Source organism: Hippocampus zosterae, chromosome 4, assembly GCF_025434085.1.
Source record: "Hippocampus zosterae strain Florida chromosome 4, ASM2543408v3, whole genome shotgun sequence".
Lineage (NCBI taxonomy): Eukaryota > Metazoa > Chordata > Actinopteri > Syngnathiformes > Syngnathidae > Hippocampus > Hippocampus zosterae.
The window spans coordinates 10,451,507-11,028,222 of NC_067454.1; the positions used below are offsets into that span (position 1 = coordinate 10,451,507).

Sequence of the window (576,716 nt, forward strand, 5' to 3'; positions counted from 1 at the left end):
CCTGGCTTCTCTGCGCACAGCACGGTCGCGCCAGTCATTTTCAAACTCGATTGACATGTTGTCCTCCGAGAATCGATTTGCATTCTGCTAGGTTTTTTTGCAAATGCGAGTAACCGCATTAAAGTCCCGCACGCATTGTTGCATCATTTACAAAAATGCGGGCGTGATGTCGCTGGCTCCTTCCCGCCCCCCCCCAAAAAAAAATACAATAAACAACCCCCCTAACCCACTCTTATACTTACTTTTGGAATGATCCCCCATATCACCCAAGAAAGAAGAGCTGAAAATAATATCCACCATACAGGAAGGAGGAAGGGGCGAGCTGGAGGTGCGCAAAAAAGATGAAGTGTGTGAGGAGTGAGTGAGTGGGAGAGTGGCCCTTCCCGAGGTTGCCTCCCTCACAACTTGAGACAAACCCCGACTGACTGCAAGCAGGACGTCCACGAGGAGGTGGAGGAGGAGGAGTGAGGAAGACCAGGAGGAAAGGGGAGGGGGGGGGGGGGTCACTGAAGAGGCTGCAGGGTCCCACGCGCTGTGCCTGTGACGTCATCACGTCCGAGCACGACCCTCCAATCCCATGTAGTTGTGCTGAAAACAACGATAGGTACTTGAAGCGGTTTTTGAATTGAATTTTTGAATATACTGTATATATCTATGTGTGTGTGTGCGTGTATAGATAGATAGGTAGATAGATAGATGTTGCTTTCGAGCACGTTCATTTTGATCATTTTAATACAATTACGATGAGGAGGACGAGGAGCAGCAGCAGGGCGATTATAATTATGACACCATTATTTTTGGATGACATTATTATTATTATTATTATCCACCATTACCACTACGCTGCTGCTACTCCTACTACTATTACTGCTATTCTAGACAGTTCCTGGATGAAACAGAAACACTTAAATGTGATATTAATTTGTCTGTTTGTCCATCCGCCCATCCATCCTTCCATCCATCCTTTTATCTATCTATCTATCTATCTATCTATCTATCTATCTATCTATCTATCTATCTATCTATCTATCTATCTATCTATCTATCTATCTATCTATCTATCTATCTATCTATCTATCTATCTATCTATCTATCTATCTATCTATCTATCTATCTCATTTTACTTTTCCAAAATATTTACACAGTAAGATATGTTTTATTTAAACAATACGTTTATTATTGTGTGGATGAATTTAACATACTGAGTCAGCAATATTTAGTATCATCAAATATGAAGCCCCACGATAAACATGTTGTTCATTTCAGTAACAAAGGGCCTAATATAGAGGAGGGGGAGTGTCTCTTATGACTCTGCATTTTGTGTACAATCTAAATGAGGAAATACATTTATCATGTTAAAAAAAGAGGCACAGACACTCCTGACTTGGGTGGTACAAGGACCACCTCCATTCACAATACTCATCTGCACAAGAAGGACATCTAGCGGATATAAATGGAAACTACACTTAATTGGCCTTTTCTCGATACCGACATCATCAGGCTGTGTAACAACGTTGCAAGCGCTTGTATCTATGTTAAGTAAAATTCATACAAACACAACAATGAAGTTTCGGCTATGGTCGAACTGTCTCATGATTGAGTACAAATTGTAAATATGTCTAATTAAATATTTGTTTAACTGGAAGGAATCCAAAGTATGATTATAAAATAGCTGCAGCAGGGTATTTTTCTGTGCTTGCAATGGCCTCTCTGCAGGCCTCAACAAATTCCATGATTTATTTCCAACAGTATATTCTCTTCATCCGCTTTTGGCTGCAATAATTCCAGTATATGGATGCTGGAATTATTTTATTTACATTTTTTTGGGGTCCAATCACATTTGCGCCTCTACGTTGCCTTGTCAGTCCAGCTAATCTTCAGAATCGGAATCAACTATATTGGCACTCGTGTTCTGGGCAGTCAGTGCACATAAATATACTGTATGTCATATGAATCTTACAAAAGTTGAAAAAAAAACAATTAAAAAAAAAAGTCATAGTGTGTGTCTTAATAATGCATTTCGATCAGGAATCTGTACTTTAAGAAGTAACCGAATGAATTTCAGGCAGACTGAACTGTACATTTTGAGAGCTGTAATGTGTTTAAGTGAAGTCTCGTACTGTCAGCTCACATTTCTAATGGCCTTTCGATTCAATTTGCATGCATTGAACTGACTCTGTCTTATTTGAATGGAACTCACTGGAATAACTGAAGCTGACTGTTTTTTAAAAATCATTATTATTATTATTACTGAAGCCCACGACTAAAATCATACTCACTCGGAATTGAAAGTTAAACTGATTAACGTTCGCATTTGCGTGTGTGTATGCGCTTGCGCGTGTGTGTGGTGAATGAAATTTTTATTTGACTATATTCATGCAAGCATGCAGTATCTTCAGATGAACATTTGCAGTGTGAAAAAATTTACAGGTTAATTTATCCAAGTTTCTTGGTAGGTTGTGTTTTTCAGCAGTCAAATTTTTCACGTACATTTTTTCACAGTCAAGAATGCTTCACCCCTCCGTGAGTCGTCACCTTACCGTGGTGGAGGGGTTTGTGTGTCCCAATGATCCTAGAAGCTAAGTTGTCTGGGGCTTTATGCCCCTGGCAGGGTCACCCATGGCAAACAGGTTCTAGGTGAGGGGCCAGACAAAGCACGGCTCAAAAGACCCCAATGATGATAAAAATAAATGGATCTAGGTTTCCCTTGCCCGGACGCGGGTCACCGGGGCCCCCCTCTGGAGCCAGGCCTGGAGGTGGGGCTCGTTGGCAGGCGCCTGGTGGCCGGGCTTACACCCATGGGGCCCGGCCGGGCACAGCCCGAAGAGGCAACGTGGGTCCCCCTTCCCATGGGCTCACCACCCATGAGAGGGGCCAAAGGGGTCGGGTGCAATGCGAGCTGGGCGGCAGCCAAAGGCGGGGACCCTGGCGGTCCGATCCTCGGCTGCAGAAGCTAGCTCTTGGGACATGGAATGTCACAAGTCTGGCAGGGAAGGAGCCCGAGCTGGTGTGTGAGGCAGAGAATTTCCGACTGGATATAGTCGGACTTGCCTCCACACACAGCCTGGGTTCTGGTACCAGTTCTCTCGAGAGAGATTGGACTCTCTTCCACTCTGGAGTTGCTCACGGTGAGAGGCGCAGAGCAGGTGTGGGAATACTCATTGCCCCCCGGCTCGGTGCCTGTACATTGGGGTTCACACCGGTAGACGAGAGGGTTGCCTCCCTCCGCCTTCGGGTGGGTGGACGGGTCCTGACTGTTGTTTGTGCATATGCACCAAACAGCAGCTCAGCATACCCACCCTTTTTGGAGTCCTTGGAGGGTGTGCTGGAGAGTACTCCTGCTGGGGACTCCATTGTTCTGCTGGGGGACTTCAATGCTCACGTGGGCAATGACAGTGATACCTGGAGGGGCGTGATTGGGAGGAACGGCCCCCCCCGATCAAAACCCGAGTGGTGTTTTGTTATTGGACTTCTGTGCTCGTCACGGATTGTCCATAACGAACACCTTGTTCAAACATAAGGGTGTCCATATGTGCACTTGGCACCAGGACACCCTAGGCCGCAGTTCGATGATCGACTTTGTAGTTGTATCATCGGATTTGCGGCCGCATGTTCTGGACACTCGGGTGAAGAGAGGGGCGGAGCTGTCAACTGATCACCACCTGGTGGTGAGTAGGCTCCGATGGTGGGGGAAGATGCCGGTCCGTCCTGGCAGACCCAAACGTATAGTGAGGGTTTGTTGGGAGCGTCTGGCGGAATCCCCTGTCAGAAGGAGTTTCAACTCCCACCTCCGACAGAGCTTTTCCCATGTTCCAGGGGAGACGGGGGACATTGAGTCCGAGTGGACCATGTTCCGTGCCTCTATTGTTGAGGCGGCCAATCTGAGTTGTGGCCGTAAGGTGGTTGGTGCCTGTCGTGGCGGCAATCCCCGTACTCGCTGGTGGACACCAGCAGTAAGGGATGCCGTCAAGCTGAAGAAGGAGTCCTATCGAGCCTTTATGGCCTGTGGGACCCCAGAGGCAGCTGACGGGTATCGACTGGCCAAGCGGACCGCGGCTTCGGTGGTCGCCGAGGCAAAAACCCGAGCGTGGGAAGAGTTCGGTGAGGCCATGGAAGCCGACTTCCGGACGGCTTCGAGGAAATTCTGGTCCACCATCCGACGTCTCAGGAGGGGGAAGCAGTGCACCACTAACACTGTGTACAGTGGGGATGGGCGCTGCTGGTTTCGACTCGGGACGTTGTGAACCGGTGGGCAGAGTACTTCGAAGACCTCCTCAACTCCACCAACACGCCTTCCTTGGAGGAAGCAGAGCCTGGGGACTCTGAGGTGGGCTCTCCTATCTCTGTGGTTGAAGTCACCGATGTGGTTAAAAAGCTCCTCGGTGGCAAGGCCCCAGGGGTGGATGAGATCCGCCCGGAGTTACTCAAGGCTCTGGATGTTGTTGGGCTGTCCTGGTTGACACGCCTCTGCAACATCGCGTGGTCAACAGGGAGAGTGCCTCTGGATTGGCAGACCGGGGTGGTAGTCCCTCTTTTTAAAAAGGGGGACCGGAGGGTGTGTTCCAACTACAGAGGGATCACACTCCTCAGCCTCCCTGGTAAGGTCTATCCAGGGGTGCTGGAGAGGAGGGTCCGTCAGGAAGTCGAGCCTCAGATTGAGGAGGAGCAGTGTGGTTTTCGTCCCGGCCGTGGAACAGTGGACCAGCTCTACACCCTTAGCAGGGTCCTTGAGGGTATGTGGGAATTCGCCCAACCAGTCTACATGTGTTTTGTGGACTTGGAGAAGGCGTTTGACCGTGTCCCTCGGGGAGTTCTGTGGGGGGTGCTTCGTGGGTATGGGGTACCGAACCCCCTGATACGGGCTGTTCGGTCACTATACCACCGATGTCAGAGTTTGGTTCGCATTACCGGCAGTAAATCGGAATCGTTTCCAGTGGGGGTAGGACTCCGCCAAGGCTGCCCTTTGTCGCCGATTCTGTTCATAACCTTTATGGACAGAATTTCTAGGCGCAGCCGAAGCGTTGAGGGGGTCCGTTTTGGGGGCCTCAGTATTACATCCCTGCTTTTTGCAGATGATGTGGTGCTGTTGGCTCCTTCAAACGGGGCTCTCCAACTCTCACTGGAGCGTTTCGCAGCCGAGTGTGAAGCGGTTGGGATGAAAATCAGCACCTCCAAATCTGAAACCATGGTCCTCAGTCGGAAAAGGGTGGAGTGCCCCCTCCGGGTCGGGGAGGAGATCTTACCCCAAGTGGAGGAGTTCAAGTATCTTGGGGTCTTGTTCACGAGTGGGGGTAGGAGGGAGCGGGAGATCGACAGGCGGATCGGTGCAGCGTCTGCTGTGATGCGGACGTTGTATCGGTCTGTCGTGGTGAAGAAGGAGCTGAGCCAAAGGGCGAAGCTCTCAATTTACCGGTCGATCTACGTCCCAACCCTCACCTATGGTCACGAGCTATGGGTCGTGACCGAAAGAACGAGATCCCGGATACAAGCGGCTGAAATTAGTTTTCTCCGCAGGGTGTCCGGGCTCTCCCTTAGAGATAAGGTGAGAAGCTCAGTCATCCGGGAGGGGCTCAGAGCAGAGCCGCTTCTCCTCCACATCGAGAGGAGCCAGATGAGGTGGCTTGGGCATCTGATTCGGATGCCACCTGAGCGCCTCCCCGGTGAGGTGTTCCGGTCATGTCCCACCGGGAGGAGACCCAGAGGAAGACCCAGGACACGCTGGAGAGACTATGTCACCCAACTTGCCTGGGAACGACTCGGGATCCCCCGGGGAGAGCTGGAAGAAGTAGCTAGGGAGAGGGAAGTCTGGGCTTCCCTGCTAAAGCTGTTGCCCCCGCGACCCGGCCCCGGATAAGCGGTAGATGATGGATGGATGGAGAATGCTTCAAATGTGTTTCACCTGATGGCCTTTACGGTTAATAAGGGGTTTAACACCGTTTTCTTCCACATTTGATCCATTTCCAAGATTTCCTTGAAGAACTGTTTCCGAAATCCTTCCCAGTGACCTGAAACAGGTCACATTTGACCGTCAAGGTTCCACTGTACTACTGCAGTACTGTGTACTATTATTCTACTTATACGCATATGGGTGCTTCTCTCATATAGTTGCAAAGGTCAGTCATTCAGTAATTACTGTAATGAATGAGTCCATATCAAAAAGTGGAACTCATGCCATGCCGAATCATTAAACATATCGTAAAACACAGTCAAAGCAAAGTCACTCTTAAATCGCAAATAGTCCTGGTAGGACATCATCTCCAGGTCAGACATGTATCAGATGACCCCACATAAGAAGGACGTAGCACTTCCGATATCATCTCTTACTCATAAAACTTAAATAAGAAACCTTATCTTAAGACAGGGATGGGCAAATGAATTACTGCAGGGGGCTACATAGGACCACAAACTTCCTAACCAGAAGGATGAGAAAAAAGCCAATTTAAATATGGACAAAACACATGCTCTTAATAAATGATTTTTTTCGTAATGCATTTCTCAGTGCATGTAGAAAAGAGCCACCCTTCAACAACAAAGGGATTGAAGAATCAAAAAATAAGCACATACTGTGTTTTATTTGTCTGGAAATGTCAGGAAAGCCGACTTGCGCCTCTGATCTTTATTAAGGGTTAATATGAGGCACTTTTAATTGTGGCAGTCGGGGGTTTACTCCCATCTAAAACAGCTCCATCTCCAGTTATAGGAGGATGTGAACACTTATGCACCATTTCTTTTTTTTTTACTCCACCTCAGGACACATTAATGGTGATGGACCCTTAGCATTTCTTTTTCACCATTCACATTCCTATGAGTCCGGACTGCAATAGGCGCATTGCAATTTCTGACTTGGTGTTCAGTTGATGCTAACTATTGTGTACAATTATTTAATACAGTACATTAAAATTGATGACATTTGCCTTGGCATTTTTTTAATTTTTCAAATATTGGGATAAAGTTAATATCTGTTGATAAATTTGAACCATCTATCCATTTATGAACTGTGTTTACATCTACCACAGGCAGTATAATGCGATGTGTACATGATAAAGACTTTCACAACCGCTCAGTTAGATGCAGAAATATAGTTTTCCACACAAGATAAAAAATATTTTCTATGAGGATTCAAATGTCCGTTGTGGGTGTTTTTGTGTTGGTATTAAGCTAGTGGACGAGGTTCCATTGTATTTGACTCAGAATTACAGAGTCGCGCATATTACTGTTAGTAACCTGTTAATGGCGGGGCAAACGCATCGTCCAATAGCTTCACTGTCCGAATCACATGACAAAGGTCCCAAAAGAATGTCTAATCAAGCTTTGATGGGCCATTAACATCATCAAATATGGATGAAACACTCATCCACTTAAACTTTGGCAACGGACTCATGTCTGGACTCTGTGTGTGTGTGTGTGTGTGTGTGTGTGTGTGTGTGTGTGTGTGTGTGTGTGTGTGTGTGTGTGTGTGTGTCCCAGGCCACTTGACGGAACTTTCCTGCAGTGCCACATTCTCTTGAATGTTTTACATTGGGATGGCACTCTGCCTTCATTGTGTTGCCAAAGAGATTAGAAATTCACGGTGGCCTCCCCAATACCTCTCGCCAAACTTATCAGTCTGAGATGTTGCTTGGGTGTGCTGAAATCTATATATATACATGTATATACAGTCATATCTCGGTTTTCGACCATAATCCAGAAGGCTGTTCGAAAAGCGATTTGTTTGAAATCCGAAACTATTTTATGAGCCAAAGATTTGGGGCTAATACACTATGCAGAAATAACAAAAAGACAGTCAGATATGCGTAAATCACAACAAACACGTCCGCTCACAATGAACGTTACACGATATAGCGTCACTTCCTTGTGTAATGAAGCCGAGAGGAGTCGAGTGGCGTATTTGGGTTTGCTCAGTTTGGTCGAAAACCAGTTTTCGGTCGTAATCTGAGGCGTAAAAATCTTGAATTTTCTGGTCGAAATCCAATTTGGTCGATAACAGATGTTCGAAAACCGACTGTACTGTATAGTAATTCAACAATACTTCCCGTGACATCTATTGTGGTACTCTTTGTGTGCCGCTAGGAGATGCACAATACAGACATCCCAAATGTAGATATGACGATGAAACACGGAAGACCTTCACAAATAAGTCACAATTATATGTGTGTGTGTGTGTGTGTGTGGGGGGGGGGTTCAACAGAGGACAAAAAATATATGAAGAGCATGTTTGTATTGTCTGTCTACATGTGTTCATGCACCCTTTGTGTTCAGATATCTGTTGCTTGAAGGGTTATAATGCAATCAATGCTAGTTTTGTTTGAACTAAACAGTTCCAAGAACTAAACTGAGGCTCAGAGGGGGATCGAGCCTTTTCTGTTGCTGGTCCCTCTCTCTGGAATGACCTCCCACTGAACATTCGGCAAGCCTCCTCGCTGCCCATCTTCAAGGCCCTCCTCAAAACTCACTTGTATTCTTTGGCGTTCGACTCAGCATGACTTAGATTTGTTCTTGATTTTACTGCCTGGTGCTTTCTACCGCCTTTATTACCGATTTGTCTTACTGTTTATTGTGCATGTTAAATCGCTCCATGTACAGCACTTTGTATGCAGCGATGGCTGTTTGAAAGTGCTCTATAAATACTGTTGACTTGACTTGACTTAACTTGATCATCAATTATGTTTTGCGGTGTGTACGTTAGCATCAAGCTAGCTGCCCTTTGTCAGTCATGTGGTGTTTGGTTAAATATCAGGTAAATTCTTTTGGAATGTGAAATCCTACTCAAGCGCAGGGAAAACATGGCGCAACAGAGCCTGAGCAGAGTTTCAAACCCGCAACCTCTTGAATGTGAGGCACTCATAATTACTCCCCACCGTGCTGCCCTTCAAGGTTTTATTGTAATTTTGATGGTTTAAATGATTCACAAGAACAAATATTTTTGCAATAAGTGTCTGATTTTTAACAAGCCCGTCAGGTACAAATGGAAATCCCGTAAGCAATCACGGGCGTTCAAGTATACAAACTATGATCATCAAACATTTGACTTGGAATCGCTATTTATTGTATGTGAAAAAGACTCCCACGTGCGATGGAGGTCTTTGTGAGAGACGAAGCATGTTGCAGATTTATAATTCATTACACGTGCAGAGTTAATGCGGCATTCACATGATAATTAGGATTAATTTTTGATTGTCGCCTCAGGGCAGCGCTGCATTGCGGAGGCGGCCATATTATTACATTATTCGGGTAACTGTCAGGCGCCTTCTTTGGTTTACAAATGCATTGTCTTGTCGCTATTTGATGCTTATGAGCGTCTCGAACAAGAAGCTGTGTCACTTCGATGAGGCCAGTGCGCCCGTGTGTTTGCATCAGTCACAACAACGCCGTCATTCAAGCACTTCCTGTCCGAGGCATCATCGTCACTCACACAGTTATTTGTCTTCATAGATAAGGAGGGATTACATGAAATGAAGTTCGTCTTTCTTGGTGTGCTCATTGTGTTGTATTCTGTCATGTTTAGCAAAGCAGAAAAATATGAAATGAAATGTTGTGGAATTAAAGCAACACTCTGCAAAGTGTTGTCTTGGGGGTTTTGCACCATGACTCCTCCTACAGTTGTGAAGGGTAATTTACATTTAATCCACCGTGGAATGGTAGTTGGAGCAATATAATACCTATATTGGTTCAATGGACTTCATCGACATTGTAGAAATCATAAATCATGTGACTTGTAGATGTTTGAAGACTTTATGTATTCATGCACACTGAACTCTAATCATCCTATCAGTCTCACTTTCACAAAAAGTATTTACAAAAATTAAAAAAATAAAATTAAGCAGGTCATGTTTAACGTAAGGCGGCCCGGTAGTCCAGTGGTTAGCACGTCGGCTTCACAGTGCAGAGGTACCGGGTTCGATTCCAGCTCCGGCCTCCCTGTGTGGAGTTTGCATGTTCTCCCCGGGCCTGCGTGGGTTTTCTCCCGGTGCTCCGGTTTCCTCCCACATTCCAAAAATGTGCGTGACAGGCTAATTGAATGCTCTAAATTGTCCCGAGGTGTGAGTGTGGATGGTTGTTCGTCTCTGTGTGCCCTGCGATTGGCTGGCAACCGAAGACAGCTGGGATAGGCTTCAGCACCCCCCGCGACCCTAGTGAGGATTGAGCGATTCGGAAGATGAATGAATGAATGAATGTTTAACGTACGGTGGAACGTGAACTGCGTCACCGGAAGTTGTTAGTGCTCAGCAATCTGCAATGTCAACTGTTGCGAAGTAGCTTTTATTATTCGTATTCTTGTTATTATCATCAATATTATTATTATCACGAAAAGTGCATTTCATGTACAATTCACCAATGGCACTTGCAAAGAATGGGAGTCTGGAGGGTCGAAAGAAGCATTTTAAAACTGTAGCCGTGAGCTACGATAGTTAACAGGCTGCAAAAGTGCGCCCGCATGCCTCCGTGTCAGGCTGTTGCTCATCGTGGCATGCGCGGGTAAGAATTCCAGCTTTTATTTCATGGTGTTTACATCTGGATGTGTTGTACAAACAAGGGAAAGAGTATCTTGTTTGAAGCCGAACACTTTTCAAGTGAGCAAAAGTGTTGGAACGGACAGGCATTCTTCATTTGAAATGCTTTATCCAAGACTTTACGGCAGCCCTTTCAGTTCTGAGGTGCAATTTCATTTTGAGCCACGGGTCTAAATTGAATTCCATTGCAGTAGTATTTGAAGGGGCTCACAACATGAGAAAATGCACTTTTCACTTCACATATATAATTTGGTCTCTGAATTGTGAAATTCAACAACCAAAGAAATCTTCACTTATGTAGTTAGCAGTGATGTGCCCATGCACCACAAAAACCTTTCATTGTCTTGGGCGCTCCCCCTTTTTTTTTTTTTTTGTCTCTGGTGGTGTGCGCCGATGAAGTGTCGCATGGTGTGTCAAACTGTGCCTGTTTTGTAGCACGCTCATGTTCTCACACCTGAGGGGAGAGCAGTTGTGTGGAAGGAGACATTTGAGCATCACGTTGGGGTATTTTATTAACAAGACAGCAGGTGCACGACCAACCTTCTCCCTCCACCAGCTGTGTGCCCAAAAATGTGTGCACGTGTGTGTGCGGCTATGTGTGTGTGTGTGTGTGTGTGTGTGTGTGTGCATGGAGAAAATGGCAAGCAGCCACAGCAGTGGTAAAACTATCCAAGGTTGGCAACAAAGCCCTCCAACACAACAACGAATGCTTCCACTTTCCCCAAAAAATAACTGAGGCAGTTTGTATTGCGCCGGCCAAGTGAAATGATTTTCACTTTTCGTGTGTGTGTGTGTGTGTGTGTGCGCGCGCGCACGTGTGTGTGTGTGTGTGTATGTGTGTCTCCCTTTGGATCAACAGTGGCTTTCATAGTGTATTATCCGGCCCAGCTTTTAACTCCAGCAGAACTGTGTTCACAAATTGATGCTCTGCTCCAGTGGGGCTGTAGCTGCAACATTAAATTGTACTGAAATATTCATATGTGAGTGCATTTAGCTGAGAGCAATTGCTGTGCGACTCTCCAGAGGCTGCATGGAAATGTTGCAACTCCCCCCCCCCCCCCCCCCACACACACACACACACTCCCACCCGACACACACACACACACAGCAACCAGAGACCGACCCAGGACACTGATTGAGTTTGGGGCCGAGACAAGTGAAGCTGAACGCAGTACAAATTTCAAAAATTGTCACAAAGTAGTGGACAAATTGAAGACTCTTGACTTTTTGAGATGAGACCGAGTACAAGCTATCAAACCACCATGTCAATGTTGCGAAAAAGAAAATGTTGCATTCGGGTCGGGGGCGGGGGGAGTAAAAGAAAAGTCAGACAATTCAGATTTAGGACAAGGAGAAGTGCAATGGAATGATGGCAGATCAGCCAGTTCCAGTTCTGACATTTCTGTGTTTTTCCGTCTTTAGTTGATGTCTGTGCACTTTTAAACATCGCGGTTGCTTCAGATGAAATTACACTTTGCACCTGTAGGGGGCGATGTAGTGCAAGCTGGCCAATTATTTCTCACCTCTGCTTGAATAAATGAACGTGTAGGTGCCAGTGTTGTGTCCAAGGACCGGCAACCCGAGGCCAAGGCCAAGGACCAAGGACTGATTTTGAAGCTGAGGCCTAGCCAAGGACATATATAACACGATGCTATCATACCACTTGACAGGTCTTCATGATTTGCAACACCCCTCCATCATAACCCCTTGCACTCCCTAACACTTGAATTAAGTATTTTTATTCAAGGAGTAGAACAGTCAGGGTACGTGTTAGTTATACTGAGAAAAACTATAATAAAAGCATATGATATACATTTATGAATGAATGTTTTAGTGCAGTAGTTTCTTAATATGAAGTAAATCAACACTCAACAGGCATGACATGGCACTGAAGACAGTTCAGAAAAAGCGGTCATCTTTGCAGTGATCATTTTACAGTTTACCGGCAGCGAGTCCCAGGGACTCGCTGATCAGAAAAGTATGAGTCCCGTTCTGCATTGAGAGAGTCCCAAATTTCGAATTCTGAAATGGTCTACTTATTCAATTGCATATGATAAAAACACAAACAACAACATACCCAGTCAGCAAAATTGGTCTGGCCCAACTCTGGGGCAGACATGGCAGTACACTCGGCCCACAAACCTCAATGAATGACGGTCCTGCGGTGGCCCACATCTGACATCCATGACATGGGCCGCATTCGGCCCAGATCTGAGCCGCATTGTAAAACCATATCTAGCCCTACTCCGGCCCGATGCTGGGCCAGAACAGGTTCCTGAATTCAAGCTCAACTAAGCCACATATTTCATGAGCCATATTTGACCCCCAAAAAAGTCTAAAAAAAGGCTGTTATAAAAATATGTTTATTGTCAGAATTTGTGAACCTCACATGTAACTCCACATACACTGGAAAAATGCACTTTTCTTTATTTAACAGTGAACACAAAGTCCAAATTGGGATGCTGCTTACTCTTGGAACGGTATTTTTCTGTCCATCAAATTGTTGCGCTCTCCATGTCATCTTTTCTTCTCATGCTCTCCTTCCTGTCACCACCCCGATCAGGAGTCAGATGTAGCCATCTTTTGATTGTGACATCAATTTCCTGGTCTGAGGCCCAAGATGTTAGGCTGTTAGGTCTCACGGCGGCTGTAAGAACTGTAAGAAAAAAAGAATGGACAGTGTGTTAGGAAAACAAACATTTGTACGTCACGAACAATGAATGTCCAGTAAAAATAACCCCTGAAATTTCTTATAATAATAATAATAATAATAATAATAACACATTTCATTCATAAGCGTCTTTCAAGACACTCTAGGACACTTTACAACCAAAACTAAACTAGGTGTGACGCTGTGGGGCGGAATATTTGCCACCAAAAACTAAACGGGAATAACTTTTAAATAGTTTATACTGAATTTTAATACAGTAACGTGAATTGAAGGTCAGTGGCTCGGATAATGGATGGATTTGTATATTTTACTCCGAATTATACTGAATCTGAATTGTACAATCTGATTTAGAAATGATAGACTTTTTTTTCTTTGACACTGTATTTGATCCTCACTGAAAATGTAATTCTGTTAATTTTAATATTCAGTCTTACAAATACAAAACTGTTTTTTTTCAACGTCAGATTTTGTTTTTGAATTGAGGTACTAAGTTTTAAATTAACTTTATGGTCAAGTATGAAGTGTCCGGTTTGTATTGCAGCAAACGGAATCAAAATTAATTTCATTGTATTTCAGTGCAGAAAGGATTCTTTTTGACAGCACCTCTGACTGTTCAATCACCTACATTTTCACAAGTGATGTGTCGGTCGCGCACAAGCCAGTACAAAGAGACGGCTCTTTGAAGTGAACGATGAGCCGTTTTTAGACGAAAAAAACAACCATGTGTAGTAAGGCGTTTTTCGACGAAAAATAAACAGACCGTGTATAGTAAGGCGTTTTTAGATGAAAAAAAACGACCGTGTATAGTAAGGTGTTTTTAGCCGAAAAAAACAACCATGTATAGTAAGGCGTTTTTCGACGAAAAAAACCCGACCGTGTATAGTAAGGCGTTTTTAGACGAAAAAAAAACGACCAAAAAAAGGACCATGAATCGTAAGGCGTTGTTAGCTGGAAAAAAAGACCATGTATAGTAAGGCGTTTTTAGCCGAAAAAAACGACCACGTAGAGTAAGGCGCTTTTAGACGAAAAAAAAACGACCACGTATAGTAAGCCGTTTTAACCCCCCAAAAAACGACCCTGTAAAGTAATGCGTTTTTAGACGTAAAAAAAGACCATTTATAACAAGGAGTTTTTCGACAAAAAAAACGACCATGTATAGAAGGGCATTTTTAGCCGGTAAAAAAAACCACCATGTATAGTAAGGTGTTTTTAGCCGAAAAAAACCGACCATGTATAGGAGGGAGTTTTCAGCCGAAAAAAACGACCATGTATATTAAGGCGATTTTAGCTGAAAAAAACGACCATGTATAGAAAGGTGTTTTTAGACGAAATAAAACGACCATGTATAGTAAGGCGTTTTTAGCCGGAAAAAAAAACAACCGTATGCAGTAAGGCGTTTTGAGCCAAAAAAAATGACCATGTACAGAAAGGTGTTTTTAGCCGAACAAAATGACCATGAAAAATTTTGTCCAAAAATGCATTAATATACATGGTCGTTTTTTTTTTCCGGCTAAAAACGCCTGACTATACATGGTCATTTTTTTCCGCTAAAATTTCATCCAAAAACGCCTTACTATACATGGTCGTTTTTTTTTTGTGGCTAAAAACGCCTGACACTGGCGTGACACTGGTCACTCGTGTCAAACTCATTTCACATGGTGGGCCACATACAGCCTCGGTAGATGTCAAGTGGGCCGGATCATTAAAATGATACCATACTTTGCTATAAACAACCAAAACAACACGTCTTTCCTTTGTTTTGGTATAAAGAAGCACAAGAACATTTGGAAAATGTTTAAATTTAATGAAGGTATTATTTCATGAAGCACCTTACATTTCTTTCAACAAATGTGCAATTTACTTTTATCATTCACATACTGTATTTGCATTGCAACTGATCCCATTGATTGTACAAACTTTAACAAGTAATTGGTATTGAAAAATATAGTCATGCACTTTTTGATTAAACAAGATTTTTCAAGAAAGGAAGTTTTAACCCATTTACACGTGCATATAAAATCTAAATGTAATCCCTGCCTACACCTTACAAACTCAGGAGAGTGCTATTGAGTGTGTAAATGTGAGAGCGCTATTGATAGCGTCTGCTGACGGGTCTGTCTCAGCGACGGACTGAGGCTGCTGTTGTCTTCTTCTCTGGTCAAAATAGTGTCCCCTAGCGGATACTCAATGAATTGCACCTTATTAAAAATATTCATTCTGTGTCTTTTATGCATGTTTTCATTTTTAAATTATCCTGCGGGCCTGATTTAAACTCGCGCCGCGCGTGCGTGTGTGTGTGTGTGTGTGTGTGTGTGACTCCGAGGCCAAGGCCTAGGACCAAGGACTTTACTCCAAGGCCAAGGCAGAGGACCAAGTACCGCCTTTCGGTCCTCGAGCCGGTCCTTGGCACATCACTGGTACAACACATCACTGGTCGGTGCGCCCTCTTTCAATTTCTTTTACATGTCTTCCCTACACGGTCATTGTGTATTCATGTAAGTCAACGTGTTTATTGAATATGAATATGTAGATCACCTCAGATAGAAGGCAGAAACACAGAATCCGACGGATGACTATGTCCCCACAGAGTCTCAGTCCTTTTTACCCTAAAATGTTGGCTAATTTAGCTACCGCGTCACTAGCCAAGCGTAAAGTACACGCTTACATGTTGCTTCGCTGAATTAAGGTTCAGGAGATCATTTAATTGAGCTCTCGGAATTCCCGCAGGAGGGCAAGCGGTCATGGTTATCACATGACTTAGTACGTGCAACAACAACAACAACAACAATTATCTTGGTTATTTTTTGGGGGGTGGAGGGTGGGGGGTCGAACTTGATTTGATGCCTTTAAAAATGATAAATTGAAGACAATCCACTATAGAACAATTCAAGCAACATCATTATGCTCAATTTTCACAAGGTAATTGAATAATTGATATATAAAAATATATCCTCCAAGGGCCGTTCACTCACTATTTTCAGCTAACTGACCCACTTTTTAACCTAAGAGCCATCACAAGTATCCAGGAAAAAAAAAACTCTGCTGTTGCCATGACAACAGTCTCCTGAGTGGATTCTTAGCACACTTGTTGAGAGCAGCGTGCACTTAAGAAAAATGTCGGCAAAAGGAGAACCTGAGAAGCTTTTTAAAGCGGCATGTATAATTCATTTGTATTTTTTTCCCTCTAGCTTCAACGTGTGTATGTGTGAGACGTGTTCTCAATCTGTCACTGTTTGTTCTCAATGAGACTTTTGCTTCTTATTTTTTTTTTTTTGCCCTCTCTCTGTTTAGCGCCACGCAGCCACAAAAATCTCCACAGTGCACTCACACCCCAATCACATGACGTGAATGTTTTATCTTCACGCATGCACTCTGCTCAGCTGGAGACTTTGGTTATTAATTTCAACATATCAGGGTTTTTTTTGTTGTTTTTTTTTTACTTGTGGAGACATTTGATTTTAAAATAAATAGTGTTAAAATGTTAGATTTTAAAATAAATAGCGATAAATAGTGTTTGTCTTTCTGTTTCTCTTACTGTTGGTGTCTGGCTGCTGGAGAACTATGACTCTTTTTTAAACTGCATATTTATGTATCCAAATAAAGCAGCCTTCCACTTTCAAGGTCCAAACTCTGAAGTTCTTTATCTGGAACGTGCTAAAATAATTTCCCACACAAATAAATCATTTTCATATTAGCAGCTTTTTTCTTATTATTGTGGTATTCAAAGATTTAAATATTATCAAAAGACTCAAAAGATGGTAGGCCACTTCTCACCTGACCTTGAAATCATTGGCATGAATAGAGTCGATATTTGGAAAGACTAAGTAGTTAGTCTGTTAGATTTATTTTTACACATTTTTTAAACACACTTTTTCATTGTGCTCTATTTCAGTTGAAAGCCAACAAGTGCTGAAAAATAAACAAAATAAAGGACAGAATTGCATTCTGTGCAATAAATAAATGGGAAGAACATCATGTAATGGATTTTTACTGCACTTATTATTTTAAGAGTGTTGATGAGGCACAAAGTAAGAAATGAAATCTCCAATCCAATTTCTTGCTGAGATACCGTCGCCTTTTGTTTCATGAGAACGCAAGGACTTGATCATGTAATGTTAATACAGCTAAAGTGGCTCCCCGTGTGCCATGATTAAAACATGTCAATAATGAAGTGTCTAATGGTCACTGTTCATTTCCTTAGCTTAGGATCGGCGTGACAGCGAGCGGCGCACTTCTCGTCCCCGAAGCCATTTCAGCTCTTGGCGCCGTCAACCTGTCACACGCGGACACTCGGCTCTCACGTTGGCCTCTTATACGTATTGGCATTTTGTCTCGGTCTGAATTATTCACGCCAACTTTGGCCTTCCTGGGACTTGGCGGGTCAGAGTTCACGACTGTGAAAGGCCCACATGAGGTGTCGGGGGGGCGGGGGGGTGGGGTGACAGAGAGAAAGAGAGAGGGAGAGAGAGACTTGAAACTAGAGGTGTCGATTCATCAACACCCGATCGATTATCAAATTGCAGAGTGCAGTGTTTTATTTTAATGACACGTTATAAACAGAGAGCGGCTAAGGAAATACTTGTTTTATTTTGGCTATTTTTCATCAAATCACAACACCTTGGCATTGGCAATGACATTCCCCAAGCCTGCCCCACCCCACTATATCCCCCCCCCCCCCCCCCCCCCCCATCCCGCCCTCCACCCCAGTAAATAAAGTTTACAAAAAGTGTCTGGCCACATTAAAGTGCAAAAGAATTTGCTTGCTGTTTTTAAAGGATCATCACGCTACAAACACTCACACTTCATTAAGAATCGGCTTCATTTAAAAACACACATCTTTTGCTTCCAATCCAACATTTCACACTTTTTTTTTAAATTCAACAACAAAAAGTGTATTGTATGTATAAATCTTATCATGTTTCCAACTCAGTCATTTGGAAACATAACGGGGGGGAAAAAATCATTTGTTAACCAATCCAGTCAAGTACCCTGTGTGTCACTTTTTAGGAAAGATAGAGCATGGTGGGAAAAAAAATGCTTATGAACCCCCCGTCCCACTTTTTTTTTGATCAGAGGAAGAGCATCTTGATTTGATTGGAAAACTAACCAATGCGGTTCACTGAGGGCTTTAAACGGCCCTTTTGCTGGTTTCGATTGGTAGAAAGTTGCCCTTAAGGGCAGTTCAGAGCCACTATTCTGTACGCCGAACGTGATCAATAACACATTCAAGTCCACGAAGGGATGGGCACGGGACCACGGGGAAGGATAATTATTCAGTCGATATAATATTTAAAAGGTTGGGGAAAGTTCTGAATGTTCTGTATTTGTGGATGACTGCTGGCCTAGGACTCACACTGGGTGTAAGGCGTTCGGATGTACTCACACTTGGCTATTCCAACCGTACTTGGGCCCACTTGATTCTCAAAATCCACTCTCGTAGAATTAATAATCATTTATGATAACCATCACAGTGCACAAGAGAAATGAACAGATGGAATAGAAATGATCCACAACACCCTCGGTCGCAAACAGGCACACGCGCGCAACACGTTATACGATTAATACGACGGCTCGCATCAGCTATTGATCAAAAACTCCATCGTCCACCATAGAAATAACGTGAAATCATTCATTCATTCATCTTCCGAGCCGCTTGATCCTCACTAGGGTCGCGGGGGTGCTGGAGCCTATCCCAGCTGTCTTCGGGCAGTAGGCGGGGGACACCCTGAATCGGTTGCCAGCCAATCGCAGGGCACACACAAACGAACAACCATTCGCACTCACAACTAGGGACAATTTAGAGTGTTCAATCAACCTGCCACACATGTTTTTGGAATGTGGGAGGATACCGGAGCACCCGGAGAAAACCCACGCAGGCCCGGGGAGAACATGCAAACTCCACACAGGGAGGCCGCAGCTGGAATCGAACCCGGTACCTCTGCACTGTGAAGCCCACGTGCTAACCACTGGACTACCGGGCTGCCCTAACGTGAAATCATGAGTCCAAAAGAAAACACATGCACGAATTGTGCGATGATGCAAAGGCACGCGTTTCATACAATGAATTTCTCCTCTCGCCAGTTATTCATGATAACTGCTGCAGTGCACGAAAGAAATCAACAAAATGATTCAAAATAATCCACTCAAAAATTCCAGAGCAAAGGTTTGGTAACCGCTGGGCAAGTGCAGGCACCAACAACAACAAAAAAAATCATGCCACGTTCAGTCTTTGCCTCGCCGTCACGATGTGCAAGTCTCATGAATAATGTGATCATCGATAGAAAGAATCACCACTCTGCACAATAAAAATAAATAGAATGACTTAAAATAACCCATAGAGAAAAAAAAGGCTTAGGCACACAGGCAATGAAGTTGTCATAAAATCAATGCTCCTCTCGCTAGTTATTCATGGCAACGGCCAGCTTGCACAATAGAAACAAAGAGAAATCATTCATCCAATCAGAACGGTTGCAGTGATTTATATCATGACGTGATGGCACTCTTGAACGGGGCAAAGCCTGAATGCTGAAGAGCCTTCATGTCAGGCACGCTTCCAGTGGCCGAGTGTGAGTACATCCTCAGTTGTTAACTTCATTAGACGGCAAACTAAGACTGAATCATCCAAGTAGTGCACTCTGTTTTTCCTGACTGACTTCAAGACAGAATTTCAAGCCCATCCCATAAGTCCACCTCGATGGGGCGTTGTTGTATTTGTTGTGCTCGATGTGGGCATCTTTTCTCCTCACATCCATCATGGAGGCTCGGGGAATGTTGGAGATCTTGGAAATGTTTCTGATAGGTCCTCTGTGAACACAGAATGACTCTGGAGCAAAAGCCCCACCCCCCTGCACACCAAGCGATGTGACCGAACGCGACTGAAGTAGAAAGCGTAGATTTGAGATGCTATTAGCAATGATCAGCTTATTTAGTGACTGCGCTTACTTGGTTGCAGACACTTCGCTTATAAGCCACACACACACGCACACACACACACACACAGTGTGATAGACTCAACAAACCTTGCCTTTTCATGATTCAAGGATTCTACCCTTTGAGAGCAATATGACTAAGTATTAATAATATTACAGTTAGTGGTCATAGTCATATACTATATTGTTGACATTGTAAAACACATTAACGCCAGCATTTTATATATCGTATTGGTCCGTCTTGGCGGCGGCCGGCTGGCTCTTGGAAATGTCATTGTTGAAAGCAAATATGAAAACAACATGACATTTTAAAATTGGTGACGTTGTGACGCCATTCGTCAGCAATTCAAATTTCTCATCGCGGAAAAAAATAGAGCGCCAGCGGTCAGCCTCTCAAGAAAACTAGTTGCAGAGCCCCACGGACCGCATGACAGTTCAGTCGCACTCAGCCGCATCGCTCTTGTGCGCGTTGGGCTTCTGTATCGCTCTCAGGAGGTTCAAGTTTCCGTAAAGTGCAGATGGAAGTGTGCTATGTGTCCGGCATGTGTCCCAAAGGTGTGTCGGCCGGACCAAGGAGATGGTATTTCTCCTCCAGCGAGGGCTCGGCGGCGCCGCCCTGCAGGTGGATGAGTGGCTTGGTTTGCAGCAGGACGCAGCCTCGGCCCCGCCTCTCCTGGTGGTTCCTGCGGTTGAACACCTTTATTCTGTTGTCCATCTCTGGGCTCGCTTTCTCGGAGCCGGTGGGACTGGGGAGCTTAAGGTTGACCGGATCCACAGTCAGTCCTTTCTGAGCGAGGCAGGAGTCCTCGGAAAGAGACGAGAGGAGCTCCTGGACCACTGTGCTCTGGTCCTGGCTCGAGAAAGAAGGGGGGCAGCTGGGGTGGGAGATGTAGCTCAAGTTCAGATCGTGAGCGGCGTTGGACTGGATGTGATTGGTCGGGAGGTGGATGTCAATGGAGGCCGTGGTGACGACGCGGGGCCCTAAGCCACAAGTCCTGCCATCTTTAAGAAAAAAGGTCAAGAGAACAATAATCACGCCTTGTTGACTTTGTTCCTGCCAGAGTCCCCTGTCCTTTCTCTGATGTGTGAGGCAGGAGAACCTGTCTCAGGTTCCCAGGGAAAAAGAGCACATCTTGCTTTTTATGTTTAACTTTGGTACCACAAATACTTGCGATCCATTAATACAAGCTTGCAGTAACTGACAGACAAAACAATCAAAATACAAAAATGGATTCAAATATAACTTCAGAATGTGCCACACTGAAAAAAAACATTTTCCATCACAAAGTTTGCAGACTAATGGGCAAACTTAACAAATTAAGTTCCAATTCATATCTCTCAATGAATTCAAAGGATGATAGTGTAAAACATTCCACTTTTCAAAAACTCTTCCAATTTGAAGAATTCACAATTTTCTAGGAGAAAATTCTCAAACGAATGGTGAAATTTCACAGACTTGCTTCCATGCTGTAATAACGTTATTTCGGTCCCCATTTGACATTTCTTAGCTTACAATTCAGTCTCTGAGTATCAGTTCAGTTTAGTGTGAGCTCTTCCAAATTCACATCCTATTTCTACAAAAATAAACATTTCTTGTTTCGCTTGTGAAGTTCTTCACGAATCATAGACCTTTAACGATTCTTTGAAGCGTCTCACATTTCAGACCCTTTCACTCTGCCTCAAAAACCACAAAAAGACACACTTCCACCTGAAGATACTACGTATGTTTTAGCTCTACTTTGTAAAACAATGCACACACCGCCCTTAGAGGTTCCCAGACCTCTCAAAAGTTGTTCCAAGACAAAATCAATATGCAACCACCACAGAATGGTCATCTTAAAATTCTACATAAATTCAATATGCACTGTGAAACTGGCATTTTTTTTATTTTTTATTTTTGGAAGGGGGTGAACACTTAAACCTCATTTTGCTATGCTGAAATCTGATATCATTATTCGTGTGTGTATGTGTATGTATATATATTCATTCATTCATTCATTCATCTTCCTAACCGCTTGATCCTCACTAGGGTCGCGGGGGGTGCTGGAGCCTATCCCAGCTGTCTCCGGGCAGTAGGCGGGGGACACCCTGAATCGGTTGCCAGCCAATCGCAGGGCACACAGAGACCAACAACCATTCGCACTCACACCGAGGGACAATTTAGAGTGTTCAATCAGCCTGCCATGCATATTTTTGGAATGTGGGAGGAAACCGGAGCACCCGGAGAAAACCCACGCAGGCCCGGGGAGAACATGCAAACTCCACACAGGGAGGCCGGAGCTGGAATTGAACCCGGTACCTCTGCACTGTGATGCCCACGTGCTAACCACTGGACTACCGGGCCGCCATGTGTGTGTGTGTGTGTGTGTGTGTGTGTGTGTGTGTGTGTGTGTGTGTGTGTGTGTGTGTATATATATTCATTCATTCATTCATCTTCCGAGCCGCTTGATCCTCACTAGGGTCGCGGGGGGTGCTGGAGCCGATCCCAGCTGTCTTCGGGCAGTAGGCGGGGGACACCCTGAATCGGTTGCCAGCCAATCGCAGGGCACACAGAGACGAACAACCATCCACGCCCACACTCACACCTAGGGACAATTTAGAGCGTCCAATCAGCCTGCCATGCATGTTTTTGGAATGTGGGAGGAAACCGGAGCACCCGGAGAAAACCCACGCAGGCCCGGGGAGAACATGCAAACTCCACACAGAGAGGCCAGAGCTGGAATCGAACCCGGTACCTCTGCACTGTGAAGCCGACGTGCTAACCACCGGACTACCGGGCCGCCCTGTGTATATATATATATATATATATATATATATATATATATATATATGAACAAAAGAATAAATAATAATAATAAATAAATAATAAATAATAAATGTCATAATTTGGGAAATGTAGTCGGATCTCAGCTTGAAAGAGGCTTTTAAAAAGCACGAAGAGACTGCTGGTGCAGTTTAGTACACCACTGTCGACGAATTGGAGGCCAATAAACACATTAGACAGTGAGACTTTTTTTTTCTTTCCTGAAAATATAGTGATTGGTGTCCAACATTGTTTTCAGTGTCAAAAACAGCAGTCTGTTTATCATCATCTATTCTTTATGCTTCTCACCCCGAACGGATTGGATTGTCCAGGTTGTCCCTTTTAAAGGCTAGCATAAGGATGTATCAGTGTCGAGTGACTTACCACTGCTTGCTTCACTGTAGTACTGGCTGATGTAGTTGTTCATGTCGTCACGGACAACTGGATCTAGTTGGGAGAAAAATATGGAAGTGACTGTACAGTATTCTGATTTTTCATAAATGAATCGAATGAGATCCAATGGAATATTGTCTTAAATCTTTGAATGGACTCCAATTGGAAGATTGCGAGGAGTGTCATAAACTCATTCAAAAGGCACAGAATTGACTTCATTGGATTTAACATCCAAGCGGGTTCTGATCCATTTCAGCGCAAACATGACAAACGAGTCCGAATGGAAACCATCTGAAATGTTTACAAGGACGTATTGACAGAAATAGGTCCGCCGCAGGCCACAGGTACTGGAAAGGCTCACGCTCTGCTTGGCGCTGCATTAGCCCGATAGTGCAGCAGGTAATAGACCGGACCCGTTTAGGCTGGGCTTGGCTTGACAAAAGTGGGCCCGCATGAGAGCTCTTTGTTGGAGGGGTCGGGGGGGGGGGGGGGGGGGGGGGTGATGTGCGTGGTTGAATGGCGGTGATCTTGTGCTCGCTTGATTGGTCTTGAGCTCACTGTCTGCTGGCTGAGTGCGAAGCGCGAGTAGCTTGAGTGCAAGCCCCCGTCCCGCGGGACACGCTGCTGCTGCTGCTGCAGACTCTGATGGGTAATCTCATTTATTTTTCATTCTAAAATATTAATCCCTGGGCCACCCCCGGAGAGGAGGCATTGCACTCACTAAAACAAGACGGAGACAATCGCTGCACAATTAATAACACATGAGTGATGGAGGTGAGGTGCGGGACTGGGGGGGAGTAGGGGAGGGAGAATTGGCCGTCCAGCATACATAAAAAGGCTCTCGGCTCTTTTTTGGTGAGACGGCCCGGTTATCAAGCTGTCACTCGTGTGTGGAAGAGGAGAGGTGACATGCTGGGTCCTTTTAGTGCAGCCGTAGACTCCGGTGTCGTTCAGAGACTTGATGTCGTGCTGCCGCAGCACTGGCCGAAAAATGACAATCATTCTGGATAGAATCATTTATCCTTAAATTGTTTTGTTTTCCTATCCGTGTGAAAAATGCCCTGTTTGTCATGGACGTACGGGCAATGGGCACCTCGCATTAGTTACCACTAAATATCAATATGTAACGCGTCTCTACATATGCGATTTCATCTACAGATATTGGAACACTGAGGCAAATTCCTTGAGGGTATTAACAAGTGAAATGCATGCTCTATGGGGTTTAAGTACAGTCACTGGCTTGATTTCCCACTAATAGAAGCATCTTTTTTTATTGTAACGGCTGAACCCGATTGATCTATACTGCTAATGTAAGGAATTTTTCGACGAGGGTGTGGGGACTGCCTTGTTGCCTCGTCAAGAAAAAAAAAATGTCTTCACTTCGGTTTTTGTAATGTTTGTGAATGAACTTGCCTTTCATAGTATTTCATGCAAGAAGTAGGAATGACAAACACTACAGTCGAGTAGAAACTGCAGCTCTCTGTCGTACGCCAGCCTCTCTTAAGAGCAGGAAGTCGGGCGACCCCCACTTTCGTGAGATGGGCTTATAAATCAGTGGCCGTTCATTCTCGCCAGGAAGAGGTTTCTATCCGCGAGCGTTTGTCAGCAACAACAACAGCTGTGGTGTATGTCTGATTTTCTAGAAAGCAAAATAGCAACACCTACCGAAGCGCAGCCGATATTTAGCGGGAGAAGGAAATATGTCACACAAGAAGAGGACATGGAGCAGTTATGTGGAGTGACGTCAGGATACCATTAAAATTGGATTTTTGCAACGCTTTTTTTTATTAAAAAGGGGCTGTGGAAAGAGAAGAACAATATGAATAACTTTTAGTGGCAGGCGGACTCTTGCCAAGGCTAATTTGGATCAGCACCAAAGTCAACATAGCTTCTTTGCAGAGTGAATTACGACTGAACATCACCAATGAAATCCAAAAAATATTATCATTGAAGAGGCAGGGGGTTTTTGTACTGGATTAGGAGTGCCTAATAAAGTATTGATCTTTTGGTGTGACGCGGAGCAAAGATTAAGGTTGTATAATTGTCAAAGCAGCAGGGCAGTAAGTGCTCAATGACCTGCTTCTTGAAGCAGATGTTGCGCTTGAGTGGCAGTGGATGTTGTCACCATGTGACACGATTTCGTACTTCGAAGGCGGCATCAGACGCCGTCTATGGGGAATATTGGGATTTCTGGGGCACGGTGTCGTCGCTCAGGTGAGAACAAAGTTGGTATGATGACTTGATTGGCGGTGACTTGACCTGAACTTGCACCTGCTGGCCTGTAAGTGCTCCTTGTCGACGTAGAAAAAAGCCCACTTTGTATCCTGCAACCAAATTTGCCACGACCATATACCCCTGGGATAATATTGCGGTGCCCGATTGTGGTTTGCAGGTGAATGAGAACAGATGTTGACAGGAGCCCATTGCCCTCCTAACAAGGCCCAATGCACAGAGGATTCTGTAGCTGAAACAATCCGAGTCGACCGCGCGGTGGCTGAAACACGACAGGAGCTGAGAGTGACACAGTGTCAAAAAAAAAATGTTTTCTCCAGTGTTCAGCACATTCTAAAAGCTTTTTTTTTTTGTTTGGCCCCTGCATTGATCCCGTGTGCCTGCGGTCAGATGGCTGTGGTGTTGTGAGAACGGAGGGAGCCAAGAGGCCGCTCCAGGGCAATGTCAACCCTACACTGCACCGGCATCCGCTTGGCCTGATGCTGCACCATTAGGGACTGTTTGTTCCACAGAATTATGCACGGATGTGACGCCGCACCTCTTCCCTGGTTTGTCATGCTGCCTCCTCAAGCAAACGCTCCACCTGGCCTGATTACATACGCTGCACTTAAATGGGCTTATTGGAAGCGTCCTATTCATCCTCGGTCACACGGGTTTACATACGCGAGCATTAGGTGTAAGAGATCACCTGCTCTTTAAAGAAAATAGGAGTGAGCACAATCATTCAATAAAAGAATGCAATAAACAAAATAACGAGAGTCCCCGTTCAGTCAGCCGTAATGACAACGTTTTCCAGAACGTTGTCATTATTTCACAAATTCTGCCAGGATGTGTAAACATCTGAGCACAACAGTACCTTTTTTTTTAATGTGAAAAAGAAATATTAATCTTATAATATTTAGGGACACAAGCGTCACGGCAGTTGCTGTGTGCCGCGCTGAGGTGAAAGTGATAACATCGAATAAAGGATATCTTATCTTATCTTATCTTATCTTATCATAACATCACCGATAGGCGTCACCAATTAAATGGCCACTAGGAGGCATGTTTCTCTTGGGTTGCTCCAATATTTCCTCATCAACGTCAATAATGTATTTGTAATTTTAATTTACGAAAATATATGTGTTGCTGCACAGGCTAAGTGTTTTACTATACCAAGGTGTAACATCACCAATTACCACAAGATGACAGATATGTCTTAGTTACACTTACTCTGGGTCTTTCACTGCCCAATAGCCTACTACGTGAGTAGGTCAAGTATTTTATTTTATTTATTTTTTTGTTGATTTGGGATGACATTTAGGATAAATAGTACTTCAATAACATTACAATTTTCATTGTGCTGTTTTTTTTAAACACGGTACAAAATTAGTTCCTACACTTTATGAGGATTTCTTGTTCAACAGTTTTGTGCTGACCTTGAATGGAATTTGGGGGTTTACCGAGAGAGAGCCCTTTTCACCGGAAAAAAATAATAGGTTGTGGTTATTTTGTTGTTTGCTTCACCCTTTTTGTTGTTGGGTTAGGATAGTGGACCTTTTATACATGCAGTGAAAAAGGTTTGACCAAAACTCAAATGCATCAAGAGCATTTATTTTTGCACATATGCATATAATTTGTCGATATTTAAAATAGTATTTTTGTCATACATCTGTTGAGGAAGTACGTGATCCTATGTGGCCTCCCATGAGCAACGATGAAAAATTGTGGCCACCAGCATTTAAGTTGCCCATCCCCGCCCCAAAGGGACCCATGACGAGTGTCATCCAGATAGCCATTAAGAACAGTGAAGTATACCTGCAGTGGCATGCAGCTCCCTGGGATTCCTGTGAGCTCCCTCGTCGTCCGACTCTCCAGGAGTCGAGCCCTCCACAACTTGGACACTCCTGCCCTGCTTGGCCCATACACGATGGATCTGCATAGCAACCTCGCGCTCCGACGCCAAATCCAGGTCCTGCTGGGCCAAGTGTGCCCGTAGCTGCCTGATCTCAAACTACAGCAAAGGATGAACGGATGGGATTGTAAATGAGGAGAAGATGAAAATGATGTCGTGGTGGGCGGGCAGGAGGGTGTAAAAGATGATATTAATATAGTGGAGGGTAGTAAGGGATCTGGACCAATATTCTGTATCCAATTTTTTAAATTTAGTTAGGCGATTAAGATAAGAAAATAATAGCTTAGCTAAGTATACTTGACCATTTTTACTGATTGTTTTTTTTTTTAATTGAGAAATTATTTTTATGCATAAACACGTGGAGGATAAGGACAGCGTAGGTTTTTTTTTTGCAACAGAATAACTCTGTCTATGAGGCGTTGCTGCCCCCTTCTGACAATAGATTGATAAGCACTTCAGAAAATAAATGGCAAGGATACACACGCGCATATACACGAATAATAAAATTAATTTTTAATGAATACATAATTTTCAGATGTAAATGTTACATTTATTTATAGAAAAAATACCTACTAAGTGCTAATTCATTTAAAGTTAAAGTTAAAATATGGTTGACTGTCCAATGAAAGTTTGAGTTTGACTATTTTCTTTTCATCATTAAAATAGTACAATGACGATATTTTTTATGAAAACAAATTATATGATATGTGCTTTTCTTTGGGCCAGTAAGGTTGTCAAGAGCGGGAAGCCCATCTGCCTCAGTTTTGAGGCCCTAAGGTTGAATCTTGGCTCAATTGAAGACTCTAAATTGTCCCCTAGGTGTGAGTGTAATTCCTATCACGCCCAATGTAGCGAAATGCCTAGTGAATTGTCTTTAATCGTGAAATGTATATTATGTTGTGTATTATAAATATATATATATATTATAAAAAAGATTGTGCATGAGGTCCCATCATTTCTTTCCTGTCATTCCGCCGACTTCTCATGTTGTTGTTTTTTTCTTTGGGGGTGAGGGGGGTTAGGATTAAAGAAAAGGTGCTCACGGCCTGTTCCTGGCAGATCTGAGTGAGACGCTCCAGCTGCTCCTCTCGCACTGCTTTCGTCTTCTCGCACTGTTGGATCTCCAGCTCCATCTCCACTTTGACTTGGAGCACATAAGCTGACACAGAGGGACAGCACATACAACATACACTTACTACAAATGCACAGTACACGCTGTGTTTTTTATTTACTTCAATACAGCACCACATGTACCGCTAGATGGCAGCAAAGTGCTAATGTGGGGAACGTCAATAGTAGTTCAGGTAATTTATTAATTGAAAATTTTAAATGATTTCCACTTCATTCATTCATTCATTCATTCATCTTCCGTACCGCTTGATCCTCACTGGGGTCGCGGGGGGTGCTGGAGCCCATCCCAGCCGTCTCCGGGCAGTAGGCGGGGGACACCCTGAATCGGTTGCCAGCCAATCGCAGGGCACACATAGACGAACAACCATCCACGCTCACACTCACACCTGGGACAATTTAGAGTGTTCAATCAGCCTGCCATGCATATTTTTCCACTTCATGTTTTACGTTATCATTATGACAGTGTAACAAGATGCAATATTGATTTTTTTGTGTTACTTTTCTTTTAGCGCTCTTCCTTTTTTGAAAATAAATAACAGCTGGACTCTAGAGTCTACTGGAAAAATATATTTAAAGAAAATAAAATTATGAAAGAAAATAAATATATTGGTGAAAGAAGTGCTGAGTTCCTGTGTGGTCTGTTTGGAGGCTGATCCTGCATGCAGCGGGAGGACCGCACTGAGGGTGACCTCGACACGGATATCGAACCAGAGCACATTAGCATAGAGGAGAACAACCACTATATTCATTTTGGTCCCTGTGAATGTGCTTATCCAGACCCTACAATCGATACAGGCTGGAGTAGACGAGTGACAGCAAATTACTCTTGGGGATGATCAATAGCTATATTGCTCCGAATAGTAAATAATTTGTCTCATGATGGAGAGAATGAGGTTACTCATCTCCTCCCAGAGTCAGGCGCACCAACAAGTTAACTGGGTCCATATGACTTAATAAGCGACATGGACAATGTCTTTGACTCACCATCGATGATCCTCTTCACCCTCCAGATGCGCAAGGTGATGATGAGGCTGATGGCATCCCAGGGGCTGCTGGGCCCGTTGGCTACCGTGGAGGCCACCATGGGGGCCAGAGACAACACGATGACGGCACCGTCAAACACCTGATGGTGACAGGGCTAATCAAATGCCACGATTCTGGTAGGCAAGGTTTATTTACATAAAACAGGTTCATTGGGCGGGTAATATTGGTGAAAATGACACTATATGGACAAAATGTATCAGGAAACCTGGCTACCAAAATCCACAATTGTGATTTTTATTTGCTTGTTTTTGCCAATGGTGAGGCGATTCTATCATGTTCTGCCTTGATTTGTGTTTCCCTCCAGCAGGTGCACATGTGCTGCATTTCCTCATCTAGCCTGGCTTTGGATTTAAGGACTGACAAGCGGCCTGGTGCTTGTCGGATTATTGACCTTGTTGCTCCCCTTGCTTGAATGTTGTTTTTCTTCTAGATCTCTCGATCTCGTCATAGTCGTTTTTGTCCCCTTATTTTTGTAAGTCATTGTTTAGTCATTTGATTTGCTTTTGCTTGGCGTGTGAATTGGACACTTGTCATTTCGTTAGTTTTCTCTGTGTTCCATTACCTTGCCTTTTGCAAGTGTCTTTTGTTGATTCCTCGTTTTTCACTGGATACTTTTGACCAGTGTTTTCCGTTTTGGGCTTTGTCGGGTTTTTTTTTTCTTTCATTTTGTCTGTGTCTGTTTCTGGGATGCTCAAAATGATTCGGTTTGTTTTTAACCCAACAGATTGCAGTGACGGCCAGGAGAAAAAAATGTTTTGATAACCAAAGACCAGGAAATGCAACTCTCTGCACCATACAACAGCATCTAACTGCATAGTACAAAATGAGCAAAACAACGAAATTACAAACAGTGTAAGCAGATGATAACACAGATACATTTCTTATTCACGAGAAAACACGATATCTATAAATCACCGCTCAGTAATTGTATCACTCAAGGAACAATTACTGCTACTTATTCATTCATTCATTCATCTTCCGAGCCGCTTGATCCAAGGGTCGCGGGGGGTGCTGGAGCCTATCCCAGCTGTCTTCGGGCACTAGGCGGGGGACACCCTGAATTGGTTGCCAGCCAATTGCAGGGCACACAGAAACGAACAACCATTCGCACTCACACTCACACCTAGGGACAATTCAGAGTGTTCAATCAGCCTGCCACGCATGTTTTTGGAATGTGGGAGGAAACCGGAGCACCCGGAGAAAACCCACGCAAGCCCGGGGAGAACATGCAAACTCCACACAGGGAGGCCGGAGCTGGAATCGAACCCGGTACCTCTGCACTGTGAAGCCGACGTGCTAACCACTGGACTACCGGGCCGCCTACTGCTACTTAATGTTTCCAAATTTCAGTTTTTATATTTGTGTAGTAGAACTTTGTTCATTTTCTTCTGGGCAGCAGGGTGGCGCATGGGGTCAGGATGTCTGCCTCACAGTTCTGAGGTTCTCGATTCCGACCTTCCTGTGCATGTTTTCTCCATGCCTGTGTGGGGTTTCTCGAAATACCCCAGCTTCATCCTTCATCAGATTGTAAGTCATTGTGAATGGTTGGTTGTCTATATGTGCTCTGTCATAGTCTGGAGACAAGTCCTGGTTGTATCCAGGGTGTATGTAGCCTCTCGCTCAAATTCATATAATTAGTCGTTTTAAAATCATATTTGCAGCACCGGGAATAAATGTCTGTCCACTTCGGTGTTTCCACATGGATATTTGTTGCTGCAGGTGCGCTTTTCTGGCGTCAAATGTCCACGGAGATGAAGATGCCTACGGTTTGGTGTTGTAGTTTTATGCATGATTGCAAAGTGGAGCTGCGATTGGAGACTTGAACACGGGAATGTGACCTGCATGACGACGAGTCGGTGACGGTTTGGGCGGCCACCTGCTATTAGAGGTAACAACAACACAGTTTTAGATTGGGATTTAGAAGTGAATTAACATTAAACAAACTTAATCTTTGTCATAGTATGTACCATCTCCTGCTAACTAAGCTGAAGTAATTGATGGAAAAGTCGATAGAATCATCGATTTGAAAAAAAATTGTTTGTCACAGCCCTCGTTCTCAAGTTCTCCCACTTAAAACTCATCCACGCATGCCTTTATGGACCTCGTTGTTGGCAGCAAACAGAATTTGTTGTTAATACAGTATAAAGAATTAAAAATCAGGTCAAACTAAAGGTGGTACTTTCCCAATACTTTTGTCCACATAGTGCTTGCATGTGTATGATACAGTAGAAAATGAACACACTGACCTCTACTTTGTTCTCGATGTAGTCCCAGATGCCGAGCACTACAATTCTGAAGACAGTCTAGCGCGCAAAGAGACAAATAAAGACATCAAGTGATGTGATTAACCACCTGAACGTCAATCTTGCGCTCCGCCAGCGTGGTCACTTTCGGGACGCGCCTTTCTGCAGCGCCATTGATTCAGCCGCCAATTAGCATGAGAGGTCACGCACAAGTGGTCCTGCAAATCCATCATGTGTTGGTGCCATTTGGACAACAGGTTTGCAGTCAATGAAGCCAAACGCTGAAGAGCTTGAACGGTGTGTTCCGACTGGTCGACAATACCAAAGTCATTTAACACCCTCTAAACGCCCCGCGTTGACTCTTCACCTATGACGTCAGTGACGAGGTCCTCGGGCAGATCATATTGCTTGAAGCCCATCCCCGATGCTCATTAAATTCCACTTCAATTATTGCTCTTGCTGGCTAGATGGTAATTAACGTTTGGTTTAGGGCATTAAGGCCGGCACTGTCAGCGTAATTGTTTTGCACTGGAGTCGGACCTGAGGGTCAAACTCTTTCCACTTCATTTCGTATTGCACAAATGTAAAGTTTTGTGTCTTAAATGTCTTGAATGACAATTTGACTTCAAAATTACAATTGAACTTCAAACAATCAATATTTTACCCACTATAAAGCCACTAAGTGGCATTTCTGAACTATCAGTTGCCATTTGCTCATAAGGAGTAACAATTTCATTGAGGAGTCGGCGTGGTAAACAGAAATAGAGATTGGGATATTTTTTAAATGATCACACTGCCTCACCGATTAAACCTTTGCCAGTTGCACATCTGTTTGCCCACTAGCAACGAACTAACAACAAAAGAGATGTTGTTGTTGTTGTTTTTATTGTTGCTTAATAACGAGTCGTACAGTAAAATAGTCACATTTTTCAAGATGAACCTTGAGTCTGGTCTGAGGGAATGGCCAAGCAATTCCCAACAATCAGTTTATGTATTAAGAAAACAATTGTGTGGAATTGCTTGTTTGGTAACATACAGTATGACCAGTCTAAAGAAGCATGACAAAACTAGCTATAAGCTTCCATCACTACCGAAATACTCTGCTCACGAAAATAGTATATGTGATTTAAAAGCAGAATTATGGCACTCACTCAATCACTCATTCACATTACCTCTGAAAAGAAAAGTGACAGGATGATCAAACTGATCCAGTGGATGATGCTGGCAAACTGGAAAGCATTGGTAACTGCAAAAACAAGTAAGACGACGCGTGAGCAAAACAGACAAAAACTTTTAAATAAATAACAGTTGCACTTCTAAAATATGAACCAGGCCCTCGAATAGCGAGGACGCCGTGTCCATCATGGGGCCATCATTTACTCCGGTGTCAAAGTGTCCACAGCGCTAATCTTTCAGGACACTCCCTGCAGACTGTGCTATCATTAAAGCTGACCACTGGCCACGAATCAATGGAGCTGCGTGCCTGGTCCCATTGGCAAGATGTCTGCTTCGTTATCGTGTTCCTGCATTGCTGTTCATCACCATTTAGCAACATGCCCAGCCAGCGTATGCGTGATTGGCACCACTAAAAACAGCAGTGATGCAAAGAGGGGATAATAAATTCAATCCATGGACATCATACAACCTACTTCATGTCTTTCTAAAATGCAAATGTACAATTGTGGAGCTAATCGTTTTTGTATTCATTTATAAACACACAACATTTTTACCCTAAGTATTCAGTCCATATAACTTGCAGGATGTAAGAACAGAGGCGTCATCTTTTATTTAACTACTAGATTTAATTAGTAATGCAATAGAGAGGAACTATTTGGTTTCTCCCCCCTGCAGTTACTTTAAATATTGAATGTGGTAATTACAAAATAATGGGACGAACCGTGCATTTGTTAAGCGAGTGACATTTTAATGTACATGGTTAAATGCTAACAGAGGTCATTTTTGTTATCATAATTATGTGGTGAGATCAACTTTATCAAAAGCTTGTACAAACACCGCACACATTTCTGAACAATAACGTTAGCTCTGATGCTAGTGCTAACGAGCCGAAAGAAATGTCCACCCTAATCCTAATGCAAACACCGTACACATTGCTGAACAATAACGTTAGCTCTGATGCTAGTGCTAACGCGCCGAAAAAAATCTCCACCATAATTCTAATGCAAACACCGTAAACATTTCTGAAAAATAATGTTAGCTCTGATGCTAGTGCTAAGGCACCACAAAAAAGTGTCCACCATGATTCTAATCCACGACAGTAGTCAATCTACATTTGCTAAAACAACGACAATTCCATGAACTAATCTAGCAGAATGTTTCACGAATTAAAAGTTGTTAGTACAAGATCTGAATAGCATGTACAGGTATTGGTTATTTAACCATACCAAGCATCCGTGTACAGTACATGGTACGTGCTCCATGTGATCAGTGATGTCTAACGGATGCTGTTACAACAAGAGTGTTGGATCTAATGACAGTTTACACAGTACATTGTATAATTTGGAGAATCGGCAGTACAAAGAGGAAAAACATTTCAGCAGCTTTTGCAATACTAGTGTGGAATGACGGTGTGACACATCTCAAGCGTCAAGGCAGATTGACTCACATTGAAGGAGCTTGGTGTCAATGAGTAGCTCCAAGGAGAGGAAGAGCACCACCAGGATAACGCAGGCTACCAGGACACAGTTGAAGCCGGCACTGAGCAGACAGACCTGCCACAGGGCCACTCGACGGCCGCAGCAGGGCTTCAGCCAATTGGACCTGCAACACAGCAACCTGGTTGTCTTTTTCTACAGGATGACAAACTGAAGCATGTTTCAGGGGTGAGATGAAGTAGTCAACGACAAAGCCAAGTCCTTTACTTGTTTCGCATATGGCTGCTCATCAGCACTGTAAATGTCTTATTGATGAGGAGTTATTGGAGTCAGACAATGTTTTCTCAAAAGCAACTAAGCGGTAAACATGGCAAGACAATCAGTCCACATTTTATTTTTCTCTTCATGGTCGTGTTTGAGTTCATCGATGGGCAAAATCTCCAGAGGTCTCAGACCACCATCAGGAGGAAGACTCCCTGCACTCAGAGGGTACACGGATGACATGACAACAACGCTAAAGACCACTCACTCGATGTATGGGGACAAGCTCCTGCGGCGCTTCGAGGAGCTGACAATGTAGGTGAGGATAAAAATCAACCCCTAAAAGTCCAGGAGCCTGTCAACTGGGAAAGGAGTGAGGGATGACAGGACGGTCTTCACCACTGAAGGAAAGAAGAGTATCCCTTCTGCTGACATGGCAATCTATCTGCAGCTGACCTGTCTGATAGGCAAATGGGGAAGCTGGTCCAGAAGCAGCTGAGAGATGGCCTCACAAAGATTGACAGCAGCCAGCTTTCTGGGAAACTAAAGATGTGGGTCTACCAGTGCACATTCTTGTGACACTTGTCAGGAAAATAGTTTGGGAGGAAAATAGTAAACAGTGAAATTACTGTGTGTAATAATTTAAAAATACAAAATGCGTTCTTTAAACCAATCAAAATGCATTTTTTACAAATCGTGACACTCCATTTTATTTTATTTATTTTGTCTGACCGCACTCTGGCCCGGTATTACTACAATGTAAATAAATAATATAGACTAGAGCAGTGTTTCTTAACCTGGGTTCAATCGATCCCCGTGGGTTCACTGAGTCGGTCTCAGGTGTTCGACATTGCTTGTCCAATCAGTGCTGTGGGAAATTTAGTTCGCTTCGTCGTCAGCGTGTGATGGACGTGTTCAATTTAAAAATAAGTAGACTTATTCCTTGAAATGTTGAAAACTTTTGTTCTGTTTTTAATACATGCTTTTTTATATCTAGATTTTTCTTTTTTTTTTCACATTCGGTGAATGTGCATATTAACTGGTTGGGTTGGGTACCTCTAAAAAGGTTAAGAACTACTGCACTAGAGTTACTGTACCGAGCAAGAAATCTGTAGCTCCCAGTGTGGCCAACAGAGAGCGGTAGTTTGCAGAGATCCTCTCGAAACCGAGCTAAGGTGAGGGCGTTAAGACTTGAGATGAGAGAGGGCATTCACGGAGGAAGGGACAGTGAAGCTTTGTGAACTGCTGATTTGACCATTAGCTGCAATTGAGGCTGGAATGTTGATGAACTTCCTATTCAGCGGGCCATGAAGAGGACCCTTGTGGCAGAGCTTGTTTGGGGGGTAAAAGGCAAGCAGCAAAATCAGCATCTTGACAATCGAGTGAGAGATGTGAAATAAAGCAAAAAAATCTCCATTTTTTTTATTTTTGAATAGATGGAATCAGAGGTGCAAGTATTAATCGACAAGTAATCGATTAAATTAACTGATAATTATTTTTGATTATCGATGAATGATTTAGACACCTTGTTTTACAGTTGTCTAAATCTTTGTAATTTCAAGGCTCTCGGTTTTCTGCAGACTGCTTATATTTGTGCTGGATCACAACGAAACATTTGCAAACATCTGATTTTACTGAGGAAAACAATGACCAACATTTTTACCCATTTTCTGACATGTTAAGGACCTAACGATTAATTGGATCTTGATTAATGTTTCTGCATTTTCTGCACTGTCAATTTAAAATAATGTTCTGTTAAAAGTCTTTTTAAAAAATCTTCAGTGATTAATCAACAAAATAATCAAGAGATTAATCGCTGAATAAAATAATCGTTAGTTGCAGCCTGACAGTAAAGCGAAAATCGTCTGCCTTCTGGCATTAGGCAGATTAATTAGCATGTGGTGTTTAAATTGTCGAACATGACGACTCAGTTTATTTTTTCCATCATTTTAAGTCATACTGCGGAGCTCGAGGTGGGAACGATGAGAGGAACAAAGCCTCTTAGCAGTTCTCCAGCTGGAGTGGAAAGTTGGCGCCGGTTTCAATTTTTGCCTCCTCGCCACGAGCTGGCTCAGAAGAGGTTGGCCGACTTCGGTGAAGCATTTGGCCCCTTTCGTCCCTTGACGACTCCACTGCTTGGTGAGCTACTCGCATGGTTCTTTTCGACTGAAGTGATTGTACTTCTTCATAGGATGTCTGCACTTTGCAATTACATGTTACATACTATATTTGGATGTATTATATAATAACTGAATATACATCTAGAAATATTTTTTTTAAACACACCAACGGAATAGGATGTCATGTGTCCAATTATTATTTTGGGGGCGGGGACAAAAAATTTTTAAGCCAGTTTGGGGAAGAGTCATCTCCATCCATTTCTACATGACGCTACAGATCCATGCGCACCAAATCCAGTAGACACTTAAACAGCTTCTTCCCTCTAGCCATTAACTCCTTAAACAGTCACTGACAGTCACTCTTCTTGCACCACAAAATGGTACTTCAAAACTAGTGGTTACTCTAAAATGGTTCAATGATTTTGTTGTTTACGATGATACTAGTGCAGCGTGTTATACCGGAGACAAATTCCTTGTGTGTTCTACATACTTGGCCAATAAAGATGATTCTGATTCTGATGACACTCGAGGGATTTGCACCTCTCAGCCTGCAATAATAGCCTTCCCCAACATTTGTCAAATAATTTACAACCACCACCTGTCTCATCCATCTAGAGCACTACCAGCATCAATTTAATATTTGATATGGTTAAGTATAAATTCTCCAAATGGCCTCAACCATTTGTAGCGCTATACTGTATTGAAGAAAATGTAGAACATTTCATTGCTAATAATTATCTGTACAGTGTAATGTTGCTTGCTCAAATGATTCACTTTTTCTAATTTACTTCCACTTCCAAGCTTTATCAGTGTCTTTAAAAGAGTGGCGCTCACTATTCGACGTTCCATTGTATTTGGGTATAAAGAGCGAGAGCGAAAAATAGCACCATCCATACACCATATTCCTTTGACAACACAGCCCTTAGTGGCTCTTTACAATTTGCAACGATAACAGTAGCCATCTTGTTACGGGCTAACTGTGACAAATCACACACATGGACACATGCACGAATACACAGATTAAAAAAAGGTTGCAATGTGACCAGGAAAGATTGAGGAGACAGCACTGATAAGACAGCCATAAGTGTATTGTGGGTCCTTATTTGATGCCGAAAGTCCAAAAGTGGCCCGGCCCAGAGGGGGCATCGCAGACGCTGCCCCTGGCATATGTAGGATATTAATGAGTCTTATTAAAGCAGCACAACATTTGCTGCGCTTCTGACCCACGAGGCTCTGACAGCCTGACAGAACCACCTGGCCCGAGTCACACTGGATAAGGTCACCTCTAGAACTTGGATTTTTTTTGTGTGTGTAAACTGTACTGTCTTCATGCATTTTAGGAAAAGTTTTTTTTAATTATTTGTTTTGTAAGCTCTACTTACATGAGCCATTTTGATTGATGTGAGGTTTTTTTTTCTTTTGGTATTTTTGTAAATGAACCGCTACCTGCTTTTAGAACATGTGTTGGTACTGCTGTCAGCACCTAAGACAGAGTGGTCCTCGACAGGGAATCAGAGGAGAGAGATTAAATCAGAGAAGGTAAATCAATAACGGTGTGTTCAATTGAGCCTCTGATTGCTGGGACCGGCAGACCTGCAAAAGCACCTGATGATCAGCTCATCTTGGTTTCAATGTAATATTATCAACAAAAATCAAATATGCCGGTGTAAATATTGATTTTAGCATTGATACTGTCATTTGATTGCCATCAGTGTGGATATTCAGTGGTTATGAAATGTCTACACACCCCTACTCAAATTCCAGGTTTCAAATGATGCCAGACCTATTCCGCCGATAATGTGTTGAAAAAGAAATTAAACATTCGAGAGAGGTGAGTGCGGGCGGAATTTTTTCCAGTTGACATCAGTCAGACATTTTGCTACCCATTTAAATGTTTTCGTCAATGGCAGTGCAGTTTGCCCACCCCCCACACCACCACCTTCAACATTTGCATGGCTATGTTTCACCTGGGTAATTAGGACGCATGATGTAACCATTACGCACATTCAAAATGACTGATGATGCATTGGAATAGGAATAATCAGAGGGTTCTGTCTTAAAACAAAAAAATATTCCAGCTCTATGGGCAGTGTATATAAATAAACCACAATGTGTAAAAAAATTGCAATAAGGGAATCTTTTTATGCTCGGTTCCGGGCCATAACAGTAGATAAACCAGCCCAGTCAAATGACAATACTGGAGCTTTAGCGATACAACCGGCATATTCTATTTTCTTTGACAACCGGTTACATCCATAAGAAACGCATCTTGATTGTTCGGGTGTACCGTATGCTATGGCCAATGAGCTCCAGACAGAAATACATTCGATCAACTAATCAAACTTTTTACTCCTGCACCACTCTGGCCAGCAGTCTTGCCTGCAGCGGAAGAATTACGGAGCCCGGGAGATAGCATGAAACCGTCGCTCCCCAGTCACAGCCTCTGAAAACTTCCTGTACTGGCTAATTAAAATGGGCCAAATTGACTCGACCAGCTGAGACTTCCACTTTTTTTCTGACAAAGCGGAAGAGTGATGATGAGTTAGTGTGACCTTCACGTGGCACTCTTTCAAAAAGATTTAAATGAACAGGGTAAGCAACTAAACACTCAAAGACAGGCAGCATTCACCCTCCACCTCCTAAGACCAAACGAGTTGTTTCCAAAATTGGATTTTTAGACCTTCGCCCCAAATCTGGTGGTGGGTGCTAAAGATGAACTTTCCCTTTTTTTAAACCCTTGCTCATGTCACGTTTAGAAGAACCATCTGGACCCTTTGTACATTTAGAACAGCCGCATCAGCAGCATATGGTACTATTTCAGTGTCTGGCAGGCGCGAACATCTCCGACGGGATGGAAGGTGACATCATGCAACAGATCAGTAAAGCCAGGAAGCCATCGGAGGGAGAGAAGGTAATCTAGCAACAGAGATTCAAAATTAGTACGTGTCTCGGCAGCACGGTTGAGAGATGGAGTGGCTGTCTTTTCAAGAAACTAATCCCAAAGGGCACTAAGACCACATCCACACATACGGTGGAGAAGGAATAAATAAGCAAACCAAAATAATTGTTCTTTCCCTGCTTCTATTATATATATATATATATATATATATATATATGACTGATGTAGACTTATTGGCGCTTTAGACATATTGTACTGAGCAACCAGAACAAAGATGTGTGAACTAATGAAAAAAAGTAAAGGGAAAACATAAATATTGTACCTAAAAATATATATATATTTATACATTTGCTCCGTAGTGTATGGATTGAAAATAACACTAACAACAACGTACAAATGCATATGCCAAAGCTATAGATAATTTGATTCCCGGTACCATGAATGCTAAGACCTTAATGGACAATCAGAAGAATTGTGACACAATAGAAACAAAAATATCAACCATTAACTGAAGTTAATCCCGAATATTACATTATCGCACATGGGAATGTTGATTTGTAAAAATAATCAATATATTGGCTCACACAAAAATGAAAACATAGGTATGTTTATGTGGCCAAAATATGTTTTAGAAAGTGAATGCGATGTCTAAGAAAACAATTGTTCAATCAAAACCATCGGAACATTCATTCTCAGCTAAGGTCATCCGAACATATTTGGAGGTTTAACCCTCCTTCAAAAGCCTTCTCACGGCTGCCTCGGTCAAGGTTTAAGAGCTTCCCAACTCGGAAGATGAAGATGAACAGGACAAGAGACTGGAGGCGGGATGCAGGAAGCAATGGCCATCATCATCTTTATGATTGCTCAAGTTGTCGCTCACTGCTTCATCATTCAACCATTACAAAGGTTGAATGATGGAGCCTTGATAGCTCCATCAGCTCACACCAATAACACTGTAACAAAAGCAGCAGGAAAGAAAGGAACAAAGAGGGAAGGAAAGACAGAAAGAAAGAAGCTTGACCACTGTGGGGGAGAGTCGGTGGCCATAAAAGTGCTGAAGACAAGCCCACGCCACCTAGGTCCTCCCAGCATTTTCACCAGACAGGAAGATGGATGGACCCCAGTCTATTAATAAGTACACTTAACTCACCAGGGCGCCAAAACTGCTAACACTGCAACTGGCCCCCGGATACTAGCTCCAACGATACCACCTCCCCACAATGGCGCCCACTCATCTTCTGATTGGAGCGACCGCGCGGTAAACCGAACCCTCCGAGCGCAACTTGGAGGCCCTCTTAGGCCATACCACCGGGAGCCATTGATCGATGAGGCGACAAGTGAGCCGAACACCATTTGCAGGATGTTATCGTGTGCTCTCGCAGGATTCGACTTGATGATGTGAAGGAAAAGGATGAGGGGAATCACAGTTGAAATATGTAAAAATTAAAATAAACATTTTTTTTTTAAGTGGGAAAGGGAGCCTTATCTAAATATACAGAGCAATGAAGAATCAATGAAGCAATGGCGCTGTTCCTAATGAGGTGTGACAGCCCAGGATAAATTGGAATATGAAGTGAAGCATGATTACAGAGGATTAGATAACAACCGCAGCGCAGCCCCGGCTTTTTGCTCGCTCTCGGTTTATAAATACATTTGTTGGCGTTCCGTCGGTGCCTGCACACGGATGCCGTGCTCACTTTGGCGGCGGCGGCGGCAGCGTACAGTGTGAGATAGCGGTGAGGTCAGCTCCACCTTCACAGTGCTACCGGCTATGATGTGCAAAAGCGGTTGAGAGGAGGTGCTTCATCACGCCGCAGCAGCTTGGTGCGCGAGCCTCTGGCCATGATTCATCCATGCCGATTGATTCCCGCCATAAAACGCGCGGCGGCTTTACATTAGATGCAAACTGTGATGATGGCATTTTTTTTTTTATTGGGAGCTCACGTGGAACTTGAATGGCAGGAGCCATGGCTCGAATCTGTCTGCTTCCACCTCGCTAAAATTCATCAAAATCACGTTGCAGCGCCTGTGCCAACATTTGCAACTGGTTTCAGCATGTGTCAAGTTGAATCTACTTTCCGTCACCAAATTGTGAGGTGAGCCGGGGGCGTGTAAAAGAAAACGCCTTCGGTCCACTGGAATGGCCAGCAAGGTGCAGAGCTCTCTGACAACACCCAAACAGGCTAAAAAAGAATTGCATCAACACAAAAACCAAGATGCGTCAGATCGGCGCAGTCGATGAATAAAGGGCCCCATGTGACATCGCTCTCAGTTATCTCATTTCTGGACGCCGTTTGTACACAACCAATTGGGAATCCCCAATGTATTGTTTATGGGATGGATTGTTCCAACAAGGCATTGGTATGTCAAAAGGGTAAAATCCTCACTCATACTTTGAGAAAGTTAACATTGGTTACGTCAGGGGTCCCCAAACTACGGCCCGCGGGCCGGCACATTTAACCCGGCCCTCTAACCCTCCTGTTGTCCTCGGATCAAAATGACCCGTCACTGTGTTAAAAACGCCCCAAAAAAACGTAAATGGTAATTTTTTAACTTGAAAAGCTGTACAAAAAAAAGTACAAAGGTGGTCTTCGGGGAAAAATGACCCATGATGCAAATAGGGTTGAAATCAAGGTCACAAAGTTATTTACACACCATAGAATGTTTCGGTGTTTTAGTTGTGTCTCAGATCAATTAGTAGAACACGTGAACAAGACGGTAGCAGACATAAACAAGACAAGATAGGTGGCGTTCTCGTAGATGGCAGAACCTTTTTTTGTGGATTTCAAGGGGCTATAAAGAGAGAGAATTGTTTAATTATTATTTATTTCTTGTTTTTTCTGTGAAGAACTCAGAGAGGGTTATTTAGTTATTATTTATTTCATTAATAATGTTATTATTTGTTTCCTGACTTTTTTTTCTGTAAAGAACCTGGAAAGGGTTATTTGGTTCTGTGTGGCTTTTTGGGAAACAATACATTTTTTAAGCTCCCCTACGATCGTTGATGTTACAAACTGACACCGGCCCCTCATCAGAGAAGGTAAAAGTTATGTGGCCCTCACAGGAAAACGTTTGGGGACCCCTGGGTTACATTCTTTTGTGCAATCCTATGAACCCAAAGTAACATTGAACAAAACCTGCACTCATGCTCATGACTTCAAAATCCATAAGTCTGGGAATAGACAACAGTATGGACATTAATAATAAGGGAAGCCTGTTAATTTCGCGTTCTTTTTAGCATTAGCACATCAAGTCCACAGACGGCCGAAAACATCTCACCTTGAAAGTATGAAAAAGGAGTAAATGCATGCTACTGACACCTATAGGGCTTAAGTGGAACTGCAACCACCTTAATCTGAAGCGTGAGGGCCTAATAACGTCACAAACTAGCTAATGAACGAAAGTGATACATGCATTAAGCTTGAGCTCATTGTAAAAGGAAAAAAGTACATAAAGTTTACCAATGTTTCCACTTCTGTAAATAAGTTTTGCTGACATTTGCACACACTCCAGAGTGAATGGAAATGGGCAATCCACTTTCTCAGGCTGGGTCAGTGGAGCCGCGAACATTCCATCTCTAAACGTTTTCATTTTTACGGCTGCGGATTGCTTCGCCACCGCCGGTGTCTCGATTCGGCTCAAACACACTTCATCACCCTGCACCGCCATAAAGAAAAAACCCCCGATTTCCTCTGCCCCATTTCCCTTAAAGTGAGCTCAGCAATCGGTCTTTCTCTTACAATAAATGCTACTTTTGCCTCGCAACTTTACTGATGACACACTTTGCGATCACAAACCGTCATAGTCCAAAATGTTTGACCGCTTGGTGGTAGAAATATATTGACACGTTGCAAAAACCACCACAAACTTTAGGGAATTTATCATTTCATTTCTTAGGTTTAATCTATAAAGGGGGAATGTACATTGTTGAATAAAAAATAATTGTTTTCATGATACTTACTGTGTATTGCTCCAATGCAAATATACGCAAAATTGAGTGCCACGTTGCACTCGCATTTCAAACATGATATTTAAAGATTCAAAATAAGCCACCATTTTTGTGTTAGGTTTGATCAAATCAGCCCTAATGTAATTATACGCTATGATGGTCCATAAAAATCTTAAAACTGAAGTGTTCTTATAATATTGAAGATGCTATCAATTATGTTGTTGGATGAATGATTATAAAAATATAATCCCCTTCCAGTGACGAGGAATTAAGCAGCGTAAATTGAATTATTGGTGACGTAACCCACATCTGACCCCGGCTCCAACGTTGCGCTTGTTTACGAAACATTGACTTGCAGGTTCTTTACTGACGGAGCGACAATAGGAAATGCTGCATGCATAATTCAGCACTGTAGATACAGTCGTGTTTCCCACTAGCATTCCGCGGGACAAAAAAACAAAAAACAAAAGACTGTAGCACTAACTGAGACAAGGAGGAAAGCGCAATAACAAGTTGCACACAGTGTGTATCGGTGCAAATACAAATCTGTTCTTACCAAAGATGACCCAGAGCGAGATACAAAGTGTTGAGTGAGTACGAGTGCTGCCAACTGCGCTGCTGTGAAGTGGTCGGTTTAGTGACCTAAATGATATAGTTGGACCCGGCTTGTACTGTACGGCATGGGGCCACCTGATCACCTGCATCAGCTTATGGTGGTTGATAAGCGTCCTGGTGAGAGCGTATGTTTAGCTGGGATGGAGGCCCAGGTGCACGACACAATGGAAAGACTGGCGCGTGAGCAGACTGGAAAGCAACGTGTGGCAAGTGACCTCCTTTCCATATGTCGCAACATACATAACTTTCCATGATGGAATATATGTTTTTTTTTCATCTATCCAAGCATTGTAACTATTTTATAAATTTTGTTCAGTACTTCTTTGTCACCTTTGTGAATGTTACTACAGTAACTAAATTTCGATGCCAGGCATTTAGATATGTTCTATTAAGCTTTTCATGCATTTCAGGTCAATTTATATCTCAGCTACACAGTTTACATGCAGCGCCGGTGATTGCCGAGTCATTTGACCCACTCTTTATACGGACATGACATGAAGCAAGGGTTATTGGTGGGTCATATGACTCTTCATGCGGATATTGGTCAGCCTCAACCGTGATCAACATCTGCACGTTGCATTACCAGGGCATGATGTTTTCATATGGACCCTTGCCAACAACAACAAAAAAAAGATGAAGTCTTGTAGAAAGATGTGTGATGTGATGTGCAAGCTTGCTAATCTATGGAACAAAAATAAATATTTGTGATCTTACAGCAAACACCAACGCTCATTATTTGTGTGGTAGCAATCTCTAAGAAGTGTGAGAAGCACGGTACATGATGTGCAACCAGCCTGACCATAATAGAGAGCAAGAGTGACGATTAAAAGGAACAGAATTGAAGTCTGCATCAGAGGAAAGAATTGAAGAGTTTGGTAACACTTTTCATGATGATCAAACGTTGCTCATTATGCAATATTCTGTTAGTTTCACGCATACTGTCAGCGTATTTATCACAACAACAAAAAATACTTGCAACTAATGTCAAAATAGTTGTTCTTTACTCACCCTTCCCTGCCTTCATCTTCATCAGCATTGGAAAGGAGCTGCGAGCCAGCCATCGAGAGATCCAGTGCTGTCAGGGGAAGGTCTCTGTAGCCAAAACTCATCAGTTGGACCGGAGGAGCCAAGCACTGGCTCTCATCGTCCACCTGCTGTGAGATGACTTCCAAGTCTGACAGAGCTGCAGTCTCCACATCCCTAGCAGACCACCAAGAAAAGACAGGACACACATTAGACCTTGATCCGGTGGATGACCACTGAAAAAAAATAAGAGTAAAAAAAATGAATTAAAACTAACCTGACAATGCCGATCAAAACTGACTGATCTATAACTAACATGGAATTTAAACTAAAACCACTTTTTTTCCCCACAAAATGCAATGTATGTGCCAGCACTACTCAAACACCGCACTTTTGATTTTACACACACACACACATACGCAACACCCCCTCCCCCCTCCCACACACACACACTTTTGTGAAATCAGTATCAAATGCAATAATTCGGCAAGATTTCGAGCAGCGCCTCTTTCGGAGAAAACTGAAACTGTGTCAGGCTGTCAGCATTAAACATTTTAGCCTATTAAATGTGCCTTTGAAAAGTAGTGCACTTAAATGTCCGTAAGCCAACCAGACACTTTTGGCTCACTGGCGACAGTCAAGTGACCATTCTCTCTGGCCGAGCGCCGTGGGCGAGAGGCCAAGGCAGCTAGCTGTTAACCACTAGCATAGCTGCTAACACCAAAGACTGATGAGACCAGTTATTGCGAGTCAGCATGTCTGCTGTTAGCTAGCTATACCTGCATCTAACCAATGTGTACTACACCTTTTCGGTGCTAAATATTTACCAACCACAAAGTGGGCAGGAAGGGCTGATAGACATCACATTCTTGCAAATTCTCACATGTAAATAAGGTGGTCTCTGTAGATGACTAGATGCAGTGTTCTTAAGTTTGTTTGTTTGTTTAGATATTTGTATGTAAAAACACATAGTACAAGAATAAGAACGCTATATTTAAATAAAAGGCATCGCTAAAGAAGATATATTTATCTTTTCTTAAAATTTTACAGGAAGGCGTTTCATCTTTTGTTCCAGTTCAACATAGCAGCCGATTAGTAAAAGTGAAAGATGGTGCCAACACACAGTGAGCCGTGACATAGCACAAAGGCAGCACAGATGAAAAAGACTTAAATTATTCATTCGGGCAACATGAAGAACACATTCTTATTCACTGCCGTGCCCTCGGGGTAGCAACGCTGGGTCACTGAGGGTCACGCGCAAACACCCACTCGGGATCATGAAACGACTGAGCGCTCACACAGTTTAGCAACACCAGATAAGTTGCCGGTCCGACGTTCGCTCGGAGGGACCGAAATAACTGGGGCGTGTCTTGCTTGAAGTGCAGCGCTCGTATACATTTGTGGCCACTGTTTAATGCATTTAATGCAACGGCTAATCATCACAACGCCGCAAAAGACACTGAGAGGCTGAGGAGAGGTTATTGCAAGACAGCTTTGAAAAGCTCGTATAGTTTAGGAATTATGAGCACATAAGAAAAAAAGCCAAATATGCAGTATCTACACATATGTAATTAAAGATGCAAGCGGCAATTAACAGCTCCTTTTTCATTGCATATCCTCAAAAGGATCATTGAACTTTGAACGCTGTAGGCTCTACCGCGCATGCCATTGCCCCATTGGCAATAAAGCTTTCAAACTCAGCGATGGCTTACAATTGCGGCTCATTTGGTCAAATTCCCGAGCAGGTTTTGTCAGAGTATAATACCTGCACCTGGAGTTCTCCTTTTCTTCAAACCAAAGTGGCCAATTTGGCCTGGGTCCTTCAAACCCCTTTGGGTTATCCTCTTATAATAGACCTGAGTACAGAATTTGTGTCAACTGGTGAATTTGGTGTCAGATTTGTCACACAAACATTCGTTTTTACCAGAGTTTTGTCTTTGCAAAGAATTTTAGTAAACTGTCACAGGGAAAGAGGAAAACCCATGCTGCACTGAACACGTCAGTCAGGAACGAGACACGCTATAAACAATCGGATCTCTTGTATTTACTTTTCTAAGGAGACAGATCCAAATCAAGGAGAGAGAGCAAGAGGAGCATCAAAATAGGCCTTTGAAACAAAGCGTAAAATTTCAACGATCGGGAAGAAGGCACAGCAACAGGTTCACCCTAATATTTTATTTCCAGACGTACACCCCAAAATTTTATAATGGCAAATCTGCTTGACGACTGAGCGACCGTAAATAAGCACCATGCGACTTGATCCATTTTAGTGTCTCTCACGTAACAAAAAACAAAAAAAACAAAATTAGAACCTAACACCATGGTAGGCAAGCAGCATAACCAGTTGTGCAAAAGCTAGGCCGCCTCAATTGAGCACGGAGGAGGAAACAAATGTTGAATGCGGCCGCAGACTGACTCTGTGTGTGTGTGTGTGTGTGTGTGTGTGTGTGTGTGTGGATGCGTGTGTTGTATTTTTAGACCAGAGCAGATGCTGGTGTATCAAGTCTGATGTGACGTCACTGCCTTTCCTTTTGTCAGCTGAGTAGATCCCCACTCGCCTTCAAACGTCAAAGGAAGTCAGGCGAGAGGGGGGGGGGGGGGGGGGGGGGGGTAGAGAGAGGGAGCTGGGGGCGCATGTCAGGGGTTATGCAACAAGCTCAGGGGGACAACAAACAAAAAGAGGAGAGCTCTGAGCAGTCAAAGAGGGGAAATGGTGCTGAGAGAGACGGGGAGGGTTGCATGTGAAAAGTGGAGGTAATAAATGAATGGGAGGGAGGTGGAGATTGGAAAGGGGAAGATGGATGGCGGGGGGAGAGGGAAGGATGAGGGCAATGAAAGGAGATGATGAGGAACCATAAAGATGGAGCCGCCACATTCTGTTCAAGTCAGCTTTTGTTCACAATTATTTCAGCGACTATTCACTCGGAAATAATTCAAAATAGCACAAAGAATTCACACATTTCTGCAAATAGTGGCCGGAAGCAATTATTTATTCAATTACGGATGGGCGCGTTTCTTTTTACATGCCACCATCCTTTAAGGGAGTACTGATTCTATACGATTTTTGATACAGAAGAAATGATCCGATTTAAGGATGTAATGATTTAAAAAAATGTAACGATTCGATTTGATGTGGCTGTTGCTTTTATCATGTTCATTAATATGCAGCAACATATAAAAGCTCTCCCAAGCCCAATCTTATTCAAGTTAAGTAACGTCCAAACGATTCTACTGTGGGCCACTCATTAAAAAAAAAAAAACGATTCGATACGAATCTTGATACATGGGTGCGATATGATTCAAGGACAATTTGAAATTGTAATGATTCGATTCGGTTCATCAAATCAAAAACAATTTGAAGCAGACATCCATTCTCATCAACACATGTCCTTTGACATCTGGAGCTTATCCCAGCTGACATTGGGCATGACGTGACTTACATCCTAAACGGGTCTCCAGACAATCGAATGGCAAATATTCACACTTGCATTGACACCTGTCGACCAACAAACTCAACCGAGAGAATCAAACAGAACCCTCCGGACTGTGAGTTAGCCACTAGTCCATCACAAGGTCTTTCCAAATAATAGGAAATAATATTCAAAGTGATGTTTAAAAACCAGGGCGGCCCGGTAGTCCAGTGGTTAGCACGTCGGCTTCACAGTGCAGAGGTACCGGGTTCGATTCCAGCTCCGGCCTCCCTGTGTGGAGTTTGCATGTTCTCCCCGGGCCAGCGTGGGTTTTCTCCGGGTGCTCTGGTTTCCTCCCACATTCCAAAAATATGCATGGCAGGCTGATTGAACACTCTAAATTGTCCCTAGGTGTGAGTGTGAGTGCGAATGGTTGTTCGTCTCTGTGTGCCCTGTGATTGGCTAGCAACCGATTCAGGGTGTCCCCAGCCTACTGCCCGAAGACAGCTGGGATAGGCTCCCGCGCCCCTAGTGAGGATCAAGCGGTCCGGAAGATGAATGAATGTTTAAAAACCAAAAATACTATGATAGTAAAATAAAGAAAAAAAACGGAAAACTTAACGCAGACTGAAAATGGAAACGGACAACATTGTGAAGCGGCTACATCAGAGTGAAATGGAGGGTGAATCTCTCGCGGCATCATCTCATGATGCAGGATCATCTTGGGTAACGTTGCTTTGGCTCGCAGTGACTTCAAACAGTCTCTGATATGAACTATTGAATGTTTGTGCACAATAAAACAGACCCATGAACTGATTCTAAATAGAGTTTTGTATCCAGTTTTCTCACTTCATAGTTCTTTGTTTCTGCAGAGGGCTTCAAATTGTGATGACAGAGCACCGAGTGACCTGAAGCATTCACGGGAGAGGCACGCAATATGACTGACTGACTTCCCTGCCAAATGGACAGACAGGAGGAAAGAAAGGTACACACATGGATAGACGTACATGTGCGCACGCACACACACACACACACACACGTTCACTCACCCACACCGGTTTATTAAAAAATACAGTGCGAACATCAACTCCAAAATGCTTTTGATTTAATCAGCGGGACCATAACTCTTCAAGGGCATCGCGGCCTCTGACAGAAGGTGTGTGTGTGTGTGTGTGGGTGTGTATCTATCTATATCTATATATATAGATAGATATAGATATAGATACACACACGCACACACGTTACAGCGCACACGCACGCACATGCATGATAGAAAACAGCCTGACACAGAGGCATGCTACTTTTTTATCAATACTTTTGAAGCCTCTTAACTATCGCGGCTCACGCGTACCGTTTTAAAATGCTTCTCTCGGCCACCCAGATTCCCATTCTTTGCCCGTCCCCTCGATGAATTGTACATGAAACAAACTCTGAATGAGAATAATGATAACGATGAATGATGTAGCGCAGCAGCTCTGATGACGAGCTGCAATTGCAGATTGTTGAGCGCTAACAACTACTGGTGACACAGGTCACGCGCCAAGGTAGGTTAAGATTGCCTGCTTTATTTTATTCTATTTTTTAAATACCTTTTGTGAAAGTGAGACTGATAGTATGATTTCGGGTGCAATGTACATTAACAAAACAAATAAATTACTAACATGCACAAAGACACACAAACGGTTGTTTGTTTTTTTTTCTTCTCTACTCCCCTCGCGATCGATTAGGGACCAGTCCGCGATCTACCGGTCGATGGCGATCGACGTAATGGCCACACCTGACCTACATCATCATGATGGAAATCGGTTATAAATTAGAGCGATATACGTGTAGCTTTTTAAGGCTCGGTAAAGAATTTTGAGCGTCTTTGGTGGAGTACACTACAGTAGAGCGAGACTAACCAAGTCAAGTCAAGTCAAGTCAACAGTATTTATAGAGCACTTTCAAACAGCCATCGCTGCATACAAAGTGCTGTACATGGAGCGATTTAACATATACAATAAACAGTAAGACGAATCAGTAATAAGTAAAATCAAAACCAAGCAGTAAAATCAAGAGCAAATCTAAGTCATGCTGAGTCAAACGCCAAAGAATACAAGTGAGTTTTGAGGAGGGCTTTAAAGATGGGCAGCGAGGAGGCTTGCCGAATGTACCTGAGGCGCCGGGCAGGGGCAAATGGAGGCTCTTCAATATTTGTTTGACGACTCACCTGAAGAAGTTTAGACGTTGAATAATTTGGAATTTGTCATAAAATTTCAATTAAAAAAAATGTCCAGAATTGGAAAGTAATTCAGAACAAGATGAGAAGAAAACAAAAGACAAAGACATATGAGTACTATATTGCTTTTCAGTGTTTTTTTCCCCCCTCTTAGTTAATGAAAAGAGCTTTCACCGAGCATTGGACGTTATTGCAGTCTTGTCTCAAGAGCTGCTGCCCTTATCCCAATTTGATGGGATTATTTCCCGCAGCGAGAGGGCCTCACATTTCTTTGAAGATACACAAAAACAAATCCACCCAAGGCCGGGACGCTATTGACTCATACAGCAAATGCAATATGTATCGTGCAATTCCACAAAATAGAGATGAAGGGGGGGGGGGAAAAGAGCCTCTGCCGATCGTAACTTTTTATTGTCTGTTCAGCAACTTGTGCGTGGAAGCAACGCCGCCTACACTTGTGTACATGCAGCAACAAACGTGAATAGAAATAAATGAGAAACTACATTAACATGTGAGAAAACGGGCGCAGGGAGATGCCACCTGCACTGTTTGAGTAAATGAAAAGGGATCGTTCGCTCTGTGAGGCACGTATATGACAAAAACCCTCCATGCTTAGTTCACCAATTCCCACTCACAGATTGAGGATGGCTGTCACAAGATTCGTCTACTAGCCACGCTTCTCCTAGGCACTTTTGCACACCAACCCTCATATAAAGAGCCAGCAAAACTATGACTAAATAAATAACTAAATAAATTAATTAATAATAATAAGAATTACACACAATCAGTCAAAGGATCTGAATTAAGAATCACATATTACATGAACACAGCAAATAACATCCTGAATAGTTTTCACTGAGATCTGAATATGATTTTTCACATATTTTAGCTAAATTCACTTTAATTGGACATCACACCCCTGACACCATTCAAAGTTCCACTGGTTGGTCCTCAAATAAAGTTCAGTTGGTCTATCAGGCAAACTTTAGTTCAAAATAGCAATCTATGTCAACACATAAACTTCAAAGCAAAAAAAATAAAATAAAATAAAAAAAATGTCCGGAAAATCCTGCTAGAACAGCTGAACTTTATTTGGGGTTAATCAAAGTCACTTTAAATGGTGGCATTTGAGTGGTAATTCCCATTTAACATGAGGTGGTATCAGTGTTGCCAACTCATCGGTAAGGAAAGTAGCTGTCCTAAAACTCGCGATAAGTCGCTAAATGACGCTATCGCCCAACTTGCAGAATTGACCACATGCATGCGGTAATGGACGCTGTAGAAAAGTTAAAGAGACTTGATTTGTGTTGGATAGCGATGCTAAATGTGCTACTGACAGTGTGTGCGCCCTGAGTAAAGTTTTCATTGGATGAATGGAATATCAATGAGCAGGGAGGAAAAAAATGAAAGAGACAATATGAAATCGTTAACTTGTTTGTGCAAAGCCCCTCCCCCAAGAAAACCCCCACATCTTATTGCTGTGCTTTGTGCTCTTACACATACACGTCATGACCTTTCTGAGACCCCCTGATGCTCTTGCACAAAAAAGCAGCGAGGTAATTGCAAATACAACATTAGCACATGTACACACTAACGAGCCGCGTACAACCATGAGCCATGTACACACAAAGAATGAGGTGATATTCAGGGGAGTGGAATCCCCCTGAGGGAAGCAGATAAAATTAAATAGCGGACTGTAATATTGAGCGCCAGGTAGGAAAGGTCATTACCAGACAAAAGTTGCTCTGGGGATTTCAGCGGGCCAAAACAGAAGGTCATGGAGGCAGAGCCACTGAAGAATGTTCTTCATCAAGCAAGTGAACATCTCGCTCATGATGCCGGTCATCTTTTTTTTTTTTCTCAAATGAGGGAACCCATGCATAATTTCTGTCAACCTTATCTGGTTCAGAGTCATCACTGAGCTGAAGCCTCTTTCAGTGGACAACATGCAAACGCCACAAGGGAGAGCGCGAGCCCGGATTCGAACCCTGAACCTTTCAACTGTGATTCACAACTGCCAATTCCGCATCCACTGTGCTGCTGATATAGGATTATTTGTTGTATTATATTGTGCTGGTGTATATTGAAAAAAAAACTATCCAGCTACTTTGGCATCTGTTCAAAGCAGCTCGAGGTGAGTACAAGTTTGAGCTTTTATTGGATGCTGTTCATGAATCATGAATGCCCCCCCCCCCCCGCCCGAATTCTCAGTAATATAAAACGAAGATCTCGTACTCTATGTAAATCATAATACTAAAGACGCTGGAAAATAGGGTTGCTCAATGAGGCGCATCAGGTAAATGGCAACAAATGGCAGACCGACTTTTGTCAATAAAATTGAAGTGGGTTGAATTTGGATTACCAACCATGATGTGCTGAAAACATGAGTACACTTCGTATGCGGACTCGTATTCAGGGATCCTCAATGGAAAATTAAAAAGGACCAGCGCAGGAAAACGTCATCTTTATGTACGGTATGCACTGCAATTCATACCCAAATATTTTTGTCCACATTTTTGACAAGAAAACCTTCATTAGTCTCATTAGTCTTTAAATGTTTTCATTTTCGGCAAGCGCAACATCAGTAGTCGGTCTTTTGAAGAAATTCATTAAGCAGATAAGTGCAACAGTTTCAATATTCTGAATTATGGTAACACCGGTATGTTTTTGAAGTGCTGTGCTAGTTTTTGTCGTACACACAGGAAGGAGCGTAGCAAAGATTCAAACCCAGAACCTCAGAACTGTGAGTCGGACGTGCCATTAGCTCACCGTGCCGCTTTGATAGAAATTAAAGTGTTCGTTCTCACGCTCTTCTTTCATCACTGCCTTCCTTGCCTCACGACGCCCACTCCACATGCAAAGATACTCAGGACGGACCATTTGATTGGCTCAATTCCCACCACAAAGCACAGAACTTATTTGTGTATTCCCTGTATGCTTGCATTTCCTGTAACCATAACGACCAGAAAGATGCGCTGTTTACAGTGCATCTCCAGCGCTATTTAAATGATCAGTTATGGTCAAAATAATCTACTACAGGTCTGGGCCACAATCAAAAAGTGACTAGAGTCCACTCATGAGGAATCTTGTTTTATTTGAGCATTGTGCTGGACACATCACATTAATTGAACGCGTCACAATTGCTAACCTGTCTGTCACTCTCTCAACCTTTATGCCGGTCAGTGATTTAGATTTATAGGCATTCTAGGCAGAATTAGGCGATTTTAGATTTTGGCTCCTCCTGACTCTTTTCTCATCGTTTGTGTGTCCTTGTTGCTACAAACATTTACATTCTCCTGCAGCACAGTACAGGCAGATCCTCTGTGCCTCTGTGTGGCTCTTACTACCACTCTGACGCTATCCCCCCCCCCCAAAAAAATACAATACATAACACGGTGTAAGATACAGTAAAACTAAACTGTGACTGCTCCATTAGAGAAGATATGTAAATGTTTGAATTATTGAGTCACTTTTTTTGCCCTGATTCACGATCAGACGAAAACCACCTGCTGTGCCCCGTTTTCAGATCATGTCATCGAATCGGGTCATTCCCTAGTTAAATAGATGCATTGTGGATTCAATTGTATCATCATATTATCATTACTCTGGATGGGTATTTGACTACATTTCCGAATGTTCTAAAATCCTTTCCCAAACCAGTGTCATAGTAAAAAAAATGTAGTGGCAGGCAGAAGTTGTGCATAGATGTGCTGTAGCTCAATTTTCACAACTGACATCACGTTGCTTTTTCCTAGACAGCAAGCTAGTTGAAAGAAGTGCACTTCATTTTGCACTTTTTGTTGCAAGACATGATTAATCAACATTTGACTGAATTCTTAAAGGTGAATGAATCAATATGCCTACCCTAAATTGTTACTGAGGGCAAAATTCATTAACAAAAAAAAAAACACAGCCACAGAATTCTATTGCACAAATGTCATTGTTTGTGTTTCTGTGGGAGTGAGTGGACATAAATGTAAGGATGAAGTGAAGCTTCTTGGTGAAAGAGTGATAAGCTGAGAGACTGTTTTGAGTGCGTGTGTGAACTTACCCAGCATTAGCCATGTCGTCTGGTGAGAGGGAGAAGAGATGGATACTTCCTATTGCAACTTTTCCGTCCGTCCTCGTGTTCTTGTGCTGTAATTCACCCCGTGTATTCTGTTTTCATGTTAAACCTGTTGGGCAGAATACATTAAGAGGAATAAGTGACACTTTAAAAGTAAACAGTGGAGAATATGTGTATAGCTTGACATGGAGGTGGTAGGCAATAAAGCCTGTGTGATGGATGAGGTTAGCCTGAGGCTTCATTGCCAACATTCAAGGTGTGAAAGTACCAAGTAGTAGTAGTATCATATTGTGCCGCATGAACCGTTTTGTCCTGTAAGAAGTGAGGTTTTTCTGACTCACCAGTTTCAACTTTAAGGACACTTGCATGATCCAATGAGATCGAATACAACTTTGATTGGCAAACATGATCAGAGAGGTAGTCATTTAACAATATGGTGTTTGGAATTTTTGGAATGTTGTGTGTCTTTTAAAAATAAAAAAAGATCGAAGGTTTAAATGGAAAAATTATTGTTGGAGTTTGCAGTGGGGTACAGCCGCACTGAATCATTTTGAACTGTTGTTTTCCTTATTTGATTCCATATTCAAAATTAATGTATAATATACATTTAAAAAATCCAAATATATTATTGATTTGTACATTTGAGTAACCCCAACACACAAGCTGACACAGAACAAAGTGTGGTTTTGCCGAGCAAAGTTAGCAATGATATCGACAGCTATAAAGTGAACGGCAGCGACAATGTTAAACATGCACTAGGCCTATTGTTAGTTAAATGAATTAAGTCTCTGACGATTTCACTCAAAATGATTTAGGTTCGAGCACACAGATGAATGGTTTGAGGAGAAAAAACTCATAAAGTAAGAAATAACATTACAACGACCCCGACATTTTGTGTCAAAACTTTTGAGGACTCTTCACAATCTGGTTCCGTGAGCTTTTTTTCCCCCTCTCTCTTTTAATCACCCCCAAGCTAATCAAAGTGTGTTTTGTGGAGGGAAAAAAACGGCTACTTTACTCACCTGAGTGGGACTTACATGGCCGAAGAGTGAAAGCTCCCCGCGGGCGAAACTCAAACTCGATACGCATCGTGGACCGGCATCACGGTAGCACTTGCAGCCCTGTTCGATAGCATCATCAATTCCATCGGAGCCGTGAGATGACGCCGCGGATCGGCGGAGGGCTTCCCCGGCGAGCTCAGTGGGAGTCCCGCGGAGGAGGACGAGGAGGAGGGAGCAAGAACGAGGAGCTGTCCGGGTGCTGAAACGTGTATCCGACTTCCTTCCACGGTAACAATGTGGGCGAATTCTCACTCCAACGGCATAATAAAGACATTCGCCGATGATTCGTGTGACATTTGCATCGCTCCAGTCACGAAACCTTAAAAAAAAACGGACGAGGGCCCGTCAATCACGCAGAGCTGCCCTCACGATTGTCGACTGAGAGGAGCCACGAATGTTTTTATTAGCTTTACGATCGCTAGGTCGACCCTCTCCGTTGTGAAAAGCGTTTTTTATGGTTTCCAAAAATAAAGATACTATGGGAGTAGAGGTTTTGCCTTCGCGGCAATTGGCTTAAGCGCTTGTCACTCATCGGGATTAGCTCGACGATGGTTAGCGCGCACATCAATCAATGGATGCTGACCATGTTGCACGCTCGCTTCACAGCGTAGGACCTGGATCAAAAAAAGCAAGCACATAAACCCCTGACGATTTATTTTGTTTTATGATTTATTATTTTATTCGGTTTTTTGGGGGACAGATTTAAGCAGATCTGATTTTGGCACATCGTGTAGAAAAGTGCACTTGCTACCCAGATGAAAATAACACACACAAAAATAAACCAACATGAGACATTTTTCCCCCCCAAGGAAACTGTACTCACGGGTCATCTGTTGAGACTAGTGCTTGGCACAGCTTGAGCATTTGCGGGCTTCTCATAAAGTCCCTGTGTTGTTTTACTTATTTTAGAATTGCGTGGCAGGCAACCGATTGCCCACCCGGTTAACAGGTCGTTACAGCTCTTGCACTAAATCTCAACAGATACCTAATGGGAGCATCTGGTGGGTTAAAGAAGGGTTGTTACAGTATACTTGAGCAAAAATATTGGAACTCTTCAAAAGACAGCAGCAGCTAATATCAATATTTAGGTGACAATGCATCATACATACTTGTGGAAATTGCACTTTCACCACATAAGGATCACAGCAAACGTCAGCGTACTACACAAGGAAGCCTGTTGAACCTTGGAAAGTTTTACTGGCATTACAACACTCTGGCAGTACCAAAACAGTTGCTTATTTGGGGGCCATTTATGCCTACTATTTTGTCCGTCTCCAATCTCCCCTTAGGATGGAGAAAAAAAAACTTAAAATGCTGTACCAGATAGAGCTGTCCACAAAACACAACAACGAAAGGTGTTGCCTCATGTGAACACTGTAAGGAAGGAAGGGTTTTTGGTATGGAAGAAGCCGAGGCTTATGAAATGCCTTAAGAAATACAAAAGATTATTAGCCATGTGCACAGTTGCTTCCCCCCGCATCAGAGTCATTAAAACAATAGATCAGGCATTTACCAGGAACTTACCTCGAGCTCTTCACCCCATGTGAGATATTTGCGGGGAGACACAGTGGGAGAGCAAGTTTCACAGAAAAATCAAACTTCACCTCCCTGGTACTGACACTGCAGAATTCCTTTAAACACAGATCCCAACCAACTCTGTTGCTCCCCAAGAAAGGGAAATTTGCAAAGTTAACTTTGTTGCCACCCAGTATGAATGGGAGTGGCAAGGAAAAAGACTAAAGTTGGCCTTTTTTTAATCAGCAGTGTGAAAGAGCCTCAGTTCACACAAGAGCTCTTCGGGATGCCGGTACACGATATACCTGTAAGTGTAATGGGCAGAGGTCCGAATAGTTTTGTTCACACGGTGTATCAAAACTGCCTTGGCATTGCGAAAGGAAAGTGACGTCTCCTCATTACAGGAAGAAAAAGTGCCTTTGCTAGATAAGAAACTACAACTCTAAAACTCAACAATAGCTCAAGGTTCTTTTTTTTCTTTTTTCTTAAAGCAAAAACCCTGTAAGGCGACCCAAAATCTGACTGAAATGTTTGCAAAAGTTTAAGCAAAATATTTACATGTTTTACAAGAGTGCTACATCGCGGAAGGATACGATAAGAGATGATCAATGTTAAGCTATTGTAACTGTTAAGAGGGAAGCAATGGAGTCCCGGCAGTTGCCATTAAAATGACAGCTGAAGGGTCAACGGCAATGCTTTCCAGCTCAATTGTTCGTTTTTAATCAATCAACCCAAATGGACCAGCGTCATGACCGTGGTGTACTCGTGCTGCAGACCGTCTGTGTCGGTGTCGCACAGCGTGTAGTCATCTTTGACGATGCGGTCGCAGCCGATCTCACCGTTGCCGAAAAGGCCGAACAGCGGAACTCCAGGGAAGACCTTTTGGAAGGCGTCGGCCTCCACGTTGCTCTGGTTATTGTAGTAATTCTGCCCTCGGCCCACGCACGCAAACATGAAGCCCAGGGTGTTCCTCTCGGGGATTTTGGCGGCTTTCAGCCTGCGGATGGTGGCTTCGGCCGCTTTGGGGTTGCTGACGTCCTGGTCCAAGAGCACCGAGGCGCCCTGCACTTTGGGGCCGCTGAGTGCCAGGCCCACCACGCCGTAAGCACCCCGGCTACAACTACAAAGAGTGGGAATGTTGTCAAAGGTGCAAGAATACAACCAACCTGCTTGAGCTTATCAACTTCAAACGTTGGCAAGTGATATTACACACTGGATCTCCTCAAATAGTTGTAACCGACGGTGTACATATACGTACTTGGGGGGTGAACAACTTCAGAATCTTGTAATCACCGACGCCGATTGATCGACAACATCGTCGATTCCTTTACAATAGTCGTCTCGCCTCAAACTCTCTTGCTACATACGCTACGGTTCTTAATTGTTCTGAACTCATTCATTCAAACCCATTCAGATGCTTTCATGGCCTCGCAGACAGTCTGAACTTGTCTAACGAAGAACCATTCACAAATGTTAAGCTACTACCCGCTACAGTGTTATTCTTACAAATTATTGACCACTTCTAAGTATTGAAAATGGCTTACTCTCTTTGATTAATGGTTCAACAAACAAGCTATTTTGGGGATCTCCTGTAAAGTGATGAGTTTTAACTCATTCACTCCCAAAGACATATTTATATCTCTCTGTCTTTTCACACTCCACACATTCAAACCCAGATACTTATTTTTTTCTAATTTTCCAATGTAAAAAAAACAAAAAACAACAATTATGGTGTCTAGAATTGGCTGGTACTGAAAAGGTATGAGGATTCCACCTGATTCCAATGATATCATATTTTGGATAATGCATTGTACAATTAAAGGCCTTCCCCGAACGAACGAATGGCTGGCTATTTCTGTAAATATAGGCCGTTTGGCACGACGTGAGCAGAGATTTGCTCGTTGTTTCTTACCAGAGGCTGGTGGGAAAGACGCTTTCTACAAGTCCCCCTGCGATGAGAGCTTTGCTCTTGGCCAGAGGCTCCAGGATTTGGCCAAGGAAACGCGCTCCTCCAGATTTGTACGCATCATAGACAAACAGGAGGACCACCCTTAACTCGGGGTTGTCGATGAGTCCTGTTGGCACAAGCCCATTAAACAAAATTCAATACACTTCGGGAGATGATGCTACGTTTGTAGTGGTCAGCTGAGGTTAAAGATGAAATCCAATATGAAGGAGCAGTGTTTACTATGTTGTTGTGAAATTATGCATGTGTATTGTTGAAAGGACAATGATGTTGATTTTAAGTTTGTGTCTCTTAACAACTGCTTGACATTGACGGCGAACGTACACTCACCTGCTTCTTTTAGAGTGCTTGGTGAGAGGGACTTTTGGCAGAAATGAAAAGGCCTGATGTGGACGCCCTCCATGCTTGGAAACATGAGAGCAAATCCGGCCTCTCCTTCCTGATGCTCCTCGGGAGGTCTGGAGGGAGAACCAGTCGGGGTTACTGAAAACACACACGCACACACACAAAAGGAGTGAAAAACAGCAATCAGACTGAACAAAAATTGTGTTAACCAGTGTTTAAAATGAATTGTACGAATTTCTCAACGTTGGCACCTCAAATCAATGGCCTTCCAAGTACGGAACCCAGCAGACCTCATGAATGTGAGTAATTAATTTTTAATTTACTGAAAAATGTCAACTAGGCTCATGTCGCTAATGACCATGGGGCTCATTACGCGCAGTAAAATAAGTAAAAATCTTAATAGATTTTAGTTGCACCTCAACATAGAGTGTCCCCCAAGTGAAAAACCCAGTACGTTAGAGCTCACACGCGTTAAAAACATATCGTCTTCCAGATTCGGCAAATTAGTCACGTAATCTATACATTGCTGATGTTTGAAAGAAAGCGTACATTACAGAAAACATTTCACATAATGATGTTTCATTTGTCCCGCACGCTGCACTCCGTGGGTCATTTTTCAAATTGCCTGCAGTCCGTAACCAACATGCATAAATAACTTGTACTTCAGGCTACAAGGAAACCTATTACATGTCATTGCAGCTTTCATACATTGCCATAGATAATCCAATCACAGATTTCCTCCAATTGAATTAGAGCCACGACGACCCCGCGCTGAACCCCCTCCCATCCCAGCAGCAATATATCCAATAAATGAGCGTCACGGCAAACAGCCGGGGCCACCATAAGGCCTGATCGACGACGGCAGCCTGACCAGCCATCATCCACGCCGAGGAGAGCCCCCGCCTGATGGAGAGTCACTTCTCTGCAGGGTTGTGATTATGTGAAGAAATGACAAGCGCGGGGCGCCACAGACGAGGCCATCTATCAGGGGAAGGAAAGGATGGCCGAAAGAAGGCAGCCCTTCTTTTGACTCAGCACCAGTAGCATGATTAATGCTGAGCCGTCTGCAGGAAAGCGGGCGATTCCTCTTCTAAAGTTGCCTGAAAGGTGTGCATTATTCTACCGTAGAATTTGATATCCTCTCTCTGCTATTTGGAGAGCCTGCTGTTGTCAAGGAAATCCCATAGACGGCGTGACTGGTGTTTTTCCCTTCATTTGTTTGTTTGGTTTTTTCGGGGGTGGGGGGTGGGGGGGTGGAGACAGAAATGAGGGTACCCAAATCTCTGCCTAGCAACAGATAAACTGTGCAATATTTATTATTGTAGTTTAAAAGCATGACATGAAGAGTCTGGGGGCACAAATGACAACGCCCCCTTAAAAACCGCCGGTTAATGAGTGCACAAAACCACTAGCTGACTGGAATTGTATTCGAATAAGGCAGGAGCACAGATGATGGTGCTCAACGAATTCTGCCTTGCAACAAGGGACCATGCCTGCTCCAAGCTTGCTCAAGTTTTATTTTAATTATGTGTTATATGCCTACAAACCACAGAGCCAAAGACTGTAAGACACTAATTCGCTGTTCAGAGTGTGACAGCGATCGTCACATCTCAGCTCTCCATGATGGTCCGCCTCCCTGGATGGAAAAAGATCCAGTGACTTCCGAGAGTGATGGCGGGGAGCAAGCTGAGGAGAACTCAACTCTAAGTACATCCAGCTGCACTGAAGTTTGTGAGGAGGGCTTGCACGGAAAGTCATGTTCCAAGATATGCCTAGTTACTGTATTTGCCCTGATGGAGAAGTACGGGGAAGGTAGGAAGCTGCAATGCGTATTTGTAGATTTAGAGAAGGCTTATGACAGGGTGCCAAGAGAGGAATTGTGGTTCTGTATGAGGAAGTCGGGGGTTGCGGAGAAGTACGTTAGGTTGGTTCAGGACATGTATGAGAATAGTACAACACTGGTGAGGTGTGCAGTTGGACGGACAGAAGACTTCAAGGTGGAGGTAGGACTGCATCAAGGATCGGCCCTGAGCCCCTTCTTGTTTGCTATGGTGATGGATAGATTGACAGATGAGGTCAGACAGGAGTCGCCCTGGACTATGATGTTTGCAGATGACATTGTGGTCTGTAGTGAGAGTAGGCAGCAGCTACAAGAAATCCTAGAAAGGTGAAGGTTTGCACGAGAGACAAGAGGAATTAAGGTCAGTCGTGGTAAGACAGAGTACATGTGCATAAATGAAAGGAAGACCAGTGGAACGGTGAGGTTACAGGGAGCAGAGGTGGAGAAGGTACAGGAATTTAAGTACCTAGGATCAATAGTGCAGAGCAGGGGAGACCGTGGAAGAGAAGTGAAGAATAGAGTGCAGGCAGGATGGAACAGCTGGAGAAAAGTGTCAGGAGTGATTTGTGATAGAACGGTGTCGGCTAAGGTGGAGGGCAAAGTTTACAGAACAGTTGTGAGACCAGCCACGATGTACGGTCTAGAGGCACTAGCGATTGGCAAAAGACAGGAGGCAGAGTTAGAGGTGGCTGAGTTTCTCCTTAGGAGTGACAAGAATGGACAGGATCAGAAATGAGGTCATCAGAGGGACAACTCAGACAGGAAAGTTTGGAGAAAAAGTTAGAGAGGACAGCCGGAATGGTTTGGACATGTACAGAGGAGGGACAGTGGATACATTGGTAGGAGAATGTTAGCGATGGAGCTACCAGGTAGGAGACAGAGAGGAAGGCCAAAGAGGAGATCCATGGATGCCATGAGGGAAGACATGCAGGTAGTTGGAATCAGAGTAGAGGATGCAGAGAACGGGAAAAGATGGAAATTAATGACTCGCTGTGGCAACCCCTGAAGAGGGACAAGCCGAAAGGAGAAGATGTTTTGTATCAATAACGCCTCAGTACAAATGATACTGATTTTAGGCCCCAACCTAAAAAAAAAACTCTCTCTATTAACAAGCAACCTTGTCCGCTAGCCATCTTAAGTTCTTCCAGAATAAAGAGGGGAATATCAATAATGGTGTGCAACAAATATTGCCTAGTAACAAGTGCCTCTGCCTGTTAGCTGGCTGAGTTTTTAATCTTGGTTTCCAGGTTTAATAGAAATAAGGTTGGGGAACTCCGAGTGTCCAACAAACAAAGCCTACTCTGCAACAATTGACTATATACCTGCTAACTGGCTGACTTTTTGCTTGAGTTCTGAAGTCTTACATTGATAACACGGGAGCACAAATGATGGTCCAAATAACTCTGCCGAGCAATAAGTAATCATGCCTGCTCACTAGGGTTCCTTTCATATGAATCAAGCAAGGGCAAAAATAATGACGGCCATCGCAGTCTTCCTTGTAAAAATGCCTACTAGCTGGCAACGTTTTGTTATAGTTAATTGTCAAGCATCATGTGACCATGCATGTAAGGTTACCATGCCTCCTAGCCAGCCGAATTTAGTTGAAAATGTGAGGATTGGCATCTCCAGAGCAAGAGAAAGCAAACTTACAGACAATTCCTGGACTAGCAATGCCGATGATGTCACAATTTTTCGGGAAGACTTGGATGAGCTTTTCAACTGGGCTGTGACGGCTCCTCTTTGCTTTAAAAAAAAAAGAATGGATCACTTACAGCTCATCCAAAGTTATCAAGCATGCAACAAAACATATTGTAGGATTGAATACAAACATTTTTTCTGTCTGTAGCAGTAACCTGGAAGCTTGAAGGCCTCGCAGTCCATCATCACTAAGACCGTTTTGGGCAGGAGAAATACTTTCTGTAAATACAAGTCAAGAGCTAGAGTTAAAACATCACTCAGTGGGGTTTACCAAGGCAGATATGTGTCTCATTAGAACTCTTCTTTTCATTTAGAATTCATTTTCTGTAGTAGTGTAATCTGTATATATTTTGCCACCAAATAAGAGGAAGCTTGTTTGTCTTGATGAAGGAATAATACACAGTAATCTTGTGCATTTACCAGTAAATAAAATGGCTACCAGATCCAATCAAATGTACCACATAGGGAGTAGTGCCTTGAAGTTATTTCATTGAATGACAAAGCTTACCAGCAGCGCTTCAACTCATTAAACTTACTCTCGTGCTGTTTAGTTAACAATGTATAGCAACATACTTTGTGTTAAATTGTAGCCATTACCTCCACCTCTTCAGCCAGGGTGTTGCAGAGGGCATGAACCTCCGTGCTGGAGGGACCACAGGCCGAAACCCATGTCAACTGCTGTTGAGTTCTGAGCACTCGTCGGGCACAATTGCTCCATAGCCTACACACACTTTGAAGTAACCCACACAAACATTCCGTAAGCATTAATAGCGAGGAAGCGAGCGCTGCTGACAACTGACTGATTAAAATTAACATACTTCGTTTAAATGGACGTCAGCAAAATAATATAGAAGTGTTTAATTTCACAGTGTAACACTTTCACTACCCAGAAACAGCCATGTTGAGCGCCTGTGGAGTTTTATACTAGGTTAAGAAAACGTTTCCCTACCTTGCGATTCGTAGCAGAGATTTGGTCGGAACAAAAGTAAGAATTCGCTCGACGACCTCCACAACGTTGCTCAGGACGTACGTCGCCTTGTTATCCGATGGCGATGAATCGAAAGCGGCATTATCGTCCATTTTGCCCTCTCAAATCGTGGATTTCGGGAACAACGCTGCCCTGCACGTCAGTCGAGTTTTGACCCGGAACTGTTGCGGGGAGGAAAGCCAATACACAATACTGCCTCCTGTTGGCCAGGAGGAATTGGGTGACAGCAAGTGACGCTACAACTTGTCAGGATAAAACATTAAATTATTGCTCTAAACTATTAATTCGGTGTGGAATGCAGTTTGAGCATTTTTTTAATTCTTCATATCCATCTTAGTCTGATTACGCTCTCTGAACTCACCCGTCATTTTGGACTTCCTAATACAAACCTTACTTGCAAACTACTGCGCTGCGCTGGCAAGACCACCACGACAAACTAGTGGGCATGTGTCATACACTCGTACCCTCCCGGACCCAAGTAGTAGTGCCCCAAAGCCTACAGGTAGTTTTGGCGCAGAAGTAAAATAAATGTGTCCATCTAATGGGCAGAAATATTAGACAAGCGGGGTGGAGGGCATTGCCTGTATGTCAGTCTTCAACAAGTGTAGACCGAATTGTTTTTGCTGACTAGATGTGGACCTTAAATCAAGACTATCGATTAAATGTTGAAACACATTCCAATTGTCCTGTCAAGCGTTACCACCGCGATTTAAATCTTTTGCTCACTCACTCAGATAACGTAAGGAAAATCACTCACCACACCCCCCACTCTCTAGAATTATCAATAGGGCTATTCCCGTCTTTGATCAGAAGGAAGAAAAAATATTAAAATTTCGGCCTGATTGTCAGTACGTACAATTCATAGTATTGCTCAAGTGAAATGTGCACAGGAACACACTCACCCTTCAAATAAAGCCAGACTTAGAGATATACTTGATTTAACATTTTATTCATGATCTTAACATTTCCATGATCATAAAATTGGTATGACAGAAATCATCTAAACAAAACAAAAAAAGTGAGTTCGGTGTGCAAAAACGGTGTACATTCAGCGAACTGTGCTAATACCAAGTGGAGGAGGGGAAAAACCAGACAATGTCATAGATTTGTTTACCAGAAAAAAAAAACAGGCAACTCCAAAAGTACTCAACAGGTTCCTTGACGCAATTGTATCTGGTGATCACGTGATGTGTTTTTCCCTGAAAAAAAGTGCTTATTTTCTGAACAAATGAAGACATGCAGTGAATGCTGTGCAGTTACAGAGCTCATCTACAGTTAGCTTGTATCATAATGAGGTCTGAAGAGACAGAAATGTGTGTGTTGTGTTTACGGCAGCCATGTTCTGCTGGAGCCAGTCATGATGTTGGAGGTCAAATGTTACAGATCTCCCTTAGAGTCTGATCCATCAACTGCTTTAGACTCTGGTCCTCTTGCTTAGCACGAACAAGTTTATCTGTTAATATAGCATGGCAGCAGTTAAAACCCGCTTGAGCACAACATTGCATACACAAAAGGGAAGCTCTAGTCAGGATTATACCAAACATACTATTCGACAATGTGGTTAAAAACCAAGTGGAAACCACAGGGGTTAGTATCGAATAAATTGGGACAATTAGAAAATCAAAAACACAGTGTTAAAAGTTAACACATTGAATTTACGTGTACTGATGAAAGCCCATCATCCACTTTGTGAATCAAACCCATTAGTAGCACCCTTTCTAGTTGGACGACTTATTTTGGGGAGATCATACAAGCCTGGTTGAGTAGTTCCAGTATTCACGTACAGTTGACGTAGAACTACAACTAGATTTCCCAAACTATGAGAAGGGTATACAGTCGTTGCAACCATGTGCCAATGTCTCTTTCTTTGAATTTTGAGCCTAGGCCAAGGAACACCAGGAGTGGGAAGTCCATATTGGAATTCCTTAACAACAGTCAGCAGAAGCATTGTTTTTTTCATTTGTTGACAAGGGGGCAACAGTTTTGAAACACATTGCACTGACCCCTGCTGGTTTAGAGTGAAACAACAACAAGAAGAACAACTTCAATTTTCGGAGTATGTTCCGAGTTGTCCGTGGGTTCAAAGAGCGAGCGCACCTAAATCGTTCGTATTGAATTTCTGTTCTAGGCATTTTACTTACTTAGCATAGGCCCTTCCTCCAAGAAAACATGTAGCACATAAAAGAAACGCTTCAATTCAAACAACAGTGGGGTTGTTTGTTTTGCAACCATGGGATTATCAGATTCTTTCTGCCAAGTAGCAGTAGTACAGATCCTAATGAATGAATGTGCCACAGCCCTGACAGTAACTGAGAAAAACAAATATCAGACGCATTGATTATTTTCCAGTATGTCTGACCTTCCTTCCGCCAACAACTCAACATGAAGCATGCATAACGATACACCTCCAAAACATGTTTTTTTTTTCTCCTGCCGTTTGAAAGCACCCATTGATTGAATCTGTGCACCAGAGCCAGTTGAATATGCACATTGCATCAAAGTATTTGGACATTTGTGAAGAAGGTAAAGAGGACGGCCTCACGCCTCGTTTAAGGCTATACGTAGCTCGTTGGTGAGAAGACGATTTTTCTCAACCTGCTTGTAAAGGTGGTCTTGACAGTTGGAAGGCAAGTGAGAGAGAAAGAGGAGACAGAAGGCAGGTTAGTAGCAGAAGGCAATACCACGGCAGAGGTCAGTTAGTAGTTTGTAGCATCATGAACCTTTTGGTCCTTTTGAGCCAGCCAACACATTTTACAACATACTGAACTCGTCAATGAAAGCAATCATTATGTTCAATACATTTTGTTTCGTGAAAGGGAGCGCAAATATTTTGCCAAAACATAAGAGTGCAGTCTGGGACGTCTGACTTAAATGATTGGATACAAGTAGTGAGCTCGTTCAAGTGCCTGAGCAACCAACACGTGAAATCCAACAACCAACCAAATCTTTAGTTATCGTCCTATTTCTATAAATACGTCTGCGAGTCATTCTTCACATCATTTATACTATTATGTAACAGCGGGGCTAATTTCCAAAAGTAATCCACCGAGAATTACTTTGCCTCTGAGTGAACGGAAAGTGATATGGTGAAATTAGCCAATGGTGGCTCTACACAAGAGACATTCATTTTCAGTCTGGATCTCATCCAAAGAGTGAAAAGTCTCCAGCTCTGTAGAGTACCCGAATCTCAAGAAATATCAAAAAACACCACAAAAGTACTTGGTGGTTAGTCCTTTTGCAAAACATTTTTAAGAGTCACGAGATGTGAAAGAAAAATTGCTCAATATAGCACCTAAGTTGGCAACACTAGGTGAGTGTTTGCTTCATCACAAGCGCTAATTTCAACCAGAGTGCTCGTGCAAATCAAGTATGAGTAGTTAGCATTTGCATGAGACAGAACCAGCACCCAAAAGCTCCAACTTAAACCAGGGCGTAACAAGTAGCTGCTAAGGATGCTTTAATTCTCTTTCGTGTATTTTGACAGAACAACATTATACCTTTGATTAAAGGACCCCAAATTCATAAAAAGATGCGTTTGTCAGTCAAGCCTCAGTATTTCCAGTAAATTGAGGATTTTTAAAAAATATATACAGTATGTTTCACTATTAACACCGACTAACTCTTTACAAAGAATGTTTGGAGGCAAGATTTGTTTTGTATTCTACCTTAAAGGCTCCACTGTTTAAGACTTCACACCCCAACTGAAGTCCTATTCAAAATAATAGTCCTCCCACACAGAAACGGGGAACAGTGAATGGGAGAGGAGCTTTAGAGTTTATTCAAAAGCTACTCGACAAAATAAATTAAAACACAGAGAAAAACAATGCTTGAATAAAATTGGACAAATGAATGTGAGGGAAACAGGGGAAAAGGGCTGACAAGAGATGGAAGAAGTTTTATTTTACAGCAACGTAAAACGGCTTGAAAAGGTGTGCATGAGAGGTGGGCGGTGGTAGCAGCAGCAGTGGCCCAACGAGCACAGAAAGTGGCAATCGAGGACAGTACAGAGAGGGCAGAAGTCAGTAAATTGGCGCAGCGCTGCACAGAGAGATGACCAACCAGCGTATGGCTTCCGAGATGCACACATTTAGCTGTAGGAGGAAAAAGGTTGAAGAAAGAGTGACGAAAAGTGAAGAATGAGCATGCAGACTGGAGAAATAGGATGCAAGCGTGAGGAAGGGAAATTGTTGCACTTCGAGATCCTCAACTAAAAACTGCAATGTATACTATAAACTATATGTAGTTAGTAGACATACAGGTGCATAGCAATATATTATGCAGTTGCAGAATAGTTCATTTCAGTAATTCTTTCAAAAAGGGACACGAAGATGGATTCAACATTCTACGATAATTCCCACTTCATCTCTATCTGAAAACTCATTTCGATTTTTTTCCTTGTCTATTATTTATCTGATCCTAAAAATTATTGAACATAAAAAAAGGTTAAAACCCGCGTGTAGTGAATCTATAAAATGTTCAAGTTTCACATTTTGAATTGAACTACTGAATTAAATTAAGTTGTGCACATGCAAATGTATTGAGATGCACCTGTACTTTTTTTTTTGACAAAACAAATCGACAGACTCTGTGACCAAACTGAGACATGCCACAAGGAGAAACCATTTTCTGTTACAGTGGTCAAAGGCTCTGTGTGTGGGTAGACTACTAAAAAGGATGCACACAAGCATGCGCGCTCGCACGCACGCACACACACACAAGCATCCTCTGAAATTACATTGATGTCATGTCGTTGAGGGCGTGGTCCAGCTCCTCGCTGATGGCCTTGTACTTCAGTTTCTGGGCATACAGCTCGTCTACGGTGGAGGAATTATTACCAAGGTGGTGGATCGGATTGGGACAAAAAAAAAAAGAAAAAGAAAAAAAAGGGGGGGGGATGAAATGAAGTCAGACAACCAAGGCAAAAAAATAAATAAATAAAGGCAATGAAAGAAAGAAACCATGAAAGGGAGCGGGACAGTAATAGAAACGCAACAGCTGCAGAGGTAGTGACAGATTCTGAAGGAGTCACAGAGAAAGCGTCCGGCCCGACACCTGCCGGCCTTAAACAGCCAGCGGATTGGAATGCCGGACACAGGCAGCACGTTGAGGAGCAACGCAGCCAACGCGAATAACAGCACGGCCGCACCCGCTTTTTTTATTCCCCAACCGCGATAAACCGTTAAAGAATGCGACGCCCGCATGAAATGATCTGACACTGTATTACATTTCAAACAATCCATCGTAAGACACAAATTCGGCTTCTTCGGGTGCCCGGTAAGATTTTAAATTAAGAGATTCGTACCTTCTAGGTCATCGATGGTCTTCTCAAGCTTGGCAACTGACCTCTCAGCAAACTCAGCACGGGTCTCAGCCTGCAAGATGTAGGAAAAATATGTTGAAAGAGAGCAACTACTATTCAAAACAGCTTATTTTAGAGCATTGTAAAACAAGGAAACATATTTGCTAACTGAAATGAAACATGATGACCATGTTTGGTTCCTTATTTATTAGGCCATTTGATAATAGAAGCAAAGTTTATTAAATATCACCAAAAAATAGACATCACTCCGATATGTTGTTAGAATTTGGTAGTATTGAAAAGTTTCTCAATTTGAAAATGTGCTTCAACAATTTACTAAAAAGCTATGCCTCCTCACCTCCTTCAGCTTGTCTGTGAGAACCTTGATCTCCTCCTCATACTTGTCCTCCTTTTGCGAGTACTGTGGTTGCACGCACAGAAAAAAATGGTGTCACAAATTCACAAACAGCTTCAACGCTGTCATGTTGCGTCATTCTCCTGTTCTGCTGGCTCACCTTCTCTGCCTGAGCCTCCAAAGACTTCAGGTTGTTCTGTACGGTCTTCAGTTCCTCCTCAAGCTCAGAGCATTTGCTGTCGTTTTATTGTTTGGGTTGGAAAATAGTATGATAGTCATGAACCAACGCTGTATCCAAGAATGATGAGTATTTTTTTTTTAATTGTGAGGTTCTTACCTCTCAGAGAGTTCAGCGCGCTCCTCTGTACGTTCCAAATCACTCTCGATGATCACAAGCTTACGGGCCACCTGAAGTCAAACACGCAGTACGAGTCAGAACATTTCAAAGTCTTCCAGAGGTCCTCCAGCTAAGAAACTCGCCTCCTCGTATTTGCGGTCAGCCTCCTCAGCAATGTGCTTGGCCTCCTTCAGCTGAATCTCCTGCAGCTCCATTTTCTCCTCATCTTTCATCGCCCTGTTCTCAATGACTTTCATGCCTCTGAGGGGACATAATTGGTAATTTGGTTATTTCCAAAGGGAAGTTACAAAAACTTTTGGACGCACACAAAACAATGCTACTTGGCACAAACTCCAGAAGACCATCAAAAACAATTCTTGGCCATTAATAATCAAATGAAAAAAACTATAATTACACTGGTAACAGAGCATGCCTTCTTGTGTGGCATGACTACAAATTGTTATATCAAAATACCATTCAGTGGGACTTAAAAAAAGGGGGGGGCATGTTGTCAGAAAACAAAAGCAGATTAAGCTCAAAAGAAAGCAGAAAAGCAATGCATGAATTATAAAAAGTGCCGGAGGAAGAGACAGAAGGCAAAAAAAAAGTTGAATCAAGCAAAGGAAGGAGGTGGGAATGCAAAAATAAAATGTGAGTTTTAAAGTAAGAAAGGAAGAAGGAATCAAGGGAGGGAAGACGGGAACAATCCAAGCAAGAAAGTGGCTATGAGTGAAAGGATGGAGATAAGGATGCAAGAATAAAAATGAACTCTTAAGCGTACAAGTTTGAGATTGATGAATGTGGCAAGATGTCAGAAAGGAAGGAGGGCACAAAAATGTATGCTTTACTGAAGGCGGGATGGAAGTAAGGATGCAATGAGAATAAAAAGCAACTGAAGAAAGGATGCAATATCAGGATGGAAAAGTTGTTGTAGCAAAACTGTTAAGTACGGCGACTTTTATCCCTCCCTGCTTAATGGTTCGTGGAGGACTAGAAAAAAAGGTGCCCCATTCTTGAGGCTATGGATTCAGAGCCAGGACTCAGAGCCACAAGTGGTATCGCCGAGACAGATGCTTGGGAGTGATCTTGCAACAGGCTATGTCAAGAACTAACCAAAATACGGCAAATAGGGGCTTGTTTTTTTTTTTTTTAAAGGCATGATTTATTGCCACAATTTTAGATCGTATTGTGTATTTGTTGATGCAGCATGGCATATGTGATTTACAAGTGACCTCTCAACACAAAACTCAAAGTTTCTATTTTCTGACAGGCTCTGAAAGCAAACTCATGTGGGTGTTGTTGAAACTGTATTTCAGCTCTCATTTTTAAATGGAGCGAAGGAGTGTGCATGCACCTCTCGCTCTCATCAGCAGCCTTCTCAGCCTCCTCCAGCTTGGTCAGAGCCGTAGCCAGACGCTCCTGTGCACGATCCAACTCCTCCTCAACCAGTTGGATGCGCCTGTTCAGGGAAGCGACATCACCCTCTGCCTGGAAGGGCAAGTGAGTCAATCAGTCAAGTGGATTTGCATAAGAGCTATTTTGTTTTGTTTTGTTTTAATGCCCTGCGCGACTTTGCAGCATCCAAGCAAATCTTGGGCGTGGTGAGGGATGCAGAAAGGAAGGGTGGGGGTCGAGTGACACAGTGGATTCTTTTCGCAGAGTTTCATTTAAAGTCTGTAATTGAGCCAAGCAGGTGATGATCCTAAGTGATGACTGTTTAGGCTACTTGGGGCGTGGGGGGCGCCCTGTGTTGCTCGTGGGGACATGAACAAGGAGGAACCCGTCGTCAAGCTAGCGTACTCGTTACCGGGCGTTTTCTACGCTAATGGTTAGAGGGTGGGGGGCCCAAAACACAAGTGAGGACATCCAGTACATGAAGCGCTGTCTGGGCCTAGCCGCCACGCTTTTTGACCAGACTTACGCCTAATGCCGTCGGCAGCCTCAACACTAATTGTCTTAAATCATTAGCGTCGGCTTACTGCTTCCCTTGCGCTCCTCTCCAGGTTGAGTTCCCGCTGGAGGAAGGCAGCCCGGTCCTCCGCCGCATCCGCCTGCTCTTGTAGCGACTTGATTTTCTTCTTTACCGCTTCCAAGGAGCTTCCACCGGCCATATTTGAGCCCCGACTGGTGTTTGTTCCGTTCCGGCTAAGCTAGTCTCGTTCTTCTTAGGCGCCGCCGTTGGACACTGGGCGAGATGCGGCGCGTTTGATCCCTGCCCCCACCCTCACTTTAATCAAGTGTTGATGAGGATTGGGACGTGCCATCAAACCCGGAAGTGACTCTCTTCCCACGGAAATTATTTCAGGCATCAACGAAATTAAAACATGTAAAATATGAAGTGTATGGATTTAGATGGTTTATTATAAAATAATATTGTCTTTTATATGTATTTTTTAACTTACAGGGACTTAATTAAGGAACGATTAAAGTGTTCACCCCCAACTGGAAAATTGAGCTAACCCAAAAACTGATTACAGTATTTCAAAAATGTAAACAAGCAAGCTATATTCGCGCTTTGGAATTTGTAAATACTATTATTATTATTATTATTATTATTATTATTATTATTATTATTATTATCGTTTTCGGTGTTGTAGTTATATGTTTTTTAACTGACTGAGAAATTAAGTGACACTGACCAATTAATTAACTCACACACTAAAGAGCGAACTGACAAAGTCAAAAAAGACTGAGTAACTGATTGATAAAATCACTCACTCAGAAAAAAAAACTGACTGACTAATTTACAACCGAATTGATTTGTAAATTAAATAATTGACTTACAAACTAAGTAACAAATTGATTGAGTGGCTGACTCACTGACGAAACCGCTAACTGGCTGTCCTACTGAGGAACCCTTTACTCATTGAGAAAATAACTGACTGTGATTTTTCGACTTAACCGACGAAACTGGCTAATTGACCAAATTACTATTTCACCACCTGACTTATCACTCTGGGCGGCCGGTAGTCCAGTGGTTAGCACGTTGGCTTCACAGTGCAGAGGTACTGGGTTCAATTCCAGCTCCGACCTCCCTATGTGGAGTTTGCATGTTCTCCCTGGGCCTGTGTGGGTTTTCTCCGGGTGCTCCAGTTTCCTCCCACATTCCAAAAACATGCGTGGCAGGCTCATTGAACACTCAACCCGTATTGTTTTTTGTTATTGTAAAGTGTCCTTGGGTGTCTCGAAAGGCGCTTATAAATAAAATGTATTATTATTATTATCTAAACTGTCCCTAGGTGGGAGTGTGAGCGTGGATGGTTGTTTGTCTCTGTGTGCCCTGTAATTGGCTGGCAACCGATTCAGGGTGTCCCCCGCCTACTGCCCGAAGACAGCTGGGATAGGCTCCAGCACCCCCCGTGACCCTAGTGAGGATGAAGCGGCTCGGAAGATGAATGAATGAATGAAAAACTTATCACTCTCTCACAGAGTAATTTCCTACATAACTACCTTTTACTTACAAACTAACCGACTGACTTGAAACCAATTAACTGACTTAGTAACTAACTGACCATTTAATTTCCTTGTGGACTGACTGACTAACTCAAAATTTGACCAACTAACTAACCGACTGAGTAAACTGGACCTACGTGTTTTTATTCTGAGACCATGAATAGGGCTGACAGATAAAATTCAAACTATATTTTAAAATGTTCCTTTTCAATATTCTGTATGGTTCATTGCAGACAGTAAACGGTCCGTATTTGTGAATGTGGATCTGAATGGTGATTTGTACCTATTGTCCAAAGCTCCACGCCACCCCACGACTTACTTTTGGGGTTCTTTTTACTATATTAAATCTTAAACTATATTCAAAAGATAATATCTTAATTTTAAATTGCTTTGAATCACTTGAGATTCATGCTGTCGCAAAAGTGGGAGTTGTATAACTACAATTGTCATTGTTATTATTTGATGTAGCCAGAAAACTCCTAATTTAATCTGAGCCTGGACATTAAGGAGACGACCTGTGCCAACTGGAACAAGCACACATCTGTCAAGGTTCACACGGGTAAATCACGTTGAAGCAGTCTGGTGTAACATTACACCAGTACTGTAGAATGCACTCAAGAAGGTGGTAAGCAGTGACCTTACCATGTGGAGGACACACTAAATATAACGTTCTACCCACAGGTGTCTTTACTTGATTATTGCATTGTTTAGCCATTAATGTAGGGGAGCTATGTGTTGAGAGGGAGGTCATTTCAAGGTCACATGAGTGAGGCCTGAACTCACGTCTGTGGCTTTCTTCTCAGCCAACTCCAGTTTTTCCTGGGCATCCTTCAAGGCTTCAGAGTATTTGTCCAATTCGTCCTCTGTTGACTTGAGCTTCTTCTGAAGTGCCACCAGGTCATCCTCAAGCTGGGACAAAGTGAGAGATTTATCATTTCTACTCATTTACTAACATGCACTACAGCGTGCGCATAAAGCAGCAGAGTAAACGCTCCGCATTGGATGCCAACCTGTTTGCTCCTGTCCTCTGCCGCTTTCTTGTCCGACTCGGCCTGCTCAGCTCTGTCCAAGGCGTTCTCCTTGTCGAGCTTGAGCATCTGCATCTTCTTCTTGATGGCATCCATGGCTGCTTAAGTGTCTGTCGGTGCTTTGCACGTATAACCAAATGAGACGAAAGATGGTTGGCGAGGGGCGAGGGTCGGAGCGTCTGAACCACACTGAACGCCAAGCTGGAGTGCAAGCTCGCCCACGTTGTGACGAGTCAAATATGTCTTTTCGGACAGGCGGGTTACTAGACACCCAATACCTTTTTGGACACAACCGCAGCTGCTTGCCACGCCAGGGGGCCTATTTTTTGCAAAAGTCTTCCTCGATTCGCTCCGCCGAGACATTTGACCACTTGTGTGACCATACATGGGGGATGGGTGTCAGTCTAGCAACCTGTCACCCCCTCCCTCCTTCCTTACGCCACCAACACGTCCAGCCCTATTTCCAACACCCCTCCACGCAGCAGCATCGAGGAACAAATGAACAAACTGTTAATAATGACCTAATTCGTCGCCCTTTTTGTGATGTCACCCCACCTGTGATTTCATACACGAAACCCTATTTCCATAAACACAGGACATATAAACTGGTTACATAAACTCAAACGCTTCAATATTAGCTGTATGCAACTGAAGCCAGCACAGGTGTACAGTATTTGCAGTATCCAACTCCCGAAAACATTCAAAGGAACTCGGTGAATGTTAGAACGTTACATTTACCGGTACTTCTTAATTTTGAGTTAGTTATGATTCTATTATTATTTCTTGACTTTATTATGCATTATATTTTTACTCTATAGCGCAGCTTCGGCAGTGATGCGGACTTTGTATCAGTGTGTCGTGGTGAAGAAGGAGCTCAGCGGAAGGGCGAAGCTCTCAATTTACCGGTCGATCTACGTTCCAACCCTCACCTATGGTCACGAGCTACAGGTCGTGACTGAAAGAACGAGATCCCCCGGATATAAGTGGCCGAAATTAGTTTCCTCCACCGTTTGTCCGGACTTTCCCTTAGAGATAAGGTGAGAAGCAAATCATACACGGTAACTTCCATGATGCATTTTGTTGTTGCCATAAACCTCATAACAGTAACTTAAACAATTGTGGAATATACTGCTATTCTTGACTTCTTCACATGATTTCAGTCATAATGGCCCTCCAAGGGAAATGGTCACTAAAATGTGGCCCCCAACGAAAATGGGTTTGACACCCCTGTTCTAAGGCATTTTATCTCCTTTTGATAAATAGGTATTTATTTAAGCTATACTTAAACATATATATCAGTATAAAACAAGTTAGGTTTTTTTATTGACAGTATTATTTACAGTAGTATTTACATATATACTGTATACTGTATCCATCTATCTGCCAACTCAGCCATTAGACAGTCAGGAGATGTAAAGTTATGTCCTAGTATGTTGTGCATGTGAGTTATTCACGCAAAGCAAATCTATCTGATTAAATAAGCCTCACGTGGACGTTACTCCCCCTCCGAGGGAGGTGTCAGGTTAGCTTGTGACACTTTATGTTTGTGTTCGAGGGATCATTGGGGAAGCCCTTGGCTGGCATACTTAACATCCTGGCTACTACCAGCTAGGCTTTGCTCTCCCTGTCGAGGATCATCATCCAGCTTGTCCGAGTGGCTTTCTGTGCTGATGCATGTTGGAAAGTCACAGCTCTCCAATTGGCCACACTAGATGAAGTGGCTTTCGGCTTTTCAACAGCACCCCCCCCCCCCCCCCCCCCCGTCACCTTGGGCCCATTTGATAGTTCACAGGATCACTGGCACCGTTGCAGCTGTCTCAGACACACGCACGCATGCACACACACACGCACACACACACACACACACACACACACTCAGCCCAGGCCAAGACGGCTGCATGGTGAGGTAAAAGTAGCTGACAACTGGTGTGAACTACATAAGCGGAAATTTGTCTCTAAATACTGATATTCGGATACAAATTAATGTATGACATTAGAAGCTCTACTGTAAGATGAATGAAGGTGGCTGCACTATGTTATGAAATATTATATGTGAACATCGTATGTTTGGGCTTGCCTTTTTGGCTTACATTCAAGTGCTGTGATGGGTGAATATGTTTGTGGTGTCGCTGCTTGCAAAACACTTGCTCAATTCGGTCCCAGTTGGTAGCCTGCATTCCCACCGTCAACTGTCAGATATACATATTTTTTAATAAAGTATGCGGTAAAAGGGATTCCTTATCTAAAAGGAGTACAAGGAGCAGCTGTTGGCGGCCATAATTAAGGTGGCCTCCTCAAATTTTAGCGGCTGACAAATTTAGCTTGGCTATCAGTGGATCGTCTGGCTTGCCCACAGCCTCAGTTTTACTGCTGACTCAGAAATGCCATCTTGTACTGACACTAAAGCAACAGGACACTTGAGAGCTCTCCTTAATGGCGGAACAGAACACAACATATGTCCCCCACTCGGGCATGAATTACAGTGACATAATCATCATCAATTGGCATAAATGAAAGGATTGAAGGGTTTCACATTATTTATTTATTTATTTAAGCTTTAAAAATTCACCAGCCATTAAATTCTACAGAAAGCCAATTCAGGACAACTAAAATAACATAATCCCAGCTGGTTGGGCTTGGCGTGTATTTTGTCGAGGTTTCCTCCCGCATTCCAAACATGCAAGCCAGTTCTTTGTCCATCGGTGTGAATGTGTGTATTGTTTGTCTTCATGTGTCCCGCGAATGGCTGTGAACCAGTCCAGCGTACACCACGCCTCTCACTCAAAGTAGGCTGGGATAGGCCCCCAGTTCACCCACAACCTGAATCAAATTGCGGCTTAGTAGGTTTCATTCTCCCAGTGTGTTTTACTTTTGAAAGAGGGACAAAACAAGGCATTAAATATACCATGGAACATAATTAAGTAAATCATAATACTCACACAGAGGGCCGTTGACACAATGCAACACTTTATTTCCAGTAAATACAAAAAAATAATTTTTATCGTGACCGGATAAATATCTTATATATGCCATCTTTACTGTCTATCTGTTAAAGGTAACACATACAACATCTGTAAAATGTCTCACACCATTCTAATGGTGACAAATGTTTATGTAACAGAACTTAAGTATCAAGGCTATCGGAGGCGATGGGAGGGAAGCTACTCATTCATACAACGCCTCTGTAGTCAACACATTCGAAAAGGGGCTGATTGACTGACAAACAAATCCAGTTTGCATTGGTTTTAAAACCAAAGACTGCCAGATCTAGGTTTCACTATGATCATATGAAAAAAGGCCCACAGTGAAACAGTACCAGCATAACTCAATAAGGCCTTTAAATGTGTCATAATGATGAGAAACAATGTGGAAATGCAGTATTAGCATCATAAAAAAAGTCTGTAAATGAGTCAGAAGGATGAGATAACTCAAAATATAGCAGACCAGTTTGCTCATCTCCTTAAAAGGTCTTGCATGTCAGAAATTAAGACATGATGAACATGCAGTCCTACCATGCCCCAAAAGGGCATACACAAGGAACTTGATGAAATCCAGTCCTCAGAAATGCTTCTTTGAGAATCATGATACGATTAAAAAAAAAAAGCAATGCAACATTGTCATCAACCCCCCAAAAAATCCTGAAGTCAGTGTGAGAGAGCAACATCAAGGAAATGCAGTAAATTACTGATAACATCCTTATAAAATTTTTAAAATGTGTCACGATGTTGAGACCCCATGACATTGCAGTGACCCGTTACGTATAGAAAGAACTTACATGAGGCAGAATGGTGAAAACCTTCATGAAAATGCAGCGAACCACTTTGACACCCCTCTAAAAAAGTATCAAACTGACGAGGAACATGATGAAAATCCCGTCTGGCAGTTGTATCATCTCCCAAAATTTTTTGCGTGATTCAAAATTAACAAGCACCATGTAAATGTAGTGAACTTTTCTCATCAGCCACCTGAAGAGCTTTTAAATGTGTCAGAAAGTTGCAACATGATTATATTGCATTGAACCAGTTCCATATCACTACCCCCCCTCAAAAAAAAAAAAGCCATTAAATGTGTCACCGTGAAGAGTGGCTTTGTGGATGCAAGTCATTCGAGACTTGGATGAAGTTAACACCCAGAACAACAACAAATGACATTCAATGCCAAAAATGCTTGTGCTTCCACTGACACACACACACACACACACACACACCACTGTAGAGACTGTATAGGCTATGGACTAAGGCACTAATAATAAAAATAACATTATGAGCGCGCGCACACACACACAAACACACACACGCGAAAAATGTCCATTTTAAAGTTACGTCAAGGTATTTGTGCATCCATATAGATTTGATGATGCACTTGAAGCCATGCGCTGACCTGAACATCCAGCCTACATGTAAATTACAGTATGTTGTAACACAGGACATAAGGTAAGGCAAAAAGCCAATTATAATCACATTTTGGTAAACAAAGGGCTCATCTATTGCAGGTAGTATATTCATAAAGCCATACCCTTCATTTAAAAAAAATAAAGATTGCTTTTTCAATTCATGTTGCAGAATTGCGTTTGATTTCTGCCGAGATGCCTTCAGTCTTAAAGTTATTAAAATACGCAAAAACTATTGAAAAAGATGAAGACGCAATATTTTGAGGTATTTCTCATTGCCAGCCAATCTAACAAATTTCAACTTATTTCGCGGTAGAAGGGACATTAAGCATTTTTAATTATAGTTGGTACTTTGCATTGATCGACACAGGACACCGACACTGCCCTCTACAGCACGATCCTTGTTATTGCATCAGATTAATTTCCCCAAAGTGTGATTACAAAATTGGAGGTGAAAGATTTCTGCGACAAAAAAAAGCACCCTCAAAATAAAAATAAATATTCCTTCCCAGTCTCTATAAGTCACCTTTGAGTCTAAAAGGCTGCACATTGTAGATTAAAGGTCGAAGATAAACATGCAGATCATGTTGCATGTTGGGGGGGGGGGGGGGGGGGGGTTAACACAGAAAATGTCCATGAGTCAAATTTACAGTGACAACTGTGTAAAACCATCCTTCGTCAATGAGTTAATGTAACTTCTCATGGCCATTAAAGAGGCTTTCACACAACATGGGAACTTCTCAATGCGGGTAAACAATCATTTGTGAATAAAACATTTCATAAGGTCACTCCCAATCGGGTCACAATCGGTTTGAGATCAGTCGAAGTAGCTGCGTTGTCGTACGAGGAGACAATCGTGTTTGTCTCAAAAGCCTTCATTTTGAAGACAACGCGGAACTGTTCGCTTCCAACAAGTCTCACAGCAGAGGAGACATTTCAAGGGATCGTTGGTTTGTGTGTTTGGTTTAGTTGTTGTCCTCGCGCAGTTCACTCGGCAAGAACTTGTACTGCTGCTGTCGGATCTGAGCCAACTTCTTGCGGGCTTCCTCCAGCTCACGCTCCTTCCTCAGCATCTCCTCCTGAGCAGCGATGATCTGAACGGAAGACAACCGAAGAATGACAAATTAATAAATACATTCTTTGTCTCCAGGTTCATTTGGATCGGAACAGGTTCTGACGAAGGTGAAATGATTAGAAATAATATATGGGAACAAATCCTGGATCCGTACCAAAACAATTGTAATAAATTAACATTAATGCTGGAATGTACTGTAAGTAATCTATAGTCTTAAAATGGAGGGGGAAAAATAGAGGAAATCATCCGTATTACTTATTCACAAAGAATTTAAGAACATGTAAAAATTGAAACATATATATATATATACACATATATATATACACACATATATATATATATATATACACACATATATATATATATACACATATATATATATACACACATATATATATACACACATATATATATATATTTTTTTAAATGGCTGAAATTATGAAATCACTTCAATATTTACACTAAAACAGACCTGGGAATCGGGTGTTGTTATTTACCTGTGCAATCCCTCCCACGAACTTGGTCTTGACCACCACGTTGTCTTCGTCAGCTTTATCAAATGCCGCCTTCTGAGCGGCTCGAACCAGGTTGTCGGATGCCTTCTTGACTGCATTGCCAGCAATCTGGTTGGAAATCCAATGGGGCCCGTCATGTAAAACCACCAGGACGTACCAAAAAATGTTGCACGGTAATATTCCACTGAGAGCTTGAAACATCTGTAAACATCTGCTGTGACTTTGAAAAAGGAAATAATCGATATACAGTATATACACACATATATGAGTCATTATAAATTATTTTAAAAATAATCCAAAATTAATCAACAGATGAATTGATCGTCAAAATAATCAGTAGTTGCAGCTGTACACGCAAGTTAACGCAAACAAACTGGATGGTTGGCAGCTGGTATCGGGAAAAACGGATCTGAAATGCAGACCTGCAGTCTCCTCATGGCTTCAGAGTCTTGGTCAGCCTTGACCTTGCAGGCCACCAGCAGCTGTGCAGTGGAGGCGGCCACCTGCTTGGCTGACGAGATGAGCTTCTCCTCGCTGGCGTGGCCTTGCACGGACGCGTTGGCCGCTTCGCATAAGTTGCTCGTGGCCGCTGCCACCATACGTGCCTGAGTGAAGGCGCACGATTCATCAGCCATCTCGTCAAATTGCGTCAAGCCGATCAAACGTCCGTCGTACTCACAGCCGAGATGAGCCCCTGGGACCACTGTCCGTCGTCTACGGCGTTGGCGGGAATGGAGCCCACTTTGCCTTGAGCCACCAGCTCCCTCTGGGCGGCCGAGGCGGATTTGACCAGGGCGCTGGTGGCGGCGGCGATGGACTTGGCCGCCTCCAGGATCTGCTCCTCAAAGTTTAACGTTTCGTCTGCCAACTGAAGTCAAAGAACAGCAACACACGCTCCCATTACACTTCTATCGCTTATTGTGTATACATGCATATTGTACATCGTGTACCGAGAACTTCTGAAGGCCCCTCATCCGCACCAGTCACACAGCAACATACCGCTATCAAACCAAACCAATCTGAGCTTTTATTTTTACTCCCCAATCGACGAGCCTCCACTTCAGCGTCGATGTCTTCATCCTAATTTGACTGAGTTGGTGTGATTAAACACAATTAAACAACTTTTATTTCCCACCAAACTTTGTCGGAAGATGAAGGGGCCAAGGAAGAAGTTATCAAATTGCCTGTGTTAGCTTTTAAAAAATAAATAAACAAAAACAAACATGTTACAAGGTAATTTTTACACAGTTTTCTTCACTTCTCAGAGAATAATGCAACAGTTTTAAGTTATATTTTTGGCATTACAGGATGTGGGAAGTGATGAAAAAATATTTTGGAAAAAACAAATTTCGGTGACTCATTTCTTTTTCTTTTTTGGTTGTTCGCATACCAAACAGTATAGTACATTTTAATGCTCTGTGTGATTCTTTTTTGTATTTTAGTAATGACCTCTACCTTTCTTTTTTTTTTAATGATCTATTCCTTCATTTTTCATTATACATGTCCACCGATTTTTTTTTTTTAAGAATTTAAGTGTTTGAGAATTTAGTTCAGTTCTATCATTACCATTATTATTTGACTTTTGGAGTTGTTTTTATTTTTAAAACGTTTTAAAAAAAATACATATTACCAGTTATATTTTCCCTCTTAGTTTTTTCTTCATTTTCAAAAAAGTCACACATTTGGAACTCCCTCACTTCCCCATGACACCTCCGCCCCCAACTTTAATTGACATTTATTTTATTTTTACTTTTTAAATTGAAGTCATTTAAACTGTAGTTCTTTATAGATAAAAAAATGCATTCTTTTTTTCCAATTCATCTTAAAATAATTTTTGTGGCTGTTTTTGACATTTCCCTATTTTTTTTTGTTTTTTTTTTGTGAATCAGCCATCTAAATTACAAAATTCTGACATTTGCTGAAGGTGAGTTGATGGAGGTCTGCGCTCACGATAAACCAATGCTGAAGAATCTGAATGGCACAGCGAGTGGCTGCAGGGGCTATTTATCATATTGCAATAAAGTGAAGTGTGCGGATGAATAACACAAGTGAGCGCTTGCGCACAAACACACAGACATACGCACATTCACGCACCACAAGTCTGTAGACAGAGCGGGACACTGTAGGAATATGTTTGATATATAGTTGGGACTGAATAACAACCTAATATATCAAACATATCAGACAGAGCCCTGCAGAGGAGGCCTCCTGAGGCAGGGGCAGGGGCAGGCAAGGAAAGGGTTGGTGGGGGTTAAAGGTCAGGGATTGAGGGGATTAATTTGCTGATTTGCTGCGGATTGAAAAAAAGCATACTGCATGTATGAACGGCAAGGAGATTTAGCTCGGTTATCCACAGATGGAAGGATGGAGGAGGAAGAAGAAACAAGGCAGAAGGGAAAATGGCCAAATCTTGTGATGGCTATTCAAAACCTTTGAACTAACGATTTGGGTATTTACAAAAGGCGGGGCTGAGGTTTATAGATTGGCACGCATTGCTCCAGGATTTCTTTTTCTTTTCTCGGCCGGAACTAAGGGTCCATACATACGGGGGCTGAGAAAATAATGAATAAAAATATTTTAGAATATAAAAATCAGCGGTTTGGCAAATGGGTGGAAATTAAATGCTGCAAGGGCTTGGGCGAGGCTACATAGATTTCGGATAGGGTTTTCGTAACCCCTAGCACTGGTGTCGTGAAATCCCTGTAGGTTGGGGGTGTACAGTATAGGGAATATCTCAACAGGGAAGAGACAACAACAGACAACATCCACAATTCCTGAAAATACTGAGAACTGATTATACTTGACCTTGCTCAACAGGCGCATTGGGAAGGATTTACAGTTGTTGTAAAAACTCAGGTGTGAAATTTCAAAACAAAGTCAAAATGCACGATAACCTAGAAAGATGAACTTAATTTGACCTTCACGGGACTTTAGAATGAACATGTCCACCTGTTCAGCGTTTCAGTACTTTTTGCACAGCTTGCAGTTCGATAACAAGGAGCTGACCAGCAAAACTCACAGCAGGGGTTTGACCACTGAATCAACCAATTCAAATTGTGGTTCAAAAAAGATGTGACATTCAAACAGTCCTCTTCATCAATACTGTTCACATTTTGATATCATGAAACCAAGACAACACCTAAATATTGATCCAACAGGATGTTCTCAAAGGTAAGTGGCCACTGTCTCAAGAAGTGGACATCATTGGAAAACAAACAAACAACAAAATACCACTTGTGAATTTTACCATTGAGCTCCTTGTTAGAGAACAGAAAGTAGTGCCAAAAGTACCAAAAACATCGAACTGTCAAAAGTTTAGAGAAGATCACGAGTAAAGTGCATTTTAGGATCATCCTGAAGTTTCAACCCAAAGCCCGATATCCCTAACTTCTCGTGTGGTGTCTCACCTTGGGCTTGGCTCGAGGTTTGAGTTGCTCCAGCTTCTTTGCAGCCGCCTCAATGGACGCCGCTGCCCCGAGCAGCTCCGTCTCCGCAATCACTGTCGGATCCTCGGGGTCCACCCACTCAGAACCTGGATGGAGCCGTGAGAACATGCCGGTTACAAAGAGGCGCTTGTGGAAAAAAGCTTCAACGCATCTCCGGATCATGCCTCACGACGACAGACCATCGGCAGAGCCACACATTCGCCGTGTGCCATATTCACCACAACACGCATGAAGTGATACAGGTGCCTAAAAACAAAGCGGGTTGGGTGATGACGACTCCGTGCAGCAGCTGGACTTAGAGATGGGGTGAAATGATTCAGTGTTAGCGGCCATAAGATGAGTGGCGGGGAAAAAAAAAAAAAGAAGTGTCAAGCATTGGGTGAAGTCAGTCACGGGACAGAGAACAATACTAACTTACCCCCATCTGCTGCGATAAATCAAAACGAGGAAGACAGGAGGGTTAAAAAAAATGTCTCCGGGAATAATTATTAATCATGTGGTCTGCAATAGAGAAGTGTTAATTTGGAAAACAACCACAACGTCTCTCATGAACATAAGTCCAAGGAGTGTTTCGAGTCACAGAGGAAAGGAGTAGAGTCAAGGGAATTTTACCAGAAGAAGCTGAAAGTGATGAGATAATGCATTTGGTGAAGCAGCGTGTGGCTCATTGTCCAATATTACCTTTGCACTTCCTATTCAAGCTGTAATCAATGAGATGTCTTAACGGTTAGTGTGATTCTAACTGCAGCTGCCATGGTGGTCGGAGGACGTACACTGCATTTTGTGCGTCAATACTCTATGCAAACTCTCCTCTGCCTTTTTGAGAATAAAATAGAAAAATGGCATTCATAATGTACAAGTTTAAAATGTAGTCATAACTATACATGGGGGAGGGGGGAGATTAACAAAACAAAAATAAGGTTGTTTTTTTTGCGCATATTGAGGACTGAATGAAAAGGATTTTATTTCACTGCTCGTCCAAGAACACTAAGCGCAGGTATCTCTTTTTAATTTAGTAGTTTTTTTCTTAGCCGAAACACAATGAAAATCTTTGTTGTTGTTGTGAAGGGAGAGAGAAAAAAAACCTCACTAAGTTTAGAGATAGAGCAAAAATCTTTGCATTGTTTTCAAAAACACCGTGTGCTCATGTTTGGATACCCCCCCCCCCCAAAAAAAAGACATTTCGGAAAATTGTCAATTACAAAATTGTCCCAAAAATTTGATTTATTTGAGCAACATATTGACTGTTATGTGTGTGCGTGAGAGGCTGATTACCTTTCATGGCCTCCGCAGACTGGATGAGTTCTGTGACCGCTCCGGCCACTCGTTTTGAACATCCAGCCAGCTGCTGCTTCTGCTCAGGAGTGGGCCTCTGCAACACCTATGCACACACACACACACACACACACACAAAAGTAAATGACCATGACTATAAATACACCAAAAGAGAGTGAGAGCCAATCCAAGAGTTTCTTTAGAATTTCGGCCTATATAAATGTAACATTGCTCATTTTTGATTGACACTATCAGACACATTGGATGCAGCCAAGGCACATAACATTAACATTATGGGTATAAGATAGGGGCTAAGGTCAAAGGTAACACTAACAAGTGAGGTCAAATATCATTCCAAACAGGTGGAAAATACTGTATGTAAAATAATTTGCAACACAGAAACCACCCACCATGAGAACTTGTTCAAGTAGATCGATGTACCCAGTGGTACACTCTGATCCAAATCTCAGCGCCCTATTCTTCACTTCCTCGTTGACGTCAGGATGATACGCCGCTTGCTGCAGAACACAACACAATCAACATCGCAAGGGCAAACGCTTTCAGGGTCGCTGGATAAAACTCAAGAGAACCTTGCAGCTGGCAAGCATGTCGGAAATGGCCTTGCGGCTCAGGTTGGCCGTGTGGATGATGTCCTCCTGTCGGGCCGAGTTGCCGGCGGCCACCGCTTTGGCTGTCGCCAAAGTGATGCCTTTGGTTATGCGGATGAACTCTTCGGGCGTGGTTGTTTTCCGTGGAGGGTCCCGGGACTGGAACAACTGCGGATGAGAGTTGACAGAGGGGGCAGAAGTCACTTGACAAGCCAAATGCACCAGAATTCATCTCACTTTTTTTCAAATGTCAACAAAATATATTTTTTTAATGATTATTAGTTCATTTGAAGTAAATGTAAAATGTGCTCATCTTAAATTAATACAATAAAGGCTGCAAAGCACATCAGTTTATTCATTTATTCAATGATGATGACAGGCTTTATAAAAATCATAATTTAATGACAGTGAGTAATGTAAGAAAACTATTTGGCTCATGAGTACAAAAATTACCATCTTGTACAGGAAGTAGGAGGGAATAAGGTAATTATTCTCAACAAAGGCATGCATTAATTTAGCATGACCACTGGATTTAATCATTCCGTCAGTCAGCCAATATTCTCTCACCGCCATTTCCTGTTTGATGCACTCGATGGTGGCCTCCAGCGCTCGGGTGCCTCGCGTGGCCTCGTCCTCAACGGCCTTCACCGTCTTCAGCAGGGACGTCACATTGGTCACCATCACCTGAAAGCAATAGTTATCAAGCATTCATGGTCCTTGCACTGTAACCCTCTAAATAACATATGTCAAAGTCAAGGCCCGGGGGCCAGATCTGGCCCGCCACATCATTTTATCTGGCCCGCGAAAGCAAATCGAGCATGTCAAGTTCGATGATGCGTGCTAAAGTCTGAACTAAACATTTCAAATTGTCATATGTAATCCACAATAACAGTCATTATTCTTAACTTCTGATTTTGAAACTAGTTATCCATTAATTTATTGTGCGCCGTGATTGTAATATGTGCATGGGATTAAACATTTACTGTATATGGTTTCCCAAAATTCACAACGGCCCTCAAAGGGAAACCGTAACTACAACGTGCCCAACGACAAAAATGATGAAATGGTGATGCAACATTTACATAATTATCAACTTCATGCGCGAGCGAGCATGGTTGGTTTGTCAATAAGGGTTGTAGGTCTCTATTATGAACAATAGGAGGTGCACAAGATCTATATTGTACTTGTCTGTACACTAACATCCATAAAGGATTGTTTGACTATTTCCTTTTAACAAAAAGCACATTTTTGGGGGTTATTTACATTAGTAACATCACGCAGCATTTGTTTATTGACCCCTGTGAATTAGTTACCATATAAAAAGTAGGGTTGTGTTTGATTGATGCCATTCCCCCTCATAGGAGAAGAGAAGATTGGTGTGAGCGTCGCAGCAGTGGTATTTGATTGACAGTTGGCATTTGAGTGGAACTGTTGATATTTCACACTTAATTAGTTTTTAATCATTTAAATTCTGCAGGGGTTTTTAGTAACACTCTGTGGTATATCAAATTTAAAATATATATTGCGTCTACCTGTATTTTTATTTTACATGCACTTTAACATTTACAGTTTTGTACATTTAGTACTTGTATCAGCCAGATGTCAACTAGTCCACAGTTTTGCCTCACTAGTAGCATGTGGTCGTCCAACTCCAATGTCAAGTATACTTGTGAGGACAAAGACATTGTACATGTAAATCCTTAAACAGCTTTCTATACTACTTGTATTGTTTCGGCTATTTTGTATTTTCACCTCCATTACCGCCACCTCTCGCCAAGGGTCAGCTGAGATTGATTCTTGCTCATTCGTGACCTTATTAATAAAGTCATCCGCTACAGAAATGGATGGATATAATGATGCCCGCACCTTGGCCGCGCCCTTCAGCTGGTACATGGACGGGTCGTCCGCCGCTTTACCGGAGGCACACTTGGTGGCACTGATGAGCTCTGCCAGTGCCTTGGCGACATCTTTGACAGCATTTATCAGAACCACCTTGAGTTAAAACAATAATTTCATGAGATGAGGCAATAAGAAAAGTGAGGTCATGTTGCTATGACACCGAAACTGACGGACCTGTGTCTCTGGATCATCGGAACCAATGCTGGCCGCGCCTAGTTTGACCACATCAGTGAGCTGGGTGATGGTTTTGGCAGATGACTGCGCGGCCTGCGCCAACTTGTCCTGACTGGAAGCGGCACCTGACACCAACATCTTTGTGTCCTCCACCAGAGCTTTGGCTGTCTTCAGAATGTTTTCTCTGAGAAAGAGAGAGTCATGGGAAAGGTTTGGAAGAAATATGTTAGCATTTATTAAGAGAGCTTCATATCCTCCTCAGCATTGTAAATGGACAATCTAATGTCATTCAATTCAAGCGCTTCAGCCAAAATATTCTTTTCAATTCGTAACTGAGTAAGATTTACTTCGCGGTAATTAATTACTCATACAAAGATGATCTAATTTTTGTCTTCCCATTTTGCTATAATTTTTTTTAACAGCTAAGTTTGTGTGAAGAAAAACCTCACTGCATAATGTAAAAAACTATTCTTTTTACACAATTAATTTGAAGCTCCAGCATGCCTCTTGGCCCTTGTGAGCATAAAGCGGTTCAGAAAATGGATGGATGAATAAAACTGACCGTCTTCATTCCAGTTCTGTGATAAGCACACAAATCTTTATGAGTACACAGAAAAGCATCTACGATATAAGTAATTCTATCTCTGAATATCCAAAATAGACACCTAAATACGATTAAATGTTGTGCTGATTTTTTCCTAGATAAGCTTTCCATTTCTGAACCAATTATGAAATAAAATGAATGTAAATTGAAAGATCAAAAACAGGAAACAGGATTTCTGTGCGTTTTCCACTTTCAAGCCACTGGATGGACGTGATGGACAATTTCTCTCACACACACACACACACACACACACACACACACACACACGCCCACGCCCACGCCCACGCCCACGCCCACGCCCACGCCCACGCCCACGCACACGCACACGCACACGCACACGAAACGATTTCAATCTTGGATCATCTTTTCGGTCAAAGCATCAAATAATAGCAGACTTTTGTCTCCTTTAGTTGTCAGGGTGAGAAAATATTTTCGAGACGTCTTCAAAACAATGGACGATGTGACACTTCATCTTTTAAATCCTGAGGGTGATTTGCACTTTCTGACAGAAGTCAGAAGTCAGAAAGTGCACTCCTGACAGAAGTCTGACAGGAGTCATTTTGCCTCCCTTTTGCCTGCCAGCTACTAAGTCATTCTGTCAGCTTTGGATAACAGATAACCAGAAGCCACATTTTTAACTACAGACGTGAGAAATTCATGAAGGCGAACAGACAGATTTTGCCAATCCCACCTGTGGTCGGCAAAGGACTCATCATTCTCAGCGTTGAGCGTGCCAGCCGAGGCGAACATGATGGTGGTGTCCAGATCGGCAATGATGCCAGATACGGCGCTGGCCGCTGTGATGCAGGCCTGCGTTCCCTTGTTGCCTGCCTGAAGTGCCGACAGCACCAAGGACACCTGAAGACGCGCACACCATGACAACCTCGAATCATGCAGGGGACAATCGAATACAGCATGTGTATGTTCAAAAGACAACAGTCAGAATAATTAAACATTTAAAAAACATTTTTTATGGGTGTCAAAGATGTTTGTGCATGTGGGGAAAGCTCATGCAAGCGAGTCGAGTTAACTCTTTCCTTCCACAAGACGAACTTGTGCCTCTTTTTAAAATTAGGCCCCGCCTACCAAGGACGTACTTGTATGTCTAAGTCTTTTTTTTTTTGCTTCACAGAGAGGAGGAGGGTCTGATGCATTGCATTGTAAATCATGTTTTTAAAAAAGCGACCAGTAGGTGGCAGTGGTGCCTCACGTGCTTGAAATGCATGCGTTTACAAAAAGCTCTTTTTTTCAGTTTTTTTGCCCAGGAATCACCATTTTCATGAAACTTAGCCATTTTGTAATGCCGATTGCTGAAGAAGGGAAAAGATTTTTTTTCTGCTGAAAGAAGAGTTGAAACTATTTTGGTAGGCTCCATGTTTATATAGCACTAGCTGGTTCGCCGCCCTCCGGGCGGCTCATCAGCTAGTTCCTGCGGAAGGCTGGTAAGGTGGTGGTTCGCCGCCCTCCAGGCGGCTCATCAGCTAGTTCCTGCGGAAGGCTGGTAAGGTGGGCCTTCGGCCCACAAAAGTGTTGTTGCTTGGTTCAACTTTTTGTTCATCTTCATTGCTTATCGCGAAAATAAAGAGATGTTTAGCTCTACTAAATAACTAACAATTTCATTGCAATGCTTGTGGGTAGATGACATTTTTTCGCTAAGATGCCCGCGCGATGGTAGTGAGCCACTGCCTGAGCGGCGCAGTGGCGGCGCGCAGCGGCGCGGTGAAGTAGGTACGTTTTGAAAAGGGACAGACCGCGTGCGGGACGACGCGCAATATATATATAGAAGATTAGAACCAAATATTCTGTGGGCCTGGCAAGATTAGTCAAAATCCAGTAAAATGCTGGGATTGAATGAGTTAAGACAGCATAATATTGGAAATTGCTTAATTTTTGTAAATTTCCTACCCCATTTGAATCGACTGAAGAATGGTCGTACAAATGAGTTTAAAATCCAAACGCCGTCATGCTTGATCGATTTCTCTGTGACCAAGTAAGCATTAAGACAAATGCAGAGTAATGTAATTTAATTCTAATAATAGACCAGATGACTTATAGTTCATTTTGGCTCTTGGTAATCCAGTTAACGACAATACAAATCACACATGTAGCTTGAGAAAGCGTGAGTTCACTGGGGAATTACAAGTATGTGGTTATAAGGTATCAAATCGAATGACATGAATATGGACTCCAAAAAAAAGCGTCATCTTCATGACGCAGCTAACCTTCTCCGTGACGGTGCGCGCACAGTCGATGAGCTCTCGCTTGGTGAACCCGTCGGAGGGAGTGATCTGCAGCGCCCCGGCCTTCTGCACCAGGAAGATGCAGCCGTGGCCCAGCTCTTGCACTCGGGTCTTGATCTGGAAGCCGATCTGGGGAAGACAAAATAGAGAAGTTGCTCATGACAGCCCCCCGTGCGTTGCTTTCTGATATGCGCGAGGGTCACTGTTCACACCTCTTCTGGCTCGGCCGTGTGGGCGGCCATCCGTCCGTCGACGGCAAGTTGGCTGAAGTCGACCGTTACCTGAGAGGCCAGACCTCCGAGATCGTCCGGACATGTCACTGATTTCGTCATCTGAATCATAACACAGCAAAACATTCCATACCATTTTCTTAAAATGTTAAATTGTGTAACATTTGAAAGTGTCGTGCGGTATACCATTTCCTGAGCCGTGACTGCAATAGCTTTGGAGTGCTTCACCATACTGGTCTGGTAATCCACGAATGAGCCCTCGGGCTCAGGTGGTGTTCCCTCATCCAGCTGAATAAACAAGAGACATTCAGTTTGCTTTTCAAAAAAGGATGCATTTTGGAATATGACAAAACTAAAACTACAAATGACATCTAATGCGAATAGTATAATGCGTTTATGATACTCAACAGCAGATGAAATAGGCCTCTATTAAGGAGGAAGGAGTATATCTGCACACAATTTTGCAGGAATATTAAACAATATTACGGAGATGAACTCTATACTGTATAGTCATAGTTTGGCATTTTCACCTATATGTGATTTTTTTTTTTAGGGGGAACCTATCCTGAAAAAATGACCAACAGAATTTGCTGTGCTGTTTTTGTGCTCAGACCAAGGCAATACATGTATTGTTTGGCACCATGTTGTGGTATCCTGAAGCCAAGAAACTATGTTGACTAAGCTAAGGAGCTCCATTCAGAACTCTGCAGTCATCCTGTGACATCTTGGTGCCAGTAAACCATGTTAATGTGAGTTGAGGAGCTTCATTTATACAAAAGTAGGGCTGTGCCGCCATCTTCTAGCATATATAAGGAATGATAAATGTTTCTCCCCCTAACCCTCGGGCCACACTGTATTGAACTGCGAGTTTAAAAGCAAACAAAAAAAAGAACATTGCATAGAAATAATACACGGAAAGAAGCAATGCAGGAAGGGCAGACAGAGCAAATTAATTGTGCAACATAAACATGAATGTACACATTGTGAGATGACCACAGGTCAGTCTATTGGAATTTTAATCACAGTTTAAGAGGTATTCTGCACTAAAGATCCCCTTTAATAATTTAGACTCCAGATTTTAATTCAACTTGCAGGCCTTTTATGTGCTTTGGCAGTTGCTGCTGTTTTAATGGCAACGAGTTTAAATGGCCTCAGTAAATAACTTTGCAATGTCCATGTATGGGGTATGGCATCGAAAGCATAATTAGATTTGACTTACAGAATAATTATTACCATTAGTTTTCTACTAGGGGAGAATAAGGGAGATATCCATTTAAGGAGGTGTTTTAAGTGGATGGCGACTAATTGGAGTTTTGGTACAGTATATACTGCACAGCATAGTGCATATCCTCGTGCTCCTAATACAAAAGACAATGCATTTACGATCATCACAACAAGCACATTACTAAATAAATAACTGTGTGACAAAAGTGATCATATTGGGAAAAGTAAAATTGATTGTTAGAGTTGCCGCTGCAGGAAGCATCTGGTGAGTATTTAATCACAGTTTAAAATAAGGCTTGCAAGTTTTCAAAAATGTGATAATCATCTTGCACTGCATACATTACAGCGTCTGTGTTAAATTAACACATCACAGAGAAGCCAGCAGAGGACTAATGCTGGTCGTGGAGAAGGAGCGTGCCGGCTGAAAGCAGTCTGCAATATCACAGGTACTTCATGTTGACTTAGCCTATTGAAAGGTGACACTTGGGAATTTGACATCTGTGAATAGACAGAGCTGCAGTAGTTCGATATAAAGTGATGCACAATTTAAAAAGAGGAAATATTATGAAATCAGCTATCCTTGCTGAGAATCCAGAGGCACATCAAAGCCAAAAGAGCTGCATTTTTTTTTCAGTGCACAGATCAGCCTTCGCCTCTGATAAGCAATGCATACTTGACTGCTTGATAAAGTTGGCAATTCGGTGGGCTGGGCGCATTTTGTTGTTGAGCGATTTGTGCCGCATGGGCCAAATACAATGATTTGTAGAACTCGCCAGCTTGGTTTTAAAGTGCTGCCACCACCACCAGGGAAATTAGAATCTATGCCATCTTGTAGACTCGGGGCTTGCATTGCTTCGTAGTTCACAGTTGCTATTTTATTTGTTATTTTTTGGGAGCTTCTCCCAGTCGTCAAGGAAATCTGTACTCATCGGGAGTATGCGGGGCTGGATGAGGGCTAGTTCACTTGCACGAGCCAATTAGGCTAAGTCAGGGCATGCAGTAAAAAGTAGGGATGCGTGAGTATCGTATCGGGCCCATATTAGCTTTATTTTAAAGTTTAAAGGATCGGGTATTGTGGAGGATCCTGATAACAGCCACAGACACGGTGGGCAAAATAAATAAATAAAAAAAACATCTTTACATCAAGTAAATCCTCCTTGGCAGCACTAAATTGCTGCAGTTTGATAAATCTGTGACTTGTCAGTGTCAAAAAGAAAGGTCTTTGTCTTTTTTTTGTCACTGTGTTAAATGACATTTCATACATCAAAAGTAGCAGATGTGACTGTACTCTGTTTGAGTGAGTGCTCAGAGAGTGAATACTGGTACTGGTATGGGTTTGAAAAAAAATACCCTTGAACATCGTAGGTAAAAACGCTACCCTTGGAGTCTGAGCACAAAAAGCATGACACAAAGTAAAAATAAAAAACAAAAAAAGAGAAAATGGATGTTTCCTATATTAAAGTGGATTTACCTTGGCCATGGCCTCCGCAATGGAATCCACCATGCCGCCGACCATTCCAACTTCACTGGCAGCCTCGTTCAGCGTCACCATGATGTCATCCACCGCCTCCTTCATTAACTGGGAGGCCTCGGCGATGGCGTCGTGCGTGTGGCACGCCTGACAGTTGTCACGACAATGCACAATCACACGTAGGCCACCAAGCTAAAGAAGGCCTCTGTTGTCTTGTAATTACATTTTGTTCATCCGGAGACAACAGTTCCGAATGCAAAGGAAGCGGCAGATGTACTCCTCTTTTTGTCATAATTTCCAGCATTTGTGTATTGAAGATATTTGCCTTTCGAATCAATTTGTAAAGAGACTTTATGGACACGCTGAATTATTAGTAGGCTGATAAAACTTGCTTAAGGTAAAACCTGCATGGCGGAAGACAAAAACCACCAAAGATCTGACCTTGCGATTTCCTCCCCCCTCCTTGGCAGCGTACAGCATCTGCAAGGCGGACTCGGCCAGGGTCTTGGTCTGATCCAGGAAGGTCATCTGCTGCTGGTGGTCCTTCAGCTTGGATGCCACGCCCACTGCTGCCCTGATCAGTGGGTCAAAGTAGCTGGCCAGCTGGCTCACCTGAGGTCAAAACGCACATCAGTTGTGTGTGGAGTATGATTTCAGACCAAAAAAAAAAAAAAAAAAAATCTTCATTTTGTCATGGCGATGTCTCAAAACACAGAAAATCGACTTAGATTAGTCTGATGCCATCTTTATGCTTCTAATAGCCGCTAGGGGGCATACCTGCATGGCATCAAGGGATACTTGCGATGATGGTGTGATGTATTTTGCAAGTCGTTTGAGTATTTATTTGATATCTTACCAGTATGCCATATTATGAATGAAAGGTTACGCACGGTGAATAAAAGTTCAAAATGGCCGGTCAGTTGTTTATGCAATTATTCATATAATGGACGAATATGCTCTTTTCTATGTGTATGGTAAGGCAAAACAAATGATTGGCCTTTAAGTCATTTTAGAGCTTATTTGTAGCACACTAGTAGGATATTGAATTCATTCTCAAACATCCTTCCACCAATCCCTAAGAATTGTTTTACTGGTGAGATTAAGACAATTTTAGTGTCAAGTACATTACTGGAAAACTGTGTGGTTTTCCCTAAACTTTGATATACAGGATATGTATACGCAAATATTTGAAGCATATATTGAAACGCAAAAGAGAGCAAAGCATCCCTTAAACCCACATGAACTGCTGAAGGCCACAGCTCACGTGCAGACACTCACGCAATGTCACATACAACCCCCCCCCCCCCTTGCATACGCATGAATGTAACCGGACACATCTGACACCTGCAACTTTTTGTGTGTGTTCAACTACATTTAAAATGTGTTTTAATAAGTGAGGACAGATAAAACAATTTTCTAAAACGAGTTTTGATACGGTTTCTCCAAATCACATTTTTTTAATCTTTTGTGGCTCGGTCTGGAACATAGCCCCCCCTCCCCCCACCCCTGTGTTAAACGGAGTAAACTGTACTGTCACTTTTGTCTTGCTTCACAGCTAAAGTAGTTAAGCAAAGACATTAATGTGTTGCCCTACATACTGTACCTTGTGTCCTAGTTGGGAGGCTTCGCCTCTGGCAGCAGTGGAAACAGGGTCGATTAAGTGGCCAATTTCCTGCACGGAGGATGTCAGCTGCTCTTGCAGGGCCTGAAAAGAAGAGGAAATGAAAGTACATTTGGTCCGGTGTGGCCTTTTATGGGAGAGGTGGAATTGCATTCAAAGTGCTTCACCTGCAAACTTGACATATATTCCCTCAAAGAGAAATCATTTCAAAGAGAAGAAAAATCATACAATAACTCACAAATTAATACTTGATTGCAGCACTTTTGGCATTTCTGACAGCACTCAATCTTTTTTGGTAGGAATCCATCAGTTTGGCACTCCACATCTGTGAGATTGCGAGGACATGTGCTGTACACAGCCCTCATTAGTCTCAGACTCATTACTCACAGATGTTTGTTCAGGTTTAGGTCTGGGCTCTGGCTAGGCCATTCTAAAAGTCTAAATCTTCCGATGAAGGTATTCTTTTATTAATTTGTGCTTTGGGTCACTGTCATGTTGACGTATGAAGTTTTTCTTCATCTTTCTCGCAAAAGCCTGACTAGGTCCATGTTGCTATTTGGAGCCGTTCATAATTCCCTTTGACGAAAGTCCTGGTTCCAGCCGACGAAAAACAGCCCCAAAGCTCCAAGCGGTCAACATTCTGCGTCACTGCAGGTATGGTGTTCTTTCGGTAGCTACATGTGCATCTCTCCAATAAAAGACGATTTAATATGCATAACGTCTACGATTCAAGGTAGGGTCATTTTAAAGGGGTACGATTCGATTCAGTGGGATTACAATTCAATATTGTACATCTTAATTCGAGAAGGTATGATGCCAAGATGTGTTTCTTGTTGTCATCTTCCAACATGAATTAACTTGTAAATGCAGCAAAGAAATCCACCAGACTTGCTGAAGAAATATATTTGTAGAAGCCCTAAATATTCAAGCTACTTAATTTTTAAGAATCAACAAATCATCGGCAAAATCAGATTGAGTTATTCCGATTTGTAAATTTAAAAATGCATGAAAAGCTTTAAAGCCATCTACCTTTTCAATGAGATACAATAAGCCAGATGCTGTTGACTTAAATAAAAATGACATGTTATGTTAAAATATGACAAAATAAACTTGATGTCAAATTGGACCAAAAATTTCATACAGTAGTTGGAAATTAGATTACTAAAACAAAGAGGAGGATTGACAGCAGTCTAAATCAACAGAAAGGATGTCGGCTAAGAGCATGCATAACACCGAGTATCCAATATATACACAAAACATCAAATGAAGGCATCATTTGACAAAGATGAGTATTTGGAAGGGAAAAAAAAGGAAATATTCAGAGTCCTTTCCTAACGGTTCCTTACCTCCAGAGAGATGTCATCCCTGCTGGGTAAATTCTGGCTGACCGCAGCCAAAGAGGCCTGCTCAATGTCCCGGATACATTTGTTGATGTTATCGATGGATGAGTCGCACTCCCGCTGGCCGGGGGCTTTGTCCCTGAGAAGGAAATGGGCCGGAGAGAGAGCAGTAAAATGGATGAGGGAGCGAGGGTGAAGGATGATAAACAGGTAGTGCAGAAGACAGAGATTGAAAAAGAGAGGAGGTATTTGTCATCCAAATGAGGAGACACTTACATTTTTATTTAAAACGCTGTATTGAAAGTACTTATATTCCACCTTTTTGCTGTAAATATGTGAACTTGGAACCTAGTTTTAAGAGTACAATACATGTATATTTATATAGAAACTAAAAGTCAATGAGACGAGCTTTAACACAGTTTAAGAGCCCGCCCCCCTTCCACAACAAACCGGATGGCTGTGATGAGACTCTTGATGGAGTCAGAGACGGTGCGGGAATGACCGGCCAGAACAGACCAAGTGGGCGGGTCTTTGGGGTTGATAACCAACGAACGGGCAGACTTGAGCAGGTAGGTGGAACTGTCAAGCATGGAGCGTGCTGATTGGATGATTGGCTCCTGAGCCGTAGAACCCTGCAGGGGAACAAGTTTGTTAAAGACTTAAGACACAAAATGGTCTTTGCTCATTAAACTACACAAAAAGCAGCTGTAACCGACCTCGTGGCTGATCTTAGCCGGGATGCTCGCAAATTCTGGGTTGGACGCAAATATTGTCAGGTTTTCCACCGCTTCGATGAGCGGAGCCGTGGCCACTCGACATCTGTTCCTGTTCTCATCCGAGAAATCTCCATCGAGAGCCTAAGGCCGAAAAAGACATCAGCAAAGGGTCAAGTACAAAGGTTTGCTGCAGCTGATTAAAATAATTAAACTTGAAACAAATGTGAAATTAGCTGCTATGAATAAATTGATTCTGTAATCCAACACATACAGGTTCGGTTAGGTTAAATCCTAGATGAACATGTGTCCAAACTTATTAGGCTTTAGCTGGACTAGACCCACCTTAATGGTTTTGACCAGGTTGGCGGTGCTGTTGGCTACCTCCTTAGCCGACTGGACAAAGTGCCTCTTGGCGACTGGGTTGGTCGTCTTGGAGGAGGCCAAGCGGCAGGCGTTGCACAGCGCAGATGTGTGCTTTGCAACAATGGTGGCTGCTGAGAGCACCTGCGATATTAGAGGGAGGTTGTGGGGGGCAGAGGCGTCACGGTCCATTAAAGGTCACTACAACATTTACTCAGAGTATCCTTGATTGTAATATCTTATATTAGCCCTCCAAAGCATGAAGTGAAATTTTCACCCATTTTAAATCCTTTTATAGTTAAAACCTGGAAAACAAAAAAGAAGAACTACCATTAGGCTGTATTATTTTATGGCTGCTTGTACCTGGGAGGCGTTACTTTCCGGATCCACAAGATTCTGACAGGCTGTTTGAATTGCCTGGTTGGCTTTCGCAAACTGGATGGGGTCCACCAATCCTTGGTGGCCTGCATGACTGTTGGGATCGGACACACCCACTAGGTAGGATGCCTACGGTTAAAAAATATATATTTTAAAAAATTAAGGGGGCATTATAAATGAAAAGCCATGAAATAAAGACACCATATAAAACCAAAAAACATTTATGTTATACCTTCATGCTTTAATCACAGACCCACTTTATAAACGCATTGCTATTTAAACATACCCCCCCAAAAATGCAGGCATAAAATGTATCCAAAATGGGGTCTTGGTGATAATGGCATTTCAATGGGGAACGTTAATTTGGAATGAATTTAACGAGTTAAGTCAAATAATCACTGTATTCTGTCATCCCCATCTCTGTAAAACGGTAATAATAAACTAGTGATTTCCAAACTATACATAGAGATTTCTGTGGCAAATGGCTAGATATGTTCCACCCAAAAAACAAAAAAAAAATCAGCAAAATTGTGATCGCATGAATGATGTAGTGCACTGTAATCAATCCACATGAATCAATGACATGACATGTACCTGTCCAGCAGCTTCAGTGAGCCCACACAGGGCCTTGGACGCAAATCTGACACAGTCTCCAAATGACATCACATCTCCCGTCTTGCAGTTCTGGGAAATTCCCGCCATTGACTCTCCCAAGACCTTAACAGACCACCATGAATGAAAAGGGAGAAGTAACGGATTGTTAAGAAATGAGGGATGTTTTAGCTCCCAGCTGGTGGACCTGGAAGGCCTACCTTGGAATTTTCCATGACACTCTCGATGCAGTCAAAGTAGGAGAGGTCATTTATGGGTTCATTGGGGTTGTCCAGCATTCCTCTGACGGCCTGGAAGGATTTAATCAATTTCTTTCATGCAGAGGTATAACATCGGAACGTGTTTGCCTTTAACACAAAACCCATTGAAACAACAAAATTATAAGCAGGGTGACAAAACATCTTACGTCTGATATCCTTCAAAAATAAATATCCTTTTTATTTTAACAAATATACAGAACAATATTCGCTGACAGTGTCAAGCTAAAATTTGCTGAACAGTGGTGGCAAACCTCATGTCATACTCCTCAAACCTGTAGCATAACGATTAAAAATGAGCGCGGTTTACCTCGAGCTCTCTCAGAGCATTATCACACTCCTTCTGGCCGGGCGCCTGCTGAGTGCACAGCGTGATCAGCTGGTTGATGCTGTCAGTTACAGCTCTGAAATGACAAACAGAATATTATAAAATTATAAAAGCAGTCTTTCTCAAGCTTTTTATGCTCAGTGCCACCTAAAAAAATACTCAGCTTTCCCAAAAACCACTAGAATGACCAACGAGAAAATATCGTAGGCCTAAGTGTTTAGAAAAATATTTTTAGCCACTGTAATATTCTGAATGGTTTCATAACACTGGCTGACATTAAAAAAAAAAAAAAAGAAATTTATCAAAGTTGCGAGTCAACGTTTCGCGATTTTTTTTGGGGTGCAGATTTAAATCTGCCCTTTTTTTTCAAATCTAGTAAGGCAGGTTAAGAATATGGTCATATATTTTGTCAGGTTTATGAATTAAGTTTTGGGCTCAGCGACACGTGGAATTTATTTCTGAAATGTCATCGCTAAATTACAATGCATGGTAAAATCCTTCTATAGGTCAAATTTTGGAAATAAATTAAGGCATATATATCTATATATATATAGATATATATGCCTTAATTTATTTCCAAAATGTTTATATATATATATCAGTGTCCAAATACATTTAGGGACACATAATGTCATCTGGAGCTAAAATTTGCAGTTGACTAATCGATTTAAATACAGCAAAAATAGACAAATAAGGATTAAATAAAAAAGAATTGCCCAAAAACGTTACAAGTGTTTGAAAAGAAACATTTCCATAAAAAGGAAATGCAAATGTATATCTTTAAAGTACGAGAACTATTTTGAAGTGCACTGAATTAAAAAAAAACAACAACAACAACAACGGCAACAGAACATAGGCTAATTTAAGATTCAAGAAAATATAATTCAGTGATTCTTTTTCATACCGCTAGAGGGAGCCCTCATGATAAATAGACTCCCTCTCTCACGGTATGTGATACATTTTGAAAAAAAATCACTGTTCTGAAGGGAAGGACACTTCTGGGGACCATTGACATCAGTGCATATAACACATTGCTGTGGCACCTTGCAGCGGCTGCTAGCAGGTTCTTGGCATTCCCCGCAGCGGGATCCACTGACAGGCTCTTGGCAGCCAGCAGCAGTTTGCTGGAGGCCATGGAGATGTTCTTCAGGTTACTGATCACCTGCACTTGGTCGTCCCTCTTCTGAGATGATGAGCCGCATGACACAAAACAACAACACATGCAAATTACTTTTGAGAAAAAAAACATTACTGTAGATCACGTGTCAGAGTCAAGTCCGGGGGGCCAGATCTGGCCCGCCATATCATCTTATGCGGCCCGTTCAACACTGGAAAAAAATAAGATGGAGAAGGACCTGAGTGTGCCCTGCCATCTCGATGCCAGCGTCCAGGAACTCGTCAAAGTCTTCACTGAACTTCCCCGACGCCACCGCCAGCTGGCTGCTAGAGCCTCTTGAGGCGTGAACCACTTCACCTGCAGACTGGTTGAGGTCGGCCGCTGTCTGGTTGAGCTCACTCTGCGCCTCCTGAAATGTCTTGGAGGCTGGTGGGATCTAAAAAGCAAAGTCAGAGTTACTGCACTGGGTTTTTTTCCAAGCGTTTATTAACTCCCTATGCTTATGATTTTTTTTTGTTTGTTTGTTTTTTGCGAGGGAGGCTTCGTTCAACTCACATTTTCAATGAGAAGCTTCTTGCTGGCCTCTCCTATGCTCTTGAGAGCCATGTCCACGTCCTTCTGACCAGGCAGACAGTTGACGCAGTTGTTCAGTGAATGAGACACGGCCTTGGCCACCTGCAGGTTCAAGGATGACCGACGGAACATTAAAAACAAATCCCAAGCGTGATGATCTATAATACAAAACGCTATTGCATTAACAAGCAGCACCACCTTGGTGTTTATCGCTACCCAGAGTATTAATTAAGTTGGGAAAATGAGATGGCGAGGCATAAATCATTGAGAATGTTTTGCTGATAAAATATGACACCTGCTTAATTACGACGCTTTCCCTTGGCTAAAACGACAGATGTTGAGCTGCTTACTTTCTTCTCCTACATGTAAATATTTACCAGAAAGACTGAATTATCAGGCAATTGCAGGTGGAAGGAAGTTTCATCACTTTATATATATATATATATACACGCGCGCGCGCACACGCACACACACACACACACATTGTTGTATGTATATTTCAAAATGTATTTGAGAAAAGTCGGATACATGCCCATGTTCTAGGCAGATACTTAAATCTGCCGACTTCAATTCGGGTGCCAAAACAGTGTTATCGGGACATCCCTGGCATAAAGATCGTCTTATTTTAGTATTTGGTACAGTTCTGGATCTGAGAGTATTCTGTGCAGAAAAAAGATCAGCTGCACAAGAGATGGCACAAGAAATGCGTCCAAAGTCCAAATTCATATTAAATGCTCTCAGATCTCACCTGAGCCAACCTCTGCTGGCTCTCAGCATCTCCGGGACAAGCAAGTGCTTCCTTGGCCTCGTGGATGAGAAGCGCCGATCCATCCATGACGTCGCGGGCAGAGTCCAGCATGGCGGCGGCGGCTTTGGGATCGGTGGTGGATGCGGCTACTCCGCGGGCCGCCTGTGCCAGCGTCTTCAAGGCCTGTGCTGTCTCCCTGGCTGCTATGCCTGCCGTATGAGTTATCGTGAGCATCATTGGAATGCATGAAATACGTTATTTGAAGTAGAGCTGGGGGATTAAGTGATGTTATCAATTAAATTATTTAGCAGGCTGATTTTTTTTGTCCTTTTTTTTTCAATTGATTTATTTTTCGCATATATATATATATATATATATATATATATATATATATATATATATATATATATATATATATAATGTATGTGTGTGTATATATTTTTTTCTCCTGTAGAGTGTACGCTTTGAGAAAAAAACAAACACAGCTGATTTTGTTTTGATTTAAAATAAAGAATACATAAAGGAAAATAAAACAAAAGGCAAATCTTGATTTCAATCCTGTATTTATAATTTTCTTTTTCTGTAATCAATGGGGGGGGGAAAAAATAATCAAAGATTCTATTTAAAAGCCATATCAGCTACTTCGTTCACAGTCCCTACCTGTGTAGTGTTCATTGCCTTGTGCAGCACAGGTAAGTAGCTGAGCCATGGAGGACCCGACTGACTTGGAGGTGCTGCCCAATTCCTGAGCGCACTTCTCCAACTAAAGAACCATTCAAGAAAACGCAGCCTTAATTCGAACTTCAATTGCAATTTCTTATTTTCATGAGTAAGCTGACTTTTTCTTACCGATTCTCCCGGCAGCGGTTTCAGCTGTGCATTACCGGCAGCCAGCCTGGCGTCCTGCAGCTCACTTTTCAGCGTTTGGATGGCGGTGAGTGCGGAGTCGATCTCCATGGGGCCACAAGCATCATGAGCCTAGAAAAAAAATGCAAATTGGTTTAAAAAAATGTATATTAAGTGTACATATGGTCTGACATCAACCAAGGTGAGCAACCTAGCAGGAAAAATGCAGTACTTTAATTATTCCCAGTTGTCTGATGTGTTTTCCTCAAGGGTTCGAGTTCTTAATTTTCAAAATGTTATAAGTTGCATCGACATCAAACATCACGGACAACTAAAGCACAATTATGTTTCTCCGTCTGCGATACCGCTAAGCTCTTGTTTTTATCTGATGAAGTCACTTGTCGCTTGGCACACTTAATCAGCGAAGCAAATTAACTCATAAAAAAGCAATTCATAAACGATGAGACACGCTTATATTTAAATACTTTCACAATGTAACTACTGCTATGTATCAACTACAAAATACAAATAAAAGTTTGACTTCTACCTTCTGTGCAGCTGTCCTCAGCTCGGCCAGGCAAGTGGCCAGGTTCTTGGCACACTGACCCAGTTGCATGGCTGCAGCCTGATCCGTCACCGTGGGAACCGATGACTTTGCGGAGGTCACCATCTTACTACCCGGCTGTATAGCGCGTGGAACATAAATACTTCTATTAAATCTGCTTTGTAAAGCAAAACTCCATAAAATTTATGACAAACCGTATTTCCTCAAATAATGCCCGTCCCGAATACGCAAGAAAAAATGACACAAATGCCTCAAATAGAAAAAGTGGGGAGTTTTTTTTTTTAATCCTGGACTTCAATTATCCTCAGAAGAGGATAGTTCGTGCGTGGGTTTTTTCCCCCTCTCCCTACCCAGCGTTTTCCTTTCTGAATTCTGACTGTAATTTCCCCAGTGCGGGACAAATAAAGGGATATCTTATCTCTTTTCTCTCTCTAACTGTCCCTACTCAATTTCTTAGATGGTCTGGCACACATCTGGACGTTAAAGAGTTACCAATCATATTTGAACTCTTTTGCTACGCAAAACAGCAGCACCTGCATGGGCACGTAAATGGGCTTAGATATGGAGATGCTTTCCCAAATGATGATTTGTGGTTCCACTATAATGTTGCGTACATCTACGTTTACGTTCCGGAAAACTACAGAACATTAATTCCTTGTTCTACTTTATTTCAGTCCCTTTAAACTCCACTTCACTTGACATCCATTGTAATACACCGGTAACATTGTGTAATAGCCACCTTCTGTTGAGCAAATAACCCCCCGGCTACCGTTTGTTTAAGTAGAACAGTTGCATCAATGAGATCATGTCGTAACTGCACCAGAGTTTAAAAATAGGTTGTGGGTCCATTTTTAAATTGTCCCAACATGGAATAATGGTTATACATATACTTTGTTCAGCCTCATTCCCAAAGTAGTCGTGACAATTCTGGGGCATCAAGTTTCAACATCCCCTTACCATAAGCACGCGCGTGTAAGTGTGAGAGTGTTATGGGTTGCACCTGTAGGAAGTTCTTGCTGGCAATGATGAGGGCAAGTTGTGCACTGATGTCATCCGGTTTGGCCTGACTGCTGCGCACCCCCTGGACCAGTTGAGGGATGTGGTCAGCCACCGCCTAAATCACACACACACACACACGCACAGCAGTCATTGGTTAATTTTGAATTGTCTCACAATGGTATCAATTGGATTTTGTTGGGTGTTTGCTACATCTCAAAGTAATTGGAGCAGGAAATAGATTTTTTGTGCTTGCTACCATCAGGCATGACTTGAGTGCTGACAGAGCGGGCTGCTAAAGTCATCAAAACAGGAAGTTCATCAAGATTTGGTGATTATACTAAAATAAGGAGGGACAAGGCATTGTGATCTTGTACAGTAAGAGAGGAGAAAATGTACAGAGCAAAAACATTTAGGTGTCCTAATGACCAATATCTGTGCAACATTCAGATTAAAACAAAAAAACTGTGGAAATAGTGGACCTGAAAGTACATAATCACTCTACTAACATGAGATAATATCGGCATTCTGAAATTAGATAATTCCCCACACAGCACACCTCATGACAAACAAATGTGCTGCTGCAACACTAGTTGGGATTTCATTTATACATTTAATCATTTTTACATTCAATAAATAAACTAATCACGCTCACCTTGCAGCTCTGAACCAACTGCTGGTGGGCGGCTGTGTTCTTGTTGGAGGCGGCGGCATTCTGAGCGGCGGCGATGGTTTGCGTGGCAGCCGCCGCACCTTGCTTGGCAGCATTCTGAAGCACAAAACACACACACACACCAAATCACATTTTTTGTGCAGCCATTCAAGGCCTCTGAGTTGATGCCAACTTAGAAATCGCAAATGTGTGAAAGAAAGTGACGTAAAATGATAGATTGCAAACTGGGCCTTTCAAGAAAATGCAAGCTGAAAGTGACAATTTCGTTTTTTGTTTTTTTTTTTAATCCCAGGTCATCTCTGCCCGCTTGGCCCTCAATCTGATCCCTGCAGACCTCGAGTCTGTTGAGCAGCTTCTTCTTGATGGCGTTCTGAGCAGCAGCGTTCGTCGCCACTCGAAGACCCTCAGCAGCCTCCCTCAGTCGCTGCTGCTGATCTTCGTTCTCGGGATAGGCCGCTGCACCCTGAGGGAACGCACACCGGGATGAACAAGCACACACACAAACACACACACAGATATCTGTACATCAGCACACAGCATCTACCCAAAAGCCAAGTGGCATTTTAGTAACTTGAATTTCTGGACCCAAAAAGGGGTCCTTCCAGATTGTCTGAGTCCAAATCATTGGGCCTCACTTGTCCTAGTATGAACAAAAGTGTTGGGTCGCAATCCATCCAGTTTCTGCATCACTTCATAAGTTTAGCAATTTATTATCGAGGGGCCGGGCTAGAAAGAGTCGCGCCAAAATCTCCGTCGTTGATCAAACGAAGACATTGTGGACAAATCAAACGGCTAAATTAAAGAACTTTACGTGGCCCAAACTAAATAAACAAATAAATAAAGACAAAATAACAGACACACACACAATTTCATGGAGAAAGTCTTTAACCTTCCAATATAATGGGACAGCTGTGAATATTATGTCTACAAAGTGACTGCTCTCTTGATAATTTTCGTTTGAGACCAGTCAAGTGTACTGTATTCCTGCCTTCTGCTTGTTGACGGTGATTTAACCAAACCGGTCATTTGCATAATTATCAAAGCCTGCTAACTCCAGAGGGACGAATGACGACATGACTTCCATGAGCGGGCCAACACTAACAAGCTTTCCAAGTCCCAGCCACTGTCTGCTATGACAATACAACATGCAGAAATGGATTGGATAAATAGATAAATTCGACATATTAATTGGATTTCTTTATTTAAAAAGCAGTAGTTTGCATTTTTTGGCACGTTTTTCAGACTTTAAGAGTACATTATTCTGTCGTATTGAAGGGGATTTGCTTGACTTGGCGCTACTGCGGGCTTCCGTATCGTTTCACCCTTCGTCCCTATGCTCTGCAACGTCAAGTAACTGTGCCACCTGGCGTTGAAATGCCTGTCATTACAAGTCCAAATGAAATGAATGCAGTGGTTGACATCGAACCTTAATTGTGTACCAACCTTTGGCGGGCCGGATTATAAAGACCAACGGGCCGGATTTGGCCCGCGGGCCGTAGTTTGCCCACCTCTGGTCAAGGAGGAATGTGTGTATGTAAAGAGACAACTTGTGGTAAATTAAGGCTTAAGTCAAAGTAAATAGCTGGAGGGCGTCTGTTCATTGTCACAGTGGAAAGTGGGGAGCTATTCATAGAGTTTGATCCAGTTGACAGATAAATTAATTTCATAAATGACTCACGCTTTGTCTTATTGTAGTATGTTAACCCTTCATAAGTGTCATGTCATACGTTACACTAAGTCTCGGAGTCGGCGTATTATTAGTTGCGACACCTTTAGGCTTCAGATGATTCGAGGCAGGAATGGGTGTGGTGTGACAGTGATTTGTTCGGGGTTATTACAACGGCTAAATTTGGATCAAACAGCAAGTGAGCTGCATTAAGCCGCACTTGGAATCGCAGTGACTTAACATTCATACACGTCAGGGCCAACTTCCAGTTTGGGGATGTTTTCGGTGCTTTGATCATGATCCAGACCCAAATGAGTGGAGCCAAAGTGAAACAATGAGCATAGGCAGAGTTTTGTTTTGTAATCCTCTACAGACTTCATTAAAAAACTAAAAGCACAGCTCAGTGTCACGTCAGATGTTTTTAACTCCAGTTTACAGAAAGAATGGCTTTTGAGGATAAGTCAATACTCACTCACTGCCCACTTCATAGGATTTAATATGAGAGAATTATCAAAATTGCTTCATTTTGGTAGCGGTAATTAATGAAACAACAACGTTGACAGTGATATAGAATGTATTGCATCACACACAGCTTTCGTTAATAGAGTTCTGAAATTATGCAATGTTGTTGGATGACTGGACTGGGCAAGTGTCATGAGGAAATGTGCATTATTTTCTTTCCAGACACTTATTAAATTGCCTGATCTTTTGCGCTTCAATGTTGGCAACAAAGTGTATGCAGGAAAGTGGTTAAGAGTGCACGATTGTCTGTTTCTCATGTGTTGTTTTGTGTTGAGAGGGAAGAAATTTAATCTGTGCTGTATGTTTCACATACAGTACATTTAACAATAAAGTTTATCCAATCCAATCCAATATGTTCAATTTCAACACCGTTCCAGCCAGGCTTACGTTAAAAAAATGTACTTGACCACTGAAGCACTAGCTTAATTCACAATGTTATGTCAAAGCTTTTATGGACAGTCTCCGAGGTTCAATTTTGGCAAAACTTGAAAATTTGTGATTCGCAGTTGTGCTATTCAATGTATTTTTATCATAGATGTTAATTTTGATTCACAAACTGAAGTTTTAAATTGCTCATTTCAAGTGTTGTAGTAGTAGTGGGAGTAATTGAATGGCCAGTGGTTAATGCTGAGAGAGACTGAAGTAAATACCTTGGCCGCTTCCACCATCCTGGCAGTGGCATCGGCCAACAATTTAGCCGCCGCCAGCAACTTTTTGGAGTTGTCCAGGTCCACCTCGGCTTCGGCATCCGACCTCATTGCGTTCACCAGGTCCGAGGTGGCCTGGGCCAGCACCCGGGCCTGACGGACCATCTCTCCTGTCAAGAGGGCAGCAGAAAACACGGATTACCATGGGAAGATCATTTTACAGAAGCAATTTAATCGCAAAATTTGGGCATCATGATAAAAACTTGTTTTGGATTTTGGAGTGACCTGCGTCTCCCATGGAGGTGAAGATGCTCTCAGTGACGGTCATGATGGTGTCAGTGGCTTGGTCGTAGCGACCGATGGGCTCTCCTCTGGAGGTGTACTGGCGGACGTGTTGCAGCAAATCTTCCAGAGCTTGACTCACCACGCTGGCTGCCGCGCTCACCTATCAAACATGACGGGAACTTCTCATGAGACTCGTTTTGATCACTCTAACCAATTCCCCCAATCGGTGAAAAAATACTACCAAGTGACCAGGAACAGAACAATGAATAGATGGCAACCATCTAACCATCTCAGTCGGAGTAAAAGGGCTTCAGAGATCCATTCAAAGGAAACATGATGTCAAATCTCAAATACGCAACCCATTAGTACCTAATCTATTTTCAGTGAAATACAGTATTTACATTCCTGCCAAATGTATAATATGGATACGGAACTGGATTCAATTAACTCATTCAGTCCCAGCCAATTCTGGACCAAGTCTGAAAAGACGTTTAAAAACGTCTTTGGGAGTGAATGAGTTAATTTTGATATTACAGCTTCTTACATGGCATAGACCAGGGATGAGCAATTTAAATGATGGAGGAGCCCAGCATTTTTCATCAGCGCTACAAGTAGGGCGACATAGGAGAACGCGCTTCCTTATCTGATGGACGACAAAAATGCCAATTTAAATATGGACAAAAAAAGTTTGTTTTTTTTTAACCAATGCACATTGTACAGTGTATTTTTTTGCTACTATGTTGTTCTGCATGTCATTTCAAATCCACAAAAATATTTGTTCTACTCACATTGTAATACTGCATAGGCAGTATAATACCCAGCCTAACAAAGCAACCTCCCCACAGGAAGGCTGAAGCCGGAATCGAACCCTGCACCTGTTCACTGTGAGGTGGACATGCTAACCGTGCCGCGTTTAGTGTGCGGACGCACACCAAAATGTTATGCTAACAACTGAGATACTAAACGGCCATAAAAAAAGAAGACAACGGACACCTTGGCAAAGGTAATAACAACCGACCTGTTTGAGGAGTTCTCCGTCCTCTGTGGCCGAGAGGCAAGCCTGGACGCAGCTCTCCACAGAGCGGTCTACAAGCTTTCCGGCTTCGATGAGCTGCTCCTGGCAAACCGGGGAGCTGATCGTGGGACTCACCACCTACAAGCACATGAAAGGAAATGTCATGATGATAAAGAGAGATGAACATTTGACAAGGTTTATTCCGTTCGATGCAGTACCTTGGCACACGCTACCAGTTGCGAGGTTGACAGGGCACACTGAGTGGCAGCGGCAATGACTCGGTTCTGAAGAACCGTGTCCTCTGCGACCTGGGCCACGTTCTTTGCCTTCAGGACCAACATGGCGGCGGCGTTGGCCACCGCCTTGGCCAAGTTCATGAGGACATCCTGCACAAGGAAGCAAAACCAAAAGAATCATTCACTCGATTTGAAAATGTAATGCATTTCTTGGATGGAGGGAATGCGCAGGTGCAAAAAGTTCTGAAATTTCCCCACGTCTCACACACACACACACACACACACACACACACACACACACACACACACACACACACACACACACACACACACACACGACTACATCATCCAAAAGGGGCGATATTAAAGTTTACATGTCAATGTCATGCCCAAACTCTAATTTGTGTTTACGCATGCCAAACATGGCATACTGCCCTGATTTTGATGCAAAAGAGTGATGCAGCGAGGATTGGCCATGAAAACGCTACGTTCCAACCCACAATAGCACACAAAGGTGAAAATGCACCATTAAACCCAATTATAATGGTGCAAAGTTTAGCATAATACCAAAAGACAGAAAATCTGCCCGCAAGCACAGTCAGACAGCACCTTCGTTTATGTTGTCAAAATTGTATTTATGTTGTGTTACTGTTCCAATCTGAAATCGTTCACTGAAATTGCAAAAAGCTATTAAAATTAATTGGTTGCCCTTGCATGTCCGCAACTATGACTTTTTCTTCCTTTTTTTTTTAAAGCTCAACTATTTTTGCTCCCACAGCTCTTCACAACAAGCTTTTATGAAAATTTGGGGAATTATATAGGTGTGTTTTGGTGAAAAACAACATTTTGAGGGGAAAGTGCTTTGTATGGGATCATAATGCATACTGTTAACTGATTATATGAGACAATTTATGTTTTTGCATGTGGTTTTTGATCAACTAAATTGATATTTAAAGTGTAAAATTCATGAATAATTAATACTGTACATTATCAGCCGACATATTTTTCCTTTTCTGTAATATGATTGGTGGAAGGAGTCTAAATGCTTGAATACTTTTTCAAAATAGTCATAATAGCTGAAGGTGTAGACACAGCTTGAAGTGCACCATTTTGACAAGTGAATGAGCACCACGGTTACCTGGAACCTCTCATCGGTTTCGTTCTCTCCAATCTGACGGAGGAGGTCTCCACTGGCTTGGCCGATGCTGCCTGCTGCTGTCAACACCGTCTGTCTGGGCTAAAACACACATACGCGCGCACACACTGCTTGAAAAAGGGCTCCTCCTGAATCTGTTTGAGGTATTTTACATTGGCTCAATTCTGCATTTCAAAATATTACAACATGAAAGAGCATCTCTAATTCTCCACCATCCTTAGACACACACAAGTACCGACAGTAAAGGGACTGATAAGGGCTCATTTTTATGAGCTGACAATTGTTTCTCCTACTGCAGGAGAAACAAACAACTGTAGGAGAAACAAACAACTTTGAACAAATGTCAGGACGATCGTTACAGTCCTGCAGCACAAGTCCATAAACTCCATTATTCATTAGTATGAGAGTCAACAGGGCACTTGCTGTCTTCCGTTTAAGAAGATAGCATTGCCTTGCAGCCAGCGTCACATCAGTCACAAGTCTTTATGCAGTCAGCACAACATTCACATTTAATAAAATGTCAAGACAGAGTCGTATTACTCATAGATTGCACATTTCATTCCGGACCTCTACGCGGATAGTTAATTTGGGCACAACAAAGAAAAGTAATTATATAAAAAGCCCCCATGTGTCACCACAACAAATAAATAAATAATCCTAAAAATTAAATAAAAAAAGAAAACACCTTGCTTGTTACCTTGTCCTAATTTAAAGTCTATTCAAATAAACTGCCATTTTAACCTCTAAAATATGACGCTAGATTTAAAAATAAATAAATAAGCTGTATTTGTCATTTTGCTATTCTTGTTTTAGTTTAAATGGTGAGGTATATAACACTCATTGAACAGAAAGGATTGGGTACATTCAACCATTTGAAATGCCAATCTTAAATAATTGTTTAATAATAATTTTAAAAAAGAATAAACCATACATATCAAGTATAGCATAGACAATATATATTTTAAAATTATTAGCAATATTTAAATAATATTTCTATTCAAAATAAAAATGTGCAATGAACAACTGTACATTGTTCATGTGGGGTGTCGGGGGCGGGGGGTTCGGGGAGGGATGGCAATACTGTAATTATGAGGTGATGTATTTTTGGGGGTCTGTGATACAATTTACAAATCAATCGCTCATGGAGTTTGCCTAATCCTTGCAAGCCCCAAACCCAATGTGGGAAAAAAAATAAATTAAGATTTAACAGCTTCATTCTTTGTCCGTATGACAACCACACACACATTTCAGTGATACTCATCTTGTCTATTTTTAAATATTACAAACAGATGTCTGCTTTAAGTCACAGCAAATAAACCTGCCATTAACGAGTGATTCCCCTCACCTCTCCAGAGGCTGGCTCCACGGCTTTGAGCAGGTCAGACACGGCTCCCGCTAGTGTCCTGGCAGCCTTCATCAGGTCATTGCCGCTGCCCACCTCGTCTTCCATGAAAGCCGCCAGCAGCTTAACACCCTTTGACATCTCGGTCAGGTTGGAAGAGATGGTGGTGATGGCGCAGCCCACTGCCGTGTAGTCCGTGTCAGTCGGGTCACCTAGTGGGGAGAAATGATTCAAAAAGTGACATTTTGAAGAAATTACAGAGACAAGAGAAAAAAAACCCGAACATGGTGGTGGCTACTGACCAGCAGTGAGGTTGACGACGGAAGCGGTTCCTGCAGTGATGGCGTCAACCTGAGAGTGAATCTCGTGTTTGGATTCGTCCATCTTGTTCTGGATCCAAACCTTGGAGGCCTGCACACAACATCAGACGTGTGCGGATTAAATGTATTCATGAGATACACAGTACAGGGTCATTGAAAAGTAAGTACTTTTGTCCATAGAGTGTATGTGACGTTGTACTATGGCTGTGGTCACATTCATGATCGAAACACAGTATATACCATGTCCTGTCCTAATGGAGGCAGATCGTCGACCTCCCCAAGGTCAATCTGGGCCTTCTGCACGGCCTGCATACTGGTGTTAATGGTTCCCATTAGAGCTTGCTGGGCTGAACTCTGCAAAGGAAAACAGAAGATCCTTGAATCAAATTTCCAATGGTAACAGAGTAACTCCTTTCCTCCAAGTAGGACCCCAACCATTTTAGGACTCTTCCATTTCATCATGAAAATCATCAAAACATTAATGTTGACAGTGAACCCCTAGATTACATCAAGCAAGTTAGACAGCAGTATTTAGCTGGTCTGGTGGAGCACTGTATCAAGTCATGACAGTCTGATTTTTTAAAAATGTAGCCACTGGCCCCTTGCCGTATTTTCCGCACTGTAAGGCGCACCTAAAAGTCTTCCATTTTCTTAAAAAGCTCACAGTGTGCCTTAAAATCCTATGCGCCTTGTGTATGGTCATTACGGTAATACATCGACCCCAAAATGGCTCCTTGCTAAATGCATGCTGACAACGCAGAGTTCAAACTTAAGGCGATCGGTTACGCAGTTGAACACGGAAATCGAGCAGCGGCAAGAGAGTTCAGCGTTAACGAGTCAATGTTATAATTTGCTGTTGGTTAAGTGAACTGTGTCGCTTTCATGGAAGACGAGGTGGGCGCTTCAATGCGTTTTACTGACATCTGATTGTTCTGTAGCAACGCCACTCACAGCTGTCGTTTTGTTCAAAGCTTCTTTGATCTGTGACGTGGTTACGTCGGCGCTGATCGGTCGAACCACGTGCGTACGTGCTCACGCGCGGAGAGTGGCGGACTATGGACTGCTGAGGCGCGCTTCACTCGAGTGGCGTTGCTACAGTTCTGTTGGTATTTCCTTGAGCGTAGCGCCATCCAGTGGAGGCATTGTAGGTTGCGTCTTATAGTGTGGTGCGTCCAATATATGAAAAAAATTACAAAATTGCCCATTCATTGAAGGCGCACCTCATAATGCAGTGCGCCTGTTAGTGTGGAAAATACGGTCAGTAAAATGTTCACTCGAATCATTCTGTGAGCCAGCATAGCCTTACCAACGGTGGCATGTGTCCACGATGCATCTGACCCATGGTGATCTGCTGCTGAGGAGACGGCATGGAGCCCACGCTGAGCGACTCGGTGCCGATGGAGCCGGATCGGATCACTCCGGGCAGCGCCACGGAGCCGTGTTCAGCCCGGCCCACGCGGTTAAACTGCTGTTGGAGGATGGTGGACCTGAAGGCGCGACCGAGCAGCATTATTTAGTGACACACAACAAAAGAAAGATGAGATCGCTTCGACAGGAAACTGAGACGAGGACGGCAAAATGAGTCCGGGCGTCTAATCAGGAAATGTGTGGATCGAGCTTTCGCTTTTCCAGTGCGACAAAATTTCCTCGAGAGATTATCTCCTGGGATAAATTCCAGAGGAGGAAGCGCTACTGTGGTGAAATGAAGTCCTGGAGAAGAGACGTGTGAACTGTGTTGGTATGGATGAGGAAATTGGGGGGGACCCGGTGCAATATGTTGTTTTTGTTAAGACGATGATGTAATAACATTGCGTTATTGTAATAACACCATCATATCACAACTGATAAGAATAGACTGTCGCTCAAGCCTCTGCGTATTAGTTATTCTTCAAGATTAAAGAGGCCTAAAGACTTTCTTTCCTCATTCAACTGACTTTTTGCAAATAATTTTTGGGAGTGAGGGAAGTGGGGGGCGGTATTGTTTATTCCGATTTTATCTCAGTTGCACTTCTTTTAAATACAATGACGAATTAATTAAATGAATTATTATTAATATGAATACTATAGAGGCCATATTGTAAGATGATAATAAATAAATGTTTTCCTATTTTGGGGTGGCTTACGGACTTACTTTTTAGGCGATACAGATTCCTCAAGCATGGTTGCTTCCTCGTCACCCTCCAGTCCAAAACGATCCTTGCTTTGTTTCTACATAGGGTTTATTAAAGAGAAAAAATATGCCTTTGTTAATGAAATATAGCATACAGCTTGTCTTGGGTTGAAAAAAAAATGAGAGTGATTAATCGAGCAAAAGGTGCTTCAACAAAGCAGACGTTTGTGTGCGCGCAAATAGATGTGATCTCCCTTTGAACGATGGCCGTTTGCTCATGTGGCGAACGCCTGCCTCACCTTTTTCAGGATGATGTCGATGTAACCCGCAATGAGCTGGGAGATCTGCTCGCCTTCGGTGGTCTGCACAGAGTAGTAACTCTCCTGGTACTCACCAAAGTCCTGCACAAACAAAATTAAACACTTTCAACTGTTTTCGCTTCCGCTGTAAACAGAAAAAAACTGACGACACGCAAACCCAAGGTAATTAGCGGTTCACAAGGAAGGAGGTTAATCCCACCAAGCAAGCACTCATCTGAATTAACGCAAGAAAAGGGAGGCCAATTCGGTTGTTTCTGCAAAATGTAATCCACGTTGCTCAGTGACATGTGGCTGCACATGCAAGGTGGAATATCGATGAGTGAGGAGAGGCGTTCGGTCAAACAAGTGCAAGAGGGAATTTAAGAAGTGAGAGAAATGGTCGGGTTTGACTGAGCTCTCAGAGTGCTGATTTATCAACAGAGAGGCACGGCCAAGTGCGCCTCAGGGTGAGCGGAAAGGAAGAAAAAGACAAACACTGCATTTGTGTAGAGAGGAACGACCAAACGGTGGAATCACAAATTATGAACACAATTTCTGGTGTGAAACCGAATATATACAGCAGAGTGCTGTTAAAAAAAAAACGCACTTGTTTGATTCCATTCAAACTCCATCCTAAAAAACACGACATGACCTGGGATGACAATTTCAGCATCACGGGAGTCTCACGGTCAGTTGTAGAGTTGAACTGCGTTGAGTCATAGTTTACAATCAAAGACCAAAAGTCTCACTTAATAGGCAGAAGCCTGGCATGTTAACATGCACGGCAGACTTTCTTTGCGGGACTTTGCAACCATCTATTACCGGTACTTGAAATTTGAGTACATTAACCAAATCCAAAGTGTCCGACTTGTACCTCAATATTTAACTATTAAATATGATTTTAAAACGACTTTAAAATACATACAGTGTATATATTTTTTGAAATGTACCGGTAATTTATATTTCGATACACACACACACAATTATCTTACCAGGGTGAAGCTCTTGGGTGAGGCGGCCCACCTCTTGACAGTGGTGAGCGGCCACTCTTGCACCACATCTTTGGTCTTCTCGTCCACTCTCATCACAGACTCTTTGGTGATGCCCAGGAGGCGCGGCACCAGCTTGTTCTTGCTCTTCATCTTCTCCTGTGTACGATAAAAAACATGACGGAAACATGACGAAAACATGACGAAAACATGACGTTGGACAGATGTACCATGCTAACTTCTGTGAACTGTAGAACTGTGCCGCGCCATACCGAGAGCCGTTTCAATTTTTTTTTCCCTCCAAAAGAGTTAACAACATACTACACAGTCAATCGTGAGTATTGTCTTCTTTCGGAGAGGAGAGATGTTGACACAGCTTTCCGATTGGATTTGATAGGATTGAGCATGTGTGTCTACGGATGAACTCACACACAGCTCTTGCCTTTGACGCATTTTGTTAGCATCGCTTGATTCTTGCCTGCCGACCAAAATAATTCATCTGTCAACCTGGACTGGAAACTCAAAATGGCTCCTAAGTGGAAACGTGACTGAAATGCTTTTCATATCGTCAATGTCAATGCGTCTGGGTTTATATTTCCAGCCTGTAAGACAGGGGTGTCCAAACTTTTTGCCAAGGGGGCCAGATTTTATGTGGTACAATGTCGGGGGGCCGACCTTGGCTGACATTCTTTACATTGAACAACAATATTGTTCAACAAATTTTAGTAAGCCAGTCTGTTTCACATTTCCATTTTTATTTTAATTTCAACAATCTTAAGAATTTCTTTTGGTTCATTTGAAACAGGTATATCACATGCAACTGCTTATTCACTTGACTTTTTCTTAAACAGAAGTCTTCTGAGTGCAAATTGATTGATTTGAAACATAAAATGTATCACCATGACTTTTCAATAGTCACAAAACCTTTGACTCGAACAACAGGGAAAGGAACAAATCCACAACTGCAAGGATCATTTGAACTATGACATATCAGTCAATATAAACACGGAGTGATGTCTTGTTAACTCGTGAGTGATGCCCTCTAGTGTCTAAATGCTATTACTCATTTAGTGAATGCTATTACTAATTTAGCCACTAGAGGGAAGCAGTACTCTATGAAACATCACTCACCAGTCTACGAGACCTCAGTCAATGCAACACGTGTTCCATTGCGCCCAACCTGCGGGCCAGACGGCACTGATTTTATGACAGGGGCCGAGGGCCGGATGAAATTCGAACACGGGTCGGATTTGGCCCCCGGGCCGGACTTTGGAAATGCATGGTCTAGAGCAGGGGTGTCCAAACTTTTTGCCAAGGGGGCCAGATTTTATGTGGTAAAATGTCGGGGGGCCGACCTTGGCTGACATTCTTTACATTGAACAACAATATTGTTCAACAAATTTTAGTAAGCCAGTCTGTGTTTCACATTTCTATTTTTATTTTAATTTCAACAATCTTAATAATTTCTTTTGGTTCATTCGAAACAGTTATATCACATGCAACTGATTATTCACTTGACTTTTTCTTAAACAGGATTCTCCTGAGCGCAAATTGCAACATTTGAAACATAAAATGTATCGGCATGACTTTTCAATAGTCACAAAACCTTTGACTCGAACAACAGGGAAATGAACAAACAATACACATATCCACAACTGCAGGGATCATTTGAAATATGACATCAGTCAATATAAATGTTGATTGAACTTTTTAAATTTTACTCTGGAATGAAACTTAGGACTGATGTCGATCTTAAACATTTATTCAGAGACTTATTGCCAGCTGACAAATGATCTTAATGTGACGGGTGATATTGAGATCTGGATTGAAGCACAAAGGGCAGGTCTGGCTCAAAAGCAGTGGTATTGATGCGCAAAATGTCTCGCAGGTGATCGTCTGTTAGCCGTGTCCTCACACAGCTTTTATTTATGTTCATAACCGAGAATGTCTTCTCCCACGAATACGTCGACCCAAACAAGCTCAGCATTTTCTTAGCAAATGCTCGAATCTCTCGGAACTTGTCCTTATTCAGCTGTCGGTAAAAGTTGCCGAGAGAAAGTTGCTGGTGCCGACTCCGGCTCTCAGCATCACACTGCAACTCAATGAGCTCGAGCTGCGAGTGGTCTGGCGCATCATCTGTGTCCACGGAAAAAGGTGAAGAAAACAAAGCAATGTCCTTCTCGATAGCTGCAAAATCTCGAAAGCGTTGTCTGAACTCTTCAGCCAGAGATGAAATAGCTGATGCGTAGATCCTTGTTTGCGCACTGACATTGCTCTGTGGGAATGTGGTCATGATTTCTTGTAGCGCTGGAAAGTGTGCAGTATTGGGTTGGGTCTGCGACAGATGTCTTTCAAACAATTTCATCTTAATTCCAAAGGCTTTGATGTGTGAATATAATTGGCTTATGACTGCGTCTGGTCCCTGGAGACTGGTGTTGAGGATATTAAGGTGCTTTGTAATATCAACCAGAAAACCCAAATCAGACAGCCACATAGGGTCACTTAGTTCTTGCATAGGTTGTCCCTTTTCAGCCAAAAACTCACTGATTTGCTGCCGAAGAGAATAGAAGCGTGACAGTGCAGAACCCCGACTGAGCCAGCGCACGTCAGTGTAATAGACAACATCTCCATATTCCGCATGAATCTCACTTAGAAATTGTTGAAACTGACGGTGGCATAGCGCTCTGGAGCGGATATAGTTAATAGTTTTTATCACTGGTTTCATAACATGTTCGTATCGGAGATGTTTGGCACACAGAACTTGCTGATTAATGATGCAATTAAGTTTTACAGCTTTACCTCCTTCTTCACTTACTTTGTTACTTATTAGTGTTGCTAGTCCACTTCGATCGGCGGTCATGGATGGTGCACCATCAGTAATAATCCCAGAAATTTTATTCCACGGGAGTTTCATGTCATTCACGGCAGCGCAAACAGAAGAGAATATGTCCGTTCCTCTTGTTTGGGTTTTCAGGCTCTCGAGGTCCCGTAGTTCTTCAGTCACGTTCATTTCATTGTCCACTCCCCTCAGAAAAACAAGTAACTGAGCAGTGTCCGAGGCGTCTGTGCTTTCGTCGCAAGCCAGCGAAAAAAAATCAAACTCTTTTCCTGGGTCTCCCAATTGTCGTTTGATATCCGCTGAGAGTTCTTCAATCCTGCGAGCCACAGTGTTACGTGCCAGCCAGACTTTGGCAAACTCTTGCTGCTTCTCATGGCATATTTTCTTCACCATCGTCATCATGTGGTCTTTGATAAATTCACCTTCGTTGAAAGGTTTGGAACGTTTTGCGATTAGCGTTGGTACCGCGTAACTCGCCGCTGTGGTGTTCTCGTTTGACTCTCGAGCTCTTGCAAAATACTGCTGCTGTGAGATTAAACGAGCTTCAAACTGCTTCAATTTCTCGATGCGTTCCTTGCCTGTAATCATGTCGTACATGTCAGCGTGTCTTGTTTGGTAATGTCGCTTGACATTATAATCTTTAAAAACAGCCACTGTCTCTTGGCAAATGAGGCAGACACAGTTGTTGCGTATTTCAGTGAAGAAATTGTCCAATTTCCATCCATCCTTGAATCGTCGTCCCTCGCAGTCAACTTTCCTTTTTCTGTTGATTGTCGCCATTTCAATAAACTGGGAGGTTAATATGAACACGGAGTGATGTCTTGTTAACCCGTGAGTGATGTCTCATAGAGTGCTACTGCCCTCTAGTGTCTAAATGCTATTACTCATTTAGTGAATGCTATTACTCATTTAGCCACTAGAGGGAAACAGTACTCTATGAAACATCACTCACCAGTCTACCAAACCTCAGTCAATGCAACACGTGTTCCATTGCGCCCAACCTGCGGGCCAGACGGCACTGATTTTATGACAGGGGCCGAGGGCCGGATGAAATTCGACCGCGGGCCGGATTTGGCCCGCGGGCCGGACTTTGGACATGCTTGCTGTAAGAGAAAGGATTAAGTCCTGTAATGAAAATAGATGAGATGTATTCATACATCTGCTACCCGCACTATCGATTAAAACCTCCAACGACAGCCTTGATCTCGCTGAGAGACACATGTGATTGTTTCATAAATAAATGATTAAACATTGAATAGTCTTCATATTGAAGGGTGCACATTATGGAAAGTGGACTATTTGACTGTTCACAGTCAAAAGCTAAAAGCGCTAGTCAGCGTTAGCTTTTGAAAACCGCCACGCAGACGAATCCTCTAAGAAGTTGGCAACTTTGCGGTTGGCAATGCGCTCTCTGCATACACCACACGCACTCATCCACTATTTAATTCACAAGTGTAATAAAGCGATTTCATTGTGGTATACTGCCTCCAAAAGTTTAAAAAAAATAAATCAATAAAATAAATTAAATACACATGATGCTTTTATGTCCTTCTGAAATAAGTAGTGACCCCCCTAGCATGAAAGTCATTCTCACTTTGGCACAGTGCAGTTGAAGGGGCGGGCTGAGCAGTGACTTAGTTATAAATTGTGAAAAATGCGTATCACAACTCCTTTAATCTAATCCACATGTTTTTCAAATTCTTATTATTTTATGCATATTTTAACTTCTTTTTATTGGGTTTGCCGTTATCAGAGTACACTCTCTTTCTTGTCACACAGGCAGAACAATTTCTTGGCAAAGGGCCGTTTTAGTCATGCAATGTGTCAATGTTATGACAATACAAGAAGGAAGAAAGACGTTTGGTTCCCAGATTAAAAAAAAACAAAAACATTTCCAATTTGGGTTCCTTCCTTCCTTAGATATGAAATTCTGGAAAAAAGGGGAGGGAAACGGTTTGAGACACAAACTGTATTTGTCATTACCAATCAACGATTATTCTCAGAAGAAACCGAAGAAAAAAAAAGATTTCATGAGCCCCATTGCAGACGGCGAACAGATGGACAGAAAGATGGACAGAACGTGACGTCGGGCCAAGAGGTCCACTTGTGTAAAAGTTATGGAGGGGAATGTCAGTTGCGTGGGGTCTCTTGGGGGTTATGAGGTTGGGGTCGCTGAAGGCCAGTCTATTTTTAAATGCTGCCGCTCTGTCAGATTACACTCAAGGCGGACCCCAAATGACAAAGGTCGAGCGAATTCCACGTGAAAGCCGAGACGAGGCCGAGAGGCGAGCGCTTGAGATTTGTAAATTTCAAGATCAAAATAGAAGCAGTGCATATGTATCAATTATTTTCTGCCAATTATTTTGGATTTATCAATGTGGATTTCCTTTTTTACAAGGGGTACGGTATATTTTACAACTTCAATTTGATGGCATCTTAACCTATGAAGACAGTAGATAGATGGGCCAAAAGAGTAAATTAATGTGAATTACCATTAAACGTAAAGAACTCTAATTTGAACTCATTAAAAAATATACATACAAAATTCATTATTTCCCATGTTGTCACTTAGGGCCACCACAGTTTTTCGTGAACGTCAATGCGGAAACTGAAATAAATCGGTCTATTTCAAAACGGTACATTTATATCACTAAGTCACTTTGAAAAGTAAAACAATTACAATTGACTGAGTTTTGGACATATGACATACGGGACCTTTAAATGGGTAAGGGAGGAAGGGGCGAGGCAGCCAACCAACCTTGTCAAGTTGCCTGTTGCAAATATGACGTTATGACTACTACAAGTAATCAATGAATAAAATAGCCAACTAATTGCTACTATGTGTCCTACTAGTGCTGTTGCTACATTTTTGTTGTGGTCAAACATACTGAGAAAATAAAGTAAAATCTGTGTCATTGCTCCATGTACAGCACTTTGTATGCAGCGATGGCTGTTTGATAGTGCTCTATAAATACTGTTGACTTGACTTGACTTGATTATATCACTATCGGATATTGTAGATTAGGGTAGCCTGAGTAAATAAGTGTGCCTACGTTCAGGCTTAAAAAGTCTTAAATTTGATTTTGCTGAACCTGCTGATAACCTTCTTTCATCCACAGTTGAGGTCTGTTCTTTTGATAATGTATTTCCATGACGTGTGTCCATATTACACCATAAAACGTGTTGTCAAGTGTGCTATGATATGTCATAAAATGTTAAGATGGTCAAGGTAATCGATAATCTCCGATCGCATTATAAGATCAAGAGTGGGAGACCTTCTCTGATTAGAAGACATTGGTGGGTGAAAGAGGACGAGACATTTCGTGCTCAAAAATTAAATCCCTTTACTGTACAGTATGTTGGATTTTGCAGATGTCCTTGAGTGTTCTTATGGTTTCGACTGGTTTTCACTGCATGCGCAAGGAAAACGATCAGCGGGGATATTTGTTACAGGACATGAAAGGCAGTAAAAGTTAAAGTGGACCCCGGACACCAGCTGGATAATTTCCTTCAACTTCCTTTTTATCCATTGAACTCTAAAAGCTCAGAGAAAAGATGTCACTCGGGGGATAAAAGTCTTCCACTTCATTCTTGCAATTTTTTGCTCTTTCCTCAATTAACTCAAATGCATTAAGAAGGTAGAACCGCAGGCTGGCTTTTCATCCTTGAAATCAAACCGTTGTGAGCTCACCTTCACCAAGAAGAACGACACTCCGTAAGTCCGCAGAGACCTCGCCAGTTTGACGTACTTCACTTTGGCTTCGATCTCTGTCATTTCGCCACAGTTTTTGTGTTCCTGAAAGTGACAATGCAGCTTTATTAAACTTTTGGAAGATTGGTTTTGTGTAGAAAACCTCATCAATAAATAACCACGTGGCCTCACCTGGAAAATTTTCTTCTCAGATCCTCTTTGCTTTATGTACTCTTTTGGAAGAAACTCCTTCAAGCTACAAAGATTTCAAAAGAACCCATAACATAAAAAAATGCAAAGAAGATTCTACATGTGGATAGGCCATTTCTGTGAGGTAAAATTAAGATACGTACTCTAAGAATCCAGGTTTGTGTTTGTGCTCAATATAAGGTCCAAACTGGATCTGGGCCTGAATGCCGCCGAACTCGCCGGCCTTGTCGAAGGACACGGGGTGTGAACCATTCAAGATGTCATCTCGAGCCTAAAGGAGAAGTAAACTCCATTAACGTTAATCCTTGTGGTTAATATGTTACACCAAACTGACATCCATAAATGGAGAATTACTATTCCAAATAGAACGAGGGTGATAAAATGTCAGCGTCACAGTCTACTCCGAATCAGCATAGCTAACTCTGGGATGAAGTGGGGTACGGTCTGGATTGCTCGTCAGTCAATCATAGGGCACAAAGAGACAACAGTTACGACTCAGAGTTACACCTATTACAATATTTGAGCCTTCAATTAACATAACAGGCATGTTTTTGAAACATGGTAGGAAGTAGGCGTACATGGAGTAAACTAGTACAGGAAGAACATGCAAACTATTTGGTTCACCTTGCATTCAAAAAAATGGACCTGCTACTTTTCACTAGTTTGAAGTCCCTCAAGGTTCTATTCCTCGAACATTTGTGTTCTTTCATTTTTTTTTTCTCTCTATCTGACCATCTGGCAGTCATTCTATCTGTCCGGTAGCCGTCTCTTTGTTCGTCTGTCAAGCTATCCATCTGGCCGGCCATGCGTGCAACCGTATGCAAACGTCAAAGCAAGTTTTACCAAGAGTCAACCCAGGTTTTACAATTAGGTTCAATTTTACAATACCTTGGGAAATCCCACAGATATTAAGATGTGCATATGTGAAATGTTTCAACATCCTGACATTCTTAACCATCATTACAAGGGTAAAAAAAGAAGTTACCAAAGCAAAATTTTAACTAAAATCAAGAAAATATACTCTATGAAGACACCAGACAGATGCATCGCAAGGAACAGCATTTGCAGAGTCACAATAGGACCAATTTCTGAATATTATGGTTTTTATGGAATGTTGAAAACAGCTTTGTTCAGATTTCACTTAATCGTTAATTTGCCGACAGTTTACCTGTCACATGAAAAATCCTATTGAACATATTCAGACAAGGCAAATCTCATCAGATAAGGTTGGAAATTATTTGACCTCATGTAGGCAAGTTAGGCTCACTTCGGCACTGTCTTTGGAGCCGTCGACGTATTTTATTTTATTTTTTTAATGTTCGACAGATGCCATATTTTGCCCATGATTTCTCATCTGAGAAACCAACTACCACCCCCTTTGCTGAATTATGGCCGTATGCAAAGAGTTTCTAAAACGTCACTGGATTTCCTCAAGATGATCTCACCCACTTCTTAAAAGTGACTCAACCCGCATGTAATCGCTTACAGTGATTCTGGAGAGACTTCTAAGCAGAACCAGACCCCGGCGCCACATTACTAGCTGTTCTCGACTTCTTACAAGATCCAGCTGACAAAATGTGAGGTACTCCATGACCTCACCCCCTGGCTTCAGGCTTCCTTGTCCTACATTCCACTTGCTACTATCCTAATATCAGTCTGCCATGGTTGCCACCTAAGTGAATAGACAATATGCAGAACCCGTCTCCCAGTTTGTTCATTGTTGGATTTTAATGTTTAAATTGGAGGGGGAAAACCCCCATTAATGCACTATACACATTTTTTCTTCCTTTATGACAGCCATGATCTCGGCACAATTCCAGAGTGAGTATTTTGTTCTGTCATCAACCTGGCATTGTTCAACTCTGGTTGTGTTTTACTTTTCCTTGAAGGCTTCCCTCCAAAATTTTACAACAAATAGTAGCATTGTCTGGTATGCTAAGAAGGGTCCACTAAGTACAAAAGAGATGAACAGACTTTGCCTTTTTTTCTTCTTTTTTTGCACTGGATGGAACAAGACACATATATGCCTATTTTAATGTGGCTGAATGGGGGTCCAACCTGCACGTAAAGAAGATTGAGTTGGACCGGATCTCGGGAGTCGACATTTTGGTCCGAGTAGAAGAACTTGCGACGTAGCAGGAGTGTCTCGCTCTCCTCCACGCCTTGCTCCCTGAATGTTCTGCTGTGGTCCAGCCAATTCACTGGCAAAACAATTTACACAACATTCATATGTATGCATGGATGCACGCACATTCGATTTTGGTAGGAATTTAAAGCTGGCCTTGCATGCACAAGAAGCCTTTAGGCTGGATAGTGACGATGTTCTTCTTAAAATGCAAACTTTTTAAACATGCATGTGCTTCAGGTTCATTGAAGGCTCTAAACCACAGGTGTCAAACCCAATGCCTGGGGGCCAGATGCGGCCCGCGGGTTCATTTTATGTGGCCCACAAAAGCAAATCACGTGTGTCAACTTGCTCAAATCTGTACCGAAATGTCAAATTGTCATGTGTAATAAACAACGTTGAGATTTTGCAATCATTTTGTTACCCTGTTTACACTCACTTGAACAATAATTCAACAAATTATTATAATTGACTTGAGTGATCTCAAATCTAGTCATCTATTAATTTGTTGTGTATAAGTGATCATTTCGTGGTTTCGCTGTCATATTGGACCTCCGAGGGAAGCCATAACTCCAAATTGGCTCGCGACTAAAATGAGTTTGACACCCCAGCTCTAAATTGTCTTTGTGCAATTATTAATTGCAATTCATTGTGGGTTAATGTAAAAAAGAAAAAAAAAACATCTTCATGTCTGAAGACTACAGATTTTAGATAAACTGCAGAGAGACAAGAATGATCAGAATGATTTTCCTGGCCTCCTGAATCATTCTGACAAAACATGTTGCTGTGAAAAACACATAGAGGCTATCCATTTTTGTAATTAAAAAAAATTACGTTAATGGGGTGTCCGCATTTTGGCCATCCCATTAAAGTAAAAATGAAATAAATGACAAAAGTGAACATTTGAGTTTTTCCCAGGACGGCAACGATTTGGCATGCTACCTTTTAAAATTAGGATTCTCAAAACCTGCTCCAACAACAATTTTGAAGGAACTCACAGTCATCGTCAGTGTGCAATTTAGCTTTGAGCTTCTCCATCTTCCGCTCGTCGCGTAGCAGCGTTCTGTCCTTCTTTAGCGTTCCCATCCCATCCTCTTTCTTCTCCTCCGCCATCTCCTGAATCAGCGAGTACTCCTCATAGTTGGTGATGCCTGCAGGTAAACCAAGAGGAAATAGTGATCACAATGGCTTCGATGTGGACTGCGGTTTATTATTCTCTTAATATGATATGAGCTATTCACTATTTTTATTGCTTTTGGCCAGTCATGCAAACGCCCCTTTGCTGACACTCATAGAAAATTACATTTAGTATTTGTATCTCCAGGCAACATGAGAGCGATGTGGTTAGCGCGCCCTGCCTGACAGTTCACAGGTTCGAGGTTTAAATCACATCGCCGGCCCAAGTCGTACCTATTCTACTGCATATAGTGACAAGAAGCTCCCCGACTGTTTTGGAGTCATCCACCATGATGGTTTTTATCGCCCCGTCCAACATTTTGATTTTCTGGGGCCTCTGCTTCTTCTTGTATTCAAGAATGTCCTGCAAGAAGAGAGAACACAAAGGTAGGAGAGAGAGGAAGAGAGAGAGATAGAGAGGAGTGAAATGAATGAGCGATGAAGCACAAAGCGAGAACGAATGTGCCCACGGAGGAAAATGATCATATGGGTCCAGGTTCTCGCATGGCTGAGATGAGCGAATAGAAGACACAAAAAGCAAATTTAGCGGCTGCCTATCACAGCCCGCTACCTCCTTTCGGTTCAATTACAATGAGGGGAGATTCGGTGGAGAAGGATTGGTCACAGTCATGCATTCTACTTTTGATGCATTTAGAGCAGAAAACATGAGCAGCTCAGTGGATGGCAAGTATTAAAAAAAAATGAAATTAAAACAGAGCGGATGTCTTGTCCAAAATGTACTTTTAAGTTCAGTTCGTGGAATCAGTTTTCCCCAACAGCTATTTAGCGATCCTCGAATAGGGGTGATCTTAGCCTACTGATTTTGAAGAGAAGATTTTTTGTTTTAGCAGTGCCATAGTGATCACACACACACACAAACGCGCGCACACACACACACACACACACACGCACGCACGCACACACGCACACGCACACACACACACAAAGAATCCAAGAAAAGTTCATTTATTTCAGTCCTGCAGGTCAATTCTAAAAGTCAAATTCATTACACACTTTCATTGAACACCAGAAAATACTTTGCAGAAGGCATATTCCTACCTAACTTCCACATTAAGAATCATATGGATTGTTTCCTAGGTACAGTAATATATATATTTTTTTGGGGGGGGGGGGGGTTGTTAGCTGCGAGCCACGTTTATTTATTTGTTTATTCGTTTAATCATGAAATATTTCATTTTGTGTTGTGAACCGAAATGAGTTTGACTTTTTGAACTACAGAAATAATTTACGCTTTCCTCAATGCATTATTCTCGTTTATTGAGCTGCATCGCTAAACAGAATGTCACTATGAATATGGTAGATGGTACACTCATTTATAGCACTTTTGCTTTGTACTTTAATTATTTAAAAAAAAGTAATAATAATAACACATCCAAATGGTGTTATTTACCCCATTGCGGAGCATATAGTAGTCCAGCGTCCTGCCAGACTCCAGCCAGATGCCTTTTCTGGGGTCTTCATCAGATAGGAACAGACCATAATCTGAAGCTAGAGCACAAACGTGAGAATTTTAGTGCTGTCATTAAAAAAAAAATGTGAGGAAACCATGTGGACAAATATCGTCAATAAACAATCAAGAATGGGTTAGCAAGGCCTCTGAGTTCCGCCAGAATCGCAATTCTTCATTTTCAGGACATTTTGGACAATTATATACTTTGTAGCGGCAATTTGTGGAAGGCCCTTTTCTGTTCACACTTCACAGTGTGCAAGGTCCCCTAAAGGCATGCTAGGATGAGTTTGGTTATTAACAACCACCACTGACACATTTAAAATCAACTACACCAGATATGGTGACCCGTCTCTCCCTTTGACCTCACACATGTTGTTAATGGAAACACAAATAACTAATCTTCACCTCGTCACTCTTCATTTTCACTCTGGAGATGTGAAATGGTATGGTGTCCCAATACTTTTGTCTCATGCCAAGTGATATGACAGTTCCAGCATTCTCACCCTGCCCGGTCTGCGCCTCTGGAACTCTCTCGCGTATGATCCTGCAGGAGTCGTAGACCGCTGTGGATGGCTCGAACTGCATGGTCTTCACCACGTTGCAGTGGCGGACGCAAATTTTCAGTGACAGAACCACCATGTTGGCCGGCTGGGCTGCAGCTCACCTCCTGCATTGAAGAACAGTAACGTCAAAACTACTGATATTTCTTTCCACATTGAATATTTAACAATAACACCTGTGAAAGCAGTACTAATTTGTGCGGTGTGAAGCGATTGTTACACTTCTGAATAGTTGGGGGCGGGGGGGCGGACACCCCACCAAAACGGATACTATTCCAAGTAGCTGCCCCAATATTGATTGATCTTTTAACACAGGGGTGTCAAACTCATTTTTGTCGCAGGCCACATTACAGTTACTGGTTCCCTTGGAGGGCCGTTATGACTGTGAAACCAGACAAAAAAGTCAAGAATAATGGTATATTCAACTACAGTTTAAGTTACTGTCAAGAGGGTTTTGGTAACAATAAAACAATAGCTCTCATATATACTACACATGAGAATTTGAAATTGTGGGACACATTTTTGCAAGCATCATAGAAGTCAGCATGTTTGATTTGCTTTCGCAGGCCACATCAAACGATGTGACGAGCCATATCTGGCCCCTGAGCCATGAGTTTGACACCTGTGCTTTAACAAAAGAAATGCCCCATTTTAATAAAAACACGATAGCTTTTCATTATAATCACAAATTACCTTGAAAAGAGTTTTAGAAAATAAATGTTGCTTCTTAACTGTCACTTCATTATTGAACCAAGTACACTGCATAAGTATGTGGTAAAATTGTGTTTTAAACAACTCAAAGATTGAGATTTGGCCTTGTTCAAGTATACCTTTAAGGTTGGTACATTATTATGGTAGACCATTTCTACCTCACCTACCATCAAGAGCAAATGTCATCTTCTTCTTCCAGACACAACTAGCATGACGCTAACACATCAACGAGCAAAAAGCATCTCTTGCCAGCTATCTTGTCATATAACATTTTCGAGCACTCTCACAGAGTATTTTCTGTCTGGACACCACTAAGGAGCCACAGGACTCCTCTGTGTCTGAGGTTGAAAGTAAAAGGTCAGTATGGGTGAACCACAGAGGAAAAGAGACAGGCAGATCTCTCTTCTGGCCCGTCTGGCTGCTGACCCTGACTCACACGTGGAGAATTTGCTTCCTATGTGATATGTGTTCGCACCCGGGGGAGAAGGTGTCGCTCCGTCGCCCAATCTTGACACCCCACTGTGGCGAGGCGAACGACAGAATACGACGGGGTACTTGAACATGGGATTCCATCGGCTTCAAAAATGGAATTACCAATCGCTGAATATTTGTAGTGTGCAAGATTGTCACAGTGAAAACGGAAAAAAAAAACAGTAAACCACAACTTTACAAATCAATATTTACATTATATGTACACTTAAATGACAGATAGGCATTTGCATATGTACAGGTGTACATGTGAATAGAGTGACTTGTTCACGCCTGAATGTGAATGGAAAAAATAATTTTTACAATTAATTATAAAAAATTATTATGGTGGCGGCCCTAAGTGTGAGCGTGAGCTCTGTGTGCCATGCAATTGGCTGGCAAGTGGTTCAGGGTGTCCCCCGCCTACTGCCCGAAGACAGCTGGCATAGGCTCCAGCAACCCCCGCCACCCTTGTGAGGATAAAGCGGTTCAGAAAAAGGATGGATGGATAATATTATCGTGTGTGTGCGCGCACACACTTGTAACAGTGGCAGGTGTGTGCTGACTCATATTTAACATGAATTTGAATGTGATTGTGATGGTTAATTCTGAACACAGCCCCGTCTACAGCTATCAGAGGGCGTTCACACTTGTGAAACATTATCTCAGTTGTTTAAATGGCTCCTCTCCAAAAAAAGGAGGGTGATGGGGGCGGGGGCGAGTTATACAAGTTGTCGGTCACAATAATGGCGCAAAACGATTTTAAATGGTTTACCTCGCCGTGATTTGTTGCTATTACAAAAACCCGCCATTTGAACAGAGGTGTGTTGACTTTCACTATTTGCGAAGTGGCAGACGAATTGGTAAACGGATAGTGTGTGTTGGGTGTGTGCGTGTGCCCGTGTGCCCGTGCAACAGGACAGCCAGATGATTCTGAGTCGACGCGGATGGAAAAAGACTGGATGTGAAACTTTTCTTTTGTTTGACTTTTTCCAAGTTTATTTTTGTGACAAATGTCCAGGAAAGAGCACAAGCCAGCCCTCATATTGTACATCTTTTTAAAGGGTACGTGCCAGGAGAGAACAATTAATAACTCTTGTGATGATTAATAACCAACAGTCAGCTTCTTTCCACACTATCACCCGCCAGCACAAAGCCTCGCTCGTCTTCCAAATGCACCGGGTGACACCTACACTGTTTTATCTGCTGCAGCCTCACATTAAAAAGCGCATTCTTACTTTTTTTCTTACCCCCGCTGTTTGCATTTTGAGGCAAGCTCAAAGACATGGAAAATGATTTTATCGCAGCAGAGAGACTTACTACATTTTAATGCTACAGTACGTAACTACTGACTTAACACTAAACTATAATTCGCAGGAGCAAAGTTGACTATGATTACTCTCTATAGTAATATAATAAAACAAAAACATTTGACTCCATAGATCAAATTCCCTCTAACAGGCAGAGTGCCAACATGAGTCCTGACATGTGAACGGAGACAGAAAGCCGGAGCAAGCCGCCATTGTTCAATAGATCAATGATGCAGAGCACATCCAGACCTTATTACTCTAACATGGCCTCTAATCCAATAATAGCACAGCCCACAAGTCAGCAGGCCATTCTACACCGGTCCCGAGCCAGAACGCATCAACTTGATATTTGGCAATGGGCATGTCGCTAACCTAGTTTGTGCAAATGAACTGGGCCAGAGCACTGTGGAAATTAGTCCATCTGCCTTCTCTGGTTGGCCAATAATTTTGTTTCCGCGAAACAACAGTGTGTTTCCAGAGAGCAGATGTGCAGCATTTTGTCGCTGGCTTCAGGTAACACCCACTTGGCCAAGGAGAGAGAGAGAAAGATAAGAACTTGCCGTTTAATCATTTTCAGCAGGACGCGCAACCGCAATTAAAGTTTAAAAGGAGACAAGAAAATTACAGCAAATGGTTTCATGGTGATGAGCTTGAAGTTCCGGAAACAAAGCAAAGAACAAAGGAAATGATTCACTTCGCAGCTGTTGTCATTAGTGTGAACCTTTTGAACACCACATGACTATATAAGCTAGTGGAAGACAGTATCTTCATTTTCACAGTTAAGCATTCACAAATGCGTGGATTTTTTGTTGGGGAGGGGGCATTACCGGCTGCTGTTCTCTGAAAACTCATCCATTTGCTGTTTTGTGCTCAGATCAAAGCAATGAGAGTATTGCTTTGGCACGATCTGGTGGCATTTTGGTGCTGAAGTGAGTTGAGGAGTATCACTTAGAACAGGGGCTGGCAACCCAAAATGTTGATTGCGCCATATTGGACCAAAAAAATATATAAAAACAAATATGTCTGTATCCGCAAAAAAATTAAAAGCCTTACAATGAAGATGAAATCCTATAGAGCAGGTGTTTCCAACTTTTTTTTGACCGTCGATCTACTTTTCGATCAACCAATCTCCCATGATCGACCCGTTATGCACACGTGCGCATATGCACGCACTTACACATGCATGCCATAATGAGCAACAGCCTTAATAAGATGATTGAGCCAGGGGACGCACTTTTGCAGTGTGTTAACTATCGTAGCTGATGTGCACCGTTTAAAAATGTTTCTCTCGGGCCTCCACATTCCTTACAACAGCCACCTGCCTGGCATCCCATCCTGCTCATAGCAACGTGTGCTGCAGGCTATGATGCATATCCTTGTTGACAGAAATGTAATATTTATTCGACACATTTTTACACCATTGTAAAACATTATGTATGTTTGTGTCATGTTTGTCCTGCAGAATATTCAAACAAAAAACACATTTCCCTTCCCCATCTTCTTCCATTTTCAAACATTTTTGAAAAAGCTCCAGGGAGCCACTAGGACGGCGCGAAAGTGCCGCATGCGGCTCCGGAGCCGCAGGTTGCCGACCCCCGACTTAGAGATAATAGTGTACAAAATGTAAATATCAGTCTGCCCATTTGGATAGACAAAGAACATTCATTCATACATTTGTATTTACGTCAAATGAGCTCAATAAGATATTTGTCACATCGACCGCATTTCTGGGCAAACTACTTGATGAGAAGGAGCCAGATGTATTCCAGAGTCAGTGTTTGTGCAAACATAAGATAAGCAGGAGACTTCTGCTACAGTCTTTGTCCCACGCACAGTTCAGTTCAGGTTCATGAGGCGGGAGTAGGCTGCAATTTTAAAGAGCCCATTTTCAATTTGTTTTATTATTATTGTACCTTTTTTTTAACAGCCAAACATTGGCATCCGGCTCCTGTTCAGTATTTATGACGTGACTTCAATTCACATTTCATTTCCACTCTGCAAATGGAGCCATTACACTGGACACGTCTTTCAAATCAGAATACAACACATTCGCCAGTAATGGTTCGCTCCATGGTCCTTCATTTTTTATTTTTTGCCTTTGTGTGCACACGACGGAGGAAGAGTGAGGCAGGTGATGAGTGTGAGGTTTCATGCTGCTGGCAAACAGTTGTTAACCACTCCGTCTGAACTAACACAGATTCAACATTCACCACCATCCTTCCCGTCTCTTTCTGTCTTTTCCCCCATCATTTTACTGGGAAGGACAGGAAATCGAATCAGTGAAGCCTCTCGAGCACAGGAGGAAATCAGCTTGAGATTTAAATGCAAACTGCAGTCCATCTTTTTGGCACATTTGTCAATAGCAGGCCAAATTTTAAAACCAAAAGTATCATGCATAATGTAAACATCTGCCAAGTCACACACACCTCAAAATCGGCCATTTGCAGACACACTAGGTAAACATGTGTCACTTAACATACAGTACGTAGACATGAGGCTCTATTTTTGTAGATAGGCGCTCATCCTCGTGGCAAACCTGACAATTTGGTGAACAAAAGTAGACTAGACCCTGCGACCAGATAAAAGCGGGTCTAAGTTGTGGCGCAGGTGCTGTAAAATGATGAAAGGGGTTTGGTGTAACATGATTTTTGGTGGATCACACACAGATGCACGATCGGTGGTGGAACATATATAAACATCTATATGCCCAATCACATACACATTATCAAAATCCATCTGTCCGTTCAAATACGATACACATCTAATGTGTCTAGACTTGTCGACACTCCTGCCTGCTAAAAATTTGTCCATTCACAAACACGCATCAAAACATGTTTGGCCCTTCAGCCACAAAATATCAAAATCTGTTTGCCCATTCGCATGTACTCTTAATCATTAACTTTGACAACTTCACAAAATTCTACCAAACAATTGTGGCGTAAACACTGCAACTTTTTGTGTTTGATGAGATTTGGACTGCACTTCTTAAGCACCGAACAGGAAATCAACCAATTAATCTATACGTAAATAAATAAAATATACATACATGTAAAAATAAAACCTACCATCCAACCATTTTTTTCCACACAAGGGTTGGCTTGGTGTTTGTAAATTACATTCTACTACATTTTGAATCTGATTATTTGCTCAACCCAAGGACACATCCAACGGGAGTCTCTGTCCATTCAAACGCAATGTCAAATGTGTTTTGCAATTCACATACACAATGTCAAAAATGGGATAGGAAAGTATGTATGTCTTCTCTACAGTGGAAACGACAGTCATGAAATGGTGTTCATGCAGTCATTCGGATCAGTGTTGGTTAACAAAGTAAATCAGATGTTCATACTTGTTTTATACAACTGCGAGCATATGGCAACCCTCACGTCACATATGTAGGTCAGTACAAGAATGAGTAACAAAGCAAACACAAATAATTGTTCTCATTTGTTGACTTAAGGGGGTGACTTGCAAACGCGCATGTGTAGAAAGACAAACGCATCATGTCAAGTGCACTGTTGATGTAACGTCGCGCTATTGTGCTCCACTTTGCTCACAAGGGTAGCCAATGGAAAAGGACGCTTAAACAGACACCATCTTGGAAAGTGACAAGATTGGATGGTGGAAAAGAGAGCGGAAGGAGGAAGACCTGAGGGAATGTGAAGTCAAGCCTTCACTTTTATGGAGCTCAGTTAGCGGTGGTTGTTTTAAAGTGCTCTATAAAGACAGTTGAGTTGAGTTAAATGCCAGTAGAGGACATGTAACTGTGAACAAGCTTTTCAGGTCACGCAAAAAACTTACAATAGAAATCAATAATGTGCCGTGCCCCCCGCCTCCCAAAAAAACTACATAAGCTGCAAGATTTGTCAACTTTTATTGTAATGAAGACATTGTGTCTCTGTTAGGTTTAATTAACAATGAGCTCAGATGCAGATCTAGCCTGACCCGTTTACTTGCTGCTGTCTGTTTTAACGAGAGCTCTTTGAATTCTATTTGTAAAGTGATATATCGCAATTATATTGCTTATTGCAATCTGAGCAATGAGGATAATGATGTTACAATAATAAAAACGAGGAATGCTTTTCTACATGGACATGTTTGAGGGAAAAAAACTGTCACAGAGAAGTTGAACAATGTGTGCCAACTTGTGATTTTGGAGGTCCAAAAAAGTGGATGTGTGGAGTTTAAAAAAAAAAAGAAAAGAAAAAAAGTTACAGACAAGGCTGCCATGCGGGCCAATGCTCGTCATTCACAAGACGTCGACAGTACCCGAAAGAGCAGGTGATTCACTAAACGGGAGTCTGCCGATCACATAACAGCTAAGGATAGTCTCAAAAGTCAGACGGTTACCCGATCTAGCGACTCATCTGCCGTTGAGGTGTCCTTGCAAGCACTGGTAATTGCTCCCAGTGAGCAAGACTTTCTGCTTCAGTGTCAGCTTGTCAGTGAGGATCTGGAGAAATATCTCCATTCGTAGAAAGGAGTTTTTCACTCAAGGAATTATTATACTCAATCAAAAATACACATGCCCCCCCCCCCCCCCAAAGAAATCTAAGCCTTCTTCTAGCCATGAAGACATTGAGTGAACGGACAGCCATTTGACTTTTTAATCGCACCCCTGGGGAGAGTTGCTTTGGATGCCTGCTGAGCTGAAGTGTTATGAGATTCAATGGCGAGATTTGGAGACGCATTATGTGGTGCTTATTTTCCCCTATTGCCCAAATTGAACAACAGGAGGGCTGCCCCCCTCCCCCAATACAGTTCCATTGTAAAGTTCATCAACAAGAAACGAGCCGTGGTTAAACAATTCAATCGAGGAATATCAAACCCTAATTAGGTCCTTGTCCGACCTTTACGAGCAGGACAAAAAATTAAAAGGCGCTGGGGGCGCGGGGGGGTGTTGTCAGCATTTTTTTTTTTTTAAACACAACACGTCACATCAAAAGGATTGTACATTTACAGCAACCACTCCTGAGTGCTTAAGGCTCAGATCCGATGAGGGGCGTCCACGCAGTGAAGCCGACAGGGGACAAACGTGTGTTAGGTCAGCTCATTAAAAAGACTGCAAAGTGAAGATGCGCCGCTGGAACGCCAACCCCATCTGCGCTGGAGAACCAGATGCGGCCGCTTAATTGGCCTGTGAAAAGCACCTTGCCGAGTCAGCTTATGCAGGCATGCCAGGGGGGTGACGATAATCAAACACTCTCGGACTTCATTTTAGAGGTAAAATGAGTCGAGACTATTGAGGAGGACCGAGACAGACTTAAAGATGAGTTCATTTTCTTGCAAGTCTTACTTGTCTGAGCTTTTTTTTTTTTAATCCCTGCGCAAAGTCACAAGCCATTATCTTCACGAAACATGAACTATGCACTCTGACTACCAGTGTTCTCTCTTAATGCAGGAAAAGGCTTTCGTCTTCCTCATCCACTGATTTAATCAAACAGGACCAATGCCCTCAACCCCAAATCAGCAGTCTAACAGTCATTCGTCAGTATTTAAGCAAGTCACATTATTTAGGATTAGTACAGACACTCATCTATGTTTGTATTGATTTTCCATCACGTCATCACCAAATAAAAACCGAAATAGTACACATGATGCGGGGTGATACCTCCATTGGGAATCTCAAGACCAGGACAGTAGAGTTAGAGAGCATGTAAACGCCACAAGGGTGGGCCGGGGATGAGATTCAAAGCCAGAACTTCACAACTGTGAGGCAAACGCGCTAACCACCTGGCAGACACACCGTTAACATTTTTCAAAGAATCAGAGACCCAAAAGGGCACCCTGTAACTTGATAACATGATAAGCTGTCCACTGTAGTAACCGATGTCCCTGAAAGGATTAACCAAAGTTGGACATGGGTGATTTCTGCCTGACAGTGACGATATATTTTTCAATTAATGCAAGATTGGGAACTAATTGATCAACACATACAAATAGAAAGCAAATACTGGAAGTTTAGACTGTTCACATGAAGACCATCTGCTGTAAATACACCACCACATTTAGCAAAGATTAAAAATGCACTCTTTTGCACTGTCAAAACAAGCTAATAGAATAATCATAAAGTGGAACTATAATGGGCTTGAGAAACCATTTGCAAAAAAACCAAACAAAAGTGACATTCAAAGAGTAGTTTCACTGGAGAAATGTTTAAATTCACAGCAATTAGCTTCATGTTACCATCCATTCAAGCATCCCATCTGCGGCGACGACACGTGGCAACATGCAAAACTTACCTTATCGCTGAAACGGAAAAGGCCGCCTTTCTTCTTCGTGCGCGTGCGCTGATCTTCACAGCTGAAACGACACACGGTGGACTTTGAGATATTGACCCGCGTACGACTAGCCGTTAAACGTGCAATTGGAATGCAAGCTCTTCAGTGAAGTGACATTTCATGACAATTAACAGCGGTGTAATTGTCAGTGAAGCAGTGTTACCACTCACAACAAAAACAGGTTGATGCAAATACAGTAGGAGGTTCTCCATGAGCAAAAGCTTACCACCCCCCACCCCCAAAAATAAATAAATAAATAAATAAACTGTCCCGTCGTGCTCCAATGGTGTAATATTGGACTAAAGGGCATGGTGAAAATAAATGTGGGCGGCATTGACATTGTTCTCCCGTCACCTCCTCGTGCGATGTATTGGCAGTTAATGGATTGGCATTCTGTTATGGCATTCGTGTTACCAGTCAATACAAAAAAAGTATCGGTACATCATTTTGGTTGATGCATGCAGCTTCAACTTCTGTGATTAAAAGAAGTACCAAAAACAAGAACAACAAAAAAAACAGCTAAATAATTACATTTTTTTTGTGGAAAAATGTAATTATTTAATTATTAAATTAATGTAATCCTATTAATTACATACTGCATATTTTTTAAACAATTATGACATTAGGCTCAATTAAAAAAAATAATAAATCACCATCTACTTTACAAAAGGTCACTTTCACTCATCTTACCCTTTAATTTGGTATTATTGTGATGAATGATATTGATTGTGATTGTCTTTTCATTATACTAGCATCGAAATATAAACAAAAACAAATGAAAAAATGTGCAGAATACATGAAACACCGGATTTCCTCACCCACTACTGATGAACATAATGTACATTCTTTCAAGTGACTTGATTTTTCTTTTTGGGTTCTTTTTTTTTCTCCTAAAATTAGTCTTAAAATTGCCATTTTACAGCAGCTACAAAACTGCTTGCGACAAAAGAAAACTACGTTCAGTTAAATGGCTACGCTGGTGTTAATGTACCGGAACTAAAAAATTATATTTTTATAGCCAACTTTTTCAAGTGGCGGATTTTAAGGGGTTTAAGCATGTGGAGCAGCAGCATGAAGACAAGGATAATTAGAATATCCAATTCTGTGCAGCCCCCTGAGGAAGCAGCTGCGGGCAGACGGTTAATGACATTGGGCTGTAGGTGACAAACGGCTCTGTATATGCTGCAGACTAATGGAGGACAAGAGAGATGCTCTCAAGGTGACCCAAAGGAAAACTGAAAACAGGTTGGTATAATCAATGATGCAAAGCGTCACACCGCGGCACTCGTTTGTTTTACAAAACGTGCAGGGGGGTTCATTTTCTTTTCATGATGCATTGTCTCTCATCTGACGAGGCTTCCAAATCCCATTACAGAGGTTCAGATGAGAACAGCTGCATGCAATGACACCGTGCTGCTAACCGCTAAGCCCGCCTCCTTTCAACTGGGCTCGGGGTTAATGTACGCCATCATCCCAAGTGTCACGCACAGGAAGCAGGTTCACGTTTCCTACAGCCACTGACTCACTTTTGAGGTCAAATGGTGATGGTGTTCCCCAGAATGTGTGGGAAACTGCAACATGATGTTGAACGAATGAGTGGAAAAATTGTGTTTCAGTGTACATTAGGGGTGTGACATTTCTTTGTATATGATGCAGGATTACAAAGGGCAGGAAAATGTCTGGACAATTTCCGTGGGAACTTAAAGTGGGGAATTTTTGGAAATATTTCGATTTGTACAATAATGAATATACTGTAGATATTTTGTTTTGTCCTCAGCGTGAAGCAGACGTCCATGCAAAACAGATCCATTAATCTCGTTGCATACATGCGAGGATATTAATGGACCTTCTTTTTCACTTCATTTGAGGAGCGGCATGTTAGAATGCTTATTCAGGCTAAATTCATAAAAAAATAAAATGGAGTTTGCATGTTCTCCCCGTGCCTACGTGGGTTTTCTCCGGCTACTCCGGTGTCCTCCCGCATTCCAAAAACGTGCATTGCGGGTTAATGGAACATTATAATATGATAAAACAAATGAAACATCAAAATATTAAGAGAAAGATTTTTTTCTTACTAAAGTTGTAACATTAGCACAAAATAGTTTTTAAAACATGCCAGACTGCAAGAAAAAAGTCGGAATATGATTCTTAGAAAATTCCGCTCCAATATGATGAGAAAAAAAAGCTTGGAGAACGAAGCCGCAATAATACAAGTAGTTGAGACTTTTAAGTTATTATGTTGCAGGAAAAACAACAAGCAATTTTATGAAAATAAAGTTGGAATTTAACATGAATATAACATAATGGGGCGGCCCGGAAGTCTGGTGGTTTGCGCGTTGATCTCACAGTGCAGAGGTACCAGGTTGCATGTTCTCCCCCGGGCCTGCGTGGGTTTTGTCCGGGTACTCCAGTTTCCTCCCACATTCCAAAAACATGCATGGCAGGCTGACTGAACACTCTAAATTGTCCCTAGGTGTGAGTGTGAGTGTGAGTGCGAATGGTTGATCGTCTCTGTGTGCCCTGCGATTGGCTGGCAACCGGTTCAGGGTGTACCCCGCCTAACTGTCTGATGAAAGCTGGGATAGGCTCCTGCACCTCCGAAACCTTTGTGAGGATGAGCGGATCGGAAAATGAATGAATAAAAACAATGTGTGAGTAAAATCTGACTATTACAAGAAATGCGGCATACTTTTTACACAAATACATTTGTCATATTATGGAAGGTGTTATACCGGAGACAAATTCCTTTTGTGTTGTACATACTTGGCCAATAAAGATGATTCTGATTCTGATCAAACTGTCTCAAGAGCCTAGTCTGAATCTAATGAGTTATGTGAGATGCACTCGTTAATGTCTTCTTAACAAGCCTTGAAGATGGTCTCCTGAGGATCAAAGCTACATTAAAGTAAAAAGGAATCCCTGGAATATGCAGACCACATTGTGATGGAGAAACACTAATACCGCTCCGTTTTGCCTTTAGGAAAATCAATGTGAGCATTCCACATAAAAAGAGAGAAAGAGAGAGAGAGAGAGAGAGAGAGAGAGAGAGAGACAGAGAGAGAGAGAGAGAGAGAAAGCAAAAGCTTATCTTGAGCAACTTAACAGACATTTTGGATTCTTGAAGGAGTTTGCATCCCAAAGCAAAACGCTGAGTTGAGGAATCAAGTGGCGGCGGCAAATCAAAGTGAACAACCAGCAGAAGGTTGATCACAATGAAATGAAATGACGGGGAACACGGGTGATCTCCATAAGTGCGGAGCAGGGGTTCGTGCAAGAAAGTCAAATATGCCGTTTGGGAATTCATTGTGTAGACAATCTCTGCGAGAGCTCAGACAACATGGTGCCCCCTCCTTTTGCAAAAATAAATTGGAACATGTCCACCCACTATGTGTGTGAGGGGGAGTATGTCTGGGTCAAGGTGGGGCTCAGCATCTTGGCACCGTCACGTTTATTTGAAAACATGACCGCAATTCATCACTGACAGGCTCGGAGACCAGCTTTCAGGGAACATAACATTAGAAAATGATGTTTTAATGTTTGTATTTAACCCCCCCCCCCCAAAAAAAAAGAAAAAAAATGTAGAAATCCTAAGATCCCAAATCTTTAAACCCCTTTTCAGAAGTTCTGATAAAAACCGTATGGCAAAGTTCACCACCTACACAACTACTGTCGAGCAAAATCCTCCACGTGTCAACCTTTTCCATTCATTTGGACCTCCGTCCAACAGAGCCTCATTTCTTTGCAAATCTGATTTGCTAGGTCGCTATTTTGCTAGGTCGCTATTTTCCCGAGAGATGAGGACATCTGGAGTGCAGCTGTTGCTATGCATCAAATGCTACACATTCTCTCACACACACACACACGCACACGCACACGCACAGTTGCAACATAATGGACTCAGCAACAGAGGTTAATGGGTCAGGAGTCTTGTGTCCAGGCACACCATTTAATCTGCGCGAGCTACAGACGAGCTGTGGTAATCAAACACCAACACAAGTAGAATGCTTTCACTAAAATAGGCAGAGATGCCAACACACACACACACACACGCACAGTACCACACATGTTGCTTCTATACAAGGCAACTAACCATTCGACACTCTCTTGGGACAGCAGAGATTCTCACTGATTAGCGCTGCCCTTGCAGAGGAAGTGTGTGTGTGTGTGTGTGTGTGTGTGTGTGTGTGTGTGTGTGTGTGTGTGTGTGGAGGGGGGGGCGCACTAATTCAATTACAGCCTCCCAATTCCTGTTCAGTCCAATTCCATGAATGGAATCAAACGCGGACAGAAAATCCAATTGAGAACTTGCTTGCATTGGCATTTGATGAAATGTATTTGAGAATACGAAAATCCCACAAATAATTTGAGAAATGATGGAACTTTTTTTTTTTAGATCATTCAATCACGACAACATTTTTAAATATTAAATATTGACACTCTTATCGGCACCGTGATAGTCGTCCTCCCTAGCAAACCAACATAAACATTAATGTGTATAAGAATGTGTGTTAATTTGAACATTATTTTGGTGCTTCAAGTGCCATTGTTTATGCTGTTTGTATTGTCTATAGCGTCTATATTGTTTATACTGTTCAGATTGCATATTATTTCTTTTATACAGTGTAGCTGCTATCTTCTCAGCTGTGTGTTTAATGCACAGCCTGTTTGCATGCATATTTGCACTGAGGATTGAGAGAGAAATTTCATCTATGCTGCATGTAAATTGTAAATTTCCCCAGTGTGGGACGAATAAAGGATATCTTATCTTATGTCACATGTTTGTAACACTTTCATCCGATTCCCACACACTGATGAATGCGCGTATAAGTTTGTCTTGACAGCAAAAGCACACTGCTGGAATTCTAATGACAGATATTAAAATGCTGCACACTCTTTGCAGCACTTTGCTTTTCTTTTCAACAAGAAAGCTGGAAATACTGCCCACCCTAAAAAAGGCTAAATAGACAATATAAAAGGAGAATTAAAAAGGATGATTTCTAGCCTCAAAGCAAATCCGAACCACTATTAAAGAGTCATTTCTTTCTAAAGGACTCCTCCTGTGAGGATATATTACATTGGCAATGTTCCAGCGTCACAATAATACATAAAAGGAAGAATCACAGGCATCATCATATGAGAAAGGCTGCGTGGGAAACAAAACAAATGAGTTTTAGAGATCAAAAAAATTGCTGTTGAATAGGATGGATTAAGTCTACAGACATGTTTGCCTCCAAAGACCAACAGCAAGACAAATCAACCGCTCACAGCAGATGCTGCAAGAGAAATCCGAGTCCCTTTTTTTTCTAACCAGCACCCATTTGTGAAATAAAAAAAATGGCATTTTGCAATGTCAGCCCCTGAAATGTTCTACTAAATAAAAGCTAGGAAGACAGTGATCGTTGTTCCACAATGTAGTGCAGGAAAGTGCAAAAACCATCCCGCACTGAATTCTAAATGAGACGCGTTAACAAAACACCAACAATGAAGGAGAATGGGCTCTCTTGTAATTGCTTTTGAGATCCATTATTCCTCAAACTAGACCTTTTGGTTTTATGGATGGCTCAATCGTGTTTTTCAAAAGTCGGGGCATTTTATTATCGATCAAGGCAGACCAGAACAATCGGGATCAAATCCATCTTCAGGACTTGATGACAGGAGGACCACAGATGCTTCCTTGTTCCGGTGGCAGCACAAGCTCACTCCTGCACAAACACGAAACAACCAAGCAGCTCCATCCATCCAAATGAATCAAGCAGCGTACACAGAGGGATCGTTTCACTCGACCGGGTCCGCTGCTTAAAGCCGAGCAGACCTTCCCTCATGAACTGCCCACCTAATCTTTCTTTTGCATCTCAGCAGTGCAGAAACGCGAGTCCTCTAATCCGCCAGACAGCTGCGAGTTAGCGGACAGTCGGCCAGCAGCCACGACAAAATTCCAATTTGGTGAGCAGCTTGGCATTGGCACACATTTCAATTAGGATAAACACTCTTATCGTTTTCCATTAGCAGTGGTTGCGAAAGAGCCTTTCTGGATGCTGCGTGCAACAGCAGTGCATTTACGCTTCGAAGACACCCAGGCCACTGTCCCACCATTTCCCTTCTAAGCATGTGGGATAAGTCTCAATGTAGTTGTAACTTTGGGCTTGATTTACTAAGATCCCAAAAAGCAGACACTAAATTGCATTAATGTAAAAAGTTTAAAAGAGACGTTTGCACTTGATGTAGATCTTAAAGTTTTCATCGTGGAATATTTGGGTGAACAATGCAAGTGCACAAAGAAGTTCGAAGTGACGGAATCGGTAGTGTTAGTGGATGAGAAACAAACCAGGTATCAGAGAAGAAGATTATGGGGACAGTTTTGCAGCTGGAACGCATCCGAATGGTGGGGGGTGGTGGTGTTCATATTTTACCGCTCAAAAAAACGTGTACCCATGAACGCTCGTGTGCATGCAAACACACATCCGGTCAGTTAGCTTTAGCTAGTCAGTAGCACCCTGGCTTTAATATTAATTCATTAGCATGCCAAAACTGTACTTGTCTTTTTGCAATTCAAAAAGGACTGTGGTAGCTACTGTCTGACCACCAGTTGCGTTTCCTAGCTACAATGTCAGCCAACTCGTACCTAACAATGTAAACAGTGCCCCGTGCTCAAAGGCATCATAAATGAGACCTGGTAATTATAATAATGGGTTGATATTGAATGGTAGAAGTTAAAATATGTGCCATGTATGCTTGTTTAAGAAAGGCAAGGCTACTCACTCACTACTCCATGTGATGGGAAAACTGTGCACACATGCTCAACTTGCCTCAACGAAAACAGGTGGTAGGGATTGTGTGTTTCAAACCATTTTTGTGAGCTATTGAGCTCTAATCACTCTGTATAAAAGAAATGCAGAGTTGTCATTGGTTATATGACATGACACCTTCTTGTGACTGGCTCCTTAGATAATTTGACAAAACCCAATCAGGACTTAGCACTGTACCACAATGACTGCTTGTTGGGAACATGGCTATACTGGATCCAAAATGGAGATTTTAGGAACAAGAGCAGGTCAGAGCCAATGGGCACTTTCCTCTCCTTCAGCTACGAACTGGAGTGTTTCACTCAAGTGGCCACTTCAAACTAAAAACTTGAGAAGCTGAAACTCTCAAGTGCTTCTTTAGTCCATTGTGGACTAACGAACAAGGGGCTCATTCTCCACCGATGAAAAAATGTTGATGCTATAACCTACCTACTGTTGCAAAAGACCCACTCCAACTTTTAAGGCAGGTGCTTGTCGACGCTGTACCTCAGGAGACACTGGAGAAAATGACCATAACAACATGAGAGGTACACCACCTTCAGGTTGCCGTGAGGCCTTTTGCGGCTGAACAATCCAGCTCAAACCAAGCTCCAGTTCCTCCATCGTGGCAGCTACCAAAATGAAAGGCTGTCAGCTTTATTGTATGGAGCAGCTCCCACTTCACCTCGCAAACTTGAAATACTCGGCTTTGTTTCACACGTCGCCTGTTACGACAGCCAGGGACAGGAAATACACCTGCTTTCGTGAAAGAGCTGGGAGATCATTTGCAGAGGATTTAAATAGCAAATGAGTGATGTTTGCATTTAAAGGAACAAGTTGGACAATACGGAATATGAGCCAACGCAGGACACAACAGGAGCTGTCAGGACAGCGCGCCAGAGGCGGATCATCTTCGAGAGGTGTGGCAGCAGCTGCCAACCAATACAATGGTGACTGGCCTTGGATGTAACCGAATGGTATGACATCGCCTTGGGGCTCCAAGCAATTTATTTGAATTGTAAAGTGTCCCGGTAAAAAGTGACTTCTCCATCAATGGCCATTGCTTCTGAAACTTTTCCGAAAATAATCTTTGGGCTTCTGATAGGTGAAATTCAAAAGCAAACGTCAGTCCGTAAATTGAAAAAATATTAACGTACATGCAAAACATATACAAGACAGCCAGCCTTTGACAAGTTTATTATGATGATACTAGTGCAGCGTATTCTACCCGAGACAAATTCCTTGTGTGTTCTACATACTGTACTTAGCCAATAAAGATGAATGTGATTCTGATATATTCTCAAATATTAGCCCCTCTGGAATAAATGTATGCATTCCTTCTACAGTACTCTCATGAAACTAAAAAAATCTAATATATCACAGGTGGTGCGATGAGGAGACTGTAATGAAACACTCTGATATCGGACACCACCAGAAGTCCTGGTAGACGTCCTTAAGACAAGACAAAGTGCTTTGAGGGAAGGCATCCAAATGCAAAGCTACATTTTACTCCAGGGTTCAAAGAGAAAGTACCGGCTGCATGTGGTGGGGAGCTTTTTGGAGCAAATGCTAAGTGACGTATGGTTGTTGTCGCAGGCAAAAATCATAAGTGACTTGCTAGCACTCTGGGATTCTTTGAAAATTCCGTCCTGAATCTAGTTTTACTTAGCAACACAAATTTTTTCCAGCATGTCTATCGTGGGGCTATAGTGGGTCCAAAGTTGTTCATGAGACAGACGACCAACACATTGACTTTAGGGTCTTTAAAATGCCTGAAAACGCACCAATTTTTCTACATGCACACCTGATGAACTAAAAATCCCATAAACGTCACTCAGTAGTACCCTCTGGAAAGTTTAGGGGGGAAAAAAATATCACGCAATGGTGCCAGATTGACACAAAATTTGGTCTCAAAGACCCATGTACAAAACTGATGAGGAAGTCAGCCATTTTGGTTTGATGCTGTCATTTTGGGTTCATTGAAGGGTTCTGAAGCTTTTTTTTTTGCCTACACCATCAGCATGGTGTCACAGTTTTTGATAATTTTGCTAGTTTAACATTTAAAAAGAGGTTAGCCGGACCCTTTATGAACTCAATCACTCCCAAAGACGTTTTTGAACGTCTTTTCAGAATTCGTCTAGAATTGGCTGCTACTGAATGAGTTTTCATATCATTTTTTAGATTTTTTTTTAATACTTCAGCCTTCACCGTCATTCCCTTTGACCTGTCACCAGCCATGATGCTTGTTTGTTTGCAGTGATACTGTATGTGTTTTTTTTCTGCCTATTCTGCTACTGGAGACCAGATATTTATTTGGGTTCAAAGTATCGACCGGTGTTATTCATTCCATGGCAAGCCGAGCATGCTAACTTGTTGAGTTGAGGCTCGGGGCAGGGTTCCCCACTACACTGTCGTAAAGGTTACTGAAAATGACACACAGTCATAGTGAACATTCCATCCATCAGTTTAGGAGATGTCGTCCATTAGTCCGATATTTGTGTACAGATTCACTGCCTGGCTAAGCACACCCTGTGTCTTTTAAGGCGGCCAACTGGTTTGAAGGTTAAGTATCCACATGCTTTGCAAGCCACATGGCGGAATGGAGATAGATTTGGGAAGTTGGGGGGGGGGGCAGACTTGATTGGCAGAAAAAGAAAGTCTGATGAGCTGAAGAGGGAAGCGAGAGTGAAAGAGAGAGCAGGCTGTTGCTTTCCTGCTTGGTCAGCAAATTGGAAAAGCAGCACCAGAGGGACGGGAGAGCAGACAAACACGCGTGCTGGAGAATGGTAGAAATACTGCAGTCTATACATCCTTTTAAACCTCAAGGAGAACTCTTTGGAAAAGGAAAAAGGCAATAATCAACAGTGTACTCAACACTATTAGGCATCCCAGAAGCAGGGACCTACATTTATAATCTAAACTCTAATATTGTTCCATTACTTTATTCCCAACAGTGTACTGTTCTCATTTCATTGAATTTCTTTTGGATGATTCCATCGCGCGAATGTCACATTATTTATTTATTTATTCCCATGAATTTCCAGCCTCTGTGTGATGACGTGTCAATCCAGTTTTGACATTTTTGATACCGGAGTAGGGAAAATACACAAAAAACAAATTCATACCAATTTGATGTTTGAATTTAATTACTCAAAATAATTAAAAATGCTTTTAAGATATGTCCTTATATTTCGTGTTACTACAAAGCGCATATCCTTGCTTATGTGTGCGACTTCATGCCAGGAGTGTGGCCGATCTTGGACTGGTCGCCGGCCAATTACAGGGCACAAACGGACAAACAACAATTTATCTAACATTCACATTTAAGGACAATTTAGAGTATCCACTTAACTTCGCATGCATGCTTTTGGAATCTGGGTACTCCCGATTCCAAAAAAGCCATAGAAAAGTATAAAACCCACACAAGCGTGGAGAGAACATGCTAAGACCACACGGGAATGCCACAGGTCATTTTCATTTTTACTACCAAAACAGATACCTCTTCATTCTTAAGCTTAAAAGAAACAACTCGGCTGTACTTGTGTGGGTTTGTTGCCATGCGAGCGTCCAAATGTTTCCCACCTCACTGTTGGCACAAGAGGGCGAAGGAGCACATTTCCAAAAATTGATATCTATGACTTTAATCTCTGGACCGGCACTTCACATGTATTTCTCACTTGAAAATTTCACCTGCCTTTACGGCTGCTCTGAGACGCGTTTTATCCGCATGGGCCACTTCATAGGAGCAGCTTGAATTAGGAAACACATTTTCATGAAAGGAACAAACAATCACAAAAAAATCCCACTCCCCATCTGCCACTTTACTGTCATCTGCTGTCATAATGCAATAACATCAGTTAAATTTTGTACATAGTATTTTGCAAACCAAATTAATCAAACAGCTAAAATGGAATAAATGAAAATACTTGACATAAAAAGCATAAATTGTGAAGTCCATGACATGTGTTGCCCGTGGGTGGGTGAATACAATCCTTCCTCAGCTCCCTCCTTCACTCTTCTTTTTAAGTAATTTCCCTGAGGGTATGCACTGCACTGGGGAGATAAGTAACCCAACTGAGGACAAGCCTGGCATTCTAAGCCCCCCCCTCACATCCATGTGAAGAGAGGAATGTGACAATACAGCATTTGTGTCCTTGCCAGCTGGAGAACAAGCTGCACACAGGCATGTTTGTATCAAACGTAATGGTTCGCAAAGACGACTTTCCTTTTTTTTTTTTTTTGTTTTCCAGTTTTTCAACTGCTACTGGATTGTTGCGATTCAATTTCAGGAAGTAAACAGCACACACTCGGGGCAAATTCAATCACATTTGACCCTCGTTTGACACTGTAACAAGGTCTCGTAATTCCAGCACTTCATGTGTGCGCGCAGTGAATGGTACAATTTAACGACAGCCATTGTGGTGTCCACAGAGCCAATAGGAACATGGCAGGTCCATGACTCTGAAACACCTCCTGTTTTGCCCTCCAAACCCAGACACACAACAACTGCACTCCAAACCTTTCACAAACACTTGTTGATCATAATTTTTTTAATCCATTTTTTCTTGAGTTTTAATTCATTATTAAACTTTGCACGGTCAAAAGCATATTAACCGATTCATCAAGTGTTGCTGATTGTCTCATTTGTTTCGATCGTTGAATATGAATGTCTTGAAGGAATCGAAGCAAAATGGAGTGCACTACTGGTTGCAACCAGCAGTGGTGCTGTTGAGTCAGTAAAGATCTTTCGTTGGCCTTCAGATCTAAGAACATGATGTAGACATGATACAGAATTTATAGGACTTCTTTATTAGCAAGCGATCGGCAGAGATGTGGTCTGTTGCAAAGTGGTTGGGCATGAAGCCAACCTGCTGGGGGACAGTGACTGCTTCTGAATGCTGGAAGAGCAGTAGTGAGCAAGATCCCGGTGAAGCATTTGCCTGGGATGGAGAGAAGATGAAAGCCTCTCTGATCGCCGCAGATGAGTCTATAGCCATTGCGGTTTCAGAAAGGTAGCATGACGCTTCTCAGTCGCTGGGAAGCCACATGATCTTGAGCAATACATCTCTTCCATTGCATTAATTAAAAAAAGTAAATTCATTGAAAGGTAATTTCCCCATTGCGGGACAAATAAAGGATATCTTAATCTTAATAAAAACACAAAGTGAATTACTTGCATGAATTGTTTTTTTTTTCTGTGGTCCGAACCAGATAATCAAATACATTCAATTTGAACACATAACCTAATAGTTATACATTACTCCAGCTGACATGATGTAGCAGGTGGATGACCTCCTTCCAAATGGCTCCCTAAACTCTGTGGACAGGGGCCACCTAAATTGAAGCCATTAGGTGGCCGCTAACATGACTACAAGATAAATTAGCAAATATGACCCCACAAGGAAGCTAGACATATGAAGCCATGTCCAGCCCCTTTGACAAGCAACAAAGCGTTCTCAGAAGTTCTACCAAATACCAGGAAAGGAATGTTTACAGCTCAACACTCTGAATGCTGCTGCTTCTTCTTCTCCTTCTTCTTCCTGACGTCACTTTCTTCTCCCAGGCCTGGCAGCGCTCCCGTGAACTTGCCCTAAACTAATAAACACAGGATTGTTTCCCTTATATAGCTCGGCTCAAGAGACAACATCACAAGTCTTTGAGAGCCAATTTAAGACAGAATGGTTCTGGCCAAGCACCAAGTTGGGGTCGGGGTAGAGTGGCGGGGGCTGACAGAAAGACTGTGGAGCAGTCGTTCATTAATGGCCACTTAAAACGTTATTTCTGGTCCCTGCCGTCAGCACAGGTTTGGATGTGTCAAGTTGAGAAGGCAGCAGAGCAAACAAATTCTTGTCTCAATGTAAAATCCTGATGGTGTCTCAAACAGACTGTATGAAAAAGCCCGCTCGATCAAAGTCCAAAAGAACATGCATTTTCTCAGAAATAATTACACCCTTTTATTGAAGATAAAATAAGTTTTTTATTTTTATTATGACTGCTGAATAGCCAAGTTTTTTGGGTGGGCGGCTTTAATTATTATTTTTCAACATTTGAGTTACAAGCCAGCACTCAAGTCAGGTTGGAAAAAGGAGAGTCACACTTGCCGATGTACAAAATGAGAACACCAGCAAATAGCTGCAGTAACAAAAATGCATATCCCAAAACTCGCCCAAATAAATAAATAAACATGACCGTGCTGCTGTCATCACTTGCTACTTTGCACCCCTTAAAAGGCACTATCATTGTTACGACTCATCCTGTCCAAGCTTTTAGTAATTGAACCTGCATTTTTTTGGGGTGGCTGGAGTGGAATAATGCAATCAGTTATTTTAATGGGGAACGTTGATTTGGCCACGTAATGAAATGCACTCGAATGTACGTAAAAGGTACCATCGTATGTGTTGTACGCCTCAGTATAGAATGTTAGATTTCTCATTCCCAGTTTTACAGTACCTCCAAAGCCTGCAAATTCGTAGTCTGACTGACACCCCATTACGTATAGGTAACTTCGAATCAGAAAGTTGACATGGGAAAAAGAACGGACAGTGCAAAGAGCTTTTGCTAGACATTCCAGACATTCCACACAAGTCTGTCGACAAGTAAAACGAAAACGTGTCGTGTAGGGCTCCGCCGCACCCCAAAGGGAGCATGGTGAAAAGTTAGGCAGCACTCGTGGGATATTTTGGGACAGTTTCCAATTAAATGCCGAACACGAGGGACTGAACTGAACGCAAGTGTCAGGCTAAATGATCTTAACAACCTGTTAAAATGTTATCTGACTGGTTGGAAGTTTCCTCACCACAACATTGCTTTGTGATTCTGAGACATCTCCACTGGATGAGATGGTCACACATTTTTCACACTTCAGTTATTGTCTCACCAGTTGTGGACATTTCGGTCTGTTTGGGGTGGCATGGCTCAGTGGTAGAGTGGCCGTCTCCCAACACAGAGTTTGGGTGTTTGATTACTGGCCAATGTGACCATGTCGAATCGTCCTTGAGCAAGATACTGAGCCCCCCCCCACCCCCCAGTTGCTTCTGATGCTGCGTTAAAAGTGTGCTTTGAGGTCCAAAGGTAGAAAAGCACTATACAATTGAAAACCCATTTAGCATGACCTTTCATTTCACAGGAATCTACACTCCTCTGCAAAAGAATTGAAGCAGTTTCAGCGACGTGAACACATTTTGATTTGGTATCAAAAGATGAGTCCGAGACAAGAGATCAACATTTCAGCTCTTATTTCCACTCCTTTGTATCGACAACCGATCAACAACTCATAACAGAGCACCTTTTGTTTGAAACCCACCCATGTTTCCATCGCGTGTCCTTTTACATCGGTTATTCACACAGGGCCATGTTCTACTCCGTCTGTGAGGGGCACAGATGCACACTTTTCTGTCTGCGCATATTCTCCCGTCCATTCAAATATGTCAATTCGGCAACCTCATGACAGTTACACAACGCTGGGTGGGACACCCCTAAAATATGAACATTCCCTGTCAAATCTGGCCCCATGCACATTAAATGATCTCGCACTACATTTCACTAGGCAACACTGGGACCATCTGAACACATCCTCCAGAAAGGTGGCCTTATTCAAAGGGACAGTTTGCCGCCAAACATTCTCAGCAAGAATCCAACCCTGATGGGAACACCAAGAATAGACAGACACCCCAGAGGCTGTGGGGGGGCAGACAGACTGCCGAAATGGGGGTGGGATACATTTCCATCACTCCCAGCAATGTTCCCTATAAGAAAGCTGCGAGTGACTCTGCATGGGAATTCCACCTGTGGATTAGTTTCACACACCATGGTGTCATAGCCACTAAAATACTCCGATAACTGATAGAAATGTGGAAATTTGTCAACAAACGTGCTGAATAAATGAGAACACCATTTGTTCACAACTTTGGGAGTTACAAGCCAACAGCTGTCGAGGCAGCAGACGCAGGCGCGTTCATCGCTAAAATAAAAAGGGACGAGTCGTATACCTTTTTTGGTGGTGGTCTCAACGGGCACTTTGTGTTATTTGCTCAGATCATATCGTGTTAGCTGTTTGGTCTTGAGGAGTGGTCCTACATGCACACCCAATGCATGCTGAGACAGCCTCAATTCAAATCAAGCAAAATGCTGAAAAATCTGAGGTGTATGTGTGTGTGTGTGTGTGAGAGAAAAACACTTTTAGAATAGTCACTCTAATATGCTGACAATGAACATGTGAACCAGCTTGTCTGTGTCTTGTTCGGACTGATCTAGGATTCTGGATTTTTTTGTTTTTTTAAGGTGTTAATAAGCAGACTTAGTCAGAGTTTCTAGTTTTAACTTTTGGTTGGGCCACTCCTTGATTTGATGGATACATTTGGGAAAGATGACGTTTCTTTGGAAAAAGGAGTGCTCGGAATTCGAAAAGTGTGAGAGCCACCTGAGACAGTCTGAAAGCCAGCAATCGGGTCATGGACCAGGCGCCTGATTATATTTCTTCCCTGAGAAGCTTGAAGGCTGCAGGAAGAACCAATACATAGAAAGTAATATCTGAAGAACTCAGGTCACAGTGATGCGTCAACCTGGCAAAAAGACCACAAATTGCGATAAACCTTTAAAGGGGACATATTGTGAAAATTGTATACAAGTCTTTGGTTTAATTAACCAGGGGGAGGGGGGGTCTTCACGCATGCACCATTCATTAAAAAAAAAAAAAAAAAGAACACCAAAAAAAAAAAGCCTCACGTATGGAGAAAAATGCTTTAACTGGGCAAATATTTTTACTCGCAATGATGTAGCTGAAATAAGGACGAAGATATCCACGTGATTACATTTTCATATCTTGTTGCTCGAACAGACACATACTGTGCATACATATGGTGCAGTAATGAAAAAAATCTGGCCATGTGCACTTCATTTCAACAGAGGCAAGTCGAACATTTTTCAGAAGTGGAAAAAATAAATTAACAAATAAATTGTATTTTAGATTAATTATGGGGGGTGCTTTCAAAATTTAATTTCAATAACATGTATTTTGAGCAATTATTAGGAGGCAAATAAGGATATTTTGGGAGGAGGGGGGGCGCAGGGTTGCTTATGTATATAAATACATCCAGACAGCTGGAAGAGATCATGTGACAAGTAATTCTGGAAAGCCCATTAAGACACCAGAAAGTAGCAAAACATAGGTGTCATTCATCTAACAGTGCAAGTATTTCACCAGTGAGACCACCGTCTTTACTTTTACCAACTTTGATGATCCAAATTGAAACAATACTTTAAGTGCTTCTTTTTTTTCAAATTGTTTTAAATAACTGTATCGGATACAATACGTGGTCTAGCTGAAGGCACAAATCCACACGGGCTTCAAGTCTAAATTCACGTGTTACTAGGCGGCTTCCTATCCTGTGTGTCATGATAAGTCGAGGGGCACTGTGCACCTCACCCTGAACCGAGTACAGTATAATATATACGGTGATACGACACGTACATGGTGTAACAAGTAAGGCTATAGCATATAAGATCCAATACTGTTACCGGTAGTTATTTTTTGCAGAAGATACGGTACATCTTAATGATATAGGATATCTTTAAGATAAAGATAAAGGATATCTTAATATACTTTTCTGAGTACTGTTGTACTATATACCTCGTTGGCATGTGTGTCTCATAATTGCTGCACATTTGATGCTAGTTCTCAATTCGGACTGTATATTAGCATTAAGCTAGCAAACGTTTGTAAATGATGTGGTTTGGTTAAATACAAAACGTCTCAACGTTTAACATGTAGCTGTACAAAAAACCTTAACAGAGAGCAGCAACAAACAGCTTGTAAGCAAGGACTTGCCCTCATTTGTGAATAATTGTTCGCCATCTGGCCAACTGTCACTTCATGTGAAGTTTGCTGCCACCATAGTTAGCACACCTAACTCAAAATTTTGCTCGCTATTCAAAATTAAAATCGTCCTAAGACAGCTCATGTCTCAAAAGACTCGTGAATAAAATACAACAAATTGCAGAGGCTATTGTGTGGGAGGGCCAACTGGGTGGGGGACCCTTACAACCCCCCCGCCAATCGACAAATGTTTATAAAGTGGCATCCAAATGTATAAGGGCAACATGTGCCTGTGCTTGATGGGCATTCAGTTCGAAAATCTGAGCCTGTTTTAGGCAGACATGCTTACCACTGATGAAACCTTTTATTTGGATTCTTTAAAAGAAAAATGTCTCATTTGAACAAGCTTCCATATAAAGTACATTACAGTTTTCCCCGTTCTGAGGACCATTTCCTTTCTTATTGGACTGACTATTATTATTATTATCACCGTGATCGTAAGGCTCAATACTCTCAGAGTCATGTGCATTATGTTATATGTGATGAACACTATGGATCATTTACTTCCTTCTCCTCAAGCCTGTTTTTATGCAGGGCCAAAAATCAATAAATAAGCCATGCACGTCTAATGAGGAGTTTGAGACCACACCCCTTCACACGTGCTCACTAGAGGCCATTCATCCACCCGAGGCTCATCAATAAACAAATCGACCGGGTCGTTTTACAGTCCGATGACGCTCACGTCTACATGGTGATTCCAGCACTAAACATGTGAACAGTTACGCCGCAGCAGAACGGTGTTTGTTCCAGCATCCCGCTTTGAGAACATTAAATTTAAGTGGCAAAGAACATTACTGCTCACGACCACTAAAGCCATCATGGATCAGTACTAAGGTAATGAAAAAGCTCTTCATTTGTTCCTGGCCGACAAGAACGTCCAAAATAGTTAGGCCACTTGAAGTTAATGGACAGGGAGCTGTATGGTAAAACAGCCAACATTAAACTACAAAGGAAATTTTCAACACAGGTGATTAGCGATCAACTTCAAAATCAATTTTGCGTTGTTTTTTTTTTTTTTACACATTTCCCAGGTGTTTTAATAGCATGTCTGTGAAGAATCATAAGACACTTGACATCCTTGTTCCCGTCCTGCAGAAATTGGACTGTTTCGAGAGCCACCGCCCTCTGCAAGTAGAAGCAATTTGTGCCAAATCTGGCAATTTCCTCATTTAAGTCAAAAGTAACATGGAAACCGATAAAGACAAAAAAAATTCAAAAACAGTCTAAGTGATTTGCATGAGTGATTTTTATCTCTCATCCCGTTCCAAGTATTGAAGGCCAAACATTCGGCGCCACCACGACAATATGCAATACGTAATTCATTCTCCACTCTGAGAAACATGTCTTCAGACCACATTCAGACCAGGCTTTATAAAAGGCCTAATTTATTCAGCTGCAGTTTGAAAAACACTCATTCCAAAAATGTGCCACTGTGTGGATGACAAAGTTGAATATATGAATGTAGAAACGTTCCACATATGTCACCACAAGTCTTCAAAAGGTCAGCAATAGGATTTTTGGTAACTGTAACGCTTAATGTTGAATGTGTAAGTGTGTGTGCGTAAAAAAAGAAACCACCAAAACAAAAGGGGTCCCATTGCCTCCATTCAACCTTGATAGTTTGCCATGACCTGGATTACTGAGAATCTCGCAAGTCATAACAGATTAACCTTTTTTTAGCAAGTGCACTGGTATTTCATATTGATATTATGGCAGAAAGGTTAAAAAAATGTTGGTCTAATGGGAATCATCCCATTAGACCAACAATTTGTGAACATTTGATATTAATCAGCAGTCCATGTCTTTCTTTGCCATTTTGGATTTGACAAAAGCAATGCTGTCAGTCCTTCATGAATTACCCTTTTTCACTGCACGGTGAGTTTCCAGAACAGACAGAAATTAAATTAGCGGTCACTGACCTTTTTCAAACTGAAAGCAACTTCTTTGGAACTGTTTAATAAGAAGAGCTAAAAATCCACAAGGTGGTGACCAGACATGTATTTTATTTTAAAGCATTATACTGGATACAAAAATACTAAATATGCACATGAGGTGAACATAGTATTTACAAGTATCTACTCTTAGAGTCTTCATCCTCACATTACTGTAGCACCTGTGATTGAATGCGTGTTGCCTGGTGTGTTGAGTGATGTAGGCGTTTGCCAATGAGAGTGTAGAGCTGGCCGAGGATAGCTCTGGCTATTAAGTGGCTACCCATTAGCCATTCCACATTTGAGTAACTTGGCATAAATTGTGACCATCGACAGCTCATAAATGTGCTAATTTCATTTCCCTTTTATTACCGTTTGTTCAAGAAAGGGACTGAAAGTTCATTGGCGGCCAAGTATCTTTAGCAAATAAATAAATAAGAATAAGTAAAACTAAATTAGGCTGCAATATAGTGAAACGGTAATAAAGTGAACTGTGACAACAATGAGGGATGACCGTTTACAAGTATTGAATCAATACAGTACTGTCATTTCAAAATACAAGTGTGATGCAACAAAAAAAACTTAGGTGCAGCTCACTCGTGTACTCATTTTATAATAGGGCTACCCGATACTTATTTGGCCTGCCAGAACCAGGTGACCCCTCAATTAGATGGCTCCGTGCAGACAGCCAGGTGAGGTCAAAGGAAGTTCTATTGACATCCCTTATTTCTCATCTCAACCTGCATGATGAAAAGCGCCCAAGCATCATTGTTCTGCGAAAACCTGCACCATAAAATCGTATGATCTCCAGTATATTGACCAGATTATACACACCACTACACAATGCATGATGGAGTCATAGCAGGCTGCTCTACGGGAAGGGGTGTGGCAGTGGAGCCATGGAATCAAACGTGCATGGAGAGGCTGCAGGCTGATTCCACGCATGTACACGCCACCCGCCCTCATAGGGCACCGATAGCATGCAACAGACAGACAGCCTCTATCGGAGATATGAGGAAGCAATACGATTCATTGGGGTTGGTGATTGCATAGGCCAGGGGTGGGGTCATAAAACAAAGTTGCAAAGAATCCATTCAGTCATGCTTCGCCCCGTACATTAACATGGCGAGAAGCCGTGCATTCGAATTTGCCCCAACACCCTCCCACGCCACCCACTCCTTCGGACAACTCTCCAAACAAAAGCCGCCAGAGACGCCTCTTCGGCGGGCATTCTACAGCAGCCCGTACCGGTGAAGCCGCCGGAAGGACCGGCTCGTGGGTATCAAGACTCCACAAGTTGCGCGTCGATTCAACGAAGCATCTCGGCGTGTTGGGAGCACACAACTTCACCGGTCGATGCACACGCACGCAACACAGCAGCAGCCACACACACGCGGCGCTGGTTCTTCTCCGTTCAATAAGCGCCGATAGCTCGAGAAGGTCAAGCGGCTTTTCGGCGTGTGCCGCAGGAGAGATGTGCACCAAGGTAATCGGATTACAATGTTGCAACAACAAAATACATTTTAAAAAAAAGCAACGTACCTTCAGACGCTCCACTGGCGCATCGCAGGGCGCACCGTGGCGGAGAGTTCCGCTGATTTAGCGGCAAAATAATATCCTGTGCGGTGTGATGGGAAATTTCCAAGTGGCCGGAATGATGCGTGTTCATGTAGGGACAGAGTGTGTAATTCGCGTGAGTGCTTGCGCGTAAAAGGGGAGGGGGAGCAGATCCTCCAGTGGGGGCACAAAAGGAAATACGTCACTTTAAATGGACCACGCATTGTAGTCCAATCAGCCACTCCCACACACTGTCAGCGGGGGAAATGAAAACAATATATCAATTCTATATTAAATAAATGACGTGGTTAATATTAGTCGATAACATCATTGAATTGCAATTTTCAATGAAATAATTTTAATAGATTTGCAATTCAATTTACAATAACCGTTCAAATAATTGTTCAAATGTAATTATTCATTTAAAAATACTGAAAGCGATCTGAAATAATTAATAACTTTATATTTTGAACATTTTTTTTATTTCAAATGTTCGTGAAAGATTTCTTCCACAAGTTAATAATAATATTTGCGTTTTAATAATTGAAAAGATGTATTTGAGGAAGACACATTTACGTGGCAATCATTATATGAATAGATCGAATATACCAAATGTCTTTCACGCATTTCTGCATGATTTAATCAACATTAAAATACAAGTTATATGCACTGAAAGACACGTTTACATGAAGCAAAAAATGAAGTAACATTTTAATAGCTTGCTCTTATAATAATCGGTTTCCCCCAAAATTATTTGAGAAAAACAAACAATATATTTTGAGGTTTGGCTGAAGTAATTAATAGTGAAATGTATTTGTGATAGTTGATAAACTGCAATAATTGTTTCCAATAATTACATAATTATTGACACCGTAAAATGAATTTACATTTAAAATAATACATCGATATTTGCATAGAAATAATTTGTAACAAATTCTTTTTCATCAAAAACTGTTCTAAATCTTGTAAAGCGCCTTCAGTTGCATTTATTTCTATTATAAAGTGCTATATAAACAAAGTTTAAGTGATTGATTAGCCAGTGGACAAGTTCTTTACGGAGATATTTGTATGTAGTACTTCATTTGGTTTCAGTTAGGGGGGGGGAGCAAAGAATCCCCCCTAGTCATGCAGTTAATAGATGGAAGGGAACAGTTGTGTGAAAATCCCAGTAAAATTCCAAACATTCTGATGGACGCGCCAGGTTGACACATCTGTCTGCTACCGTAATCTCCACATTTCCCACCAGCAGCACCCCCCCCCCCCCCAAAAAAATGTGACCCGTGGGAGCGAGACGTCTCCGGGAAAAGATTTAGATTTGGATTAATTCCCGTCAACTGCGCGTAATCCATTATCTGTGTGGCAACATTCCACGTAAAAGGAGGCCAGAAAAAGTTAACTTGGTCAGCCACCACGTTACCTTTCATCAAGCTTGCCACAGCAAGAGTCAGGAAAACAAAAGATTTTAAAAATTCCCTCCAATCTAAGGCTTCATGGGGAGTGCGCACGCACCACATCAAGTCTAGGTTTCAGGTTCGGGCCTGTGCCCATTGAAAATGGAGACGTGTATAATTAGCAGCATGAGAGGTGATTCTGAAGCAAGAATGTAGAAACCACTGCAATGCACAACACACCCTAAAAATAAGCATCAAATAATGACCCTGGTAGAGTCGCTTCTTTTATTAAAAAACAAAAATGCGAGGATGTTCTTTGACCTAATCTTTTTTGTCCACTGAACAATCGGAAGTCAGACAAATGCTACCATCTAGTGGTTAAGTACACACAGTGCGGCATCATCATAGGGGAAGAAACATTTATTTGGGGATTTTTCACCATCATAAATTAACGACCGTAATGGAAAACAATTAGGTGGATATTTGTTGCATTATTAAGAGAGTATGGTTTGGTATGTCCAAGAGTTATGTCCATCACCTCAACTCTTCGGTCTCATTTAGGATAGGTTTTGGCTCGCGTATCTCAGACTCCATACCAGGCAAACTAGTTCTCCTCCGTGCCGCCATCTCGATCTTTTGCACAAGGTCCACCTCCCATGGGTGTGTGACGAAGCTTAGTACCTGGCCACCGTCACACCCCCCGGCCCTTCCCACCCGACCCGCCCTGTGGATGTAGTCCGTGTGCGACTCCGGGAAGTCATAGTTGACCACCAGGCGGACCCGGGACGTGTCCAGGCCTCGCGAGGCGACGTCGGTGCAGAGGAGAACTTCGGTCGTGCCTTTCTGGAAACGGTGGAAGATGCCCGCACGAACCACAGCCGGCATCTCTCCTTGGAGGCGAGCATGTGGCACCCCCATCTCGTCCAGGGAGTACCTGTTGTGGAAAATAAAAAGACTCACCCTGAGATCAAGAATACCTGAAATAAATCTTCAAAGATAAAATAACCTGCACAGTATTTATATATAATTCAGGGATTTCATCCTCTATGGTCCACGATACTATCAAATCAATTACATCGGATTTTCCGCAGCACATTCAATCTTTCATGGCACACTAAAGTGCCAGAGCACAGTGGTTAGTAATTCCAGTTCTAATTCAGCCAATTGCATCTTTCCAGTGGTTCACTATCGAAGGCTAAGGAAAAGTGAAATAAGTCGTGCTATAATAGATCAGATTTTCAATGACATACCCCAGCCAGTTGACGGTGGAGGCCTTGTTGCAGAACACAAGGACGGCGTTCCCTCCTGATGCTCCATGTTCCTGCTGGAGCCGTTTCAGATAATGGTTGAGCTCAAGGACTTTATCCTGCCCTCTCACCTTGAGGAAGGTCTGCTTCACGTGCGGCATAAGGAAGTGCAGCATCTTGCTCTTGATAACAACCATGTTGCCGAGATCCGTCACCCGGCTGAGGACATCGCCGACCCCGCCAGGGAAGGTGGCCCCCACCACCAGCAGTTGGGCCTTACGTGCGGGGCCTTGCGTCTCGCCCGGGTTGCGGGCGACTTCGGTGTGCCGCAAAATGTCCTCCAGCATGTCGGCAAAGCTCGGGTCAAACATAGTGTCCGCTTCATCCACGACCAGGAAGCGAAGATGGCTTAAATCCAAGCAACGTCTCCGCAGGGCTTTGACAAGAGCGCCAGGAGTGGCTACTAAAATGTCAGGAATCCCTTGCTTGAAGACCCCCTTAATGTGCCCCACGCCCCGCCCGCCTCCTACCGTCCTCGTCACCTTGCCCAATGGGGCACACAGGCTCCTGGACACAGACGCCACCTGTTCAGCCAGCTCCCTGGAGGGAACCACAACCACAGTGTGGATTTTACGAGACCCATCCTCATAAATCTCTTCATCCAAGTGCAACTTGTGCACAATTGGCAGCAGATAACTCAGCGTCTTCCCACTTCCTGTCTCCCCTGCACACAGGACGTTGTGACCCCTCATCACCTTGGGGATTGTCTGTAGCTGCACGGTGGTGGGATGAGTGATGTTTAAGCGTTCCAAAGTCTCCACCAGCTCACTGGAGATGTGCAGTTTATGGAAGGTCTTCACTGGCTTTTTAATATCCTCCTCCTGACCGCTTTGAGACACAAAAGGCGCCACAGATTTGATGTTGTTGACGGTGAAATAATCCCCGAATGACTTTTTATGCTTCCATCCTTTGGAGCAGAGTAGAGGCTCGTCAAACTTAGCGTGCGTGTATCCTACAGACTGGTTCAAACTAGCGTTTCTGCTCTGTATGAGAAGCTTACCAGCTTTGCTGGTGTTGATGTTGTTCCTACTCCGGGTTTGCTTCACATTCTCAAAGCGATTCTGTATGGAGCAAGGGACGCGAATGACGGGGATCTCTTCCGGAGAGGCCGCGCGGACCGAAAAATAAACATGATCGGTCGAGAATCTGTTTATTTTAGTCTTGTAAATTCTAGAAGAAGCAAGTGCCGAGTTGCCGGCCTTCAGAGACCACATTCTAGTAACGTCAACTCGACCCTGCTCGCAGCTAAAAAGTTTGCAACGAAGAAGTGTGACTAAAACATGGACCTACCAAATAAAACAAGGCGGTGAATCCACCGGGGAATATTAATCAATTAATCCAAAAAGCAAAGGCAATGTGCTTCCGAAACGCCATTAAAAAACTAAACGAGACTACCATGGATATCTTGACGATTGTTGATGACGACGTGGAAGGGCGCGGGTTGATGACGTTCATGACATACCTTCTCTTTGAAAAAAATGATTTGAGAAGGTTAAAAACGCAGAAGAAAAAAAGAATAATTTAACTTTGAATGTAAAACTAACTATAAATCACGTATCTGTAATTAAAAAAGAGTCACGCTTTAACACTAAACACAGTTGGAATTAATTATTTTAAATTTTGTAAAAATCAATTTTTAGGTGAGACAATAACATTTCGAGCACATAAAATCACACAAACTAAAGTCTATTTGCTTTGAATTCAGCAGTTCTTTGCTTAATATGTTTTACTCGAGTCATGTTCCTCTCTTAACTACAAAGAACTAAATACAGTAACAACATAAAACAACAGCAACCACTCACAACACAATTCACAATGCGTGTCTATCTATCTACAGCAGGTTTCACCAACATTTTTGAGGGTGAGAGCAACTTCATGTGTACCGATTGTGTGAAGGGCTACCAAATTGATACACGTCTGAAATAACATATTTGTCCAAAATACCTTCAATAATATGAGGATGTGTTATTTTTAATACTTGATGATTTAAATTGTCAGACTTTGATCGTGTTTCGAAATGTCTCACAGTACTGCCAATGTTTGCATTTTTAAATCATAATTTCTACTAGCAAATCACAATGTCCAGGCACTGGCGGGCTACTCAAGTGGTCTTCACGGGCTACCTGGTGCCCGCGGGCACCATGTTGGTGACCACTGATCTACAGTATATATATATTGCGCGTCGTCCCGCAGGCGGTCTGTCCTTCCGTCCCTTTTCAAAACGTACCTACTTCACCGCGCCGCTGCGCGCCGCCACTGCGCCGCTCAGGCAGTGGCTCACTACGATCGCGCGGGCATCTTAGCGAAAAAATGTTGTCTACCCACAAGCATTGCAATGATATTGTTAGTTATTTAGTAGAGCTAAACATCTCTTTATTTTCGCGATAAGCAATGAAGATGAACAAAAAGTTGAACCAAGCAACAACACTTTTGTGGGCCGAAGGCCCACCTTACCAGCCTTCCGCAGGAACTAGCTGATGAGCCGCCCGGAGGGCGGCGAACCAGCTAGTACAGTATAAGTGTTTGAATGGCGACCAGTCCAGGGAGTACACCACCTCTCACCCAAAGTCAAATGGGATAGGCTCCACCTATCCCAGCAATGCTGTGTTTTGTTTGTTTGTTTTCAATATTAATAAAGCGAACCAACAACTCTTAAACCGTACAGTAATGTAAAAAAAATCATCAATAAACTGTGGACAGGCATGCAGTGACTCTGCAGTTTTGTAATGAGAACATTCTAAAGTCAACTTTTATTAACTTTGTTTCGCGACTAATTAAAGCATCAAAGTCGGGTTGTTATTGTGCGCCTGTCCTAGGATTCCTGGGGGGATAATCCAGTGTTGCTGCTGTGCCATTGGGCATTTAAAATCATAACGGGTCACTAATCTCCCTTTTGTATCCAGAGAAAGGGGTCCAAAAAGGAAGTTACTCTCCTGAATGTGTTCATCAACATGTTTCAGTCATCACGTTTATGTGCTGCTGGCTGTTGTAGAATTGATTGTGCACAAGCTCGTCTGCTGAATGAACTCAGTGCCGGTCATTGATTATCAGTATCATCAAGTATGTCGCAAATTAATGTTGTAGCTGTTGGAATCTGGACGCCAACAAGAAAAACTCTTGATCACACTCATGACATACACGGTGTATCTGCTGATGTTTGAATGATCACGTTTCCGGGCCTTCAGCCTGCTCGTCAAACAATTTCACCATCTGACCACTAAGGGGAAGCACAAACCAACAACTCTACAGTGCACTTACTGTATGTCCCTGTATTCAATAGCAGAATCGAAATTTGCTCTCTCCAAATAACCCGTAAGTTTTTTTTTTCACAGCGTTTGACAAAATATCAATGATGATATTTACAAATATTAAACAGATATATTTTATAAAAGATGGTACGGTGTATGAATGGTTCCTACAATTCTGAGGTTTGGGGGTTGAATCCATGCTCCAACCTCATAGTTTAGAGTTTGCATGTCTTCCCCCTGCTTGCGTGGGTTTTCATCGGGTTCTCTGACTTCCTCCTAAATTAAAATAAAGTATGCATGTTTCGTTTCACTAAAGATTCTAACTCGTCCTTAGGTGTGAATGTTAGTGTGGATCCTTGTTTGCCTGTGTGGTCCCTGCGATTGAGTGGTGACAAGCCAAGGATACACTCCCACCTCCCACCCAAAGTCATCCGGGATAAGTTGCAGCTCACCATTGACCTTGCTGAGCATATGTGACAAAGAAAGTGGAGGGATGGAGGGGTTTCCCAAAGAGCTCATGAGTCCTTGGGGGGTTCACATTTACTTAAATTCACACCTACTGTGTTCTTCATCATATATGATGAAAAATATGTTAACATTGCGGGAATATACTGTACGTCTTTTCATCTGTATGGATTCTGTGAGGGTCCGAGGGACCACATTTCTAGATTGAGTGAAACCCTTCTCTGCACTCTGTTAGACGTCTTCCACAAATCAATTTCCCCATGCTTTATTGCCTCGGTGAGTCTGCTTCGGTCCACATTCTAATACAGCACTGCATGTAACTTGATATTTCTTGACATTTAGCAACACCTGTTGCGTAGGTGCGTACGTTTGCTTTTCTGTACCGTGTGTGTGAGTGCAAATCCTTGAAAGGAGAGTGACGCCTCAAAAGCGCACCCGAAAAAATTGTGTGAGATGGGGAAATGATGCAGCTTGCTTGTGTTTTTCGTCAAGAAGAAAAAACCACATCGACAGCCTCCCACACAAATTGCCTTTGTTATCTTCTCCTTTTAAAGGTCATCTGAAGATGACGATAACAGGTGCAGGTATAATTGAAATGTGACTAGGGTGTGTACGCAGAGGAGAAAGTTCAAGCCCTGTCAAGTGATTGTCACAAAGTAGGATACAAAAATATTATAAATTAGACATACATTTTTCATTATTTGATGATGTGTGTGTGTGAATGTGTGTGTGTGTGTGTGTGTTGTGTGTGTGTGCATGTGTATGTGTGGGTGGGTGGGTGTGTGCAGTTATGTTCAGAATAACAGCAGTGTTTAAAAAAAAAGTAAATAAAGCTAAAAATACAAAATGTATTTCCACCAAAACATGAAGAATAATGTATTAGATGTTTCCTTTCGGCCTGCGTGGGTTTGACTAGCTTTCCACGGGTGACAGTACTTAGTCGACCCCATTGCACACAGATGTGAAACAGTTCCTAGAAAGGGTGCTGTTAGAATTAAAAATAAATTTGGTGATCCACTAGAAGGCAAAATATTCAAACTTTTTTTATTTTTTATTTATGCAGTAAAAGTTTGACTTGAAAAAATCCAATATACAGTATACGTAAAGTAGATCTTTGAAGCAGTGCTTATAGAACTAAATTAGTTCAGGATTCACCTGAAAGCAAAGTATTCCAGTATTTTTTTCGTTCATACATTGAATACATGAGTTTGTATAGACAAATGCAACACTAATGCCGATGAATATTGTCATTCATACAGGACATTTCATTCTTGGCACTGAATCACTTGCGCCTAAACTAGTCTGGTTCTCTTAGATGTTTCTCATCTCATCTGAACAGGCTTCATCAGTTTGTGCAACAAGGCTTGGTTCGGACTGTACCATTTTCACATCTGCAAGAGAGTACATGTGAAGCAATTCTCAAAAATATTGCATGTACAGCTAAATATCAGCGACTCAGAGGAAAGCCATGCAAAAATATTTGGGTAGGTTTGTAAACACTGGTGAGGATTTCTGATTTTGGACATTGCTATCAACTATAAATTTATAACATGGATGGAGTCTACTATACCTCTATTGAAAAGTATTACTAAAAGATGGCCTCTCAACAAGTACAAATGCAAGTGTCAATAATTCAAAGAGTTTTGCAGGATTTGCGAACAATTCAAGAAGCTCACACATAGACTGTACATGAGCACCGGTTATGATGATGTTTTTGCATGAAAATAAAAGACCACAGGAAATGTGATATTGATGCTTTCAGATGTCTTCTGTGCGCTGAACGCCCACATGCATCTGGCAACGGTGTCACAAATAAGCGGCTGCTGTCTACTACGCATGCATCTTGCCTCAAGTGAGAGTTTGGAAATGATGCAATGTTGTATTTTTCAACTGAAAAATAGGCAACTAGTGAAACATGTACTGTCGTGTCGAAATTCATTGGGTGGTTTATTTTAGCAATGTCATAATGACTAGAATATCACTCAGAAGAACGCACCCTACAGCCTGGGTTCAAGTGTTGATAAACGTAAAAAATAAAGAAATAAAAAGTCTGTTGGTCCAAATATTCATGAGTTTATCTACTTCCTGGTTTATGGATGTTTATGGACAGACAGGAGGGAGATGAACAGATTGCATTTGTGTCATTGTGACACAATTGGTAAATACATAAAATATATATTCCTCTGTCCATGCATCCTTTATCTGAATTGATACAATTTGCTTCCTTTTTTCATCCGCCATCCATAGACAATGTTGTGTGGAAATTGGGTTTAACTGGATATACAGTAAGTGTCAAAATTAATGCTCTAAAAGATTGAAGAAAATGGAAACAAAACTAGTAGAGGCCTGATACTTTAGGATAGTATTCTTTATACTTTTTTGTCCTGCAAAATTAAGTTGTTTTATTTTAAATCAACACTGGACCACCTTAATTAACCCTATTGAAAGTTACTACGTCACCCTTCAATCATTATATTTTTATGACTGCCTGAAATAGCTTTAAAGCTTTGTTGCAGAGCTTATCTGATAGCAGCAGACCTCTTGATCAAATGCAAACATGACTCACATTTACACAGTGATGCATAAAACAACACACACGCCGATGTTTAAGGCCTCGAAACAACTCATTAGAGCTTTACAGTGCATTTGCCTCTGTGAGTATGTGCATGCGTGTATGGCCGCCGGATCCCCCAGTGAAGATTAACCTGTACTTGAAGAGACTGATGGGTATGATGCAAACACAAGGGCTACAAAGGAGTCAATCAATCAATCTATCTATCTATCTATCTATCTATCTATCTATCTATCTATCTATCTATCTATCTATCTATCTATCTATCTATCTATCTATCTATCTATCTATCTATCTATCTATCTATCTATCTATCTATCTATCTATCTATCTATCTATCTATCTATCTATCTATCTATCTATCTATCTATCTATCTATCTATCTATCTATCTATCTATCTATCTATCTATCTATCTATCTATCTATCTTTTTTAATGATTATTTTTCTTAATCCTTATTAGTTGGAATGACTTGGTTCATCTGTGCATCTGCTTTAAAAATCAAATGTGGCCCTTGGGCACAAAGTTGTCCAACCCTGATGAAAAGTAATTACACTGGCTGTTTTAACAGCAAAAATGTGAACAATATATCAAAACGTGCTGGTTGTTAATTAAATTACATCAGTGAAGGATTACCAATGGACAGCAATATATTTTGGATCATATTTTTTAAGTAGATTTTTTGGGGTACGTTAAACTACAGTAATTAAAATGTAATTGTAAGTTTTACAATATTTGTCTTCATTGGAGATTAAAGTAAACTTTTTATTTATTTTTTTGCGCTGATACCGAATCTGTCCTCGTTTTTCTCTTTGCACTTCAGGTTTTCATAATAAAAACAACAACAATAATAATAATAATAATAATAATAATAATCATAAGAAGAAGAAGAAGAAAAATAAGAATAAGAATATGCGAAATATAGTTGGTAATACTTATGAATGAGGGTTACGTTCATCAACAGGTGTTTTTTTTCATCGTTATAAATGACAATGCATGGTAAAGTCGTATTGCACAAACTTTTATAAATCAAACTTTAAAAAAAAAGCTCTTGATTTGCTGAGACATTTTTAATCCGATCCAGAAATACATTTAGGGGCACTTAAAGGCATCTGATTCAAATTTCCTGTTGTGTTGACCAGTGTGATCCATTTTCAAGAGTTGGCATAGCAGTCGTACACAGCAACAAGCGCGCGCGCGTACGTGTTCGTGTGGCGCGGACGCGCGCGTGCGTGTGTGAAAGCGTGCGCGTGTGAGTGTGTGTTGTGTCTGCTGACATCACAGCTGGAAGTGCCTTGTCACGCGGGGTTAGTAAAAGTTGGGATCGGAGCTCCACAGGGCGAGAGAAACACACAAGTCAGGCCGGCGCAGAGGCAGCAAAACCGGGCTACAAATTACCCGACCGTTCGCTGACATTACGACGAACAGTCAAACACGACCGGGAGACAACTCTTTTTGTTTGTTTGGAGACAGAGTGGCATACACGGCGTCTTTTTCAGAGGTTAAATGTTGTTTTTGGCAAAATTAGAAGACTGTTTTGGATTTGTGGAAGTAACGAAGGACACTTTGACTGCGTGATTCAAGCGCCAAATGAAGCAAAGTTGAAGTTCAGCGGCGGCGTCGTGCCACTCGGTAAATGTTGCGACGTTTTCGGAAAGCGTAAACCTGTTTCGACGGTCGAGCGGCGGCGTGGGGGGGTTTCAGAGACTAGTGAGCCGAGCTGTCAAACCCGATGACGACGGCAAACTGCCCCGGTAATGAGGAGCTCGACTTCCGACTCATCTTCGGGGAGGACGGACAGCAGCAGCAGTTGGGCCCCGCAGGTCAGTACGCTTGCCCGGTGCTCCGATTCCTCCATTCATACTCAACCCCCGTTTTTTTTTTAAACTTGGCTTTCTATTCGCTACTTAACCTCTGTACATTTAACCTCGTTAGTTGTGCTTGAGAAAGTCAAATGTTTACACATCACTTTTCTATGGCCGCCTGCCAGAGAATAACAGCAGCTGTCATTAGCCCGACATGCTAACTGGTAATAGAAGTGTTATAGCCAGAAAAAAAAGTTTAGTGATGTTTGCTTTGCTTTTAAGATCTTACTACAGTACTGTAATAGAGCTATAAACAAGAACAGGTTTACTGAAATCACAGAAATAACCACAATGTAATTGTCACGTGTACTACTCATTACTTACTACTTACTGATAATTTGGCATTATAAATAATTACACACACCGTACAGGGTTTTAGTGCATTATTAAATACTATAAATTGTGCTATTAATCATTTGTATACGATAAGTCTAGTTAGGTTCTGTCCCAATCAGTTCAATTTGTCCATGTTTCAGAACAATTTTACTAATTGAAATAACAATTATTCGACCCCATAGTCAACTGATCCCTATGAGTTTAACTGCAGCACAAGGTGTGTCAGAAAAGTCCCTTGACTGGTGTCACAAAAGATATACAGTAGTTGAAAGTAAACACTACCGTGAGTTTTGTGTGGGCCAGATGATCAACAAGCATGTCTGCAAAACGATCCTGCTGTGTTTGCTTCGTTTGGTGTGTGAGGAGAAGTGTGAGTTGTGGCAGGACTACTTCGTTGCTCATAGTATCCTGAGCATCCAACAGTTCCTGGCAGATAAGGACATAGTTGTGTAGGAACAACTTCATCAAGACACCCTTCACCTGGCTCTGTTTTTCTCCTCTTTTACAAGCTCAAAAAGGTCATCAAGGGGACTCGTTATGAAGACATGAATGACAACACTAGCTGTGGAGGATTCTGTAAGAATCCTTCCAGGAGTGCATAAAGGTTTTAGCAGAGAAGGCTAGGAACAAGTGTAAAAATACTTCAATTGTATCTGAAATATCTTTAGTGACACCAAAACATTTCTGACACGCATACATTTGGATTAAGTGTCAAAACTGTCACTATCATACTAGCAGCCCTTTAAAAAAAAATTAAGTAACATTCTTAACGGTGTACAAAGAACTGCTGCATAATTAAAGCCATACAAAAATTCTAAAAAAAAAAAAAAAGAAATTACTCACTGCAGCATTAAAAAAAGCAGATCGAGAGGCACACTGAAGACAGTCAACTTCATGCATCATGCTTTTTATTATTCATTTGTGCCATACGACTGATAAAAGAAGTCAGTCGCTCTTTATTTTCTTTAAAACAATAAATGTCTCTGTCTAAATGCGCTTGATGCAGTGTGGAACGCATGTTGATTAGGCCCAAAAAATAGGTCCTTTTGATGCCTTGCACAATATTGAGACATGTCACGCGTCAATGATTTTGACTCAAGAAACATTTTTTTTTTTTTACAAATTTTATGAACAAAGTAAAACCTGACAAATAGTCTTCATCCTGACCATTTTAAGTGGCCTGTCGCTTTTTTATCTTTTTGTTATAGCTTCATAAATCAAGGTCGATAGCCAAATAATAATAATTTTAAAAAAAACAGCTTTAATAATAAAACCCCGAGTTGCTTCAAAGAGGATGTGAATAGGTGTCGGACGTTTTGCACAGTACATGTAGAATACTCCCAAATGAGGCATGCTTGCAGCTATTTAAAAACAACACATTTTAAGCATACTTACCGGTACATTCGGTGTGATCTGTTATTTGAGTCATGATTGCGTCAAATCCTGCATTTTCATAAACTGGTCGATACTTTTTTTTTTTACTCTCTTCAATCACACTGTATTTAGATGCTTATCGGTTCGGTCATTGACTCCAAACCAGGAGCAACAATGAATGCTGACACTGTTTATATTTCTTAAACTTTGGAATATATTCGTGGATGCTGCAAGCTTAAATCCGTTTTCCCTGGTTAGAATTGTTTGAACTGGTAATGGCTCAAGGGGGTAAATACACCACTTTGAATTATGCGCTGTAGTTAGAATAGTGAGTTTAATCATGTTTGGATGGTGTGGCCAAAAAAGGGAGAGGGGGTTGTTGGGGTGGGAGTGTGTGGTGGGGGGCATCCTGTCTAAATGAATAAGCGGAGCGTAAAAGCAGGATCACGGTTAGGAGGGAGTGTCACACTCTTTTCTCCTTTCTCTGAAGGCAACACTCATGTCACGGCTTGTTTGGTACTTTATTTGATTTATTTTTTTCGTAACAAGCTGGTGAACTTCTACTTTGTTTCGAACAGGTCTCTACAAAGCGCTTTTTTCTTCCATCACTTGTCATGACACCATTTGGAATTTCCGTCTTGTCAAAATACTGAGGTTACGCTGCCAGAAGTTCAAAAAAAGGGTATTGTTACACTAGTTAAAAAAAAAGTTAATTTTCCAAAATTGAACAATGTGTGTTCTGTGATGGTGGTTCAAAACCTTTCCCATTGAGACCAACGATAAATTATTTGGGATACTGTACTCATTCCAGAGTCCAAATTCTTATAAAATCATGCATTAGTTGTACAGGGAATGTTAATATAAGTAACAGTAACCTTATTAAAGGCCATCCAGCAATTGTTTACCATCTATTATGAATCTGGGAAAAAAAGCATACAAAATTCTAGTCACGTCACTGATTGTGTAAAATAAAGTCAACCAATCCAGTCAGCGTATAGTGTGAGACACTAACATAGCAGTCTACATCGTGACTCCCCATTTCTTGTCAAATTAGACGAAGACATGGTCTCAAAAACATGACCGCAGTCGTATATATCGAAATTATAGTCCTTTGTCTAGAAAAACCTTCAATGCGTGTCCTATCAAGCCAAAGAGAAAAAATAATACAAGAAGTCGAAACGTATCAAAATAAAAGCAGTAACAGCTCTAAATATACTGCTTCTGCTTCGTCATCGAACATGGCTACTGGTGATCATCTGCACCTATCCTGACATGAAACACTCACAAACACTCGACAAAAGTATAGTACTTGGAAACTTTCTGTTAAAATCTGTAACTTCCGGTGCATATTGTAGTTCTTCTCCGAGCTCCTTGTTTCGGAACACTTGTCACATAAAACAGAAAAACACCGGAGAGTTAATCCTTTGATAGTGGTTGAGTTCCATTTTTTTGTCTTATTTGCTCAGGATGTCACTTTCACCATCATTTCAAGTCACGGCTGTTATGCTGCTTTTCTACTTCCATAAGTAAACACGCAAGACATAAATGTGAATTCAAATCTGAGTAATAGTGAACATTTCCGAGAAAAAGCCAGAAGCCTCTGCTTTTGCTTTTTCCATCCTGCTCCTCCTTGTCTAATTATACGTCTTTCTACCTTTTCTTTATAATGCTCTTTGTGTGTTGTTTGTTGCTCAGGAAACGACATACGAGGGGAAATTGAAGTATGTCAGCGCTATTATTTAGATGCTCAGGCAAATTCTACAGGTGGGGATTTTCCCAGAAATTGCATGGGAATGGGCTAAGTAGAGCCACCCTTGAACCAGACTAATTAGAACTTTGCTGTAAGTAGGAACATTTATATGGAGAAAAAAAAATGAAAGGAAAGACAAAACAGAAGGATTCATTGTATAGCCCCAATAAAATATCTGGAAGATAATGGCAGTACACTGAAATGAAAATAAGGACGCGCTGACAGTTTAGTTGTTTCCATGAAAACAAACCTTCCATCACATTATTTGGGAAAGAGTTAAGAGCACATCAGAGGATTTTGTGATTTTCCTTTGTTTTATTCTGAAGAATAAGAAGAATGAACGAGAAGTTACATGATTTTTTTGCACCACTGTCATCAGCAACATGACAGGATTGCAAAAAATGAAAATCTGTCAAAATGCAAAGTATCATTTGGAAAGCCCACAAAAATCAGAGTAAAAGGCAACAGGAATTTTGTAAATCAGATGAAGCCCTATGGAGACATTGAGATTTTTTTTGGTCAAAAATAAATTAACTTGGGTCTGAAATACATGAACGATCAACTGCTTGGGTCAATTTGACGCAACTTTCTGGGGTTTTTTTGGGTTGCTTTCTACAAAAGAACCTGATTTTTGACAGTTGGGTAAAATGGAGGTATTGAATTGGTCCATTTTTAAAAAATCCGAATTGGGTTATTTTTTTACCCAATTGTTTTTAGAGTGTAAGGTACCGGTAATACATTTTCTGTTTTTGGTTTTGGTCCTGTTTAACTTTGCCAATCATTTTGTTATGATTACTGACTTAGGAGTGACTCCGCAATGTGTTTAGCTGCATTAGTAGCCAACCGAAGCTCATTGGCTAGCTGGTGCAGCTACCTGCATGTCGGTGTCGTACGCTCAGCCCAGCAAAGCTTCTTTGGGACGCATGACTTATTGGACAAAATATGTGACTCTCAGTTTTACTCTTGTTTGAGGTGCAAAATGAAAATCTCCGTGAGGAGAAACCGCTTATTTTGAGCCTTTGATTATTGCGATATAAAATATTGTCATCTATGCCCGGTAGCCACCAGTGATGGACAAAAAGTAGAGTTAATCTCTTGTAGTCATGTGATGGGCTAAAGCCTGCTGAGATAAGTTGAATGCTAGCATGTGAACAGTTGGTATGCCAACATAAACATAGAAAGCTACACAGTAAATTGATAAGCATTTTACTTTGTGCCCTGTGGTCAAATGCTATTTCAATAATAATTTTTAACATGACTATAGTTGGCATGCTGACAAAGCAGCAGTATCATGACACAAGAAATTTCCTTGAATATTGAACTTGATGGCATTTGAATTGAACGATTCCTCCAGACACTGGATTTCTGTTATTGATCGTCGGCTCTTCTGAACCCATTCCCTCGCAGTCCTCATTCGGGGGGGAAAGACCGAATGACTGAAATTACATCGCTCTCGTGGTGAACTATTTTGAGCTCCCAAAAGAGAGCGACACAGGGCAGACGTCAGTTTCTGGTGACACGATCATATTCAGTGTGGTAGGATCTGTCTCGCCCTAACACGTCCACAGCCATTTTTTTTTCTTACTGCTTGGACACTTCGTGAGCTTAACGAGGAGAGGTGGAGAAGAATGCTGTGCGCCACATCTCCAGGTGAGTGTCTCGGCACTCCCACACTTGAAGCCAGGTGTGTGAGTCTGTGTGCGTGTGCGTCTGTACGTGTGTAGGCTAAAATATTGAGGGGTGGTAGCAATGACTCAAACCGTGCAAGTACAAGCTCATGAGGTCTATACATGAGCACGTAAACAACAGGTCGACAATTTGTGTTCGCCATTCCTGCCACGGATGAATTATGAATTAAACTGCAATGTATTTTTGTTAATGTGGCGACAATTTTGAATTTTGTGATGCTCCCATACTGTTGAAATCTATCACAGTTGGATGACAGGTAGTTTCACTTCTTCGGTAAGACTTTCGTAAGTTTGTCTGCCTCTCTCTCTCTCTCTCCACCACTCATGGAATTCTTCCACGCTCAAATAGCTGACCCTAACCCAACTCTCTCTCGTAATGGTTTAATTTTTCTGACACTTATCCCCATTGTCACACATCTAGAATTTCTCAACCAGACATTTTGAATTAATCCATCACTCTCGCTCGGAGATATTTCAACTGTATCCACAACACTCTCCTCTATAAAGATTTACTTCCCCCGCCGCTCTCGCCAACCCAAATGTAGAATTTCACCACATTCCCTCCACTCAAAATTTCAAGACCAAGAAGTACTTCTGTGCACTTTTTGCATATGACCATAACGCGTATGACTGAGAATCTAACAAACCGGTACAGATAAAAAAATAATAATTACAGTTTAAAGACGAGGGAAGCTGCATGAATTTTAAAATCGACTTTTACCTTCTAATTTCAATGGAAATGGAGGCAAAGAGGTCGGTGGTCAGACAGTCATGAGCAAGGTCAACATGTGGCCGCAGACCACCACGTGGGTCCCCCCTAACCTTGCTGAACTTAGGGGGTCTCAGCACTCTTTGTGATGAATGCGACGTTTGTTTCCTTGCGGGCGAGGCATGACTAACTATGTGAGGCATCCGTCTAGTTTAAATTTAGTGTAACTGAAGCTACTGCTGGCCGGGCTGTATCAACATATCAGAGGCTGCATTACACCAGAGAGAAAGCTGTTTAACTCCTGTATCTCCTTTCATTTGTTTCTCCCCCCCGACTGTTCTCTTTGTACTGCGGGGCATGAGGATTACAGCAGTTTGAATCTGAATTCTTTTAGGAAATCCTTTCAAGATATATCTCAGTCCCCCAACCAGTCGCGTCATCTTTACCGCCAGTCTCCAATGATTAGGCCAATATGGGGATCGTTTCCCTTGATAAGAAAATGATGAAGTGTCCATAGTAAGAGTAAATTTCATTTGCCATTCTTCGATTGTGTGGCGCACCAGTAAAATTATCACAGGATGATGGTCCGCATTCCATCTGCGGCCCATAAGGTTGTGTGGACCCCGCTGCATGGGTCATAACCGGGAATGTGGACCATGTGGACTCTGACAGCTGGACAAAAAGGGCATTTCGCGCCAACTGTGAATCGAGTTCCAACCATATGCGCCACCTTTTACTTGTCATAAACAGCATCTAGCTTCCCAAACATCCGTCCTTTGAAGAGTCCCGTTTAATGACAGTGCTCTTCCAATTTGGAGCAAAGCATGTTGTTTATCGTGTATGCCAACCTGACGGGCCAATCTTACATGCTTGCTTTGTTTAGAGGTCAAGACACTGGGTATTTTAGTTGTGGCACATTACAAGATTGTATCAGATTAAGCACAAGTCTGATAAGAAGCTTTCTGAGCCTTTTTCAGAAAAAAATGCATCTTTAAGACAGCTGTGCCTCTGTGGGATCTCTGTGGGTATTTAGTTGAGGTTGTTGTTTGGCACTATATCTTGATCCCTTAATGTTATCCCGGCATGAGATTGTTAATTAGGAGCCTAATTTTGTTGTCGGCGTATGTTAACGTTGGCTTAGGGTGAGCCTCTGTTGGCTCGTGAATTTTCTGTGACAGCACAGGAAGGCTTTATGAAGTAACCCGCACATAAACATTACATAACACGCAAAAACAAGATAAGTGATAATCGAACAGAGAACAACTAATTAAGACTTTCAGAGGTTTTTATTTGTATACCGACTCGGTAGATACAGGGAACCCCAGTAGGCTTGGCACAAACACAGTTAGGACGGTTTTAAGCCACAGGTGATGGCAAACCTTTGTAACGCGTATGTTTGTGCGTCACTAGCTCCCATTTTAGAAAAGTAGGCCACCAGCCAGCCCGCGAGACCTAAAAAAAAACTACAATGCCTGAAAAGACGATGTGGTAGGTGATTCGTTATTTGATGATTGTGAATGATCGAACATACCGTAAATATAATGTGAAAGTCAAATTTTCAAATGAGCAGTACATCCCCGAGAGTCACGGTTAGTGGCATAATTCTGATGCGAGCTGTTGCCCAGCAGTCCTGACGTAGGTTGAAAGAGGAGACGGGGCCACTGGTCGGAATACAAAGCCTTTTGTACATGGGATGTAAGCAGATCTGGTTGTAATCAAGTTGCCTGCCCACCATAAAGGGAACCTGGTCTTAGGTTACGGTACCTTCTAGCTCCTGTGCCACATAGTTTTGTGGCAAATGCGTAATCCAAGACAGTGATGGTGCATGAACAGAAATGTGCAGAAATGGCAATAATTTTGTGCTCATAGCATTTCTCCAATTAAGTGTCCAGTCCCTCCACTGCACCACTCGTGTGCCCAATAGTGTTGTGTGAATTATTATTTCTTCAAATACGAATTCGACGAATAACATTTTCCCTTCAATTAGAATTTGGCTATTCCAGGTTGAACTGAACATGTACTGTATGTCTTAGCACTTAGCAGTGGCTGAAAGTGAGGGCGACAGCATTAACCTGAATCTGCCCTGTGAGAGGCTAACACTCCATCTCTGTTGTTAACTGGACATTCTCAGAATGCGGGCTTGTATGTCACTGCCGGTCACAGGACCCTGACACACTTTTGCGAGGAAAGGGAAGAGGAGGAGGGAGCAACACGTTCCCTGCGCCTTACCCCCAAGCAAGAATCCTCGAGCAGTGTGTTCGAATCACTCTGAGGCTTAATGAGCGTTGTCACCATAAACCCGAGTGGATGTCAGCGTCACCAACAAGGTTTTCCCGTAGTTACGGTCACTTTTGGGGTATGTCACAAACATTGCGCTTCAATGAAATGCCGTGGTTACGCTATTAATAACGGAGGTACAGCAAAGCCTCTTAGAGATCTTTAGTTAAACGGATTGCCTGTGATATATGGACACTTGAGGAGTGTGTGACGCACTGGATGTTCAAGAACTGCACAGGAGGGATTTACATCCTAAGCCATTGATAAAAAACTGGAACCTCAATTCTTCCTATGTCTTCTCTGTAACCTACTCTCTTAAGGTGAATGGGCTTTGACAGGGGGATTCCCCGTCACCCGCTCCTTTCCCCACTCTGGAGGTTTTAGGTCACAGGCTAAAATTATCTGGGACCAGGTAGCATAGCCGTCAACTGTATGACCCTCAGCTTTCCAAAGCTTTCGGAGTTATTATAACCTGTCCACGGTGTCATCTGACTGTGAGTGATCAGGTTATATCCAAAAGTACTCATAACTAGACTTGAAACTCAAATCACAAATCACAATTAAAGTATGATTAATTAATGATGATCATTGAGATAGATCTAGTTTCAGACTTTAACAGACCTGTATTTTATAAACTCACTGTAGGTTCCGGTAGTTATATACATTGTCTTGCACTTTGTTTTGCTTAGTTTCCTTCACCTAATCTCTCCTGTCTCATGATTTCATGCTATTATGAAATTTGCAGCTTTTTCTTTTCCACACAGTGTCTTCCGCTTGCCTCAGTTATGTGTGTGTGTGTGTGTGTGTGTGTGTCTACGTACTGCCTGTATGTTGTCTGTCAGTCAGATGCTGTCAGAGGAGCCAATGCTCGGTCTTGTGACAGGCAGGCTGGCCCACTGTGAAGCTGAGCAGCTCTAAATATAAAGCTTTCTGCGGCTTCTGCTGTTGCCGTTGTTAGGAAGGGAGGGCGGGAAGGAGGGGTGGGGGTGGCAGTCTCCCTCTCGATCCTTTAGCCCCAATATCTTCTTTGATCGGCCATGGCGGTTACAAACTAAGAGACTGTTGGAAGTCCACCTCAAAGTTACAACGCAACCCGACGTTTCATTTTTGCTCTTTTATACAGAACATAATTTTTAATTCTCTGGAATTTAGGGAAGTATTGTGCAATCATTTCACAATACTTTGTGAGGGTTACGCATGCATTTAATAAGCTGTAGTCTGCATTCATTTCATAGGTAAATTAATGTGGTCCACCCGTAACTACCTGTCAGTCACAAAGCTATGTTTTCACCTGTATGTTGTTTGTTAGCACTTTAACTGGAAAAACGATGTGACTGATTTTCCACATAAACATCTCGATGTGTCTCATGAGCAAAAGAAGAAACCATTACGAATTTCCTATGAGATGTGCCAAGATCAAAAGCACATAGGCCAGATGTATTGCTTTTGTTGAAGATTTGTTGGTTGGTTGGTTAGTAAGATTACATAAAAACTCCACAGTCAATCCCCACATAACGTATATACATGTGCTTGTGTCAGGGAAGACATTCTTGGAGTGAAGTAAAAATGTGGACACAGCAGTTGATTAATCACTTCATTGAAAATGGTAGCTTTCCTACTTAGCTGTGATCAAATCATTCCTGTCACCCAGAATCAAATATAGTCTGACCCGGTTGTCCGATATCATACTTCATAAACCCAGAAGTTGCCCACCAACCTACAGACAAGCACAAACTAAACGGTTCAGCGAGCTGGTGCAGGTCGACGTTCGAATGAGTGCCATTCTATTTTATCATACTCAGATCCATGAAGGTCGACCGACATGACTCCTCCTTCACTTGCTTGGCAGTAGTCAAACATACCACCGGCTACAGGACTGGTGTGTATCTGCATTTATCAACTGCAACTTAAAGTAGAGAATTTACAAATGCCTCGGGTGTCTTTCGGGCCTGCTTTTTCATGTTCCGTTTCGCCTATCTACGGGATAACATTGACGACTAAATTCGTAGGAAAGAACCTACGATTATCTCGTGTGATTGTTTGGACGAGGTGGCACAACATTTGAGTGAGTCATTTTGCGACAGGGGCAGTGGTAACACTGCTGTGGAGTGCATCCAGTGGAAGTTTATCAATATCCACTAACTCAGTGGAGCCAATGTGGACAATGTGTTCTTGTCTATTTGTTTTAGTGTGCGTGCATGTGTGTGTGTGTGTGCGTGTGTGCGCGCGCGTGAATATTTGTGTACATGCTGGCTGTGCTGAATGACTTTGGGTATAAATAGCCTGCCAGTGCAGTGTGATGACAGCTGACAGCACGTACCAGTGTGAATTTGTTTCCTGAGTAGTGTTGTTCAACAGTTATCCCTCTTGAAACAATGCCTGTATGGCACACTTTACATGGTAACAGTCTCCAATTACTTTCCTAAAACTGGACTTACTAATGGAATCATTCTCTGACTGATTTTGGACGTAGAAAAGTGAAAGAGGTGTGAGTTACTTTTCGAAAAACAACAGTGCCAGGAGATCCTAATCCATTCTGCCAATTTATTGGCATTTGGAGGTAATTTTCATCATCGTAAGTCATTAAATAAAAAATTAACCCATTCCTGGGTCAAATTCTTGTCAATTACCAGCATAAACGCTTAATAATTCTAGAGGTGACTTTTTTTTTAAACAGTAATCGCTATGCATGGGTTCAATTAAGTGCATCACCATTAACCCTCACACATAAAAAAAAGCGGTAATTCACAATATAAGCATGAAAAATAATAATTATACAGTATTCCGTGTCATAATTTTAATGCTTTGTTCGTGGTTGATTTATGGAGCACTGGTAGAACAGGTTTGGGTTTTCAAAAAACACTTAGGCCTGCAACAAACACAAGCGCTGCGAGCAGGGTTCGAACCTGTGCGGGAAGACCCCATTGGATTTCGAGTCCAACTCCCTCTCGGCCATCGCAGCTGTGGAAGACGACAGGCCGCATTGTTATGTAGATGTCAGATATAAGACCCGCGATGAGAAACGTGAAGATGATAGAAACGTTTTTAGAGCGCCACTTCTCACCTATCCGGTTTATCATCACTTGCTTTCACTTACTGTGTTAATTTCACACAGCGACCAAACATTTGCAAGTCCTTCTTCTTGAATATGTGAATTACAAAAAGCAATAAGCCAAAGACGAAGCAAAATGTAGATTTCTCTGACTACTCTAGCTTCTTCCCACATTCCCAAAACAAGCAAAAAAACAACTCTGTTGTCTATTGATGTGGTGTGAATGCTATTTGTCTACTTCTGCCCTGCACTTAATGGCGACTAGTCCAGAGTGTACTTCAAGTACTGCACAAAATCAGCTGGGATAGGCTCAACCTCACCCGCAACCCTAGTGAGGCGAAGCCCCGTTAAAAAGGAGACGCACAAATGCAAGTTCATGTGTTCATATTTGTTTCATTCTCTTCTCCTATGTTTTTTTGCCCTTAGATCTGGAGCCAGATGACAACACATCGTTCTACATTCTAAATGTGGGGCAGCCCCCATCAGTGGTCACGAACCACCAGTCAATCAGCCTCCCCCGACATGGCATGCAGTCGCACTCCCCGCTCATCAGCACTTCACCTCGCCTTCAGTCACATAAACAAGGACCCATGCACCTGACTTATGAGGCACAGGACTCGAAGTATGGCACCTCCCCCTTACTCCATTCCGCCCCAGTGGAGGCACCAAAGGCCTTCGAGTGCCCCAGTATTCAGATTACCTCCATCTCCCCGAGCTGCCAGCAGGAAATGGATGCCAATCAACAAGCTCTGAGGCCAAATGGCCCCGATAGGGAGTACCACAGTGAGAGGCCTCTATCCAGAGACCACCTGTATTTGCCTCTCGACCACTCGTACCGGGACTCCTCCCTCAGTCCGAGCCCGGGCAGCAGCCTCTCATCCAGGAGCTGGTTTTCGGACGCTTCCTCCTGCGAATCATTTTCCCACGTCTACGACGATGTCGAGGCTGAGCTCAATGAAGCCGCCGCTCGCTTCACCCTGGGCTCGCCGCTTACGTCGCCGGGGTGCGCCTCCCCACAAACGGGCGTCGGCAATCTGGAGGAACAGTCGCAGTGGCAGCACCCTCACCCCTCCTTCGTCCAGCACTCCCACTCCGTCACGCTGTCACCTCGACAGTCCCCCTGCCACTCGCCGCGCACCAGTGTCACTGATGAGAACTGGCTTAGCCCACGGCCACCTTCTCGGCCTTCCTCGCGTCCCACCTCACCCTGCGGGAAGAGGCGCCACTCCAGTGCCGACATATGCTATCCTGGCTCCGTGTCACCACATCATTCGCCCTCGCCCACGCCGGGACCTTCACCTAGGGGCAGTGTGACAGAGGACACGTGGGCTGGAAGTCCATCGACAGGAATGTCACCTTTCCAGTGCTGCCAATCTGAGGTAGACATCCCATCCAAGACGAGGAAGACCTCACAAGACACAACAGCCATGCAGCCCTCGTCAAAAGCAGAGTTGGGAATAGATGACAAAGGAAATATGCTTCCTAATCTAGACTCGCCCTCAGAAGAGGCTCTCCAGAGCCTCAAGAAGGATGGGCCCGGGGAGCAGTTCCTCTCGGTGCCCTCCCATTTTTCATGGAGTAAACCCAAGCCCGGACACACACCTATATTCAGGTAACTTCCAGAAAGTCAGTGAAAATGTAGCATTTCAAATATACTAGAAAGTCAAGTATATTGTGATTGTGATGTGGCACAGCATTATCGAGCATCAAGTAACCATAATGCCTCCATCTTACAAAAAACGTCCTCAAATCGTGGACGTGGCACGTCACCCACTGAATACAAATGAACACTTCCCTCTGGAGCAGAAAGTGGCAAATCAAGGTCCAGAAAGAAAAACCCTGCCATACTTTGGCTATAGCCACAGGTGCTTCGACTCAACTAGCAAGTAAACAAGCTCATTTACCTTTCTGCACTTGGATTTCACACCTCTGCTCTGTGTGAAGTTTTACTGCGAGCTCCCTGCGCAGTACTGATTGTACATGATCATTATTTGGAGAGAACATCCCTCATGGGAATTAGATTTGGTTTAGAGAACGACCAATCACTGCTCCCCTTGTTTTCTGAGTTTGGTCATGTGATGTTCGACAAACTGAGCCCTTTGACCAGGGGTGTCAAACTCATTTTAGCCCTGGGGCAACATGAAAGAAAATATTTTCCCAAGACCGGTAAAATCATGGTATATAACTTAAAAGCAACTGGTGTCAAATATACGCAAATTTTCACTATTTGCCAACCGGACGAGCTCCTGTTGCCCGCGAACAGCGAACAGCGGGCAACAGGGGGTCAACTGTTAATATAATGTCAAAAAAACAAAAGACCTTACATTTTGGTCCCCAATAGATATCCCAATATAGCATTTTTCCTTAAATTGCATGAAATTAATTTTCCATTAGCTTTTTTCCATTTGTTCATAAAATTCTAAATAAATAAATACTATGAAATGAAATTATCCAGCAGCAGAAAAAAAGTCCCAGTCAAAATATGTGGTTGTACAACTTCTTTCAAGGAATTCAGTGAAGTGCAAAGAATTAAATTCACTATAGCACTGTTTCAAGTAACATTTAGAATACCAACCTTCTAATGAGCGGTTCCCACTATAACGATGACAATTACTATTGTGATACTTCCTGTCATTATTGTTGGCATAATACAGTGTCATCAAAATGCAAAGTGTCATATCAGACGAGTTACCCCGCAATGCACAGTTCTAGTCAGCAGAAAAGCAAAATGCTTTCATTTGAAGAAATATTGGGAATTTTCCTACTCGTTTTTCCAATTCCAGACCCTAACGGGACAACGGTTATCTCTTTTATGATTATGATACGCTATCGCTACTTGACGAGATTTGAAAGGCAATTAATTGGTCAAGGCCATAAAAGGACTGAAGTATGTGCACTGTTCTGAGTGCCATGAAGATGGATCGTTTTGATCTTAAAGACAAATATCAAGTGCGGTGAAACCAAAGGGAACATTGTTTGACTTGATTGTCTTTGGCTGGAGCGCTGCTCCAATGTTCAATAAAGGGACTTTGAGCTGTGTATAACCAGTATGAATCTGAAATAGTTACATGAGATTGTCTATGAGGAGAGCTATAATGTCTCCTAAATAACATCCACATCAAAGGGCGATAAATGAAGTTGAAAAGTTCATCATGTATTAATTTAGGCTAAAAGTCTGCAGTCCGTTCACCACGTGAAGGGCTCCCAGGCATGCAGCAGCCCTTATAGTGCTGTAAATCAGCAGAGGGTGTATTTGGTAGCAAGGTCAACAACACCCACCCATACAGTTGTGTACATAGACTGATGTAAACATGTGCATAGACATTACACATCCCCTTGCTCAAGCTTGCCATTTTTGACACATTAACGTCAGTTAACTGACGCAGTTATTTGTTTTTTTGCTACCGGTATACATTGATGGCACTGAAAAACATATGTCACGATGTAAGTATTTCATATCAGTTGATTCAATTATGATACATGCATAAAATAAACTGTTTGCATTGATTTAAGATATAGGAAGATATAGGAATGCACATTGTTCTTGTGTACGTTGTAAGGCGTCAGTTTCATTGAAGCGACCGGTTACCATATATTCCATACTAAAAGGCGCACTGGATTATGAGGCACACCTTCAATGAATGGCCTATTCTGTAATTTTCTTTCAAACATTGGACGCATTATAAGACAATCTACAATGGATCCACTACGCTATGCTCAAGGAAACGCCAGCAGAACGATCAGATGTCAGTAAAACATATTGAATAAAGCAGCGACACAGTTCACTTAACCAACAGCAAGTTATAACATTGACTCGTTAATGTTGAACTCTCTTGCCGCTGCTCTATTTCCGTGTTCAACTGCGTAACCGATCGCCTTAAGTTTGAACTCTGCGTTGTTAGCATGTCTCGAGCAAGGAGCCATTTTGGGGTCGAAATATTACCGTAATGACCATACAGAAGGCGCATCGGATTTTTAAGGCGCCCTGTGAGCCCTTAAGAAAATGGAAAGCTTCTAGGTGCTTGTTTTAGTGCAGAAAATATGGTGTTTATTTGAACCAAGTTCGGTCACACTTTGGGCGCATACAATATTCTCAAGAACAGTTTCTGTGTGATCACAAAACACTCTTGTGCTTGAGGTTTCATTCATTTTACATTCAACGACCTTCAAATGAGTAGAAACAGAATCATTATATTTGCGCAGCCATATTTCAGAATTTTCCAAGACTATATATACAGGATATACAGTACTGTAGAAGAAATAAACGCAAAAAGAAGACTGCATCTAACGGAGCCTTCGAATTGGAGCAGCCCTTGTGACCATCATGACATAGTGAACCCTGAAAGTTTGCAGTACCTGAATTGGGATAAATATAGCCATTCAACCTTAGAATCTAGAAATTGAACAAAACACAACACAGATAAACTGAGCGAATGTTGTGCTTTGTGAACTTGATTACCTATTTTTGTCAAGCACTTTGACTGAATTGACACATTTCATTGTGTCGTGTAAACCTGCATGTCGGACGATGAGAGTTGTGGGATTGGACCGGGAGGCTCGATTTGAGGAATTGGACATTAGAGAAAGCTGATGATGAGATCATTTAAAGGCCGCCCGTCTGTCTCTATTCACGTTTCAGCTGGACCTTTCTACTTCTGTTACCGCGGCAGCCTAACGGGTCACACTTGAACAGGTGGTTATGTAATGACTCCTGTCAAGAAAACAAATTAACAATTACATCGGTAACACGCAATGTACAAAAAAAAAGACAAAGAGAAGATACTTTTTGCAAGAGATGTTGCGGTCAGGTAATGGTCCTCCTTGGCATAGTCTGCTGTTTATCTGACCCATTCATCACCCGGAACGCCACATGGTCTTTCACGCTATATTTAGATTTCACCACATTCCCTCCTTTACCTTACTTTTTGCACCAGGCCACATTCGTTATACTTTCAGACAAAATGCTGAAAGAATACAGGATGTGCTAAGAGTAGTGATGTGTCAATTGCAGTGCGTTTGGCTCATCATATTAAATGCAAGTACAAAGAATTATGTCACGAATCCCTTGGTTTGATGGCTGAATTGATATTGATTCATGGGTGTGATCGCAAAATTGGAACTAAAATGATTGAATTCACTTGACCAGGGAGAGTTCCCAAGTTGAGAATGCCATGTTTTTTCAAGTGCAGCTGTTCAAATATGGTTGTCACTACACATATTTTTATTTTTAAAAACGGGTGTGGGGGGAGGGCAAGCTAAGGAATGCAGCCAGTGTGGCACACAACACGTGAAGTGCAATTTGCACAGCAAACACTTTGACGGACATGTTCTTCGACCGAGCTTTTGATTGATAGCAGCCCGTGACTCTTAGAAACATTCGTATGCAACATAACCATATTTAATAGCTAAAATATTTTGCTCAACTATTCATGTTTAAAATAACTTTGCCATTAATGGAAATTGAATTCAACTTTTGCTTCCTTTGTTATCTGTCAAATTTAGTCAACACAATTGATGTTGCATTGTTAGAATCCTTTCTTTGTTCGATGATGATCGTCGCACTTTACTTCTTCTGTACCTTCTTGACAAATACAAAAAGACAAAAATCAAATCACTTAACTGCCATCTCTGAGATTTTCTTTTGTGCACGTTTTTCACAGAAACTCTTCCACTTTACGATTGTATGCGCTTCGGTGTTTGTTTATTATGATAGTGTTATTTAATTTACCGGTAAGTAGCCTGCTAACGAACAGAACAGAAATTGTGTGCTTTAGAATTTTTATTCTTTCCTTGGGGAACATCTTACGACCGTGTACTCTTTTAGTTGGAGTGAATTGTGTTTGTGTCTATGTGGTCTCCTCTCCACAGGACCTCCTCACTTCCTCCCCTAGACTGGCCGCTGCCAAGTCAGTTCGGCCAGTACGAACTGAAGATCGAGGTACAACCCAAGGCGCACCACCGAGCACACTATGAGACCGAGGGCAGTAGAGGAGCTGTCAAAGCGGCATCAAGTGGCCATCCCATTGTCAAGGTATCACATTTTGGCATTTAGCACTTTGACAGCAACAGGGGTTGCAAAGTCTTTTTCGTGCCTTATACGATTCTGCCATGAAGCCCATGTAAAACATACTACTTGAAAATCACATAGTCACAAGTTCAACTTTTGCACCCTTAAGGGCTGGTTGCACACAAAATAAGCACACAAAACACCACGCCGAAATTCAGCAGCCACTTCCTTCGTGAAAGACTGTTTCAACACTTTTCAGGGATTTCCTTCCGCATTTGAGACACATTGTACTTTCACCACGAGCCCTAGAAACACCCCATTGCACTTGGAATACTTTTCATACTTGTGGTTCAGATGCCAGTAACTGATAACGTTTTGGAATTATTTTTACTGCCTGCAACATTCTGGTGTTCCCTCAGTAGTTCTTTCTAGATCGGTTGACTGTTAAAAATTGTACAGCTGCTTTAAGATGGTAACACGCATCGACTGTATTTTTCTTTCTCCACACACACGCGCACACACACACACACACACACACACACATATATATATGTATACTGTATTTATCTATATATATCTATATTATCTATTTATATAGATAATATATGTATATAGATATCGATATAGATTTATACACACACAATATATATATATATATACACATATACAATACCACTTTATTTATATAGCGCTTTCACAACAACTGCAGCTGTAACAAAGCGCTTTACCGAACATTTAACGTTAAAATACATGAATTCAACAGAACACACTGGATGAAACATCGTCAACAATAAAATCGTGTCAGATTTTCCGACCAACGCCTTGTCTGTCGCGCTTAGAGCAGACAATCAAAGTCTCCTTTCATCAGTGTTTCAGACGTCATGATCACAGCATGCATAACGTCACACACGTGTGCTAGCAGCTAAGTTTGAAAGTAAACAATTTACGTCACAAGAATCCTCCTTTGTGATTAAAGTAGAACTTGTTGTGAACCCTAACAATGGCTGAGTTCCCGCTGAGAGCTTTAATCGTGGCGCTATCATCCCATCAGGAACACTGCACACTACATTCCACAAACTCACAATTGTACCTTCACATTTAACACGTGGGGGGTGGGGCATCTGTAGCCTTGCCAGCTCTAAATTTGTCGAGGTAAGACTTTTTATTGTGTCCGCATTTTACTATTAACAGGAGTTTACTTGTTGGATAGTGAAGATTGCGTTTATGTTATTTGGAAGGGGAAAAAAAGCCAAAATAATCGGTAAAGATTAAGAGTATGGCAGCTTGAACTTGGAATTGCTGAAAATCTATTTTAAAATCAGAACAAATCTGAGGCTGGATCACATGTATGTGGGCTCTCTGCCTTTGGCATTTCTTTTGTCTCATCTTTTGTTGGCTGACAGGCTTTTAAAAGCTCAGCAATGCGTTGATAAGATAAGATAAGATATCCTTTATTTGTCCCACAATGGGGAAATTTACAGCCTCCAGCAGCAAGAATGTATGTAGAAAGAAGAGAAAAAACAACAACAACAAACATCTTTCAATTAAATACAATATGAACACAAATGGATAAATCGCAGTATTATTTACAATTTACCTTCAATTACCTTGAGATAAGATAAGAACATTTTATTTGTCTCACAATGGAGGAATTTCCAAATTACAGCAGCAAAAATTATGAAAGGGAGAAGTAGAAGAACAAAAAGTATATAAGTAAAAATAAATTATAAAATATCAATCTAAGTATATTCAGAATGGGTGAGTGAGGGTGAGTTCAGATTTTCAGGTCAGGTCTGTCTATTTAATAGCCTGACAGCAGTCGGCAGGAAGGAGCGGCGGTACCCTCCTTAAGTATGTGAATCAAGTAAAAGATAGAATTGTTATCAGCAGCTTTAGAACAGTTGTAACCAAGTTTCAGTTACTAAGATCGAACTGCTGTTAGCATGAAATCAATTGAAAATAACCCGGAAGGTCAGTTTTAATGTATTGTTGTTGCCGCTTAAGAAACTGCCTCTGTCTGTTCTCACACATTCAAGTCAGGCAGACTCCCCTCCAGGCTGATAATTAACCATTTCAACCTCAGTGTGACCAAGATTCGATCCTCCCATATGTGACAATGCATAATTTAGTGGTCAAAGTTTGTCAACCAAGCTTTGCTCTACACTTGCCCTGATTTCTCATCGTTTGTTTGGGTATTGCTCTTGCCTGACACCCTATTGTGTTTTATTCTAATATCGGACAAGTTATTCTTAAATATAATTTATGATGTATCGCTATTGTCATTTGAAAATGTGATCTAGATTTCTTTTGAGTTAACTCATCAAAGCAAACATGGAATTCTAAAGTGTGTGTATGTGTGTATGTATGTGTGTATATATATATATATATATATATATATATATATATATATATATATATATATATATATATATATATATATATATAAAACATACACCTAATGCGATGCAGGCGTTTTATTCTCAGAACTTGCCCTCCAGGTCTCATATTGTTAATTAAACATCTCATGTACGGGGTTCGTCTTCATCTTAATTCAACATCCTTACCATGTGGCATCATTCTTGTTATTCCCAAAACACATACTACGGACAAAACAATACACCTGTACAGTGATTTGCAGACGCTACATACAGTATTCGGACAGATACTGAAGGAATGCTCCAAAGGAAATAAAGGGTTCGCTTCAGGTTACGTGACCCACTCCACTGATCACAAGGGGGTCAGAGCACACAAGTGTAAACTAGCTTGTACATCTTGTATTTCTCAGGTGCACCGAAGGTGTGGATAGTGCTATTCCCCGGAGGCACAATAACACTGCCAGCAAAATCTGATCACAGTTATCCAGCCGCGCAATTTAAATAATAATAAAGCCTAATTGATGTTATAAACGATCTTTTAAGCATTACAAAAAGGATGACAACATGGGATTTTTTTTTCTCTGCATCTTGCCTCATCATCATATTCCACACACGAAGCAAACCGTAGTACTCCAGGAGCAGCAGCACCAGCAGTAGCCCTGTGCTACAGATTCCCCCCTCTCATTCCTGTGAGCCCGGCACTTTATTCTCTGTGGAGCTTGACTCTAGTGGTGTGACGTCACCCGATGACGCCACGGCTACCATATGGGCATGGCCGTGACTTCCTTTTGTGACTGTGCTGAGCACCGCTGAGCTGCTGTATCAACACAAAAACAGTTCGGCATGCAAGTTTGAATGCTATTTTTTACATGCAAGTTTGAATGCTATTTTTTTACACTTAACCAAAGGAACGGAGCAAACAAACCAAACATGACAAGTGTGAATGCCTCAGTTTCAAACAACTGTACTGTATATTTTGGATGACAGATTGAACTTGGGGCCTTAACTGTGTGTCTGCACAAGACAGTATTATAAAAGCAATGACAACATTTACATTGAAACGGGCCTGTTTGAGCCACTGGTTCAAATACTCAGATTTCCATTCTGTCATATAGAAATGATTCGATATTGCTGAACACATGTTTTTGCATGTCATGATAAATTATAAAATGGCCTTGTCTGTGCCCGACTGACTGTAGCACTGCGTTAGCCATTCCTCAGGGGCTAGCCACAGATCACAATCAGTACACTTGTTGCTAGGAGACATATAAGTCCAAAGCCTTTCTGGCTGGCTGAGGTATCCTTGTGCGTATTTAACCAGCTTAATTGAGTGCTGCTGCGCCCACACAAATACAAGGAGCACTTTGGTAATACCTGCTGGGCCACAAATGAAGGAGAGCAGACACAAGAGAAAGGATGACGGATATGACAAAAGAACTCTTTTCATATTATTTCACAAAAAAAAATTCGGTAGAGAAACCCTCAAGGTCAAACATAAATTCTAGGATCCTGTTTGACTGTGACCTCATAATCCAAAACGTGTTTTCCCTCATTACGATAAAATAACAGTTTGTACTGACAATGTACTGAATACCGAGGTTATATAAAGCTAAACTAAAATATAATGACTCACCTGGAAGTGACACAGAAGCATGGAAAGGGAGGGTCGCTTCAGACACGTCATACAAATATAAAACTAATTATTTCAAAAGAGTAGAACAGGTACTTATCCTTAACTGCGATGAGACGTGCCTGGGAGAGAGGTCTCTTCACCATATGACTTAACACAACTGACTTTACGATATATACAGTATTCCATTTTTCACTTTACTGATGTCAAATAATCATGAACGTATTGTATGTACTGAGCAGCCAGGACAGAGACGTGTGTTCCCGCTTTTCAAGGTCATCCTCGTTACAAAAATAATGAAATGAATAAATATCACTTGTGAAATGAAAGATGATTTTGGCCATCGGTGTTTGTTTCTCCACCGAATTGTGATTAAACTCCCAATTCTACGACTTCAGGAGCAGTTGGAAATGAAATAAAGAGTGTGTACGTCTCTCATAAACGGCTCCAAATATTCTGGGTGGTTTTGATTTATTGTTTTGATTGCTCAGCTTCCTTCACCCCCTTTTTGTTTTTCAGCCCGCTTATTTGTACGTCGCGACTCCTTAAATAGACTTGCGGCCATAATTGGCGCGTAGACAACAATTCATGGGCTTTTCGCATGAAGCTGCTATTGCTTTGCCACTGGGCTTTATTTGATAGAGACACATTGGAAGTCGTTCGTCGTAAGCAGGCATAGTGCCAAGCGAGGAGGCAAGTCACAAGGAGGATAAGTTTTATAGAGAGGTCGAGGGAGGAGAGAATGGGAAACAGGAAGGAGAGAGCGCAGACCCATCCTCCAAGGCCATATACAGCTTTGATGCAGTATACAGTAAATGCTTGTGCGTGCGTGTGTGTGTGCGCACATGTACTGACCTTGTTTAAACAAACAGTGAACTGGCCCCCTGGCTCCCTCTGCCCTCCCCAGCGTGCAGGGCGAACAGCGAGCCTCTGAGATCGACACAGTGCATATGCTCGATTAAAAAAAATAAAAATAAATGCATAACTGTAAACTATGGACAAGAGCAGCTTTCTAAACACTTTCTTGCCCAGGAAGTTAATAATCCATTCCAGGCGCAAACTGTGGGCTTTATAAAATGTTTATTTACCGTACGGTCAATGTTTTAAGCAACATAAAATTCCCAATCGTCACACAAGTTTAAAGAGATGTTAACCACAGTATACTGCTAACTACTCAACCATCCACCATTTATCGTGCTTGCAGGATACAGTACGACTTGGATTGGTTGTAAGCTAAATCGCAAGGTACATATGGACAAACACGCTCACACCTATAAACTCTTTTAAAGTCTTATGGAATGTGGGAAGAAGCTGGAAAATATTGAGAAAAAACACACGAGCATTGGGAGAACATGCAAACTCAACGTACACTCCCAATTCCAAACCTCGGTACTGTGAGGCAGACGTGCTAATCACTGTTGCACAGTGATGATGATAATACAACTTAATCAAAGTGGATTTCAATAAAACTATTTGCGTAAAAGAGAAGGAACAAGAAAGTGTTTTGCAGTGCGATTTTCTTTCTTTCCAGCAGGAATTTAAAAAGTCTCTTATTGTATATCTCTGGAGCATTGTGGTTGTATATTTAACATGGTACTTGCTGAACAAAATTTATTTGTACTTGACATTGAATCAGTTTTACTCATATTGTATGAATCAGCATTTGTCACAGAAAGTAAAATGGCCACTTTTATGGATATCATCACACTTTTCGCCTATACCAGGGCTCAAACTCTTCTGTGTTGGCAAACAAACAAAAAAAAAAAGCCAAAGGAAACCAAACTACACTTGCAAAATTATTCCGATGACATCTCACAAGACTCGCTGAAGTCTCGCCTGACAAACTACAGCCTGATAAAAATGACCTTCGCCACCATTGGGCTTGTTTCCACATCTGTCACATACACATACACACACATACTTAAACCCGACGGTTAACCCCTGAAGGACCACCATTTACACTAAAGTCAATGTGCTCCAACCCACCCCACCCCCCTTCCCCTCTCTTGCGTAAGTTGAAAAGTGGCAGCTTATGTGCGTATGAAGCCCCTCGCTCACTCACATACATACACACACACACGTACTCGATTGCATACACAAAAAGTCTCACCATGGCAACGGTGCAGCAACACAGGGAAACAACTTAGCAGAGTCAGGCGCTGGATGTAAGAAAGTGTCGAGTTACGGCCTGAGCTGAGGTGGACGGTGACAGAGACTTGTGACAAGATTCAGGAAGCAAAATTGGGAACGTAGCGCGTGGAGGACGTGCAAACAGCAAATTACTAGTGAACCACCCACCCTTTTTTGTCAGTATTTTCAATTCTATGGATGTTTTATGCTTCAGAGACTTGGAAAGTTAATCAGCCATAAGTTAAGCAGCCATGTTACCATCACGGTATAGAAAAAAGATCAAAACAGCGCCATTTCTTCGAGAGCTGCAAAAGGAAGTCATACCTGACTTTACTTGCGTAAGGCAAATAGGCAAACTCTAAATGTAGTCATTCCAATGTGTACGTGTTGTTTTAGGGCAATGCTGAAGCACTTTATGCTCCTCCCCCAATTCGTCTACTGTGGAATATTAGTACCACACTGGAGAATCAGCGCCCCCTACTGCTCATGCCCCTGTCATTTAGAAATTATCTCTTCCAGGATCGAACTGTTGCCATCATAAAACAGATGAACTGCAGATTTATTAAAAGTACAAGCAATTTTTCAAGTAGCAGGTGAAAGGCCTTTTCACACTGCACTTAGTTTTCACGGTGTTCACTGCGGGGTAGGATGTAGGATGGCGTAGAGACGACAGGTGCTCAGCGCAAGTCTGTTCATATTTGGCACTGGTTGCTAAGCCCCCAAACAAGTACCAGTAGTAGCCTGGTGTCTTTTCCTGCTGTTTGAAAATATCTATTTTTAACAGGAAGAGCAAATGTGATATAAACGAAGAACGTGTGACTGTTTGTATTTGAGGCTATTGTAAAAATGCTCAAATTCAATGAATTTACCATATTCAATCAATCAGGCATATTCAACGTAGTGATCTCCATCCATTGCAATGCCTGTTAGCCATCATTTGTCTTGCAACCCAGGGCACAAGACAGAGCGACACCACCACCTCTCCTAGCGGATGCACAATCAGATGCTACAGTGTGCTGCTATCTGAAATGAACATCTTTTTTTTTCAACTTGGGCGAGTTTTCTATCGGGCCTGTAATGTTCTTATCACTTATACTAATGAGAATATATTTTTACCACTCTTAAATGTAAAACAAAAAAAAGAAAAAAACGGTCTTTATACTCATTATGTAATTTACTACTTCTTTTGTTGAGGCTGATTTAATGTTTTAGATTAAGTCTTGACAAAAATAAATGAATAAATAAATATGCACAGCGCCAGTTCATCCTCTGGCACACACTGAATCAAGCTTTCTTCAAAGTACCCTTAAACCAAGTCATTTATGAAGGTGGTACAATTCAAATTCCAAATTATATGACCTTCAAGAGCCTTCGACTTTGACTAGCACATACACGTAAATGGAAACCCAAATTCTCTTTAGGCCGGGTATTACCTTGAACACATCTTTGCTGCGTGTACAATTTCATGTTTACACGCGGTGCTGGAAGATGTTTTTGCCCCCGTGCTTGTTGCCCTTATTACCGGACTAGTGGAACAGATGAAGGCCAAAAATAAATGGGGACTTTATTTAGTGGGGGCTGGATATGTAACTGTATCCAGCTGTTTTATTTTAGAGGGGAGAGTTCATCCTCTATCCCAAATCCAGTCTAGTCAGAGGCAGCAGCAGCGGTTACTGTTGGTTCATGGCGTTGAATTATAAAAGTGATCTTTTTTGTAAGATTCGGTTTCTTGCTGACCCGACAGCAAAGTCCATACGGTTTGCTGTGGACAGACAGAGAAGATGAGTAAAAGTGCAGCGACCACTATCCTGCGGTATTTCACACTCAGCACAGATTTAGGGGGTGACTCCGGAATGTGAGACAAGTCAAGCATGCATGTGCTGTGTTTTTTTGTCATTGGGACGCATCTTCAACTAGAACTCCTTTTTTTACCCTTCTGTGTGTTTACCTAAATATCCCCCCAGCCCGAGCCTCCTCTCTTTGAAGATTGCTCAGTCCGCCATCCGTCTTGTTGTTGTTTCATAAACACATTGTGTTCAAGCCGTAGCACTAGTGGCACAAGGTCTAAAATTAACACGGCCAAGTCCAAACTAGGGTAGATTTTCCATTTGGCGCATAAATATCTGAAGGCTGAAGGCAAATGTTTGTCCTAAAATAGTCCATGTCATAAAAGACATTGCGGAGTGTCTTTACCAAGTTTGATTTCATTTACAGGCTGTCTCAATTTGATACACACATCAGCACAATAAAACGTGTCTCAATATGGTGCAACCTTCTGCAGTGAGTTTTTTTGGCACTTTTTTTTATACTTTAATCAAACAGTACCAAATATATTGCAGAACAGGGGAACATTAGACCATTAAGGTTTCACATAATTTAGTGCAAATGTGTACGTTTTGAACAAAATAATGTCATCATGTGTGGTGTCAAACGCGCTGTTGTGTTGTGTGACTTTTTCTTTGAATATTTTTCTTTTCTTTTACTTTTCACCTGAACGACCCACTTTTTCCCGTTGGGTTGTCATTCTTCATGTAGCTTTAGCCCTATAAGCGACACAACCGCGCTTGAACTCTTGTTAAAGTAAATGTTATTCTTCCAACTATCCTCGCTTTATGGCTCACGTGTTTAGTTTTTGTTAACAGAGACCGTTTTGTGGCTCCTACTGGCTGATATTTCAAGACCCCTCAAAATTTTCAGAACTAATTCTAATTATTGAATCAAAGAGAGCATAAATTGAAAATAATCATCTGTTTAGAAACGGTTGCACATTTGGGTTAGCGACTAAAATCACCCCTCTGTGTGGCAATTGTCAAGCGTCAATGCAACATGAAAGGAGGCATTTTTCTGGCCGTCTTATCCTGATTTCCTGCTTGCTTGGAAAGAAACCCTGATGCATTTGTCAACACTCCATACCAAATCATAAAGAAATAAATTGAAGCCCCATGGAGTGATGAATGGGTGTGCATACCCGTGCAGCCATTACAGTTGAAACAGTGGACGACGGCGCACATAATGCATGTATTTTGCGTTTCATGGAATTCCGAGCTTCAAGAGCAGAAAATCTAACTCTCTATCCACTGTACACATTTCAGCCGGTACTGGCCCTATATGGTTGCGGGACCGTCCTCACACCACACGTATTATGAACTTCTGAGTGTTAAAGTTTGATGCCATGCTCTGACAGCAAACAATGGAACATGCCCAAGAAATTTCATTGATCCTTTACGAACCTGACTTTGCAGATTGCATGTTAAATGAAAAAATATTGGAAAGAAGAATTGCACTTTTTGTTGCTTTTGTTTCTTTGCTTACTTGCGGCCTATGGCAAAGCATCACATGATGGTGGACTTGACCAGTTTTGGTGGGCTTTCTGATCTTTCCACATGCAGCTCTTAACTAATTTTATACTGTCTGCGGTACATGTGCTGCTGCTGCTGCAGATAAATGGTTTGCACTGCGTTCGTGCGCAAGCACTAACCAGCTGGGCAAAACAAGTGTGACCGTGTGGTTTTCTGAATATAAAAATCGCGTCATTTACACTCATGGACCATTCAGCCATGGCTGCATAATGACCCGTTAACTTGTTACTAGCATGATTTATGCTTTCATGTGGCGGTTAAGATCTGCCTAGTGTGGTTGCCAAAGATGAGCCTGTAACTGGTTATTATGGTGGCCACATGCTGCTCCTTAGTATAACTTCCTTCCCAATACATTTAAAGTGCCATATACTGTGTTATATAACAGGGACTTGGATTCTAGTCACGGTTTACTGCACCGGAATTTACCTTCTGTGGTTTCTGTTGGACTGGTTTCGGGAATAGTCGAATTGACTGTAAGCTCTTCCTTAATTAAACTCAGCACACACATGAATGTGTACCAAAATTCTGGAAAAAGTGGTGCACATGCAGGTGAATTTTTTCTTGGATGAACATAACATATTGGAGGTCTTCCAGTCAGGTTTCAAGACGATGCATAGCACGGAGTCAGCCCTGTTACGCGTTTCTAATGACATCCTCCTGGCAAATGACGCTGGAAACCACGTATGTCTAGTTTTATTGGACTTATCTGCAGCATTTGATACAGTGGATCACAGTATTCTGCTGACTCGTTTGCAGCACTTGGTGGGCGTTGGCGGCAGTGCTCTTGAGGGGTTTAGGTCCTATTTAGCTGACAGAACCTTTTGTGTCAGCCTTGGCTGCTCTGAGTCACGCACTGCTCCCCTGTCATGTGGTGTTCCACACGGCTCAATTCTGGGGCCTCTGCTGTTCTCACTGTATCTGCTCCCATTGGGTTCCATCTTAAGGAAACATGGTATTCCCTTCCACTGCTATGCAGATGACTGCCAGATCAAGGTCCCGCTGAGCAAGAAAGACACCTTCTCATTAAGGCCACTGCTATCATGTCTGGAAGAAATCAAAACCTGGATGGCACAACATTTCTTCAAATTCAATGAAAAGAAGACAGAGGTGATATTGTTTGCTCCCAGTGGCCCTTGTATATCCCATCCTGTAGACTTGGGCCCCCTGTCTCCTTATCTTAAGTCAATAGTCTCAAACTTGGGCCTTAAACTGGACAGTGATTTCAAATTCGATCGGCAAATTGGTGCCGTTGTCAAATCCAGCTTCTTTCACCTTAGACAGCTGGCCAAAATAAAACCTCTCCTCTCACATGAACACTTTGAGACAGTAATTCATGCCTTTGTCACATCCCGGCTAGATTACTGCAATCCCCTTTACTTTGGAGTCCGCCAGTCCTCCATTAAGCGCCTTCAGCTGGTCCAGAATGCCGCTGCTCGCCTCTTGACTGGTAATCGTAAGAGGGAGCACATACCTCCTACTCTGGCATCCCTTCACTGGCTCCCCATACATTTTAGAGTTATTTTCATGATCCTCTTATTTGTTTTCAAATCTCTGAATAATCTCGCTCCACCTTACCTCTCTGAGCTCATCCGCCCCTACACACCTGCCCGGCACCTTAAGTCTGTGGACCAGACATTATTAGAAGTACCAAGAACTAAACTGAGGCTCAGAGGGGGTCAAGCCTTTTCTGTTGCTGGTCCCTCTCTCTGGAATGACCTCTCACTGAGCATTCGGCAAGCCTCCTCGCTGCCCATCTTCAAAACCCTCCTCAAAACTCACTAGTATTCTTTGGCATTCGACTCAGCATGACTTAGATTTGTTCTTGGTTTTACTGTTTGGTGCTTTCTACCGCCTTTATTACCGATTTGTTTTACTGTTTATTGTGCATGTTGTGCATGTACAGCACTTTGTATGCAGCGATGGCTGTTTGAAAGTGCTCTATAAATACACTTGACTTGACTTGACTTTATCCTGTCATGCTTCCATTGCAGAGCACAAAGAAAAGATTTTGTACAGTACACAGAATCCGTATATATAAACCTCTTGGGTATTTGCTTCACAACGAGGCCAAAGGCATGGAACTTTGAAGTTCAAATCGAAACAATTTTAGCAAATGAATTGATTTAAGTGGTGCCAAAAACAAAGCTCAACAGTGGTTTTTTGCTGTATTTCCTGTTGAGCAGCACTATGTGGGCTTAACATAAATCCATTCGAACTCTGAAAATGTCATCTCTTTTGGATAATGATAACATCACGCTGTGATTTGCATTCTATTTTCTTGTGGTTGTTTGTGTCTTTTATAAGCAATGATTATTTGAGAGATTCCCTTATAAATAGCATGTGAATTTTGAGAGAGTGAAATCTATGTATAAGACTTAAGGGATCACATTGTGTCATTTCTCAAAATTTCATCGAAATGCTGGATGCCTGCTCGGTCAGGGATGGGCAACTAGTAACTAGCAGCCCGCATGCGGCCCCGCGGCCACACTCTTAGGGGTCCCCTGATTAATAAAATAATTTGGCTCACTTCTTCTACTTATCGCCTATTCGTCTTTTGTAGATTAATTCTCCTCCTAAGAAGAGAATGAGGAAGAAAATAAAATGTCACAGTAAAAAGTTGATTGTGCAGAAGAGCACCGCCGTGCCCAAAGCTAAAGGCACAGCAGCAGGGTATGCTAATGTTAGCATATATGTTTATTTTTGTCGTGTCTGGTTTTAGCAGTGAGTGACCAGAAGTAGTTCATGCAAACCTGTATGGTTTAGGCTCGCAGCTGCCCTTGCCAAAAGAAAAGTATCATATGTAGCTAGTAGCGGAGTAGCTAAATTGCAGTGGAAATGGTGCCTAGTCTCATATTTTGGTTTTGATAAGTAATGAGCAAGCACCCCTTTTGATTGATTAAGCGTGTTTCATTCACATAGGTCAGTGCCGTTCAAGGTATGGTCGTGATTATTCACACAAGCCTTTTCACTCCAGTTGGTTTTGGAACAGCATGTGATGAATCTCACTAGCTTTCCCTCCAGTTACCACAATATTGGACAGAGCGTTGACGCGGTGGTGTGTGACGCGAAGCTTAGAAGATGGGGTCAGTAACCAGCTGCAGCTCGCTTGAGGCTTGGCAGTTCCCAGGGTGCAAACAGCACTGAAAGACCTTGTTCTCCTCTGCGAGCCTCTAAGAGCTGCCCTCCGTCTAAGCCAGGGAAAGGCGGGGGGTGGGCCATGAGGGCAGCACAGTGCGTGCAAATGTGAGCGGGGGTGCCATCCTGCCATCACCGAGTCTGCCAAGCACAACATTACAACAGTAGTGGGATTGTGCAGCTTCTGGTTTTCAGAATAAGGTCCTGCTCCTATTTCCATCTTGCCCTCAACTCTACCATACACGCAACACTTTCCGCCATCAAATATCTCATCTGTCTTGAGTGGAAACCGGGGTGGCAACTCTCATGACAAATGGAGAAAGCAGCTGCTTGCCGGGTGTGCGAGGCCGACACGGTTGGCAGGGTTAGACACTGGATTTGAAAAGGACAACATTACTCCTGGCAATTTTCTCTCCTTGTCAAACTGACTTGAACCATGAATGAGCTTTGCCTAGTCACCTTTAGAGGAAAGTGCACCAGTCTTCTTTTTGGGTAACAATGGCTTATACCCGAACTGGTACCCTGAAAGGTACTCCTTGTAGACTTGACACTAAAATTACACTTCTGAAAAAGCTAAAAATATTTACTACTGGTAACCTGAAAGGTACTCTTGATAGACTTGACACTAAAAGTCTACTTCTGAAGAAGCTACAAATATTTAGCCTTGGGTCCAACGTGAGCGTCATGAGTGGGAGCTTGCACCTTGAAGACAGCATTGTCCTCGTTTTATATTTCTATTTTTAACTGTTCATTCATTGTGGCTACTATCTATCAAGCTGTGGAAATCTTTGAATATCAGTCCCATTAAGTAGCATACCATTTCGGTCATTGCATATTTATTTGTATTTAGTTAGCTAGCCAGCACACAATGTTCTTGATTTTTTTGTAATCAAAAAAGGCAGATGGATGTGTTAAAGATTCGCTCGGCCTTGGTGGAGGTCTAGTTAACCGTATAAATTCTCTTGTTTTTATGGTAGAGAGAAACATGGATTGCACTGTATTTATTTCTTTTCCCAATGCCACATCCTGCTTTGCCAAAGTAGCCCCAAGTGAACCTCTGGGGAATTACTAGGTTTGTGGCATTACTGTCTCCTGCGCCAGGTTTGGAACAGGAAAAAATATCGAGGCCTATTAAGTCAATCATCAGTTAGCCTCATAGAATGTCAAACTGCCAAATGAATCTCCAGTGCCTTTGCCAGAACTGTAACAACCTTCAACTGACATTGGAAATCCCTCCCAAACAAAAGTCAGACAGCTGAATGCTTCTTTGTTCACACCTTACAGCTGTACTCACATGTGCTTGATTCCGTTTTCTGTCATGTTTCAGCTGGTTGGCTACAGTGAGAAGCCTGTCAACCTGCAGATGTTCATCGGAACAGCAGATGACCGTTACTTGAGGCCGCATGCTTTTTACCAAGTGCACCGCATCACCGGGAAGACTGTGGCCACGGCCAGCCAGGAGATTGTGATCACCAGCACCAAAGTTCTGGAAATTCCTCTCCTGCCTGAAAACAACATGTCCGCCTGGTACATGTCACACATATTTCCAGGTTGCATTTTCCATTTACGAGCTTCCCGCAGTGAGGAAGGTCCGGCCGTGTTTACGGCTTTTATGGCTTAGCCCAATGTGAACTTTTATGTATTTTTAATTTAAATCAACATAAGGTGGTGAACACCAAAGGAGTCGAGAAGTAAACTTCATGTGACTATTTAAGATCCTGCATCATGATTATATTTGCGGAAGGCCCTGCTTCATTTGTTTACATTGGATTTAAGTGGAAAGGATGTGGTCTGGACTTTCCCATTTGTTTTACATTTTACATTTAAAAAGGTTCTTCTAAAACCCTGCTGTGCATGTATTTGCTTTTCTCTGGATTTCACAATTTACAAGCCAACTACTTTCCCTTCTTCTTCCCACAGTATCGACTGTGCAGGCATCCTGAAGCTACGGAACTCAGACATTGAACTGCGGAAGGGGGAGACGGACATAGGAAGGAAAAACACACGGGTACGCGTGGTGTTCAGGGTTCACATCCCTCAGCCGAATGGGAAGGTTCTGTCGCTACAGGCGGCCTCTATTCCTGTAGAATGCTGTAAGTCACCAACACATACAAGCGCACTATATATTACATTTTTCTCCCTAACAATGATTGAAATACACCTTTTCCCCAAGCGACACATTTTTGTTCAGTTCTACACTGAGCAGAAAAAAAGGAGAATCAATAATTAATGCAGTGTCACAGTGTCCCAAGCTCTTGGAGACAAGACAAATGATGTACTGTTCTACCAGTGGCCATCATGGAGCTAGAGCTCGGGGAGGAACTTATACCCCCCTCGCAGGTCTTGCAGTGGTCATAGAATAAGATGGACCCACATCTTTCTTTTGGCTGTTGCTCGGCTCGACTTCCCGTCGTAGAACAATCACGAGTACATGTTGCCGATCTGGAGCTTCGTTTACATTCATACAAGCGGGAAAAGGCACACGGTTCTTTTCCTATTCTGTCGCTTAGCAACCACTGCCAATTATGGGCAAGATTGAACTGTAACACTTTCATCTGTGCTCCGTCTGCGGTGTGTAAATTTCTTAAGGCTTACCGTTTGAAATCATACTTCGGGGAACCGAACTGAACTGTACTGCTTGGTGAAAATGTTAAAATACTCCTGAAATAAATGCCATATTTTACCCTGTCCATGTGACAAAAGATGACTTAGCAAACTTTCTTTTGTCTGTAACGTGTGCTGCGAAACCCTCAGCCCAGCGTTCGGCTCAAGAGCTGCCACAAGTTGACAAATCCAGTCTGACCAGCTGTCTGGTCTGTGGGGGAGAGGAAATGGCCATTACTGGGAGCAACTTCTTTCCAGAGTCCAAAGTCATCTTTTTGGAGAAAGGCCCTGGTAAGACCTTTGTTGTTGTGGTTTTTTTTGGGGGTGTGTTTTGTTTGGGGTGGTATTTGAGGAAAACAGCCTAAAATGAGGTTTTAGAAGTACAAATATGACATACTTTATCACTGAATTTATTTCAGAGCTCTTGAGAAATGCAATAGGACTAAAAGAGTTCTCCTGACATTACTACATTCTTTTGCAATCAAAACAACTAATAGCCATTGCCATACATTGAAAATTAAAATGCAACTCATTCGCTTAGCCAGTCGCCGCCTGCCGCAACTACGATTGTTCTGCTGTGTTCAAATCAGGTCGACACACGGCAAAATTAAGTCGTGTGAGTGAGAGACCCTCGCAAAGATCTTTGAGGGAAATAAGGCACGGAGGAATGTCCTCTGCTCTTTGAGGGCTATGCATAAGCATGGAGATGCGGCGTGGTTGAACGGTCAAGTCTAAAAACAGAAAGAAAGGATCCTCAGAGAGGAGATATAAAGCTGGGCTCCATGTATGAAGAAATTGGACTGCAGAAGAAGGGTAAAAAGACAATGAACCAACAGGGAATGGAAGATGATGATGATGGTGATGATGATGATGATGATGATTGCGGTTTTTCTAAACGATCCCTTCATCTCGACTAATCTGTCCGCTTTAGTGCAAAAGGCACTGATTGGAGTAATTGTCATAGTGGAAGAAATAAGAAAGAACGGAAGGCAGTGACTGATATTTTTCCATTTTCCTGAACTGAAAAACAAGAGTAGTTGTGTGATTATAGGATGGCACCATAAATGGCTTCAGTCTGACAGTGATCCCTAACCTCCAGGCACACGTGATCCAACTAGAAAAACAAATAGGAATCACATGTAGCTTTATAATCAAGACTGATCATTCGAGACCAAATCCACACTAAGACTTTGCAAATTCAAGACCAAGTGCAAACCAAGACATTGTGGAGTTGAGAAGAGTCCAGACCGTGGCTTTGAAAAGTTGAAACCACATCCAGACAAAGACTTTTAGGGGTCAAGACAAAATCCAGGCCAAGACTATGAGATTCAAGTCCCAGAGCAAGACTTTATGGCGCTTATAGCAAGTACAGCCAAAGACTGGGGGGTTTGTCACAATAGAATGTCATTCCTACATTTAAAACTAAAGAAGCCTTTTCGATAAAGAGATTTTCAACAAAAGTCCAGTTGACTTAATTCAACTGTTGCAGGCTAGCAATATATTAATATTTGTTGTTGGACACCAATATTATCTAGTGCAAAAAATTGTCTTTGTATTTATGAACGGACATCTTTAGAGTGTATTTAGAATAAAATAGTAGAAAAACCACTCTTCATCAGGCATTCACGCTAAGATTAAATAAAATATATCAATTATACAAGGATGAAAATGTATACAACGAGACAAAGCAGTGATTGCGCTCCACCTGAACAGTGACACATGCATGCGAATTCGTTTCTCACCATTTTTTTCCCCTCGAGTAAAGTGTTGTTGTTTTTTTTAAATTCGGCATACAAATTGCACTTTCTTTCTCCCCCTGACTCTGGTGTCTGCCTGATCCGAGTCATTGTCTTAGCGTGGTATGAGCTTCTTGTTGGTGCTTGTTGTCTGACATAGCATGTGGGGCCCTTGCTCCAGCCTGTTGAATGTCAACAAGACGTGGTGCAATAATGCGCTGCTGTCAGCTGCCAAGACTTTCAAGGACATTTCTTCATCGGGAAAGGAAATGTACCTCTCAATGGATACTGCATTACCACACGAAGGCTTAGGTATTTGATTAGATTACGTCTACAGAAGGTTAGATTTAAATCTACAGGGACGTGAAAAGCTGAAAATGTTCCTGAGATTAGAGAGTGCGCTCAAGCTACACAAAGACTCACCCTCGCTACAGACGCAGATGTCTTTGGTTGGAATTATGAGGGAACGTTGGTTTTGCGGGGAAGACGCTATGCAGGTAGAGACTGTGGTAACATCATTAAAACACAAACTTCAAATAATACAGCTCAGAGCTACATTCTGTGCTAACGTAGCAAGTCAAATAAACGTTTAGTCAATGGTTTCAGTGTCTTCCAACCACAGGGTCCTGTCAGTGTTCCCTACGATGTCTGGCTAAATAATTAGATCCAACATTGGAAAACGGCAAAGGATGTTTTTCAGCAGTTAAAATAAATACAGTGATTCCACTGTGCTCTTTAGAATGTCAGCCAGGCAAGACAAATAGGAGGTTTATTTGGACATTTGATTGTGATTAAGTCGCCGCTACTAAGATTTTCTCCATGTGGCCTCTGGTCCTCGAAAAGGAGGACACAAAGCTCGTCAGTAACAAATCCTGTGGTTCCTTAGCCACATTCATCAGTGCAGACGGTAAAAGTTATTTTTTCCCCTCTTTTCTCTACTCTCTTGTTAGATGCGCGGCCACAGTGGGAAGTGGAGGCCAAAATCATCCGGGAGAAAACTCAAGGCGTGAGTAGACTGTTAGTTACCTCAATAGAGTGGATCACAACCTGGTTGACCTTTGAGATTTGCTTGCATTTCTGCATAAAATTTCCCATTTAAATGTTTTTTTTTGTGATTAATTTGTCAAAAATGTCATTATCAGAAAATCTTTAACTGTTTAAGTTATCAGTACAAACTATCTCACACACAAAAGCAGACCTTTGAAATGGAAAATATAAATGTGGGGAGGTATTAAATGTCATGCAAAGTAAATAGTAAATGTAAAACATGCATCAAACAGTGATAAGCGTTGCCAGCTAATCGGGCTCCAGCTAGTGCGAGAAGCTAATGTAGCAGGCTTCATTTTTACTCAGCACTACTTCTTGTCAAACAATACCCACCTATGGACTACATGTGCAAAACCAATCCAATCAAAGACAAAACCAAAAGTCCTTTGTTTCCATAATACCGTCTGAAAGTCTGATTAACTGCTCGTGAATGGGAACACATAAGAAAAGTAGAAACCTCATAACTAACCAAAGTGAAACAGAAGCAAAATTCATGCACACATGACTGCTACTAATGGTCATTTGAAACTATCATGTCACTGAAACACTTAAAGCCAAAACCCATGATTGACTGGCACTGAGTCTAAAATGGATGGATGATAAAATTCAAAGCACACATTCAGGTAGTCCTGTGATGCTGGCTGAAATTAGTTCAAGTGAGGGGAACAAATTTGCTATCGGATATCAAGTGGCGGTTCCGCTGTACAGCTCTTTTTTTTGGTCAAGTGTAGAAGGTGCGTTTAAATAATGAGCACTGTTTTGCTTTTCATACAGTCATGTATTGTAGTGGAAGTCCCTCCTTACCACAGTAAGACTGTGAGCTCCGCTGTGCAAGTGCAGTTTTATGTCTGCAATGGAAAACGGAAAAGGAGCCAATCCCAGCGCTTCACTTACCTTTCAGGTGAGGTTAAGTTTTTTTTTTTAACTGTTGTTGTCATTGTTATTACTGGACGACCATTTTATTGTTCCATGATCTGGAAATGTTGCTTTTTCTATGGGCTTAATCGATTAATTATAGTCATGATGGATTCCTTTTGTTTGTTGCTTCCTGCTTCCTCCCACAATAGTAATAAAGCACATTAAAATGACACTGTATCACTAACTCATTTTGTCAGTCTAAAGTACCTGACTGTGACGCAGTGGAGTAACCCAATGTCACAAGCACCTGCTTGCTGTTGGTTTTGTAAAACCTTCATTAACTCACAAACCCATTTTGGTCTGAAGGCTTTTTCTTTTTTCTGTTCAATGTAGTGGGCCGAGATTTCTGAGTGTGTGATGCCATAATTTGAGTGTCTCCTGGTGTGTGTGTGTGTGTGTGTGTGTGTGTGTGTGTGCGTGCATGCGTGTCTGTCTGTATATGCCCCTCCACCCACCTGCCCTCTCTATTTGCAAGCACGCCCACTCAGGCGGTTCCTGTTCCTGTTCCCTTTTGACAGGCTGCGGCAGCCAATGACGGCAGAGCAGGAGTAAACCCTGCATTGTTTGTTCGCACAAGCAGGTTCGGTGACACCATCAGAGGCACCGCAGACACCATCTGCTTTATTGTGTTCATGTGCTTGTGTGTGAGTGTGTGGGTTGGAGGTGGTGGTCTAATAAGTCATGTTTCCTGTCTTGTTGTGGACTGGGTGGTAACGATCGCTGTAGCAGACGCCACATACTGAAGAATTAGCCATGCAAAACTGGAAATTAGAATTAATAAATTCTCTTTATCCTGTTATTACTGATCTACTCTGTTTTACTAAATCACACTGCAAATAAAGTAATTTGTGCCCCAGAGAACCTGGAGAAAACTGATGCAAGCACAGTGGAGGTTATGCATACGCAGCACAGAATGGAAGAAGCTGCTGCCTCAATTTGAATCCCCAAATTGACAGTTGTGAAATGTACCGCATGTCGTCAGGTCCTCGGATCAAATCCAAAAGTTGTTTGACTGGCAAACGATTATAGTTCAGAGGGTCCGCTGAAAATAATTTCTTTGTATACATCTATCATCTCATATTTCTGTGGATTCATTGGGAAATCTTCTTTAGCCCTTTTCTTTTTTCGTTTAAACCCCTCGTCCCTTCATCCCAGAGGGCTGATGGGGTGAGTCGAGGGCGTGAGATCAATGAACTTGTTTGTTCTGTTGCTCTGATCCGTGCTGGGGGGCATTCAGGCATTCAGCTTGTCACACAGTATTTCATGTGATGGAGTCCAGGCTGACCGGCAGCATATGCTCGTCCTCTGATTCTGAGCTGAAGGAAAATAAAAACTTAAAGAAAAAAAAAAATCACAATTAGGTACAGTTGGTAAATCTGAAAGCTGAAATAACTGTCCTGTTTATTGTATAAATGTAAAATCTGAGAATTGTTTTTCAATCAATCAGGGTTTGAATTGCACTCCTTTGTCCCCGCCGCCCTGCATTTTATTTCCTCATTTTATGACTTCTATTGGTCCACCTTAGCACAGACACTTTGGAGAAATAAAACCAGAAAATGCGTTTGCCACCTATGTACATTTCTGTGAAATGTATTTTCTTTTCTCTGCTTCTCTTCAGTGATGGTGAAACAGGAACACCGGGATGAGCTGGACCACCCCGCTGTATCTGCCATGTCCATGCCCCTGACACATGCTGGCAGTCTGGTGCGCCCTCAGCTGCCTTCCCCCGATCAGGGCCACCCATCGGATAACCTTCTGTCCACCTCCCCGCACGGTCTGGCCTCGGGCTCGGGACCCGTCCTGCTGTCCCTGCAGGCTCCCTGCCCTTCCATAGGCTCCCCATCCTTCCAGCACCTGCCTCACCTCCAGGGTCGCAGTTTGCACCACGCTCCCGTTGACTGCCACATGACGTTCCATCCGAGCTCCTCTCCTGTCCCACTTCCTGCCTCCCCGTCGCCCTCGAGGCCCTCGTACCAGCCCATGCAGCGCAACCAGAGTCACACTCACAGCCTGTCCTTCAACGGCCAGTCAAGCCTTTCTCCTCAGAGCTATGACAGGATGCCTTTCCAGCAAAGCCCCAGTGCTGCGTCACACCCGCTGGGCATGGGGATGGTGTATTCCTCCTCCCCCTGCTCGTCCCCGTCAACGCCTGTGTCGTCAGGCCCCATCGCGGGGTCCCCGCAAAGCCACCAACCCCTTCTCGCTCCCTCGTCCCCACACCTCCACACGATGGGAGGCTACCACTGCTCCCCGAATCCCACTCAGGTGCCCTCACCTACTGGCCCCCCACTCGTGGGGCCCCACTCTTCTCAGCTTCAGAGGGCCATGGGCTACCACCCAGTGAGTCAACGCTCAGCCTCCTGCCCTACGCCGTCCACTGCCCCTCCTCCGCATATGATCCCGTCAGCCCATTCCGGGCCTTCTTCCCCTCAGCTCCACTCGCTGCCGTACCAGTCTCCTACTTCCTCTTCGCCAGGTAACAGTCCCTTGGGCCCCTTGCAGCATCCGCATTCAGGACAGCCTTCTCCTCAGGCGGCTAGCCCGGTCATGGCCGGCTTGTCCCCGACTGCTGCTGGGCCTTTGGTGCACCCACTAAGCCCCCAGGGGCCATTCACGTCGGAAGTCGAGAGGCTGAACATCAAAGAAGAGCCGGATGATAGGGAGCCTACCTTCCGCTCGATAGGCCTACAAGACATTACACTGGATGATGGTAAGTTATGAAAATGATATTGCTTATGCCTTACTAAAGTGGAATCTATTTGAATGGGCCTAACTACTAGTTATTGCAAAAGGGAGAAATATGATGAGCACCTTACAACCAGAAATGGCTTACTCATAGCAGTAGCCTTGTAGTCAGCTTGGATATACTCCATCTTAAGCACTGTAGAAATTTGAACGTGTTGGACTTTCACCACTTCAGTCCATCATCCATTTGTCTTCAATATCTGTACGTCCTGCCATTCAGATTTGAGGAGCACGCACATGCAGTTCAGCTACTTTTCAGGTGAATCTCTGAGGGACAGTCAAGGCCGTTCATCACAAGTGCTTGCAGAGATTACTTGCAAGCATCCATATTTAAAACCAAGACACTGCTTTGGGATTCAGTTACATCATGTGACAAATCCATACCCCATGATGTAAACCAATACTAGTCAGCATCAGTTTATTTTCTCTGAGCTAAATCCTTGGTGTTTGATTACAGTGATAGTGTCTCATCTGTCAGTGTTGCCACGGTCTGAGGCAGGACTTTGTATTTGGCTACGTAAGACACACGGGGCTGATAACCAAAGCATCAGATTAACGCTCCAATTCTGTTCGATGTATGGCGGCCATTAGGAGACTAATTACCTCACCAGGCAAGATGTTGTTGCAGCATTTAGCTTGACTTCATCTTCCTGCGTGTACACAGAAATAATCGGTATTCGAGGCAGAAAAAAAATACCTGGCGCGTTTTTGTTTAACCGAGGTACACTAATTACTCAAGGACTTGTTTCAGCCCTATTTACCTTGATAGCAATATTGCATAATAATTGCAAAGTCACAGATTATGTGGGTTGCCGTGGTTATTATATTCTGTGTGCAAGTGCATGTTTTCACAAGTCTGAATGGGATGCCCAAGAGAACATGTTGACTTCACAATGAGCAGTGAAGTCAGTACAAAGCATGAGGCCGCTGGCTCCCCCCCCCCCCCCCCCCCTAGATTTCTTTTATCTGAAGTACACGTCTCCAAACAGCCTCTTATCTGCCACTCAGGAACTTGGCTAGTTCGCCATATTCAAATCAGGGTCGTAATGGGGGAGTGGGGGGGTTAATAAATAGCCAGGCAAGCCTGGGTTGGGAGGTGTTACATTGTGTGCTCGCACGGGTCAGCCTAATTAACACAGGCCACTTGTCAATAAGTCATGTGTGAAAATCCAGTGAGGTTCATCGGGGAGCTGCATTTATGCAACCACACACACCACTGTCAAGTAGGCTGAGTACACGGTTTAAAAAAAAAAGAATCTCACATTTTAACACGAACATGCGCATCATAGCTCGTTTTATTTTTGTGTTGTTGTTGTTGTTGTTTCTGACACACTCAATTATTTTCTGGGGAAGGTAAAAGTACATTCGCAGGCTGTGCTCTTTTCCGAAAAAGTTTGCGAGTGACACGGTTCAGCCGGGAATGTGAGCTCCCCCTTTGAGCCTGTGGCTAAAAATAGCTTTGTGTGCCAGCCCGGCTCTGCAGGCCATGTTTTGAAGTAGCAACGTGGAGCCTGGCCCCGGTCTGTATTTTTAAGAGGTCACTGCCTACTCACTAAGTAAGACCGTATTCACTCTGTGCCTCTGACAGACACAGCATTAGTAAGTGTATCCATTAGCATGATGTACAGTATGTCTTGAGAGGCTTTCTGCTGATGAGTCACGACGAAAGGTGCATTTACCTGGCAACCAACCGTGTCCAAACCGGTGGGGTTTTTTTCCTATCGAATATACTGTATTATGCATGCCTGGCCAGTCTGGCCAGGCGATGTCACTTACGAAGAAAATCTACACACACATGCGTAGCAAATGCTTGTCGGTAGCAGTCTCTTGAAATAAATAAATAAAGATTTTACCAAAATAAATGAAAACAAACAATTTCGAAGTTTAAATGCAAATGTACATTCTACGAGAGGGCGTTACAATCGATGCAACATCAACTACTGGAACAAATAAATACAGGCTTGTACTCAAATAGGCGTCTCGCTGGAGGCCCTCTCAGTTTTCATGATCATAGTTTATGGACTCATCATTTAATCAGACATTTAGGAGTTAAATTCTGTGCCCATTTCGCCGTCGTTGCTAACAAAAAGTGCAGCACCGACCGAGGCAGATTAATTTTAATTGCACGTTGTGAAGGAGTTCCGAGTGCAGTTTTAAAAGGGTTGTCATTGTACGTGATGTGTAGAAGTAGCGTTCCAGTAGATTCTGACAGGTGGTCGCCTCACAATATTGCAGGCATCCATGTTCCAGGAAGTTTTTCAAGAAACAATTCAAACAATTGCTTTTTTAGGTTCCAAATTGCACTACCTTTATGTTTTCAGGTTAAATGGACAGATATGCCCAAAAGTATTGGTGATGCCACATCTTGAGTTGGTCAATTTAGATTTCGTATTTGTTCAATGGGTATATTTTAGTCAAAAATTACACGTTGAGTTGCAAAAGTGTTAAGGATGACAAAAGTAAATCAAGGCAATAGTGGATCCAAAAGCGAATGGCAGACTGTCAGAGGTGAAAGGGAGTATTTAAATAGAGTGAGAGAGAGAGTCTGATAATCCAGCTCGGGACACAATGGTGGCTCATAATCAAGAAAGTGAAGCTCCGGCTTAGGGAAGGAGAACTTAGCCTTCTAAAAAATAAATCATTTTTCTTCAAATTTTACAAATACGAATGCGAACAGCCTGAATGATTCAATTGAACAGTCATTTCCAGTGAACAGATGACCCATTACTGAAAGAAAGTCTATCTGGCATTATTTATCCACATTGATGACATTTTTGAACAATAATGAATAAACCGCTCCTCTGTAGAAGCCGCAGTAATAATATCACAGAAGAGCCAAAGTGGAATGAGTACAAACATGAGTGTGTGTAGAAAAACTGCCCTCGTTAGCTAGCAGATGGCCCCTGTGACGTGTACAGGCTGTGTGTGTGTGTGTGTGTGCGCGTGTGTGTGTGTGCGCGCGTGTGTGACAGACACAGGAAGAGATGATTCAGTGTCTTTGTGGTTTTGATGATAAGAGAAATATTATTTTTAATGTGTGAATGTTCAAAACTCCTGCTTCCATGCAGTCGTATTGAGCACAAAAGATGGAGTTGTGTTGGGACAATCAACCAATGAATTCATTGATGATCCAAACCCGTGTGAGTGTGTGCGTGGTGCCACACAAAGCCACAGACACACAGGAGGTAAAGGAACAGACTGAAAAACAAATGGGTGGACAACTTTAGCATCCAATCACACAGCAGGGCCGCACGGCCGAGACACTGAATCTGAAAGGTTGTCGGCATCAGACATCCAAAATGAAACGCGGTTCCTCTTTTTCCGATACTACCCGCTTCTTCATTCGGCACACATAATGAAGTGCAGTGAGGCTGGAATGATGCCAGGTGTACAATTGGTGAACCCACAAGTAGATTAAGACCTCCTGTCAACATGAGTTCTGCAGTTTTTGTCGGCAAAATGAGAGCGGTAGTTTTATCATTTCCACATGTATGCATATGGGTGGAGTGCCATTGTGTGCGGGAGGGGGGGGGGGTGTCCTACTCAGTTGCACAGCTGCCTCCCAACCGCAGGTGAGCCTAAATAACAGCAGCAGGGTTCTCCCTGAACCTGACAGTCGTGGCACAAATGTCGCCATTGCAAGTGAACCGTATAGATTCGACAACCTGTGCCTCTGACATCTACATTCATATCCAGTCAACCCCTCTTTATCGTGGTGAAAATTTGTGATACAGAAATACCGCGTACAAATAATTTGACCTCTCTCACGTGCTTGAATCACATTTCAACGTTTTAAAACATAAGTGTATTAAAACACAGCTCTTAAAGTAGTCCTCTGTGCACTGGTTCTCAAACCGGTTTTGCCACGACCACCTAAAAATATATTTAGCACTCAAGGACCACCAAATATTTCAGAAAAAGATTGTATTTTTTTAAAAGAAAAACTAGCATGCTATTATTGTACTAAAATAAATTACATTAATAATATGAATGTGTTTCAATTCAATCAATACATGTATTCAGCTCTTCAATAAGCTGCAATAATACGCCTTTTTTCACAGAGGATAACAAATATCTACCGGTGATCAATTGTATTATCTCTCTGTATGTGTTACTCCACCGTTGGTGTTGAAATGTCTGTTGCTTGAAGGGTTATGACCCCACGGCACCAGTGCGGTTGTTGTCATTTTGCGTTATTTGTTAGCATTAAGCAAGTGAAAAAATCTGAAGTTATGCGGTTGCTCTAACTACACGATGTATAATTCTCTGTGTAATATTTAGTTTGGCATTGGCAAGGCACATGCAGTAATAATGTAATTAGGATATAATAACATGGGTGATTATGAGTGTAAATTGTTGTTTGTCTATGTGTGCCCTGCGACTGGCTGGCAACTAGCTCAGAGTGTCCCCCGCCTATTGCCCAAAGACAGCTGGGATAGGCTCCAGCACACCCGCGGACCCTGTGAGAATAAAATGGTTCAGATAATGGATGAATGAATAATAACGTGGCAGTTCTATAAAACGGACTTTTTAGCACTACTGTATATACAATACTGCCACTTCTGCGTGTGTTTGTCTGCGCGCGTGCGTGTAACTCTTTCATTCCCTAATAGATTTGTCCGGCATACCCCCTGATTGTCTGGCATTGAAAGAACCTTGGAAACGGGGGGGAAAAAAGTTTCCATCAAATTAAAGCCAATAACAAACATTTGCTCGTCTGTTCCCCTGTAAAGTGGAAATGGATGTCATGTGTCATCTTTCCTGACCGTGAAGGTTGCACAGAAGTGAATGCTTGGCAGAGGTTGGGAAAATGGTGCCAGTGCTTCCTTCCCTTTCCAGACAGAAGGATGGAAAGGCCTCAGTGAGCACGCACATACTAAATTCAAACCATGCTTGTGTTGTTTTTTTCTGAAGCTAAACATATTGTTGCGACTGTTGTTGCTCGTCAGCAGACTTCAAGCCGTCAAGTGACAGCAAGATTTGACTCCAATAAGAGCTAGAGAAATTCATACAATGAACGCAATGCGTGTGAGAGTCACATACATGTGATACTGTTAACGTGGGAAGAATTGCGTTGGGGGTTTTTTTTGTCTACCTTTGTCTTGGAAAGATGACGTATAGGTTAAAAAAAACATTAGACAGAAGTTATAATTCACCGCCAGAAAGGCAGTTGTCACACACTGTTACTTGAATATGTGGTACAATAGGTACTGAAAGGCTTAAGGACATTGTTGATCATAATTACAGTTGTTGGGTACTGTTTCCTGGCTAAGTAGAAAAGCACAAACGACAAAGTTATTCAGTAAATTTAAAGCGACAAACTTTCAAAACATGCTGCAATGAATTAGCTGAAGCAGTTTGTGCGTGTGTGTGCGCACCAAAAAATTGACAAACCTGACAAAAATTCTAGCAAAAAAATTTTTTGAGCCAATAAAGCAGAGGAATGGGGAATAGGTTTGTGATAGACGATGGCACGTCAAAATCGGATTACAACGCAACTGGAGGAACGGAACTCCTTTGGTGGGGGTGAGGGGGGGGGGGACAATCATGGAAGAAGAAAGATATGAAAATTTGAGAAGAATAGGATGAAAACCGGGACATTAACAAAATAGGAAAAAAATGTCACAAAAATATGAGAAAGATATAGCAAATTTGGGGGAAAAAAATCATACAAATCTGATGAAAAGAAAGGTTATAAAAATCTCAATAAAGATGACAAACTGCTGACAAAAAAAGTGAAGCAAAAATTTAAAAAACCGCCGTAGTATTCCAGTAGTATTAGCAAATAAAATGGATGCTATTTTTGCGCCAGTCCTGATTGACTGATTGTGACTACTGTCGGTAAGCATCATGTGCAGAAAGTAAAACCCATCGATGATTCACGATGAACGATTTTAAGAAAGCCACTTTACACAAAGAAATGAAGCTGACAAGTAATTCTGTCTTTTTTTTCCCAAAGAGTGTGACATTGCTGGCTTTCGACTTGACGTCCAATGTTTGCAAAAGATGTCATTTTAAAGCATTTCCAAGTGGAAACTCCTCAGATATCCCCTACTTTTTTGTTCTCTTTCTTTTTCTTTTTTTGCGCGCAAATTAAGCCTCTTCCGTGCAAAGCTTTTCCACTGTAGCTCTTCATTTCCTAAAACCACTGCGCCAATCCCAAGTTTTTCATGCCAAAACCTTTTTGAATGTTTTACACAGTGTGTCTGGAGTATATTACAAGGGCCACCGGGATCAAACACCATCACTTCACTGTTTTTTTTAATAAAAGTTTAGGAGGTTCAGGGCCACCGAGACTTTAATTTCAGACAAAATAAGGAGAAAGAATCTTTTACCTCCATACATCAATCTGACATATTCATAGCAATTGAAGGAAATAAATGCTTTCTCAAGATGAAATCCAAGGGCAGCAAATATAAAGAGAAAAGCACAGGCCCCAAGATTGAACTCTGTGGAACCCCATAAAACAGGGGAACAAAGCGGGAACTACCAAAGCTTAGGTCTGTCTGCCAGATGAGATCTCAACCAATTCATAACAGTTCAGTGTGAAAGGGTTATAAAGTCTTCCTGAGCTTTGCACGAGCAACTGTCATTGAACTGTAGGTGTGTGTTAGCCTCATAGTAATTTTGAAGTAGGGAGCCCCCCTTCTGCAAGTCATCTCTAGAGGGTCTCCCTCTTGCTGAGGGGGAAGCATCTCTGTGTGCATTGTACCAGTAAATGTGAGAGAGTGGAGCAGCAGTAAAACGAAACTGACTTCAGTCTCCACTCAAATCTCTCTTTCACTTGTGGCTTTTTGGTCTTTAATTCAAGACAGTTAAATGTTGCAAAGGTACCTTTGCTGTACACTCACTGGAGAGTCATAGGTCAGAGTGGACTACTCATGACATTTCCTATCAAGGACACCAGCACTAGAAGTCCAATGATGGGGTGTCGTAACAACCACACTTTTCTCAATGGATAGTTTCAAAACAATAAATTCAAGTTACCGATGGTTTTTCAGGACTTTTTTTGTCAACAAGAGGGGAAATTTAAATAACTTATTTAGCAAAACTATCTGCCAACACAGCATTCTAATTGAAAATCTTACTTGGAAACACGTGTACATATCGAGCAATGTTACTGACAATGAAACATTGTGGAACAAAACAGGAGTATCATTTCACATGGGAATATTTGTTCTGAAATAGGAACGTATCAACTGGATTTGGGTTTGACCAAAATCAAGTCCTCTGGCTCTAACGTGTAAATGTCATCGGCTGTGAGGAAATAGGTAGTCATGCCACATTGTTGAAGTGAAGTGAATCATATTTTTATTCAAATCACTCGCGACTATGTGACCTTTGAATTGGTGCAGTGGAAAAGCGAGCGTTTGTTTCTGTAGACGCCCACTGGACACAGCATGTCTTCCAATGACCGCTTTGACCCTCACACGTTCCTGATGTTTTTGTGTGAACAAAACACAACAACCTCGAGCTTCTTGTAACGACCTGCCCACCTCGCTTTCTTTTGGAAATTTAAGTTGTGCTAATGCAAATGTAGCAAAAGTAATTATACTTCACCAGGGTGAGGAGTTTGCTCTGACTTTGTTATTTGCAACTTGATCTTTGTAAATATATCAATATGTTTACAACAAATTGTACCTTTTGGCTTTATAATGGCCAACTTTTGGACAATCAAAACTTATGGAACCTTTACTGGTCGCAATCTGGGTTGGTTTGAATCCTCTCTGGAAAAAAAAACTAAGCTTTGGTAGTTCTTATGGTGTTCCACAGTGTTCGATGATAGGGCCTCTGTTTTTCTCATGTATTTCCTGCACCTGGGTTCCTACTGGAAAATAAATGTTAGTTGGGCTTTACCATACAGGAGTTCTGACACGGAACTAACTGGTTATGGTGAAGGTAACTTTAATACAAAGAGATCAGCACCAAGATACAGAAATTTTGTAGCCGGATCTTGTGTAATTTTGCCAAAGATTTGTTTTACTTCATTAATTTTTGTACATGCGGTTATCACGTTGATTCTCGGTTTCTTAGGGTGCTCCAAAAGGCACTCTGAACATGTAAGCATGTGTAGTTATTAGAGCTGTCAGTTTAGTGCGTTTTTATTGCCATTAATTTAAATAAATGTTAACGGGATTAATTTTTTTCTCACGAGATTAACGCGGACGCGCACACGTCACAGTGGATGTTACGTTGCTCTATAAATAAACCAGAAACAAAACAACAAGCACATTGCACAGGTCCACACACGTTTGTTTTGCCTGCCACGGCAGCGAGACACCAAAAACGGATACTTAAAGAGTTTATGAATGGAAAGTTTACTTTTAAAAAGTTGCCAGATTGTTCCACTGACAAGACTAAAGTTACCTGTATCATACAGGCATACGATGTATGCCACTGACGCGATTGTTACTTTTTTGGAACCATTTTGTGTGGAAGGTTACAGTGTTCCGTGTGCATATAAATAGAGCGGGTGGAGCTTCTCTGTGTTCGTCTGACAGTGACAGTGCGCTGAGGAGGTGACATGACAACGAAAGTTCAGCGGTGCAGTGGTAGCGACCTAGCGAAAATAAAACGTCTCCAGTGTTGTCATCGAACCAAGTGTAGTCATCCGAAATGGTGTCTACACAAAACCGTAGAGAGACTTCCGCGCAAGAAGGGCCAACAGAATCAACATAGCCTGACTGCTGTGTTCAAAGCAAACTTGAGAAAAACGAAGTATGCAACCATGGTTTGAATCCACTATTGGCTGAGTACTAGTTTACCTTAGATATGCACTTTATAATGTTATATTGCTCTGTTTTGATTCCATAAAAAGATCTGTTAAAGCAGCTGTTGTATGACAAAATATTTTTTTCACTGTTGTTAATGGACAGTAATATTGCGTGAGAGATTATGTGTGAATAACTGCTCCAAGTGAAAAATGTTCATGTAAAATTGAAAATTGAAATTGTTATTTTGGTAAATATTTGCATTTTTCACATAGAAAACTGATTCATGATTCCATGTTGATGAGAGCATTCAAATGGGGAAAAATAGGACAAAAAATATATAAAAGGAAATTCAGAAACGATAAAAAATGCGTGAGTAATCACGATTAATTTTTTAGTTCATTTGACTTAATTATGACAGTTGCATTTTTAATTAGATTAAATATTTAAATCGTTTAACAGCTCTAGTAGTTGTTGTTAAAAAATGGCCATTGTCGCATATAAGACAACAAGGTAAAGCACAGTGTGTGCGTGTGTGTGTGTGTGTGTGTGTGTGTGTGTGTGTGTGGTTGTGTTGACATGGGGAAGGAAGAGCCTCCCACGCCAACAGGATGACGCAACCCATGGTGGCCATGCACGGAAAGCACACGCGTGCACATGCACTACAGAGATAACTCGAGGATGCTCCGTTTGCTTTAATGTCGGCCATTGTTCCATGCACATTTGTCGGCCTTTAATAAGGTTAATTGCTACGCTTATGTTCGTGCTGTGGACTGTTTTGCTTCAACTTACAGTCGTGATGAATCTGTTAATTGCTCAATTTCATAACGTGATATAATCCGACAAGATTGTATCGTTTAAGACTTTGGAAGAAAAATTATTGGCACAAATCTGGCGCCAAATGGTTCTATTAAGAAAAAGAAATCGATATGATGTGAACAGCATATATTGGATCAGCTAATCTCCTCATACGTTTGCTTAACTCACACAAGAGGGCTTCAATAAGGTACATATATTTTGTTTTTTGCAGTGCCTTGTAAAAAATTATTTATGCTCCTTGAACTGTTTACCAGTTGCTACTTTTAAACTTGCAATTTTCTACTTTGTGTTGGTCGGTCATATAAAATCTCAATAAATAACGTTCAAGTTTGCGTGGGGAAAATCAGAAAAATGTTCAAGGGGTATCAATATTTTTTTTCAAGGCACTGTATTCCGGTCATCGAGTGGTTAGTGCGTTGGCTTCACAGTGCAGAGATGCAGGGTTCAATTCCGGCTCTGGCCTTCCTGTGTAGAGTAGTTTGCATGTGCTCCCTGTGCCTGCGTGGGTTTTCCCCGGGTGCTCTGGTTTCCTCCCACATTCCAAAAACATGCGTGGCAGGTTGATGGAACACTCTAAATTGTCCCTTGGTGTGAGCGTGAGCGCGGATGGTTGTTCGTCTCTGTGTGCCCTGTAACCAGTTCAGGGCGTCCCCCGCCTACTGCTCGAAGACAGGTCCAGCACCCCCGCGACCTTTGTGAGGATAAGCGAATCAGAAAATGGATGGATGTGTTCCTACAACATATTTAATTTTTTTTCTTGTACTGCTCTATATTATGAGGTTTGACATATAATATACAAACATAATGGTAGAATGATTAAACAAGAACAAATCAATTTTCTAGCAAGAATACCATTGATGTACTTAATTCTATCTACCCCCCCCCCCCCCCCTCAGGATTGCTCAATGGCTCTAAGAAATTATTTTGCTTTGAATGAGTAGAGGCACGTGCGGTGTTGTTTTGCTGCATTTGTTTAGAACATGACATCAGCGCGAAAGAAGGCCAAAAGAATGCGTGCTTCCCTCACCAGCCGACAGACAGGCCCGAGTCGTCTTCTCGCACCGAACCAGTCCGTCCGGCCTCGACGCCGACGTGTCACCGCACGGGAACGAGTTAAACGCTCGACTTAGACTTTCATGCAAATATGGTATGAGGGATTTGGGGTAACCAATTTCAAGAAACCCTCATTTCAGAAAATGGGAAGGGAAAAAAAAAACCCTACACTACCTGTACTTCAGCAGTTGTCTTTGGAAATTGGCCCCAAGTTCTTCATCGAGTTCACGTTCTCTTTTAGTGTACCCCAGAAAAAGAAGTCAGAAAGTTCTGGTGAACGTGAAATCTCCAAACTTTGTGGACCCCCTATCGTGTGGCATTCCTCCATTTCTTGGCATGCACAAGGTGTGGTTCTCAATGCTCTTCCCTCTGCTGGTCACGCACCTGTACTGCATGTAGTACGATACTCAATGCAACTCAAAGGGCAACGCTTCAATTTAAAATAACGCCTTCAAATTGTCAGTATAACGGGAGAACATGGGTAAAATGGTCTCGATCTCCATCTTGTGTCTAATTTGATTTGCAAGTAACCACCATGCCTGAGGAAAAACAACCGATCAGAGAAGGCGTGACTGACCAGGTGTCAATCTGTCATGCACTCACGACCTGTTACCTTGATATTTACATTGTACAATGTTGTAATTTTCCTCATTATAAAAACATGTCAGAATTTTTTTTTCTTTCTTTTCCGCAGTGAACGAGATCATCGGCCGAGACATGTCGCAGTCCCCCAGTGGCCGTGGCCCCGCCCGAGCGGCCCACGGCGCACAGTCGTAGCTAAATGGCCAGACGGCAACCAGAACACCTGGATACTTCAACTCCCACAATGCAACACCTGTCAGGAAAGCTCGATATACTGTATACACACATCAAGAGCATCAATGTGGGTGATTTTTTTTCACAAAATCACCCTTTTTGAAATGATCAAAGCATTTATGATCCCAGTGAGGAGAAGCTCAACATTCCGCAACTGTCAAGCACCTGTACTTCTCTGATCACTCACGCCCCCTGCTGTCTATACATGTAACTGCCTTACGATTTATTATTTTATTATTCTTATTGTAGAAATATAGATGCCATAAGATGGCAGCAAATCACATTTTCTGTTAGATAAGCAATGACCCAGCTCAATAAAGCTCCACCCCTCACTTCAACATAGTAGCTCGGCACCAATATGCCACCAGATGGAGCCAAAGCAACGTCTTTATGTTAGACTCTGGCCTGAGCACAAAAACATAAAATAGTTAAAAAAAGAAAAAAGGCAAACTCGTGATTAAGCGGGTTTCACTGTATTATTCATTATTATTATTACCTGTGTAGCAGAATTGAATGGCAGCAAAGTTCCCTTTCTAACCAAATAAAGTGAAATCTAAGGAGATACTATCTTATTTACGAAAATATAATATGGCTGCTCATCTACTCTGCAATTATTTAAAGAAAATCAATTAAAAGTCTCCCCTGTGTGCCTTGTTTTCAAGAAGACTAATTTTGTCTCAGTATTTTCTATAAAAAACAATATAGTCCACAAAATGTTGTCCAACATCTAGATGTGGCATATTTACACGAAACGAAAATAACCGCAGCAATAACGTTCGAATTGGACATTTTTTTCCCCGTCGGCCTTATGATGATAATGAGTCTATGCATTTACCTTCAGCCAAATAAGCCTTCTCAAACCCGAAATATGAAGCCGGTAGAGCAGGGGTGGGCTACCTGTGGCACGTCAGCCATAAATGACCCACCGCAGCAAACGATTCAATGTCAGTTTTTCCTCTTCAGAAATTTACTCTGGCCCTTGGATGTCTTTGAGAACTGAGGAAACCCACCCCTGATCTAGACCTGAAGACAGCCACGGCCCCAATTGCGTGTGAGTGTGTGTGTGAGAGAGAGACAGTGAGTGAGTGAGAGTTTATACCAAATGTAGTCAAGAAAACTCCTATTTTCAAGCACACGTGTGTCTAAGGCTATGCAACTTTAAAATAAATATGACAAAGAAGTTACTTTAACTTCATAGCAGCAGAATGAGAATTTTTTTAGGATGCCTTAACTCATTTATGTCAGTCTGCGTGCTGTTCGATCGTTTGTTAGTTTTTTTCCAGGGGGCGGGACAAAGTGTTTTTGTTGGTCGTTTATAAAGCCTCAAATCAAGAAACTTCGTCCTTGGCCACAACCAAAGAGCGAACAATACAGTGTGTTCCCACTTGACAAAAACAAACAAAAAAAAACCTGTACTCAACTCTATTTTTGATACTTTTTTCAAATGGATGTCATTCCGAAACAAAAAGAAAAAGGTTGGGGACATGTACTGTGTGCTGAACGTGATATATATATGAGAAATAAAAAGGACGACACATATATGATAACGTTGACAGCCTTTGCAGCTTTTTTTCCTTTTATGTGTTACCCATCTGTATACAAACCATTTTGTACAGAAATTAAAAAAGGGAAATGCAGGTTTAGCTAATGTTTACCAAGCCTGGTATTGTCAACTGTTGTATATTTTGTATGTTAAAGGATTTTTCTTTTTTTTGTAATTTTAAAGACTGCAGTGCTTTTGGAAATTATTCAAAGGGAATAACTTGCAACATGCTTTAGGTTTTGAAAGTAGTGACTATCAATAAAACGACAAAAAAAAGTGAGCCATGTCTTTTGCTTTCGCCGACTTCCTCTAATATTTTTCAAAATACCGTGTAACAATGCGAATGGCTGAGTCATGTCACATTGGAGTGACAATGCATGTGAACGCAAATGCTTTTATGCATGGAGGGTGGGCCAAAAATAATTCATTAAAATGCTACCAATAAATTAGCATGATATAGTTCACCTTTGAAATTATGGGCAATTTCAAACTCACTTTTAAATTAGTTTTTTTTTAATTCACAATGGTCAAAATTTAATTGTGAAAAAAACATACATCTACTGTATTTATGCATTTAAAATGCAATTTAAATTTAGATTATCCATTTTTTGTAGCACCTGCCCTGAGAGGATAACGGTTCAATTAAGTCTATGCGGTGTGACTTAAACCCTGGACTGGTTGCCAGCCAAATACTGAGAGAAAATTACCACAAAGAAGAACGTTTCATATTATCTCAGCCTGCCACAAAACGGCCTACACGCACACAAAAAGCACACACCCACTCAATCATCAATAACAGGTTTTATCGTTTACATTCTTATTCACAATTCTAATATATATGACATCAAAGTTGACAAACGAAAAAAAAATGAAACAAAAAATAGTGTGTGTGTGTTTGTATATTTATATATATATCCTTGACTATTGGAGGTCTAACAATAGGAACACCAGTGTTACTCTGGTAATCTAGGCACATTTTGGGGGCAAGTGGTTATTTAAAAAAAAAAAAAAAAAGATATACCCATCAGTAGTTTGGTCACAAGAAGTCAAAAAGTTGCCTTGCTGTCCTTAACGTTTTCAGCGTTTTCGTAGAGTCCAAAGGAAAAGCAAAACCAACATGTGGAGGTGAGGTCAAATGTATCCAATCACAGAAAAGCATGCATAAAATTCCTTTCTCCTTCCACTTGAGTAAATTTATGGCTTTTGCTTGCCACTCTCCTCAAGTTGGTACAAAAGATTGATTGATCTGGGCAAAAAAAAAAAATAAAAATAAAGGTTCAAGTGCGGTCAAATGCTTTGGTAGGAAGGAAGCAGCCATGTACACGAGCTGGTCAGAAAGCATTTGGAGTCAGCCAGTCAGTTGCAAAAGGCCAAATGGATCTGCTGACCATAGAAGACGTGACTGGAGCGCTCGGCCACGGCCCGGCACGCCGCCTCCTCGCTGGGGAAGGTGACCAAGGCCTCACCACTGCACTGGCCACTGAAGTTGTACAGGATGAGGACGGCGTCCGGCTGAAGCTGCGCGGCGACATTAAATAAACAAACAAACACACACAAAAAAAAGACAAACGAAACATTAAAAATAAATAAAATAAAAGCCTGTTTGTGCCTTGCCGGTGGCCTTCAACGTGCCAAACACCAGGAGGCGTCGGCGAGTCAAGAGAACAAGATGACTGCTGTCAGCGGGAGGGAGGTGGTGGCAAGGTTAAAAGAGGTCATTTTGATCCCAGAAGACCACAGCTCACATCTGATTAGTTTGGTTAGCCAGCAAAAAGAGAAAAGAAGAAGCTGGAGACATTACAGGACACAAACTGCTGCAACTGTAAACTGCATTTCGAGCAGTTACAAGGTGCATTCTTTCAACAGGCCAGCATGGGGCGCTTTCAGCATGCAGCGCATTGAATGGAAGGTTTCTTCATCTTATTCGCCCGTTCAGCAATTAACACTCAGAACTCCTCTAAAAAAAGGGAAGCGAGGATTCATTTTGGGGAACATGCAGGCCGACAAGCCAAGTCAGACAGCAGGAAGAACGAAGCAACGCGGGGTCTACGCCCCGGCCCGCGGGGGTTGGCGGCGGGGCCCTGAGCCGCTTACCTTGGGGTCAGCCCCTACAGGCAGAGCCATTCTTTGGGCTGAATCAGACTCCTGGCCTGTTCGCTCATCTGAACCATGCTGCCGTACTCCTCGGGGGCGTACTACACATAGCATAATAACCAACACGGTTATTTCCAATATTACACACACACGAAGAAACGCAATACGAAGCACATGTTCTTCGAGACCCCTCACACTGCAGGACAACACCCAAATGAAGCATACAATGTAAATGCAATCGTATCTTGACTTACAAGTGATCCAACTTAAGAGTTGGAGCGATAGTGAGCAGTTGTTCAAAATCCAGACCGGGTGTTTGCGTCCAAGTGTTTATTGCCATTCACCATTGAAGTAAAAATAAATAACCAACGTCTGCTAGCCGAAGGCCAGCAAAAAATGTCACAGATGGACAAATCAAAGTCGCATTGACGTTAAAAAGCCAGCGGTTCTCCGTGAAGGCACATCAAGGGGTATGTGAAATTTTTTCATATTCAAAAAGTGATGGCAGTAGTTGACAACTTGCCCCCAAGAACTACAACCCCAAGTACCTCACTAAATGCAAAGAGACTCGGTTCAGTGCAACAACACAATATTCGGTGTTGAAAGCTGGTAATGCTGCCAGTTTGGTTTTTTTTAAGCAGTTTCCATTTTTATTTTAAATCAAATTCATTATACCATTTGCAGAACATATCTGTACTGTCATCCCAAAGGAGGACATTTTGTTCTTTTGGACAAACTTATTTACAATTAGGTTAATTTTTTTCTTGCAGTTTTATTTTGCATTTCCAAATAGCAGATAACTCCGTTTAAAATCTTTTCACTCAACCAAAAATTCACTTTGCTGGTTTGGGGGTCCTTATAAAAAAATGTACTGAATATTATATATATACACACACACACACATTACTCACATTACAGCATTTAAAAAAAATAAACTTTCGAGAACCACTACTTTAATCAACGACTATTTGAAATGATAGCCTAATAGATTTACATTTGTCCTCAGAAAAACAACCATTACTTATATTACTGCGGCACTTTATGAATGGCAGTATCGTACTGCCCCCTGGAGGTCAAGGCAACGCACACCAAAAGGACTCCGATGTAAACCAATCAGTCTTGTTATGACTATTTTTCTGGTGAAACAAACATGAATTTTTGGTTGGCATTTCCTTTCATTTCATTGGAGAGAGAGGATTTGAGTGTGATCATGGAACAGATTACATTTGTAAGTCAAGACACCGCTGTAATGGATGCTGGAAGCAGCAGTGATGAGCATGTGAAAAACAAAACATAAATGAACTTTCCACTTCTGAATCTTCAAGCATGAGAGAGAGAGAGAGAGAGAGAAAGAAGCAAGTGGGTTTGAGACATTTTGAGCGCAACTAGTTTTGTATGATGTGTGAAAAGGGTGTTTGCAACCAAATGCACACGGTTGTTCAAAATTCAGTACACCAGCCAACTGTCACAACAAATGGCATCACGCTGATGTTTGCCAGAAAAAAAATGTCAATTTGGTTCAAGATGACATGCACCTATGTGACACACTGTCAAGCTGCTGGGTTTTTTTTCTTTTTGTGAGCCGATTTAGATGTTCAGGCGGCAATATTTGTTGCTGGAGGGTTAAATTTTTTTTAAATGACCAGATCGGTCATTTGCAGATAAAGTTTAGAATGTGTAAAATATGTCTTCCGAGCCGCTTGATCCTCACTAGGGTCGCGGGGGGTGCTGGAGCCTATCCCAGCCGTCTTCGGGCAGTAGGCGGGGGACACCCTGAATCGGTTGCCAGCCAATCGCAGGGCACACAGAAACGAACAACCATTCACACTCACACTCACACCAAGGGACAATTTAGAGTGTTCAATCAGCCTGACACACATGTTTTTGGAATGTGGGAGGAAACCGGAGCACCCGGAGAAAACCCATGCAGGCCCGGGGAGAACATGCAAACTCCACACAAGGAGGCCGGAGCTGGAATCGAACCCGGTACCTCTGCACTGTGAAGCCGACGTGCTAACCACTGGACTACCGGGCCGCCCTTATGTACTTAAAATATGTAAATGTGAAAATTACTTGGTTCATAGTTTAATTTGAACATTTACCATGAATTTAATTCTCGTAATTTTTCTACCTTATATTTTTTGTATTACAGTGGGCCCCACCCATGCCTGTGGCTCAACACATGTAAATTTGCATATTATGGGATTTTTTTTCCATTTTCTGATTTAAAATTTTTGTTTGAGGGGATTGTTATCCTCATTGCACCCATGGAAAATGCTTCCCCTCATCGTGAATGTTTCTCCGTGTTTTTTCCTCTCTCTTTTGGGAACCCCCAGTGCATTTCTACGGCCATCAACTATCCGCAAATGTTGGCTATATTGGGGCTAGCCCTGCCTCGATGCAGGGGTCAAATGTATTTACAAATGGAAAAATAATTCAGTCAATTAACCATTTAAATCCATAAATCAATTCATGATGCCCATTCCTAGTAGCTGATAGTCAGAAGCAAAAGAGACCAAAAGCAAATAAGCTGGAACAACAAACAAACAAACAAACCCTCCACCTAAACTCCAGCCACGCTCTCTAGCTGCTCACGTCAAGTCAAACCTCAGGAGTTCCAACCTCATTTGGCCTGGCAGCAAATTATGGGAGGGAAAGAGGGACTTCAAATGAAGAGTGCAGTGACACAGTAAAAAGGGCGTGTTGCCACCGTTCACATCAATCTCGGCATGGAAACCATTTGGGAATAAAACCCTCACATCTCTTCAATGAACATGAGCCCCCCCCACGTGGTCGGGGCAGGTACTGACCTGATATCCCTGGAAAAAGCTGAGGATGTCCTTGACGCCTGTGTTGTAGGGAAGGCCCTGCATCCGCACCAGAGCTCCGGGTTGGGGGAGTACCGGAGACGAGGCAGCCGCTGCCGCAGCAGCAGCGGCGGCAGCCGCATGGTGAGGCTGGGCCGCCACCGCCACCGAAGGCGGGGCTGCAAAGTAGCTCACTGTGGAGGGAGACACTGGGGGGCTGTGGAGGGAACCAGACAGGTGATGGGTATTGCAAAAAGTATTTTGCTTTTTATTTAAACGGCTGTGACGGACATAACAGTCCAACATGTGATATTCTTGTCCATCAAGTAAAATTAAAATATTAGGCAAAGGTAGCTATGACATTTTTGACATAAAGTGATGAAAACACTTGAAATTAAATTATGGAAAAACAAGGCTTATTTGAATTCATCCAAAGTAAGAAATGTATCTGTTAATTGAGTTTAACCACAACAGTCCACCAAGAAATTGGAGTCATAATTGGTGACTGGCATACCTGGGATAGTAAGCTGTGTAGTTCATGTTCATGTACAGGTGAGGTTGAGGGGGGTAGTAGGCCAAGGCGGGGCTATGTGTGGCCTGATGAGGTCTGGGAGCGGCCAGTAGGGGCGGCTGATAGAGGGCGGCCTCTGACAAGATGGTGGGTGGTGTGGGAAAGGCGTAGGCTGTTGGGGGGGATAAACCTCAAAGAGAGAGGGACAAACATACGTCACAGAGCACATTAAACCGCCAGCAAGCATAAAGTACGTTTTTAGTGATAAATTAATAAATGCTCATTTCACTTTCAAAACTGGGACATTCGCCACTTTGTGCATGCCCGGTATTATTAACAAAGTTCACTTTTTTTCTTCAGGATGTCATTGTCACAAAATAAACAAAGCTAAATGGCAGCATGGACATATTTACAGACAAATACCCTCCATCGAATCTGAGGCTGTGGGTACCGAAGCAGGGAACACAAGGGGAAAAAAAAAAAAGACGCTAAAAGAACTTTTTAAGAGCGAGAGAGAGAGACTGTCCGGAGAAGAAATAAAAATGGCTACCAATCTAATCTCGACCGATAGAAAGGAGAGCGCAAAGGACAAAGTGCAGGTTCCCTGCATGCAGTCAAAAGTGGCATCCTCTCTTCAAATCCATTCATTCTCATTGTTGCAGAAATGAACACAAAAAATTATATATACCCTGTATATATATTTTTTTGTATCATGTATGCCGAAATGGTTTCTGTTGTAAAGGAGATTGACATGCTGTACTCAACAGTTTGAATTTGTCATCAAGTGCTCAATTAACTCGACTTACAGGGGAGTTTGCAAGGTGGTGGAGAAAGACCGCTGCGGTTCAAGGTTCCTCCCATCAGTACGATGCTCATCTCCTCTGTGGAGCACTGGAAGACCTCCACGTAGCGATCCTTCATCGTCTTCTTGTGACACTTCTGCGACACCATAAAAGCTTTGTCCGGGGACTTCATCTGGATGAAGGCATCGCCCGAGGGTCGCCCCTGAAAAGGAAACCAAGGCAATCAACTTTGTTCTGAAGTTTTGGGCAAATGATAACAAGGTCTAGATGTGGTGCCACCTGCTGGTTGAGGACCATGTGGACTCCATGGGGTCTGATGTCAGCGGTGTGCTCGCCCATGAACTCAAGGATGTCTTCGATGCCGGCCGTGTAAGGCAGGCCACGCAGGCGGACGCAGTCGCGACTGCTGCTAGCTGTCGGGAGGAAGGGCGGCGTAGAGAGGACGGGGACGGGGACGATGGGTGAGGCGGGCAGTGTGGATATTAGAGGGGTGGACAGGTAGCGAGTCAGCACCTAGCAAGCACAAAAGTAAAGAACTAAAGTTGGTGCGAGGTGAGGTAGAAAGCAATCGAAACAACAGAAAAGCACAATTGGAGTGTCGTTGCCATCTTGCAAGTAACTTGGGGGGCATTCGCTGAAATCAGCCCTTACAAAAAAGGTAAGCGTAATAGGATCTCTTTCCATTTCTGTAGGTTAGAGTGGTACCTCGACCGACCAGTTGAATGTGTTCCGTGATGAAATTTGGATCTAGCGGATAAAAATAAATCAGTAATGTTTGCCATGTTTCGATTGTCCCAACTGACCTGTTGCACCTCAGCAGCAGTGCTGCGAAAGAGCTCGATATAGCGCTTGCCCAGTATCTGCCTGTGCTTCTTCATGGCATTCTGGGCGTACTCGTCACAGGAGAAAAGCACAAAGGCATCACCGGTGGGTCTTCCGTCCGGGTATTTCACAAACAGAAGTCCCTCTGCACCGTCTGTGACTGGGCTCTCAGGACCAAGGAAGTCCAGGACTTCCTGTGATGTGGCGGTGAAGGGCAGACCCCGCATGCGGATGATCACTTGGTTCTCTTTGGACAGGAACTGTGTCACCTCGTTAGATGTGCCTGGTGTCAGAAGGAGATTTTATTTAAAAAAAAAAAAAAAAAAGGGACTGAGCTATCAGAATCACCATCTGAATGTGTATAAGTTCAGCTATACTTGGCTCCAATTGCCTCTGCTTTAGTTATCCGGCTTTGCACTTCAATAGTAGTTTTTGTGTGTGCGTGTGTGTATTGCGCACACACACACACACACACACACACACACACACACACACACACACACACACACACACACACACACACACACACACACATGTATATAAAAAAATTTAAATTACCCAAGCTAATTAGATTGTATAGATGTGACATTTGCATGCAATTGTATTTTGTGTTCTACAGAAAACTCACCCACACAAATTAAGATAAAACCTGGTCTGATTATTGGTCATATGGACAAAACTATGTAACTGGTACTACTCAGAAATACTGCAGTGAGAATCACTCCCATAAATCAGTTATACCAGCAAATCTTTTTCCAACATCTCCATCAACCCCCCCACCCCCAAAAAATACATTACTTCAGCCAGACAGCATTGTGAACTACAGTATATAGAAAATGATATTTTCGCCGCTGAGTCAATAAGAGCACATGACAATTAAATGATTGGTCAATACCATTTCTTTGTCACCGCTGCACAGAAACACAATGTTGTGCTTTTTTTTTCACTATAAGATTCCCCCCACAAACAATATGTATATAACAGTTTAGCCGTTACTCCAAACCGTGAATATACCAGACCAAAGCAGCTATCAATCATGTCATCTTTCGATCACACACATTTGCATACAGCATTGATGTCAATACTGTATGTAAGGTCAGAATTGAAAAGTAATGATTATATTTTAAGGCATACCGCCCACACCTGTGAGATTTCCAAGGGTATTAAACATATTTCCTTTCACAGATGATCTTGTGTGCTTGAACTATTTACTTAAAGGCCAACGTGTGTCAATCTGCATCGATCCGAGCTCATTCTGATTAAAGTCCAGTGAGAATTTCTTTCGGAGTTATCTCTGTTGTGTGACTGCTACCCTGTGCACTGGAGGGCCTCGGCCCCGGCTTTGTCTCCTCACACCCCCATTGTATCAGCACTGGACTGCACTTTGCAGCGGTTGTTAGCCTGGCCCCCCTTAGGGGAGTGTGGACTTTGAGGTTGAGCAGAACAGGTGAGGGTACAATTTCTGTCTAGTCTGTGAGGGGTGGGCTAGAGGGATGAGTGTGGGTTGGGGGGGGTTAGCTCTTGACAAAGCATCTTTTATGAGTCCAAGATAAGTGGCTGGAGATCACTGGGATGAGACAGGCACACAGGTAACAGGAGAGAGCAAAACAAGAAACCTTCCTTTACAGCCATTAAGGATTTCTCTTTTAGAGATGTGTGTGGAGGGCCCCGGCGTGCTTGTTCACATTTAAAACTATAACAAATAGGAGGCCAAAACAAAAAGCTTTTTACAAAGACTACTCATGCTCACAGTGCAGAAGGGAGAAAACTTAAAATCTCACCCCCAGCAATCTTGAGGAATTCCTCTCCTGTGGCCTTGTAGACCTGAAACAACAAGGCGGAAATTTAAATTTTAAATAATTTTTACACCACAAGTCCCAACAAGCAGAGAAAGAACGACGTAACTCCAACCAGGTAGAAGAGGGACCTTGTGCTGTGCGCATCACCTCTCCTCACAGCTCAAATGTAGTGCGAACCAATCAGAGTTTAATAGTGAGCCTGACTTCCAGAGGACAGCTAGCAAAACTGCTTTTAATAATGACAGAGTAGAAGACAAACCAAGCTACCAACAGCTACAACATACCAACCCACGTAAGTGTGTGTCGTTAAACGTTATATTTTATGTTTTTGAGCATTCCTCAAAAGTGGTTAACTTACTCTTGCACTGTGTCGACTGTTAAAATGGGTTTGAAAAAAATACCAGGACAGTAAAGGTTTTATCGTGGTGACAGTTTTAGGCTGGTCACTTTCAGGGAATTGAACTAGTCACTCTTCCAGGAACATGCCACCCAAATTCAAGTATCCAATCTCAATTTTTCTGCCTGGCATTTTGTATATTATGTCAAGGATAACTTATCTTGGACCCCCGAAAGTACCTCATTGTCAGATGGTTGACAGACACTAACAAAACAAAACTTAAACGTGTCTTATTGAGTTGTTGTGTGCCGACAGGCTGACTGAGCACCTCAGTCTCAAAATCTACCCTGAAGGTAAAGCTTCAACTCCCATCAAGCTTGGAGGAACTTATTACAAGCCTCCACCAAGACAAGACAGTGTTAAAGTCTCACCTTACATGGTGATACAGCCCTGTAGCAGAGCTTAAGGCTTGTTTATTTTTTGACAAGATATTTCACAGCCTCACACGACTTAATAAAAAACCCCCGAGACAAACACAAAGGTGCGGTACATATCACTAACCACCACTGGAATACACGTTCAAGCTGACCTCGATGTAGCGGCTCCCCATGTGGTGCTTATGGCGCTCCAGTGCCAGGTCTCTGTGTTCCGAGTTGATGAAGCGAACCAAGGCCTCGCCATTCCTCCTGCCCTGAGCATTGAGGCATAAGGCCACGCCCCCTCTGAAACACATTATTTTCTTTCAAAACGGTTGACTCCGCTGCAAAAGTCACACACATTCAACTTAACGTAGAATCCATTTTCAAATCCATAGAGGCTAACTCACTTGGCTATATTGAGGCCTTTGAAGAAGCGAGCAATGTCTTGATCCGAAGACTGCCATGGAAGTCCTCGCGCTCTGATTATGGTCTCGTTGTCCACTGGCTCCGTCTTACTGCTGTAGGAAAACAGCACTGGAACTTTACAGCTAGTAAGTGTTCAATAAAGCAGGCTCATTGACATTCATTACATTTATTGAAAACAAAACTTGCATCAGAGTATTCAAATGCATGGCTAAATTCGCTATCAAATCAATTGTCTAAATACTAGACAAAAAAAGAAGGCCGAATGTCTGCACAACTCAGTTAAGGTTCCACAGGAACAAGATGTTTGTTTGTCCAAAGACTTACCATGTGCCAGAATCAAATTTGTACTTCACAGTCTCCACAAGGGAAAATGTGTGATCTAAATGGAGAAGAAATGAAGAAAATCTATTAAAAAAGACAGCACAGAACTCCAGTTTACTGCTCGACAAACGCGTGTACATTCTTCCCGTTGACATTCAGGTCAGGCCAGTTCTGCTAAAACAAGCTAAACAGGTTGTGCGCCGAAAGTGACAATTGCGGTGCATGGACCAGACCAATAAGGTAGCCAAAGTGGGTTAACAGCAAATGGCAGTTCAATTATGTTCACATAGCAGAGGTGTCGCTCTGCAAATGTACGGATGGGTGCTTGTGGATCAACAGGGGGGGGGGGGGGGGGGGGGCATCTCAAAATGACTGATGATGATACCAAGAATGATGGATACTAACTGTAAGGCTCAGCCAGGATGTGGAGGATCAGTTGCACCATGCTCCTCACTTCCCTCACTCCCATCAGCTGCTCTGAAACTGCAGCAAGACCCACATCTGCACACCCAGTTAAAGACATACTACGGATTTCCTGTGCTTAATTTAACTCTGAGAACTCAAAAACGACCAAAAAAACCAAGCACAAGAACAAACATTTGTTAGAGAATTAAAAATGTGCCCCATTTGTTATTTATGTTACCAGGGGGGAGAAAAAAAGATACGTTCTAACATGGAAGGAATCTCCAGTTTGTTTGCAGGGCCGGTGTTGGGGCAGCATTTCTCAAACTCTTTTCTCAAGTCCACAAATGAGAAGAAACACTCGGGAAGGACGAGATTCTGTGAAACAAGATACCACAAGGATATGCTCAGGCATGAGACAGTATGTAATACCAAACAACAGGAGCCCAATGAGTACATGATGATAGGATATACATACATAAATACAGGAATATTTCATACTAATATGAAATAAGATATCTTGAGTCAGAATTGTTACAATTTTGTATAATGTTTTTTTTCCTGCCTCAATTCAGGGCGACAAGGCTCTCCTGATGCGGAAAAAAAAATTGTTCATTATTCGGCGAAGGAGTGAGTGTCACAAAAGCAATTTTACATAACATCATACCCGTATAGTAATGTTTTGGAAATGCTATTTTACAAAACACTAAATTAAATTTGTATATTTAACATTTACGCCTGAGGTCCAGTTAAATGCTGTGGATCATTTGCTACAAGGACACAAAGAAAAAAAACAAAAGGCAGTGTGGGGAAAATCCTATCATTTAATTTACCGGTACATTCATCCAGGGTACTTTATCTGGAAAAAACGATCAGGTCACATATCTTTCCAGCACTTGTATCTTATTTGTATTTCATGAACTAGTAAAGAGAAGTTTTTTTTACAGTGTGGAAACCAGATTACCTTTTTAGAAGCCTCAGGGTGAAGAGCCTGTCGTATGACAAGGGGACTGTTGACACAAAGAGTGTAAGAGCTCCTATCGAGACACTTCAATTCCGATGTCACGGACTGCTGGAACTGCAAAAACCAAGCAGGGACAAAAAACGTTTCTCACAGAATGTTCATGCATTGCTTGTTGTCACTGTCAATAATTGATTTGTTTTTAATATAAATCATTTGCATTCAAGGATCTCATCAGATTGTGCGCTTCAGCAATGTAGATACTGCATCTACTGGTAATTGGTTGACTTTTTATTTCAGGGCTTGAGTAAAATTCAACCACTGCGGAAACAGCAGTGACGAAGAGGAAAGTGATAATTAAATGGCATTGAATGGCAGACAAGTGAAGGTGGTGCCATGTTTGATGCTTGGATGGCGTGCGTTTGTCGTCACAAACAAGGCTCGTCTGACAGGTTTTAATGTTTGTTGAGTGTGGGACGGGAGCGATTACATTTGCCAAGAGGCCATACAGGTCTAACCCGCCTCGTTCGACTGATGCTAACACCCTTAACACCAGCATCCCACACATACGCATTTGTTTTATCTAAACACTCTCTCACACACACTTGTGTCAAGTTGATGCTATTTACTGGTCCCAATATGAAATATATAACATCCTCCATTATATCAATAGCTGTTTCTAATATTTTGGCTGCCCTTTTGGAGGCCATATAAAGCTAACTCACACAACAACAAAAAGAATACATATATTTTTATTAAGGGACAATCTTTTTAAAACGTTTTTTAAACGTGTGCTGCAGGTGCACCCGTCTCATTTCCAAATTGTAACTAAAGATGACAAAGTTTGTGAAACCCTGGCCAAGGGCACTGAGGGAAATAAGACCCCATGAATCCCTACAACTGCCACAGATGACAACATAAATTAGAAGCAGTGAAATTGGCTGACAGGCAGGTGTCCCACATGGCCGCAGGCTACATATGACTGATAATCAAGCAGTGAGTGTTACAGGTGCATGTTTGGGCTCGTTTCTCAGCATAACCGCAAGGCAATGCCAAGCAGCTAACAAACTCCGCAATAGTTAAAAAAATAATAATTAGTTTCACTTATGATACGTCACCATATAGTTGCCCATAAAATTCAATGAGTGTTTCTTTTAGTTTGCGTTCATGAGGCGAGTTAGCCACAACACGGAGTGCAAAGGTTGACTCAGTATGACCTTGGGTTCCCACTACCGGGTTGTCACCAACCACAGATTTTACACTGTCAAAATACAAGGGACAAATATGCCGCATGTTTACTCAAAAAAAGCAACATGTATATCAACATGTGACTTCAAGCTCTTCTGCAGTCTCTACTGATTGAATAGACCGATATTCGTCTGAAGATGATAAACTGTTGAATAGAAATACATTTCTCAGGTCTTTTGAATTAATCTCCGGCAATAGTGAGTCTATGGTGTCCTCCATGTCGCATTATTATTTAATGAGCATAAGTGACAAGAGTTTCACACCAAGTGACATCCAGACAAAGACTTCCGCATATCCGGGGGCAAGGCTTGCCAAATTATTAAACTGGCTGGCAGACGCAAGTTCTCGAGCAGCACAGACACACCCTGATTTTTTCATTCAACCTGAGTGAATGTGTTCAAGACTATCATCACATTGCAAGAGACACACGAGGATAACATCCCATGAGTCTAGCGCTACAGAATGCAAAAACATTTAGACAATGGAACAACCAAGTCCAAAGGCAAAGAGACTGTACAAAGGGGAATTTGAAGATTTTCAGAAAATTCTATGTACACCTTTATAGTCGCACAAAACAATTACACAACCATTTGATGGCATTTTTGCAACATTTCTAAAGAAGGGCCGCCAGCACGTCACACAAGAACTGAGTGTACCAGACAAGAGCTCTGTTCAGTGAGCCTCAAGATTTACTCTACACACGTTTTCCCAACCTGTCGCAACAAGGATTGCGAAGAAAAGAAGAATGAAAGAAGAGTAGTAAGCCGACTCAAACAATACAGAGAGTGATTTCACTCCAACATGCTTCAACCAACGCCAAGGTATTTTCACAATTGAGGGGGAGGAAACGGCCTTTGAACGTGGTCCTATCAGAAGTCCCTCTCCAGTGGAGTGTTTTCATGCAGAGGTGAGAGGAAGGGTGTTCCTGGTGGCTGCAACAAACTCCGATAAGAGCGTCGAGGTGTGTCATGGAAGTCCTAAAGCATTCAAGGCAACTATAGAACCGCCATGAAGAAGTAACATTTCATATTGTCTAAACTTTTAAAATTAAACATTGGTCAACTAACATGAAACTGGGAACATGCACAAACAGAAGAGAATTTAGCAGCCACTCCTACCCTAACCTGCTTTTTGTATTTTTAGGTGAACCACGATTCTTTAAAAGTTGGTTTCAATACAAGTGTAGAGTGCATATCCATAACACAACTGTGTGCTTAAAACTGCTAATGCGTCAAAAAATACATTTCCAGCTACAGTGTCATATGTATACTCTGACATTGCCTTTGTAAATAACAATCTTGAATATTGATCAAGAGTAAATAAGTGACTTGAGATATGAATGTTTACAATAAAGCACAAGCCTTTCAACGACGTGGCCCGAAAGGCATGCAAACGTAAAGAGTAAACTCAACATCGAAATGTGTTTAACACTGCAACACTTGAAATTCTTTTGAATGCAGTGGTCCCTCGCTATATTGCAGACTCTCTATATCGCAGATTATTATTATTATTTGTTTTTAAACAGCTTGCATTGCCTGTTGTGTTCTAATTGACTTCTTGTCTTTTTTCCAGTGTTATTCTGCTTGCATTATATTCTGTGTCCTGACTGGCTACGGTCCAGCAGAGATGATGCACTGTTTGATTTTTGACTGTTTCGCCTGTTAATTTAGCCTCAAAATCCCAGTGGAGTCAGGATCGGCTTTACCATGTTGACAACAAGCTTGGTGTATTTATTGAAAAGCGGTGGAATGATTCAGTTTCACCATAAGAATAAGGCGCACGCATCACTACACAGGCTGCGACATGCTGTAAATGCGCCAAACAAGAAACCAACTTCAGACCACGTCAGTGCAGGCAAGCATGTTTCTCAAAAGACAATAGTTACAAGCCGTGACGTCTGAATACAGATGGAATTGCCGTATTTCAAAACGACCACTTGCATCAAGAGGACAAGTTTTCACATTTCATATGCTTGCTGTCAAAGACACTCTTGTGAGTCCACTTTACGACAAGTTGGACTCTGTGTCCTCTGTAGCCAAACTAATTTGTTGAGTAGAACAATGTTGCCCAGAGTGCGAGTCCTAGTGTGGATGTTGTTGACGTTCAAATAGTCGCATAGACATTGAGTTGGTTAGACTGCAAAATATTTGTGGCCAAATCAACAGCACTTGTGTCAGTTGCACCTAAGTGGGGCAACATTTTTTTTCTGCCCGTGCCATGTCACAACTCAGTTAACATAAGAACCCCCGTTACTGTGTTTTTTCAAGTACCAAGAACCTCTGGAATGTAATGCTGGGGGAAAATGACTGACAATAGTTAGATTTTTACTGAACGCTGCGAGATATGATGCAAGACAAAACCAGTTGGCGAAATTAAACATTAGAAGTATCCCTTTCTCACAATAAAAGGGGGAAAAAACAATACCATAGACTTTCGACAGATATGGATGATGGGTTCTCTTACGTATTCTAAATTTTGAATCAAATGTCTAGTAAATGTTAGTTGCTGTGTTATGAGCTATATGGTTGAGTAAAAAAATGAAATTGACAAGAACACAATCACGATAGTGTGGCGGCTCATTTGCTCAAAGGGTCCCGCTAGCAGGAAGCTGCACAATCACTGTATACGCGAGACCAGTCACCGTATTCACAAACTGAATTAGAGGCAAAATTATCAATTACATTCATTTAGTCTTCCCTTGGTGAAAGGTTTTTTTCTTGTTAAGCTATGAAAGGACAAATAGCAAGAGATTAATGGGTGACACAAAGGAATGAAAAGAGCCAAGTGATTGCTTGGGTTAATATTTGAAGGTTCAGCACACAAACTAACTTAAGGTAAGCAGCCTTATTTGAAACGTTAACCGTCCTGATGCATTTCACTTTGTATCAAGCAGCGCCAGGATTAATTCAGTGACAGACATTCAAGAAATACAGTACTGGCAGGGGTGGAGAAAGGAGCACCTAGTGCAAACAAACACTTTTTCAAGGTTGGTCAAGAAAATTGTTTGACAACATAAGCACTATTGTCTAAACACACATAGTGACAGGGAGCAACATAAGCAAATTGTATCTCAAACACACTATTTAAGACCTCCCCACTGTCCCCTCCCTTCTCCTCCGTCTGTCCTCCAGCTAAGAGAGGTGCGGTCGCAGCTCAACAACGCACCTTCCAGATGTCTACAGCATGCATCAAGCCAAGACAAGACCGGACCTGCGACTACTCTTAATCTCCAACAACCTCAGGCGATGCAAGCTCCTGAACTTCTACAGACTGTCAGAGCACCAACCCACCCTCATAAAAATTTTGTCAAGGAGTTTAGCAATTCTTGTATTACAGCTTAAAAAGCTCTGTGCACTCAACGTGTGAAACAAGCCCCTGAAATTCTAATAGAGTGGTTTCTGAAAAATTAAACCCAAGATCATACAGTTTTGGGGGGAATGTATCATATGAAACTATCCAGTGAAGGTATGACAAAGTGGCTGTTATTCAAGGTTATCAAGATTTTTATTGATTGAACAATTTTATATTCCATCAGGAAATTAAGAATGTGTTTAATGTCAGTTTTTGCTCCTATTATTTCTAAAGCCACGATTTTCCTCCGTTTCTTTTGGTACAAACTGCCAGCTTTTGGCATCCGAGTTCACTTCAGAGATATAACAGAGGCGGGACGGCACCTACAAAAAAAGGGAATTGTGGAATGGTCAGATAAGGGTGAAGTGTTTGACACATCAAGTCCCGTTGTGCTGAAAGCAACAACGACTGTCAGGCAAGTTTTGTTTCCTTTGCACAGTGTCTCCTTTTAAATATTCAATATAAAATGTTTGGCCTCATTAAAGTTGTGGGTGAGCTGGAGAGTGTATGCCAGCTAATTTTGGATAAGAAGGGGAGGGGACACAACTTGGTCTGTCCGCCAGGCAATCTCAGGGCACAGATATTGTTGATAACACCTCACACTCTTATTCACACAACAGAAAATTTTAGGTTTTTTAACCCTAACAGGTGTTTTGGCATGATAATAAAAATAATGCATTACATTTGCAAGAGCCTTTCACAACACTCAAGGACACTTTACAACCAAGAGCAATAATAGAACCACAGATAAAATAATAAACAAAGACAGAAAGATTTAAGGAGAATAAGCAAGTCTGAATAGGTGGGTTTTGAATATGGAAAGAGAGTCAATATTACGAATGTTGGGAGGAAGTGAGTTCCAGAGTTTGGGGGCAGAGCGACTGAAGGCTCTGCACCCCATTGTACTGAGACGGGCAGAGGGTAGAAAAAGTTGGAGGGAGGATGAGGACCTGAGAGAGCGAGAAGGAAAGGAAATTTGAAGATCTGACAGATAGGGGGGCGCAGGGTTATGGATGGCTTTGAATGTATAGAGAAGTAGTTTGAAGTTGATTCTAAATTTGACAGGAAGCCAGTGGAGCTGTCGGAGGATGGGGGTGATATGATGGAAGGAGGGGGTTCTCATGATGATATACTGTAGAACAATGCCAGAGTACCCGGAGAAAATGAACACAAGCACGGGCAGAACATGCAAAATCCACACCAGAAGAACAGAGCATAGCTAGCTAGCTAGATATACATCTGTCCCAGTTGATGACAGAGATTCTTCCTTGACAGGTCTCACAAACACTTGCCAACTCAACATGTTTACATTTTTAAAACTGCATTTATAAATTTAAGAACTAAGTGTTTTATTAATTTTACACCTTAATGTCACTGGTGTTTGTCTCAGGTTTACGCTTGAATGACAGTTAGTAACATTAAAATCAACTGTGACTTAAAACGCTGCTTGTATAGTCAAAGTAAAATGGCAACTGATCGGCCCTGGAATACTTCACTTGCCTACGGACAACTGTTTTTCAAATAACTCTGGGTCCATTGAAAGGTTCCACCTCACCGTTGAGGATATGCTGTCAGAGTGACCAGTCATTATAAGGATGCTCAAGGGTCTCCTGGACTCACCTGTAGCAGAACTTTATCCAAGGGCTCAGCATTGACGATGTCGTCCAAACTGAGCGCCGTCTCCTCTTTACACTGATCTGCAAGCTCCAATGTGTCTGGCTTGACAAGACATCTGTGAAGCTTGCCCACCTGAATGAAATAAACTTTTAGCATGTCAGGTCTCGGTAACAAAAGACAAGGTGCTTAACAGGTCGGTCTCCCATTCAGGAAATTGATAATTATGAAATAAAATAACAATATGGTTGCAAAGGAGAACGGAATAGTCAAGGGCTGGGTTGACATGGCAAATCAAAAAGGTGTGTTTTTGCTCCAAATAGGTAAAACCAAAGAAAAACTGGGAGAAAGTAACAAAATAAAACAACACAAACAAACTAAATACACTCCCTCGTTTGCCGGCTACATTTGGGCTGCACACCTGGACAGAAGGTGAGCTAGAGATAGCATTAGCACACACCGTGTTGATTTATGTCAAACAGTTAAAAGACACGATACCGAATGAAAATACACACAGGCACACTCGAGTACAAGAAACAGGACGAACGAACGGGCCGTACCTTTTTCTCACGTAGGTCCACAATTTGCCACACCAAGAGAATTATTTCCCTCTCATCCGAACCCAGTTTACCCCCATTTGCACCAGCTGTTGCCCCAAAGAACACCACCAGAGTATCACTGTGCGAAGCCATCAGGGACCACAAGGGTAAAAACTACAATTAAAGCAAAGATTCAACTAAAAACAACACAAGGGTTCACCTTTTTCCAAGTGATAAGAGGAGCGACCAAAAGGGTCTAGAAACTCAATTGAGGTAAGGGGAGAGAGAGAGAGAGAAAAAGACGGGAGATTATTTTCAGAGGGAGCCACGAAAGAGTTTGCGGCCAGTCACTCTACCTGTTGCTGTACTTGAGCAAATTCTATCCAGCGATACTGGTTTGACTAGTAAAGAAGGGTGGAAATCCGTGTTTCGTTCACATGAACTCCATAACTAGCCTTGGAGGGTTTTTTCAGTTTTTTTTTTTTTTTTTTTAGTTACCTGCGTTTGTCTCAGCCCTAGAGCTGACAAGTCCCACAAGTGTCTTTTTATTGGCTATTTCACAAAGGTGAGGGCGGGACAATGAGGCGTATTGTGTTATATAATTGGTCAGACGCGTTTAACTAGGAAGTAGCTTGATTAAAAAAAAGGGGCTGTGGTAGAATCTCCGTGAGGCATTCCCGTGGAATGTTTCGGATTAGTGATTGAGAGACGCGCTAAAAAAACAAACACCTGCTGTCAATGAAAAGTCATCTTTCAGATGGTGTTATATGATTAAAATGGGCAGCTATTCTTATGAAGCTGACAAAAATTCAAATTTACTTTTAACAGATATGGACATACTGTACTTGAGGCCCACCAGATTCAATCGAAACACAGTTGTCATATTCTAGTGATGGTTTTTATTTTATTTCCAAATTTGTTTTAACATGCCGTTTCTTTTGGGAGGTACCATATTTATTAAACATAAACTGCTCACCAAGTTAGGAATACAGTCTTACGTGTTGCGGTGAATTCTAAGGGTGAACCTAAAATGGTCTTTTACGGGTGAACAGAATTGACCTTGTTTTCCACAAGTCCTACTCTTCAATGTTTTAATATTTTCTGCCCAACTTGCTCTAGCTGAGTAGCAAAATTCACAACAGGGTGTTTGAATCAACCAATACATTTCCAAAGACATCCGTTTCTGCCTTTCTGTGGCACAACACTTTGCCAATTTCTTGTTTGACATTACGATCATTATATATCTGGTGAATTTTAAAGCATTTATTCACAGGTTTACATTGTTTCATGAACAGCCCATGGGATGTTGGTTCCCCAGGTTTCTTAAACTGTCATTTTTTACTGGCATTTTAGATTAAAGGTACTTATGACCAGGTGCTCGGTAGTTTCTTGAATATTATTTTACACTACCACCAAAAAATTGAATAATCGAATGTTAAGTGAAGTTAAGCGAAATTTGGGGGGCTGAAATCCACGAGGTTTAATGCATATTTCATCATTTCATCAGAGAAAACCAGAACCCAGAGAACATGTAAACTCCACACAAAGATGTCCCAACTGAGATTCGAACCCCGATCCTTCTGACTGTGAGGCAGTCACTCTACCCACATTTAGTTTCAACCAATTAAAATTAAAGGTTCATTTCGTAACCCTGGTCCGAATACATAAGAATAAAAAGCCACAACATCTGGCACTGCTTGAATGTAAATTCCGTCTTCACACCAGGACATTTATCGGTCGATTCAAGGATTAAACACCTGTGGTGAATTTTGCCGTTAAGCTCGTCGTTAGAGAACAGCAATTTGTGCAAAAATTACTGAAACGTTTAACAGCTGGAATGTGTGCATTCAAAATCTTCGAGAATATCACTTCACGTTGACCTGTAAAGGTTTGAATGCTTTTTAGGGCCGTCCTGTAATTTCACCAAAAATCCAAATATAATTTTGTGAGTAGTGTAGAGAGATAGATCTCATGCGTTATCGAGCTCTTGGCCTACAAAATATTATCTCCGGTGCCACCACTTTGAGGGAAACTCCGTCTCCATCTTTTTTAGAAAGTGCTTACACTGCCATCTACTGGTCGTGTGACTCATGAGAATGATCGTGTTGACCACGATCGTAATTTTTTTTTCTTCCAGTTTTTATTCACTTGATTGGTTGATAGAAAACTGTGACGAGATGGTATGTGTGCTATGCTACATGTGAAAGATCCTGCTCAGGATGAAGCAACAAAGACAACAACAACCGCAACAACACCTTTATTCTGCATTTTGTGTAACAAAGGGAACATGCATGTCGCTTTTCATTTTGCAATCTTGTCATGGAGAGGAAGTAAAGAGGCCTGATAGACAGACAGACAGACAGACAGACAGACAGACAGACAGACAGACAGACAGACAGACAGACAGACAGACAGACAGACAGATAGATAGATAGATAGATAGATAGATAGATAGATAGATAGATAGATAGATAGATAGATAGATAGATAGATAGATAGATAGATAGATAGATAGATAGATAGATAGATAGATAGATAGATAGATAGATAGATAGATAGATAGATAGATAGATTTTCTCAAATAAATAAACACGAGCACAACATCATCTATCTTTTCAATACTGCTTATCTTCATTATGGTTGCAGGTAAGCTGGAGTCTATCCAACCTGACTTTGGGTGAGAGGTGGGCTGCATCCTTTACAGGTTACCACTCACCAGCCACTCACAGGGCAAATGTGGCAGACAAACAACCATTCACAATTTAGCGTCTTCAATTAACCCGCCATGCATGTTTTTCGAATGTGGGAAGAAACCAGGGTATACTTGGAGAAACCCCACACAAGCGGGGAAAACATGAAAACCCAGCACAGACGTCCAGAGTCCGGATTTAAACCCCCAATCAGAAAACTGTGAACCTGATGGGTTAACCAGTTGTGCCAACTCCGTAATATTAAAACCACTTATAATACAGAAAAATGTGTTTACTAAAATAGGGCAGATTTTTTTTTAAATTTGACACTCTCAAAGAGGTATTCATTTTATTTGTAATTATTTATTATTGACGTTGTGGTGTACAGTAGTTAAATTGAGAGCTTAATATTTTGTTGCGAATCAATTATTTAAAGAATTACATACTTTATTGCATTATTTTCAGTGCTCATAAATGTACATGTAAATAGTTACATTTGAGATACAAAAAGCAAAAACAGGAAACTGTTGTATTTACACGAAATTACATAGACCATTGATTCACATTGCTATGATGTGTGATTTCCAGAAATGTCATTTTGCTCTTTTGACTCAGAGTTACAGTGACTGCTGCTGGTCTGATTGTTTTGTCTCTTGGACACAAAGGACAACTCCCTATTGCCCTCACCTGGAGAGGTGCTGGAGATGTGTCGGAAGAGCTTCCCGATACCCGTGTCCCTCAAAGAACTGCGGAAGGAACGGGCGGCAAACATGTAGAGAATGGGGTTGATGGTGCTGCTGATGAAGACCATAGCTCCGCTGATGTAGGCCATATTGCTGCGTACATCCTCTAAATGATCTCCGATGTGGGGGAAGGACGTCTCCATGGCGAGGATAATCAGTGAGAGTATGTTTCCTATGTGGTATGGTGTCCAACAAATGGCGAACACCACCACCACACTGGCGATGAGAACCGTAGACTTGCGCTTGGACTTGAAGGTCATTTGAGTAATGCGGGTGCACAGGCAGCCATAGCACACCACCAAGATGGAGAACGGCAATACATAGCCTACCAGAGTCTCCAGCAGCACACACACCAGCTCCTGAGTGACTGACGTGTATTGGTTGTACAAACAGTGCTCCTCTCCCGAATCCTTATCAACAACCCGCGTGAGGAGGGCGGGCACACTGAACAAGAAGGCTGCGGTCCACAGAAACAGCAAGGCTTTATTTAAGGCCTTTTTCCTCTTCCATCCAGCTGAGGCAAAGGGATAGCGCACGGCCAAAAAACGCTCCACGCTCATCAGGGTGATGAGGAAAACGCTGCCATACATGCAGGCGTTGATCACGAAGCCCATGACTTTGCAGGAGACCTCTCCGAACACCCAGGAATGGACCAATGAGTAGATCCACAAGGGCAGGGTGACCAGCACCAACAGGTCAGCGGCCGCCAGGTGAAGGATTAGCACCACCGTGTGCGAGCGCTGCTTGACATGGCGCAAAATGGTCCAGATCACCAGCAGGTTGCCAGGCATCCCGATGAAAAAGGACAGGCCCAGGATTACGCAGACTGCCACCATTCCGCCACCAAATTCCTCGGGGGCCATTTCAGCTGGAGGAGAGTGCTCGCTTGAATGTGAGGTGCTGACAGTGGTGTCTGCATGAAAAGCAAAAACAAAGTGCAGCACCAGCAAGGCCTCGCTTCCTCTTTTTTCTCATGAAAAAGTGGACAATTTCCTGTAAAGGGTGACTCACGTTTTCAACATAAGATCAACATTTGGTTTGGCACATGCATTCATGCACGTCAACACAATGATGAATTTTAAAATGCATATTGCATGTTTGGCACAAAATAATATTATGTTGTTATCTCTTGTGGTTTAGCACTGACATGCCAACATCAAATCGCTGGACAAGATAGCTTTTTTTCTAATAATGATGAAAGAAAATAGACTTTTATAGTATGTTCATCCATCCATGATGCAAAGAACATGCAAACATCTCACAGCAAAAAGTGTTAAATTTTTTTCTGAGTTATACACCATAGCTCTATATTCCTCAAAGTTAAATCAACACTTCTATAATAATTAAGTATTAACACTAGAAGAGACAACATTTTAAACTTATTTCACAGTTAAATTAACACCACAGGACTAGAGAAGTAATTCTTCTCAGACACATTTGTCTTCCCTATCAGTCAGTGTTAGTTTGACTCCTTCATAGTTTACCTTGACCAGGATTAGATCTCCAACCTCCAAAGTCAGTGGTGCTATCCACTGATCCATCCAATCACTGCTCATAATGCATGTTAATGAGGATCAAAAGTCTCCACAAATATGATCAAACGTTGAATGTCATCATCTCACTGCGAACAAGTCCAATTTCTGTTCTCATCACCATCAACTTTAACCTAACTACAAAGTAATTGAAAACATTTCTTTTGAAGGGATCATTTCAAGCATGTCATTCTTGACCTGTCTCTTGTGTGAGTAAAAATGACTTAAGGAGCCCAAACACCTTTTGTTTCAATGTCACTTCCCTCCAGAATATCTTTGTAATCTTGAAATTTTGTTTGAACCTGCACAGATTCATGACACCCTGCAGTCTGATGAATGTAGCAAATTGGCTGCAGAACATAAAATCTCCTCAATGTATAGTTGGTACAGTGTTCTCTTCTTGTATACCTTATTTTGCATCTATGAACATAGAGCTCAGGCTCGTGCAACTGCCCAAAAAGCTCCAGTTTGTGTCATCATTCTAAAGGAGATTCCCATGTTTTACTGCATTTATTTATTATGGCCACTTTTTTATCCATTTCTTTCAAATACATTTTATGGAGCTGAGTGTACATCTTATAACCATAAACTGCTTTTTTTAAATTAGCCGATTCCCATATGTTATTGTGATTTCTGCCGGTGGCGGTCTCAATCAAATTTATTAATCATTGTAAATGTTCATACAAAGAAATGGAAATAGTAAAAATATGTCAGTAAGCGTGCCAAATCAGGTCAAACGACTCCAAGATTATATAGTTACATAATTATAAGTCTTCGTAAGTAGTATCAATATTACACAGACACGAAGTACTGAAGATATGTTGAGTCGCCGACAGCATTGAGAGAGGGGACGTCGATCTCTTATGATGACGTAGCCACGCACGAGACAGGAGCCTCCCCCCAGCTTGGCTGCCGCTCGATGAAATAAACATGACGATGTTGACCATTACGATGTTTTTAATGGAGCACTCTTAAAAACCGCGGCGTTCGATACAACGCGTAGGTTGGATATTGTGTATGAGATTCGGGGAAACTGTAAGTGAAAGTTTAATACGTATTTAATGTTTTGTATTGAAGCATAGAATGATTAGCAAAGTAGCGAACGTTAGCCAACTTACAGCTAGTGTTAGCTGATGTTAGCCAGTGTTAGCCATGCGAATAGGTCGGATTCAATTGTTTAGTTTGGAGCACGGAAACTCTTGTTTTACCTTAAGGACATATATATACAAATTAGTTTAATATGTTTAGGAGGGAATTTGTGGGATTGATATATTGATAAACAGAAACTAGATCGGCGTGCTATCAGGTAAAGGTCTCACCTGTTTAACGTCATTCTCAGCATTCCTGGCACAATTCGTGCTTGTTTATCAGAACGAGTCTTTTGTCTACTTACTAACTAATTTTAGTGCATTTAACATAACTCATGAGTGTGACTGCCCTTAGTTAACAAACGTGTGCTCTTTAAAGGTCTCGAACGGGGACAAAGCACAGTTTTAACGAGTGGGGAGAAGGCTCGGAGCAGAAATGCCTCTGCTATTTCTGGAGAGGTTCCCGTGGCCCAGTCTGAAGACCTACACGGCGTTGACACTGGTTTTGCTGGCGGGGAGCATCTTCAGCGCCTACACCACTGTGACCGATCCTGGCTTTGGGTCTTTGGAAGGGGACGAGTCCCCAACACCCACCGACGTGGAATTAGAACACTTGAATAATGATATTAGTAATACAGAATTGGCAAACACTGTCTTGTGGTATCTGGTAACAGACAGTCTCTTTGTATGGGTGAGCTCCTTTTGTTTATTTATATATATATAAGAGAGAGAGTATGATGGCGGTAGCAAATTGTTTTTATCGCAGGTCACATTGTTGTTATGAATATGATTTCTGGTCTTGAAACGATGCTATTGCCAACACTCACAGAACATCAGTTGAAACATCTCTAACAAAAAAAAAACAACTATTTTAAAAATATTTCAATCTAGGGTTGCCACTAACCATCATTTCAGTAATTAATAGTTAATTATTTTGCCAAGCCATAGATAACCAGATAAAAAGTTAGAATTTCCATAATATATTATTCCATAATATTTTAATGGCCATTGAGGAGCAGAAATCAAGGAAAAATAGTTGCAAGCTTATAAAATGTTTCGCAGGGCTTGATCTCTTCCACAGACGTTTAATACAACACCTGTGGTACATCACCTGTGATCTACCTATGGGTGAGAGCAGTTTTAAAAGCTAATGTGTCTGGTTTTCTTCTCATTGTAGGTGCTAGTGAATACAGTCTGCTGCTCCTTAATGTTAATTGCAAAAATGATCCAATATGTGGTGTTTGGCCCTCTCAGAGTCAGTGAGAAACAGGTGAGTTTGGCTTATGAATACCCGAAAATTTGAGCAAACATGAGTGTTTTTTTCTCATGATCTCTTAACTTGAACTCCACCAGCACCTAAAAGACAAGTTCTGGAACTTCATCTTCTACAAGTTTATATTCATCTTTGGTGTGCTGAACGTACAGACAGTGGAGGAGGTTGTCATGTGGTGTCTGTGGTTCTCTGCACTGGTCTTTCTTCATCTCATGGTGCAGCTCTGCAAGGACCGGTTTGAATATGTAAGTTTTTATTAATCACACACTTTAAATTTTTTTTTTTTTTTACAGATTTAGTTGTACCACGGAAACCAAAAGACAAACCTGACTTGTTCGGACAAATAAATCAAAGTTCAGTGTATGCACACATACCAGCAAAAGTCAAATGAACACATCTGTGAGACAAGTGCATTGACAAACTGATAGTTACAGTGAAAGCTCACAAGTAGACGGAATCAAAATCCAAATGAGATTTGTTATGTTTGTAACCATTTGTTTCAGCAGCCAGATTGTCTCCATCATAAAACCTTGATTAACTGTACGGACAATGCAGAGCATAACATTAGGCAATGGAATATGAGGACAAACGGAAATTAACTCGTCTCTAAATGCGTCAGAAATAGTAAAACACAATTTAAACAACCTCTTCACTTTGGAGACATTGCTGATACTCCCTATCTCATTGTTTTAACATAACTTGCGAACAAAACGGTACGAAGTAAGATGCATATACAGTAAACGCAACCTTTTGGTCATTTTAAAGCATTTCTTTCCCTGAAATATCTTAAAGTCCGCATTTTACAACCTCTAAAGTGTCTTTGGAGGTTACTTTGTAATCTAGGACACCTCAAGCGGAGCGGAGCTCTACAAGCATCATATGATACTTTGTTTTCCAGCACAGGCACAACACTAATACAGGAAGGAGTAAGTTACACCGTAGCAATTGAAAATGTATCAGTGGCCTAACAGGCCGCAACATTCTAGTGCTAATAATAGTGCTGAAGGGGGTCCATCTCAGGCCATACAGGCACGTCTGTATGTCTCTTAGACAAAGAGTCTTGTCTACAATATTTTCTTCCGGCGGTTGTCTCTTGTGTCGTTCTGTTCTTTCAATAACAAGGAAGGCGGAGCTAATTATTTGCTTCATGCCATCATGTTCACTGTTAAAGACAGAACAAGCTCTGTGAAAGTCTGAAAAACGTTTTCACGCTTCTGAAATCTCGTTCGCACCAAAGAGGACAAACCAAACCACTTATTTAAAATCTGCGTGCATGTGAACTTGGGTGCAGTTGGGTTCAGTTGAGCTGCAAGTAGTCTCTATCTGCCCTGTTTGAAAACTCGAGTGTGGTTCATTTCTCTTGAGTGCAACAGCGGTCTCGGTCTGCTTGCTTGTGAACTCTGGTGTAGACTGGTTCGCTTGAGCTCCAAATATCCAAGTAGTCTATCTGGTTTCATATGAACTCGAGTCTGAGTTTGTTCACTGACACTCCAAGCAGTCCGGCTACAATTGCATTTGAACTCGGGTACGGTTTGGTTCAGTTTATTTGAGCGCCAAATAGTCTTGGTCCACTTGCATGTGAACTTAATTGCTGTTATGTTCACTTGATATTAAGTGGGAACACTGCACAAACACATCAGCCATAAATTGACAGCTAAGCAGAGAGAAATCCCTTATATCCAAAAGCACATACAGCAGAATTACCATTATCAACGTGTTCTCGGACACCTTGTAAATTTAACACAATAAATAACCCCCAATGGCACGTCCCCTGCATAAACATATTTTCTTTGTCAATTACTGACTTTGTGGCCATACCAGAACTAGAAAGCTGTCTGTGTATTGTTGGCATGGAGACAAGTCTCGCACAAGAAGCGCTTGACCCAGCCACAACAATATTCAGTTGCAGCATGCCTGGCTTGTGTTCGCCACACGCATACACAATGAATGAGCTGGTTGTCCTCACACTGAGATGTGCAAAGTGAGGTGTTGCTTGTGCTCATATAATGAGAACACTCATCTGATTTTAGTTTGGGGGGGGCAAGATTCAAACCTCAAAATTGCGAGGCAAGTGTACATTCCAGTACATTCTGCCTCCTTTTTTTTACAATGATATTTAAAAGAGCTGTTATTTCATTTACCGGTACTTTTTTGAACTTAAATATTTGATTTGGTTGGGTAAAATGAAATGATATTCCTGTCGCAAGGGCCAGTGCATCTTAACTCTCCTTGTCATTATTTGTTGTGGCAGCTGTCATTCTCGCCCTCCACTCCCATGAACAGCCACGTGCGAGTCATGTGTCTTCTGGTCTCCCTCCTGCTTGGCTGCTGTGGTCTGGCAGTAGTTTGTGGTCTGCTGGGAGCATCCCATGGAATGCACACCCTTTCTTTCATGGCCGCAGAGGTAAAAATGTGATATACAATTTACTTGTTTGAACCTATATGATGCAGACTGATTATGTTTATCTGTCTACTTTTAAACCATCCAGTGCCTGATGGTGACTGTTCGCACAGGACATGTCATCATGCGGTAAGTCCCTTTGAAACATACTTAAGGCAGTCATGCACATGGGCGCACCAGTTCAGCATGCAATATTGCCCCTTCAGATTTACATGGGTGTTGGTGGAGGTTAATCTCAGCAAGACACATCGTTTTCACTGCCATTTTGTTCCACAGAGGCCAGTTAGATAGACACACAGACTAAGTTGAAAACCCCCTGAGTCAAAAGCGGTCAGACGGAGAAACTTTTTCAAGTATTGAGCTGGCAGCTGATTTCTTTGCGATGTGAGCCAAAAAAGTACAATTTAGGCACTCAACCACTTGCGTGAGGTGAAAAAATGGGAAATTGCAGTCACTGAAGCACTTTCTGCTGTTCATTGATTTGTGAACGATGGTCAAACAGAAAAATATAAATAAGGAAAGACTCGCAAAGACCTACTAATGACCAAAAGGCACACACAGATGCTCAGAGCAGACAAAAAAAAAATCTGATACTCCTGAGTTGGCCATGTGCCTTAAAGACACACATAAAACCCAACATTTGTTGTGACTCTCACTCTGATTGAACATTATTACACTTTATGAAACCTGTGTATTTTGTCCCATGTGGAATATTTCATGGATGCATACATTGTTGTCGGAGCTTTTTCCACTTTAATTTGGATGTGACAAATTCTTTTTGTTTGAATGGCCCTGTATTGACCATGAGTTGTTTCTTTGTAGGTACTCTATCCACCTGTGGGACCTGAAGCACCCAGGAACTTGGGAGAGTAAAGGAACCTATGTCTATTACACCGACTTCGTCATGGAGTTGGCAATGCTATTTCTAGACCTTGTGCATCACATTCATATGCTGGTGAGACAATGAGTGGAAATAAATGAATGTGTCTGCTTCGACATCATCCTCCTGTAACGTTTCAACCTTTTCTTCGATGTTTGTCTCATCAGCTTTTCGGAAACATCTGGTTGTCCATGGCAAGCTTGGTCATCTTCATGCAGCTGCGATATCTCTTCCACGAGGTGCAGCGTCGCATCCGCAGACACAAGAACTACCTTCGAGTCATCAACAACATGGAGGCCAGGTGAAAATAAATCAGTAATGATAAAAAGTATCATTCGAGATATTTTTTCCTCATTAACATGCTTATAATTTATTTTAATTTTTTAGATTTGCAGTTGCCACTGCTGAGGAGCTGGCAGCGAATGATGATGACTGTGCCATTTGTTGGGATGCCATGGTGTCAGCACGCAAGCTTCCCTGTGGTCATCTCTTCCACAAGTGAGATTGATTTTTAAATGTTAATACAGTTGATTCTGTGTGTGTTGTCTGTGACTTAAAAACTATTTTCCTCTGGTCAAAAAGCCTATCTGAATTTTTGTGTGTTTGTGTGTGCTCTTTGTTTATTGCAGCTCTTGCTTGCGCTCTTGGCTGGAGCAGGACACCTCGTGCCCCACTTGCCGCACATCCCTCAACATCAACGGGGAAGGCGAGCAGGCGACAGGCCAGCAGCAAGGCGCCCGCATGGAGGACAACACCGCCCCCCCCGGAGCCGCTGCTGATCAGAGGCCACACATCAATCAGCACAATCACTTCTTTCACTTCGATGGTCTGTCCGCACGCACAAACATGCGGTTTCCACACGGTACACTAGCTGGTCATATTAATTTTGCATTCTTTCACAGGCTCACGTATTGCGAGCTGGTTGCCCAGTTTCTCAGTAGAAGTGATGCACACCACCAACATCTTAGGGATTGCTCAGGCTAACAACTCTCAGCTGACAGCCATGGTAAAGTTTCTCATTTGCGATAGATAGATAGATAGATAGATAGATAGATAGATAGATAGATAGATAGATAGATAGATAGATAGATAGATAGATAGATAGATAGATAGATAGATAGATAGATAGATAGATAGATAGATAGATAGATAGATGGGTAGGTAGATAGTGTCAGAGGCATAACAGAGGCTCAACACTGCCTGTGTGGAAGGGTATTCTATTATCCTGGGATGGTGTATGAAATTTAACACGCAGGATTTTCTTCTGCATGTTGTGTTGAAAGCAGTAATCACTGCCTGACAAGTGTTGCACCGGATGCTGATGCTGAGTTAGACACTTGGTTAATGATCTAATTTCAGCATGCTGAGTCCTGCGTAAAGGACACAGGTGAATAAAGGCCAGTGGTTAGCGTTAGCGAGTGTACGTTCTATAGATTTGCGTATATTTCACAAGCGTCTGCTCTGATTCCCTCTGTGGTCTTTTTTTCCCCTATCCTTATTGCTCTGTGATTGTTGTTTTACCTGCATGTCAACAGGCCCATCAGATCCAAGAGATGTTCCCTCAGGTTCCCTCCTACCTGGTTATGCAAGACCTTCAGCTAACCCGCTCTGTGGAGGTCACCACTGACAACATCCTGGAGGGACGCATCCAGGTGCCTTTCCCTCCACCCCCACAGGTCTGTCAGCTGTCAAATTTGAAGGATTCTCACTTAGCACATACATGCTATTTCTGTTGGTACTTGGAAATTTCTGCTTTCCCATGTTGGCTTCATTTGATGTTCACTTTGATGCATGTAGCTTTACAAGGCAAACCACTAGGCAGTAGTCTTTCTCCTTTTGCATATACCGTATTTTCACGACCATTCGGCGCACCGTATGGTTGGGCGCAGTCTTATTAATGGGTGCTATTTCTGTATTTTATACATGGACAAAACGCACTTTATTATTGGGCACAGTTTTACAGTGGTAAAACATACGACATGCATGCGCGCACGCTAAAAACACGTTAGCTTGAAGCACATGGTAGCATGCCAAGACATACAGATACAAGCTAAAAACTCGTTTTTAAAAAGGCAACGGAAGCAAAACTGAGGTCCGTTGTATTTTATTTAGCCATCGTACAATGTACTCACGTTTTTTTGATAAATTATCACCCAGAAATCCATCAAAGTCCTCATCCTCTGTATCAGAATTGAACAATTGTGCAAATATCGGTAATCCATCAAAAACGCCGTGTTCCCTTTCGTTGTCAGAGTCACTCTCATTGCCATGTGGCTCCACAGAAATGATGCTGGCTTTGCCAAAAACTCGAACAACAGTGCAAGCAGACACGTTCGTCCAAGCAGCCACAATCCATTCGCAAATTGTGGCGTAACTCGTCCAGCGCTGCCTCTCACTCTTTGTAAAGTTGTGTTAGCCATTGATCATTGTTCCAATGCCGTTCGCAACTTTACTTTGAACGCCTGGTCGCAACTTTACTTTGAATGCCCGGTTGATGCCGATGTCCAGCGGTTGGAGTTCTTTAGTCAAGCCTCCGGGAATAACGGCAAGCTCAGAGTTCATTTGCTTGACTTGGTTTTTCACCGCTGCTGTGATATGGGCACGCATGCCAAAAGCATAACCGATGGCTTGAAGTTTGAACTGAGCTTCATAGGCCTGTCTCTTTGTAGAATTTATTTTCGGGGGTTCTTAGAAACCAAAACCGAAGTTGTTTTGCAACAATGTACATAGCCACACTCTATACAGGTGTTGGTACCTGCTTGGGGCGTCCCTTTAGCGTCCACTTACACGCCCACCCTTCACTGATTGGCCGACTTCTTTGCCGCATGCCTGTCCACAGTCACTTCCGCCTTTTCTCTATATAAACAGCGTGTCGGCTGTCAGTCAGGTTTTGAAACTCGGCGCATACACAAGACGCACCACATCATAAGGCCTGTCCATTTTGGAGAAAATGTAAGACTTTTAATGGCGCCTTATAGTCGTGAAAATACGATACTCTAGGCATATGTTAGCATATGGGTAAGTGCTTTTGTACAGTGTCCTGAAAACTGCCCTCTTCTCAAATTCTTCCCCTTTTTTTGCACAATTTACCCACTTTAATGCTTACGTTTATCAAACAGTATCAGAGATCAAAGACAACTCAAATAAACAAAAAAAAACAGTTTTAAAATGCTGCTTTGATTGATTGAGAGAGAAAAAAAATTGATTGAAAGATACGTGGACTAGTGATAATGTAAATCTCAGTTGCCTGAATTTAAGAATATATGTAGCCAGTAGGCCATACTTTGACCACTCCTGATTTGTCATATAATTGCTTGAAATTGATTATCCAAAGTGTGATTATGGTTGCAGGCCATTGAGCGTGGTGCATTGCAGGTGAGTGCTGCACATGATGAACAGGCGGGGCCCAGCGGCGCTGGCAGTGCCACGGAAGGCCCCAGCGAGCCTGACAACACAGAAGCCCGAGGTGGTCGCTTCTCTAAATCGGCTGAGGAGAGGCAGACAATGTTAAAGCAGCGGAAAGAGGAGCTTATACGACAGGCGCGCAGGTACAATGACACCTCTAAGACAGAGGAGGGCAATATTTTAAACTTAAGGACCATATGTGATTTTAAAACAGACGTATATCTATTCATTAAAAATAATGCATTTTAATTGACCAATTTTAGGACAACAGGTCAAAAGTATCGTAACAAACATTACAGGACTCTTGACAATGTAAATGCTCAGTAGGCCGGATTAAAGAACAGACATACCCGGTATGTGATCCATACTTTGTCCACCCCAGCTTTAGATGCTCACTTAGCTGAAGTCAAACTAGTTATACTGTGAACCGCAACTTAGAGGCAGGTCAGCATTCATACATTGACCTATTTGCAGAATTTACATATTCATTGTTGTTGCAATCTGGCCAAAGCCATATGTAAAACTATAGCTTTGTTGCCATTTCTGGCCAAGAAAGTGCGCTGAAGTCATTTAATCAGATGAGAAGCCTTCTCCATTTCTTTGTGCCATCTTCTATAGGCATTTGTAGTCATTCATTCCCACTCATTCACACGTTCATTCCATGGTTGCATTACTTGCAGGAGATACCTGACCAAGAGCCCAGAGGAGCGGGATGATGATGTTCCCAGCCTGGAGGATGAGGAGGAAGTTGTAGACTCAACCACGCTGAGGCGACGATCCATGGCGGCGGGCGTGCAGAGACGAATGCATCAGGACGCCGAACCCTAAAAACCCAGCTTCAAACTTCAGCATCCACAGCAAAGGCATGACATGAATGATGACAGTGTTTTTAACTCACCCCCTCTCATACAGTACAGTTGCTGGCTGCCGTCAATTATTCTTAAGGCCAAACTATTGAAAGTGGCGTCACCAGTTGCAACTAAACTAATGGGAGTATTGTGTATAGCAATGCTCTTTGTATACGTGCCACACATTGTAAGCAGCAGCTTGAGCAGACAGGAAGCTACAATGTAGTTGGGCTGCCGGCTGAGTAAATATAAGAGCATGTGTTGCATTCAGAGAAACTGAGTCTTTGAAAAGCTCTTTGACCTTTTTTTTCTTTCCTCTTAGGATTCTTATGTTCAGTTTTTGGGAGAAAACATATCTGATGTATTTGTGGGTTATTTTATAGCTCTCAACTGTGAACTGCAGTAAGTGTAGGCAAAATACATATTTTTTCTTCCCTTCTTACCTTGGTGTAAGAGAATGTCACTTTAGTATTTTTTGGTCACGACATGAATGTTTCTAATGCTGCAAACAGAAGTGTCGGCAGTGTATCATTTCCATCCGTTATTGAACCAGCAAGGGTGTATAGGCATGTACATTTTTTGGTTTCTAATATTCTCTTGTAAGGGGAAGTATTGTTTGGTATTCGTCCGATGGGTTTCCTTCCTTAAACTACTGTCGCAGTTGATAAATTATTTTCAGAGTATTTGGCAACTCATCTCTGTTTCTATCTTTTTTTTCATAAGAAAAGGTTATATAGAAAATGTTTTGTCTTTGTCTATTCAAATTGGGGTGGGGCGGGCATACCAGCAAGCAACATTATCTTAAACTTGTTTTAATGTGGAGATGTTTTTGTCGTTCATTATAGTGCAACAAGATGGATGCATGGCCCAGGAAAGAGTGAGTTAAACATTTTGGGGATTTTTATAACAGTTATATCTGAGGATATATTTGTTTTTGGAATTGCACAGTGGGCTGGATCAAATGCTGTTTATGGCCTAGTGCCCCCAGGTTCGCCGCCCTTGCTGTAAATGCTGGCATAGGATGCAATGCAGTTTGCTCACTATTTGGGTGGGATGTTTGAGATGTGATTTGCATAGGTGAAAACAAGAGTCAATTGTTTTCTACTCACCGGTAGTTACGTAACACTTCATTTCAGACATTTTCTGAATTTATAGAGAAGAATTTATCAAAGATGCAGACATTTTTGGACTGAACGTTACCAGTGTAAATGTGCCTCCAAATGAAGATGTTTTTCTCATGGGTCATTTGTGTAAATGTAGTTTTTTGTAAATTATATACAGAATACGCATTGTAATCAATAAAAAAAGAGTGGCTTCAGAGTATCTACAAGACTGTGATTTGAGAATTTAATGTAGTTAATATGAAACGTCAATCAAGTAGGCCTATGTGTATTTATTGTTCGAACCTTGCACTCATTTGTCTTACTATGAGCTTGCTTTATTGAGCTAGAGGAGGGGTGCCCAAACTTTTTGGATTGAAGATCTACTTTTCGATCAACTAACCTCCCGGGATCTACCCTTACCGGCGCGCGCACGCACGCACACACACACACACACACACACACAAATTTAAGATTTACCTGCTTTATTTTATTTTTTAAATATTTTTTTTGTGAAAATGAGACTGATAAGATGATTCGTGTGCAGTGTATATTAACACAAAAATATATTACTAACGTGTACAAAGACACACAAATGGTTGTTTTTTTTCTTCTCGACACTCCTCGGATCTACTTGGGACCTGTCTTAGATCTATCGGTAGATCAGGATCTACCTAATGGGCACCCCTGAGCTAGAGGTACTACACAATCCCCACTCAGCAGCAGAAAAAAAATAACCTGTTGACAATATCAAGTGCTACTATTTTGTCAAGGGCCTCAGGGTTTAAAGCTGTCCCGACATAGCGGTTCCCAGGTGTACCTAAAGATTTGTGTCTCGGACAAGTGATTTGTGAACCTCGGTTTGAAGAAGTAATTCATCTTAGTAGACTGTTGAAAGTTTCCGTTGTAATAACTTTAGTCACCGATCTGTTAAAAATAAATAAAACACAGAGAAACGTACAGATAGACATGACTGCTATCGAAAGTTACACAAGCAACCCGCAGGTAGTTTATGACGTAATCCGGGTGCGCCCATTACCACCGGAAACTTTGCCACGTCATAGTGTGTCGGACGCAGACACCCGCCGTGGTGGTGTGGCTGAGTCCATTCAAAATGATTCGTTTCGAAAGCGAATTACATTGCTTGACCAACCGGTCAACTTGTAGAAGAGTTTAACTACGAAGTTACATAGCACGGAAATTCCACACTGTCGTCTGTTCTTTCTTGCTGTGTTTACGGTAAGTCCTTTCGCTAACCGGCTAATCGTTTACTGCGAAGATGAAATGTGTAGTCACCTGGGGTGATGAAGGCTGCGGTTTTTTTTGTAATTACTGCTTGCCTTCAAACGAGAATCAGTTTTATTGTTTCTTATTGAACATTTGACATGAGAGTCTTGCTACTACATAACATCAATCGAGAACGCATTCTATGATTTCATGCTACACATTTGGAAATATTTTTGATTGAACTAACACGGACTGTACCATAAGTTTTTTTTTTAGGCAAGGCAAATAAAATGAACTTTGAACACATTTGACGTTGAAACAACGCTGTCATAAAAACAAAACCCAACCCTCCTGAGGATTTTATTGTACGGGGTTTGTTGAATGTATTTGACAGGTGTAGATTACGTCCAGTGATACCTAATAATAAATATCAGATCTTGAGGACGATTTATAGCAGGGCTGTTTGCATTTAATATTGTGCTAGTTGGGGTGTAACTAATGACTAGTCGCGGTCTGTGGAACAGTCATGTAACAAAGGAACGACAGCATTACGGTAAGGTGTATGTTTTCATGGACTCAAAAGTCAATGGATGAGTGTTTCCTGGTGTTGGTTGTGTTGAATGAACCCTTTGTGGGATAGGCTCATATCCCAGTTGGTATCCTGTTCAGGGACCTAGCCCGGATCCCGCGAAGGCAAATATGATTTGATGACTCCGGATAGTTAACTGTCGAGCACTTCAGCTTGTAAAACAGCGTCACTTTCCAACAGTGAAAATTTGAAATAGGAATCATATGTTCCAGGGCCATTCATTCAAGCCCTGTTGCAAAAATGGGTTGGGTGGTGGTTTGAGGTAAAGTGTTAGAAAATGCAAAAGTTACGAGCACAGAAATCCAAAGTATAACTCAACAATGGTAAATTACTAAACGTGGGTTCTTGCTTTACAGTGGTCTTGGAATGTGACATTTCAAGTTTGCGCAGTTGTGTAAGAAGAAATCACACAGCACAGGAACATGCTCATTTACCATTGGATGTACTAACCTGTTTTTTTTTTTTTTTTTTTGTATTTCAGTACAAATACCTACTTTAATATAGTTGTCATGGCTCCTGCTTGGATAGTACATTGTACAGTATATCCCAGGTTTGTGTCATAGTATCTAGGCATTTTTACAACCCAGAGGGTGGGGACAAACATACAGCATAAGCGACACTAATTTCTTTGTTTCTTTCTATTTGATTGTATTGTGAGAGAGGACCGAATGGGACAGGATTCTTCCATTGGTCATAATGGGCAATGTGAGATTACTCGCCACTGGACAAACTCATGGCTGTTAGAAAACTACAGTTGTTTGTTTACATTATGTTATTAGCTGCTGCTATTCTGAGTGACAGAATGCAAGCTGTGCAGAACGTAAGAAGGGAGTTACATGACGTAGGCAACACCAAAGTCACCATTATGCATTGTTACTTGTTAATTACTTGTTACTTGTTAAAATGTCTTAGCTCTCTTCATTTTAGTACTGATAATCTTGTACCCTTGTTTTGTTTCTAGCATAATACCTAGTCTTTTTTTATTTTTATATTGGTGTCAATACATTTTATACAAGAGCTGTAAAGTGAGCGCAAAGGCTTGCAAATTGCTTGAATTCGACCTTGATCACGGCGTTTGAACCCTAAACAGGCAGAGAATTCATGTTTGACAGGTCAAGGTTCTACATGAAATAAAATAAACATACTGTTGCTCTGTTCAAAGATATACTGTTCTTATTTATAGTACAGTGTTTATTTTTAAATACTGTGTCATCCTTTGACACACACACACAACCTAAGGGTGTATTCCCTGCAAGAGCTCATTTATATACTTGTGGGTTTCCCAGGCCAAGGTTGTGGAATGCTGCTGGACGAGACTCCCCTGTTCGATCCTTCTCTGCTTCAGGAGTTAGACTGGAGCGACAACAGTGTCTCCTTCTCACCCTACATCTCTCCCTCCAGCCCAGGCGACGGTCTGGTGCTCAGGCCCCTCTGCAGCGCCGACTTCAACAGGGGTGAGTGGCACATTTTCAACTATCCGCTAATTTCCCAACATGTCACGGAAACTTGAGGTTTGTATTCAGTCCAATGCTATGTAACCCATGAGGATGTTCAACCTCACTTTCAAATGTAATCATTAACATCGAATTACTGTACAGGTCAAGTGTTTCCCTGGATATGTGCGAATTATGATTTCACAGATTATGTTTTTATGCCCAGGCGAAAGCCCCGCCGGTCTAATATAAAATTATAGGTTTGTTTGCACCATCTTGTGACAACTCGGTCCCAAGGAACTATGGTGAAGTGAGGGAAAGAGCTTCCATTTAATCAGACCGTAGCCCTGTCTCATAGAAAACTGGTATTTTACTCCCATCTTGTGCTATCTTTCGGCATTTGTAAACCTTTTTTGGGGGAGAGGGATGTCACTATAACCATACCAATGTGTGCATATATACTACTGAGATATTTTTTCTTGTGCACAATGGTAGCTATTAAAATTTGTGTAAAAAGAGCAAGAGTGTAAACCAACAAGTTTCCCGTTTTTGTCTTCCAGGGTTCTTTATGGTTCTTTCTGAATTAACCGAGACAGGTGATGTGACTGAAGACCAGTTTCTAAGTAAGTCAACGTTATTTGTCACAATGAAAACTCTGTTGTGACTGCTTTGCTGAACGCCAATTGAAATGAATGAAATTATTTTATCATACAGAAAAGTTTGAGCACATGAAAAAAACAGGGGACTACTATGTAGTGGTGGTGGAGGACACCAATCTTGGACAAATTGTGGCCACGGCCACTTTAATCACAGAGCACAAATTCATCCATTCTTGTGCAAAGGTAAGTTTGCTTCTTCCTTCACACTAATGCCCGAGAGGAGGTGACTGGGGTGCTAATGTTGCATATGAGTGGACTGTTAAGCTTGAATGAGAACTCCATCTGTGGGGGTTTGTTTGCAGAGAGGCCGAGTTGAGGAGGTGGTTGTTAGTGACGTGTGCAGAGGCAAACAGCTGGGAAAACTGTGAGTACAACTCTGGCTGGTCTGACAATTTTGTTACCTCCACCCATAAGTATGAGTTGTCTTGATTTAAAAAAAAAATCGCCTTCCTCTTGAAAGTCGGGAAATTACTTCATTACATTTTAGTGGCAAACTACAAACAGTTGCTGCCACTCTTAGTAGATGCTCTACTTCAAATAATCATCGTGCCTTCTCTTGAATAAATGCGCACGGCCCCTCAAATACTGTAAGTTTACCCTTTTTGCCTTGTGTTTGCGTCCTCCCCGTCAAAAAATAAGCACAGCATTTTAAATGCATCCTTTTAATTCCTCAGAAGAAATAAACTGTGGTATGATTGATGTTGCTTTAGACGTCTTTACCAGAAATCAATGCCAAGCCTCAATTAAATGCATCCTTTTCTTATCCTTTGCGTTGTCTTCAGGATCAAATATTATGCAGGTTAAAGGCAGGCCTTTTTTGAGATGGAAAAAAATTATATACTTTTACTATTGATGATATCGGATGTAGCTGTAGATGTTTAACACAAGTGCACATTTATAACCGAAGAGATGATGTTGGTTTTTGAAGAGGAAGTGTTGCTGTATACAGTGGAGCAGTCATTGTCATGTTTATGAAGTGTTTTTCATTTTGAACTCTTAAAAGTGCTCATGGGAAGACATTTGGCTTCTTCAGTTTCCACTGTCCATCTTTTCTCTCCCACAGGTTAATGTCTACGCTTACGCTTCTCAGTAAAAAACTCAATTGCTATAAAATCACACTGGAATGTGCACCCAAAAACGTGGCTTTCTACCAAAAGTTTGGTTACTCCGCTTCCGATGAGACTTACATGCAGTGTCGGTTTTCCCACTGAAGAACTTTGGGCCTGCAATGCTGCTTTTCACGTCACCCTCTGACATCCGCCAATTGGAACATTGTGGTTTGGAGTGCGTCATTCAGAAGCTTACAGCGTCGCCCTGAGTGTCATCCTGACATCAGAGCTGAAGTAAACAAAAACACATGTGGAAGACTCCGCCACAAGCCTCTTCTTTTTGTTGTGGCAACCATGGCTACCTGATAGCAGCGGCCTCTGAAGAAAGAATCATCAGTTACTATAAATGTCTTATTTGGTTACGGTGGTGACAGAAAATTGAAATGGTGGAATGAAATAAGCCAGGCAGAAAGTGAAAGCTTATGTCCTTACTGCATCCAATAATTCAATAAATGATTGTGAAAGGCAAGTGACCAAAGAACAATTCATCGAACACTAACCAATGCTGTAAGATGACTTCGGTATGAATCCTACAGGATTTAAAATGAGTATAAGTAAGCCAACAGAAGTTTATATTCATGAGTGTAAGTTCTTAACGTTTTATATTTGGAATGTTGCTGCGATCACATTTTGTGATGGTTGGTATGGATACAAAAAATTAGATTTGTAAATTCATGTGACTTTTTATAGTTGGTCAGTGGGAACATATTTCATGTAATTTATTGCCAAATGTGTGGAAAAGTATAAATAAAACACCAGTAAAAAGTATAAATAAAACAGCAGTAAAATACAACATAACGGTCTGATTTCTTGTGCGTTTTTATGTTTAGGACATGTTGAATTTGGAGGGCAGCACATCTGCTTCTTAAGATATTAAGTTTGGAGTTCAAATCTGTGTTCTGAATGCACTCTCTCTGCTTTTGGTATATTGATGACAAGTTAGCTTAGACAGGCTCCACTCAGCCAGCTGTGAGCCAAATAAGCAAAAGATCATGGCTGTAGAAAATGATGTACTACTGCTACAACCAGACGTATTTTGTGTTTAAGATAAGATATCCTTTTCGTCCCACAATGGGGAAATTTACAGCCTCCAGCAGCAAGAATGCATGTAGAAAGAAGAAAGAGAAAAAAAACAACATCTTTCAATTAACATCTTTCAATGTTTAAATGTTCCAAATAACATTGTAACCTGCCCAGTGCACCGAGGTAGAATACAATTAGCTAGAGTCCTCACAGAGTCTTGGATAAGAAGATGGAACAAACAATTTCAAATGCATTCAGTCAGAACTTTTATTCGGTAACAATTTCATCCTATCCAACATTAAGCCTGCTATTAGTCGTTAATGCTATGACACCAAAATAAAGGCATTAATTAATTATCCCCCTTCATCAAGTCCTGCAATGGGCAACATCCCTTTTCCCTCCTGCTCCCCATTCTGGTCATCTACACAAATTCAAGTATTGAAAGGGCACGATTGCAATACTGTCCCGCTGCAAATGCAAAAATGCTTTAAATACTATAAAACTGCAAAAAGTTTATCAATGCATACAGCTCAAGAAACCAAAAAGTTATCAAATGTACTCATCCCCATCAGACCATCATGTCACAGACATAAGTGGTCTTCCCCCCACCCCTTAGAAAAACGTTCAAATGTCTACATTTTTAATCCCATTAAAAATGTAAAAGAAAAAAAAACAGTGCAACACGCCCGTGGCTAAATGTAAGCAAGGCTCATCCATTTTGTGCTGCTGTGACCTGCATTGCTCCAAAGTCGTCATCTTCCTCCAGGCTGCGCTTACGGCTTCCTGTTGCAAGAAAGGTCACAGTTCAGTTAAACCGAGGGTAGCAAACTCCAGTTCCTCGAGACCCATATCCTGCCTGTTTTAGAGCTCACCCTACTGCTGCACACCTGATTCAAATGATCTTGTTCATTTCGAGCTGAACTGATCATTTCAATCAGGTGTGTTGGAGTAGGGAGGGAGCGAAAACGGGGAAGATATGGCTCTTGAGGAACTGGAGTTCCATACCCCTGACCTGAGTTAAACCAATAGCAACCATTTTGACAACCACATTCATGAGGGGGAGGGAAACTGTGACCGGACCTGCCATGCCCGCTTGTAAGAAAGAGCGGCCCAACTGCATTGGTGACATCATCTTAATAGTCAGCTTAGCGAGGTAGATTGCTTCATATTCCTGCCAAACAAAACACGCATCTTGTGACACTCCACAAATGGGATATTGCTGTGATCCCAAAATGGGCAGTTATGATAAACATAAGGCCCAGAATGGTCATTTTACAGCATGCAACATGTTGGAGATAAGAAGGTAGTACGTTTTCTAGATACTCAATACAATATGGCAATGTTGACAAAAAGAGTCACCTCCAGGGAGGACAAGCATGTATCGTAATCTTTCACCACAACGTATTTGGATGCAGCCGTTACATTATTCTCACACATGTTAACGTATACATCAGACAGTTAACGATTTTTCATTTTGACATCTGAACACTGACCCCGATATTCTAATTTCTTGAGCTGCAGCTGTTTATCGGCAAGTCTTGTTAAAAGTTGATGCTCACCTGAAGCTGATGCACAAATCCCATGTTGGGGTTAATGCAGAACCTCCTCTCTTGGATGTGACTGAATGCATCCCTAGAGCGAACACACAGGGTGGAAACAGCGGTCACCAGCATGGTGGGCACCACTTAGCTGCCTTGAATCACCGGAATAGCCCGCAGGCCTGTTCTTAAAACAGCTCACCAGGGAAATGACATTGCGATTTCCCCAGAGTGTTGTTGGAGTGATGGTTTGAAAATGTGAACACGTGCAGAGATTTATAGAAATAAAATGTTGGGAGAACGATATTCAATCATTGTTGATAATTGTGAGAAAGTATTCAATATGATCAGTGTCTTCACATAAATGATTATCATTAGTTAATAATAACAGAATCCAAAGTCATTGGCGCAAATGTGTTACCACAACACCATGAACAAGATCATTTAACACGTGTCCACCACATTAAGTAAACCTGCACAATCTTACAATATGCCCATGAGCATCTTTTTTCCCTAAACCAAAAAGAGAGCAATGAAAAAAAAAAGACTCACCTGTATTTCATTCCAAACGTTTCCATTAGGTAGGCAATCACTAGGGCAGCACTGAAAGTGGGGTGGGGGTGGGGGACCAAAATGCATTTTTATAATTATCTATGCCCACAAGGCTGTTTTATGACCATGTTCAATTCCATTCGAAATGATTGGTTCGAATTTAGCCACATTTCAAAGCTAATTTCCCCATAAGTAACTGGGAAAAAAATTCTAATTTACAACTGTAAAACCTTCGGGGGCATACAGCAGATGTTCTGGTGTATTGAATGGTAATTCATGCATCATTACAAAAAGCAGTATATAACGTCATGTTGCCAAATGAATGAAAAACCGAAAACTTAAACAAAAAATACTTTCTCGTACCTTCTCGAGATCCCGGCATTACCGTGAACCAGTACCTTACCTAAGACAGACAGTCAACAAACAAACGTTACCTTTTAAGATTGTTCTGCAACTTTGCAATGTGATCTCACCTCCAGTTGCTAAACAGCCATCGATAAATTCTTTAGTCTGTACATAGAAAACAAGAACCAGACATTACATAAATATGCCACATTGTGAAAACTTTACCATAAGGACATTAACAGCGTTCAAACTCACCGTGGGAAAAAATCTTATGATATTTTCCACTGGATTGTCTGCAATATCTAACACAAGGTATCTGGAGGAATAAAAATGACAGTCAAACAACAGCAACTCACGACTGCCTTAATTCACAATTCTTACTTACCTAAATGTATGAGGGAAGTTAGGTTTGATAAAATTGGCTTCGATGTCTTGGCGCACGCACACTACATGCGTGATGCCCTCTCTCTCCAGAGCCTGCAGCTGCCAAGAGACCCAACATATTACTAAACATGCATTTTAACAAGATATGCTACTGCGTAATAAAAGAATTACCTTGCTTTTCATGGCAGCAGAATAAGGACCTAAGAACAGTCCGGGTAATATTTCCTATCCAAACAAGAGAGACACGGGCACCGTTTGTGAAAAATGTCAGGATGCTGTACTGGGTTTCACGCGATTGTGCAGTTGTATCTAAAGAGGCATCCAGTGACAGACGGCTTATTCAACACCAGTCATAAAAACTTTGGGGGTGAACATTTTCAGGATGAACCGAAAATGCACTCTTTTACAGCTGACCGTTATGACTTTTTCAAAACTGTTGAAGGCACCGCCAACTTTTCAATGGTTCTGCAGTTTTCTGCACAACTTACTGTTTTCGAACAAGATGAATGACAACGTTTACAACAGCATGTATAGGCATGGTACAATGAAGAATGTCAAATGATGGCCACTGTTTGAGCACTGGACAAATTAGTTCAATTTCCATTGCAGGCCGTGGGAACACCGTTGCTTATAATTCTTGGAAAATCAACTGCAAATAAAACTTACTTGCTGCTGAACCACTTTCAATCACGATACAGTTAGCGCTTATGTTGAGAAACTGCTGGATGGCTGCTGTCACATTAAACACAATTGGTGACGGGTACTGATGCACATACCTGCATTTCTCGTCTCATTGGATAAGCCCAGTCCTGCAAGAAACATAATTGAGTGAAAACATTGACGTCATGAGTCGATCTCAAACTACAACTATGACGTGGCTAATGCTAGCCGGGTTGTTGTGAACTCAACGTTAAAGTAAGGGCAATTTGACAAGAATGCGCTTCGACTTAGGCTCTCGTAACATAATTAAAAGTATATTGTTTTTTTAAAAATGACATATTTGCACACACAGTGGATATCTAGTGTATTTAGCAGCGGCTAGCTGAGGTTAGCCCGCCCTCCAGAACTAACCAGGAGCTCCTCCTTGGTGGCTGGCAGAGACGGGAACTGGAGCTTCGTATCCTCGTCCATTCCGCTGAGTCGTTCGGCCACGTTCGCCGGGCCTAGTTCACCGCGACCCGATTTGGCTCTTGCTTCTCGGGCGGGGTTAGCTGGACAGTCGATGGTATCCGTTGCCTGTCCGCACATGCATGTCCGCCATGCTGTTCCCCACTGACACTCCGGGCATCACGTGACGAGGCGGCCCCTGGTGGCGAGAGCGTGATATGAGCGAGGGGCGGAAAAATACAACAACAGCGACATAGGAAGGAAAATGTAGGTGATGCATATGGGCGACACACAATCAGAAAATAGCCGAGGACGTAAAACAGGAAGTTGATGAAGTTGAATGTAAAATTGACTCCTGTGTTAAGGTTGGTGATTTTGGTAAACTAACTTTTGTGCTTAAGATATACATTGTTGTTGTTGTTTTCTATACAGATGAGCCAGGTCATTCGTAGAGGAAATTATTTTTTGCGTGTAAAATACAAAACACATACTTTCAGAAAGTATATATAAAATTGATTCTAATTTTATGATATTATTTCTAATGTTTTTGTGTGAAGATTAATATACAGAGTGGGCCAAAAGTAGTTGTACAGTGTTCCCTGACTATTCTTAATTTGCTATTTCACCTATTTGTACCTATTCGTAAATTCTTTTTGGAACATGTCCACTACTCTTTGTTGTTATATTTGCTGTATTTTTGCTCTTTGATCCTCCTTAAAATGGAACAAGATGCCACCTAATCCATTTCTAATACCCCAAAGATGACACAAATTTGCTGAGAGAGAAAGGTTTGTATGGGGGAGTCTATTGATCACATTTCCCCCTCATTTGTGTCAGGGTTCAGTCTTTGTAACCTGTGAATAATACAAGAATGCTGTACATGTTTTTCACCCCCCACCCCCACCCACCGACTTCCTTCCTTCCTTTAGAATTGCTTTGCATCCTTACTCCCATCCTTTACTCAAGAATACCAAAAGTACTTTTCAATCTTTTGTTCCCACACTCTTCCTTTTCTTTCTGATCTATTTCCGCCCTTTCTTCCGATTGGTTGTTTATCTTTATATTTGTCCTATGATTGTCTGGTGTACCATTTCAGGGTGTGTCCCACCTCTCGCTCTAAGTCAACTGGAACAGTCAAAAGCTCATCAATAAGTCTATGAGGACATGCTGTACCGAAAATGGACTCCCGCTTTTTAAATTAAATCACTGTTCTGTATTAAATATAAAATAGATAATAGCTTTTCACTATTCTCAGCAGGGCATCAGATTATGCGTATAAGGATACATTTGAGGAGGTTGAAGCTTATTTTTAATTGGAGGGATGAAATAATGGCGCTCTGATACATGGGCCCTTAATTGTGCTTATGGCTCTGTTTTGGGGGGAGGCAGGCCATAAATCCTGCATCATTAAGGACGCAGACCATTGAACGTCACACCACTTATGAGTCAGGTCTCTTCAGAAGAGGACACTCAGGAAAGAAATCATGACTAACTTGATTGATTTATATGTTCCTTTTCTTTATTTTTTCTTTAAAACATTTTTTTTACTTCTTCATCTTCTCCTTTTTTTATTACCAGATTCCCCTCTCCCTTAGCGCCCATTCATTTGCACACTAATGATAGCATATGCAATGTTATGTGTATCCATATGGGAGAATTGCTCAGATTTGTCGTCTCCCTGGTCATCTAACATGTTTGTGTTTATCTATCTATCTATCTATCTATCTATCTATCTATCTATCTATCTATCTATCTATCTATCTATCTATCTATCTATCTATCTATCTATCTATCTATCTATCTATCTATCTATCTATCTATCTATCTATCTATCTATCTATCTATCTATCTATCTATCTATCTATCTATCTATCTATCTATATCTCTATCTATATCTCTATCTATCTATGTATCTATATCTCTATCTATATCTCTATCTATCTATTTTATCTAATCTAATCTAATCTAATCTAAAAAAAGGGCAACATTTGGTCTTGTGGAGCATGTTACCCCGCACAAATGCCAACAAATCACCACTGGATCCACTTGCCTTCCAGAAATCTACAAGTCATTACAGATGCAATATACTGCAGTTTTATTTTTGCTGAACTCTTTTCAAATATTATAAATGGTCCCCCCCCAAAAATATCAACCAGGGATACAAGTTGCCTTGTAAACAAACAATATGTAAACCAACATATGATCTGTCTTGACTTGCGGTACAAAATGCAACGTTTTGGGAATGCAAAGTCTCTGTTTGATCCCTCCACACTGCTGCCCAAAACCAAAGCAGGCATGGGGAGATCACACAAGCTCCTCACAGTCAGCTCCCAGTGGGCCGCTAAGTTCAAACCTAGATCAAACCCACAACTTTTCTGGAGATGATATAACACGCTCATCTTCGCAAGACTAGGTGTGCTAATTTAATCATGACACACACTCCCTGTGAATAGTTTGTAGCAGCGCCAAGGCAAAGTGGAGCTCTGAATTGCATATAATTTTAAATGCATTATATAGCCTTTACTGGTTAGTGTATTTTTTTTAAATCATAACACTGCAACTGATTCAGGGTGTCCCCCGCCTACTGCCCGAAGACGGCTGGGATAGGCTCCAGCACCCCCGCGACCCTGGTGAGGATTAAGCGGTTCGGAAAATGGATGGATGGATGGCATACCACTGCATTTATTTATTTCCCAATATTTGTTTATGTCATCAGGTGTGGTGCTTCCCCGATACTTATTTAATGTATAATACAGAATAATGATACATTTCTGGCTTTGCAATATTGATTTTGATGCGACACAAGCCGGTATTTTCTTTTCTTTCTTTCTTTTCTTGTTGGATGGGATAGAATTGCGGTGGTATCCACAGAACCTTACTGTATCTTAACAATATGCTGGTCTCTCTCTCTGGAATGACCTCCCACTGAACATTCAGCAAGCCTCCTCGCTGCCCATCTTTAAAGCCCTCCTCAAAACCCACTTGTATTCTTTGGCGTTCGACTCAGCATGATTTTACTGCTTGGTGCTTTCTACCGCCTTTATTACCATCTCGTCTTACTGTTTATTGTGTATGTTAAATCGCTCCATGTACAGCACTTTGTATGCAGCGATGGCTGTTTGAAAGTGCTCTATAAATACTGTTGACTTGACTTGACTTGACTTGAATATCCATCCATCCATCCATTTTCCTCACAAGGGTCGCGGGGGGTCTTGCAGCCTATCCCAGCTGTCATCGGGCAGTAGGCGGGGGACACCCTGAACCGGTTGCCAGCCAATCACAGGGCACACAGAGATGAAACTAGGGACAATTTAGAGTGTTCAATCAGCCTGCCATGCATGTTTTTGGATTGTGGGAGGAACCCGGAGAAAACCCACGCAGGCACGGGGGGAACATGCAAACTCCACACAGGAAGGCCAAAGGCCAAAGCTGGGATCGAACCCATGACCTCTGCACTGTGAGGTTGATGCAGTAACTACTGGTCCACTGGACCGCCTTAACATTTATTTCATATTTAATATAGAGCAGTGCTGAGTTTATTCTTTCCACAAGTGGTGCTGATTATTATTTTTTTTTTACCATAGAATTTTTATACAGTATGGATCTGTGCATGTTTTAATATTTTTCATATTTGATACAAATTACAAATGCTGCTGTTTTTATTTGCAATATTAATTTTATACTTAATGCAGAACTTTTTTCTTCTTCACGATTTTAATTATTTTTCAGTCTACCTATCCCAATATTTATTTCATAGCTAAAAGAGAGTAGCACTGTTTTTTGTTAATACTATATTTCTATTTACTGAAGAGTGGCACTGCTTTTCTTTTCAATTAATTTTAATACAATGATCTTATTTGTGTTCTTTCCTATCTGTGTAATGTTCTGTTGCCTCCCCAAATATCTATTTTATGTTAATAAATGTTGCCAATTCTCATTACTATTTGGCTCTAAAGTACAGTACATGATTGAGCATAATTCAGTATGACGAGGACAATGATCTGCATTGTTTCAATTATAGGAGAAAAAAAAAGATTTGACTTGAACAAATTGTTTTCGGCAACATTCTGTACGATATGATTCAATTTCCACAACCTTGCATTTGATTCAAAACCCTGGTAATGAGCTTCAGCTAGACGGTAGCCACAAAGTAGTCAATATATCAACCTAATGCAAGATGGGGCAACACTTTAGGAATTTTAAGGAACTTTCATTAAACACCCCCACAAATTGCCTGTTTTAAAACAAGCAATTCAACATACAGTAATTGAATGCAGCTCTTGTTGGAGTCTTTCATCTGGTTTCCATGGAGATTCCTTCATTGCTATGTCAAGCTCATTTGGGATGGCAATTTAATGATGATCGGCATTAACCTTCAGGAGAACACGAATGTCCTCAATGCTTTTCCACTTTTCCAGTTTTCGCTTGCAGGCCTCTCACATTTTTGAATTGCCCAGTGTTATCTGGGACGCGAAGCATGGAAACGCGAACCAAGGCGTGCATCAGGCCGGGCCAATCTGAATAAATTGTGATGGCTCAGCTCCCATCAACTGCAGCTACTTCACATTTTTTTTTCTGACCTAAGAGATGAAAAAGAGGTTTTCTAGTGATGACTGCAATGTCTTGTAACATATGGTTAAAATGTGCATAAATGTAAAAGTTCATCTTCTGTATATACAGAAATGAACTTTTACATTTATGCACATTTTAATAATAATAATAATAATACATTTTATTTGTGGGCGCCTTTCTAGAAACTCAAGGACACCTTACAACAAGCAGTTAAAATCACGAGTACAATGTTAAAAACTACATCAAATAAGATAAGAAAAAATACAACAAAAATAAATAAATAAAAATAATGGCTTTATGGTCTGAGTGAATAGGCTTGTCGAAACAGATGTGTTTTGAGGCGGGATTTGAAATGTGTTAATGAGGCTGTATTACGAAGGTCAGCGGGGAGTGAGTTCCATAGCTGGGGAGCAGAGCGACTGAAGGCTCTATTTCCCATGGTGACGAGGCGAGCAGGGGGGACATAGAGGAGGACAGAGGAGGAGGAACGAAGAGAGCGGACAGGCGTAGGAATATGGATGAGGTCAGATAGGTATGGAGGGGCTAGGTCATGAATGGATTTGAATGTGAGGAGCAGGATTTTATATTGAATGCGGTGTAGAATGGGGAGCCAGTGGAGATGTTGAAGGACAGGTGTAATATGGTTTATGTATGGCGTGAGTGTGATAATGCGGGCGGCTGAATTTTGGACCAGCTGAAGCTTATGGAGGGTTTTTTGAGGGAGACCAAACAGAAGGGAATTACAGTAATCGAGTCGCGAGGTGACGAGGGTGTGTACAAGTATAGCAGTGGACTGAGGAGTGAGAGAAGAGCGGAGCCGGTGGATGTTTCGAAGATGATAATATGCAGAACGAGTGATGTGGTTGATATGTGAGGTGAAGGAGAGGGTGCTATCAAGGATGACACCCAGACTCTTGACCTGAGGGGAGGGGGAGATGGAAGAGCTTTCGAAGGGAATGGAGAAGTTGTTTATTTTGTTTAGATTGGATTTAGTGCCTATAAGGAGGAATTCAGTTTTATTGCTATTCAGTTTGAGGAAATTTGAGGTGAACCAAGATTTTAATTCCTGCAGGCAGTTGGTTAGGGAGGATGGTGGAAGTATGGTATTAGGTTTGGTAGAGATGTAGAGCTGGGTGTCATCCGCGTAGCAATGAAAATGAATGTGGTGTTTCCTGAAGATATTACCAAGGGGAAGAAGATAGATTAGAAATAGCAATGGGCCAAGGACAGAACCCTGAGGAACACCTGAAGTGAGGGGAAAGGGGTGAGATCTAAAACGTTTGAGCTGGATAAACTGGGTGCGGTCAGAAAGATAGGAGCGGAACCAGGAGAGGGGGATGCTGGTGATGCCAATGGAGGAGAGTCTGTCGAGGAGGATGGAGTGAGAGATGGTGTCAAAGGCTGCACTGAGGTCAAGCAGGAGGAGGATGGCGAGTGAACCGGAGTCAGCAGAGAGAAGAAGGTCATTGCATATTTTGAGGAGGGCAGTTTCGGTACTATGGAGGGGACGGAAGCCAGATTGAAATTGTTCGTAGAGCTTATTGGAGGAAAGATGGGTGTGAAGTTGAGCAGCTACTGTTTTCTCTAGAAGTTTGGAGATGAACGGAAGGTTTGATATGGGACGAAAGTTGTTCAAGTCGCAGGGATCAGAGCCAGGTTTCTTCAGTATGGGAGTGACAGCAGCAGTTTTGAGATGAGATGGTACAATGCCAGTAGAGAGGGAAGTTTGAATAATGTTAGTGATGAGAGGGGAGAGGGCCGGGATAGAAGCTTTGACTAAAACAGTAGGGAGAGGGTCAAGTTGACAAGTAGAGGATTTGGACTTCTGGATTAAGATGGAGACTTGGTGGACAGATGGGGATGTAAATGCAGAGAGTAGGTGGGTAGGAACCGGGGAGAATGGAGAAGGAGGGTTAGGAGCAGCTGAAGGGGTGAGTTGCTGGTGGATAAGTTGGATTTTGGATGTAAAAAATGAGGCCAGAGTATTACAAAAATCAGTGGAATAGAGATGTGAGGGAAGAGTGTCAGCAGGTTTAGTGAGTTTAGAAATGAGTGAAAAGAGTGATCTGGGGTTGCCTTCATTGGAACTGATTAATCCAGAGTAGAAGGTTGATTTGGCTTTGGATATTGAGTCCTTGTAATGGAGAAAGTGGGTAGTGTACATTTCTTTATGAATGGCACAGTAACCAAATGTTACAATGTTACAATATATATATATATATATATATATATATATATATATATATATATATAATATAAATTAACTTTTTGCATCTCGCCCATCCTTTGATTTACTCACTCCTTCTCTAACCTCTCTACTTGTGTCCAATCAGAGATTATATTTGGTGCTCACATCCCATGCCGGCGGCCCGTTGGTCAAGTGGTTAGCTTGTTGATCTCACAGTGCAGAGGTACCGGGTTCGATTCCAGCTTCGGCCTCCCTGTGTGGAGTTTGCATGCTCTCCCGTGCCTGCGTGGGTTTTGTCCGGGTACTCCGGTTTCCTCCCACATTCCAAAATCATGTATGGCAGGCTGATTGAACACTCTAAATTGCCCCTAGTTGTGAGTGTGAGCGTGGATGGTTGTTCGTCTCTGTGTGTCCTGCGATTGGCTGGCAACCAGTTCAGAGTGTCCCCCGCCTACTGCCTGAAGACGGCTCCAGCACACCCCGCGACCCTTGCCAGGATAAAAGCGGATGGGAAAATGGATGGACATCCCATGCCTTTCCCCCTTTTTCAATCCTCTGGAGGTCTTATTAACAGACACACACAGTCCTCATGTTTTATTGCCTTTGACAAAGCCTTGCCTCTGATCTTGCATTACGGAGATCAGACTAAAATCTCCTGTAATGGGGCAAAAAGCAAAACAAGCAGTCGGAATGTTTTCAGGAATTGTGCCTCCGTCCCCTTTGCATGAATAAGTCATTAGAGCAATGGAGGTTGGGGCACATTGCGGGAAATTTAACATGGGAACATTTGTGGCCTTCCACGTGCAGACTTGTTCATGTGGATGAATATGCGCCGTCAGTGGAGACGTAGACACGATGCATTATTCAAGCGTGTGCGTCTTACATGACAGATTTCAGTCACAGACTGTGTTTTACTTCTCTCGGGTCCTACTAACATACTTTGTTCCTGCAGGTCACTGGCTTGATAAAATACATTTAGCCATCCTCCGATGAGCTTTCAAGCTGCATTTACACCACCATGGATTTGCAATTTTTAAAATGTGTTGGCCATCCATAAAACAACATTCCACAAAGTGATACAGTTGGGTTTTATTTACTCTTTACGTCCTAATTTCATTGGAATTGTAGTTAGTGTATCTCCTCGAATAGGCCCACTTCGTCGACAACATTTTTCAAGCAGTCGGCAAATTGAAAATGTTTAAGTACTTGTTGCATGTTTTGACACCCACAATTTTCCTTGTAAAAGGGTTCGACTCCTTTCCTGGTGTTATCTATGTTGACTTCTTTCTTGTTGCCCCGCTCCATTGACAGCCATTTTCGAGCTGTCGACAACTCGAAAATGCTACGGCACAACCAGCAGGGTCGTGTTTTGACACTCGCCGTTTCACTTCACCTGCTTTTTTTCTTGCGGCTCGCTTTGCCTCCGATGGACATATTTGGAGCGTGCATTCATAGTCAAATCAAGCCGAGCTCACAGACCCCGCCCCATGTTGATCGCCCTCGTTGATGCGCTGTCGTCCCCCCTCATTATCAGCCATTTGCCTGCGCAGCTGCTCCTCTTTTACTAATTAGCTTCTCAGCATAAAGGGGGCACTTAGGCTAACAGGCTCTGCCAAATTCTTGCTAAGTAACGATTAGAGCGTATCAGAGTCAACCTGTTGCAAGGGGCTGCAAATATTTGTGCAATTAGCGCAACTCATTGGGGAGTTGAAATTCTGTTGGGGATTACAGTATTTACTCAAATGCCAATGGGTGAGGGCCTCTGTGGGCTGAAGGTTCTTATTTCGACAAATTGAGGGAATTTTCAAAAACAGTATTCGCTCAATATTTCCTGGAGGGGGAAAAATATGTCCCAAACTTCAAACAAAGTTTTGAATTAAAAAAAGATGTCAACATATCTCTTGAACCCTCAGATCACTCAGTATCAAAATGATTCACGCAAAACGTCCTTTTTTGTTTTGTTTTTTGACCGGCGGCATGCATAAATGTGAGGTGATTCCAACATGTCTAGTAAATTGCAGCTGAGTACACTAACACTTTGCAACCCCTTGTTGTTCCCTCTCCTTTACTTATCTGTTAGGTGTCTTCAAAGAATTTACCAAATGAAAGTTTAGGTACCATATAAGTCAACGGCTGCAATTTGTTGACAATTTTCCAGTTCTGTCCCGTTTGACCACATCGCTCAGTCTGCTTATGCCCTCACATATGGACAAGGAGAGCTTTCTATTTCACTGGCAAAGCTAATGAACACAGCAAAATGTTTATAGTCATGCTTGAATATGATGCCTTTCCATTAAAGTTCCCTTTCTTGCCATTTAATCCTCATGGAAAGTTTCCAATTTGGAAAATGTTCCCAATTTCCCCATGTATCTTCCAATGGAAGTTGACCAGAAGTTTTGCCCTCCTTTGCGACCTAAAGGTGACTGTTAATTAAAGAAAAAAGTGCCCAGACATTATTTTATTCATTGGGAATAATTGATCATTTGATTATTTTTTTTGCCAATCAACCAATGTTGTTGAATTAATTGTCTGACTTCGGAGGTTCCACTGTAATTGGATTAAAGTTGCGTCGTTGAGTGTTTAACATCCGTGGACGACAAGCTGTTTTATTCCACTGTTTATGTTTCCCCATGCTCTGGCCTACTGTCAGTCGTCCGCAAGCAAGCAGAGATGCAGCAAATCATTAACACGCCTTGACACAATGCTCTCGGCGAATGCTCGCCTCCTAAGCTTTGACTGACAAGTGGAGCGTCGGGGTCATTACCGGGGGATGCTCCCGTCTTTTTCTGCTTGTGTATCGCACGCTTTTGCTGTTTGCTTGTTGCTCAGCTTGGCCTCTGCTCCTGTTTTGCTACAGCGGGATGCCGCCAAAGAACACAGAGCTGCGAGCTCCACCCGCCCCCCTCCACAAACAAACCCACGCTCCCTCTGGCCCTCCCTGATGCCTCCTGCTCCCCTCTTCTGCCTCATCTTCTTCCTCTGCAGGTATTGTTGACGTTTTTGTTGTGCTTTCTTCCTCCTAAAAGGGAACAAGAGTCACATTTGTGTGTATGTTTTTAAAACACAAAACAGTTCATCATTATTAGATGGGCGCATGAAAAGAGTAATGCAATATCCGCAAAGCCGGAAGCGAATACAAACTGCCCTATGACTAATAAAAAGTGATCAAACAAACTCATACTGGAGGCTTTAATTAGTCCTGCAGCGTCTGCACAATAAAAATGGAGAACCGCAGGAGTTAATTAGATGTGTTGTCGTATTTAGTGTCGCCCACTCGTCCACTTGAGATTCACTTGATTGCACTCGGATTGGAGTAATGGAGGAGGTGTGCAGTTTCATCCAGACTGCTTGTTTTCTGTTTTGCCAGCACAGTCATGAAGTCACATCTCACAAGTGTTGCCCTTGATGAATGCTTATAACACACAATGCAAGAGGCGGTCAGTACCCCCCACAAATTCTTTGGACCAAAGGTGGGCAAAATACGGCCCGCGGGCCGAATCCGGCCCGTTGGTCCTTTTAATCCGGCCCGCCGAAGGTTGGTCCACAATCAAGGTTCGATGTGAATGATTGCATTCATTTCAATTGGACTTGTAATGACAGGCATTTTACCGCCAGGTGGCGCATTGACTATAAGTTACAGAACACGGGGGGGGGGAGATCTTTTCGACCACCTATGACCTCTGTATCGCTCTACTTCTACTCGTCTGATCACAACCCATCTGCAGCAATGCACAGGCTAAAATAGGTCATCAACAACGCTGTTGTCATTTTAAAAAGTATATTACTACAGTACTTTCATGCTTTTTACTTCTGTTGATGTTTGATATGGACTGTCAACAAATGTAGTTTTTTTTTAAATGTACCATAGCTCGTGCTGACCCCTTCTGTCAAATTTTAAAAGTCAATGCGTCCCCCGAGCCAAAAAATTTGCCCACCCCTGCCTTAGACAGATGGACAGAAAGTGGAAACATAAATGTGAATCACAATACTTGACGACAAATCAAATTAGTCAACAGTGGTTTGTCTGTTCAAGAACAGTTGTGAAAGGTGTAGATGTGAAATTAACTCCACATAATCCAGTTTAGGGGTGTCAGTGGGTTTTATGGATGGACGTGGAGCGTGGGGGGGGGGGGGGGGCGGTGCCAATGATGTGAACCAGTGCAGCAAATGAGCAAAAAAAAAAATCAAAATAGCAGTAACGGAGATTGATTGTGTAAAAGTTCATTAATTCCGTCTGCTTTTTTTGGCTACTACAGTGGACAGTAGATCATGTTGTCGGGTTATAGGGTGTATGAAAGGGTTATTGCACAAACACTGGAAACGTGTGTGCAGCATTAGCAAAAAACAAACAAACAAATAAAACAAAACATTGTACACAACACATTGTCATAGGGCATGCAAGACCGCATGCAAAAAAGGTCCCCGTGTTGTCATAAAGTAAGCGAAGCCCGTTAGTTAAACAAAAAAAATGACAGAGAAAAGTTTACCTTTAAGAAGTTAGTAATGTAATTAAAAGCCAATTCAGCTCGCCTAAAATAGGCCTAACCACACCACAGGTTCAGTTTCAGCTTGAAGTACTTCAAACTAAACTCTCATGAGATAGTAGTGGCGCCTGAGGACATGTTTGTGCATTTGTTTGTTTCCATTTGTATACATGTTTCTCGAGTGGACAATCACAGCACTTGTTGCTTGAATAATTGGACAATCAGTGTAGTTGTTTGGTCATCGGTGTGCTTCTTGCAATCAGAGGGTTGATGAAGCAACAGGAGAAGACTCTCATAAGGAAGACTTGCTGCCAAGAGTCTGTTTGCGTCGCTTTTCAACGGCGGCGAGGGCGGCCGCCTACTCGCACGGCCACTGTCTGTCTTCACCCTCCAAGCCCCCCACCTCCCCGATGCGCTGCGGGCATCTTTGTCGTTTGCGTCAAGTGAAGCTATCAAGAGTGAGTTTAAGTGTCCTAATCAGTGAATTCATCGTCACTGCGTCTCTTGGAGAGAATGTGACAGGAAGCCAAACATACTCAGAGCTGCAGTCATAATCGTTACATTTTACAATATGCTTACTGTGCTTTCACTTTATCCTAGAAAGAACCTCCTTTTGCAATATTTTCCGTATTACCATAATAAAGATGGGGAAAACACTAAGGGGGCAATAGGCTCAACCTCACATAATCTTGTTTACAGTTACTTGCCATAGAACAAGTCGTGTAGTTTGGTTCTGAGAGGCATGCCGCTTCACCAAGTCTAAAAGACAAATATGTTATTGCGGAATAATTTCACAATGTAATGATCAATATGACAGAGTACCAGATGACATTGCATACTGTATATTAGGCTAAGAAGAACAATGCAAAATAGAATGAAATATATACCCTTTCATGCACCCTGTAATCTGATAACATGATAAGATGTCCACTCTAGTAACCACTGTCCCTCAAAGGGTTAAAATAGATCAAATACAAATGAGTTTAAAACATTTGGTTCGAAGAATGTGACGACTTTGTGGCATCTGAATTGCGATTAAACGTTAAATGTTTTCTTGAGGCTCTTTCTTCCTTCAATCCTGTTCATCAAATTCTTTGCAGACCTTTTTTTTAATGATGCAATGGGGAATAATCTACTGTATTGCGGTTGTAATAGCCTTGAAATGTTTCTCAGGCAATTAAAAAAAAACCTTTTGGAGTGAAGATTTTTACCTGGCATCTTGTGAACATATTCACGCAAAGTCAGCAGGGGGAAAAAATGTTAAAGGGAGGTTGGGTGCAAAAATTTAACTGCATTTATTTGGTCCATATTAATAGTAATGAACAAACATGCGCCTCTCTCACTGCAAGCCGGAGGCAAAGCAACATCTCCAGCTCCCTTTGAGACAGTCACCTCAGCATTTACCGCAGCGTCTGATAGAAACGTTCACCATTTAAGCGATGTTGTTATTCCCCGGGGGAGGTCGTACAGGGATCTGTACTTGCTGAACTTTATGCCTGAAAAATGGATTGATGGAATCTGAATGATTCGAAACAACATCCTCATTGAAATGCCTTGGAGGCCGTGTGGTATAGCTGCCTGAAAATGGGCCCAGATGCTGATTATGGTACATAATTAGATTGACATGTAGGGCGATGAAGAAGAACAAGAGTCCCCCACCAAGCAACAAAACAAAATTTTCATTTTAATTACATTCTTAATTGAGTCCTGTTAAAACCTAACTCGTTTCAGCTGCTACAGCAAAGTTATGTTGGAGACTCCAAGTTAAATGTGGCCTTTGCATAATCGGGATCAGATATGAGTTGAACTTGGTTTGATGAAAAAAAAAAAAAGCTCCTCACTCCAAATCGCAAATTTGATCTGAAACTAATAATGTTTGACAATGATTTCTTAATCAGGATACATTTTATGACTGATATTTATGAGTTTTTTTAAATCACTTATTTCATGACTATTTTTTAACATTGGAATTTTATATTAATAAAATATTGTATAGTTTGGGTAAACATGATAAAAATGTTTTTTTTAAATCACTCATTTGATCATTTTTGATTGCATAGTAGTATTAGTTTCATCAAAATTGTACACTGTAGATATGAAATATGTATTGGATATTAATTCATGTCTTTTTCAGAATTATACTTAGTCTAAAGGTCACATACATCATCATTATTGTTGTTTCTTTAAATTATTTACATTATGTATACAGTATAAATATTCAATCATATTCACATTGTTTTTTATGGATTCAAAACACTTTTTTTGAATCCATTTGATCCAAAATGATTTTTTAAAGTCATTTTAAGCTTGAATAGAGTCGTAAATAAAGTCATCCAAGAGTCATTTCACGGCCAGTGGTGCAGAGGTTCACGAGTGGCAAGGAGGCGGAACATTTGCCATTTGCCAGTTTGAGTGCAGGCAGGAGTCAGCCGTTGCTCATGTTGCTAAACGTTTGCGCAGCTAATACCTCCACACCAACAATGACCCCCTCCCCGCCACCGCAAGCTGCCGCGCGACATCCTCCGCAATTAGCGCCTTGATAGCATCCACCTTAATGAGACGACTGGTTGCCAGTAACACAGGGTAATGATAATTGAAATGACGGCAATCATTGCTGTGATGCTCTTCCCCCTCATTTGCATTCTCTGCGCGCGTCATCCCTACTCTCTCTATGCCACTGTGACAGAAAAGTCACCCATGGTGATCGTTTCTAAGTGCGTCTGTAGTTTGGGAGTCTGGTGGTTCAAAGGGTTCAAGCTGAATATTGTGATGTTGGGCAACGTGACGTCGGAACGGGTAAAGCGTTATCGCTCTTCGGAACCTGCACTGAATTGAGCTGTTGTTGATTCTGAGTTCTATTGCGGTCCTCCAGTACGCTGGTTTTGCAAAGTTGCCAATTCGAGGAGGTGTTTTTGTCACTGCTTCATTGCTTAGCGCAAATACATAATGCAAATATTATTTTATGCTTTTATTTGTCTTTTCTTAGGCTATTAACTCTCAATCGCGGACCCCAATTCTGACGGGTTGCAGATTTTTCACATCGCCTTCCTTCGCCGCACTGTATTTATTCCCGTCTCCATTTTCCATTCCTTTTCTTGTTCATTTCTTACGACTTCCCCTGACACAGCCTGGCAGACGGGCGACAAATCAACATCTCTTTAACGTTAGTGGCACTTAACTTCTATTGTGCTTATTCTGCAGCTTGTTTGCAGTTGGGAGACGGAGGCGGAGTGTGATAAAGCAATACGCCGTTGCAGGGTGGCGCTCTGGCTGCTCCCGACAGCGATTTAAATCAGCGCGATTGCGCCGGGCGTATTGGCTCTTTATGAAATACTGCTATCAACTAGCTGTAACTCAGTCAAATTTCCTTTGAGAGCTGACAATGTGCTCGGTCATGAAGGAAATCACCGTTCGTTAACTGCTTGTTAGTCATAAATAAAAGGCTCACACATGTAATGCATGGTTAATTGCCCAGCTTGCGAGAGCCCGCAGGGCCGAGGCATGTCGAGTTAATCATTTTTCTACTGCATTGATATTTTGACACTTCCACCAGATGAGATATTCAGAGTGACACCGATTATTGTAAAGGGGTAGATGTTTCCATTAAGTATGTATGCAACGAGACGGACTGATGTGTGAGCTCCATGGACATATTTAAGACAGCAGTTGATCCCAGCTCATGCTGTGTCGAATGAGGATAACCGCTACCATGTACCAGCCACAAAAACTTGATAAGGCCAGAAAGTTACTAATGCAGCAACACGCCGGTGAATGCCGCCGTGATGGATGGGTTTGGGTCCCCCAGAGCGAGGTGAGTCGTTCCACCTCAATGACAGAGAGACACAGTGATGTGTATATTGTGAATGAGGAAAACTGCAAGAGAAAGAGAGGAATGATCTTTGTGCGTGTGTGTGAATACGAGGAAAAGCGTGCGTGCTCTTGCATGCGTGTGCGTGTGTCGAAGTGAATAGGTAGGTGTAATGTCGATGGCCGCCGTCCAGCGAAATCGAGCGTAGGGCTGACAGTGATGGAGAGATTCAAGGGAGGAGGTGGCGAAGGAGATAAGTGGGGCGACAAGAGCGGCGTTGACGACAACTTAGTGCAGTCGATGACTCTGGGAAGAAGGGAGGGCGAGAGACATTATCGGACAAGCGGGGGGGGGGGGGGGGGGGAGGCTTGGATGATTCCATTACTTGAGAGAAGTTGTTTATCTTTGTCTGAAGGCTGCAGTGTCCGAGTTGAGCCACAAGCCTTCAGCCTGAGCCTTCTGAGTAGTGCTAAAAATAACTTTCAAAATAAGACCGACCAGTGTGTCAACAGCAGTGCACAGTAGTTTACTTTGGTGAACTAATGCTCATTTTCCCTTCAGTCTGCGCCATTGAAGAGATGACCATGAGACCAAACCGTTAGCGTAACTTGTGAGGTAGCTTTATAACTGCATTTCTACTTTGGACAAGTAATGTCCAATGGAATTTACTACAACTACTTGATTTGTATGAATATTTTTGGACTAATACAGGGGTGTCCAAGGTCGGTTTTCCAGCCCTCCCAGGAGCAACGCACCTGATTCAAATCATCTGGATTGCGCTAATGCTGCTTCAGAGCTGGCTGATGAGCCGATCATTTGAATCAGGTGTGTTGCAGACGGGAGAGGGAAAACAGGCAGGATGGTGGCCCTCCAGGCCTGGACTAATATGTTGCTTTTGATGTCATTTATCATAACACACATCTATTTTTGTCATTAAAAAAAAAATCTTATGTTAATAGGGTGTCCGCGCAAGTAAGGATAGAAATACTATGGGGGAAAAAGAACTTATTGTGTTGTGTTGTGCGTCACCAGATTTTCTAATGTACTGCGAGACGAGAGTAGAACAGTATTGTGTATTTTGCCAAGCGAATTTGGATGTTTTGGAGAGCCAAATGTTGGATCACCAATTCTATGCTGCCAGGCCTTTCATGTATTCATCAGTATGTTCTGACTTTGACTTACATGGAGTGAATATTAATCTGTGACGGAGAAATGTTCGGAAAGGAGCCTGACAAAAGAGACAACGCATCTCCCTTCCTGCTGTCCATCCTCAGCCAATACGGATGACTTTAAGTGATCCAGACAAGCAAGATGTTTCAAATGCTATTAGAAGTATTTCAAATATCCCTGGAGATCCCCCGTGATAGAAGCAGAGAATGCATAATGCTGTAAGATGTTTGTAATTATGCTAACAGCGCAGCAAGATTGTTTGGTTTCCAGAAGGAACGCTTCTACCCCTGCCTTTTTAATCTCGATGAGTGATTTTAAAAACCCTTGTTTAGATGTCACACAGCATCTGGCCGTGAGGCCTTCACTTCCCCGTGACCTCTTCGTCTCTCTGGCGGGTCTCCGGTGGGTGTCGCCGTATTGTGCATCGTATGAAATCAGCTCTGCTCCAGCTGAGTTATGGGGCAAAGTCTTCCTGCTTGGCTTGGTTTAAAACAGATGCATGCAGTTTGCCTAATGGACTAAGTGAGTAGCCACTGGAAGTTATGAGCCACGTAACAAGTCTGCCAGAAGACGGCGCTGTAAATAAACAGCGCTGTCGCCTTTACAATCCTGTCGTCCGCATTTAACAGGCCCCGTGGTGATGTACTGTAAGACTCGGTTGCTGCCAATTGGGGATTTCTCAAAGATTAGATCGAGAGAGAAGGTTAAAGCGAGACCCCAATTTACTTTGAGAAGACGGCTATCGATTGTGAACGACCACTGTGTGGCATGCGCTTGTTGCTGGGAGATTTTGTCTGACGGTAACGGCTTTGGTTAAGATTTAGGAGGGCTCGAAGTTGCCGGTGAATACTTAAAGACTTTAAAGTATCCTTTAAAGTCAACTTCTCAACCAATTTTAGCATGTTTGTCACTAGGTGGGGAACATAATGAAGCCAGTGAGAAAAAAACACATGCAGTGAAGGGCTGGCAAAGCCTTTCAAGGGAGAAATGAATTATAGCAAATTTTACACACTATTTTTTTTTGTCTTGATAAAATTAGCCCATTATAGGGGCTGTCTCATGAAAGTGAATGACCAAACATCCCGCCTCACATAAATTGGTTATTGATGATGTCATTACCATGGTGGATCGAGGGGAATGAACAGGAATGTGAGCAAAGTGTTGAAAAACACGGTGCCTGTAAAACAATAAAAAGCATTTTCAATCACAGGGGCAGCGCTTCATATGCGACTGTATTTGGCCAATGGACGCATCACAAACACCCGGCCACTACATTGATAACATCACCAAATAATGTGTGTGCCTCTTGTAGGAAGCTAATACCGTTAACTATTTTTTTCACCCATTAGTAATTTTAGAAACCTACTTATATTTCTTTATTTATACCTTTGGATGGTTTCCAAGTATTCGCTTTTCTCATAATTTTGGAAAAGCTACTTTTCTCTGCTTTGTCTCTGAACGTTGTTAACTCTCACTTGCAATTGCTTTCCGGTGTCGTGCCTTTTCTTGTGTGACGCACAACTAGTTGCCTTGTGTTTGAAATGTCCTGTATGAAGGAAGCTGCCTTGCCTTGCCTAATCCTAGATATCTACTTTACCCTTTGACTTTGACATTACATTCATGGAGGGATGTGGCATGACATTGCCTCTGGATGATAAATGTTTCAGAAAATGTCTCCGGATCTTTCTCCTGTCTACCTGATCATGTCAAAGTTAGACAAATTCAATGTATAGAGCCGTGATTAATACATAAGGTCACTGTTTTGTAACAGCGGGGCAGAAGTACAGAACCACTCACACACAGATACATTTTCAGAAATAATATAAAAAAATATATATTTCACACTTCATGGATGGGCACACCGCAAATATGCTGGTGTTAAGTCAACACTAGCGGTGTTAATTTTAACACCGGTAAAATGCCTGTGCGCATCGATATGCCTTTGAGGTGTTTGCAATTCGATACTCGCATATAGAAACTAGTTGGTTCTGTTTTTAAACAATGTCCCTGAACTTTTAACATGGGTAGATTTGCAGTGCAGGCACTCCCACTGATTTGGATACCAGCAATTAAAAATTCATTTTTCCATATCCTGTGCCTTTTAAACACATACATAAAGTCTGCACGTTATTAGCACAGAGTGTGAAGTAGTGCCGTTTATTCTGTGCATTGTGAGCCACAGTGCAAATGTAGCTGTTTAAAATGGGCGACAATAACTCTAATCGAGCTCCTCCGACTACTTGTCAAGTGCGCGCCGAGATAATGTCGCTCTCTTTCGGCTCGGGCCGCTCCTTTTCCTCCTAATCTCTTCCATGCTGACGGGCTGCCCATTAAGCAGCGCCACCTCTCTCCGTCTCTTTTACAGGCCGCATTGGCAAAAGCGGACCCTGCCATAAAACGGTGTCGGGAATTGCTTTGCCGCTTTTCTTCAAGCTGCGCAATTTACACCCAGGTGTCCCCTCTCTTCCACTTGACACAGGGTGAGAAGTGCATTTATACAGAGAGCAAGTGAGGAGGAAGACATGCAGAGAGAGAGAAAGCGGGGTGAGCGGGAGACTTCATATCTGAGCGACGAAAAGATGGAACGCCTATGGTGCTGGATAAAAAGGAAGACAATAAATAACCAGAAGGGCATTCAGACAGGACTGGACCTCAAGCCAAGTCTAGTATCCAATTTTTACCCTTTGCCACAATCTTTCAGGGTTTTTGTGACATCAATTTTCTGGTCTTGTATTTTTATGAGTTGGTTACGTATTACGGTGACGAACTAAACCCTTAAACACATGTACTTATATGTGGGCATCTAAATGATTTTAAAATGTGAGCCAACACACACATGACTTTGAAAAAGATTGGGGCTTGCTGTTTTTGTAGTGTTGGGTGTTTTAGAGCGGACCGACACACACTCACACACACACACATACACACATACACATGCACATGCATTGATAACCCACAATAATGAGTCTCCTCTATACTTCAACTGACTTCCTAATTTGCTGTCGTACCATTTCATGTCGCAATCACGGAGTCCGTAGGTCGGCCCAACTCAGTGTTGATCACACAGATTAGGGCTTTGAACAGGTACAACATAGACGATTCACATTTTCCAAGCACCTCAGGGGAGCACAATCACTCTGAACACAACACAGAATAATCAGTAAGCTTTAATCTCTTGAGGATGTCTGAAAATCAGGCTTTTGCTGACTGAGAAGGGGGGAATCTGACTCGATATTGATGTGTTTAACCGACTGAAACACATCGCAGGATAATCGGTTGGGATAATCTTTTGTTGATACCATAGGCAAAATTGGTACAAATTATGTCAATCATATCGACTTGCCATTTTAGTTGCATCTTGACACATATTATGGTACAAACACATGCACACACACGACACGGGCGAAACGACGTCGAGTATGTTTCCAACAGTTTGCAGCCTGTCACCAAATCCCCCCAAAGGTGAGCGAAAACACCTTTCACTAATCGTAAGTCGTTTTTCATGCAGGTGGTGTTATTTGATGTTGTGAATTCTCAAGTACATCAACACCGCAGGCAAGCAATTTCGGAGCTACTATATGACTTTTAATTGTTGAAAAATGTCAGTACGAGTGAAACTGGTTCTGGCGTGACCATTTTCATTTGCTAGTAGCAGTACTTCATCTGACACGATCAGTTGAAATTTATTGATGAATTAATTGTACCTTTTGCTATAATCATATGAAACCTAGGCTCGCCCAAAAATTATGACACTGAAATAATATGAATACATTTTGAAATAAAGTAAAACATTTGAAGTTCTAAATTCACATTAATCGGAATGTCCTATATGTTGTAACGTTACAAAACTGGAAACACATTCTCGATAATTTGAAAGATCAGTGTTTTTGTTGATTTGATTTTGATTAGATTTCGTTTTTTTTCTTCGTGTCCCTGTCTCACAAAATGTTTGTGTCTCGTAAGGACCGGTCCGTGGCGTCTCACAATCGGCTCCCTCAGCCATCCGTGTCTTGTCCACGTGTGCCTCGTCGTCTCCTCAGTTTGCTCGTGTTTAGTGCCTTGGTTTCATTATGTACAAACAATTAGCAGGAATAATGTGAATGGCTTTAGATGGAGTGTGTCCTATCATCACCTGGCAGTTACGTGCGTATAATGACACAAAACACACAAGCACTAAGAGAGGAACAAACAAAGACAACGGAGGATCATCATCATATATCTTGTGAATCATGCCTTTATAGCTTTCAAACATGCTTTGCGGATAATGGAATGTGTCCTTATCTGTGTGTGTGTCTGTGTGTGTGTGTGTGTCTACTTTGATTAGCTGTGTTTCTACACATCACACTGATGTGAATTTAAAGCAGCGGGTCATCACTTGGAAAATTGGACGAGAATAATAATGAGCAGAGTAAATCAAGTACAGAGACAAGGATGCTTCACAAAAGATGGTGCGTCCTGCGTGTGTGTGTGCGAGCGTGAGAGCTGCAATTTCAACTTGACTGATGAACAAGTGACAAAAAGGCACGGGATCGACACATGGATATCCTGTTATACAAGCAAGCTCCCTTTTCTCCTGTGGGGGAGGGAGGGGGCGGGGGTTGAGTGTATGAAGGAGTGTGACTTAGCACTCAGCTTTCAAAATGTAACCTGATGGATCGTGTAGTGTTGGCAACAATTTTCATCAAATTTCACTTGTTTCTTTCTCTCCCAGAAGACCCCCCCAAACCCCCACCCCGACAGATAGCAGGCAGAGGGAAAGCGTTTAGAGAGGAGGAGGAATACTGCAGTCAATTTTGGGGGAACACACTAATTCACACATTTCCACACTAAAAGTAGCTGGGCTTGATTTGGCACCAAGTGGTGAGACTTGTCGACAAGCCAACACCACACAGTTAGGCAAACAGTATCTATCGCACTCTTTCCCACGTTCAGAATCCACCTGGGGGCTTCATGATGAAGACGGAGGGCAGTGTGCAGTGACTGATTCACTGCCAGTGGTGAAAATGTTTTTTTCACGCACCGTCTCCAATTATGTGTTTTGAACGGAAGCTAAGAAGATAACTTTAGATAACTTACAATTCAATCTATCATGATTTTCAACACCTGATCTTCCAGTGGTTAGCACTTCAACCTCACAGTACGGAGGTTGTGGGTTCGATCCCGGCTTCAGCCTCCATGTGTTGAGTTTGCATGTTCTCCCTGGGCCTGTGTGGGTTATCTGTGTGGAAGAAATCAAAACCTGGATGGCACAAAATTTCTTGAAGTTCAACGAAAAGAAGACGGAGGTGATATTGTTTGGCCCCAGTGGACCTTGTACATTCCATCCTGTAGACTTGGGCCCCCTATCTCCTTATCTGAAATCAACGGTCTCAAACTTGGGACTTAAACTGGACAGTGATTTCAAACTCGATCGGCAGATTGGTGCCGTTGTTAAATCCAGCTTCTTTCACCTTAGACAGCTGGCCAAAATAAAACCTCTCCTCTCACATGAACACTTTGAGACAGTAATTCATGCCTTTGTCTCATCCCGGCTCGATTACTGCAACGCCCTGTACTTTGGAGTCAGCCAGTCCTCCATCAAGCGCCTTCAGCTGGTACAGAATGCCGCTGCTCGCCTCTTGACTGGTACTCGTAAGAGGGAGCATATAACTCCTACTTTGGCATCCCTTCACTGGCTCCCCATTCATTTTAGAATTATTTTTAAGATCCTCCTCTTTGTTTTCAAATCTCTGAATAATCTCGCGCCACCTTACCTCTCTGAGCTCATACGCCCCTACACCCCTGCCCGGCGCCTCAGGTCTGTGGACCAGTCTTTGCTAGACGTACCAAGAACTAAACTGAGGCTCAGAGGGGATCGAGCCTTTTCTGTTGCTGGTCCATCTCTCTGGAATGACCTCCCACTGAACATTCGGCAAGCCTCCTCGCTGCCCATCTTTAAAGCCCTCCTCAAAACTCACTTGTATTCTTTGGCGTTTGACTCAGCATGACTTAGATTTGCTATTGGTTTTACTGCTTGGTGCTTTCTACCGCCTTATTACTTATTACTTATTACTGATTCGTCTTACTGTTTATTGTATATGTTAAATCGCTCCATGTACAGCACTTTGTATGCAGCGATGGCTGTTTGAAAGTGCTCTATAAATACTGTTGACTTGACTTGACTTGACTTGACTTATCTGCGGGTACTCTGGTTTCCTCGCACATTCCAAAAACATGCATGGCAGGCTGATTGAACACTTCAAATTGTCCCGAGGTGTGAGCCCGTGGTTGTTCGTCTGTGTGTGCCCTGCGATTGGCTGGCAACCGGTTCAGGGTGTCCCCCGCCTACTGCCCGAAGATGGCTGGGATAGGCTCCAGCACGCCCCGCGACCCTTGTGCGGTTAACGCGGATAAGAAAATGAATGGGATACACATTCGAAATTATCTAAGGTACTTGATGTGTACAACGGTTTTCTGCCAGAGATATGATCCATTGTGAATCAGGCGACAATTTTAGACACAATTGGTTCATATAAAAACAAATTCAATCATCGGTCAAGAATAAAGATGTAATCATAGCAAAGTACTCGACCACCTTTTTTGTGTGGGTTAAAATCATTTCAGAACCATCTCCATGAGTGTTTTTTGCCGACAGATGTTGGTCATAATTGCAGCGTTTAGTGCTCCTGTTTTGATATGCAACGGTGATAATTGTGATGCAGCTGCTGACAGAAGAAGACGTCCTCACATCACGGCCGCGGTCGCGGTCGAGATGGTTTTTAACGCTACCTTGACGATCGTTGGGTCGCGGCCTGCAGAATGTTTTAACACCACATCTGCTCGCCATCGCGCTTGCCAGTTAGCACAAGCGGAGCGGCAGACGCTCTCATCGCTTGCGATTGTTCGCTCATTTGCGGAATCTGTCGCGTTACACACAAAAACACCCATGCGACCTTTCTTGTTTTTCAGTGAGGTCGTTGCAATCTGCTTTTAATTGGGCTGGCTTGTTTGTCATGTAGCTTACTGACTCATTGTAATGTGATCTGCGATTGTCACATGGTGTGAAAGTACGTGTGAGTACAACGTTGAAAATAGAAGTGGGCAACCTCTTTCCTATTGGGGCTTCTATAAAGTCCGGCGACGACCATCCCAATATTAGGATAAAATATGTTGCTGTGATTGAACAAACCAATCCTATGTTCAATGGTGCTCAAGCACCAGTGAAAACATACAAATGCAACACAGGAGAGATTTGAGCCCAGAAGCTTTTGACTGTGAGGCAGATATGCCCACCACCAGGCCATTGTGTTGCCACTGATGCTTTCAAAATACTTCATTTGTGAGCTCACTTGCAGTAGTAACATTCCTCAGAGCAAATATCTCCCTTGGCAGAGAACCTAAGGATCATGTTTTTAAAGCAGCAACAAAACAACAATAAAATCAAGTTGCCTTGAGGCACACTGGGAGCTACATTGGGGGAATTAAGAAAATGTCACAAATCTTTCTTACGCTCTCTTGGGCGGTAGAAGAGGGATGAGCGTCGGATAACAGGGATCACAAGGCGACTGGCGGCATAATGAGGATCTGCTCACACGTCATCCCTTCAACCCTCCAATTTGGCGGCGCGGCTAATTTTGTGACAGCTTCCCTTTTTCCCCCCCCATCACCAATGCCATATATTACCTTTTCATTGATTCCTTCGGGACATCTTTGCCTTTTCATTGGATGCCTCGTTCCAACAACAGAACACTTAATGGGCAGGAACTGCAAAGGTTCGTCTCTAGACTGTTGTCCACAGACTGAAGCTAAAAGGTTTGGCCCATCACACACCGAGCAATGCAGGCCAAAGCCATTGAAGTGGCAAACCAAGGGATCGAGCACCGCACATTGAACAAGGGAAAATTAGGACCCTTGATTGGGTGTTTGAGGGTCCACATACAATCACTCTACGATATCTATTTTTATTGAACCACAAAACTACACTGTGATTGTTACAAAAGAGGCAGATGTTCACAGAGAGGAACAATTGGGAAGACGGCAAGGGTGTGGATATTCTCAGACGCTGTTGGTAATGATTGATTGTTTCATGAAACTGACTGCACCCATCGCTTTGCTTTTCAACGGTACGGATGACCAAATGGTTGTCATCTTGCGCTCCTGTACAACTGCTTTCACAGTCTTCGTGTCAGCTCTCTCTTTCTCTGTAGAATCCTTCCACAAATCTCAAACAGAATTATTCAGTCATATCCTGTGGCCAAGGAGACAAAGCTAGAAGCAGGCAGATAACTGGCTGGATAGATAAATAGATGGATGGATTGACAGATCGTTTAACTTGTTTCGTCACTCACTGTTTTATTCTTCAAAGCGTTGTCTTTGTCACTTTCGCTCCACTCATAGATCTCGAACCCGTACTTTCACACCCTGTGTTTTAAACCTTAAAATCCCATTGAGGGTTCGGGGAAGAAAGGCCAGTTGCCTACTTTCCAATTGGCTCTTTGAACCGAATGACACCTCAACCAGTAGAGTCAACAGGGGTGCAGGTGAGATCCTTGAAGATGTGCCAGCAAATACACTTCTTGCTTTGTTCTGAAAATGGAAAAAGAATAAAGTAAAATACAGCGGCCCCAAGTCAAGGCATCGTCAACTATCCAGATTAAAGGATGTCAATCAGGATAACGATCCTTCATTTTGGATTTTTACATCTTGTCATCCTAATTTGTGTTTTAGGTCATGGCAGGATAGTTTTAGAGTGCTGATTGTGTAGGTGCAAAGAGAGTTTAAAGTGTAGGAGGACAAAATTTGAAACACTTTTTCTGTCATATCTCCCACAACCTGTTTAAGAGTCCCTGTCGGTAATAGATTTAGCTGTAGTGCATGTCATAGACTTCTATATGAAAGACTGGAAACAACAAGCCACAATGTCATGTCATTTAGTGCATAACCTGACTCCCGTTTGTTACTTTTTACTTTTGATTTGCAGGTCACACTCGACTCCACTCCAGTGCACGGGGTTCCTTTCCCATTCTGAGACAGTATGAGTGTTAATGGTCGGTCTCTGTACATGTCCTGTAATTGACAGTAAAACGGTCCGGCAGTGTGCAGCCATTTTTTTTCCCGCCCAATCTGAACCTACACAGAATAAATGACACGGATGGATGGATTATGACTAAATGGGGCAGTGACTCATGAAATCCATCTTGCTTTGTGTGTCACTTTGCACATGATTTCCGAGGCAAATTACCATTACTGACAAGACTAGAGTAAAACCAGCACATCATGATTTTTCTCAAATACAAAATGTAACCCTTAGATTTACTGTATTTTTGTCGTTGACATCTTGAACACACTGAACATCCCAGCTTCTGAAGAAAATCAAAGATGATTCGTCCAAACTGAGCACGTGAAATCATCAGCTGTCACATTAACATACAGCCAACGACCAAAAGGTCTTGGTTTGTTGTCTACAAACAATTATTTTGCCTTTGTGACCTTTCCTTGCAAGTGAGCCTAGCGGGCTGCTGATATTGTAAAAGGGATTAAGCGTGTTTGCTGCAGGGAATGAGATGCGCTCCACTGATTGCAAAGGACATGCGCACACTTGCATCGAAGATGTGTCAGGAAAGTTCCAAGACTGGTGTCCACACCTAATATGCCGGTATTCCAAAATCCAAATTACAATCTAGAGGATTTCTTCTTTGAAGATATCCCTCTGGAGTCTCACTCACTTTCCCATCCTTTCTTTCTGGATCCTATGGAGCTCCGGTCACTACCATGTAGTTTCATGTCTTCAAAACAGGTCCTCTTTATGACCCTTGCTTGGGAAAAAGGAAAAGAAAATATCACACAGAGCCAGGTCGGGTGAGCCGAGCTGCCATATGCACAGGGTGCTGTGAGTTGCCGTGTTGTCATGGTGAGGCCGTCATGACACATCTTGAGGCATCTCACATCTTGTGCATGAAACGTAGCAAACGTTGATGATTAGTACATTAGTTTGAACAGAAAATTCTATATTTTTCATTTTTGCATCACACATTTGCTCGAGCCACTTGTTGCTTGGGAGTATTTAGAGGGCTTAATGATAACCACCACAGTGGCCAATGACAAAAAAAGAAAAGAAAACAAAATTAAATTATAAACAGCCACAAGCTTTTAGAACAGCAAATCAAGGCTGAGTTTTGATTATTTATATATGCACCAAGATGGAAAATATCCTTCCTTGATCCGTATCTCACCCCTAAGTTTGGACAAAATTATTTCAGCAGTTTTAGAGCATTGATTTGTAACAAGGCGAAAAACCCAACCTCATGTCAAGGAGGGGAGGTAAACAATGAGTCTGGGGATCATTTATGAGCTCTTGTGGAGGCTGCAGGAACTCCTTCACAAAAGAATCAACTAATTGGTCTCACATCACATCACATCACAAGGATGCATGCCTGGAGGCGCATCACAGTGTGCTTAATGAGATGGCTGACCGAATGAAGAATGCCGCATCGTGTTAGATTGGGCCGTTCAGCTCACCTTGTTCCGACGAAGCGCTCACTTACATCCATCTCACATTATGCTGCTTCCTTCCTCAGCCTTTGTCTCTGTCAAGTCGAAACACTTAATGGTGGCTTTGGAATTTGCTAACTTTTTAGTAGTGCAAACTTGTGACATAGATATAGATTCGCTTTATTTGTCTTAAGATGCTGTCATGAAGGGACCTTACTTTTCCAACTTTTATCTTCAAAAAAATACACGCCACATGAAATCAAAGCTGCGATGTGACAGAATTTGAATATGTTGGTCTAATGGGATGCTTCAAGTTTGCCAGAGTAATAATAAGGTTGCTGTCACAAGTTCAAAGTTGCTGCAATTACATTCAGTGTGTCACAATCCGCAGAGCCATCAGCGACACCTGACTGTTGCCTGGTGACCTGTCATTCGCTCGAATGCTTTGCACTTATATTACTGAGCAGCTTCCATTAAATGGACCAGTGAATTGGTCCCGAGCTGGTGTATATTTTCAAACAGGGGAAAAATACCCCCACTGCTTCCGCTTCATATGAAAACATATTTCTGGTGATTTTTATTCAGTACTGGTAATGTAATGTTTTCCTCTTTTAAGTTGATAGCTGTAAGACGCGGCATCGGTGTATTGTGTGATGAGAATTGTCAGAGTGGTCCAATATTCATTTTACAATATGTTGTCTATTGTGGTGAATGAATTGCAGTGTCACCCTGGGAGCCGTCTCTCATGTTTTGACACTCTCATGTGGAGTTGCAAAAGAGGTTGTGGCCCCACCAGGCAAATATTTAGAAATATCATTTTGTAGAGAAATACAACGTTTGTAAACGGTTTACTTGAAAATGACTTTGGAGCTTTGCGCAACGTGGAAACTTGGTGTGTGGGACTGTTATTACGTAAGTTAGCCTCACCGATGTGTAAAAATGGGTTGGAAGTGCAGAGAGTCCCACATTTTCAGAAATAGGCATATAGCAAAAGTTTAATTGCACACTTCATGGGTGGGCAGGCCCTCCAAAGACGATTTGTATACAAGAAATTAATGAGTAAAATTTTTGGACTTCGGGAAACTGTTCCTTTGAGACAGTCAATCCTCACACAGCTCCTGAAGCAGCAGACATGTTCACACACAAAGATCCAGACACTGAGTCATCCGCGGGTCACGCTCACTTTTATCAATTGGCCTCTTGGCCGCTTCCCGGCTGCCAGCTGTCCTCAGGTAGCGCTTCTATTTGTGAAGACCCTAATTGCTCGAGTGTCTGAGAAACGGCCGCTGAGAGTGTGACTGGCTAATGAGCTCCCTGGGAGAGGATCGGTAGTTAGCTGAAGCAACACTGGACTCGGCTTCTTGATAAAGGTTACATACCTCAGGGGGACAATGTCACAGTGTGAGGTCTGGGGCTGGGGGGTGGACAGCATTTCGCTCCCCCGGTCCACTCGCAGAGTATTCTGAGGTTCTGTCACAATAAGGTGGCGAGTTTCTTTAGGAAGTGTCGAAGCTGATGACCAACTTTTTTGATCAAGTCTCGACTCACAAGGCGAGAATGGAAAAAAGAGCTCTAATCATTCCTCTGTTGATGACATCATCACAGGCTTTTTCCATATCTGTTATATCAACAGCAAATAACTATTTTAACACTGGGGGGCACAAGAGGGCCACAGGGGAGAATGCTTTGGAAAAATATATTTGTGTACCATCCATCCGTACATTTTCAACACCGCTTACCCTGAACAGGGTCATTGGGGGTGCTGGAGCCTATTCCAGTCGACTTTGGGTGAAAGGCAGACTGCACCCTGAACTAGTCAACAGACAGTCGCAGGGCATGAAACCGAATAACCCAACATAGTCACATTCATACCGTCATTGAGTGGGAACTGATCCCACGCTGCCCGCACACAAATTAGGCAGATTGACCGAAGGAAACAAAAACACGAAGACAAAATAAATCCATTTGTCTTCATGTTTTTGTTCCATTCTTGGAAGTTTCTGCTTTAATATCGAAATTTTGAGGACATGTTATTTGGCCAAGGTTTATGCGAGCTCATCTTATTTTACCACTATTGCCCACCGTGTGTGTGTATTGGCAAGATGAAGGAGAGATGTCATCAGTAACCATCTGTAAAACCCATTAAGCCCATTAGAATGGAACATAGAGTCTCGCTTGGGCGTCCTTTTATCCAAGTCTTTTTGTTATTTGGACACTATTCTTTATCTCGTTCTCCTTATTAAGCTCTCACACGTGGTGAACTATCCATCCATCCATCCAATTTCCGAACCGCTTAATCCTCATTAGGGTCGCGGGGGTGCTGGAGCCTCTCCCAGCCGTCTTCGGGCAGTAGGCGGGGGACACCCTGAATCGGTTGCCAGCCAATCGCAGGGCACACAGAGACGAACAACCATCCACGCTCACATTCACACCTAGGGACAATTTAGATCGTCCACTCAGCCTGCCATGCATGTTTTTGGAATGTGGGAGGAAACCGGAGCACCCGGAGAAAACCCACGCAGGCCCATGGAGAACATGCAAATTCCACACAGGGAGGCCGGTGCTGGAATCGAACCCGGTACCTCTGCACTATTACGCCGACGTGCTAACCACTGGACTAATGGGGAGCCCACGTGGTCCTGCCGCTTGGATTTGTGTGAGCCCAGAACAATAATGGGAAAAGTAAAAGCCCCATTTGCGATACTAATGGAACGAGTGGAAAACACTCACGAATCTCTTACCCTCTCTTTGCCTTTCTTCAGCCTGACATGTTTTCTGTCTCTCTCTCTCTTTCTCCCTCTCCCTGTAAATGACTTTGCCACACTACCGTATTTTGTATTCCCTGGGTGTCATTAAAAGCACCGTTGCCAGAGCACTGCTGCCAAGAATAAACCAACACTTACAGAAAATGCTATTCTTTCCACGCATATTGACGAGTTCATCCTCTTTATCAATGAAAAATAAAACGCTCTGAAGCCAATAACGAACCTAAAGCTGTGAATGTAGTCTGACTCTATCATTATAATCTTTGAACGCACCGTACCAAATTATTGATTTACAAGTTAAGCAGGCTTCGCTGGGGTGGAGCAGAGGTGTTGGTCTGGTCCCCCAAACACCCGGCACCAATTAAGAGAACAGAGAGTTGTCGAGCAGGTTAGAGAGAATTTGCCCTCCTCACGGACTCAAAAGCACTCATGCAGAAGACTGATAGCATTGCTCGCGTCTTGTAGTCACTGCCAAGCTTATGTTAACATGAGTAGCTGTGGCCCAGTGGTGTAATGGGCAGGCCATCAACCTCCGGACCTGGTATGATGTGGATTAAAGTCCCACATGAATTGGGAGACTTTGCGGTATCTGATTACTATGATAATTATGAATAAGGGCTTTATTTGTTGAAATGTGTGTTTCATTGATTTTGACCAACTGTCAGTTAGAAGAAGACAGCGCTTCACTTGTCGATGATATCGGAATGTTAATGCTAAAAGCAACACAGACCAAAAAAAAAAAAAGCTTCCATGTATCTCCTTTCCACTTATTCTCATGAGGGTCATGGGTATGCTATGCACTTCAAGGCTCTGCCAACTAGTGGCCATGCAACAGAGGATTCATTTATCCCCTCTGCATCTCCTCATGTTGATGATAATGCGTGCTCATGGGAGCAAAAATGACCCTCGTACCGGCGTGGACGGCAGTGGGCCAAAATCTCACAATATCTGAGCGATTGGGGGAAACCAACTAGATGATGGTGCGAACCCGACGTGATTTAGTGGCGTCATCAAAAGCCGGGCAAGGACAATGCTTCACCGGAGCTCGGTAGAGAAATGAGGCTTTGGGAAACGGACAATGAGGAATATGAGGACAGGGGTGCACTAAAAAGAAGGGAAGAAATATTACGACGGGATTTGGTGGCCTGAGGATATGGATTGGTTCGTGGTCGGCCAAGTCATCTTGAGATATGGCAGATGGATTTTTTTTTTTTAACCGCCACAGGGATAAACTTCTGGCAGGTCTGTCTATGGGAGGATGTCGCGGATAAACTCTCAATTTAACGTAAGACGTCGCGCTTAACTCTCATAATGCTACGCTGCTTTATGGAGCAAAATACAGAACCAATGTTTAAACTCGATATTATCCCTCAGGTCCCACAGATGGTGCTGTGGTGAAGAGAGCTTGCTTCTTAATTCGTTTTTTTTTAAAGTGACGTATCTTACTTGCTTATGAACAAGTGTCTTAAACCTTACAGCGATGCTGTCACATCATTTCATGATGTTTCTGTCTGACTATTTCTGTATATGTTTTTGCCAAATCTCCCAGTCCTTTCCACAGAATTGTGAGTGTGACTAGCTTTTACCAACAGTTTTTGATCTGGTTTTCACCCATTCTGCCTAGCAACAAGTGGAGGCTTAGTTGACATTTTACATATGTTGTTCTAAAATAATAAGAATAATGATACACTGTAATACACCCTGACCTAGTTCCCAGCCAATCGCACGGCACACATTGACGAAGAACCATACACACTCACCATCACACCTGGGGACAATTTAGTGTTCCATTAGCCTGCCATGCATGTTTTTGGAATGTGGGAGGATAACCGAACGACCAAGAGAAAACCCACACAGGTACGGGGAGAACATGCAAACTCCACACAAGAAGGCCGGAGCCGGAATCAAACACTGCACCTCTGCACCGTGAGGCCGACGTGCTAACCAGTCGAACAATTTGAAAAAAATAAAAAATAAAGATCGGGTGAATGGGAGGAGTTTCAAATGATTACGTTTTCCTTCATTTATGTTTATCAACATATTTACTACAGCGCATGAGGGCAAATTTAATTTCATCTCCATGAAGGGACATTGTATAAATATCAGGAGTTGCTGCACAGTGAGACGACCTGTTTGTTTAAAGATAATACGTGGTAATTTTTGCACTTCCTCCATTCTGAATCACTGGTGCTGATTATTCCTCATTTATTCAGACATTTTTAATCTAACACACTATCATGGTGATATACTGTACAGACACACGCACACACTCTCACAGTGGCACACATCCACATCCTGCATGTGCAAATGTCAGGTCATTAATTGAGCTTCAGTCTCCTCCTGTCTAAGTAGATCATCGTAAGTAAAGCAGCCCTTAATAGATTTCTGCACATTTTGCTCATCCACCTTCTTCCTCTCTGCTCCGGACTTGTAACATATACAGTACTCTGTTCTCGGTAAGAGCCACATGTACAATTACAGCTGGTACCAATAGGGGGCACTGGTGTTGAGTTTGTATCATTACATGCGTGCGTTTGTGTGTCTGTGTATGTATGTGTGCGATAGAGTTCATTCCACGATCACTGACAATGAGGACAAAGGTCTGCTTCGGGCCATGCCAGGAAGCTCTGTCATTGCTATAAAATATCTTCACACTTGCTGTGTTCCAAGATTCATTGTTGTGATATGAGGAGAAGAATTTGGAGCCAGAAGAAGACAGGACACAGAAGTGGAAAATTAAGTCTTTATCTGCAAAAATAAAAACTAACAAAAGAGAGCTGAGATGCGATGCAGAAGGCACGGACGGCATGTTGTGCTTTCGTTGATAAGGTTCTGATCGGATTTAGTTGTGTCATGTTATCACAGTGCTTTTTTCTTTATGTCTGTAACAAAAAAAATGATAAATGGATCTAAAAATCACTGCAGATGTTCACTACTGATGGCGTCATTCAGTAATCACTGCTGTCATGATGTAATATAAATGGGAAACGTAACCTTAAGTATCATTGGTCATTTGGATTATGCAGCATAATGGAATACTTTATGTATGTTTATGGAATACTTTACCTCTTAGTGTGGTTGTTCCAGTCTTTTTTTTGTGTTTGAAGGAAGTAAAATCACTGGATAAATTAACATATATAGAGCAATGCCTGCCATCCACTGTTACGTGTGTGTGCATGAAATCATCGGAAGATCTCACATGTCAATCATGACAGTCGCACCACTCATTTCTAAAGGTATATATTCCTTCCTGGGTTTTTTTTTCTTTTTGTGGAGTGTTGTATTGGCATTCTACTCTTTAAGATGAATCCATTTAAAGTTGTCACAAAAACCCTGAAGCAAAAAGTCATACACAAAAGAAACATAAATAAAAACAAAAAACCCAACTTGGCATCATGTCTATATGGAATGTTAGCTGCACAAGTAAAGCAGCCAATGTGTGGCTTGAAAACACATACAGAGGGTCCAACTATGTTTGGGTTTGTGAAGAGCTCTTGGCGGTCTCGATATGTTGACTTCAAATATTTATATGTACCTCTTGGTCTGAGAAAATGAGATTTTTTTTTTTTTACTTCAGCATCATACCATAACAAATGCAGCAAATGTTTTATTGGAAAGGGACATTTCTGGGGACAAATGCCTGTGTATTACAGACATGTTTTAGTGTGTGTTTGTGTCTGTTTCAATTATTTCCTCACTATGCTGGCAGACTACTGTTGCATTGTAGGCACAACCAGCACCACATCAAAGTGAACCGGGCCCGCAAGGACATATTTAAAAATCAATGAAGTCTTGGATGTGGCTAAAAAATTTATATCACTCACTGGTGTGTGTGTGTGTGTGTGTGCGTGTGCGTGTGCGTGTGCGTGTGTGTGTGTATCTGTTTCTCTCTCTCTCTCTCGCTCTCTTATCTTTCTTCAGCATGTGTGCGCGCGCACACACACACACACACAAACATCAGTTACTCGTCGCCCACAGAAAATATCTTATATCTTCACACAATTTTGCTAGTCTCATGGTACAGAAATGTTACATTTTTCCTGTAAAAAAACAAACAAAAAACCCCACTAAACGATCTCTGACCCGAAATCGGTCTAATGTCAAATTTTTAACTAAATACCATTAAATTTTCAGTCCTAAACTTATTGATCGACTGAATGATTCTCTCCGCTTTCATCTATAGCTGCCTCAAATAAGGACCATGCAGGAATAGGTGTCACGATTGTATTCTTGTCCATTTTTTATGGTCTGTGCTCTGATGCATCATATTTTTGTTGTTGTATGTTACAGCTGCAGCTGTTGTGGAAGCGCTTTATCTATTTATTGATTGTAGTGAATTACATCTGAGCCATTATGCTCAAGGTAGCTGCAGACAAAGATGGACAGAATAGTGAGTTGGTCGGTCAGGTAGCCTGGTCACAATGTGGCGGTTAGCATGTCTGTCCGACCGTCTTGAGTTTTCGAGTTTGAATCATGGCTCAGGCTTGCACGTTTTCCCACTACTCGTAGTCCATTTTCCTCCCACATTCCAAAACGTGCTTGACTCATTGAAGATTGTCCTTGAAGAAGTGTCCTTGAGCGCACAAAAGGTTGCCTCGCGCTTTGAAGTGTTAGGACTCTTAATTGCTAAGTATTCTTCATTTAAATACACATTTTTAACTTTAGTCAGGAACTAGAAAGAAAAACAACAATTTTACCTAATGAGCACCTTGTACTCTTCTTTTGGTCTTTGTCAAAGTCATACACACTAACTAAACGCAATAATCTGTTTAAAATGTTTTAAATGTTTGGTAATTTTACCTTCGTTTCACCAGTTGCTCATCTGTGCTTCTATTTTTTTATCTTATTTTTTTTAACTAGTCGCCATTGCGCTGGCCTTCTTTCCTACCAAATGTATACATCATCCGGCAACATCCATTTCATTCATGTACACTACACCCATGAGGGAGTGTTTATTTATGGTAATAGGTTATCATTCACTGCACTTTTACAGCCAGCAAGAGAGCCACTGTTGGTCTAACTACATTAGACACATTTCATGAGTGACTCCCTGCCTGGCAAAGCAATACAATAACCACAAAACAAGATAACGCTTATCGCTTGAAAATCGAATTGTTTGCAGCAGCGGGACCGTTGTTTCGACAGAGCCTTAAGTCTGTTTGGATGCTTTGCTATCGTGTCTCAAATCAATACTCCGTATTACATAGACAATTGCACAAGGAAAAAAAATGTAAGAGCAATGCAATGCTCTATTAGATTTGATTAGATCTGGATCAAAATCTTTTTAATGTTGCGATATCTTCACTGAGGTCTGCGCTCAGAGGAACAGAAAGAATCAGACTAGTCATGTGTTTTACATACATTAAAAGTTGTCATCTTCCGAGGATGCTTTAGGAGGCAGAGCAGACGATCTCGTTCGTCCATTGATTTGATGATGAAAAGTAATCAGTAGCGGCCCGGCAGTCCAGTGGTTAGCACGTCGACTTCACAGTGCAAATGTACCGGGTTCAATTCCAGCTCCGGCCTCCCTGTGTGGTGTTTGCATGTTCTCCCTGGGCCTGCGTGGGTTTTCTCCGGGTACTCCGGTTTCCTCCCACGTTCCAAAAACTTGCATGACAGGCTGTTTGCTAAATTGCTAAATTGTCCCTAGGTGTGAGTGTGAATGCGCATGGTTGTTTGTCTCTGTGTGCCCTGCGATTGGCTGGCAACCGGTTCACGATGTCCCCCGCCTACTGCGCGAAGATGGCTGGGATAGGCTTCAGCACCCCCCGCGACCCTCGTGAGGATTAAGTGTTTCGGAAAATGAATGAATGAAATTGAAAAAGGTAATCAGTAGGATACATTGTAGGAAAGTAGTCTACAGTTAAAATGTGGAAACGGTGATCCATCACTAATCGCGGTTAGTGAGGACCGGGACCACCCGCGAAAGACGTAAATCTGCGAAGTATGGTTTGCCTCCCCACTCCTCACTAGAAATTTTTGTGTAAGGTACACACTGACACGCTTAGTAAACACAACACTGATCTTGGCAACCGCATGATGAGACGCTGATCAAAGAGTAATAAGATTTATCTTATTACTCGTGATAAGATTTATCACGAGGGAGGTTTGTGGGTGGGGCTGCAAAGATGCACAGCCAATCAACATGGCTGTGCATCATGGGATGGATCAACTCGTGCTGTCATTGGTCGACGTCACGCTGGGAACCAATCAAGCTTACAGCCATGTACAAAACCTGCGGCATTTTTTTCTGAATACAGTACTTTGGAAAAAAAAATGCGATGCACCGAGGCCGCGATTATCCAAAAGCGAATTTGCGAGGGATCACTGTATCTACAGAACTGTACCGATTCTCTTCACAGGAGGCATTACAAGCTGGAGTAACTCCCCCAAATAGTTCCTGGTAGCCCCAATATCTCTTTTTGTCCGCGAAATGCAAATGCAAACATCCCCGACCCACCTCAGAGAAATGTCTTGTGGTCCCTCACAGGAGCGCTTGATTGATTCTATGAATGCAGCTCACGAGGGCGGGGTGGTGCAGGATACATGCTTGGCACGCAAATGCAAATTGACACACTTGCATCCGTTATGCTATTTCATATTTTCAGTGTGAACGAGCACCTGCACACCACTTACGTGCACCCCTGGTTATACCACATGGAGGCAAGCCATTGCAGTTTTCTTTGCCAAACTTCATTACAGTGGTACCTTGATTTTTGAATCCCTCTTTTTAAAACATAGACTTGGATTCACATTCTGGTGAAAACTATCCATCACATTATTTACTGTATTAGAAAAAAAAAATCCGAAAAGACAGGCAGACAACATTTATCAGACTATCAACAGGATATTACTAACTTCCTGGTGAATTGTTATTACTGAGAGGGAAAGGAAGGCACAATGTCACCAAATGCAAACTCTGACATAGGGGTACTATTATACCGTATTATTATTGTGACTTTGGAGAACTCATGAAACTTTAAAAATGTCAGACGCTGCATGCGGTCGGAGGCTTTCATCATTTGTCACATCCTCGCTTGGGTTGTTAACGGCTATGAGTTGACTTTATCTTTGCAGGTGTTCAATTTGCTGCTGATGTAGATTGTTTCACTCCTGAGTGCTACTCTCGGATGAAACGTATGGGCTCTTCAACACATTCACGGCCATTATGAAGTGCAGACAACCGGGAGCAAATGTGGACGTGGAAGACCGAACAAGTGTCGCAGTGTTTGACAGTAAAATCATTGTGTTTGCATGATAATTAAGTGCGGTCAGAGGCCATCTGCGGTGTTTGCCTCCCACCTAATTGCGTTCACGTTTTAATAGACTCCATTTCTGGGGTAGCAAGCGGGTTGGATGAGAACATTTGTGTGCCTTGCACCGCATTGGTGAGGGAATTTGCAACATCAAGTGAGCTCTTTTCGACTGTAACATTTTGGCCACTGTGTGACGTTCCAAACAAGTGCAAAAAAAAAAAAAAGATACTGTAAGCCCAGATAGCTCCTTTCAAGACTGTGACTGAAGTGCAACAGGCCAAAACGTTTTTACTTGGATGTGCAATGTTTTCTGCACTTGCAGTTTTCTGCCACATCGTTTTGTAAGTTTTTTTTGTTCAACATACACGACTCATAAAAAGCAAAAACACGAAACTTCACAGAATTCACAACAGATGTTTGATCCATGAATGGCCCAATACATTTCCTCTGTATTTTTCCATTCAACTCCTTGGGAGACGTGTTGTACAAAAGTACTGAAACATTTAAAAACAGCATCCAGAAGATTTACATGGCAAGTTTCTTTGTCTTTGTCTTTGACTTTTAGGGCATTTTTTTTGGGGCGGTGGGGGGGGGGGGGGGGGGTGGTTACTCATGATTACAAAGATGAGAATGGCAACCAGAAAACTAGATATGTAACTTTGCAACGTGACCCCAGGAAATGTCCTAAATTCTCTTAAATGGGTTAAAATAAAATAAACTACCGGTAATCCCTTTTTTCCCCCCAAGCATCTGCTCTTGAGACTTGTTCATGCATCCTGTCATGCCAAAAATGTTGACCCAACTTGCTGTCAATTGGCAAAACTGTTTTTATGGTCTATACAAGTTCTCTCATTAATACTTGGGTAACTTGTGTTTACACTCATTACCTGTAAGGTACAGGTGTCAAACTCAAGGCTCGGGGGTCAAATCTGGCCCGCCACATCATTTTATATAGCCTACGAAATTAGATTCAACAGGTCAACATCCATGATGCTTTTTGAAATGTCGACCAAAAATTTAAACTCTCGCATGTAATAAATACGAGAGATATTCTAAGCATTTTCTTGTTACCAAACCCCTCATGACAGTAACTTAAACAAGAGTTTAATCAACAGTTATTCTTGACTTCCTTAGATGGTTTCAGTCATAACGGCCCTCCAAGGGAAACTGTAACCAAAATGTGGCCTGCAGCAAAAATGAGTTTGACACCCCAGCTGTAAGGTTCGGTAACGTTTAATAGAGGCAACATTTCGAACATTTTTCTTCCCAGAATTGAACAGTCACATTGTGTTTGACTTTCGAGGGTCCATTGTGGTTTCATCAACAATTTCTTTCTTTCTCTTTTTATTTTAAACTAAACTAAAAAAAAATCTTAGATATTTAATCCCCACCCAACGATCCTTTCAACTAACATTTTGGACACAACTTTGCTTGTGGGCAGATTGGCTTTACTGTACCTGCAAAAGTCAAGCCAACCCTATTGCTATTCGTGCTTTCTGCTGCCAAATGGCCTTTAATTATTCAGCTGAATAAATTACCTATAAAGCAGAGAGTGGAGTCATGGCATGCCAGGAGGGAGCCGGCCTGTCAGCTTCAAAGGGCCAGAACCTGCCCAGATCCTGTGGGCTTCATTCCACTTAACACCAGTCACTAGGCATATATGTCTTGGCTTTCATAATCCCGTTTTAAATGTCAGGAGGTTGCGAGCTCCCCAAGCGTGGGCGCCAATATTGAATAGATCTCACTTTTAATTCAGCCTTTGTGGCTTTAGTGGCTTACACTTGAAATTAAGGGCATAGAGGTTGAGCGAGAGGTCAACATCTCAGACAATCAAAGATGAATATAGTTTATCCTAATGCTCCGCAATGAGCAAACACCCTTGACGGATTGGAATTAATGACTCGACCACCGGATCACTTTCGAGATGGAAAGCCTTTGTGCTTCACTTTGGATTGTGCTTTTACACCGCACTAGGCAACGCACTGCTTTACATTCTTTTTACATGTCCACAAGTTTCTTGACAGTCCCAGCTTGTAAACTTAGTGACCCGTGGGTCCCTCTCAAGAAGCTTAGGGGGCAAAACACTTTAACCCTCAGCTTCTGTGGTGGCTTAAGTCGAGTCGAAGACAAAGAGTCGAATATTGAGTGGCTGTAGAGTTCATGTGGTGGGCAAGCACTTAATTCATCCTATGAATGTGAAACGGGGAGCTGCAGAAACAAACCCAAAACACATTTTAGCCCAGCAATGAGATGGGAATACGCTGTGAAAAAAAAAACATTAAAATGTTGTTATAAGCGAGCGAAATTCCTTTCAGGACTTTTCCTGTTACGTTGCTATGCCAACAAGAACAAATGAAACAAAATTATGTATTTTCATCGTTAGACTTCTGGATAGTCATATTCCTCAACAAAATCAAACGTAATGTCAAAATTTTCACATCGACTTATTTCTTCAACCTTCTAGTCTTGTCGAAACATCTTTTTTTCCCATTATCTCCGATACCATGAAGTTATTTTATAAAGATTGCGTATCAACACAGTGAATGCCCCACGTATGCTTGCAAATTGCTTGGTAGCGTTGAGGCCAACATTTCAACGTTGTGTGTGCGCGCGTGTTTGAAAGGAAGCTGAATGTGCTAATGTGAAATAAATATCAACGTTGGCTCCTGCTGTTGCTGTCACGGCCCCTCTGAGTCATCGTGCACTGTGTCAGACTGCCGCTGACAAGTACATTGCACAGCTAAGAGTTATTAGCCGTGAGGGCACTTGGAATCAAGCCATTTTGTAAGAACTTTATACTGTATAGCAAAGCAAACATATAAAGAACATGACGGTGATGCAAATTTTTTTCTTTTTTCTTTCCGTTATAGAAACTACTAAGAGACTGTTGATGGCTAACTGTGGCCATTCATTTCTGATGAGAACCAATAATGACAACCCGTAACCTGATCACGTGATAGGCTGTCCACTGTTGTAACCGCTGTCCCTCAAAGGGTTCAAATGACCATCCATCCATTCATTTTCCGATCAGCTTTGAACAGTTGAACAGAACACCTTGAACAGTTTGCCAGCTAATCGCAGGACACACAGAGACGAACAACCATCCGCGCTCACACTCTCACCTAGGGACAATTTTGAGTGTTCAATCAGCCTGCCAGGCATGTTTTTGGAATGTGGGAGGAAACCGGAGTACCCGGAGAAAACCCACGCAGACACGGAGAGAATATGCAAACTCCACACAGGCAGACACACTAACCACTGGACCACCGGGTTCAAATATCCATGTGTGAAAATTAACTTTTCAAGTCGGGGCAGGTGACTTTTGCGGGGGTGAAGTGGCAGAGTACTAAATTCAACTGACTGTTGATTAAAAAAACAAAAAATACTTATTGTGCTGATCATATCGGAATTTTGTGCATATAGTGCAGTGGAGCTCCCTCAACTCTCTGTATGGCGAGTTGCTTTCATGCTTCCATTTCTCTCTTTACCGTCAGCTTTCTTGTGAAGCCGTTCAGCACGGTGGGCTTGATTACAATGTTTATTACCAGCCAACAGCTGCCGACACACCAGCCATGCGCGCCTCCAGGCCACAGTTTGGTAATAGGATTTAGATGAATTTCACATGCTGACGTGTCACCGCCATCTACCCTCGTTGCTCAAGTGACAGTCCCTCATTACGTGGCGCGCCGCCGCCAGCCCGCATCGCCAACAGGCGCGCCGCTTTTTTGACATTGGGACACCCCGTTTATTCTCCGGTGAAATGATAGGTAGGAATGAGGGAGGATATGAAAGGGAAAAGCTTGAAAATAATAATATGGAAAAAATATGCCTGTTCCCGTTTTACTGCAGACAGCGTGTTGAGGGTGTTTCGATTTGTGTGCAAGTAAAGTTTGAGGGAATAATTGTAGCGAAACTCGTCAAAGGTGCTCTTAGGATCTCGGCCTCTGCTTTACAGCCGCACTTGTGCGATCAGGCTGATGATAAATGCGACCATAATGCCCTTCAAGTATACTCCGATAATGAAGCCCGGGATGATTCATGAGTCAATGACTTGAGTCGTTACTTGGGATGAGATTTTGTCAGCAGCTCGGTGAATGAAGCTCGACCAGGTTTTGGATTCTAAAAAGATTACTCACTCGATTACTTTGACCATGATAGGATGGAAGCACAAGAAATCAATTTTGGTAAGATTCTAAGAAGGTGAATCAGTGGCTTGGTTAGACTTGTTTTATAAATCTGTTGGTTTCCTCTTATTTCCTAGTCAAACTGCTTGTTATCATCCAATCTATTCCACTTAATCACAGAGACAATGTCCGTATTGCTTGAAACCCAGCACATGTTTTCACTGCAACCATGCTTGCAGTGCTACATGCCTCTCTTAGCATCTGTCTTGATTCGTTGTCCAATTCCCATCTGTTCCGCGTGAACATCCGTAGGACTGACAAGTACCTACAACCAAGGATTGGTAAGGAAATCTACCTTGAAATTTTGTGAACTCCTAAACAAATTATTTCAGAGAAAACGAATTTCTGTTAATACAATTGAACCCCCACCCCCTCTCATACTGAACTGTAAAAACAATTTAAATAAAACCTAATCATAAATCACAATGGTAAGACACGTCAGTTTTTTTACGTTCTGAAGAGTGTAAGCGTAAACCTACTGTTATTGAATAGTAAACATAACACAAGTTCATAAAAGGTCTCGTTACTTGTGCGATATTGTATAAATATCGAAACGCCTCTTGTAAACACATGCAATCGTTTGACGCTGGCTAAGCTGAGGTCTTGTGAAATTGGATGCTGAGGTTTTGCGAAATACGCTGACCTGCTGGTTTTGCAGACACACATATATGGGTACAGTACTGATGAGAATTTTTTAAAACTCTCCTTCTATTTCACTTTAGCACAAAGTCTGGCGACTGCAGAATCTAAAAAAGACCCCCCCCCCCACCCACACACACACACACACACAAAACGGGGTCTTTGTTTACTTTAGGCTGACTGAACAATAGCCTCGACATTGGAACGGACTGTTGTACTTGAATTTGGTGTCAGCGTGGGGGTGACACTGTGTGTTTTATGAATAATATTCCAGATGAGGAAAATAAAGCAACAAGTGACTTGCAGTCAAGCTTCATTAACCCCACAGCAACCCGGACAAAAACGCTCCATGCATTAGAGCAAATGAAATCAAACAAAAGCCAATGGTATTAGCTATTGCAGCGTCTTTATTCCTCTCCACAAGCAATCAGAAAATATTGTTAGCAAAGTGCACTTTGAAAGCAAAGCTTGGACATAAAAAAAAAATCCTTTTTGCAATCATAGAAACTGGCCAGTTATCTTCACCAAGCAATTATTTGATTAGCCCAAGGAAGGGTTTAAATCATTTAGGCCACTTCATAATAAGGCAAGGACATGCGGATCCCAGAGACCTGGCAAACAGAACGGGGCTAAGCCTCAGTATTAAGGAATATAATCCCCTCTTTTCTTCAACATCTAATACAGAGAAATACTACAGTCCTACTCATAGTTGTGCAGTACTTTTGAGAAACCAAGCAATTCAAGCGTTTGGCCCTTAATGTACGTGTATTTATATCCCGTACTTTTATATACAGTACTATATTTATCAAGAGAGATGATGTGTTGATCCACAGGAAGAAATCATGCAGTTTTCCAACTCTCAGCGAGTATCACATGAAGTGTAAATGTTAGATTTTGAAACATGTTAGTGTAGACAAAAGAGGTGTTAACACGGCAAGATTTGGTCCGGCGCTACGCCGGGGCTGCCCCAGTAGAGCGTTCACACGTGCAAATTAGCTCCGGCGTAGCCCCGGAAAACAGCTTACACCGGACCAAATTTGATCCACATCAGGGAGGTGGTTTAAAAATTTTCTCCGGAGCAAATGCTTGTTAGCGAAGCAGCACCGGTGTAAATTTGCACGTGTGAACGCAACTGGGTTAAATTTGCTCCAGAGAAAATGCTTGTGAAGAGTTTACGTACAGGGAGAATGCGTTGCTTTTGCGCTCTGTCGGACTTCCGTCATGTGTTTGTTAAATAACGACACAAGACTTGGCTGGTAATATCTTTCCTTTTGTAGGACACTGTCTCGGAGTTGTTAGTGTAGTTTGTTCCTTTGTTGTGTGTTCACAACACCCCCGCCCCCCATTTAATGTATTGTATAATGTATTTTCTGTTTGGCGCATTACGCATTTGCTTTTCTGAGTGTCATTGAAGTCATCGTTGATTTACGTTTTCGGGGGCGGTCACTCTCGACCAGAAGGCATGGAGACCGAGAAGGAGAAGGACGTGCCTGTCCAGTAGTCGCTTAAGTTGTGTATACATTTTAAAAAGAACCAACACGACAGCTCATTTGTTTTCTGTCGTTTTGCTCCGCTGCAGAAACTGCCGTGTGAACGCAAGTGGGGCTGCACCGACGCTGTGCCGGTGCAGACACACTCAGCGGCTTTGTGCGTGTGAACGCTCCACACAATTTGCTGCGGTGCAAAATATATTGCAACAAAATACATCGGTGCAACGCCGGAGCAAATGTGTGCCGTGTGAACACCCCTAAAGCGAACAAGAAGAAGGCCCTTATTAAAATATACAAAATGCAAAATAGACATTGCCGTGATGGACTTTGCCGAAATCCTTTTGCGCTTTGGCTACATTCATCCTCCATCTGACAAGCGATGATGACCACACTTGGAATTAGCTCACATACAAAAGGCAGTGACTCCAAACAGCCAAAATGGGTCAAAGATGTGCTTAATTTGGTGCATGCTCGATTATGTCTGAGAATCACTTTCAAATTTTTCAACACAGGGGTTAATGGAAAAGCATGCTGTGCAAATATGCAAGTCGTCTTGTTCTCCAATGATCATTATTGATCTAGAAACAGATCCTCACGTCGCCAAACTCAAACAAGGTGAACTGTGGAGTTGGCAATGCGAGCCCCGAGGGAACTTCAATGTCAATTTTAGTCAACAGCAGGGGGCGGTGCTATGTATGTTCCAGTTCGTTTGTGTACAAGAATGGTAGTTATATTATGACATTTGATATTTTTCTTGATTTGAAATGAGTGACACTGCAATTAATGGCAGCAACTTGCAATGGTACGACCACATATTTTGGTTGCTGAAATTATGGCGACCAGAAGTAGATTCTGCAGACTGCTGTTCGTCATACAGCACACGAGAATGCAGCTTAGTGCCTTACGATCAAAATCGAAAGGTACTGGGCTTTGTACCTTGTGCCTTTTCTTTTATTGATCATCAAATCAAATGTAAAAGGGCTTTGAATCGGTCTTCAACTCCAGCCTCATATTTTTGGATCTGTTTCTGAAATTAAAACTGGCGTTTTGCATTGTTTTCTTTCGCTTTTCTCACTGTCATGAGATCTATTTTAGGGTTTAATAACATGATATCAATTACAAATCTGTCTCATAGAACTTGTCTGAATGCATCAGGATCAGAAGAGACTGCGAGGCTTGAGCAGAGTGCAAAAAATGGCTTCGACTGAGAGGTTAATTGAAGCTTTAGCCCCAATTATAGTGCTTAGTGTGTTAATGAGGTTATTGCTAGGCAGTGAATGCATGGGAAATTTGAGCAAAGGTATAAATTTGCGGCTAATAGATCGACATAAACATTTTTATTAATGCTCACCGCAGACATGATGGCGGGATGTGTTGCAAGCACCGCGGCTGAGTGACACAATCTAAAACATTGTGAAACCATTGAACGACAACACCAAAAGTGTGGGACGAAATGAACAAACAAAAAAAACTTCTTGATTTAGGGGAAACGTCTCGCCTCTCAGCATCACAAAAGTCTTTTAAAGAGCTTCGCCATTAATGCTCGGTGACAACACCGCCACCCACAAAGGCTTCCTGTGATGCAGTCAAATTCTGTGTTGCAGCCACTGACGGACTATAATGAAATGGGTAATTATGCAAGCACACATTTCACACCGATGCTAAGCTTGTCAACAGACAGAATCGGTAATCAGTCACAAGCTCTGAGGCCCCAGGGGAAAATTCGCTACTCTAATGAAATCAGAGGGAAAAAACAGCAAAGCCTCAAAGAATAGATACCGGCTGTCTGCAGATATTTACTCAATTTTCTCCTTTTTTTTATTTTGTGGGGAAGCGCACTGACAAGAAACACATGCCGCATGTCCTGCGAGAGGGCTGTGCATCATAATAGCAAAATGAAGAAAGCTATTTTCAGCAAATGTTGTTTGCACCGCTTAAGCTTTCATAACATGCAAAGAGGGAAGATGATAAAATGGCAACGGCTGAACGCGCGGATGATCTTCACCGGGCTCTGACATCAGCGTTACCTGGGGGACCGACAGCCAGGAGCTAATTAATCATCCGCCGATAACAATATGCAGCACCCGGCTCGAGATAATTAACGGTAACGTTGTACATCAGAGTGTGATATGTCGCTCGAGAGCTGCCGCAACCCATTAAACAGCGAGGCCGATGCCGAAATCACATGGCCAAGTCTTATTGAATTAGGGTCACACGGTATATTTCCCTTCCATTGACCCTCATTGATCCACCGCTGCCACCTTTCGCCTCGTCACTTACCATAGGGCTGTCCTGTTTCACTAAAGACATTGCTGATTAGCACCATTGATCCCCTCCCACCCCACCTCAAAAAACGTTGACAACTTTGTCGACAACCTTGGATCAGATGTCACTCAAAATCAATAGTTTTCTTGTACCCCAGGTGTGGGAAGACCTTCGGGCTTAAGGGCCACATTTAATTTTTAAAAGGCACAGATGTTTCGGGTCATTTGTAGATACGTTTTAAAACGGATCCGAAAATATCCATTCATTCATTATCCGGCCCGCTTATCTTCAAGAGGCTTGCGGGCATGTCGGAGCCTATCCCACCTGACTTCGGGCAGTAGGTGGGGTAAACTGGTTTCCTGACGATCGTAGATATTCAAATGTGAAATACAGAACACATTTAATTTTAATAACAAACAATAAAGATTTCATAAATTGGTGAGAATGAGGAACATATGCCGAGATTGGAAGAAGCAACTTTTGGAGGCGGTGACTACAGGACAGGACTAGCTTAGCCTGTCATGATGCTGTTTTTGGTCTGGCCAGCAGGTGGCATTACCGGACTTCGGTACGCACCTGCTGCCAATCTATAATTTGTAAACTCTGTATTTAAGGTCTCTTCTGCTATGCACCTGTATCGGAGTATTGTTTCTGGTATTGCTATTCTCGCTGCTCATGGAATATTTGGCTAGTGACCTCGTCGTGTTTCGCGTTTTGCACTCACACCTGCTTTTTGTAAGTACGATTTTGGTTTTGTGATTTGGCTTTTCGCTCGCGTGTATTTTGATACGTTGTTTTAGTTTGTATTGGCGGTCTTTAATTTTCTCCCTTGCTTTTTGTGCAAGCGCTTCTTGTTATTCGTTTATGTATTCTCTGGTCCTTATATTGACCAGGGCTTTATGTTACCTCTTTGTCGGTGCGATTATTAGCATTAAACCTATTTTTGTTACGGAGACCTTGTTTACGTCTACGTTTTCGGGATCCAGATTTAACTCGGCTTGTCTGAGTCGTGACATAGCCATCTTGTGTTGGATATCATTCAGACGCAACTTAGGGCTCGAGTGTTTCGGCAGAGATACTGCACCTCAAAGTTGAGACATAAAATCAGTGATCAGTTTATAATCCTACAAAGCAAAGCAGGTTTGAAAACGTAGACATTTGAGCAATGAGAAGCTACAAAGCGATCATTATCTGCTTCTTTTCTCCGGGCTTTCTTCCAAATCTTTTGAGATTTTCTATTCAGGTAGCATATCCCTCATCGCCAACCCCCTCTATCCAAATGCTAATTGAATCATAGATAAAAGCTTTTAGGAAGAACTTTCTTCATTAAAAATAAAAATGAGAAAGCTGAGAAAAACATTATCGCAACTGCTCAAAAGAACTTTTGTACTCTTTCCAGGGCTCTCTTGTCAGTTTATAACATTGAGCATGTGGATGGCATCAAAATGGAGCCTACATAGCATCAATACACTGAGAAAACTATAAAAGCCTTCAACATTTCACAATGTCTGTCACATAGAATGACCAAGAGACAATTGATGGCAGTCTGGGAAACGTTGACATACATCCTGATAAATTAGTGGTGGCACCTCATGTTGCCATAATCTTCTGTGATTATTTCCTTACTGTGCTGCTTTTTGGGAACAGGGAACAAACAGCAATAGCTGTTGCATACGTTGCTTTCACTTCAGCCCACTATGCTGCCCTCATTTGATCATCTATCTATCTATCTATCTATCTATCTATCTATCTATCTATCTATCTATCTATCTATCTATCTATCTATCTATCTATCTATCTATCTATCTATCTATCTATCTATCTATCTATCTATCTATCTATCTATCTATCTATCTATCTATCTATCTATCTATCTATCTATCTATCTATCTATCTATCTATCTCAAATTATTTTTTATATTCTTCAAATTTAATTTTTATTTTTTTTACGCAAAGTACTTTTTCCCCCTCAACTAGTGACTTTCTCTCTTCTGGCCACAAGAAACAATTCCCGTCTGACCTAATTTTTCAAAGTGTTGCTCCCGATCCTTATAAATTGAGTGTTGACTTAAGAAACAACAAAGACATTAAGCACGACTGACTTGAGTGTGAAGTTCGGAGAAGTTTTTCTTCACACGGGAATTGAACTTTCTCTGTCCTCCATCTACTGTATCTGTGCCACTCGTTTGGACATGGCCCCAGTCGTCGCGACTGATGTGTAATTCTGGGGGTGTGCTCTGCCGTTTTCTCTTCTTAGACACAGCAGGGACCCATCATGTTAGTTGCCAGTGTTGGGCGCAGTGGGACCGTATTGTCCAGATGCTCCTCTCTCTCTCTCTCTCTCTCTCTTTCTCTCTCTCTCTCTCTCTCTCTCTCTTTCTCTCTCTCTCTCTCTCTCTCTCTCTCTCTCTCTCTCTCTCTCTCTCTCTCTCTCTCTCTCTCTCTCTCTCTCCCACACACACACAAACCGGGACCCTCCCCACCAGAGGAAACTCAGTGCTCTAATTTTTCCAACACTATTTGCGCCACTGTGTCACTGTGTATGTGTGTGCATGCATGATTGCATCCTTCCAAAATGTTTTATCCATAACTACTGATGATTTGAACCACTATTATATAGATACGCTGCATACTGTTTTATGCCCTGGTATTGAGTGCCGACTAGTACCCTTATTAAGTCACTGGTTTTGAAATGAGAACTCACTTGGGTGAGACGCATGGACTGGTCAGCAATCAATCACAGGACATATACCGTATAGACAAACAATACAATGTTAGAAGAAGCTCATATGAGAGCAGGGAGAACATGCAAACTACACACATCCTGTTACGTACCTGAAGTTAGATTGCTTTCACATTAATGCTGTTGGGTGTCAAAAAATATTTGAATTGTTTTCATTGTTCTTAAGCTGAAATGGAATGAGCTGCAAATGTGAAGTACTTGTTATTTCCATGCAGGTGCTGCATAGGATCTCTCCGTCTTCTGCCAGGTACGTTACGCCTAATTAGTCTTGTCATATTCGATTCAAAGTATTTATGAACTGCATTTGTGTGACAGAGCTGTGCCTTTTCATTTCTTCAAAGTGCATCATGGCTAATTCTTATTCAGCGCACCGCCGCTTCATGCTGATTTACAATGGCTGTTTATTGTCTCAGGCAGCATTTTTCCTCTTTCTTCATCTTATTGCTTTCCCTTGCTTTCGCCTACATTCATTGTCCAAATTCCCTAAGGCGTTTTTAGCAAGCAAGTGGTGGTCCAAAGCTTTAATCCGGGACTATGTGCCGTCATTATCCATCAGAGGAGTGACTATGTCCCTTCCAATTTTCTCCCTGAGTCCATCGAACAGACTTTGAACTCTCCCTGTGCTGCCGTCGCCTTCGTGAATATTCAACACGCACGGCAGGGGTTTTACGCACAATCTGTCACTCGCCATCATTTCTACACCTGGACACATTGACGTTGACATTCCTCTCTGTCCTAATCTGTTCTGCTTTGTTGCTTTGTTCCTACTTGTTGAATGGCCTGTCACCTCCTCACTCTTCCCGCAACCCATTTCTTTTAGTCACTTAAAGTGCTTTGTTTTAATTTTTACTGACAGAAGTTCGAAGTTCGTGAATGTTACGGAAGAGCACGCGTGTAAAGTTCACAATTGTTTTTCCGTCTACGGTGAATAGCATTGTGACTGCTTCAGTGCAATGCTGCCGTTTAGGTGCTAATGCAGCCAACTGTACATCCAACAACACCGCCGCTCTGCTTGGAATCAGTTTTTGACATCATCGTAGTTCTGTGTGAGAGAACAACATGGCGGAACTTTGCTAAGGTAGTCATGGCTGAAGATGACTCAAATTAGTCTGATTGTGACGTTCAAGTCTCATTAAAATCACATGTTCTCACAGGCATCTCACAAAACGAAACAAAATAATATCCAAAGTATGTATTTGTGTTGTGCATTTTACTCCTTTAAAGGCTATCGCAAAGTCAGACATCATGATTTTTCGTGTAGTCACTGCAAATATAGTCCTGTTTGTGTTTGACCATGGGTTGAAAATTCACTAATGTTGTGCAACTCTGGTTAATTGTATGAAACAGTCCGAGATTAGGTTTGGTGATCAGAGCTGCAGATTCTATGAGGAAGCCTTACAAATATTAGCTTTAACCTGGAAACAAGAAAGAAAATGCATTAAATCACTTCAGCAAAAATTGAGATGTCTGTTTTTGCTTTTTAACTCTTTATTTGCAATTACGGTAGATTACATTTTTCCTTAATGGTTACAGTAACTGCTGAGTCTCTTTGAACTCCAAGGCTAAACTGCATTGCCGAAGCACATTAACAATTTCTTAACTCTATTTAAATGTGCGAGTGAAACACGTTGCTGTATTTATAAATTTATATATGACATACCGGTATATTACGTAACCATCACCATTCCGCCTCCTCAGCCTGTGGTGAAAATACAAGCCAGATCAGTGTTGGACTGTGGACAAACTTCGATGTCTCGCTGTCAAAGACAATGCTACAGGGTCTGCGTATTTATTGAGAATGTGGCAAATGACTTTAGAAATCATCTGCCGGATTTCTTTGTCAGTTTTTTTTTTTTTTGCAGCTTCTGCAATCCTTTGCTGCTCAATCCTCGATAGATGATATCTGGCATTGGCCCTTCATGCTGAAGCTCTTCGCCCTTTTGATGCCTGTACAAATACCGCAGCTGAGACAGCGGCCTCCAACAGCTTTGATGCAATTAGCCAACAAAGTGTGAGGCAGAAACCCTTTGTAGCTGTTTTGCACAGCGCACAAAAACAAAGATGTACGTCTACACAAGAGGATGGCAGATGAGTAGACAGTGGTCGAGGCTCCCCTGCCCCCCCCAGAGGGAAATAGTGCCGAGTCTCTCTTAAACTGGGAAAAAGATGAGTGATGAGGGAGGCTCTAATGGGACCGATGGAGCACTGTGTTCTGTGATTAACGAAGGACATGAACATACATACAAAGGAGTTTGAAATAGCGCTTTGCTGAATACGCAACATAAGGACAGCTCAGCGGCAAACACTGATATAGTAGAAAGGTTGCCACGGGATTTCTCCGAATGAATGGTAGGCTCCAGCATGACCCTTGTCCTATAAGCGGTACAGATAATGAATGGATGGATGATATGGGTGGATGGTATATGGACGGATGGATGGACAGATAGATCGATAGACATCACATTGCTTCAATAAGAAATATGCCCATATTCTGTGCATATTTGAAATGGTATTTTGTTCTTCATCTGGTTATGAACTGCATGGTTCTATACAGCCACTCAGTAGTGTTAATAGAAAATTGTGGCATCCATCATTTACTGTAAGTTGCCAATTGTGAATTTTTGCACTGATTCTCGGTACTCAATACACTGTTTTATCGCAAGGGGGAAAAAAACACAACAAAATACTGTGCTGTTTTTTTGTGCATGCCACTTGCTGCTATCTTGAACAAAGAAGCTTGTTTAGGTGATAGACATTAACATATGATCAAAATAAAACACATGCAGAAAGTAACTATCCTGAACTCTATTTTGCTTCAAGGCACCATTAATGAGGGTAGTTCGAGCATGTTTTTTTTTTCTCCCCTTCTCCCTCCCTTGTGGTTCCTTTCTGACTTCCGGGTTGAATGAACGCTGGCGCGTTTTGGCTGCCGCTGCTCAACCCGTATTGTTTTGTGTTTTTTGTTATTGTAAAGCGTCCTTGAGTGTCTTGAAAGGCACTTATAAATAAAATGTATTATTATTATTAATCACTGTCATTTCCAAGACATCCGGATTTTTTTTTTTTAACCATCAATTGCACTGTTGCAAAATGCATCATTTTCACCAGACAGTTACGTCTGAACTAAAAAAAAAGTGAGCTGGCTTCGACTACAGTATCTTGTATATTGTGAATCATCAATTGTTCCTTCAAAGGTCATGGCTCTTCTGTCGAGTCGGTCAATTACTTCCCCATTTACTTGGAAAAATTATTTCCCAGAGGGATGAATTATAAATGTCGAAATTGTCAGAGGCGGCACGCTGGGCGACCGGTGAGCACGTCTGCCTCACAGGCTCCGTCCTGCCTGTGTGGAGTTTGAAAGTGTGGATAATAATGGATGGACGGATGGATGGCATGGAAGCCTCAACCATCTGCAACGTGATCAATGGACAAATATATATAATATATGTCATCTGCTCCTACCATTTATAATTGTAGCTTTTGGTTTCTGCAGTCATGACCGCTTCAGTTGAGCCCAAAGTAGCACAACTGAGACATGTTTGTCACTGTTAATTTGACAGCAAAATGAAATGCGATAATGTACGGAAGAAAGATGATGAGGGCAAAAAGGAGAGAAGGGAGGATGAGCAGGAGAGTGTAAAGCGAGTGAAACAGAAAGGGGGGAGTGTTTGGCAAGCTAAGTCCCAGATATCGACACGGCTTTGATTACTAACTGGAGGGAAGCTTTTAATGAGGGGTGTTCTTTAATCAAAACACAACATAGCCCACCCGGCCGCCTCTTACGCAACCAAACCCGCTGCTCCCCCTCAATCTGAAGTTAATGGCTTGGACATTCAGATATTAAAGTAATTTACTACCTTTAGCGCTCATGTGACTCCAGATTAAAACCTCTTCTCTGGGAATCTCCACTATGAAGCGGTAACTCACGCTTTTTTTTTTTTGGCTTTTAGAGATTGTTGTTTTGCATTGGTGGAGCCATACTTGGAGAAAAGATGACACAGGTGAAAATGTGACACCAACGGGGACAAACAGTTTAAAGATTTTGCGAAAGCAGAATCGTGTAATGCTAGGATTTGTCTTGGTGGTCTCCAGTGCTCTCATTAGGAGGCAGCCAGAGCTTTTTCGAGTAACATGCTGCAACCCCCCCACCGGCCCCCCCGCAACCCACCGCCACCCTATCGCTTCCCAAGAGATGGAGAGAAGCTAATTGGAGGTCTATCCTGTTGCTTGACGCAAGTGCATCATTTCTGGTCAGTGGAACTCAGCTTGGTGTGTGCATGAGGGAGCAAGCAAACGCTAATGATGAAAAAGGATGTTACGCAACACTTTACACTAAGACTGGACATAACTCTTAAGATGATTATGGTTCTTAAGAATTCCACAGATTGTGTCGGACTAATTGTTGATTGCACTGGACAACAGCACATTTTAATCACACATTTTTACATGTCCTACAATGTATTTTTGATGACGTGTTACTGGCATTTTGAAGCAATTGAGGCTTGAATGGGTGCAGTACTCGGGTGTCACCAGCAGAGGTGCTGTTGATTCAGTCTCAAGAAATTTGCTCAATAAAATATTGTCAGCTTCGGCAAGCAAGCTTTGTGCTGTATTTGTGAATTGGATGGCATTTATATGTAAAATAATACATTGGCCGAGTGGTTAGCACACTGGCCACCCAGTCGAGTGGGTTTAGTGGGATTTTGCATGTTGACCCTAAAATGACTATTAGCATCACTGGTGAATGGTTGTTTGTATATATCTGCCAGTGTGTACCACAGTGGCAGCTCAAAGTCAGCTGGGCTAGCCTGTGGCTCACACAAATGAGGATGGAGGCTGTAGAAAAAGCACAGATGGACTAAAATGAAATTGGTCAAATAAATCTTGTATGATTTCTAAGCTTGTTATAGAAAATGGCATCATTTCATCATCAGTGGCTAACGTCAGCGGCTGCGAAGGGTATCCTTCAAAACAGGTGCAAAGAAGGCTGCATTTATAGGAATCTTCGGAATAGGAAGATGGTCTTCAAATGCAGCTTCCAAAGGTTGCTACACCTGCATCGGACATGAATTTTTTGAATGCCGTGTTCAATGTTAGTATAAGTGCAGTGGTGAAATGTAGACTACACCGTGCACTGGTTGCTAGTCAGGTGTAAGCAGCATACAGAGGCAGCTAACCAATCATATATGCATTCAAACCGTCACTGAGTGGAAACTAAAACCCATGTTGCCTGCTCGTTGTGTATCACTACACCATTGTGAGTGAAAAAAACATTAAACAAAAAAGACGGCATTTGAGTAGAGTAAGGTTGCAAGGTGGGCCAGCGTTAAGCATGTCTGCATACCAGTTCCGTGTTTGTCATTTGAATCTTGTTGTAAGCTCTCTTGTGTGGCGTTACGTGACTCGACTTGTCGTGACTCGTTAGCTGTGAATATGAGTATAAATGGTTTTTTGTTTGTTGTGCCTTGTGAGTGGCTCGTGTCCAATCCAGGATGCACCTTCCCTTTCTCTACAAGTCAGCTGCGATAGGCTCCAAGCGCTATCGAGAATGGTTCAAGTCAAGTCAACAGTATTTATAGAGCAGTTTCGAACAGCCATCGCTGCATACAAAGTGCTGTACATGGAGCGATTTAACATGCACAATAAACAGTAAGACGAAATGGTAATAAAGGTGGTAGAAAGCACCAAGCAGTAAAATCATGCTGAGTCGAACGCCAAAGAATACAAGTTGGATGAATGATCGATGAACTAGCCAGTATTCTCGTGGAATGACACATGGAAATATCTGTTGAGCAGTCCCTGACAAATCTATTTTTCCAAACGCTTCGTAAATTCTTTATGGTTAATTAAAAGTTAGCTGCTGCATTGATTCACTAAGAATCGATCTCTACTCTACGCCTCTTCCTTGTCTCCCTACATGCCTCTTCTTTTCAACTTAAAGAGAAGACTGCCTAATTCTGCCTTCCAGACGCTCTCCCAATGAAGCTATTTGATTAGATCTCAATAGTCTTGCCTCTCTATTACCTCCTCGCAGAAAAAAACGATTTCATTTGACCAAAGAGTGTTTGTGTGCACTGGGGTTTGGCTCCAACAATTAGAGGGCCATTGGTGTTTTCATTGATTGTGACACTAAGCTGCGCATTTACCAGAGCACAATTCTGACATCTTGTTCTCACTCACAAATTACCAATGAATCAAAAGTGTCAGTGGTGTAGAAAACAGAGCTTGTTAGCAGAGCTTTCCAAGGAAGCCCCTCGCTCAAAAATCTGACAGCCTCGCTCCAATCGATAGCTGTCGACTCACTGGAGGGTGGCCGTATTTCTACCTAACTATACTGAAACATCAGCTGAACACAAAGTTTGGTCTCCTCAGCCATCTATTTGTAAAGAAAAGAGCTGGGCATGCTTATCAATTCATTGATCATTAAGAAATGTGTGAATTGCATGAAATGAAATGTTGATTTGTGACAATCTTAAAGCAACCGAAGCTCCACTTGAATGTATCCGTCAGTCATTTGAATCTCATTTTAAAGAACACACTGAGCGGTTATAGTTGTGTGAAATACTTTGTATATTATTCTGCGAAAACATAAAGCAACTTCAGGATATTCACAGAGTGATTCTCCCATCTTTATGTCAGTCCATCCCTTACATATAGTGCTTGCACTGCTCGTGTTGGAACCTTTCCCAGCTGACTTTGGGCAAGAGTTGAACTGGACTGTTCATCAGTTGTGGGGCACTGTTTTGGAGCGCAAAAGCTTAAATTAGGATTTAATGCTTTGCCCTTTTCTAAAAACATTCTTAACACAACTGCGTGTACGGTGCAACAAATGATCCAGAGTTTCAGCAGGTCATCGGTGCAATGCAAGCTGCAGATTCCTTTTGGGCATCATTCAAAGTATGTGAAGAAATATTGTATCATTACATCTTTATTTAATTCCCCATATGACGTCTCTCACTGTGGTCCAGACAGGTTGGCTAACAAACAATTGTCTTCACATGCGGTTTTAAATATCAAACTGAAAGTTTCATGTTATTGTTCATTATTATCAGGTTCATAATTAGGCAGGCGGCCCGGTAGTCCAGTGGTTAGCACGTCGGCTTCACAGTGCAGAGGTACCGGGTTCGATTCCAGCTCCGGCCTCCCTGTGTGGAGTTTGCATGTTCTCCCCGGGCCTGCGTGGGTTTTCTCCGGGTGCTCCGGTTTCCTCCCACATTCCAAAAACATGCGTGGCAGGCTGATTGAACACTCTAAAATTGTCCCTAGGTGTGAGTGTGAGCGTGGATGGTTGTTCGTCTATGTGTGCCCTGCGATTGGCTGGCGACCGATTCAGGGTGTCCCCCGCCTACTGCCCGGAGACGGCTGGGATAGGCTCCAGCACCCCCCGCGACCCTAGTGAGGATCAAGCGGTACGGAAGATGAATGAATGAATGAATGAATAATTAGGCAGCATAGCGCTTACCAGTTATCCAATTTCACTCATTATTATTATTTATGAATCAAAAGTAGATCTTTGTTCAGCCTTCCATACACACGTTGCAACAATTCTGCATTTAGTGTCAAATAATTCTGTCTCAGCGGGGTGGAAAATGTATTTTTTTTTCCCGCAAAACATCTCAAAGTAGCCTCTGAAACATAGTGTCAGATCACCTGTCCAGCTCTGCCTTAAGACCTCTTCTACTTGAGCGCACCAAAGAGTGGGCAGAGGAAGAGGACGAGAGGAACAAGTGCTTCAGGTGCCTCTCATGTCCTGCTGAGCTGACCTCAGTGTAAGTCCCGCTGAGCTCCGGGCTCCAAATTAGCCATGGCTCGCTCTGAAGCCCTCTGCTTATATGCTCCTGAGGAAGGAGACTGAGAGGAAGAGAAAGAGGAAATGATCAGTCATATGAAGAAGAAGAAAGAGCTATGTGTGTGTGTTTGCTCAGAAACATGGAAACAATCAATCACGGAGACTATATATGCTATTTATGTATACAGTGACAAAACAGAGAAAGAAAGCATTGATAACGTGTGTGTGGGTGTGTGTGTGTGCGTGAGAAAAGGAGCAAACTTCAAGGTCTATATTGAGTTGGCGGCAGCAGCGCCAGAGGACCTGAGCAGAATAGCCTTGCCATTGCTTCCGTGGCCAATTAATGTGAAGCCGTCTGGGTCCAGGGAAGCTATTAGACTCTGGAAGAGAAAAACACATTAAAAGGAAGAGAAAGAAAGTTCAGCACTACCGCCCCCCTCCCCATCCCCACAGTGGTGCCTCTATGTAAAAGCCCCTTGTTTTTCTTGACTGAATAACAGTCAAGAACCCCATCCGACACCTCCCTCAACCCCACCCCCTATTTCAAAGCCCGTGGATGTGGGCAGAGCATCTCGCCTTTATTAACCATCTCACCAGAGACAGGACAAGCAGGCAGGCGCCTTTATTAAAGGATGCCGCCCGAGTGGAAAGGAGTGAGCGTGGAGATTCAAATTGAGGCAGACAAGAACACACTGAGGCCGTCGCTTTGCATAGTTAGGCGAGAGGCAGAAATTGTGTTGATGTTAATCAACAAGCAACTGTTTTTCTTGTTTAATAAGCGCAACTTGAAGTGTGTGCACAAACTGCCCAAGATAATTGAGTGTGTGCACGTGTGTTTGCATCCATTTTGATAGCCATGCATGCGTGCGCGCGCTTGTGTGTGTATGTGTGCGCGAGTAAATATGATGCCTCCGTGCACGCAATTACTATGTACACACAGTTCTCTGGACTCAGACAAAATGTAAATTGGAAAGCGTTCATCTCTCTCAAAGCTATATAGCATGAGTTCATTTTGTCAAGCATTGCTATATACGAGATAAAAGTGATTTCATGCTGATGCTCATTTGTAAATACGAATTTCTCCGTTGTGAGACAAATAACGGTTTTCTTATCTTTTCTTATTTTAAAGGGTTATCCATTGAAACAGCTGTACGCTGCTAATGTGCTAACATAACTTTAAAGGGCAGACTTGAAGTAAACCTGGGCTACCATTTTTTAGGTATTACTTAGGGATCAAACTATTTCAAGCATATTTTCAACCCACCCAGATTTAACAAAAATACTTTTGTTCTGCAATCCTCGGCGAGTGACGTCATTTACAGAATGCCGAGTCGCCAGTCAGCTATTGTAATGCATTGTTGATTGACTTGTTAACTGCTCTTTGCCATTGTTGTCGAGTTATTCGGTAAAATGCCTCGGCGCTGTGTGGTGATGCGCAGTTCAAATTCAAGCAAACAGTTGTTTGTGTGGCCAAAAGAAAAGAACAGGGTACATAAATGGACCAGAAAATTGGAACGATACAGTTTCATTCTCGCAGAGCGAATGAATTTCACCCCGATGTCGACGAGCATTCTATGTTACAAGCACTTAGAAGACTTCTATTTTCTCAACCGGTTTTGCAAGTTAGTAGGTATGATAATCAATGAATAACTGGCTGATGTTTATTAAAAAAAAAGAAAGAAAAAGATTCAAATTACTATTCGTGCCCATGGATGTAATCCTGTACCATACAAGTGCATGAATGGAATTTTCTGTCATGGTTAGCAACACATAATGCTGCTAAAATAATGCGTTGGGTGGCCGACAACGCACCTGAACTTCCTTAGCACTGTCAATGTAGGACACTAATCTACTATAATGTATGCTCTCAGTGCTAGCGGGAATACATGGACTGAATAGGTACCCCCATTGTGCGCAATTTACTTCATGTTTGTTGCTTTTCCCTGTACAATCACCTACCGAATTTGAATTGACCATATTAACACTTTCATTCGAAACAAACTTCCACAGTGGGATAAAGCAGAAATGCAGTCAAAAAGTATTTAGAAAGAAATAGCTGTGGATAATGACAACTCTAATCTAGAGCTCTTGTATCATTCCCATCTGTCTCCACTTTGCTCGGCCCAGCTTCCCACAGCTGACTGACTGTGGCACTTTGCACACACACACACACACACACACACGCACACACGCACACGCACACATACACACACACACACACACACACACACACACACACACACACACACACACACACACACACACACACACACACACACACACACACGTTTTATCTAGTTCATCTTGGAGTGATTGTCCACAGGATTAGGAGAGTATTTGAAGGGTTTGGGCCTCAGGTGAATTATATTTTCACAATGTTGCAGGAAGTGTCTGATATATTATCACTGGCAAACTGTTCATTTTGTCTTTTTTTATCTCTGCACGGACCTGGTAGATATTGTGACGAAAACTGAAAAATTAATAAAAATGAATAGCGCGAATGCAACATTCTGGGAGTAATTGATACTGCCCACAAAAGAGCAAAAACGGAGTCGCAGAAAGGGCGACTAAATGGAAAGGTACAAGGGAAAAATAATAAACTAAAAATCTTTCCAAGGCAGGTTGGTAGAGCGAATATTAATTTGCAAAGTACCAAAAGAACAGAATAATAAACATGAAGTGCGACAAATTAAACATTACATTATTAAGTACTAACAAATAGTGACTACTGCGAAAGGAGTAAAGCAAGGCAATATTTAGTGAATGGAAAAGTAATTTGGCAAAGGTGACTCTCGAAGAGGCAGTGCTTCGCTATTTCCTCAAATAGGGGCCTGGACTCAAAGTGAAAGTGTCGTGTCATCCACTTGTGAAGGAATGCCTCCACTCGAGAACACACCACCATCAGGAAAAAAAGGGTGACAGTAACATGCCACCTGTTATTAAATTCTGTCAATTTAAAATCTCTTTCTAAATAAAACAGCAACACCAAACACTGCAAACAGTCTCTCAGATCAGTTACAGTGTCTTTCTGCATTCTGTCAATGAGTTGGCAAAACAGTCAAGAGGCCTTGGCGTTCACACCGATTACCAGGGTTTTATATGTGTGTGTATATATATATATATATATATATATATATATATATATATATATATATATATAGCCGCTGTATATATATATATATATATATATATATATATATATATATATATATATATATATATATATACAGCGGCTGGATAGCTCAGTTGGTAAGGCATCGGTTTGGCATACGGGAGACGGTGGTTCGAATCCCGCTTGGGGCAAAAATGAGCACATAACACCATCCAGGGTGGGTCCTTGGGCAAGATCCTTCACGCTAATGCCTACCTCATACAATGATGAGAGACAATAAAACGAATGACATGCCGGCTCAGACGTCGCCCGGCCAAACAAGGTCTGCGTCAGGTGCTGGGGAACCAGAGCACCTTGATGAAAAATGGGCTACTGGAACAAAGCGGAGATGGGCGAGATGCGATAACATGGCTCTGTTGGAATGCTACTACTCAAGCAACCCTAGTCAGAGGGGTTACATGCAGAGAATGTGGGCTAAATGGATACTTCGAAACCCACAGTCACGGTTGACCGCGAAACAACTAGTAGCTCAGTGTTCCAACATCCACAAACGGCAACTGCTGTCACAACTTGAGATTGATGAGGTACAATGCAGGTTCCATGGTGAAGGGCCCCAGGCTGCCAGATCAGAGGAGGAGGTCTTACAAGAGATTGGGAGGCAAGCCCCAATGAATGCAGATGATGAGATTGGGTGGCCAGCCCCAATGAATGAAATGCTGAGCGAGGCAGCAACTGACCTGAAAGCTAAGATCATGGCGAGAATGAAATCTGGGCAACATAGAAACCGATTACAACGGCTATGTGAAGTACCATCTGAAAGTCTCATAGAAAGTGTGAATGCAGCACTGAGGGCGATCCCTACCGTAACGATCACAGAAACCAATGAGCTGATATACGCTTCAGCATCAGTGATCCTGGAGACTCTGGGCTATAAGAGCAACCATGGAAGCCATGGTTACCCACCATGGAAAAGACGGTTGGAGGCTAAGATCAAGGCGGCCCGGAAAGATGTGAGTCAATTAACGGAGGCCCAGAGAGGTGTGATGAAAAGGCCGATACCCGAGAGGTACATCCAGATGACCATACCTGAAGCACTCGAAACTGCCAAACAAAGGCTCCAAGCCTTGTCCAGTCGCCTAAAGCGGTACACAAAAGAGAATGAGGCCAGACGAATTAACAGGCTGTTCGCAACACAACCTGCGAAAGTGTACGCTCAGTGGCAGGGTCCTAACAACAGAGCTGACCCACCAAGACTGGAAACTGAAAGGTACTGGAAAGGCATATGTGAGAAGGAGGTTGCACATAACAGCAGTGCCCATTGGCTGGTGACCCTGAGAGAGGAGCACAGCAACCTCCCTGAACAGAACCCGGTTACCATAACAGTGGCAGACATACAGGAAAGAGTCTCAGATATGAAGAACTGGACAGCACCAGGCCCGGACATGGTCCACACCTACTGGCTAAAGAAACTCACAGCACTCCATGAGCGCCTAGCAGTACAAATGAACCAGCTGCTGAGGGATGGGACTCACCCAGAATGGCTAACCAAAGGGCGAACCATCCTGATCATGAAGGATCCCTCAAAGGGTGCAGCCCCATCCAACTATCGGCCAATAACCTGTCTCTCCACAACATGGAAGCTCATGTCAGGCATCATTGCGGCTAAGATAAGTGGACACATGGATCAATACATGAGCGAAGCACAGAAGGGCATTGGTAGAGGTACCAGAGGAGCCAAACATCAGCTCCTGGTTGACAGAACAGTCACACAAGACTGCAGGTCCCGACGTACCAACCTGTGCACAGCCTGGATTGATTACAAGAAAGCCTATGACTCGATGCCACATACATGGATCACTGAATGCTTGGAGTTGTATAAGGTGAACAGGACCCTCAGAACCTTCGTTGCGAACTCGATGAGGATGTGGAAAACCACACTTGTAGCCAATGGCAAGCCACTTACCCAAGTGTCCATCAAATGTGGCATATATCAAGGTGATGCACTATCCCCACTGCTGTTCTGCATAGGACTGAACCCCCTAAGCCAAGTAATCACCAAGACAGGCTATGGATACCGCCTCAGAAATGGAGCTACAATCAGTCACCTCCTCTACATGGATGACATAAAGCTGTATGCTAAGAGCGAAAGGGACATAGATTCCCTGATCCACACAACCAGGATCTACAGCAGCGACATCGGGATGTCATTCGGGCTTGAGAAATGCAGTCGGATGGTGACTAAGAGAGGAAAGGTAGTCCGCACTGAAGGGGTCTCACTCCCTGAAGGAACAATAGCAGACATTGAGGACAGCTACAAGTACCTTGGTATACCACAAGCCAATGGCAACCTCGAACTGGCAACAAGGAAAGCGGCTACGGCCAAATACCTCCAGCGAGTGAGGCAAGTCCTAAGAAGCCAGCTCAATGGCAAGAATAAGACCCGGGCAATAAACAGCTATGCCCTGCCAGTGATCAGATACCCTGCAGGAATAATAAGGTGGCCAAAGGAAGAGATTCAGACCACGGATGTTAAGACCCGAAAGCTCCTAACCATGCATGGAGGGTTTCATCCCAAATCCAGCACCCTGAGACTATACGCAAGCCGAAAGGATGGAGGCCGGGGACTAGTGAGTGTGAGAGCCACTGTCCAGGATGAAACATCCAAGCTCCATGAATACATCAAGGAGAAGGCTCCAACGGATGACATACTCAGAGAATGTCTCAGACAATGGGGAACAGAAGATGAGGCGCTGGAAGAGGGACCATCATGGGAGGACAAGCCCCTACACGGGATGTACCACCGGACCATAACTGAAGTGGCTGATCTCAAGAAGTCCTATCAGTGGCTAGAGAGGGCTGGCCTGAAGGACAGCACAGAGGCACTCATCCTGGCTGCTCAGGAGCAGGCCTTGAGCACCAGAGCCATTGAGGCCCAGATATACCACACCAGACAAGACCCAAGGTGTAGGTTGTGCAAAGAGGCACCTGAGACGATCCAACACATAACTGCAGGGTGTAAGATGCTGGCAGGGAAAGCCTACATGGAACGCCATAACCAGGTGGCTGGCATAGTCTACCGAAACATCTGTGCGGAGTATGGACTGGAAACCCCAAGGTCAAAATGGGAAACACCTCCGAAGGTGGTGGAGAATGACAGAGCGAAGATCCTGTGGGACTTCCAGATCCAGACTGACAACATGGTAATGGCGAACCAACCAGATATCGTGATCATAGATAAAGGGCAGAGGAAAGCCGTTGTAGTGGATGTAGCAGTCCCAAGTGATGGAAACATCAGGAAGAAGGAACATGAGAAACTCGAGAAATACCAAGGGCTCAGAGAGGAGCTGGAGAGAGCCTGGAAGGTAAAGGTGACAGTCGTGCCTGTGGTGGTCGGAGCACTCGGGGCAGTGACCCCCAAACTAGATGAGTGGTTGCAACAGATCCCGGGAACAACATCGGACATCTCAGTCCAGAAATGTGCAGTGCTGGGAACAGCAAGGATACTGCGCAGAACCCTCAAGCTTCCTGGCCTCTGGATGAGGACCCGAGCTGAATGAGGGACGGACACCACCCGAAGGGTGAGATGAGGATTTTTTTTTTTTTTATATATATATATATATATATATATATATGTATATATATATATATATATACACACACACTTTTGAATATTTCATCTCAAAACTTAGTTGTCGGTCTTTGTGGCCAAAGCCTGTGAGCATGAAGGCAGCATCCTCTCCCCCTGCTGACACCGTGGTCTGGATTGACTCTTTGAGCAAACAATGAGCACGTTAGCATAATCCTCTGGGTCGTATTTATGAATTGAAATGACTAACCAAGTGCTTCCTCTTAAAGCTATCATTCAGCTGCTGTTTGAAGCGAAATACACGACCCAGATGAACTGCGCAATCACATTGGATTTATCTTCTTCATGTGCTCACAAAGAACAAGCATACAATTGCGTGGATAGAACCATGTTCTTCATTGTCTAGTTGGCCATTTTTGTCCCGGAGTGCAGTAATGTAATTATATTTTATTCATATATATCTATAGGTGGTTTTTCATGTACGTTAGCATTAATTATTAGTATTTACCAAACTAATAGATTAGGCAGAATTAAAAAAATAATGTCAGTTGCTAAATTGTGACTTTGTGTTCTCCATCCATCCATTTTCAACACTGCTTATCCTGAACAGGGTCGCAGGAAATTGCAGGAGCTTGTCCCAGCTGACTTTGGGCGGAAGGTGGACTACACCCTGAACTGGTCGCCAGTCAGTCGCAGGGCACATATAGAGACAAATAGCCATTCACGTCCACACCATCACTGAGCGGCAACCGATTCCACGCTCCCTGCACACAAGTCAGCCGAGTGTACCACTACATCATCAGCGACCGACTTTATGTTCTTTCAACCCAAATTCAAAATGTGATACGGTACAGACAGTTTTCATCCTTTGGTAAAGTTTCAGTCATGCCTGTCATGCGCAGCAAAGCAATATGAGATGATGGATGAAATTTATTGCACGGGAAATGAAAGCAAAAAAAAAACACCTTGCATTTTATCAGTGTGTTTATAAAACACCTTGAATTTTATCAGTGTGTTTATGTTTATGGGGATGAGCGGGTCAGCATGAATGAGCACCTCCCAGTATACTAAATAGTGCACGCGATTCATTCAATAGATAGTAATACCTACCATTTAACCAAAGTTTACGTCATATGAGAGGACTAGCATGGGTACAGTTCACTTAGAAAAATACTGAGTCAACCTGGCATGCCATTTAGTTCCTGGGAGTAAAACAGACGCATGAAGGCGCCTTGGTATTGGTGACTGGTATTGGCTACCGTCTTGAGGCCTCGATACCTTGTAAAAAGCTGGTATCGGTCCGATACTGGTGTCTTGGTATTGTTCCTCAGCCATCTTTAATTTTCATTATTGCAAAAAATAAGAAAAACATGAAGAGTTAATCCTTTAATTCACGTTTAAATGAGCTGTATTGAGGATGCATGTTGATGTCATTATGATACCTCAAATTTTTTATTTTTTTCCCCCCGTCAAATTCAAAATTAAACAACTCGAACTTCAGCCTTACCACTGTATGTCGGTGTTGAGGGCAGAGATGGCGTACGAGACCATTATATTCCTATTACAGCAGACAGGTGAAGTTAAGACAGCAGTGCATGAGAACAAGACCCAAACTGCTGAAGCATAATAAAAATTTATGTTCTATGGAGGCCTGCCCCCCTGGTGGCACAGGTGGAGAGGTTAGGCGTGTTTTGAAATAGGCAGAAGAGGCAAAGTTGGGGGTCCTCGCTGTGTAGACTTATGTGCGGCATGAGGCTATCAGATTGAAAGTCAGCACCTCCTTCTCCGAGGTCATGGTCCTGTGCTACAAATCAATGCATTAATCCCTGCAGGGTGCACAGGAGAAGATGCAGTATTTCGGGGTTACTCTCTGGTCAGGGACGGGTGCGGTGTGAATCTGTCCGACCAAGCTCAAGTTGTAAAAGTTCACTACAATTGTTTCAGAAGGGCTCCGAAAGACAGTCTCAAATGATAAATCAACAACTCTCCTTCTTTGATCCTCATGTGGCTCCTTGGACTTTTCTTTTCTTCGGAGCATTGGTCGATGCAGTGAATGTCAGCAATAAATAACCAAGCAAAAAAAGAAAGAAAGACCAATCCTATTTATGATTGCAAACATAAACAATTACTGCAGTCAATCCTGATCCCAACCCTGACATTGTCAAGCTAGAATATATTCTAGAAGTGGCAAGTAAACATTCATGCTCAAGATACACATTTCACCTCAGTCTACTAAATGAGGTAAATGAGTGTTCTTGGCTAATTTAAGAAATATTTTTTGCAAAAACAAATAATAAATCTAGAGTTTAATCAACCAATTATAATGATAAATATGATGAAGAGGCTACAACAAATCTTACAGGACTCTGTAAATGAATGAATATACCTATACTAAATCTCTAGAATAGATGTGTGTGTCTTGGAGAAAATCCAAATACTCATGCCGTATATGCCCATAGAAAGTGTAGGTAAACTTTTGACCACAACTGTATGCAATGCAAAGTACTTTCTTTTAGATTATGCTCCTCAAAACAAGATGTCCATCCTGGAATATTCCTCCGGTATGGCCTCAATGAATGACCTCATTTTAAATATAGTACTTTGTAGTTGGTTCATACTAATGCTATGACACAGGGCAGGCACTGTGTCCATTTGGCTGTGCCTTCCATTTAAAAGTGCGCTCAAGTTCTCGACGTCTGCACATTAAAAAGGAACGGGAAGAGGAGAAAACTCTGACGCTATATTTACATTCAGTCTGCTCTTCCAAAGAGTGGTCCAGATGGCCCAATCAGAAAAAAAGTCTGGCAACAGCATCTGTAGCCATCAGGCCAGATGGAGAATGGATGGAGAGATGGAGAAACACTTGATATGGGTTCAATCATAAGAAGAAATAGAACAACAACACACGTCTAAGAGTGATGGACAAATGTACAACCTTTTGTCACCTGGTCACTTGTCTTTGCATCGTACCATATTGTTAGAAAAATAAACACGGTCGGATGCATGTCATGTAAATTCACAAATTAGATCCTTTGATCATGTCATTCGACACCACTAAGAAATTCAGAAATTCCTCTTTTATCAAAGATGCACAATTTTGGAAAATGTAAATGGGAGCAGGTAGCACTACAACATTATTTAAGCAATTCTCCCCTAACATTAAGTATAAAATACCAAATGCACCTTTCATCATTTTTGTACTGCAGGGATTTTTCTAAGGCATCAGTCAGTTTCCTTTGTTGAAATGCAGACTATGGCTATGAGTATATATATATATATATATATCCATACAGTATATATAATTTTTATTGGTTGATGATTATACGGTATATTTGTCTGACCCAAGGGTGCTTGGGAGAGGAGAACGCGAGCGGGGTGAGCAAGGAAAAGAAAGAAGAAAAAAAAAGCAGCCAACGAGGAGAACGACAATACTGCCATGTTGTATGATGAAGTAATGAAAGGCAATGTCAATGCGGCCAGGCGAGGGACAGAGATGATGGCTGCGCTGAACCACGGTACGATAAAAATATCCTGATTTGAAGGGACCCTAAAGCTATCCAGCTTTTTGACTTTTGACTAACTGAATTAGTTGGTGTCTTAAATGTACGTCCATTCCACCAGAAGTACTCAACTCATTTTTTGTACAGTTTGAGAGAGAGAGAGACACCCCAAAGGTGAAATATGCAGCCACCCACTGAATCGACACTCCAAAAAGTTTGAAAATGTTGGGCTGACTGAGTTCAGGTCGCAAGGCTTGTGATAGTGTGATGCTAGCTTGAAAGTAGTAGCCAAGAGCTGTGCTTGTGCTCCAGAGTGGGAGGCTAGTTGAGGGTCTCACTCGGAATGTGTCTAACTTGTTGATGTACATTTTTGTACCGGCGGCGGCAAGCTCACTGACCACCTCACTTCACCGCATTCTTTTTCTCTCAACATTCGCTGTCAGGTGAGGAGCAGTGCATATTGTTGAGCACTTGTTCAGGAAAACTAAGCGATGGAACTTCTGAAGTTGCTTGTGATAGGGTTACAGATGCTGCATTGTGACGGCCATCCTTCCATTTTCTATTTGAATTGTGAATTGGAACATAGCCCGGTTGACATTGAGCGACAGGTACAACCTGGATTGGGCACCAGTCATTACTTTTAAAGTAGGAGCAGACTCCAATTAGTCTTCGAGAAGACCATAACACAACACTCAGTGCAGTTGAAAAGAAAAGGGTGCATTGCGGAGCAAAAGCTGCTCAACAAATATTAGTATTATTGGGATTTTGTCAAGTTGCATTTGGCTTTGAGGATTGGGAATGTCAATGGTTTTCTGGGTTGGGACATTTGACGTTTACAATGCGAGCCTGAGGGTAGTTATGACATCATTTTCAGTCAACAACAGGAGACGATGATTTTGGCCAAATGGTGGCCCACTGAGATGGTTTTAAATGCATTTGTGAATCAACGTAAATATTTTTTCCATGAACGCAATAATGTTATCTTCTTGAGTTCAAAGTGTGCATCCTTTGGAATGAAGTTTGAGGCAATATTAATGACTTAAAATTGGATGGAATAGAAATGTGATGCATGTCTTCTTGTTAAATGTATCCAGGCTCAAGCCTACGATAGTGTTCTGTCATCATGGCTCAAAACAGGCTATGTTTTGTTTCCCCAAAACATTGACTGTTGATGGAAATCTATTAACGCCCACCCTTGGCAGATAGTGGGATCCCGCCACGATCAATTCTGTTTGACTTCACCCAAACATAAAAAGGTCAGGGCTTTACACGACCACAGCAGCATCTCACCCTTGTGCTAATTAATCCAACCTGCCTTACAACCGCCTGTCAAGCACTTCATCGGAACCAGCCAGTAGCTGCGGTATGGGGTCAGAGCTTCTCAAACAAGCCAGGTGCTGAAGCGTGAACACACCTCCCTGGAAGCACATGCCAACAATGTCTGTTGTACTTCTTCGGTGATAAAGCTAGTAGCTCATTAGGAAGATACTTTTTATGTGGAGAGCAACCCAATCATCTTCGCCTTATATCACTCCAGATACTGTCTGGTCTGTTTGAGGACTGCACATAATGAAATATGAGTGTAAATGCCTGGCATATTTGTGTATTATTAAATTGTCATTGTGGCTGTAAGATAGTTCTTGGCGACTAAACTGCTAATGTTTATGAAGGCAGGCTGTGCAAACTCCGCTCGCATTTTCATGCTTTCCACTTGATCACTTGGGTGCTACTTGTTCGAATGATTCAACAGGTTTCTTGTATTGTCTTGTTTCTGACGACATACCATGCACAATAGCTTCCTATGCCACGTCTCTCTTGAGATACGGTAGCGGAGGAACTTCTCTTTTGAAAACAGCTTTATCTTCGCAAGTCATGGCTGCCCATCAGCTGCACCTGTAGCTGGACGTTTGGCCAATTTGTTGCTATTACTCTGATTGGCTAGAGTCGCGCACATTTCTGCCACATCTGATGGAGTAAATTTGCTCACAACTTGCAGGTCTGTCTCTATGTTCCCCAGTCCCGTATGGGTCTGCGGACCGATGTTTGGGGACCTCTAGCGTAGAGTCTTGGAGTCAGCCCTCGATGATAAGTTACAAATCCTTCTTATTAATAAACCTAAACCAAAATTACAATAATATGAAATAAAAGTGTTTTTTGCAATTAGTCAGTTTTATTATGTCAAGTGGCTATCTGGATTTCAATACATTTTGAGGTAGACTCTACATCTACTTAAAAAGTGTATCTGGATCCAGATGATTTCATTTTCTGCAGACACTGAAAATAAAATAGAGTCAATTCAACACACCATTTTTTTCAGCGTAAGAAAAGCCCAAACTCCTCATGAGACTGCTTTATTCTGCCCTCTGAGTGGTAAATCCCACTGTGACAAGTTGCGTGCCTGCATGGTGACAAGGCATTAGAGAGCCTTGGCTACCTGGCCTTAGTATGAGCAGCCATTATGCAGGATTCCTGCCTCCTGCTGCATGCAGGTGGGATGTGGGACCTACTTATTTCAACCCAGATGTGCCTGTAATCCATCACTGTCTCCCTTGTCCCCATTGTACTCTTGAGGATGTCTGGAGCATGGCCTCCAGGTGAATGTGTGTGTGTGTGAGTGTGTGCGTGTGTGCGTGGCCATGGCCATGGCCTGTTATCAATGTCTTTCTTTTTCTCCTTTCAGGAGTATGAAATAGTGGCGAATCTTGTGCAGGAAGAAAAGTTTTTGTTGAATTTACTAAATTTTTATCTCATGGCTGCATGAAATAAAATCATCTGGATCCAGATTTTTAAGATGACTCTACATTTCTCGGGTAAATGTATACAACAAATTGATGGATTACTCGTTTTGAAATCAAAAGTCAAGGATCGTAATTTGTACCACTATTGTTCAAGTTACTGTAAAAAGAGAAACACAAAAATTCTTGTGAAATCTCAACACTATGTATTACACATGACAATTTGAAATTTCAGCACAGATTTTAGCAAGGATCATGGTAGTTCACATGTATGATTTACTATGTAAAAAGATGTGCCGGGCCGGATCTGGCCCCCGGGCCTTTAGTTTGACCTTCTTTCCTTATACAGTCGGCTTACTTGTCCGAAAGGCAAAAATGCTCAGGTGTTATGATAAATACAGTTTGTATGATGCTACGATTTGCACTGTTGACCAAATAATTCATTTTATTGACTTCCTTTCTTAACGTTATTGATCGAATTGGGATTAGAAAATTGTATTTCAGTATACAGCCCATTCGACACTCATCAGGGGTCATTAAAACATGGCACATATTAATGGTAATTGCTCATAATTAGCGCATGTACTCCACTTTTCTTGCCATTATAAATCTCAATGGCTCATTTATGTGTGAGTAAATTACCTTGTCTCAGTCAATAGTTACATTTCTCGATATAGATGATGATGGCTGGCGCAGGGCTCATTAATCGTGCCGCTCATTATTTTCTCATTACATGTCACTTTCCTCCCCTGTACAATAAAATGGATGATCTGTTTTGGTAAGTAATACACTCTGCGCTTCAGTCCAAAACAACCTTGTTACACTCCACCTTCTGATAAATTTAGTTGCACTCGAGACCTCTCAGGCTTTGACAAGGTCAATATTCTCAGGTTTCGCTGTATATGAGAGGTGCTCGCTTCCTCCTCCGGCATCGATCCTGCTTCTAAAAGCTATAATCCTTGTCTTTAAATGTCTCTCCGTCAGCTCGAGTGTTGCTGAAGAACAACAGGCAATTAGAGCATCGAGTTAAGGCAGCTTTTATATAACACCGCTGTCCCCTCACGCGGACCTCCAGAGAGTGAGAAATGCGGTTTGGTGGATGTAGCGCCCACACAAGCCCCTCATCCTGACACTCGGGCTGATTTAAGAGCACCATTAGAAGTAATCTTTGGCCCCACGCTGTCGCAACCCGCCTTGCAATATGTGGCGGCGTTCACTTAAAGGCAGGAGCTGTTTTGATTGAGCCCACCTGAATGTCAAGCAGCAGCGAGCTAATCGAAAAAAGTTCTGAGCGACACAACACAATTAAGTCCTCGCTTGATTCTAGTCCTAACAAGTAGCTTTCGGTTTCTTTGTGACTTAGGCTCTGCGTCCTCCCGGCCAATCAATATTTATATTTGCTCGTGGATTGCCTACCACCGCTGTTAGCCAAGCTAATGAGCAAGTGGTTAGGGACAAGCAAGAATCAATTTCATGATGTTCGCAGTTAAACGCCTTGTTGGTCTTCCGGAGGGTGCTCGCATCCAGCCGATGTCCGCAAAGTCTGGTAGGGGATCTAAGAATGAACAATTATTTCCTTGCCAGTCCACTCCTATAATTGCTTGATCAATAGAGTCTGTGTCAATTTCATCATGCCAAGAAAGCAGGAAGCAAATACACAAAGCAATCCCAATCTGCCACTGCGTACTTCCTCCTGGGGCTCATCTGTCACCCAATCGATAGGAACGATGACAGCTCACAGCAACAGGCGGAGCACCGTCATCTGTCACCAAGCCAACACAGGACACTGACTGTACCATATCCAAGCTGTCATGGCGGACTCCTGTTGCTGGACCTGCCACAGTTCTTCACTGCGTCCGGCTAAATGGCCGAGGTGTGAGGCCTCTGACACATCTTTGTTTACGGTGATAGCGCTCGGAGCAACAGATTGTGTCTCTCGTGTGACGATTGAGTGGAAGCAATGTTGATCTCAAGAAAAAAAAACAAAAAACAGCACACATGATGAGACAGAATTGTGGTTGTTGTCCATTCACGTATACTGTATTTCATTTCAGTCCTAATTGATGTTTCAAAACCTGACAGAATAATCTGTTAGTTATTTCTGTCGACGTACTTTAATTTTGTGAAGTGTTTCCTGTTCATCCATTTTCGAAACAGCTTTCTGGTGAAGAGCTGGAGCCTAAGCCAGTTGATTTGGGGCGAAAGGCAAACTACACATTGGAATGGTCGCCAGTCAATCACAGGGCACGCATAGAGACACCTTGTTGGCAATTAAACCCAGGCTGCCTGCACCGATCACAAGTCAGGTGACTTGACTGTTATCATCAGTGGTGTTTCAGTTCTAGTTTAGATTAAATTAATGAATGACACATTCAGAATAGTCTGGTCAAGGATGTCAATTACGTCACGTTGAATGAAAGATTTTTTCATGCCATGAGGCAAGCTCTAAGTCAAGAGTTCGTTCCAAAAATATCTGTCTTGATGCCGTATTTAATAAAATAGTAATATCCATAAAGGTTCAATTATTAACATGAGGGTGTGGGAAGAAAAATCACTCTTGGTGACATGCACAACAGGATATTCAATACTCTTTGGCTCAATTAGCCTTTTAATCATAGACAAAATAGAAACAGGGATAGCAGGGGATAAAAATGGTTTGCACGGATTAACTACTTCGTCAAGCTGTGCAGTACGTCTGTTATTTTAAGGATTTGAATGATTGAAAAAGACACACACAAATGCATGATCGGTGGTTCGCAGAGGCCAACTTTACATAAACCCCAAGTGGATATCTCCTTGCACTTCCTTATAAACGTACCTCGCCGGCACCACTCTCATGCACGGATTCCAGCGAGTCCATTATGCTTCCGCCATGTAGACAGCACACCTCTTCTGGGCTGAATTTAAAGGAAATGAGGCGAGCCGTTTCGATTGAGAGGGATTAAGTTGGCTGTGTTCAGTCCCACATCGGCACAAGTGCTTATTTCTAACTGCGCCCGTATCTGAAAATGCCAAAAGAAAGAAAACTCCACCATTGCACACAATTAGCCTACACTTTGTGCTAGACCCTGTTGCACTTCAAAACAGCAGTACCCAACTTACTAAAGTATGTAAAAGGATTTAGATGAACTCAAATGTGGAGTCTAGATTAGCACGTCATAAATGAGTTCCTTGTGCAGTGTTAACAATAATCTTAAGTATTTTGAAAATGCTTGAATAATTCCAGTAGGTGCTTGACATCCACCCAGTTTCTAATCCGCTCATCCTCACAAAGGTCACACGTGTGCTGGAGCCGATCCTCTTCGGGCAGTAGGCGGGGAACACCTCGAACTGGTCACTGATCGTGTTTATACCTTCACCTTTTTTTCAGCAACATTTTCATTCAGAGCAGAGAAGAAATGTTTGCAAATGTCATGTTCTGGATTCGACAGCATTTAATTACAGCCAAAAGGCACTCCCGTTAACCCGACTAACGTCCATTAAAGTCCCGTTCAAATGGGACTCGGATGCGGACTCGGCATTCGCAAATTTGAAAACAGCATTCACTAATCCCCCCGTGCTGCAACATCCTAACCCTGACCACCCTTTCATTGTAGAAGTGGACGCATCGGATTCGGGAGTGGGGGCGGTCTTGTCCCAGCGTTCCGTGGTCCACCAGAAGTTGCACCCCTGCGCCTTTATCTCTCGTCGACTCAGTGTCGCCGAGTCAAACTACGACGTGGGCAATCGTGAACTGCTGGCTGTGGTCGCAGCCCTACAAGAATGACGACACTGGCTCGAGGGGGCTAAGGAGCCATTCACTGTATACACGGGCCATAAGAATTTGGAATATATCCGCTCCGCCAAAAGACTGAACTCCCGTCAGGCCCGATGGGCCCTACTATTAACCCGGTTTAATTTCACCCTCGCATACTGTCCGGGATCCAAGAACACCAACCTGATGCCCTCTCCCGTCTCCACGACCCCGCAGAAAGGGACCGAACGCCGGAGGCCATTCTCCCGGCCCATTATATCCTGGGGGCGTTGAGGTGGGAGATTGAGCGGAGAATACTGGAAGCTCAAGATGGGGTCCAGGTCCCGGCTGACTGTCCAGCGGGGAAGCTGTTTGTGCCCCCACCGCTGCGTTCGGAGGTATTGCAGTGGGGGCTTGCCATCCCGGGGTGAACCGGACTGTGCATCTCATCGCCCAGCGGTTCTGGTGGCTGGAGCTTCGGAAGGATGTGGTGGAATACATCAACGCCTGCTCCTCCTGCGCCTGCGGCAAGGCCTCGCATCGGCCTCCGGCGGGATTGCTCCAGCAATTACCCATTCCTCCTCGACCTTGGTCCCACATCGCCCTGGACTTTGTCACGGGCCTTCCTCCATCCCGTGGGCGGTCCGTCGTTCTCTCTATCGTGGACCGATTCTCAAAAGCTGCCCACTTTATTCCCCTGTCCAAGTTGCCGTCGGCGTTGGAGACCGCCGACCTCCTCATCAAACACGTTTTCCGTCTCCATGGCATCCCTTTGGACATAGTGTCGGATTGGGGGCCCCAGTTCGTGTCCCGAGTGTGGAAGCGGTTCTGCCAGTCCCTCGAGGCCACGGCCAGTCTGACCTTGGGATATCACCCACAATCCAATGGACAAGCGGAGCGCGCCAACCAGGATCTGGGGGCAGCCCTACGCTGTGTGTGTCTCCACCATCCCTCCTCCTGGGCCGACCACTTACCTTGGGTGGAATATGCACACAACACCCTCGTCTCTTCAGCCACTGGAAGGTCCCCCTTCATAACGGCCTACGGGTATCAACCACCGCTGTTCCCGTCCCAGGAGGGACAAATAGGGGTTCCTTCTGTGCAGTGCCACCTCAAGCAGGCCCATCACGTGTGGAGGGAGGCCAGAGCCGCACTGTCCCGCACGACGACCCGGAACCGGCAGATCGCGGACCGTCGTCGGCGCCCGGCACCAACCTACCAAGTGGGGCAGTAGGTGTGGCTGGCGACGAGGGACCTGCGCCTGGCTAGCACGTCTGCGAAATTGGGGCCCCGATTCACCGGGCCGTTCGTGGTAGAGTCCGTCGTCAGCCCCGTCGCGGTCAAACTCGGGCTGCCGGCCACCATGAAGGTTCACCCCGTGTTCTTTCTTTCCCCGTGAACTTTCTCCTTGCCGTTTTTATTTCGCAAGCGTTTTCTGTTGCCTCGTTATTATTTCCTGGCCCTCTTTTGACCAGCGTTTTCTGTTGTCCGTTTAGATGGGGATTTTGTGTTATAATAAATCTCATTTTTTATGACAAAATTCATTTTCGGTGTCTGCTATTTCGGGGATCCACTTACCTCTAGTAGTTGTGCACGAAGCGATTATTCTGTCGCTTCGGGCTCAACGTGACAGTAACGGCGAGGAAAATACAGTATCATGACAACACAGAGTTAAAACATGTAGGGGTTGGCTAATAATATAACATCACAGCCTGTGCGAAAAGGAAGAGCAAAGGCAGGTTTGTAAAAGCCTTCAAGGGGGAGCGTGAAAAGGGTGGTGGTCTGATCTCAGAACGCGGGAGTGGGATGATGGCCCCTGAAAGAAATGATGGACCCGTGCGCTCACCTAATGTGAGACGCAAATGGATCTGCCTTTATCCCGACAATGCTCAAGCCATCCATAAAGCCCCCCGTCAACGTTAAGAGGGGAGCTCATTTGCGCACACATGGATGCATGCAGGTGGCAAGCTCATTTACGCTGCTGTTTATTACTATTATCGTGAGCGTGAGCCACCTCTCGCTCCGTGACAGCTATCATCATTGTCTGAGGCTCAGGTGTTTATCGGGCCCTCACTTGGCATGAGGCCCCGACACACTTTCCTGCGCCGTGATGTCTTATTCGCCCACTCTCATTCTTTTCATTGTATCCTGTGTACCCTTGCTATTTGCGGAGGATAGCGACCGGGTCTGGCTGGCAATGGTGAAAATCTGTGTATCATCGACGGCCATTGAAATGCATTGTGGAGGTGGCGGGGAGGGGGGGGGGGGGGGGGTGTAATACTCTAATCCACTGTTTTTATTTTAAACTCCAAAAATGTTGATTAATATGAATATGTTCACCAAAAATCTAATATTTTTAAAATGCTGTTTTTTTTAAAAATCTATGAATACGCAATATGGGTGCTGGACCTTAACAATGCATTTGTTCATATTTCACCTTTTCTCCTCATTTTAACAAATCTTTTTTCTCTAACTCATTTGGCCACAACATTAGTTATAATTGCTACCTTTGCCAATTATCCGTGCAAATATTACCAAATGAGGACCCCAAAGCACACAACCAACAAACTATGGATTTAACAAGGTATTTATTTAACCAAGAGTGCACTGGGGAGTGAGCATAAATAAAAACACAACATAAGTTTTTCCCGAAATAAATACAGAGAGCGGACATCGTGCAAAGTAAAAATCTCCCAGCTAAAATGGGAACCAGTGCTTTCACATTACAAATTCCAGACCGACCTGACCCTACTGTGGGTCATCTACTTGGATCCAGATACATTTTCCAAGTAGATATATATTCTACTTACAAAATGTATCCACTTGACAAAATATAACTGAGTAAATTCAACACACCATTTTCTTCAGTAAAGGCTAAGAAAGAAATCTTTACAATTTGTGGCAACTGTCTATGGCTACCACAATCAGTCATACTCACGGTTGCCTACTGTCTCGTTTTCATTTTTGTTAACAGTTCAGATGTGGCATTGGTCTGTACTCTACTAAGTGCTAGTGTAGTTGGAGGTAGTTTTTTGTTAACGGATCTATCAGCTTTATAGGCTTGTTTATGCACTTTCAAAACAAAGGTGTGGGAATTGTGTTTCTTGAACATTTAATGATCCCAGCAAGTGTTTTCCTGTGATTTAATGACTCCCTGGCGTAGTTTTAACACTCATCTTAAACGTCATGGGTCTAATTTAGTTTTAGCACGAATCAGAATTCAGCTGCTGGATATTTTGGGTGCCCATTATTTTAAAAGGCAATTACTGCATGTGATAATTACCTTAATGGACAATAAAGACAGACTAACTTCATCATGGTATAATTGCGAGATTGACTGTGGCTAATAGGCAAGACAGCCTGTTTCTTGGGGGCGCTACAAAGCAGTTAATTTTGCGACCACTTTGAATTTGTGAAATATTCACACAGATGTGCGAATGAAACTGCAACTTCCAAAAGAGAAATCGGTGCATTAGGACAGCATTTTAGTTCCCAGGAATAGAATATAATTGAATAGAATGATGTTCTTTAGTTCTTTAGATAATGTTCTTTCAGTATCAAACACTTGCTTATTCGTGGAACCAGCTGTTAACACTGACATTATCCTCTGTAGCTGTATTTTGTCCCATCTCTAGAAGAGGATCAAATTCGAGCTATTGATGCACTTTAAATATGAAACAGTGCTAGCTCTGCACTGCAGAATATGACTCACGTACAATTATCTATGATTAAAACATGTTCTCACTGTATGGTATCAATCACTTCCTCCGTGGGGGCTTAATAACCTCTTGTGTGTTAAATATTTTGCACAATGTGTTAAAAGAAGTTATGTCATGTGGGAAATACATTACGCTAATGCTACTATGCTATGCTATCTTAAGTTACGCTACGCTATGTGATGTGAGGTGGGGTTTTACTCATCTTACTCTTACTACCATTAGTATACAGTGATCCCTCGATATTTCGCGGTTCGTTTATCGCGGATTCGGTGCATCATGGATTTTTTCAAATATAATCATAAAAAAAAATTCATATACAGTACATGCAGTAAAGTACTGTATATTATGCTCTATGAGACTCGCTGTTGTTTTGCAGCTTCTCACGGACTGTTTGCGGACTTATTGCGGACTGAAAAAAAAATTTTTTTTTAGCTGTATATGTTAATTGGTTGCTACTTCGCGGATTTTTGTTTATCGCGGGTGGTTTTGGTCCCCATTAACCGCAATAAACGAGGGATTACTGTACTGTACCATCGATTAACAGTCCTTTATTGGATACAAACTTTAAAAAGGATAAAGATTTCATTTCAGAGCCATTGGTCCAGGTGGGGTTGCTGTTTTTTTCCCAATAGTTTCAACTATCAGGCAGATGCGAAACATAAAGAATAGAAAAGAGTCTACAGGTACCTTCAACTGTTGACACCTGGTGTTGGAGTCTTGTTGCTTTAATTGTGAGTCTGCTTCAGAGATGGACCACTTAAATGATGGATGGGGCTAAATTTTTTAATTGAGGCGGGGGGCCCCCACATAGGACCTGGTTCAGTTGTCACAGGCTACGGCTCATCCATGATGCTGAACAGCATAAGTGGTGTATAGTGAATGGATAATAGAAGTACACTGGCAGATCTTGCGGCTTCTCACGGTCTTCACTCAGTCATATTCATCATGGTGGCTAGGACAGTGGAGCTTTTCCACCATCTTTCTTTTTTTTGATTGTTTGCGTGTAACATCCATGGACTTTGTCACCTGTCTATTCAACTTTTTACAGCGACTGTCATCCTTCATTTTTAACCCCCAGTCATCACCCTACAGACCATCTCCAATCCTCTGATCCACTGTTTATTTCTCTCACAAAGTCTTTTCTACACACTCTCCATCCCCGCTTCCTCCGTCTCGCTCCCCTCCCTCAGCACCACCTCTCCCATCTCATCCCAACTGCACTGCCTCCGCAGCGCCCATGGGAACAGGTGGAAGAGAGATGGCGCTTTGCTTTGATTGCTGCTTGGCTGCGGGCATTCCCGGGGCAGGGGAGCTGCGCCGCTTTAGTCTGCTGCATGTGCTGGTAAATAATCCCGACTGGGGAGAGAACAGAGAAGCTCTGGAGAGGAAGAAAGAAGGAAGGATGTCAAAAGAGGAAGGGAGAGGGCGCACGTGCACAAGATTTTTCTGATTGCAAGTGCTGTGACAGCAGACACCTTAGTAATCAAGTCACGCCTCTGTTTGATTTTGATTGGGAGCGGCAGAAGGAGAAGTGACACTGATGACTTGCGACCAAAGAAAAAGTTGTTTTGTTTTTTTTCTGTCAAAAAAAAAATAATAGTTGGGCTTCCAGACAGGAATTTGCAGGACAGTAAGCAATGTCATTGTTCAACCTGACATAGTACTGATAGGAAATATGTAGTTTCATCACTATATTTAACAATTCCCAGATGTATAAAAAAATTAACTCTCTACCATTCTGTCAAATGCAAAAGTAATAAAAAAAAGCGCACTTAATATCTATTTTTCACTCTGGTTCAAATCACTGCCTCACGCAATCCTGTCTCATGCACCTGATGAGCACAGACTTTGTTACCAGGACAACAGGGCATGTGACTGAGTGAAGGCTACTCAGTATGATGAAATGAAACCATCACTAAAATTAAACATAGGCTATTATGAATATATGATGAATATATGCTTGTGACATGGCGCCTACCTTTAAAGGTTTACTTTTGGAGCCTGGTACTTTGTTGTTATATTTAATGACTTTTCTGAGCTCTCGGGTGATTATTATCCAAAAACAAAAGACTTTTTATGTTGCTCTTGGAGACTCTGAGACTCCCTCCAAGGTCGGAAATGTTCACCCTTTCATATCCAGACTTCAAATGAATGGCATTTGTGTGAAGCAACCACTAACTAATTTAACCACGTACTATAGAAGTGACTCTTGGCTTGGTGACCCCCCTAACTTTCACATTTTTTCATAGAGAACAGAAAATCGACTTGGCGGTTCAATGTCAAAATTGTCAGGCACTGAATACTCAAATAAAATTTTATGTCTCTTTTAATTCAGAGTACACTCACAGGCTACAAAAATTATACATATAACTGCACAATCTAATGAGTACCAGCTGTCTTAACCGCCCCCCCCCCACCCTCCCTCCCAACAATAACAATATTAATGTCATATCGCTGTACTGTCCTGGTTTCCTGGACCCATTTCCAGAATGAATCCATAACCTCCTGCATGGTAGCACCTTTCTCCCTCCTCTCTTTGTCGAGATGATTCTGCCGTGTGCCAAATGTAATTTACACTTGTACCCACAAATAAGTGACAATTAAATATAAATTATACACATGAGGGCAAACCTGATTAACATTTCAAATGTGCTCAGCTTGCCCTTTTTAAATACTGCATAAGGATGGAAGCCCGGTGGCATGAACTATCTGAGCAAGCTGTATTTCTCTAAATGACTAATGTTACATATCTTATAGCTAGCATGCTTTTTCTGGCAGGGGTGGGTGGGATGGTGGTGGACTCATCTCTATGAAATCCATGCAACGAATGCATGGATTTCAAGACTTAATGTCTAAATATGACTTTTTCTGCTACATTTCTTGGCACATTAGGAAGCAGCAATCTGTTTGTTGAGCTAACTACGAAAATTACATTTTCACTTGAAATATGTGATAATAACAAAACACTGCTGCCTATTCCTCTTTTTCTTTTCAGATTAGATACTGGATATACACTAAGCCGTGTTTGTTAAACCCTGACCAAAGTTTTCTATATCACCACACAATGCTCCACATGGATATTTTTTGGTCCCACAAGAATTCTACACATTCCACATGGCGTCACCTCAATTATAGGACCCGCTGGCCCTGAGAAAAGCAAATGTGAGCCACAAGTGAGAAGTGTCATCAGATGAGCTGCGGCTGACATCTCATCAGCTCACACAAACTTCAACTTTGCCTCTCACGGACAGAAAAGGTCACCGGTGCCCCGCGGTTTCTCAAGCTCACACTCCCATATCTCTTCCTCCTCGCCGCAGTTTTTAATTTGTAAAAATATGTCATGTTCATGCCACTGAGGCGATAGAAAAGCTATGCTGCTTGGTAGCGTGTCATGATCCGGTCATGTTTTTTGTTTTTTTAGTCTCCAGCTGGAGAGTGGGCGTTCCCTAATGAGCCACACCTGACACTAATCATCCTCGTAACCTAAGCTGCCTTTAAAAGCCATGCTATGCCAACAACTGGCTGGTGGATTTTTAAGCCTTACTTATCACTCCAAGTGCTTTAATTTTTCTACATGTTGACACCCCACTCCCAAGAACAATCATGTCGGTTAATAGTATTTTTCTTGTATTTTGTTATTGTATATTCTTGTGCATCGGAACTTATGAGTTGACAAGCAATAGTCGTTTTCTTGTCCCTTGCCTTTTGCAAGTGTTTTCTGTTTGTTTTCGCTTTTTCCTAGTCCTTGATTACCAGCGTCCTTTGTTGTACTTTGTCGGTTTTACGTTTGTTAAGTAAGATATCCTTTGTTTGTCCCAGACCGGGGGAAATTTACAGTCACTAATTATTTGTCAAAACTTCTTATCAATGTCTGATTGCGGAGTCGCAATTCTGTCCGCAACTTTTCCGGAAACCTGACATCGCAGTTAGCAAGTGTAATATTACGATTTACTCTTACCGATGTAAAACTCAAAAGACTGACAATGTATAATGTTCCAAATTTATACGAAACGTGCCGTTTTGGTGACCACAACAAAACTGCTTTAACGTTAGACTGGATAAGAATTTAGGGTAATGATAATGCGGGTTGTTATTATTCACAGCACACTCATACACAGAGATCTCCGCTGACAATCCAGAATGTTGTCCCCCACAGCAGAAGTCTACATGTTGAAACAGAAGATGATGTAGCAACCGATCTGACAAGAGCTCGCCTTGTGCCACAGGGCATCCAAAATACAGAGGACTTAGACGAGCTGTTATCTGACAATTTCTTTCCATCTGGTGATGAAACATTCAGCAGTTTCTGTTGACCGTCGCACTGTTGCCAGCTTTGGTCATCCTTGGTGTTGATGATTAAGATTAAGATATCCTTTATTTGTCCCACATTGGGGAAATTTACAGCCTACATGATGCCATGATCCCACATGATAGAATTTTTCGTTGATATATATATATATATATATATATATATATATATATATATATATATATATATATATATATATATTTATTTTTAAGAGACAATCGATTGTCTGCATGTACTGTTATCACACAATCATTAACACACTTCACACCACAAGATCATATGTCAAGATAATCTTGGGTAGCCATCAGATCACCGAAATTTTGCTGATTTTGGTCAGAGGAGAGAAATCGCAGGCATGGGAAGTAAATGCTTTAGAAAGATTGATTGACTGTCTCAAGACATACCAACGAAATGCTCCAACTTTGCTAAAACCTTAAACTGTCATCTTGTCCTTGGGTAAGAATGACTTTGTACTTCACAAAAAAGAGGGCATCACTTCTTTGAGCTGCTTTCATGTACAAAATATGGAATCATTGGTCATAGAAATACACATTTGGTGCAGATTTATTTACATTTCGAATACCATAAAGTATGCCATACTTTGCAGGTCAGCATAGATGAAATACCGTCACAACAATAAACAGATTAGCATTGGTATTCCCAGCTCAGCTCACACAATATGATTTACAGATGCAAAGAAAGGCAAACATTAAATTTGCTTTCCATCGTGGCGTATTTAATTAAGTGAGCAGTTTTAAAAGGCAATTTGCATAAGATGAAAACTAGAAGTAAATCAAAAGACTTTAAAGTTTGCAAGCAAGGAAGTGGTGAGGACCCTCGCCATCTTATTACTGGATGCGGGTAAATTTTAAACAATTATTATCTCTCATCCAACATTAGCTCTTGCCAAATTATGTGATGTGTTTCTGCACATTTATAAGTTTCTTTCGACTCGCAGTAATAAAAGAATGATGACTTCACTTCCAGGGCGGGTCAACTTCTTCAGCAAAGTTAGTTTAAATGTCCGAAAAGCATTTCATGAGTATATTTGATGATGAGCACATAGCAATAATGATGATAGGATCATATTTGGCACTTCTTTCTTACTCATTTATAGCTACCGGTAATTGAGTCAGTGATGAAGCTTCTTGTCTCTGTGCCACCTTGGACATCGAGTGGCGTGGTGTCTTGCTCGTGGCAAGATGCTTCGGGCCGCCTTGGGCACAAAAAAAGAAAGTCAGGCTTCCTTCAGCAATGCCACATTGTTTGTTTACTTTGTCTATGCAGGTCACAAATGGCTCGGGGCTGCAGCGAGTGATGTGACAAGCAACACTTGGATTGCCTTAAGATGAAGAGCAAACACAAGTAAGTTTTCGAAGTGAAAAGCCTTTGCACTTTTAGCTCACAAAGCAGTGAGCCTCATAGATCATTTCTGTGGTCTGTAATCAATGTTTTGGAAATGCGGTGGTGGAAACACCCCGAGTGGAATGCTTCGAAAGTGGAACAATTTGGGGGCAGACCAAAATATTCTGGATAAATATGCTTCAATTTTTTTAAGCATATTTATCTGGCATACGCTCCTCAATGTGGCTCAAAATGTGGAGTTTTGTGACTCCACCATTATGTTTTGTTTCTTATTTGTCTCTATTTTGTTCTTGAGATGCTAACAGAAAAGTTTACCATTAACGGCCATGAGGAAACATAATGTAATGTTAAGCAACGACATGATGCTCGGCTGCATTTACAAAAATACAAAAGACTCATTTTTTGATAAGCTGTTTTCACAAGGTGAGTAAATGATAAAATTGTTTTATTTACTTTTATTGCGTACTTCTATTTAGTTTTATTGTATAATTGTTTAACTTCTATTCATAATTGTATGTCAGATGACAATGTTAAAATCTGAATGAATAAATTAACAGTTCAAGGTTTACAATTGTACAGTTTGAGCCCTGAAAAGTTCAATTTACATTTTTCACTCTAATATCTTTTTTTCTCAATGTAGCATTTTCCATTCATGTATTTGATAGACCGTAAATAACTGAATAAGGTCCGCTGCACAAATAAATATCTATGACTTGTGTAATCAAAACATTTTCAACACGTTTATTTCAACAAAATGTGTTTTTTCTTGGCCAGAATCCGAACTCTATGATCGCAGATCACTTGCTTTGCTTTCCTCTTGTGTGGTGTTTGTACACCAAGTCAGGATGTAGTCTCCGAGCCGGCCCCATCGGCCGTCTCCGCGGGATGTGGGGGAGGGCAGTTTGCTAAGTAGTAAACCTGTGTTCTGTCAGGTGTCATTAAAGTCCAGTGGGAATCTGAAGGGAGCTTTCACAGCGAGGAGTAATGGATGTCTTCTTCACTGATTGCTCGCAGGGATGGAGTCAGCACAAACACCAAATTAGAAGTGACACTTTGATGGAACCGAAGCGGGAGGCACAGCTCGTCAGCCAAAGTAGACGGGGGATGAGAAGAACACTGGTAAAGTCGAAGAATATAAAAGGAAACGCGTGGCTAAAGAATACACGAATGGAGTTCAAACAAAGTGGACTATATTTGTCGACTGCTAGGGACTGAATACAGTATACTCATACTATGAAGCTCAAACACTCCAGATGAACAATATGGAGTTGGAGTAGCCGCACGTTTTGATAAATATGCATTTTATTGTACTTAAGCACACTCTTAATTTCAATCGTACGAACGAATTTAGGATGTGTTCTGTGCACTCTTTGATAATTTGATGGTTGTCTGAGCAGAGGCGTTGTTTTTATTTTGGTATGTTTCTACTCCTGTTTGGAATCAAGCAGCTTTCTGTGAGCAAAGGACTTTGATTTGGATCTTCTGTGATTGGCATATTTCTGTCCATTTGTTGATGATGTTTGACGAAAACAAGCACCGAGTGACGACTTATACTAGCTGCTATATCTTTGAGTAAACATTAAAGTGCACGTTTACACTCTTTTATATGGCGCTATTGGTCGATTTTACAGTTTTTTATACAATGAATTGTGGTTTGCTGAACGCGCTCCATGCTTGATTTTAGAATGACTTAGCTTGTGATGTCAACATTAGCGTCGCTCTCCCCCTTTGGCTCTGTGGGCCGATGACCCTTATAAATCGTTTTGTCTTTCAGGCTGTGAACAAAAGATAAGAGCTAAGCAGTATTTCTTTTCGAGGTTTGTTAATTGTCAGCATCTCTGGTAGAGGGTGGCGGTGGGCGCTACTGTGGAAATAGGGTTCCTGTACCCGGACAACATCACATAGAAGAGTGGCAGGCGAGGTGAAGAATGCCGGGGCTAACAATCTGAAATGGATTAGATTTAAGACCAATTAAAAATGAATTGTTCTCAGGGAGAGTTGACCCATGCCGAATTGGTTGCCAGTGATCTCATTAAGCTGGTTTTTCAGCAGGCGTAGAAGTGACGCAGTGGGCTGCAGCTTTTAACTGTCCAACAGTGAAGCTACACAATGTACACTAAGACTAACGTTTTGGGACACCACTGGATATGTTAAAAATACTTACTCTATCGAAGTAGAAGTACAGCTACGTTTCGTACATGTTGTGAATGCTTCATTATTTAATGTTACTCCATGTTGCTGATGGCCCTTTTTGCCTTAAGTCAGCCGGCTTTGGGTGAAAGTGGTGGGAAAATGAATGGATGGAGGTTAAAATGTGAGAAAAGTATGAACGTGACCCAACGAGCCCCTTGCAGGGAATTTTTGAAGCCAGACACAAAACTGAGTAGGGTGAGACAGTAGACCATAAAAGACTGATAATATAATGCAATTTTTGACAAAGTCAAAAAGTTTATCGGTCAAAGGCACGGAGGAACCACAGGCACATTCGGTGTTTTGGTACACTTTAGGAGAAAAAGCACAGCTCAATTTGTCAGAGTTTCAAACACTGAATTAGAGCGTTGCTTTCCAGCTGAGCTCCCAAAATGTCCTAACCTTCATCTTCTGGCTGGCCAGTTCTCACTCGATATCTTTCCGAATCCGGGGCAAATAATTGCTCGCTATCTCAGCTGACTGAGTTCCGACTGGCCTTTAAGTGTCTGAGACCTTCATTAGCAACATCGACTTCATCACAATGAGGAAATGAGTGGGTCAGGAGACAAGAGGAATGTCCTGCAAATGCTTCTGGAAAGAAAAATGGTTAGAAATATGATTGATGCATGTCGCTTCCTATGCCCTGCTGACATTTTGTGACCGAACTCCACATGCTGTCACACAGCGAGAACATGCAGCCACATATTTATTGTTTGTTTCTTGCTTAAGAGACAGGGATTTCTGATACACTGTTTGTGTATATACAGTATATATCGATACACAAGTGGTGTCCAAACTACGGCCTGGAAGCTATTTGCGGCCCACCATCCACTTTTTAGTGGCCCGCGGCGCATTACAACTACTTTCCTTTTTAAGACATGCAAAGACACAAATAAATGTACAGCGAAAATAGGAACAGAATTGCTGTTCAAAACACTGTGGAGAAAAAAAGTTCCGGACACAAATATGTTTTCCTTCACTTTCTGCTTTGGGGTCAAGGTCGGATTTGTGAAGATTTCACATTAACGGATTTCAGCTTACTACTGTTTGTTTTGCGAGATGGGATTCAGCTGCTGCTCAATGGATGGGAAAATATATTCTAGTGGGATGCAGAACCGTAGCCCACTCTAAAACTTAAAAACAAAAGTCCTAATTAGCCCTAACAGCTTGAACAGAAAGCCTCCGTGTAGCAGAGTTTTTTAAACCTACATTGTATAAGAAACTTAGTTAATTGGTTGATTGATTTTTCTTAACATATTGACATGACATCACGCAGCGAGAAAATGCAATTCGTGAATGAATGCTTCTTTTGTACATAAGGATGTCCTTTGGCAACGTTTTTTTTTCCATTTTCATGTCTTTTTTCGATGGCGCCAGATGTGAAAGAAGCTGAGTGAGACCAAAAGGTTATGACATTTGTGAAAGACAAGGACATAGGCTATCTACGAGGCCGTATCCCGCGGGGATACGCTCAACACGCTTCCAAGGTTGTCGACTTGGCTTTTAAGTAGCGCCAGAGTGGCAGCGAAGCCTGACAGCATCATTTGTCCCGGCGGAACCTACATTCGACGCTTCCTGCTCAGGGAAGCGTGGGGGGCCATTAAAAAGGAATAGATCAATACGTAAGAATACACGCACCTCCAGCTGTCTGTTTTGATACAGAGAGCAAAGGCAACAGTGAAGGATAAAAGGTTGGAATCATTTGGGCGCTATGTTGACAAGCACCGACAGTCAAAGTTGGGATGCATCAAGGTAAATTTGCGTCAGGTGATCACCAAACTGACACTGTTGTTTCCACGCGGAAGAGAAATTTTAAAAACAATATATTCTGTAAATGTATGCAGCGGAGTTACAAAATACCAAGGTAGTGATTTGTGTAATAATTTCACAAGTGTGACTTTTTTTCTTCCAACAAATAAAGGCTAGATATGATCTACTATGCTACAATTTTATTTTATTTTTTGACTAACTACTTGATCAAAATGCATTTAAACATATTCAACGGTGTATAATCAAAGCAGCTAATATCCACTACCGGATGTGCATAACTTTGTGGCAATAAAATGGAATTTGAAGTAGTGCTTCTGGTTAATTTGATGGTTCATTGGCTGGTTCAAAGGCACCGTATCTGTTGAAGGGTGTGTGTGTGGCTTAAAGTTCGGGAAAGGCTCACTTTTTTTTTTAACCTTTGATCTCATGAACTATTCAATAGATTTAACATTCATGATTAATAACTCACTTTTCACCATTTTGACATGACACTCGAGAGGTCAGAAGTCGAGAAGGTCAATCCTAATTGTGATTCAGACTGAATTATAGTTACATTCATCCCATTGCATCTCGGTTAAACCAGCCAACATTAACATCCCTGATGTAACTTGTAACGCGATTTTACATTTTGATTGCCTCATAAAAATTCCTTGGCCATGCGAACATATCTTTTCCCTGTATGAATAGTCATCACAAGATCAATTAACATATCAGTCTTAATGCCTGCTGAGAACTTTGATGACGCCAGATGGTCCTTCAATGCAAAAAATCAGTGATTCCGAATCTGTAAAGTGTGCTGCGAGTGCCACGAGTTACAGTCGTGCAGAATCAAACGGGCAAACTTCTAATCATGTCATGCAGGCAAACATTAGAGTAGAGATAGGAACTATGGTTATATCTGCATTTTTTTTTAATTCAGCACAGTGCGTCTTTTTACTTTTCATTTATACTCATCATTTTTCATTTTCAAATACCATGCAGTCAATTTCTGAGTACAGTTCAGTTGTATTGAGCATCTATGTAGGCTACAATACATTTGCATGTCACCTTTGAGAAGTGTTTGTTTCCAAACTTTAATTCCAGCACAATATTCATTCATTCATCTTCCTAACCGCTTGATCCTCACTAGGGTCGCGGGGGGTGCTGGAGCCTATCCCAGCTGTCTCTGGGCAGTAGGCGGGGGACACCCTGAATCGGTTGCCAGCCAATCGCAGGGCACACAGAGACAAACAACCATCAACGCTCACACTCACACCTAGGGACAATTTAGAGTGTTCAATCAGCCTGCCATGCATATTTTTGGAATGTGGGAGGAAACCGGAGCACCCGGAGAAAACCCACGCAGGCCCGGGGAGAACATGCAAACTCCACACAGGGAGGCCGGAGCTGGAATCGAACCCGGTACCTCTGCACTGTGAAGCCGACGTCCAGCACAATATATGTTCCAGTAAAATTATTTCTATTTTCCTGTCTTGAAGCACAAAGTTAATTTGCAACCTGTGCATACGGTTACAACCGTTGCAACTTTCTGCAAATAGTGCGGTAGGATGTCGGCATTTATGTGTACCTTCTAAAAAATATGAAACAATATAACCATTGTATTGTTGTTTTCGTAAAACTGGAGTTCAAACAAAATAAAAAGAATAAATCATGGATAAATGCAACCAAACAACGAGATCTGAGGCGGACGGCAGATTTCATTAGTTGTTGGATCATCACCATGGACATTTGGATATCTTTAATACAGTGAAAAGAAAAGCACCAGTGTAAAGTAGTAGATTGTTCTACAATTGCATTTTTTTTGAAAAAGTAGGACATGATACACTTTCAAATTTTTTATTGCATTGTTTCTAATAACTTACCTTTCAACCAAAATATGACAGGACTGAAGTAAAATGTAGAGGTGTGTTATGACATGTACAGCAAAACTCTGATTGTCTCCAAACTTGAAAAGATGCGATGAAGGAGGTTCACACTCACTCAAGGCGGCTCGGTTTGGCAGGAATCACATCATCAACAGCAGGTGATCAAAGTGCTGCAGTTTGGGGAAAAGTTGGATAATTTATTGTCCTGAATTTCACACTTGGTGCATAGTCTTTACATTTGTTTTCTGCATTGAAACCATTACAGAAATGAATACAGTAAGTACACACTGGAGCTTGTATTGCCCGGGGAGCAGTTTTTAGGGTGTTTTTATTATTATTTTTTTTTTTAACTCAAGGCTGGGCCATCATAGCCTTGGCTGGGAAGCAAGCCCAGGCCTCTTGTGACACACGAGACAAATTCCACCAGCAACAGCAAGGATGATGAGACCCATTTAGTCAGACGCAGTATTGAAAGTGACTTGAGATCAATGCTGTTGTGATTTGGTGCGTTCTAAATACAATTTGAATTCTGCCTCGTGGTTGGAAAACCTTTTGCGAAATCTCTTAGCCCTTCAATCTGGCTCACAGGCGAACATTTAGGTAGTGAATCCTTCTTGTTTTGACGACACTCAGGCGTGCTCAATTTTGTTGACGTGTCTGAAGGAGAATGATTGCATCACACACACACACCGCTGTCTGACAGCTCCGACGATGGCATAGCCGTCACCGTTCTCCGACCTTCGTGGCACGACAATGAGCCGACAAAGACCTTGATTCTCAGCACACATTTGCTGTGAAAGAAAACCGATGGATTTTGACTGAAATAGACATTGAGATGCACACACCGCCATCGCCGATTCGTTTTTCACCCTCTTGAAATTGTCTCGCCGAACGTATAAATGTAATTTTAAAAATAGAACTTATGTGTAGGAGTATAACAAGCTGGATTCGGGAATGGAAATGGCAACAACACTCACTTCCAGCATGGATGCTGTCAGACCTGCATCTCAACATGTGCTGAGTGCAAAATGGCGCGGTTCAAATACCCCCTGGCCAAGGATGGTCGCTCTGACATTTCTGCTATACAGCCATGTGTGCTGAAGGCCGCCCTAATTAACCTCTGCCCTTCAGGAGGCCATGATTGGCGCGGTGTTGCTATGATATGATAGCTGGCAGTGAAACCCCCCACTTAGGATGTCAAGAGGGTGTTTACTTCTTTCATGCAGGAGCTGTCACGTCTGATGAGCTGCGAGGGCTGTGGAGCGTTGTGGCCACAAAAGCGGACTGAATCCGATGATAACACGCTCTGTCATTCAATTCACTCACTCTGTGTGTCTGAATTCACTTGTTAAATAGACAGCGCAAACTGTTACAAATGTGGTATGGTTTGGAGCTTGACCAACATTTTCAAGAAAGATATCCCTCACAGTTGAAAAGTCCCAAGCTCAATTGTTGGAGAATGAATGTTGCATCCAAGTCGACCGCACGGGGTGGAGGGGAAATGGAAAAAATAAATACAATTTGTATATGTGTGTGTGTGTGTGTGTGTGTGTGTGTGTGTGTGTATGCATGTTATTAATATTATATTCTATTGCGTTAGTGTACACTGCACCCTAAGCATCCTGGCAGTTTCACGTTCACAAAAAAAGTATTTAAAAAATATAAAATAATAATGTATTTGAACAGGAAATATGCAAACTCAGCTATTTTAGTGATGAAATCATTGATCTTATTGGATTGAAAAGGAAAATCAATGTAAAACACGAATCTGAGAAATGGAACAGAAGGCGGCGACCTGCTGGGACCAAAAATTCGGCCCGGCACAATTCGGCGCCGATGAGATGGAGAGAGTGGGAACTTTTTTTACTGGCTAGCATGTGCGGCAATTTCGGTCGGGAACGGGCTGGCTATTTGAGAGACTCCCAAAAGTCCTGATGGCAACCTTTGAGAAGGTCAAGTGTTGATCACAAGAGTTACGTGTTTTATTCTGTTAAAAAAAATAAAAATAAATAAAGAAAAAAAACCTATTGACTGAAACAAGCCTTTCTGTATGCCTTTCATGTTCTCCCCGTGCCTGCGTGGGTTTTCTCCGGGTACTTCAGTTTCCTCCCACAATCCAAAAACATGCATGGCAGGTTAATGGAACACTCCAAATTGTCCCAAGGTGTGATTATGAGCGCGAATGGTCGCTTGCCCGTGTGAACCCTGCGAATGGCGAGCAACCAGTTCAGGGTTCAGTTCAGTCCAGCACGCCCGCGACCCTCATGAGGATAAACAGATTAGACAATGGATGGATGGATGATATCAGAACAACTTAGAAGGTCACCAGTACCACGGATCAGTTATGGTGAACTTTGCAAGTAGCACTGTACTTTTAAAATTGATGTTTTTCTTCCAGTTATTAACAGCAGATGAGGACCATCATCTTCAGAGAGAGCGAGAGTCCACACGATCAATTTAATCCAGTTGTGTCTCAAAAAAATAAAAAGCGGCTTACATCAAACGCAATCATTTTTATCATTTTGCGTTTTATCTTCTTGCGGTAATCCTGGATGAAATTTGTGCACACGTCACCAGAGTGACACAGAAATAAAACGGTGTCACCTGTTCGCTAATCCTCGACAGCGAAGTATATTAAATGTTAATCCCCAGCTATTAGAAATTGCGACAATGAGGGAGGAATAAAACAAGTGGATAATGCAAGAAAAGAAGAATGTCAATAAATCTTGCGTGATTGAATAATAATTATATACCCCCCCCCCCCTTCCCCCAATCATGCACAAGTATGAAATTATTAGTTCCCTCGTTTGACCGCAAGAGTTGCCTTGGGGTTTCATACTTTGGTTGTGAATTTGTATGCACCAGTGAGTTGTGTTAGTAGTAACTATAAATTAAGAGGGAAAACAAAAAAAACAAAAAAAAAACACAATTAGAGTCATAAAAATCCCTTATCTTCAGGCTCCAGAGACCTATTCGGTCAATATTAAATTTTTAGATGACCTATTGATTTTTGGAAGGGAGGTGGTTACAGATAACTCAGCGATTGAACAACAACAAAAAAAAAGTACATATTGTCACTTGGGGGAAAGAAGAGAAAGAAAGTGAGGCAACGCCTTTTTAATTGCAGGAGTCAAAATAAGCTCAGTATGGGCCAAACGCAGTTCATCTATGCTGACCCAAGCAAGGCAACACACACGTGGCTGCCGAAAAAGACAAGTAGTGTGAAAAGAAACTTAATTACTGTCCTTAAAAGAAAACAACAGAATTGGAAAAGAAAAAAAAAACCCAGAGTAATTGTACCATATACAGTTCTGTACTCTGTAAACAGAGACAGACGCCACTGATTTATTTCACTCAGTGGTGTTTTTTGCTGACCAAAGCACTTTGAAACCACTGAGCATTTACAACTTGCACGAAATGGTATCAATTTATTTCCAACAGTCGTTTGTCTTCAGTTCATAGGTTGTGTTTTGGCTGCCTAGCTGGTTATTAAAAAAAAAAAAACAGCCCCTCTTTTTATTGAATAATAGTTTTCTGAAAAAATACACGTATACAAATCAAAATTGCTTTTGAAACTATAGATATCAATTTAGAGTCTTTAACTCATCACAGAGATTCTGCCTTTACGATGAGTCTAACGCACGATCCTCCTGCCCTATTGTGCTGCCCCACGATAGGCTATTAGCTTGTAAATGGATGTTAGCGCACAGGCCATTAGCCTGTTGGTAATAACACAACACTCAATTGCCTTAATTTGAATTCACTGCTTACTGCTTCAATCCCGACTCAGCGATCCATCCGCGCTTAAAGTGGAGCAAATTGTGATTAGTTGATAATAGACACATTTGCACCATTAACCCGAATGAACCAACGTAAACAAGGCTCGTTGTGTAAAAACGATTACGTTTGCTGCGCTTTTACTCACGTTGTTTCCTTTTGTTTGTGTTTCGCAGTGTGGTGATGAGTAATAGATACCCAAACTAATTACGTATACTGTACTGTTTTATCATTTACGACAGCGGTTTCGTTAACAACAACAAAAAATGATGGGAAGCGTAGGTTTAGGCATGTAAACACCACACTGGACAAACAAATGTTGTATTTATTCATGCTAGAAGCAATGGTTGTACATTTAATACGAGCAACACACGTTCCCTGGGTAATTTCAGTTCTTTATTGTGCCGCTAGACCTCCTATATATCCAGCAGTGGTGCATCTGGGACCTCTGTTCCAATCATCGGCTTAGATGATGTTAATATGTTATATGCTATCTTGTAGCCATCCTTCAGTTCACCTGGGCCGCGCTACATCTGCCTTTTTAATTGCCCGCGTTTCAATCCCTGCAGTGAAATTCAACACCTCATTAAAGGCTTCAGCGGAACCTGAATCATTCACGGAGAACAGGCAATTAAAGTGGCGTTGGCACCGAGTTCTGTTGGCTGATGTATCGATTGACTCACCGTGCTTGGATAAGTAACACTCTTTCATCTATTTTCTCCAACTGCTATGATGATAAATACTACAGTGGTGAGATTGTTACATTGTTGTTGATTGTTTTAATCATTCAGCAAATAAGCCTCCTTCGTTTGATAACGAATCGCTGTCCAGGGAAGTGCATTGCCATTGACCTGCACTTCATGATTATTTTATTATTTTCACATTCTCTACTGTTCAAAGCATGTAGCGAAACAACAAACCAAAGCATATTTTTCAACACCATGTTTATAACGAGCAGGGGCATGCTGGGACCAAATTTCGGCCTGGGAATAGTCGACGACGGAGGCTGCTAGCGGCCATGATGGACAGGCCAGGCCGGAAATACACCGTCCGTTCCCGAAATTCCTACCCCTGATGAGTATGTCCTATGGCTGCCGAAACAAAATCAAGAATGATGTAATTATGAAAACTGTGCCTCGTGGCGCTTGGGCATGAGTCTCACTCCCCCACTTTATAAAACTTGAGTGCTTCCATTTAGCTAACGAGCTAGCTATATCCACACCCCGAAATGCATCAGCCTTCGGGTGGTCCGCTGGTGTGGTCTCTTTAGAGCTCTTTGGAGTGCGTGAAAAAAAAAAGTAATTGGATCTGCAGCCAGCATGTGGACTGCTTCCATAGTTGCTTTAGAGAACCTTGTTGTTGGCCTCAAGTAGGCGCACATTAGGGAGAGGGAGGTGGACAGGTGAAGTAGGGGAGAAACAAAAGGTACAGGGGCCTGATAGCTCCTCGTTGCGCTGTGGAAGCCCCCACTCTCCAACGACCATGTTTTCACCAAGATTTGAACGGGTATATTGTTACAGCTCAAACATGTTACTACTATATGTGTCGGTATACAAAATTTGTGAGATGAAGTAACATCCACTTTTTCAGGTTTTAGTTATGGTGTTTCAATGACAGTTGACAGTTGACAGTTCTGATTGCAAATGGCCGCAGCCTGAAAAGCTGAGCGTTTTCTGTACTTGCTTGCTGTGACTAAAGCTCAGCATTTATTTGAGCCGCACTCCAGCAAAGATGATTAATGGAATACCTATGCACTCTGATTGGTTCTCACAGGTGATTTAAAGGTATAATAATCCTTTACGATATTGCTCTGTGGTTTCCAGACCATTAAAATAACACTGAGTGTGTCAGAGGAACACAAACAGTTCATTTAAAAGAGATTGCTGGCCGAGTGCTGGAACTCCAAGACGGGCACTGGGGAGTCATTGCTAAGGTGTCACTTCTTTCACTGTTTGCATGGAAGATGAATGGGGAACATTTACTGTGGTCCATATCTCACGAGCCAAGGCTAATTCACTTTTATGCATAGCATTTAATCTATTGCGGCTGAATATGTTTACCTTGCAAATGAAAACGTTTTGCTTTTATAATAATTATGCAAAACAAAAACAGAGTGTTTCCATAATCAAAAGCTCAGCTCATGTGTTGAAAATGTTTATGGTTCCCGTGAAGTGTAAAAGATACAATTGGAATATGGCTCATTGTGACTTCTGAAGCCGCAATGTTTGACCACTTTAGAAATGCAGTTGGGCGGCAGGGCAGTCGACTGGTTAGCATGTTGACCGAACGCTGCAAAGGTTGTGAGTTTGAATCCGACCCGGGCCTTCCTGTGCAGAGTTTGCATGTTCTTAACGTGCCTGAGTTGGTTTTCTCTTGGTACTCTGATTTGTTCCCACATTCCAAAAACAAGCACGGTATCTTAATTGAATGCTTTAAATTGTCCTTAGGTGTGAGTGTGAGCATGAATGGTTGTTTATCTCTGTATGTATGCATTGCGATTGGCTGGTACCCACTCAACTTTTGCGAAGCAACACCCCTGAATTGCAGACTGCGCAGCAGGTCTGACACTTCCTTAGCTGTTGGTCGGTTTAACCAAATGATATATATTAGAGTAGTGTGTAGTTCAACAATAGCTGGTCCAAAAAATATGAATGCACGCTATGATAAAGCTTTGCGGGCATTCACATGTTCATTTAAATCTTTTTAATCCCTCAAATCAAACCTGTCCAACTTTGGGCTTTCTAGACAGTGTTAAGATCTCACTTTTAAATCGCGATAGACCAGAGTGGGTGAAGTTTGTGTTCTCTATTGAGATTTTTCAGTCCCTGATTGCAATTGAGAAGCCAACAACAGAAATAAAACATGTCAACTCATTTTGAAATGCATGACAATGAAAAGACAGACAGAAAGGCAGACGGACAGACCGAGACTCCCAATACAACAGTGGCTGTGTTTGTTCATCTTGTTTCTGCATCACTGCGTTCCTACTGTCAATATTAGCCCCGATTAGCATTCTGCATCAGTGAAGATAGCAATTGTGTTTGCAATCTGCTCAGATTGTCCAAATAGGCTTCATTGTGTCTGTGAAAGTGGCCCTTAATGGAAGTGGACATTTACTGTTGCGGTCACTGTGAGATTTTATGTCAATAAATTGTCAATCAGGAGGACAAAAACTGTAATATCGCATAAAAGTTTGAAAGGATAGACCTCAGTTCAGCAGGCATGTACGTCCCCCACATCCCCTTTGGCTTTTAGTGTAACATTTGAAAAGAAGGTTAACCGGGGTCCACATTTACATCAAAGTTGAGGTACATGGGTAACGTTGTTTTTATTAAATTTACACCTTTGCCATCGATGTGGACACTGCAGAGGTTCCCCTCAAAATATAAAATGTTATTGATGATTTTGAGCAATATCCATTCAGGCAAAATCACACCAAGCGCTCCATTCATAACATTGATTCCATGACGTTCGTGACATTTGTGTCGAACAACCCAGAACCGAATTAAAATATCATCTTTGGATCCTTTCATTTATACATCAATGAAACGTCAATGAAGGAGTTAATAAAGAAAATAATGTCGAACTTGCCATCGGGTATATGAGTCCTAATTATTTACAGTTCCACTGGAATTATATGGTGCCTTGCAGCATACTGTATACAGTATCTCTACCTGCTTTGTAATAAGGGAATATGTGCCAGAAAGGGTGCCTGCTTCATCTATAAAAAGGATGGTAAGGTCAAGTTGTTTCCCTTAAGAGCTCGTGGGTGGGTGTCATACTGAACTTCATTCAAGCCTCGCATGATGTTTCATAGCCACCACATGAGCACCTTAATGATCTTTCAGGGCCAAAAGCACACATTACATAAACTCTACATTGCGAAAGGCAGAGGTCAAATATGAACAAGTGAGTTCGATGATCATTTCTTTTCAGTGGTATTTATTTTTTCCAAGATGGAAAGTTATATTTTAATCGTCAATGTTGCATTCTATCAGGAAAAAACGTTTTACATTCATGCAAACACAGATATCTTTTTTTCACAAAAGTCCATCCAATTAACAAAAAGTATTTTTGTTTAATATTTTATTTGATCAATATTATGATCGTAAAAATCGTAATTTTTTAAGGTATGAGCCTAAATGTAAAAACATTTTTTTACATTACAAGGAGGACTAAACATCCTATTAACACGGATGTGAACACAGTAAAATGTGAACCCCCCCACGCTTTTGACGGAAAAAAAATTGCGTTTGAGAACAATGTCTCATTTTATCATGAACATTTTAGTTTTATCCAAAAAAAAACTTTTTTGAAAAGAAGATTTAAAAAAGAAAAGAAAAATGTCCTCTTTTATAAAGGAAAAAAGCAGTCTTTCAGGGGCACATTTATACCAGCTGGCTTCTACAAGCCCCTTTGCGCAACCTCACACATTACAGGTGAAGCTGACTCAAGTAGCGACGTCATACGGCCGCTGCGACATCTTGTATGTGTTCATCTTGTTAGTCGATGGCAAAATTTGAGTGTTACTGTGAGTTGATGGAGTTGTCCAAGGGTGTGCTCATAACTCGATGGAGAGCCCAATTTCCAAAAGTTGCAAGGCAAGCAAGCGTGACAAGAATCAAGCGGCATGTCAATAAGGCAGCTCTCGGAGAAGTAATGGCTGTCTGTGCTCATTTTGAAGGTGACTTTGTTTTACTAATGGCCGTCACACGGCTCGGTGTGGAAACTTGAATTGATTTGCAGTCACATTTTCTCCCTCTTGCTCTTAAGAGCCATGCATCAGTTCGTGGCGCGCGTACGTCGATGCCAAGGTCATTTTCAACGTAAGAATGATAGAGTCTGACATTAAACCCATGCCTGCAAATGGGCAGATGCTTTGGGAAAGTGGGTTGCACAGTGTCTGCTTTTATCACCTTGCGGGGCTTTGGCTGAGAGGAGTTGGCGGACTTGTGCGGGGAACCTCCAGTATTGATCTTAAAAGTTAAATACAATTGAACTGCACTGGATTATTATTATTATTATTATTTTATTTTATTCAAGCCATTATGCTCAGCTCGAACATTAATTTCAGTGCATAACATCTAGTTGTGGCCGTACCACACTTGTAGAACACTGCTTTGATGATATGACCTTTTTTTCCCCCCACTCCGCTTCTTCTATTTCACCTTTTCCCCCTTAGAAGCCTTCCCTCTTGCCTTGTTCTCATCTGCCAGCGTGCGATAGTTGACCTCCTTTGTTTCATCGGTAGCAGAAGGTAGCTTTACTCCGCGGACGGCAGTGTTGTGTCCAAGGACTGGCAACCCGAGACCAAGGCCAAGGCCAAAGACTTGACTCCGAGGCCAAGGCCAAGTCCAAGGACTTGGAAATTTTTCCGAGGCAAGGCCAAGGACTTGCCTCTAATTCCAAGGACCAAGGACTGATTTTGAAGCTAAGGCCTAGCCAAGGACATGTATAAAACAATGCTATCATACCACTTGGCAGGTCTCACTGGTGTCAAACTCATTTTACATGGTGGGCCACATACCGCCTTGGTAGATGTCAAGTGGGCCGGACCATTAAAATGATACCATAAACAACTATAACTATAAACAACCAAACCAATATGTCTTTCCTCTCTTTTGGTATAAAGAAGCACAAGAACATTTGGAAAATGTTGAAATTTAATAAACATATCTTTTACAAAACATATCATGAAGCACCTTACATTTCCTTCAACAAATGTGCAATTTACTTTTATCATTCACATATATGCATTGCAACTGATCCCATTGATTGTACAAACTTTAAAAAGTAATTGGTATTGAAAAATATAGTAATGCACTTTATGATTAAACTTTTAAACCATTTACATGTGCATATAAAATCTAAATGTAATCCCTGCCTCCACCTTACAAACTAAGGAGAGTGCTAATAAATGTGTAAATGTGGGAGTGCTATTGATAGCGTCTGCTGTCATGTCATTTTTATGGTGATTAAGTTGTAATGTTACGAGAAGTCCTTTTTTGGGGGGGCGGGGGTCAAGTTGTATTTTGACAAGACAAAGCTATAGTTTATCAAGAAAAGTTGTGAAGATGCAAATCTTTCTTATTTGAACAACAAAAAGTCCCAGACTAAAGTAAAATATTATATTATGAATCAAGTCTTCATTTTCTGAGTTTTTAAGACACATGTTAACAAATAGAAAACAGCTGCAATGTGAAGAAAACCTTTTTTTTAAAAGATAAATGCCTTTTTTTTTGTTATTTCTTTTAGAATAAAAGTGTTATCAGAAAAAAAATCTAAATCTCATTCATTCATTCATTCATCTTCCGTACCGCTTGATCCTCACTAGGGTCGCGGGGGGTGCTGGAGCCCATCCCAGCCGTCTCCGGGCAGTAGGCGGGGGACACCCTGAATCGGTTGCCAGCCAATCGCAGGGCACACAGAAACGAACAACCATTCGCACTCACACTCACACCTAGGGACAATTTAGAGTGTTCAATCAGCCTGCCACGCATGTTTTTGGAATGTGGGAGGAAACCGGAGCACCCGGAGAAAACCCACGGAGAACATGCAAACTCCACAAAGGGAGGCCGGAGCTGGAATCGAACCCGGTACCTCTGCACTGTGAAGCCGACGTGCTAACCACTGGACTACCGGGCCGCCCTCTAAACCTCAGATATAAAATTGAATCTGAGGAGGAAAAAAAGCCTCATGAAATTAAAGTGAACTTTAGCGCAACTTGTCTCTAAGTATATAAGAGTTAGAAAGAATCATTTTTTATGAATAAATTCAGAATTTCATGAGAAAAAAGTTGTAGACATTTGAGAATTTTTTTTGTAGGCTTAACGATTGTTTCCAGATAAGACTCAACTAAACAAAAAAAAGTCTTTATTTTATTATTTTTATTTATTTATTTATTTTTCATTTTATTTAAGAGCATTTTGCATTTTACAAAAACAAAATCCTGCTTTTTTTAATTAGCTGGAATGTATTTATAAAGACATAGTAATTTATATTTCTTTAAGTATCCATTTTGTAATTTTACAAAAGTCAAGCTTAACTTAATGCCAAAAAAAGTCATTTTCCTACAGGAAAAGAGTATTGGCAACATTTTAGTTCAGAAAACATGATTATTATTTCTGAACATTCTACTTTTATTTTTAATTTCAATGTGTACTTTGAATTAGTTTTATTTGCATAAATCCCCCCAACATTTTTTTTGTTCATCTGTGTATGAAAAATGACTTTACTTTAGGTGTCACCCAACTTTGAAATAGTTGCTCCTGTGTGATGTTCCAAAGCGCTGGAGGAAATGCATGAGAGAACAGAGACATCAATAAAAAGTCGATGGAGGTCAATATGTATATCCAAGCGATCATCAGGGCTTCAGAGTGTGACCGCTGACACGCCATTTGCAATCATTACGCAGACAGTGCCACACAATTGGACATCCAAGCACACCGGAGGGACGTGCAGACTTCCCATCAGTTGTTCTTCAATCATTTTTTTTTAGACATGTCCAACATCACGAGGGAGACACATTTTTGAGTATGCATCTGCCTACGCTTTAGTCCCTCACTTTGCACATGTGCGTGACCACAAAAATGGACCTTTTTGCATCCTGACCGCATATAACTTGGGGAACGAGAGTAATTCCCAGCTGCGGTGGCTGCGTGCTGTTGGTGAGCCACAAGCAATCTGCATCCCCGAGCCAGTTATTGCTTTGCGGCTGAACTCTCACTCCAGTCGCCGCGCGTTCTTATGAGTCCCCTGATGCATTTACCAATCTGGAAAATTGCGCATCAGACATGGAAATGGAGGGAATTGGAGGTGCAGAGTCTTGAGATGTCGATAACAGCAGCGGACATCTTTCTGTCATGGCTAAAAGTCACAACACAAATGTGGCCTTAGAATCGGGACGGGCAACTCAAATGATGATGAGGGGCCAACATTTTTCATCTACCTAGTCGGGGGGCCACATAGGACTGCACACTTCCTAAGCAGATGACAAAAATGCAAATTTTAAATGATAATGTTCTGTATTTGCGCTCGATTTATCGATTATTTTTAAAAGAATTACTTATAATTGAAAGACTATCACCTACATACTATTATGACTTTTTACAGTTAAAAAAATATTCTTCAGTTTTTGTAAACTCACATTTTTGTAATGTTACTCTTTTTCTCATGTTATGACTTGCTTGCAAAAAAACATTGACAACTAAAAGCCATAAAAATTCAAAAAGCATTTTTTTGCATTTGCGTATCTTTTAAATAATTTTACCCCAAAATAAAATGTATTTTTATACTACAATGTTTTAACATTTTTTTTAATAAAAAAAAATATTCCAGTCACATTATGATTATAATTTATTTAATTTTAATGAATAGAATTTGTCAAACGGGTGCCCTTATGACAGTATGACCCTTTTCTCATCATGATGCAACTTACTTTAAACTCTTGCACATTACTTTTTTAACATGAGAGCTCAGTTTGACTTTTTTTTTCTTTCAAGGGGGTTTCAAATATTCTTTCATAACACGAATCATAAAGCAATTTTGCAATGCATTGGGGATTGTACACAATTGATGAATGGAAATGATAAAGCTCACCACAAACACACACTTCATTCTATGCGAAAAAAAAAAAATCCTATAAATTCCTAATAAAGTGGAAGTGACCCTTGGAGGCCTTTTCTTATCCACTTGAGGTGACCACCCATTTCCTGTCCGAAGCAGTGCACTATAATTGTGAAGGTTATAGCAGCGCAGAGCGGGGATAAAAATAACAAGGATGAAGCTGCAAAGACCTGCTGTGCACTCAATAAGGCTCAGGTAAGACTGCTATTATTAAAGAGGCAGGCCAGTCATACTTGGATTAAGGTGGACTAAGCCAATCCTGACCAATATCCATCATCCATGTGCCATAACGTGTGTGTGTGTGTGTGTGTGTGTGTGTGTGTGTGTGTGTGTGTGTGTGTGTGTGTGTGTGTGTGTGTGTGTGTGTGTGTGTGTGTGTGTGTGTGTGCGTGCGTGTGCGTGTCTTAGTGCGCGAGGTCATCGTGGGTGTGGCTGGAGTGACAGTAACGTTGGTTCATAACAATGCTTGGGTAAAAAGATTGAGCTGGAAAGACATTTTCGCTCGCTTTAATATTTGTCTTATTTTCGAATTCGCTTACCCTCACAAGGGCCGCGGGTGTAGTGAAGCCTATCCACTCGGTGCAGGTTTCGATTCCGGCTGCGGCTTTCCTTCCTTTGTGGGGTTTTCATGTTCTCCCCGTGCCTGTGTGGATATTCTCCGGGTACTGTGGTTTCCTCCCACATTCCAAAAACATACGAGTAGCTTGTTATTGATAATACTAGTGTAGTCTGTACTCCCGCAGACAAATTCCTTGTGTGCTTCTACATACTTGGCCAATAAAGATGATTCTGATTCAGATTCTGAAATATGACATCGAGCCTTGTCATTGAACAGCGCTGATATAACACCGCTATATACAACTGTCGTTTCTTGCAAAAGTCCTTCACCTCTCTCCAGCCACTTGTTTCCAAGTTAGACACAAGTCCAATTTGATGTTTTACTGCCTGTGGAAAAACATAAATCTGCCAGCCTGCACCCCCCCTCCCCCCACCTGCCTGGCTTTCCACACTCCGTCTTTATTTTGTCTCTGAAGCCCTTTTCCCACCTTATCGTTTCTCTTCTTCATTTCTCCACACAGCATTTTTGGCGATCGAATGTTGCGTGGCTGCTAAATGCCGGCCCGGCAGCATGCAAAAATATTAAGGAGACCGTTCTCACCGTGGATAATGACAATGTAGACTCGCGTGCACGCATGTGCGTCTTTCATATTGTGGCGTGCGGAATTGATATTCATAGCTTCTCTTCTTTTCAAGGTGTGTTAAATTATGGAAAGGTAGCAGCGTGTGACGTAGATCCACTTTTTGATTGATAAAAAGTGACTTTGACTGTCACCTTGCATGCGAAAGGTGCTGTGGAAACTTCTGAAGAAATGCGCTCAAACGAGCCTACATGCTGTGACAAAGGAGAGAAAAGATGAAGGCGCCTGCACACTCCCCTCTGTTTTCTGTGGGATGGACGCAAGTTTACCCATATTTGGCACTGGTTGACAACTTACCGAACGGGAAGTCGCCTCGTGTCTTTTCCTACTGCTCATGACGAGAAGTAGGCAGCGGCTCTGTAATATGTCACGGAAAGCCGTGTCTTTGCCGATAATTAGGAAGAGGAAGGCAGGATAACAGCTGAAAGGAGTTTTTTTTTTGCGCATTCTTCTAATTCAAATGCCACAGCAGGATCTTTGGAGTTCAGGCTCAAATGTGAGCTACCGCGCCAGGGAGACCACTTCGAATTGTACTTCAGGCCGATTGGGGATCAAAATCTCTTTACCATGGCAGAGTTTGTCATCTGTCGTCTGTCCCAGGCTGTGGGACTCACCAAATTCATTTCTGATTTCTCCACTTTTTCACGGTAAAACTGCATTAAAATGTTTTCAAATGCAGGGTATAAGGCTGAAACGCGGCAAACAAAATAAACACTAAGGTGAAGCACATAACCTTAGTTATGTGCATATATATATATATATGTGAATTTTTTTTTTCCCCAAGATGGCGCCCGAGTAGGCAGCCTTTGGCAAGTGCTCTTCAAGAGCCTTGCTTTTTTGTTTGTTTTGTTCTTTTTTTGCTGTTTTTGTCTTTTGTTTTGTCACATGTTGTTTGTTGTTTCATTGTGTGGACCTGATATGGACTGTTTTCAGCGTTTTTTGGCCACGACATTCGTCAAAGGAGCAGTATCTGTGCTTGGTGGTTGCGCCTTCTCGGCAGCACGCCTGTACCAGCACAGATTTTGATTGGTAGGAATGTCGGCGCCATTGACTGTCGGTGCTGGACAGACCTGGGGCGCTTGTGTTTTTTGCGCCAGTAATGGGCAGCATTTTTCACAACCCCAATTTGTTCAGTGGCTATGTCAGCGCTGTTGGACAGTTGGCGTTGGTGCGGCTGGATTGATGGCCGCTGAAGTTGAGGATGAGGAGAGAATAGCGTTGGCGAAGAGCGCCGATGCGTATTTGGAACCGTGAGTCGCCGCTTGGAATTGAAATGGATTTCCATGGGACAGGAGAAGTGAACAAATCTCTTTTTTCGTCAATGGATGCTACAGCTTCTTGTTGACTTTGAAACTTAGCTTGTAGCCGACGTGTGCACATTTTGAGCATGACGTCTCTGATCCACTGGTTAAAGGACACTTTGATTCTCTCCTCTTTCATCTCAAACTGCTTCAAACAACAAAGCGTGTGAAGGAAAAGTGGTTAGGACTGCACGACTGTCCGTGTTTTATGTTATGTGTTGTGTTTATTATTTTACTTTATGTTAACTGTTTTGTAAAGCGCTTTGTTACAGCTGCCGCTGTTGTGAAAGCGCTATATAAATCAGCATGTATTGTATTGCATTGTATTGTATACCTGCAAATAATCCATTGAAGTACAATAACAAAATATTTGTACTTTGTTACTTCTCACCACTATTGACGAGATCACGGCGGTGGCAAACGGAGGGAAAAATAAATGACAACGGGTCAGTGAAAGCAGCAGTGTGGACTGATCATGAATATCATCTGCATTTAGATGACATTGGGCCATCCCTGCGGTGCTTTTGCTGCCTCTGATTACACCTGGCACTTATTTATTTAGTTATTACTCTTTTGGGAGGGGGTGTTTTTTTAGGAGGGGTGGAGGTGAATGTTGAGATGTGGTTTCTTGAGCCGATATGGGCACAAAGTTCAAAGAATTAGGGTTGGGTCACCTCTGTACATACCTCCCACCTACCTATTTTTTTTTTTTTAATCAGCTGCTCATACCTCGAAAGGCAAGCAGGGTGCTTTAAATCTACGTGGCGTGTCAGATTCACGATTAAAGTAATTTAAGTCCGTATGTGCTTTTTGAAATGGGGCAGGCAAAGCTCAAACTTAAAATGTCAGATTTTATTCCTCCTGAATCCTCTCTCATCACATGTTTCAACATTATTATGAGAGGACACCTTATGCCGAGACGGGAGTAGAGCTGCTCATAGGGCTGATGTTAGTTCCATCTAAGTGCGTCATTTTGCTTTTTTCTTTCAATTAAAAACGTATTAACCGGTCAAGATACATTTTAACATAGGACCTCTTATTTGAGAGCAGCTTCTCAAGTCAGGCATCCCTTCAACTTGTGACTTTTTAATCTGTTTCTGCTTGATTTGTTTTTTTTTTCAGGATGTCAAGAGTTGTTGTTTCGATGTTAACTGCCTCACAACCTTTTGCTACTGCCTCCTACGTTCATTGACCCTTTGCTTAAGGATGCATAAAGGATTTATACAAATCAGAGAAAACTTGCATAATAATTCGCAACACAGTGTATAAATATATGGATATGATATATACTTTATATGTGTGTAGTGTATACGTGTGTATGGATTACTGTGCTATACAACAGAAGACGAATACTTCCTCACTCTTGTAAAAAAATAAAAGTGTGGTTACTTCTATCAGCTCTTCAATAAAGAGTCACTTCACCAAAAAAAAAGGCAGGGGAATAAAGGGAAACCTGTTTGATTTTCTTTTCACAATGCTGAGAGTGGGCCACTGACACAAATGGAAATACGCTCATCTGGGAAATAAGCTCTTTCTTACAATGAAACCATCACTAATGCATTATCTTGATTTCTCTGCTCTACGCCGTTGGACAAGCAAAAATCTACGGTTTAAGAGCAACCCAGTTTTTCGTCCAAGAATTTTACACATGACGATGAGGACAGAAACGCCCACGCTTAGTTAATTTAAGACTCTAGATTTTTGTGATGAAGTGTGAATGCGGGTGTGGATAGTTAGATGTTAATTATAAAGAAGAAGAAGAAGAAGAAAAAACCTTTATTAGTCTCACAATGGAGAAATTCCCAATTCACAGCAGCAAAGTTATGAAAGTAAGAAGTAGAACAACAAAATATAGGAGCTGCTGGAAAGGCAGCCACTCTCGCGGCGCCATTTTGAAGTCAAAATAACAAAAATAACACAAGACAACACATAGGACACAGACAGTCGTTCAATCTTCACCAATTTTCTGCATACACTTTGTTGTCTGAAGCAGTTCTAGATGAAAGAGGAGAGGATCAAAGTGTCCTTTCTCCAGTGGATCAGAGACGTCATGCTGAAAATGTGCACACGTCTGCTACAAGCTAAGTTTTGAAAGCAAACACAAAGCTGTAGCATCCATTGACGAAAAGAGATTAGTTCACTTCTCCTGTCCCACGTAATCCGCTTCAAACTCCAAGCCGCGACTCCCAGCTCCAAATCCGCATCGGCACTCCGCGCCAACGCTCTTTTCTTCTCATCCTCGGCTCCTCAAGCCCTACATCCATCCAGCTGCAGACCGTTCAACAGCACCGATCTCTCCGCTGAACAAAGCGGGGCTGTGAAAAATGCTGCCCATTACAGGCGCAAGACACAAGCGCCCCGGGACTGTCCAGCAACGACAGTCAAATGGCGCCGACATTCCTCCAGTCAAAAAGGTGATGAACATTTGTATACATACCCACTTTTTATTCATTTTAGTTGGCAAATTACTCCCATACAATTTCGGGGGTTATCTGAACCTTTCATCAGTCGCTGGCGTGCTACGACGCAACTTGAAGTCACACAACGCTCGATTGAGAGTTTATTCATGTCTGCTGGCACAAGTCCACTCTCCAAAAAAAGAACTTTTTTTATGCAAGACAGGTTCACATAACCTTGTTTCTCCCAGAAGGGATCTACATCTGAACTTTTTGATGGTAATAATAGACTGCCAACTATTGATTTTGGATTGAAGACAAATAGTACCTCTGAGGATACAAATTGTGGTCCGATGCTGCAATTTTACTCAGGTTTTAAATCAGGAAAGTTAGGAGACTGTTTTTGTCGGTCAGTAAACAACTTTTGGGATGTAACTATCTATGTTTGTTTATATGGGGATGATGACACCCTGGGACCCCCATTTTCCAATTCGCTTGATGTTACCTCCCACTTAAATAGAAGTCCATACTTTTCTTCACTGGGGTTGTGCAGTTGATAGATCAAACCAATTCTATCTGGTATATGAATGAGAGATGGGGTACATACCAAACAACAAATCAAAAGGCACATGTACACAAACTAGCTTGGTGGATTAGGAGTCTTTAGCGCATCTTCCTATTTGTATGCACCCTTTTACATTTACCAGTTGAAACCAGGTAAGACTGCGGGGTCACACATACGACGAGGTGGGCATTGCGTCATTTTTTTCAGTCAGTGTTTCAAGCCGACCCACGTCCATCCCTCGTCGGGGTACGAGAATGTCATTTCCACATCACAGGTCTGTGGCTTTAAAGCTACAAAGTATACAACATTGTTTTATTTAGTATTTTTCCTGGATTTGGCTACCTGTCAAGTATGCGGCACCTGCGTGTCCGCTCTCGATGCCATTTGGCTGTCACCGATGAGTCTGATGGAAGGGGCCGGCCTCAAACACTAAAGGCAACTCGCTGACGGAGTCACCGGATTGACGATGTCCACCTTTGGTTTCGGTTCTATTGCGCTCTGAAATGGGGCCAGTTAGGATAGTATCAGAACGAGCAACCGTTTTGGATGGGGCAGACGTTTTGCCGTGATTGACAGAAAAAGGATCCACAGTTGTTTATTGTATCTCTTTGGCACCCATTAAATCGCTCAAATGACAATATGCAATATGATCCTCTGGTGGTGAATGTTAGTCTTGCAAATATGAAAGAAAATCAAACCAGACTAGCGGTTCCCTGACCAGAGATCAAATGCAGGCCGTGGAAGTGCGAGAGCCAAACCCGCGAGACCAGGGGCTCCCATGTCTGGTCCTCGAGAGACCCTATCCAGCCTGTTTTGGATGTCTCTCTGTTCTAGCACACCTGATTCAAATAGCCTAATTCATACAATGTGATGGGTGGCCCGGTAGCCCAGTGGTTAGCATGTCGGCTTCACAGCGCAGAGGTACCGGGTTCGATTCCAGCTCCGGCCTCCCTGTGTGGAGTTTGCATGTTCTCTCCGGGCCTGCGTGGGTTTTCTCCGGGTGCTCCGGTTTCCTCCCACATTCCAAAAACGCATGGCAGGCTGATTGGACGCTCTAAATTGTCCCTAGGTGTAAGTGTGTGCGTGGATGGTTGTTCGTCTCTGTGTGCCCTGCGATTGGCTGGCAACCGATTCAGGGTGTCCCCCGCCTACTGCCCTTAGACGGCTAGGGATAGGCTCCAGCACCTTCCGCGACCCTAGTGAGGATCAAGCGGTTCGGAAAATGGATGGATACAATGTGATGAGCTTGCCAGCCGATAAAGCTTGCTTTGCTGTGATCTGGCCAAAAAAAGTGGTTCTCTCACTCACACTTTGTCAATCAGTGACTCAGACTTTATTAACCTGTGAGCTTCTTTTCCCTATCCACAGTCTCTCTTCTCTCTGTCTCCTTCTTTCTCTCTCTCTTGGCCAATAGTTGTCCATCAGCAAGATGAGGGCCCGACACGAAGCTATCCTCGGAGGGTTAGACACTGTCTGACAGCTCAGTGCTTGTTATCCGGGCCAGATATAGTGGCGACACGTTCGATTGCGGCCGTGCACCGAGATGGTCAAAGACTCTGCACGGAGCATATAAACAGTGCGGGCGTTCATCAGATCTTGAAAGCCTTCTTCAGATTGGAACTTTCCAGCACTCTTCTACCTCATAAAATTCAGATAGTATTCGTTCGGGTCCGTGATAGATGGAAAATGTTGCATTTCTTCATATAGTGGTATTTCTTTTCTTGAGTTCGGACAATGGGAGGCCTCCAGACGTACAAATGACGTTGAATGACGCTAATAAATCTACATTATGTCGTTTGCGTCCCGCTTTTCATTAATGAAAACTGTATTTTAAAATGACAAAAAAGAACCATTAAGGAGGAATGAAATGAAATTGAAACAGACTGGGCACAACTAATAAATAGCGTTGCTAACCCAGAGAATGAACACGGAATGACACAAAGAGGAATCACATGTCAGAGTATACCGGAACACTTCATCATCATCAGGTCATATTTGATATTGTTGGTGACTCGTTTCCAACAAGCGCTAAATCTTACCTCTTTAATTCAACCTCAAAACTGGTTCCCACCATTGCTAGGTGATGCCGTTTTGGTTTGCTTCATCCATCTTTATACCACTGGAGCCTTGGCAGCTGAATTTACAGGAGGGCCCGAGCCGAGAGTGAAACTCAGAAGCAACAAAGTACAAACAGAAATCACCAGTCACAAGGAGCTAGGAAAAAAAAGAAGGCATAAACAAATAGCGCTTCCAAACGACAAGGTAAAGTTACACCGAGAATACAAATGAGGCGTTGAACGGGTGTGCCTGATGGAGGGAAACGGCCTCCACTCCAGCTGGTGGTGGAACAAAAAAACAGACAGGCATGACGGAAACAAAATTGACATTAATGTAAATGCTTAACATCATCATCTTAAGTGGTTTCGTTTTGCCTATGTAGTTGTTTTACAGGCACTCCCTGTCCTTGAGGCAGCATGGGAGGAAGTCTTCAAAGACGGGAGAGCACGTCGGAACCCAATAAAGAACGGAGAAACTGGAAGAGGGGAAAACAGGACAGAGAGCGATTGCTGCACCATTAAGAAATAGCCTCTAAACTGCATCTGACAATGGCCGAGATTGCACTGGAGCACAATTCAACAAAAGCTAAAGTGGCCATTTGAGAGGATGCGCCGGGGCATTGAGTTCCTCAATTGGGGTAGAGGAATGTCGAGATGTTCGTATTATATATATATATCCATAGTCCTTCGTACTACCGCCACATTCAAGCATCCGAGGGCAAGACGAGTACAGAACAATGGGCTCCAATGCTTAACCTCAGCGCTGCGCATTCCCCCATGGAGGGAAGCTGATGGGTATTTCGAGGGACTTGTTCAAAATCTTCAAGTTGGTGACAGAAAAGCGCGCAGCTGTGTACATGTTCTTACTTCACAAACATTATATAACTCTTGATAACACAAATGCTTGGCATGGTAGAATAAAGAACAGAGTGGGCCAAACTTTACTTCATCGTCACCATACGGACTTCTCAAAAATATGCGAGGGGTGAATTGTGTTTGTTTTACTTCTAACAGTGACATACTTTTTTTTTTTTTAAATCCTGGGTGACAATGGAAGTGGAACGCCAAAATGATTTGACAACTCCTCTATCAGACGCTGCACTTGTGTCTCAGTTAAGATGTCAAAATGTAGAAGCGTAATTTCTTACTAGATTGTACTTAATTGCCTGCCCCAAATAATAAACATTTTAAGACAGCCAAAGTTTGACTGCATGCTATTACTATAGCTGTAATTGGTGTATGGTGTACATTGCCTTTTGTCCAAAGTGCGACAGAAATGGATGAAAATATTTGAGTCGGTGACAAAAGTAGAGTGTAAGTGGAAATCACATTAAATACTGGTAGCCTTTATTACAGTTTTTTTAATAAAGAGACTTGGGAGTCTTTATTAAAACGGCATCGTCTTGCTAAAATAACACTTAATGGCCTAATATAATTGCGCAGTGCCCTTTTTTAAATCTTTTTACTCACACTGAATAAAAAAAAAATCACTTAAGTTAAAGTCATTTGCACTTGTAATAAACCTTGAAACCGCTTTCACTGATTTGTACGCTCGTCAAGCACAAATTGCTGCCGTGAAAAGGCTCTTTGCATTTTGTGCTGTTTTCTCCTCTCAGAGTACTTCCATTTTGTAGGCTGCGAGGCATAACAAAGACCAGCGCAGCCACTATTGGCAATCACACATGTGCCTCAATATTTAATGAGCCGAGTAAATTAGCCATACAAAGCGATTTATTGAGCCTTTCCTCTCCACTTTGCTGGTACACGCACCCAGAGATGGGTGACACAGCTGAGCCTCAGAATTTTGCAGTTAGAACTTAAGAGCTGAAGCACGCGCACACGCACACATCGTGTACATTTCATTTAAATACTCCATGAAAATGGCATTTTCTCTGAACTAAACTCCTGCTTCCTACTTTCTACTTGAAAAACACTTCATCATCGGAAGACATGACCGGTCAGCCAAGTCAAGTCAAGTCAACAGTATTTATAGAGCACTTTCAAACAGCCATCGCTGCATACAAAGTGCTGTACATGGAGCGATTTAACATATACAATAAACAGTAAGACGAATCAGTAATAAGTAATAAGTAATAAGGCGGTAGAAAGCACCAAGCAGTAAAACCAATAGCAAATCTAAGTCATGCTGAGTCAAACGCCAAAGAATACAAGTGAGTTTTGAGGAGGGATTTAAAGATGGGCAGCGAGGAGGCTTGCCGAATGTTCAGTGGGAGGTCATTCCAGAGAGATGGACCAGCAACAGAAAAGGCTCGATCCCCTCTGAGCCTCAGTTTAGTTCTTGGTACGTCTAGCAAAGACTGGTCCACAGACCTGAGGCGCCGGGCAGGGGTGTAGGGGCGTATGAGCTCAGAGAGGTAAGGTGGCGCGAGATTATTCAGAGATTTGAAAACAAAGAGGAGGATCTTAAAAATAATTCTAAAATGAATGTTAAATCCAGCTTCTTTCACCTTAGACAGCTGGCCAAAATAAAACCTTTCCTCTCACATGAACACTTTGAGACAGTAATTCATGCCTTTGTCACATCCCGGCTCGATTACTGCAACGCCCTGTACTTTGGAGTCAGCCAGTCCTCCATCAAGCGCCTTCAGCTGGTACAGAATGCCGCTGCTCGCCTCTTGACTGGTACTCGTAAGAGGGAGCATATAACTCCTACTTTGGCAGAAATGACTCACGAGCCATATCCTGCCTTTTTTATATCTGTCCCTATTCCAACACACCTGATTCATTTGATCATGATCATTTCAGGTTTCTACAGAGCTTGCCGATGAGATGATCGTTTGAATCAGGTGCGTTGAAGTAGGGCGGGATATAAAAAAGGCAGGAAACGGCTTTTGAGGAACCGGAGTTCCTTTTCCCTGTTCTACATCGTTGCCTAAACCAGTGTTTTTCAAACCCTGTGCGAGACATTGTCAGGTGTGCCATGATGGGAAAATATTCAGTTTGTGTGCCTGTGCGGTCTATCGCCCAGAAAGTAATCGTGAAGTACTCTTCCATACCACTAGGGAGCAGCAACAGCTAGCCAAATGCCTTGTGTTTCAACCACTAGAGACAAACAAATTTGTACCGCATGAAGGCAGGACGACAGTGAAACACGAAAAATGAAAGATTATAAAATATTTTTTTCTTTGTGTTCATTTGATTCCAATTCAAGCTGTTATAACGTCTTTCTTCAATGTTTAAAAAAGGGTTATAGTAACAATATAACACGTTAATTGTTAAAATAATCGGTGTTCTTCACATTTTTAGCTAGTGGTGTGCCGTGGCTCCAAAAAGTTTGAAGTCAGCAGTGTCATCCCCGCACTCACTCAACGAAAGCTGATTCACAGGGATGATAAGAGAATCGTCGCCATTCCGCCAGTCTGCCATTTCATCTCAAGTCGCACATTCATTTAAATAGCCCTTCATCACAAACAGTCTCAAAGGGCTTCACAAGCCCACAGGTGACCAATGTTAACGACATCCCCTGATCTTAACTCCCAGGAGGGCAAAAGAAGCATTTTGTGGCTGACTTGGTGACTCACGGAGATAATGTACTAATATATACTAAAATAGAGTCGGGGAGGAACGACTTCTGAGCGCCACTCGCAGCGATCAACTTGAGCTCTTCATTTTGAAAAAGCTGCATGCGGCCAAGCTCTGCTCGCTCTTAGCGGTGTTCCCAAACGCCGAGGAACAATTTACATTTAATGCTGCGGTCTCAAAGCAGATGCTGTACCATAAAACAGATGGTCCCGCTCTATAGACACGGTCTCCTCTCGCCTTTTATAGTTTGATTTGTTTTATGGTTAAAAGTATAGGTTCTGAATGGCAATCGTTTTAAGAGTTTTATGCTCGCGTGAATCAACCAGGCAAAAGTATTTGTCGATTGAAGTCAAGCGAAACCTTCAAAGTGGAACGCAAAACCATTCACTGATGACCCCTACAGCATTTGAGAGCTGAGCTTGATTTTTAAACTTGTTTTTAATCATTTGAATTTAGCAGGGTAGTTCACAATCACAACACTCTTGTCTAATTTGTGCCAAATTTACAAGACTGATTTTCACTTCACATTGATTTGAAGTGTTTTTTTTTTTCCTGTTGCCTTTTTGCTTATAAATAGCACGTTATCAATGTATTACAGACGGGTTCAGCCCTCCAAACCGCTGGCATTTCATTTAAGGCTGTAAATGCTGCAGATCTAGGAATGACTATGGCTTGCCGTCCTGTAATCACCTTGAGTGATTTCTGCTGCCAGAATGATAGATGTATTTGAACAGCACCTCAAAGGCATAACGGGCCTTGTCTGAAGTGTTCGGGGGTTGATAAGAACCGATAACATCTGCATTTAATGGACAGCCACGTCAAGAAATGTCTATCTAGAGGTGAGTCTTACTGTGTGTGTGTGTGTGTTTTGTACTCAGATTTATCATCCCACTCTGTGCAATGATTGCCGAGGCCAATGTAACAGACTGCTAAGAAGGAAGCGTGGGGTGTAAGGGCAGCTTGTGACCATGGGGGGATTGTCTGACTTGATTTCTTCATCAGCAGGTGCCAAGGTCCCCTGACACATGGGCACACACATTCACAAACACGCACATGCGTACACATACATGCCGCCTGCTCAGAGAATGAAGCATATGCATGCGCGGGCATACACACACATACACACACAATTGCAGGCCAATGAGGGTCCGGCACCTCGTGCTCAGGTTGCATGCTGAGGCAACCCTCGATTTGTCCATATGATGACTTTGGATGGCCATCTAGCCTCATTTTCTGCCCTACTTATTCTACTGATAATTAAATATGACTGAATGATTCTTCTATTTACTGCTGATGCCTTAGCTGTTGCTATTTGTAATTGACGGCACGGATTATGTAAAGACCGCGTTTGCTTTGATAACTCAAATAGAAGATACTTTTTTTTTAATCGCTATAAATGTCTAGATTTTTGTCGAAAATAAGTGCAAGCCACCCAACCGCCTCATGTAATCATTAAATGTCAATGTAAATGCAAGCGGTAAATGTTGCCTAAAGAATGAAATGTTAACGGATGGTTTCTTAAGGGGGATACATTATGGAAATTTAATTTGCCTGTGAAACTCAATTGAACGGTGTTTATTTTTTTTCTTCTTTCTTCTTTCTACACACAATCTTGCTGCTGTAGAGTGTAAATTTCCCCAGTTTGGGACAAATAAAGGATATCTTAAATTAACTAAATGTTTTTTGATCTGCCTATTTCTAAAAATGCGCCTGGAAGCAAAATGCTGCGAATTTTGCAAATTGTGTGTATAATTGACATGTTACCTCCACACAAGTTGCTTCAACCGTGGCTTGATGAACAACGACTTGAGTCCTAAACAAATGTTTGCAGAGAACCTGAACCAGACATGAAGTGTGCTTCATTCGGGCCACTTGTACATGCATACAGGTACGTGTGCACAATATGTATGCACAGTATTTCCCAAGGAGCGTCGTGACAGTTGGTTATTTTCTCTCTCCTCTGGCTTCGCTGTCACATCGGGCCGAGCAAGTTATGAGTGGCAGAGGGAGTCCCTTAAGTAAATGATACAAAGCATGCATTATGGATTCTCACGGAGGTAAACAGGACTCTGTGACCTTTTGGACCACTGGAGTGAGACACGGAGGAAAAAGTCACCCCCTCATACCCCCCCCCCCCAAAAAAGAAGCCTGGTTGCATTTTTTGTTACAGAAAGATGTGATAAGAGTACCATGATGAGGGGCTGAGAATATAAATGTGTATCGGCAGCAATGAGCTCGAAAGATTCACAATACAGTATATATCATATATCTAAATGGTTAAAATGTGAATGTACTGTCGTTTCATCATACTTTATTTCCGGTATTATGGTGTTAACTGTGTAGACGTCACAGAAGATTGCAGATAAAATCTTGATAGGATCAAACTGAAAAGAAAAAAAAAGATTAGTGTCATATTTAATCAACTGACACGATCAGGTTGTCTTCCAATGATGTCAGACCGCAGATGGTGTGTATGCCAGATGGATTTTTTTTTCTTTCACACATATTAAACTGTTTATACGAATCAAAAAGTCCATTATGAATCAATTTCACAGTTTATGAGCCCGCACTCACTTCTCCCAATAATTTATCTGTCGGCTTTGTGACACACCTGTGAGGTCATGGATAATCTTTATACAACCAATAGAGGGAAATGAATACAACAGTACAACTGCAGGCGTTGGTGACTGCCAAGCAACTGGATGATGAGTTGTGCGATTTGTATTTAATTTTATTTTTAAACAACTACCTTTTGTGGGAGATGTGGAAACACCCAAAAAAGGCGTCACACATCACTTTGGACTGAGTTATTCCATGTAACACGACTTGACTGTCACCTCTTACGTAAGTTGAGACATGAAATCCACATGGGTGACGAACCCACTTCCTTAAGAGATTCACTTTCCTGAGGTGAGTTTAGAACAAGTCCCAAAATAGACTTATCAAGAAAAAAATAGCCTCGGGTATTTGTCATTGTCATCTGTAAGGAAGCGCCACATCTCAGGGATTTGTCATTGTTAGGCCAGACTGCAGTGGCTACGAATGTTTCCTTCAAATGGGTTGTGAAAACTACAAACTCCAACCTCTAGAGTAACAATGACAGCCAAGCATACCATGGAGCTTTAAGCAACTGTTACGGTGATCCAAGGGCATCTTCTACTTATGTTATTTCCTTAAGCGAGGCAGCGGGTGTTTAGTTGCATAATTGCAGACAGTATCTTGCATCTTAGGACGCATGTGGCCTATTTGAACTTCACTAGTGGTAGAAATGGAAATATATTTGAGGAAACACATTTCTTTATTCAACCTGATGACACTGCCAGACATGTAAGACGTATCAATAATCACACATTGATGTCTGACAGTTGTATGTTTTTTTCCGATTATCCATCCATCCATCCATCCATCATCTACCGCTTATCCGGGGCCGGGTCGCGGGGGCAACAGCTTTAGCAGGGAAGCCCAGACTTCCCTCTCCCTAGCTACTTCTTCCAGCTCTCCCCGGGGGATTCCGAGGCGTTCCCAAGCCAGCTGGGTGACGTAGTCTCTCCAGCGTGTCCTGGGTCTTCCTCGGGGTCTCCTCCCGGTGGGACATGCCCGGAACACCTCACCAGGGAGGCGCTCAGGAGGCATCCGAATCAGATGCCCAAGCCACCTCATCTGGCTCCTCTCGATGTGGAGGAGAAGCGGCTCGACTCTGAGCCCCTCCCGGATGACCGAGCTCCTCACCTTATCTCTAAGGGAGAGCCCGGACACCCTGCGGAGAAAACTCATTTCGGCCGCTTGTATCCGGGATCTCGTTCTTTCGGTCACGACCCATAGCTCGTGGCCATAGATGAGGGTTGGGACGTAGATCGACCGGTAAATTGAGAGCTTCGCCCTTTGGCTCAGCTCCTTCTTTACCACGACAGACCGATACAACGTCCGCATCACAGCAGACGCTGCACCGATCCGCCTGTCGATCTCTCGCTCCCTCCTGCCCTCACTCGTGAACAAGACCCCAAGATACTTAAACTCCTCCACTTGGGGTAATATCTCCTCCCCGACCCGGAGGGGGCAATCCACCCTTTTCCGACTGAGGACCATGGTTTCAGATTTGGAGGTGCTGATTTTCATCCCAACCGCTTCACACTCGGCTGCGAAACGCTCCAGTGAGAGTTGTAGAGCCCCGTTTGAAGGAGCCAACAGCACCACATCATCTGCAAAAAGCAGGGATGTAATACTGAGGCCCCCAAAACAGACTCCCTCAACGCTTCGGCTGCGCCTAGAAATTCTGTCCATAAAGGTTATGAACAGAATCGGCGACAAAGGGCAGCCTTGGCGGAGTCCTACCCCCACTGGAAACGGTTCCGACTTACTGCCGGCAATGCGAACCAAACTCTGACATCGGTGGTATAGTGACCGAACAGCCCGTATCAGGGGGTTCGGTACGCCATACCCACGAAGCACCCCCCACAGAACTCCCCGAGGGACACGGTCAAACGCCTTCTCCAAGTCCACAAAACACATGTAGACTGGTTGGGCGAATTCCCACATACCCTCAAGGACCCTGCTAAGGGTGTAGAGCTGGTCCACTGTTCCACGGCCGGGACGAAAACCACACTGCTCCTCCTCAATCTGAGGCTCGACTTCCTGACGGACCCTCCTCTCCAGCACCCCTGAATAGACCTTACCAGGGAGGCTGAGGAGTGTGATCCCTCTGTAGTTGGAACACACCCTCCGGTCCCCCTTTTTAAAAAGAGGGACTACCACCCCGGTCTGCCAATCCAGAGGCACTCTCCCTGTTGACCACGCGATGTTGTAGAGGCGTGTCAACCAGGACAGCCCCACAACATCCAGAGCCTTGAGGAACTCCGGGCGGATCTCATCCACCCCTGGGGCCTTGCCACCGAGGAGCTTTTTAACCACATCGGTGACTTCAACCACAGAGATAGGAGAGCCCACCTCAGAGTCCCCAGGCTCTGCTTCCTCAAAGGAAGGCGTGTTGGTGGAGTTGAGGAGGTCTTCGAAGTACTCTGCCCACCGGTTCACAACGTCCCGAGTCGAAGTCAGCAGCGCCCCATCCCCACTGTACACAGTGTTAGTGGTGCACTGCTTCCCCCTCCTGAGACGTCGGATGGTGGACCAGAATTTCCTCGAAGCCGTCCGGAAGTCGGCTTCCATGGCCTCACCGAACTCTTCCCACGCTCGGGTTTTTGCCTCGGCGACCACCGAAGCCGCGGTCCGCTTGGCCAGTCGATACCCGTCAGCTGCCTCTGGGGTCCCACAGGCCATAAAGGCTCGATAGGACTCCTTCTTCAGCTTGACGGCATCCCTTACTGCTGGTGTCCACCAGCGAGTACGAGGATTGCCGCCACGACAGGCACCAACCACCTTACGGCCACAACTCAGATTGGCCGCCTCAACAATAGAGGCACGGAACATGGTCCACTCGGACTCAATGTCCCCCGTCTCCCCCGGAACATGGGAAAAGCTCTGTCGGAGGTGGGAGTTGAAACTCCTTCTGACAGGGGATTCCGCCAGACGCTCCCAACAAACCCTCACTATACGTTTGGGTCTGCCAGGACGAACCGGCATCTTCCCCCACCATCGGAGCCTACTCACCACCAGGTGGTGATCAGTTGACAGCTCCGCCCCTCTCTTCACCCGAGTGTCCAGAACATGCGGCCGCAAATCCGATGATACAACTACAAAGTCGATCATCGAACTGCGGCCTAGGGTGTCCTGGTGCCAAGTGCACATATGGACACCCTTATGTTTGAACAAGGTGTTCGTTATGGACAATCCGTGGCGAGCACAGAAGTCCAATAACAAAACACCACTCGGGTTTTGATCGGGGGGGCCGTTCCTCCCAATCACGCCCCTCCAGGTATCACTGTCATTGCCCACGTGAGCATTGAAGTCCCCCAGCAGAACAATGGAGTCCCCAGCAGGAGTACTCTCCAGCACACCCTCCAAGGACTCCAAAAAGGGTGGGTATGCTGAGCTGCTGTTTGGTGCATATGCACAAACAACAGTCAGGACCCGTCCACCCACCCGAAGGCGGAGGGAGGCAACCCTCTCGTCTACCGGTGTGAACCCCAATGTACAGGCACTGAGCCGGGGGGCAATGAGTATGCCCACACCTGCTCTGCGCCTCTCACCGTGAGCAACTCCAGAGTGGAAGAGAGTCCAACCCCTCTCGAGAGAACTGGTACCAGAACCCAGGCTGTGTGTGGAGGCAAGTCCGACTATATCCAGTCGGAAATTCTCTGCCTCACACACCAGCTCGGGCTCCTTCCCTGCCAGAGAGGTGACATTCCATGTCCCAAGAGCTAGCTTCTGCAGCCGAGGATCGGACCGCCAGGGTCCCCGCCTTTGGCTGCCGCCCAGCTCGCATTGCACCCGACCCCTTTGGCCCCTCTCATGGGTGGTGAGCCCATGGGAAGGGGGACCCACGTTGCCTCTTCGGGCTGTGCCCGGCCGGGGCCCATGGGTGTAAGCCCGGCCACCAGGCGCCTGCCAACGAGCCCCACCTCCAGGCCTGGCTCCAGAGGGGGGCCCCGGTGACCCGCGTCCGGGCAAGGGAAACCTAGATCCATTTATTTTTGTCGTCATTGGGGTCTTTTGAGCCGTGCTTTGTCTGGCCCCTCACCTAGAACCTGTTTGCCATGGGTGACCCTGCCAGGGGCATAAAGCCCCAGACAACTTAGCTTCTAGGATCATTGGGACACACAAACCCCTCCACCACGGTAAGGTGACGACTCACGGAGGGGTGTTTTTTTCCGATTAAGTTACGGGAAATAAATTACTTTTTTTTTTGCATTGAATAGATTTGTTCTAAACAGGGATTTGTTCTCAAAATTTCTCTCAAACTATACAGTAGGAGACAACTATTATTCATCAACAACGCTGATGATGAATAAAAACATTGGATGGCGTTTTCCCTTACCCCTTCAACCACGGGGCCCGCCCGATCCCAACTTGAATAGGCAACGTGGGTCCCCCTTCCCATGGGCTCACCACCTATGGGAAGAGCTAAAGGGGCCGGTGGCCAAAGGCCGGAGATCGGACCATCGATCAGCGATAGAAGCTAAGATATGGAATTTCAACTCTCTTGCAGGGAAGGAGCCCAAGCCGGTGTGTGAGGCAGAAAAATTCAGACTCCGGACTCCACACAACGGCTGGGCTCTGGTACTAATAAAAAAACATAATGAAGACCATGTTCAATTATCACGGTCTGCATATGTGGAATTGACACCAGGACACCCTTGGCGGTTAGATGATTGACTTTCTGGTTGTATCATCTGATTTGCGGCCGCAGGTTTTGGACACTCGAGTGACTGAAGGTGTCAACTGATCACCACCTGGTGGTAAGTTGGGTCCGATGGCGTGGTAGGTTGCCTTTGCGAACCGGCAGACCCAAACGTATTGTAAGCGGTTGTTGGGAGCATCTGTCAGAATCCCTTGTCAGAAGGAGTTTCAACTCCCACCTCCGGCAGATCTTTTCCCACATCCCCGAGAAGGCAGTGGACATTGGACTCAAGGACAGTGGACTCAGTGAGTCAAAGTGGACCATGTTCCGCTACTCTATTGTTGAGGCGGCCGATTGGAGTTGTGGCCGTAAGATGGTCGGTGCCTGTCGTGGCGGCAACCCCCGAACCATGAAAGCAGACTTCCAGACGGCTTCGAGGAAATTCTCGTTCACCAACTGACATCTCAGGAGGGGGAAGCAGTGCGCCATTTAGATTGTGTATAGTTGGGATGGGGCGCTGCTGACCTCGACTTGAGACGTTGTGAGTCGGTGGGCAGAATACTTCAAAGACCTCCTCAACTCCACTAACACGCCTTCCTTTGAGGAAGCAGTCTGGGGACTCTGAGGCGGGCTCTACGTTATTTTGGTCTGAAGTCACCGAGGTGGTTAAAAAGCTCCTTCTTGGTGGCAAAGCCCAGGGGGTGGATGAGATCTGTCCAGAGTTCCGAAAGGCTCTGGATGGACTATTACACCGTAACATTAATACTTTGTATTATGACAATGTTTAAGGCTGACACTGTTTATTGTGCCTGCTTTCATTTACCTCTGCTTTCAAGACCAGTTTGAATATGGTCTGCTTTGGGAGAAATGCTGAGAAAGTCAGTCAAGAGTTTGATGAAAGTTGGATACGAGCCTGGTCATTAACATTGACATAGTGAGCCAATGCACATTTTTTGTGTTAGTGTGTGTGTGCGTGTGTGTATGTGTGTGTTTGTCTTAAGAACCTCATTACAGTTAACCTGCACATTTAAATAATGATAAAAAGCAACAAAAATAAATGCAAAAAATGAGAACTTAGCTTACTTTTTCAACACCCGCTTGTCCTATTTAAAGGTCTTCACAAGAAAAACGACCAATATTTTGGAGATACTAATGAGCTGATTTTTTTTTTAACATAGGAGGATATTTTAGTATGTACAAAGTGCATAATTAATAAGCCAAGAAACTTAAATGGCTTCTGGGGTGTTCAGCATTAATTGCCTATGAAAATTAACATATCCGCCCCATCATTTTTTTTTTCCCCCAACAGTGACTTAAACACTGCGGGATAGGCAGTGAGGAAAAGGCTTGCTCCAAGGGGGCCTGATAAGGTCATGAACTCCAAAACTTTACAAGTAGATGTGATGGTGTTATGCAATCCATAAAAGTGTACCTGTTTCGGTCAGAAGGAAAATGATAGGCAGGCCAAAAAAAAAAAACAAAAAAAAAACATCCAAACTGTAATAACCTATTTGTCGAGACGCAACAACATTAAATGCGCTGGCCATATTAGCTTGCAAGAGGCGTTGCCATGACTTAGCGGCGTTGACAGCCGCTAAGTCATGTCACCTCCCGAATTTAATTTGGCATTTTCTGGGCAAAGTCTACCGAATCTGAGTCATTCCAGCAATTTTCCAGCATGAATACTTAACCACACACGACAGATTAAATTTTCAAACAGCAATTTAGTAAGCACGTGTACAAAAAAAAATGAAGCACTATAGTTCATTCATATGAGGCTCAAAATGATGCTCCATGCTACGCTAACAGTTATACGCTGTTGTGTTTACTTCAATTTTCTTCTGGGATCTAACCCCACTACCCACGAGGAAACCTAATCCATTGCAAAGCTGCGGAAACCAATGCAGCCAAACATTCAGGGGACCTCCTACGGAACTTGTTTATTTTCCTATCCAAAGCTTCCACTGTTGTCAAGGAAACCTCATACACAAGCAGTAGCCACAGGAAGGAAGGACGCCGTGTTGGTAGCCCTTAAGCCTTGCACTTGCCAAGCAGGTCACTCCTCTCCAAGGTCTTTAGCCACTCTTTTGCTTGGTTGAACATTCCCTAATGCTTGCTCTGTTGAATAGGTCTGCTCTGTACCGTTGTGACTATGGAATGGTGTCTTCAATCATTTTAAACTGGAAGCAACCTTGGAAGTGGACTTGTTTTATTACCAAGCTTTTAATGGTTTGAACTCCATTCCAGCTTCCTGGGTGAGCTCCACCATCTTCAAAAATTCATCTGCCCTCCAGGAGTGACCTAACTGTGATTGCCAAGTTGTCCATAGAGGCCACTCAGCATGACTTCCCGTCTTGGCTTCTCCACTGTCGAGTCTCGATTCCAACCAGATCTATTGTGGTTAAATACGAATGGTTTTCTTTTTGGATGTTGGGTGCCCACAAATCTCTGCGCCTTTTGGGCGCTCTGTAGGGCTGGGGTCAGAATCGTCCTATTGTCGTTCGCTACTCCAATGAGGTAGAGCGTGCTGGCAACGGCCTTGAAGCTGGGCAGAGCGCATGCAGCCCACGTGATGACATGTAAACACAAAATCCTGACGAGGAGGTTCTTCACGGGGATCCATTTTTAAATAAAATTAATTGTTCAAATGGATTCCGTGAATACAAACAGTGATATGTGACCAATGCGCCAAGCCAGTCATCCAGCTCATATGGTGCAAACCATCAGATGACCAGGTTGTGAATCATTGATCTGAGCAAACCAAAAGTAAGCATGTCCATCTCCCAGCAACTCGCAGTGCGTGTCTCCATCTGCGTGTGTGCGTGTGCGTGTGTATGCCAGATCCTGTCCGGGCCCTATCACCACACCCCAGGTGGTGGCCATCTGGGTCCCGCCGCTTAACGCTCAGCATGGTTGCTTGTGTTTGGAGAGAGCATGCATGTGTTTACGTGACAGTGATCATCATTGGTGGCGCTGCATTTTGTGTTCAACTGTGTGTCATGTAACCAGGACAAAACAGTTGTTGTCATGTGTCTCGAAACACACAGAAATGTGGTTATATTCTTTTACACAGGGCAGGGGGGAGCTGAATGATAGTCAAGTGGTAACAAGGTACTTGTTGCTTTTGGCTTAATGCTGCCTGTAAAATATTGTGGAGTGGGAGTGAAATCTATGTGAAATGAACCAAATGAATTTCTCACAGTTGCTCACAAGCTTTGCCTCTCACACCTCACTCTCTAAGTGAGACGTTATGACACCCTGTAATTTTATGGAGATAGAGAACAGCAAACAAAGTTTTAACTGACAGGGTTGACGTTTGCAGTAGTTGTAATGGCTTATTAAATGTTAGGTCAGCTCATAATGTCTTATGGAGTTCTACAAGCTTATCTACTGTTGCGATGCATTCCTATCTTTAGATCAATGGGTTGTTTGTTTCCATCTTTCTCTGAAGGTACAATATGTATGTCACGGTGAGAAAGTTCCAGAGTGTTGGGCCTATCCATATACTATATGTATATATAGAGAGAGAGAGCTCAGATTTTGTTTTTATATGTTAACCATTTAACCGTTGAATCCCGAATCAACTCGAATGGGATAAAAGTCCAAAAAATAAAAATCCAATTTTAACATTATATTAAAACATTATATATTATCCACTTTAGTCATATAATTTTTTATTGAAGGCATATCAGAGTGATGCTAATGCGGTTGTGTTAACCTACTGAAAGGTTTAGTTGAGCATAACTTACTTTAACCTCCAGGATTTTTTTTAAACCTACACGCTGTACACAGGCCAACTCCAGAAGGGTGACCAGGTTGTTTTTGCTTTTGGTGAAGTTTTAAATCCATCCGTGTTCTGTCGTACTAGCTAGCTCACGCTTATCTAACCTTGGAGGCTTCTTCTCTCTGCTCCAGGACCAAGTTTGCAAGGTTTCATGCTAGGACAGTGTCAAGGGCCAACAACAAAGTAAAGACAAAGGAATTGCCTAGATTGGCTTTATCGACTAATTGCTTCACAGCTTAATGCTCATTAGCCGGCCAAATATTCCCGTACATGTGCTAACACTTACCATCATCCTTGAAGAGCATGATTTACACGATGGTGTCCACCCCTACATCGTACTTATGCATCACATGTGTTGCCATTCCGCTGTTTAGATTTTACAACTAACTCAACCAACACTGGGTTATCATGTAAATGTACATCATACAGAAAAAGCAAGTTAACTACGGGATACATTTTTCTCCAGCTACTCGAGTGTCAGTGTTATGAATGTCCTGTGTTCATATGCTTTGGGACATGTGTTGTCATAGCGCATGCAGCTCTTGCTTAGATTTGATTTACACTCTTGTGGACAAGCCAGTAGCCACTGTTCTCACCTTCTCCGTGCGACTTTCTTCACCGCAATATCAATCATCACTGCAACACGCAAGCCCGGTGCTCACTCACCTCTGCCCTTGTGCGCTTGTGTGTGTGTGTCTATCTCACGCTGGTACATGTACTTCCACGAGAACCAACTTTGTGTGCTGGCAAACTGACCATCTCTTGTGTCCACAAAGCCCGCAAGAGTACCCGCTATCAAAGTTACACAGGCTGTGCCCGTGAAGTACAAAAGTAAATACATCGCGAACAGCCCAGAGTCCTTTGGAATAACTCACAGTGGCTATACATCAGAGGGAGGTGGCCTGGAAAAAAAAAAGACAGATTTGGGTTATTATGTGTCGCCGCTGACTCCAAGAACATATGGAATCAACAGAGCATGATTCATTTATGGGACGTCGCAGAGAGAGAACATTCTTTGTCATGTGCTACCTTCATTCGTCCTGAGAAATGAATCTGGGAAACTTTTAAAGGACACGAGTGGTGTTATGAAGACGCTGATAGTTTAGTGTTACATTTACCTAATTTCAATGAAGTCAGACTTGGTTCAATTCCCACTCAGTGACGTAGTCGACTCTGGTAGGTTCCAGCTCCTGGTGGCCCAGAGCAGGATGAGCGCTATGAAAAATAAACATAGCGCAGACGGCTAGTTGTGTTCTAAATTCACCTCTGGGTTTACAGTATTCCACAAACTTTTTGCATTGGAAACCCTTTTATTAATTTTAATTATGGCATAGATGTAAAATAATCAAAATGATTCAAATAAGGCTGTAAACATTGTTAATTAACCACATCTGGTGTAGGCTAAATCGTGCATCAGTGAAATAAATACGGACCTATAAATTTAACCAGCTCTTTGATGAGTGTAAAAAAATGCAGCCTTCTATCTAATTTTGGATAATCAAAAAATTCCCCTTGCAAATATTCTTTTAAATTCATTATGCATCTGCACCTTCTTTTTAGATTTGTAGCTTAAAGGTGTCACAATTAATAAAGAATCATGTTTTGTGTGTGTGTGTGTGTGTGTGTGTGTGTGTGTTTGTGCGTGTGCATGCGTGCGTGGTGACAAAATAAAGCTCTACCAGTGGAAACTTTGAGCCATATCTCGCGAAGCCGAGATGATGGGGTCGTCGTATAGGTCATCTCTCCTCTCTCTTCATTTGTCAAGTCTGGACGGTGAGTTGGGCGATTGGTAGCCTGCGGTTATCATTGAAGCTCAGCTGTTGCTACTCAGACGTCCTGTCATCTTCATTGTGCTCGGGATCCTTCTGATTTGGGTACCTGTTTCATTCAGTGATACTTCGTCCCGACGTACCCACGGCAACAGAGAGACCGTACATGAAATATATAAAATTAAAAGATTAGGAGTCGACCAACTCCAAACGGACCTCACCTCCAAAGATGATTTTAAGTCCTTATGAGCAGTTTAAAAATTGGCAAGGTTGTCAGTTGGTTCACACTTGTGGGACAGACTGCTCTCTTATCCTAATTATCACATGCAATTTTTCCAATGCAAAGTTCCACCATCTGCTCTCAAATTCTCAGACTAAATGTTTCTGTACACTTCAGAGTTCATCTTCCTGCTGCGATCATCTTATATCACTGAAAATCAACAAGCCTGTCGCGTACTCATGTATGGTGTCACTGCCATCCATATTTATTGGATTTGCTCTTTGGCTTGAAATGAATTCAAAATAACATAGTGTCCCCCCCCCCCCTCCCCCAACTCACAACATTTAGGAGCTTTGGAAAAAGAAAATTACGTACATATTTGGCTTCTGGCAATGAATTCAGCATATTTGTATCATTTTTCCAAAACTGGATTTATGATTAGTCACAGTTGCTGCTGCGGGCTTTATAATGCCGGAATAGTTGCTCGCCAAAGATCAATGGCTTTTCCTCTTATGCCTCATTGATCAGTGTGCGTGTATTTCATTATTATCGTTTCGTCATCCTCTTTAGTAACTCTCCCGGCGGTAGCAAGTTTGTAAACCACTTTGTCACCCCTTTAAAAATAAAAATAAATTAAAATCTACGGCCATTAATTGGTGTTCATCAACATTTGAGGCATCTGCCTTCTTGGCAGGCCAGTGCATGTAAAATTATGTAAAATTGTGTTTAGCATGCAATATCAGTACTGTAACAAGTGACTGGGTGGATTTGGAGCGTTTGGTTATCAGTTTGTCAATTGCAGACAAGGCAGTTATTCAATTAAAGCACAATATTAATGAGTTAATTTACTTTAATAAGGCACCTTGGATGTTTTGACGGATTAATGAACCATGATTCATGTTTTTTTAGAAGCCTGTTAATCAGAAATCCTTAAAAAATATATATATACATATTTTTTGGGTCACATGAAATGAAACCGTACACATAATAAGCCAGTGATGTTTTAAAAGACGTGGCATATTTAGGTTATGCTATCTGCAAATCACCACATTAAAAAATGTAAAAATATTTACTTGTTGCGGCAATACGCTTAAAAAGTGTATATAAAAAACAAAGTACTATTAAATAAAATGCACAACATTTCACAGCACTGCACAGGCTATAAAAATATGTCTTTTAATCTGTATTTAGTGTTTTAATTATTTATTATTTCAGCGGCATAATTGACAAACTAGTGGATAATAATAATAAAAAACGTGCAGATATATTTCAAAAAATACTGTATGTACTCATTGAGTTTGATGGCATTTGACAGAAAATCTGTTTATAAAATAATACAATGTTAATACTGTTTATCCCTGAGCAGGTTGAGGGACATCGTCGATCGATAAATATTCGAATGAGCAAAACAGTCAGTGGGTTTGTTATTTTAAGACCTATTTTAGTAAATTGCAGTTGTTCCTGCAGTTGTTCAATGTCAAATCTATTTTGCTCATCTCACTACATCACAGTGCCACTGAAGCGAACAGCTAACAGGTCCGGACTCAACATCATCACAAATCCATACAAACATAAAACGTAGTATTTGGGGCAAGTGGGGAGAGAGTAAATTGTGTTTAAATGCAGACAAATCCCTGACACATTCTTTGCTACTTTAATTCTTCTCTCGTGTGCCACTTTCCAGCCCGATGGTATTGGCATGTGATGTTGTGACGGATGGCGATTAAATTTATTCCTTGCTCTGTGTTCCTTCCACTGATGTAATTATGAAAAAAAGAGTCTTCATTGCCCGAGAAAAGCAGCTCAGGCTTGGGCTTTCTCCCCTCGTCAGATTTGTGATGTGGTTATTGTGCTATTCGTCTGACTTCAACAATTTGTATTCTCGAGACATAATCTGGTCAATCCATTTTGTTGCATCCTCTTTTCAAAATCAAAACACCGCTCTACTTTTTAATTTTGCCAATAGAGTGAGACATGGGTCTTATTGGTAAAATAAAAGTCTATTTCAGCGTCAAGCTGTCACCATGATGACATTTTTATTTACTGTACCATGAAGGCACAATTTTAAGTCACATTTGATTATTTGTAATTGGCATAATATTAAAAAGAAGTTATGTACTGTAAAATGGGGAAAAAAATATAAGTAGAACACTTTCAACGGTGCATGTGATGTCATTGGAGTTGGACTGCTTTAAATGGGAATCTATTTGATTCATGTCATTGCCGACGTACACCATGTTGTCTGTTAATAGATGAAGGGGGCATTTATATGGGGGACCCATTTTTATAACTCCAACTTGTTGTGTATGTTCAAACAAAACTAGAATTTAAAAAATCGAGAGATCAGACTCCCGATAAGTAATTACCATGACTACGCATTGAACACGACGATAGACTGCCAACGTGAATCAGTCTGAGAGACTATTCGCATGCCTTGGTGTTGCTGTTTTGTTTAGCCAAAGACTTAAATGGCATCGATAATGAGCTCACCATGATCTCTGTGTGAACAATAGCATTTATGAACCCAGGTGATGATTTACTACCCGCGAAGAATAGGAAGCCGTCTTTTCGTGTGGATGACACACAAGTGATTGGGGCACAGTATCGAATGTTCGAGCGTAACGATACTTCTCCGACACGGTCAAACCAAACAGAGATTTTTGTGACCAATCTGTGTACACGCCATCGGGCAAACGAAACCATGCCGCCTGAGCTCGCATTGAAGTAAATAGTTGCTACAAAGGCCGTGAATAAAAAGTGTAAATCACTGTCAAAACAAAGCCGATGATTGTGTTGTCTCCCTGTTGTGTGCCCGCTTTGAGATTTCCTGCTGGAAGAAAGCAAGCGTTTCACAAGGCGCCGGGGCAGAATGGTGATTTTGTGATTTTTAATTAAGGCCGTCGGTTATGTCTTTGGCTTGAACACAGTAGCGGCGCGGCACGCCGCTGTTTGCAATGGAGGAGAGCAGCACGTTGCGTCTCATTAGAGACACTCGCGGGGCTTCATCAAAGATCTCCCTTTCCTCTTTTCTGCCACTTCCCTCCCTCCATTCAAACCCACCTCCCTTTCCCGTTCTTCTTCCATAATGTGCCGTTTTCCCAGCGCACTGTTCCCAACAGCTTCAGGACATGCTCAACAAACACTCCAGCAAAACACTCCCGCGGATGCTAACTTCTCACTCTTTTGCTACGACACAGAACTTTAAACAATACAATTAAGGGGATATGACTGATTTAAATAGACCGAATGGTGAGTTGAATCCTTCAGCTCTTGTCATGAGCTTCGAGTAAAGGACCGAAAGAATGTGACAATGTGAGGAAATCGGAGGACAGACTAAAGGTGCTCCCACTTTGCGTGACGCAAACGTATGGGAATGTGATTCGGGTGCCTTTCAATTGGAGATGTTCTGCTCTCATTCAAAGGGGATGAGACCTTTAGGTGGACACGGTGGAGGGGTTATAGCTTGAGAATGTGCCTTGGCAAATAGCTACTGATCTTCTACTCCGTGTGAAAAGCTAGAAGTAGTGTTGCGGTTTACATACATGTAGCTAACGTGCAGCCGGTGTGGGAGTAAGAAACTCACAAATGCCCTACGATTTGACTAGTCTGAAGCAGGAAGAAGCAACTTTTGGCTCTAAAACTGCCCCTTTAAATGCCAGGAATGCTTCTCATCTTATCCACACGTTTGACAACAATTGACATCAAAGTGAATATTAGAAGGATGCAAAGCAGCAACTGCTTGATGAAGCACGGACAAAGTTGTGTGGAAATAAACAATCTCAAACCAAATAAACCATGCTCGCCCTCTCCGTGTCACACTCCTCTTGGTATTCCTCTCGGCATTCCGAGCAAATTGTTGTGAGACTTATAAAGGCAGCTTCTTGCAGCACAGCTCTCACCTGGGAACTGCTCTGGGTCTACGATCTGTGCCTGCTGCACTTCTAACTTGAAGTGTGAATTCATCCGCCCAGCCAATTAAGTTCTAGCAGCACATATTGGAAATGTAAATAAGGCCAAAGGTTTTAGAAACCAGTATTTGCCAGAAAAAAAAGGGCCCGTACAAAATACCCAGGTGAGTTGGAAGTATTATTTTGGATCACCATTCTCACATTCTACACTGTAGTATGTGACTTAGAATAAGTGGCTTTTTTATTTTTTTATATTTTTTTTAAAGGCAGGGTTCTGGCGTGTTCAATGACATCATAATTAGCAAATGAGAGTGTAGAGTTGGCCGTGCTGGCTCAGGATGCCGTTAGTAAGTTGTGGCGATCAGCAACTTGTGGGTAAATGTGATGATTGTGAGTTTAGTTTCTTAACGTTTGGTCAATAACCGGATTAAAATTGCACGTGCCGTTCTGTCTATCCTTTCGTAAACCACTTCTGCTTTTCAGTAGATGCACTTAGGGCTCTTTAAAGTATTCAACAACTGGCCATTGTTTTGATTTTTCAAACATAATGAAGATTGAATCCCTGGTTTGGTCCATCACATGTCAGAAAAACATCACATGTGACCAACAGGTGGCACTGTAGGGCTCCTCCTGCAGTGGCACACCTGTTGGTCATTGTGTCATTAGTTAGTGTTTGGTTAAAAGGACTCCCTGCCCAACCAGTCGGGGTCCGATCACTGTGTGTGTCTCTGTGCATGTGTCATGTTATGTTTTGTTTGTTTGTTACTTTGTTTTCTTGTGTTTTTTTTCAGGACTTTGAGTTATTTGAATAACTTTCACCAGTGTACTCCTGGTTGCATTTTTGTTAAATCTTGGTCACTCCACCCTGCTCCTCCCTGCCTCCCTGCTTTTTTGGGGTCCTCGACTCCGCCATCTCGCAAAACGTGACAGTCTCGGAGGAGTTTGAAGGGTGCCTGGAAATGGCAGTTTCAATCCATAGTGGCAGACTTCCAGTGTCTTGAGACATGGCTGAATTTTCCTAACTCATCCAAAAAGCACAAGTGAGACAGTTTTTGGGGGTCATGCTTGCGAGCCATATCAGACTTTCACTTTCACCAGGGTGAACAATCCTGCGCAATTGGTTGAGTTTCTAAGACCGAGCAAGCCCTCGTCGTGATGGCTCATTTGGGCAGAGTATAATGGCGACAAAGAAACGAAATGGACATGGGCCCTAATTATGTTCAATCCCGGGTCGCGCTTAAGGATGAGAATCCTCAAGCACGTTAACCACTGACCACTGAAAAAAAAAAGCAAAAATGTACAATTGCAGTCAAGTGACTTGAGTCCTTGGAGGGCACAGCCAGTATATTAAGTCCCAGCATCTTAATGGACCCCTTTGAGACTCAAATTGAAAATTAATTTGTCCGGAGTGGTCCTCTGCAACTTCAGCTCATTGGAAATATATATGAAGAAACACAAAGCAAACAGCGGTGTGCAGCCAAATAGAATATGCTTCTTCCATTGATCTGTCCGCCTCCAAAGAACTGTTGACTCAGCCGGAGTCAAGCAAGTTGGCTATATTGAAAATCGGATCCTCTGAGGGTTAAATGTACTGCGTGCCTCTATTCATTGGATATCTGCCCATACCGGTCTTATTGTTACCTACAGCATATATTGCTGCTTAGATGCGCCGGGAGAACTCCATCTCCCGTATGAAAGTCTCATCTAAGCTCAATGTTACTTTCTGTAGCCCGAAGCTTTGACAAAAGGAACGCTTGTCCTTATTTGCCCGTTTTATTCCCATACACGAATATATTTAATGAGCTTATAAAATACGGTGGCAAGATCTCATAAAGTGAGCGGATATGCAGCACTATTGGAAGTAGGTTTAACTACGACTATAAACTGTTATTGAATTAATTGACTTCACCGAGACAAGCCATAATGCGTACAGTACGAGCGACAGGATTTCACTACGGCCCCCTTTTACGGTATACTGATGAGGTGTGGGGATCACATCGTAAATCCCACCACAGTCATTGTGTGATAATCAATATATTGGATAAAATACATCACAATATTATGTGTAAGAGAAGTAGAAAGATCCATATCATCGACTGGAATCTTGATATCACCGTTTTTATCACACAAATAAGATGAGCATGACTGACAACCGGATTTTGTCAACAAACAACACGAGTGACAATTAATTACAATTTTTGGGGTGTTTTGAAAGAATCTTAATGATATTGTGCCTGAGCCTTGGATGATTCATACTGGTAAAATTATTTTACACAAAGCTAGTTATCAGGACATTGCCCTCAAATAGACTTTAAAATCAGCAGAGCTGATATTGAATTCCCAGTTTAGTCATTTTATTTTTACATCATTTTAATCAGGCTCCATTTAACAAAACTTCAACTCTTGATGTCAATCATCCGATTGAAAGAATTCTTTCATGATCCAAGGTTGGCATCACTTGATTTATTTAGTTATGAAATGTCAAGTGGTCTCATCAAAATCACTTCATCATCATGAAGATGCACAAAAATAATGATCGTGAAAATTTGAGCACATGTTGAAGTGGCCAAACATTTGCACAGATACCAGAACATTAATAGAGTATGTCTTGAATTTTTAATAGGATTTTGGCACATCTGCCACACACAATGCTCTGCTAATCACAGTATATGGTGGTTAAATGCTCCTTTTTTTTTTTACATGACTTTACAAAACAAAATTATCAATAACAAGTTATTTGTTGCAATGAGTCATTCTGACATTCTATTTTCCTGATCATGGTGAAAAATTTCTCTCGCTGTCCACACTGTCATAGAGTGACTGCCACTTTAGGAATCACTCGAATGGTTTAAGCGGCATTATGATCATATAGCATTTTGTCTCTCTCCAACAAAGGCTGGAATGGGGGATATCTGCAGAATAAATATTTACACTTGTGTTTTGTAATCTGTTTCAACTGATATAGAAACATTTCAGGACTTCAAAATACATTGGCTAAATAGTACACAGTCAGCTAGCTAACTGAGACAAGGAAAACTTGCCTTCCTTACCTTTGTTCACCCGGTCAGCAAGTGCACATATTTTGTTGATTTACTTGTAGCTTGGGTGCTGACAATTGATTGATAAGATAAAATTGCTAGCAGTAAAACATCTACCTCATAAAATGAATACGTAGAGACAAATTCTTACTTTTTTAGGTCAAAATGGATGAAACAAAAAAAACTGCTAATAATAATTGATGCAAAACATAGATACATATAGAGAGAGAGTTTTAGGCGTGAATGTCAAACCATCATCTGTCAACTATGTCCGTGTCCTGTTCCTGCTGTAAAGAATTGTGGGTCGTATCCTTTCATAAAGTTTAGTCAGGAGTAACTGATCGGCGGCTGAGATGCAAATCCTCCTATCTAGGGTTTGCTTTCTGGACTTGGATTTGACACCTCTGTTAGATAGGAGGATTTGCATTTTGGTCTTTGATTAGTGAATGAGAACCAGTGCTAAGATCTGATTTGTATTGCGAGCAGTTTCCATTCATTTCCCCGAGTGCACAGCCATCCTTCTCGAGTCTCATTTGCACTCTGTAATTAACTCCGCATATCTCTCTCAATGTGGAAATAAAGCACAATTTAGCTCAGAAGGCAATCCATTGTACATGTGTGCAAGCGCTCTCGTGTGTGTGTGTGTGTGTGTGGTTGTGTGTGTGTGTGTGGTTGTGTGTGTGTGTGGTTGTGTGTGTGTGTGTGGAGGCTAATTGTAAAACAACCACGAGGTTAATAGCGGCAGAATTAAAACTGAGATTAGATACTGATTAGCTCCAAACAGATGCGGATGCAAGAGAAGACGAAGAAGAAGAAGAAGAAAGCGTTGCGGAAGCAGACATTAAACTCGGAGAGGGAAAGTGGAGACAAAAGAGAAAAGATAAAGATAATATTGCAAAAGTGGTGTCTCGTGTGAGGATGAGGTGCTCGTAGCTATTAAAAGCAAGCAAGGAGAAATGCACATGCTTGCTTTCAGTATGGGGATGAGATCACGATGTTTCCAATACAAGATGACAGCATTTGAAAAGTGTAAACCTCAATCAATTGGGATGTGGAAACACCCCTGTTGTAAAACGCCAGCACAGAGCAGAAGATGAAGTGCAGTGTACAAAAAGCTTCAGAGACACCATCATAAAATATTAAATAAGCTTTGCTGTCAGTTGATCAATAATCATTTCTTGTTTGTCTTCTTTAATGTTAATTAGGCGACAATGGTATGCAGAGGTCAACGTACCTGGATTAAAAAAAAAAGCAGAGACAAATGATAATATAGAATTATGGTCACGGCAGAAATTTGGGCAGTGCAAAACATTTCTTTCTTCTTCGCGGGGCGTACCAGAAAATAAAAGTGGTGCCCTAGCTCACCTCTGGCACTTGTTTTCAGACTGCCTACCATTTCGCCTTTGTTCACAGTTGACAGATGAAAAATGAAAAGTGAACTTAACACGGGTGCCAGTTTGATGTTAAAAGAACATGAATAAAGAATGAACATGCCAAAATGTATTAACAACTCTGCAACACACTGTTTTGGCTCAGCGCATGGATGATTAAGTGAGCATTGTTTGACAAAACCACCATAGGTGGTTCACATGTCATTTTGTCCAGATTTCCCCCCTCTTCTTAAATTTGTTTCCTAATTGAGTGATGAATAATTTTGTTCAGACCTAGCGGGTAGCACGTATGTCTTCCAGCTCTAAAGGTTGGAGTTCGAATCTCAGTTCTGGCCTTCCTGTAATAATAGTAATAATAATACATGTTATTTATAAGCTCCTTTCAAGACACCCAAGGACACTTTACAATCAGACAAAAACAATAAAACACAGTACGGGTTGAGCAGCGCCAGCCAGACGCGCCAGCGTTCACTCAACCCCGAAAGTCGGAAGAAACCACAAGGGAGGGGAAGGGGGAGAAAAAAACACGCTCGAACTATCCTCATTTTGAGAAGAGTTTGAGTTAGGCAAAAAAAAAAAAAACTCCTGCACAAGCATATGACAATTACAACAGGTCACAAGACATGAACAATGTGTGGAATTTTTCGCATTAAGCGTGTGGGTTTCCCCTTTTTTTCTCTTCTCCAACTTCCTCCCACATTCCAAAAACACACCTTGTCTAAAGTCAGCTGTTAGAGTCAATGATGACAAGCGCTATAGAAAATAGATCTATAGCTTTTTACCTAAATGAATTTTACAGGTTTGTTTTTCCATGTCGGTGTTAGCTTAGCATTTTAGCAGAATGCTATAGCCTGGAGGAGGAGCTGTAGTGTTAATGTAGATTATCTTCTCCTCGCTGAAGTTACGTTGCTCCTCATTAGACAGTAAACTAGGCGAGACTGAACAGTGCCCCCTTTAAATGCCGAGTTATTAATTCAGTGATAAATAATAATGTATTGAAACAAATGAGTCAAAATGGAGTGCATACAGATTAGATCCATTGCTAGCAAAAACCTCCACCACCTACACTTTTAGAATTTGCATAGCACGTTGATCTCAGACTTTTTCCTTCCACAATGTTACAATTAGGGCGGCCCGGTAGTCCAGTGGTTAGCACGTCGGCTTCACAGTGCAGAGGTACCGGGTTCGATTCCAGCTCCGGCCTCCCTGTGTGGAGTTTGCATGTTCTCCCCGGGCCTGCGTGAGTTTTCTCCGGGTGCTTCGGTTTCCTCCCACATTCCAAAAATGTGCATGGCAGGCTGATTGAACACTCTAAATTGTCCCTCGGTGTGATTGTGAGCGTGGATGGTTGTTCGTCTATGTGTGCCCTGCGATTGGCTGGCAACCGATTCAGGGTGTCCCCCGCCTACTGCCTGGAGACGGCTGGGATGGGCTCCAGCACCCCCCGCGATTCTAGTGAGGATCAAGCGGTACGGAAGATGAATGAATGAATGTTACAATTTATATTTGGTCTTTTCTAGTTTATCACATTTCCTAACTTGGCTGTGCTTGTGTAGGGGTTGAAAAAATATCGTTTTTGGTAAATGACAGAAAAGTTTTACAAAAACAGGCCTTAACTGTAGTTTTAAGGTACGTTTCACAGGCCTCCCACGTCATTGAATGAATGAATCACGTCACATCTTTATCATTTTTAAAGAACGTAAAGGTCGCTAATGCAGTCATACACGACGGCAACGGTGAATGACCCGGGATTGCAATGCTGAACCAATGTATTTGACCATCTGTCATGAAAACAATCTGCCTTGCATACGTCTCCCCAGAACATGCTCCCTGCCTGAGTCCTCCGCTTTGTCTGCCTCCTCCTAATAGAAACCACTTTCTCCTGCTCATGTCCACCACTGAGAATCCAGACGGAGGTCAAATGAATCCACTCGCCACTTCTGGCTGATGGTGATGAGATATTTGTCAGCATGAGCTCACTGAAGACTTCATTTGAGCAGGCCGGCTCATTGCCTCAGGAATAAAAGTGACATTTTCCAGCGTGAGGGAAGGATGACCGTGAAGGTGCTTTATCCTGCCAGCATAACCCTAAGTGAGAAGTTATTGGCCCACAAGAACTCACTGGTATCGTCAAAACAGTGGTGGGGATCTCGCAAATGAACCAAATAAGAAGCTTCACAATCGTGTGATTGCTCCAAAAAGGTTGGAGGCAAAAATTGGCATCCTTTGATGAGTTATTTGGTATCATGTAAAGTTCAGTGCAACTCGAATGCCGATAAAGTGGTGTCATTTGGAATTCATTCTAAATTTAGGATAAAAAAAATTTGCGGTCAAAGGCAAAACCTGCGAGGTTCACAGTTTTACATGATATCACACAAAATATATATCAGAGCCGCCATTCCATAAAACATTCACTTTCTGAACAATTTATCCGATTATTTTTTTTTACATAAGCAAATGTACAAAGTACAGCATATGAAATGGACTCTCACCAAGACAGGTTTTGGACCCTATTATGGCGACCAGTACAGTGTTAACATACCGTATGGATAATCTTATAGGACAATGTTATAAGAATATGAGATTGTCGGGCATTTGATATCCTTGGTCAAGAAGCAGCAACATCGAGACAAAAAACGGGCCAATTTTCTTGATGTGTGTAACCCCTGAATTGTAAAAAGGACAGATTTCCATTAGCAAATGAAGACAAAATGAAATACTTAATACGGGTACAGATACCCGAAAAGCCAAATTCAACACTGTATAGTAACAAAGTATTTTTACATGATTACAATTACATAAGAGTGTACCAGTAGTGGTCAACAGACCTTTTCATTGACTAATATTCAAGATACAAAGTTGTTGTTTTTATCAAGAAGCATCTGAACCCAATCAGGACCAGCAAAGGTTTCCTCATCTCGTTCTATGTATTCGCCCAACTTGTTCGTTTTTCTGTTATTTGTTGAGAGGCTTTCACTTTTGTTTCACCGGGACAAATTTCATTTGAGCTGAAGGAATACAAATCAGGGTTTACACGACAGATGCTATTTGCTTTTCATAACGAAGGAGCGTGCGGGAGGAAGGAAAGAATTACAAATGCGCTTCAAGGGTTATATTGGGATTTACTTTCAGAATATGGATTCCCATTCATTTGCCCAATTAATGTAATTTTGCATTCCTACTTGAATGACAATGGCTCATTGAGTGGCTCCACCAAAGAATGCAAAGAATCACTTTGGTTCAGCTTCAGACTCTTGTTACACCGGGGACTTTTTACATGATTTTTTTTTTTTAAATCCATCCAGCCATTCATCTTCTATACCACTCATCCTCGCTGGGTTTGCAGCTGTGCTAGACGCGATCACAGCTAACTTTGTGCAAGAGTCATGTCCAGCCAATCGCAGGACAAAGATTGTAGACAACCAATGACATGCATTCATGGCTAAGGACAATTTGCGGTGCGTTTTTAATGTGTGTTAGAGTAGGAATGCACACCAACTGTTTTTAATCAAATAAAATCATGTTTATATTTTATAAACACTTTTTTTACGGGCGTCATGCACCAGATATAAAAAAAATGAAACACACTTAAATAAATGTCAGTTGTTTTGTGATTTAAATAAATGAGACCAAGATCTAAATACTGTTGATTTCTCCCTGACAAACGGTGAAGACAAATACTGAAAAGTTATAGAGTACAGGAACTTGCATATATCCATCCATCCATTTTTTTTATTTATTATCAAGGGGGTGGGGCCTATTCCTGCTGACTTTGAGCAAAAGTCAGGTGACACACCCGCGGAGTGGTCAACAGGCAATTAAACATGATGGAAGAACTGTCTATACTATACTGGAAGCAAACAAAACGTCTGAGAAATGTACCGCAGTTTGTGGAATTGTATTTCAATGAGTGCCCCATGAAGCTTTATATGACCTACCATCCTGTTTGATGAAATACTTTATGATTAACTTTTACTCTTGTAATTTATTTTATGCAGCTTTGAACAGTTGCAGCGCATTTGCAAAACACTGCCTTATAAAGACATGGCCCATACAAAGTGGTACGGGTTGTACGCAGAATAATGTATAACCTTAAGTGAACCTGGAGTTACCCGAAATGGAAAATGGTTCGATATTGTCTTGTAAATCCAAATGTGATTAAAGCCGCTTCCTGTTTCTTTTCTTTGTTTGTCCTTTAGTCGGAGAGTTACTGCATGACCTTGTCCATATGCGGCACGCGCCAATCGATAGCTGTGATCATTACAGCAATGGGAGTCACTTTAATTTCAGCTGCATGCCAAGCAAAACCGGACTTGGGAATTTATTTCAAACTAAAACGTTGCACATCTATCTTTCCATATGCCCGGCTTTAATGTATGCTGACATCAGGCATCTTGTACGATTGAATGTGTGTGTGTGTGTGTGTGTGTGTGTGTGTTTAAGGACAAAATGTATAAGTGTATGATTAATCTCTGTGCCATTTTTAAAACAACTTGAGAGTATTGCAAAAGTCATGTTGCACATTGCAATCTAGATTCGGATATATTGTAATGGAACAAGTGATTTTTAGAGTGCAATCGGAATATGCAGTATAATACAAATGTATTATATTGCATATTCCGAGCATTTGACCCAATGTTTTTTTGTCAGCATTGAGTGACCTGTAAATCTTGTTTTTGTCCCAACATGTGGATACTGGAGATTATGACCTGCAAGCACAAAAGTCAGAGAAGTACGCACTTGAAGATCAGAAAGATCTGAGCCTTTATCACATATTCAGGTCATTTTCACTCTTTTATCGCTGCGAGCGTGAAAAATTTATCAGAACAATTCCACCTTTTACCTTTGCGGCCATCTTTTTTTTCACAGAGGAAACATTTAAAGACAGCGGAGCAGAAGAGCAGTGATTGATGAATAATGTAAAGAGGACAGTCGTAGGGATGTCCAATTGTTCTGCCTGCACACCCGTGGCTAATACACAAGGGACGTGCGCGGCGGAATATCAAACCGATGCATGCACACTCAACTCTAAAACATGTGGCATGAGTGTTGGCTATTCTAGATAAAAAGATATTGTCTATAAAAATAATACTTTTTCTCAAAATGTGCACGATAGAATAAATTAAGACTCAAAATCAGATAGCTTTTCTTGTAACTTTTTTAGTAAGAAATTAATGAGCCATTCTGCCAAAGGTACCGGTAATCATATCTACACTGATAGTTGACTGAGGAAAGCATGATACAGACCCTTTGATATTTTTGGGGCAAACTATGAGCTATGCTACTACGACAGTGCCTCTGTCTTGGCGGAACGCGGTGGTCCTCATTAGAAGTGATGTGCCACGCAAGCAAGACCAAACGTGAGCTGTGCAATATGAAGTAAGATGCTGAAAAAAAAGATTAAAGGAAAAAAAAACAATATATTGTGACCAGTCATGTTTGTGTGACAAGGAAGAGCATCATGACACATGTCCCGGAGTGTAATAATAGATGGTGCGGTATTTGTTTTGACGGTTAGACCTTGTGGTGACACGCTGAAAGATGAGATGTGTGATTCATTAGGAGTTATGCACAAATTAGCCTTGCACGAGCGGGCAGCTTTGAATATAAAACTCATTAGCAAGCCAATGCTGATGTTTTTTTTTTTCTTTTCGGGTGCGGGCGGGAGAATGTATTTGCTCCTTAGATACTTCATTAATGGTCACGTGTTGCATCCAACAAAGATTCAATCGATCACATCCACGGCGAGCCAGAAAGATGATCCAACGAAGACATAAAATGACATTGAAACTGTCAACAATATAAAATCAACAATTAATATAAAAAAATCGAATCATATCGTGTATCTTATTTGTCACCACGGTGAGGTGTCGTTTTTCAAAAATAAGGTTGCAAAGAAACTTTGAATTGCAGAGATTTGATGCACTTTGGATTTAAATTAATTCAAATTAAATTGGGTTCTTCATCTACAAATATTACAGGGTGAAAGAAAATGGAATTATACCATCCATGGAGAACAGATCCAGTAGATGCTGATGGTGAAGAGTTGCAGCAAGGTCGAAGTGACCTGAAGCACTGCATACAGTTAGCATGTTAACACACCATTAATTCGAACGCTGTGTTTAGACTCATGGTGCGTATAGAACATACGATTGAAAAGACAGTTGCTGAGCTGACTTCCCTTTAAGGAATCTATCAGTGGTAATTCCACCTTGAGTCGGGATTTAGAACCATATCAAATAATTTCCTGACAAAAGATATGAAGTGATAAGTACCTAATATAATCCCTCTATTCTTACATTATATGTTGCATTCGGCTTCAATCATCTGCATCCATTTTTTTCCTATCCACAGTGTGTGTATATAATGTATACTGTATATATATATTTTTCAATATCTTTAGCAATGCTACATCTAGTGTGTGGGTGGTGTGTTTTGCAGTTCAGATAAATTATCAAGTATTGTGGTGGGGGTGCTACAGGCAATTATAGCATCTTTTTTTGTGTGTTTTCTTGAGGGTCTCCATTTTACTTATGGCATTTATTTGCCAAAGTGGACAAAACAGTGGCGGTTCAGAGGGGAGCGGTGTCTGAGTGGAGGCTGCCAATTTAGGGAATCGGCAGACTTGCAGATGGCATACTATGAAACAAAGCCTTATGTTTCTTTGATAAACACAACGTAAATTAGCAGCCATCTGGTGTTTATGCAATACATGTTTTAAGCTTGGTTTATACTTCTTAAGAGAAGTGTTAATAAAATGATGTAAAAACTGAATAGGATAGGCCAATAATTGCTTTTCCTCCATCCATAAACACATGATCACTTTAACCCTCTCAGCCTTGTAATGTTCACGAATATTGTCTAATATAATACTAGTGGGTTGTTTTTTTAAATGTGTTTTACCTGAAAATGTTTCTTCTCTCATGGCTGCCAGTTGAAACAAAATGCAGTCAAAGGTTCTGCGGACATGTTTTTTAAAGCCTCTCCTAAATCCATCGGCTGAGCGTGAGAGACACACAACTAGACAAAAAACAGGGCACATGTTTTGAGAACACGGGTCTGCTTGCTTTGCTTGTATTTAATTCATCCATCTCTACCGCTTTGTCCAGTGTGAGCGACAGACGCGGGAACAAAAAGTGACATTGACGCACCATGATGTACACTGTAGCAAATAGCATGTGATCAAGGCAAAAAAAGATTTAAAAAAAAAACACTAAAAATATGAGGTGACAGAGGCGAAATATAGAGAATGCTGAAAAACACACCATAATAATAATAAAAAAAAGAATTAGCATTGATGTACGGTACATTAATGAATGATTAAAGAGGGCTACAGTTGTACTCACAGTATAGACCTGGATGAGTAAACACATAATTTTACATTAAAAGTCAGTCCTGATGCTTTGTGGACAAGAAGATAAAACATTACCATAAATGTAAAACTATGGGTTACGGAGCTCTAGATATGAGTATTGCTCGATTTTAACAATCATATCCATACCATGCAATGCAAAGCATGTAACCCCAAAATGTGCTATATCAAGAAAAATCAACTTATTTCTCTTGCTAGTGAAAATGAACAGTTATGCGGCGATACATGCTTTTCATTGCACAGCAAAGGATATTTGTGTGACTGTTCACGGGACACAGACATTCAAGCGATAAAACAATGTCGGCAGATTTTTTCCAGAATTCACCTTTCACCAAGGCCCGCCCCCTTAACTACCGTCGCGGAATCAGTCAAAATGTCGGAGTCAACAAGCTTCCACCGGCTTAAGTATGATCCGGATTGCCTTCGAAGGCCACGTCCATTCTTTCAATGTGACACGAGGAAAACTTGCAAAATAGAATTGAATCAAAGCATCGCTTAAGGACACAGCCGGAGGACGATGATATGAAGGAGCAACGCATATCGGCTAAAGCTAGCAAACTCTCTCTTTACTTGTCACTAATCCTTCAAATGGTTAGCTTAGCTTGCAAGAGCCACACATTATTCAAGTTATGTTTGCGATTTGATTGGAGTGCTGAGAAGTACTGAGCAAGATTAAACGGATGACGCAAATTTGGAAAAAGTGAACAAGTGATTTTTTTTGATGAACTGAATTGATGATGCGAATGGTCATATCGCTTTATCCAGAAACCTGAATATCTCTTGTGCAGGTTCTCAATTCCCGTATATCCATTTTTAATTTTATTTAATGGCACTTATCTTCATTCAGGTTTTGAGTTCTATACTGAACTCTGATTGGCTTTGCTGCATTTCAGGGGCGTGGCTTAGCAAAAAGGTGAATTGAACACATAATTCGCTCTTCATAGCAGTTACATACACATCTCCAGCTTCTCCTTAAGGGACATTCAATGACTTGTTGCACTTTTCGGCTTTCAATACCACACATAGACACAGTATGCTCGGTTTGGGTAACACCTAACACCTGTGTCACAACACTCACGTCACCGATCGACCATAGAGGCCGACACAAATCCAAAAATATTTTAAAAAACAGGGAATTGATCAGACAAATTGTGACGTCACATAAATTCAATCAAACTCAAAGGAACAACAGAGATCGTATAAATGTTGTGCTTCTTTAATTTCAGTACATAGAGTCCTTCACCAAGACCCCCGCTTATATTTAAACTTTGCTTATATTTAATATATAGTGATTAATGTACACGTATAATCCACACCGATCTTACTTTCTTTGTGGCTAGCAGAGAGGCTACCAGAAGTGTCCTCGTTCCCCCTCCTTTCGGTGGCCTCTTTCTGTTTTGCCAGTTTATTCATTCATTCCTCACTTAGCTTAAGCTTCCTGTCGCTCGGCGTCTCGGCTGGTGGCGAAGGTCAGCAGAAGGAAAAACTCACCCACGTTATCTGTGTCGTTCGCCAGCTCCCCGGAATCCCTCGTGCTTTTCCCTCAGGTCATCTTTGGTAGAGTGTCCGACACTTTGGCGTGTCTTGGGGAAGGGAGAAAGGGGGTCGGGGGGTGGTCATACATGTCGACGTAGGCTAATGATGAAGGCGAGGGGACATTTGACATGGCTATTAGGAAATCTAATGGACTAATAGAGAACATGTTTGTCTTAAATATATGATAAGAATATGTTTGTTATAGTATGTCATCGGAGCAAAGTGTTTAAATAAAGTAAAGGCTGTGTTTGCATGGGTCATCGATGCGGGGAGGACACGGGCGAGTGGGGGAAGAATTCTGGGTGTCGGGTCGAGAGAAGAAGTAAGAGCGCGAGTCGGGGCAGTGTCTGTTAGCACAGACGTAAGGTGGCGCTGTGGTCAACCACTCATCATCTGCAGAGCAAGGCGATGATGCAGCTGAGGATAATGGTCACCCATCTGGCCAATGGGCGCGCCTGTGAGCCGCCGATCAGAACTAAGAAAAAGAGAGAAAAGCCAATGAATGAGGTTGCATGTATATTTAAAGGGGAAGTCAACCCTAGCCTTTTCTGAACAAAAACATGCTCTATGCACCCCCTCGAGTCTAAACGTGGAATTCTGATTTCTATTGTCTTTGCAGAATATGAATTAAGCAGCGAAAATGCAGCCATTTTCATCCATTTTGCAACGGAAAATGACATCACAGTTGCTCAGGGCTCACGTCATGGCCAATCACGGCTAAGTTTTCAAACGTCACATGACCAATCTCAGAAAACAAGTGAGCCATGATTGGAAATTGATGAAAAACAAACAAACAAAAAACGACCTGCGCACCTGCAAAACCGCGGGTGCTATAACCACCCAAAAAATTGTCAGTGACAAAACCTTTTTGTGGCATTGATTGTTAGACTCCTTTTACACTGCAAATGAATTGCATAATTTCACCAGACTCTCACCACTTTATTTGTACAGATGTGATTTATTTATTGATGAATTTCATTTCATTTATTTATTTATTTACTTTGCATGAGTGTACATTATGTTCTATTTTTTTTAACAATGGGTAAGCTTGCTTATTTACAAAAAGACTGAAACCAATTGCCGTACATGATTAAAACGAGCTGATCAACCCGTTTATTTAATTTTATTTTTTTATTATTATACAGTAGTTCAGTGTTTTGATTCATTCAATGGATAGACACTATGTTATTTTTGTTTTGAAGATGAATCGATCGTTATTCTGACTTTGAATCCACGTCAAGCACAATTTGAGCGGAATGCTTTGCTATTCCTGGTGTTTAGCTCACCAACTGCACGTTGGCAGAGAGAAACGTTTGTGTCTTACAGCGAGCGCTCAGCCGCCCGCCTGCTTGATAATTACCCATCTGCCTGCACGGAGTGTTCCTACTCGCGCACAACCTGCAGGACAACCTCAGAGAACTCTGAGGCACTCAAAGAGTTTCCCCCCCTTCCTGTTTACACCTTCATCCATTATTCAAAGTATCCGCCAGTGTCTTTATGCACACATGTGCCGCATCGCACACGAGCAGGCAAGCGCACGTGCGCGCACATGGCAAGCTGTGGATTTGAAGAGGTTTAAAAAAAAAAGCAGGGTGTTAATAATTCACTTTCTCGATGTTGTCGTGGCTCCGGCTGGCTGTGATGGTGTTTTTTCACTTTCTCAATGACCTTGCAGCCATTTTACTAATTATATATTACTTCCGTTGGTCAACTTCTGATTTGTTTGTTGTAAAAAAAATGTTATTTTTTTTTACCATGGGAATTGTCTGTCGTTTTAAACCTTGTTCATTTTAAGTGAACTGAGATCCTGACCCTATATGGTGATGCTGGAGTGTTACTTCGCAATGGCTTTTTTGCTTCAAATGTCTTTTTGCCTATTGTATGTGCCCACACGCACAATTCAAACTGCACTCTCGTTCCGTCTACACCAAAACCTCTCTCTTCCCTTTGACTTTTATCAGGATGAACACTTCTCTGCTCATGTCTGATGAGAGCTCTTAAGGATGCAGCTCCGCAGAGGTGTACTGCAAATCAAGTCCATTGATGGAAAACAGGTAGAAAGTGTCAGCGTGGGTGGAGAAAGTGAGAGGGTGAAAATAGAAAATGTGAACTAAATAAGGAATAAAATTACACAGGAGGGAATTTGACCATCTAAAGGTCTGTCTAATATTTTGGTTACCTAAATTAGTAACACGAGATATCAGAAAATATTCGATTTTCTCATCTTAATTTAAATTTGAAAACTTATTTCATTTAGTAACTGATGATTGTGCTATCATTTTAATTATTGTCTTCTCTGTTTCATGTGCATCACTTTGTTAGGACGACACACCACGGTACATATGCTATATGTGAAGTTAAGATGAGTAATGTGGTTTTCATCAAGCTGTGACAAACGGATCTTGCGTGTTTTTTCCATGCAATTAATGTTCCCTTCACACCCCAATCTATCTTACCTGTCTTACCTGCGCTGGCAACAGTGTTCTGCTGTTTGCATTTGCCCATGGTGATAGACACGTCATCGATGGCAATGTCACCCTCGAAGCCCTTCCCTCGGATTCCTTCAAAAACAATCTGAACAAGACGAAACGAGACAAAGGTTTGTGAGTAAATCTTGAAATGGCACTTATTTTAAAAACGGAAAGATGTAGTGTAGAACTCATTGTTTAGGTAGGTTGAATTTGATCAAATCGTCATGACGTGTGGGATCCCTCAAAGTTCAGTCCTTGGATCCTTTTTGGTCAGCCTATGCGACATTTGGTATCAAATTCTTCACAATGCCAATTTCGGCTATTAGGGCGATGCAGATGACATGCAGCTATCTATCAATGTCCCTAAAAATGACAAAAGTTCAATGAAAGTGGTGTGTCACTGTCACTGTGTCACTGTAATGAAATGAACCAACATTTCCTTCAACTAAACTAAAACAAAACAGAGGTAATTATCTACGACAATAACGTAAAAAACGAATGCTGTGAGTAAACACTTCTCCGTCTTTAAAAACCAAAGACCAAGTTTGGAACCTTGGCGTGCTGCTTGATTTGGATCAATTTGAGCTCAGAACACATTATTCCAGTGCTAAGGCCCTTATAGTGGCTCCCAGTGAGCTATAGAATAGAACTTAAAATTCTGCTACTGTTCTTTCAATCACTGAATGGTTTAGGCCCCCTCAACCCATGAATAAAATGAAATATAAAACCAGTAGGGCTCAGAGGTCTGCAGACTCGGAGTAAATTAGTGGAGCCCTGAGTTCAAAGCAAACATGGTGAAGTGGCATTAAGTTGTTAGCCTGCACGCAAACGGAATCAGCTGCCAACAGAAGCGACTCCAACCACAATTATAAATGCTTTAAAATCCAGGTTAAAAATATGTTTATCTCAAGGTCAGTACATTTTTCAAAAGTCTTGTTCTTCCACAGTACACTTTTTATTTTTTATTCATTTTCCTACTACAGTATTATTATTACCGGTATTAATATTATTTTTTATTATTATTGTTGTTGTTATTATTATTATTATCTTGGCAATTTTAGGAAGTTACTTTTCTTTGCTTTTGAATGTCTAACACTTTTGTTTATGGATACTTTTGGATGTCGGACTTTTGATAATGTGTCGCAGATTTGAGTTGTGTATGAAATACGTTATATAAATAAACCTGTCTTGACTTGACTTAATTTAGCAAAAAATTATGCGATTCCATAATAGGTGATATCACCCAGAGCATATAGCTTCCATGTAAAAAAAAAGAAAAAGAAAAAAAAGAAATGCATGCATTTCATGGAGAACCTACCCACTGACTTTGATTTGACAAGCTAAGGCAGACAAATTCTTCGTATAAGAGCAAGATTTGGGATAACTATCAATCCCGATCGGTGTGAAGTTGGTTGAGCCGATCACAAGTCTGTCCATTAATCCTCCCTTGTGGAGGAGCCATTATCTATTGTGCGAGCACAACAACAAATAAATAAACACAAAGAACAGACTCATTTACAAACTTTCAGGCGACTTTCCCATTTCAGGCAGCAGCCATCTGGTTTTGACTGACAGTCTAATTACTATAGTGTGCCGAGGATCCAAAAGCCCATTTCACCCGCTTTTAATCAAAAGCGGAGCATATTCTGCCTGGAATATACAGAAGGGGAGCGCAAACAAACAAGGTAAACGACTTTGCTGGAGCAAAGTAACAGTAATGGCACAACCACAGCAGATACTGCCTAAACCTAACTTGGATAAAAGATGACAAGTCATCTCGTCCAAGGAATAATTGTGGTGCATATCGTGGGAGAGATTTGTGGCTGTGTTGGTTTTACCATCTTGTGGCAAATGAATCATGATCAAGACTCGAAAATCCCAAATTAGTCAACACAATGATGAATGGGACTCGCTCAGAGATATTTTGCCAATGATAATATCACAATACTGTATAATGATTATCAACAGTATGTAAAGTGAAGACGTAGAAAATTGTAAATACAATGAAAAAAAATATATTTATAATAATTATATATACTGTATATAATTATAATAATATAAACTACTCACAAAATATTTCCACAATAATAAAATGAATGAATATAAACAAAGCAGTGATGCTTCGCTTAAAAAAAAAAAGCGGTACTCCTATCCGTAACATTTACAGTGTATCTGAGCGTGAAAAAGTCCACCTGACAACGTGCATCTGCACGCACTTCTAAAAATGATAGGTTGTACCTATATTAAGTCTCTCAACATGCACATTTTGAAATAATGGTCAATGCGAAGTGTTTGCATTACCTGTAAACAACCTTCAGCGGCTGGGTCAATACATGTCATTATTACGACATGGCTGCATGCATCAGAACACTTGCAAGTGTTTGCAAGTCAAAATTAAGCTTGGTGCATAATTTGAGACAATGCAAACATAATTGGGAGATGGAAAGCCAGAGATTAATAAGTGACCTTGACAAACAAGCACGGATTCCTTGAGCATTAATAAGATGCATAACCAATTTCACAGAAGCAAATGGGCCAGCATCTTGTAACATAATTCATATGGCCTTTCCTAAGGGTTCTTATTCACTTTGTTCGCAAAGTCACTTTTGTAATTCAGCCTTGAACTGCTCCCAAAAATGTTTTGTGTGATTTTGTAAGCATCTTTGTTTTCATCGGTGGTCATCCAGTGGAATTGCAATGTGCAGTAATCAAGCTAGTTATGCCTACAGCCCCAAAATGCAACGTCCCTTTGGACCATACGCTGGTCTGGCCAATTTTTGTTGCCTCGACTGTGTGAAAATATGAGGTGGGGAAACGCCAGAATTGACAGATAGCGTGTGGACCAGAGCTTCTGGGTGGTGTATTAGAGCGCCTTCATTGTCACTGAAACATGTCATTACTGTAGTCATAGGCATCAAACAGATTCGAGACAGTCAAAGTGGCATTGGGAGCAGTAGAAGTAGCGTTTGATTGACAGTCACTTATAAAACACTACACACAATTAGGTTTATAAAACACAGCGAGGCTCTCCTTGAAGTGTTGGTCGGGCATCTTCAAAAGTAGAATAGTTTCAACAGTAGTTTCTATTTATTTTATATTCTCTTTACACCTGTGTGACAGTTAAACTCGCTATTTCGGTCAGAACGGTTTTACGATAGCAGTAGTTTATATATTTCCGATCACCTGACAATCCAGAATGGATTGTGTTCCATGTTCGAGATCAACCCCCCCCCCCCCTCCCTGACCCCCCCTTTTATTCTGGGCCCAATAATGAGAAGAGGAAAAAAAGAGGTTTCTTTTCAAAGTATAGGCAGGTAAAGATGAATGGCAATGAAGACCTTGCTTTAATTATCTGTATTGAGTCTCTCTATCTTCCAAAGGGACTTACTAAAGAGCGCTTTGGAACACTTCATCAGCTATGTCAGGTTTTACAGCTTGTACCGTAAATAGATGTAAAAACGAGGTTATGGGTCACAGAAGGTTGCTATGATGCTTCATGTGGCAGACATACAAGTTGACATTCACCAGTAATTACACAGCCTACTTTGTGACACGCGTGTAAAATGTGCTCACTTTTAAGTCCTTGTTGGAGAAGCGTGTCACTGAGGAAGCCGACTGCGTGTGTGAGTGCGTGGCTCTGGGATCAAAGTGGCTCCAGTCAAGCTTCGAGGCGGCGCTACCAAAGTGCGGCTTTGTCGAGCTTTGTAACCTTTAACGCTGCCATTGATGTGCAGTCGGCGTACGAGAGGGGACGCGGCCGCAAGGGACGAGGCTGCAGGAGATTGTGACTTGGGAGAAATAAAGAAATAAATAACAACTATACACTGGTTGCAAACTCTGCAGGAAAACACAAGATGGCCCCTGGGAAGTCCACATTGGAGCAAGTCGGGACACGCTCTTATGAGCTTCTCTATTGATTTTGTATGTATGTCGAAGTTCTTGAAAAGAACAGGCATCGAGGCCGGTCGCTCGAAACTAAGTCAATTTCAGACAGGACGCTGATTGGCTTGCTTGAAGGCGCGAGGCAGATGGCGCTTTGCTGGAACAATAACAAGCCATCGCCGCCGCAGATCTGCTGACTGACAATGCGAGGCAATTTTGAAATGTGCACGGCAAGCTAAAAACAACAACAAAACGTTGTCTGGGTTACGTGCCTCTTTTGGAGGTGCAATAATGACAAAATTAAGAACAAAAAAAAAGCTCATAAAAGGGTGATTTTCATTTTAGGAATTTACATGGTGTTTATCTCCACAGCAGAAAACAATTTGAGTATTTCCACAGCAGTCGGGTTTGGCCGGGCTCTTGTTTCGGAGGGACAGGGAGGAGTGGCATGCTCTCAAAGACATTCACGTTGGTTGGCAGTGGCAACAAAGCAAGGGGAGCTGCTGAGACGAGTGGCAGCACCTCAAAGCCCTCTGGCGTGTGCAGTCAGTGCGCGGCACACAGGACAGAAGAAAGTTTGCCTTCTCTGCGGGGACGATCTCGACATGAAACAAACATCCATGTGAGGGAGCATGTGCTGACACAGATAACATTTGCTTCAAACTCAGAACTCCTGTGAGGATTCGGCGATAAATACAATAATTGTTCTGACATTTGAGAGGGTGATGAATGAAGAAAGTTTATTGTATCCCAAAGGAATACAATGGATTCAAAACAGTCAATATCACCATAAGGTGCCTTTGAAGCTTGACATTTCACCAAAAACGTGACGATTTTCAATTGAACTTAATAATCAATGTACGTAGATTTTAGATGACGTTTCGAGGTGTCACATTTTTTTTCAAATATATAAATGACCTGCAAGCAGACAATGCACATGCTAAGAGCAAAATTTGTGACCTTGCTAACAATGACAGAGTGGACATTTTTAGCAAATGTACGCATTTAATGAGGACATGGCAAAGTTCACTTATCAGCATGGTTCAGCTTGCAAAGCTGACTGCGTACTGCCTAACAAATGTATTGAGGCCTTTCAGGGAGAATTTTCCTCTCAATTGATATTTTGCCTTGACAGAGTGGACATGTTAATATTGGCAGCATCCAAAATGACAGAACATTGGTGTCAATATTTGATATGCAACTATTCACTGTAATGCAGCAGCATGAAGATAACGTTCATTTGATTATTTGATGAAAGGGTGCACGTGGACAGTGACTCATTTATATATATATATATATATATATATATATATATATATATATATATATATATATATATATATATATATATATATATATATATATCACTGGCAGGACATAGCTGTTTATTGCCCGGGTCTTATTCTTGCCATTGAGCTGGCTTCTTAGGACTTGCCTCACTCGCTGGAGGTATTTGGCCGTAGCCGCTTTCCTTGTTGCCAGTTCGAGGTTGCCATTGGCTTGTGGTATACCAAGGTACTTGTAGCTGTCCTCAATGCCTGCTATTGTTCCTTCGGGGAGTGAGACCCCTTCAGTGCGGACTACCTTTCCTCTCTTAGTCACCATCCGACTACATTTCTCAAGCCCGAATGACATCCCGATGTCGCTGCTGTAGATCCTGGTTGTGTGGATCAGGGAATCTATGTCCCTTTTGCTCTTAGCATATAGCTTTATGTCATCCATGTAGAGGAGGTGACTGATTGTAGCTCCATTTCGGAGGCGGTATCCATAGCCTGTCTTGGTGATTACTTGGCTTAGGGGGTTCAGTCCTATGCAGAACAGCAGTGGGGAGAGTGCATCACCTTGGTATATGCCACATTTGATGGACACTTGGGTAATTGGCTTGCCATTGGCTTCAAGTGTGGTTTTCCACATCCTCATCGAGTTCGCAACGAAGGCTCTTAGGGTCCTGTTCACCTTATACAACTCCAAGCATTCAGTGATCAATGTATGTGGCATAGAGTCATAGGCTTTCTTGTAATCAATCCAAGCTGTGCACAGGTTGGTACGTCGGGATCCGCAGTCTCGTGCAACTGTTCTGTCACCCAGGAGCTGATGTTTGGCTCCTCTGGTGTCTCTACCAATGCCCTTCTGTGCTTCGTTCATGTATTGATCCATGTGTCCACTTATCTTAGCCGCAATGATGCCTGACATGAGATTCCATGTTGTGGAGAGACAGGTTATTGGCCGATAGTATTGGCCGATATATATATACAGTATATATACACACAGTATATATACACACACACTAATACTAAATTGTTGTAACTAGTAATAATTAGCAAGTAGCCAAGCAGAATGGCCCAAAAAATAAAAATAAAGCACATAGCGTCTCACAGAAAAACTGGAGTATATGGAGCAAAAATGAATGGTACCGCTGCTTACGGTGTGAAAAACTGATTTTGAAAATATGTCTTTTTTTTGGGGGCGGGGGGGTTAAGTTTTTTAATGCAGACCAGTGTAATGTATGACATCAGTACTACACCACACAAAAAGCAAGGCTATATAGTACAGAATCTCTGGCAAAAAAATGACATTTTCACAGGTGAGGATCATGTGATCAATCCAACAACAGGTGAACATGGGTCACGCACACTGTCTGAACTCAATGCAACTGACATTTAACATTTACCTAACTTCCCAAAAAGATCAAGTGAGCACACACACACACACACACACACACACACACACACACACACACACACACACACACACACACACCATTACACATGGAGTCTGAAACTTAAAAGGGCATCTTCTAAGTTTATATGTTAATGTCAGTGTACTTGTCACGGTGAGCAAGCAGAGCCCGTGAAAACCCCGTTGTCTCCTCGGTCATGTCCTCAGGCTTTGCTCAACGACATTACAGGCTTTCACTGGAAGCAATGCGGGGAATTGTTACTTTTCAACTTCCCATTCTATTTCCGCGGACGTTGTATCGGTCTGTCGTGGCAAAGAAGGAGGTCAGCGAAAGGGCGAAGCTCTCAATTTACCGGTCGATTTACGTTCCAACCCTCATCTGTGGTCACGAGCTATGGGTCGTGACCGAAAGAACGAGATCCCGGATACAAGCGGCTGAAATGAGTTTTCTCCGCAGGGTGTCCGGGCTCTCCCTTAGAGATAAGGTGAGAAGCTCAGTCATCCGGGAGGGGCTCAGAGTCGAGCCGCTTCTCCTCCACATCGAGAGGAGCCAAATGAGGTGGCTTGGGCATCTGATTCAGATGCCTCCTGAACGCCTCCCTGGTGAGGTGTTCCGTGCATGTCCCACCGGGAGAAGACTCAGAGGAAGACCCAGGACATGCTGGAGAGGCTATGTCACCCAGCTGGCCTGGGAACGCCTCGGGATCCCCCGGGGAGAACTAGAAGAAGTAGCTAGGGAGAAGGAAGTCTGGGCTGCCCTGCTAAAGCTTTTGCCCCCCCCCCCCCGGCCCCGGATAAGCGGTAGATGGCATTCTAATTCATGCAAAGTGGCTGGACTGGGATTTGCTCCAAAAAAAACCCCAACACAATAAGTGCATGTTTTGAAACTAGATAACAAATCCAACATTCAATTAATTATTTAAGGTGGGGGGGGGGGGGGGGGTAATAAAGGCGTGTGGACTGAATAGCAGCAAACAGAAGAGAATAATTTTTGCAGGTCCCATTAAACAGGCTTCTGTTGTCATCAAAACAGCAAGAAAGGCCCCAGTGTGGTCCAATCATACAATTTCTTCAGGAAACATTTCAATACAGTATAAAGCAACCACAAAAGCTAGTGAAAAATGCATGGAGTCCATCAAACCATCCATCCATCTATTTATTTTCTAATCCGCTGATCCTCGCAAGGGTCGCAGGCGTAATAGAGCCTCTGTCAGTGATCTACGGGCAATAAGGGGGGTGCACCCTAAACCGGTTGCCAGCCAATCGCAGGGCACACACAGATGAGCAACCATTGACACACACAATCGCTCCGAGGGACAATTTAACATGTTCAATTAATATACAGCAATGTGAGGCGGACGTGCTAACCAGTCGACCATCGTGCTGCCACTGTTTATTTCTATTGAAGACAAATAATAAACGTAGATAATGAATGGATTGATAGACCGTAGCCACCCATTTCAAAATCCAAACCAGAATAAAACGGCAACCAGTTCATTCGGGTAATTGCCATTGGCACACATCACACAGATGAATCATTATTATTGATTGGAACAGAACAAGCGCTCAACAACCGACGAGAGTGGCAAGGAGCGACAGAATTGGTATATGAGACGGTCGTACCGGAGGCAGTGTTAAGAAAGCAAAATGCAGAGCAGAGAGAGAAGAGAGAAGTCTGATGGAGAAATGAAATGGTCGGAGAGAGAAATGGGATTCACCCCACTGCTCCTGATACATAACAAAGTTTTAAGAAGGGAGGGGACAGTGTGAGAGGAAGGGCTAAAGCAAAATAAATAAAACGTAGTTTAGCGGTGCACCTCAGATGACCTGCGCCGCTTTCATGGCACTCACCGCACTTTGTGTTTGCATACGTTCGACAGCTAAAATTCCACGGATATCTTGCCTCAAAAGATTTCAAAAATGGCATTTTAAATTCATGAAGGTAAAAGAAACAACTTGATTAATTCAGCCAGAGTCCAAATGTCAAGTGTTATGTGTTTGCTGTGCGTGTGTAGTTTGGGTGGCATTAATAATGTACCGCATCATATTTGAATATCTTTTAGGAAATACCAACAGAGGTTCATTAGTATTGCAGCTGACATTTAGGAAGAAACCAAGCACATTATATACTCGCTATACCTACTCCCGTCTACTCCCGTCTGTGGTGTTTTTTCCTCACATCCTGAAATGACCATCAAACATGACTGAAATGCATTCCACCAGTCAGTTTGGCTCAAACATGGAACGTCACAGACTCATGAATGGAATTTACTCTTCCTGCAACAAGTGGATGAGTCACCCGCATGAATTAATGAATGTTCTATTGCCGTTCATTAAGGACCTCGTTGAGTTTGGTTTGCCTCTCAACCTGCTGTTGGTCCACCTTAATAATAACAAGACAGGCTTTGCACATGAGCGTAATGCTGTCGTTATAAATCGCATATCAGTTGGTCCGCTCAACGAGACGATCCAACTGGGCGTGTCTGGCTGAAGATTCCACGAGGAGCAAAATGATCATTAATCTAACACAGCGATCCTTTGATATCGTACAAATGGAGGCGGCGTGGCCTCCATTTGTTGGTCCTGATGCATCAGAAGGTGGTTGCGAAGTCAGTGTGAAGTGATTTGAGGGCCGTAATTGGTGGAAAAGTGCGATACAACGAAAGACCATTTACCAGACGTAATCGGCATTGTGACAGCATCAACGTAAAAACATTTGAACAAAAGTTGGACAGTATTCATCTCGGGGGATATTCTCCAGATCGCGCTTAAAACCCTGGAGAACCCACGGGGTCAAATTTGGCCCCTATAGATTCTGATACTCAAATGCTACCCTTAAATCCCAAAGGGTCAAATTTGGCCCTAATCCTAAATTAGGATTAAAGCATTGAATATTTGAAAAAAAAATATTTCAGTGAACATATAGCAGTCATTTAATGTATAATTCATCATTTTCCAAAGAAGAAAAGGGTTCATAGGTCATCCAGGGTTAAATCAGCCCGTTCACGCGTAACATGGAAATATGTGTGCAACCACCAAACAGCTGTGAGTCGGTGAAGTCTAAAATATATGCACACCGTTAACCCTTTCATCCACCCTGTAACCTGAAAACATGATACGCTGTCCACTGTCGTGACCGCTGTCCCTGAAAGGGTTAATGTGATGCGTGGGAAGTCAGTTCTTTGGTCTTCCAGCACTGCTACGGCGTCATTGCTTTTCTATCCAAGTTTGTTTTGTTTTCGGAAATGAATCAAGATGTTTTTGCTCAATAGCAGAGTATGAAATGTTATTCGAGGGAGAGGCCAATATGACGATTGGTAAACACATTTATTTGAATCTTATCTAGATTTACTGTATTATTCCAGATCAACATATACGGCGCTCCCCGCCTGCCATGAATGCTGGAAGTCACGTATGCGCTCTCCTCGGTTGCCAAGGAGACCGCACTTCTTTCGCACGTGCCTCCCTCATCCATCTTATTTTACGAGTCTCGATATGATGAATATTTCAGATGCAGGAATCACTTTATTGATGCTGCAAATATGTGCCACATTATATTTTTTTTTGTGTCTGTTATCGCAGTCCGCTGTATGTTTAAGCAAGCGCGGACAATTTTCTTTTTTAATTTCTTCACATTTTTTGGGAAGTAATTTGCTCAAATTTGCATACCGTGTCTGCCTGTGGTGGCAGATTACGATTCCAATCGCTGTTTTACATTTTTACTTTGATTAATGGCACCAAGCAGACTTGTCGACAGACATTGTAACACAATCCGCACACTGCCTATCATGTTGAACGCACTCTCGTCTTGACTTGGAAGAAGCATACCGTGGGGGAAGATGGAGCAATTTGATATTAATGCACATGCATTGCCTCATGGATATTAATCATCAACACGTTGGCCATGCTTGCATGGTTACACAGTAATGATATTATATGCACTCCAAAATGCTATCAATGTGTATTGCTGCCTATAAAAACCCTCAGGGGGTGGGGGGGGGATGTATTTCGTCTGCAAGGTGTTCTCCATGTGAGCCATGTATGTTAGAAATGAACCTGATCTTGTGTGTGTGTGTGTGTGTGTGTGTGTGTGTGAGTTTACCAAAGGTGTTCATTACATTGCTCAATCAATACACCGCTGAGACTGTGCCCACCATCTCAGAGGACGCGTACCTTTGCCTCTGAACTCTTTCAGACGTCTCACAGTGTTCCCCATTCGAGTGAAGGAAGCACACTGCTGCAGAAACCAAGTTAATGAAGGGCTCACACAGACATCACCCCCCCCCCCCCCAACCCCCGGTAAGGTCTTCGGTCTACATTCATCATGAATTCGATCCCCCAACGCCCACCCCCCTCTGCACGCACACACAGAGAGAATGAGGAATCATTACAACACAACTTGTGGGCATCCCCTGCACATAAATAAACATGCTAATTGACCTGTCATCATCAATTGCTGCAGGGGATAGGAGACTGTTTGTGTGTGTGTGTGTGTGTGTGTGTGCGCGCGTGCGCATGCGCGCATCTGTATATGTGGATGCATATGGAATTGGATCTAACGAAGTTGTTATGCAGGTGGAAGTGATTTTTTTTTTTAAAGACGTGTTTGATTCAACAATGTGTGTTTTTGAGCATTGTTTTTCTGTATTGGTGAGGACTAACGACGCAGATTTAACTTTCCTTTTTGAAGACAGAAAATGACAATCACAGAAAGAAAGTACATTCAGATGAGAAAAGTGTCTGAGGTTGATTTTTTTTGAGGGGTGGAAAAGTGTGTTCATTATGCGGCCATTATTCATCAGCTTTGCAACGGGGTGCAAAGGAGAGCAGGCTAAGAGTCAGCACTGCCTTCCACCGCAATGCCACACAGAGCGAAATACACAAATTTGAAATCGAGCGATCAAAACAAACGCTCAAGAGAAGGGTGGAACAAAATCAATTTTTTCCCCTCACCACTTTTCACACCATGTGATTGTTAACTTTGGCAGCCTGACACAAACAACCAAATAACTTGAGTTCAAATTTCCGGGAAATTGACTTCTCGCACCATGTTGAGTCATCTTTACTCTCGTTGTTGCATGCCCATCCGGAGGAACTAACTGGGAGCACAGTCATGCTGCAGGCCAAGAAAAAGCTCTTATGTTTATCTTTCCTGAAATTGTTGATTCAATTATTTTGTGTAAAACAAACCAGAAAGTTTCAAATCAATCCAAGTAGCAGGTCAACCCATTTTTAACACACGTTTTTTGGGAAGGTTTTTTGGGGGGAAGGGATTTGTAGGGTTTTTTTGTCGTTTTGTTTTGTCTTGTTTTTTTGAGCAAGCAGTTTCAAAAATGTGCGTATTCAAATTCTGTTCTGTCATATTGTATCAAATGTACGCTGTCAAAAACACAACCTGTATTTTTGGGGGGCTAAAACGGCCATTTATGTAAAAGTAAGAGTTGTTGTTTCTGGCGACATTAGCAAAACATTTTGTTGACACGCCAAACTTTTTTATTGGAATTTAACGAAGCATTGCCATTTTGAGTGAGTCCCAATTTTATTTTATTTTTTCTTCAGTGTACTATTGAACTATAATATGGGCAGCTAAGTTGCTGTGCATCATGACTTTCCCGGTTTGCAGCAAGGATTACCGGTAATTCTTCCGAGAGGCTGTGTCATTGGGTGCGCACATCCTATTTTGATCTGTAAAATAAGCGTAAAACCTTGTTGAGCGCCCTGAGATCAGCACATTCTCGATGAGGCAAATAATCCACTGGGAGCTGTGTGCACAAGCTTGCTGCTGACATTCAGCAGAAAAAGCAGCCCAATGTTCAGTCAAAGGTACATCAATATGTACCTCCTTCCAAAATGATCAAAACGCTCCAAATCTCCAAAATGATGTATTGCACGAAAAAAAAAAAAAAATTCACTCCCAGTATCAAAACCGAAGGTCGATTCAAACGTGATACTTTTTCATTGCTCTCGTTAGCTTTGTTTGATTCATCTCCAGATTGCTTAAACAGATTATATGGATCCCACCGCGTGAAGGGAAATCATTCCCAAATTTTGGCAAAGGTGCTAACATGACAGATGCTTTGAGCTTTATTTTTATGACACTGGAATAAATGTATTGAATAACCTTGTCAGCAATTAGCGACTTTCCGAGATTTATTCACAATTTACTAAGGAAGACTGAAAACGGTTGAAAAGCATCTACGCGTGCACGTAAGCTACTGTGAGCTCATCGTGAGAGTTCGGCAAATTTTCTTTCACTACTTGTGGTGAATTTCATCAGAAATGTATTATTTTTTTTAAATCAAATTCCAAACGAACTTTCGGGCTCAATTCCTTTTATTCCAAGCAGTCCTCAGAGTGTCCAACACACACACAAACACACACCTCTTTTCTTGCTAGGCTACATTGGAGACTTTCCTCTTGGGAAGTGAGAAGAACCCTTCAGTAGATGAAGCCTCCCAAAGATAAGAGAGTTGACGGAAAAAAAAAAAACAAGCATTCCCATGTAATACCCTGGAAATAAAAGCCTCATCAATCTTTATTTTTGTTTTCTACTTCTTGGACCAACACACTCGCAGAAATACAGTTGCAACATGCCGGCCTGAACTTGTTTGTCAGTTCAGAGAAAATCAATAAAATTGTTCCGAGGTCACGACCACAGATGAGTGTGTCACAAATTTAGGTCGAGTCATGGCTTTGCAATCAACGATATGTAAAGTTGAAAAGCTGTAGGGGTGAGTAAAAAGGTCAGTGCTTTCACTAAAAAACGCGGTTGGGTTGCATCCACACGCCACGGGCGGGACAGTTGAGGCACGGATCACTTCAAATAATGAATGGATGGATTGACGGATGATTGCAACAGTATCAAAATTGTATTTGCAACCAGACCAAGATCTGACTTACGATAACAGAAAAAAAATTCTACATGTAAAGACTTTTTTTCTTATTGATTCCATTCAGCCAGGCACAAATGATCCATGGCCCTCTCATTCATGATTTTTGTTGTTTTCTCTTGCCATGACTTACAAGACATTGACTTTTGCATCTGCTTGTCATAAGTGTGCTGATGTCTTTTTTTTTCTCGAACAATGAAACAATAGCAAACTGATCTCATTTTGCGCTCTTACCTGAAATGGTCCGCTGGGACTGATGTCAAAGTATGCTTTCTTCCAGTCGGGCCCTTGATGACCCGATTTGGTCCACAACATGGAATCCAGTGAGGCGATGCTCCTTATTTTCAAAAGAACATTGAGAGTGCCTGTGAAAAGGCATGGAGTATTTAGGAAAGATGTCAAAATACATTCAAAGGACATATAGCACATTATATAATGGCTTACAATTCAAGAGCCATATTCAATTACAATGGTAAAACATTTTACTATTTTTCTGATATAATGTATTAATGGATAATAGTGATTTTTTTGAATGTTGCATATTCTTCCTGTGTCTTTTTTAACAGGTACTCTGGCTTTCCTCAACATTCCAAAAAACATCAATGTTAGGCTAATTTCAGTCGGTTTCGTTTTGACATTGCCCTAATAACATTTAATATCATTCAACAAGTGGAACCCCTTCCCCCTTGGGCGACCCAGGGAAATAAAATGACGCCACTAAAGTATACTGGCAGTATACTATCGACTGGCTGGCGATACGTACGAATTTTTAACATCAGAAAAGTGATTCACTTTTATCACAAAGCCAAGTAACGACTGCGATAACATAACACCACCTCCCTGAGGTCCTCTAAACAAGCTCAGAGCACAACTCCTCCTACTTTCTTAGGCCTCAAAGTTGTTAAAGAGCCATTCATCTTGTTATGAATTCCCAGACAGCTCTCAAGTGCAATATTAACCAACATCCAGTCTCTTAACACATGCGTAGGCAGTGATGCTAAGGTATTTTATGCATTTCCATTCGTTGAGAGTCCTTTTTTTCCTTCCCCAAAAAATTAATCGCTCCATATGGCCACAAAATGTTCCACCTAATCTCCAGGGTGAGATTTGCATGCTTTGGAGGTAATGTGACTCAAGCCTTGAAATAATCAAGCCAGTAAGTAATTAACATTTTATTCTTTCGCAAGGGATGTGTGCCAAGGGTAAGAGTAGTGTAAATGACACCAAAGTCATTAAGATTTAAAAATCCTGTTGGTTCATGTCCATTCACTTGGTACTCCTCTTGAAAAATAGCTGAGCTAACACAACCTGAGATGTGACCTAGCTTAGACCTCCACTGTAAAGACAATGTTGACTTTTCGTCACCAATGGCATACCGGTTCACTCGCCTGACTTCTGGTTCCGTTGAGTGAGTGTGAATGGTGGTCTGTCTCTATTTGTGTGCCTTGTGATGGACTGGCAAGCTATCCGTGGCCTTGCTTTTTTTTCCCCACTTAAGTTAGCTTGTGCAGCCTCCAGCTTCCCACAACAACAACAACAACAAAAAAAACACAATTCAATACATCATGTTTATAACGATGACGTCCTGTGGCCGCCAGATACTTTGTACTGAAGACGAACCAAGGCTTACAACATGATGATGAAGAACACAAAGACCCAATTGTGTTCACTAGAAATGAATGATCCAAGTGTCAACACCCTTGGATTAGGAACGTAAGGACAACTCCATGACCCGAAAGCAAAGGAAGTCATTATGGCACAAGGCAAATTTAGGAGCCGCACGCTACAATCATTTCATGATGGATGCCACGCTTACTTGACATTTTGTATTGGAACATAGTGTTGGAAGAAGACGAATGTTAATTCTCACCACCACCTGCTCTTTGCTGTCTTTACAAAAATGGATACATACACACATGCACGCAAAGACAAACACACACGGTGCAACTTTTCGATTTGGTCAAGAGATACGCTGATAGAGTGTCTCCTTGGCCTGACCCTCATCCGTCTTGTGACTTCTAGAATAAACGGGAAACGCAACGAACAAACTTGTCTCCCACGGTGAGACACGGCAAACACTGGGATTTATGGTCGCAGTTAAATGGGGCAACGTTCATGTTTTCGGTGAGCTCTGCTGCTCTACGTAGTCGTCACAGGCCAGAGGGACACTAATGAACGCATTAGTGTTTAAATTGTGATGTGCCGATAATAGTCTTCGATATGCTTTTCAAAATGCATTTATGCAAATAAATGCATCGCCCTATCTGCAGTTGAGTAAATAAATGGCGCAGGTCACCTTTGGGGGAAATACATCAAAAGCTCCGCTCATGATGGCAACGGTTTGTACCTGCAACTGCTTGTTTTTATTTCCATTTCATATGGAATTTTATTTTTTAATCGCAAATCTTTGTAGGCAGAACAATGACAAACTCTGTTACTTTGAGGTACAACAAGCGCGTAAAGTTTATCGGCATCTTAACCACATACGAATCAACATATGGCCAAAATGTTTGTCCCATAAATCACAATGGAATTATTTTAATTAAAAATCCTAACCAGACCATCGCACAAGTGACGGCTCATTTGAATAACCATTCATTTGCCTTCCATCACTGTTGCTCTCAAAACAATCCAAACAGTTCCAAGTCTTCTTTGCCAGTGGCGCTGTGCAAAAACAAGGCCAAACTCTACTTCAACCGTTTTATGGGCTGCTGCCAGCGAAGAGTTGCACGAAGTTAACCCAAACTCTTCACGGCACCAGATATGGACTTGCATGTCGCATATTGCAATAGCCCAAGGACAAAAAACGGCAATATACAGTCCAAGTGTGTTTTTCAATAGGCACGTATTTTCTCATCTAACTGGTCGAGTGCATGTGCATCACTTACGGTGCTTTTTTTTGTGCCGTCTGACTGCATGCGTACATTAATGTGCTGATGGCCTTTTCAGCCGTCTTTATGCTCCTCTTTTTTTTCAACATCACTCTCACAAAGCCTTTCAAGCTCTTTAGAAAGCTTTACAACATTTTTTTTCCTGAAACGCTGCTTCACTCATTCTCCATGCCGTCCCCCTTTCATTTCATTCCCCCCCACTCCTTTTGTCGCGGTACACCTTACCCACTTCTTTATTTTGTCGTGGGGAGCACCGCAGCCACTACGCGGCTATGGCGTAAGCAAGGGCAGAGAAAGGCAATTAAAGTGAGGACAGATTGGAAGCGAATGGGAGAACGACAGCGTCGATGAAAAGGGATCTTGTCGACGAGCTTGGCGTCAACTACAGATTGTTGTAATCGGAAGCAAGTGTGAGGTGACAGATGTTGGCTTGCTGTGAAACAGCATCGTAACAAGACCACCAGTGATGAGAACTTTGATTTTATAGACGCCTCAAGAGAAAATGACCGTGTTTGTCGTGGAATATATGAGCTTTGTAAACATTTAGGTCCTCAATCTTAAAGTCTTTCTAAATACAAAAGCAATCAAAGTGCCAAGGCTTCAATATTTGTCATCTGAGAAATCACCAGCCAAGAGTCAAAATGTCTTCATTTATTCCAAAATGGCTCACAACGTGCCTGATAATACCGTGCCACTCCATGCCGAAAGACACCGACAAAAAGCTTTTTTTTTTGTTTTAATCTCCTGGATTTGATGGAACACTAATTGACTTGGCCCTAATGCCAGCAGACTGTAACTGGATCGGCACCAAACTTGAATGGGTTCCTCCTTGGCCCTTGGGCCAACTTCCCGCCCCCTCCAAAAAAAAATTCAGTCAGGCTCAGTTTTGTCGTTTTTGCATAAACAAATCAACTCATATATTCTCTTTGACTTATTGCTTCCTGTGCTTGGTGAAAGTAAGATCCCACAAAAAGCCCAAAATGACAATAATTATATAATAATGATGAAAATTCAAACTTGGCCCGATATTTTACAGACATTGTACCTGGAAATGTGGGATTTTTCTAATTGTTTTTAACTTTTTTACATCATTTTTTTCCCGTCCCCAAACAGAAAAGTATTTTTAAAATCCTAAATATTTATCATGTTTAACATTTACGTCTGTTGGCTTTACCGTTTTCCAACACCAATTGATTCGAAAGAAAACACTCTGAATAACACGTATATTTTAAAAGCAGGCGGCAACGTGTTTTTTTTTTTGAAACAATTGGCAAAACCAGTTCTATGCAACCCCTCTACTGCAGATATTACACATAAATGCATATGAACATGTTCAGTGAGGATATCTTAGTTTGTCCCCACTGTTAAACACCATTATTTTGACATCCCATGTGTGTGTGTGCGTGTGTGTGTGGAGATCTGCAGGCTCAGAGAGTTAGTTGCATGCCTTCTCGCTGTGTGACAGAGCATATGATGATGAACATCTTACCCAAGTGACTGACTGTCGTGCCATTGCCATATATCACACACACACTGCCCATTTCAAAAACAAACACAAACACACACAGACACACAAAATTGGTAAAAGGTAGAAATGTATAAAGACATCACCCACCTTCGCTATTGTCTACACATCAAGCTCAACAAGTGTGAGCCAAGTACAAAGCTGCGATTTCGACAAGGGCATGCAGAACTAAGAACATTTCACCGAAGCACAACTTGTGAACCCTCCCGTATTTCAGATGTAAATCCGTCGCGGAGCGGTATTGGCCGCAGCCACCATCGGGCACCACGTAGCTCCGCTTATGGCCTGTTTATAGTTTGATGGACATGTTTAGAACCATCAAGCGATACCCCTGTGTGTACATACCAAGGCAGCTCAAATAGTAACCCAATGATATCGACAATTAAAATGCTTGGCAAAAGCAGCGCAATGTCAAGTGGCATAACATGAACAAATGTTTCATTCGCTTTGAATTTCAGTGTGATCGTACTTGAAAGTGAAAACTGACTGCGGTCATAACAGCAGAACATCTTCAGACTTTTTTAGAGCTTGTTTTTTTTGAATGGCACACACACACACACACACACGCACGCACGCACACACACGCGCACACACACACACACACACACGCACGCACACACACGCGCACACACATTCCTGCACTTGCTGCACAGTGAGGACCGAGTAAAAAGGCCTACAAAGCGAGGACCACCCTTTCTGCTTGAAAAAGAAATGAAAAAGACACATTTCTAGACACAGGAGGGCGCCCTTAGGCAATACATTCCTTTAGATTAAATAAAACACCAAAGGTTAAGAAAAAGTTTTTAACTAGATAAGTGAGGACCGGGCACTGGCCATGCGTTCTTAATGATTTTGAAGTAGATTAGGTGCCGTTCACCTTACTAAACATTTAATGATGTAAATTTATAATCAGATATATTATTTTTAAACAGTTTATCACCATTAACAGGGTACTGTCATTTATTTAGTTTTATTTAGTTCTGATATTTGTGTGTTCAATACGCCACATGTTTGCACTGCGGCTGAGAGAGGAAAGTATTTTAATCTGTGCTGTACATTACACAGAGAGCATATTTGACAATAAAAGCTGACTTGACTTTATGATTTATTTTTGACAAACAAAAGTACTCTTATTCAAAACTTACAAGAACACCTGAAAAACTTCAACCTTCAAAACGCACACTAAAAAAACTTGCTGCGCCACAACCTGACACATGAACCCACATATACCCTACCAAATAACTGTGCTTTCAAACTCTATTCCTTTTCTCCCCTCTCTCTCATCCCATTCCCTCTCTCCCTTCATCTATCTCCCCCCTATGTCTCTCCCTCTATCTTTCATCTTCAAGCTTTTTTCCCAATTACATATCTTTTAATAATTTCATTGTGGAATATCTCTCCATGTGCGGTCTTCAAGGTCTGGCGATGCTTGACTACGACACTTAACGCAGTCATCTTTCCTTGGAACTTTCTTTAATGCTACAAATTTTGAAAGGTGTCGATCAATTGCTGCTCTTTCCTTTGGAGTCCGGGTCTCTTCCTTTTTTTAGTTTCCAATTCTGGAGGGAAAAAAAGAGGGTTATTAGTGGTTTAGTTGAATATAAACAGACATTCTTGAAGTTGTATTAAAATCTGAACGCTGCCTTGACTGATAACAGGACCAGAATAAAAACTATCAAAAATGCATTGATTCAAAACATGTTTTAGGCATCTAGTTTAAAGCAACTTTGTTGACTTAAAAACACCTCAGCAGCAATTTCCCTCAAGGCATGATTCATGAGTGTTATGCTCTTTACATTTAATATTTTTCAATATCCTTAAAATTAATGTGGGGTTTTTTGCCTAGTCTCCGCCTTTAATGTCTTGTTTATCTATGTGGGCCCCCCAATTGGGTGGCAACCACTAAAGGGTGTACTCTGACTACAGCCCAATGACGGCTAGGATAGGCTCCAGCATGCCCCAAACTTTTGTTTTCTATTTCTGAAGCCTTCTATTGTGAAGAACATACAGAAAAAACAGTCTTTGCAAGTACAGTGATCCCTCGTTTATCGGGGTTAATGGGGACCGAAACCACCCGCGATAAACGAAAATCCGCTAAGTAGCAAAACCCCCCCACCCTCCATATAGGTATATGAACATGTGTATGAGTATAAATATTTATAAGGCCAAATGTACTGGTATACATGCATGTTTGTAGTAATTAACAGTACTTAATGCTATATACTAATATATTTAAACATGTATAAGTTAGGTTAGGTTAGTGTATAAATAACGAAATACAGTAAACACAGTCCTGTATATGTTGCTCTATGTGACTCGCTGTTGTTTTGATTATTTTCACTGCCTCTTGAGGACCTTTTGCAGCATTTTCACTTTTTTTTAATGAATATGTTTGAAAAAATCCATGACACACCGAGGCCGCGATAAATGGTAATCCAGCGGCACTGTTGACATTCATGTTTCGAAGCTACAATCAAAGCCTGAACCACTGTGCCGATTTCAGAGCAACATATGTGGTGAAATATTATCTAATACGGTATGCATTACCAGTTTTCCTTGTTTGCAGTGAAATGCATTATTTTACAATCCATTCAAATGTCAGATACCAAATATGTAACTTCTGGTTGCTGATGGTGTATTGCAGGAGTGACCAACTCATTTTTGGCACGGGCCACATTGTAGTTATGGTTTCCCTTGGAGGGCCATTATGAATTTTGGGAGACCATATACATATTTAATCACCCCTACATTACATACACCACTCATAACATATTGATGGATAACTACTTTTAAAATCAGAAGTAAAAAATAATGATTGTTCTTGTGGACTTCATATGACATTTTGAGATTTTGGTTCAGACTTTAGCAAGCCTCATGGAATTCGACATGCTTTATTTGCTTTTGCAGGCCACATAAAATGATGTGGCAGGCCAAATCCGGCCCCTGGGCCTTGACTTTGACACCTGTGGTGTAGTGGTATACTCGCAAGACTTGTGTGGGATCAGTTCCTGCTCAGTGATGGTGTGAATGTGAATATTTCTGGCTGCAAACATGATTTCGTTGTCGAGAGGTTCGACTGCATCTCTCATTGGTCAGATTTTTTTTAAAATTGGATTCAATTACAATCAGTGTGTTACTGTAACCAAATTATATCATAACCCTGTAAGAGAAATTGCTATACAATAGAAATTGAAGACAATTTTACAACTGAGTAGACCACTTCAACGACTCGTCTTTCCATCTGCAAGTCACAGTGACTTGTGCTGTTTGAGTTTCTTAAATTGTTATACGGATCTATCCAACAGAAATTCATCTTACCAACTTCACTATGTTCTTTTCGAACTGCTGTCTTCTTCTTCCCAAGAGATCTGTGTCCAGTCTTTTTGTCCTCTTCATCTAAGAAAGTTGGCATGTTAGTATAATGGTAATGAAACTTTGAGTTGTGTTGATGATGCACTGACTCACCGCTGTCTTCAACATCATCGTCGTCATATGTAAGTGTTGCAATCCTCTTTCGTTTGGTGGCGCTCCCTGATGTTGATGGTTGTTCTTGGCCATGTGTGAAAGATGCGTCAGACTGTAAATAATAATAATATACTTTGGGTGAATATGCTTTGATGATACACATTTGTAATTCCTGATATATTGGAATGTACAAAAAACAATCAGGACTTGGAGCGGGGGTGTCAAACATACGGCCGGCGGGTCGTTACCGTCCGACAAGCAGGTTTGATCAGGCCCGCAGGATCATTTAAAAGTGAAAAAAATGCAGAAAAGACATGGAACGAAAAGTTTGAATAACATGCAATTCATGGAGTATCCGCTAGGGGAAACACCGTTTTGATCAGAGTAGAAAGACACATTGTTTTGAGAAGAAGACAACAGCAGTCTAAGTCTGTCACTGAGACGGACGGACCCAAAACAGCAGATGCTATCAAGGACATTTGAATTCATTGTTCTTTACACATTTAATAGCACTCTCTTTAGTTTGTAAGGTATAGGCAGGGATTACATTTATAATTTATATGCACAAGGCTTAAAAATTCCTTTCTTCACAAATCTCCTTTAATCTAAAAGTGCATCACTGTATTTTTCAACACCAATTACTTGTTTAGTGCCCTTGTACAATCAGTTGCGATGCATATATGTGAATGATAAAAGTCAATCGCACATTTGTCTAAGGAAATCTAAGGTGCTTCATGAAATGTTTTGTAAAAAGATATGTTCATTAAATTTCTACATTTCCGAATGTTCTTGTGCTTCTTTATAGCAGAGTACAGTATGATTTTAATGGCTCGGCCCACTTAACATCTACCGAGGCCAATGTGGCCTGAGTTTGACAGAGTGAAATGAGTTTGACACCCCTGACTTAGAGTAAGAAAAAAAATCTTACTAAGCCAGGTCTGTAACATGTCACTTGTGCTAATGTTAGAGACTCACCCAATCCATGTCTTCCCAACATTGTCTTTTTTTTCTTGACAGTTTTCTTAACTGTCTGATGGCACACCCCTCCATCTATAAAATAATGTTTTGATAGAATCAAAGTTCTTTCCACATGCATCTCAGAAATATGCCAATAATACAGCAAAAGAGGATTCAAGTCGGACAAAAAAACATTACCGCCATATTCACTGCCAGAAACATCACTCATGTCGTCATCAGCGTCATCAGCATAATTTCTTTCTTTAATTGACTGCATCTTCGGTGGCCTTTTGTAGGTGCCTTGTAGCAAGATTCATTCATTCATTCATTCATTCATTCATTCATTCATTCATTCATCTTCCGAGCCGCTTGATCCTCACTAGGGTCGCGGGGGGTGCTGGAGCCTATCCCAGCCGTCTTCGGGCAGTAGGCGGGGGACACCCCGAATCGGTTGCCAGCCAATCGCAGGGCACACAGAAACAAACAACCATTCGCACTCACACTCACACCTAGGGACAATTTAGAGTGTTCAATCAGCCTGCCACGCATGTTTTTGGAATGTGGGAGGAAACCGGAGCACCCGGAGAAAACCCACGCAGGCCCGGGGAGAACATGCAAACTCCACACAGGGAGGCCGGAGCTGGACTTGTAGCAAGATGATGTACTCAAATGAAATTCCTTACATCTCAGAAACATAGCAATGGTGCAGTGACAGATGGTCCAAGTCAAACTGAAAGCATTACCTGTGTTTTCAGTGTCCAAGTTGGTACTGTTACCGCCTCCATCATCTTCATCATCAGATCTCGTTGCTACAGCTGAATGTGGCACTTCTCATTCTGTGAAAGATGACATTTACACCATGTAAATATGGATGGAAGACATTCACTCTTGCTCTGAGACTGAAAGGGTTTTCTCATTTATGCAAATGGTCTGGACACAGAGAAAATGAGAGCTGTCAAGGTAAAGGAATTACTAAACATCCATCCATTTTCCAATCCGCTTTATCTTCACAAGAGTCGCAGGGCATGCTGGAGCCTATCCCAGCTGTCTTTGGGAGGTCAGCGGGGGACACCCTGAACAAGTTGCCAGCCAATTGCAGGGCACACAGAGACAACCATCTCAAACTCACACCTGGGGACAATTTAGAGTTTTTAATCAGCCTTCCACGCATGTTTTTGGAATGTGGGAGGAAACCGAAGTACTTGGAGTAAGCCCACGCAGGTATGTGGTGGGAAAAATAAGCAAACGCCACATAGGAAGACTGGGACCGGAATTGAACCCTGCACCTTTGCACTGTGAGGTCGACATGCTAACCAGCTTTAATCAATTGTAGTTTAACGGTATTAGAACGGTATCGATCGCATGTTATCACTAACTCCCTTTTTGATTAAAAGTTCTGTCTTTGATCATTGTTCGTTACTTTTAATCCACAAGACAGATGTGTGTCAGAACAGCACACGTGTGAGGATAGTGAGAGGGAGCTGCCTGTCAAGTTGCTGCAACATCCCCCCAAATAACTCGACATACATATGTGTGTGCTTTTGTCTGCTTATTGATATCATTGAAAAAAAGGTTCTGGTTAAAGGTGCCAGAGGCAGAGGCAACTGGGATCAATTGGTGTCTAACTAAAAATTGTTGTAACTTAGAAGTAGGTATTTGGTCAACACTAGGTCTAATGTTTGAATGTGATTAATTTGAAATGATTCAAGGTTTCTATATTAATTTCAAGCATGAACTCTAGAGCATATATTGGCATCCCTCTTCCTGCTATGACTACTAATGTTATTTTTATTACATACCATCTTGAGCTTCCTGTCGTCTCCCTGGATCTGGTCTTCTCTTTTTGCCACCTTTCAGACCTTTGGTTGAGGTGGCTGCATGTGCTCTTCCTTTTGAAATATTCACAGTCAGAAATCAGAAAACATAATTTTACACTAAAATATGAAGGTAAAAGAAAATATGCAGATAAAGACATGCACACTGTCGTGGAAACAAAGACAGAGGGAGAAAAGAATAAATGGAAGGGGATGACTTTAAAAATATATTAATTTACATACCAGTGATAACAGAGTCCAGGGTTTGCAGACTCTTTCCCTTCAGCGACTCTGTCCCACGTTCCATCGCAAACAGTAGTTTGGCAATCTTGGCCACTTGGAAAGTTTTATCGGTCTGCCGATAAAACTCACAATGGACTCTAATGTCGTGTCCCATAAAACGAGCAACTTGCTCGAGTTCCTGATTATTCAGGTCGAGAAGCTGACATAAGGTAGCAACATGCTTCCTTAATTTTGTTGACCTCAACAGTTCTGGGTTTTTGGCCTTGCTCTCTTGTGCGTATTTTCTGAGGCACGTGTCACATCCACGAAGATTGGTGGTAGTTCCTTTTTTGGCCATCATTTAACTTCTCTGTTCCTTTCGATTTCGTACCTTTTTGTTTTGATTTACATTTTGCCTTGAGGGCCTTAGCTTCATGCAAATCAATGTGGTCCTTTTCTGATCCACTGCTGTTGGACGACCGGGACCTCCTCCCTTCACTGAATGCTGGTTTGTGGTCATCTCCACTTTGGGCGGATGACACAGACTCCTCTGATGATGATGATGGTGTTGACCTTGTGGAGAAGGCTCCGGAATGAGTCTCAGCACCAGGCCTCTCTTTGAGAAGAGGTGTATGTTGCCCTGATGGTTGGGCTTTACGCATTTGAGCCTACACATCAGGGCAGAAGAGGGAAAAACAGGGAAAATTGTTAATTTTGTAGACAACTGAGATGGTGAAAAAGAGTTTTATGCTAGATCTCGGCAATTCTGTACAAAGTTTATCTGTCTTTGCCAATGTTTTCAACACTTGTCTTCCAACTTGCATTCATGAAAATACGACAATGTTTTGTCGTCACACATTTTCACAGGATGGAAAGTAGACCAGATGGAACTAAAACCTCCATTAATAAAACAAAGTATGAGTTAATCAGCATGCATTTTCTAGTCTCATGGAAAAGAGACAAATAATATAATTTATTAAATTAAAAACTGGGCAAAAATCTATGGACATTTTAGTTGACAGGCAGAAAAAAAAGAGTAAAATGAATATGATTATGTAAATGAACTCAAAATACGATAGTAATAAATAAAATGGTACAGAGTAGTATTTGAACCTGTGATGATAAAACTCATGTTGGATACACGCTTCGGATGCTCTGTGAAATTAAGCAACTGGCATTTAAAAACACAGTAAAGCAGCTCGCGTTGGCCTGCAATCCGCCTCATTCATTCGGTATTTAATTTTAAAAAATACATTTTTCTCGAGGAAAAATGGTTTCTGGCTAGACTAAACACGTCTAGTTTAATATAATACAGCGAGCCAGAGCACTGGTTCATTTGTCTACTTATTTCAATTCGGTATGAGTACAGAAACTAACAATTTCTGTCTCATTTTTGCCCGAAATATAAACCACATAAATTCAACGCGACGCGGCCTTGCCGTAACCGCCTGAGCGCAAGCCATGTGCGTTGTTCCTAAATTGCTGTGTTCGTAGTTTGCCATTGTTTCTTCGTGTAGAAAAAAACTACATAAAGCAGCTTTAAATTAAAATCAGTTGACGGCCTAGAGTTTACAGTACGCCGCGAGTAACAAGTCCTTCGGTGCTCAGTACGCAGATTGTTACGACGACACTCGTATTCGCGGGTACCCGTCTCTCGACAAAGAAAGGATGATTACTTACCTGAGCATTCTCATTCTGACGGTGGTGCTCCCGGTTAGGGGCGAGTCTTCTCCGTGTTTTCGCCATGTCGTCAAAAAGCCAAATGGTGTTGGTTGTCCCGGTATAGAAATATAAATGGCTTGAGTGCGCCGAAAAGTATCGCGCGAAGACAACCCTCCTCCAGCCTTTGAAGCCAACCGCTTCTTAATTGATGCGAGGGGGAGAGTGGGGGGATGGGCAGAGCAGCAACTTCGGAGCGAAAACTCTACTTAAACATGATTAACCCTTTCATGGTCTTCTCACTTTAACGTTTCATATAACATAATCAGAAATTCACACAAATTCTTAAACTACATAAAGTATTGTAACAACATTTCAAAACACTTTTTTAGTTATTAATTTATCAATCAAAGAAATTAAAACAAATAAAACACCTACACTGTGTATGCAATGCTCTGCTTCGGTTATTACAGTTTGGGATATTGTCAAAGCTGTTCCATATTTATGTTTGTCCATTTTTCCTACTTCCAAGACTACAACTTCACTTCAACAAGGTGACCGGCTCCCTTCCGCATCCAGCATTTAACAGTGCTGCCATTGAAACCAATATACCACGAAACTGTCAGAAGGGCTCAAGTTGTAGTTTATCAATGTAGTCATCCAATAATACTGAAATAACAACCTATATTTCCAACCTGCCTTTCCAAAAAGATGTAAAATGTTTCTTAATTTAATACAGGGGTCTCACACTCACGGGCTACAAGACGCTAATTTCAGGCCCCTCACCTTGATGTGAAACTTTGCGTCAATGAAGCGAGTCTCCACATGTTCCCCCCCCCCCCCCCCCACAGAAACCAAATATGTGTCACACTCTAATTACTGTCCATTGCATTCTTAGGTACTCACCAACGAGTGGGTACTTAGCCACTGACAAAGACGCAGCTGTCCTGCACAATCTCTAATGTAGACATCTTTTTTTTCAAACCAAAAGTTCATTTTTACAGTGTAGCCATGTGAAAAGCTGTTCTAAAAGGACATGCATGGATGAACAACCATCCATACTGACACTCACACCTAGGGACAATTTAGAGTGTTCCATTATTCTTTCATGCATGTTTTTGGGATGTGGGAGGAAACCAGAGTACCTGGAGAAAACCCACACAGGCCCGGGGAGAACATGCAAACTCCATACAGGGAGGCCGGAGCCAAGATTGAAGGTTATCAGAACCTAGCAAGGGGCCGGTTGCGATTTGCTGTTGTAGGAACTGATTGACTAAAGGGCCGTTCACACGGTACACATTTGCGCCGGCGCTGCACCGATATATTTTGTTGCGATATATTTTGCACCGCAGCAAATTGTGTGGAGCGTTCACACGTAAAAAGCCGCTTCACACGGCAGTTTCTGCAGCGGAGCAAAACGACAGAAAACAAACGAGCTGTCGTGTTGGTTCTTTTTAAAACGTACTGTATATACACAACTCAAGCGACTACTGGACCGGCACGTCCTTCTCCTTCTCGGTTTCCATGCCTTCTGCTCGAGAGTGACCACCCAAGAAAACGTAAATGAACGATGACTTCAATGACACTCAGAAAAGCAAACACTAATGCGCCAAACTGAAAATCAAGAGAGGAAATCACAAAATAAATTCTATGGGGAGCGGGGGGTTGTGAACAAACAACAAAGGAACAAACAACTCCGAGACAGGGGGTTCTGTAATCCATACCCACGAAGCACCCCCCACAGAACTCCCCGAGGGACACGGTCAAACGCCTTCTCCAAGTCCACATGTAGACTGGTTGGGCAAATTCCCACATACCCTCGAGAACCCTGCCAAGGGTGTAGAGCTGGTCCACTGTTCCACGGCCGGGACGAAAACCACACTGCTCCTCCTCAATCTGAGACTCGACTTCCTGACGGACCCTCCTCTCCAGCACCCCTGAATAGACCTTACCAGGGAGGCTGAGGAGTGTGATCCCTCTGTAGTTGGAACACACCCTCCGGTCCCCCTTTTTAAAAAGAGGGACTACACCCCGGTCTGCCAATCCAGAGGCACTCTCCCTGTTGACCACGCGATGTTGCAGAGGCGTGTCAACCAGGACAGCCCCACAACATCCAGAGCCTTGAGGAACTCCGGGCCTTGCCACTGAGGAGCTTTTTAACCACATCGGTGACTTCAACCACAGAGATAGGAGAGCCCACCTCAGAGTCCCCAGGCTCTGCTTCCTCCAAGGAAGGCGTGTTGGTGGAGTTGAGGAGGTCTTCGAAGTATTCTGCCCACTGGTTCACAACGTCCCGAGTTGAAGTCAGCAGCGCCCCATCCCCACTGTACACAGTGTTAGTGGTGCACTGCTTCCCCCTCCTGAGACGTCGGATGGTGGACCAGAATTTCCTTGAAGCCGTTCGGAAGTCGGCTTCCATGGCCTCACCGAACTCTTCCCATACTCTGGTTTTTGCCTCGGCGACCACCAAAGCTGCGTTCCGCTTGGCCAGGCGATACCCGTCAGCTGCCTCTGGGGTCCCACAGGCCATAAAGGCTCGATAGGACTCCTTCTTCAGCTTGACGGCATCCCTTACTGCTGGTGTCCACCAGCGAGTATGAGGGTTGCCGCCATGACAGGCACCAACCACCTTACGGCCACAACTCAGATTGGCCGCCTCAACAATAGAGGCACGGAACATGGTCCACTCGGACTCAATGTCCCCTGTCTCCCCCGGAACATGGGAAAAGCTCTGTCGGAGGTGGGGGTTGAAACTCCTTCTGACAGGGGATTCTGCCAGATGCTCCCAACAGACCCTCACAATACGTTTGGGTCTGCCAGGACGGACTGGCATCTTCCCCCACCATCGGAGCCTACTCACCACCAGGTGGTGATCAGTTGACAGCTCCGCCCCTCTCTTCGCCCGAGTGTCCAGAACATGCGGCCGCAAATCCGATGACACGACCACAAGGTCGATCATGGAACTACGGCCTAGGGTGTCCTGGTGCACATGTGGACACCCTTATGTTTGAACAAGGTGTTCGTTATGGACAGTCCGTGACGAGCACAGAAGTCCAATAACAAAACACCACTCGAGTTCTTATCGGGGGGCCGTTCCTCCCAATCACGCCCCTCCAGGTCTCACTGTCATTGCCCACGTGAGCATTGAAGTCCCCCAGTAGAACAAGGGAGTCCCCAGCAGGAGTACTCTCCAGCACACCCTCCAAGGACTCCAAAAAGGGTGGGTATGCTGAGCTGCTGTTTGGTGCATATGCACGAACAACAGTCAGGACCCGTCCCCCCACCCGCAGGCGAAGGGATGGAACCCTCTCGTCCACCGGTGTGAACCCCAATTTACAGGCACTGAGCCGGGGGGCAATGAGCATGCCCACACCTGCTCTGCGCCTCTCCCCGTGAGCAACTCCAGAGTGAAAGAGAGTCCAACCCCTCTCGAGAGAACTGCTACCAGAACCCAGGCTGTGTGTGGAGGCAAGTCCGACTATATCCAGTCGGAAATTCTCTGCCTCACACACCAGCTCGGGCTCCTTCCCTGCCAGAGAGGTGACATTCCATGTCCCAAGAGCTAGCTTCTGCAGCCGAGGATCGGACCGCCAGGGTCCCCGCCTTTGGCTGACGCCCAGCTCACATTGCACCCGACCCCTTTGGCCCCTCTCATGGGTGGTGAGCCCATGGGAAGGGGGACCCACATTGCCTCTTCGGGCTGTGCCCGGCCGGGCCCCATGGGTGTAGGCCCGGCCACCAGGCGCCTGCCAACGAGCCCCACCTCCAGGCTTGGCTCCAGAGGGGGGCCCCGGTGACCCGCGTCCGGGCAAGGGAAACCTAGATCCATTTATTGTATTCATCATTGGGGTCTTTGAGCCGTGCTTTGTCTGGCCCCTCACCTAGAACCTGTTTGCCATGGGTGACCCTGCCAGGGGCATAAAGCCCCAGACAACTTAGCTTCTAGGATCATTGGGACACACAAACCCCTCCACCACTGTAAGGTGACGACTCACGGAGGGCCCCAGAAAATCCAATTCATTTTTTTCTGCTTTGGACATTGAAACTGGAAAATATGACTTGCATTCAATAAGTAAAGAATTCCAATTCCAAGAAACCAAGAAACGATTAAATTCCATATTAGAGTTTGGAATTATGTTGCTTTAAAAACAATTGTAAATTTTTAAGTCAGTTTAAATATACTGTGTGTGCGGTTGTGTTTGTGAACATATATATAATTTTATTTGCTGTAATTATTTTAGGAGTATGTGACATTGGTGATCCTCGTTACTCAAATACTGTATGTAGATGTTCAAAATTTATCATGCTCTCCTTCACATCAGACCTCAAAGTTCAAAAAGGCTGTGGCAATTTTGATAATTGACTTGGTCATTGGCCATGAAGAGGAGCTGCTGTTACCTTCTCCAAAACGAAGTTTTTGCAGCACCCCTCCCCCCAGACATGAGTTTGTTTACATTTCAATTAGCAGAGCTGAGGCAGAAGCCAGCCACAACGCTTTGCAAGAAAAAAATGAGTTAGGTACTGTATTGCAGAAGTGTCCCCAGCATATCCAATTTATTTCATTCAGCTTTGGACATTGAAACTGGAAAATATGACTTGCATTCAATAAGTAAATAATTGTTTCATCTAAATTCCATATTAGAGTTTGGAATTATGTTGCTTTAAAAACAATTGTAAAATTGTAAGTCAGTTTAAATATACTGTGTGTGCGCGGATTATGTGACATTGGTGAGCCTAGTTACTCAAATACTGTATGTAGATGTTGCTCAAAATTGATCATGCTCGCCTTCACAGCAGACCTCAAAGTTCAAAAAGGCTGTGGCAATTTTGATAATTGACTTAGTCATTGGCCATGAAGAGGAGCGGCTGTTACCTGCTCCAAAACGAAGTTTTTGCAGCACCCCTCCCCCCAGACATGAGTTTGTTTACATTTCAATTAGCAGAGCTGCGCAGAAGCCAGCCACAACACTTTGCAAGAAAAAATGAGTTAGGTACTGTATTGCAGAAGTGTTCCCAGCATATCCAATTTGTTTCATTCTGATTTGGACATTTCAACTGGATCATTATGATTTGCATCCAATAAGTAACAACAGTAAGTATTCTTTAGTAGAAATCATGGTTGCGTTGCTCAATCAGCCTTGATAACAGAATTTCCTTATGTGGGACATGACTATGGTACACGTCCTTTATGAACATGCAAGTATGTTAACAAAATACATGTGTAAGAACACATGCAGTAAAATGCAAAAATATATGCCCCAACAACACAAATAACACAAAAACGTCAGTATACAGTACAGGTATATGAACAAAATACATTATAACAAGAGTAGTCACAAAATGAGGGCTCTTTGCTCCAAAATGAGACCTACAATAGCTGGTGGCTTTTCTTTCCAATCACTCACTATCTCGAACTTGACCTCCCCTCGATCACCACCCAAGACAGCGTTGCTCAGCTGTCCAGAACCTAGGCTGTGTGTGGAGGCAAGTCCGACTATATCCAGTCGGAACTTCTCTGCCTCACACACCAGTTCGGGCTCCTTCCCTGCCAGAGAGGTGACATTCCATGTCCCAAGAGCTAGCTTCTGCAGCCGAGGATCGGACCGCCAGGGTCCCCGCCTTTGGCTGCCGCCCAGCTCGCATTGCACCCGACCGACCCCTTTGACCCCTCCCACGGGTGGTGAGACCATGAGAAGAGCTTTAAGCTAGCATTTTCAAATTCTGATTAGAGTCGGCATACTTGAAACATGCAATATTCCACAGTATTTAAGTTTGAGTCATTCGTGTGGACATGCAGCAAGGTCATGAGCAATATTTCTTCTAATTTTCCATTTGTAATAGCATTCACACAAACGCCTGAGTATTACTTGGACCACGGTGAGCAAAATCAAACAAGCGTTACACCTGTCTAAAACCTGAGATCACAAGTTACATGAAGCAGATATGTTACAAAACAAGCAAAAATGAAACCACTGAATAGAGAGTTGTAACATATATACCAGCCCTCATTCGTTACTTTCATTTTAGCATGGGTCTTTTCAAGAATAATCAAGTCTCAATACAACCTGTAGCAATATGGTCCCACACTGCCTACTCATTAATCATGGAAAGCATGTCATTTAGTTAAACACAAACATTTCTAGTCTCCTGTCCACCGAAAAGTGTGAAAGAGGTTTAAACAAACAAAGAGGCTCATTTAAGGGGCTCGTAAACTATGTCCACATATGGTTTTCGTGAATTAAGCGGTCTCAAGGGGTGTTCACACGGCAAAATTTGGTCCGGTGCTACACCGGGGCTGCCCCAGTAGAGCGTTCACGCGTGCAAATTAGCTCCGGCGTAGCCCCGGAAAACAGCTTACACCGGACCAAATTTGATCCACCACAGGGAGGTGGTTTAAAAATTTGCTCCGGAGCAAAAGCTCGTTTGCGCAGCAGCACCGATGTAAATTTGCACGTGTGAACGCAACTGGGTTAAATTTGCTCCAGAGCAAATGCTTGTGAAGAGTTAACGTACGGCGAGAATGCGTTGCTTTCACGCTCTGTCGGACTGCATGTGTTTGTTTAATAACGACACAAGACTTAGCTGGTAACATCTTTCCTTTTGTAGGAGACTGGACTGTCTCTGAGTTGTTTGTGTAGTTTGTTCCTTTGTTGTGTGTTCACAACCCCCCACCCCCATATAATTTATTTTGTGATTTCCTCTCTGATTTTCTGTTTGGCGCATTACGTGTTTGCTTTTCTGAGTGTCATTGAAGTCATCGTTGATTTACGTGTTTCGGGGGCGGTCACTCTCGAGCAGAAGGCACGGAGACCGAGAAGGAGAAGGACGTGCCTGTCCAGTAGTCCTTGAGTTGTGTATACGTTTAAAAAAAAACAACAACACGACAGCTCATTTGTTTTCTGTCGTTTTGCTCCGCTGCAGAAACTGCCGTGTGAACGCAAGTGGGGCTGCACGACGCTGTGCCGGTGCTGACATGCTCAGCGGCTTTGTTCGTGTGAGCGCTCCACACATTTTGCTGCGGTGCAAAATATATCGCAACAAAATACATCGGTGCAGGGCCGGAGCAAATGTGCTCCGTGTGAACACCCCTTCAATGTTGCCTGCAGCTGCGCATTGTGCGCGCCAGCATCACCGTGTGCGGCTGGGAGCACGAGAGCTACGCGAAATTGCTCACGAGCACAATTTAGAGGGAACATTTGTCATGCGGACATGCGGACTGATTCACAGACTCTTCTAAGGAAAACCATGCCTGCAAGCTGAATTCTCGCAGTATTTGTGAATTCACACCAACTCCAGAATCCATCCAATAAAATAAAAATATGTGCCATCCTATTGTCAATCCCCATGATAAGTTATTTTTGAAGATATTTGATTAATTCGGCTTGATGCACTCAGCAGGAGTTGGCCACCATGTGCAAACACGATGCCGTCTCTCAACGGATTTCAATTCTCGCACACATTTTATTCATAAACTCCTGTATGTAAGTGTTCTGCCTACAGTAAAAGTTTCGGGCCATTTCATTAATAGAAATCGTGTTTAGAATATTCATTTAGTTATCGCGGTGCATTGTGGGTAGCAGACGCCGTGTTTCATCAGACTAATCGTTCCAGAAAGCCCGATTGTGGTCGTTGCAACTGGTCCTCCTGAGTTATATTCCTTTCGTTTCACCTTCGAAAGCAATGGCTGTAAGTCTGCTTGTGCTTAGAATTATTTAGAAATGTGTTTCGGAGATCGTTTTTCTTCAATTGTTGTCATTGAAACTCGCTAGCTCAGAGTACTGCTAACGACATAGCGATGATGCTAAATGAATGCTAACAACATAGCGACGATGCTAGGTCGGTGCTAGCGAGCTAATTAGCATGCGAAAGAATCGCGAAAACGCCTTGTTTATCGTTGTTTGTCACACTTCGAGCTGCATTTATGTCTTTGTTTAGTACCAGATGATTTGTGTTGTATTTATGTACACGAGGTTAGTGTTTAAATCTGTTCATTTCAGTTTCACTCTACATTTCATTGAGCTGATGTCACAGTTGTTCACTGTATGTGTACACATTGAAGAGATACAAATGTCAGATCGTTTTTAAAGTGCTATGTTCTTTGTCCAATTGTAATGGTCAGGCAGTTTAAAATTATGCTAAATGCAACGTTTATTTGTGCCTCAACAAAAACAACTGATGAAAAGTGGCTTTAACGAGCCTCGAACCTCTCTTTTGTGATGTAATACATTTTTCTACTTGTTTAAGTACAGTACTTTTGGATCTAGACAATGTAAACTGTAATGTAGACAAGAAAAAAATGCAATGTCCCTTCATTGCATTCTATTGAATACAATTAAAGTAGGACTGAGGCTTTACTTAATTTGGTTACTGTTATTATTAATTGCATTTCCAATTTTAATCGGATACATTTAACCAAATCACATGGAAATAATAGGAGTCCAACACAAACTCAGAACAAACACATTAATAAAATACATTCCTCACAAAAAAATTGAATTCACATAACTTGTAACGGTCTTTGAAAAACAAACAAATAACTATTTCTCAGGGTGGCTCTTCAAAGAGCAGGAAGGGGATTTGTCATTTATAATTTTGGTCCAGTACCAAATTTCGACACTAGTTGAAGTAGAGAGCAAAAAGTGTGAAATTGTTGCAGTACCAAATTTTGACACGAGCTGCAGTAGAGAGCAAAAAGTGTGAGGTTGGTGCAGTACTGAATTTCGACAGAAGCTGCAGTAGAGAGCAAAAAGGGTGTGAATTCCCGGCGAAAAATTCTCAACATGGACCCATTCTGGGGACCTTTGGGGAAAAGCACAGGGTACCCGTTTTGGACACTTTAGAGTTGATTTAGAGGATGTCAAAGTGAGGACCGGCCAAAATGTCCTCACTTCGTCAAAATGTCCTCACTCCGTTGGTTAAAAACTCACACCGGTCCTCACAATGTAGTGAGTACAAGAACATACACACACACACACACACACACACACACACACACACACACACACACACTTGGCAGAAATTCCTGTATTTCTTTAGGTGTTGCTGTCATTCTCTTGCCAGCCTCCCTAACCAGTTTTCATTTCATCTTATCTTCATTTTCTTTGGTCATGTACCTTTTTTCTCCACTTGATGACTGTCTTCACTGTGTTGCATGGTATATTTAATGATTTAGAACTTGTGCAACCATATTATTTTATTATTTACTTTCTCTCAAGAGTTGGACATGTTCAAATTACGTGGTCAAATTAGTCATGGGGAAAATTTGTAAATGAACTTGAAATGATCGTTTTGCATGATAGGAGCTCATTTGACATGAATGAGACATATTGTGGCATTTTAGAACTTGTAACATTTGTAGCATTTTAGAACTTGTAACAGTGGATTGAGGGGTTGTCATTTCTGTACGGTAAAATGAAGTACGGTACTAACATTTTTCTCAGAAATATTTCTCCGAGAGCACCGAAATAGTTTTTGTGGAGAATAAAACACTTAAAATGAAATTCTGCCATTAAACACCATATGGTGCTGGATGCTTGTTGTGGGTCTAGTTTAAATCTAAATACTATATATATATATATATATATAACCACATACGGGCGGCCCGGTAGTCCAGTGGTTAGCACGTCGGCTTCACAGTGCAGAGGTACCGGGTTCGATTCCAGCTCCGGCCTCCCTGTGTGGAGTTTGCATGTTCTCCCCGGGCCTGCGTGGGTTTTCTCCGGGTGCTCCGGTTTCCTCCCACATTCCAAAAATATGCATGGCAGGCTAATTGAACACTCTAAATTGTCCCTAGGTGTGAGTGTGAGCGTGGATGGTTGTTCGTCTATGTGTGCCCTGCGATTGGCTGGCAACCGATTCAGGGTGTCCCCCGCCTACTGCCCGGAGACGGCTGGGATGGGCTCCAGCACCCCCCGCGACCCTAGTGAGGATCAAGCGGTACGGAAGATGAATGAATGATAACCACATACACTGCATGTTCCATGTCATTTCTCTGGGGGGCCTTTCAAGGCCTATGTTATTCTCTCATTCACTCACCAATGTGCTTGCCCTTCATGTGGTAATAGAAGGAGACGCAGTAAGGGACTCTGCCGGAGCCCTTGGGGCCCCTGACCGTGGTCACGTTAAAAAGAGGAGAGAGCAGACGAGCCTTGTCCCCTTGAACTCGTGGCCGCGACGCTTCGATGTACATGTAGTAGCCTGAGAACAAGAAAACAGCATTCAGAGACCCAGCACGACTGTGTCGAACCTTGAATGAAAATAATTCCCCGTGCCTCACCTTCCTTGGTTCCGCTGCGATCCGTCTCCGGGCCTGTATTGGCAGACCGCTTGGGATTCTGGGTCAGGTGATTTTGTCGCGTCCAGTCAAAGACGTCGCTTCGATCTTGTGAAAAACCGCAGATCCGCTCATCCTCAAACCCACACACGTGATCTGGTGTTAATGTGGGGAAAAAACAGAGCAGAAAGTCTTTTTTTAATTTGCACCCATTGCATTTGAACGGGATATCAGAAAAATAAAAATACAATGAGGAAATTGTAACATCGGAAATCTGAAGTGGTTTAATATGTAGTTTTGACAACATTTTGGAGGTGGAATAGGCCTTTAAAGCCACAAAGAAAAGCACACTGTCATCATGCATATCAGGTCAAATATTCTGACCTCATTTCAAAGGCTATTAAAGGGTTTTTTATCACGTAACCGTTCAGTGTTGTTTTTTACTACACACACATACACACAAAAAAATTAATAATAGATAATAAGACTAAGAATACATTTGATTTATAAGCGCCTTTCAAAACACTCAAGGATAAGATAAGACAAGAAAACCTTGATCAAGTCATGTCAAGTACAACTTTGTCAAATTTATTGTCTCATAATGGAGAAATTCGCAATCTATAGCAGCAAAGTTTTGAGGGAAGAAGTAGAAAAATCTGGAAAAAACTTGAAGTATTTGCATGTACAAAAATAACCACACAGTACAGAATGCAATATAAAATATGAACTATAATATATAAGCATATATGCAACTGCATATATGACACTTTAAAATCGAAAACAAAGCAATAAAACCACAGATAAAATTATAAATAAGAAAAGAAGAGATGTCATTTAATTAAAGAAGGAATGCAATTTGGGATAGGTGGCTTTTGAGACGTGATTCGAATGTGGGAAGAGGATCAATATTACGGATGTTGGGTGGAAGTGAATTCCAGACTTTGGTATTTTGCACTTTGACAACTGCCCAGCCTGTATAAGGCTGACATATTGGACGGGGTTTATGACGACAACTTGGTCCAATCTCAAACTGACCCAACTTGAGGCCAAGTTTAATGAAAAAGCCTCCTGCGTGCCCAAGTGCTTTGTATCTTGGGATGTATATGGGTTAAAAATCAATACTTGCTAGCAGTCTGCCGGCAAAATGAGTCGGTGCCTGACCTGGATTACCATCAAAGTATGTTGCCTCCTTTTTTTATTTTTAGTTGTTGCTGGTTCTAATTCGCAACACCCACCCAGCACTTGTACACGTGTGTGCCGACACATCCTCACAAAGAGCACGGTGTGACTTAGTGCTTTTCTTTGTGATGAGCGGAGAAGTTGGACTGGAGCCGAGTGCAGTTCATCAACTGATCCTGACGGGGAATGCTTCTCAAATGCCACTACATAGATCACTGCAAGAATGGTGTCGGGTCGCTTGCAAGGGCTTTACATTATAGAACGGAGAAGGCTAACATTTTCGCAAGTGAAAGCCTTTGCAGCACAATACACCCCGGAGTGGATAAGCGGTTCAAAAAATGGATAGATTTAACTTACCTGGCTTTACGTGAAAAAAAAAAAAGGTATCATTTTTTGATGCTCTACTTGCTTTTTCCTTGTTTTATATATATACAGTATCTATACTGTATATACAGTATATATAATTTTTGCTGAATTTAATTTAGTAAATGGAAAAGACATTTTCTAGTCAGATTGACTCACTTATTTACCGTTATTGTGTTGACATCAGAATCAGAATCATCTTTATTGGCCAAGAATGTAGATCACACAAGGAACCCAAATTATTTTGTATTTAAAAAAAAAGGAAATGTCCTTCCAATACTTTTGGAGGGGACTGTATGTTCTGTCTCTGTCATGTCAGTTTTGGAATTATTTGGCCGATTAACTGTACTTTATAGTTGCTGTCACATTGTGTCAGCCAATCTCACTTAAAATGAACACTAATTGACAATTTAGAGTTTTAAATGAAGCCAACACGTACACGTAAACGTGGGATGAGTGGTTGTTCGGCTCTGATCAAATTCCACATAATCATCTCTATGTTTATTCAATAAAACTATTCATCAGGCCCTTCTTGATTGCACCCGATTTACATATTCTCAATCTGCTACTCTCCGTACGTGTGTGACGTATGTGTTAGTATTTGTTTCAAGGGGCTAATCTATTACCATTCACACCTAGCTCCACGACGCCCACTCGTTTTCAATTTGCACCGTTGTTCTCACAGTCTGTTCCAATCTGCAGTTGTTGTTCTTTTTAATTACATCATCTTGGCAGAGCTGAGTGACACCCGTGCCAGACAAAGTCTGCGTGTCGCTTACTGAAGAAGACAAGCGAGCGCTCAGCCGGATAATAAAGGCGGACGTCCAAAAATAAAAGCAAAAAAATAAACTGAGAAATACATTTAAACGAGCGGGATGGCCAGAGATGCATTTGAGAAGTTGAAAGTATATTTGTGTTACGGGAAAGACAGCACAAAACTGAAATACGATGGAGGATTAATGTAATTTTTCGCTGTGTTCGGGAAAACTGGCAAAGAGGACAGCATGTACAAGCTTATAAGGTTGGACCTCAGGAGAAATGTGTGGAACGTCAACAAAAATATGTGGCTGACAACTGCAATAAGATAGCGTTTGTGAGCTGACATTCTGGCTCTCAACAGTGTGGGAAAACAAACCGTATCCATTTTAGAAGCATTGACACATTTTGACGATTAGTCGCCGGGTGTGTCATTGACTGAAGACAAATAAACCTCTCCTTCAAATGAACACTTCTTTTTTCTCTTTTGTTAATTGCATCATATTCATTGGCCATATACCAATACTTGGACCAAAGTAATCATAAATTGGTACGACTTATTGTTTGAATGACTTTCTCAGATTTTCCAAAAGAGGCAATGCAAGTCAAAGCAGCATAAATTCATCAATCTGTTGGGTACAAGTCGAATTTTTGAAACAAGCCTCACGATGATAAGAGTATTCATCCATTATCTGAACCGTTTTATCCTCACAAGTGGGTGTGTTGGAGCCTATCCCAGGTTTTTCGGGCAGTAGGTACACCCTGAACTGGTTGCCAGCCAATTGCAGGTCACACAAAGACCAACATTTGTACTCACCATCAGACTTACGGACAATTCACAGTGGTCCATTCGCCTGTCATGCATGTTTTGGGATGTGGGAGGAAACTCGAGTCCCCGGAGAAATGTATAATTTGTAAAGATGTAAAAATAATCCTTCATTGAACCAAAAGCTATTTCAATCGAAAATCCTTTCAGGGACAGCGGTCACTACAGTGGACATCTAATCATGTTATCAGGTTACGGGTTATCTTTATTGGTGCATGAAAGGGCTAACAATGAACCCTTTATTTGCACCCATTGCATTTGAACGGGATACCAGAACAGTCAATGAAAGCTACTGTTTGGCCAAGAAGCACCTCAAATATAATTTACATAATCATTTGCTAAAATTGGTCACTGATGCTGTAAGGATCTTGGTTCACCATCCATAGGTGTCTGCCTTGAGTTAAAGTTCTTCTCCACCAACCTCATCCAGTCATGCTCGACAGTAATGTACTTTGCCTTGCGCATCCAAAAAGGTCTTACCCAAACCGTGCCCACAAAATTGGAAAGTTGTTCAGCAACTCGGCAAAGCTTGTCCAAATCATAACTGATTTATTAATTAAAAGAAGTCTTTTTTTTCTATTTCGGCTACAATGTAAAGCCACCAATAAATTCCTCCCATTTAGAATCCCTCAAATACACATGCAATTACTATCTCCTTCTCATAACACGGTTCAGACACCCTATTTCCCTAAAGCAACGCGATTGGATCATCCCAGGTCTTTCCAAACCAATGTTGACAGTTCTTGGGGCAATAATAGCTAAACTGGCTTCTTTTCGGAGGGAAAAGGGAGGGGGGGGAGCAAAATGCGCTGCAAATTTCAACACTCTGTCATCAACCGTTTGACAGCAACGAGTTGAGAAGATGAGAAGAGGATGAGTGTAGAAGATGGAAGCTAAGCGAGAAAACTCACCTGAGGGTCTTGGGTAGGTGTACGCTGTAAGAAAACGGAGCACCGGTTAACAAGTAGATACTGTAAGTCCAAGAGTCAAGAAAGTAGAACTTCTAAAAGCAAAGGATTGTATACTGTGTGGAGGAATTTCGCTGCAAAATATGTCGGCCAAAATCGAATGAGGACGAAAATTTCTCCAAGCCTGAGAAAAACTCCTATCAGTGAGAATCAAAGGCTTTCTCCTTAGCTCTGGGTGGATTTTTTGGGGGGTTGCTACATTTATAAAAAAGATACCTACAAGTCACGTTTAAATCAAGATAGATAGATCGATAGATATGGCCAAAAAATAGGATGGAAGGTTGTGTTGTGGGTCATTGTCTTCTGGAGGGATCTGAGTCATTTTGAGAACATAAGAGATGAAATTGTGCTAAAAGTGTCAATACTAATAACTACAAACAGGTGTTAATAAAATGTTTTAGCCCTGTGAAATATAGCCTCTAGAGCAGGGGTGGGTAATTATTTTCTGGGGGGGCCAAATGAGAAGCAGAAAATATTGTGGAGGGCCGGGCCAAAAGTTAGAAATAGAAAATAAAGAAGATACAATGTCTTTGTATGCCAGTAATAATGTAACATTCTCCTCCACCATCACACTCAGTACCGGTTCTCCTCAAGGATGTGTACTGAGCCCCCTGTTGTTCACGCTCTACACATTTGACTGCTCTCCGACTCTTATTTGCGGTCCAGTTTGCGGAAAGTTTTTAACATGATAACAATCAAACCATTCTAGGAAATATTCATTTACTCGAGCCACAAGCAATTCACTCTGAGCATGGAAATTGCCAGAATCGGACTGAGTAAGAATCACTTCCTTGTTTTTCAAAGTCTCGTAGATTTGAGTCTTTCCGACTCCGGGCATCTCCTGAATGTTTCGTACTTTGTTACCCGCTTCGTTTAATCAGATACATATCAGTTCCCTTCCATGGTCATTACTCTCTCCCTCTTTCTTCGTCTTCCCCTCCCTCCCTGTGGTCTGCAACTTGAAGTATGGTACCTGGTGTTGAAATACCTGTCATTACAAGTCCAAACGAAATGAATGCAATCAAACCTTAATTGTGCACCAATCTTCGGCGGGCCTGATTAAAAAGACCAACGGGCCGGATAGTTTGCCCACCCCTGCTCTAGAGTGTACCTCTACTTTTGGCCCTCCATATATGTTGATCATCTTTCTGCTTTCATATGAACAGCTGCTATTTTTGCGACAAATGCTAAACATCACTTTAACTTGATCATATTTTTTGATGGCAATTCTGTTATTTCCATCATCCCGAATGAGAAGTACGTTCATTACATTAAAAAAAATTACAATTTTGTGAGAAAAAAACCCTAACATTGTTTAAAAAATGTATTTTTTGCATCAAAAATGAATTTTGCAATTAGCTGCAATGCAATGCTCAGTGCATATGTGCCTTATGAGTTCATAAAAAATGAAAAAAAAACATTGTGTTTCCATTGCATATTCATCAGTGTATGAACACTCACGCTCTGAGTACTGGATGGTGCGACTGACGTATTCCCCGGTACTGTAGGTGGTGATGGGAGCCAATCGGACCTCATAGGAAAGCGGTATTCTCAGGTCGGGAATGGTGTAGGACATCAGCACCCCCTTCTCTGGCTCCTTGCTCTTGATTTCGATGTGCTTTGACAGCACGTCCTGCTTGTTCTGGATCGCAATAGAGAGGGAGAGGCATGGCTTTAGACATACTGTACAAGAATGTCTACAGGTGTGGAATAAAAAAAGACACTGGCGAGCACAATTGAATTCCCGCAGTGCACAAATACAGCAAATAGGATCACAAGTACAAGAAATCTGCTTGAGACGCAGATATAATAAAAGATGCATTCAAAAGACCGCAGAATTGCCTGAATAACTTTATTCTTTTGTCCCCTCTGCTCTGGATGTATATTACTTACTTCTGAATTCCTTTCTTTCAAAATACCTTGTACTATAACCTAAAGATTTGTACTGGGGCACCCGGAGTAAACATATCAATAACTGTCACTCGTATCTCTCAGCATACACTGGTGGCTCCTTCCGGAAAAAAAAACAAAAAAAAACTAATATGTTAATGTGGATACAAGGTTAAGCAGGACATTTATGACAAATCTACACAATTCAAGTCGGATGAGATTAGAGGCTTCCTGATTGGAGCTCGACAGATATGTACTTTGTGCTCTGGATAACCACTAATGGTATTGTATTGATCAGCATATCCTCGTATTATTTTACGACAACGCTTGCCCTTCATATTTGCCTTTACGACCAAGGGGAAATGGGTATGCGCCAATTCCAAGCGTTTTCCTTGCATGGAGATGGTTTTTATGAGATTTTCATCGTATTTTTGTCCCCAAAAAAGCAATGCATTGGAATTATTAGAACATTTACAAATTTTGGAGGTAAATGGTGAAAAGTCACAATTATGAGGATAAAATGTAATACAACTCAAGAAAAAAAAAGTTACTACTTTTGAGGGCCCATGAAAAAAATCGCATTTTATTCCTCTTGATTTTTAAGAAAAACTTTTTTTGTATTTTATAAAGATATATCGTTATTTATTGCATTTCTGAAGAGAATGAAATAACGCTAGCGGTTGTATTATTGTGCTTCATTCAATTCTGACTTCTCAGATGCCACTTGGTCCAGCACAGAAACACGACATAACCAACCGTCAGTAAATCTGAAATCAAATAAATTGGAATCGAACTGGCAAATGTAAAATTGTTAATTCAGCACAGCTGTTACCTCGCAAAAGTAAAAGCAAATCAAGTCTAAGTGTGTAATTTGTTGACACCGTTTTAACAATGCTTTTGCTGTGTTAGTCCACCCCCGTCGAGAAGGCTCCATTAGCTGCGTCTCTGACGCTGAGCCGAGCTACTTAAAGACCTGACAGTGAGCTCTCTCTAATGCATTTAGGTCAGCCACTCGACCATGACACGCTGGTACGCCCACAGTGTGCCATTATCAGGTAATGCATGCAACAGAAGTGTGTGTTTGTCTGCGTGCGTGCGTGCGTGCGTGTGTGTTTGAACGGGTTAAACGGATGAAAAGTGCAGGGACTTTACATCATGGGCGTGAAACACGGACAACGTGCAACGCAGACTGTCAGTACACGATATTGTAGACTGTCCTCTCAACAACTAACTTGCTAAACCATCTCTTGTACCAAAACATGCAAAAGAGCCTGTTTATTACGTAAACATTGCTAGAAAATGTACGCGCTCACTCTCAGGCAATGGAGGGAAGTAAAACCACGTCTTAGCTTGAGATGTAGTTTCTCATCTGCATCGTGACCACCATGTCACATTTTTGTAGAGTTTCAACATCCCATCTGGAATCCAAGGCAAGTCAAATTTGTCCATAACACCCCCTCCCCCGTCTCGCATCGTCTCACAATGACCCCACAATTCCCCCCCCACTGTTCACGACTCACCGAGGTTATCCCAATGGCAATGAGAGAATGTATTTTTGCTTGCTGGATGTTGACTTAAGACACAGACTCATGGAGACACAATCCCCAATTCACAACTCTAATGTCAATACCTTTTGTTGGCTTTCCTTCACCCCGCTCCTTCCCTCAGTGATAGTTCAGGTGAGCTGAGCAATTTGTTTGTTACTTTGGATTTTTGTTGTTTCCACAACTTAGTTTGTTCTGGATTTAGTTTGTCAAGTTCACTCTGCTTGCCTGCTTTTTGGGATCCTCCACCACCCCCGCACCGTGACACTTACAATGCAATATTTTCCAGATATTTTTCCAACAAAACAAAACAACAACAAAATCATTTAGGAAGAAAAACGATACCTTCAAAAGCGACGAAGGGGAAATGCATCAAAATCAAATGAATTAGCTGAGTCTGTCCTAATCATCCTGTAAAAAATGCAGATCGAAATATGCTGTGCTCAATGACTTTTGCAGGAGTAGGGACATTTACAGCATTAAAAAGTAAACAAATGTTGGCAATTGTGACACTAGAAAGAGCCAATATCTGTATGACGCAGTTGTACGAATAATCCTGGTTCCAATCATCCAATGCCAGTTGTTTACAATGACTGTACTATAAGATCGGGAATTAGAAACAGAGAAAGACATGTTGGATTCATGTTGCATCACCATCTTGAGTCAGATTATGAAAATTCATCGGCTTCTCGCTTGAATGATCAGTTTTATTGCAAGAATGTGTATAATTCCCTTAGAAATTTTCACAAGTTAAAATCAGGCCTGGCGGCCCGGTAGTCCAGTGGTTAGCACGTCGGCTTCACAGTGCAGAGGTACCGGGTTCGATTCCAGCTCCGGCCTCCCTGTGTGGAGTTTGCATGTTCTCCCCGGGCCTGCGTGGGTTTTCTCCGGGTGCTCCGGTTTCCTCCCACATTCCAAAAACATGTGTGGCAGGCTGATTGAACACTCTAAAATGTCCCTAGTTGTGAGTGTGAGTGTGAATGGTTGTTCGTTTCTGTGTGCCCTGCGATTGGCTGGCAACCGATTCAGGGTCTCCCCCGCCTCCTGCCTGAAGACAGCTGGGATAGGCTCCTGCACCCCTCGCGACCCTAGTGAGGATCAAGCGGCTTGAAATCAGGCCTGTTCACCCGAATAGGTGCTTAGGCTAACTAAAGGTCTAGAATCAGTTTTAGACATTTTAGATTAAGCTACATCAGCAAATTTGACTATCTGGCGTAAAATGTGAAAAATTCATAGACTATTTTCTTTGATCACATCATCTACATCGTCTACATGTCGTACATCGCTCCAGATCAATAACCGCCCTGCAGTTGTTCAACAGGGGAGAGCAATGATATGTGCAGAAACAATCTCCTTTTCCTCACTCGGTCAGTTCCATTTCAAAACCTTTCCATTAGAGTCACCGCTTCCTTTTGTGAAGATAACAAGTCAAATTACGTGTGAAAAGAGTGTAAGATTGTTGAGGCCTTCGCACAATGGAAACAAAGAATTATGCGCGTGAGCTAAATATGGATCGAGAACACGAGAGGCGAGGGCCTCTTCAAATAATAAAGACTGTGGGGTTAATTCTTCTCTCATCCTCTATTAATGGCTCGCTTTCCTGACTACATCAGGCAGTCTGCCGCTCTGAACCGTGTGTATGAGAAGTTATGGTTTGTGTTTGTGAGCATGTGGGACCAGAAGCTATGGAGACTTGAAAGATTAGATTTGACTACATCTCTATCGTGGGCATAAAACTGTTCGGAAGATGAATGAATAAATGAATGAATGTATCGTGGGCGATATTACATCCTAATATTATTCAGTTACCAGATTCAATGTACACTTTTAATTCATTGTGATTCATTTTCTTTTTTTCAAATTTCTCATATATATGATAATGGGAGGTCTGCTCCAGCTGTATGAGTCGTGACACATTCAGGCCCTATTTTCGTGCCCAGCGCAAGTCTGCTGCCAAGTGCGGTCTAATTGCGCGCATGGGTGCAGTTTTCTTTCTTTGACATTTTCGAAGATGGCCGCAGTTAGAAGCGGACGTTTGCGCCATTGTGGTGCTTAAGACTTCAGACAAACCTAACAAGCAGAAGCCGACACGTGTGTTGTATGCGGGTGTTCAAAAGTATGTCAATTCTACAGTAAAGATGTCTGCTCCACATTTGATATGAGTGTGGGTGTATTACGATCTCAACGTGTGCTCCCCCCCGACCCCCTCCTTCGAGAGCCCCACATCATCAAGCATGTGCTAAAAAGATGGAGAGCTGAGGCGTTAAGAGGACGAGCCGTAGAAAGTGTTGCCGAAATAGATGGCTTGTGAAAATGATATGGTATGACTTTTCAGTGATCTGCTCCTCCAGTTGATAGTTCAAGGCTCCGTCAAGATTTCATGTTTTCCTTTCATTTGCATTTTCTTGTCTGTCAAAAGACAGTTTCACCATTCCGACATAACCATTATTGATATTTGAATTCAGTTCACCCATCAAACAGGCTCAGCAATGCAGTCACATGCAGACTGCACAAAAAGCCTCCACTGCCCAATTCAAAATTCTCAAAATGGCCCATCTACAGGTTCTTAAAAAAACAAGTTATACTTTATTCAGGGGACGCAAATAAAGTTACCTTGTGTCAAATGTGCACAAATAAAACTGCCTTGCCTTGCCTTGATATTCCCTGAATTACATGACATGAAGCATGGCAGAAGCAAAGGCTTGCAGCTCACAGTCAGGGGAAGCAGAACACCAAAGGCCTCAAATTCAACCAATGTGCTTCAAAAGGGCCACAATTCAGCCTATAAGAACTCCAATTTCAAACTTGTGCTGTTTCATGAGCAGAAACAAAACAACTTCAATTAAGACATTTCTTGTGGTTGAATTTGTCTTAGTCTATATTTTTTTGTCTATAGCAATATATATATATTGCTATAGCATATACATAAAAAAAAACACTAAATCAGAAGTTATGCACCAGTTACTTGGTGCATGAGTCTTTTGTGAGGCAGTCTTGAAGGCTCAGTTCAACGGAAAAAGAAAAAAAAGCAAATTATTCTCAATACATGAACAGCTGCAGGCGAAGAGGTGGGCAATCACAAGACTAAAAGTGTATATGTGTGTGTTTTATTATATATTTTTTCCCTAATCAGAGCACAAAGCACAGTGATCGAGCAGAAAAGCGGAAGCCCCATGAAATACAATGAAATTGAAATATCAATGAAGGATACAGATAATTCTCCTCCTCTCTGTGTAGCCTGACTTCATTTGACCAACCTTCCGGTATTGAAATAGGAGTAAAATAAACTACTCAGCTGCACAAATGCAAGTTAGCATTGTCTACATTCTAGTTTGCAGGAATCCATGCACGAGCGCAGACACACACAAACACCGAAGAAAGGCAGTCTTCAGGGCTCAAATGAAAGAAAAAAAGAAAATCAATGGCTAATTATTCAGATTAAAAAGCATGTAGCCACTTTTATTAGTTTTCTGTTTTCTCAACTCTCATAACGCGCGATTAACTGAGCCTTACTGCGTATGTGTTTTGTACTTAACATCACCTTCCAAAAAATAGATGCTGGATCTTGGATCGAAAAGAGATGTCACATGAAAATAAACTCACTGACAAGTCGTGAGCCTCGGAAGAGAGGCAATTAAGAAAAAATAAAAGAAGAGGCGGTCCACCGTGTCATTGTTTATTCATTCTAAGTCCCCAATTGATTAACTACACACTCACTTGCCCTCCCAGAGCTCTTAAAGGCCCACGCTTACTTTGCATGCACGCTTCGCTAGATACAGATGTGCATCCTTGTGCTTGACAAAACAGGGAGACCTCATGTGCGTGTTGGTGTATTACGCAGTGTTTCACAGGTAACTTAAATTTAGTCCTGTTTAAATGAAACTAACATGCATGTATTGGAAATCTGTAAAAAAAAAAGATGGGATACCCATAAAAAAAGATACTTGCTAGCGCAAGGGCGTACATGCAGACACCACAGAGAAAGGCCTGAGCATAAATTCAAACCCACAATTTCTGACTGTGATGTGTTAACTACAAGTGCCAGCTTTCCATACATTTCTTAGGTTCCTTCGGCGCATAATGACGTTTGGCTTTACCTTCCGGACAACAATCCAGTAGCCGATGATGCGATCTGTGGCCTCTGGGTCTTTCTGGGTCCACTGCAGGTTGTAAGAGTAGTTGTTCCCTTTCAGAATTCTGACCGGGTTGGGCGTGTCGAAGTAGAATTCAGCACTGTAAGGTTGCGCTTGAGAGCATTGAAAGAAAAGAAGAAACGTTCTAGGTTTATTTGCCAATTCCATCACTAAACTTCATTTTGCACTTGCTGTGTTCTCAAATTGTTCATTGAAAGAAAATGTTGGTCGGATAACAATGTGGAGGCCTTTGAGAGACAAATACCTCAGTGAATAACACAAAATTCAGATTCAGGCAAAGGGTATAATTCATTGCTGACCTAATTTAGGAGCTTTTGACGCCACATTGTTGTCAATAATAGTTTTGGGTTTCTTACCAGAGACATTAAATCTGCATGTGGATGTTCCTACACTATTGCTGACTCTGCACTCATAAGATCCATTGTTAGTAGGCTCCAGTTTGAATCTCAGCTCTGGAGTCTCCTTCAGGTCCGGCATGGGCATGAGGATGAAGTTGCCGTTGCGGTACCAGCGGATGTCCGTGATACGTGACGGACTGGAGCGCAGGACAGAACACCTGAGGGTCACCATCTGATAGTTCCTTGCACGTGTGTCCTGATACACTGGGTTCAGAATGGGAGGATCTGTCAATACAACAAGTACACAAACTTTTAGTCGGTTTATGTCATTTATAAATGTCAACACCGATGCCTGAGTGTGTGCTTGTAATCCAAAATGGTGGCAACCACCTAGTACAACACTCTAAATTGTCCCAAGGTGTGATTGTGAGTAACAATGGTTGTTTGTCTCTATGTGCCTTGCGATTGGCTGCCGACCATTTCAGGGCGTACCCTCCCTCACGCCGCGATTGGCTCCAACTCATCCACAAACGGATGGATGAGGAATGTTCTCAACACTATGTCAGACCAAACAGGATGACGAAGACACGACACAGCCTATCGGGCTGCGTTAACAAGTTCTATGTCATCATGTCGCTGGAAAGATGACTTAAACAGAACTCATGAATAACTTGTCTGACATGCACAATATTACCATGACAACTTCAACATTTCCCAGAAGCACAAACCTTTCTGTCCTGTTAACCTACCTAACAAGCCACAATTAACCCGCCTGCAGCCTTGCCTACCTTTGCGGATATTGACTGACTATCTTGTGTTGCCTCAAGGTTAGCGAAGACACAACACAGGCAAATTAGTCCACCACAAATCACCGGACAGCTAGTTCACCGCCTGGGTAATCGTGTGCATAATATACGCTGTTAATGACAGTCCCGCCTTACTAACAGCGTCGAGATTGTGTATTCGTGGTCCCAGGGGTGAGGGAGTGTTGCTACAGTCCATTAGGAGTCACGTTTATCAGATGCAGGTGTTATTATAGTCTAATCTATGTCATATAGACAGACTGGAATGGTGAAATCAATGAGAAGAACGGTCTGAAGAGCGATGCAAAGACCATGCGGTGGTGGGAATATGGTCACATAGTCTGCTGCTGTTTAGAGGCGCATACTGTGGGCATACTGATATCTTACTTTGGGAACATGTTTCATGGGCACTGAGAGAAGGTAAAGTGTGGAGAGGAGGGAGTGAGAAGTCGGACTTTATGTGAAACGTTTTTGGTTTTAAACACGCGGCCGTTCCTTTGCCCTTTTGGGCCATTAGACAAAATGGGATCATTTGGTGACTGGGTGCACTTTAAACCGCTCCTCCCTGGTTAGTGTTAAATACAATGACAATATATCCTGTATCCAAGATATGTTCTTTTTTGAGACCAATGAAAATATGAAGTTTGACTTTTCGTCAGATCTGTGATTTAGTTATCTTAGTCGACATGTATTTTTCCACTCCACTATGGCTCATGATGCTCTGAGGTCCTTTCCCCGTTTAAAGTACTTGAGATCTGTAGAAAAGATGTCATCATTGTATCTTCAAACAACATGTTTGGACTTTGGTGTCATGTTTAAGAGCAACACATATATTAAAGTTGATTGTGCTTCTGTATGGCTTTGTATAGCTTTTAAAAAGCCAAATATGGTCATGATACCTCAGTGATGCCTCACTCTTTCAAATTCTCTCAAGCATCTTGCCACAATACTTCACCTCATCAGAAGAGCATTCTGAATGTAAACGAAGGTTTCGATGAATGCATATAGATTCGTCCCCCGGGACAGCAACACTAACCGTGCCGAACATTTACAGTAAACAAAGTAAAAATCAATTTAGAGCGGGATGTCGTGTGTGAACGTAGCAGCGAGGGATGACAGGGAGGGAGAAAGCAACAGTGAGGAAGACGAACGATGGGGGAAAATACGCCGTGAAAGTGAGCGAAGTCGATGATTGAATATGAGCGAAAGGATGCAGAGACCGGACCGGATAGACAGAGGGTGGGCGAGTTGATTGATGATGATGAGAATGGCAATGAGGAAGATCAGCCAGGTGAGATGGAAAGAATAACATGCAAAGAAAACAGAGCGGGGGGCAAGTTTGACAAGACTGCATGGATACTTAATTGCATCTGCCATAAAAATCTTTCCCTCACATCGATAACAGTCCAAAATGGACAAACAAACAAACAAACAAAAATAGTACAACGTAACACAAATTAAGGAGAGCGTGAAATAGAGACAGATTTGTTTCCCAACACATTCCTGAGCTGCTGTTGAATTGCTATCTGCCCTTTTTGCTTACCGTGTTATCCATCGCCATAACCTGACCAGACCACGTTTTTTTTTTGTTTTTGTTTTTTAATGTTAGCGCCTCACTATGCATCCCCTCACCTCCCCTTATACCACTTTTCCATTTCAGGCTCGCTCCTAAACCTGTTTTTCGTTCACACGCGCTTGCTGGTCCATCCATGTGTCTCGTCTCTCTGCACCAAGAATGGGGTGGCCACCTGGTCCATTAATCAGACTTGGCCAGTGTGGACAGCAGGGCTCACACAGTGTTGCCCTTCCGCCCGACTTGCATTAGCAAGCCCTGTAAATCCTTGCGGACGAAGGGAGCACAATGGAATCCAGGAATTTAAACTGCTTCATTCTGTTCCGGCTACATCATTTACATCATCTTTTTGTTGTTGTTGTTTTTAATGAAGGGCACATGAAACTAAAATCTAGACTACTTCAGTAAAAGCACCTAGCATCTAGCTGACTGAAATAATTAAAGGACAATAAAACAATAACAAAGGAATGGCGGGAATTCTGCTCCTCCAATGGGTGGAAACTCAGATGGGGTGCCAAATAAATTCATGTCATTTTACTTTTTACATTCTTGTTCTCAGAGGTTTTTGAGATGAAAGTCTACTCACATGTATGATATCAGTCACTACTTCAGAGGTGTATGGTTGTGTTTGCACTTGTACTTTACTCGACTAGTCTCGAACGATGTGAGAAAAATGTTGACCCCTGGCTTTCTCTTCACTCATCTTTATCATCGGACCAAACGTTTCCCAGGACTAGACAAGTTGAACAGGCCCAACGTGGTACAAGTGTTCCCGTTGTAGAGGTCAAGGTTTCTTCGGCGAAAATATTCACTTCAACACTCACATTGCACAATCAGCTGGACCTGTGCCTCTCGCCGTTTGATGTTGAGTCCGTTGTAAGGAGCAGTCTGGCAGCGGTAAAAGCCCATCATGTCGCGGCTTACGTTTCTCAGCTTCAAGCGGCCGTCGGGCGTCTCCGCCACAGCCTTCCCAGATGGCATCAGCAGGTCCTTTTCGGTGCGGGACCATAAGATCGGTGGACGCGGTTTGCCATCCACCACCAAGCACACCAGCTCTGCTGTCCCGCCTTCTCGTGCACTAACCACGTGACCTCCTGCAGGGACCGTCAGTATTGGGGGAGATACTAGGAGGTGGAAAAATGCAAAAGATCGAACATACATTAATCGAAACGACACATCATGGTGGCATAGCACTTAGTATGCAAGGCAATGCTTAGGATCTGTGAGGTGAGTGTTGACATAAAAACCACAGATGGTGTCCGACAGTTAAACTTGAAAACGGAGGCAGATGGCGAATAAAAAGGTACAAAGAAAGCGACGTTAACAAGGCAAATTTTATTGAACACTCACGCCGCTTTAATGCAACATGGGAACCGTGAAGAGCGACGGCTGTACAGTTTGGAGCGCTAACATTGTGGCTAATTACACAAAGAGTAAAGTATGTACTTGTTGGCATTCATTCTGGTAAAATGGGATGGATAAAGGGCAAAAAGGAAAGCGCGGGTGTGTTTCATGGTGTACACTGTAGCAGTCCACTGTCCCATGTGCTCACTCGCAGCCATTTATTTTTTTAATCGGCAGTTTAGCGCTACCCTGTCCGTCTCCTCCCCAAGAAATGTGCAATAGACATCAAGATACCTCGGCACTAGGCCAAATAAATCACCCCAATGATGAAATAGATGAATATATTTTTTTGTTTTTTGTTTTTTTTAATGGAGTTCAATTTTGGTGTGCAATTTAGGCATTCCGTTGATTGTATTGTTTTAACATGACAGCAGCAAGGAAAAATGTAAATTACCGGTAGCTGATGTCAACATTTAGTAACTTTTAGCATAAAGTTTGAGAGAAGAAATGACTTGATATTAGGACAGGTCCCCAACCTTTTTTGCTCCACGGACCGGTTTCATATCAGACAATATTATCAGGGACCGGCCTTTAAGGCCGGATGGATACAACAATATAATATGATGTGACCTGCATGAAAAGTGTGGTATTTTCGAAACAATAATAATAAATACCAATCATGACACGAGGAACGTACTATCTGACTGCAAGATTCTCTGGTCGCTATGGTAACGTTTAAACGTGCCTTTAAAATAAGATACAAAGTGCATGAACAATACGACTCAACATCGCCGCTTATTATGCAGAGTAGGCTTGGTGCGTGTGAATCTCCCATTGAGATAAAGCCGTATTTGAAATAGGACTCCTGATACCGTCTATTAAATGTAGCCTTCTCTTTCTTGAAAGTCAAAGGCTCCTCTTCTGTCTCCTGGCTCGGCCTTTTACCCCTCGTGAAAAAACTTTTCAAAGACGTTTGTTTTTTATGCGGTAACCTATCACATGACCAAGAAGCGCGCATTCACCTGCGTCAAGAATAACATACTGATATGACAGAGAATACGGTAATTTTTCAAAATAAAACATCTTTCGGTTTCCGAAATGAATAAAATGGAAGGAATGTAAGTCATGTATTCTTTCTGTCCACGGCCCGGCGGTTGGGGACCCCTGTTTTAACTGACAAGTCATGCAAATAAGAACACATGGACGGATAGGAGAAAAAAGCTTACCACTGTTCTGGGAGATGTTGACATCCACTCGGAGCTCCGGCACGCTGCTGCCCGGGAAGTTTGCCACACAGCTATAGGTGGCCAAGTCTCGGAATTTCATGTCCACGATCTCCAAGCTGCTGGTGCCCGGCGCCATATCGGGATCGCTGCGCAGCAAGATCAGACTATCCGTGTTGAAGACCAACGCGCCGTTCTTGTACCAGGTGTAGTTGACCTTGTCCTGAGGGTTGGCATCGACGTGACACGATAGCTTGAGGTCTCGACCCATCTGGATGGTCTCGCTGTCCTTGTTGGAATCCGGAGTTATCTGGAAGGTCAGGTTGCTCATGGCTGGGTCAACAAAGGAAGAGGGCTGCTTAACTGGAAGCTAATTGAATCTCAGAGCATTGGGTGGAAAATATTTAACACTCTGTTTCTCACAAAATATAAAGAATAGGCAGAATTAGAGCAATGTAAAATAAAAATGTTTTTCTGTCCCAATCTTTATCACAAATGCGAATTCTGAAGTTCGCAGCTGACGCTGGCTCCGTGTTGGTACTATTTTAACCAATGGCAGTGTAATAAATTAACATATTTGGAACATATTAAATTAGTGAAGGAGCATATATTTCATGTGGCGTTTACGCAGATGTGAGGGTGTACATCACAACAATACAAGGTATAAGACTTGAATTAAGAGGTGATGGGAACTCACGCAAGATGGCGATTTTTGTTTCCTGAAAAGATGTCATTTTTTTCAGTATAAGGATTCCGAGCGCCGCAACGGTTTAGGTGTATGTGGGTCAGTGATTAATAAAATAGATTTAGCAATGATAAAATATGAACCAAATAAAGCAATGACTGATGGATTAAGGATGACTATATTTAAAAAAATAAATACATGTGAATGAATTACAATTTTGGGAATACAGTTTTGGAAGTAAAAGGCTTTAGAAGCGAAAGTAGAATGTGGGACAAATGGTTCGAGGCATACGGATGATGCAAAAATGACTCAAAGCGACAAAAAGAGAAGAAAAAAGGTCATTAAAGCAGGAAGCGTGAGAGGGGAAGAAGTTGTGCGACATAAAAGGAGCCTTGCATAGAATAAAACAGAAAGTCGCCACGAGAGAGGAACAAAATAAAGGACAAAGAGTATCTCTCACAGTGTCACATTTAATTTTCACTTTCAAAAGCTACGCATTCCCCAGCTGATTTCAGCACTGAATACAAAACAGTTGTGTGCTTCCTTCCTTGAAGGGATGAAAAGGCAGCGAGCAGTTTAGGCCTGTTTGATTTCACCATCTTTGAAGCCTGCTCGGAGATGCCGGCGAAAGTCACGGGTGAGGCACTGACCATATGTTTAACACACACCTCTGTCTGGAGACGGTACTGCTAGTCTACTATGCACGCATGCTCAATATAGTGTGTGTGTGTGTACAGATTCGCACTGCTCTTACGCTTATGAACAAACATACACACGCACACACACACGCAAAAAGTGTATATCTCATTTGCTGCCTTGTCACCTGTGCTAGCGCGATGACGCGTTCAGGCCGATTAGGTTTAACAGGAGAAAGCCATCAAGCATACATTGTCCGCGGTGTTAGCTAACATTGGCGAGACTCTCGCTAATTGCTTCGAGTCCGCTCCAAATAATTGGAGTGAATAAAGACGATTAAAGGGACTAAAAATAGCTGCAGGGGAGAAGCAATGGAGGGCTTCTGTATCAACGGTGGTTGGGGGTAGGAGGTGGGGGTTGAACAAAAGAGGAATACTTAATAACCCGCTCATTCTGACATGATTCTCACCACTTTTCCATAATGAAGGATCAACTGCTGACATTAGAAATACACATTCAATAATAATAAGGGAGGCCTCATTTTATTATTTTTAAAATATAATCTATACCTATACCAATCTATATTTTCCACACTAAAAGGCGCACTGGATTATGAGGCGCACCTTCAACGAATGGCCTACTTTGTAATTGTTTTCATAATTTGGGCGTACCGCATAATAAGACGCAATCTAAAATGCATCCACAAGATGGAGCTTCGCTCAAGGAAACACCAACAGAACGATCAGATGACAGTAAAACTTATTTAATAACGCAGTGACACAGTTCACTTCACCAACAGCAAGTTATAACATTGACTCGTTAACATTGAACTCTCTCGCCGCTGCTTTATTTCCGTGTTCAACATATATATATATATATATATATATATATATATATATATATATATATATATATATATATATATATATATATATATATATATATATATATATATATATATAAAGCGGCTGGATAGCTCAGTTGGTAAGGCATCGGTTTGGCATACGGGAGACGGTGGTTCGAATCCCGCTTGGGGCAAAAATGAGCACATAACACCATCCAGTGTGGGTCCTTGGGCAAGATCCTTCACGCTAATGCCTACCTCATACAATGATGAGAGACAATAAAACGAATGACATGCCGGCTCAGACGTCGCCCGGCCAAACAAGGTCTGCGTCAGGTGCTGGGGGACCAGAGCACCTTGATGAAAAATGGGCTACTGGAATAAAGCGGAGATGGGCGAGATGCGATAACATGGCTCTGTTGGAATGCTACTACTCAAGCAACCCTAGTCAGAGGGGTTACATGCAGAGAATGTGGGCTAAATGGTTACTTCGAAACCCACAGTCACGGTTGACCAAGAAACAACTAGTAGCTCAGTGTTCCAACATCCACAAACGGCAACTGCTGTCACAACTTGAGATTGATGAGGTACAACGCAGGTTCCATGGTGAAGGGCCCCAGGCTTTCAGATCAGAGGAGGAGGTCATACAAGAGATTGGGAGGCAAGCCCCAATGAATGCAGATGATGAGATTGGGTGGCCAGCCCCAATGAATGAAATGCTGAGCGAGGCAGCAACTGACCTGAAAGCGAAGATCATGGCGAGAATGAAAGCTGGGCAACCTAGAAACCGATTACAACGACTATGTGAAGTACCATCTGAAAGTCTCATAGAAAGTGTGAATGCAGCACTGAGGGCGATCCCTACCGTAACGATCACAGAAACCAATGAGCTGATATACGCTTCAGCATCAGTGATCCTGGAGACTCTGGGCTATAAGAGCAACCATGAGATACGTTACCCACCATGGAAAAGACGGTTGGAGGCTAAGATCAAGGCGGCCCGGAAAGATGTGAGTCAATTGACGGAGGCCCAGAGATGTGTGATGAAAAGGCCGATACCCGAGAAGTACATCCAGATGACCATACCTGAAGTACTCGAAACTGCCAAACAAAGGCTCCAAGCCTTGTCCAGTCGCCTAAAGCGGTACACAAAAGAGAATGAAGCCAGACGAATAAACAGGCTGTTCGCAACACAACCTGCGAAAGTGTACGCTCAGTGGCAGGGTCCTAACAACAGAGTTGACCCACCAAGACTGGAAACTGAAAGGTACTGGAAAGGCATATGGGAGAAGGAGGTTGCACATAACAGCAGTGCACAATGGCTGGTGACCCTGAGAGAGGAGCACAGCAACCTGCCTGAACAGAACCCAGTTACCATAACAGTGGCAGACATACAGGAACGAGTCTCAGATATGAAGAACTGGACAGCACCAGGCCCGGACATGGTCCACACCTACTGGCTAAAGAAACTCACAGCACTCCATGAGCGCCTAGCAGTACAAATGAACCAGCTGCTGAGTGATGGGACTCACCCAGAATGGCTAACCGAAGGGCGAACGATCCTGATCATGAAGGATCCCTCGAAGGGTGCAGCCCCATCCAACTATCGGCCAATAACCTGTCTCTCCACAACATGGAAGCTCATGTCAGGAATCATCGCGGCTAAGATAAGTGGACACGTGGATCAATACATGAGCGAAGCGCAGAAGGGCATTGGTAGAGATACCAGAGGAGCCAAACATCAGCTCCTGGTTGACAGAACAGTCGCACAAGACTGCAGGTCCCGACGTACCAACCTGTGCACAGCCTGGATTGATTACAAGAAAGCCTATGACTCGATGCCACATACATGGATCACTGAATGCTTGGAGTTGTATAAGGTGAACAGGACCCTAAGAGCCTTCGTTGCGAACTCGATGAGAATGTGGAAAACCACACTTGAAGCCAATGGCAAGCCACTTACCCAAGTGTCCATCAAATGTGGCATATACCAAGGTGATGCACTCTCCCCACTGCTGTTCTGCATAGGACTGAACCCCCTAAGCCAAGTAATCACCAAGACAGGCTATGGATACCGCCTCAGAAATGGAGCTACAATCAGTCACCTCCTCTACATGGATGACATAAAGCTGTATGCTAAGAGCGAAAGGGACATAGATTCCCTGATCCACACAACCAGGATCTACAGCAGCGACATCGGGATGTCATTCGGGCTTGAGAAATGTAGTCGGATGGTGACTAAGAGAGGAAAGGTAGTCCGCACTGAAGGGGTCTCACTCCCTGAAGGAACAATAGCAGACATTGAGGACAGCTACAAGTACCTTGGTATACCACAAGCCAATGGCAACCTCGAACTGGCAACAAGGAAAGCGGCTACGGCCAAATACTTCCAGCGAGTGAGGCAAGTCCTAAGAAGCCAGCTCAATGGCAAGAATAAGACCCGGGCAATAAACAGCTATGCCCTGCCAGTGATCAGATACCCTGCAGGAATAATAAGGTGGCCAAAGGAAGAGATTCAGACCACGGACGTTAAGACCCGAAAGCTCCTAACCATGCATGGAGGGTTCCATCCCAAATCCAGCACCCTGAGACTGTACGCAAGCCGAAAGGAAGGAGGCCGGGGACTAGTGAGTGTGAGAGCCACTGTCCAGGATGAAACATCCAAGCTCCATGAATACATCAAGGAGAAGGCTCCAACGGATGACGTACTCAGAGAATGTTTCAGACAATGGGGAACAGAAGATGAGGCGCTGGAAGAGGGACCATCATGGGAGGACAAGCCCCTACACGGGATGTACCACCGGACCATAACTGAAGTGGCTGATCTCAAGAAGTCCTATCAGTGGCTAGAGAGGGCTGGCCTGAAGGACAGCACAGAGGCGCTCATCCTGGCTGCTCAGGAACAGGCCTTGAGCACCAGAGCCATCGAGGCCCAGATATACCACACCAGACAAGACCCAAGGTGTAGGTTGTGCAAAGAGGCACCTGAGACGATCCAACACATAACTGCAGGGTGTAAGATGCTGGCAGGGAAAGCCTACATGGAACGCCATAACCAGGTGGCTGGCATAGTCTACCGAAACATCTGTGCGGAGTATGGACTGGAAACCCCAAGGTCAAAATGGGAAACACCTCCGAAGGTGGTGGAGAATGACAGAGCGAAGATCCTGTGGGATTTCCAGATCCAGACAGACAAGATGGTAATGGCGAACCAACCAGATATCGTGATCATACTGTAGATAAAGGGCAGAGGAAAGCCGTTGTAGTGGATGTAGCGGTCCCAAGTGATGGAAACATCAGGAAGAAGGAACATGAGAAACTCGAGAAATACCAAGGGCTCAGAGAGGAGCTGGAGAGAGCCTGGAAGGTAAAGGTGACAGTCGTGCCTGTGGTGGTCGGAGCACTTGGGGCAGTGACCCCCAAACTAGATGAGTGGTTGCAACAGATCCCGGGAACAACATCGGACATCTCAGTCCAGAAATGTGCAGTGCTGGGAACAGCAAGGATACTGCGCAGAACCCTCAAGCTTCCTGGCCTCTGGTAGAGGACCCGAGCTGAATGAGGGACGGACACCACCCGAGGGGTGAGATGAGGATTTTTTTTTTTTATATATATATATATATAATGTATAACATGACGTCAGTGCTAACGTCACTGTGGTGGGCAGTCCTTCTTAAGAGAGGGTTGTAATTTTAATTTTCATACACAGGCGTACAAGCGCTCAGCATAAAAACGGGCGCATCTTCATTTGTGTGCCGGGGCAAGTCGAGTTCACCATCTTTGGGAATTTGGAAGACCATAAAATAAATTCAGATGTGAATAATATCATGGATTATACTCACTCCTCACGACAACGTTGATGTTCTTACGGGCGGGGTTGCCCACATTGTTGACAGCAGTACAGTTGTAGAAGCCCGCGTCGGTCGGTGTGACGGCCCTCAGAATCAGCTGGGCACCGCGAACCTTAGCGTTGAGGGGAAGCGGTCCCGGATAACGTGACCAAATCACGGTCGGCGGCGGGAAACCTCCGGTCACTTCGCATGTGATGACCACATCCTGCCCGGGATCTGCCACCACCGTGTCGTTGACGGACAGCCGGACCATGGGCGGAGCTGGGAAGTGCCGCAATCATCAATTGAACTGTTAGTTTGGACTTACACTTCATACATAATGAATTTGATGATGAAACCTGATGAAATTGAAATGCTAATGAGGTTACCTTCAACACGGGAAAGGTATTGCTCACTGAGATTGCATAATTGTTGCAGCATTACAATTGATTCATCTCATCAATACTAGCTGAAATTTCTGCTCTTACGCATATTGCGCAACTGCAGTCCAGCTAAGGTTTAACAGTTGTCGGCCCTCACAAAGTTTGGAGGAGATTGTGGAGGAAAAAAAAAACAGTCCCAACTCACGCCACACCATAGATTAATCGGTGAGAGACATGTGACAATATGGCCTTTGCTGATTTTGATCGAAAACTGATGAATAAAGTACCAATTTAGCACAATAATCCATTTGTGTGTATCACACAGTTTGACTTTATACTTGAGGAGGGGCTACAACATGGTTACCATGTAATATTTGAGCTGACGGAAGGAGCTTCAAATCTCACATGGATTTGAAGCAGGTTTTTCGCAAACTGAGAGAAATGTAATCCTCCTCACTGAAGCCCCATTCCTCTAATAGTTTTTTTTCTTTTAATAGATCCACTCAACCAATCATTTTCAGCAATCAGCTAAATTAAACAGGTGCGCGTCACAGAAAAAGCTTACAAAAGCGGCACATCTCCACTAAAAGCAAAAACGCATGGCATACGCACACAAGCACTTACATGAATGACGTGTGCAAGTGAAGATACACTAATAGCGTTCTTTTGGAGGGTTTTTTTTGGGGGGGGGGATGATTACAACGTCACTGGTGTAGCTTCAGTTACGTATCTCTATTTGTGGGTTCGAAAAGGGACTTCACCCTAAATCGGAGGCCCCTTAATTACTCCTGAGCGCCCCGTCCCAGAAATGCTTGCGGCCCCAGAAAGTCTGTTTTTTGCCTTCCAGTCGATGCCTCATGTTTGGTTTTGATATTAGTAATACAATAGTTTTGTATATTGCTTATTCATATTTATTGTATTTACAGAACATGATTTAGTTTTAGTTTAATGTGGACAAGATTTAATTCTTTTGGTTTTTGTGTAGATAGTACTTCTATTCAGGCTGGGATGTCTTTCTCAAAGTTCATTCATTCATCTTCCTAACCGCTTGATCCTCACTAGGGTCGCGGGGGTTGCTGGAGCCTATCTCAGCTGTCTCCGGGCAGTAGGCGGGGGACACCCTGAATCGGTTGCCAGCCAATCGCAGGGCACACAGAGACGAACAACCATTCACACTCACACTCACACCTAGGGACAATTTAGAGTGTTCAATCAGCCTGCCATGCATATTTTTGGAATGTGGGAGGAAACCGGAGCACCCGGAGAAAACCCACGCAGGCCCGGGGAGAACATGCAAACTCCACACAGGGAGGCCGGAGCTGGAATCGAACCCGGTACCTCTGCACTGTGAAGCCGACGTGCTAACCACTGGGCTACCGGGCCGCCTCTTTCTCAAAGTTTTCTTGAAAAATAACTTTTAAAAAATTATTTCAGTTTAAAAGACTTACTGTATCATTGTTGAAGAACATTTATGGCACATAGAGGACAATAAAAAATTGTGGTCGTCTATAATGACGCATTTTAGAAACAAAGGTTAAGGCATTGTCATTTTTTTGAACCAGCACCCAATGCAGTTTCACCCTCGGAATGACAAGCCTTCCCTGCTTATGTCACATTCAACACGGCAGAGGAAAACATTTACTCATTGGCAGCTTTCAAGCGACGACCTTAAAATGTCCCAGTCAAAAGTAAACAAAAAAAAAATGGCTGACGGCCCACGATAAGGTACGATTTAATTTGTTTGTGAATTGATCATTTGAATTTCAGGAGCAGTCCGCACAACAAACAAAATCTATTTGGCAGAAAATAATTTTTACTGAATTACTCATCTATTTATCTCTCTCTCTCTCTCTCTCTCTCTCTCTCTCTCTCTCTCTCTCTCTCTCTCTCTCTCTCTACAGGTATCTATCTATCTATCTATCTACTGTATCTATCTATCTATCTATCTATCTATCTATCTATCTATCTATCTATCTATCTATCTATCTATCTATCTATCTATCTATCTATCTATCTATCTATCTATCTATCTATCTATCTGTGTGTGTGTATATATATATATATACACAAACACAATATTATATATATATATATAGTGTATACAGGTATATTTATATATTTATATCTTTATAGAGATATCTATATAGATATCTCTATATAGATAAAGACAGATATAGAGATATATATTTATATAGATTTATCTAGGCAGCTAGAATGCAGATGACGTAGTAAGTACGTTCTCGACAGCGTCTGTTGCTGAGGACAACAGACGGGCTCTCCAAGCTTGAATTTATGATGGAAGAATGACGTGCCCACTTCTGTCCGTATAGACACTCATTTCCATCCAAAGCAGAGAGGCTTGAGTCCAAATATCTTTTCCAATATGAACAGATTACATTGCATTTCCTCTTGTCTGAAGTCAAAAATGCGTTTTCTGGAACTGCGCACGTCCACTACCACCCCAGGATGCCTGATACTTGGGAACATTGTTTTCTAAATGTTTATATTTACACAGTATTGTAATTATTCCTCCTAAAGGAGGACAAACACTCTCTCTCTCTCTCTCTCTCTCTCACACACACACACACACACACACAAGTCGAAGAGTTTATTCATCCCCTCATCAATTAGCGCAACTCCTTCTCCACTATACCTTCCCAGTAATGTGTTGTTAAGACAAGTATGCAATAAATATGGTTTGGTCAATGGCTGGTAAATCCTATTGTGTGTGTACTGTTGAATTAAACACCGATGGGCAATCTATAGTCATTCAAGAGCACTGACAAACAACATGTTTGTGTCATTAAGTAAAGTAATCGCTAAGCAGTGGAACAAATCTTGTAATGCAGTTTTGTCCATTCAGAGACTGAAGGGAATCATTGTAAAGGATCTGCAGTTTTTCCTGAAGGTTGTGCCTGCGCTAACACAATCTGAGATTATGATAAAGTATTAGGTAAATCTTTCCACAGCTCTTCTTATACCTGTAGTACCTGTATTAGGGTGCTTTCACACCTGTAGTTCACTTCATTTGATCTGGATCAGTTGACAGGAGATTAGCAAGCGCTAAGCAATCAAAGCACAGAAGAAATGGAGCAACACGGGCATTTGTTGAAAACAGGGGAAAAAACAAAACACAAGTTTTAGCATTCCTAAAAGCCTGAGGTTTGACCTTTAACTTAAGAGAATGTTACAGCAAACAGTCTCCCTATTTTCAGAAGGATCCATGCTAATTTAAGGAGGTAGAAGAGCCCCCGCAAATATCCACCAGTATTTCATCCGATCTAGAACAACCGGATACAAGCGGCCGAAATGAGTTTTCTCCGCAGGGTGTCCGGGCTCTCCCTTAGAGATAAGGTGAGAAGCTCGGTCATCCGGGAGGGGCTCCGAGTCGAGCCGCTTCTCCTCCACATCGAGAGGAGCCAGATGAGGTGGCTTGGGCATCTGATTCGGATGCCTCCTGAACGCCTCCCTGGTGAGGTGTTCCGGGCATGTCCCACCGGGAGGAGACCCCGAGGAAGACCCAGGACACGCTGGAGAGACTATGTCACCCAGCTGGCCTGGGAACGCCTCGGGATCCCCCGGGGAGAGCTGGAAGAAGTAGCTAGGGAGAGGGAAGTCTGGGCTTCCCTGCTAAAGCTGTTGCCCCCGCGACCCGGCCCCGGATAAGCGGTAGAAGATATATGAAACAATATATGAAAATGATCAACAATGTCGGATTCCACTGGTGATGGAACAAGATATTGCAGCTGAGCATGTGTCCGAAAACAAGCAGAGACCCCATTGCAGACTGTTGTCTTTGAAGTCAAGAGGGTGCCCGAGTAGGCAGCCGTCAGCAAGTGCTCTCATGAGCCTTGCTTTTTTTGTTGTTCTTGTGTTTCTTTTGTCACTTTGTGTTTGTTGTTACGTCGTGTGGACTTGATGTGGACCTTTTTCAGCATTTTTTGGCCACAACATTCATCAAGGAGGAGACTCTGTGCTTGGTGGTTGCGCCTTCTCGGCAGCATGGGTATACCAGCACTGTTTTTGACTGGAGGAATGTCGGCGCCATTTGACTGTCGTTGCTGGACAGTCCCGGGGCGCTTGTGTCTTGCGCCTGTAATGGGCAGCATTTTTCACAGCCCCGCTTTGTTCAGCGGAGAGATCGGTGCTGTTGAACGGTCTGCAGCTGGATGGATGGAGGTCTTGAGGAGCCGACGATGAGAAGAAAGGAGCGTTGGCGCGGAGTGCCGATGCGGATTTGGAGCTGGGAGTCGCGGCTTGGAGTTTGAAGCGGATTATGTGGGACAGGAGAAGTGAACTAATCTCTTTTCGTCAATGGACGCTACAGCTTCGTGTTTGCTTTCAAAACTTTGCTTGTAGCAGACGTGTGCACATTTTTCAGCATGATGTCTCTGATCCACTGGTGAAAGGACACTTTGATCCTCTCCTCTTTCATCTATAACTGCTTCAGACAACAAAGTGTATGCAGAAAAGTGGTGAAGATTGCACGACTGTCTCTGTCCTATGTGTTGTCTTGTGTTATTTTTTGTTATTTTGACTTCAAAATGGCGCCGCGAGAGTGGCTGCCTTTCCAGCAGCTCCTATTTTTTTGTTGTTCTACTTCTTCCTTTCATAACTTTGCTGCTGTGAATCTGGAATTTCTCCATTGCGAGACTAATAAAGGTTTTCTTAATCTTAATCTTAATCTTAAAGAACGCTTGTGGGTTTCTTGAAATTGACTTTCAATGTCAGCTTGTGGACCATACGCCCTGATTACATCAGCAGTTTGGTTGCCAATAAACACTCCATCACATAAATGGTCACCTCATGCTCATTGGACAAACCAAACAAACCAAACAGAGTTATTTCAAAATACAAAAGATAAAAAAATAAGCCGCGTTACCTGGGAGGGGGGAAAAATAACACAAATATGTGAGTGAAGAGATAAGTGAATCAAGGAGGGGGAAGTGAGGATTTGAGAATTATAGCTTCAATTTCCTAGGGATGTGTGGGTGATGGCGACAGCGGGATCAGCCGCCACTCGTCTCCAAACTAATGGGATTTGTGTGCAGCAGCGCACTTTACAAGCGGGTAACAAATGTCTCTATCCTCAACACACGTTCCCTTTTACTCGGCTCTCCATCCCCCCCCCTCCCCCCGTCACATTGTCAACACTTTACATAGTTGTTCTCTGCACCACGGGCTCTCCGGGCTCTCCAGCCTCATATTCTTGCACACACACGCTAACCACAAAATTTGGTACACCTGCACGGTTCGATCACCTCCGATACCGGAGCGACATAAAACAAGCCTTGCGCTTTAAAGACATTTATTGATACTATCAGAGTGATATCTATTTAACAGGCCAGATAAAGCATTTACCATAGCCGTAAAAGAAAAGTGAATTGCTCATAATGTTGACACTAAAACAACGTAGCTTGATTTTAAAGAGACTACTATGACTGCTGGGTGAATACATTTACTTTTGAGATCAACTTTGTTGAGGGAAATTAATAAGGATTATATTCCGCAAATGACAGTCTACCTAATCGGAATTAGTAGTACTATTTTAAATACACGTTAGGTCATATTGACGTGCATCATTGACTTTCTCTGCATTTCCACTGCACCTCTGTTCCATTTTTAAATAGTGTCTCAATCTTTCATGCAGGGAACCACGTTCAGCAACTTCGATTAGTATTCAAACAGGACCTCAAATCATCTCTGTGAAATCACATGATATCTCCCAGCCAATCAGAACACACATGCAATGATAATCATGAAACATTTATGGGGGTACCGGTAGCTCGGTCCACAAGGACTTGGTTTGTGGCAGCAGGGCTGAAGGTCCAAATTCTACTGACAGTTTTTTTTTCTTTTTGTAACAGAAAATTGGGACTGGAAAGATTCTTGTGAGCTTCTTCAGTAGTAGTTTTAAGTTTTTTTTAGTTTTAAGTAACTTTAGGCAAGGCACTGAACCCACACGCCTTAAGGGTGCAATGCCCTTCTCTCCCTTGCGTGTGTGTGTGCGTGCGTGTGTGTGTGTGCGTGTGTGTGTGTGTGCGTGTGTGTGTCTGAATGAGAGAGAGAATTGGTCAGTTGCATGGTTTAATGCAACGGTATCTAAAGTTGCATTAAACCATGCAATGGACCAATTCACACACACTAAGCTGCTACAGCTTGAGAAAAATCGATCATGTTTTGTGATTTAGAAGGAAAAAAAATCTATCGATTTTTATTCCCTAACCCAACTCTTTTTCATTATTAAAGCAATAAATAAGTGCCTATATCAGATCGAGACTTTTTTTTCAACCAGGGAACAAAATATTCACACAGTCTTTAAAAAGGTCACTGTTAAACCCACTGGAACTGTGTGGCGTTGAGGAATGGGAGCTGGTCCTGTACCAATAGTTCTCATAGCAAGGTGAAATTCCTCAACAGTGTTCTACTACTACTTCTAGCGGAATAATTCCTTAACAGTGGCTAACCAAAACAGTAGCACCTACTGAAACACGCATTCAGTCTCCAGGTGAATTTTGAGTTCCCTAAGCTGTATTAAAGGTCATCTTAAATTGTATGGAGACAGTGACTTCAGTGCCCATTTTAGCCACACCCATAAGAAAAACTAAAATGGTGAAAAACTGTTTCATCTGCACAACTAGCATACTACTTTCTTTGGACATGTTTTCAGTAATTATCTTCAAAGGTGTACTGTATAATGTATTTTGAAACAAATTTCCCAAATTTTTTGACAGAGTATTTTCAGATGGTACAATTAAGTATGTGTGGAGCTTGCTTAAAGTTAGTGTCATCCAAGTATTTAAACTGGTGCTCCATAAGGTGAAGAAGAAGCGCTCATCTGCCATTTCCAGTTGAAATGTCATTGCCATTGGTGCCAAGGTAATATTCGTTGTATCACTCAACCCCGTTCCAGTTTTGTTCTCAGAACTTCTATTAGCGCTTTTCTATTCGCCAAACATAACATACCCCCCACCATCGCTCTCACTGTGTTCCCATGAGGGAGGCAGAGGATGTGGCAGCTGCCCTCAGTAAGTGGTAGGACTAGGATTATGATTCCCAAAAATCAATCAACCCCCTTGTCTCTCCGCAGTGAAGCAGCAGTGATGTCGTGACCCAGTTGGGGCAATCCAATCCAAGCACGCATGGAAGCTCAGCGGGCAATAATAACAACTAAATATTAGAATGAAAACAACATCTTACGGGATCGCCGTTTCTCCCTTTATTAATGTAACTCATTGCCGTAGCCTTCTGTTTATTTTTGTTAGTTTCTCATGTTGTCTCCTTTCCTTTTTTTTCTTTTTTTCTGAGGATGGGTCTTTAATATGCCACTAGCCACCAACCTAATAAGGGACTGTGATAAGTCTTGAGGGATAAAAATAATATATAATCCCCCAAAAATTCAAATGAGGACAATTTTACAGTCTGAACACTTAAGCACAGTTTCAGGTTGGTGTAAAAACTAAATTAGGTCTCTTCATTTAAACAGAAATGAAAAAAGAGGCTAATTTAATAATAATAATGTTTTATATCATACAAAGCTACAGGCATACACTTTTGATAACACTCACAAATGCACGCACACACTGGCACACCATGCAGTGTTTCCTCTCACAATGAAGCTGGGAAATTCAGACAGATTGGTTATTTTGGCTAACTACTGAGGGAGCTTTCATGCCAGTGAATGTGAGTGTGCGTGTGCGTGTGGTGTGTTTGTGTGTGTGTGTGTGTGTGTGTGTATGATGGGGAGAGGGTGGGGGGAGAGAATGTAATGTAACCTGTGTTAATAAAACTTCTACAAATACATGTCTGATCATCTCTGGCTTCTGTCAATGAGAGAAGACCTATTGAATAATCAGAATTTATGTCAGGTCATCCAGCGACCATATATTAAACCTGATTCTTGTTCATTATGGCAGTCTATCTGCTTTTTAAGGCATTTTTTCCCCTTCCCTTTGTGATTTTCTTTTTTTAATGTTGCGACCCCAATCTCTTTTATATTCCACATTTTAAAGGACAGCCCAAATTATTATCTTTCATTTCAAAACTCAATTGAGGGGACTCATGCAAAACCTGCAGGACAGGCTACCGTTAAGATACGAAGGCTTTTTTTACAAGGTAATTTTGCAGCTTAAAACAGCGTTTTTTTTTTTTTTAATTGAGTGGAGGAACCTCAAACTTTGAACACAATCTACTCCATGTTTGATTTCTGAGTTGCCTATTCCGAAATAATATTCTCGCAGGAAATAATATGCTGTGAATTTACCTGTTCAGGGCTTACAGCGGTGACATTTTAAACATTCTTACAAAATACATTTAGAAAAAATAAAACAAATATAAAGTAAAAATACTGACATTCGAAGACACCTTACGCAATGTGTTTGCACGTGCTTTCGGAGTGATACTGTCACCTTGTAGTGACAGATTCGATAGAATGCTAATATCTAGCTAGCTAGCTAGCTTGCCAGGCAGCCGTATTTGTTAACGTGAACTCTACATTAAGCTTCTGTTTCCCGAGTCACGCACAGGCTTTGGATGTTGTGCTGTACACAATGCAAACAACATTCTCTTGAACTGTGTAAAATTATGAACTCGTCTTGTTCGCGTAAGATACAGAGTAATATCAAAAGCAGAGAGTAGAACACAAAAAAATCAATAAACAAGCAATCGAGTGTAAAAAAAGAAAAACTAAAGCAGGGCTTTCTCTTTGTAGTGTGTCAGTTTGACCATAACGAGGCTGGCAGAGCTGTCAATGGCAATGTTGTTGCTGGGCGGCGGTGTGGAGATAGATCGAGCAATACGGACTGAATTGGAGATAACAGGCAACGTGACAACTGAATCGCAACTGACGGACCTGTGATGCTTTTTCAACAAGACGGGTTGACAAGTGGGCCCAGCGGTAGGCGGGCGAGAGGAGACACGGAGCAAATTTGAGGGGAAAGTGAGTGGGCAGAGGAACAAACACTGAATGAGGAGGATTTAACGGAGTTGGAGGTTGCAAAATAAAAAGTGGAAGGATGTGATCATCGAGAGAGGAATGTGAACAGCAACAAAGCACATTTTTGCACCTTGTATTTTTACTTACACGTGCTGTTTGTCAGCCTGAAGGTGACTGACTTGTCTTCAATGTTACACACATTACGAACCGACACTTGGCAGGTATAATCGGCAAAATCCTTTCTTCTCAGGTTTTTCAGCTTCAGGACCTTGGTCTCACCCTAAAGTATAAAAGAACATTTTTGGAGGGGAAAAGAAACACTTTTGCTGTTGATGCTGAACACGAATTGTGGAAAAAAACAAATCTGTAGACTTCATTTGAATTTTTTCCCTCAAAGCATTTTGAACTCTTGACTGATTCTTTATGAGCTGTACTATGATAAACAGACACGCACAAACACATGTCCCAATTATTTCCACAGACTGATAAAATAAGGTCTGTGGTCTCTCCACGATGTTCCCGACTGTTTTCCTACCCGCTGTGTTTGTTCGATATCATATAAGTGTTTACTGCAGATGCTGGGCTAATCAATTCTGAGCTAGTCTTGAAGCGTACTGTACTCTGTTGCCAGGACAATTGAACTCCGGGGAATCAGTTTTGTGGTTGACTGATACTCTGTGAAATGGAGTAAAAAGGCTCCGTTGTGCTTGTCCTTTCAGACTGGGAGGTCATGCTTGAAGACTTGTTTTGTTTACTGCAACCTATTGATCAGTAACTGGCAGTGTGGCTTGCCTGAACCAATGGCAGAGGGGATAGTATGTTACCGTTTCTTAAAACAAAATCCAGCCCGGTTGGTTGGTGAGGAGATATGATGGTCGTTGGTTTGGTTTTGTTAGTCCTTTGTGACTTGGTTGGAACATTCGGTAGATGCGGTGCTTGTTTGTTAGTTTGGAAGATTGTTTGGCACAGGATGTCTTGGTTTTGTTAGCCTGTAGGGACTCTGATATCGGTTGGCGAGTACCATTGGTAGATTTGTATGGTGGTTCAAAGGTAGATAGGTAAGTCTATTGAAAGGTAGATGTGTTGCCCAGATAGTCACAGCTAGATAGGCACATAGGGAAATATGATGGAAGGAATTTTGTTCTGATAGTCCGTCAGTAAGTCAAAAGAAAAGTCAGATGATGCGTACAGGAATGATGCGCTGATAATCGTAAGTAGGGTGGCGGTTGGAAGACTTGGAAGATTAGTGTTTTAGGTTGGTCAGATGATCAGAAAATTTGATTTGGAAATGACCAACGATGCCATTTATGTTGCTTGAATGGTCAGTCAATCGATGTTGGAGTCCAAACATGGGACTCTTGAGTTGGCATCCTCCTAAGAGGGCTCCTGCTAATTTTTCACTTTAATTTGTATGTTTTAACTTTTTTTTTGGTCATGCATGTCATGTAGACCGATTATTTGGCCGTTTTCAGCATTTTCCGTTGCTGGTCCCTCTCTTTGAAATGACCTCCCACTGAATGTTCAGCAAGTCATCTTGATGCCCATCTTTGACTCAGCACAAGACTTGATTTTTTGTTTTCCAGTTTTTGGGTTTTTTTTTTTTCCTACTTTCTTTGTGATTAATTTATTGTTTTATTGTTTGTTGTATGAAATATTTTTGCTCCCTGTACAGCACTTTGTATACAGTGGTGGTTATTTTAAAGTGCTCTATGAATGCAGTTGAGTTGAGGCGGGGCATCAGGCGGGGCTGAACGACAGCCCTATGTTGTTCAGCAGAAATGTCTGCTATAGTCACAGGTGCTTCCACTCAACCGGCAGGTAAATAAATGGTGAGTAGTCTGGTCAATTGTGCATCCATTCATTGGTTTAGCTGCTTTAATTGATTAGATAGTAGGTGGATAGACGCATTGAGAGATAGTTGATCAGCAAATACTGTACTGACAGCGCCTAGTACCTGAGTGTAAAGTGGCTCATAGATGTCCACGCCGTTGTCTTTGCTTTGTTCGATGAGCATGTTTGCGCGCTTCCAGATGAAGCGAGCTGGCGGGTTAGAGTTGACGGTGCAGCGAAGGAAAACAGTCTTCTCTTGGTAGTAACTGCCCCGCACGTCACTGATCGTCTGGTGAACGGTCAGAACTGGTGTGTCCAGGTCTGAAAAATATGATACCAAATAAAAACGTGCGACTCATTGCCAAGGGATAATATATTAAATTTATATCATTCAATTCACCAAACAGTGAAACTCCTCTACAACGAAACATATATGGGCGAAAATACCCCCCTGGTGTGAAAAAAATATTAATGCATTAACACCACTCCCACTCTCCTGCCCCCCATACAACAAAAAAAAACCCCTGTTGTGTTATACGCAATCTTTTTCTCTGCTCTTGCCTTGCGACGAGATTCACTACAACGAAGTCTAATCCAACAGCGACCTCTACTGATTCGTTCGGAAACGACAACAGCAACCACCACTATGGTTTACACATGGTAGTCCAGGAAGCATTTGTGATTGTTAGTTTCAGATGCAGCAAGAGCGTTGCATTGCTAAAATGGCTACAAAACGGACCTTTAGATGTCAAGCAGCTAAGACAAGAAGAGCCCTGACACTGGAAGAGAGGGCAAAAGTGATCAAAATGAAAGACGGAGGAAGCAAAATAAAATACATTATCCAAGAAATTGATGTAAGTGAAAGTGACTGCTTATTGTAAATTTCAAAATTTCTTTCCCTTTATTTCTTTCTACACTGACTATATGAAGTGTCAAATAAGTGTATGCTCATACTTATGCAGTATTGGAATAAAAATAAGGAGTACACATACATTTCTGTGTGTGTGTGTGTGTGTGTGTGCGTTTACATTGAGATCAAATTTGCGACAGTGAAAAATTCCCTGTTGTGAAAAATTTCTTTCTGCAAACATGATTTCGTTGTAGAGAAGTTTCACTGAAATAAGTATTGTTGTATTGACTAAAACGAAAACAAACAATTGCACATTACAAGCATGTTGGACAAAAGATATCATTAAAGAATTAAAAAGAAATCTGCATCACAGCCTAACACGGCAAATGTTCATTGTACACAAAATATAAAGACAGCAGAGATACAGACATTGCAACTCCAACAGGAAAGGATTGCATACTAGCAAACTACGAAATGGCCTTTCGGTATTTACAATGCAACGCGGCATGTTGATGTGTTTCCCAAGTCATATCTGATAACAGCGAATCAGAATTTGCCCTGTACGACTTTTCATTGGTTGGCAATTGCGGCACATTTGTAACGCTTGGTCATGAATCGCAAGCGTGATGCATTGCTTTGTACGCGTAGGGATTTGGATTCGAAACAAACATTGCAACAACAATAAGACTACTAGAAGTACCAACGCTAAATATTAGCATGTAATGCCATTCACAGAAGTCATCCAAAAAAACTTCAAATTCAAGCAAAACCTGAGCGTGGCGTACTGTGAGTGACCCGGCTAAGCTGCTTACTCTAATACATCTTTCATACTAAAGTTGCTTTCTATCTGTTTGGCTGAGATTTTCCTCAGCACTCTCTGAAGTGTTCACCCGTTTTCCCTCACTTTCATCTCACCGCGGACGCCCTCGTTTCGATAACGACAACATGCCGCTCGCGACAAAAGCCCCAGTGGGAGGCAACACAGCGCGACAGCACCGGCCCCTTTAGAGGTGATGCCAGCACCAGGCCTTCAGAAGCTGGGCGCTTATCAATGGTATCTGCATGCCTTGTCTTGGCACTGCCGATGTATGACTGTGTGTGAAGGAGATCGAGCAAAAGAGTAGCGATGCACGCATACAACTTTATTGACTTGGTGTTGGGGATCGTGTTCAGGAAGACTAGATTTTCGGTCATAGCCTGGTAGATTATTCGCAGTGTTGTTGCCGACCCAAATATCTCAAACAAGTGTGTGTGTGTCTGTGTGACGGAAGGGAAACAAGTGCTGTCATTCTGTCTGTGGAAGATTGACACATACCGTACACAAACACATCGGGAAAGTGGATTCTCAAGGAAATGACGTGATAGTCCCTAAGCACCACATTATTTGATCGAGTAAGATGTGAGTGGTAAATAAATGAATGTGCGGGGCCATGTAAATGTGTTTTGACTTACGACGACATGACTATCGACATCAAAGTGTGCTTTCTGGATAAAATTGACAAAAATAATAAAATATTGTTGCTGGGGTTTTTTTGTTAACTCGAGAATTTTCTTTATGTGAAAAACAAATGGGTATGGGCTGTCACTTTTGTACCTCAGGTCCTCAAAGCCCTTCATACTGTTACCTCATCAACCAACTGATGACATCAGGAGCAACTGGGGGTCCGGTATCTTGCTCGACAAATGCTCAGGTTGGGAAAAATGGCCAATCTACCACTTAACCATTTCATTTTTCACCAGCAGCTGTGATGGCCGAGAGGTTAAGGCGTTGGACTCGAAATCCAATGGGATCTTCCCGCGCAGGTTCGAACCCTGCTCACAGCGCTTGTGTTTGTTGCAATCACAAAAACAGTGACTTTTTGCTTTAGAAAAAAAATACAATGGAGATACTAGCCTTTTATTCAACAGTGAAAATTTGCTTTTTTTTAAAATCAAATAACGTTTGTATTTTATAAAAAAAAAAGATTCTAATCCACGTACATAATTGTTGAGCCTTTTAAAATGATGCAAAATACCACCACAACAAACCTATTGTTAAATGATTATCTCTCTGGCTGTCAATCAAAACTAAACTAAACATATATTAATTAATTTTGTTGTGGATCAGAATACGCCAACATTTCACTGGTGAGTTTGACATGAAAAGAACACTGAGCAAGCTCCAACGGTGAGTCGAACTTTGGAGGTTTGTGGACCCGAGTAAACAGAAAGGCAAAATGAAACTGTAAGTGTACAGAAAAAAAAATATATATGAAAGTTTAATGAAGCCTCTGATTTCCCCCCAGTCTTCCCTTTTACACACACAGCTTAGATCGCTTCCACTCCACCTGCTTTTGTTGGCTACAGCGTTTAATGTACATCTGTTTACTGTCTTACTGCATTTCATGCTCAGCCTTTTCCTGTAAGACTCATTCCAAAGGAACAACAAGGGGTGTTAAGCGAAGGAAAAATCTGACACACAAAGTTACGTCAGCGAGACGGACTAAAACCTCAGCACCTCGTCATCAGTTATCGACAAAAGTTAAGGATTACACTTGACTCCTTTCACACCAGTTCATCTTTAAACGTAATTCTTCTATAAGCAGCTTGTCATTTTTTTTCATTGAGCTCTTTTTTTCCTTCGATTTGCACATACAGTATGTAATTACAAACTGTTAAATAATGCACAACAGATGTTGCTTGTGCACACCAAGATGCATCAAGATTTGTCCCACTTTTTGAAATGATCTTAAAACCGTCTTGCCCGCTATTCGTGGGTGCCGCGAGGAAGAAATGTCATTGTACAGGGAAATGTGTCCTTAAAGGCAAGTCAAAAGCCCTCAGTCAATTGCTTAAAAAACAGGATGCCCAAAGCATGATTAGCGATTTGTTGATTTCAAGCTTGAGACGTCGATAAGGAGTAGTAAAGTTTGTTGTTCGTCGTGGACGATTAGACTCATTTGTTCCACTCCGCGTAGGAAGGGGTATGGATTTTATTTTGTGCGCACTCAGCAACCGGTCTGGTGACCACGTTGTCTTTAACTTAAGTGAGCGGGAAAATTGAGTTAGGCTGTTAGCTTATTTGGAAGCTATTCCTGTCCTTGTCGTTTGTTTTGTGGTGAATGAGAGTGAGAGATGTTACATAAACACTCGACAGACCCAGATGCTACACTATTTGTTTGGGCTTCAGCAAGGTTGGCTAATTGGCTATTGTTCCGTTTCACATCACAATCAGGGAGTCCGTTGCTCAGTCCAACAAGGCATCCGCCATATTCGTAATGATTTGAAGCTGAAAATATTGAAGAGGATGAACATTTACCATTGTTGACCAAACTGTTTTAATCTGAGCAGTTTTCTATTGGAGGCTTCAGAGAATCTGGCCTTTGCTGTCTTTGATCGCAGGAAGTGGAAATGATCAAATTCGACTGGATTTTCAATACACTGAACCCCTACATATTTGCAGTGTGACTTTCACTTATTCACTGTTATTTTTTTACTGCTTGTGCGTTCTTGACCAAACAAAAAAGTATGTCTGCTGATGCCATCGTTTAGCCTTTTGGTTGCAAGAAACCGCATGATGTCTTGAAGTGAGTTGAGGAGCTTCAGTTAGACAAAATAGTGCTTTGCCACCATCTTTTGCATCTTGATTCCAAGGCACTATTTTGAAGTGAGCTTGGAGTTCTATCCAGACCAAAAATAATGCTCTTCTGCGATGTTGTGGCATCTACTGGCAAGAATTACTTGCAGATTTTCATTCATGGTGGCTGGGCTCAGCCCCTATGGACTTTATTTACCCCACTTAAAACTAGCTTCCACAGTTTATGTCCTTAAATAATCCATTGTAGCAGCCACGGTTCAGCAAGTGTGCCTTTGTAACAAGTCAACTGTGTTTTTCTAACAAGTTGACCTCTGCTTGCCGATCACCTCCGCCCGCCTTCGTAACAGAACAGCACCTCCGAGCCACCAAATCCTCTTTGATTTCCAATACCGTGTTCTGTTCCCTAATAGCACGCAGGGAGTAGACGGCCATTAAGGGAGCAAAGAGAAGATGACAGGCTCAATTGAGTGAGAGTGTGTCATGGAAGAGAATTAGACCTGGTGTGTGCACTACGCGTGTATGAGTGGTAAGGGGCGATTATGTGACTGAGACGTTTAGTTGCTATCGTCCAACATAGAGAAGCAAATGTGCGTGTCTGAGTAAACACTTGATTCGCTCAAGGTCACTGCACAATTCCTTTCAATGAGTTTTCCTCCTAATAAGCAAGATAAAAAACACACACACATTTATGAGAGCAAAATGTATTAGCACTTGATGGGGAGCTATTTTCACCCCAGTTAGTAAGGATCGGTGCTGTTCAGGATGATATGATGTGCAATGCAAGATGAATATTATAGATGTATTTTATTGCAGCCAACTGTCTCTCTTTAGCTCCTCTTAGAATGTAAAATGTGTGTGATAAATTTTGCCATCCAACCATCCATCCATCCACCCATTTTTGAATCCGCTTATCCTAAAAAAAAGGGTCGCGGGCGTGCTGGAGCCTATCCTAGCTGTCTTCGGGCAGTAGGCGGGGGACACCCTGAGCTGGTCGCCAGCCAATCGCAGGGCACACAGAGACGAACAAACATTGAGATTCACAATCACACCGAGGGAAAATTTTGAGTATCCAGTGAACCTGGGAAAGTGGGAGGAAATTGAACCCGGAGAAAACCCACGCAGGCACGGGGGGGAGCATGCAGACTCCACACAAGAAGGCCGGAGCCGGAATTTAACCCTGCACCTCTGCACCGTGAGGCCGTCGTGCTAACTCATCGAACACCGTGCCGCGTGTTAAATTCATAATCATTTGAATTGAGTGTTTTGTTTACACTGCCAATCGATTTGCTTCATTGCTGAGAATCTACAAACTTGATTGTATTTCTAAATTTAAAACTAGACCAGTTTTTTTCCCTCTCCACGATTTATTTCCTTTTTCGTCGATCAGCAAACTTTAATACTGAATTCATGAATAACCCTTAGATTGTTGGCACATACTGTCATTCCACTAATGAAAGGAAAAAAGAAAGACAGTGATTAGTTGATTCAAATATACACAAACAAAAATGTGTTGAATTTCCTCAATTTTACTTCATCAAGCGGTTGCACGAAATAATCGAAAATATTATTTCGATCCAGATACATTTTTGAGTAGACTGAAATAAGTAGGCTATACAAAACGTAGAGACGTCAGTCATTCAAACGGATTCTTAGCTCAAAGCATCAAAGGATTAGCTCTGCATCTGAGTTTTGCTTCATTTTTGGATTTAGGAGGGCTTTCTGGAAGATGAACTGTTGTCATGATATCACACCATATTCCAGCATAACAAACACGATCTGACGAGAGTTCATCTTCATTAGCCTAAAGAGTCAACTTTGCTTGTGTTCTGCTTTTTCTTTGGCTTCAGTGCCTCTTACTGTATTAACAAGTGTACTGTAGTGCAAGTTTAGACCTCCGCGTATCTCACAAAACCGCTGAGGATTAACTTCTCATTTTGCTTTTTCTTTGACCTTATTGTCTTTTTGAGAGGTTGTTGAGTGTTTTGTTGCCTGTTTGCCTGTATTAACGGCAGTTCATATTAAAGTTGCCACTCGCAAGAATGAAAAAAAAAAATGGAATCCTGAAAATGATGATTTCTATTTCCTTTCCGGTATATCCTATGGGAGGAAGGCGTTGGTAATTCCACAACAGGGCAGCCAAGTAGTCTGCTGGTTAGCATGTCTGCCCTACAGTTCTGAGGGATGTTTGAAATCAGGTCTCTGGCCCTTCCCTGTAAAGTTTATACATTCTACCCACACTTGTGTGGGTTTTCTAAGGGTACTACGGCTTCTGTGCACATTCAAAATTATGAATTCCATCCATCCATCCATTTGGCTGGTCAGTAGTGGCTGTATCTACTCTCTCACAGTTCACCGGGATAGGCTCCAGCTCAACAGTAAGACATGTGGACAAGCGGTATGATAAATATATGGACACTGTCAAGTCAAGTCAAGTCAAGTCAACAGTATTTATAGAGCACTTTCAAACAGCCATCGCTGCATACAAAGTGCTGTACATGGAGCGATTTAACATATACAATAAACAGTAAGACGAATCAGTAATAAGTAATAAGTAATAAGGCGGTAGAAAGCACCAAGCAGTAAAACCAATAGCAAATCTAAGTCATGCTGAGTCAAACGCCAAAGAATACAAGTGAGTTTTGAGGAGGGCTTTAAAGATGGGCAGCGAGGAGGCTTGCCGAATGTTCAGTGGGAGGTCATTCCAGAGAGATGGACCAGCAACAGAAAAGGCTCGATCCCCTGTCCTGGAAGAGATTGTTGTTGACCCAAGAGGTTCTGCTCTACAAAGTGATATGACAGCTGAGAAGGCACAGAATAAAAATACTCAGCTGAATAACAGCAGTCAGCCAATTCTTTCTTCTTTTTTTTTAATGCCACATGTAAAAAAAATACTTTATTATGCGTTACTGACCACACACAGACACACACACATAATGACAAATGATCATAAGGGCAGACGCGCGCAATTGTGCAAGCAACTAGATGCAAAAAAATAAATAAAATAAAATAACATGCCTACAGGGAGGCTGACTTGCCATTTGATCCAGCTTCTAGTTTCATCAATTATTCAGTATCCTCCGCGTAGACATTGTTCTAAAGATGCCATGAAACATGCACAAGGCTCACATTTGCAAATAACAAGAGCATTTTCTGTCTTTAAAAGGTGTAGCCGAGGAGTAAAGATTGATTTAAAAAAAAAATTGGAATCTTTGTCTCCCATGCTTCGCAGAGCTTAAGAATCATGTGGCTCTTTTTTGTTCGCTAATGTGATTAATACGAAAGTGCCTACATTTACCGGATTGCTTATTTTAAGAACATGAATAACCACAAATCAAGTACCCAGAGAAACCCACGGAAGCCTGGGGAGACCATGCAAACTCCGCACAGGACTTGAGTGGGGATAATCAACCTTTTGATTGTGATGCAGATGTGCTAACCACTGCACCCGTGATGCATACAGAAATTATAATCATAAAAGTGAAGGCTAGACAGCACTGAAATGTAAATTCTCCGCGTTAGCTTAATAATGCATATCTGCCACAGGGTATACAATGTGTAGCCTGCTTATTACAGAGAAGTGAGTTACTGCCTGCAGAGCATTCTGATGATATTGCGACTTGTTCTCCGCATGCATGTGAATCACAGTGACCTGCAGTTTAATAATGACATCATTAATTATAAAAAAAAACTAATGTTTTAGTCCGTTGCATCACTGCGGCGTGATTGCATAAGATTCCCGAGCTCACTTCGCTGTTAGCCACAAACTTTATTTTGCCACTGTGAGAATAAGACATTGCATCATGTGGCAGATGGCTTGTGTTCACAAAAAATGTTTCTAAATGACAGTCATGGAAGGCTGCAGGGGGAACGGTTAGCTTTTCTGTTTAAAGGAGGTACTTTTTTTTTTTAATTAAAAGAAACCACCGCGTCCAAGGAAAAACGACCTACAAGGTATGAATCGTGTGCACTTGCGAGCACACTCAAAGAGTGTCACCTGCACTAAAAATGACAAATGTGACAGCTGTTCTGTTTTTATGAGTATGGAAGGACAGCCAATTAGGTACCAGCGTGAAGTAGGGCGTTTGCATCCACAATGCAGTTAATGGACAAGCTAACATTAAGCTTCTATTTCTTCTCCTTTGACTGCTTTTTCCTGATGTTTGTGTTGTCAATGCCACTTGTGGAGGTATCGTTGTTAGGGGGTGTGTTGTGTTGGTCATCGTTAGTCCACCACACACACACAAGGTAAGATAAATGAAAACATGGTTGTCAATTTTTTCTACATCCTGTGGGGTCTCTTAATTAAAAAAAAAAAAAAAGGTGTTGAAAAATTGTATACATGTACCCCATTTAAGGCTCTGTATAAAGGGAACCAATAAAGTCTTGTGCAGACACAATTTACTCTGAACCGACGTCTTACGTACAAGACATAATTATACGCGGGTCTGCAATGAGCCTGCAAATGTCATTAAACATTAATGGCGGAATGAATTATCCTAGGCAATAAGACACTCATTTGGGCTTTGTTTACAATGAGTGTTGCAGTGTCGCAGCACAGCGTCAGGAGGGTGTTGACGAATAACGCGGGGAAGAGTTCAGCCTCTCAACCGGAGGTAGGCAACGTCTTCTCCTTTCAAGCGGCAGCAGCCGAAACAGAAGCAGCCACAACATCCTCCATGGGGATCTAAAATCCACCTCCAAAAAAATAAGATGTGCGCTCTAATTCTTGATCCTTTGTATCTTTTGAATACAGCATTTTACAGGAACGTTATTAAGACGCCTGGGAACTGTTTTACATTGCGAAGAAAATGTGCAAAAATCTCTTACTTTTATGAGGAGGAGGTGAAAATCTAAGTGGTTGAAAATGATCATAGCCTGACACAAACGGAGACAAAATAAAACATGAAACTCGGTTCCGTTGAGTCCGGCCCGCTAGAGTGTGAAACAAGAAAATCCTGGCATGTGTCTATAAGTTATTTCGGAAGTTATCACAGAGAGGAGCGTAGAGAATAAAAGATGCCCTTCTAACACTGTGGTCATAATGACTTCTGGGTCAAAGTGTAACCGCCGGGATCCATCCATCCATCCATCCATTATCTACCGCTTATCCGGGGCCGGGTCGCGGGGGCAACAGCTTTAGCAGGGAAGCCCAGACTTCCCTCTCCCTAGCTACTTCTTCCAGCTCTCCCCGGGGGATCCCGAGGCGTTCCCAGGCCAGCTGGGTGACGTAGTCTCTCCAGCGTGTCCTGGGTCTTCCTCGGGGTCTCCTCCCGGTGGGACATGCCCGGAACACCTCACCAGGGAGGCGCTCAGGAGGCATCCGAATCAGATGCCCAAGCCACCTCATCTGGCTCCTCTCGATGTGGAGGAGAAGCGGCTCGACTCTGAGCCCCTCCCGGATGACCGAGCTCCTCACCTTATCTCTAAGGGAGAGCCCAGACACCCTGCGGAGAAAACTCATTTCGGCCGCTTGTATCCGGGAGTCCGTTTTGGGGGCCTCAGTATTACATCCCTGCTTTTTGCAGATGATGTGGTGCTGTTGGCTCCTTCAAACGGGGCTCTACAACTCTCACTGGAGCGTTTCGCAGCCGAGTGTGAAGCGGTTGGGATGAAAATCAGCACCTCCAAATCTGAAACCATGGTCCTCAGTCGGAAAAGGGTGGAGTGCCCCCTCCGGGTCGGGGGGGAGATCTTGCCCCAAGTGGAGGAGTTTAAGTATCTTGGGGTCTTGTTCACGAGTGAGGGCAGGAGGGAGCGAGAGATCGACAGGCGGATCGGTGCAGCGTCTGCTGTGATGCGGACGTTGTATCGGTCTGTCGTGGTGAAGAAGGAGCTGAGCCAAAGGGCGAAGCTCTCAATTTACCGGTCGATCTACGTCCCAACCCTCATCTATGGCCACGAGCTATGGGTCGTGACCGAAAGAACGAGATCCCGGATACAAGCGGCCGCCGGGATCCATACGCCTGTATTATTACACTGTATCCACTGTTTCGATGGCAAGATGTAGGAACAAATTATATTGTGTAATATGTACTGTGTGTCCAGTACAGTATTTTTACTTCAAAAGAGAAAGGGATGTGCGCATGATAACGTATACACACAAAAGTTAGGTGCAGTTTGAATTTGTACAATGTTGGAAAAATTTGCATCAAAATGATGAACCGCTATATGTGTGTGTGTGTGTGTGTGTGTGTGTGTGTGTGTGTGTGTGTGTGTGTGTGTGTGTGTGTGTGTGTGTGTCTGTTTTTAATGAAGATAGTAATCAGCCAACTGACTCTCTTTAGCTCCTCTTAGAATGTAAAAAGTGTGTGATAAATTTTGCCATCCAACCATCCATCCATCCAGCCATTTTTGAATCCGCTTATCCTAAAAAAAAGGGTCGCTGGCGTGCTGGAGCCTATCTCAGTTTGTATGAATTCCTTACAGGGCAGTACATACAAAGTCTTAAATATTAGAAACATTTATCAGTACGAAGCAGTACACAACAATTAAATTAACAACAATCCCCCCAAAAAATCATCATATATTGAAAGTACACATGTGTACTTAATGAAGTGTCCGTTACACGCCAGCTGATTATATGAATAAAGGGGATGAGACACCCGGACTACAGATCTACGAGTTAGTGTGATTTCAAATGGGACGACTTGCTTTATAAAATAATAGATGATGAAAATCAGACAATGCTTAATTCCTGCACACTTATGTCATCATGTTTTGATGTACATAGTTTTTTTTGGGGGGGTGGGGGGTTGTAGTACATGAGCCAGCGTGAACCACGGTGAAATACTAGCAATGGTGGGAAGGAGGAAAAAAAAGAGAAATCATTTTATAACTCCCTGGTAGTATATTCAATTGTTTTTTTTATTATCGTATAGCTACCGGATCAAAGGTACAGTAATTCTCACCAAGCTTTAAAAAAAATTATCTTCGAAAACATTGCCAAACAAGGAACTTAAAAAAAACCAGCTACTTGCAAAATAAGCACTTATTTGTCAGCACCAGCAACACATGTAAGTACAATTTGTAGACAAGGGGCCAAAAAACAGTCCAGCATTTATTGTTAACCAAAATATAGAGCTCGGGCTGCACACTATGTGTGGAATGACTCGTCCCAGCCATCCACCTTTGCCCATTAAAAGATTATTTATCATGACAGCTATTGGCAATTCAGAAGTCCCATTAAGAATTAATTAGCTGTGGACAACATGAGGATTTACTTTGAGGCCCTCGAGCACCGTCGAAGGTCGATATCAAACTACAGAGCTGTATTCTTTTTAGATGCCAAAACAATTAACTTGAAAACTATCTCTGAATAATAGGTTAGCAATGCTCAATGAGGACAACGGTGGCTGGATGTGGGAAGAGACTAAAAATGTATCGGCTACTTGTAGACAGCTACAATACATCGAGCCCACCGTATACAGTACATGTCAATTGTTTATCACACTATGTACAGTATATATAAGACCATTAATAGTGATATTAGACTATATTTCATTGATCAATTAATGAACAGGGCGGCCCGGTAGTGTGGAGTTTGCATGTTCTCCCCGGGTCTGCGTGGGTTTTCTCCGGGTGCTCCGGTTTCCTTCCACATTCCAAAAATATGCATGGCAGGCTGATTGACCACTCTAAATTGTCCCTAGGTGTGAGTGTGAGTGTGAGTGCGAATGGTTGTTCGTCTCTGTGTGCCCTGCGATTGGCTGGCAACAGATTCAGGGTTTCCCCCGCCTACTGCCCGGAGAAAGATGGGATAGGCTCCAGCAACCCCCGCGACCCTAGTGAGGATCAAGCGGTTAGGAACATGAATGAATGAATGAATTAATGAACACAGCTGTGCATCTCTCCACAGAGAATGATTCAATAGGATTTTTTTTTTGTAAAGATTAGATTCAGTTTGAATAAGTAAGATTACGATTCCATGTTTATTAATATGCAACAATTTATAAAAGCTTTCCACAGCCTAAACCAGGGGTGTCAAACTCATTTTGGAGTTACAGATTCCCTTGGAGGGCCGGTGCAAAATCTCAACATTATTTAGTACCGGAGAAACAACAAATCATTCGCAGCATCAAACCAAATTGTACATCTCTCACAAAAGCCGATTCAATAGGATTCAAGGATGCAACGAATTTAAAATGTAACGGTATATCAAATGAAAATTTGTTTTCCGATTCTCATGCTTTTTTTCTTTGTTGTGTTTTTTTAATTTAGTTTTTTTGTTACATCCCTCATAATTAATGGTTGTTTTTGATAAGAGATTCTGTGCCATTGTGTGGATGGAGCTCAACTTCCCAGAGCTGACATCATGTTGTCCCTCTTTCGACAGCACACTCATTAAGACCGACTCTTCACTTCTGCTTGTTGCACCCATTTCCAACAATTAATTCATTGTTGTGCCCGTCAAAATAATCATCACAACTCTGCACAAAACTCAAGAAATTATGTACCGTAGTTTAAATCCTTCTTTTTAACTTTTTTGTTTCCGTTTGAAAAACATTCTAAAATAGGAGTGGGCTATAAAACGCTGATGTGTCTGAAAAAAAAATGAGGAATTTACTTGTCTGATTTTGTTTTGCTTTGCAATCATACGATTTAGATTTGAAAAAATAACTCCTTTATTATCAGTAATATTGTAAATATAAATGTTTGTCTACTCTTTCTCTTAAATCAGATTAAAATCCACAACATTGTTGACATCATCGTGATTCTTCACTTTTAGCGTAAAAACTAAATGGTGCAGCAAATAGTGATGCATCAAATGACCCAAACACAAGGAAACAAAAAAACTTTTTCACCTGCCGTTGACACAACTCATCCCATGAGGGACAACGTACATCAATGGAACTCAGGCAGTGACATCAATATCGATTTTATGCAATATTCAGCTTTTGTCCCCATGCTATTTTTTACAGATATATCATCCTGCTGAGAAATGTTTCTAATATTTTGGTGCTACAAAAGAGGCGCAAAATATTAGAAAGACCACGATCTTGCTTCCTCCCTGTACTCGTACTGAATACTTAAGGCGGACGTATTCCCACCAGGAGGATACCTTCATTCATACATCATCCACGACTTTGTTCTCTGTGTATTTCACTACATTTTTTGACGCTTGGATATTTTTTGTGTGTCTCATGGCCCTCTAATCCTCCAATCTCTGGCCCCTCCATCTCCATCCTCATCCTATTTCAATTTTTCTATCTGTGAGAATGCCCCGAGGCACCTCCCATACTTTATAACGCCGCCTTCATTACCCAGCCCCGCTGCAGCTGGCCATAAACGGAGCACTGAAGATGTGGTAGCAGGGAGGCCTGCACAAGAAAAAGGATAGCATTAGGGGAAAGGAGTGGGAAGGGTCAAAATACACACAATGAGTCAATTGTGGAGGCAATAGTAAGGATGGATTTGGGGCTTGAGACCTACTCTGAGTAGGAGGCTGATCGTTTAGGGGGTGTAAGAGAAGAGGGGCAAAGGCATAAAAACCTTAGCTGGAAGTTATTGGAGATGGGGAAAAATGGCCTGTTGCCATAAAATAATATTAAAATTGTCTTGGCCTGATGGCATTGATGAATCCAGATGGCCCCCTGGCGGGGTCTTTGGCATGGGGGAGTCACATAATTTGAACAGCTTTCCGACATTCGAGGTCAGCCAAAAAGTGTAAAAGAAACAAAAGATCCATTGTTGATTGTTTTGTTTCCATCTGGTTGAAAGTACTAGCAGTGTTTGAGACTATTGTGGATAGCAAGCGTCATTCAGTAATGACTTTAACCCAGGGTTGTCACACTCATTTTTGTCGCGGGCCACATTGTAGTTATGGTTTTCCTTGGAGGGCCCTTTATGAATTTTGGGAAACCAAATAAATGTTTAATCACCTCCACATATTACATACACACCGCACCCTAAATTGATGGATAACTAGTTTTAACATCAGAAGTCAAGAATAACAACTGTTATTGTGGAATACATATGACAATTTGGAATTTTGGTTCAGACTTTAGCAGGTATCATGGAACTTGCATGCTTGATTTGCTTTCGTGGGCCACATAAAATGATGTGGCGGGCCAGATCTGGCCCACGGGCCTTGACATTGACACCCGCGATTTAACCCTTGCAGGGACAGCGATTACTACAGTGGACAGCTTATCTTGTTCTCAGGTTACAGGGTGCATGAACGGGTTAACGATTTTTTTTTTTTAATCTTGGGAAAAATGCAACTATTCAACACAAAAACTTGATCAACCCCGACAAGTGCAAAGGGTGTTGCTTTTTGTTTATTTTTGGATGTGAACAGAATTAACCCATTTAATCCCACCGGTCACATTTGTGAAGGACAACAATGATTTAATTGACAGGGCTCAAAATGTTTTTATTACTGATTACTTAAAAGGGCTAGCAATGACACCTGATTATGACTTTTAAATGTCTGGGAAAAAATTGGGATTAAATGAGTTAATTTCACAAAACATTGCAGAAAGAGCATTTTATTTAATAGTTTTGCTGTTTCATTAATGATGCTCAGTCATCTACAACTAACATCTTACATCATTGTTCAAAAGGTAACGGACGGCCACAGGAATAAAGAAAATTGCCTCCCGCCAATGATATTTTCATTTTTTGCCATTTCAGTCACAATGTGGGACACTTCCCTTCCATCACGAGCCCCGTTTATCTTGTTTTAATGTTCTATCTATCTCTCTCCATGCCCCAAATATATATATTTTTATTACTGTTTTTCTTACCCCGGAAAGTATTTTTTAAAATAAAGTTACCCAATGCCCTCTGTGAACAAAGAAGTGCTACTAAAAATGGAACATGAATTGTTGTGGGTGAGTCTCAGAGCAGGTTTGAAAGACCAATTTTAGTCCATGTAGTACTAATTATTAGGGTTGGGCATTACTTGAATTTGAGCGATTTGATCAAGCATCGAAACTATGGACCGATTGATAATCGATGCACAACATTAAAAAGCATCTCTCATCTGCGCTTAAATGATTTATTTATTTCCTTGCCCCATGACAGCCACTTCCAAAGTTTTTTCTTTGGTCTTTTCAGTAATGTTAGATGTTTTTTTCTGATACAAATAAACAACAACAACAACAAAACGCAGCTTCAATCGCGTTGCACTCGAATGACTTGGCAGAGGTAATAAATAGGAAATGACAAGACAAGAATGAAACAAAAAAGTTCACCTTGCCCAGTTGAAATTCGAGCTCATTTTGCTCTCACTGCACTCCAACACATCATCAATAATTGTCCCAGTGGGTCCATAAATTCCGGTAAATTGACCTCATTGTTGTGCAAAAAGGCTGCCAGAAATATGATCACCTATATTGACCGGCGGACAGGCTGCGTTATTTGCTGCCACGTCATGGCTGAGGCCAAATTAACATGTTTTAATTCCCTTCACTGATAAAAACAACTTTTTTTTCATTTCTGTGATACACAATATAAAATTTAAATGGTGATCTATTTGAGAAATCAAATAGATCATCATCAAATAGAAAATCTGAAAATTCTACTTTTTCAGATACAAATATTCAATTAGCAATCAATGACAGTCTCACAAATTGATCTTACGTGTTACAAATGCGGAGTAAAATATTTCTGCACGTCTGTGAAGATGTAATCACCATAGAATGAAATGTTTTTCGTTAGCTGGGAATGGAACCTTTGTCAAGGTGGGAGAATTTATGAACAGTTCAATCAAATATTTCTGGTATGATCTGAAGAGAGCTCTGCACATGAGATTCCCTCATAATCTTTCTTATTTGTATAGTGTTTCTGCAAAGAAGCATTGGGCAAATATTGACACATCAAGATGTGTCATAATCCAAAATGACTGAAATATAAACCAGATCTGCATAGGTGCAGTGTGAGCGAGGGTGCACATATTTATGCAGCCAGGTTAAAGTGTTTTTTTTTCTTTTTTTCATTGAGTTGTACAGATTATAGATCTCACTCATGTTGAATTTCTTTTATTCTCGAGATGGGCTGCTGACCCCTGAGAGGAGAAGCGGTTTGGGTACCGTCAATGATGGATGGAAGATTTTGGTCAACAGCGTTGCCGTTAATTCATGGAACGTACATATCTTTTTCAACATTTGGTCTGAGTCAAGCCCCACTTAATTATGGGAACCAGCATCTAAAAGGAATCCTCATACCCCGTGGCCATAAAAAATGTTGAAAAATTGAGGGGTGGTATTAGTCACCTCCCAATGGCACGATGATCATTTTTTAACCACACCGTGTCTTAGATAAGTAAGTCAGCTCGACTTCTCACAAACAGATTGAGATGATGCAGGATCCGAGTACTCGAATTAAAACAATCACGTATTAGATTTTTAGATACATTTGTGATACAGTACTTTAGTAAGTTGCAGAAGTACACAAATGTCTTTTAGCTTAATTGAAAGCATGCATTCAGTCCAAAGGATACATAAAGATTCAGTAATTACAGTCGACTGACATCTCCAAACATCCATCCATCCATTTTTCGATCCGCTTTATCTCACAAAGGTGTGCTGGAGCCTATCCCAGCTGTCTTCGGGCAGTAGGCAGGAGACACCCTGAACCGGTTGCCAGCCAATCGCAGGGCACACAGAGATGAACCAACATCCACGCTCACACTCACACCTCGGGACAATTTGGAGTGTTCAATCCGCCTGCCATGCATGTTTTTGGAATGTGGGAAGAAACCGGCGTACCCGGAGAAAACCCACGCAGGCACGGGGAGAACATGCCACACAGGGGGAGGCCGTAGCTGGAATCGAACCCACTCGACCCACTCGGGCCGCCCCTCTCCGAACAGCCTTGTTAAAAACAGCCTGCATTTACCCACAAAACCCAATTATTCGTTTACAAGTAATTAAAATGTAAATTTTCAATACCATGTTTAGTTTTGTAGTACCCCCCTAATCCAATCACTCCACACCCAAGTTAGATACATACCCACCCTGGTGGCTTCAAGGATGAAAAAATACAATAAAATACATTTTTTTAGATATCATGCAGAATTCATATGGCTGATTTTCATCTTACACTTCTGTGAAAATCTTGTCTTGGCCTAGTGATTTTGGGGACCATATTTTATGGATTTTCACACCCTTTCCAGAAAATGTATTCTCTTGTCAAAGGCCATAAGACCTGAAATGAGTTTGGCAGGTTTGGGTTTTTTAAGATTAAGATATCCTTTATTTGTCCCGCAAATTGTTTTTTCCCTCCAAAAATAGTAGGACTTTTTCAAACAATGGAATAAATGCAGTACATACTTCAATATGTGGGGCATTACTCTGTGAAATGATACAGGCTTCTTTTTCCTCATCGTTATTTATTAACATGTATCACCCCCGCATAACATGAGCAGGCTGAAATTGAAAGTGTCAAGGAAAACCTATGTCACATGTTATCACCACATACAATCCTGGCGCATGGACACTGAAGATTCTGGTGACAGGAACATTGCTGCACTCTACTGAGTGTGCATACATGCATGAGTAAATTCACTTAAACTCATTCTATCAACTACGTCTTCATTGTAAACCTCCATGTAGGGTAGCTTTTGGTGCCAGAAGCTTTACAGTCAGGAGAGGAGGTCATCTACACCTCATCTTAACCCTTCCAGACGCATCATTTAGTCATTTTCAACCAGTTTATTACTGAATAAGTTTCACACATGTATCCCTTTGTTTTTTGCGCTGACATCAAACTGTCACATCACTTCATTTTGACTCGAGTTAATTGCCTCGAAACAAATAAAAATAGAGATGCTCTAGTTAGGGAAAAGTTTTATCCCGTTTTCAGATTTGGCTGTTCTGTGACTTTTAAATGTGAGATCCCCCAGGGTTCACTTCTCGGACCGCTTCTATTTCCTTCCTTATTGCTGTTCTTTGTCAATGCACTGCTACTAAATCTCATTTTGCTGTTTGCTGTTGGTTTCTGTTAGTCAATGGAGGCACAGTTTTTCATGGCCTATTAGGATAGCACTGTATATCAACCACATGAGTGGTTTGTTTACGCAAGTTTTTTTTGTGATCACATCAGCATGCCATTTACTGAAATGATCGACGAGTATATACCCACATCAGTTGCACTTCTTCCAACAGGATTTTTTTTTCTTTGGAAAGTCAATTTTTTCATACTTTTTATTATTTTATATTATTTTTCTGTTGTGTTGTTTTGTCCTTCCTAGGCGCTCGGACTGAAAATATATGCCATTTGTCAATGTGAATGATGAATGAACACTCAAAGGGATATACAAACACACAAAAGGAAATTTAAGATTTACATTTAAAAAGAAAATGACCGGTTATGAAAGTGGCGACTGTTTAAACAATTCGTAGGATTATACATGCAAATTTCCTTTTTTTTAATTTAATACCATTTGACATGATCACTGCCTGAAATGTCGAGAAATAGCAGCCCGTTGTCGAAGCATACATGTTAATTGTCATATTAAGCATACGCCTGGAAAGCGATGGTACGCCGATTGCGATTTGTGCTCCTCATCACCATCTGTTTACCCATCTGTCTGTCTGACAAGACACAAACTATGGAACTTTTCCACATGCGTATGATGTCTATTTTACAATCCGTGATTAATGTATGAGGCCACATTATCGGCGTTAAGCTTTTGGATTTCATTTTTAAAGTTTGAAAGGATAAAACGCTTGCTGCGGTCCATACAGTACACACTGTGCTGCACACAGCATTTTCACCCATGAGTTGTTTCAACTTTGCAAATGAACATGTCTAATAGATGGAGGTGTTTACCTTTAGCACGTTATGTCACACTTTATTGAGGAAATGACACCGAGCTAATTACAAGTGTGACTGCACGAGCTGTTAAAAAGCTGCTCACACACAGCCTGTCAGGCATTAATTACCAGTGTTCGATAGACAAAGGTGATGTAGCAAGGGCTGCGCTTAAAACATGCTGTCTGTCTCTTTATATCATATTAAATTACCTGCATTAAGATTGCGGCGGCCCGGTAGCCCAGTGGTTAGCACGTCGGCTTCACAGTGCAGAGGTACCGGGTTCGAGTCCAGCTCCGGCCTCCCTGTGTGGAGTTTGCATGTTCTCCCCGGGCCTGCGTGGGTTTTCTCCGGGTGCTCCAGTTTCCTCCCACATTCCAAAAATATGCATGGCAGGCTGATTGAACACTCTAAATTGTCCCTAGGTGTGAGTGTGAGCTTGGATGGTTGTTCGTCTCTGTGTGCCCTGTGATTGGCTGGCAACCGATTCAGGGTGTCCACCGCCTACTGCCCAAAGACAGCTGGGATAGGCTCCAGCACCCCCCGTGACCCTAGTGAGGATCAAGTGGTTCGGAAGATGAATGAATGAATGAATGAATGCATTAAGATTGAAGCTCATTCCGGTTTCAGTGCTAATTGTAACTCTTTCAGTCACTCTTGTACTCTTGTTGGATACAAATCTTGACATGGGTCAAAAAGCACGTCTACTCTTTGCTAACGTTGTGGATGTTGCAGTACGGCTCGCAGCCCCTATTGACTGCAGTGATGAAGAATTTCGAACTAAAGTACATGTCGGAACTAAAATACCAGGTTATTTCATAATAATAATTTCCCCTGATGTTGTGGTAATACATTACAGTCATTTGCACTGGGAATCAATTTCTGCAAGACAGGCGAGATTACAGACAGCAGATGCACAGAATGCTGTATACAAGCTCGTGTGACCAGATTGCTCGCAGTAACAAGCTTCATTCACCCGATTCCATTTTAATTCAGTTACTTTTTGGATCAATTGTACTTGTCAAAGTAGTTTGGATGCAATGTTTCACGATGCATCAATGGTGTCCGGCAGTAGGTACGAGTGAATGACCATTTACCATTAAAATGGTTATCTCATTCAGTACCAGCCAATTCTGGACCAAGTCTGAAAAGAGGTTTAAAAACGTCTTTGGGAGTGAATGAGTTATGGAAATGCTTTTTAAGGTTTGGTTTCCAAAGTATTTTCATGTGAGTGGCTTTTGAAAATATATGACAAGTAGGAAACAGAATAGTGAGTGCATGTGGCTTGAAAACACATTCCGGAAAGCGCTGCCCTATGAGGCTGGGAAGAAGCCCAAGGCCAGTGGGACTTCCACCACAGCAGTCAGTCTGATTAATTGACATCGGTTGTTCTCCTTTATAGGTAAAAAGCAGGGGTGAGCTCTTTGATACAATTTCAAAATCAGACCCTGATTTTATATCTTTATGAGACAAGACGTCATGCTGACGGGAACAACGAATCAATGATGCATTCTTGACAACCTGCCAGACATATTCCCGGGAGGAATGTTCAAAGTTTCCAATGCGCTCCGAAGGACAAACTTAAATAATAAACCAAAGTCATTTCTTCAGGAAAGATTTGTGTGCATTGGGTGAACAATTTCAAACAAAATAGAGCTTTCATCCCATCCTTGGACCAAAAGTGTTTTGCTTCTTCTTTGGCTGCCTGTAATCATTTCATCACCCTAACTGTGAATTTTATTTTACACTTCCAACACTTGTCCTCATTAAGGTTGAGGGTAAGTTGGAGCTGTTTCTTGGCAATAGCCAATGGATACCCCAAACTGGTCACCAGTCATTCACCGGCCACATAAAGACAGAACCACTCACAATTACATTCCCACATACAGTATGAAAAATGGAGAGTCATCAATTCACCAAACAAAGCTCAGAGTGAAATCGAACCAATCTCACCCCACAACCAATTATTTCTACTTCCAATGTGCAGACAATACTTCAAAACTGTTTTTATCTTCAAGCTGGTGGGGTCCACTCTGCGCTTTGATTATTTTGGCAAGCGTCCTTGTGGAGTGCAAACTCACCATCCATCGATCCATCTATTTTGCGATCCTGGAGCCTATCCCAGCTGTTTTCGGGCAGGAGGCAGGGGACACCCTGAACCGGTTGCCAGCCAATCGCAGGGCACACAGAAATGAAAAGACATCCATGCTCACACTCACACTTAGGGACAATTTAGAGTGTTCAATCAGCCTGCCATGCATGTTTTTGGAATGTTGGAGGAAACCGGAGTACCCGGAGAAAACCCACGCAGGCTGGAATTAATCCTGGTACCTCTGCACTGTGAGTTCGACGCGCTAACCACTCGACCGCCAGGCTGCCCCATGTAAACTCACAAGAGAGAAAAATCGCAAAAGCTCGGGGGACAGAAGGCCACCCCTGAAGGAAGCACTTCCATCTAGTCAATAAGACATAGTGCACAAAGCTCAGGTAAAGAAAAGCGCTGTAAGCATGTGATCATTACACAGATGCATTCCGGCAGCCGGTTCATTAAAAGACCATTTGAGTCTAGACAATTGTTTCTGCGTGCTTGCTCCATTCACAGCGCTACACATCATGGGTGCTTTTATGTCAGCGATTTTTCACATCCCACAATTGCCTTGAAGGCTTTGAAATGCACTTCATCCAATCTCTGCTTTTCATTTCGACTTTGCGCTCAATATAAACACTTCAAATCGAACACGTTTGTTCATTGCTTTTGTTTTTGCTAAAATATGCGCAACATTTACTGTACGCAAGCCATGGATGGATATCACGGGGAAACCAACTAAAGGGAATGCAAATGTGAAGCCCAATAGTGTCTTTGGATGAACAGTTTTCAGGAAAAAGAAGTTAATGTGTTCAAGTTTTGTGAGTAATTATGCTCTGGTGAATTATGAATGAATGAATGAATATGCTCTGGTGGTTTTTACTTTCTTTTATTTTTAATCCGGCTGGTTCTATGCTACACAGAATAGTTATTCGTAATGCACCGGATGGGATGAGATAAGGAACAGATAGATGAATATGTATCATAAATTGTGTGAGAATAGTGGTGATCGCTGTGCTGCAATAGAAACAATGCTTTCAATCACAGACATTGAAATTGCTTCAGTTGTAGTCGAACAAACGATGCTGAATGCATTCATTCATTCATTCATTCATTCATTCATTCATTCATTCATTCATCTTCCGAGCCGCTTGATCCTCACTAGGGTCGCGGTGGGTGCTGGAGCCCATCCCAGCTGTCGTCGGGCAGTAGGCGGGGGACACCCTGAATCGGTTGCCAGCCAATCGCAGGGCACACAGAAACGAACAACCATTCGCACTCACACTCACACCTAGGGACAATTTTAGAGTGTTCAATCAGCCTGCCACGCATGTTTTTGGAATGTGGGAGGAAACCGGAGCACCCGGAGAAAACCCACGCAGGCCCGGGGAGAACATGCAAACTCCACACAGGGAGGCCGGAGCTGGATTCGAACCCGGTACCTCTGCACTGTGAAGCCGACGTGCTAACCACTGGACTACCGGGCCGCCCATGCTGAATGCAATGAGACTATAAATGCAATGTATTTATATAACAATCACTGCAATTGGCTGGCGACCAGGTCAGGGTCTACTCCGCCTTCCGCCCAGTGACAGCTGGGATAGGCTCCGGCACACCCACGACCCTAGTGAAGATAAGCGCTTCAGAAAATGGATGAATGGATGAAGGAATAACAACCACCCACGCAAGAAAACAAACATACACATACGGACATATGACAATGGAAGGGCCAATTGTTAATATCTGCGCACATGTTTCTTCATCTTATGTCCACGTGTGTGAAATAATACAGTGGAGCCAAATGTCAAAATACAGTATATTGCCCATATCTAGTTTAGCCTGTATAACTTTCTCATGCTCGCAGTATAATGAAGTGTGTCTTCTGCCCATATTTAATCTAGCCTGTATAACTTTCTCATCCCCGCAGTATAACCAGGTGTGACCTTGAAGCAATCTGATAGTCTTGTATTGGTTTAGGAGAAACTGAAGTCTCAATGTAACACCATAGTTTCAGTACAGCCCTATTGATGATATAAATATGTCCAGATTATTCTGCAAATAAAACCTTCAAAGGAACTGTTCATCCTCTCCAGCCTGTATTTGGATAGGCAACATCCTCACCATCCGAGGAAAGAAGGCCAATCCACTTATGTCTCTTGTTTTGGCAGGTGTGTGATGCTACCGGAGCAGAAGAGAAGAAATTACAAAGAGGAAACTTGTCATGATAACGATAGAACTCGAATTTCAGAGTGCTGATGTATATGTTACTGAGCTCAAATATTTCCAGTTATTGAAATTTGAACAACTCTAATGTCAACCAGGCAGCCCAGACCCTAACTCTCAGCTCCGAGCCTTCTGTTTGTAATTTGTGAGTGTGAACGGTTGTTTGTCCGTATAAACCTTAGGATTAAATGGCCAGCACGTGCAGAGTCTACCCTGCCTCTCACTCAAAGTCAGCTGGCAAATCACAACAGCTCATCCACAACCCGAATGAGAACATCCATCCATCCATTTTCCGAACCGCTTAATCCTCACTCGGGTCGCGGGGGATGCTGGAGCCTATCCCAGCCGCCACCGGGCAGTAGGCGGGGGACACCCTAAACCGACACAAAAAAAGGTTGGATGGCTGGATGGGTGAAAATCAACAAGCCTCACCAAAACGATGACATTCGGCTATGGAGGATCCACTGAAAATCAGGGCCATATTTTAAATAAGAGCTTCAAGTCCATTAAAAAAACAATCAAATGAGCTGTGCTCAAACCTCAGTAAACATAAAAGTACTTTAAAATAAATGCACTGATTTGAACACAGTTTGCTCAAGGATGCTCACAAAGCTTCTGACTTGGTATGTAAAAATTATTGGTTTTCTCATAAAGAAGATAAAGCAATGGGGCATTCAAGTAGAATGTCACAAGAGAAAATACCCCGCCAGGCGGTTCGTCTGACTGACTTTAAATATCAAAGATGAACTTAATCAAAAAAATATGTATTCATGAGGAAAAGGACAATAGCGATGCACCTTTTCATATCGACCGCCTATCTGTATCTATAGAATATATTTTTGCTTGTTCGTGTTGAAAAAAAGGAAGGGAGTGATGATACGAGACTAAATTAGATTTGATGGAAAGGGAGACATATTCTTTTCTCACAACAATATCCTTCTGGTACGGCATTTACATACTGATGACCCGATCGAACCGTGTCAGTCTTACTTCAACTAAGTTGTGAAATGAATTTAACTTCTCTTTTATTTTGAAAGTGAAACTTTTGCAACTCAATAAATAATGTTGTTTATGGAGTCAATCATGTGCATAAATACCTTGTATAAGCGATCGCAAATTAAATCTATATTAGTATTCTGTCAGTTGGAAAGGCATCGGTATGGCATACGGGAGACGGTGGTTCGAATCCCGCTTGGGGCAAAAAATGAGCACATAACACCATCCAGTGTGGGTCCTTGGGCAAGATCCTTCACGCTAATGCCTACCTCATACAATGATGAGAGACAATAAAATGAATGACATGCCGGCTCAGACGTCGCCCGGCCAAACAAGGTCTGCGTCAGGTGCTGGGGAACCAGAGCACCTTGATGAAAAATGGGCTACTGGAACAAACCGGAGATGGGCGAGATGTGATAACATGGCTCTGTTGGAATGCTACTACTCAAGCAACCCTAGTCAGAGGGGTTACATGGAGATAATGTGGGATAAATGGTTACTTCGAAACCCACAGTTACGGTTGACCACGAAACAACTAGTAGCTCAGTGTTCCAACATCCACAAACGGCAACTGGTGTCACAACTTGAGATTGATGAGGTACAACGCAGGTTCCATGGTGAAGGGCCCCAAGCTGCCAGCTCAGAGGAGGAGGTCATACCAGAGATTGGGAGGCAAGCCCCAATGAATGCAGATGATGAGTTGGGGAGGCCAGACCCAATGAATGAAATGCTGAGCGAGGCAGCAACTGACCTGAAAGCTAAGATCATGGCGAGAATGAAAGCTGGGCAACCTAGAAACTGATTACAACGGCTATGTGAAGTACCACCTGAAAGTCTCATGGAAACTGTGAATGCAGCACTGAGGGCGATCCCTACCGTAACGATCACGGAAACCAATGAGCTGATATACGCTTCAGCATCAGTGATCCTTGAGATGCTTGGCTATAAGCGCAACCATGGAAGCCATGAGATACGTTACCCACCATGGAAAAGACGGTTGGAGGCTAAAATCAAGGTGGCTCGGAAAGATGTGAGTCAATTGACGGAGGCCCAGAGAGGTGTGATGAAAAGGCCGATACCCGAGAGCTACATCCAGATGACCATACCTGAAGCACTCGAAACTGCAAAACAAAGGCTCCAAGACAGTGTCCAGCCGCCTAAAGCGGTACACGAAAGAGAATGAGGCCAGACGAATAAACAGGCTGTTCGCAACACAACCTGCGAAAGTGTACGCTCAGTGGCAGGGTCCTAACAGGGCTGACCCACCAAGACTGGAAACTGAAAGTACTGGAAAGGCATATTGGAAAAGGAAGTTATACATAACAGCAGTGCAAAATGGCTGGTGACCCTGAGAGAGGAGCACAGCAAACTCCCTGAACAGATCCCAGTTACCATAACAGTGGCAGACATACAGGAAAGAGTCTCAGATATGAAGAACTGGACAGCACCAGGCCCGGACATGGTCCACACCTACTGCCTAAAGAAACTCACAGCACTCCATGAGCGCCTAGCAGCACAAATGAACCAGCTGCTGAGGGATGGGACTCACCCAGGATGGCTAACCGAAGGGCGAACGATCCTGATCATGAAGGATCCCTCAAAGGGTGCAGTCCCATCCAACTATCGGACAATAATCTGTCTCTCCACAACATGGAAGCTCATGTCAGGCATCATTGCGGCTAAGATAATTGGACACATGGATCAATACATGAGCGAAGCACAGAAGGGCATTGGTAGAGATACCAGAGGAGCCAAACATCAGCTCCTGGTTGACAGAACAGTCGCACAAGACTGCAGGTCCCGACGTACTAACCTGTGCACAGCCTGGATTGATTACAAGAAAGCCTATGACTCGATGCCACATACACGGATCACTGAATGCTTGGAGTTGTATAAGGTGAACAGGACCCTAAGAGCCTTCGTTGCGAACTTGATGAGGATGTGGAAAACCACACTTGAAGCCAATGGCAAGGCACTTACCCAAGTGTCCATCAAATGTGGCATAGACCAAGGTGATGCACTCTCCCTACTGCTGTTCTGCATAGGACTGAACCCGCCAAGCCAAGTAATCACCAAGACAGGCTATGGATACTACCTCAGAAATGGAGCTACAATCAATCACCTCCTCTACATGGATGACATAAAGCTGTAAGCTAAGAGCGAAAGGGACATGGACTCCCTGATCCACACAACCAGGATCTACAGCAGCGACATCGGGATGTAATTCGGGCTTGAGAAATGTAGTCGGATGGTGACTAAGAGAGGAAAGGTAGTCCGCACTGAAGGGGTCTCACTCCCTGAAGGAACAATAGCAGACATTGAGGTCAGCTACAAGTACCTCGGTATACCACAAGCCAATGGCAACCTCGAACTGGCAACAAGGAAAGTGGCTACAGCCAAATACCTCCAGCGAGTGAGGCAAGTCCTAAGAAGCCAGCTCAATGGCAAGAATAAGACCCGGGCAATAAACAGCTATGCCCTGCCGGTGATCAGATACCACCGAAATTTGTATATATTTGTTCCATATGCGAATCCCTCTGTACCTTACAGAAAAATGGACTGAACTAAGTGCGAAAGATCAGGAGTTGTAATTGAGCAGCGTATGTTGTCGTGAGGTTGTGAACATCACCGCTGGACTCAAAGAAAGATGGACAATCATCAAAAAGGAACAATAGCAGACATTGAGGACAGCTACAAGTACCTCGGTATACCACAAGCCAATGGCAACCTCGAACTGGCAACAAGGAAAGTGGCTACAGCCAAATACCTCCAGCGAGTGAGGCAAGTCCTAAGAAGCCAGCTCAATGGCAAGAATAAGACCCTGGCAATAAACAGCTATGCCCTGCAGGTGATCAGATACCCTGCAGAAATAATAAGGTGGCCAAAGGAAGAGATTCAGACCCCGGACGTTAAGACCCAAAAGTTTCTAACCATGTATGGAGGGTTCCATCCCAAATCCAGCAGATTTGAGACTGTACGCAAGCCGAAAGGAAGGAGGCCGGGGACTAGTGAGTGTGAGAGCCACTGTCCAGGATGGAACATGCAAGCTTCATGAATACATCAAGGAGAAGGCACCAACGGATGACGTACTCAGAGAATGTCTCAGACAATGGGGGAACAGAAGATGAGGCGCTGGAAGAGGGACCATCATGGGAGGACAAACCCCTACACGGGATGTACCACCGGACCATAACTAAAGTGGCCGATCTCAAGAAGTCCTATCAGTGGCTAGAAAGGGCTGGCCTGAAGGGCAGCACAGAGGCACTCATCCTGGCTGCTCAGGAGCAGGCCCTGAGCACCAGAGCCATTGAGGCCCCGATATACCACACCAGACAAGACCCAAGGTGTAGTTTGTGCAAAGAGGCACCTGAGACGATCCAACACATAACTACAGGGTGTAAGATGCTGGCAGGGAAAGCCTACATGGAACACCATAACCAGGTGGCTGGCATAGTCTACTGAAACATCTATGCGGAGTATGGACTGGAAACCTCAAGGTCAAAATGGGAAACACCACCGAAGGTGGTGGAGAATGAGGGAAAGATCCTGTGGGACTTCCAGATCCAGACTGACAAGATGGTAATGGCGAACCAACCAGATATCGTGATCATAGATAAAGGGCAGAGTAGCCGTTTTAGTGGATGTAGCGGTCGCAAGTGATGGAAACATCAGGAAGAAGGAACACGAGAAACTCGAGAAATACCAAGGGCTCAGAGAGGAGCTGGAGAGAGCCTGGAAGGTAAAGGTGACAGTCGTGACTGAGGTGGTCGGAGCACTCGGGGCAGTGACCCCCAAACTGGATGAGTGGTCGCAACACATCCCGGGAACAACATCAGACATCTCAGTCCAGAAATGTGCAGTGCTGGGAACAGCAAGGATACTGCGCGGAACCCTCAAGCTTCCTGGCCTCTGGTAGAGGACCCGAGCTGAATGAGGGACGGACACGACCCGAGGGGGGGGGGGGGGGGTGAGATGAGGAATTTTATATTAGGTTTGTTTTTTCAAACATATTCTGAGTTTGGATTTCAAACTGTTCTGTGTTGTTGACCGGGTGGAAATTTGTATATATTTGTTCCATATGCGAATCCCTCTGTACCTTACAGAAAAATGGACTGAACTAAGTGCGAAAGATCAGGAGTTGTAATTGAGCAGCGTATGTTGTCGTGAGGTTGTGAACATCACCGCTGGACTCAAAGAAAGATGGACAATCATTTTTGCAGGATAAAATGCTTACGAAGATGTAAATGATATATACCACCCCATGCCATTTTAGAATATATGAAATATGGATAAATTGGGTTACAGTATAATAAATAGTTTGGGGACTCTTTCAAGTTTTGGAGGATTTCATAAAAATATAAGTCAATGGGTTCATAGTGCATGAATTAATTTAATAATTAACCTCGCCATGACTTCATCATGACTAACAGTTGAATTGTTCAACCTAACATAAGGGCATATGCAACTACAACACAAGGTTTTTTGTTGTTGTTGTTTTTGTTGTTGGGGTTCCTTATGCCTTAAGTCACGTATGGAACATTGATTCCCCTTTATGTCAATGTTATAAACCATAAAACAGAAATACTATTGGCCTCTGCGATAGATGTCTGGTTGTTTATTCACACTTTGTGATGCTGCACACCTTCTGGCCAAAACACAGCAATGTGCTAGTGTGAAAAGCCCAGGGATGTTTGCACATTATCAACAGCATCGAACCCAATGTAGCATCAAGACATTTTCCCCATGATGGAGGAAGCAGAGTCATAGGAATGATAGTGTGCTGGAAATCTCTGCTTTGGTCACACACTTTGACTGGAGTCTGTCTTCTGAATAGGCCATCCTTGTCACCCGTCCGTGTACGCAATATCGGCAGTGCACAATCAAACACAACAGTGACATGGAGGTGTGTGTCTCCACCATGTCTAAAATATAGTAATTAAGTGCACGTTCCAAGTCAGCTCCACACAAATGTGCACTGCTGGGCTAATTTGTTTATTAATGGGAGAAAAGTATTGATTGTGTCCAACGGGTCTGTGACAAGTCATTTTAACGATCAAATGCAAGCTAATGCTCAGCAAACCATATCGTGGGGGGACGAGTTCAAATCAACAGACAGGAGCAATAATTTAAAAGCACCAAATATATCGATAAACAAAGCACACAACTAGAGTCGCACAATATTCTTTTAAAACACAAAGCAGGTGCACTAGTCAGGGATTGTGTAAGTATTTAATCCTTAACAAGACACGGATGAGCCTCAGTATTAAAAAAGTAGAGAAATAAAATCGACGCAGAAGAGTTCGAAAGAGTACCATTAAAATGATGGAAAACCAAAGAAGGCTGGGAAGACGGATCCCAGAGAGACGAGGCCTAGTGCAACGCCCACAAATCACTTTGGAAAGTGCAAACAGAAGAAAATCAATTGAACGACAAATAAAACATTGCACATAGTGCAAGAGGACGATTCACTGCTCCAAAGAACAAGGTAAAGACAAATCGGAAAACATGACCAAGGCGATGAGCAATGGGAAGTGAGCTTCCGTGCGTCTTGGAGCAATGATTCACCTGATGGTTTTTAGCCTGTAACCTGCGGAAAGGTCAAGCTATTCTATTCAGAATCTGCTCCTTTTTTCACACAAAAGTTTGCTTGACTTCTCCGAAGCGCTACGTGTCAGTTTACGTTCTTCATGCTCCAGCTGGGCCATGTCTTAGGGCCCAGCGGAGACCCTGCTAGCGTCAGTCGCCAACCCCCACGGGTCTTAGCCTCCTTGTATGCGTTCGCTCAACCATGCGAGTTGTGAGTACGGGCCAGGTGTGGAATCATGCCAGGGTAACACACACTCAGCGGAGTCTGTTTACACAATCATGCAGGATTTATTCATTTTTATTTTTTTTATACATTGCTACCTTTACTTACAAATGTAATTCTTACTGAGTTATAGTATATCGATGTTTCCCATTAAAATACACTGAAAGGCAATTAAGCTGTTGCAGCTCCTCCAAAACACATTTTTGTTGAATGTTTTGGATGAAGGAAATGAAAATAATAAAGAGAATGTGAGAAAAAAAACAGGTTTGTGCAATTGAACCAAAATATAACACAAACAGTCCAGTACTGACTTTGTGTAACAATGTGTAGCTTTAAAAGGGGCGTGGCCTAGTGAGTGACGTCAGGAACTCATACTTTCAACTCCAACTGGCCGCTTTCGACGCGCTTTGGCTTTCAATGTAATGCAAAAAAGATTTATAGAAGGAGAGAACTGAAAAACGTAAAAAAGGCTCAACAAAAAAAATAAAATATGGAAGTTCTGACACTTATATTTAAAGGTACTACTAAGCTACCACTTAGCAAAAAAATGAAAAATAATAAATACATACATATTAAGGACACTTGGAATTATGCAGTATAAAGGGATCGAAAACTGTATAGAGTGTCTTCAGTAAGAAACAAGAAAAAGAAAGCTCTGATGCAGATACTTTTTTTAAGGTCCCAAAAAGGGGAGGCCTAGTCCTGTTTGAATACGCATCATCAAATGGAAGAAATAAAATTGTGCAAATTAAAAAGGAGATGCTACTTGAAGAGGGTTGCATTATGATTTTGAAATTTAAGTAAACAACTGATTACAATTATAAAAGAGTATTTTACAGAGTCATGTCTAATGAATCACCGAGATGCTCCACCTATGAGATAAGTGAGTTGTCATTGTGAATTTCTTTATGACAAGCTATTATTCTCCTCTGTCACAACTCTGGCCAGCTGCACAAATCAGTACATTTGTGTCAAAATGTTGTCAATTTGTCATCTGCCGTATGCAATTAAATTAACAACTCACGTCCCAAAGACAATCATTTACTCAAACATTGTATCCCATATGTCATTGTTTCAATGAGCCGCTGACGTGTTCGGCGTGAACCAGACGATATTCAATTAAAATACTCTACATGACGAAAAAGTATGTCTGGATTGACAGCAATAAATCGAACCTGTCTTGGGAGGCATTTGTGAGATATCATTGGCTTCATCAACGCTGTCATAACTCAGTCATGCGACACAATCAGGATCCATGTTGTCATCCTCATTAATGACTGCATTCAAAAGCATTGACCCGTGGAGGCCACCACTTACCTGGTGGTGTTCTGAGACGAAAGGCCACTCCTCTTTCTTCCTCCCCCAATCATGAATACGGTATTTTGTCTGTTTTCGGTCTCAATGTGTACCATTGGTTGGGTCTCTGAACCAAGTCCATCCCATCAGTAGAGGCTACTTTGTAGTTAACCCTCGCCTGCACACTGCCCCACTGTCTCAGTCGTTAGGGTTCCAGGTCAACAGACATCTGGTTGGTAAGGGTGAGCCACTATGATGATGCGCTAATGAAAAGGGAGGGTGTTTGCAGTTAGGGTTGATGGCTGGGAGAAGTACACTTGGTAGGAAGTCTGTGGTGTGTTTATTCTATGACTGGCAGATGAAATGGTGATTGATCTTGAATGGCTCTTTAATTAAGTATAGAGATTTTTTTGGTTGGGTGGGGGATCAAACATAAAAAAATATTGATTGAGCACAGCTTGAAATGGAAAAAAAAGGGAAGTAGCTGAACGGAATAAAATCACCTGATCAAGATATATTTTAAAAGTAAATGTCTGCTTCAAAAACTGAAATAAAATTGAGTGAATTCTACAAAAACCTTTCTCAGTGTATTGCCATAAGCTTCCTCTCAAACGAAATGTGTTATTGAAAAGTGAACTGAGCAGACCATTGTTGTTCATTTTTCCTGAAATCACTTTCTTGTGATTGGCTAGAATTCGGTATGAGTTTCTTGGCAGCGTCTGAAAAGTTTTTTTTTTTTTTGAGTGCAAAATTGTGGAAAAATAAAATAGACAGACACTATGTTGTCTATTTTATGGTTTGTAGATGACAACTTCCATAATTTGTCTTCCACATGGTTGTATTTTCCATTAATGTCTCTTAATGCTGTTAAAAGAGCATATTTAGGGTCTATTTTGGCTGCCTTCTCCCATCCACTGACGGGAGTCTCTTCTGCTATCTATACCCTTAACCTGTCAGCTCCTGCTAATTGTTACATCGTTTTAGCTCTAGGTACTGGTTCTGACCCCTGCGTTTGGGGGGGATGAGTAATTGAACAAGCTTTGGCTGTCAGATCGGGTTATCCTCACAGAAATCTTGTCACTGTTACGCTGACAATACTCGCCAGACACGCCAGCAATTACCAGCTCCCCAGTTGAGCGGTGCCACGCTACCGCCTGGGGACAGGCAGATAGGGGTTGGAGGAACGAGGGGGCTTCATTAAGCTAGCGTAGTGGATCAACGATCAATGTGTGTGTGTGTGGCTGCGTGTGTGTGTGAAGTGTGTGAAGGTTAAATTGTTTGGTTTAAGATATTTGATGGTATAGGTCTGAGAAAGTCCATTGACCACCGTGCGCACAATAGGACTGAAGACAAGATGAATTGAGGAAATGCACTACACAGAATTGATGTTTTTGTGTTATAGGCCTTTGGAAAATCAGGCTTTTAAAATGGCCATTTACAGGATTGGATCAATGAGGGAAGAAAATGGTTGAGGCAATGAATGCCTGTCGTGAATTAATCAGGATTGTTAGGCCTGTTGGGAAATAAGCATTCGACTGGCGATATGAGTGTGTGGGACCGCTCGGTGTCGCATGCAAGGGGTTGTATGGAAAATGGTCACATCTTTACCCGATGACCACGACCTGGCTCCTGGCTCACGGGGACAGTGGGGCAGTGACACAAGCAGCAGCACGGGGCCCCTACAACACGACAATGCTTCTCAGTCGCCCGATCTACATGTAAGACCGAAAGCCAATTGGGGACGTTATCTTGAAAAATACGGAGAGGACTTTCTGATTTGCTATTTACAAGGGACAGAGGACATTGTTTAGAAATGACACAATTGCTCAGCCCTTCTACGACGACACATTTGTGTCACATATAATTGGAACTTTGAATGGAACTGGTGTGAATTAGCGTCCCCTGACCACATTGAGGGGCCCTCTAACCAACTACAGGCCTACAGTGGAAGTCCAAATGCATTTGGAGACCAAGAGTGTCATACAATTATCTTACAGTCAGTATTTTCAAACTCCTGCTGTTATGTAAGGTATCTATTATGTATATTTGTTTTCATAAACTGAACATTCTTAATCAGGGTGGGCATAATTGATATTAACTATCAATCTAACTGATGATTCAGTTAGTCGATTAACAGATGATACTGTTGCTTGTGCGGACTTGGATTGTTGATGCTCGTGGGACCTCACCATAACCATTTATGATCAGATCCTAGTCCGAAAGATCTTCCTATGACAGAATTGAACCAGACTTGCAAATAAAGTCTGGGCTTGTCGACTAAAGTCAAACAATTTGTATTCAAAGATAAAAAGGCCCCAACCTATCAGAGCTCAATCACAGCATGTGGTAATTATTTCGGTCAACGTGTATTGGAAGAATTCTCACTGTATTTTTTTTTTCTTTTTAGCACGACGTGTACAGCCATGGTGTGGCGAGTGTCACTCTGGGAAATTACTATAGTCGGACATATTATTGTTGTCTGGGACAAAAGGAGGCGTTTTAATGTAAGAGATTGCTCCTTTCAAACAATAAAAGTGTGTAGAGTTCAAATTACTTCTAAAGAAGTCTTCAAAAGAACAACCTTCTTTAATATGAGCCCACAGCAGCAGGAAGTTTCAAGTCTAATAATGGCTTGGAACGTTTGTGTGGTAAGAGTGGCCAGAGAAGCATTGGGTTAGGGAGCCCGTACTGCTCGGACTAACTATTGTAAAGCTTTCATATAGGCCAACTGACTTCACTTTTCATCCAGGAGCATCTGACACTTTTTTTTTATTTGGCAATTAAAACGTATTCAGTTCCGGCCAATTCTAGACCAAGTCGGAAAAGACATTTAAAAATGTCTTTGGGAGTGAATGAGTTAAACCCAATCGGAGGACTACACACTCGAATTATCTCTGCACTTCACCAGCAGGTATATTATTATTATATATTTTTTAAGATCTTGCATCCTCTTATCTTCACTCGCAGATACAGAAATCCTGCTTGCACTATGAATCTGTCTCCCCTTCAATCCACCAGCTGTTCTTTTCATCCCCTCCACCGCCAGTCATCAGATACTCCTGGAAGCCATTCCCATCTGAAATCTCATCATCCCCGCAGTCTGTCTTTCATCTCTCTCTTCCTTCAATCGCCCTCCATCATCTCATCCCTGGCGCTTCCTCGGCCGTGGGAATGGCTCAAGTGAGAGTCAGATGCATGTGGAAGGAGTGTTGCTCCTCCATGTCTACTTACACTGCACATCTACACGGATGGACTTGATGGCAGCCACCCCCACCCCGTTGTCGGCTTTGCAGTAGTAGCGACCCCCCTGCACCCTCTGGATGCCTTCGATGCGAAGCGTCTCGTTGTAGATGGACGTCTCCTGGAATTTATCCGAGGCGCTGCCGGCCGTCTTGGTCCATCGTACCTGAGGACAAGAAATCTGTTGAGGTATTCACAGTCCAACCAATCATGACAGATCAATAGAAAACAGAGATAGAGACTGCAAACATTCCTTCAAAGTCATATCTGAGAACTGCATGAATAAACTAAGGTATGGGATGATGGTTCTTTAGCTTCCAGCTCATTTAAATGTATTGATTTTCGATGCAATTGCCCAAAGAAAATGTAAACTTTTTTGGTACTGGTTCTTAAAGGGTTAAGCACCCTTCAAATAAGTCATCTATGGAAGGACATGGCTTATCAAATCATGAAGGACATTTCTTTTGAATGCCAATGAGCAGAAACGCATGTGAACTTGATGTAACGATAAAAAAAAAAGAAAAAAAAAAGAAAAACAGATGGGATGAATATGAACTGGTCCTACAGTTATGAGTTTGTGCGACTCCCTGATTAAAGTTCTCTCTTCATCACTTGTGGCGACGAAATCAGCCTATGCCATCGAGTGGACACACAATCCGTGACACTAAGCGCTGCAGCAATTGTGGCGTCCGTGACGCTGAGCGCGGACCATTCACATTGTTTACGACAAACTCTATCAGGATTTTCACGCTTGACTCACGCCATCAACAGACACGAAGCATTCTCTCCCCTAATCCACTACACAAACATACACTCAGATACAAGCCCGGCCTGTAAATTTATCGTGTTTGACTTTTATTCTTACTGTGTGTTTGCATACGAGTGTACATCCCATTAATCCCCATTAACCCTTCTATCGGTTATCAACCTCTATGAGGCTATCAGACGTGTTCTGTGGAGGAGGTCAAAGAGGATAATGGGCAAAAGTCACTGCATGTACAACGTGTGCGTATGTGTGTGTGGTTGAAAAAAAAACGGTGCTATGGATTAGTGGCTTATCAAGGCCCATGCAAACGCTTCGTGTCTGTTTATTCAGCTATGTTTGTAGGAGGGATTTAGATCAGGCACTCTGCCATTGATCAAACTGGTCAAGGTGAGCAATGACCCAAACTCTGCCTAGCCATGCTTTCGTAACTCCACTAGTGATTCACTCTGTCTGTGCATTTGCGTGTAGCTTTGTAAAAGTGAAAATTATTGAAATGTCTTTTAAATTTCACACGCCAAAGAGTGTCACCTTGCAAATTTGAATGAATGAAAAAGAAAAAATCACCAAGTATTGTAGTGTAGTTTCCAGATTACAAAACACACTTGATTAAAAGCTGCGACAGCTAAATTTAACCATAACAACAGATTTGGATGTCGTCCGTTGCCAGCGATGGTGGGAATTAGTAGTCAGACAAACTACAGAGAGACGGTAGTCGCGCGGCAGAGATGGCTGTATTTATGGCACTTGGCCCCTATTTGCCGATTAAACTCTACTCAAGAGGTTTATTTTCACTCCACTACATACTACATCCTCTCCATTTGCTCCTACATTGCCGCTTATTGCTAAGCGCACGCAGACTTCCACATTTAGGCAGCCTGAATGCGCACTCCAACCGCGAATAGCTGTTAAATATTCAGTAAGTGGTCTGACTCGGGACAGTTTCATTGGTCCAGTGTGATGGGTTTGTTCAGTTCATTGGTCAGATGTGACGTGACTATTGGGAAATCGATTGACGGCTTTAAGCTTATCAAAAATTCATAAATAAACCTTGTCGCATTAAAAGCCGCAGAGTTCAAAGCGTATGAAAAGTAGCGTCTTATAGTCAGGAAAATATGGTATATAAAAGCCATCTATCCATTTTCCTATCCGCTTTATCCTCACAAAGGTCGGAGGGGGTGCTGGAGCCTATCCCAGGTGTCTTCAGGCAGCTGAACCGGTTGCCAGCCAATCGCAGGGCACGCAGAGATGAACAACCATCCGCGCTCACACTCACACCGAGGGACAATTTGGAGTGCTCAATCAGCCTGCCATGCATGTTTTTGGAATGTGGGAGTAAATGAGGAGAGTACCCGGAGAAAACCCATGCAGGCATGGGGAGAACATGCAAAATCCACACAGGGAGGCCAGAGCTGGGCTCGAACCCTGCACCTCTGCACTGTGAGGTCGACGTGCTAAACTCTCGCCCACCGAGCCGCCCTGGTATATGAAATGATGTATACACTTTTTCCAAAGAAGGAGTTGGGGTTTCCTATGTTTTTGCATCATGAATGTGTTTATAAGGTGCTGGAATTCACTTTGGAAAAGTCTTATAACCCCTGTCAATGCCTTTATATCAGGGGGTATACTTGCCTGTATTTCAGGACAGGGACAACTCAGTCAATACTAAAGCTGTGGATAATTTTTGGGGTGTTTTTTTGAAAGCACACAAATTTGACCTGAGAAGCAGTGAGTGTGAATCCAACATGTAGTGGAGGTCTTTGCAAGCCAAAGGTCCTACGTGTCTGTGTGTGTAAAAGAGCTTCTTTGTGAGTATATGTGTGTGTGTGTGTGTGTGTGTGTGTGTGTGTGTGTGTGTGTGTGTGTGTGTGTGTGTGTGTGTGTGTGTACGAAAGGGCATGAATAAATATGAGTGCGAGACTGTAGTCGGCGCCTATATGAAACACGGCTGTCAGCTGTGTGACGGGCAGAGAAAAAGGTGTTGCGAGTTCTTCCACCGGGGAGGTGGATGAAGTGAAAATACAGTGGAGTGGTGAGGTGATAATGTGAATAAAAGAGATCTTGAATGTGATGCAGATGACAGACAGCCGAGAGAGGAGCTTTTGTCAGACAGTGACACCAGCAGCTGAATGCCATCACCTGCACGCGCGTTCCTTCCTCAGACCCCAGTCGCCATTCCTCGTCTTGCTTTCTTCACCAGATGTGTGTGTGTGTGCGTGTGCGTGTGCGCGCGCACCCAAGTCCCGTGTGGATAGATCTATGTGGATATCTTTCAATGCTTCTTTTCAGCTTCATCTGTTCAATGCCTGGCGGTTCCTTTTCTTCCTTTGCCTTCTTTTCCAGCAAAGTCTAGCTCTCACTCCCTTATCACATCTTGACTTGAAATCCACTTCATTTGAAGGATGCACATTCCGATAGACAACCACATTTACATTTCTTGTGAGCCCCTTTTTTTCAAAGGAACCCTTAACTTTTTGTGTGTCGTGCACTCCCCCAGAGAAATGGCTTGACATGAAATGCACTCTGTGTTCCGCTGTGTAGCTCCACATTGACTCGTTTCAATCTGAAAATGTATGCCATGTCAGAAAATCACAGGGTGGAGAAGGGAGTCAATATTTTGTGAATTAAACGACATATAAACAGCCATCAAAATGCCATAATAGCGGTCACCATCCAAGTGCATTGTGACAATGTCGTCACGGTTATGAAAACAAACAGGGTATTTTCATTTATTTGTTTTACCTCGAAAGGGATGATTGTTCAAATGTTTTAACCTCAATAAACTCAAATATCGTTCATAGGATATCTTTCAAAATAGACCTCGTTTTAGCCATATTTTTTGGACTTTAAGTCTGTGCAGTTTTCAAGTTGCACCAGTCGAAAAATGCATCATAAAGAAGAAAAACAACATATCTATCTATATAAATATACAGTATATATAAGCCACTTCAAAGTAGGGTTAAGTCACATTGTGGGGGAAATTCCCTTTACAAAGACTGAGACCAAGAACTGTAGAGCGCAGGCTCTCCCCAAATCCCCGTTTCCTAATCATGGGTGAATTTGGAAATATGCTCCGAGTGCGCACTGATTCACTCCAACCATTTAGAAAATCAGAGCATTGTTCAAATGTGCTGTTTGGTTATTCAGGGTGCACCCAAAAAAAATTAAAAAGGGACTGTCAGAGCTCAGGGTGTTAGGCAGTACAGATGGCAACAGTTCAGTTTATCATGAAAGTATCATTTCAAACCAAAGCTACAAACTATGAGTTTTTCCCTTTATTGTGGGGCAAGCGAAGTCTACGAAAAGAGATCCTTTGGCGTTTGCTGTATTCAGCACACCAGAAGAGACAAGAGTTTTGGCAGGGCAACTAATGTCTACGTCACCATGGCAACATATGTGCTCACTATGCCGTGAGCATCGTGCAGTTCCTAGCAGAGAAGAACATGGCCATGCTGGAGCAGCACTGCCATGTATGGGCGGCTTTGGATGCAAGCATTTCTCACTGGACTGCTACTATTAGTTTTATTTGTGGGGGTGGGACTGTTTTTATCGGAGGACGGCACCATCGTGGCTACAATCAAAGTGCTCTTATAAGGAATTCATGAAGGACGGAGACGTGTAAAATTCCCATTAGAGGTCACATCTTGTGTGCTGGTAGTACATTAAAAACTGCTCATTTGAAATTCAACCATAATGTTTCACATCTTCATATCATAGAGTCAAAGGGGGGGGGGGGAACTTTATATGAGATACTATGTTAACTTCCAATAGTTGACAATACAGTATTGACATAGCTTGTTATCCAAAAATGCTCTCCTCAAAATGTGATGGACCTTAGAGCTTTTCGATATGCTGGCCCCATGATAGAATAGAACTGTCACGTTACGGTGTGGAGATGGACCGCAAAGAGCAGGCAGGAGGGAGGAGCATGGTGCTTTTGAAGAAGTGTATTGATAAAACACAGAAAACTAAATCCTAAATAAACAAAGTCCAAAGTAACAAACAAAAACCATGACTTAAACAAAAACTATCAATAACCAAAACACTACTAGAACAAACGTGACAGCAGTAAAGGAACAGCAAATAAACAAACATGACAGTAGCAAGAGCAAACAATGACCCAACACTGAGACGCTGGGAGTCCTTTTAAAGCCCTAATTACCTATGACCAACAGGTGTACAGCTGCCAGGGGAGCCCTACAGTGCCACCTGTTGGTCCCTAAACCGAATCATGACAAGAACTTCTTCGTTAGTGTCAGACATCTCCCAATTAGCGACATCGTGGTAAGAAATAGAACCAGACAATCATAAAAGACACTATTTAGCCTATTTCTAGAACGTAGAGTTATCGCATTTGAAAGACTGCCTACATTATGATGTGGGAAATAGAGGGATTATTTACGAGAGTATCGACACTCACCACGACTACAAGTACTTTGTAGCAGTTTCTCTAAATAACTATAAAACATAATTGCTTGATGTATTCATTTTAAAATGTAAGAACGTCAAATAATGTCACAGTGGCCATGCATCCTTCAATCTGTCTGTGTGTGGCCCTCGGAGGAAAAAGTTTGGACATTCCCCGGTCTATCCAGAAGGATCACTTCTCAAGTTTACTTTTATTTGTCTGTATTAGCCTCGGAAACTTACCTTTCATCATCCTTCTGTGTCTCTCTCACTCTTTCATTCCCCCTGACATCCTGTCCCTACATGTAAAAATATCTGTCTGGCCACACACAGGAACACACACACACAGCTTCTAGCCTGCTGATCTGTCTGAGGGCTGCTCACTTCTCTCATCAGAATGACACATCACAACAGGATCCAGCAGATTTCACCCAACTGCTGTCAGACTTCTTTGGCCCGCTGTCCAAAGTGTAAGCTGTCAACACGACTAAACAACACATGAGAGGCCTGAGCAGTGAACTGCATTGACTGTAGTGCAGAAGAGGGAGGCAAATATGAGTTTGAAATCACTTGCTAGCTGTCTTGGTGACTTGGAATTTCTCACACCCCAAAAAAAAGTGTCTTGGACCGGTGCTGTTATTAACCCCCAAAGGGCCTTAAAAGGGCCTTTTCAAGTCCATCTGACTTGAAATTTCTCACACAAGAGCTTGATTAACCCAACCACTGTCATGAATGTATTTCTAATGCAATCCAACTGTTTTCAACGAATACAAAACATTCGCTCAGACGGTAGGTGCAGAAGTGAGTCTCACCAAATTTTTCAGTGAAATTCAAGTTAGTAAACCATCCAAGACTACCAGACCCCCTATAACAGTTGGATCATGTTGCATTTTAGATCAGCACAGATTTTGAGTAGAAGATAAAAATGTGGTGAATCTTGACTTGTCACGTTGGCTACAAGTGAGAGAAATGCCCACGTGTTGCATCCTGATGCTGTCATTCAGTCTCAAGTTAGAAACAGTAGCCAACCTGACAATCTGACTCCACAACTGGGCCTGTTATTAAAAAGCCTTAAGTTTACAAAGTTCTCATATCCCTCAATGATCTGACTTGAACATAAAGTACAGCTTAATGTTAAAAACAACAACAAATATGTCAGCCGAACACAATATGTCAACAATGGCAAGTAAACCCACAATTGCAACAATTGAAATTAATGTCACTGTGGGTGACCCATGCTTCATGTTTCCATGCAACGTATATGCCATTGAAGGATGTATCGAGAAAGTCAACGGGGCCCATAGGGTCCAAAATCCTTGATCAGCATTTAATCCAATTACATACTGCATTTACATATCTGACAGGGTAATTAAAGGTCAATAACCTACCAGCTTTGCGATTAAATTGCCAAGCAGAGCAAATAACAGGAACAGGATCAAAAAGCAAATCCACAGCTGACCACTGGCATTCCTTATCTTAATGTGCATCCAAATTCCAGTTTATTTGCTATTTTGTAATCACCCACGTCCTCTCCCGGTCCGTGGACTTTCCATTCTTATGTTCGGTGTTACGCAACCTTGAAAATTAAGCATCAAACATATCTACTGAGAATTGAATCCATTCCTTGTATGACATCTTTCAAAGCACTCGCCGTCAGGATCACTGCGGCTTGCTGGTGTGCTAAAAAGTTCGTCCTTTATACTCCCCCTCACAAACCCATTATAAGCTTTGCTATGCCTGTTGTCAACTTTGTCCATTTATGCATTTGTTGATGTAACGCCCGCGGAGTCTACGATACAGTGCTTTATCCATCCAGATGGCTCACTCACAGTGAATAGGCTTAAGATGGTAATCCTGTTATCAGGGAATGCTACTTGGCTCCGGCGCACAACCACACACAGACTAAGAAACACACACACACACAGTCTCAGAAATGTGCATTGTATGAAAGCACAGAGGCTGCATAATCTACTCTGAGTGAAGTACGAGAGCGGTAAATGAACAAAGTCAGTAATAAGACAAACTGTAATAAATTGTATTAAATGAATGAATTGAATGAATTGCAGATTCAGTGGATGCACAGTCGAGTGGTTGTTGATGAAGATGAGTGACATTAAGGGCTCTAGTTTCGGCGCCAATTCTGTGCGGCACATGTCATAACTGTGCCGAAGCCGTTTGCACCGAATGGCAATTGCAGACGAATGCAAGACTAAAAGAGGGAGGGATGTACTGTTGTGGGAGTGGTCATAGGCAACTTCATACAAAAATAAACATGATGTTAAAAAGTAAGACCCCCTTTTCCACACTGAAAAGTAAATACTAATTAACACTTGTCATTTGTTTATTTTTGAGCAAAACATGGTAAAATTGCCTTGTCTACAGCATTTTAATCGCGTGCCACCAATGTGCATGTCCCAATTAAGAAAATGCAATGGATCTTTTGTTTTTTTCAGTGCATGAGTCTAAATGTCTACTTTCCTTGATTTATTTACCATGTTGTGTTAATTGGGCCTTTTTTAAACGTGACTTTACTCAGGCTACCAATTGCAAATCCACGATTGCAGATGCCACCTCTGTTTCCCTAAAGGATGCCAATTGATCCACAATCGTTTTGAACCTTGCCAAGGTGGATTTGTGGGATGTCAAATGTGCATTCCCTCAAATCCATCTTTTAAGGAAAGTAATGCAACTTTGCCACGCGGAGCGAAGGTGGAGCCGCGCGGCACTCAATAAACCTGACTCACTGATATTGAACACGCCTTCCCTCTCTTTAACCTTGTCATACAATATGAATGACTGCATTGGTCATTCTGCCAGAGTGATATGATTCCCAAGCTGTGATACCTTTACAGGAAGCAGAGGAATCATAATGTTTTAAGGATGATGCCATGTCTGTTTATCGCGTTGCCAACTTTTGGGGGGAAATTACAATTTTCTTTTTTTTTTTTTAACATGTTTCACTGGTTTTAAGTCTCAGTCTTAATTTCTTAATTGACAGTGATCTGCCGCTAACTTCCACAATCCGACACGTTGCATGTAAAGCTGATATTGTGATTGAAGGATGGAAAAAGGTATGCACCTATGGACAGACAACCATTCATACTCACACCCGTGGACAATTTTGAGTCTTTGTTCTGGCACTTTGGAACATTTTGAATGTGAGGTAGACACATTAACCTAGGGGTGAGCAACCCATGGGTCTGGAGCCACAGGCGGCTCTTTCATTCTTATGTTGTGGCTCTGCATGGCTTGGGAAAATAATTTATATCCTATATTGTATTCTCATCATTCAAAATAAGCGTCACATTGATTTGCAGGCGCTGTGCGCAGGGGCTCAGGAGCAGAAGTACTATTAACCAGGTAATAAATATTCATGCAGTTATTTTGCAAATATTTTTTTTCGTTGTTTACTGAAATAGTGCTCTTTTGTTTGCTCCCCATTCCATTTTTAAATTCAGGTCAAGGCTAGGCTGCATGCTCCAAAAGCCGAAAGGATGACGGCTCATGGCATTTTGGTTTGCTGGAAGTTCAGCTCTAGAAGTTCAGTAGTCTTAGTTCAGCTTTTAATTTCTCAGCAATTTTTTTTTTGTAAAAGTTTAAAATGTGTTTATTTCATCAATAAAAATTTTCTGAAATATGGATGGACTCATCGTTTCAGATGTCAAAAGGTGTTTGCGGCTCCCAGTATTGCTTTTTTCCGTGGAAGACGGGTCGAAATGGCTCTTTAGGGCCGTTCACACGGCACACATTTGCTCCGGTGCTGCACCGAGATAGTTTGTTGCGGGATATTTTGCACCGCAGCAAATTGTGTGGAGCGTTCACACGTACAAAGCCGCTGTACCGGGGCTGCCCCACTTGCGTTCACACGGCAGTTTCTGCAGCGGAGCAAAACGACAGAAAACAAACGAGCTGTCGTGTTGGTTCTTTTTAAAACGTACTGTATATACACAATTCAAGCGACGACTGGACCGGCACGTCCTTCTCCTTCTCGGTTTCCGTGCCTTCTGCTCGAGAGTGACCGCCCAAGAAAACGTAAATGAACGATGACTTCAATGACACTCAGAAAAGCAAACACTATTGCGCCAAACAGAAAATCAAGAGAGGAAATCACAAAATAAATTCTATGGGGGTGGGGGGTTGTGAACAAAGAACAAAGGAACAAACAACTCAGAGACAGTCCAGTCTCCTACAAAAGGAAATTATGTTACTCGCCAAGTCTTGTGTCAACGCATTCTCGCCATACGTACTCTTCACAAGCATTTGCTCTGGAGCTAATTTAACCCAGTTGCGTTCACACGTGCACATTTACACCGGTGCTGCCTCGCAAACGAGCATTTGCCCCGGAGCAAATATTTGACCCACCTCCCTGAGGTGGGTCAAAAATTTGGTCCGGTATAAGCTCTTTTCCGGGGCTACCCCGGAGCTAATTTGCACGTGTGAACGCTCTACTGGGGCAGCCCCGGTGCAGCACCGGACCAAATCTTGCCGTGTGAACAGCCCTTTTGAGTATAAAAGGTTGCTGACCCCTGCACTAGCTGTTGGCCAACTATGCTGTTCGTGTTAAAATTAACCCATGTAGGCTGTACTGATTGTTTTCTTCACTTTTACTGCTTCAAATTAATTTTATTTATATCTCTATGTGTCAGGCAGTCAAGGTTGCAGGTGCCAATGCTGTGCAGCTCACACTTTTACCACCTTAACCAACACATTTTAAAGTTGTCCTTGCTATCTGTCAATTGGAATTGAAGAGTGGCATAAAAATAAATATAAGATGACGGTGCAAATGTGTTTTAAAATCCCCTTAATGAGGTGTTGCCTAAGTGATTGCAGAGACGAGAATCCGCAATAAAAGAGATGTATGCCTAAAGCCAAACTATGTCAAAGCAACAGGTTGTGCTAAAATCCAGTGAGGTCAGTAAAGCGGATCGGAAGATTGAAAAAAAAAACCAACACCAAATGCTAATGGGGAGCTGGTGTCATACTTACAATAATGATTGGCCAGCCTTGTGATCTCAAACAATTATTTATAATTACTAGGAACATAAAAACAAGATTCAAATGCTCCTTTACCAAATTCCTTCACCAACAAATTATCTGTCAACTCTTCCACTGGCAAGCAAGCAAATGCAAAGTTCATAAAGGAGGACAAGAGAGAGAGTTTGTGTAATTGTCCTAAAAACCAAAGCACTGTGTCCACATAACGAAAAGGCTCCATTGAAGCTCAATTATGATGAACCCACACAAATATGTCCCAAACAATTGTGAATAAGCTTTTCGTGTACAAAATGTGCAGCAGATGTTCCACCTTGCCCAGCTGCTTATTATTTCCCCTGAAAGCACAGAACCCTGGCGGACCTTTTTTCACTGACATCACTGATGTATTTTTACCAGTTCACGAGTCTGAAAAACTCATCTGAGGTCGAACACGCAACGGCGAATAAAACGGACAGATTTTGAAAGCCCACCTTCTCATCTTGGCTCCCTCCCCTGGCTTATTAGTCCTTTACACTGTACACCATTCATCACCAGCACTTTGCTCTTGGTAATCATAGCTTTGCGTATGCATAGCCACTAAGCAGTTCAGTTCAGATCAATGGATCCTGACCAGGCTTGCATTTGCACTGTGGGATGGTGATAGCTCTATTAGATACATAAGGAGCATGATCAGTGGCGTCGCTTACATTAAATAGGACAAATGCGATACAATGCAGTCCTACCGAGATGTTTCTCCGCAAACAAATAAGAGAAAAGGGGCAATTACTGTACCTCTCGCCATCATAATCCAGTTTTAAATGGCCCCTTATCATGCCAAGCCTAGAGGAAGATGCAGCCTCACTGTACACATAAATTGAGTTTGTTTTTTTAATTTACATTTTGCTAGACTTTGCACAGGTAGAATTGGGAGTAATGTGGGAGAGATCCTAGCGACATCAATCATTTGCATCAAAATCAATGCAGTCGCAGCGCGGTGCAACCGACTACGCCGTGCAGAAATACAGAGAAATAGACTCACTGGAGTCCGCGCAGGTAAACTGCAAGATCTACCCTTGCGGATGAGATATTCGTCCGTGCATGTGATATGGGCAATTGCAGACTGCCTTGCACCCCGAATCATGCTTTCGCGTAATGCCAAATTGGTGCATGAGTCGTGGGCAACTCCATGCGCTCCATGGAGTTGCTCCATATGGGCAACTCCATGCACAGATAGCTGCAATATAGCCCCCAAAAATGTTGTGCTCAGAGACTTTTAAGCATCGCTGTTTGCCAGAGGCACTGTAATGTCTACCATATCTCCGCGGCTCATCATCTCTCCGTCTGTCCCTCCATCCAGTCAAAGGCCAAGCTGGTGACCTTGTTTGTGTCCAAGTCATGTAGCCACTCGGTGGCTGTGCAGCCTGACGCAGCCACCCGATCAGCCCACCCTTCTCCTCACCATCGATCGCCCTCCACTCAGCGCTCAAGGACGGAAATCCAAACCCACATTCCAAACCGCGGCCCTCATCACACAGCCCCCTCTTTTGTCTCTGTCTCACCACTTTTCTCTTTTATGGTTAGCGCCACGTACCCTCCACACACATATGCACAAAGACCCACGTACACACACACACACACACAACGGCAAGCTCAAGGTTGCAGTGACCAGCAGAACCATGAATAAATAATAAAGTGGGTAGGAATCACTTTCAGAAAAGCCATTTACTGTCCTATTGTGTTCTTGAAGAGGTGATGTGAGTGAGTGTCTCAGTGTGTGTGCGTCTGTGGTCAGTGCGTGTATATGCTTGTGTGTAACAAGAGGTTGCTGAGTGTGACTGGAACGTTTTGCTAACTAAAAGCCTCGCTGCCCTGGGAGTTCACTCTCGCGATGCAAAAATCACCTTTGTGTTGACCTTGCCTTTTTTTACTTTTTTCCTTCCACAGCACTGCTTACTTACATTGTTTGTTCTTTCATCACGTGTTACATTATGAATATGTTTGCAACTTCCTTGGCATGTCAAAATATACCAAACACACCGCCACATGAGGCAGAAAAAAAAAATCTAGTTTTTTTTTAATGTATTTTCATTTGAGGTGCCCAAATTAATGAAGAAGTCGTATGAGTAGCACAAAGTGCAAGAGAAATAGAACAAAAGCCTTTGTTAAGTCCTGGTATGCTGTAAAAAGTCACAGTGTGCTAGAGGCAAAAACGGATAAGTGCTGATACTCAAAACCACTGCGTACCTTCCCACTTAAAGCAATGGCCCTCACGTAAGAACCTTTCTTAGTGTCAGTATATTTCACGAAAGTGACCAGTGATGGCTTGCAGTTCGGTCTGAAGTGAAGCACGGAAAGAGAAGCGAGAGAAAGTCTTCAAGAAGAACAAAAGTGGATCAAAATGATGAGAAGGATGAAGAAGAATTAGCAGCGCTCGACATGAGAGGCGAGAGGGTAAGTAAGAGGCAATCAACAGTCGAGAGGCAAAAACAAAGACTTTAAAGTGAGAACGTTATTGGCAGTGAAGAACTGCCATAATATGTGAAGATGTGGGGCCAAAAAGAGAAATGATCAGATGGCCCTGTGAGTGTACGGAGCTCTCTTTTCAATCCTATCTAGCTCAAGCAAAGGTAAACAATCATTCTTGACAAAGGAGAGGACAAATCCTCAATCAGCCTCATTCTGGCCAAAGCAGCTTTCTATCGGGCTGCCCTCACCTGCTTAAATTGGATCCTCCTTTGGAGGGAAGAGTGAAAACAAATGGAAAGCAATCTCATTCAGGGGGGGCACGGACAGGAAAAAAACCTCAAAAAAGATTCTTAATCAGGACATCTTATGATCTTAAATGTAGCTATTAAACTTGCCACGCTGCTGCTCCAAAGCCAGAGGATATGGATGAAAGATTTTTGAATGAAATGAAACCATTTATCTAATAAATGAACAACGACGCTTTTATGATTCTGCGTGGCGCCTTCATCAATAAATGCGTTTAAATGTTGTCGGCACAAATTTGTTGCTGTTTTGTCTCTCTGATGGCAGCATACAGAGAGGATTATGAGGACGCTCTTGATAAACTGGAATACAGTCATAAATAATAAAGCAGCCAGAATAGACCGAGAGCACCCACAGGCAAATACCAACTTCTGGTAAGAGAAGGGGGGGAGGGGGGGAAGAAATCACAAGCTCAACTTTATATAACTTTTGTGTCTGTTGACTGCAGAAAAAAAAGATTTTTAATCTTTCTCATTCTGTGAATCTTTGAAATTAATTATTCATGCACCTTTTTCAAGGTTAAACACCATTCAACGATTTTAACATCCATTTTCAGGTTCTCCAGCACACTGAGAAATGTTACTGAATAAAAATTGGTTATTAAGTAAATTGGCAAAAACTATTATCAGTCAACAAGTGACAGTTTTGTCTGCTTACCAAACAGTGACCCCACGTTGAGCTCATCTGACTCATTGTCAACAAAGAGTCATCTAATTATTTCATAACTACAGAGCTGACCCTTTCATGAGGCTCCCTTTCGTCAGTTTTGAATATGACAGGAACAGAACTGTAATTAAAATCCGGCTTTAAAGTGCACGATTGCATTTATTGTTCAAAGCTGTTATACTGTTGGTAGTAATGTGCCCAAGAGCACATTAAGACTTACCCGAGACGAGAACGTAGCGAGACCAAGACAGCACCAAACTTTTGGGAGTTGACACTGAGCCAAGACTAAGGGTTCAATATACGTAGACAGCTTTTCGTGCATTTGGGCATAAAAACTAGTGCATGTTGATTTTTGTGCCATGCCAAGTGTAACAAGGGGATTACAAAAAAAAAAAATTTTAAATACTTGGAAATATATCTTGTTCTGCATTATAATTAGCACCAATCCAGAACCCAAAGAATGAAACAAGCCGACATCAACAACAGTGCAAAACTGAGACAAGCTGAAGACTGCGACAAGACCAAGATGATCATAAAAACCTTTTAATGCCTGACCCATTAAGGAATTGCCAGAAAAATCAGATTTTTGGGAACTGAGATGTCCATTAACCCTTATAACCAAATCCACAAAAATATTTTTGCCATATTATTTTGTTTTAGATATTTGTTGTATCACATTTATAAGCATTATTAGGAAAGGACAGAGCTGGTTCTCTTCCTACTTAGGAAACTGAGGTCTTTTGGGATTCAGGGGTCGCTCCTTAAGACTTTCTATAACTCGGTGGTGGCCTTGGCCATCCATTATGGCATTGTCTGCTGGTCAGGCAGCATCTCGGCCCGGGACAGAAAGAGACTGGAGCGACTGGTCAGGAAGGCCAGTTCTGTCCTGGGTTGCTCCCTTGACACTCTGGAGGAGGTGGGCAACAGAAGGATGCTAACTAAGCTAAAAGCTATGATGGACAGTCCTCCCACCCTCTCCAGCCTGCCCTGACAGCACGAGGTAGCTCCTTCAGCCAGAGAATGTTACACCCGCGCTGTAAGAAGGAGAGATACCGACGATCGTTCCTACCGACTGCTGTCAGGCTGCTGAATAAAAATAACAACAATAATAATAATAATAATTAAATGATGTGATGTGTGTGATGTGAAAAACAATTGTAAATAGCACTGCGATTTATCTATTTTGTATTTATATTGCACTTAATTGAACCACATTCCAAAAATATGCATGGCAGGCTGAGTGAACACTCTAAATTGTCCCTAGGTGTGAGTGTGAGTGCGGATGGTTGTTCGTCTCTGTGTGCCCTGCGATTGGCTGGCAACCGATTCAGGGTGTCCCCCGCCTACTGCCCGGAGACAGCTGGGATAGGCTCCAGCACCCCCCGCGACCCTAGTGAGGATCAAGCGGTTAGGAAGATGAATGAATGAATGAATGAATGGTGTTTGTTTTTTCTTCTTTCTTCTTTCTACCCACATTCTTGCTGCTGGAGGCTGTAAATTTCCCCAGTGTGGGACAAATAAAGGATATCTTATGTAGATTACATAAAAAATGGAACATTTGGGGAAAATCACATTTTAAACCTGCAGTATCAAATTTGATACAGATGATTTAATGTACTACAAAGAATGAGTTACATAATGAAAATGCATGGATCAAATATGATACGAAAGGTATTACAGGGTTAAATATTCGTGAGAGCCAAAAAACACAACTGCACTCAAAATAAATAAATAAATAAATACATCAGTGTAGGCATTTGAAACTAAAGACTGAAACAAATGGCCGAATAATGGAACATGGCATCATCTACAGCCAAAATATAATGCATATAATACAAAATATATTGAATTAATCTCCTTTTACTGACTCATCATTGTCCCCATCTTTTCTGGGAGTTGAAGACCGCAGACTTTGCACCCTACTAGTTTTGTTCTTCAGAGTGAAATTATTGCAAATCGTATGTGAATTGAAAAATACTCAACTAGGTACTGTAGCCACAAGAAGGCGTCAGCGACTCAAGTCACATGATCAATACAGCTGATGGAGCTCTACGGAAAGGCAGTATGCCCAAAGGGAGACAACTGAGAATGCCGCAGTGTGCTTATCCTACACGGAACCTTGCCACAGAGGTCAGCGCAACTACTTATTACTTCTATTTTATACATTTCTCTTCCATCGGCAATACCCATGAGTTCATGTGGCGTGCCGCTTGGAGAAAATGTGTCTTGTGGATGCCAAGCTACGATAGATATTTTAAATTACACATGATGTCACACAAACATATACTGAAATAAAATTGAATTTCACTGTAAGTAACACGGAATTTGGATCTCACTATATTGTTTTATCAGCTTATATGTGGAAGATTTCATCATTGTCGCTGCCCCACAGGTTTCTTGTCTGGAAATGTGTCTGTGCATTCATAAGTCTCTTTGCCACAAACAATCTCAGGCTTGTACCGATACGCATATACAAAAATAAACAGTTGTTCTTATGATGTAGAGCAGTTCTAAACCGCTGCAAACAACAACCGCAATTATGGCCATATTGTTACGTTCATATGTCATCCAAACAAAGCATTTTCTTTGTAAAGGCAGATTTTTTTTTCTTTTTAACCACTCACAATAAATTGGCAGGTGTGCCAACCATCACAGCCAGGCACATTCTGTCCGTCCCATCGTCACATTGTTTTGATTTAAAAATATTTTTTATCTCCAGTTGACATAATCAGGGTTCGAAATTAACTTTGTTGAACACAAGCCAATGTGGCTGGCGACGCTCTAAAGTTATCAGCCGAAATACAGGCATTCGCACAGACAATTTGCATATTGAACATCATGATGTAGGCTTCTGGCAGAGTATTTATTGGAAATGTAGGAGTCACTGCCAGATGGTCGAGAACAAAGCAGAGTCGTTGGGCATTGGTTGAATTTGATCGATTCGGTTTCCAATCATCTTTTTGCATGTTTTCCAGGAAAATTAAGGTTGTACAATATTTGCGGTCCTCAACGTGTGGAGTTCCACTGGATCGTGAAGCATGACCAAAAGCACGCTACCACCTCGAACAACTGACAAGACACTTTTCTCCATCTTTCCGCACCTCCAAGAAAATAAAACTGTTTTTCCTCTTTGTTTTTACAACAATTATTACTCCAGCTCTTAGAGAACCTCCCAGCCCACCACCACCCAAAACATTTAAAAAACTGCACAAGACGAGGGGGGCTGGAGCACACGCACCTTGTACTTATAAACACAAACGGAAGAAGAACAAGGAGTAAACACACAAGCACTGTTTTATTCATGTTGATGTGATGCTAGTGGACATGCACCCGTGAGAAACACTGCTTTTCTCACCTAACACACACACACACACACACACACACACACACACACACACACACACACACACACACACAAACACACACACAGACCTTACACCCTGGAGTTCAACACAGGACACTAGATGTTTCCGACAACATCTCTATTTGCTCTCGTTGCTCATTATGCCCCTGAGAAAGCCAGGTTGTTGTTGTTTTCTTTTTTTTCTTTGAACATTGGTGTTATGTTTGTCACAGGGCAATTTTCACAGATTCTTCACTAAAGTGGTTCGATGGGTGTAGCACGCACCATGGTGGGAAGCCTTTAAACCTAAGGGCAGTTTCTAAACACACGCGCACACACACACACACACACACACACTTTTTGTTACTTTGAGATCAGTTTTCTTTGTTGTGAAATGCTCCAGAGAGGGAACACAAAATAATTCTTTCCATTGGAAATTCCCTCAGGAAAAAAAAAGTGGTGACAAAATCGCCATTCAAGCAACACTTTTGGGATGGATAAAAAAAGTCATCTGTTGCTGGGGGAAGTGTGTCTAAGGGTGCTAATTGCTTTTGATTCTGAGTCATATATGTGTGAAAGAGTTTCCTGTCCATGGCTTAATCGGTGTTAGCATGAGACACTTTGAAGCGGTCGAGTACACCATTTAGTTTTGTCAAACTTTTCCAGACTTATGCAAGCTGATTTTCGGCAAAGCGCAGACTATGACTAGCCTTGGTTTGGTCACCAGCTACATGGCACAGAAGGACAAACACTAAGACTGATATTAGTATTAAGACACTATTTGATCCCATCTTGCTCGCTGTGTGCGCCTCTACACTATCAACGACGACAAAGAATCTCACCAAAAAATAAAAATAACTCAGACGCCACCTAACTTTCCAGATATTAAAAAAATCATTCTGTTTATTATGCCAGCTGTAATAAAGCTCCTGAAGAGCTGCAATGGAAATAAATAAAAATACCCAGAACCCAAAAGAAAACCTGCCAACAGGAGACAGTTTCCTGTTTTTTCATAACGTGTTGCATTTTTTAAATTGTTATGATCAAGCAATGTGGATTCCGGACCTCATCATTATATCTCCAGACTCTGGTGCCTTGATTTCCAAATAAAATGCTAAATTGACTGTAATTTCCGCAACCCATGATAGTTTGGGGCGCCACATCATCTTCTGGTGATCATCCACTTTGTTTCTTCAATTCCACATCTTCCAGGGAATTTTAGAGCACCTCATGTGTCCCTACGCTGAAAAGTTTATTTTCCAGCAGGACTTTGCACTTGCCTACACTGACAAAAGGACAAAAATACGGTACAGTGACCACGGTGTTAATGTGCTTGATTGAACAGCAAACTCCCCTGACCAGAGCCCTGTGCAAAATCAAGAGGAAGATGAGAGATACCAGATCCAACAATGCAAGTCAGCTATCAACACAACATGGGCTTCCGTTACATTGACGGATGCCCACCACTGTCAGTTTCCGTGTCCGTATACAAAACAAGAATCCCAAAGGAGCGCAAGGGTACGGAGATGCCACAGAACGAGGCAGGCTTTAAGTAGGTGTTTTGTTGTGCTTGTAACCTTTACTACATCTGGAGTTTCTACCGAGATCAGTCTTGGAACGGAAGCCAACATGTGCGACCTATAAAGCCGCTGCGTAAATTCATTTGTTCTCCTTCACTTCTCTCCAGATTGGCTTTTAAAAAATGCTGTGCACTTTTCAAGTGAACCGGCAAAGAGGATCGAAACAGTCTCACTGTCGTTTGTGAGAAGGATTTGGTTTTGTCCCAACACCAACAAAATACACACAATCATGAGTAGGGAGGTCGCATGGTTTCCGTGTCTATCTGAAAAGCTGCAGAGGTGGAAGAGGAAAAAAGATGTGTATGTGAATTCTATCCAAATAGGCTGAGTTTTGCTCGCAGTGTTTTCACCACCAATATGCTCACATTTATGAGGTGATGTTTGTCCCAAACGCTACACCCTCCACCCCCTCCAGTGTTAACACTAGGTGCTAATACATCCTAACAGCAAAATCCTCATCAAGCCTGAGGCATTGTTATAATTGCTCCTGAAAAACAGGACTAATGTGGAAGCCAAGTGGGAGATACAAAATCCTGCCATGAATTTGTTCCAGTGATGGCCCAGTGATAAAGGTTAAACAATGAGCGAAAGATTTGATGGTACAGTCACAACACACAAGAAGGCTGAGACTTTTCAAAGAAATGTCATGAAAAAAAAGAATGTGTAACAACTGACGGTAGATGCAAAATAATGGACAATGAATTCAAATAGGCCTTACTGTGATTCTAAAGGGAAAATGTGAAGTGGTTGGGTTGAAAATCAGCACCTACAAATCTTGAGATCATGGTCCACAGTTGGTAAGATGAAATACTGGTCCAAGTGGAGGAGTTCAAGTATCTTGTGGTCTTTACAAGAGAGAGAAGAATGGAGTGGGAGCTCAACAGGCAAGTCGGTGCAACGGTGCAGTGATGCGGACGCTGTAACGGTCCCTTGTTGTGAAAAATGAGATGAGCTGAAAGACGAAAGTATTGATTTACAGTTTGATGTAAGTGACTATCCTCATCTATGGTCACAAGATGTGGGCCATGACCGAGAGAACAAGATCCCGGATGCTAGTGGCCGAAAAAAGTTAGTTCTCCAAGGTTTCTCTCAGAGATCTTACTTACACGAGGGAAAAGTTGCTGCGCATTGGGGAATCTACGCTCGGTCTTTTTTCACCAGCACACGAAAATCCACAAGGTTTTTCAGAGCTAATCGCGAGCGGAGCGGCTGCGCTGTACGGAGCATGGAAACGCCGCCGGAGGAGCGGGTAGCGAGCCGGCGTGCTCGTCAAGCTCCGGCAGCGTGGATTTCGAACCCCGCTCCCATCGATCCATCTTGCTAATCTACGATCTCTGCCAAACAACATGGATGAACTTCTTCTCCTCACAAAGACCAACAAAACATTTGCACGTTCTGCTGCGCTCTGCTTCACTGAAACCTGGCTCAGTGACCGCCATCCAGATCCCGCGCTACATCTACCCGGCTTCCGCCTTCTCCGAGCCGACCGCGACACGGAGCTATCAGGGAAATCGAAAGGTGGTGGGATTTGCTTCTATATGAACGAAGAATGGTGCACTGATGTCACGAAGCTCGACGCACACTGCAGCCCGGACCTGGAGTCGCTGTCTTTAAACTGCAAGCCATTCTACTCGCCACGTGAGTTCACCTCCTTTTTACTAGTCGGTGTTTACATTGCGCCACAAGCTAACGCTAACACGGCGATACAAACGCTAGCCGAACAAGTAAACAAACTCGAACTAAAATACCCAGAGTCACCCCTGATCATTTTGGGCGATTTTAATAGAGCACATCTTAACCGTGAACTTCCCAGATATAAGCAGCACATCGACTATTTCACCAGAGAAGGCAACATTCTAGATCACTGCTATAAAACAATCAAAAATGCATACCGATCGGTCGCCCGTGCAGCATTGGGTCTTTCTGACCACAATTTAATCCACTTAATACCTACATACAGACAGAAACTCAAATGTGTTAAACCGGTTGTTAAGACTGTGAAAAAATGGACAGATGAAGCAAAGCTAGCTCTACAAGAATGCTTAGACTGCACTGATTGGGGCGTCTTTGAAACTTCAACGGGCACACTGGATGAATACACAGACACTGTAACATCATACATCAGTTTCTGTGAGGGCATGTGTGTACCAACGAAGTCCTTCCGCTCTTTCAACAATAACAAGCCATGGTTTACTCCCAAACTCAGGCAACTCAGGAAAGAGAAAGAGGCCGCATTTAGAAGTGGAGATCGGGCACTGTACAAACATGCCCGAAACCAATTGACAAAGGAAATTAACATCGCAAAGAGAAGCTATGCAGAGAGGCTGAAAAACCAGTTCTCTGCTAACGACTCTGCATCTGTATGGAATGGCCTGAAAGCAATCACTAACTATAGAATGCCATCCCCCCAAACAGTGAACAATAAGGGTCTTGCTAATGAACTAAACATGTTTTTCTGCCGATTTGAAAAGGACACCCCCATTTCCCACTCACATCCACCTCTACCAGAAACCACTCTACCTACCCCCCCCACCCTCTTTTTCTCCACTACAGATCCACGAACAGGACGTGAGACGGCTCTTCAAGCAGCAAAAGATCAAGAAAGCTCCGGGGCCCGACAAAGTGTCCCCGTCCTGCCTGAAAGTCTGCGCTGACCAGCTGGCTCCGGTCTTCACACAGATCTTCAACATATTCCTGGAGCTGTGTGAGGTCCCATCCTGCTTCAAACAGTCTACCATCATCCCAGTTCCCAAGAAATCGGCAACATCGGAACTGAACGACTATAGGCCTGTCGCCCTGACGTCTGTGGTCATGAAGTCCTTTGAACGCCTTGTGCTGAACCACCTAAAGAACGTCACTGGACCCCTGCTGGACCCTCTCCAGTTTGCCTACCGGGCAAACAGGTCTGTGGAAGACGCAGTCAACATAGGTCTGCACTACATCCTCAAGCACCTCGACAGCACAGGGACCTACGCAAGGATTCTGTTTGTGGATTTCAGCTCTGCGTTCAACACCATCATCCCGGAACTCCTCACCCCCAAACTACTCCACCTCGGTGTGTCCCCTGCGATCTGCCAGTGGATCCTCAGCTTCCTGACGGGACGGACACAACAGGTGAGACTGGGAGCAACAACATCATCAATACGCACTACCAGCACTGGAGCCCCACAGGGATGTGTCCTCTCGCCACTGCTCTTCTCTCTCTACACAAACGATTGCACCTCAACAGATCCAGCTGTCAAACTCATAAAGTTTGCAGACGACACCACGGTCATCGGTCTCATCAAAGACGGTGACGAGTCTGCGTACCGCCAACAAGTGGAGCAGCTGGTGCTCTGGTGCGGCCGACACAACCTCGGGCTGAACACGCTCAAGACTGTAGAGATGATCGTGGACTTCAGGAAACATTCTTCTCCTCAGTTGCCCCTCACACTATCAAACTGCCTTGTGTCAACCGTCGAGACCTTCAAGTTCCTGGGAATCACAGTCTCCCAGGACATGAAGTGGGAAGCCAACACCATCTCCATCCTGAAAAGGGCCCGGCAGCGGATGTACTTCCTGAGGCTGCTGAGGAAGCATGGCCTGCCACAGGAGGTGCTACGACAGTTCTACACGGCAGTCATCGAATCAATCCTGTGTTCTTCCATCACGGTTTGGTTTGGGGCCGCCACAAAAGAGGACAAAATCCGACTTCAACGGACAGTTAGGACGGCAGAAAAAATCGTTGGCACCGCCCTACCCACTCTTGAGGACTTGCACACTGCAAGAATCAAGACAAGGGCACGGAAAATCCTCCTGGATCCCCCGCACCCTGCCCACCACCTTTTTCAGCCACTCCCCTCAGGCAGACGCTACAGATCCATGCGCACCAAATCCAGCAGACACTTAAACAGCTTTTTCCCTCTAGCCATTAACTCCTTAAACAGTCACTGACATAGTCACTCTTCTTGCACCACAAAATGGTACTACAAAACTACTGGTTACTCTAAAATGGTTCAATGATTTTGTTGTTTACGATGATACTAGTGCAGCGTGTTATACCGGAGACAAATTCCTTGTGTGTTCTACATACTTGGCCAATAAAGATGATTCTGATTCTGATTCTGAGATAGGGTAAGAAGCTTGGTCTTCCAGGTGAGACTCAAGAGTAGAGCTGCGATTGCTACCACATCGAGAGGAATCAGATGAGGAGTCATCTCCTCAGGATGCCTCCTGGACACCTTCCTGGTGAGGTGTTCCAGGCACATCCCACTGCTAGGACACCCCGGGGATGACCCAAGACACACTGGGGAGAGAGTATGTCGACCGGCTGGCCTGGGAATGCCTCGGAAGAGCTGGACAAAGAGGCCCGGGAAAGGGAAGCCGGGGGTTCTCTGTGAAAGCTGCTTCCCCAGCAACTCGACCCCGGATAAGCAGATGAAAATGGATGGAAGGATGAATGAAAGGGAAACAATTCCTGAAATATTATTGAGAATGTTCTTAAAAGGTTCATGACTGTAACTGTGTTCGTATTTTTTTTTATGCAGAACTCCCAACACTAAATATAGCTAGCAATAGCCGTCGTTCATGGAGCATCATTTTCAAAATCATATGTACAAAATTACAGAATGCGTTATCTGGAATCAAAATGGCCCGGATTTTATACCCCTACACGATATTTTATGGAAATCAATGGTCATCCCACAGGTCCAATCATTAAGCGCGCTTAAAGAGCCCCAGGAGATCCACCGGTGATGCTTCAGAGGAAAGTATTTATCAGTAATTGATACATTGTTACTTCACATTTGAAGACTTCCCAAGAAGGCAGAAGGTGTATGGAAAATAAAAAATAAAATCATAAAATAAAAACTTGAAAACAAGCAGCAGATGCAACTCGGACGCAACTCACCTGTGGTCTCGGGTGCCCTTTCACGATGCACTGAAGCACAAGCGTGTCTCCTTCTTTGATAGTGTAGATCCTCTCACTGATGTTATCGTCCTTGACGTTGCATGCGGCACCCGAGTGCACAATCTGGGCGTTGGCAGGAGCTTTGGTGCGTGCACGGGTGGTGGGACAGACAGACCATAGGAAGAAGGAGGAGGAAAAGCACATTATGTAATCCGTAAGATCTCTGAACCGCGAAAAGGGCAAGAACATTGTCTGAACACTGGTGCTTTATCAATACGTCACACATAGAAAATACACCAAAGAAAACAATGGAAAGACACATAGCCATGTTATTTTTAAATTTGATATAAGGAACAACTTGTAATTTTGTGCAGAGCTCTGATTATTAACTTTTGGGCGATGAGCAGCTGTGTCAGTGTGAAGAACTGACCACCTCTAAAATACAGCAAGACACCAAAGTAAGACAAGATAAGAAAACCATTATTGGTCTCACAATGGAGAAAGTAGGTGATTTGGCATCACTGTGGTAATGAAATCGACATTCTATTGTGGAAAGGATTTTGCCAAGGAGTTGTAATCTTAGAACAGCATGGCATTTTGTATAACACAAGTATGGCTTCATATTTTTGGAATTACTAAATAATGCGCAAAATTACAATTATTGTCTGTCATTTACCTGCTTCCAATAAGAAACCCATTTGTTTACATATATCATACATCATAACTGAGTGCTATACTACACTATACATACTATACCGAGTGCTGAAATCTTTTTTTTTCTCCCCGCAATGCTGCGATGCAACACATACCATACTGCACAGGGTGATTTTGGAATCGACTTCATTACTAATGTATCCCCCAAAGGCTCCCAGTGACCTATGAAGAGCCTTGGCTTGCGAGCAATTAACATCAACTGTCCTCACCCCACTGTGACGAGGGGAGACAGAAGAGAGGAGTGGGGGGGCAGACAGAGCATAACAGCGGGCGAGGAGGGAAAAAGGCCAGAGAGGAGCATTAAACCCCCGGGAGAGTCGTGGGAGTCGGGACAGCACAATGATGTGATTAGAATCGATTCACGCGGAGAATAAATCCTCACCGTGCTCAACAACTGTTATCACTCAACAGACAGCAAGCGAGTGGGCGGCCTGTTCACCTTACAAGTTCAGCTCACATCAGGTAAAATGCCGCGGCTCATCTCAAGCTTAACATTCAACTTCATGTATCTGATTTTCTAAATGGGAAACAGTCGAAACAAAAGACAAGACTAGACAAAATCCTCTTGATTCTATGCCCTTATAATCACGAATGTGTCTTGCAAGTACTTAATAGTACAAAATAGTTGCTTGGAAGATCATGTAGTCATGATGGAACTTCCACAATTAAATTGTTTGTGTGTATTGTGCATTCAAGAGTGTGTAAGAACAGCCACTCTACACCAGTGATTCTCAAAGTGTGGTACGTGGGCACCCTCTCGTAAGAATCATTGCCTTCATACAGTTCAGTTGTATTTAACTTTAAGTTCAATGTGAGAAATTTGCCCAAAATCATTTGGTTACATACCGTATTTTCCACACTATAAGGTGCACCTTACATATGGATCAATATTCTGATTTCTTGGACGTAGAATACTAAATGTTCTGTAAAGCACTTTCTTACAGCTGCCGAGGTTGTGAACGCTGGATATAAATAAAGCTGTATTGTATTGTATTCTCCACTATTGGACTTTTATCCCTTGCACCTTATAATGCAATGCACCCTTAATATGCAAACTATTTTAAAATAGGCCATTCATTGTTTGGTGCGGCTTAAATAGTGCAGAAAATATGGTATTTATATGCAATGCAATTTCATTGAATCATTGTTAAAGTACTTTCTTTCCCATATTTAGGTGCAGTGTCAATGTTCATTCAGCTTTGTATGCCGTGTGTATACATTATCATGCTCGCAGAACTTCGAGTCCAAGTATCCAAAGGATCACACGATTGAAAGAGCCTTGTGTGCTTGATCTTGGACCAGTGTGGGAATAAGTTCAGAAGACGGCGAGCTGATATGAATGGTGAATAATTGTCTGCTTGAAACTGATTGGCGTGTCTACATTAGTTTGCCTCTCCAGAGAGGGAGGTTGGATGGACTGGCTCCTTTGTCTGCTCCTGCCTGCGGCGGCTTGGCAGCTTTGGTTGTCTGATCGGGAAAAGGAATGACGGCAGAGAGACAGCTACGCGGAAGATGGAGCGGGAGGGAAAGAAACTCGAGACAGAGGGATGATGAAGAAAGAGGGGGTGCGGGGGGATCACTATACTACACCGCTTCGGTAAGTTCTGACTGAAAGGTGCAGGCAAATCAAGAGAACCTTGTGTTACACCTCTGATGTACTATTCGTACACCGAAGAAGGATAAGTGGCATTTTTGGGCGCTCTTAAAAACATTCAGTCCAAATACCATTCCAAGTACCATTCCACCATTTCGAAGTGTACCTGCAGTTCCCTGTCTGGACAATATATCCCTGGGTGAATTTATTCAGTGCAAGTCGTGCAAATTGGGTTCATGCCTTAATGCCAGGTACACCAACAGATATTGCGCATACATTTAATGAGCAGACTGTTTGTGTTGACCCCCAAGGGAGAAACATTCACAAGAGACAGTTACCTTGATGACTGGGGTGGGAGTATGAGCAGTTTTAATGGGATGGTAGATATGAAAGGGTTCAAAGGAAGTAGCTGAAGAATAGCGATAAGAATAGTCAGTTTTGCAGTGTACAGTAGACTGAGATGACTGGTAAAAAATACTATCTATATATATATACACATATACACACACACACACACACACACACACACACGCACCGGTTTGTATATACAGTATATAGTTTGCATTTTGATAGTAGGTAGATCAACTTAACTTGACCCCCGCTTTAGTGTTTTAGAGTCTTCAATGCACATAAAATGTATATTTTGGATTTTGGGAGGAAACTTGACTGTCCAGAAAAAAATGCAAGCATTAGGAAAACAAACAGAAAAGAACCAAAGTACTTGAATATTGACTTACATGCGCTACGATTAGCCTAAAACGCTAAAAACAGTTGGGTCAAAAAGGAACTGATTCTCGACTTGGGTCAATCTTTCGGGGCTGTTTTATGAAATGTGGGTCAAATTGACCCAAATAGCAAATCTGTCCCTTTTGGGTGTAAATATGTTTTGTTTTTTTTATCGACCCAACGGTTTATAGTTTGAACCAAAAGTGTGTTGCCCTGCAAGTAAGTGACTGGCAAAAACCCCAGCATGTACTCCACCTCTTGCCAAAGGTAGCTGGTGAGTAGCAAATGAAGAAAAATGCTACAAAATATGGGTGAGTGGTTCAGAAATGTGTTTCTGACAGTCTGAACTGGGACCGAATCTTATGTAGTGCTGTCACATTGTGAGGACTACATTAAGCAAAGGTCCCTCTTGTGAAAACGCTGCAAAATCTCTTCCCACTAGCGGTGAGGTGTTCTGTGCTGCTCAGACATGCATCAATTGAGTTAGCATGAAACACGACTATCAGTCTTCAGAAGGTGCTGCTCAAGCAGGAATCCATCCAGCTGTGATGATCCATCGATTAAAAAATAAAAAATAAAAGTCCCCGAGGACGCTGATTGAATGTGTTGTCACCACATGGTTGAAAACATTCAATGCACATTAGTCACATGTGGAACATAATGTATCTGCAAGTAGTCACTTTGATTAATTGAGTCTTCACAGACTGCCATGTTTGTTTTTTTGTGTACATGTGACAGGACATCCCTCTCAAAAACTAACGATGACACTGGAGGGCTGTTTAAAAAGTGCTCGACAGAGTGGCGGTGGCGATGGGCGTGTCAGAGTGGCTGTTATCGTGCGTATTTGTGTGTCACGTGTATCCGAATGCATGCGTCAGTGTTTCTGTGGAGGAATCCCCGCGAAGGGTCATGAATCCGTTGGAAGGCGGAGCGACGCAGAATGTGATTGATATGCGTGCTTGCTGCTCGGGTCTGCTCATGCATGCAGATGAGCTCCGTTTCATTTTTCTTCGTTTACAAGAGGCCGCTGAGACGCTTTGGCACTTTCTCTGCTCTCATGGCAGGAAAGGAAAGGCTAACATAAGAGAGGAAGAAAGAAAACAAAAAGATTTTTAAAAATTGTTGCGGGTGTTGATCCCGCCCATAGATTCCTTCAGAGCAGCATATAGACATCAACAATTCTTCGTATTGAGAGTGAAGCGATCTAAACGGTTCATGTCATGACCTCGATCCAACTCTGGGAGTTGGATCGAGGTCAACACGAGTCCTCTTTCATGATCGCTCAATCGGGGCTCTGGATATCAAAACATGCCTGCTTCACTGATTTCACATTCAACCAGTAAACGACCGTCATACATGAAAGGACTCTCCTTCGTAACCTTATTTGTGCTTTCAGTCAATTTATGTGCTTATTCATGAAGTCAAAACACAAAAACGAGCACAAACATCCGCACTACACCCACAAGGGCGATTTACGATTTAAAGCCGTGCAGAGGTTGTTTTGCCTGCGTTTGAATGTTTGTTTAATTGCATCATAATTTTAAGAGCACAGCAGATTTTTGGATAACATTTTGAGTGTATAGTGAACCCCTGCTTGATAATTGTTTGCAAATTTAGCTACTGTAATTCTTCGACAATAACATATTTGTTTTGCTAAATAAATAAATAAATAAATCGAAATCATGAGAAAGCATTATACACATGGACATGTAAAATTAGAAAAAACAATTATCACATTCTATAAATGTTTAGAGTTTGTGAAAAAGGTGTACTGTGTATTCATTGTAACGTGATATTCAATATGTAACGTCGCCAATTTATGCAGTACATAAGAACATTATTTTGGCTGCTCACCAAGACATCGCGAGAGGATTTGTCCCAAAACGGGTCAGGGTCACTGGCAAGGAACAAGCAAACAGTCATGAAAAAAACACAGTCTGTCATATTTTGCATTAAAGCGTCAAGAAGTATTTTCAAGAGCAAGTCTTTTTCGCCACATTGTCATTTCACAATGTGCTCATTTCGTACACACTCTGTCAAGATCAACGCTTACCTTACGTGCATTATTTGTTTTATGATTGACATTTTTCCAGCCACACTTCTAAATACTGCAGACTGTTATGCGTAGCTACTATAATTTCTTTGACCTACTTTGTTGGTGTTTAATCAATGGAGAACTTGATGAGTACCTGAGTGAAGTTGTTTTTTTTTCAGGGGGTGGGGGGGGGTAGTTGTTCTTTTTGTTTTTTTAATCGTGGGCAATTTTGTAATATCTTTGTCCAGTAGAGGTACAAACATGCAAATGTGAGCATCAGTTTTGTAAAGTGCTTTGGCACCATCGTCTCTACAACTGCAAAGTTGTGAAGAGTAACAGCGCTCATTACAATATATGTGACTTTCATGTACCATATTTTCCACACTATAAGGCACAGAGTATATGGCACACTTTCAAAGAATGGCCTACTTTAAAACAGTTTTCATATATAGGGCACACCGCATTATACGGCGTATAGAAGATATATGGCTGCGGTTGCATTACGCATCCACTAGATGGAGCTACGCGAAAGGGAATACAATACAATACAATACAGCTTTATTGATATAGAGTTTACAGAACTGCTACAGAACATACAAAATGCTACATCCAAGAAATTAGAATATTGATTCATATATATAAGGCGCATCGGATTATAAGGCTCACTGTCGGCTTTTGAGAAAATTTTATGGTTTTAAGTGCACCTTAAAGTCCGGAAACTACGATAATTACACACGAAACATAAAGCATGAAGTAGAGATTTGTGGTGACAGTAATAATTGCACCACGGAGATTGTTGATTTGTGACAATGGTCATCTTGAGTTGTTATTTCCATGAAATGACATCATCAAATTTCGATCCCATTTCAGAAAAAAATGGGATCACCTCGCTCCTCTGTCAATCTTTTCTCCTCGATGGAGGAAAGACCTAAGTTGCAAATAGAGAAATGAGTCCTGGCTGGTTCATCATGGCATCTGAGGGTATGTTAGATCATCTATTTTTTTTAAATGTCAACTTTTTGTTGTTTTCCTTTAAAACTAACCTTGTAAGAACATTTTGGATGAAGCTACATCATCAGCATTACATCCAAACGAGATTTTGACTTCAACAGCAACTCTGTACTTTTTTTTTCTCCAGGATGAAAAGAGCGTCAAAGAGATGAGAACGACTTAGATCTTTTTTTTTTTTTGTAGATGGTTGAGAGTGAAATGAGAAGAGAACAAGGGGTGGGCGTTAACAAACCCAAACTGTACAATGGGAAAAGTTTCACAAATGTATATGGCTTTGATCATGAATACATGTAAGCTTAAAAACAAAGTTGATATGTAGGAAAAACGTGCAGTATTTTTCAGGATTTATTAAATTAAAGTAATTGCAGTCAATCCCGACGTAATCAAATATGAATATGAAAACGGTGTTACAAAGCAAACTATTTTGAGCGCAGCAGCACTCGCAAAAGTGACGGTAAAAGTTGTATTCAACTAAAAAGTCAACTAAAATTTCAGAATATCCCTCTCAAGTCAAACATAAACTTCAGTGTCACAACCACTGTTTTTTTTCTTTACATTTTGCAACTGTACCTTAGTCTGCCTCGTTATGTCAATGCATATTAGGGAGCACAGCAACAAATACGGCTTAGTTTCTGATTGGTTTCGTACCAATGCCGCACCATCATCTTTTACTGCGCCACACAATATGGCTGACCGAAGTTCACAATTATATGACAAGAATAAAGTTACTCTAGCTTTCTCATGTCCAAGATCTACATTTGCATCTCGGGTTTCTTGTTCACTTTCCTCATGTCCTTGACTGCTGCTCTGGTTCAGATTGAAAAGGCTGAACAGAGGAGCCCATCGCTGCTAAGAGACTGCTGCAACCACTCATAACAAGTTTGTGCAACCATGTTAGGTCACTACCCAGAATCCGTTGCAATATAAACAACGGTGGCAATGTAAGTGCAAATTAACATACTATAAAATGTCATAAACTGGAAATTATATTATATGGTGCAAATACGCCATTACAGTCGGGGTTCCTTTTACGGGGCTTAATGAGTCAAGGAAGAGTTTGTTATATTATTCTGCTCTATGCAACGATGGCATGAAAATCATCATCTTAACATGATTAAAACACGTTTACACTCCGCACCACCTCAATGGCGGATCTGTAGGTGCAGGGGGGGGGGGGGGGGGGGGACATATAGGGTTATAAAAATGGATATGCAATTTGGAGCCAGATTAATATTACCAATATGTGCTTTAAAATCATAAAATCGATTCTAAAACTAGGCCGAGGCCAACATAATGATGTTCAAATTATTGTCTACTTGAGTCTGCGAGAAGCTGATCCACTGCATACTGAATCTGCTGGAGGTAAGAGAGTTTTTGTTTTTTTAATTGAAATCAATTTAAAGACACTTAAAATGGAAGGAATATCTTTTATATGTTGTGCATTAAGTGAAAATAGTGAGATACATCAAGTTTATCTTGAGATTCTTGTTTTTCCAATGCTGAGTCAATACGACGACTCATATCCAGTTGTCTGATTTGTGACTTTCAATTATTTTCTTATGAAGATTTTCATCCCAAGATCACGTGACATGCTCCTGTGGGCCCTGTCTTTGGCATTGAGTATCGTTATCAACTTTCAAATTAAGAGAAGACAGGAGAGACAGGTCGAAAACAACACACGATAAGAATCAGGATCGTTTCCGATTTGCTCGCCGGCCTTCCCACATCCTCCCCACCAACCTCTGGGTATCTCACAGCATCTGTTATGGCAAGAAACCAATGATGTGAGCGAAAAACAGGGCAGGTGGACAGACAGGGCACGGTAACAGCTGGTGAAGAGACTAAAACCTACAGCAAAAGGTTTGTCTTCTTTTACTTTGCGTACGTGAGCACGGAGCCATATGCGACCTAAACCTCCTTAGGTGTAACATATGGTGATTCCGGTCAAGCTAGCTGGAATAGCATGTATGAGGAGGAGAAGCCTGGAATAATTCTTCCATTTTCCACGAGTATGTCGTGATAGAGAGTGGAGCGGAGGCAGCTCGGGCCAACGGGAATGTAACCTGAGGATAACAGGGAGGGAAGAAGAGAGCGCAGTAAGAGGCGCTTTATATTTCGGAGGCAAGACGAGGCGATGTAGCACGGAAGGTCGTGAGGCCCAAATTCATCCGTCTGCCTGACTGTCGACGTGACCTAATTCTACTCAAACATAATATGCTAACTTATTTCTAACGACACATACGGAAGCGGATAACGAGAAGAAGAATTCCGTGGGCATGAGGAGTAGTCGACCAATCCGGCGGGCGATCCGGGTGAAGTGGGTTCAAGGAAGGAGGTAGGAAGAAAGGATTTGGAAGATGTGGAGAGCGGGAGTTAAAAGGCTGGACTGGGAGAGAGAGAGACCTTGGGAGGGTTGAATGCAACGTATGAAAAAAATCTGAAGCAGGGGGGAAGTGTTTGAAAGTTGTGTTTCTTCACGCACAAATAAGCATTTGAAAGTGTTAGGATAATGGGAGACACACAACTGTTCAAAACTACCATTCGCATCCTGGGACAGGTTTGAGTCTTAAACTAGCCTATGTTTTGTTATGTGGGAGGAAGACAATATCTGGAGAAACCCACGCAAAGGATGGAGTGAACATGCAAACTCCGCACTGGAAGGCCGCAGCCGTTTTTCAAACCACAAAAATGTGAGGCAGCTGTTGAGATGTCATGCCCTGATACCAACTAAACATTATATGATAAAAAACCATTATACAGCAAGGTCTTTTCCAAAATTATTTTCCTCAAAGAAGTGAACAATGTCTTTTTCACCCAAAGAAATCCAGAAAGAAGCCCAAGGCAATGAGCATCTCCTTGGCAGAGGCAATGAAATGGATGAAAAGAGGCAAGAGTGGGTCGGTCAAAGTGAGCAAAATAGAGAGGGAGAATTACGAGGTGGCATCAATGTAGAGGGAAACATGATGGCCTATATGAGACTGTCAACACAGCTTGACTTTGGATATTAATATTTGTCTCACACATTCGCTGGAGTCACTTAGTAATTGATGAACGATGCATTGTTAATGTGTCACTCCTCGTTCCCGCCTCACAAACCTTTTTTTAGCTGCTACCAAGTCCTAATGAAGAATTGCCTCCACCGTGAAGTGGGATTCAAGTAGCATGACGCATCATGGTGGTCGACAGGTGACCACAGATGCAGGATAGATGGATGGATAAAGGGTTTTGCATCATTCAATCACTGCGTGGTTAACAACATGTGAGACAGCGGTCAATTGTTGTCGGCTGCTCTGAATTTTAAATGGAAAATAATTTCGGGCATGCTTGTAGACGACCACCCTTACCATATAGTCAAAAGTGAATTTCCTCCAGGTCATTGTCCTGTTGTAGGATGAAATTGGCTCCAATCAAGCGCTGTCCACTGGGTATGGCATCGCGTTGCAAAATGGAGTGATAGCCTTCCTTATTCAGAATCCCTTTTATCCTGTACAAATCTCCCACCTTACTAGCACCAAAGCAACCCCAGATCATCACATTACCTCCTCCATGTGTTTATATTCACAGGTATACTGTATATATATATATGTTGATCATCTCTCAACAGCCTCTTGTACATAACGTCCCATTCGCTTGCCCATGGTTGCACATGTGACACATGAAGCACACCTTTGAGTACTTTTTATCTATGAGTAAGATATATCACCTTTTTTCCTCCCCCCAGAGTGAAGAAGCATCTGGCACACCCTGATACCTTCAAAAGATATCTGCAGTGTTTTTCTGAGCTCATTTCTCACCCAGAAAGACAACACAAGTTGACCACATTTGCAATACAAGCAATGGAATGCACTATGAAGCTAAGTGTATTACAAAGGCAGTGATTCTTTGACGATGTGTTATTTAACAGCAGATTAAATATTCACCAGAAGATGAGAGCACCCAGACACACACACACACACAAACACACACACACACACACACACACACACACACACACACACACACACACAAAGCCCAGATCTGATGCTTGGTGGGTTGGATAGTAAGACGTAAGATTTTGGAAACAGAAACATGTAACAAGGGAACCAAAGGAAAGCATTAAATATATGGTGGCAACCCCCAACCCCCCCACACACCCCCTCAAAAAAAAACCCCCACAGCAACTGAAATAGCAAATCTGCATTTTTCGTTCTTCAATGTTCAATGTTCATATGCTTAAATGAGTGTGATGTAAAGGAAATTAAGAGTCCTCACTCCTGACCTTAACCCCATCAAACGCCATTTGGGTAACTGGGTAAACTGATTATTCTTCAATGTTCTTGCACTTTTATCCATACAATAGGGCAAAGCCAATGTCGTAGTATCCAGTTTATTCATATTAGTGTCAGCCTACAATTTAATTGGCACATTCAATAGAACAATTTGTCAACTGACTGCCATTTTCTCATGTGCGTTGTCTCGAATGTAGATGACTTAAACAAAGTATAATCTTGCCGAACAGTGACAGGGTGTCATCAATCTGTCAACTGAGGTCTCGCGTGAATTTATCCAAAGCGATACAATCTCCAAACCCTTTTTACAAGACCAGGATGAAATTGAGAAAATAATGGATTTTTTTGCCGGGAAACAGTTCATTCTCGCTTGACTGCCAAAAAATAAAATACCACCTGATGATGGATTGTGTCTCAGCAGTTTCACTGATCGGGTCAAATTTTTACTTTACTTTTACTGAACTACAACAATTTTTTTTTTTAAAAAAGCTCACAATTAATTGATAATGTCCTAGAGGTAAAAATTTATACACTTAAAATATTTAGAAGAAAACGTGTTTTTTTACACTGTTTATATAGGCGTGGCAGTGTTATTATGATGATCAATATTGAAATACGGTGATACCCCAAGTTTTGAATTTGTATAAAAAGGTGACTTGAAATGAATGCAATGCAATTCAAAATTTACAGCCCCCATTCACACAAACAACCATCCACATACACAGTCACACGTAGAGACAATTAAGTGTGTTCAATTCACCTACCATGCATGATTTTGGAATGTGGGAGGCAACCGGAGTACCCGGAGAAAACCCACATAGGCACGGGGGGAACATGTAAACTCCACACAGGAGGGCCGGATTCAAACCCATCACCTCTGTACTGTGTGGCGACGTGCTAACCAGCTGCTCACTGTGCCGCCGATAAATAGATAGGTCTTGGATACCAAGTCCAAGTCAAGTCTTTTCTGTTTTTGGCAAGCCTATCACAAGTCTTAAAAATGGCAACTCGAGTCAAGTCCTACGACTGCTCTGTGGCACGTTTTTAGACCACAACTGTAGTTACACGAGAAACAGAACCATTATTAATCATTCCTCTGGGTGCTGTTATAGCACTCAAATCCAGAACCATCAGACCCCTTTGAGGTCTCATCTTGTCCCCCCCAATACCTCTGAAGTATCACTCTCTGCCTTGATGAAAGCTGTTTGTGTGTGTGTGTGTGTGTGTGTTGCGTGGATAACATAAATGCTTCTTCTGAAGTCCTCTCTCTGCTTCTGTTTTTGTCAAACAACTACAAGTGGAGGAAGATTGTTGAGAGCAAAAATAAATAAATAAATAAAATGTCTTCTAATTAGCAGCGTGGAGAAGAAGATGGAACCAAAGAAGTGATCTGATTGAATTACAAGTGATGCTGCAGCACAATAGGGGGGGGGGGGGATGATTCATACCAACAGTAGCTGATACACTCTTCGGCCATTTCTCTCTGTACATAGGCCCAATATGATTAGAATCACTACAAGAATTGCGTCAGAAATTCTTCCTTAAGAAAAATAAATAAATATCACAATCCGGGAGCTACTGCTGTAGTTCCACAAATAGTGGTGAGGATTTTTATTTATTCAGCTGCAGACTGGGGAAGTTGTTTTGGGAGCATTAGAAAATAATGTTCGCGAAATATTACATATCATGTGAAGTGGAGTTTTAAAAACTAAAAAATGAGAATTGTAATGAATCGAGAAGACTTGGTGCTCATTACAACTAGTCTCCCAGGACACAAACATGGATACATACAACATTGTGGAACGATTACAGGTTAACTGGAACACTAGTTATGATTACCAGTATAAGAACTAAATCATTCCTAATACACCACAGTTAACCCACTGACAACATTTGGTAAGTGTCCACATTTTAATTCACTGATGCGAGAGCTGACATGGTTTGGTGCTGATTTTTGGGTTAGCAAACAAGGTTGTATGGAGTTGTATGTTGTTACCGTTGAAACACGTTTGCTTTTCTAATGGGTAAATCTGCTCAAATGTTCACCTGTAGTACAGACCATGCTGATGTTTATTTTGTTCCTTGTATCTGATGTAGCGAAAAAGCTAACAGTAGAATTGAATACATTTTTTTGCAAAAATTATTCTCTGCTCAGGAGTGTTGTGTCAATGTTAAAATAGATGGTATTGTAACATCAGTGTGCAGCATACCAACACTGACAATGAGAGAATAGGAGGTAAGGCACCCTATTCCGTATTATTGTCATCATAGGTCAGTGAGCAGGAAACCAGATTCTGCATCCAGCTAGAACCAAAATAGAGAAGGTGCCGTAAGACTAAGAAAATTTAATAGAAGGTGAAAGAAAGGAATAAAGTGAACATTGCCAGAGACAAGCTGATAGGAAGCTGGTAGACCGGGTGGGGTGGGGGGGGGGGCGTGAGCAAGAAGTGGAGAGAGAGCAATGTGCTGTCAGTCAGTAAACTGCCACCCAACCTGTCACATATCTCTACAATATTAATTACACCATGCCACACTCCTGAATAATGGAAGATTCCTATTTAACCAAACTGAATTATTTAGCAGCTGCTTGGCCTCGTGTATATAACGGGATCAATAAGCAGCAAGCACTGGTAATAAAATTCCAAAGGAAACCCCAAAGAAGGAGGTGGTGCTCACCTGTATTTCCATTCCAGAGAATATAGAGCTACTGTGTGTGTGTACGCAAATGTGTGCGTATGAGTGTGAGCATGACTGAAAATTCAAAATGTACTGTACATAGTTAATTGATTAGCATTGTAAGTACACTTTTGTAAGTACATATTTGTATTATGGCCTCCACAAACACACTGAGGCATGAAGTCATAAAATCATAAGAGAATCAATCAAAATCAATGGGTCTCTTATCATGGACAATGTTTGATCACTGAGATCTCCGTAGAGATGGTGAGGAACAGCTTGTAGTGTGAATGTGGTTTTCTCGGCTCGCTTGTGGGAAACATTACAAATCAGGTGAACTGTTTCTTTCATGTCATAATATTCATGAATGTTTGAAAGATTGGTTGACGCCTGTGACTTTTAGGAAGGTGAAAAATTGTGACTTTGACTGTAGATATTTTGTTAACCTGAAACTTTTTTTGTTTAAAAAGGGATATTTATTCTTTTTTCTATACTCGCCATGTCAGATCTTTTCAAAAATGGGTCCTTGCTTTGACAAAGAAACATTCTCTGAAATTCTGAGGATCGGTCGAGAATCCTGGCTGGTAGAGGGGTGAAGTGGTGAAGGGTGTGGGATTTGTGGGATGCTGAAATTGAAAGTTTAATGTCTGTTCCGTCAAAAATAAATGGGGACATTTTTAAACCAAAATATTACATTGTTGGAAAATCATAAGTATGAGGAATTAGAAAAATTGTACTCATCAAGGTGTGAATTTGTGGAATATTGAGAAATTGCAACCGTGTAAATTGGCAGCATTATGTGGGAGAGAAGCTTTGCAGCCTTATAATAAACTATAAAGGAAATAAATAAAGAATCGGCATTTCATTTCAGCATTCACAAAATCAATTGCATCAAAGTCGATCAGAGAATTGCAAACGACGAGCAATGCAATCTTCCGCATTCATCAGCTTAGCTGCCTTTCAGCACAAGTGCACTGTGGTGCGCGCAAACACGGGAGGGACCACAAAAGGATCCGTGCAGCGATAGGTCAACACTAAATAACTCCATTGGTGAAACTATTTTGTCGGGGAAGAAAAACGTTGACATTGTCCTTCAACTAAGTGCATGATTGTGTTCAACATTGCTTGTGCTGCGTCTTTGTGTAACATTTGATAACAACGCCAAAGTGTGTGTGTGTGTGTGTGTGTGTGTGTGTGTGTGTGTGTGTGTGTGTGTGTGTGTGTGGGCTGCACATGGCAATTCTCTTCACGATCAATCAAGGCTGCCATGCTCACCTCCCTCGAAAACGGATCCAAGCAAAAGACCTAATTTGAAAATAAATCACACAGTAAATAATAAGCCTTTGTGTTGCTCGCGATGCAGCGTAGGAGGTTTGGGTGTGAAAGATTTACTCTTCAGGGCCACAAATGGCCAAAGAGGAACGAGCCTTTGAAGCTGTGGGGCAAAGTCCACCTTTAGTATCTGACTGTGAATTGATCCCCAGTCTCGGCTCTAAAACACTTCTCCTCGACAAAGACGTTTGCAGGCTATCAAGTGTGCTCCCGTTAAGGACGTTTTGATCAATCATCTGAACAAAGTTGCGATTTAGGAAAAAAACATTTTAACTAGTACTGTATGCACACGGACGATGAAGTGGAAATAATGTGTGAACACAAAATAAAGTGGCCTCATACAAAGAGACAACAGCATGTAGCATGATGTCAAATGTATGACATATTCTAACATCCTAACCAGAATTTTAGTTTAACCATAATTTTGTTTGAATTCAAAACTGGTTTGTCTGTGAATGGGATGAAGCTCATCATCCCTCTAGTTGAGTGTGCAATTGTGGGCAGTGTTTTCCTACGCAATAGAACCAGATTCAAAACCAGATTGAGGGCGCGCCTCCTCAGACTTCTGTGAAAATTTGTGTCAGAAGGGGGGATGGTTTGCGGTGAGTCCATCAGTGGAGTTGCCAGATAGAAAAAAAAAAACTTTGCTTCAGCTCTTTATAATCGACTTTGGAGATGAATGAAGCTGTAAGACAATTAATTGGAAATTTGCGAGACATGATTGGATTGGATTGGATTGGATAAACTTTATTGTCAAATGTACTGTATGTATAACATACAGCACAGATGAAATTTCTTCCCTCACTAGGAGAACAATAGGGCCCGCTCCAGGTTGTTTTTTTTTTTTTTTGATGAGGCGAAAGGGTGGCGAGACCGCTAATCAGGGGGGCGGGCTGAGAAGATCATTTCTAAATGTATTTTAGAATATCAAATAAAATGCCGGAAAGCCTCAATTGGGGCTATACAGATTTTCTGGTATGACAGAGCCAACATTTATCGTGTGTCATGGTCAGTTCTCTATTTTCCCAGTAGGCAAGGACTCCCTGAAGATTTTTGACAACCAGTTCTGAGTGTACCTCGCCTACTGCCTGAAGAGGGCTGGGACAGGTTCCAGCACGCCCATGACGCCCCGTGAGAAGAGCCTCGAATAATGGATGGATGGATGGATGGTGTCATGAGTGGGCTGGTTGGACACGTTGACCACTCAACACGGACGGGTTCAAACTAGAAACACGCTACGTTAAAAAAAAAAAAAAAAAGGTGTTTCCTGACTGAAGCAGATTGATGAAGAGAGAAGGTGGAATGTGATGAAGAGTAAGTAAAAGAATAGCAAATTAGTTGCCAGACAGGAAGTGAAGAAGCAGCACCAGCGGAGACAAGGATGAAAAATGAGCAGGTCGGCATCGAGGAGAAAGATTTATAGTTTTGATTGAAGTAAATGATGAAATCATGAGGAAAAAAAGAACTGTCACCTGTGGTGTGGTAAATGTTTCAGCAGTTTATTTATTTGTTTGTTAATAGTAAGAGCGAGATCATAAATCTATAGATGTTGAAGTAAATTGCGGTTAACGAGCAGAGAGTGGGGGGGGGGGCGATCGTAAAAAGTGATTCTTGTTTGCACTTAACATAGACTTAATGTAGGCAAACTGGTTCCGGGGGGAATATTCATCCACCTTTGCATTCGTAATACTTGCTGAAACATAATACTGCATAATGTACGTGCTTGCGTGAGCACCTGTGGAGAAATTAATGAGCACATCCCCGCCCCCACACAGGCTCACGACGTTAAGGATACTCCCTTGGAATGAGCTCCATCTCCACCATCTCAGGAAAACGCAGCCTTCACCGAGATCATTTTCTCAGAGTGAGCGCCCGTTAATTTCAGAATAAAAACATGGTTGTGAGTGACGCTCGGAGCCACAACAAATCTTCGCCATACGGCCGCGTGTCTTTGTAAATTGATCGAGGCTGAGCTCAAGTGCGGCGTGCTAATGCTTAATGTACCAAAGGCGAGAAGCCATCTACCAGCCTTCATTAAAGGCTCGCATGCGCCAAATGATGCTCAACTATTTCCTGAGGTCACATTTCTGTCCAAAATACATGTAATGCTCTTTCAGTAATACGGTTAATCAGCTTATTAAATCCTCTGATGAAACTGCGTCAGCCGTGGAACATTAATTGAGGTTTTCAAGGAATTTCTGTCAGAATCTACTCAGTTGTCCCGCTCCTGCACTCTTGATTTTTTTTTTCCTTGTCGTTTTTTTATTTATTTATTTTCAGTAAGATGGCACAACAGTGGGACACAGTCTTGGAAGTCTAAATGTGGTTTTCTTTTCTCCTAACTGTATGGAAAAAGGTGCCAAAAATAGTGACATTGAAGTTGTAATCTTTGAATTTCAACTAAAGTTAAATCAAACCCCAAATTCTGATTTTGTGACATCACGTCAAGGGACTCATACTCAAAGACATCAGCACACATTGTTATTTGATGTCAAAGTTCAAATAAAAGGGCTCCTTTTTTTTTTGCATGGTACCGTCTTAAGTTTTTTACACTTGCATTAGCTAAAGAGGAAGTGAAGTCAAAAATGTTACTTTCTGTATGTTCTACTTATCAAGATGAATATGAATTAAGCAGCAAAATCCACCCAATTTAATCCATTTTTCGGGGGTTAGCCATTTTGCCACTTGCAATCAACTAAGAACCGCAGCACGGTCAATCAGGACTCGGGTAACGACTAATCACGCCTGATCCGTTTCCTCAGTTTGCTCATGTGATGATTGCAAGCTGTAAAGAAAACTTTTGACTTGACTTCCCCTTTAAAAGTGTGATCAAATGTGTTGTGTGATACAATTCACCTTCACGTTATGCCTTTGCCATTAAAGTTACAACTGTGACTCTTAGTTTTATCATGTTTTAAAATGAACAGGGTGGTGTGGCAACACGGTAGACACGTGGTCAGCACAGTGCTGCGGTTCGGCCATAGCATTTCAGTCCTGACCTTCCTGTTACGGGACGTTTGTTTTCTCCGGGCACTTCCTCGCCCATTCCAAAAACATTAATGTTCATTGAAACTTTAAATTGTCCATACGTGGGAATGTGAGTTTGCAGTTTGACATATGGACCACACCTCTATCTTGACAATCCAGTTTGGTATCAAAGTGATGCTTGGCCCGATCAATTAAAAAATAAAATAAAATAAAAATAAATAACTCACACATACCAAACTGCCTGTCGATGTGGCCAAACGTGCTTTAGGTGGATCATCGCGAAAAAAATTACTGGGACCAACTCTTTGACACGCCTCAAGCAATTGAGCACTGCACATCTACAATACCATGGAAATGAAACTGAAAAAAAGTACATTTGTATCAGATTTTGAAGCTCCCCATACAAAATTGTATATATTTTACAGCACCATTAAAAAAAACATTGTCATTGCCTCACAGAAAGGAAACGGCAATAATGAAAGAAAAAAAGTGTGATATTTTGAGAGGCTGACTGCACCTGTGCATTTTGCTGACAGAGATTCTCCATGCATTTCTTTCAAGCCGCAGGTAAATATGACAATATAGTGAGTATTATTGAAAAACACAGTTCATACAAAACATAAAACGCAGTCGAGTCGGTTTCCGCAAAAGAAAGGCTCATCTCATTCTCCCTCTTCTATCCCTTTTGTAGCTGCAGAGGCCCAACAAGGAAACCTCTCAAAGGTTTTTCCTTTGTCCTTAAAATCCTCAAATACATTTCAAATGCACACAAACACAATGATGGTTATGAAAAATAAATTCCAGGTTATACTCATTGAAACTTAGAAAGACTTTGTGTTATTAAGGATATCACATTTCAAAACTGAAGAACAAACACACTAAAGCCCCGTTCGGCACACAAACATGCAAACAAACTTGGTCAAAGAAAGCCACGCTCAACAAGTGTGGCTTTCATTTTGCAGTACTTAGCCTGGGACCAACATTTCTTGTCACAGCTTTGCTAGCTATACATCAGCACAACCACAAACGCAAACGAGCTGCCCAGCCAGTGTCCCAAATGTGCTGAGTAGAAACCATTGTGTTAACCACTGCTCATCTCTCGCTGGTCAACCAAATTAGCAAGGTATCTTTGCGCTTAGCTCTTACCTTTGTTACACAGTGGCAATTTTCTGGCAGTGAGACCCTCACACTTTTCTTCGTCTTCTCTACATCTCTTATGGATTACATCTCCTTGGTGCATACTGCCACCTACTGTACAGGAGATCAGAGCGGGACCTGGCAAGCAATGTATTTACCGTGTTTTTGGAATGTGGGAGGAAAACCAGGAGTACATGCAAACTCCACACAGGAAGGCCAGAGCCTTCCTGTAACCACAGTAACCACTGGATCACCGGGCCTTCCACCGCATTACTATTACATGGAAAATAGGTTAAATTGTGAATGGTGGCCTGGATGGTCCAGCACTAAAGGAGCTCTGGGATCATAAGAGCAACAATTTGGTCTACAATTATAATTCCTCTGATGGCGTTAATGTGAGGACAAATTCCAGTACAATGTTTCTTCAGATCCACTCCCAGTCATGGGGTTCGGGATTTGAATCGCAGCTCTGACCTGAGTGAAGTTTTTCCCCTGACCCCACATTTCAACGACGTGTATTTTTGGTTATCCAAAGACTCCAAATTGTCCATAGGTGTAATGTGAGTGAGAATGGTTGTTTGGCTTACATGTGCCCTGTGATTGGATGGCAACTAGTGCAGGGTGTACACTGCCTCTTGCCGGAGGTCCGCAGGCATAGGCCCCCAGATGACACGCAACAAAACTGTTAACATCCACATTGCTTCAGTCCCAGTCGCCACATAACCAACATTCCCTGCGTCAGCGTTGCCATGGCAATTAAACAGACCTGTGAATAACAAAGTCACTGGCACAAGAGGCAAATGACTCTCACACCCGGGGCTCACTCGGCTGACAAATGGATTAATTTAAGACCAGCTTAGGTCCACTCTTAAAGCCTCGCTTGTGTTATTTGCACGGATTCAAGGCAAACACTGACTTACTGCCAACCACGCGCTCCTAACGTCTTTCTAAATATTCCCAAAGATCTCATAAAATGGCCATTTCTTGCCTTATTGGCGAATTAAATATATTTACACTGCAATATTGCCCGACTCTCCTCACATCCGTGGAAACACAGAAAAGGTCAAGTTTTTTTGTCAATGTGCAGTCTTGCCTTGCAGTGATTTTAGGTCGGCTAAAGCTAACTTCAACATGAAAGTACACACCTGAGTCTGCTATTAATAATAATAAATAAATGCAGTTTCTCCTAACACATTGCAATTAGCTAATACAGTGTCTACAAATAACAGGGCTGAGTGTAGAATGTTGGATAAGTGAGGCGATACCATTGAAAGATTGAAAGACAAATAAAATGAAATCTAAACTAGAAAGAAAGCCAGTGAAGGGAGGCCAGAACTGGAGTTATGTGCTCCCACCAATGAGCTCCAGTTCGGAGGGCAACAGCAGCATTTTGGACCAACTGGAGACGCTTGAAGGAGGACTCCCTACTCCAAACTGAGATGCATTACAGGAATCCAGCCAAGATGTGATACAGTCATGGATTGTTGTTTCTTTGTGCTGTTGTGAAAGGGGAGGTTTTACTTTAGCAAGTTGCCTAAAATATATACCACATATATAAAAAGCTGAATTTAACAAAAGCACCAACTTTCCCACCCAATTTAAAATCACTGTCCATTTTTATAACCCCAAATCGATAATGTTTGCGTCATATAAGATGCCAGGGGGCCTAAGACAAGGTACACTTAGGTATTCTGAAATGTTCAGTTATTAAAGTAATTTAAGAAACACAGAGGTGACTACAGTGCTGTGAAGAACAGGCCAAAAACCCAAATAGCTACAAACTGTATTACATCCTGTATCTGAAGATCAAAATCTGTTACGTATGTGTGGTTCTTCTAATGTTTAGAACAACACAGTTTTGTTTTGTTTTTCCCCATCACAATCATTACTTTCAGTCTGGTTTCTAGCCGGGGCCAGCGTCACGCTCAATGTGCTAAATTATTCACATTCAATTCAGTGCCCACATCAAACAGTCGGCAAATAAGCAATTTCACACATTTAAGGAATGTTGGAGTTGGTGGCAAGTATGGTGATCTTTTTATTTAGAATAATTTGAGCATAAATATATGTGTTTTATAAATACATGCATGTCTGTATTTGTGGTCGTGGATCTAATAGCTTCTGGTTTTCCCCCTCGTACCTTTGCAGGCTGTTAAAGCACAATGCACTGATGAATAATGAGGCTATTACCACCACAGCGGACCACAGAGCATCGTCTGCTCCTGTTCGATTGTGTGTGTTTGTGGGGGTGAGTTTGTGTGCGGCTGTGCAATGCATGCGTGAGAGTTTGAACCGTAAGCCTGTGTGTGTCCTCATACTCAATATGGTTGATGGATCCTTGCTCTACATTTTCCTCCAATGAAACACTCTTGCTGGTGCAGTGGGTGTAATTCATTATTCCGTTTTTGGAATGAGTCCTGCAGGGAATTATTCAGTCTGATTTTTTTTTTAAATAAAATAAAGGTACCTCCATGGAATCATGTGTTCAGCATAGTGACAATTGCCCGTCACTTGAAACGTTCCATCTTTGCTAAACAGCTTTTGCCAATCTTCGACAGTCGTACCAAAGTGGATACCAAAGCAAGACATTTAAAATAATTGTGTCGCTGGGATTTGCTACGGATGTTCCATCTCAGTGGGATGCCTTTTCATCATCATCATTATCATAATCAAACACTGTTGCTTTTTCCAATCGCTGTGCACAGCGACTGACCCATGACCACGGCAGGGTGAGCACCGCCATAGCGGACCAAGTCAGCTGGGATAGGCTCCAGGCTACCCGTAATCCAAATGAGGACAAACACTTTAGAAAATGGATGGATGGATAACATTTTCTAATCTTCCAATATTTCAGCCATCCATCTATTTTCCGATCCGGTTGATCCTCACAAGGGTTGCGGGGGGTGCTGGAGCCTATCCCAGCTGTCTCCGGGCAGTAGGCGGGGGACACCCTGAATCGGTTGCCAGCCAATCGCAGGGCACACAGAGATATACAACCATTCGCGCTCACCCTCTCACCTAGGGACAATTTAGAGTGTACAATCAGCCTGTCATGCATGTTTTTGAAATGTGGGAGGAAACCGGAGTACCCGGAGAAAACCCACACATGCACGGGGAGAACATGCAAACTCCACACAGGGAGTCCAGAGCTGGAATTGAACCAGTACCTCTTCACTGTGAGGTCAACGTGCTAACCACTGGACCACCGGACCGCCTCCTCCAATATTGTTATAATTAATTCCAAAAGCGATTCAAGAGTCAGACCAAAACCTCTAATGACTCGAAAGGGAATCCTCCAAAAACGTTCGTTACACTTAACTGAACCAGTTGAGCCTCTGAATGTCCCATGATATCGGCAAATACTTTTTCACAATTGACTTCACTTCAGTCGCCTTCTCATGCTTGGGAAGAAAGTGATGATGAGAGCTGTTAAAATCAGACGCCGCTATGATTGACTTTGCAATAACAACTTGATACAACCGAGAAATATTGATCTATACATGAGCTGCATATGGATCCCGCTTGGCGACAGCATCCTCACACCGTCTGGGTGTTTGGTTCACCGTTCAAGGACACATCAGCGGATATCGTATACCCAGTTGTCAAGCACGCTGACATAAAACGCCAGCTATCTGGTAGAATGGGGGAAAACACAATTCACTATTAACATGTCCAATTTACAAGAGGAGATTTATCGAACTTGCGTGGGGCTACTCGCTTACAATTATTCTTCCAGGCATTATCGTTATAAAAGAGATAAATTAAAGATGTCTTGTCAAGCTCAAGGACAACAACAGGGAAGAACAAAGAAGCCTCCGCAAAGCAACCGAAGGTGGTCGTAGCGCTTTTAAAATCCGAGCCAGCGCACATGAATCAACGCCTTGGCCGACAGCCGACGCTGCGGTGAAGAACATTTATATTGCATCAACAAGTTTCAAATCAATTTGGCACCAATAAAAGAACATATTTTCTTCGGCGTGTGTTCAAAGCTGCCAGTGCCAAGCTGAAATCGCAGCAATTCTACAAGTGGGATGAAGATAAACGTGCAGAAAATCCCCAAACATGCACATTACAAAAAAGAACACATCCCTGCGGTGGACTATTTATAACTCATACATGGTTTTATTTTTTAAAATGTCTGGAATATGTGGTGTGTTTCGAGTCGAGCAAAATATTTTTAACCCCTTGTTAGCTCTACAATTCAGTGCAACTTAATTTTCACGAACAATACAGTCTTCAACATCCGCTATTCACAAAGGAGCCTAATGTTGTTGTTTTGTTCTTTGGACTCTATCGCCAGTTACTCACTTGAAGACTGCCCTATTTGCTTTTTTTGGCTAAAAAAAATCACAATATTGTGCCAAAGCCGTGGCTAAAATTGTAAAGTTGTTAACGGTGTCATGGAAGCATGCTGAAATCTCGACAAGAAAAACTTTGAATGTCAGTGTTGAGCCAAGTTTAGCCTGGGTTGCTCATAGAAATTAGGAAAGTCGCGGCTGCACATTCATTTAATAATAATAATAATAAGATATCCTTTATTTGTCCCACACTGGGGAAATTTACAGCCTCCAGCAGCAAGAATGTAGGTAGAAAGAAGAAAAAACAACAAACACCGTTCAATTAAGTAATTAATTAAGTAATTAAGTAATTAAATTTACTTGCACACACACAATTTATTCACATTTTTTCAAATTTATGATCATTTGTGAGCCATTTGTTGTCACGGGTAATGTTGGTTATAAATGAAGTTATAAATGACGGTCAGTTGTTCTAGGTGATTGTTTATGCTATGGTATACATTAGCGAAGGCGGCTGACATAGGCCAATGGTCACCAACATGGTGCCCGTGTGCGACAGTTTGCCCACAAGGACCACATGAGTAACTTGCGAGCCTGTTCTGAAAATAGCCCACCAGTGACGGGTCATTGTGATATCCTAGAATTGTTCGAGAAGAGATTGTTTGAAAATAAAATACTGGATGTAAACATTTATCTATGTCCAACTTTGTTGAATCATTGCTGATAATTATTGCAAGAAATCATGAACCTGATTTTTGTCTTTACAGACATATGAATTAAGTCATCAAAATGAATTACTAATTAATTAATATGTCAATATTTCTACAGCTAACGAGAATAAGTGCAATTTAGAGGGATGGCTAGAACAAGCCTCAAAGTCTATGGGCTCTATTTTTGCAGACAACGCATCGGGCAACATGGCACAAATACTGGCGGAGCCTGATTTTCTCATCAAGGCAAGGCTTACTTTGCGTGTTTTGCAATTTGGCAGAGCGGCATCCGCCAAACTGCGCTGGCCAGCTCGGCAGAAGAAATGTATTGGAGATCCGCCTGGCCGGCTGACAATTTAGGTGGCAGAAAGTCAATCCAATCGGAACCTTAAGCCTGCTCTAACCAGGTTTCACATCGGTGCAGGGTAGGCAGCTGGTGCAACGTGACATATTTCATTCATAGTAATCTTAACCCCACCCAGTCCCATATATGTTCTTGAACCATGTTGAGATTCTAATGCACAACATGTGTGCCACATTTAAAGGCTATATAAAACAAGCCACTTTGATTGGACTCCCATTCGCAGATCCGTCCGCCTGTTCAAAATTACGAACATTGGGTCTAACCCACCTCCGCGTAGGAAAATGCCTCGCAGGATTTTGTCTGCTTGTAAAAATAGAGTCCTGTCATCAATGCAAAACATGAGTACAGTAACAGATTGTTTTTAAACAGTGCTTATCTTATTTTTACATGTTACTTTTTTGGGAAATCCATTCAAGCATCACTCGTGCTCTCATAACTTTCTGTACATATCGAACAATTACACTTACAGTTCTTACTGCAATTAAATGGGGCATCCATCAGGAGATATGTATTTAGGTCTTCAGTTAGGCAACGCATCGGGCTACTATCATTGTGCTGACGAAATGCAGTAGGTGCAAAAAAGGTGATTACATTTCATTCTTAATGTCATTGCATATCTATCTACAATGAATTGACAGTTGACTATTGCTGTCAACTGTAATATTAATTACATAATGAATGGCCGAGGCCATTCATTATGGCATTGTCTGCCGGTCAGGCAGCATCTCGGCCCGGGACAGAGAGAGACTGGAGCGACTGATCAGGAAGGTCAGTTCTGTCCTGGGCTGCTCCCATGACACTCTGGAGGAGGTGGGCAACAGAAAGATGCTAACTAAGCTAAAAGCTTTGATGGCCAGTCCCTCCCGTCGCCTCCAGCCCACCCTGACAGCACTTGGTAGCTCCTTCAGCCAGAGACTGTTACACCTGCGCTGCAAGAAGGAGAGATACCGACGCTCGTTCCTACGGACTGTTGTCAGGCTGCTGAATAAAAATAATAACAATAATAATAATAATTGTTAAATGATGTGAAAAACAATTTTTAATAGCACTGCGATTTATCAATTTTGTATTTATATTCCACTTAATTGAACTGTGTTTGTTTGGGGGTTTTTTCTTCTTTTTTCTTTCTATCCACATTCCTGCTGCTGGAGGCTGTAAATTTCCCCAGTGAGGGACAAATAAAGGATATCTTATCTTATCTTATCTTATCTTAAGTTAACTTTTACACGGCAGCAAATATGAGCCATTAAAAGAAGTGAAACTTATTTCACACAGTTCTAATTTAAAAGCTGTGAATTTGAAAGTTTGAAAAAAATTGTTGTGAAAGAGTATCAGACAATCAACACCAAAACTGCGACAAATAATGTATTTTACTGTGTCAGGTATACCGTATTTATACTCCAGTCAATGCAATACAAGATGTTATTTCTCTTGCACGTGTCGGCGCCTCTTTATGAGATGGGTGCTTATATGACATTGCAAATGCGCTGGCATATGCATTTTTAATGGCTCCTATGTCTATGTGCTTTAATTACTATTTTGCATGCCCGGATGATAATGGTTTATGACCAAGTGACACAGACCATTAATGTAAACAAGTTTGTTACCATGCCCTTTGTCTTCATTTTAATCAAGTCTGCCTATAATAAATGCCTTACAACCAACTAGGCAAAAAGTCAAGTAATGTAAACAAGAACCTCATCGGTGAACAAACACAGCGGGAGTTTGAAATGCGTATCAAATTGGCAGCCCTGCGATCAGCTGGCAACCGGTTCAGGATGTACCCCGTCTATTGCCCCAAAGACCGCTGGGATAAGCCCCAGCATGCCCACGACCCTTGTGAGGTGAAGCTGGACGGATGGATGGCCAGTTCCTACACACAATTACGTCCCGTCGTTTAGCCCTACGATCCCCCATGTCCTGATAAGACTCTCCATTCTTCGCCCCCGCCACCATCATCCTCCTCTGCCGACTTCCTCTCCACGGCCCGCTTCAGCACCCGCGAAACAACAGCGGCGCTTTCAATAATTCACTTTCCCCCCACGAACAGGTTGTTTGCATCGCAGGGTGCCGCGGGTGGGAATGCAGAAGCAGAGGAAGAAAGAATGAAAAGATGGAACAATGAAGAATGAAGCAGAAGATAGATGAGTGCTTTAAATAGCAAGGCCAAAAGTAAAAGAGAGGCAGGATATGGTTGGAAGGTAAGAAAGTAGGGACCCATCTGTGACATCTCATTGCGGCCACTGTTGTCTGAGCAGGTGGGATACCGAAAATGGAAGTATGCCATCCAATTAGACAACACATTGAGAGAAGGCTCCCTGGGCACAGAGGGGGATCAGGAAGAGATGTGGACAGCCAGCTTGGGATGAGCCAAAGAAGCAAGAGGCCAGCTCCCCTAATGCTGAAACGTTTGATTCTGCTCATTCCAAACGCATTGCTTGCTGATGTTGCACAGCAATGAGAAATTGTTTCCAACATAAAGAATAACAAGGACAAATTCTCAAACAACAGACACACAAAGAAAAAAAAACAACAGGGCTGTGTCCCCTGTATTTACTTTACTTAGCATATGTCATTCAAGACGAGGACAAAAGCAAGAGACTCCTGCAATGCCGACAGTGGAGTATAAAAGCGCGGCATCCAAAGGTAAGCTACAGGAACAGATTAAATTAATATACATTGTCAAATGTATATTACACAAAGTTGGTTTACAACTTGAAAAAAAACACAAGGTAGCACTACCCGATTATGCCAATGGAAAAATATCAACTTTCTACATTATATGTAATATTTCAGGGACAGCGATTACTAAAGTGCACAGCTTACCACGTTATCAGGGTAAAGGGGGCATGAAAGGGTTAATGCAGAGTTGTGGTTCAATAAATCTGCATAAATAAAATTTGGGAACATGTCGAGCTAACTTTCCCTGTCCTTTGTATCCGATGTGGGACAGCAGAGCAAAATTCAAAGACAACCCCCCACCACCCAAAAAAACTGCCGCTTTCATTACACATTAAAATGAAATTATCTGACATGAGAACAGAAATGAAATTCTGCCTAGCAACAAGTGCGACGATGAAGAAAAAAAAATTCTCACACATTTGGTTCAGTCGTGATTTGGTTGCAAAGTCTCATCATGAAATGGCGTGGTTCAGTTCAGTACAGCGGCACAATTGAGTAATAAAGAACAGCAGACAGTAAGAGCTTGGTAGTTTACTTAAATTGTTCATCCGCCATCATATTATTGACTGTGTTAAATTCCTTTAGGATGTCAGGTTTATTTTTAAGTCAATATTTGTAACCATTATTGACTCTGTTTTTTTTTTTTTAAATGACCCAACGTTCGACAAACTAACAGGGAATATGTTTAAAAATAGTTTTCCCAAACAAAAGTAGGCTCCTTCTTTCTTTCATCACTCATCATTTCATCATTGCTCCCGTTTCTTTTTCATTCGGGGAGCCTCCCGTCGATATGTCTCGCTGTCTCCTGAGAAGTAATTCTTCTTTTAGCTTCTCCGGATGCCCTTTGCAATGTCGCTCTCACTGCTCCTTTGTCTGCTTTTAATTTGACTTTTCGTCCTGCTGAGCACCTTTTCTCCACAATATCGTAAGCTAGGTACCTGTCACTAGGAACTGAATGGCTCTTTGCTTGAAAAGGTGGAAACTTCTGATGTAACGCACAATCGATCCATCCCTTATCTGATCCGAAACTTGAATTTTTGTTTTTTTTTAAATGACAAAAATGCTCACACACCTTTTTTCCGAAGGACAGCAATGATATGCATTTAAAGTCAAACTGGCCAAGGTCAAGAGACTTTTAGAATTGAAATAAATACATAACCTCGGAATATACTGAAGAGATGACAACTAAAGAAAGTCTCTGACTATCTATGATCATAACAATTGATGTCATGATCAAATAAATGTACCCAAATGCTTTTTGTGGAAATAGCATGTAGCTGATTGCAAGATGGCTATTAAAAGACATACTCGCCAGAGAGGCTTACTCTGCTAAAAGTAAACACTAACACTATAGAAATGCCTACCAGTATTGTGCCTATTCCGGTTTCACTGTATATGTAAATGTATAATATAAGATACATTTCAGGGATTTAAACCATGCAGTTCAAACACATAGAATCCATTTCTAGAAACATCCGCAGACTGATTCAATGCGAATGCTTTGACAAACAACAAGAGAAGGTGTTTATGTTTGCCAATTTCATCTACCCTGAAACAGGCGATCGTCGATGTGCATTTACTGAAGCACCCTTATTTGGTTGGGCATGCCGACAGTGAGCAAAGAACCCAAATGCATAAAAATGATGTAATGACCTTGCTACTCAGAGGATGAGTGTGATTTAGCATGGCAAACGCAACAAAGCACCATTCAACATACATTCTTTAAAATTGGATCAAAAGTGACCAATTGCATGCAGTTTGCCCTAACGGTTTAATAGACGAACGCTCAAATTCACAAAAGCGATCCAGTGGCTTTTGCATGGCGCTAGCTGATAAAAATGGAGCAAACAGAAAGCATTTAATTCACTAACTGCGCTGCCAAGCAGATTGTGTCTTGGTACGCCAGCGTTATTTGCGTCCATTTAAATGAGCTAATATAAGCCACCTCAATTCAAATGAGCCTCATTGAGAACCGTGTAATTCAATAACACCAGCGCTAATGGCCACCTGCTGTTTGAGTGAAGCAATAAACCCTGGTATAAATCTGGCCCTACTCTGTGAGCTTCAGAAAATAAAACATTTACGACCATTTTTTGGATTTTGTGGGCATTATATAGCGCCTTCCTCTCCATCGTCTGCCATGGTCGTTGTTTGCCAAGGTGTTGTTGATGCACTCTATGTACTGTTCAGGTGGTGTGGCACCTGCATTTACAGATCACAGTAGTACAAGCCTGGTCTCGACCAGTTAAGATTAAAAATCCACCCTGTCCAATGCGGACACAAAACCAAGTAAAAATACCTTGAATTTCGAGACGAGACAGCTCTTGAGATCTGCAACACTTCCATCAGTGGCCTTTGTGAATTCAGTGTGAAACAACAATTGAGACAAATGTACTACTATGGAGCAAAATAAAATAAACTGCACTGAAGAAATAAGTGTGAAACATTGCAGAGGGACAAGGTTCAAATGTGCTCAACCGTTAACTTTTTCATGCCTTTGTGCAGACAATCTGAATTGCTATTCATTCCCTTTGGCATCTATTTTAAGACGTGGACAATGCCTCTAATGTGAGGGAAGCTCATTATTTGGGCAAATTTGGGCTGTATTGCAGGAGTTAAAATTGCCCAAATCCGTATTGGAAAACATCACAAAGGGCCCTCGACTGGCCACTGTAAAGACTGCTGTCTTTTAATTTTAAGTATTACCGGTTTGAGCACGTTTCCTCATTATTTCCCACCCACCCTTATTTGGTTGGCCGCTTGCTGCTGTTGCCTTGCTTGTTTTCCCCTGTCAGCCCTTCAGCTTCTGCTTCCCAACGGCTGTCTGCAGATTTCAGCCACAATTGGGCCACTCATCCTATATACGAACTAAGTGGAGAGGTGGGTGGATGCTCGCCGCTGAATCAATCGGCGCATGATGGCGAGGACCTGACAGCGAAGATAGAGATAGCGGCTGTGGAAAAAAGGTCCATGTTGCCGAAGAGAGACGAAGAATAATCTTGAGAAGCGTTGACAAAGATGAGTATGGACAACATTTATATATAATGTTAAGGAAAGAGAAAGAGGGTTGTAGAGAAGGAGTTTCAAGATGCGAGATGACGGTAAATTGTTTCATCAGGGTTCGTGAAACCTCTAAAGTGAAGAGCCCCTGAGGATGTACAAGTCAGAAATTGACTAACATTTGCAGGGAGAAACCCTGGTCATGTCTCTCCATCTCTCTGGCTGGGGAGAGGGAAGTCTGTGCTTCCCTGCTAAAGCTACTGCCCCCGTGACCCAACCCAAATAAGCGGTAGAAGATGGATGGATGGACTTTTTCCCTTTCCACCAGTAATGTTAAATATGTCAATTATAAAATAGTCCCGTTATTTTGGATTTTATTTTAAAATGTATTTTTATTAAGTGAAGTCGAGAAAGATAGTCTTTTCCTTGTTTATGTAAATGAAATGACTCGTTTGTTTTAATTAAAATAATCATGGTAAGTCAAAAAGATTGTCTTTATTTTATTTTCAATGAAAACAAACTTTATTCCGAAATGTTACGGTTAAAAATGTACTTCCAAGTGGCTGAACAAGGTGTCATTTTTGTTTAGCTGAGTTGTCAATATGTGCTCAGTGTTATTATTAGAGCAACTGGTACTATAATCTACCGGTAGTTACTTTTGAAATCAAGTATTCACTAAGTAACTGTGCCAACACTTTGTGGATGATCGCTTTAAAAACGTTGGAATGGTGCTTTTCTCATCGGAGACGAAGAAGTCAAAGGGACAAGGTGCATGTGGTGTTTGTGACCTCATCACTTGTTGCTTGTCCACATCCAGCAAATGGCTTTCAGATAAATGGTTGTTTTTCCTTCTTCCCCAATATTTATTTTGTGGAGCAGCAGAGGCCACTGCGTGATATTTGAGCTCATCGTCTCATATCACACAAAACCTACCCATCAAAAGGGGGAAAAAAAAGGTGTGTAGCCAGACCTTGCAAAGCACTTTCAAACTACTTTATGCAGAACTCAAGCCCACTTGAAAAGATCCATATTAATACTTCAAGATGTTCAAACATGTCAAGCACCAGTTTTAAGTCTTTTTCTTGACATGTGAAACTTGTCCTCGTTGGGTAAACTTAAGAAGAGCAGGTTGAGGAGATAAACTTCACTGAAACATTGCCAACAAACACCATCTCTATGTGAGTGAGATATGAGATCCAATGGGGGGAAAAAAACATGGCAAAGTGTGAGCTCAGAGAGCTCAAATCTCAAACTGAGAGAACGATTTTCTTTTTACTCAAAGTGTCATGGGGTGAGGAAAGGGTGTGCAGCGGAAGGAAAGTGAGAGAGGCTGAATTATTGAGGCCAGACGTGTGTCGGTGCATGAGGTACATTCACAGCGATGATGCCTCCCTGCTGTCACTAAGTTTAGAGCCAGGAGCGCAATGTGGCTGTTTTGTTGCTCAGATTTGGGGTTTTAACAGGATGCTGCGGTGCACTTTCAAAGTCACCGTTGGTGAAAATAAACAATACACACACACACACCAAAAAAAACAATGGTTGTGGTGACTTTCTGTTTGGCCCATCACAAGTTACCGCAGCAAGTCACTCACTAATATTGTTTGGCACAGTTTTTCTGTCAGATGCCCTTCCTGTTGGAACTATCCGGGCATGGAGCCGGCAGTGGATGGGTACTGCAGCACTGACCGAGAATCGAACCACCATACTGCCAGAGGAAGCAGAAGAACAAAACTGTATTATTTCTTATTGTGCAATTTTTATTTTTATTTTACTTTCTCTCACAGCATGTCACAGTGTCACACAACCCAAAGGAGAGATCCCACCGCTTTATAGTAGGGTTGGGCAATTAGGGGAGACAGAAAAGTTTGATATTGAAATCACCATTTAAAAAACTATTGTTCATTGATTTCAAAATGACTGTAAATATTAAATATTCACCCATCCATCCAATTCCCAAAGCGCTTTATCATCACAAGGGTCACGGGGGGTGCTGGAGCCTATCCCAGCTGTCTTTGAGCAGTAGGTGGGGTACACCCTGAACCGATTGCATATTTAAACATTTTTCTTCAATTATAATGTCTTTTTTTTCAATCGTCAGGACCCCAAATGGAAATCACAATTTTAATTGTGCAGCCATACCTTATTGTGATGCGAGTGGGGGTACATCCATCCATTGATCCATCGATTTTCAATTGCGCTTGTTCTCATTAGGGGCTCCGATGAGCTGGAGCCGAGCCATGATTTTACACCCTGAATTGGTTGCCAGTTGATTGCAGGGCACATACAAAAACAACTACAGTATTCCAGGGATGATAAACCGGAGGGCCACGGGACACAGAATAAAGAACTCTGTGCCAGATTTTTAACGTGCTTAATTTGTCATGAAATAAGGAGGAATTGGGCCCCAACTGGCCGTGAAACATGACTGTCAGTCAACAGTCCAATTACCGGTAGTTTGGGACACAGCAATGGGGGTTTATTTATAGACATGGCTGTAAATAAAAAAGCCCCAAAAAAAGTACCGTAATCCACCGTCCAATTACTGTTGGACCTGACTGATTTGGTGAAGACCAAAAGGTGGCATCAAACTTGCGTGAGCGAGGAGGAGAAGACAAGACAAAGCAGAGGAGGGGACTGAAGGTGAAGGACGTGAAGGAGAGCGAGAGTGACAGCGGGAGAGACGTGCGGGAGGAGGCGGGCGCTCTGATGTGAATCGTGTTCGCGCTGCTGTTCACAAGCATCCTGTCATCTTCATGAATAAGTCACATGCCAAATGCTCCCTGCCCTCGCCGCTCCATGCACGCCACCCACATAACACACACAAGCTTCAGGAGCAACGTTTTTTTCAATAATTGGAATTGAAATGGTGCGTGCCTGCGTCCAACTGTCGCCATCATCAAACTCTTTATTTACGGTAATGGAAAAAATAGGGGTAAATGGGGGGGATTGTGGAAAATTAACATTTGAATTGCGTGCAAATATTTGGGTCTTTGACGTGCCTGCCCACACTTTTTTCTGAAAGGGCCCGTGAGCGAGATGCTATGCATTTCGACCCCACAGTATTATCCATCTATCCATCCATTTTCTGAGCCGCTTTATCCTCACAAGGGTCGTGGAGGTGTAGCAGGGGGGACACCACGTAGAGACAAACAACCATCCGCACTCGCACTCACACCTAACGACAATTTAGAGTACTCAATCAGCCTGTCATGCATGTTTTTGGAATGTGGAACGAAACCGGAGTACTTGGAGAAACCCCACGCAGGCCCGGGGAGAACATACAAACTCCTCACAGGGAGGCCAGAGCTGGAATTGAACCCAGTACCTCTGCACTGTGAGGTCGATGCGCTGACCACTCCACCAGGCCGCCCCACAGTATTATGATAAATTGCACTCGTTATTGGCACATCAATATGTGTGGCGGTGTGAGCATCAGACAGTGCACGCCCCCCTCAAAACAGTCTAATCGGCAGTTGTGTAGAGTGTTCTATTATTCCTTGTTATTGGAGTCATAGACATGTCATTAAAACACATGGTAACTATTTTCCAGACTGAACAAAAGTATTTGCATCATACAATAAATAATAAAAAATGTGCACGCAGTTTCTGCGACGTTTTAACGACCAAAGGGGCTCCGCAGTAGAGCTAATTTGGGGCTCACAGTTCGTCAGGCAGGAAGTTATCCTGCCTGTTCTTATCTCATGATTTATAGCAACTAATTACATGTTGACGCATGTATTAATTACAAATGTGCAAACCTTTCGTAAGTATTCTCTTGCAGCAGCTGTCCACAAGCGATGCCCAAAGATATAAAAACCTCTTCAAGCTGAACCAGTAACACACTGTACTGCATGTAACCACCAATCCTAGCTCAAAGCTAATTTGTGTGTGTACCTTGCTGACACAACTAAGTTGAGAGCAAGGTGAGGGAATAAACTAGAGAGTTCATCAAAAGGTGAAAATACAGAACGTGAACCCGCCGTCGTCATCTTTGTTAAAGGTTGTCCTTGACCAAGTCGGCAAGGACAAATAGCAATGAAGAGTCACAAAAAAAAAAGGAGGATAATAAAAGTCATCGCAATTCTGTTAGCAGTAAAATGCAAAAGGGAGAGAGAGCCTGCTTATCAAACTCCGACTTTTGACTTCCTCCAGTCTAACTCGGAATATGCCCTTCGATACATCTCCCACAGTGTATGTATTCACACATTCTGTCAGTATAACTTCACTTCAAAGAGGAGTTCGAAAGTCAAGCGTGTTTGTTGATTAGCATCAACATTGTTAACCAGCGACTCTTCCTCAGACTTTGGCACGTCGTACAGTATTAACGTATGCCATGCATAACTCACCTTGTTAAAAACAAGCTCCTCGCACAAGTTAGACGTACACTTGGTGTCTCATGATAACGTTAAGAAAACAATGAAAACTTTCCCAACGAGAGAATCTTCTTTGCTCTTCTTTTCATGTCGTCCAATTCCGATAAACCTCTGCGAGGGTGACATCCATGCTTATCTCCATGCTAGCTAGCGGTGTTATTCAGGCCAAGGAGCAACAATTTAGAATGAATCTTCATGGAAATCACACAAAACCTCACGGGGGGGTGTCTATTAATTAATGTCAAAAACTAATAACATGAAAAAATTTGGTCAATTGATTTGTCTGCAAAACGTTAGGATTCTCGCTGTAATGTTTTTGTTTATGTTACATTTGGTTTTGTTCCCTCACATGCCCTTTTTGTCACCACCTGTTCCGGTCATGCTCGTTGTGTGTGTTTAACCAATCAGCTCCCTCAAACCTTTGTTTCTTGTCCAGGTGTTGCTCGTTGTCTCATCACATTGCTTGTTTTTAGTTCCCTGGGTTCTCTCAGTCTTTTTTGGATCATTGTGAGTGTCTGTGTGCTCCAGTCGTGTTTTGTTTCTGTCATAGGTTTTTGTTACTTTGGTTCCTTGTAGTTTTCAGAACTTTGTTCGAGTGCTTCAGTTCAATCCCCCCCGCTCCCCCCCCCCCCCCCCCCCCCCAGTGTACTACTGTTTGTATTTATGTTGAATACATCTTGGTCGGTTCACCCTGCTTCTTGGGGTCCTCTAGCTAGCTACCACTTCAATAAATGTGACACTCGCTTCTGTTTTAGCGCATGTTGCGATACAATTTTCTAAACTATAATAAAAGCACAGTATTCAAGTTGAAGATCTGTTTTGAGCCTCCCCGATATGCTTCGTCACGTGAATGGAAGGAAGCACCTGTATTTAAGATAAGAAAAACCTTTATTAGCCTCACAATGGAGAAATTCCTAATTCATAGCAGCACAGTTATGAAAGGAAGAAGTAGAAGAACAAAATATAGAAGCTGCTGAAAAGGCAGCCACTCTCGCGGTGCCATCTTGAAGTAAAAATAATTTGCTTCCTAAGAAGACATCCTCTTGGGGCCCAGTGCCCACCTGAAACGGCTACCCGTGGTGACCACCTCAAGCTGCCACTGGTGGAGACGGAAATAAATCAAAGCTCCCAAGACGTCACCTAAACTCTCTTATCCTTTAACCCAGGGTAGCAAGGCTAGTGTAAACCATGGTCAACATATCATTTCGGCCAGAGTTCTCTGGCTCTGCGGCTGACCCGCGGGTTAATAGAAACATTGTCAAGCTTTTATACGCGCTCAGCCGTAGACCGAGGAAGGGAGCGGAGCAAAAGGGAAGAATACTAGAGGAAAGAAGGATGACAGCGACGAACAATGTGCTGAGTAAGTGCCCAAAACAGGCAGCGAGCCATCGCGCAGCTTCTAAGCACAAAATGAACTTTGGCGTGAACAGTTTTTTTAAGCGCCATGTGAAAAGAAAATCTGATGGGGGGGCTGATGGCTGTGTGAGGAGGGAGCACAATGAGAGTGGCGCAAAGATAAATCAAGGCGGTGTCGATTGCACTGTCATCCTCACCAGATGAATGAAATAATTTGGACTCAAATGAATTCAATAATACCACACAAAATTGCTTTGGCACAAGTTCATCATTGCAACACGGACTGCTGAAGGACTTCCAAGCCGACAACTGACTGTCGGATAATTCGTCTTGCATAAGCCGTTGTTCATGTGCGGTTTTCTTGACGTTCTCTATATTGCTCCATCTTCTCATTCTCCGTTCCTGGTTCTCCATTTTCTGTAAGTAGTTTGCCTGTGTTTATTGTTACACTTTGGTATTTTCACGATTGGGTCATCTTGTCGTTTGATGACAATCGTATTTTCCTTTGCTTTCTGCAGGCACATTTGGTTTCTTTTGTTTTCTCCCGGTATGTCTACCCTCATAATTTGTACTTTGTCGGCTTTGCGGCACTTTTTGCTGTCGTAAATATATTATATTTATATGTATTTTTCTATATCTTTATCTGAGTTTACATTTGCAGCCCGATTTTGTTCCGCAACCATAACGACTCTGAGCCTTAACCACAATCTCATTCCTACAAGTGAAAAAAAATAAGTTAACCACTGAATACTCTGCCTTGACAACAAGTGAGGATGCGTAACTGAGGGTATCTGAAGGCGTCAGGCCAATTTGATCTAAATCAAGATCTCATTCATTTATTAAGATCATTTGAAAATTGAATGCCTCAGTCAGTGTTGTTAGAGTGTTAAATTTAGTGAGAATATTAATTACACCACAAATACCAATGTAGTTGGTAGTATCTGGCATTTTTGGCATTCAACATTAAGTGCTGATTTTAAGGATAAATAAGGCCTTCATCGTCAACATTTTCAATGTTGACAATATTCAATTTTTTTATTTTGTTTTTTTTTGCCTGCACTTTTTTTGGGCCCTCCGAATTTTACGTGGACATTTGAGAAAACAGAACAGGCAGCACTTTTAAAATACAAGGACTCTCATTTAAAAATCCTCAGACGAAAATGTCACTTAAGATTTTCTGACAATACAGATGACATTCAGGTAGAAGATGCAATTTGGGGAAGAATGACTTGATCGGGTTTGTGTGTGTGTGTGTGTGTGTGTGTGTGTGTGTGTGTGTGTGTGTGTGTGTGTGTGTGTGTGTGTGTGTTTGTGTGTGTGTGTGTGTGTGTGTGCGTGTGTGTGTGCACACGAACGCATGTGAGCTAGAAAATGTTATAAGATTAGCATCTCAAGCTCCAGTCTGGTCCTATCGCCTTCTCGCCTTCCTTCCTTTCCTCTGCCTCAGAGCTGCAGATAAATTATAGATGCTTATTAGTAAAGGGCAATATTCAGCATCCCAAACAAACTGAGCGGCGATGGACATGAAAAGAGGAAGCAACCAAAAAAAGTGCTGATGGTGAGATCGTGAAGAGTTAACTTTGGAGGGGAGCCCGTGGCTGGGAAAGGAAAACCTGGAAAGATTTTTTATTTCTAGGCCAACTGCAGAGTAAAGGGCCACAGGCCACTTATATAGTGTATGTTCATGTACACTACACCTAAAAACATACTGCTATGAGCCTAAACAAGTGTCTTGTTTAGGCTCTTTGTCACTTTTTCCCTGCATTTGATGTAATAGCCATATTCCCAAATTGAATAAGTTAATAGAAATTTTACCCAAAATGCCCCGTAAAGTTACAGTTAAGTTTTGAGTCACAAATTATGTTGCTGATGGTTCTGCAACTCGGCTGGGATACATGTTATTGAGTGGTTCTAATCGGACAAGGCATTTGTGGGGGGTGGCAGCAGTATTCACACTCTCTATTTCAGTCGAAGTAAAAATACCTGTGTAAAAAATACTTTGTCGAAGTAGAAGTACGGATTGTAATTCTGTATTTAAATAAAATGTTTTTTTTAAAGTGCAAACCCTGAAATGTATTAAGGTACGAGACAATTTTTTTTAATGTTTTGTCATCATCCATCGACGTTTGAAAAGAGTCAAAAGCCCATTTTGACAAAATAAGGAGTACGAACATCTTGTCTTCAAATGTAAGGACTAATACTCAAAAGCAGACACAAAACTACAGACTGAAGTCAAGTAGTGTCAAGTAAAATCAGAATCAGAATCAGAATCAGAATCATCTTTATTGGCCAAGTATGTAGAACACACAAGGAATTTGTCTCCGGTACAACACGCTGCACTAGTATCATCGTAAGCAACAAAATCATTGAACCATTTTAGAGTATACCAGTAGTTTTGTAGTACCAAAACTACTGGTATACTCTAAAAATAATCCACATAAGTAGAGCAATAAAGTATTTCTACTTTTTTCCTGCACTGAGATATAATTACATCCATTTTGGAACAAGGCTGTAACGTAACCAAATGTGAAGTGGTTACTTTTGCAAGGCAGGTTCATTTTATGTCCCGTAACAAGCACATCTTGAAGCATCTTGCCAACCTGTCGACAATGGCAGTTTACAAATAAATCAATGCTATAGTGTCCTTGTGAAGAGTGTTGTTTCCCACACTGCTACCCAATAACACTTTTGTTCTTCATTAGTGCGTGTGTACGCGCGTGTGTGTGTGTGTGTGTGTGTGTGTGTTGGGTTGAAGCAGTTGAAGAGTCAGTTCCTGTGTGAGAGTCTCAAAGTTAGGAGAATCACCCCTAATCCTTCAGTAAATTGAGAGTTAGCACTTGTGGGTGTCACTTCATGCGTTTAATGCCTGCGGATTATGTACTATGCACATTAAATGGACGGGAAAATGCATAAATGCAATATAGAGGATGGACGGGGGATTTACCGGAAACTTATTTTTTCATAATTTAAAAAAGTTCTGAATAAATAATTTTTGACTGTAAAAATACACAATGATAAAAAAACACACACACACATAGAACACTTATAGTGAAAAAAAAGCTACTGTCATATTTTTTCAAACTGTCAGTTTGCCCTGAATACATTGGTAAAATTATCTGTTAAAAAAAATAATAATCTGACGTCTTTGGCACCATTTTAAACATTGAATATAATTTTAAAGAACCCACCGTGTCAGAGAAAAAACAACTACATTGAGGGAGAAGGGGTGACGGATGTGTCAATCATTTGCCATTCCCTCGTGGCCACGAGCCACAACCTCACACTGACCTCTTAGCTTGGGCTTCAGGAGCTTTGCTGACACTGATGGAAAATCAACCAGTAGATTTTTTTTTTTTCATGCCCAACTGTCATCGAGTGACATCCGAGGAAAAGTGTAGCAGTTGCTTAAGTGATGCGAAATTAGCAACAACTCTGCACGACTGGCATGTTCGTCACCTCTCTATGATTTATCAAAAGATAAGATATCCTTTATTTGTCCCACACTGGGGAAATATACAGCCTCCAGCAGCAAGAATGTAGGTAGAAAGAAGAAAGAAGAATAAAAACAACAAACACCGTTCAATTAAGTGCAATATAAACACAAAATGGATAAATCGCAGTGCTATTGATTGCTCATTGATTTGGTAATATTAACTAATACTAACCAAAATAACAACCGTGGGTAACGTCAGCTTACAGCGCACATCAAATGGGGGAGGGATTGGTCAAAGGTGGCTGTATTCAAATTTAGCTAACAGTCTCAAAACTGCACACTGCCTCTTGTTTTACCATTCGGGTTGTAAACGTATGAAAGGTCAGATGTTCTGATAATGTGCAGGCCAGAAGAGAAAGACTTGCTGACCATGACCAGCCACCACTGCAAAACCCCCAAACTATGATGGGAAACAAGTGGCAATGTGTTACATCAATGTGTCCAACCTACGGCCCAGGGGCCATTTGTGGCCCACCATCCATTTTTTGTGGCCCGCAACATGATAAAAAAATAAAATAAAATAAAACAATTAAAATAGTCATTTGACAAAAAGGTGGGCAGAGAGCGACGGTTGGTTTTCAGATAAAGATGTGCCATTCATATGAATGAATTTGTATATTAACTTTCTCATTCAAAGATACAAATAAACCACTTATGATTGAAAAGAATACATTATCTTCAAAACACTCCAATGAATGAAGATAATTAAATTTTAGAGGCATAAATTGTTTCTTCCACTTTGAGCTCTATTGCTGATTAATGAAGACATCATATTAATGATCCTCAAATAACTCTTTCAAAAAAAAGTTTGTTCTTTTCTTGCGGCCCGGTAGTCCAGTGGTTAGCACGTCGGCTTCACAGTGCAGGGGTACTGGGTTCGATTCCAGCTCCGGCCTCCCTGTATGGAGTTTGCATGTTCTCCCCGGGCCTGCGTGGGTTTTCTCTGGGTACTCCGGTTTCCTCCCACATTCCAAAAATATCCATGGCAGGCTGATTGAACACTCTAAATTGTCCCTAGGTGTGAGTGTGAGCGTGGATGGTTGTTCGTCTCTGTGTGCCCTGCGATTGGTTGGCAACCGATTCAGGGTGTCCCCCGCCTACTGCCCGGAGACAGCTGGGATAGGCTCCAGCACCCCCCGCGACCCTAGTGAGGATCAAGCGGTTAGGAAGATGAATGAATGAATGAATGTTCTTTTCTTGATTCTGAATGTGGAGATGGGATTTGGCTGCTGTTAAGTGCAGAGCGGTGTATATTCTGTGAGATAGACGGCTGTTGGCCACCCCAAATACCTTGGAAAAAATATTCAACTATTTGCTTTAACACCTTTAACCGAAAGATGATAATATTAACGAGAAAGTACAAACAATCGATACCGGCAAATGCTTTCTTCACTGACTTTAGGGTGTTTGAAAAAGTTGTGTGTAGCCCTTTCATCCTCCCATTTTTCTGTATACGGCCCTGAAACCCCCCCCCCCCCCCCCCCAAAAAAAAAGTTTGGACACTCTTGTGTTGCATAGTCCTGTTGTGTCGTACTGACTACAAAAATGTTACATTTGTTCTATCAGCACACACATTTGTGACAATGTGACTTTCTCATGTTAATCTGAAACCATGATGCCGCTGCAAGAGAAAGCGCGCTTTGATGCGCCAGTCCCTGCTGAACCAGGAAACTGTT

The 576,716-nt window shown here is 42.3% G+C and overlaps 14 protein-coding genes, 3 long non-coding RNA genes and 1 other non-coding gene across 40 annotated transcripts in view; 5 read left to right on the top strand and 13 right to left on the bottom strand.

The window, feature by feature from the left end:
* The window catches only part of isl2b (ISL LIM homeobox 2b), a 9,384-nt gene extending 8,939 nt beyond the window's left edge, over window positions 1-445 (bottom strand). For both annotated transcript variants that reach the window (XM_052062947.1, XM_052062946.1), the window contains exons 1-2: window positions 243-445; window positions 1-10 (exon numbers count right to left, since the gene is read on the bottom strand). The exon at window positions 1-10 is cut by the window's left edge and continues 180 nt beyond it. In XM_052062947.1, coding sequence (XP_051918907.1) covers window positions 1-10; window positions 243-300 — 68 coding nt within the window. In that variant the 5' untranslated portion in view covers window positions 301-445. The remainder of the gene's footprint in view (window positions 11-242) is intronic.
* Window positions 446-18,991: 18,546 nt separating this feature from the next.
* LOC127599167 (transmembrane protein 266-like) lies at window positions 18,992-56,745 on the bottom strand. The gene is made up of 11 exons (XM_052062893.1): window positions 56,047-56,745; window positions 55,010-55,133; window positions 45,316-45,507; window positions 34,475-34,629; window positions 33,024-33,097; window positions 31,855-31,911; window positions 29,549-29,687; window positions 28,477-28,592; window positions 27,337-27,532; window positions 23,299-23,361; window positions 18,992-21,113 (listed from the first exon to the last, which is right to left on the bottom strand). The coding sequence occupies exons 2-11, from the start codon at window positions 55,021-55,023 to the stop codon at window positions 20,641-20,643; spliced, it is 1,479 nt and encodes a 492-aa protein (XP_051918853.1). The 5' UTR covers window positions 55,024-55,133; window positions 56,047-56,745; the 3' UTR covers window positions 18,992-20,640.
* Window positions 56,746-56,887: 142 nt separating this feature from the next.
* fbxo22 (F-box protein 22) lies at window positions 56,888-64,612 on the bottom strand. Of its 2 annotated transcripts, none has more exons than XM_052062913.1 (7): window positions 64,399-64,612; window positions 64,047-64,179; window positions 63,605-63,668; window positions 63,402-63,494; window positions 59,897-60,049; window positions 59,513-59,675; window positions 56,888-58,720 (listed from the first exon to the last, which is right to left on the bottom strand). In XM_052062913.1, the coding sequence occupies exons 1-7, from the start codon at window positions 64,527-64,529 to the stop codon at window positions 58,327-58,329; spliced, it is 1,131 nt and encodes a 376-aa protein (XP_051918873.1). In that variant the 5' UTR covers window positions 64,530-64,612; the 3' UTR covers window positions 56,888-58,326. The 2 variants fall into 2 exon arrangements, with proteins under 2 accessions (XP_051918873.1, XP_051918872.1); XM_052062912.1 differs by having other exon boundaries at window positions 63,581-63,668; window positions 64,399-64,611.
* Window positions 64,613-65,370: 758 nt separating this feature from the next.
* LOC127599187 (tropomyosin alpha-1 chain) lies at window positions 65,371-75,140 on the bottom strand. Of its 7 annotated transcripts, none has more exons than XM_052062933.1 (10): window positions 74,892-75,139; window positions 74,665-74,790; window positions 71,783-71,916; window positions 70,572-70,689; window positions 70,429-70,499; window positions 70,252-70,327; window positions 70,095-70,157; window positions 69,740-69,809; window positions 69,173-69,251; window positions 65,371-65,890 (listed from the first exon to the last, which is right to left on the bottom strand). In XM_052062933.1, the coding sequence occupies exons 1-10, from the start codon at window positions 75,003-75,005 to the stop codon at window positions 65,887-65,889; spliced, it is 855 nt and encodes a 284-aa protein (XP_051918893.1). In that variant the 5' UTR covers window positions 75,006-75,139; the 3' UTR covers window positions 65,371-65,886. The 7 variants fall into 7 exon arrangements, with proteins under 7 accessions (XP_051918893.1, XP_051918892.1, XP_051918896.1 ...); XM_052062931.1 differs by lacking the exon at window positions 65,371-65,890 and adding an exon at window positions 68,193-68,528 and having other exon boundaries at window positions 74,892-75,138; XM_052062932.1 differs by lacking the exon at window positions 69,173-69,251 and having other exon boundaries at window positions 74,892-75,140.
* Window positions 75,141-77,855: 2,715 nt separating this feature from the next.
* On the bottom strand, window positions 77,856-156,916 carry tln2a (talin 2a). Of its 5 annotated transcripts, none has more exons than XM_052062813.1 (58): window positions 156,749-156,915; window positions 136,581-136,641; window positions 127,793-127,956; window positions 127,230-127,327; window positions 126,053-126,182; window positions 125,641-125,793; window positions 124,576-124,718; window positions 122,661-122,788; window positions 122,500-122,563; window positions 122,308-122,412; window positions 115,781-115,936; window positions 114,789-114,890; window positions 114,511-114,587; window positions 113,686-113,866; window positions 112,620-112,733; window positions 112,362-112,470; window positions 112,063-112,271; window positions 110,700-110,798; window positions 109,544-109,711; window positions 109,329-109,463; window positions 108,311-108,470; window positions 108,029-108,195; window positions 105,525-105,653; window positions 105,173-105,286; window positions 104,522-104,635; window positions 103,504-103,638; window positions 102,960-103,088; window positions 102,771-102,873; window positions 102,111-102,319; window positions 101,345-101,464; window positions 101,028-101,225; window positions 100,716-100,855; window positions 99,655-99,748; window positions 99,288-99,377; window positions 99,070-99,192; window positions 98,461-98,604; window positions 98,080-98,241; window positions 97,738-97,878; window positions 97,472-97,653; window positions 97,028-97,160; window positions 95,664-95,765; window positions 94,502-94,672; window positions 94,061-94,207; window positions 91,552-91,653; window positions 91,348-91,467; window positions 91,118-91,264; window positions 89,587-89,753; window positions 88,292-88,475; window positions 88,085-88,210; window positions 86,786-86,902; window positions 86,201-86,386; window positions 86,021-86,128; window positions 85,611-85,716; window positions 84,297-84,421; window positions 81,569-81,757; window positions 81,312-81,494; window positions 80,872-80,997; window positions 77,856-80,393 (listed from the first exon to the last, which is right to left on the bottom strand). In XM_052062813.1, the coding sequence occupies exons 3-58, from the start codon at window positions 127,926-127,928 to the stop codon at window positions 80,265-80,267; spliced, it is 7,629 nt and encodes a 2,542-aa protein (XP_051918773.1). In that variant the 5' UTR covers window positions 127,929-127,956; window positions 136,581-136,641; window positions 156,749-156,915; the 3' UTR covers window positions 77,856-80,264. The 5 variants fall into 5 exon arrangements, with proteins under 5 accessions (XP_051918773.1, XP_051918772.1, XP_051918774.1 ...); XM_052062812.1 differs by having other exon boundaries at window positions 127,793-127,953; window positions 136,577-136,641; XM_052062814.1 differs by lacking the exon at window positions 94,061-94,207 and having other exon boundaries at window positions 127,793-127,953; window positions 136,577-136,641.
* Window positions 156,917-158,559: 1,643 nt separating this feature from the next.
* Window positions 158,560-161,008, bottom strand: ddx28 (DEAD (Asp-Glu-Ala-Asp) box polypeptide 28). Its single transcript, XM_052062875.1, has 2 exons — window positions 159,405-161,008; window positions 158,560-159,088 (listed from the first exon to the last, which is right to left on the bottom strand). The coding sequence occupies exons 1-2, from the start codon at window positions 160,673-160,675 to the stop codon at window positions 158,689-158,691; spliced, it is 1,671 nt and encodes a 556-aa protein (XP_051918835.1). The 5' UTR covers window positions 160,676-161,008; the 3' UTR covers window positions 158,560-158,688.
* Window positions 161,009-166,944: 5,936 nt separating this feature from the next.
* On the top strand, window positions 166,945-219,705 carry nfatc3a (nuclear factor of activated T cells 3a). Of its 2 annotated transcripts, none has more exons than XM_052062836.1 (10): window positions 166,945-167,569; window positions 179,224-180,409; window positions 184,666-184,828; window positions 198,761-198,960; window positions 199,354-199,526; window positions 200,188-200,328; window positions 202,724-202,779; window positions 203,595-203,721; window positions 205,357-206,448; window positions 217,761-219,705. In XM_052062836.1, the coding sequence occupies exons 1-10, from the start codon at window positions 167,479-167,481 to the stop codon at window positions 217,841-217,843; spliced, it is 3,312 nt and encodes a 1,103-aa protein (XP_051918796.1). In that variant the 5' UTR covers window positions 166,945-167,478; the 3' UTR covers window positions 217,844-219,705. The 2 variants fall into 2 exon arrangements, with proteins under 2 accessions (XP_051918796.1, XP_051918798.1); XM_052062838.1 differs by lacking the exon at window positions 166,945-167,569 and adding an exon at window positions 171,867-172,721.
* A 506-nt stretch (window positions 219,706-220,211) lies between these two features.
* esrp2 (epithelial splicing regulatory protein 2) lies at window positions 220,212-238,382 on the bottom strand. Of its 5 annotated transcripts, none has more exons than XM_052062854.1 (16): window positions 238,236-238,382; window positions 237,901-238,053; window positions 237,347-237,475; window positions 231,131-231,244; window positions 230,430-230,544; window positions 230,170-230,265; window positions 229,768-229,822; window positions 229,425-229,535; window positions 229,188-229,320; window positions 228,244-228,286; window positions 226,444-226,745; window positions 225,920-226,153; window positions 225,644-225,842; window positions 224,841-225,027; window positions 224,330-224,543; window positions 220,212-220,943 (listed from the first exon to the last, which is right to left on the bottom strand). In XM_052062854.1, the coding sequence occupies exons 2-16, from the start codon at window positions 238,030-238,032 to the stop codon at window positions 220,782-220,784; spliced, it is 2,226 nt and encodes a 741-aa protein (XP_051918814.1). In that variant the 5' UTR covers window positions 238,033-238,053; window positions 238,236-238,382; the 3' UTR covers window positions 220,212-220,781. The 5 variants fall into 5 exon arrangements, with proteins under 5 accessions (XP_051918814.1, XP_051918815.1, XP_051918816.1 ...); XM_052062855.1 differs by having other exon boundaries at window positions 237,901-238,135; window positions 238,236-238,375; XM_052062857.1 differs by adding an exon at window positions 221,520-221,620 and having other exon boundaries at window positions 220,794-220,943; window positions 237,901-238,378.
* A 1,738-nt stretch (window positions 238,383-240,120) lies between these two features.
* On the bottom strand, window positions 240,121-244,200 carry si:dkey-148a17.6 (uncharacterized protein LOC108190685 homolog). Of its 2 annotated transcripts, none has more exons than XM_052062919.1 (2): window positions 244,164-244,200; window positions 240,121-243,194 (listed from the first exon to the last, which is right to left on the bottom strand). In XM_052062919.1, exon 2 carries the CDS (start codon window positions 242,173-242,175, stop codon window positions 241,138-241,140), a length of 1,038 nt encoding a protein of 345 aa, XP_051918879.1. In that variant the 5' UTR covers window positions 242,176-243,194; window positions 244,164-244,200; the 3' UTR covers window positions 240,121-241,137. The 2 variants fall into 2 exon arrangements, with proteins under 2 accessions (XP_051918879.1, XP_051918880.1); XM_052062920.1 differs by lacking the exon at window positions 244,164-244,200 and having other exon boundaries at window positions 240,121-242,225; window positions 243,086-243,104.
* On the top strand, window positions 243,708-254,057 carry LOC127599149 (E3 ubiquitin-protein ligase AMFR-like). Of its 2 annotated transcripts, none has more exons than XM_052062862.1 (14): window positions 243,708-243,879; window positions 244,312-244,623; window positions 245,110-245,202; window positions 245,286-245,450; window positions 247,457-247,609; window positions 247,695-247,735; window positions 248,429-248,561; window positions 248,654-248,787; window positions 248,874-248,984; window positions 249,116-249,312; window positions 249,389-249,492; window positions 250,022-250,162; window positions 251,862-252,034; window positions 252,572-254,057. In XM_052062862.1, the coding sequence occupies exons 2-14, from the start codon at window positions 244,369-244,371 to the stop codon at window positions 252,717-252,719; spliced, it is 1,848 nt and encodes a 615-aa protein (XP_051918822.1). In that variant the 5' UTR covers window positions 243,708-243,879; window positions 244,312-244,368; the 3' UTR covers window positions 252,720-254,057. The 2 variants fall into 2 exon arrangements, with proteins under 2 accessions (XP_051918822.1, XP_051918820.1); XM_052062860.1 differs by having other exon boundaries at window positions 243,709-243,879; window positions 251,838-252,034.
* Window positions 254,058-254,870: 813 nt separating this feature from the next.
* gnpnat1 (glucosamine-phosphate N-acetyltransferase 1) lies at window positions 254,871-259,619 on the top strand. Its single transcript, XM_052062954.1, has 6 exons — window positions 254,871-255,078; window positions 256,942-257,109; window positions 257,649-257,711; window positions 257,803-257,930; window positions 258,050-258,111; window positions 258,811-259,619. The coding sequence occupies exons 2-6, from the start codon at window positions 256,956-256,958 to the stop codon at window positions 258,956-258,958; spliced, it is 555 nt and encodes a 184-aa protein (XP_051918914.1). The 5' UTR covers window positions 254,871-255,078; window positions 256,942-256,955; the 3' UTR covers window positions 258,959-259,619.
* A 509-nt stretch (window positions 259,620-260,128) lies between these two features.
* styx (serine/threonine/tyrosine interacting protein) lies at window positions 260,129-264,031 on the bottom strand. The gene is made up of 11 exons (XM_052062938.1): window positions 263,770-264,031; window positions 263,475-263,507; window positions 262,870-262,923; window positions 262,700-262,797; window positions 262,570-262,630; window positions 262,443-262,479; window positions 262,333-262,372; window positions 261,970-262,020; window positions 261,439-261,511; window positions 260,960-261,050; window positions 260,129-260,662 (listed from the first exon to the last, which is right to left on the bottom strand). Exons 1-11 carry the CDS (start codon window positions 263,944-263,946, stop codon window positions 260,589-260,591), a joined length of 789 nt encoding a protein of 262 aa, XP_051918898.1. The 5' UTR covers window positions 263,947-264,031; the 3' UTR covers window positions 260,129-260,588.
* Window positions 264,032-288,015: 23,984 nt separating this feature from the next.
* On the bottom strand, window positions 288,016-319,689 carry LOC127599219 (uncharacterized). Its single transcript, XR_007962031.1, has 3 exons — window positions 319,490-319,689; window positions 289,732-289,821; window positions 288,016-288,592 (listed from the first exon to the last, which is right to left on the bottom strand). It is a non-coding gene; the product is annotated as an uncharacterized LOC127599219 (long non-coding RNA).
* An 83,673-nt stretch (window positions 319,690-403,362) lies between these two features.
* LOC127599143 (MAM domain-containing glycosylphosphatidylinositol anchor protein 1) overlaps window positions 403,363-576,716 on the bottom strand; it is a 178,670-nt gene continuing 5,316 nt past the window's right edge. For 3 of the 4 annotated variants that reach the window (XM_052062842.1, XM_052062841.1, XM_052062840.1), the window contains 16 exons: window positions 536,284-536,423; window positions 512,885-513,059; window positions 478,184-478,380; window positions 476,377-476,509; window positions 466,924-467,193; window positions 460,920-461,249; window positions 459,174-459,473; window positions 455,992-456,258; window positions 455,579-455,727; window positions 449,509-449,689; window positions 447,991-448,014; window positions 443,959-444,111; window positions 443,718-443,879; window positions 421,384-421,514; window positions 407,684-407,801; window positions 403,363-405,702 (listed from right to left, as the gene is read on the bottom strand). In XM_052062842.1, the coding sequence (XP_051918802.1) occupies window positions 405,617-405,702; window positions 407,684-407,801; window positions 421,384-421,514; window positions 443,718-443,879; window positions 443,959-444,111; window positions 447,991-448,014; window positions 449,509-449,689; window positions 455,579-455,727; window positions 455,992-456,258; window positions 459,174-459,473; window positions 460,920-461,249; window positions 466,924-467,193; window positions 476,377-476,509; window positions 478,184-478,380; window positions 512,885-513,059; window positions 536,284-536,423 (2,816 nt within the window). In that variant the 3' untranslated portion in view covers window positions 403,363-405,616. The remainder of the gene's footprint in view (window positions 405,703-407,683; window positions 407,802-421,383; window positions 421,515-443,717; window positions 443,880-443,958; window positions 444,112-447,990; window positions 448,015-449,508; window positions 449,690-455,578; window positions 455,728-455,991; window positions 456,259-459,173; window positions 459,474-460,919; window positions 461,250-466,923; window positions 467,194-476,376; window positions 476,510-478,183; window positions 478,381-512,884; window positions 513,060-536,283; window positions 536,424-576,716) is intronic. The other variant, XM_052062843.1, reaches the window with a different exon arrangement.
* Window positions 426,597-429,094, bottom strand: LOC127599207 (uncharacterized). Its single transcript, XR_007962016.1, has 3 exons — window positions 429,031-429,094; window positions 428,884-428,961; window positions 426,597-427,124 (listed from the first exon to the last, which is right to left on the bottom strand). It is a non-coding gene; the product is annotated as an uncharacterized LOC127599207 (long non-coding RNA).
* LOC127599208 (uncharacterized) lies at window positions 430,012-432,404 on the bottom strand. Its single transcript, XR_007962017.1, has 5 exons — window positions 432,045-432,404; window positions 431,787-431,876; window positions 430,731-430,823; window positions 430,186-430,287; window positions 430,012-430,080 (listed from the first exon to the last, which is right to left on the bottom strand). It is a non-coding gene; the product is annotated as an uncharacterized LOC127599208 (long non-coding RNA).
* trnas-cga (transfer RNA serine (anticodon CGA)) lies at window positions 480,652-480,733 on the top strand. The gene has a single exon. It is a non-coding gene; the product is annotated as a tRNA-Ser (tRNA).
* Window positions 502,715-505,378, top strand: LOC127599192 (uncharacterized). Its single transcript, XM_052062942.1, has 2 exons — window positions 502,715-504,871; window positions 505,235-505,378. Exon 1 carries the CDS (start codon window positions 503,978-503,980, stop codon window positions 504,698-504,700), a length of 723 nt encoding a protein of 240 aa, XP_051918902.1. The 5' UTR covers window positions 502,715-503,977; the 3' UTR covers window positions 504,701-504,871; window positions 505,235-505,378.

Bases quoted from the DNA above. Each gene is read 5' to 3' on its own strand.
- si:dkey-148a17.6 (XM_052062919.1), bottom strand. From the start codon at position 242,175: ATGGCCCCCGAGGAATTTGGTGGCGGAATGGTGGCAGTCTGCGTAATC.
- LOC127599187 (XM_052062932.1), bottom strand. From the start codon at position 75,005: ATGGATGCCATCAAGAAGAAGATGCAGATGCTCAAGCTCGACAAGGAG. The intron at 70,328-70,428 runs GTAAGAACCTCA...ATAAAACGACAG, and splicing joins CGCGCTGAACTCTCTGAGAG to CAAATGCTCTGAGCTTGAGG. The intron at 70,158-70,251 runs GTGAGCCAGCAG...GTGCAACCACAG, and splicing joins TGGAGGCTCAGGCAGAGAAG to TACTCGCAAAAGGAGGACAA.
- gnpnat1 (XM_052062954.1), top strand. From the start codon at position 256,956: ATGCTGCTGGACGAGACTCCCCTGTTCGATCCTTCTCTGCTTCAGGAG. The intron at 257,110-257,648 runs GTGAGTGGCACA...TTTGTCTTCCAG, and splicing joins CAGCGCCGACTTCAACAGGG to GGTTCTTTATGGTTCTTTCT. The intron at 257,712-257,802 runs GTAAGTCAACGT...TTTATCATACAG, and splicing joins GACTGAAGACCAGTTTCTAA to AAAAGTTTGAGCACATGAAA.
- tln2a (XM_052062813.1), bottom strand. From the start codon at position 127,928: ATGGTGGTTCTGTCACTGAAAATTTGCGTCCGCCACTGCAACGTGGTG. The intron at 113,867-114,510 runs GTAAGTCCGTAA...TCGCGCCTTCAG, and splicing joins GAATCTGTATCGCCTAAAAA to GTCCACCATCCTCCAACAGC. The intron at 86,903-88,084 runs GTGCGGGCATCA...TATTGCTTTCAG, and splicing joins AGCTGAAGGGCGCGGCCAAG to GTGATGGTGACCAATGTGAC.
- esrp2 (XM_052062854.1), bottom strand. From the start codon at position 238,032: ATGGCTTCGCACAGTGATACTCTGGTGGTGTTCTTTGGGGCAACAGCT. The intron at 226,746-228,243 runs GTGAGATTTTAA...TTCTGACACCAG, and splicing joins ATTCCTCAAGATTGCTGGGG to GCACATCTAACGAGGTGACA. The intron at 224,544-224,840 runs GTATGCCAGTCA...TTCCCTCCACAG, and splicing joins TACACAGCTTACTATCCCAG to CCCCCCAGTGTCTCCCTCCA.
- LOC127599192 (XM_052062942.1), top strand. From the start codon at position 503,978: ATGAAGAACTGGACAGCACCAGGCCCGGACATGGTCCACACCTACTGC.
- nfatc3a (XM_052062836.1), top strand. From the start codon at position 167,479: ATGACGACGGCAAACTGCCCCGGTAATGAGGAGCTCGACTTCCGACTC. The intron at 167,570-179,223 runs GTCAGTACGCTT...TTTTGCCCTTAG, and splicing joins GCAGCAGTTGGGCCCCGCAG to ATCTGGAGCCAGATGACAAC. The intron at 184,829-198,760 runs GTATCACATTTT...GTCATGTTTCAG, and splicing joins GTGGCCATCCCATTGTCAAG to CTGGTTGGCTACAGTGAGAA.
- ddx28 (XM_052062875.1), bottom strand. From the start codon at position 160,675: ATGTGGTCTCTGAAGGCCGGCAACTCGGCACTTGCTTCTTCTAGAATT. The intron at 159,089-159,404 runs GTATGTCATTGA...TTTCCACAACAG, and splicing joins TCCACCGTCAACTGGCTGGG to GTACTCCCTGGACGAGATGG.
- LOC127599167 (XM_052062893.1), bottom strand. The intron at 33,098-34,474 runs GTGAGTCAATCT...TTGTTTTTGCAG, and splicing joins TGACACCAAGCTCCTTCAAT to TTACCAATGCTTTCCAGTTT. The intron at 28,593-29,548 runs GTGAGTCAAAGA...CCTCTGTGTCAG, and splicing joins GGTGAAGAGGATCATCGATG to CTTATGTGCTCCAAGTCAAA.
- styx (XM_052062938.1), bottom strand. From the start codon at position 263,946: ATGTGCGGACAGGCAACGGATACCATCGACTGTCCAGCTAACCCCGCC. The intron at 262,373-262,442 runs GTGAGATCACAT...TGTCTGTCTTAG, and splicing joins TGGCTGTTTAGCAACTGGAG to GTAAGGTACTGGTTCACGGT. The intron at 262,021-262,332 runs GTACGAGAAAGT...CCCCACTTTCAG, and splicing joins AATGCCGGGATCTCGAGAAG to TGCTGCCCTAGTGATTGCCT.
- LOC127599149 (XM_052062860.1), top strand. From the start codon at position 244,369: ATGCCTCTGCTATTTCTGGAGAGGTTCCCGTGGCCCAGTCTGAAGACC. The intron at 247,736-248,428 runs GTAAGTCCCTTT...GTTTCTTTGTAG, and splicing joins ACAGGACATGTCATCATGCG to GTACTCTATCCACCTGTGGG. The intron at 249,313-249,388 runs GTCTGTCCGCAC...ATTCTTTCACAG, and splicing joins TCACTTCTTTCACTTCGATG to GCTCACGTATTGCGAGCTGG.
- fbxo22 (XM_052062912.1), bottom strand. From the start codon at position 64,529: ATGGACGATAATGCCGCTTTCGATTCATCGCCATCGGATAACAAGGCG. The intron at 64,180-64,398 runs GTAGGGAAACGT...GTTACTTCAAAG, and splicing joins TCTCTGCTACGAATCGCAAG to TGTGTGTAGGCTATGGAGCA. The intron at 63,495-63,580 runs GTTTGTATTCAA...TTTTTTTTAAAG, and splicing joins CTGCTACAGACAGAAAAAAT to CAAAGAGGAGCCGTCACAGC.